The sequence below is a fragment of the Talpa occidentalis genome, unplaced genomic scaffold, assembly GCF_014898055.3.
Source record: "Talpa occidentalis isolate TD23 unplaced genomic scaffold, MPIMG_talOcc4v2.1 talOcc4.5, whole genome shotgun sequence".
Lineage (NCBI taxonomy): Eukaryota > Metazoa > Chordata > Mammalia > Eulipotyphla > Talpidae > Talpa > Talpa occidentalis.
The window spans coordinates 24,096,573-24,642,639 of NW_023604861.1; the positions used below are offsets into that span (position 1 = coordinate 24,096,573).

The following is a 546,067-nucleotide window of genomic DNA, read 5'->3' on the forward strand; positions in this document are numbered from 1 at the left end:
ATGTACAGGCACATTCAGAGCCCTGTGCTATCTTGCAACCAGAAGAATGTAACTAACGCAGATAGAGGATTAGAGTAGACTTACAGGCAACAGACTTCTAGAGGAAATGTAAATAGTAGAGTTTTGAGTGAATGAGGACAACCACTCCCAAATAATATGTTGGGATCTACAATCTACATGAAAAGATTCCTGAAATAACTATCTCCATCCAGATCTCTACCCAGAGCAACTTTCTGTGACTTCTAGGCTTATTGAGATCATCTTTGACACAACCAGCAGCAATGAAGAGCCAGATGAATGGCCACTGTGAGAAAAAGGCTTACAAATGATGTGGATTGTTAGAACACACTCTGTAATCCTTGTGTCCTCCTCAATTGCTACAAACTAGGTTTCTTCTTGGGCTGTAAGAACTTGCTTCTCTGACCACTGGAAAATAACAAAATAAGAAAAATCCTCTTGGGAATGAAAAGTGCTTTCCTGGCTAGTATTTGCAGAAAATGAAAGGAGACAACTATTTAAAAACAGATCATATGAGTATATCTACTTTCAATAAAGTAGCAGCACCCAAGTAGGCACTTTATTTCTAGTGCTATAGAACAAAGTCTTGATCTCATTTATCTATGTTGTGGCCTCTAGAACTATGTGTGAACCAGATTATCAGGCAGTCCAATAAAGATCATCTTGGTCAGGAAGACTAATTGCAAGACATCTTCTAGGGGTTGGAATAAAGAAAACTGAGAGAATGGGCTATTTCATTGAGAGGAAGAATAACTACAAAAAGAAGAAATTCTTGATGAGGTTGAATGCATGTCACAGACAGAAGATGAGCTACTCTTGATGATTTCACTATCATGTATATGTGAAAAGAGCCACTTTTTCTGATGGATATCTGAACCTGATTTGGGCCATCAGAAGTCTGGGCTAATCATTTCTCAAGTTTTATGCTCACTGGTCTTATATTCTTTTATCTTTGGAGTTTAGCCACTCTTCTCTACCTACTGTGTAACTTCTGGAATAAAATTTCTGACACAAAATCAAATCAGGTTATTCTGCCTTCAGAACCATCTGTGACATTCATTGTAACCCTGCAGAATGCATTCCCACTCTTAGTGCACTCACAGATACACAGAACCATCTCAAGTCCCTCAAGCACATCAACTCTATGGTAAATGTAGATACAGCTTTTTCTTCCCTGGCCTGTCTGATTCTATGAACTATCCTTGCCACACATTGAACTATGTAAACTCAGCCCAAAAGATCACTGCCTTCTTAGGGAGCTCTTCACTAAGTAAGTCTAGAGGATGTTTCCTTCCTTTGTGGGTCTGTAGCTCCTTGCTCTTTAGCTTATGGTACTGGCTATACTGTTTGTGTCTCTACTTGTCATTCTGTTTCCCCCATTTAAGAACTCATGTCCATGTAGATGGGCAGATCAGGTATCTTCTAAGGACCACACTTTGAGTAACACATCTCATGTTGGACCAAGCATTTTTTGAGGCTGTTTATAATAGTGCCCAGGGAAGGGAAAAACAAATCCCACTATGGTGGGCTTATACAGTTTCTTTCATATGTTTCTAACCACATCCAGACTCCACGCCCAACTGTACTTGCTGTCATCACGCCTCAGGATTTTTGCTTTGGGGGTAAAGCCACACCCTTCCTTCCCTGCCTCCATCTCTGATCTCTCTCAGTGTCTGCCTCTCTGCTCAGTGTCCTTTCCATTTTCTCTACTTGCTTTCCCCCTACTTATAGTTAATAGACAAACTCCACATCTTTGCTTTTGATATGTGAATAGGAGGATTTTTTTTTTCTTTTGTATTTTCTTCTTTCTCTCTTTTGACCCCTGGCCCCCACCCCACCCCCAACACACACACAAACTTTCCTTTTGACATTTTAGAAAACTCTCTTTGCTCTCCACGAAACTCAGCACTTGCTGGAATTTTTTTAAGTTGGCTTTGGAACTCAAAATGGATCAATGCCCTCTTTGTTCCAGAAAGTACCCACCCTCCTTCCGGAGGGCAGACTGCCATTGACAAAATGGGTGGGGAGCCTCAGAGACAAAAAAAAAAAAAACAAAAACCCCAGGATTATAAAAATATTGTATAAAATACCTATTACACTCACATCTTGGCAAGTAATAAGAGTAATGATGAAAGATTTTAAAACTCCTTATTGCTACTATATGCATTTGCTTAGTAATTGTATGAAATGATTCCTTAGATGGAAACATTTATATATTCCTTTATTAGACAATCACAATGAGACAGGGAGTGTTTCCATGCATTATATATTTATATATATGGACAAAATATTTTTACTGGTATAAATGAAGTTAAAATTTAAAGTTTTTCAGTGTGTGTATATAAACAACTAAATGATTCTTATATATGCTTGGAATTTTAATTCCCCATCCCATCTGACCTCTGCTTTACTTATGAATATTGAGCCATGCAGAGAAAATTGAATGATTCCTTCGCAATATTCTTATATTTCAGAAATTACTATTTTGTAAAGATGGCTGCAAAAATATTGTATAGAATTCAAAATAGCCATCAGAAGCAACTAGAATATCTAGACAGTGTTTGTACATTTTGTCTTCCAGTTATCAATTATTTATTAAGACCACATGAATAATTCTAGTCATTATTTCTATTTCAATGGCTATTATGGGCTTGAAAGTTGCTGCAAAAAGTAAGTTTTAGTCTCTTGAGACTTTATCTCTTTAAGACTTAGGGCTGAATGCAGGTGAGATTCATTGTACAATTTGAATTTTTTTACTCAGGGCCTGCAATGGTGAAGAATCCAAATAAATGTCATCAAAATAATTATTAGAAGAGAAAGTTCACCTTTCCCAAACTTCTGTTGGCCACACTGTCCCTCTGTCTGTATGCATTTTAAATAAAACCATCTTAATTTTAAAAATGAAGAGAACACTTTTTAAGTTCTAAATAAATATAGTTTATTTATATAAACATACGTGTATGTGTGTGTGTGTACCATGCATTGTCAGGGTACAGGTCAGAGTCCAGGTAGGAAAAAGATGGCACCAATTGCATTTTGGGGGAGAATTAAAATATTGCTTTCAGGGTATTTTCTGAATGCAGGAAACTACAAAAGATCATGCAATCCTATGGAACTGATTGTGGAGGAAGGGGGACATGGTTCCCTTCCTCAAGCTATAAAAAAGTCAATGGAGCAGAACCCCAAGATGGAGATAGCTTAATAACTCACCGTCTTCTGAAGACTCTATCAAAACAAACAAAAAAAGAAACCAAGCTGCAGCACACAACATGTATTTCGGTTACAAATACAAGTTTCATTTTAAATGACATAGTATTTGTTCTTACCTACTACTTACTGTCACCTCTCAATGGCCATATTATAAACATTATGTGATTGTTCAATAGATGGAACCAACCCAAAATGATCCCTGCACCCTTCAAGAAAACAACCTTAGGAATAAATAACCTATCTTTCTTCTGCTTCCTCCTTCTGGTATCTTGCTGGTATTCCCATTGGCAAGATTCGGGCAGAAATCTCACCGTTGATGAGAGCCCTAGTCTCCTGAGTTGAGTGGAGAAGAGTAGAAAGTGAAGCTTAGAGGACACAGGAGGTACCTAACACATCCCACGTGTTGTCTTGCAAGGCAGGCTCTATGAGGACACATGGTCGCGTGTGTGCTCTTTATAATATTTTGTATTTATACCTGCTTAAAAAGTATAAAAGAGCTAATGAATAGGTATATACATATATACCAAGAGTGATATGGTTTGTTTTCTTTTCCTATCTTGTGGGTTTGTTTTATTTTGTTTTGGCATTTTCATTATTTGCCAGGTGCCTTACATTCTCAGATTGTGATAGGTGTGTCATGCTTTGTGGACGCCAACCTCAACAATTCTCAAGCATGGGCCTCCCTGGTGGTGCAAGGGGTTAAGACGCAACCTATGAAGCTGTGTGCAGCCACTGCAGCACGAGTTTGATCCCCAACCAGGGAGCTACCCACATGGTGCAGCAGACCTCTCCTGACTCGCCCACTGCTCCCCTCAGCAATGTATTTCAGTCAGTCTCCCTGTTCTGCTCCCCACTCTGTCTCTGGTGAATCCTCTAGCCCCCCACACTTCTGGCCTGTACCCCAGTTCTTGTATGCATAAATAAATAAATCATTAAACAACAACAATTCTCAAGTTTATGAAGTTTCCCTCTTCGTGAGTATACAATCCATATAGAAACCAGGGCTGAATTTCCCAAATTTGGGCATGTAAACTATGGAGGGCTCATTGACTCATCCAAATGAGACTGAGTTTAGCGAATAGGTGGGCAGGAATGAGATTTTACAAGGATTCCCTTTGCCTGACAAACACAATGATATGGGGCACCAAGGCCAGAATGACAGGGTTCACAGCAGAAAGTGTCCCTTACTCAGCCCTGTGGTAGCCAGACCCAGCATTTTTTTTTAAAGATTTATTTCTGGGCCTCCCCGGTGGCGCAGCAGTTGAGCGCTGGGTTGCGAAGCTGCCCGCAGTCTCTGTAGCGCCGGTTCGATCCCCAGCTGCTCCCCGGCCACCAGAGGAGGGTCCCACATGGCACGCAGACCTCTCCTGCCGCCCGCTGCTCCCCTCAGCAGTGTACTTCGGTCCTTCTGCCTGCTCTGCTCCCCGCTCTGGCTCAGGTGAATTCTCTCACCCTCCCGCGCTTCTGACTGTACCCAGTGCTTGTATAAATAAATAAATAAATAAATCTTAAAAAAAAAAAAAGATTGATTTATTTATGCATTCAAGAGCTGGGGTGTAGGCCAGAGGTGCGGGGGTGGGGGGAGTGACAAGATTCACCAGAGACAGAGTGGGAAACCTGTATTCTTAAATTATATACTGAAAACCAACATTACCTCCATAATTTTTTAAAAACACCTCCTTTGCCTGCTTCTACCATCCCCTCCCCATTAAAATAATTTCATTAGCAGAATCAGAGTTCTGCTGTAACACCATACATCTTTCTCAAAAGATGTCTTTTTTTTTTCTTTGTCTTTTCTTATCCTCCCTTCCTGGATTGCCCCTATTTCTCCAAATTAAGTTCCCTGCAGGAAAAAGAAATGAAGTAATTCCCTTCCAGCACATATTCATACCCACTAAAATAAAAAAAAAAAGAAGGAAAGAAGAACAGCCATCACTCCATGAAACCCACTGTCCTCAGAAAGCTACAATAAGAGTCAAAGAAAACAAGCTAGTCAACACAGCATACACATGTTTCGTTAACAATGCATTAGCAATGGCAGAATTTTTGTCCTGACAGAGAGAGCAGAGGAAGGGGGAGAAATGGAAACTCAAGGTTTAAGACGGAGCAAGGCTTTGACTTGGGATTCTGGTTTCTCCACATCTTCACTAGATCATTAACAAGAAACGTTCCTTAACAGAAAAGAGTTTTCAATGTGATTCTAACCTAGAAATCTATCCCTGTTGTGTTATCTGTGGTAACAAACAGTTTGAGGTGACAGCAAGTAATGGGTAAGAAGAATAAAAGTTATGACAACATAATTTGTTTTCTTTGAAAACCTATGTATTTTAAGGATTATATGGAAGAGTTCATAGATTTCACTACCTGGCCAAAGTGTCCATGGTATGAAAATAATCTTAACTTTGCCTCCTTTTAATGTAAGGTGTCCAAATGCAGATAATGACTTTGCCATTGAATTGCCAACTTAGGCCCATTTTATATGTGTGTCAAACTACAGAAATATAAAGTAATGAAACTGATTTCTCATGCCACATAAAAAAACCCATTTCATTACCTTGTAATCACATCTCACACTACATGAAGCCAAAGCATAATAAAGATTCATAAATCATATTACAGAGCTTCAATACCTTAGAAATTCCAAATACCTTTTTAAAAGATCCAATGGGTGTTTTTAGATTTCTGGAAGGTGATTTTTTTTTTTAACTAAATTGGTTGGTTGTAGTAATTTTGGAAAGAGAAGATCAGGTATCCTAGACTCATTTAAACTGCTTAACATACTGTGATTTTTAAAAAACATGATGTACTTTGCAAATGAAATTGAACTAGAACAAGCAGTTACAGGCAGTGTTTGGGGGAAGAGCAAAGGATTCTAACTAGATACTAATAAATTGATTAGTCTACTTTCATTGTAAGTCCAGCATTGGTAATTTAGTATTATTTTCCTTTTTTAAGAAAGAAAATATTAAAAATGCAATCAATATTCAAGGTACTCATCTTGATTTTTCCTTCTGCTCTTTGATGAAGGAAAAATTCCTCAAGTGCTCATCAGTTTGCTGCCTTTTATTTATAAGGCTTAATAATCATGAGCTTGAATGTGTCTATTGAGGCTTTAATAAATCTAAAAGCCACGATGTCCCATCAACCTAGGTGATTTGAATTGAAAGGGGAAAATCCCCCATCCTTAACCATTTCGTTAAAAAGCTGTAATCATAAAATTTTGCAAAAGGGATTTTTTCCTATTCTTTTTATTTATAGTAGTCTATTTTTAAAGGTAATATTGGTTTACAACATTGTAAATGATTCAGAAATACAGCACCTCTTTGGGTGTATGTTACCTCACCATACCCATGATCAAGGCAGCCAAAGTCCTCCACCATCATCCATTGGGCTTCCTCACCCCTTTTTTCTCCACCTCTTCCTCCCTCTGTGGTTGTCTCATTATTGCAGGCCGCTTTCCAGAGTTTGTTTTGGCTTGGTGTTTACTGACTCTTTGTTTCATTTCTCCAAATACCACATATCAACAAAACCATCCAGTATTTGTCTTTCTTCTGACATACTTTACTTAGCATAATGTCATCCAGTTTCATCTATGTTGTCACAGTGACAAATAATTATCTTTTTTTATAGCTGAGTAGTATTCCATTGTGATATATACCATGTTTTTCTTATTCATTCCTCTGTTCTTGAGCACATAGGTTGTTTCCATACCTTGCCTATTACAAATATGGCTGTAATGAACATGGGGGCACATATATCCATTTGAATCAGTGTTTTTGCATTCCTCAGGTAGCTATTTAGGTCCTATGGTAGATCTTATGACAGATCCAATTTTAGTCTTTTGAGAAACCACCACATTTAATTCCATAGAGGATGGGCGAGTCTACCTTCCCACTAACAGTGTATGAAGGTTTGCTTTTCTCTACATCCCTAGCAACATTTGTCATTTCTGGACTTTTTGATAAAAAGGATGAATTTAAGTTATTCCTGTTTTTAAGGTATAACTGGTGAAGGAAAACATAGTTATTGAGTGGAGAGAAAAGGGGGTCAAATTTTAGGATTTATATATAATAAATATCTCCTCCTGAATTGGCCCGTCTGTCATCCTAGGAAGTTTTGTCTCAAGGGTTTTAAGGAAGAAACCACTTGTGTAAGTCAGGAACTCTATACATCAATCTGTCGTCTAAATATGCCTATATCCTAGAACTGTGTAGCTCCAGTGGAAATTTCTTCAGGGTAATACCAGGAAAAAATCAAGACCTCTTATTTCCTTGTAGCCAAGAGACCTTCTGAATCGCTGGTGCTGAAGCATGTGACTCTCTTGGACCTTGGAACTCTGCTGTTCATGAAGCAGGCCTCAGGCCTTGAGACACACAAGGGGCCCTGAGCTCCTCTGCCCAGCATTGCCCTGGAAAGCTTTGTGCTAGTTTCTTAAACTTACATGGAAAGAAAAAGAGTTTAACTCAATAAAAAAGATTTTTCAAAGCTTTGGGCATTTATAGTCTGTGGCACTAAGTGTGGTCAAGAAGAAGGAAAATCCTATCTTGTGATAAAGCAGCAATAAAGGAACTTCAGTTGTGGTTTAGCTAGATAGGAAATGATAAATCAGCCACCTGTATGCCACAAATGCCAAGCTCTCTGAGTCTCCTTGCTAATTCAAAAACAGAATATACTACTTGTCACATGCTTCACATAAAATCCTTTGAAAAGGGAATTCATTAGAGAGAGAGAGAATTCACAATATAATGAAGTGGACATTTATTGCTAAAATGATTGCTGACCTGGCTTTTTAGTTATTTTTGGTTCACATTAAGATACTCCTAACTTCTGGCTTCAAAAGCATTGTGAGTGTAAAGTAATGTGTGTAGTGCCCTATGCTTCTAAAGGTCACATGTCAAGTAACCCCAGATCCCAAGAACACATCTGGGAATCCAAAATGTAAGTGGTCAAAAAAAGACTTTGAGCAGTGAGGAAACAAGTTTCATACATTTTCTTCTACATGGAAGAAAGTGTCGATATGCCCAATGGAACACAGAATCCCGTCTCCCATTTATAAACTGTCACAGCATGTATTATTTTATCAGTAAAATGCAAACAATACTATCTACCACATAAGACCTGTATGAAGACTTAATGAGATAATGCATATCAACACCTACCTGAAACATAAAAGACACTTAATAAATGATAGCTGTAATGATTATTTCGAAGACTAAGAACCTCTTTCCTTTCCTCCTTCAACCGATAAAATATTAATTAAGGAAAAAGATTCACAGCCAAAGAATATTGATGGACATAATAAGTAACAGCTGAAAGAAATTAAGTAGCCAGAAAAACAATGGAGGTACAGTGTTCAGAAACCAGTGTCCCTCCTGGCAAAAAGCCTCATGTCAACACTACCCCTTAGAGGAATTGTTGCTTTAGAGCTCAGAATTGATGTCCACAGTGGAGATGGCTAAACATAAATAAAAATAATGAAATTTTTAAAAAGTCTAACTTAAGTATAAACTATACAAGAAGGCAAGGAAAATATACACAATACATTCTTGTATGGTTTCTATAGAAGTTTTATTCAACTAAATAAAACTACCTCATTTACAAGGGATGAACTCCAAACTTACATTAGACCAAGATATCTATTAGATTGCAAAGGTCAAAAAATGTGGCACATTGTTGCCATAAGTGTTGGTGAAAGAAACAATTTTATCTATTGTTGATATGAGTGTATATTGGTACAACTCTCGTAGAAAGTAGTTTGACAGAATCTATGAAATGACTAATGTACATACATTTGACTCAAATTATACATCAGAAACATATACTACAGATATGCTTTCACACATTTGAATTGATGCATGTGACAAGGTTACCCCTTGCAACAATCTTTACAAAATATTGGGAGCACTAACATTAATCAATAATGTACTAAAGAATTTACTGCACATCTATTCAATGGGATACTTTGCTAGTGTTAAGCAGAAGAATGTGCAAACTCATTAAAGTCTGGTAGCAAATAATTTCTGATACAACTGGTTAAGTGGAAAAAGATGTGGAAAGCATGTAAATATACATGAGAGCATGGAAAATACACATTTATCTGTTGCTTGTATATAAATAAAATATCACTGGAAGGATACACAAGAAATTAGCAACACTGGCTGTACAGGGTGAGAAACCACCCTGTATAAGAGAGATTTTTTCACTCTTTTGTACCTCTTGAATTTCAAACCATATAAATATGTATTATGTAGTTCAGAAGAAAACATTTATTCTCATAGTTTTGTAGTGCAAATAAGACCTAGGAAAGGGGCCCTCCCTGGTGGCGCAAGGGGTTAAGACACAGCACTATGAGGTTACCCGCAGCCACTGCAGCAAGAGTTCGATCCCCAGCCAGGGAAGTGACCCACATGGTGCAGCAGACCTTTCCTGCCTCGCCTGCTGCTCCCCTCAGCAGTGTATTTCAGTAGTTCTGCCTGTTCTGCTTCCCACTGTGTTTCTGGTGGATCCTCTCACCCACCACATCTCTGACCAGCACCCCAGCTCTTGTATGAGTAAATAAATAAATCTTTTTAAAAAATGACCATGGGGCCTATGGGGACATTAAGTATGAGATGTGGAGTGGGGCAGACTGCAGAAGTAGGCTCAGATCCATGAAGTAAAGGAGGTGCAGAGATTGATACTGTTTCACTACTGGAAGACTCTGTGCCAGGTATAGAAGCTGCTTGGGAAGGAAAGCTATTGGTCTAGGTGCACTTCTGTTGTCCTGTTGGCACTTCTACTGTCCTATTGTTCATCTCAAAAAACAAGATGAAAAATTGACTCTTCAATTTCTCTTATGAGCTTACTATTGTCCATAATTCCATTATGCCCCAAAATAAATAATTGAGGAGGCTTAGCAAATACTTATTTTTCCAAAATGCATCAGTGAAACAATTGTCCAAGAGAAAGATCCACCAGAAAGAGGGTTCCATAATCAAATATGCCTGGCAAACTGTGAGGTTTCTTCATGCGTGGACATTCATGAGGTCCAAATTTTTTTAAGCAAGGAAGTCATGCTTTGTTTTAAGCTGAACATTTATTAGCAGTGGAAATAATAGTCAAAATGCTGGGTTAGGAAAACTAGCTCTTGTTAATTTCCCACATTTCACCGTCATGTTTTTCTGAGTATAACAGAGTCACAATTTCACAGATATATTCTTAAAAAGAAACAATAATATGTTTCAGTTCGATTTATGACTCAGTAAAGATTATGGGAATTAGAGACATGAAACATTTAGTTATTGAATTTATCAACTTCAAGTTATTTTCATAAGATTGTTGCTCCATTGAAGTAATATATTTCTAATGTAAATATTCTGTTATAGGGTCTAGTTGATAGATACAAATTTGATCTCTTGTCCATGGGTATATCCTCAATTCCTGTAACAGTGCTGGGCATACAGTATATAGTTAATAAGCATTTTTTTAGATAAATAAATGACAGCATGAATGGAATATACTAATTAATATGGTTAATAATATACTAATTATCTAAGAATTAAGAACATAAAACAGCAAAACTATACTAAGTCACTTTTCCCTTCTTATTTTTGTTTTTCCAAAGATACTCACAGACATTATGCTACCTCAGAGGAGCACTTAGTTGTATATTTGTTATATAAACATGTTTAAAAGGGATGAATTGTCTTTGAGTAAGGTCTGATCATTAAACAGCACACATGTTGCATTTAGTGATCAATATTTAATAATTCAATTTTTTTCTTAGTACACCCCAATCTGCAGCAATGCTCAGCATCTTGGGATGGACCCAGCTTGGGTTTATCAGTGTCTAGAATCATGAAATGTGTCCACATTGGGATCCTGTTAAGGTTTCAAACAGTGCCCAAGCAGCTTAGCCTATCCCTGACAAATGACAGAAAGAGGGTTTGCTGAGTCATCCTGGCATCCTTCAGAGAGCAGGAAAATATTATACCATCTCTCTGCCCCCAGTTATCCCCTGGGGCAAATCAAAAGTGGGCAAATTAATTAAATCATATGTCCATTCAGTCTTTCATTAAATTTTTACTTACTGTCTACTATGTTCCCAATGGAATACTATGTATTAAATCACTCCATATAGACTCTGTAACAGCAACAACAAAATTTCACGGCTGGTTACTATGTACTGAAAATTGTGTAGGAACTTAACAATATATTTCATTCAGCCCTCAAAGCAGCCCTCTGAGAAAGCTACATTTTATCACCTGGCACACTAAGGCACACAGTAGTTAGGTAGCTTGCCCATGGCCACAAAGCTAGTCAGAATGGCAGGATTTTGAACCCAGGTTGACTAACACTGAGCTAAAATGGACTCTGTCTTCTTTAGAAGTAAGCACGTGCATCATCATGCTTTCATAGCTGTAGTGAAAGTTTGTTGAACATCTCCTGGGCACACATCCTATAATTTAAAATTTGTGTGCTTGGTCACTGAATAACTCACTGTGAATCAGTAGAGCATGAATAAGAGCACAAGGACAGTTAACTAAACTTCTAGGTTCAGATCCCACTCTGCCATGTACGACCTATATCCTTGAGCAATTTATTTCTCCTCTGTGCCTAAGTTTCCTCATTTGTAAAAGGGAACAGCACTTACCTTATCATCAGTATTATTAAATGACTGAATATATACACAGCACTTAGACCATGGCTGACACATAGTAAGCATTATATATCTTAATTTTTTAATTAGGTAAAATGTAGTTTAAGTAAATGAACTCATTAAAATATCATGTAGTGTAAAGGCAGGACAGGCCGCTGAGCAGGTTTTCTATGATCCAGCAGACCGGGTAAAGGAGGAAAGAGTCCTGGAGACCTCGGTGGCTTTTGCAGGTCTTTTATTTAGATTTACCAGGTATATGGCAGGCAGGGGTGCTGAGGGGCCTGGAGGCTGGCAGGCCTCCCAGTGCCCAGCAAATCCTCACTCTATCTGGGCTCTCTAGCATTCTCTCTGCTTCTCGTTCTGCTTCTGCTGGGGTCCCCATGACACCGCCCTTATAAATGCAGTCTCAGCGCAGGTGTACCCACTTCAGGTACCCCTCCCCCTGCCCCCCCCATCAGGCATGCATTCAGGACCACAGGGTTCCCTCATCTATCCTAATGGCGGGAGGGCAGAAAAGCCTGATACTTTTTTACCTTACCCTACAGGCAGGAAAATGGAAGGATAAAGGAAAGCAAAAGAGGTAACTCCTCTGCCCTATACCCTTCCAGGGGATATTATGTGTAGGGTAAGGAAAAAGGTCAGGCTTTTCTGCCCTCCCGCCATCAGGATAGATGATGGAATCTTGCGGTCCTGAATGCATGCCTGATGGCGGGCACCTGGAGTAGGGTGTGGGCATAGGTAGATGGGATTCACCTGGGCTCAGACTGGGCTTTTTAAGGACGGCGTCACGGAGACGCCAGCAGAAGCTGAGAAGCAGGAGAAGCCGAAAGAGAAGAAGCCCAAAGCAGAAGCAGAGAGGGCTGGAGAGCCTAGATAGAGTGAAGACTTGCTGGGGGCTGGGAGGCTGGCAGGCCTCCCAGCCCCCCAGCACCCCTGCCTGCCATGTACCCGCTGAACCCCAATAAAAGACCTGCAAAAACCACTGAGGACTCTGACTCCTCCTTTACCCGGTCTGCATGGGATCAGAGAACCTGCATCGTGTCCAGTTCTGCCCTTACATTATGTAACCAAAATCCTCAGCTCCAGACATTGCCAGGTGGCCTCAGAACACTATGGGTTCCATCAAACACACCCTCCACCATCACCCTTCTGAGAATTTCTAAGCTGTCTCAGGATCCAGGGCTACTGCTGGTTTGCTGGTCCAGAACCCAGTTATTCACCTATCATATCTGACAAAAGAATGTGATATAAAAGACCTTTGATCAGGTCTTCTTGGTATCATAGAAACATCTGAGAAAGGAAAGGTAGCTAAGTAATAAGGACTGAGCCCGCTAAGTTTAAGTGAAACCTGTTGCCATTACCACAGATTTAAATGAGTATAAATCAACCAAGCAAGCTCTTGCCAATCTCAAAGCATTCTAGTTTCCTGTAGATATCCTAAGGAAAAACACCTTTTAAAAGAGAGTCATTAGGATGGTGTTTCTGAGTTATTTGTTATGATCATTTTCTAGAAGAGTTGTGATTGATATATGACCGCACATTTAAAAGATACAATATCCTCTAGTGTGTTTAAAAACCTCAGGACTTTGAAGTACTTCATTAATCATTAGTCACAGCAGCAATCTTAGCTCATCAGTGTTCTGATTACAGAACTCCAGATGACCTACAGCGAAGTTGAGAGGTCTCACAAGTCAAAGTCGTTAGTCTGGCCAGTGTTAGCACCATTCCAAGCTACGCGTTCCAAGGCTATTACTTGACCTTTGTTGCCTCTTTCCACTGTTCTGTGCAACAGTCCTAACTTTTTTGGCCTTAAACTAAGCTTGTCAACTCACAATGCATAATAATCTTCCAATGAAGTTGAAACTACACTCCAACATGTTGTTGATCAAGTTGGAAATAAATGTTGACTGGTTGATTTGTATGCTACTGAACTAGTTACTGTAGATACCTCTGTCTTTGGTCTCATTTGTTATTTTTGAGGCCTCTGTGATTTCTAAAATGTATTGCTATGAAATCTGAGACAATTTAAGAGCATTTAGGAAAGAGAGAGAAGAACAATTTCTTAGTAAATTGTTGACTAAATGTCAACAATTGCATATATTTTTTGTTAAAGTTTGTTTCTCTGCATAAGTTCAAGAAAATATTGGTATAGTTTCTACTGGGAAACTTGACTTCATCTTATTTGATCAACAGATGAGAATAGTAAAGATAAACATTACAGAAGAGATACATTCTTAGAAGTATAGTCATATTTATCTACATCACTATTACTTGATTAAAGAGGCCCTGATACATACTTTTTATCCTGGGAGAATTTTTGCATCAAATCACTATATACAATGAGTGCCAACTTCATACTTCAATAGTAAAATATCCAATCTGTAATACATTTAGTAAAGTAATAAATTATTCCATACTTTCTGATAAATATACAGTTTTTCTGCAAAGCTAAATATTGCTTAAAAACACTCCCAAAAAGTATTTTCACTTCTGGTTATGCTTGCTGGTCAGTAGAATTCTGTTGGTTATTGCACTGCTGAGAACTGTGTCTCTCAGCTCCAGAGAACTGTTGCAGGCTTCTGTGAATGCAACCACAGTCTACTGTGGATTACACTAAGCTTGCATGCATAATTACAAAGTCTCCAGTAATTATGGTTTATCTCTGCATACTTTTGAACATTTTATAATGGAGAAAATATTTGCTGGAGGAAATTCTCATCAAAACATTGTTTGCAAGAATGTTGCTTACACAGTTCTTTCTCAATGCATATTACGGTGTTCCATAAATAACAGTGTTAAATATTGCAGCATCCTTGGGAGGTAGTCAAGTGGAAATATTATATTCTTTTTTTTTATAGCTTGGGAAAACTAAAGTTTCCTTTGGTGTACCATATTGAATTAGCCACACCCATTTTGGGCTTTCATAGAAGTTTGTCATCCTATAGCTTCGGAATGATTGAGACTACATTTTAATTCTCCTTTGAAATAATATTTATTCAAGATTTTCTCAGTAGAAAGCTTAAAAAGTATAACATAAAGAATGAAAATATGCCAACATTACCACTAAAAATATTTCAATGTATAAAAGCCATTTTATACACACATTTATTGCTTTTCAAACATTATTGTAGATGAGCCAATTGGGGATCATGTTGAATGTAGATTCCAATCCAAAACAACTAAGGCAGACCTGAGAGTCTGTATTTCTGTCAAGTTCAAAGCTGATGCTGAGGCCGATTGTCCATGATCACATCTTGAGTAGCCTGGCCTCTATTTTTATCTGCTGCTGTGTTAGAATGCTGCATAAATGCTCTCAAAATTTTTGACAGTGTTTCCAAAAATATCATTGGTGGAACTTTTTGCTTTATTAAAAAAAAATTAAGTTGTCGAATGGTGACTCACTTGGCAGTCATGATGGTGTTCTCATAACCAGAAAAAAAGTTTTGTGATTCAGGAAAGAACATGGGAGTCTCTTCTGAGCAATAGTCAAAGAAAATTGATAAAAGTAACATGACTGGTGAAGATGGCAGAATATAGAAAAGAGAAATATTGTAGACAATCTACAACATGTCAGAGATGCGCGGGCAACATTAAACAGGTAGAGTCATTATTATCACCTTGACAGACTACCATAGTACAAAAATATATCAAATCAGCGTTTTGTACACCTGAAATGTACACAATGTTATATGTCTAATGTATTTGATTAAAGTTAATTTTCAAAAACAAAAAGGCAAAGGGGCCTGGAGAGTAGGATTTAGGTGGAAATCCATAGCCAGCCAAGAAGTCTCAAGAATAAGAAAAAGATACCAGGCTTTCTAGAGCCTGGCCTTTGTGCTACTGTGCCTCCTTAATGAAATGGTATATCCTAGAGCAAATTTGATATACCAGTTATCACACTAAGTGCATTCAATATTTATCTAAGGGACAGGGGGCTTTAAAAGGATTTTGTAATACCTGTTTCTCTTCTGTGTTATGTACAGATTCTTTGATTTAATACAGTTCATTTTATCACAGTGAAGTAAGTGATGTTAGTAAGGGTTGTCACCAAGGCAAAGAAATAATTACTATCAAGCACTAAAGTTTGACATAGAAACTCGATAAAAATAGTCTTGAACTAATATGCTTTGTCTTTGAATGAAAGAAACATATTGCTTAAGCTCATTTTTTAACCTACCCAGCTATATATGTCAGTGATACTTTAATAAACGGAAGAGTTATTATGTCAGTTGGAATTATATGGATATTTTACGTACAAGTATTAAGAACTAGAAATGAACTACTTCAAGGGGCAAGAGTGATTTCTTTCCTTTCCTCATTTTCTCTGCCTTTCCCCAAAAATGTCAATAATGATTACATACTGCTTTTGTATTTTTTTAAAAAAGCATTATTTTGAAGAAATGGTTATAATTTAACCAAAAAAAAACAGAATTCAGTCTCTTTTATATTTAATAAGAGCTGTTCAAGTATCTAATATGTACTTGATAAGGTGTTAGAAAAACAAAGATGAAAAAATACGGTCTCTGTCTCTTTAATCTAGCAGAAGAGAAGATTGAGAATAAACAAAAGCTATTTCATCAATAAATTAAAAGTATCCTAACTATGATGATACTGTGGGAGCACAAAATAGAGAGTAATCACTTTTACTTTGTAGGACTCAAGGGAGATGCCAAGGTGGCTTGACAGCTAAGAAGTGAAATGTGAATTAGTAAGATTTTGCCATATGTTAAGCATTATGCTAAGAACTGCAGGAAATGGGGTATAGTGTAAAAGTTTAGTATTAATTCAACAAATGTTTATAGAGTACTTTACTCCATGTAACATAATATATTATGACCTCTATTTTTAAAGAGTTTATAGTAATTTAGGAGATAAGGCATCTATGAGTGTGTGAGTGTGTGTGTGTATAGTTGTGTGTGTGTGTGTGTTTGAGTTAGAGAGGGGAGAAAGAGAGAGAGAGAAAAAAAGAAAATTTAAGTGCTAAATAAACATAGTACAAACAAAGTGTAATAGAGAGCAGCATGACAGCTGATCAGGAGGGACATGGGCTGATGGTGGACCCTGCAGGACCCAAGTCAGTGGAAATGTGACTATTTCAGTTGGGGAGAATGACAAAGCAAAGGCCTGGGCACAGAATTATATCACTTAGGATATTTCAAATGCAAGAAACAGAAAACCTAAGACAAATTGCCTGAAGCAATAAAGGACATGCATAACTCAGAAAACTGAAAAATAAAGAGGGAAGACAGGTTTTAATGCACTTGATCAAAGGGGCATTTGGCTCATTTCTTTCTGAGTTAGTAGTCAAAACAGCGTAAGAATTACTACATTCAGTGTCCCCTCCACATTCTCCTAAGGTGTGTCATAGGTATTAAGGTATTATACTTTATGGGAAAGAAAAATGCTTGACATATTTAACCAAGCAATTCTCAAACCTACCTGATACAGTCCCACACTTCTCGAGAGAATGACATAATATCCATTAGTGTTTCTATAGAAGCAGTATCTGGGTTTCTATAAGGAAATTTACTACCTGTTAAATGCCTAGAACATTTCTCTCCCTATGGCTTCCTACTAGCAAAAATGAGATTACTCTTCTTTCTCACACACACCATCCAGAGCAGTGGAAGGGGCTTTTTGGGCACCTTGCATAGCTGGTAATGACAGAGAGGGCACCAGATCTCCCACCTACCTTCCTACCTTCTCCCCACCAAGAAGTGCAGAAAGGCATTCCTCTCTCAAATCAGAGGTTAATAGAAAATGAGGTAAATCCCACCTCTCCCTGGGACTCTTGCAGCCCAGGACCATCCCCTATGTGGTGTGCAACAGACTGCTTGAACTGATTTAAACTTGGTGGAACAACACTGCAATCGGTTTTCTCTCTAAATCTCTTCTAACTATGGACAGAGAAAATAAAATCACCCCTAGATGTAAGTAACTCTAGCTTTGTGTCTGGCACTCTAACATAGATTCCTTGTTAAGACTGTCTGAAGTAATAACTAATACAAGAAAGGCATGATTCCAATTTGTGTAGTTCCTCCTTTCTAAAGAAATGCATGGAGATTATGATTTTTACTGTAGAAACTTTTCAAGTGTAAATAGAAGTGGGAAAGAGAGGGTAGAGGGGGTCAATCTGACAATGGAATGGCACTAGAATGTGGTGGTAGGTGAAGTAAGGCTTGTACACACATACAGAGGTGTGCAGCTGTGCTCCTGAAATTTATATAGCTTTTAAAATAATAACTGATCAATAAAAATTTAGTTAAAAATAAAAATAGGAAGAATAGCATTTAAAAAATCTTTATCAAACCTAACATTATCTCAAAGATACATTTACACAGTGTGTGTAATGAAGTCAAATAAAGTTCCAAACAAAACCCTACCATTTGCTGATTCTCTCTTATATCGCTATGTCAGTTTTGGTTCTCCTTTCTTCTTCTTCTTCTTCTTCTTTTTTTTTTTCATTTTCTTTTTTTCATTTCTGCTAGATGCATTTTTTCAAGACTTATTTATTTATGCAAGTACTGGGGTACAGGCCAGAGGCGTGGGAGGGTGAGAGAATTCACCAGAGACAGAGCAGGGAGCAGTACAGGCAGATGGACTGAAGACATTGCTGAGGGGAGCAGCGGGCAAGGCAGAAGAGGTCTGCCATTCCATGTGGGTATCTCCCTGGTCTGGGAATCCAACCGGCACTGGAGAGGCTGCAGACAGCTTCATGGCACTGTGCTCAACCCACTGCGCCACCAAGGAGGCCTCTCTGCTAGATGCATTTTTAGGATAATTCTTCAGGACTTTTTGTTCTTTAATCCAAGGACATGAAAAAATTCAAATTGGTAGATCATTTGTTAAAATTTAAGCAGAGTACATACAGATTATATGGGCCTTATATTTTATCTTTTATGTTGGGAATGCCACTTACTTATCTTCAGTTATTTCTTTGTAAAACAGAACACAAGCAATAAGCTCAGGAAGCATAGCTTCTGAGTAATAATTCTATTTTACAATTTTATCATTTATCATCCGAAGGGGCTAAATAGGATTAAAACCCACATTTACTGATTTCTGTGTATAACAATGCATATACAACTATGGAATGAGTCAAAATCTTGTGTTCTTCTGAAAAGATTTCTTAATTTATTATAAATTGTTAGGATTGCATTAATCCATGTATGTTTCATCTTGCGTATGCCATGATTGGGAAGAAGTTTACAAAACAAAATCTGATGATGGTTTTCCAAAGCAGGATCCAGACTTAAGAGTTTTAACTTAAAACTTTTGTCAGTTAGCTGTCCCTGTTTCAGGAAAGCTGAATGCTAAATGGGTCACTTCATCGGCAAAGGCAGTAATTTCTGAGCCTTTATTTAGCAGAGATGAGGAAAGAAAGATAAATTGTGAAGAGAATTAGTAACACAATCTTTCAATTGCAGGTATTTGAATTGATTGTCAGACCAAGCATTTCCCTAAATTCAGCAAACCAACTCAATCTGTCTTTTGACATATTCTTTGCAATTTGTTAAGGCTTTTGTCCAATCAAGGACACCAACTACTATTAGTTTAGGTTTGATTTGTAGGCTGGGATTATTTTCCATAGAGAAATCTAGTCTTTGCATAACACCATAACCCAGCTAATCAAAAGTCTTGTAACAGCCAAGGAACATGACAGAAATTCTTAAATAGGCATGCATATGAATTGTAAAGATATCATTTTCTTCCAAATCTATGAGACAACTACGAGACTCTTAAATAAAGTAGTTCCCTATAAGCCATTCTTTCTAATGTGCTTCTCCTTTTAAGTACAAGTTAATTAAGTGATCATTCAACATTACCAGATGCTGACTTGGGAGAGTGTTTGGAAAGGAGAGGTTATATACTGACTGCAGCTTCATTTCTTAGGACATATCAAAGCAATGATGAGTTAAAAACTCCACGCACTCACTGAAACAAACAAGAGGGGTAAAGCTGTCAGTTTTCTAGCCACCTGGAGTATGTTATTCTCCAGTGTTGATTTTGATAAAGTATCGTCAGTTTCATAAACCACTGAAAAACTAGATTTTTACTGCTGGCAGAAGAACCACGGCATCAATATGTCTTTAAATGGAGGTCAGGGAGAAGTTAAATTACTGATTGAATGAATGAAAATCTTTCCCCTGACATACAGCCTAATTTTTCAGCACATCTCCAGGCAAAATGGTGTGGCTACATTCATTTAAATCATTTTCCTTCTGCATTTTGCTTCATACCAAAAGGAAGATGGCTGAAATGTGATATTGGTGCTCAAAAGGGCAGTTCTGTAGAAAAGCCCTTCCTGACACAGGAGGAGCGCCCATTTCGCCTGTAGGACAGAGGCAACCAATCATGCTGAATGTGTACATGATCATCCCTGCTAATAGGTGCCTCTCTCAACCTCTGCAGTTGTAATGGATTCTGTTCAAATGGGCTCTCACTATACACATGAGGCTTTCTTTCTCTCTGTTTTTCATAACTTAAGGCTGCGGGTCAAGGAATGAAAAGACTTTGGCATGAGGAAACTGAGTGCTGTAGGTCTGACGATACAGGCTGAGAGCTTAGGTTTGGACTGCACGCAAAGGTAGGAAGGATCAAAGGATTAGAGATGGTCACAGCACATGAGCCCAGGAAATATACAATGGATTCCTAAGGGCTACCAATTGATTGTATGTAACATCTGCAACCTCATTTTTTTTAAAGATTTATGTATTTATTTATTTACTTATTTTATTTATTTATACAAGCACTGGGTACAGTCAGAAGTGCGGGAGGGTGAGAGAATTCACCAGAGCCAGAGCGGGGAGCAGAGCAGGCAGAAGGACCGAAGTACACTGCTGAGGGGAGCAGCAGGCTGCAGGAGAGGTCTGCGCGCCATGCTGGACCCTCCTCCCATGGCCGGGGAGCAGCCGGGGATCAAACTGGTGCTGCAGAGGCTGCGGGCAGCTTCGCAACCCAGCGCTCAATCGCTGCGCCACTGGGGAGGCCCTGCAACCTCATTTTTTAAGGATAAGGCAGAACTTTTTTTTTTTAAGGTAAAAAGAAACGGGATGGAAAAAACAGTACCTGATAACATTTAGTAAAATTATATTGGGGCAAAATGAGATACCAGCACATCCACTGGGTAACTAGTTGGAACTAGAGAGGAACAGTCAAGTGGTAGAACTCCCCTGACAAAGAGTTCAATTTCAGCCTATAGATTGAAGTATTATAGAAATAGGAAAATGGCATCTTCAAGGACTAAAGAGATGTACCAGCCTCTATTTGTCAATGAAACACTTTAAAAGAAAGGTTATATTTCTTCTGTGACATCCTCACTCAATTTCCCCAAATTTATATTGACTTGAACCCTGTGTTCTTGTGAATACCACAAAGAAGCACAAGGAAAGTCTCTGGTGTTACTAAGAGAGAGGTGGTTGAAATAATCAGAGTATAATATCACCTCCTTTTCTATATGGTGTGGCAGACACTGCAAACAGTTGCCTGATCATACTGATTTTGCCCTTTTTCCTTTAAAGATAACCCCTGTTTTGTTTTGTTTTTCTGCTGAAGAAAAACCTATTTTTCCCAAGTACCTGTATATCAGGGAACAATTGATGGGGTCTACTGGGTTGGGCTTTTGGGAACAGCACTTGGGGGTGGGTAGCATCAGTCAGACACATCCTTTGCCCTTTGTTCCTCTGCTTTGTCCTTCAAGGAATATGCTCCTCAAATTGGTTAATGACTAAGAAGTGAAAACCATACATTTTTAGTCCATACAGGCTGCTCTAACAAAATACCATCAACTGGGTGACTTATAAACAGCAACAATGTATTGCTCACACTTATTGTGGCTGGAAGTCAAGGTCAGGGTGCCAGCATAATCACATTCTGCTAAGGGCAGATACTGTCAGTCATTTTCTTCTTGTATCCACACATGGTAGAAGGTAGAGAGAGCTCTTTGAAGACTCTTCTGTAAGGGCACTAACCCCATTCAGGAAGGCTTCATCCTCATGACCTCATCACCTCCCCCAAACCCCACATACCATCACATTGGGAATTAGGTTTCAATGTGTAATCTTTGGAGAGACAGAAACATTCAGCTTATAACATGTACAATAAAAAAGATGGCAGAATACAAGGAACTGCTTCCACGATATTGCAAGCACTGTAGAATGGTATACCATTACTGGAGCAACTGACTCTCACTTTTTTATGTGAAAAAATAAAACCCCTAATGCATTCATTTAAACCTAAGTTTCAGATGCTTCCATTGCTTATATTCAAACATAATCCCAAGTGTATTTCATTCATTAATATAATGTATTGCATACATTTGTTCATTAACATTTGATGATGTAAAATCCTCTGGGGAAAGAATTGTTATTACAAGACCAAAGTGAATTACTTAATATAAAATCTTCTAGTTATCTTGATATTTTCTCTATCTATCTCTCTCAAAATACAAATCCAGTTTCTCCCAAGGTAAACTTCCCTTACCTGAATTGTCACCAAGGCCCCCTGATTTTTCTCTCTACTTTTAGTCTCATTCACTCATTTAGGCACATAGCAGCTCTTTATTTAATGTCAAGCACAATAGAACATGCTGAGAAAAAAATAGTGAAGTAGATAGGTGTGGTTTGTGTCATTGAACATTTTGAAATCTTTCTACTTACTGTCAGCAATGATCCTCCAAAAATGTATATGTGATCATGTCATCCCCTATTTAAAATCCTAAAATGACTTACTACAACATGTAGGTAAAACTAAAAAACTTTCAATTTCAGGTCAGGTCTTTCAGAACCCTGCAGTATGCTCATTTCCAACCTCATTGTACCCCCATCTGTCACCTTTCCCTCCCAGGTTCCCTATTTTCAAGTTCACTGAACTGGTTGCTAGGTAATGTGTTTAAAGGGCCTTACGCAAAAATAGGAACTTAGAAAATGTGGCCTGTTCACTTCAGTCCCTCTTAACCACACCATACACTTGCACATCTTCTCAGTTTGCATATAATTTTGCCTGAAATTTCTTCTCCACTTTCCCTCCCAGAAGACCTTCTATTCAGAGTTTAATATTCAGTTTCAATACTGTGAGCTCCAGATGTCCCTGATGATGTGGAGAATCAAGTTTTATGCTTTGTACCTCCTTCTACATCCTTGAACAAAAAAAGTTATTTAAAAATGTTGGAAAGAATTACTCACAAGTACAGTTATTCACTTTGGATAAATTAGATTTCTGGTCACTGACCATCAGTATTAATGCGCTGTTAGAGATCAAGGAAGATTCTTTAGAACTGGCTCTAAAGAGCTGTTTGTAACAGTTTCAGTAATCCCAAGGCAGCTAAATGTTCAGCTCTTCGATGAACAGAGACAATAGAACACCCAATGGAGCAAATGCAACTGATTTAACTATTTCAATATTTATTTATGCCGAATGTGTAGACCTAGGTGAAGTTGTTAAGTAGACAAATTAGAATAAAGCAGTTTTCCTGGGGAGTTTGGAGGGAGGAAAATGTGCAAGTATAGTGAGCCAAGAGACTGAAGAGTAGAGATAAGAGAATAAGCTCCTGAGTTTAGAGTCAATATGGAAGGAAATGAAAATCCAGAGACTGACAAAATTGGGAGAAAAATTAAGAGATTAAGCAATTGAGTGTCTCAGCACAGTTAAAGAATCGGTGTAGTGAATGTAATCTGTGAAAATGCTAGAAGGGGAGACCATAACTGGGAAATCTGAGTTGCAAATTTCATCTCCTGGCAGTCTCTGCGGAGAAGAACAAGACTGGAGCCTTCACGGGTGTGGTGCAAGTGACAGTTGCCAATCACAAGGTGAGGAGAACAAGGCATGAAGCTAGAATGTGGCCCTCTCCACACGGACTGACAAGTCCTCTAGAACAATGGCCAACTGGCAGTGAAGATGGAGAATGCAAGGCAAATGAATGACTTACACATTATAGAAGGTCATGTATGGGGAGTATGCAGAGTCATCAAACTGAATCGTTTGAGCCGGGTACCACAAGCGACTATTTACAAAATGATGGGGAAACAATGGTTTGGAGCAGTTCTAGGGATTGCCTCCCCTACCATATCACTCTCATTTACTCCCCAAAACTGAATGCTGAAAAGGAGGGATAATTAGCTTGAATGGACTAAGGGATATTGTATTATTGGAATAAAATCAGGTTTAAGTCAAACAACAAAGTGTAATGAGTCTTCTGTGAAGATGATTAAGATGACGGAATTGTTCTTCATGTGAAATGGATTTTTTTTGAAGATGTTAAATATTATGTGTGAGTTGAGTAGTAGTAGGCTTAGCAGAGGAAAGGAAAGTGAAAGTTATCAGTACAAAATATATCATGAGACTAGGCACCCCGAAGAGGTTTTTTGCAAGTATGATAAGTTAGGAGGCTCAGTGAATGAGCTGGCCTCAAGGTTTCAAGGAAACACTGTAGATAAATGCTTTAAGGCTTTCTCACACTGAGCTTTGGGTATGTGCTAGAACAGGTAATTGTTAGCCTCCTATGGGCTTTGTTCTGAGTTCTTAAATGAGCATGGTTAAGAAGTTACTGTGGTATTGTTAGGGGGGAAGAATGTCCTGAGCTAATCCCATGCAGGCTTTGTGGACGCCACCCCCCACTCCAGACCAAAGCCATCAGGACATTGGGAAAGACAAATCCCATCACCACCAAAGGGAAGGTGGCTGAGACCTGAGGGTGGAGTTAAGCAGCCAGGTTGGGTATAAAAACCAAACACGTGGGCCTTGGGCGGCTCGCTCTCTTGCTCGCCTCCTGGCTTCACGGCTCCTGGCTCGCGGCCAGCTCTCAGAGTGCCATTTGGGATTCCTGATCAGCGGATCGGGTAGGACACATTTAAAACTTTGTCTCCCACTTTTCTCCCTGAGCTGTACAATTCCTCATTTCCCCTTCCCTTGTAAATAAACCTTTTATTAACCTTTCGCGTGTGCCTGCAGTAGAGTATTGACAACTCCTTTTAAGCGCGCGGGTGAGGACCCACAGTCAGGCACCCCGTTTTGTATCGGGGCTGCCCTATAACAGTATCTCTGAAAATTTCTTACTCAAGAGGATTGAGACTAAAATTATTCTCCTGATATTGACCTCCTATGGAAAGTTTCCAACAAGAAAGTTTTTGGAGGAATGTGCTGTGGCCTGACTGGATCTTATCTTAGGGATGCCAGCATCAGTCAGAGGTGAGATTCAGGAAAACACTCACACTCAAGAATAGAAGAAGGTCAGAAAATCAATTAATCATTGTATCTGACACAAAGATAGTACCCAAAAAAGTATTTGTTGAATGAATTAATATAAAGTAAGTTTTGATAGCACATTTTCAAGTTGCTTTATTGGACGAGAGGGAACACTTGCCACTCTTTCTCACTACTGTATGTCTGAGCCACTTCTGTACTTGAGCAAGTTCCCATTTTAGGAGTTAAGAGTTAGAGACGATGGCTAGCTCCTCATTTTTCCAGTCTCCTGCAGGTCAAGATCATGCATGAGATCTTGGTGAAGCCAATGAGATGCAAATCCTCAGTCTTTGTCTTGGGATCTGGAATGTGGAAAGGCAATGAAATATTTCTTGCAGTGTGGCAGGGACTATTTCATTTCTCAGTGCAGTAATGGTAGCCCTGGCCACAGCGGCATCCAGCATGGCATCAGGCTATATAATCTGCTGGGTGTTGTACTGAGTGGTAGTAGAAGCTGTGTTCTTACCCGTACAGTTTTGTATGAACTTTGTGCCTCTGTTCCTAACTACACATCCTCTGGTCCTGTTTTTTTATTCCCACAAGATTCCTAGTCAATAGCCTTTTAGTAAATTAAATTTCCCCTTAAATCAAGTATATTTGTTTTTTTTTATCTAGCAGCTAAAATGCCTACTGACACAACTTTAATCCAGAAATGGGATGCTAAAAGTCACAGAAACTAAAATGAGGAATTAAGTCAATGGAGGAGACTGACTGGGAAGTTAGTGACTCTTTTTATGAGGATGTGAAGCGATAGGTTGAACTATCTATTGCTCAGATATTGGGAACAGGGAGGTTTTGGTATTAGGAGAAATGGTATCAGGCAGAAATGGTGCCTTCTGTGAAGTCCCATGGAATAGAAACAAGTTAAAACTAAGGATGGGGCAACTTAAAGAGGGAAGCAGGAGATTTAGCAGCTGCAAATAAATCTGCGCCAAAAGACAAGCTTAATCTTCCAGGCCCGTCTTAAACAATTTTTATAAAGTTGTTTCTGCCTGACAAAGAGAAAAACCCAGATGGCCAAGATTGGATTATGAGTATTGCCTTCCCACCCAAGGTTATTGTTTTAAATTGCCTCAGGGCAGAGGTCATTAATCTGAGGTCTAGGAGGACTAGTGTCATGTAGAAGTCTGTGGCATGGAGTCAGGAATTCTCAGACTCAGTATATTTCAAGAAAAAAAAAGCTCGTTGGCTGTGTTATTAGCCTGTGATTTGACTGGAAGCACCTGTAGCCTACTGAGTTCTTACAGGAAGAACTCAGGAACTTACAGGAAGAACTAAGGAAAGTCTAAGGTTAATTAACAATGGCCTGTGACTATTCTGTCACTAAAGCAACTCCCAAAGCTCCTAAATTCCCATCAAAAGAATATAGAACAGTAAAGCTGTACATCCCTCAGAAAAAGCAGTTCCCCAATTCTCATCTCCAATGTTGCCATGAGAGAGAATTTTGTTGGTGAATGCCAGTTCCTATTCTCTTCTTGGCTTTATTTAGGCAACAATGAAATGATCATCTCATTCCATTTGTCTGAAGTATGGGCTAAGTGGTGTGATACAATTCTGGCAATTGAAATTATAGGGGAAATCTGTGTGGATGACTTCAGGAAAAGATTGTATTACTAATAAAAAATAAAGACTCATAGGGAAAAGAGAATCTATTTTTCCATGTAATCTTTTTGTGCATGCATATAATAATATCTAGAACTGTATCAAGATTGTGCAACCATGCAGGGAGCTAAGTCAACAGGAACATAACAGACCCAAAAGATAGAAAGATCCTCAGTAACAATCATAATATAGTTAAGCCTCAAAGCTAACTGGCCTGTGAGCTGCCCAGCAAGAGCCTTCATATATCTTATTATGCAAGACAACACATTTTTATTATCTTTTAAGACATAGTGAGTCAGATTCCCTTTTATTTTTAGTGGAAAGCCTCCTAACTGACAAAGATGCTTTTTTGCTATACAGTCTAAGCTTTTCCTATTATGCTTGGGGAACCTAAGGATTTGTACCCTGTCATAGAAAATACATTTTTAATATCTGATTTGTATACACTACCCTTTGAAATGAAGATAGCACTGGGAATACATGTCAGTAAAGTGTGTGTGTGTGAGAGAGAGAGAGCGAGAAAGAGAAAGAGAGAGAGAGAGAGAGAGAAGAGAGAGAGAGGCAGAGAGAGAGACAGAGACAGGGAGGCATCTACATTTTCTCAACCAGCTCTCCTCATAACTGAGAACATATATTTGATATGCATTTACTAGCCAGTTGACTAGGGTCAGTGGTAGAATGCTTCATTATGAAACAGATTGAAATGATGTCAGAGTAGAACACTATGTCTTGGCCTCATTTGGAGGTGGGCTAGGCTTCAGAAGCTCAGTTCACTCTGAGAGGCAATAGCTTCATTATGGGCCCTGTATGATGGAGGGAATTGAGAATTCTCCTTCAGATTCGGCATTACAAAAACTTTATTGCTTTGGACAAATAAATAGCATAAATAAAGCTTTGCAGATGTGGGTGGTTTAGATAGTATTTTAGATCCAGTGTTTTTTTTTTTTTCAAGCAGCTGAACATATCTTATAAATGCTTCCCAAGTTACTGCAAACCATTTTCCTCCCATTTTGTTTTATTGTTCTCTACTTCCACCTTTCAATTATTGTGAATATGTATTGATGAAAATAACTACTATAAATAATATATTGACTTTTTATATCTTCTTTCCAACAAAAGAGAAAAATTCATGCTGAACTGCAGGGAGAAGGCAGTGGCAGCTGCTGCATTATCTCAATAGACAAAGATGTATGGACTGTTGGGAGAGGAGCAGTTTTTCCTCCTATTTGGGATGAGATCGGAGGAAATATCTGTAGGAGCACGTCAGTGGTCCACAATCCCACCCCCACCATTTTTAACATGTACAATCTCCAACAAATGTGTGGAACATCTGAAGATGCCAAGAGCAGTCCTTCTTTGCTTTACCTTCTTTCCTAAGAGTTTCAGGGCCCCAAGAAGACAATGGAGACAACAAAATGGATTTGTACAACCTTGAACAAAAATGTAATTTCATGAATTGAGTAAAACCTTAACTCACTTTGCTCTGAAGGGATGGATTATTCTAGAAACAGCATGGGATTTGGAATCAGGATCTGGGATGAAGCCATGCTCTGCCACTTAACACTTTGTTTATGTAACTTAAACTGGCTCTAAAATTAAGACTAAGATAGCCAAATTATTCATTCATTCATTTCTTTATTTCCTCACATGTACCCTCTTTCAAAACATTTGGAGCAGATTATGAAAAATGACATATGTAATAGGGCCTCCCTTGGTGGCACAGCAGTTGAGTGCTGGGTTGTGAAGCTGCCCACAGCCTCTGCTGCGCCGGTTCGATCCCCGGCCAGCGGTGAGGGTCCCACATGGCGCGACAGACCTCTCCTGCTGTGCCCACTGCTCCCCTCAGCAGTGTATTTCATCGGTCTGCCTGTTCTGTTCCCCGCTCTGGCTCTGGTGAATTCTCTCACCCTCCCGCGCTTCTGACTGTACCCAGAGCTTGTATGAATAAATAAATAAATCTCTTTAAAAAATTAAAAAATAAACATTTCTTTAAAAAAATGACATATGTAATAATCATCTGAGGCTGATGAAACGGAAATGGAAAATCAGAACAAAGAAAAGGGGACAAGCATGCTAACTATAAAGGTTGATATAATGGCCATAAATATTCATCACATTAGTGTCTGAGGTTCCTAGAAGCCAGGGCATGAAGGGAAAAATGAAGTTATGTATATTTGGTTTTCATTAAGGGGAGTGAATGAATATCAGTTCCTCTGAGGATATAGCACATTTTCTTGGCACTGCATTCTCCGGGAAATTGAAATTTTACAAGGATAACAATGCCCAACTCCCAAAATTATTAAGTGCCTTAAGTATATATAAAAGCCATTATAAATTGAAAATTATTATTTAACACTAATTAATATATAGATATTAATTACATGTATTTCCAGAGACTGAGAATGAAAACAAAGAGTGGAATGTTAACATCTTAACATTTGGTGGAAAACATTTCTATAATATGCTCCATATTTTCCTATCTCCTTGGTAAGATCACACCAGTCATAATATCACATTTACAAAGGGGTTGAGAGCAATAATTATAAATATCTGTGACTGTGGTTTTGCAGCATTTATAGCTAGTTTATAAATATAGATGTCAAAAAATCATTGGCATAATGGAAAGAACTATGTCAATGGGCCTGACACCTGTTTTTTAGGGGGACAACTCACCAATACTTGTTTGCTTCTAAACAATTTGACTCTCATAAAGATGGAGCAGATTATGAAAAATGTGCAGCCATTGACCCCTTTAGCAGTGTAACACAGCTGCTTTTCTGCAGAACTCACCAGTGGACCTAAGTTGAAGCAATCTCCCTCTCCCAAGTGATTTTCTCATCCCCCTGATCCCCAGATCATCTTTACAGTGTCTCTTCCTTGTCAATGTCATTCAAAGCATTATTTCTTGTTTCTGCATCACAACTCAATTTTCTGGGGCTGTCTACTTAGCAGTTAATAGTTATTCTTTATTTCATTTGCCTCATTTGAGGATATGTTGTATAGAGGGAGCATAGCTCAATACTTTAAGAAATTGTCCAAGGGCATAAGGTGGTAGCTTATTCCAAAACCTGTCAACAATATTTACAATGCCTAACAATTGCATGTCATTCTACAAGCTTCAAGAATGCTTCCTTATAGTTTAATCCTCACAATAATAAGCAATAATATTGCTTATTATTATTCTCCAGATAAGACATATCTGGATTTGAAAACTGCCTTGCTTCTTACTAGCTAGGGGAGCTCAGGCAAGCCACTTAATATTTTTATCATTCAATGTCCTCACCTATAAAACAGTAAAATACCTATGTTATTGATTTTTAATAAACACTGAATGAGATCATGTCTGTGAAGCACATTCATAGTGTCGGACTTGAAGTAAGTACATAATAATGGTGATGGTGATGATGATGACTGTATTATCTGACCAGAACTCTTGTAGCTACATGAAAAATTGTAAGTTACATATTAAAATACTATAATATCATTAAAAGTTAAAATCATTTTCTATTAAAATCTTCTTTTGGGTAATATTATTTTCTTAATAATACTTTGATCTATAATTTGAATTAGTGGATAGCATGACTTTTTAAGAAGTCCCTCCAAACAAACCTACTTTTCCAAAATAAATCACAAAATCTTCTAAGACTCTTTCTATGGAGCTACCGAAGGGTGATTAAATCAGTGGAAAGCATTTCTGTCTCCCTCCGTGGTTGGCTTGTGCTCTGTACCTAGTCAGTAAATGCCAGGCAACAATCATAAACCAGGATATGAACATCAGTTACTGATATTTTCACATTATAGGTGCCTCAATCAGCAGTGCACAAAACCTTCTCTTATTGGATTCATCCCAGAGGCATATGATTGTTGATTGTCCACTTGACTGTCTCTTCTGGGTCAGAATTGCCCAAATAGCCCAGCTTTTTCAGGCTGGCAAATCGTGAACAGGTGATTTGTCTGAAAACAAGCCACCAACAGTTCTCAACATCCTCCAAATGTGCTATGCCTTTGTCCCTAGTTATTCTAATAGCAAGCTTCACTTTAAGCGGTCAGTCCCAGCCTTGAGAAAGAACACAAACCGTAGTCACTGTTTGCTGATATAACCCAGGCCTTTCAGCCAGCACAGGGTCAGACTTAGGGAGCCTTTTGATCTTTCCACTGAGAGGCACGTGGTCTCTGTGTCAAATATCAGCAGTGGCACTGTTTCACCAGTTGTTGCACCCAGATTGGCAGGATCACTGAGCAGAAGTTAGAACTCTGTCAAGGATAGGTGTACACAAGTAAACACTGACAGCCAAACTCGCCTGAGCCAAAAGAAAGTTGTAATACAGGGAGGAAGCAAGATAAGATATGGAGCGAGAGTCCAGTCAGGGGTCAGAGGACAAGCTTGAGCTGTGAGCCTATCAACTACACCAGCCGCCCTTCTTACTAAAACTGCTCCATGTTGGATCACCTTCAAGAGTGTGTCTGAAATACAGGGACATGCAGTGTCTCAGGATGCAAGGAATTTGAGCAGCTACCATTTCAAAGCCTTGCTATGTTATCAGGTAAATACCTCCAAATTATTGACTTTAGGTCACTTCCTCTAATGATGAGTTCATCTAACTATTTATGAGAGGAAACATGGAGTTAGTTTTTGGTATAAACCATTCCAACCAATTTTGGAAAATTTATCTAATATTTTGAGATGTGAATTCTTTGAAAACAAATAGGCTTTGAAAATTTTAACCATGTTCAGCCAATGTCTGAGCTTTCTTTCACTTTAATTCATGTTTTAAAACATGATCATAACTTTTTAGATGAGTCATTAAATATATCTTTGTGAATGTCTTGCCATTTTAACAAATACTTTTGCAAACTATGCAGATTAAGAAATTAACAAATACCCTGGGTTTGTTACCTTTTAATGAGGCATTGCTGTTTTGATGATAATAAAGAAAAGATCTCTTATGATTTTATTATGTACATGCCAGAAACAATGAAGTGCAATGGAGGATTAAATTCAATGGAGGATTAAATTGAACATGAGATTAAGCATAACATCACAGTACCTGGCATATGTTAGCTACCTGGCTAATACTAATTTCTTTCAGAGAAACAAGAAATTTATGTCCATTACCAAATTGACTTGGTTGATATTTCATATACCTTAGATTCACCAGATTTTTGTTCAATTTTATGTTGACTCCTACCAATCTCATTTTTACCATGTGGTGAAAAAGAGGAACAAATTATATATATATATAAAAACATATATATATGTTTTTATATATAAAACATATAATATATATATATCTTCTTTATATTTTGTGAGGTTCCAGTTTATCTTATTTATTTCCCTAACTGCAATAAGAAACAGTTTCTGGGGCCTCCCCGGTGGCGCAGCGGTTGAGCGCTGGGTTGCGAAGCTGCCCGCAGTCTCTGCAGCGCTGGTTCATCCCCGGCTGCTCCCCGGCCACCGGAGGAGGGCCCCACATGGCGCGCAGTCCTCTCCTGCCGCCCGCTGCTCCCCTCAGCAGTGTACTTGGGTCCTTCTGCCTGCTCTGCTCCCCACTCTGGCTCTGGTGAATTCTCTCACCCTCCCGCCCTTCTGACTGTACCCAGTGCTTGTATAAATAAATAAAAATAAATCTTTAAAAAAAAAAAAAGAAACAGTTTCTGGGAAAACTAGCTATTTCTACTTGACCCTATACTGGTTACAATGTGCTTACTAATAAACCTCTGGCTTCCTGTCCTCTCCCTTCTGGTCTCTGGAAATAAAGAAATGAGCTACATAACAGAATTTGCCTTTCACCCCCCCTCTCCCCCCCAACATGTTGCGGGCAAGGGAGCGCATTCAGTTATGCTCCAGTGCATTCTTTGCTTGGGCACCTCTGTGTGATAGCTGGCCAAATGAAGAGGCAAAGAATAAAGAGAAAATAAACAGGATCAAAATGTGTGAATGTGCAGAAAGAGAATGAAATTTACCAGAATGAAAGAGTTCAAGGTGAGCATAGGAAGTATCAATACATAGTTCTAGTTTGATGGAAGAAAAAAATATGATTTGGTTTGGCTACACTTGCTTCTGCATAATTGCTAAGATGCAATAGCGGCTGCAAATATCTCTGGAGAGAGGGTCCAAAGAACCAAAATGTGTGTTGGGCAGGAAGCTTGGGTGATATAAATCAGTGGGATAACCTGGCTTTAGTTGGAGAAGAGCCAACTGCTTGAGCATATATCTGAAAGAGGTTAAAGAAGATGTGGAAAAATACTAGTGAGTGGTATTTTACTATTAGAATAAGGTAGGTGGGATCAGAGTTTAAACAAACAAACAAACAAACAAAAAAAAAACCTGGAAGTTAATTAGTAGACAGACACAAGGGGAAAATCATTGCAGAAATAGAATTAAAGATAAAGTAGATAACCACAATAAACATGGAAAGGGGAAAATACATAAAAGGCGATGCAAGGAGCATTTAACTGTTGGTTTTCTAACAGGTGTGAACTAGTTAAGTAGGTATGATCATCCCACCCTTCAGTATGTCTTTCTAACAAGTATTTGTTAGTTGCCTTCTTATACATGATTGGGGGGGGGGGCGCTTCAGTCTCCTAATTATTCTCAGATGAAGTATTCAGTTTGTTATCTTTTAGGATGCCCTTCAGTTGTTTTAAAGAAAGTGTGTATGCACTGGGACCTCCCTGGTGGTGCAGGCGGTTGAGTGCAGCGCTGTGAAACTGTCTGCAGCCTCTGCTGTGCAGGTTCAATCCTGGCCAGCCGCAGAGATACCCACATGGCATGGCAGACCTCTCCGGTCTTGCCCGCTGCTCCCCTCAGCAGTATATTTTGTCAGTCTGCCTTTCTGTTCCCTGTTCTGTCTCTGGTGAATACTCTTACCCTCCCGTGCATCTGGCCTATACCCCAGTTCTTGTTTCAATAAATACATCTTTAAAAAAAAAATGCTTATGCATTAGTTCAACAATGCATAAATTGAACTAACTAAAAACGACCACCAAACACCCCTAGATTTTGCCCACATAAATCTTTTATATGAAACCCGTCTTTCTGTTAGTTGTCCACCCAATGGGAATTATCTCTTTCCCTCTCTGCTGAGACAAATACAATTTTGCAGTAGGCAGAGATCTTCTCATTTCAGACAATGTAGGACCTTGACTTAGCCCCAAGGAATGAGTTGTGATTGGTCTAAGATATTCATAATAATTGCATTCTCTTTCATTAGTAGTTGGTTCAGAAATTATTTGTAAACCAGTTCTGGTCATTGAGATATAAAGGGAAAACTGGCATTTCCCTTCTAACCTCTGAGGGAGAATACAAAAGTTTATCCCTCCCTGCTTGCAATGCTGTTCTAAAGACATAATGTCTGGAGGTGGTTGCCATCTTGCAACCCTTAGGAAAGTGACTTACATGTGAAGAGGTGTGAGCCTTTACTTCTGAATCACATATAGTGCTGTAAACCAATGTTACCACAATAAATTTAAAATAATTTTTTAAAGGAGAGCAAAGTGAAAGATGAGAAATGTAAGACATCAGGATGTTTCATTTTACAGCTGAGGCTATTTCAGCAACTACCAACTACCAGATGTGTGACACATGTAAACCACTCTAGCTGGATTTTGTTATTTGAACCCAAAAAGTCTTTAGTCTCTCAACTGTTTCTGGACTGGCCAATCAACCTTTAACTTTTACTATGTCTTTTAGACCTTAAAAGAACACATCCATTCAGTAGTTCAGGAAACTATTTAAATGAATCATCTCAAACTAACATTTTAAAAGATAAATGTGCACATTCTATTATTTCCATGTAAGCATCACAAGTTGTTTTGCCTAGTTTCATGTATTTTCACATTCTTCTGGGCACACAAAAAGGGATCTACAAGAAAATTAAAATAAGAGAATATTGTAGTAAAAACCTTAGAATATAAGAAGGACATATATTTAAGACTCACTTTTCCATTTTAGCTCCTGATTACACATTTTGTAAGAATATATAGAGTTAAAATATCCTTTATTTAAGCCAGAGCTTTCTATTCTATCACACTGACTTCCAAAAGACATAAAGCTGTCACATTTTTTTCTCTTTTTTAAAATTTTATTTTATATATTTTTTACATCATTTTACATTATTGCACAATGTCTGCATTTTCATCTTGGTTATAGTCACCATACAATTATTTTGATCCTTCTCCCTTCTCCCCTCCCCCTCCCCATAGTGTGTTTCTGGTTTATAGTTGCTTGTTGATTTTGATTTTTGCTTCATTATAATTAGTCTTTTTCCTGGTCTCTTATTTAGGTTCTCTAAATTTCTGCTAAGAGTGAGACCGTCCAGTACTTTTCTTTTTCTTTCTGGCTTATTTCGCTCAGCATGATCCCTTCCAGCACCATCCATGTTGCTGCAAATTGCATGTGTTTATCTTTTTTGATTGCTGCGTAATATTCCATGGTGTATATGTACCACATCTTCTTGATCCAGTCATCTATTTTTGGTCATTTGGGTTGTTTCCAAAGCTTGCTATTGTAAATTGTGCTGCTATAAACATAGGGGTGCAGGTGCCCTTTTGAATTAATGTTTCTGTGTCTAAAGCTGTCATGTTTATTGTTCTCTGTTCCCTAAGAAGCAATGGCCAGATGTGGCCTTTCAGAAATAAACTTCATGATCTTCAGCTCTTCCCTGGTTAGTTCTTACTTTTCTTTTGCACTGTACTATTATTTTCTTTTTCATTTTCTATTTCATTTGCTTCCTGTATGTACATTGTCTACACTTCCCCTCCCTCTCCTGATTGTCAGCCATTCTTATTTCACTTACTTCCTTTCATTCTCATCCTCATTCTTCTATCAAATGCTAATTGTAGGTCACTGCTCTACTTACCCATTTTTTAATGTTATTGAAATAACATTGGTTTATAACATTACATATATATTTCAAGGTGCACAGCATTATATTTCAGCATCTGTGTATACTACATTATGATAGTCACCGAAAGACTAGTTTCCATTCTCCATCACACAGCTACTCCTATTATTTACCTACCTCCCTTTCTTTTTTCCTTCTGGTAACCACCATTTTGTTCTTATAATCTAAGAATTCATTTTTGCTTTTGTTATGTTTGTTCATTTGTTTTATTTATTTATGTGCCACATGTGAATGACATCATACAGTATTTGTCTTATTCTGGCTGATTTATTTCACATAGCATAATACCCTCAAGGTCCATCCATGTTGTTACAAACATCTCATCTTTTCTTAAGGCTGAGTAGTACTCTGAGCTATAGATATTTATGCACACACATCTTTATCCACATATTCTTTATACACCCGTTTGTCAATGAGCATTTAGTTTGTTTCTAAAACCTGGTTATTGAATATAATCGCTTGGCTATTGAAACATGCTACATTGAACATAGGAGTGTATATACCTTTTCAAACCAGTGTTTTCTTATGCTTAGGGTAAATACTCAGAAGTAGAATATCTGGTTCCTATGGCATTTCTATTCTTAATTTTTTGAGTATGCTCCATACTGTTTTCCAGCACAGTTAACCCAGGTACAGTCCCACCAATTGTGTAAGAGGTTCCCTTTCTCTACATCCTCTTCAATGCTTGTTTTTCTTATCTTTTTGATAGTAACTATTCTCACAGGTATGTGTAGTTTTGATTTGCATTTCCTTAATAATAAGTGATGATGATCACTTGTAATCAGGGAAATGCAAATCAAAACTACCATGAGATACCATCTCACACCAGTGAGAATGGCACATATTAAAAAAACTAGCAACAACAAATGTTGGCGAGGATGTGGAGAAAAAGGAACTCTTGTGCACTGTTGGTGGGAGTGCAAACTGGTCCAACCACTATGGAGAGCTGTGTGGAGATTTCTGGACCTACTAAACATAGAGCTTCCATATGATCCAGCAATTCCACTCCTAGGTATTTATCCAAAGGACACAGAAACATCAATTCCAAAGAGCACCTGCACTCCTATGTTTATAGCAGCACTGTTTACAATAGCTAAGCTTTGGAAACAACCCAAATGCCCAAAAATAGATGACTGGATCAAGAAGATGTGGTACATATATACCATGGAATATTACTCAGCATTCAAAAAAGATAAACACATGCAATTTGCAGCAACATGGATGGCACTGGAAGGGATCATGCTCAGCGAAATAAGCCAAAAAGAAAAAGAAAAATACCGGATGGTCTCACTCATAGCAGGAATCTAGAAAACTTAAATAAGGGACCAGGAAAATGAATATAAGAAAGTGAAAATCAAAATCAACAAAAAACTATGAACCAGAGACACTTTTGGGGGGTGGGGGGCGTTAGGGGAAGGATTGGGGTCAGAATGGGGCGTTTGCAATTGTATGGGGGAATATAAAAATAAAATTTAATATTTAAAAAAAAAAAAAAAAAAAAAAAAAAGATCTTAAAAAAAAAAAAAAAATAATAAGTGATGATGAGCATCTTTTCATGTGTCTATTTGCTATCTGTATGTCTTCTTTGGCGAGGTTTCTATTCATGACACATGCTTTTTAAATGCAAATTCTTTGTATTTATTGTTTTATTCAGCATATTCTGCCATTTTCCAACATTAGTGAAGCAGCAATAGTCATAGGGAACTGGATCTGCCTGGCACTCTTGCTAGTGCCACCTCTGCATCCCACAGTTGGCCTCCCTACAGACCTCTGCCGTGGTGGACTATCGAAACTACGCACATGCAGAGGAGTAGGGGTGAGGGGGAGGGCGAAGATAAGCATGATGTATCCAAAGAGGTAAAACAGCAATGAAGGAGAGAAATAAAAGAGAAAAGAGGGACCTCCTGGTGGCGCAAGGGGTTAAGTCACAGCACTATGAAGCTGTAGGCAGCCACTGCGGCTGAGTTAGATCCCCAGCCAGGAAGATACCCACATGGCGCAGCAGACCTCTCCTGACTCGCCCGCTGCTCCCCTCAGCAGTGTATTTCGGCCAGTCTGCTGGTCTGTTCCCTGCTCTGTCTCTGGTGAATCCTCTCACCCCCGCCCCACACCTCTGGCCTGTACCCCAGTTCTTGTATGTGTAAATAAATAAATCTTTTATTAAAAAAAGGAGAGAAAAGAAACAGCCTTTTCTCCTGCTGTTTCTAAACCATATTATTTCAACACACAGTCAGAAGTGAAAAAGCAAGCTTCCAGGTTGTTAGGATTGACTAATGGAAAAACGCACAGGAAACCCCAAAATTAAATATTAGACTTGATTAAAGAACTGAATCTGAAAAGGTCAGTGCTATGGCTGAAAGAACTCAAGTTAAAGGTTAAAGATGAAAGCCACGCTGGTCAAGGTCTCTTCAGTGTTGGTCAACTTGTGTTGCCAAACGAGAGGGTTCTTTTGTAGTGTCATTCATCCACTGTGTTTGAGGAGGAGGAGGACATTGGACAAACAATGGGGAGAGAATATTATTTTTGTGGAATTTACAGCAGACTTGAATATATAATTTATATCCTTTGCAAAAAAAGGTGCAATGGTCCTAACTTTGTTGCAGCTACACCTCTTGTTGTTTTGTGATTCTGTGAAAGAAATCAATCTCTCTGCAAAGTGGGAGTAATGTGTTTTGCTGCTACTTTTCTGGTGTTACTGTGGAATTTTATACGTTTTTAAAATGTACTTTTCCTCATGGTCCAAATATTTTCTTATAAAAAGAAGTTGCTAAAATGATCAAAATAAAAACAGGTTAGTTTAAACTAGAATAACTTAAATATCCCATGTCTCGATTAATCAGGGAATAAAGAAAGCTAGTTTGACTATTTCTTATGACTCCTACTGACCTTTGAGTCTTTTATCTGTGAGTACTTCTTAGTGTGTGGTTTGCTTATATAGTGTGCTTGGGAGGGAGGAGATCAGAAGGAATGAAAATTAATCACTATTCAATAGTTTAATAAATATGCAGTTCTTATCTCCATAGGTAACTATAAGCTATATCTAAAATTAATAAATATAGGTTTTATATTGGTTTCCTAGGGCTTTTATGACAAATTATCACAAATTTGGTGACCTAGAACAACCACAGTCTGAAATCAGACTGTTTTACCAGCTTCTAGGGATTCCTGGCAACCTTTGACATTCCAACTTGTGTCTGCAACACACCAATCTCTGTCTTCAGCTTCACTGAGCCTTCCTTCCCTGGTCTGTGTGTGTGTAAATCTTCCTCTTATAAAGACAACAGTTATTACAGTTAGAGTCCACCCTAAATCCAGCATGACTTCATCTTAGGACTTTAATTAATTACATCTTTAAGGACCCTTTTTCTAAATATGATCACATTCTGAGGTTCTGGGTGTATGTGATTTTAGGGAAACATGGTACTACTGATTACAGATTGTAACACCAGTGTTGTTTTGTTTCTTTAATATGGTTTATCAGTTCACAAAAACTCAAATTCAACTGCATTTCCCAAATCTTGCTAGTCTAGTCCGTGCCAGATGCACCCAAAATACTTCTGAATGTCCCAGAAAGATACCCAGCTTCATCCTAATATGGTGCCAATCATTCCCAAAAGATGCAATCCTGAATCCCAAGAGATCAAAATCCCTAAATTCTAAAATATCAAAAATCACTATCCCAAAATACCAAATGCACAAATATTGAAATTTTGAAAGTCAAAAGGCAATGAAAAGGCAGGCAAGAAGATACAAGGTACCTCCCCCAACAAATTATTCTATCATGTACAACTTCTGCCCCTTCATACACAGTGCCATACTTGCTGTCAAAAAATGCCCTTCATCAGGGAATATAAAGAATTTGACAAGCTCAATTACCTTCTGAACCAAAGACACTTGCTGATGTAGAGTTTCCTCCCGTGTTGCAAAACACATTAAATGTTGAGCTATTCTTGTTTAGGGATTTGACTGTCAAAGAAGATAGTCTTGTATTCACCACTACAGCTAACATAGGAAACTAGTACATGCTTCCCTTGTGATCATGGATGGCACTTATAAAACTGTTGTTTTTTTTTTTTTCAATCAACTATACACAATGCCTCTGTTAGATACAAAAATTCTAGTATTTATCCACTCATTTATGTATTAATGACTGGAAGGCAAAGCACTTTACAAAACACCTATGTGAAGATTTGGTGGGCTTTGCAGAAGAAATGGATATCAATTGAATCCCAACCATAATGACAGATTTGGAGCTAGGAGAGACCCAAACTTCTAAAAGAGAATTTCAGGGTGTTACCAATATAGTTTTGTTGTTTTCATTTAGCCTTATACCTTTGATGGAAAATTCAGTTGAGCAGATTGGCCACACAATATGCTGATGATGTGAAATTTAGCTTAAAATGCTTCATTTGTCTACATTAATATTCCTTCCAATTGATGGAATTCTAGGAGCTTTTAATGAATTAAAGTCACATTTGCCTAAAAAAGCCAATGAAGTTCCTGACTGGTTCAAAATAATTATGTACATGATAAGATACAAAGATATGTAAACAATGGTGCTACTGTTCACTCACCAGCATTGCCTCACTAAATTTGTGATGTGTTGATGAGTGCATGCAGAATGGATTTCTGTGTACCCAAAACAACATAGGAGCATGACATGGAAGGTGAGATCTTTTAATAGGAAATTCTCATGTCAGCATACATCAAATCATAGAATTTTTTTTAAAAAAGAGCAGTGCCATGTAGAAAATGAAAGTTAATGCATTCTCTAAAGGAAAGCCATCCCCTAAAAGGAAAAATAAAAGCAGTTATTCTTCAAAATGTAAGACTTCAAAATATAGTTTACGATCATGAAAGTCAGCCAGCTCTTCTGGATACCTCCACCTGGTTCCCCTTAAGCTATCCCTGCAACATACATTTTCTATGTTGAACTTTCTTTTTAGTTTTTTTTTCCATTTGTTTCTCACTATTTTAAATTGTCAATAGTATTATTTAACTATTCCTCATGCTGTGTATTTCATCTTGACATCATTTCCAATATTGGAGGTATAAATTGTAAAGAAACCTTAGAGAGTTCTAATTTGTTTCATGATTTTTTTTTTTGCAAATTTGACTCTATGAAAGTTAGAATCACATTGACTTTTTGTGCATCATTCTTTTTTTTTTTAATATTTTTATTTATTTATTTATTTATTTATTTATTTATTTATTTATTTATTTATTTATTTATGCAAGCACTGGGTAAAGTCAGAAGCGCAGGAGGGTGAGAGAATTCACCAGAGCCAGAGCAGGGAGCAGAACAGGCAGAAGGACCGAAGTACACTGCTGAGGGGAGCAGCGGGTGGCAGGAGAGGTCTGTGCACCATGTGGGACCCTCCTCCCATGGCCGGGGAGCAGCCGGGTATTGAACCGGCGCTGCAGAGGCTGCGGGCAGCTTCGCAACCCAGCACTCAACCGCTGCGCCATCGGGGAGGCCCTTTGTGCATCATTCTTAGCATACATAAAATGTTGAAATTTCCTCAGTAAATGAAGAAATGTCCATTTTGTACATCTGTGTTTGTGAAAGATAAAACTTCTCCTAATGTACATTTTATTGTATCAAATCACCTATGAAGTGTTCTCTTGTGTTTTTATGTTTCTCAAACCCCTTTAAAAAAGTAAATAAATGACTTTTAAAGAATTAAAAAAAATTTCTGGGATTAATATTTTAGGGACTTGGATGATTCTGATTTTGATCTTCAGGATTTTAGATTTTAGGAATTTTGTTCTTTTGAGGATTACAATATTTAGGATTATGACATTTGGGATTGTGTCTTTTGGAATGTGGACCTAAACCCTTCCTACAGACATTTCCCTCAGGAGAGGAATGGCCTCCTTCTGAGAATATCATCCATGTTTTCACTTAAGTCTGCTGCCCTGCTCTGCCCTGCTGGGTGCCAGGGTGAAGTGAGTAAGAGGGAGGTGTTTCTATCAAAACTTTTTACATTTCCACAAAACAGCAACCTTGCGTACTTGCACTTTCAGTTCATTAGAGCAGACCACAAGCTGACTCAAATTCAAGTATTTTGGGTCAAAAGAATTCTCTTGAGTTAACTACTCAAAATTACTCCTCCCCACTAACCTTGTACATTGTGTCTACACTCTCTGTCTCCCCCCAACCTCCATAAGTGCATATGCTTCTGAAACTCTAGGGAGCAAGCCCTGTATCCTGATTTGTGAAGGTGGGACTGCAGAGAGCAGTTAAAACCCTAAGTGTTCCCTCATCCTTGTTTATCTTCCCCCAAGCTCATTTGGCTCTCACATAAAGGCATTTTATTTTGTTCTGTGCTCTCTGCCATCTGGAAATGCCTATATACATACACAGATTAGGCTGAGACCTTCCATAAAATCAAAGAGGCTTCACTCAAGTTTGCTACTTGTCTTTTGCACAGTAAGAAATATATGAGAATATATTCCACTTGTGTATATTTGGTAAGCATGTATAATAGTTACAAAAATAAACAATATGGGTCAATATGTAAATAAAATGGGTATGAGAGAACTACTAGATGGCTATTTTAGATTCAATTTCATTTGGCATTAGTGTATCAGTAAACTCTTCCATAGGTCCAGAATTACACCTTCAATCTCTCTGGAGAACTGATTCATACTCATTGGATTGGAAAAGTACTGATAATCCAAAATGCCTGTTTATAATTTACACTAAAAAAAATAACTGCCAGGTGGTCCATGATGTTCACTTTGACTAGTCAGAATAATACCTTGTCAACTGAAATGTCTCCTTAATTATAGAATGGGAGTAAAAGTAATTAAATGACCTCAAGGCAAACAGCAATTCCTCTATGATGGGGTTACATGTGCCAAGCAGATCAAAATATTTCTTAGTTACTGCAGAGTGAGAAAATGGACTATGTGCATTATCCAGTTCTTAATTTTCTTCCCCCCCCTTTTTTTAAAAAAAAGATTTATTTATTTATACAAAAACTGGGGTACAGGCCAGATGTGGGGGAGGGTGAGAGGCTCACCAGAGACAGAGCGGGGAACAGAACTGGCAGATGGACCGAAGACACTGCTGAGGGGAGCAGTGGGCAAAGCAGGAGAGGTCTGATGCGCCATGGGGGTATCTCCCAGGCCAGCCAGGAATTGACCTGGCACTGCAGAGGCTGAGGACAGTTTCACAGCGCTGCACTCAACCCAATGCGCCACCAGGGAGGCCCTCCAGTTCTTAATTTTCAATGTTTTTTATTGTTATACAAAAGTTTCTGCACCAGAAATTGCATTTAGTGTCAGAATTTTCTGCTTTTTTTCCTATCTTCTTTCTTGATTTTCAGCACATTCTCAGATCTGGGTTTCCCTGGTGGGAATTTAAGAAGGTATTCTCATCTGCGACTATGCTCATGTGATGTGACATCTTTGGGAAAATTAAACTTTCCAAAAGGCTATGCCCATTCCTTTGTTGTGAAGTATCATCATCTCAATCATTGTAAAGGGTGTGCTTTTTTTGGGATCTACGAACCTGTATAGTCGCCACATAAGATTTCAAGAGGACATGTGGTCATAGTGGTCTCCAGTGTACTTAATCCCTAAAGGAACATGGCCGAGGGGGATATGAAAAGGACAAAGACTCAGCATATCTGGGTTCTTGTCTTTGAGATATTTCACAATAGCTAAGGTAGAGAGAGAACTGGGAGAGTTCATTTCCAATCTCTCTCACTAACACGCCGTAAGTACTCACATTTGTAGAATCAACAAATCATCACTAATAACTCTTTTAACTCTAAACCAATTTTTACAAAATCTTGGTAAATTAAAATCCAGATCAGTGGATGTTTGTCCTCTCAGAGTAGATTTCCATTTGTTCATTCTGTGCACGTTCATTACAAACTACTTATGTGTCAGGCAAGTGCTTGCTGAGCTTGTGAAATTAATGATGTCAAGAGTTTTCCTCCTATTCTGTATCCTTCAATCCCCACCCCACCCACCCTCTATACTCCCTTATGACTTTTTTATTCTAATAATCTGTAATAATCTCTATGATCAGCTCCTTCTCTACTATTTCCCTTTCCCATGATTGCCCCAAGATTTATTTCTTCCTGGGGCTCACTTGTTTTGAATTATTTTTTACTCAAGCCTGCCTCCTGCTTTGGAATCCAGTTCAGAAGTTCAGGGCAGGGAGGTTCCAGCAGGAAAACAAGTGTCTGAGTGAGGGTCCCACTGGTCTTGTGCTTGCCCGGTGCTGGAGCGTGAATTGCTCTTATTTGCAACACTGCAAGGTCACCGTGTCTCCGCTGTTGTAGTGTTCGGTTGCTGGAGGAACTCAGAGCAACTCCCAGCTCTCCTCCATCTTACGCCTTCTGCAAATCCCCTCCAGGGTGGCTGGGAAGAAATCCAGCCGAACATCCTGCAGCCACACATGTGTCTTCACTCAGACTCCAGCCCCCGCAGCCTTTACAGGTCGCTGCCCTCACACAGACCTACCCAGACCACCCACAGGGCCCTCCCCTGAACACGCCTCCTTTGCGCTCTCATCTTGCCGAAACGTGTTCGATCTACGCTTCGCTTATTTCCACTAATGTCATTGTGAAGGAGATTTTAAAGAGAAACATGATTTTAAATGTCACAATGCCTTAAATTTGAATAAGAACAAACTAGCAAAATGCAGCAGAAGCAGCAGCAACTCACAGGGCACTGAGTAGCAAAAGGCAAAGGGGAGAGACGCAGGAATCCTGGAGGGGGAGGGAGCCATGGCCTGGGGGTGTTGTTGGGGGTATACCAGACTGGTGCTGTGGGGGCCAGCAGAATGTCTACAGACTCACCGAGAGCCTTCTCTGCTCACAGTGAGTCAAGACCCAAGAAAACCCAAATCCCAGAACACCGAGTTCTTGTGCTTAACACTTTTCTCTCTTCCTAGGTTAGGCCTATCCCGGCATGTTGACATACTCGGTCTGCTAGTTTAGGAACAGAATGAGGATTATGGCAGGTCTGGTGTATGGTTCAAGATTTTGTACTGGATTTACAGGAAGTCTAAGGAAACAGCCAGAAAATGGCCATGCATTTATTCTCTCCAGGGAGCTCCATTTTGAGCTACTCTTCTTTTGCTCTGTGTTAGCGTTTGTGGCTACCCCGTATTAGGCGCTCTTGCCTACCTCAGTCTGGGTAAGCTTCCTCAAGTTCTATCTCCTCCCTAATAAAAATTAAATTATAGCCATAGGAAAACATGTTTAAAAATATAATAATTGCTTCTCTGTATAATCAGCTTCTGATCAGTAAAATAATTTAATTTTATAGCTGCTTTCAGCTCTGCTATGGATGTCTTAGCTGCAGCATCAAGTAAACCAGTGTTTGATTATATATATATATATGAGTTCTGCATGTTCCATGTATGGAAAATTCCAGTTTGTCATAAAGAAGAAACTGGAAAAAATACAGATATGTGTACAAGATTATTAATTATAGTTTTATATATTTGCAATAGTTGGTGAATAAACCAATATATTGATCAATACATGTTATATATGCAATTTGCATATATGTGGTAATACACATTGCTCATGAATGTAATATATATGATGACATGAGGCATTAAAAGTGCATATCTTTATTCATTGATAAAGAAAGTCTTTTGTGAGTCATCGTTAAAGCAAAAAGAAAAAAACTATGACCCATTTATGATAAATTTTGACTACACACACATACAAAAAAGATGTCAACCAACATCTTCAACAATTCTTGTCAAATTCTCAAAGTAGAATTTCAGGTGATTTCTGATTTTATTTTTATGTGTCTGTATTCTTTGAGTTTTTCATTTTCCTTCTTGCCAAATGGTGCACTAAGCTAAATTTAGGTTATGCCTGGGGCGTTGGGTTTCTTTTAGAGCAACTGGGTAAAACATCCATTCTGCTTAGTAGCAATGATCCTACTGTCAAACCTCAAACATCCCCTCAAACCTCCATCAAGCTCCCATTTCTAACTATACAAGAGGAAATAATACAAAATACAAGAAGTAACTTAACTAATTCTACACCCAAAGGTCAATCTTCCCTCTAAAATTCCCTCATACTCTCTCCCCAAATTCCATGTACACAGTTAACGCTCTCCTAGACACGTAGTTCATACAGTTTCAAATTTCTCAAAAAGTTTTTAAGCAATCTCCAGCACACACTCCTGCAAAGTACTTAAAGTCGATTCCAAGATCCTCACTCCACACCCTGCCCCACAAGGACAGAGTTTCAATGACCCAGTTCACTTACCATGAAGTGGAGCAAATATGAGGCTAGACACCAGATCACGATCCCCAGATATTTCATGTATTTATTTTTCTCCTACCACCACTCTGTGTCTCTTCTCCCTTTCTTTCCCTTCTCCCTCATAACCTCAGAAGCCTCAGGATATTTTCTGATGTACAGTTGTTTTTGTACAATGCATGACACCAACAGTAGAGATATTTTTGGTGACTCCACCCCTGTGGCAAGGGAATTAAAAAATAAATGAACAATTGGGATTACCTCAAGTTAAAAGACTTTTATACAGCAAAAGAAAATACAGGACAATTAAATTGACACCAAATTGAATGGGAAAACATATTTACACAATATATAACTGATAAAAAATTAATATCCAAGGTATATAAAAAGTAATACAATTCATAGAAATTTCTACCAGTAAAACTATTTTTAATTAGATGAACAAAGTATAATTCCCTATCTTTTTTTTACTGTTTTATTTATGTATTTTTATTAATTTTTTATTTTTACATCATTGTTCATTTTTAAACAATATTTGCTCCCCTCACCCCCAGCTGTAGTCCCCATAGAATTTCCTTCCCCAATGCACCTGTGCACCATCACCTCAGTCCCCTGTGCTCCTCCTTCCCTCCCTCTGATCCCTCTCCCTCCTCCTCCCCTGCAGTGTGTCTCTGATAATTGTCTGTTTTTGCTTTGTTGTGTTTTGTACTGTTATTAATTTTTTACACTGATGTCTTATTTGGTTCCCCTGTATTTCTGCTATAAGTGAAACCATCCGATATTTTTCTTTTTCCTTCTGGTGAAATAGTTCCCTATCTTTTAAGGATACCAAACAAAAAGTGTGTGGGCTCTAAAATAGAACATGTGTAGGTTTAAATGCTGACTTCTACTTACTACTTATGAGACTTTGTGTTAAGTCTTTTAACTATCCTGAGCCTCAGGTACTTAACCTGTGTAATTTCTGTCTTTCTACCTCAAAGGCTGCTTGAAGGCAATTTGAGATAGCCATGGTGAAAGTTTTGCAATATTATCCAATGTATCTTTCTCTTTTTTAACTTCTTTATTATGTTAGAGCCCTTCCATCATTAAAACAAGCTGAGAAAGATTTAAATGTATAGCCTCATGAAAGAGGGGACATAAAAAAAATGGTGACAAAAACATAAGTGAAATCAGCAGTTTTGTATTTGAATTCTAAAATAAATTACTGAATTTTTTAGAAGAGACAACAAACTTAAAAACCACAGTGCCATTTAAAATTTCCTTTCATGCTTTTTAAAAATGTTTTCATATTGTAAGTATTACTCTTGAAATAAAATACTTTAAAGAGTGGGTAACTGAACCACAAACTTCCAAACAAATCTTCAAATAAACCAAGTTCAGTGCCTTCTCTAAGGGTTTGATATTTCAGGCATTCAAATATAACAAATGTCTGTCTATCTATCCACCCATCCATCCAACATCATTTTATTTATATCTATATCGATATCAATATTGATATAGAGATACCATCACTTCTATATGTCCACTTCTGTGTAGCTTGCAATCTATTGAAAGAAGAAAAACTAAACATAACATGTTTTCAGTTTTATAGGTGTTTAAGTCTTCAACTACTGTTTGTATTCTTTGTGTTTATGTACACGTGGTCGTTCTATTGGTTAGAAATCTTACACTGTTCTACTAGTGGAAACTTTATAATTATAAATAATGTACTTATGGGCCTCCCCGGTGGTGCAGCGGTTGAGCGCTGGGTTGCGAAGCTGCCCGCTGCCTCTGTAGCACCCGTTCGATTCCCCGCTGCTCTCCGGCCATGGGAGGAGGGTCCCACATGGCGCGCGCAGACCTCTCCTGCTGCCCGCTGCTCCCCTCAGCAGTGTACTTTGGTCCTTCTGCCTGCTCTGCTCCCCGCTCTGGCTCTGGTGAATTCTCTCACCCTCTCACGCTTCTGAGTGTACCCAGTGCTTGCATAAATAAACAAACAAACAAATAAATAAAATACATGCCTCTTTAAAAAATAAATAAATAAATAATGCACTTATTTTTCCATTTCTTTAGACAGTATCTATTAAGTTTCTATTATGAGCAATGAGAAAGTCAGCACATTTCCTGTTTGCTCTCCCCCTCCCTCTGTCTCTGTTATCTTTTTTAATGTTTAGTAATATGATTGTGTATGCTAACACTCTTTCCATTACCTTATCTTTCAAATATCTCCCGACTCTGAAAGATTACAGATGAAGCAATCATCAAACTTACTCTAATTCCCATTTTTCCCTCTTCCTCTCCAAATTTTCATTTTTATGTCTTCTCACTGGTTAGCATATAAGAAGCATGTATCTGTTCTGTCAGACATTATTTAACCTTTGCTGATAGTTAAACACTTAATGCTCTCTCTCAGTGCATCAACCAAAGTTTCCAAAGTCATCTCTAGGAATTTCATCGAAAAGTGTTCATTGCGACAATATTTCCTGTGTTCCTGCATGTTCAGTCAACCTGAGCAGACATTGTGCCTTTATAATAGGAGAGTCTGGCTGGGTACTTAATCTCTGGCTACCATTTCTTTCTAGACCTATTGTACAAGTGTTCAAAATATTTATAATTTGCATATGAAAAATATTGACAGTTCATTTGTTCTTTTTATCTGCTAATAAAATTTGCTGTTCTTTTCCACATTTTTCTTTCTTAGAGTATCTTCATGAGGCTGTAGCAACGGGCTTTTTGGATGGAGGTCATGAAGCCTGAAAGGCTAACCTGAGGGGTCCCCCCAGCAGTAGCATTCCACTTCCTTTGCACAGAGATAGATTATTTCTGTGGCTATGGTTCATCTGTGACTCTTCGTTTATCCCCTCCGCTCATGCTTGTCTGAATCGATCAGATCTAGGAGCCTCTGGTACAGCCACTCATTCTTGACCTCTTCTTTTCTTGCAAAGAAGTGAAGGTTGTTAGCATTTTCTGCAGAGCCACTTTTCCATCTGAGACATGGGTTCTCTGGGCTCCTCCTTTCAACCGCCTCCTACGATTATTGGCCATTCTTAGGTGATTTGAAGCCATTATCTTACAGTAGAATATGTATAAAACTTCATGAAAGGAAGTTTGTAAGGTACATTTTTTTCTCCCCAGGCTTTTATCTTTTTCCTAGAAGAAGGGACTGAAAGCTGACTTATGCAATGCTTTTCATGTCAAACATTTCAAAACACTTTTGTTTTGCAAGAACTAGACATAATAAGAAAGAAAAAGAGTTATGAATTCCAAAGATCCAAATCTTGGCTCACTCAGAACATAGATTTATATATCATAAGCTGTGCTGTAGAAATCCCTGTATGATGATACCGAACTATTTTCCTCATCCCCAGGGAGATAAGAGAGGGCTCAGATGACTGGAATGAATTGACTTGTAGGAAACATTACTAGGTCATACTGAGGCCTCTGAGAATAAACCCAAAACTCTGAGCAATTTGGAATCTAAACTAAGTAGGGATAGTAGCATAAACCATGTATTCTCAGAGCAGAAAGGATTAAGACACAGCTTCTTGAGATATAACTTGGGAAGAGGTGTTTTGGAGCAAATTTTCAACCTAAGACTTGAAGAATGGGAAATGAAGGCTGAGAAAGTTGTCTGTGCAAATGTTCCCATGTGCATAAAAGCATCACATGCAAACTAGAGCAAGAATGTGTAAACGCTGAGACTTCTGGCCCTGGGGGAACCACACACATCAGTCACAGATGCCAGGACAATAGAACAGGTATCCCTCAGGCAAGTGATCCTCATTGAAGTCCAGCAAGTTCAGAAGCCATCACTTGAGTCAAACACCCCTCTTCATGCCAGGATGACAGAGAGGCAATACAATAGCATTTCTCCCAACACACATTATGCCAGAAGAGAAAGAAAAAGAGTAAGGGAACATTCAATCAACTCAATATTTTGCTTGATCACATGTGAGTTGTGATGGCTGAGTCATCTTGAATTGCTAAGTTTCTCTTTCTGCCATCTTCAAAATGGGAATTATAGAACAAAGTTAACTTCACTTTTAAAGCTGTAAACAGTATTAGAATTTTGCATATATAGTTTATCGACTATAAAGTTTTAAATCTCCTGCAGGTGAAGGTTTACCTGAAATATCAAGGAATGTTCATGCAAGGTATAATTGCCCCATAAACTAATTCAAATCATCAGTGAGAACTGGAGCAAATCAAAGCCATGATGTGGTGAGAGGATGGTACACAGAAATGTACTTGGAAGTGCATACTGTGATATCTCTTCCACTGATATTGATAGTCAGCCAAGGAAAGAAAGTGACAGACATAGAGCATTATGTTTAAGGTCATCAGCTCTGATTCTGAAATGGGAAGGAAATAAACCTCTTCTTCATGGAGGAAATGTTGATTCTAGGAGTAACAGCTTAAGCCATAAATGCAGTAATGATAGTGCATTTGCAGCATTTCGCTTTAGAAAAAGGAACTAGATCTCATGTTCAAGCTGTGAGGATAATTCACACCTAGTGACTTAGAGGCTAAATAAACTAGAAGGGCTTTGAGGCCTGGGAGAAGGGAGACTCTGGGTCGATCAGTAGCACCTCACCTTTAGGCACTCCACCAGGGCACAGGGTCACGAGAGTCATTTTCCTGGGAACCAGCGGTCAACCTAACATATTTAGACTGGGGTCCTATATATCATTTCCTACAACCCTAAACAAGACACCCACCTACTCTTAGATATCCCAGCTTCAGAGAAGCCCCTTCTATAGTACAGACTGCCTACGAGGAGAAAAGTCGCTAAAGGAAATTCTTGGGAAAGCAGTGATGACCCCACTGTGGAATTAAGTGACAATTTCACCCATGATTCATGTGTAACTTCATAATCTCAAGGACCCTGGAAGGTTAGTTATAGATAAGCAAAATTTGAACGAGGATCAAGCTATGGTACTCTTGACAAATATTTTCCACCAGGTATGCAAATATTAGGAGGATAAAAGGAAAAAGATAGTATTTTTGAAAATTTAACCAGTGTGTGGACCCCCCTGGTGGCCTAGGGTTTAAGTCTCAGCGCTATCACCACTATGACCTGACTTCTATCCCCAGCCAGGGAGCTACCCACATGGCACTGCAGACCTCTCCTGTCTCACCTGCTGCTCCCCTCAGCAGTGTATTTCAGTAAATCCACCTGTTCTGCTGCCCACTCCATCTCTGGTGAATCCTCTCATCCTACTCACCTTTGGCTTACACCCCTGTTATTCTGTGAAAAAAATAAGTTAAAAATAAAAGAAAATGTAACCAGTGCAACTTATGTTTTTAATCATTCTTAAGTTGTTAATGGTCTCAATACTCTGTTTGCTGAATAACTAACTTTCATTATTTCAGGAGGAGAACAGATCCAATTTAGACCAAAATAGTCTTTGTTTCATTTTATGTTTAAAAGTAGAAGTTTAAAAATCCAGAGCAAGCAAGCAAGCAAAAAAGATAAAGTTGCAGGCCTCCCTGGTGTTGCAAGGGGTTAAGACGCACCCTATGAAGCTATCCACAGCCCGCCAGGAACTGCCCACATGGTGCAGCAGACCTGTCCTATCTCACTCGCTGCTCCCCTCAGCAGTGTATTTCAGTCAGTCTTCCTGTTCTGTTCCCCACTCTGTCTCTGCTGAATCCTCTTACCCCTCACACCTGGGGGTAAGAATCTTCTTACCCCCCACACTCTGGCCTACACCCAGTTCTTGTATGCATAAATAAATAAATCTTAAAAAAAAAAAAGAAGATAAAGTTACAAAGGTTGTATCTAGAAACCCAGGATGGTGGGTAGTAGCTTTAGGGGGATCCTAGAACAGAAGGCCAATAGCTTGGCTTCCACAAATAAAGCCCACAGCTCTACAGGTGTTCTAGAGTAGGTTTAAACTCAACATCCAACCCAATGCTGCGAACTAGTAGTGGCTGAGTAAGGCCTCTAGGTTGTTGGACATTTGGAGGTCCCTGACCTGAGTATGATGTGGAGAAAGGACTGGGACTTGCCCTGAGAAAATGGTATGGCAGAGGAGACCTAATGTTTGGAACAAGTTGAAAAATGTATGATCTGACAACTTGGGGCAATCAGAGAAGTGTAAATTCAACAGCGTATGTGCCAGATGTTCAAGTTCAGGCAGACTAGCTACAACTTGTTGGAACAAATGAGCAAAAGGATAACTCTTGGGTCAGATGATTCAACCTTGGGCCAGGACAGTATTTTCAGCAGTCTCTCCCTCAGCCCCTTTCTGATCGAAGTTGAATCCATGGATTCAAAGAGAAAATAAGGGAGAATCTTGAAATGACCTATTCAAAATCTTCATTTGACTACACTGAATTTCAGAGAGATAGGGAATTCTTAAGTCTGAATACTTTTAGTTATAGTGGTGGGGAGGGAGCATTTTCAAATTAAAGCACAGATTTTGTGACTTTGTGCATGTTAGACACTATATATGTTAAAAGTGGCAGATATATACCAAACTTTTACTAATCGATACCTACCAATTATTGTTATTACATATTTCCACTTTTATCTGAAGTTTATACTTTGGCTTTATCAATATTTTAGTCTTAAGAATCCTTTATAAAGCAAATATCTTATATATATTTGTTTATCAGGTAGCACAAAATGGCAAGTAAAATCTTTAGTTCTTAGGGAACTCATGCAGTTGGGAGGGCGGGCTGATGCACAAAAGACTTAATGTAAAAACTAATATCTGAGAAGAGAGCACACTAGAAAAATTTATCTTCATAATATTGCCTGGAAAAGAATGCAAGCTCATCTGGCCCCCAAGTCACACATGAATTATTTGTACCAAGATGACATTTAAATAATTAATAATGAGAAACTTAGCTTAATATTCCTGCCAACCAGCCTGCACTGAAAAAACATTTTTTTAAATGACTTGGCAAATCTGGCATCAGAGTAAATGTATTGGGTGCTCTTGCAGGCTATTTGTAGCAGCCCATTGTAGGATCCCAGTTGACTGCTTTTCTCCATTAAAGGAATATGCTAGAACATCTATTTATATTTAAAGTCAGGCCGTGCTCTTTCTTGGAAAATGCTGCCAAAATGAACATTCCTCTATTATCGATCGCCTCTTGTTATTCTCTACTAGTGCCACCACTCTTCAGTTTGTACTTGTTCATCTCATCCTTTCTCTTTCAGTGTGCATTTTTAACATAGTATGAATCAATTTCAGATCATTTTTTTATTCCTAATACTTTTGGTTGGTTACTTTTATCAGCATAAAAAACTATTTTATTATTCATGTCAACACAATGGCTGCAAATCACATTGTAGATAATTTACTTCTCTCAAGTCTACTTCCTGATTCTTATATTTATAAGCTTCAGTTATTTCCTAGCCAAAATTTCTTACTGTGTTATTTTCTTTCTCCTTGATTTGGGGATTCTTCTTAATTTGGTGCTTGTGCAGTTTTGCCCATGACTGCAAATGCCTAATCACACTTCATTTTATTCAGTTAGGATTACAATTTTAAGTATAAATGGTGATATGGAAATGCCCCCAAAATGAAATTTTTATGCTATCTTGAGACCTGTTCTTCAGAACTGTTCGTCTTTAGTCTTCTCTCAGACCCTAAAACCAATTCTTTTTTTTTCTTTTTTTTATTCCCCATACAATTGCAGCCCCCCCATTCTGACCCCAATCCCTCCCCTCCCACCCCCACCCCCTAAAAGTGTCTCTGGTTCGTAGTTTTTTGTTGATTTTGATTTTCACTTTCTTATAGTTATTCGTTTTCCTGGTCCCTTATTTAAGTTTTCTAGATTCCTGCTATGAGTGAGACCATCCGGTATTTTTCTTTTTCTTTTTGGCTTATTTCGCTGAGCATGATCCCTTCCAGCGCCATCCATGTTGCTGCAAATTGCATGTGTTTATCTTTTTTGAATGCTAAGTAATATTCCATGGTATATATGTACCACATCTTCTTGATCCAGTCATCTATTTTTGGGCATTTGGGTTGTTTCCAAAGCTTAGCTATTGTAAATAGAGCTGCTATAAACATAGGGGTGCAGGTGTTCTTTGGAATTGATGTTTCTGTGTCCTTTGGGTAAATACCTAGGAGTGGAATTGCTGGATCATATGGAAGCTCTATGTTTAGTAGGTCCAGAAATCTCCACACAGCTCTCCACAGTGGTTGGACCAGTTTGCACTCCCACCAACAGTGCAGAAGAGTTCCTTTTTCTCCACACCCTCGCCAACATTTGTTGTTGCTAGTTTTTTTAATATGTGCCATTCTCACTGGTGTAAGATGGTATCTCATGGTAGTTTTGATTTGCATTTCCCTGATGACAAGTGATGTTGAACATTTTTTCATATGCCTGTTGGCCATTTGCATTGCCTCTTCAGAGAAGTTTCTTTTTAGCTCTTCTGCCCATTTTTGGACTGGATTATTTTCTTTGTTGTTGTTGAATCTCATCAGCTCTTTGCAGATTTTTGTGATCAGTCCTTTATCATTAGTGTTGGGTGCAAAAATGTTCTCCCAGTTGGTGGGGTTTCTCTTTGTTTTTGTTATTGTCTCTTTTGCTGTGCAGAAGCTCTTTAATTTGATGTAGTCCCAGCTGTTGATCTTTGCCTTCACTATCACTGCTTTGGGTGATGTGTCTGTAAAGATGTCTTTGATGTGCAAATCACGTAGTGTTTCGCCTATATTTCCTTCTATATATTTTATGGTTTCAGGTCTTATGTCTAGTTCTTTAATCCATTTTGAGTTGATTTTTGTGTATGGTGTGAGGTAGTGGTCAAGCTTCATTCTTTTGCATGTAGCGACCCAGTTTTCCCAGCACCATTTATTGAACAAACTTTCTTTGCTCCAATGCATAGTCTTTGCTCCTTTGTCAAAGATTAGTTGACCATAAATCTGTGGGTTTATTTCTGGATTTTCTATTCGATTCCATTGGTCTATATGTCTGTTCTTGTTCCAATACCATGCAGTTTTGATGATTATGGCTTTATAGTAGAGTTTGAAGTCTGGGAGTGTGATGCCTCCATTCCCTTCTTTTTTTTTTCAGGAGAGCTTTGGCTATTCGGGGTTTTTTGTGATTCCATATGAATTTCATCAATAATTGTTCTATTTCTTTGAAGAATGACATTGAAATTTTTATTGGAATAGCATTGAATCTGTATATTGCTTTTGGAAGGATGGCCATTTTAATAATGTTTATTCTTCCAATCCATGAGCAGGGGATGTCTTTCCATTTCTTTGTGTCTTCTTCTATTTCTTTTAACAGTGTCTAAAACCAATTCTTTATTCACATTTATAACTATCTAAGTGAGTTTACATTACTATAACTCATTGTAAAAAAACTTACCACCTATTCTAAATCCTAAAATTAGTAGTCAGGGATAGAGCACAACAATATTATTATATTACAACTAATTATAATGATAACAAGATTTTTGTTATTTAATTCATGAACCAAAACTCTCTTATTTAAAATACTAATGCTTCATGTGGAAGCATTAATCTTTCACTCTATGATTACATTTGGATGGGAAGCAGTCCTTCAACATAGATCACAAAAGTTTTTAATAATTCACTTGATAATGAATTCATGACATACTTGTTGAGTTCTAACTGTATTCTAGGCATTCTTCTAGGCAATGTGAATATATTAGTTAACAAAATGTACAAAATATTTGTCCTTACTGAAATTGCAAATTGAAAGGGGGAGATACAAAATAAAAAGTAAACAAATTATGTTTATTGTTGACATCTGGAGAAAAATAAAGCCGGGAAAGGAGATGGTATAAGGTGTGAAAGAAGTCACTGTTCAAAAGTTTGTCTGGGAAGCCCTCACTAACTGGGTGACCAGACACCAGATGGTGAGGAAATGCTGGAGGCCTGCATCTAAGGGCAGGGCACAGCAGGCAGAGGGCACAGCAGGGCACAGCCCCAGGATATGTGGGCCTGGTATATTCAGGAATATCAAGAAGGTCAGAGTTGGCAAATATTGTGAAGTAAAAATGAGACTTAGATTTTGGAGAGGTAGCAGGTTGCCCTATGTGACTGCTTTGGAGGCCTTTGTAAGAACGTTGATCAAGAGAAGAAGGGATTTCTTTGAGAGGGGGCTAAGCAGAGGAATGATAAGATCTGATATATACTTGAAACGTTACTCTCTGGGTGGTTTCCTGAGAAGTATCTGAAGGAAGAGGGGATGGAAGCAAAGAGTGTATTTAAAATGCGCCTGCAGAATTCCAAGTGAGACATGAAGGGTAGTAATAGTGCAGGCAGTTGAAGAATATCAGATTATGGATATACAATGGGTATATGAATGAAAGTACAATAAATAAGACTTGATAACTGACCTTTTATTACTATTTGCAGATGACGTGGTAATATACATAGAAAATTACAAACCCCCAGTGAAAAGCTATTATAAATAATAATCAGATAGAGTAAAGTGACAGGTTACAAATTAATATACGAAAATATTTTGCATTTCTAAACATGATCTAGCAGAAAGAGACATCAGGAAAACAACCCCACTTACAATCACCTCAAAAAGAATTACATAATTTGAGGGCCTCCCTGGTGGCATAAGGGGTTCAGCACTAAGAAGCTATCTGAAGCCACTGCAGCATGAGTTCGATCCCCGGCCAAGGAGCTAACCCACATGGTGCAGCAGACCTCTCCTGACTCACCTGCTGCTCCCCTCAGCAGTGTATTTCAGTAGATCCGCCTGTTCTGCTCCCCACTCTGTCTCTGGTGAATCCTTTCACCCCACAGCACCTCTGACCTACACACCAGCTCTTGTATGTGTAAATAAATAAAATAAAAATCTTTTTTAAAAATAAGACATTTCGTACCTTTTGTTTCTGGGTATTCAGTTGAAGGGGGCTGGCACACTTACAGTGAATAACTCAGGCCAGAGGGAGGATGGCTTCCGGCAACTGGGGGATACTGAGCCACTGTAGCCAGGGTCAGTGGGCCAATACAGCATATGCGACAAAAGGGTGATTTAGTGCTGCTTTTATTCTTTTGGGATTGGGAGGCCTCTGGTCACTGGTCAGGACCCCTGGCGCAGAGCAGGTGTTCTCTGCAATCTTCCTGGCCCCTCCGCTGTACCCTGTCAGCCCAATCCACCCATAATAACCCTGCTTCTGTCCAGGCCCTCGAGAGCCCTGGAAGTGACTGCCCCCTGCCAACTGCTCCAGGCTATGTGCTTTCTGGGAGGGCTGTCCTGCCACTGTCATTGCTCAGGCATGGCCAAGCCTCTTGTGCCCACCCCACAGTGTCACGGGTTTTTTTTGTTCTTTGAATCCTTGTGTGAATAAAAGGCTGGAACCTGAAAAAAAAATGTTATAACACTAATCGGAAGATATCTATGCACCCCCTTGTGTTTATTGCAGAACTATTTGCAATAACTAGGAACCTAAGTGCCCATGGACTGTCGAGCACAGTGAAAAGGGGTATATACACACAATGGAAAACGACTCAGCTATAAAAGCAGGTGAAATCCTACCACTTGCAACAATATGAATGAACCTATAAGATAATATGCCAAGTGAAATATGTCAGATGGAGAAAGACAAAACTATATGATTTCACTCATATGTTGCATATAGAGAAAACAAACAAACAGATGAACTAAATAAGACAAAAGTAAACTTTTGGATTCTAAGACTAATTAGTGGTTATCGGATGGAAAGGAGGCAAAGGTGGTGGATAAACCTGGAAAAAGAGAACAATGGTATAGTGAAGAATAAAATTGGACCTTAAACTTGATTTTCTTTAAAGATTTATCTATCTATCTATTTATTTATTTATTTATTTTTAAGATTTATTTATTTATTTATACAAACACTGGGTACAATCAGAAGCGCGGGAGGGTGAGAGAATTCACCAGAGCTAGAGCGGGGAGCCGAACAGGCAGAGTGACAAAATACACTGCTGAGGGGAGCAGCGGGCAAGACAGGAGAGGTCTGTCGTGCCATGTGAGACCCTCACGGTGGCCAGGGATCAAACTGGCGCTGTAGAGCCTGCGGGCAGCTTCGCAGCCCAATGCTCAACCGCTGCGCCACTAGGGGGAGGCCCAAATATTTATTTATGCATACAAGAACTGGGGTACAGGCCAGAGGTGTGGGGGTGAGAGGATTCACCAGAGACAGAGTGGGGAACAGAACAGGCAGACTGACTGAAATACACTGCTGAAGGGAGCAGCAGGTGAGACAGGAGAGGTCTGCTGCGCCATGTAGGGTCAGCTACCTGGCAGCCCGGGAATTGAACTCATGCTGCAGAGGCTGCAGATAGCTTCATAGTGCAGTGCTTGCACCACCAGGGCGGCCCCCCCACCATGTTGATTTTTAATGATGCATACCTGAAACTTATGATATAATGCAATGTTACTTCAATTAAAAAAATAAATGAAAAATAAAAACAACAAAAATACTCATATGGAGTCCATTAACCCAGGAATAAATCTTAACTCCATCTGCTACTAACTATGCTGCCTTGGAACAAGGTGGATCTCAGTTTTCTTGTTTTAAAATGGAGAAGTTATCACTTACCTCACTGGCTATCATGTAGATTAAATGAGAAGAAAACATGTCAAACAGCACATTGATTTTTATACATATATTGTAACAAGAGAATGCAATAACTGAAGGGAGCACTTTTCTAAATTAAAAGTCCTATACAATTGTAAAGCGGCATTAGCTCTTTATTAACAGTGTGTTGAAGGAAATTAAATTAAGAATGTTTTTAAAAGGAAACATAACACAGGTAGATTGTTCTTAAAAATATGAGGCAATCCCATGCCCTTCACCAATATTCTTAACTTGTTTCTTCCCCGGTAGTTGGTAAGAGTTCACATCAGAGGCTTATCAAACTTATAGTGCATTATTGCAGAAAGAAAGGGCTTTTCTGTTGGGGACAATGGAAATAAAATAACATTATTTTAGATCTGTGATCTAGCATTTCCTTCACAAGCAGGTATTACTCCTGGTGGGAAAATAAAGGTTAGAGAAGGGTTAACTGACATAGTGAAGGTCAACAACATGGGACAGTCATTCTGCTCAAAGACTGTATTTCTGCTCAAAGTCTGTATTTGTGGCATATTTATAATGCTATGGTTAAGATGTTCATTTAATGTTCTTTTTAATTCAAAGGTCCCTGACCACTTAAACCTTCCCCCCTTTAACTTAGGAGTACTTTGCTAGCTATTAATGTGTGTTAAGTGCCTGCTTGGTGCTTACTTTAAGTTCTTACTTTAAGAACACCAATTTTCAGTGTTCTCCTTTGAAAAAAATCCCAGGATAATTATAGCAATTTTTTTTTAAATATTCGAGTTAAACATTAAAAACTTCCTGCAGATTTGAAATTTCAAAGAATTTAGTTTGCTTGCTTGTTGCAGAAGGATAATTCTCAGATTTTGTGATGCTAAGAATAAGAAATGCATTACCTTCTGCATGTCAGTTTAAAATGTGTTTGAGTATGTCTGTTATTAACCTTGGAACTGGCCCCAAGAACAGGCTCAGAAGGATGAGCTAACAACCTGAAGTCTAGGTTTTATTACCAAATCTATAGAGAATTGCAAATTTCCCTTCTAACTTTGAAGCTTCTAGATGAAATAGCAACATATTTTTTTGCTGCTTGATTACATGTTGCTAAATAAAAATTATATTTATAGTTATTGTTGGGGTTAAATTATACAAATATTTTTATTAGCACTTGATTGTAAGAAATACAGATCCCAAATGTGGATGCACATGAATGGACTCAAGTCAATACACATGCACAACCAGAGATAGAATTACTCATGGTGTGTGTCTAGATTTTCACAGCAGACCCAGCCATATGTTTCTTGTCTAAGCTGATGCTCGGGAACTCATGCATGTGGATAACAGTTCGAAGAAGCCAGAAATCATATAAACAACCAGCATAACTCATAAAGAAACAAAGAGGCATATTAAAGCAAATTATATCATCATACAACACTACTCATCCAAACTTTTTTAATGAATCATTTTGATAAATGAATAATTGATTTATTAATATAATTATCTCACTGAAAAGAAATGATCACATGTTTGATGGTGCAGGACTCATTACATTTTGCAATGTGGGATGTGAGAGTCACATTCATTCCCTGAATTTTGTCTGTAGTTATCTTCATTGTAACTCCCTGGAGTCAGCCAGGGCAGTACCCAGCACAATGCCAGATAAATAGTGGTTAATTTCTGTGACTCCTTTTGTTTATTTTGTCACGGCAATTGGAAAGAATTGCTTCCAATGTCAAACACATAAAGAATGGGATTTAAGTTCTTTTTCCTTTTATGTAATAAGCTGAATGTATACTTTCTGCCTAGTGCAGGGAAGGGTGGGTGGTATAATTAAACTATGGAATTTCATTCTTATAGGAAAATATTTATCTGTTAAAAGTAAGCCTTATGCTTCACCTGATGTTTTCTCCTGAGAAAATATAGTCGCCCTGGTTAATTCAATGGGGAAGATATTTAATAATTGATAAGGATTTGTGGAGTTGAAAATTGTAAACAAGACACTATTTCAATACAACAGCTCTAAAATAACAAAACAGACTTCCTCTGTTGTATTTATTTACCCTTTCTCTAGCACCTATCATCTTAATACTTAGGCATAAAAGTACCAGGCATAATATGAGAATGAAAATATTATGATGCTATCTAATTTTTCTCTTTCAGTGAGCTAAAATACAGTGTTCAGTCGTATATTTATTCCCCACTGTTACTCTGTTCTGTTCTCCAAACTAAGGAAAGCCTATGTACTATAAATATGTAGTAATAACTGAAAAAAAAAAAAAAACCTATGAAGATGTGATATTATGTTTTTAAAATTTTTTAAAATATTTATTTATTTTGTAGAAGAAATGGGGTGTAGGCCAGAGGTGTGGAAGGTGAGAGGATTCACCAGAGACAGAGTGGGGAGCAGAACAGGCAGATCTATTGAAATACACTGCGGAGGAGAGCAGCAGGTGAGACAGAAGACTGCTGAATTATGTGGGTTAGCTCCTGGGCAGGGGATCGAACTTAGGCCGCAGCAGTGATAGTGCAGAGACTTAGCCCCTAGGCCACTAGAGATGCCCCTCATATTATGTTTTAATTAGAAAATGAGTCAGTAGTTTATTTAAATACAAATAATATACAAATATGCAGCTATAGTAATGGTAGTGAATAACCATATATTTAGTTTTTATTTTCCTGGCTTCTTTCTCATTTCCAAAGAAACTCTTGGTCGTGCCATATTTCATCTAAGTCTGCCTGTTCCCCACTCTGTCTCTGGTGAATCCTCACACACCCCAGCCCCTGCACCTCTGGCCTGTACTTACGCATACAAGAACTGGGATACAGGCCAGAGGTGCGGGGTGTGGGTTGAGAGGATTCACCAGAGACAGAGCAGGCAGACTGACTGAAATACACTGCTGAGGGGTGCAGCGGGGGAGACAGGAGAGGTCTGCCGCACCATGTGGGACCCTCACCGGCCAGCGGCAGGGATCAAACCGGTGCTGCAGAGGCTGCAGACAGCTTCCCAGCGAGGCGCTCAACCGCCTGCGCCACCAGGGGAAGCCCTACTTTCTATTTTCAATAAAAAAGTTTCGAGTACTTGTGTACTGGGAACTGAATTAGACACTGGTGGGATAATTGATAATTGGTCAGACATAGTTCTTGCCAATTCTCCTATATATTTTACAGTATTATAAAGAAAGATATAGAAGACCTCATTAGTCCTTCAAATATCTGTAAAAAAAAAAAAGCTGCAGTTGTACAAGGAGGAAAACCAAAAGCAAGAAAAGTCAAGCAAACTGGCCAAGGTCACTCTAGCAAGTGATGAAAGTTGGACTCAGTGTAGGGCTTTTGGTTCACAGGCGCAAGGTCTAACAGTGCTACTTCATTAGTGTTTGAATATGAGACACAGATGCAGTTTGTATTTATTTTTCTCATTGTGTCTTGCTTCTTAAAGATGTGTAAATTGACGGAGTGGAAAGATAAGCTACAACTTCACTCTGTAACTGGGTGAAGCTAAACTAGAATTCTCATTTGGCCTTAGGATTCATCTGAGTCATCTGAGTGTTTTATGGTTTGTATATATTAATGAGGTTTTTTTTGTCTTACCACATTGTGTGGAAAAGTTATGTTAAGAAACATCACAGATTTTTTTTCTTGTAGTTTATTAATTGATGGCCTTACAATGATGGTGTCATAATTTGTAAGCCCACAGAATGCTTTTCTTGGGTTGACTGTTTCCCAGCAAGAATTCAAGAAAGCCTCAGTAATATAATAGTTAGCAATTGAAAACTAAAACATTATGCAATTTTAAATAGCAAAAGCATATACTGTCAGCTGGTTGTGCCAAATTTCATCTAAGATGACCTTGTCCATGCCTACTGTCCTGTGATTGGTTGCCAGGAAGCCATGTGACCCATTCTGAGCCATGAAATGTAAGTGGATGATATGGCTGCTGTTTCTGGAACGCTTTCAGAAGGAACCAATTTGGCCTTTACATCTTCCTCTCTTCATACACTTTAAGAAGTGTTGCAGGAAAAGAAAATGAGCTTGAGGCTTTGGGGCACCAGAGAGCCGCTTTTTTGCCTCAACTATGACTGTCTACCTTTGCACTTACTGTTGCATTATGGGAGTTGGGGGAGAGGGGACAAGAATTAGTGTCTGTGCAGCCATTAGTCAGGTTTTTTATTGTTTTCAGATGGAAGCAAAGCAATAGTAATTGATATAGGATCTTCCACCCTTCCTTTCTTTTCCCCTTATTTTCATTTCATGTTGTTTTTAAATTTCTGATTAGGTTTCTAATTTTTTTTTTGGTCCGCTATCTAATTTGTTATTTGAGCTTCCAATGTGGTAGAACTAATTAGCTAGATGACTTCCAAATGTATCAAAAGTAAAAACAAGTTAGTCTCCCTGAAGTTCATACTTTAAGATCATTCTTTTCTCTTATTACCAAGACTTGAAACATGAGACAGAGGGATTGTGCTATTTTTCTTTCCTTTGTACCCTTTCTCCAAATGTTAGAGACTGATTTTATAATGTCTTTCACAGCAGCGCCAGTGGCTCCTTTTCTATTATAGCAAAACCCTCATCCTCTGGACCAGGCTGTGGGAATAGCTGTTTGACTCAGGCCAAGGATCCTAGTCAGTAATGTCGCATTTATATTCTGAAATTAGAGTTCAAACTCTATTGATTATAGGATTAAAATGCAAGCCCTTCTCACTAATAAATTTAAGGTTTATAATGTCAAAGTAGTGTCCAATGGAACACTCAGTAAAAACGGCACTCTAACATGATGATGTCCTGGTAAACTGGTAAACTGTTTCTGAAAAATAAGTATGTTTCTGGAACAGTAAAAACATTCATTTTGTTTGTTTCATTAACACATACATGATATATCAATATTTACAAGGAGTGACATAATTCATACTATTAAAAAATAAAAATAACATACATATTTTAAAGAATATTTTAAGTACAAATATTTTCCACAAAGTCCTTAATGCTTCCAAACAGATATGGCTTTAGGCCGAGTGTTTTCATTGTACCTCATATTATAGTAATTCATTAATTTTATCTAAGCTCTTCATATACTGAGAGTCTAGTGCCTTGTGTATAGTGTGAAATTAAAGTGGTATTCTGCAATATACTTTAGCTGAATTAAATTATTTTTATGAGGGTACAGTTTTCATTTTCATACAAATTTATAAAGGCAAGGATAGTGATTTTTCAAATCTGATATACTTTAACTTGTTATATTTAAAAATGCAGACAATCTTATTACATTATAGTGCCAATGTGTAAAACTTAAAAAAATTGTGAAGTGCTATTTTTAAAACAAATTTGCTGTGAATTTTCCCTCTGGAATTGAAATTTGAATTTTTATTTAATATAGTGTAATTCTATCTAATTCTAATAAAAAGGGTGAAAAGCAGCATGATTGATTGAGTAATTTTTTAATGACTGAATATGATAGGAACAATGAAATTATGTTAAAAACCCCAGAGCTGATACGTTCCTTTATGTAAAATTTTCTAACTTAAAATAAGTTACTTAAGGAATTTTTCTAGAATTAATGCTCAAAGATGTTTATTGAGACATTCCAGTTTTGCTTGTTATTTTTAATATATTCACCCAAATGAAAACTTAGGTTTTCCCCTATATTGTTTCAGAGCATGCCATTCTAATTTTATACATTATAAGTGCTCGATTTATTCAACTAGTAATCAGTTATCACCTCTGTGCAAAATAATGTGAGGGGTAAGAGGAAATTTAAATAAAAGATTAAGGTGCAGTTTTCAAATAGTTACTTGTGATAGGGAAGCCAGTGATATTTAATGAAATCAGAGAGGTGTAAGTCCCTCAGGAATAAGTGAGGAAATTGACATTTCCTGAATGCCTACTTTGGTCAAAATAATTCATATTGGTCAAGTAAGCATCCAATAAATGATAACTTTTCAAAGTGAGGGAAATATTATTTAAATGATGGGAAAACATGACAATCAGAAAAAGGATGAGAAAAACTTGGTCTTTGTGTGAGGCACTGTATCCATTATACACAATGAAACTCCAAGAAGGGAAAGATGATTTTTTGCGAAGGGGATGGCACGAGTATCCATGTGTGTGGGATGTCAATTATTTTGGGGAGAGCTGACAGGAGAAAACAAAGAAGGACTACCAAGTGAAATGGAGGATATATAGCGTTTGGTTTTCCATATAAGCTGAAAAAGTACCAGATACAAAACCTGAGTCCATAGATGTCAGATATCATACTGAAACTGATTTGTGCTACTTCAGTGTTAAATAATTAAGGATATGCTGGGAGCGAAGCCTGAGGCTCAGAGGTGGGGTGTGGGCATGTGGTAGTGGGGGCCTGGCAGGAGAAGACTTGAATTAAAGTGACTATGTAGAGACTTGGAAAAGAGATACATCTGAGGATGTGATGAAGATAATGCTGCTAGGACCCAAAACTGTATTGACTGCAACAAAACAAAGTTATGAAATGTCATTTTCTCTTAATTTCCAGACATCTCATTCCAATCAAAACATGTTGTTTGCTATGTAATCACATAATATCACCAGCTGTTTGCATTTGTAGTAAGGCTTTACATGCCTTTCTCATACTTAACTAGGAAAATTCCCCTTTGCTGAACATTATTGCCAAAATAAGACACACACAAAAAAAAGGCATTGAAAACCTAGTATTACATGTTCACTTTTGATCCCATGAAAATAAATCAAGAGAATATTTAAAAATATTAAAAATTCTAGGAATCACTTTTATTTTTACTTTCAGTAAGTTCTAATCTTTCAACACAGTGTTTACTTCTGAAAATATATTCCCTTGGTCTACTCCTGCCTGGAATATGTCAGCCAATTTTTGGCATCAATAATCCAAAGGCCTAAGAAACTTGAATGTCCATGGATATTATAGAGTCTTTACCTTAGAGAAATGAGGCTATGGTTCAAGTAATCATAATACCATAAAGTATTTTTCAATCCTTACACTAAATTTTCAAAAAGAATTATCACCTCTGGTTAAGATCTAACAAAAAAAAAAGTTTGTGGGTAGGCGGTAAATGTCTAAGTACTTTAAGTTGTCACTTTATGTAATAACTTCAAATTGTTAGTTGTAAGCAGTTTTGCATTGCCATTTACATTGAATTAGGTTTATTATTTTGTATTGAGGGTGCTTGTGTATGTTTTTCTCTTTCCTGGACAAGATATTAGGTAAAAGAAATCCAATGCATGTACCATGAATAGGAAACTCATTATCCACCATTATCATTTTGCTAATTCTTTTTATTTTAGTTTTTGGTATTTACAGCAATAAAGAATAAGTAAATAAATTTGAGGACATGGTTCATCAACTTTGACCCAAGACATGAAGAGATTTCCATCTTTTTTTTGACAGGATATGTGAACTTTTTTTCCCTTACCATCTTTCCTTCTGTTCACACCTGAGTTTACGTCTAAGTTCTACACAGATAGAACTATATGACTGAATATGTCTGTACACACACACACACACACACACAGAGTCACATGTGATTTCCTCCAGTATCCTAACTCCCAACAACAGTCATGCTTCTGGTTGTTGGTTTTTTGGGGTTTTTTTGGCACTTCCTGTGCCCAGTTCACAGAGTGACCTGTATTTTTCCTCTTTTTTCCCCCCCTTTTATATCTGGAGAGTTGCCCTGAACATTTAAATTCCTTCCTATCTGTCAGTTAAAAAGAAAAACCTCTGTAATATCTTTTCTAATACTTGATGTACTTCTTTCTTTTACCCACACTATTCAAATTCCAGACCTTAACCCTGACTTAGTTCTAATTTCCTTATACCTCTAGAAAGGCTTCGTCTACTTTATTTTCTCTTTCCTAGTTCTATGACCATACCCGTGCCATTGCCCTAAGAAGGGAGTGCAATTTGGACTGCCTTTCCACGGACCGGCAGAAGCTCTTCCTCCAGGATATCTTTATGGTCAGATGGCCACTCAAGCTCTGTCGCTGAGATAGAGCTGTTAGTGCAAGAACTGCCACGGAGACATCATTGCTCCTAGCATCCTTCCACTCTGAGAGTTAGACTCACTTCCTCAGTCCCTGCCTCGCCCTGCCCCGCCTATAGGAAAACTGACAGTGTTTCTAGTACAGGCAAGTTTTCCCTTTAAATACTGTACTTTGGTTGATATTCTACCGTTTTTCAAACTTGTCTTTTCATGTTGTTTCATCCAGATGCAGTGGAGTGTCCAGGCTAAGACTAGGGGGTGGGCACAGGAGCTGCTTTCCCCCAGAACAGCGAGCCCTCACCCCAAAAGACAGCTCAGCTTCCAAGTTCCCTTTTCCTTGGGTGGGGGGTTCCTGATTCCCCTGTCACACCTACTTCTGCTCCCACCGCTTTCCAACTATGAGGGATACTTTCCTTAAAGAGTGGTCCCCACTTTTCACATACTTTATGCTTATTTCATTTGTTTTTCTTGGCAATCCTAACACCAGGACAGACCCTCCGCTCAATCCTGTTTTATTTCTAAGAAGCAGGCCAACTGATACATCCTTTTATGTAGGATTAGAAGCGGGCTCTGGAGTCCTCCAGGCTGGACCACTTTCCCATCTTCCTTGAAGGCCGAATATGGCCACAGACAGAAAACGCCCCAGGCACTACACCGCCTTTGTTTTCCTTAATAACGGACGCTGGGCCCTTGGAAGTGTTGGGAAAATGTCACACAGAATGTAGAAGTCGGCTTTCCCGGGCTAGGATTCCTTCCTTCGCTTTCATTTCCTGTTTCTCGGCCTCTTCCTCGCTTCTCTTCCCACGCCACTTGATGCCACATCACTGCAGCTCTTGCTCCCCGAACACAAACTTCCCCTTCTGCTCTTGCTGCCCACAGAGCGATTTCCCACGCGGGGCAGGCGCGGGGGCAAAGCGCGAGGGTCCGGCGGGCCTGGGCGCCCCCGCGCGCTCACCTAGGTCTGCAAAAAAGTGGCGCTGGCACCCTCCATCCCGAACCCGCGCGCCCGGCCGGCCCACGCCCCAGACCCCCGCCCGCTTCCGCGGGGTGTCCCCCGCCCGCGCTGCTCCTCCCGTGGGCGCCGACCCAGCGCCCCCGAGCCCCCGCGGGAACCGCGGGGCAGCGCCGGCCGCTCCCCTCCCGGCCCAGAATCCCGCGGATCCGCTCCCCGGGCCACGGAGGCGGGGCGGGAGGCGCCGCCTGGGAAGGCGTCAAGGACTGGGCTCCAGGCCACCCACTTCTGGGGGCTCCCTTTGGGGTGCAGGGCCGGGGACGAGGCTGCCCCCCACCCCATAGTAGAGCGGCGCGCGGCTCCCACTTCCACTCCCTCCCGCAAGTTCGCCGGCTTTCCCGAGTCACTAGCGCGGGCGGGCGGGCGCCCTGCTCCCGGGGCTCCGAGCCGCGGCACGCGTCTCCGCGCGCCCCCATTCACCCCGCCAAGGTGAAGCCCTGCGAGAGAGGACGCCCCCCGGCTCGCCCGCAACGTGCGTCGCTCCCGCACCCAAACAAAGATCCCCCTTCTTCCCGCGCCCAGCCCCCGCGCGCCCACCCCCGCGCCGCGCCGAGGGCCCCGCTGCCCCGCCGGCCCCGGCCGGGACCTCATTGTGGCCCCGCGCGGGCGATGCCCGGTGCCCGGGGGCGGTCCCCGCAGCCCCGGCCGGACGCTGGAGCCGGCTCCGCCCACACCTTTCCAAGTTAGCCGGCGGGGGAGCCGCGGGGACGGCTGGGGCGCCCGGCCCCCTCTTCGCACGCCCCCACTCGGGCGGGAGCCGGGAGGAGGCGGGGGGCCGAGTGGCCTCCGCGCTTTATTTGTCTCCGAATTCTCTTCCCAGCGCTGCCTCGAGCGCTTTGACACAAAAGAGGGCACTTTCGCGGGGCTCAGCGCGAGTCCTCGCCCGGCGAGTTGAAATCTGGGGGTGGCTCCCGCCGCGAGGCCCCGCGGGCCCCGAACCCCCCGAGCCCCGCGACCCAGTGGCTCCCCAAGCTCCGCGGGCCATGTGTGGGTTATTTTGGGCGCCGCAGCAAGGTGGTGCAGGTGAAAGGAAGAGCGGCCGAGGCCGGAGGCCGGGGGGCGGGGGCAGGGGTGGGGCGGGGTGGGGCGGGGTGGAGGCTCCGCGGACCCACCCCCAGCCCGCGGCCGGGGCGGCGAGGCGAGGGCCGGGCAGTGGGTGTTGCCTTCTACCTCTGCGAGCGGGGAGGGGTTAGTTTCCCACAGGGGATTTCAACCATCACACTCAGAGCCCGCCTCCTAATCCTCGGGCGGAGCGGCTCGGGGGCCCCATTTTATGGCAATAAAGCGACTTAGCGCCTGCTGAGCGAGCCCCTCCCCGCGGCCGCCCCCGCCCTCGGCCCCACCCCGGGGCTCGCCCGCAGCGGCGGGGCTTTGTTTCTGGGGAGGAGGACCCGGAGCTCTTTTGTTTGGGGGTTCGGTGTTTTCACCCCACCTCCACGCCTCACCCCACCCGCCCCACCCCACCCCCGCGCCTCTCCGGTTTCCTGAGCTGCGGGCTGCGAGGGAGGAGAAGCGGCGTCTTGCAACCCCCTCGGCTGGGCCCCGGGGTAATTCGATGCGGGCCTGGCGAGGCTCCCCACGCTAGACCGGGGCTCGCGTCTCGGCAGCCTCCACCCACCGGCCCACCCTACATTTAGCGCATCATGTGATCCGGGTAAGTCATTTGCAAGTACAACAGTTCCCTGGGTTGCCCCCCATTCATTTCCTGAGAACTGCAGAGAGCAGCTGAGAGGCTCTGCCCGTGCGTGTGCGAGTGTGCGTGTGAGTGTGCGCGGGTGACGCCGTGTGTGTGCGAGAGTGAGTGTGTGCGCGCGCGCGCGTGTCTGTGAGGGAGAGAGAGAAAGGGAGAGAGAGGGGGACTCTATGAGGGCAAGAAAACAATTTCTCCTGCTCTGCAGCTTCTGCTCAGGTCTGTGCCGATTCCGTTTCTTATCAAAATAAACAACCCCTCCTCTCTCTTTTTTTTTTTTCCTGCCATCCCAAATCAGACCGTATTCTCTTAACATGTTTTATTTTCCTTCTGTCATCTGCTCAAGTTAAATCATTTTGGTTGGTCTGTGTTCTTAAAGGGGGAAAGTGTTGGGAAGAGGGAGGGGGGCCGAGGGAGGGCGATGCTATTGCAAAGCAAGTAGCGTCGGTCGGATTCGTGGAGAAGAAAGAGGTTCCCCCCCCCGTCCCCAATTTTTTTTTTTTTTTAAAGAACTTACCAAGTAACGTGAATTAAGCAAATATTTTTTCTACCCCTAGTGGAATTGTTGGTTGCAGTGTTTGCCTGACAGTTCGCCAAGGATGAGAAATAAAACACCAGGACTGAATTGGGGAGAAGGGAGGCGGGTTGTGGAAGTAGTTTGCCCCCAGGAATAGACGAGTTCGGGCGAATAACTGCTGCACCGGGGCTCTGTGGACTCTGGGTGTGCGCTGGAGAGTGGAGGGGAAGGGGTTAAGGCGGAGATGACACTGCTGGCATGCATAGTGGTCCTGGTGCTACATTCATTATTGTCTGTGGTCGTAATGATGTGTAACTGTCACTTGCTACAGTGCCTGGTCCATGGAAGTAGCCAGAGGCTGGCCCGTGACTGTTATTTTCAATTACGGGGGACCTGGCCGGAGTTGACAAGGGGCAACTTTGCACGTCCACCCGAGCCGGGCAGCCCCGCCGAGCCGGCCTGGGAGCCACTTCTTGCCTTAGAAGCTCGCTCGGAGACTCGGACTTGACCTCCGAGACATTAGTTGCTGTAAACGTTAGCTGCTCCCCTCCGGGGAAAATCAATCCTGCTTTTGTTGGGTGGAGAACTGCTTATTAGAACTTTGAAAACTTTTATCTTTGGAGAAAAGGGTGGGGTGCACTCAACAGTTACATTGCGAAGTGCATTTGAGGCAAATGCTTGGCAAAAAGTACCAATTCCTTTGTTATGTACCCTGCAGCTTCCCAGCCCCCTTCACCCTGCGCTTTTTGCATACTTTAATAGTAATAGCCTTAATTCAGCTGATAAAGGCTGACTGTGTTGAGTTAAAGAGTATTAGTACAGCGGAATGTGTAATCTGGATAAACAGTTTGGTTAATATTTGTCAGCTCTCTAATTTAACTATACAGATGGTTTAAGTATCCTTGTATATGGATTGTTTTAAGCAATTCCACTGGCTAATAGAATTCTGGGCCAAGCATTCGGATATTTTATTTTAAATCGACTTTGATATTCTCTCAGTTTCCCTGTAACACCAGGGAGAAGAGCAGCTCTATTTACATTTAGTGCATGTGCATCTAGTGGCTTCGGTAGACATCTGCCAATCAAATGCACGTCATTCAGCAAATCCACCTAGACGCCTCCATGCCCTTTTCTTACTGGAGGATAGAGTTGTTTAGTAAAGTAAATGCTTTGAAATAAATTTGGTGGCTCTTAACAGCCAATAGTTTGTGATGGGAATAGGAGTGGTCACTTTGAGCAGTGGCTGTATACCATCTTCTAATAAATGCTCCCTGAAATTGGCATTTAATTAAAATAGTGATTCCCCCGTCCCTTCCTCTCCCCACTCTGCTCCCCCCCCCCACCACACACTGGCTGTGCTTTTATTTGCAGATCTCATTCACATGTTCTTTACATTTTATGAAACCGCATAGAAATCGTTTGCAATAAAGGGATATACTTGCACACTAGGAAATATTTAACTGTAGAGGCTTAGTAAAAATAGGATGTTGAAGGACATACATTTCAGTTGCATGAATTATGTCTTTATTGCTGCAGCCTGGTCAATCTTGAGACTAGCTTGAGTATATTAAGCTCCTTTGAGTTAGGCACAGAACAATTTGAGCATCCAAGAATTGGCAGATAACTTATATTTGGGAAAGAACTTTATTTTTTTGCCTTCTAATTTATAACTATTATGAAATATGCCTAAACTGGTAAAATTTGGAAAGTTCTCACGTAAAATTTTCATAATTTATGACCTAAAACTGTGTAACTAATATAACTGAGTAAGGTAAACAAAACATTCTTGAGGATTTTCTGTTTATTTTGAAGTGCTTCAGTTATTTATCTGTTACTTAGTAATACATATTTACAAGAAACTTCCCTCAGCTCAACTTTATTTTGGAATGCTTTGTATCACTTTTTATTGAATGAAAATGATTGTGTTAATGAAACCTTTAATATATTTTTTTTTTCCTCCAGAAAGTTCCTTTTCAATAACTGAATGTCCTTTGGGGAAAACTAGTCCTGGATAGCACTTGAGACCTTGACCTTAGCAACTCTTGCCTGTTGGTTGTTTACTACTGCTGCTGCCTATGTGTGTACAGACAGGGAAGGGACTGCAAACACTGGTCGGCTTGCTCTCCCTGGCCCATGGAAAAACAAATCAGGATGCTTGCCTGTACCAGGCATATAATAATGAGAGTGTTCTGATCCTTTAGAAATACATATGTTCCTTGGGGATTACTCGCCCCTCCCCCCCCAGAAAAAAAGGGCGAATATGCACTTTAACAATCTCAGAGTGAATTTTAGATGTTACAGCATAAAGCAGGCTGTTACCAACTTATTGAAGTCATTTGGTTGTAAATATAGGTATATTTTTATCTCTGTAAAGATGATATAAGTTGCCTAGACCTTCAAGCCTATACCGAAGGCATTTTGAATTCAAGCCACTGTTGGATAATGTAGAGTATTGAGTAACCTTACCAGTGAGGTGATGTTGTTAATGAGTTGAACATATAACAGTCTGGGATATTTTCTGCATTGCCTAAAATGGAATTTTAATATTTATGCGAATTAAATAACCTTAGAATAATCAAATTAAAAGTCAGGTGTGTCACTGTGGTTTTTTTTTTTTTTTCAGTTTTGTAGTCTATGCAACTAGAAATGGCACAAGCTCATTTGAAAGGTTATTTATTTATTTATTTTTCGATAAATAAGTTTCCCAACTTGTGCTTCCATGTTGATTTATGAACAAGAACTAAAAAAATCCCCAAATAGTTATATCAGAATCAATACCATGTCCTCTTTTTGTCTTAAAAAAAAAACTTTCATTTTTGTTAGTAATTCCTAAAATTGGTTGCATTTGCTTACATCTGTCATTTATAGTTTGAAAACACCCTATGATAGAAAAGTGGAAATACCTATATTTTTGTCCCATCATCATTTTATTTCCCTTTTTTAAAATTCATATTTATTTTTCAGTCTGCCAAGTTATGCACAGCTTAAGTATGTACAAAATGTAAGGATAAAAATATTAAAATTAAATAAATGGCTACGCCCTATAACCACAGCCTTAACTCATCCACCACAAGTCCCTCTCCCAAAAATCAAAATGCAAGAAAACAGATGGGCCTTGCCCTGTGCCCAGAAGGTCAGCTGCCTTAGGCTCTGAAAGACCTGCCTAGTTTCTGAATCCCAGGCCATTCCAGAGAAATGTCTGACTTCAATTCATGTAAGGGGCCTAGAGCAGCCACACCCATCTGATGTCAGCTTTTGAGTTCCTGTGGTAGAGAACACATGCTGTGGATTAAATGGTTACTTTCTCTATATATTCTCAGTAATTATGTTACAAAAGGATTTTTCGGTTTGGGGTGTTTATTGTCATAAAAGTGGCTACTTGAGTAGTCCTGTTGCTCCATAAAAATTTGTTTTGGTCTGGCAGTAGCTTATAAGAAACTCACCCAAAGAATTCTACTCTGGAAGGGGCTTTCTTCCTGTCTTTTTTTTTTTTTTTTTTAAAGTTAAAGTCATACTTTTATTTTCTGGCAGATTTCATGGCAAATAACATTTGAATACTAGTTAATTGGACTTGTCCAAAGAGCATTACTATTTAGGTACAGATGGAGTAGCAGAAAACCCTTGCTGCTGGCTGGATGGCTGCGTGGAAGGTGAGAGAGAAACAAAATTGGAGAGCTTTGGATAGTTTTCCCACCTCTGTCAGGGGTTGTAGGAGATGCCACTATGACTTGGTGGCTTACACATCTGCTGGCTGGATGGCTGCGTGGAAGGTGAGAGAGAAACAAAATTGGAGAGCTTTGGGTAGTTTTCCCACCTCTGTCAGGGGCTGTAGGAGATGCCACTATGACTTGGTGGCTTACACAGTCAGGAATTGTGTACTAAGTGCGGTACTTACCATGCTTATCAGTATGTGTGCTTTTTCACAGTAATTTCTGGTGTGATGTGTATACATAATATACACATACCATAATAGATATAGACACATATCTACTACTTTGTGTATGTGTGTGTGTATATATGTAAAAATATTTACAAAGTTTTAAAATTCTTTATATTGGTCTGGAACCCCCTACCCCATTCCATATAGGTTATGAGAAAGAATTATGGTAAAAGACTCTTTCCTTGACCCTAAATACACTTGTATGAAAAGGGGGAAAAACTTGAAAAGTCTGTTTTTTCAAAATCTGTGTTTTGCAATACTATTTTCACTTTATTTTGAGATGAACAAGCAACCATAGCACAACATGAAAATAACTATGCCCCAAAGAAAATAAACCAACAAACGTAAATGGCAGCCAAGATAAATTATTGTGAAAAACAAAATAGATAACATTAAAGAAAACATTTCACAATCAGGTGTCTGCTAGGATTATACATCCTGGAATCTGAACTGATGTATGTAGCAGAGATTTCACACCTTACTATCTGTGGACGGCCTTGGTTAAACTTCTTAACCTTTTCAAGTCTGTAAAATGAAAAAAAATAATTAGTTTATAGGACTGTGGTGAGTGTAAAATGAGATAATGTATATAAAAATCACTGTGAAACTACAAAGTACTTGTATGATATGGCAACTGATTTGACAGGAAAACCACTACTCCCCCCTGCTCCCTAAAAAGGGATGAACTTTCCAGCCTTTTAAAGTGAGCATATAAATTGCACTTATGGAGAAGGAATTTCTGAGTGTGGGTAGAAACTTCTGGCAGTCAAAGGTCATGAATTCCATTCCTGTCTCACCAGAGATTTGCTCTATGACCTTGAGAAAGTCACTCTTAAAAAAGTTTCTAAGTAGCTGGTATAAAAGTTACTATTAACATTTATATAACACAGGTGGAGTGTCTGATTTTTCCGAAAGGAAAGATACATAAAAGTAAAAGTTCCTCTCCCCCCAAAATAGTATAGTTCCATGAGCATTTATGAAAAATAAAAAATGAAGATCAACAATAATTATTTAGAAATTATAAACCTCCAGATTTCTTTTTTAATGAATTAACTGAAACTTCTGGTTATTAGAAATGACCTTAACTTTTTTTTTATAGAATCATTAAATTTGTGCTGTTATGCTATAGTTTTAGGATGGTCTATTGAATTGCATTTCCCTTGTCAAGCCAAGGTTTTGTTGATTAAGCTATGTCTGATTTATGGTTTAAAGTCTCTTGGTTAGAGTTCAAACATTGTTGCACTACAACACACATATACAAGCAAAAAAGGTAGACTCTTACTATGGGAGAGGGATCTGAATATGCCAAAAGTTCAGAACAAGAAAAAAAACTAGCTGCTGAATTGTTCTGGGCTAGACAGTGAAAAAAACTGAAAAATTTATTTGCAATTTTCAAAAAATGTGGAGCAATTAGAGAAGGCTCAGGAATTTTTTCTTACTGATGGGAATAGTGAAATGAGAAATGAAATGGCCATATTGCTAAAGACAATTTGAATGGATTCTCAATAGCAAGAATTTGCAATTGTTCAGAAGTCTTTTAAATCCGTTATTCTGATAACTTTTAAGAAAGAACTTGAACCTGTGGTGTTTGTGACAAGTATACCATTAGTTAAACTATAACAGGTTATAGTAGTTTAGCAGGCCTAGTTGAAATCAATACGTCTGTTTATCATACCTTATTTGTGAAGGGCAAGATCCACTAAATTTAGGGTCAAACACAACATTGTATTAATAAAGGTGGTTTCAGATAAGTAATTGAACTTTTATTTCAAATATATTAAGAAAACCAGGTAGGTGATGGAGATCTTTAATGGGAATTTGAAAATGTATCAAATGCATTTATAGGCACACATTTTCCTGCCATGTAAATTCTTGACACACAAATTTGAGGAAATAAAGACATTAATTTGCATAATCTTCAGTTATCTAGTTAAGAAACAAACAAAAAGTTTCACATTCTGACTAAACACTTTTTGCAAGAGCAAAGGAACTGACTTAACTAGCTCATCAATGTAACTCATTTTAGACTCTTCCTGTGTCATATGAACACCTTGTCTAACTTTTGTTCATGTGCAGCTATCACTGTAAATATCACTTTTCTGGGATTTATTTATACTCCCTTGCTTTAAAATTTTGCTGGCCTTCAGTCTGGGGTTTATTTTTATTTATTTATTTTTTTGGTGCCCCTCTAGCATGTGATAGTCCTTTTGATATAATTGCTTGTTGATTAGATTCATCCCCTCTTGATAATAAGCCCCTGGAGAGCAGGAAAAGAATAATCATTTTGCTGGCTTGTAACACAGTGCCTAACATGGTGATTGATCATATAGTGCTAAAGTGCTTGACTGAAAGAAAAAAACAGTTCCTGTGACTATCTTTTCAGTAGCTAAATATCAATATCATGGTCATTTCCTACCTACATCTTTTCATCTCTAGCTAAATATATTCAACATTATTAAGCCTTCTGCAATTATGTATTTTCCTGAATTTTTCCTTCTTCCAAAATGAAGCCTGTGGAGAGTGGCAGACAATGCTGGATTTGAAACCACAAACCACCTAGTTTCTAAAAATGTGCAAGTTAATTGTACTTGTCTCATTTACTCATTGATAAATAAAAACAGTTCTAAAAAATACCCATTCAGAATAAATAGGAGCAACAAAATAAAATAGCTACTCTTTCTTTTGTGGCTAATGAGTAAAGCAGAAGTTAGGCACTGTGTGCTTTTCTTGTATTAACTTATTTAACATATACTCCTTAGTAAACAGGAATGTAGAGTTGACTTTCAGATCGCTGACATTTTGAACACTTTGTATGGAAACCCCTGAAGTCCATTTCATATACTGGATTTTGCACTGTGAACATCAGTGAATGAATGCATTTTGTTAGCTGTCATGGGATGGAGTTAATGACAAGTAACAGGTTTCCTGCATCTCCACTTGTGACTTTGCCACTTTTTTTTTTTTAAGAGGCATGCATTTTTTTTTTATTTGTTTGTTTGTTTGTTTATTTATTTATACATGCACTGGGTACAGTCAGAAGCGCGGGGGCGGGGGAGGGGGGGTTGAGAGAATTCACCAGAGCCAGAGCAGGGAGCAGAGCAGGCAGAAGGACCGAAGCACACTGCTGAGGGGAGCAGCGGGCGGCAGGAGAGGTCTGCGCGCCATGTGGGACCCTCCTCCGTTGGCTGCAGCTGGGGATCGAACCAGCGCGGCAGAGGCTGTGGGCAGCTTCGCAACCCAGCACTCAACAGTCGGGGAGGCCCGACTTTGCCATTTTGACGATAATTGAAAAAATTATCAAAAACTTTTATTGCTTTTTGTCTTTAATGAATGAATAGAAAGAAGGGGGAAAATGAAATTGCTGCTTCTACTTATGAGAAACAGGGAATATTAAAGAAATCATTAGGAATGCCGAACAGTGAGTGGTGAATCTTTATTGAAAGTGCTTAATGGAGATAAGCTGATAAATTGTGAAAAATAATATTACAGATCATATGAAATGCTATACATCTATTTTTAATGACAGTATTTAATAGACTATGTTATTATAGACATTGTAATTTTTCTTTTGTCGCTGGGAATGGGTCTCGTTTAAAAATTCAGTCTGGTCAATTGATGAATACATTTTTGAGTTTTACATAAGTTTTAATGAGTATATTATATATAAAAACATGAGAGTCTTTCCTTCTTTAATTAAATATTCATTGAGTACGTATGTATGATATTATGGTTTCTATTTTAGAGACATGGAAACTAATTTTCCCTTGAGTTAAGTAATGCAATCATGATCACTGGCTGCTTGGCTTTGAAGCAGAGATTTGCACAATGGAAAACCTTTGAACTTTCCCTTGTTAATTACTCTTACCTACATCAGCATTAAATGTGATATCCCAGTGTTAGTCTTATTGTGAAGCAAAAAAAAAAAGGGAACATTATGCAACTAAATATTATATTTGAAGACCTTACTATTTTATTCGCTGTAGAGTATGTTGCTATATTACATTTACTAGAATATTTCAATACACAGACCAAGTCTGTGTTTGCTGATATATGCACAAATTATGAGACCGAATCCAAAAAATTGTCTTACATTGTAACTGCTACAGGATGTTCCATACTGGTAATATATTCGTATGCATTCTGGTGTTTGATTAAAGTCAGAAGCATGAAAAAATGATAAAAATATGCTATATATAAACATGCTTCACCCATTTGAGATATTACCATGTATCAGAAATCATGTATGCAAATTGGTAAGGTATTATTAATGAGCTGAAAATCAAGTACAGGAAGTAAGACATGTAGAAAATTATAATACAAAGTAATTTGTGATAAATGGATCAAGTGGTATACACTACTTAAACAGAATGTTTGGGGCAAAACTTGTATCTGTCTGGGAAATCAAAGGTTTTAGATTGCTAATAGATCTGTGGTAAAGATTCTTAATGGAAAAAATTTATATTTTATAGAAAAGAAAAATGCAATCCTATACGCAACAAAAGCACACGAAAAACATTTATTTTGGCAACTGTCATGATTTCACATTTTCTTTTCTGTTATCTTTTAAAGCTGATGACTTTATGATGTTTTGATAAATTTATGTCACTTGCAATATCATCAGAAATTTTCTTTTCCAAAAATATATATCCTGAAATACACTTGACCAGTAGGGAATGCAGTGTTATGAATTTAGAAGGTTTATTTTGACAAAACAAAAATAATAATGATTGATTAATAAAGTGAAAGACATTTTTTGTGATGCTATCTAATGAAGTTTTTTCATATTGCCCAAGAGATTTGATATATAATATTTTATTTATAGGTGATGGGAATTTTCTTTATTTTTTACTAAATATATTAATTTTAAATATATATTTTTTACATCATTGTTCATTTTTGCGTAATGTTTGATTTTTCCTCCCCCTCTGCTGCTGCATGTGTCAGATTTATAGTTTGCCTGATAGTTTGTCTTTTTTCCCCCTTTTCCCTAACTCTAGTTTGGTTTCCCTATATACCTCCTATAAGTGAAACCATCTGATACTTTTCTTTTTCCTTCTTATTTCATCATCCTCCAGCCCCAAATGATGGGAATTTTAGCTTTCAGGAAAAAGAACTTTAAATACTGGAACAGAAACTGTTTTAGATAAAAACAGTGGAAGGAAAAACTTGAATACCAATCTGTTTAAATCTATCAGTTTTGTTTGAAGGGATATTTAGTAAGAAACTTTATATTAAAGAGTTTGGGTATTTGAAGAGTGACTTCTGGAATCCCATTAACTTTTCTGCTTGAGGTATCAGTATAGGACACTTGAGCAAACACAGAAAATATTTTACTTAGAGAAAATATATTAACAAGGAAGAAATTAACTTTTAATGAGTCTCTAGAAAGCATTGATGGAATTCTTATTGTATACTGAGTTCTCTTGTTGAGTATATTGTGACAATACTAAGGCTCTACACTGAAGTGCTTGTTTTATTTATAAAAAGCTTAGAAATTAAGACAACTTCAATACTTGAGAAGTATAGGTTAGTAAAAAAATGCTTGCTGCCTGGTGCTTTACAGAGTGGTTTTAGTGTCATCCTGACAATCCCATTAGGTAGATTCAAAATGAGAACCTTGATTTCTAACACCAATAATTTTTCCACTTCATTCCACTGACATCTTCCTAATTCTCAGTTAGTCTTAGTAAGCCAAAAATTTGAATATCCACATGGTACTAAGAGGGCTCACCTTTTCTAGTTCCTGTGAGATGTTCAGTGACTAGTATAGGATGAATTCTTACCTCTTTCCAAATTGCATTTTAAAAGGACATTAAAAAAACAGACTTATATGTAACAGCCCAGAGAGATCAAGCTAATCAATCTCTGAAGAGATGGTACAGATAGAGGCATTCATACTCTTTGAAGAAAACTGATATATGAATTACAGGTACCATCTACTAGTGCTTGTGCTAGGTGCTGAGAATATAGAGGTAAATAAAACACAGATGCTGTCTATTTTTTTTTTTTTTGTGGGACCCTGGCAGGCAACCTCTCAGCCCGGTGCTCAACTGCTGCGCCACCAGGGGAGGCCCCACAGATGCTGTCTTAATGGATAAGCAGATCCCTGGAATAAGCAGCTCCACCAAGCCCAGAGGAAGGGTCATGCTGTGTATTATGTTTAGTTAATTTTCTTCACTGGGATCATTAATATGCCTAAATAGCAGTACCTTAGATATTTTTTAGATTTATGTCTTAGTCTCTTTTTAAATACTTTTATTCTGATGAGAAAATCTTATTTAAGAATGATTGTCTAAGTTCCTTTTAAAAAAGCATATTGTGTGTACATAGAATGTGTATAGTACATTTTAAAGATCTTGTCTCCTTTAATGTTTACATCTAACTCAAAGCTAGGTAATTATGGTATTTAAATATGAATTTATTAATTGTATAACTTTTTTTAAAAGATTTATTTATTTATTTATACCAGCACTGGGTACAGTCAGAGGCGCGGGAGGGTGAGAGAATTCACCAGAGCCAGAGCGGAGCGTAGAACAGGCAGAGTGACAAGTGCACTGCTGAGGGGAGCAGTAGACTGCAGGGGAGGTCTGTGCGCCATGTGGGACCCTTGCTGGCCGGCAGGGATCGAACCGGCACTGCAGAGGCAGCGGGCAGCTTCGCCCAGCGCTCAACTGCTGCGCCACCAGGGGAGGCCCTAATTTTATCACTTTTCAACGAACACTTAAGATCTGTAGGAAATGAGCTTTGCTTTGTAGAAACTCACTTCTTGGACAGTTTACAAATGCATCTTTCTGATAAAAAAAAAAGTAGTTTCATGTCTGGAAACTTGAAACATTTTTTAGTGAATTTTTTTTCCTTTTTCTTTATCTTCTCTTCTTCCGCTAGCTGACTTTCCAGAATTAAGTGTAATTTCTTATTTTTCTCAATAACTATATGTGCTCTTCATGTATATGTACACTAGGTTTTTCAATCACTGCTTCCAAAACTGGGGTTATTTTGTGGAAATTCTTTTACAACTTAATTTTTTCATCTAATATTACCTAAGGGAAAGACTGTCATTCACCTGCTACAGCTGTAATTCATTAAAACACGCACACGCAACACACACCTAAACTGTTGCGTAGTATTCCAAGGTATGTTTATTAGTTTACTGGTGGACAGTACTTTATTTCAAGTTTTTGGTATTATATTGTAATGAATATCTTTATGTCAACACGTTGATGGAACTATGCAATAAATTCCCAGGGTATGTTACTGATTCAAAATGTTGATGTAACAGTTTACATTTTTACCAGCAGTGTAGGTAAATACCGTTCCCTGAAACTGCCTTAGTAATGGTTGACTCTTTTCTAGTCTAATAGTTGCACAGTGATAACTCAGTGTTAATTAGTATTAACTGACTTCCATTGACCTTGCTGTTCCTGTGTTTGTGGCTAATTGGAATTGTTCTTCTAATCCTTTTCACGTTCTTTGCTCATTTTTCTATTGTCTTTTTTTTTTTTTTTTTGGTGAGAGTTCTTTCTATATTAAAGCTACTAACCAGGCTTCCCAGGTGGTGCAGTGGGTTGAGCGCCGCTCTGTGAAGCTGTCCGCAGCCTTTGCAGCTTGGGTTTGATTCCCGGCCGGCCAGGGAGAAACCCACATGGCGCGGCAGACCTCTCCTGCCTCGCCCACTGCTCCCCTCAGCAGTGTCTTTGGACTGTCTGCCTATTCTGCTCCCCGCTCTGTCTCTGGTGAATTCTCTCACCCTCCCGCGCCACTGACTATACCCAGTTCTTGTACAAATTAATAAATCTTTAAAAAAAAAAGCTACTAACCATTTGTCTGAATCTGCTTTGCAGATAATTTTTTTTTCAGAAATTGATCTTATTTCTTGCCTTTTGTCTTGTGAAAAGAGGTATCATTTGACATTTTATTTTTAGTTTTATCACTCTTTGGTTTCTTACTTATTTTTTTTTACATTGATAAAATAAGACATATACTCTCCTACACTTAGATTTTTTTATTCTTATTACTTTGATGTTCAATTCATTTGGAATATTTTGTTGTATTTGATGAGAGGTGATTCACTTCTGCTTACTTTCTTTTTTTTTTTTTATAGAGGCATGTTATTTATTTATTTATTTGTTTGTTTGTTTTGTTTATACATGCACTGGGTACAGTCAGAAGCGTGGGAGGGTGAGAGAATTCACCAGAGCCAGAGCAGGGAGCAGAGCAGGCAGAAGGACCGAAGTACACTGCTGAGGGGAGCAGCGGGCGGCAGGAGAGGTCTGCGCGCCATGTGGGACCCTCTTCGGGAGGCCAGGGAGCAACCGGGGATTGAACCGGCGCTGCAGAGGCCGCGGGCAGCTTCGCAACCCAGCGCTCAACCGCTGCGCCACCGGGGAGGCCCACTCTGCTTACTTTCAGTTACATAGCCAGTCAGTCTGTTTTATCCCTGCCATTTTTAAGGTATATATCCTGTTCTCAGTAAATATCAATTCCAATGCTCATATATTCTATGATAATATTAGATTTTTCTCTTTTTATTTTAATAATTTGGTTTCCTTTCATAGTTGTTTTTTTTTTTTTAAGATTTGTTCATTTATACAAGCACGGGAGTACAGGCCAGAGGCGTGGGAGGGTGAGAGAATTCACCAGAGACAGAGCAGGGAGCAGAATAGGCTGAAGGACCGAAATACACCACTGAGAGGAGCAGCAGGTGAGACAGGAGAGGCCTACCGTGCCATGTGGGAATCTCCCTGGCTGGCTGGGAATCCAGCCCACTGTGGACAGTTTCATAGTGCTGCACTCAACTCCCTGTACCACCGGGGAGGCCCATATTTTTTCTTTTTAAAATAACTTTCTTAGCATAATCTCAGACATCTAACCAGTATTCATGTTTAGAAAGTATTTTCTCCATTGTCCCACTTACTCAGGACAAAACATTGTCTGGACAAAACAAAAATCCCATTGTCATTTCAATGGAAATTGCATTAAATTACAAACAATGTCACATTTTAATGTTATTTTGAGTTTGTTATAGTATCCTGATTCAAGAATGTGAATGGTTTATAATTGTTTTGTATCTTGTTTTGTATTTTGAAAATATTTTGATGTTTGGTTGTTTCAGTTGTAATAGTTGTTTTCTCAATAATTAAACTCACAGATTTTTGGCTACTTTATGTCTATTGAGGTAATACATTTTTCTTTTTGATTGAGTTGATATAGTGAATCAGTTGCATATATTGATTTTAGAAACTGCCATTCCTTGTGTAGGACTTATATTTGATGAATTTTCTTATTATACATAGTTGAATTTAATTTTCTAGTACTTTTTTAGGAATTAGAAATGTACATTCAAGCAGGAGAGTAGTTAGTAGCTTTTTTTTTTCTTTTTTTTTTAAAGATTTATTTATTTATTTATACAAGCACTGGGTACAGTCAGAAGCGCGGGAGGGTGAGAGAATTCACCAGAGCCAGAGCTGGGAAGAGAACAGCCAGACGGAGGACACTGCTGAGGGGAGCAGCGGGCACACCAAGAGAGGTCTGTTGCGCCATGTGGGCCCCTCGCCCGGCAGCCGGGGTGCAGGGGAAGCTGCCCGCAGCCCAGCGCTCAACCGCTGTGCCACCGGGGAGGCCCAGCTTTTTTTTCTTGTAATGTTTTTATTTCATTTTGTTTTCTTGATTTTATTCCTAGTCTCCTATAATAATATGAAATGTTTCACCCTCATTTGTTTTTTTGGAATACTTTCTGTGGAGTTGGTAATATTTTTCATCAGCAGTGAGGAGGATTCATCTGGGATTGGAGGCATTTGTTTTCTTTGTAGGGAGTTTGGAAAGTATAAATACAGTTTGTTTTCTACATATAGGACTGTTCGGATTGTGTAGTACTTTTTGAATGAACCTTTTTCGGCTTATGGTTATAAATGAGTTCATAAGATTATAAATTTCAGATGTTAGTGTTATAAAGTTGTTTATTTTTTAATGTTTATAGGATTATAAATATTATTGATGTTTTCAAAGAACCAGCTTTTGTTTGTTTTTTTTTTTTCCTCTGATGTTTTTCTTCTATCTTATTCATTGATTCCTGTTATTATTTTCTGACCTGCTACACAGGTTCTTCTTTCTATAGCAGTTTAATATTTCTTTGTCTAGTTTCTTAGTATGGAAGCTTAGGATATTGCTTTGGGACCTTATTTACTTATGTAAGTATATAATGCTATAAATTTTACTTTGTGCACTGTTATTTTTAATTTCCATTCAGTTCTAAATATTTTCTAATTTGCATTGTGATTTCTTCTTTGACCATAGGTTATTTAAAACCATGTTGTTTAATATTGAAGTACTTGGGAGATTTGAAGACTTCTTTCTGATAATGGTGTTCAGTTTAATTCCGTGGTTTTAAGATTATGTGTAATATTGATCCTTAAATTGTTGATATGTTTAATGGCTCGATATATGGTCTTTATTGGTGAATGTTACATATGCAGTCAACAGCAATGTGTTCTGCTATCAGCAGGTAGAGCATTTATGAATTTCAGTTAGGTCTATGTCTGGAAGTGTCAACTATCTAAGTTGACTAGTAATGTTCTTCAAGCATTTTTGTATTGTAACTGATATTTTTAGTCTTGTTTTGTCAGTTATTGAGAGGAAAATGTTTAAGTATTTAAATACAACTGTGAATTTATCAAATTCTCTTTAGTTCTATCAGTTTTTGCTTTATGTATTTTAAAGTTCTGTTATTAAGTGCATACAGATTTATGGTTATGATTTCATGGTGAATTGACTTATTAATCATTATATAGTACCACTGTTTTCCCTTATAGAAAATAATTTGGTGTTACTTTTCAAAATCCAGTCTTATCATCTTAAACTTTTATTTGGAGTGATTGACTCATTTACATTAAAAATTGTTATTTTTATGAATTTGGGCTTCTACCTGCTGACTTGGTATTTATTTTCTATTTATTTCTCGACTGTTCTTTGTTTCTATTTTCTCCTGATTCTTGGCTTCTTTATGCTTATTTTTTAGTATTCTATTTTATCTTCAATACTGACTTACTAGTTACATCTCTGTTTTATAATTTCAGTGATTACCTTAGGGTTTAGAATATATATTAAGTTCTCACAGTCTGTTTTCAAATGTTATAAAACTTCCTGTATGATGTCAGGGTCTTAAAATAGTATACTACCACTATTATCTCCTTTGGTTTGTGCTGTTATCCAGTCTTTTGTCTAAGCATCTGGAGTAAGCTCTGCAAAAGAGAAGTTGGGTGGCTGTGGAATGTCCTTGCAACTGTGACTTCCTAGGATACCAAATGACTTTGCCAGTCTACATTAAGCTTGTAAGCATTTGTTAAAATTTTAGTGGTTTTTTCCCTCTCTGCTTAAAAATTTTTTTTGAAATTAGATTTCAATTAATAAAAACATAACAGTATAGTTAGATCTGTATAACAGATCTAAAAGTTTTTCGTTTTGTGAAACAAACTTCCCATTAAACAAAAGCTTTCCATTTCTCCCTCTCCTAGAGTCATGGAAACCAGGACTTTCTGCTGTTTCTTACCTTCTTTTTTGATTTTCTTCCCTTTTCTATTATCATGTCCAAAGGGAATGAACCATTTCTCTGTGAAGAGGCTTGTTAGCTGCTGAAACTTTAAATGTGCTTAGATTTTGTTTTGAATACCCATAACATTTTATCATAGGTATTTTTTTAATCACCTACTGATGAATCATCTTTATTTCTCCTGTGGTTGGCTGTTATAAAGCATTGTATTTGAGGATTTGTTAGTATTGAACTATCCTTGCATTAGGGAACAGACCCTGCTTTTCCATAATTTATTATTTTTCTATACCTTTGCTTGGTTCTATTTGGTTGTTTGAAATGATATTTAGATTATATACATCTGTATTCACAAGTGGAATTGGTTTGTAAAATTTTCTTGTTGCTGAGTCAGATTTTTTATGGTGGTTATGTGGATGAACTGGGAAATATTTATGTCTTTCCATGAGTTGTAATTGGAATATTTGCTCACTTAGATATTAGTACTCTGGTATGAACCATTGGATCATGATTTAATTACTTTTTTCCAGCAGTAGATATTCATTTTTATGGTCCAGTTTTGTTTGTGTATTTTCCCATAAAAGCTTTCATTTTCTTTTTGGATCAAGTTTTAGTTAAGAGATTACTCATTTCCTTTATAGATTTTTAAATTTGTTGCCCTAGGACAGCATACATGCATAATTACATTTCTGCTGTAATACAGATGTAACTTCCTTTTTCCCAAATATTGTCTGTTTTTTCCTTCAGTGTTCCAAAAGTTGCTTTGCTGTTATTCTTTTATAAAAAAGTTTAAAAACTTTTGGATTTTTCATATTTTCTACTTTTTTTTTCAGTTTCATGACTTCTACCTTAAATTTTTAAGTTTTCTGTCTTCTGTTTACTTTTTTTACTTAATTCTTTTTAAAAATTATCAGTCTTGAAGACATTGAAGTTAAATATATTGTTCTGAATATACTTATATCCTATGTTTTATGAAAGATTCATTCTCCTATTCCTTGTCTCTAGATGACTGATAATTTTGTTAATTGATTTCTTTGAGTCAGGGATTTCTAGAAATATGTTTTAAAATGTTTGCATATTAACTATTTTTAGATATTTAACTTTGTATTTTCTTTTAAATTTTAGTTTATATTAAGAGATTGTCATTTGTAAAGCAAGCCATTTTTGTTGTGATTTCTTTATATCTGAATGTCTTTTTTTTTTTTTTTTTCTTTTATAGAGGCATGTTTTTTTATTTATTTATTTGTTTGTTCGTTTGTTTCGTTTATACATGCACTGGGTACAGTCAGAAGCGCGGGAGGGCGAGAGAATTCACCAGAGCCAGAGCAGGGAGCAGAGCAGGCAGAAGGACCGAAGTACACTGCTGAGGGGAGCAGCGGGTGGCAGGAGAGGTCTGCGCACCATGTGGGACCCTCCTCTGGTGGCCGGGGAGCAGCCGGGAATCGAACAGGCGCTGCAGAGGCTGCGGGCAGCTTCGCAACCCAGCGCTCAACCGCTGCGCCACCGGGGAGGCCCTGAATGTCTTATTTTGATAAGTGTTCTTTAGATTTGAATGAGTATTTTCTCCTTGAGAAATGTGTTATTTCAGTGTTTATTAAATGCAATGCATTGATTTGTTTTAAGTTAAATTATTTTATGTTTTAACATTAGTTCTGTTAGAGTTGACTAATTCAGAAAGTGGTGTATTGAATTTGTTATCCATATTTTAAATTCTTCATTAAATTAGAAAAATTGTTTTTCATTATTATGAATTGTTATAAAATATAAACAACATATAATCTACTATGTTAATCATTTTTAAGTTTACAATTCAGTAGTGTTAAGTATATTCACATTGTTGTGGTATATTCAGAATGTTTTTACCTTACAAAACTGAAACTGTGTACCTGTTTAACTACTCCCCATTTCTCTCTTCCCCAAGCCCACTGTCAACTACCATTTACTCTCTCTTTCTATGAATTTCACTATATTAGATACTTGAAGTCCCAGATCAGCATCCAGCAGAGTTGGTTTCTGGTGATGACCCAGACTTGAAGGGAGTAACTAACTGCTGGTTTGAAGGGTTTGGAGGAGTCACTGAAGAATCTTACCTGGGCTTGAATGTAAGTGTACCTAGAGGAAAGGATATGGCGAGGATAGAGAAAGGGATAAATGTGTATGAAATACCAAGACCTGCTCCTTTCATCCCCTCCCTCCTGTGAGATCAGCAACCCAACTAAGACCTCATTATTTTCAAGTGTTATGAATGAACAGTTTCCTTAAGTCCATGTCAATTTGGAGCTGTCATACATCCAACTCAAGTAGTCTGTCTTTCTATAGTAAAAGTAAAGTATATTTTAAGAAATCACCTACTGTTCATTCATGCCTTACCACTTAATTTTTCTGGCTCAGCCCCTTTCACAGCTTGGTGTCTAGTGTGATGTGTATGATGTCAATGGCCTACACTTTAGGCCACAATTATAAAGAATCCTTTATACCCTGTGATGGGGGTGGGGGTTGGTGAACTTTGCAGAAAGGGCCAGATAGTAAGTATTTCAGAGTTTACTGACCACATGTGGTCTCTAGAGGTGTGTGTGTATGTGAAAATATAGGTACATGTATATATATTTTGAAATCTCTATTTATCTATAGCTGTCTATTACAACCCTTTAAAAATATATCTTATGCCCCTTAAAAAATGATGAATACTATTCTTGGAGAGCAGGCCTTATAAAAATAGGCTCTGTGCTCTGTTTGGCCTATAATCCACTGACTCCTGCTCTATGGGAAGGAGGTGTCTTTTTCACCTGAAAGCAAAGTCAAGTATTTCTGATATATAGGATATGTGTTATATATGAACAACTTAAAATTTGAACCAAAGTCTGATTGATATTTATAACTTTCTAACTTTAAACAGATATTTAACAAGTTTATAAATGGCCAGAAAAATGCTTAAGTTTCTTTAATATTGTTGCCCCCCCCCTTTTTTTTTAATGATTAGGACTCTAAAAAGCTTGTATTTCAAAGATTCAAAAAGGAGAAGCATGCCATCTTGGTGATTTTCTCTCTAATACCACTTTAGAAGACTTCATTTCCACTTTAGTAACTAATAACACTTTTAAAAGACCATTTCCATTTCACTGGCACAGATGTTTCCCTGTTCAAGATCTTGTATTGTATTTTTAAAGACACTTCAACAAAATTGGGTTCTTTAGGGTGAATGATGCATCGGACATTTCACATCATTTTGTAAAAGTGCTTTGTTATTTGATTGTCTTCTCTTTTCACACTAGCAGTGCTTAAAACATGCTAAACAAAGTGCTTATAGCTTTAGAAATTGTCAACAAATTATTTTGGGATTATTTTCAGTTCTTGTAAGTTTAAGTAGTATAGATATCACAAATATGACTTATTTTTAGTTGTAAGAAAACAGTTACAAATTAGGTATTATGAAGACTTAATATGAAGCTTAAAATGAAGTGAATATTAAGGATATTTCAAAAGATGTCTACAATTTAAACTTTCTTTTAGATTATTGTACTGTTTCTGTCTGTTCTTTTTTTCCTCCATGGAGTCCAGAGTTTAAGTGAATCAACAAAATTTGCTAAGGAAAAGGTAATTTTGTATGCAAGTTATGTTATAGAATTCAATTTCAAGTACATACTTAGACTGCTTCTTCATTCTTTTGTGCGTCATGTAGTACTCACATTCTATTTCTAGATTACAAAACCCTGAATCCTTAAACGCCGATTCGTTCTTCTTATTTTAGCTATTGCTCTCACCCCACTGACCTCCTTTTAGAGCAAAATCCCAAGTCAATTCAATTAAATTCAGACCAACTGTAATATGATTGGAGTCTGGGAAAAAATTTAGAATCTTGTTTCTTTTAGGCTGTTTAGTTATTTAATCCCACTTATATTATCTGTGAAATGGGAATAATATCTACTTTGCATTTTTTGAGAGTATTATAGAAACTGTACAAAGTATCCTCACAGTGCTTGGCACAGATTAGGGCCTATAGACAGCAGAAGTTATTATTAAACACTTTCCTACTCTCCAATCTACAGGAAGAGACAGAACTCATTGGATAACTAATAATGGTAACTAAACTATGCTAAGAATTATAGTCTGTGGTAGAAGAGTAATGGTAGTTCTTGCTAGAGTTTTTGAGAATGCTATTTAGAGGGGTGGTCCCTGAGCCACACCCTGATGGGTGGTTGCTTTTTGAATGGGTGGGGGGAGAGGAAAGGCCTGTCCAGACACAGGAAGCAGCTTGAGCTTAGGGTGAGGCAGGAAGTGCTGGGTGTGTCTAGGGCTGAGGTCCATTGTGGCCAATTTAACCCACAGAAATGCTTTCTTTGGAAATATACAATGCTTTCAAATGTCAAAGTTAGTGGAGAAACATGAGAGATTGCACTTAAAAAAAATCTAGATTTCTACTTTCTCTTGAAAATTTTAAGATTTTACCACCATTAGTTGAAACTTACCACCACTTCTTAGTCTTATATTGTTTTAATGTATTTTAGCTTTTTTTATATAGTTTAGTTCAAATCTTTCATTCCTCCCATGAACCCCCTCCAAAAAAATTGTGACTAATATTGTCACTTTTTTCAGTATGTAAGAAATCTCCTTTGGCTTCAATAGATATTTTCAACTTGTTAAGGAAATACCCTTTTTCTCAAATTAAGAATTATCAAGAGTAAACATTTTTAAAGTATTCAGTAGATTTATAATTAGACAGTATGTTTTGGATCTTAGGATGTTGCTTCTCAATAATAAGTTAGTAAGTTTCCCATATTTTCCTGTACTATAGATAGTTAATATAGCATCAAAATGCTTTGTTTTTAAAAAAATATTATAAAACATATCCTTGAAATGTTGGGACAGCTGATGATATCTTTTTTTAATAATAATTTTTTACCTTTGCACCCCACCAAGTCTATTCCATAATGATGGATTCAGTCATATATTCTCCTTGTAAATATATGTTGATTGATACTCCTCACGGTTACCTCCAAAGTTGTGGCCATGTTCAAATTTAGTAGTGTAAATTTAAACATATATTTAAAAATTTTCCATTTGGTAATTTAAAGCAATTCTTAATTTCATAAAATTTGTATTTTATATCTTTAAAAATAGACTGTTTTAAGAATGACTTTAAAAATGTTCATGTTTATTACAATGTCTTCTGATGTATTTTTTAGTTGGTTATTTCAGAGTATTTGCTTTTATTTATATTTAGCTAGAAAATCTGATATATAATTTCTGTATTTTGGAATATATTGGAAATGCTGTGGTACAAACCATGCTATTAATTTAGATAAAATTTCCACATTTATTTGAAAATCTGTATTGACTCTGGATGTAAATATGGTGTTTTGTCTTTATAGAGTTCTACTTAGCTTCTTGAAGAAAGATAATATATAAATGAACATTATTATGAGTTCCTTAAAAAGTTGTACTCAGTAGGAATTTACCGTGACTCTGATTTCCTAATAGTATTGGAAAAAATTCAAATCCAAAAAGATTTAAAGATAATCAGAATCACGTAGACATGGGTAAGTTGTTATTATTGCCACTGCAGAAAGCATATGCATATATTAAAGGGGATGAGGGATGTACTTTAGAAAGAGCCATTTTCTCATCTCTGTGGAGTATTAAAATTGATAATACTTTTTTTGATGAATAATGCCATAAGTGAAGAAGTAAAGTATTAAAGAAAAGTAACCTGATTGAAGATTTAGCTAGCATTTTTATGGAATATAAATTAGAGGACTTCATGTACAGTGTATAAGCCTAAATTATGTTACCAAGACAAATTTGTTAATAGTAGTTGCTTATATTTATAGTTTCTGAAACCACTTGTATGTGATTCCTTTAAGTTGCTTTCTATTCTTTAAATATATGTATATATAAATAATTACCTACCTACCTTCTTATTTACCTACCTCACACTTGAATAAATAGGTCATCAAATGATCTAACAAGTGACGAGCTATTGTTCCTTTTTCCTTTTCTTTTTTTTTTTTAATTGTAACATTTCATTTATATGAAAGACCCAGGATGTTTTAGACATTTGGGATTTTATAAAAATGAATTATATTGATGTTTGTACAAATCAGCAAATTAAAAATAAAAAGGTAGAATTGTACATTTAATGAATGATTTTTATGTTATATAAATCATACCTCTACAAAAGTGTTTATGATATAAATAAAGCAGCTTTCATGTACTATTTTCATCACAATGATACTCAGTAGTTTTACTTTCAATTTCCTTGTATCTTTGCTCTTTTTTTGATTTAGAAAAGAAGCTTTATTGCAGGTAATAGTACACCTCAAAAGTGAGTGCAGGAAGATTTGGAGGATAATTGCTGCATTTCTTTTTTATTTATCTTTTATTGAGGTAGCGTTGGTTTGCATTATTTTGGAAGTCAGGATCCCCCTCCTTTTGGTGTTGTTACTATAGTGTTCCAACTACCAAAGCACCCACAGTCCACCCCTCCTAATGTCTCAGTTTTATAGTCAGCTTTCAAGGGCTAGTTTTTGTGTTTGGCTTAATGTGACCCTTCATCTGGTTTCTCTATATTTTCACATATAATTTATATCATAAGTACTTTTGTAGAGGTATAATTTATATAATATAAAATTCACTCATTAAGTGAACAGTTCATTTTTTTTTTTCATTTGCTGATTTGTACAACCATCATTGGTAGGTATTTTATTTGTCTTCTTCTAAGTTATTTCACTTAGTACAAGCCCTCCCAACTCCATCCATGTTGTCATGTGCCACAAATGACATGTCATGAGTTTATCTTTTTTGATTGCTAAATATTATTCCATTGTGTATAAACCACATCTTCTTGATCCATTAGTCTGTTTGGGGGCATATAAGTTGTGTCCATAGTTTTGTTATTGTCAGTAGTGCTGCAATGAACATGAGAGACATTTTACTATTATTTCTATAGTGTTGTTATCTTGAAATTCAACTTAGATTTCTCTGTTTTACCTTAATTATATTGTGATTCTAAACTTTGATTGTAAAGTTTGGAGAAACATTGATGGCACAGGGACTCTAACCAGGGTATTTCCTCTTAAAAATTGAATGGGGAATAGAAGTATTTCTTATAGAGGCATCTTTATCCATTTTTCCCTTGGACTATTTTGAATTGGAACTAAATCCCTTGCCAAGACCTCACTATCACAATACAGAAGACTGTGGACATCATTACTGAGTTGTCTAGTGTGTCTGTATTATATTGTCAGTAGAGATAGATTTGAGTTGCTAAACATTTTCCTGCCTTTACAGATAGAGAAAAATACCTAATAGTACTCTGTTGGTGCTAGCAGATGCCTAATAATCATCTGTTTAACATAAGGCAATCTTCTGTTTTCTAAGCTGTTGAATATATATTTTGTTGAATATAATTTAATTTATGATGTTGACAACCCAATTTAAAAGGCAGAATTCCTATGATAAGTATGCATTGATTTTTTTTCCTTCAGAAATTATCATTGCAACCCATGAATAAGAGGAACATTTTGGAAAATTTTGAATATCTGAAAATTTAAAAAAATGTAGTGTTGAGTAAAAGAAAGTATAATTCAATTATAAAGTACCCTAAATTAGCCTCAATTTTATTGTGCTAGGAGCCATTAATTTCCTCTTACAATGAAGTATATTTATTATTTCACCAATATTTGAAATTACAAATTATATCTTTAGAAAATTAAATGCAAATTCAATGTTAAATATTTGAATTGTAAGTTCAGTATTTAAGATGTTCAGTTAAAAAAAATTGGTACAGGCAGCTGATGAAATACCTTATTATCAAACCAGCCTCAAATATCAGTTTAGACAGATACCTGTTTAAGGCTCTGCAAGCATTTCCTACCTGCAGGTAAAGCATAGATGCAGCCTTTACTGCCTAGTAAGTAATGTGATTATGGAGCATAATTGACTGTGAGTGCCTTGAGGACAGGGACAGTGCTTTATAAATAGCCTTGAATGCCCTGTTACTGTGGTGTACAAGCTACATAGAGTACAGCTCAATCAAGTGTGTGAAATTCAATTACATCATTTTTTAAGCTGACTTAAAATTGCTATCTCATAACTACCTTAATTTTATTACGACAAGAGGTGATCCTAAGAGCGTCAGCATCTGGACTTGAGTCTGTCTTTTTCCCCTCTGGATACTCTTTCCATGGCATGAAAGGCATTTTCTTTCCTCTCTTTTTACAAACCTTCTTACTCTGCTCCTTTTGAGGTAATTAGGCACAGCATGTATTTGTGTCTTTTTTTTGTTGTTGTTGTTCAGTGCTCGTATATTGAATAACTTGAATAAACACTTCATGGTTTCATGGATAAGGTCTTCCTTCAGAAGCTCTGTTTCTGAACATGTTCATGTCGGAAACCAAATGATACCATCTCTCCACTGGTGTGCTGGTGAGAGAAACCCAGAATTTCCCTGTCGTACTCTTGCTTTGCTTCTCAACAAATTTTTTTTTTTTTTTTTGCTTTGTGAACTTTTTGGTAAATCTACAATAGTGTCAAATTATTCTACTGTGTATTGTATGATGCTTCCAATTAGACTAATTTCAAATATGAGAATGATGAGGTTTTATTCTTCTTAGCTCTGCTTCCCATTTTTCCCTTAATCAGATGAATATTAAAAAAATTAAAAAAATAGTCTGTGATTCTGTGATAAAGTTAGAGATAATTAGGGATAATACTCAGTTCTATTTTGGAAACATAAAATGCCTGTATTTGTATTTCTAGAAAATACTTGTACTTTAAGAATTCCGAAATTGCTACATTACTATTGCCTTTATTTTATATCTTCTAACCTTACTTGTAGATCTTCAGAATTGTATATTTGTGCCCCCATTTTTCTTCAGAGATGTATTAAATACAGTCATCCAAAAAAAACCCCCCTTGTTTTTATGCAGTAAAAGGACAGCTCTCTCTCACCAGCACTGAAACAGTCGTTGACTTAAATGTATTTGACCCTAGTGAAGTGCTGAGTATAATAGTGATCCAGGCCATTGTGGACTATGTAGTTTACAGTCTAACAGAAAAAAAAACAAAAACAAACAGATATGCAACAAATAATTTCTGAAATTAATTACATTAGTAAAAATCGGTAAACAGATGTAGAGGAAACATCGGTAAGCATCGCTACTGTAGAATCTGTGCAGGCAATAATGGAGGACCCAACCGACTAGTAATGTTAAGTATTAAGTTTAAAATATTAACACCTATCCGCTGCCTATTTTATCCCACAGTTGCCAGTGTCTGTTGGTTTCCTATGACTATTCTGTTTTATATTGCTGGTCTAGTGTTTCTTAGATCTAACTTAGAAGTTGACAGTTAATTAGGAACATTGTTTATTGATGAACTTATATACTAAATTAGGAAAATGTTTTCTTGATAGCACATTATTCACTCTTGACTGTATTAGAGATTTAGATATATTTTCAGTCTGTGAGACTGGTAAAATAGGGGTGTCATGAACAGGTAGAGAAGGAAGATGAGAGAAATAGGACCTGGTGTTGAATTCAGTAATAATCACATGTGCCTTGACCAAGAAGGTGGGATCCTTGTCATTCAAAACTTCAGATACACAGATTCATGGAAATCATATGATATTGAAAAACATTTAATATTTAATGATTCTGAGGACACACAGTTGCGAAATTCTGTATCTTGTTCTTCTTTATGAATCTCAATTTATGTGAATGTGCAGAAATGTCAGGCTGTAAAGTTATGGTTGAATAAATGTTGGATAACACAGAACATGAGTTTAATCATTCACTGAATATTACTACCTGTCCACAGAGGAGTAATGATGCAGTACTCAAAAATGTCTAGAAACAAAATGTATAAATCATCGAAATAATGTGCTAAAAATATGTTCAACTTTGATGACACATAGCCCCATACCACCCCACCTGGGAAATATTTTATCTGTATATGCTTTTCTATCTCATTTTCTTGTTTTTGTGTGGTGTGTATTTATATGTGTATTTTAATAACAGAATAATGTAAATGTTATTACTCAGTTTTGGAAAGGTAATTATTCCACTTGGGAAAAATAGTTCTCACGTTTCTACTATTGAATCCACTTGTTAGAATCTATTACATTGTCGTTGCCAACTCTCTACTTCTAACAAAACTTGTATCAGTTATCTCTAAATCACGATATAAACTGTGATACTGTGATAAAAAATAGGTCTCCTGTTGATGAGTTATGATGAGTTATTTGTGTAATGGTACTGTATTTGATACCATCACTGTAGATCCAGTCTTTTGAAATGAGACGTAATTGAATTATGGCTCATCAATACATATTCATAGTATTTTTAAAGTTACCTTTTTCATTTTGGGTCATTTAAGGAAGGTAGAACATTTCTTTATTTTGTTTATTTATATTTTCCCCTCAAAAAGGTGAGTAATGTCAAAGACAAATAGTACATTATAGCATAGCTTAGTATCTGTAATTGAAGACATGGTCTTTATTCTTCAAAATTCTCCTTGCACTGTACTTAGGAAATTGCTTGTTAGTGACTGCCAGTGGCCGCTGTAGCCCTGCTTCCATGTTACTCTGCAATTGTAGATTGTTACCCTTGCATAAGAGGGCAGCAGGGTTAGTGGTAAGCCATAATGCATTGATTTGGCAATCACAGTGAACTGCAGTTCAGCCCACATAGGTTCAAGTTAGAAACCCAAAACATGTCCCAATGAGGAGCCTTCATTGGGAGTTTCTAATAGAGGGAGAAGGAGTCAGGTGGAGATACCACAAGGTAAAAGCAAGTAAAAGTTCTTCTTGATTAGTCCTTTTGAATGAGGTATTCTCATCTTTGTTGGCTTCTGGGGTCCAAGGATCACATCCAGTTTAAAAAGAACAGTAAATGACTTTTTCAGCGGTGGTTTTCTCTGGTCCTATTTTTTAGTAGGCTCCAGTGATGTCTGTTTTCATAAGCTCTGGAGTACCTCTGAATGGGCATTTTTCATGCTGCACTGCTGGTGATCTTCCTTGCCATCTAGACTTACATCTTTGAACACAACAAATTTTTCAGATCAAGTCATTGCTCTAACTTGATTCCATGAAGGAAGCCTCCAATGATCAGCTGTAAGGAGACTCCTGTCCAGTATTCTTTGTTTGTTTGTTTTTTGTTTTAAAAAAATTTTTTTTTAAGATTTATTTATTTATTTATTTATACAAGCACTGGGTACAGTCAGAGGCGCGGGAGGGTGAGAGAATTCACCAGAGCCGGAGCGGGGAGCAGAGCAGGCAGAAGGACCAAAGCACACTGCTGAGGGGAGCAGCGGGCAGCAGGAGAGGTCTGCATGCCATGTGGGACCCTCCTCCCGTGGCCGGGGAGCAGCCGGGGATCGAACCGGCGCTGCAGAGGCTGCGGGCAGCTTCGCAACCCAGCGCTCAACCGCTGTGCCACCGGGGAGGCCCCTGTCCAGTATTCTTAATACAATTTTAAATTGTTTTTCAATAAAATTTTTAGAAATACTATATTAAAAATCACTTAAAGACAATTATAAACTAGTAAGCTGCTTGAGCAGTACGATGGTCAGCATTTCACTGCTTGCGCTATTATACACCGCTCTCTTCCACTTTGTTTTTGGTCTTCTAATGAAACAGTTGAGGGAAAGCTTTAGGCAGGATGCCCCATCATCCCTAAATATTTCAGTGTTTGTTTGCTCCTAGAAGAACCACAGTACAATGACTTCCAAGTCAGGAAGTCCATGTTGACTAATACAGTCTTCCAGTCCACAGACCTCAGTAAGATTTCACACACTGTCCTATTGCTGTGTTCTTTTCTCTTCTGGTCAGAAACCCATCCAAGGGCATGTCTTTGCACTGCTGTAATGGAAACATTTCTCAGTCATTCCCTGTCTCTTGTGCTCTTGATTATTTTATGGAGTACACACCTTACGTTGTATAGGATGGTCTTGCGTCAGTGATGATGGTAGTTGTAATCATCTTGTCCTGATAGTGTTTGCCAGATTTCCCTTCCATTAAAGACACTATCTCCTCCTTTGCTCGGTATGCTATGGAAGTGGAGGGGATAGACACAGTCTCTACTCATTATGGAACAGTGACTAGTTGGTGAAAGGACTGAATTACATACGATGAATTTGACAAAAAGGAAAGAGTGATGATATAAATGTGCATTGTAAGTGCTTCCCTAGTACCCTGTATTTTGTATCTTTTTCATCTTCCATGATTTGCTCCATGAATGATTTGATATTTGTGGTACGTATATGCACATGTGGCCAGGCCAGGTTCAAGGAATGGCTCTCAGAGTTGCAGAATCTGAGTATAAGACCAACACTTTGATTGATTATCTAAATAGTCTTCCTCATTTGATCTGAGGCGACTTGCTGTTTACAACTCTTAAGAGTTGTAAAGGCCTTCTATGCTCAGGAGGTTGTTGTAGGGCAAAAGGGTTGTTCTAAAATGATTTACAGAATGATAATTAGGAATATAAGCTGAATAGCAAAAAGTAAGTCCTAAAAATAGCCTTTTCTAACCTTCAGAAAGTAAACACATATAAATGAAACTTCGCTTGTTTGTGCTATAAAACAGCCAGTAGAGTAAGACATATTATCACTTTAAATATTTGAAAAAGTAAGTGTTCTATGAGAACTTGTTTACTTGTTTGCTTAAATATATATGTTTTCATTTTGAGCATAGTTGCTTAATAGTAGTGCAATGCTATGTAAACTGCCTAGCAAAATATTTTTCAAAAAAGATTAAGCCTATGTGAGGATTACTTGCATAAAAATTAGAAAACAGGGCTTCCCCTGGTGGGGCAGCGGTTGAGCGCTGGGCCGGGAGGCTGCCCACAGCCTCTGCAGCACCGGTTTGTTCCCCAACCACCGGCGAGGGTCCCACCAAAAAAAAAAAAAAAAAAGAAAACAAATGTTACCAAGGTCTGGTTTATTTAATGGCACTTTCCTTTGGTATTGACTAAGTATCTGGAAAGTATGCATTCCTGCCTTGTGGCAAAACCCATGTATGAGATTTGATAGAGCCATTCATTATTCAGGATACAGCTCTCTAGGGCATTAGACCTTAAAGAACCAGGGAAGCTTGAAGGAGTGTTAGAAATCAAATGTTTTGTCTTGTGTAGTTAGAGCTAAAGTGACTTGCACCAGGTTGTAGAGCTTGGATGCAAGAGGACCCAGCACCTAGACAGGAATTTAGCTCTCAGGGCTGTAATTCTAAAACTAACCTAAGGTCTTTGTGCTTCCAGATTTGGTGGTGGTAAAGGTAACACCAACAATAGCATAAACATTAGTAATAACAATTTGATTATCCTAGCAGTTTATACTATCAAATTTTTGCCAGAAAGTAAGCGATACTGGTGGTTACTATTGCTTGTACCACTTTTAGCACCTAATTAAAACAGCACAGTATCTTCTTGTCAGTGTGCAATCTTGAAATTGTTTTAGTATTAGGGCCAAAATAGCTACATACCTAGGATCAGGATTTCTGGAGTTCTATGAGGAGATGAATAGTACAGAGGAAAGTTCAGAACTGCAGGATCTAATTATCATGGTATTGTTACAGGGCAGGGAGAGGGCCAGCCCAAACTCCGCAAACCTGCCTATTCTAAATGGGAAACCTGGAACCTCCCCCTTTCCTGGGGACCACCCTGTTACAGTATTAGAGTATCACATGGTATTAGAGTATCACTATGTGCTTAAATGTTTGGGGAAATATTTAAAACAAATAATGTTTTTAAAGTGTTAGTTTTAGTAGCATATGTAGTATTGGATCTTAGAGTTACTGTTGTGACATCTAACTAGTTACTGTGATTTAATAGTGATTTTTAGAAATTTGAAACTATTTAAACTAACTCTGTAGTCATGTGTTCACTTCACCTGTGTCATTATTTGTACCTCATCTTCTCTCCTGTATTTGGTTGCAAATTAAAAAAAAAAAATCAGAGAAAGATTAGAGACTGTGGATCCAGCAGAGATGAATACATACCAATCTTTTTTTTTTTTCTTACTAATCACATGGTGTCAGTTGCAAGTTCATTTGCAAATGTTTGTAGAAGTGATACTCCATGGCACTTTGTGAAAATGCCTTGTCTCCATGCGAACCCTCAAAGATGAGAGCTAAAGAAACAAAACACCTTATTGACACTGGTCAGAAAGTCCTTGAGAAGCTACCGGTTTTGCTCTCTTTGCACGTAGCTCTTGGAGACTCATTAGAGATGAAATTGGTTCTGAACTTGGTGTTTACATTTACCTTGTAGTTGAATTCTAATAACCACAATGTGAGTTTAGGAAATTCACCTTTGTTAAGAGTCAGAAACTTTGGTTCAGAGAAGTGACATAACTTCCCCAAGGAAAGAGATTTGGAATTTGAACCCAGAAATGTCTGACCTGGTGTTTTGAATAAATCTAGATTTTTAACTCTTTTCACATAGTGAATTAAAAAAATGCCACAAACTGTGTTGTGGGTCTTGAATTGTACTGGGTCTTGAATTGCTTTCCAGCTTTCTGGAAATCTCTGGGAAGGTTTTTATTCTGTTTGTTCTTCCATCAAACCCCAGGACTGAGAAAGTAGCATTCCAGCTCATTTCTTATTTCCTTGTGATTTTCAATGATATGGGAGGTAATTTTTTTCCTTCTAATAAGCAGCAACTACATGTGTGAACCAGGGATAAAAGGAATGTGACACTAGTAGAGTTTTCTTGCCAAAGGTATAGCCTACTTAGTTACCTAGGAAACAGAAGCATGATTTACAAATATTGATTTGAAAAAGCTTGAAGGAAATCCTGGCTATTGTTTCTGCCTTTAAAATAGTTTTCTCTGCAGAGATCAAGGTAAATCATTGAATCTGGAATGATCACGTCTTTTTGTATAATACATAAATGGTATATTTAGAATATATCTTGCTTATTTGACAAGTTGCCTGTTTGTTTTTTTTTGTGAAATTTGCATTGAGGTTCAGTATGATCATAATTTTTCGTGCATATCTTATTTCATATGCAGGAGAAATGGGGAGCCTTTTATTCCTGTAGCTAGGTGTGGTCTGCTTGGTTCATTTTCTGAGCACTGCTGAATGCCAATGAAAGGAACAGTGGGGACAAAGGAAGGTAAATATAGTTGAGGATGCAGCTGAAAGTTTAGTAGAATGATGAACTCTTAGAATCCACTTTATGGAAAACTTCTAGAGTTATTGGAACTTGGTACCTTGCAGTATCACCCACTTAGATGGAAGCTTCCTGTGCTGTAACTCAAGGGGATGGAGAGATTCCTCATAAACAGCTTCTGAGCAATTGCAAACTATATGACGGTTGAATCTCTTCATACCATATATACTTTAGCTGATGAGCTGAGGGTAGGAATCTGGGTGGGGAAACCACTATCCACCTTCCCAGAGAGTTTCAGAAAGCTGGAAAGCTGTTCATGAGCTAGTCTAGTAAGTGCCCCTCCATCCAAGGATCTGTGGAGGTGTAAGTGATACACGTAATGTGTTTTTATGTGTGGAACGGTATGTCCTCGGTGGTATCACAGTATCATGTTGAAGACAACCCAACACAGCCAGGGCAGTTCTTGAGTCAGACATGGGATTTGGCAGAGGTGCTTCTCACTAGAATCAGTGTTCAGCATGGTTACCCCAAGTCAATAGGAATAGTTTTTGTTGCTTTCAGTACATTCTTTGTAAGGAATTGGAAATACGTAATATAATTTATAAACATTTCTTTTTAAAATTGCAATAAAATATTTCACTGAAAGTGTTCACTGTAATAAAAATTCAGCCATCTTGGAAGCTTATTCCTTGAGGATTCTAGATAATTGAGGTTTAACTGAATACAGCTTTATTGTCATAAACCCTTGACATTTCTAATATGAAATCCCATGTGGGGTTTTCAATCACATTTTGAGAAAGATATGGATCTGAAAAAAAGGGAAATGAACTGGTCTTTGTTCTACCTGGAGATCTGAAAAAATGTGAACTTTCCAGGCTGGGAGGGTAGATGATCAGAATCTATAAAATGCAGACTGTATTGATCTAATCTTAGAAATCTGCTGTAGAACTGGATTTCCCATGAAATATAAGAAATATTAAGTGTAGATCAAGTGAAAGGAAATAATGCTGCTTTCTGTGAATGGAATAATTGTGAAATATATTACTTACATGAGGTATCATGCTGAAAATATGTAGCTTTAAAAATGTAGTCGAATCAATAGAATAATAGAACCAAAAGCTTTTCTGTTGGGGAAAAAAATCTTGTACTGTGCCCCTCCTGTGTGCCAGGCATTGTACTCTGTTCTGGAGATTCCAGGATATTCTCTCTCTCAGAATCCACAATTTTGAGGGCAGACAACCGATGTGATAGGTCAGGCAAGTACAGAGAGCTGTGGAAGCCCATCTTGTTATGGACTGTGTCTTACTCGCCACAAAGGCATGTGCATATGCTTTTAAAAAATGATAATGTACATGATAAAGATTTGACATTTGTGTCCAGTGTGAAGTGATCACCATAGTAAGTCAGTTTCCCGCTATCTTGTACATAGCACTTTAAAGCTAGGAGTCAGTTTTCTAACTATAGATGCCTGAAGAATGTATATGTTATAGTTAAAAATAACACCATTGTCTGGGATTAAAGTATACATAATTTGAGTGAACAAAATTTTCTATTTTTTCAGCTATATATGAATGTATTTATGTGTATGACATATTTAAGAGGATACTATAAAATGACAGAGGTAGTTAAAAATGTAAAAAAATTACATCAGAATCTATAAAATACACTGATTTAAATTTGTGAGTATATATTTATGTGATATACATATGGAACATCTAGCAATTCATTTTTATTGTTTTTCAACATAGTAAGCTCTGAAATATTTTGGAAGAATAGTTTTTTTCAAGGAAGGAATGACTTTCAAGAAATGTTTCTGCTGAGTAGCATGTGGAAATCAGAATGGTTTAAATAGTGGATTACTATATAAAAGCTCATTTTATGTTAGTTTGTATTTTCCTTACCTAGAGAAATTGACATGAGGTGTAATGTATCACTTGTAGACCTTTCACTGTATATAATTTTTAGAGTCAATTCTTGCCTGTCTTTTTTATGTATGATCTTATATTTTGGAAAAACCTTAGAATTAGGACTTTAGAGATGAATTATTCTTTAAAAATACACTTAGTCCATTCCACTCACAAATGATAGGCAAATGATGATGACAGGATTATGGCTATAGTTTACAAAAGTCTTTTTCATTAAATAGAGCTCCAATTTTCTCCAGATATATAACTTCCATATTTCAATTTTTTAATCTTTGTGTTGTCATGTTATTTTGGACACCTAATGTCAGCAAAAGCAACTAAAAATGGAACACTGGAATCTTCATGGGACCTGGGGTACTTTGTTATATTTTTATAAGCATCCATGTCCGATATATTGATTAGTTAATGGGAAGTCATTGTAAGAACTAAGAGACATGTCAGTACTTCATTTCTTTATATGGATGAATAATATTCCATTATATGGACACATACCACACGTTGTTCATCCATCCATCGATTGACATTTGGATTGTTTCTGCCTTTCAGTTATTATAAATAATGTTGCTATGAATATGCATGTACAAATCTTTGAACACCTCCTTTCAATTCTTTTGCGTATATACCTAGGATTGGAATTGCTGGGTAATATGTTAATTTTACATGTAACCTTTTGAAGAACCCCAAAATTCTTCTACAGCAACTGTACCATTATATGTTCCCACTAGTAAATTATGAGGGTTTCAATTTCTGTAATTGCTTGCCAATGCTTGCTTTTTTTTGTTTCTTTGATTATAATTTTCCTAATGGGTACCAAGTGGTATCTTATTGTAATTTTGATTTACTTTTCTTTGATTAAGAATGGAGTTGAACATCTTTTCATGTTCTTGTTGGCCATTTGTGTATCTTCTTTGAAAAAATGTTTTATGTTATTTGCCCATTTTTTACTGGATTTTTATGATTGTGTTTTAGGTGTTTATGTAATTTGGACACAATCAGATATAAGATTTACAAACATTCCTTCCTATTCTGTGGATTATCTTTTTACACTCTTAATAGTGTCTTTTGCTCAAAAGTTTTGATGAAATCCAATTTCTTTTTTCTTTTGTTTGTTGTGATTGTGGTATTGTAACTAGAAACCTTTGCCAAATCTGAAAATTTACTCGGTATTCTCTTTTGGGTTGAGCGCCACACTGTGAAGCTGTCCGCAGCCTTTGCAGCTTGGGTTCGATTTCCGGCCCACTGGTGAGAAACCCACATGGCGCAGCAGACCTCTCCTGCCTCACCTGCTGCTCCCCTCAGCAGTGTCTTTGGTCTGTCTGCCTGTTCTGCTCCCCGCTCTGTCTTTGGTGAATTGTCTCACCCTCCCGTGCCTCTGACCTGTACCCCAGTTCTTGTATAAATAAATAAATCTTAAAAGACTTTTAAACATTTAGTTCTTACTTTTTGGGCTTAGATCCACTTTGCATTAATTTTTATAAATTGTGTGGGCTGAGGTTTCACCATCAGTCTTTTGTATGTGGATGGCCAGTTGTGCCAGCCCTATCTGTTGAAAAGACTACTTTTTACTGCAGTAATTTTAGTTTACATGGCACATAAATACCACATATACATGCTTTTTGTGTATATTCATGTACATATATATTTCATATACATCATATATACATTAAAAGTACAGGGTCTTCATACTCAGGTGTAAACCACTCCACACCCACCACCAAGACACCACCACAGTAGTCCATTGTGCTCCCCACCTTGCTCTTGCCTATCTACCTCCCCTTCCCCTCTGGTAGCCTCACTTCTCTAGTTCGCAGTTGGCTTTATTTGACCTCTTGTTCGGTCTCTATGTATTCTACATATAAGTGACACCATTGAAAAGATTGTTCTTTCTGCATTGAACTACTTTGACACCCTTGTCAAAAAACAAATGATCGTAGACAAATGTTTCTTTCTAAACTCTCATTTGTATCCCATTGACCTGTATGTCTCTTCATGTGGTAGTACCAGACTGCCTTCCTTATCATTGTTTTTAGTAAGTTTTGAAATCAGGAAGTATGAATTCTCCTGCTTTGTTGTTCAACATTGTTTTGGCTGTTCGCTGTTCTTTGAAATTCTGAATCGTTTTAACAACCATTTTGTTCAAGTCTAGGAAGAAGTTAGCTGGGATTCTGATAGAGATTGCTTTGAATCTGTAAATCAGTTTGGGGAATATCATTAAGTCTTCATACCTATGGAATATTTTTTCATTCTTTTAGATCTTTAGTTTCTTTCAATAATGTTTTTTAGTTTTTAAAGTATAGGTTTTGTACTTCATTTCTTAAATTGATTCTTAACTTTTAATTTTTGATGCTATGTAAATAGAATTATTTCCTTATTTATTGGGTTATTCAGGCAAATGTGCGGAACATGGTTGATTTTTTTTTATTTGATCTTGTACTGTGCAACCTTGTTCAACTCACTTTTAGTTCTAATTCTGAAAGTGAATTCTATTGGAATTTCTATGTACAGGATTATGTCATCTGAGAATAGTTAAACTTGTTCCTTTCCAATCTGAACATCTTAGACTGGTTTTCTTGTCTAGTTGCCCTAGTTAAAACTTTTACTACAATGTTCATAGACATGGTGAGAGTAGGCATTCTTGCCTTTTTCCTGATCGTAGGGAGAATACTTCTAGATGTTCACCATTGAGCATAATGTAATCTGTATTTTCTTTAGGGTTTTTTTTTTTTTTTATAGAAGCCTCTTTATCATGTTGAAGAAGTTACCTTCTATTCCTGGTTTGTTGACTATTTTTATCATGACGGGGGTTAGATTTTTTTTTTTTTTTTGGTGGGACCCTCGCTGGTGGCCGGGGATCGAACCGGCGCTGCAGAGGCTGCAGGCAGCCTTGCAACCCAGCGCTCAACCGCTGCGCCACCAGGGGATGCCCAAGGGGTTAGATTTTGTCAAATGATTTTATGCTACCCAATGATTTGATTCTGTGCTTTTCTTTTTAAGTCACTTATTATGGTATATTGCTTATATTTAGATAATAAACCAAATTTAGAATACGTAAGGTAAATTTGATGTAATCCTTTCTATACATTGATGGATTTGGCTCACCAGTATTTTATTGAGGATTTTTGTGTTCATATTCATAAGAGCTAATGGTGTGTATTTTCTTGTGATGTGTCTGTTGCACATAAGTCAGTGTTAAATACCTAAATCTTTAAATTGTGAAATTTCCAATAAGTAATTTTTGACTAATGTAAAATTTCTTTAGGGCTTTCTCAAAGGACATACTTGTTAAAATGGCTTACAAGTTAAAAGTCTCTACCATCATCTTTAACTTATACATTTGATTTTTTTTTCAATTGGAGAATGAACACAGTAATACCTGTTTTCCGTTTTTACAGTGGAATGACAGGATCAGTTCTATTATGAGCCCTGTGTGTTTTCTGCTCTTCTCGCCTCCTTCCTTTTTTTTTTTTTTTTTTGACTGCTTCCTATTTCTTTGCATGTGTATTATAGGCCTCATCCCACCATTTACTTGGAGAAGTAGTAAATGTATTATAATACGAAGAAAGCAAAATCAATTTTATGGAAATTCGAGCTTAGATTTGTATTTAGGGTTTTTTACTGGTTTTGATGATCAGAGCATGAGAATGAGGATTTTACAAATGATAATTGCACAATTCCACTAGAGGCAGTAGAATAATTTATTGACTAGGTTTCTTATTTCTCAAGAGCTTGGAACACAATACGTTCGTTTACAATACAACCTCCCCCCCCAAAAAAAAAAAATTAAAACCTATTGTCTTGAGGCCCCACGTCTCCATACTCATACAGTTAAAATTTGTATCTTTAATTACGATTCCTTTTGGTTAATTCAACACTTCAGTGTGCTTTCACTTTTGTTTTCCTATCCAGTCATTATCAAAGCCTTGTTTAAAAAAACACTGTTGAATTACTATTATAGTGTTAGTTTGTCAACCAAACTATTTCAGTTGTTGAAGGACTTTAAGTTAACAGCTATATATCGGCATTGAAAAGACAGTACCCTTGATATTCAGAACCTAGCCTTATGCTTTTCCCTGTAATGCTTTTACCATCTAATGGTTATATTCTGATTTCTGAATGGCCCAACTCTTTTTCCTTTTGTCATCTGGAATATGCTTGAGTTTAAAAGTATACAGCATCGTCACAGGGGGAGGTGGGGACTCCAGTGTAAAAGTTTCTATAGTTGATTAAATTCCTCTGAAGGATGATGTTTATCTTGAGTGGAATTTCCAAGCAGAAGGTTTGCTAAGTATTATTAAGAATTTCTTGGTCTTTGAGCCTGTGTTCATCATCTTTCATGGAGTTTTTAGTGGACCCACACTCCCTTAGGTCCCGTGATGCTGAGAGAGAGCAGGGTCATAGTTTTGTCCTTATTCTTTAGGATGCCACTCCCTCCTCAGTGGCTTATCCCTGTGAAGTTTTCAAAGAATAAGAATAGATTGATGAAACTTCCCTGGGTTATATACCCTCATTAGTTCTCACCTCCTTAAGAAGGCACCTGGGTGCATTCACTGGCAGTTCCTTCTTTTCTGCTCATTAACTGTTTGTGCATTCAGTGAAACTGTTTATAACCCAGTTCTGGTTTCCTGTCCACAATGCACTGAAAAACATGAATTAATTTTATATTAGTACCATACATCCTCATTTCATGTTAGCAACTGAAGAACTTACTATTTCTGATTTACCAAAAAATCCCCCACAGAACAAAACTTTAAGGCTTGGGAATTTTTATGACATTCTAGAAATTAAGAATGACATGGCTGGCACAAACTGGAACTGGAATCTTGACCTTGTTTTTATGGGTTAAAATTATATTGAAGTAACATTGGTTTATAACATGGATTTTGGGTGTACATCATAGTGAATCAACATGTGTGTAAATTACAACTGCAGATGGATTTTTATTCTAATTGTGGTAACACTGATTTGAACACTCTGTATAATTTAGTGAACTAAGTTCTCACCTCCCCAGTGTAATTCACCTCATCACACAACAATACTTCTGCCACCAAAACACCCATAGTCCCTTTACTGTTGACCATTGGGTCCCCTCCTACTTTGTTCCCACCCCTATACTCCTTTCCCCTCTAGTAACCCTGATTCTTCAGTCCTATTTGTAGGGTTTGATTTAGTTTAATATTGACAGCTTGTTTTGTTTCTCTCTATTCCCACGTATGAGTGAAATTGCCTGGTATTTGTCTCCTTCCAGCCTTTTTCACTTAGTGTAATCCCCTTGAGTTCCATGTATATTGTCATGAATGAAGAGGGTTCATTTTTGTTTATAGCTGCGTAGTATTCCACCACGTGTAGAATGCTTAATCCACTCATCTGTGCTTGGCCACTTAGGTTATTTATTACTTTGGCTGTTGTAAACAGTGCTGCACTGAACATAAGGGTATGTATATCTCCTCAAATTAGTGTTTTTTGCATTCCTCAGGTAGATTCCTAGGGGTGGAATTGCTGGGTCATATGGTCGATCTCATTTTTAATATTTTGCAGAATCTCCATGTAGTTAGAAACCCGATTTCTATCAGATTATAAGCGCATTGAGAATAGGAAGTACATTTTAATCACAGCCGTTAGTCCCATCATTTAAGCTCTTATCTTGACCCATGTGTTGTGTAAATGTTGAACCTGTGTCTCATACTGTGTGGCTGCCCCCAACTCTGCTGTTGTGAGGTTGCTTGTGCAGAAGATTCTGGACTCTTAACAGGGAACACAAGCTTGCTCTTAGGAACCAGGGATAACAGCTACTTTCAGAGGTGAGAAAATCATGCCAAGATTTTTTTTAAGCCATTCTGCTGTCTTGTCTCTGACCTACATAACTTCTGACAGAAGACCTGTGTCAACATTCTTATCACGTGCACTTGCTGGTGGCTGAGCTTCTGGTCCCATGTGCTTCTTCTGAAGGCAGAATTCATGTCGCTGCTTCTTTATATCTGAACTTGCTTTTGGGGATCCATTTTCTAATCCCCTTTTGACAAATTGTGTTATCAGAATTAACTCCAAATTGAAGTAATTGAAAATGTCATAATTTATCTCCCACATTTGCAGTGGCACATGAGTAAAATATTCTCATTAGATTTTGGGATATAAAAGGAAAGAGATATAACATCTATGTTTAAAAGAAAAATGCTAGCAGGTGTTCATCAGCCCTTGCTCATGCTTCAGTTATAGTGATGTCTTTTCTAATATTTTTAAAACAAAAATAAGCTTCAGAAATGTAAGCTCTTTTTGTTTTATACTTATATAAGGATGAAAAACTCAGTATATCTTTTATAATTTTAATGAATAAAAATTACAAGGCATGCTGTAAGTGAAATTTGTCTTAATATTTACCACAACTTTTCCTCATTGAGGATAATCATTAGCTTAAATTAATAGGCACTAACAACCCTTTTTCTAGTATACATGCTTGTCTTTTTGCTTGAAAGCTGAATATTATAATATTTCTCATGTTTGTTCCACTGAGAGTTTGCTCCAAATTTACCAAGAATATGTGTTAAAATGCAGAATCCTGGGCCTAACTCCAGATGGGACTACATCAGGATCTGTATACTTGTAAAAATTGCATTTTAACAAGCTCCTCAGTGATAATGATGAACTATAGTTACAAGTCCACTGGCTAGTAGATGGCAGTTACAGAGGAGAGTCACAAATATCCTGCATTTAGCCCCTGCACTTTTTTAGGCTACTGTTGATATATGTATCTGGACATAGGGATCATGGTAACAGCAGCTGCCACAGATGTGAGGTGTGCAATGCATTATGTGCAATCTAGTTAGTGCAACATCTCATGTATAATATAGCAAATGCTCAAGAAATGCTGTTGGTGTCACTGTGGGTCACAGTGATGCTTGTTGTTACTGAAATGGCATAGTAGCTGCTTGGATTCATACTCCCCTCAAAACAAGGATGAGCGTGTTATTGGAAGAATAAGTTTTGAGAGTTATGAAGTCAGTGCCAGACATTGGCAAACTACAGTCCACAACTGTTTTTAGAAATCAAGTTTTATTGGCACACTGCCATCCCCATTTGTTTCAGCATTGTCTGTGGCTGTATGAACTCTGGTCCACAAAACTGAAAATATTTACTTTCTGGCCCTTGACAGAAAAAGTCTGCAGATTCCTGCTCCATACTAATGTGGTTCTTTGGTGAAAGCTTCATCCATGTTAATCGGTCCTCCAGAGGCATCTGTACTGGTAGAGAGTGCTGGGAACCGGGGCCAGTTATCCTGCTCCTGTCTCCAGTGCTCCTGCTGTGCCTGCTGCTTAGGTGCTTTAAGAAGCACCAGCCCTTATTTATGCCTTCGTACCACTGTTTCCTCAGGCCACGTGAAAGTCAGTGCAGAATCCTGCACTGTTTTAGCATCTGGGCAGGTGGCTTGCAAAGTACTTGGAGACTCAGAATCAGGAACTATAGTCCCCACAAATAACAAAATAAGAAAGGGAATAGCATGTAGAGAACATGTACGCAAGACATAGTTTATGCCTGTGGACTTCCTTACTGCCAAATTTGAAGTCACATTGAATTCTAAAGACATGTTTATCTTCTCCCACTTCCAGATTAAAAACTAAAACCAAACTTAAAATCAAACCAAAGAAAAATAAAACTACCATAAAACTGTAGAAGGATCTTGTAATATAAACAATCATGATCTAATTCTCTAAACCTAAAATTCTAAGTGGAGGTGTGATTATTGAAGTTTGTGGTTGCATTTCACAAATTAAATTACCTCCTAGAGCTTCTATCAACAAGCTGTGTATCATGTTCAAACCCCAGCATATATATACACATTGATTAGTTTTTAATGGGAATGTTCAAAATTCAGATCTACCTAGTATAACTGAAAATAGTTACATCTTCTTGCATGACTCTCTAGTGTCATGGGTTTTAGTTGGGAAGAACCTCTGACTTTCAGGTTTCATATTCAGTCCTTAACAAAATTTTCTCTTGCCCTTGAGGCTAGTGATCAGGTACCCCCAGTTTGGCATATGTTCATGAAAATACAACAGTCTTCCATAAAATCAGTGAAATTGTTTTTAGAGTTTAAGCATTTAAAATGCTTTTCTGTTTACATGTGAGTTTAATTTAATTGTAGGTGCTTTTCTCGCTGTATTTCTTTCCTCGGTGTTTTATGTCATCTTTTGCCTCTGTGTGTCATTCTTCCTTCCTTCCCTGGGTCCACCAGTTTCATAATTTCCCTTGCCTTGCTTTTTTAACTTGTCATGATATGTAGCGTATCCCTTGGGACCAATGTCTGTGCAGTATAAATAATGTAGCATTTGACATTTCTCCTTTTTTTTTTTTTAAAGATTTATTTTATTTTTATACAAGAGCTTGGGTCCAGGCCAGAGGTGCGGGAGGGTGAGAGGATTCACCAGAGACAGCAGGGAGCAGAACAGGCAGACAACAGAAATACACTGCTGAGGGGAGCAGCGGGCGCAACAGGAGAGGTCTTCTGCACCATGTGGGATTCTCGCCAGCTGGCCGGGATCGAACCCGCACTGCCAAGGCTGTGTACAGCTTCACAACACGGTGCTCAACCCACTGCGCCACCAGGGAGGTCCTCCTTTTTTTCTTTTTTTTTTTTTTTAAATAAGCTTCCTTTCAAAGAGTGATTAAAAGTCTTTTTATGTCCCCTTTGACTAATATTTTTATTAGCTTGCTGACTTTCTAATAAGGAGACACAAAGTTCCCGTCCCCCTTTCTCTTGGCCTCTGTGTTGCTGGCACAGTGTTTTATTGTTCCATTGAGTAGATAAAATTCCCCTGATGTTTCCTACTCACACTAAATTTGGAATACACCTACAGTATTCTTTCAGGCTTTATTGTTTCCTAAACCATCTCTTTAAATATAGACCTAAAGCTTAAATGGATCACTGTTATTGTGGCTAAGAATAATATGTGTAATGGAGCAGTAGATTTGACTTCATTACCATCTTCATAACCCTGCTAAAAGCCAGCGTTCCCACAAAGCACTCCGTTGGTTCTAGGGATTATTAAGTTTTGCCAGTGGTAAATGGAGAATGGTCCTTGTACTGATAATGTAAGTGGAGTGTTGGGAAGAACTTGACCTTCAAATCAATGGGGGTCCTTCAAAAACCCTGACATTTGGGTCAGAGGCAGAGGAATCTGTAAGAACAATAATCCAGGCAAGATCAAGATCTCTGAACAGAGCAGTATCACCCAATGCATGGTTTCTCTGCAGTGGTGGCAGTGAAGATCTCGTAGTGTTATTTTGTATTTGAGACTTTTGTTCCTTTTATTGTTTATCAGAAAGCCTTTATATTTTGTTTCATCCTGGAGTATTGGGTTATGAGAAGAACCTCAAATTTACCAAGTGAAATGAATTTAAATTATTATTAATGAATTTCACATACTTGCTCTGTGATATTAAAATGGATGATTTTGCCATCTGAATTATTCTATTATACTTTCTGATCCTATGTGTATGTACTTGCTTTTCCTAGTTTAAAATTCCCATCTGCTACTTCCTCCTCACTATCTTCCCTTTTCTCACTATTCCAACTTTAAAACCGTGATTCCTAGTTCATATGCCATCTGCTCCAAGAAGCTGTCCTGCTTTCCAAAGTCAAAATGATTTCTTTTTTTTATTTTAATTCTTATATTTTTAGAAGTATTTGGCTTAGTCTTCTATTTTGTAGTTAGTTCATTAGCTTTGCATGATAGATATTACATACCAGCTTGAAACGTGCATTTGTCATCCTGTAACTGTTTTTGAACTACAGAACATGTCAAATCCATATAGTTGAACCCAATACTTGCAACATTAACTGTACAAACTTTTGGAAAATAAACGGTGGTCTGAGTTACTTAAAACATATTTTGGTTTTGGATTTATGTGTCTTGATTTAAGGCATGTACAGATTTAATACATTTGTTTTATGTAACAAATGTATTCAAGAAATGCGTTTGTTGAAATGAAATCAAGTTAGACTGTAAATTACCACTGCTCTTTATAACTGACTTTCTAGAAATGATACTTCTTCTATGAGCCACACCCTTTGAAATTCAGGATATTTGAGTCCACTGTGTATTTCATTCTACTTTACCCAACGTATTCCAGTATTGTCAGATTATCAAAGTTAAATTTTCTCGTCTCAAAGTCACTATTTCCTTGTTTTAATTCTATACTATTACCTTTGTTTGAAACATTTTTCTTTACTTTGCTTATTCTTGCCTTACTTTGCTTTACTAAATGTAAAGGTGATACATTCTCCACTCCCCACCCCCTTGATTTTCCTCTCTCAAAATTTTTTTTACCAACCTCCGCTGCCTGAATGTTTGTCAGTGCCCCCTTCCCCACCTCAACCTCCCAAGAAAATGTTCCCTGGCTTTCTGTGTTTAATCATGGGGGAAAAATCCTTTCCTTCTTTTGAAGTTATATTCTGTCCTTACTAAAGGCTCAGTTAAATCATAGAAGATAAAAGTTATACTGACAACCTTGGACATTCTGAGTTCTTTGCCAGAAATAGCAAACTAGATATTCATCTTGTGCAGAAATATGTGCATGTTCATCCTCATTAAAAACATCTTGTATTTGGTCACTCTTAGAAGAGTGGAAGTCTGCGTCAGCCCCAACCATGTAATCTGGGGGTGTGGCGAACATGGGAGGTGAGGGAACAAAGTATGGCGCTAAATGAATGGAGAAAAGTGTGCTTTTTCTTTATTTTTTTTTAGTTTAATGCCATACCGTATAATCATTATTTACATTATAGGATAATTTCCTTAAAACATCTTTTTAAGTTCACTTTTACTCTTTCCCTAAGAAAAGGAGATTTTGGAATTGAAGTGAAAGCTCAATCTGAGACTATTGTAAAATACAGCATATATAATTTTTTTTGGTTTTGGTTTGGTCTGAATTTCTTTTCAACTTAAATCACTAAATTTTCAATATAATACTTTTAATTAAGTAAAAGTTCTGGGGCCTCCCCTGGTGGTGCAGCAGCTGAGCGCTGGGCTGTGAAGCTGCCCGCAGCCTCTGCAGCACTGGTTTGATCCCCGGCCACTGGCAAGGGTCCCACATGGCGTGGCGGGCCTCTCCTCCCACGCTCGCTGCTCCCCTCAGCAGTGTATTTCCTCAGTCTGTTTGTTCTGTTCCCCACTCTGGCTCTGGTGAATTCTCTCACTCTCCTGTGCTTCTGACTGTACCCAGTGCTTGTATAAATAAATAAATAAATAAATAAATAAATAAATAAATAAATAAATAAATAAATAGATAAATAGATAAGTAAGTAAGTAAGTAAATCTTTAAGTAAAAGTTCTGATTAACTCTTATAAACTATTAGGCATGTACGGATCCTTTATATATTTTTAGGCACTCCCCATTGGTTGAAATTGATGGCTTTAATACTAATTAAATAAGGTGATTTTTGTCTGACATTTTCAGTAGGAATGTAGTTGGAGAACAAGTTATTTTAACTATAAATGGATGCTTTTCACAACTGTATGTAATGGTAGCTGTGTGATTCTAAAGTTCCAATGAATAATTCAATAAAACATACTATGACTTGGTGAGCATAGGTTGAAAACTCAGGAATACAGGTCAGTGTATGACCCATGCCTAGCATCCTGCCTTGCTTATGACTGGTCCATAATTATTTATCTGTTGAGTAAACAATTGAGATAAGTAAAATACCTCCTACTTCCTTAATACCATGTGATGCGCTCTGAAGAACATAGAAAAACCTTAACATTAAAGCATGGTCCTTGAGGTTGTAAATTAGAAGTAAGACAAAAATTAATGCATGTTAATTATTAGAACTGAAATCTATTATACTAAAGTAATTTTTGTGTAAAAAAGCTTTGAGATGAAAAGTGACAATAGTGACATCATTTTCTCATTGGATACCTACTTTTGCACCATTTATTGTGCTGCTTTACATCTATTATCTAAAGTGAATCTTTTTGACAAATCTCTGATTATTGTTATTCCTCCATGAGATAATTGAATTTACTATTTTCCTCAAAATCATCTAGCAATTAAGTGACTTGTGCTTTCAGTCTTTTTTACTGTTACAGTGTTTAATTGCTTTTCTAGTTTTCTAGAGCCTTTTAGACAAGGATTAGTCCAGGATGGTAATTGGGTACCGGGGATTCTCTGGACACTTGCTCTCCCAATAAAAGGTTTGGAACACCTCCTAAACCAGAAGTTTAACACAGATAACTGCTAGCACTGGATGTTGGCGCCACCCATTGGTATCAGCTCAGTGATGGGAAGAGAGATTATTTAGAGAGATGTAAAGGAAGCTTCCTTTGTCTGCCCTTATCAGATTCAGTGTGAAAACTCATTAATTTTTTTAGTGATATTTTCAAGCGGATCAATTTCCATTGTAGGGAATATTTTATATTTATGTATAAACAGTTGTTAAAGTGAGTTGTTAAACATGGCTGCCATTTTGTTTGTGTTACTGCTGATTTAGCAACCCATGTAATGATAGCTCTCTGTTGGTTCTAGATTCATCACTTGTAAAGCATTTTAAGTTCTAAGTCTGTAGTTTTATGCTGTGGCTTAGAAAATCTTCTATTTGTTTGTTTATTTATACCTAGTTTTTTTCTTTATCTGCCCCATCATTTTTAAGCATGGTTCAGTTAGATTTTTCACATCTTTGAATCATAAGAACTTCTTCATCCTGCAAAACTGAAACTCCATATCACTAAGCAGTTCTACATTTCCCCTTCTTCTCTGCCTCTGTAGCCATTCTGTTTTCTGCTTCTATGAATTTGTCTATTTTGATACTTCATATATGTGAAATTATACAGTGTTTGTCCTTTTGCCATTGATCTCTTTCAACTAGCCTAATATCTTCAAGATTCATCCATGTCAGAGCATGTGACAGGATTTCCTTCCTTTGTAAGGCCAAATAATATTTCATTGCATTAATATGCCACATTCTGTTTATGTTTCAGTGGACACTGGGATTTTTTTCACCTCTTGGCTGCTGTGAATAGTGCTGCTATGACTATGGATGTGCAAATAACTCTTTGAAAGCCTGCTTTCAATTTTTTTTAGATATTTACCTAGAAATGAGATTGCTGGATTATATTGTAGTTCTGTTTTTTTTTTTTTTAATATTTTAGGGAGCTATCATACTGTTTTCCATGGTGGTTGCACCAATTTATAATCCTGCTAACATGGCACAAGGGTTCTAGTTTTCAACATCCTTGCCAACACTTGTTATTTAATTTTATTTTTGGATAGTAGCCATCCTAGTGGATGTGAGGTGTCAGGAAATATTTTAAATGCCCATTGATTCTGATGGAAGTCTAGGTATGTCAGAGTAAATCTTTGTGTTTCAGAATTTGCAATAGTGACAACTTCAAGAATCAGTCTAAGTGAATATAGAACTTCCTTTCCAGTCCATTGAAAAGACCATTCAGGATTTCTGCTAACCTAGAGGTTTCCAAGGAAATGTTAAAGTATCAAGCTAGCTAATTGGCTAGGTTGAATTATGTGCTTTCTTAAGATATGTATAGTTTTGATTCTATTTTGTGTAGGTTTTTTTTTCTGTAGACTTATTTGTAATTGTGATGAAATACATATAACACAAAATGTACCAACTTAACCATCTAAGTGCCTAGTTCAGCAGCAATAAGTACATTCAGGTTTTGTGCAACCAGTGCCAAATCCATCTTGTCAAACTGAAACTGTGCCCATTAAACAATAACTCTCTATTTCCTCCTCTTCCCAACCCCTGGCACTGTCACTCTATTTTCTGTCTATGAATGTGATTACTCCAGGTATCTCTCATATAAGTGAAATTATATAGTGTCTGTATATCATACCAGTGAAATCAGACACTTTTTGGTGTGTGATTAATACAACTGACTTAATTTAAAATATTTTAAAAAATATTTTATGTAATATTTAAAAACTGTTTATTCAATGAACATTTACAGAGTGCACTAAGAATAGAGTATCATAGATCATTGGATCCAGGGTTCACTTTCCTTTCCCCCACTTACATACTTAACATTTCTGAAGGCTACTTAGCAGTGTAATCATTGAATTTACAGTTTTTGTTTCTCACACATAAAATTATGGTACCTTTTACAGTCAACTTAGTGGCTGTATGGCAGGTGATATCTGTATGGGAAAATGATTACCTAGAAAACATTCATTTAGGGGGAGCCTTCCAATTCCCAGACTGTAAATGTTTTAATTTAACTAAAGAACAGAAAAGCTATTTGGTATCATTAATCAGTACATTCGAATCATTACTTTGAATGATTATGCTTCATTTATTTTGTGTCAGAGTGTTTTCCACACAATAATAGAGAATAAAAGTGCATCATTAATTACAGTTGAGCAGCTCACACATGTGCAGGCTTATATATTTCCATATCATCACACAGTGGGGGAAATTTAATATAAGAAATAATTAATTCGCACGAGAGTTGAGAATTTAATTAAATAATACTGTTAAATTCAGAATCATTTATAATTATGCCTTATAACAGTTTTAAGTAATGCTTCAAAAAGTTTGGAGAAACATTTCCATATGCCCGTGTCTTCTAACTCTAAAAGGAAAACATTTTTTAATAATAAGGCTTTTATCTTTTGGGGGTAATAGTTAATGTGCTTTGGAGAAATATGTAACTTTTTCTTTTTGTAACTTTTTCTTTTTTCTTCTGTTCCTTTGTAACAGAATCGATTAATTTGCAGAACTTTGCTGTGAAGCTAAAAGTTACACTTTTGGACTTAATTATTCTCCCGTAAATATGGACCCTTAATTATGCTCCTGCAAATATGGACCACTGTGTCAGTCTGCCCTTCTGTTTATCAGAACATCCATGTACACCTCACTGTACTTTCTCTTTCCCCTGACTGGCTGAGACTCTTGCCAGAAAACCACAAAACTACAAGCTGACAGACAAAACACACTTGCAGAATCTAGTTGCAATATTATAAAAACACACTGTATATTCTCTATCCAAACAGCAGAGGATGAAGGAAATCAGTACCAGTCCATCAGCTGCAGACTGAAACTCTAAAGTATAGGACTTAATTTATAGTTGAATAACTTTTTATAAAACAAATGTTTCTTTGATAGATGAGAAAATAAGTAGACAAGAAAAATCTAAGCTGTTTCAGTGATGCTAAAGGGAAAGCTGGGTGGGAAACAAAATGTTAGAGATTCTTGGAGAAAGTCCTGTTCTGTGAAGTCTGTCCTCTTTTTGTAACAGAGCCAAAATAATTACAACACTATTTTTAAAAGCACCAAACAGTCTTCAAATGGTTTCTTAAACATTGCTTCAGCTTATTCTTCAAATGAATTTCTGAAAATTTTTTTATTGCAATTTTGAGTCATTTGTCCAAGAATACTAACCTCACAAAAGATGGGGTCAGATCTAGGGTTTGGGACTTTTCACTGTGTTTTTAATGTTTTCCCGTACTGTTTTAAGTACATATGCCCCATCAATAATCTCTAGAAAAATCACTAGTATTGAAGCAACTCTTGAAGAGTTTAGACTCACACACCAGAGGAAGATATTTTTGACTTTTGACTTTTAGGCCCATTTCATTTCCACCCATCACACTTTATCATTTACTAATAACTTAATCACATTTCATCCTCTGTTCCCCAATTACTATATCATTAATTTTCAACATTTCTGTGTTAACATTTATTGTTCCAGGCTGTGAGTTTTTAAAAAAACTTTTAAAGCCCTGATTATTTTCAGTATGGAATGTGCCCTTGATTTTAGGAGCATATGAAAAAGAAAATAAAATTTAACATTTTAAAATAATTATTTTTTGAATACTCACAGTTGGTGTGCAATTATGAAAATATTTTCATAAATTCAGGAAAAAGCTACTTCAAAAAATTCTCAGCCGTAAATAGCAGCTTTATTGAGAAATAATTCACAAACCATACAATTAACTTATTTAAGATATACAGTTCAGTGTTTCTTTTTTTTTTTTTTTTTTTAAAGAAGGCCAGTTTTTTTTTTTAAGACAGGCTTTTTTTTTTTTTTTTAGAGTCAAGTCTTTTTTTTTTTTTTTTTTAAGATTTATTTTTATTTATTTATACAAGCACTGGGTACAGTCAGAAGCGCGGGAGGGTGAGAGAATTCACCAGAGCCAGAGCGGGGAGCAGAGCAGGCAGAAGGACCGAAGTACACTGCTGAGGGGAGCAGCGGGCGGCAGGAGAGGTCTGCGGGCCATGCGGGACCCTCCTCCGGTGGCCGGGGAGCAGCCGGGGATCGAACCGGCGCTGCAGAGGCCGCGGGCAGCTTCGCAATCCAGCGCTCAACCGCTGCGCCACCGGGAGGCCCACAGTTCAGTGTTTCTTAATGTATTCACAGAGTTGCCAACAATCATAACCAATTTTAAGATCCTAAGAAAACCTACTTTTAAAAGCAGGATATTAGGAAAGTTCAAGTTTTCAGTTTTTATGAATTTAGTAGCTTCAGAAAAGCATGGTTTTTTTTAAAGCAACTAATCTTCAAATTAATATCAGAATCATGTTTGAAATCCTTCAATTAGATTGTATCTATTATTCAGACACATAGAGACTAGGATGCTAATGTACTGAACTGGAAAACTTTACTGTATGTAGTCTTTTTTGTTTGTTTTTTGTTGGTCTTACTGTGTTTCTCTCCCTGTTACAAAGTTTTTGATCAGGACGGTGGTTGATCTTTGCTTAAATAAATGAGTTTTCATGTATTGTGTGAACTATAAACATAAACACAGTTATTAAGTATGGGTTAGACTTTTGTTTCAGCTTATCAAGTTCTCAGTGACTTTTGGGCAGTAAACTTTATGTTGCATTATTTATTGAGCAGTGTTTCTCATTATTTGATGCATTAGAATCTCATGGGTATTGAAAAACACTAGTACCATTACTCCCCAGAGATTATAATTTTATCGGCATTTGAATCTGGCATGAATGGGGCACAATTGATAGTGAAGTGGTACATTGAAGTGTTCTCCATGATTTACATGTATGGCCAGGGTGAAAAATCTGTTTGTTCTTACTGTCAACATTTTAGTAACAAATCTGCAGCTCAGTTTTTTAAATCTAGTTTACCTTTTGTGTCTCTGTTGGACCGCTCAAGAAAAAGCACTGATTAAATCAAAGCTAGGTCAGAAAATGGGAGGGAACCCTAATTAAATCGCTAGTTAGCACCTTTGATGCTCATTTGCCAGCTATTCCTTTCTTGCAGCAAATGCCTAGTCTGTCAAAGAACCTTTCCTTTCTTCTTTTCCTTTCCTTTCCTATATCCTTCCTTTCCCCCTGACATCTATTAAGTGCCTACTGTTGGTTCCAGCTCTGTTTTGTACCCCGAGGATATAAATACAATTTGGAGTCCTTACATTTGAGTTGGCAAAAGATGCATAATAAATATTTGTTGAACTGAATAGAATCACAGCTGAGCCCTCTTGGCTTACTGCTGTGCTGTGCCTCAAATCCTTTGCAGAAATTGTGCCTTTTTGATATCCAGGAACATTCTAAGCATTGTCTGTCACTTCCTCGTTTGTCTGTCTCCTTCCTCTTTATATTCAGGAGCGCCCCACATCTAGCTAGGCTTAAACCAGGAGGATAAAGTTGGTTAGGAATAAAAACTTAAGGTCTTTGTTCTCCATGTAACACACACCTGGTCCCACCAACATCTGAGTGGTGGGTGAGGCATGAGTGGAGTTAGGTAATGTTGACAGGAAGCTCTGGGGAGGAGTAAGAGAGAAAACTGCCCCAGGGGTACTGACTCAGCCTGACCCACAGGTCTTTCAACCCCCTGATACATTTTTGTTGGGAACAGGATTGGTAGGAAAGATTTTGATCCTGGGGAATGTTATAAATTCTCAATGAGTTGGTCAGCTTTCCTGTGCTTCCTTATAGTAGTTTGTATATATATATATATATATATATATATATATATATATATATATATATATAAATAAATCTTAAAAAATATATATATATTTAAGATTTATTTATTTATACAAGAACTGGGGTACAGTCAGAGGGGCAGGAGGGTGAGAGAATTCACCGGAGACAGAGCGGGGAGCAGAACAGGCAGAAGGACCAAAATACACTGCTGAGGAGACAGCGGGCGAGGCGGGCGAGGCAGGAGAGGTCTGCTGTGCCATGTGGGTTTCTCCCTTGCTGGCCAGGAATCAAACCCACGCTGCAGAGGCTGCGGACAGGTTCACAGCATGGCGCTCAGCCTACTGCACCACCGGGGAGGCCCCTGTATATTTTAGAATCAATTTTACTTACAGAAGGAAAGAGTGCTTAGCAGTAGTAAGGCATCCCAACATGTGCGTGTGAACCGAAGAGTGAGAAACCATTAAAAGGGGCAAGATTTTTGTTTGTTTTTTATCAGTAATTATTTTTCACTTGGCTGTTTATAGCGTTCCCAGCTTCTCAGCATATAGAAAATACCTTCTAAATAAAGTCTGGAAGGAAGATTGCAAAGATTAACCACCCATTCCTTCTGGTTGATTCTTTGATGCCACTGCTGGTTTTGTTCAGTTTATTTAGGTTATATATAAAATGTGTATAAATATATTAAAACTTTAATATTAACTAGAGTCATAACTTGTCCCATGTTTTGAAGAAAATATTTTAAGATATACATTGTGCTTTTACTTTGGAAATGAAGTAATGAAATTTCTTAAAAGTTCTTCCCTCATCTGCATCTGCCCATTAATTCTTACACTTTTTACTTGGACACTGATTTGTTTGTTTCATTTTGCCAATGGTTTGTTTTCTGGACATGTATGGGGTTGGTGTGTGCCTTTTAAAGGGTTTTGTTTAGGGACTAGAAGTCTACCCAAGGAGCTTCTGTGTGGCCACCATTAAGAAAAAGCTTTCTAACTTCGGTCTTAAGAAAGTAAGTAGCTGGTGTAACTGAGTTCTAAGGAACAAACATAGTTACTGACTATTTTCTTTAATGACAACCTGAACAAAGCATTTCCTTAACAGAGTTGAGCAGCAGCTGAAACTTCCTAGGGCTCAAAAAAGTCTTCGAAAGGTGTGTAGGAGTGAGAAGTATGATCCCTCTATTGCCAATCCATGGTTACACAATTTAAAAATAATTGTCTTTTAAAATTATATAATTAGAATCCCTAAGAAAACAAACTCCAAGAAATGGCAGTTAAGGGCATGTGCATATCAGCTATTCCTAGATGATTGATAGTTGTTGGGATTGCAATGACACAAATACTGGCTAATTTAAGAACAAGAAAGTTTAAAAAAACTGTGGTCTGCATCATAGTAATTGCATGCTATTTTTACATATTAGTCATTTTGTTTCTTGCAAATAGTTAAGGGGAGTAACCTTTTGTATACATTTATATTCTATGAATACCTTGGAAGTGGTAAGGATAAGGAGTTGTAAAGAAATAATTCATGCATTTTTTCATAAGTCATGTTTTTATTCCTTTTTATCATGCCTTTATTAATTTTTCTTTTTAGTGGTGTCTACTAGACAGTCTGTTACATGTTAATAGGAACAAAAGAAATGCATGATAATATGCAAAACAGTTAAGTATTTATAAAGGAATGTAATTTGGGGAGAAGATAAATGAGATAGATCTGTGATTATCTTTTATTTTCAAGTAAATTTGTATTTCCAGGTAAAATATCTTTTGTAGAGAGAACTTGGAAGTTCATAAGGATATTTAAAACTACCTCTGCATTCTTTATTTTTTGTTATCTAAATCTCTATGGTTAAAATGGTAGATTCTCTAATTGTTCCAAAGGGAGAGAAAATTTAAGAGATGTTCTTTCTTAGATTACATGTGGTTTTCACTCTTCTCATGACATATGATGAATAATTGCTCATCCTTTTCCTTTGGCATTGTTTTCAAATAATAAACATTACCTTACAGGGTCAGACTCACTGCCAGTTAAGGAGTCTTGTCTCTGATAGTGCTGTGATGTAGTTGCTGTTTTAACATGACCCGCTCGCATCTTAATATATTTACACTACTACTTGTTTCTGTTGAATCCATTTTAGATTGTCATTCATTGTTTTTAAATTTTTTATGGTACTTAAAAATAAATTAGTTTCACAAGTTAATGTATTATATGTAGGTTTACTAATTGCCATATAAAATAGTTTTTTTTTTTCCTTTTCTAAATCTCACTGCTGTTTCTCTCAGGTTTTCATGAGATAATACCATAGTGCACTGCAGTCAGCATTAGATGGACATGTGGTATACAGTTCATGGCAGCTGTAATTCCATAGGTTATCTGGCTTAATTTTCTACACCAAAAAACCATAGTACTTTTTATAGTCCTTTCCCATTATCACGATCATTAAATTATAAGTAGATATTCTCTTTAACATGCATTATTGAGGAAGATCTTCAGTACTCTGAAGAGCATTACAACCCTGTATGTAAATGTAACATTATTTTATTTTCAGTTACATTTGGTTAATGTTTAGACGTTGATATTTTCTTCTGGGAGTTATTTATAGTGACTTGTGGGCCTGCGTTTATTAATAACTTGTCACCCATGTCCCTTTAAACATATAAACTGGTATTTCCATCCTCATGAAATGAACTGTGTTTACTTTTCCATGAGGGAAATGTTACAGACCCACTGCCAGGGGCTCTGGCCTTCCTTTGCATTGCCTTCAGGGAACCTTGAAAACGTCATTGCCTTTCTTACCCCTTCTACCCGAAAATGCCATTCTCTCACAGATCAATATTTGTGTCCCACAGACAATAGGTCTCTGGAAGTTAAGAACTTTCTTACCTTCTTTCTCAGTGGGCCAGTTTGTGAGCAGTCACCGCCTGGTTCTTTCCTGAGTGCTTCCCTCTTGCTCTGAGGTAGGAGGGCTGTGGACTAAGGCTGTTGAGACATTGAGCCTCTCAGGATCTAGTTCTGTCCTCGCTTTCCTGATGTCCATGTGTCTCATGCGTGTGTTCATCTTTGCCAAATCCTCTTCAGTTTGTGAAAATCTCTAAAGTGATACTATTAAAAATGAAATTCTCCTTTTGTTCCATTCTCGGGGAGACACCCCTTGTCATCCTCTCCCTTCAGTTGAAGCTCCTTACCAGAGCTTTTTTTTTTTTTTTCTTCACTTTATCTTGCAGTTCACATTCCAACTCAAGGCACGAGCATATGCACCTGCTGCCAAACTCTTTTGCTAATAATTTCCTAACTTCCAAATACTGTGTTTTCATAGTTATCCTATTTGACCTTGCTTTTTCATTTGAAATAGTTGGTTATTGTGTTAATTTCCTTCTCTTGGCTCCCATGTCAGCCCCATGCTCTTGCTTCTTCCTTTCTGCTCTTCCTTACTCTCCTATGGGCTGTCTCTTTTCTATATTTCTCCTAGAGTTATTTGAAAGTTTCATTTTTCTCCCTCCTTTGGAATTGGTTCTTCCTTAATGTGCCCATTTAGTTCTGTATCTCCCAATTCTACCTATAAAAGAGTCCTAAATCCTTTTCCTGATTGGCAGATCTAACTAAGCAACCTGCTATTAAGTTTCTCCATCTGGATATATAACATTTCATGTCCATAACTGTTTTTTTTGAAAAACGCCTTCATTTATTAATGAATCTTTGAACATCAGGTGCTACATTTCTTTTTTTTTTTTTTTTTTTACACTGTATGGTCCAGACTTTATTTTTTTTTTTTTTAAATATTAAATTTTATTTTTATATTCCCCCATACAATTGCAAATGCCCCATTCTGACCCCAATCCTTCCCCTCCCGCACCCCACCCCCCAAAAAGTGTCTCTGGTTCATAGTTTTTTGTTGATAGGTGCTACATTTCTAAACCTGGGAATCATCCTTGGCTTGTTATCCCTCACCCCTTAAATGTCTCACAGCTCACCAAGTCAGGCAAATTTTTTTATCCACAGCATTATTCTATGATTTTATTTTCATAGTAGATTTTTTTTCTTAGTGTCATAGTTGTTCTTTTTACTGCCTGGGTTGCCTCCATTCTTTAAGCTGGGAAGATACCATAGTAAAAAGCAAGCATGATCAAGTCATTCTTTTGTTAAAAAGATGGCGATTAAAAAATTATTATATTACTAGGAACAAAACCTTCAATATTTTGAAGCATTCAAGTTATTTTTGTAGAAACAAACGTGCTTTTATATACTCATGTCACTTCTTTAAGTAATATATCATTTAATAAAATCATGTTATAATAAAGTATAATAACTATGCACAGATTTGGCAGCAGAGCGTCTCGAACTATAACTGTGGTTTGGCTGATGATGGCAGAGCCATCAGTCCACTTAGGAAGGAGCCGCTTGTTGGAAGCAGTTCAGATGCATCAGTCAGTGTGATTTACAAAGGGAATGGACATCATTGGTTAACCTAGACAGCCGGTTAAGTGGATACTGGTTAAAAGCATTCTACCATGTTTTTTAGATTGATGCTAAAAGGATGGTTATCTCTGTTACTTGGCATTTTGTAACTAGAAGAGCTTAATACAAACTTTCCTGCCTTCCTCTGCACTTTCTCCTCCAAATCATTTATAAAAATGTTAAATAAGACCACTTTTAGCACCTGTCTCCTGACGTCCCTGTGCTTTCATGTCTGTTTCTCTGTCATTTGTCTAGTGCTTTAACCATGGCAAAATGTAATTTTTAAAACTGGGCTTTGAGTTGTGCTAGTCTGTTGATTGCTGTCAAGTGGAGCAAATGCTAAACCATGTTATAACATTAATTCCTGATTGTTTTTGTCCCTCAATATGTTGTTTTCTTCAATATTTGAAAGGCCCTCATTTTGAAATTCTGTATTTGTGCATCCAGTTAGTAACTGCATCTTTTTGTATAGTGGCTGGTTATAATTAGAATTTTACATTTAAACCAACAATTTGCAAATTCCACCTGAGTCTTTAACTCTCTGATAATATTAATCAGGTTTATGTTTTTGCCACATCTGGTTTAGTAATTGGGTTTTGGCTCTCCCTTAAATTAATCACTGTTTGATTTAGTTCCTGCAAACTGTTTGAAAAGATAAGTGGATATTTGCAATATTTTTAATACTTTTCTTAATAAAGACCAAGGAAGCAGTCTGTCTCTCATATGTTGGGTACATGTTTTTGCAGAAGATTTTTATTTCCAGAGGTTTTATATTTTTAAGTAATGTTTTCTATTGGCTTTGGGACACTCTGCAAGGTTATTCTCAAATTCTTTCTTGGCATAGGCCCAATTATTCCTTTGTACTTGACCGGGTAATCTTTGAGCATTTCCCTATATTTCTTGATAAGGCTCTCCAGTTTTTGAAACAGTTATTTATGTCCCCTCTACCCCGTCCTTGTCCCCTAAGCCCAGTCCCTGATCATTTTGAACCTTGGCAGATGTTTATCTTGTGCTATGGAAAAGGTCTTTAAAATGGTCTTCAAAGAACCTATGGTTTATTTTCTTAAAGCTGTGTGTTTCCTTTTTAGGAATAATGCCCCATTTTAAAGAGTTGACTTGTGACCTGTTTTCTCCATCTTCCAAGGTTGGAGTGATGTGGCTGTTTGGTTTGGCAGGGCCCTCCCTGCACGGTGGGCAGCTGTCTTTGATTTTCCAATGTTAGGTGAAACTCTCCTGCCTGATACGGGGCAGTGTATACTCACGTTACGTTAGCACCATGCTTGGTGTTTTCTTTTCACTATCTTAATTAAAATTCTCAGACTAATTTGAAAGGATCATAAAAACAGTAGCCTCCTATTTGGACTGTACAAGCTCTTTCAATGTAATATATACATGAGTTGGTAATAGCTGTATTTCACAATCAAGGGAAATTAATGGATAAAGAAAAGCATGCTAGACTATTAGAGCATATAGCTTAACAAAGCGTTCAAAATATTTGCTGTCTGCTTCAAGAGATTTGTGAGACTACTGTAGTATCATTGGCAGCCCCCACTTCCCCCAGATCCATTTCCTCTTCATAGTCTTACCTCTTGGTTCACAGCCTTATTAGACTGTGGATATGGATGAAGTACATCATCCACTACCACTCATATTTTCTTTTTATTTATTATTCTGCTGCTGTAGGATCTCTAGTCTCCCTTAAAGTTTGCCTTAATCCTTCTCAGTCTCTGTTCCCCATGGACATCATATATGTATTTCGGGATCATTCTGTCAGCTAGTTACCGTGAAGAGCTGACTTAATTTCATTTTCTTGCTTGCTCATAACCCTTTCATAAAACCTCTGAGAGGGCCTCGTCATTAATTCTTTGTCAGCCTTGGACTAGAAGGGAGAATGTCCTTTCTCAGGGCACACTGTATTGCTGGTGTCTTAAGCTATATTGCTCATGTGCTCTCTTGACATCACCCCTGCACTGCTTTGTAGGTGTGGAAACTGGGATTCTGTCTGAAACAAGGACATGTAGCAATGGTTGCTGTGCACATCCCATCCCTTACCCCATATTTTGGAAAATAGTATAAAGCAAACAATACTAATAGCTTCATCCTTGTGCCAGGCAACAGGTCCTCATGTTAATGAATACCTTGGTCTTGCCAATTTCCACATCCTCATATACACCTAGATATGTCCATTTGCTTTCCCATCCTTAGAAAATTCTTGGAGCTAAAGAGGAAACACAAATGGCCAACAGGCATATGAAAAAATGTTCAATATCCCTTGCAATCAGGTAAATGCAAATCAAAACCACAATGAGATACCAGCTCACACCAGTGAGAATGGCACATATTAAAAAAACTAGCAACAACAAATGTTGGCGAGTATGTGGAAAAGAAGGAACTCTCCTGCACTGCTGGTGGGAGTGCAAACTGGTCCAACCACTACGGAAAGCTGTGTGGAGATTCCTCAACCTACTAACGATAGAGCTTCCATATGATCCAGCAATTCTACTCCTAGGTATTTACTCAAAGGACACAGAAACATTAATTCCAAAGAGCACCTGCACCCCTATGTTTATAGCAGCACAATTTACAATAGCTAAGCTTTGGAAATAACCCAAATGCCCACAAATAGATGACTGGATCAAGAAGATGTGGTACATATACACCATGGAATATTACTCAGCATTCAAAAAAGATAAACACATGCAATTTGCAGCAACATGGATAGAGCTGGAGGGGATCATGCTCAGCGAAATAAGCCAGAAAGAAAAAGAAAAATACCGGATGGTCTCACTCATAGCAGGAATCTAGAAAACCTAAATAAGGGACCAGGAAAAAGAATAACTATAAGAAAGAAAAAATCAAATTCAACAAACACCTATGAACCAAAGACACACTTTGGGGAGGGGGGACAGGGAAAGGAGGAATGGGGGTCAAAATAAGGGGGTTGCAATTGTATGGGGAATATAAAAATAAAATTAAAAAAAAATAAGAATTGGTAAAGAAAAAAAAAGAAAATTCTCTGGAGCTAAATGAGGGTCCAGATAATTATTCCATAATATAATTATTATAATCTTGAAGTAGTTATATGAATGTCTTTTACATTTGAATTTCTCATGTTGAATAATGCGTATTTTGAGTGTGAACATGATTTACTACTATGAATTTCAGTGTCTCTGTCTATATGACAGTATGTAAATACATACATATGAATCAGATACGAAATGGTATAAATTGCTGTCCATCAATATGTGTAGATGATGCACAGTGGCATAATACATATATGAGTAGTTGTGTGTATCAAACAGTAGTATGATACAGGCTTATATGTGTATTTCACATACAAATCAAACACAGAGTAGTATGTATGTGTGAATTAGAGTATTATAATGTATATATGTGCATGTGTATGAATCCAACACAATGTGTTTGTGTATATGCATGTGATTAAAACAGATTGTGTGTGTACATGAATCAGAGGCAGGCAAGTATCATGTACATATGTGCATATGTATGTTTGTATGTCATTCAGACATAGGCTAGTGTAATATGTGCATAATATGTGTGTGTGAGAGAGAGAGAATCAGGTGTAGAATATTGGAAAAATGCAGCATAATTACAACTTATGTTGATTTCCCAAATGTTAACACCTATCTGGTTTAGAACGCATTGCATGACCTTTCTAGGCACTGTTAGTAACATGTGAGATTTTTACGAGACCTAATGAAGGTCCTTTTTGGTTTTGAAATTCCATGATTAGTGCAGTCACTATCACATACTTAGTCAATTGCATCACTATGTGAATTATTATATCTGTGATGGCATTTATAACTGACCTTTCAGCATTCAGAGTCTCTGTTGTGTTTTTGTTTCTTAGCTTCTGCAGTGGAGAGACATAATAATTCTAATTTCATGGTTATTTTTCTGAACTATGTCCAGTGTGGCCCTGATTTTTATAATTAAGGGAACCTAACACTTCTTTGGGTGTCCTGTCAAAACCAAATTTTATAAGTTATTAGATGAGGATAAAAGAAAAATTGCTACAATCTATGTCTCATCTCATTAAGGCTGCGTGGCTACATAATACTTAGCTAAAGAAGACTGAATGAGCAAAATCTTTGGAGTCAGTATTTGTCTTTGCAGGCAGCACCTAGGTAATACTTGTCCCATGCTACCCACAGCAAATATTTATGGAATGGACCAGCCATTGTACAATAGTTTGCATTTTTTTAAAAAAATATTTATTTATTTATAAAAGCACTGGGTACAGTCAGAAGTGCAGGAGGGGGTGAGAGAATTCACCAGCGCCTGAGCGGGGAACAGAACAGGCAGACTGATGAAATACACTGCTGAGGGGAGCAGCGGGCAGCAGGAGAGGTCTGCGCGCCACGTGGGACCCTCCCCAGCCGCCGGGGATGGAAACCCGTGCTGCAGAGGCTGCGGGCAGCTTCGCAGCCCAGCACTCAACTGCTGTGCCACCAGGAGAGGCCCTAGTTTGCATTTTAAACATTTATAGTCATACATGTCCTCTAAAGATTCCCTTGTGTTGTTTTGCTTGAGACTGGAGGACAGGAGGAGTGTCCCACCGTGGTGGTAAGATGGCAGTGCTGTTTAGATGCTGTTTGTAACTATGACAAATAGAGGAACTGATGGGGGTAGAACGTTAGTGCTTTTCTCTCTTTTGGGAACAGTGATCACACCCCTTTTAGAGGAACCATCTTAAGCCATTGAACCAAATTATTTCATTAGCTCTGTGTTCATAGAATCATATGGGAGCTTTTTCTCTGGGCATAAATCTTGTGTCCATAGGGCACTGAAGCAGTTAATCTAAATGCTCTCTTTTAGAATCAAAGTGCAGTGTGGACACAACACTGAGTTATGGTACTGAACATCAGAAGGTCCTCCTTTTCTCATAGAATATTCCCTTAGTAGAGTGTGATATTCCCTTACTAGAGTAAAAGAAAGTGAATAATTGTAAGGGGAAATTACAAACATTAAACCAAACTGTGGTAGCCTAGTGCAGAAGAACACCTTTTTCATTGTATAAATGCCTTACATTATTATTATTTTTTTAAGTTCAACATCCATTTGAGCATTAATCACTAAAGCTTGCTTTGATGGCAAAAAAAAAAATGTCTTTGAGGACTCTGTCTAGGTTTAGTGTAGTGGTAATTAATCTTAGGTAGAGTAGTAATTCTTACATTTTTGATAGTTCAGCCTGCTTTTTTGTGAAAAAGAAGTAAACATGAGAAATAGATTTTTAAAAATTTCACTGATTATCAGTCGTCATCATTTCTTTTCACAAAGATATTTGACCCTAAAATGCATGAAATAAGAACATGTTATATAAGGTTGGCTTACTGAGCACTTTTGATGTCCTTGAAATTTAGCATAAAAATACTAATTACAGACTCTGGATGTTTGCTTAGTATTGGCTCTAGGTTACCTCTTTAGTTCTGAAATTTTTGCATGAGGTTGGTGCTGAATCTAGCCTCAGAAAGGAGACTTCTTCCAGAGTCAAAATGAAACTAAATATTCATTTTAGGGGGTGATGGGAAAAGAAAAAAAAAATGTCTTCCCCTGCAGAGCAGACTGCATGAAAGTTCTGCCAACTGGCCTGTTTGTGAGAACTAGTGAAGTCATCAGACCTCAGCTATTTTAATACACTGACACGGTGCTCCAAGGCAGCTGGAGGTGCCATGCAGAGGACGCTGTGAGAGAGAGATTTTCAGAAGCAGAAAATTTCCCTGCTGACTGACAGCATCCCATTTCATACCGCCTGGGACTCTGAAGACTCCAGGAAGCACGAGGCCTTGTGTAATGGCCCAGGCAGAAGGCGGGTGAGGAGAAAAATTCCCAGCCTTTCCAGCTTGTCTAACAAGGTCTCAATATCAAGACAGTGAATTATCCAGCAGAGTAGGTTGCTGGGGTAAGGAAGGTGGTGGTGGAGGAAAGCTGGAGATGAAATCATTTGTTTATAGAACAAGACAGATGATTATTATTATTTTTTATACTCCAAAAGGTCAGAAATGCAAAGGCTGCCCTTTTGCTGACACAATTCTGTAGGAGATTATTAGCCAAGTAAAAGAAGTGGGACATACATCATATATAATTTATCAGCATATTGAAAACAAGTTAAATGCCACGCTGGACAGCAAATTACCTCAGGACAACCCCAGAGTGGGAGAAAACACCGCTAAGTTGTGTGTTTTGAACCTTAAGAAAAAAAAAAATCCCTGAATATTTTTCCTTGTAACCTGAAGTACGTTTTAATTTTCTGATTACAAACTCTGCCTTGTGGACTCTGTCACTAAAGATCCTTCAGAGAAGCATAAATGAATATTTGATTAGGAAATCATCTACCGGATGCTGTTTTAACCACTTCTGAAATGATCTAAAAGTGTGCACAGAGCTTCAGCCCTCAGAGACTTAGAAAAAGTCCAGATACATCAACCAAATGGAGATAAATTTAGAGATAATAAGATACTAAGTTTTGAGTATGAGAAATTAACTCTGAAAAGTTTCACTGATGCAAGCATTTTAAATTCAAAAAGCAAGAGAAGTATTCTCTGATAAAAGGTTTCCTCCTATGAGGAGCGAATCAGTGCAGACACTCCTTAGCCTGAGTGCACGCAGGGGTCACAGCCAGGAAAGCTGCCAGGGTTCAACCCTGGTTGAGCAAGGGGAGGACAGAGACAGGAAGCTGCCTTGTTTATTAGAAGTAGGGTAACCACAGTCTCAGACAACTGGGGAAGATGCTGCTGGCACTTTCATTCTGAGTAGCAAGTCACTAGTACAAAAAAAAGTCAAGTGCTTGAGTTGTGTTTATGTATTACTAAAACTTACAGTGCTCATGTTTACTGCTTAAAATTTTTAGTTAAAAAGGCACTAACTACCTTTATAGTTCTTGTCTAGTAACTTGAAAGTTTCCAAAACTCTCAAAGTCAAGGTCTGCAGAAGTGGCCTTGGTTTCCTCAGAGCTCCATAAGCTTGAGTAGAATCTTTTTCTGTGTGGACGTGTCATTCTGAGTACTCCAAAAGCTATTTATTTAGAGATTTCCACCTTGGTTCAGCAGGAAAACCATCAAAATAGTCTTGGGAATACTGGGACAGTGGGGGAGGGGTTGCAAAGTAACTTTCTGTTATTTGATAACATGTGGGGCATGATAAAGGATCTTTCCAAAATTGTCTTTGTATTGGAAATCTCTCAATCTAGGAAGAATCATGAAAATTAGATGAATGACTCTAATTGAGATTTACTATATATGCTTAATAGTTTGCCATTTTTGGAAGAAATGGAGAAAAACTGACAGAGGCTTATATTAAAGATTCTCTGGACATAATTTATTCTTTCTCTGACACTGAGAAGGTACTGAAGGATCATAATGTTGATGTAGTTTTTGAAGTCTGACTTGAAATCTAACTACCCACTTATTGAAGTTGACCTTGGGGAAGCTTCCTAACGCATTTGGACCTCAATGTCCTTATTTGTAAGATACATTTAACCACAGACCCCACCTAAAAAGGATTGCGATATATTGAAAGAATAGACTGAAATGCCTAGTGTGGCACCCGGTCTGTAGAAAGAGCAAAATGAATGTGGATTGTTAGGATGACTAATAATGTTATTGTTTGTACAATACCTCAAGGCCTCATTGAAAGATCCATTTTCATTTGTGATGAAGAATTGGATCACACACAGTAAGCCAGGACCAAGGTCAAGATTTAGTTTACTGCCCTCAGTCCTGTGTACCAGAAAATAATTTCCCTTTTGCTTGAGAAGTTAAAAACCTGTGAATAGAGGTCAGTGAGCATTTCAAAGAGAATAGACAATAGGAATAACAATTCAAGTTCACAGTAGCAGTTTTCATTCCTGGTCATTTTCTGTATTAAGATTGTTTCCTTCTACTTATTCTATGCTGTGAATGGTTAATGCATTTTTATATGTTTTACTTTTGCATATATCATTCCAGAGATAAAATTAGGAGATATATTTTTATGTACCTATTTTACCTATGAGGAAATTGAGACTCCGAGAAGCTTACCAAAATTTACTGTTTTTGTTTTTCTCTCGCTGTGTCTCTGTCTGTTGTCTCCCCCACTCTACATTCTTGACTCCCTTCTTTCCTTTTCACCCCTCATCTTTATCTTCTCCCTTTGCAGATTCCACTCTCATGATATGTTGTTTACTTCCCTTATATACAACAAAAAGAGCTCTAAGAAGTTGCTGTCTCTAATAATTTTATACCAATTTTACGAGCAGACCATTTATTTTCTTTTGAAGTGTTGGATTAAATTGCAGTTTGTGAACCACAAGTGATTCAGCTCCTTCCCCTGTGAGTCCATGAGTATGGAGAGGAAAACTTGTTACTCTGAAAGGTGAGGGATTCCTTCATAAACAGCATGAAAATCATCTTTTTCATTTTGTCGACATGGTAACTCACATCGGAAGCTGCAGTTTTGTCAGGCATGGTGGCCACCATTTCCATTGCTTTAAAACTGTCTTTTCAGAACAGAAATGTTGGTATAAACTATTCTCTGGGAGTCCAGTGAAATTAGTTAATTTTCAAAAAGTAAGTTTTCTCCTGGCCCCGGGGATGAGCTGACCCGTAACCCTTGCTGCTTCTGTTTCTCTGTCTCATGTTGGCTGTCTCTGTTCCACTTGTTACCCACTTTCCCTTGCTTTTTTTTTTTTAATGGGCCTTATAGATTTAGCTTTTTGAAGATAAGAGAAAAAACTGCAAGCTCAGAAACAAAAAAGCTTGAAATTAAATACTAGACCCTGTTTTTAAAATCCCAACTTCAGAATCCAACAACTTGCAGCCCTTCATGGTGTCTGAGCCTCTTTATCTCATCAATGGCGCCCAGTGACTTCAAAAGGTAGTACTGAGCTCTGAAGTGATGGAGGGCCCTGCACCTTTCTGTAGCCCTCACCTGGATTCCTTTTGTGCATCCAAAATCTCATGAATGTTCTCTAACTTAAGGCCTTCTCCTTCCCACTTCTTTCATAGGCCCCAAAACTGAGGGGGATGTATACAAATAAACTTTTCCATTCAGAATTTCTCCCTCCTCTCTTCCCAAAGATGACAGAAGTGGCTTTGAAATATTTTTTCCACCCCTCTTTTACATGTCAGTGTAAAGCCCAAACAATCTATGGTATGCTTGGCTTTTTGACTTGAGTAGGTTTTAGATGAGTCGGCATTTACTGTAACTTTAAGATGACATTTTTCAGTTTGACAATATAGTTGGATAGGGTAATTTTCATTTTCACAGATTACTTTTCTGAGCCTGTTTGTAGACCAGCACATGGCAAATACTTGAATAAGTTTCACTTCTCTCCCTCGTGAAGGGAACCCTTCGTGTTGAAAAGAATTCTTACACACTCAGAGGGATATACTGCATAATTTTACACCTAGTGCCATATAAGTTGGATTTCTTATACATCACACACCATATGCAGTGTTATTAATCTTTTCTGTAAGAAGAATGACAAGTGAGCAATAAAAGCAGGCCTTAAAAAAACTACCAACAAACATACAGGAAAAAAACCCCCTAACAGATGCTTCAGAAAGAAGTGACAGTCAGTGAAATTTGGGTTACATGGATGTTGCGTAACTGGTGCACTGCTGTGTACGCTCAATATGGTCCTTGGTTTTTCACTTCAGATCACAGTGGGGGCTCCATTTTCTTCTCCTCTTCCTCCAGTTCTGCCCCCTTGCCTTCTCCCTCACACCTAACCACTATTAGAAACATCTTCTCTGGTTGGGAGCGGTTTCAGTCTTTCCTCTGAAGGCAGTTGCAGTGTGTGCATCTGTGGTCCAAGCACATCCCTCTTCCGGCACCAGGTGGAGAACAGCCTTTGAAGGTGGTTGACACCACTCATGCTTTATGCTGCTTGTCTCTGCTTCCTCTGTTGCTGTCTCCCCACCTGTACAGTCTACTGTTGCTCTCAGGAATGTCTGGGCACCTCAGGCCCAATCCTGTGCCTTGCAGTGCATCTGTTTATCCTGACCCAGAACTTGGAACTTTGTAGTCCTTGTTTACTGGCCGCCTGCTGCCTGCAACAACCATGTTTAGGGCAAATTAAATGCTGTTGTTTTTCTTGTAGATGTCATCATTGCTTATTCGTGCCCTCCTGCATTAAATGAAAAATCTTGTGTGGACATCTTGGCAGTTTTTTTGGGCTTAGCAAGAATGAGCTCTGCCTGCAGATTATTGAGACCCAAGTCAGTGACAACAGTAATAATCACCATGGGAAGCAGGGCTTAGGGAGATGCTTGTGACTACGATTTGTTTCCATACACTGGATATGAGTGTTCTGTGCGCATAGTGATCTCGATACCATACCTACTGGGACAAGCCTTCTTGCTTTCTGTTGCATCTTGTAAAGAACCAAGAAAATACAATTTACAAGTACCCTCAGATGCTTTGATGGCAAAGTAAATGGCTTGCATTGATTTGTTATTGTGGCCCATTAGCAACAAGCATCATTTTCTTTTCTCTTAATAAATTGCTCAGCAACCAGGGTTTTGCTTTTTAAAGACATTTAAGTGAATGGAATCGATTTGAGAAATGTAAGTTGAGATTGCTAACTTATTTGATGCTAAGACTACAAGGCCATTTTGGTGAGAGAGAAAAGGGTGGAATTTCATTTACTGAAATTTCAAGTTAACTTTTTTATGACTTTTTTTCTTAACATGATTTTGGGGGATGCTTTAATGTTGTCAGTGGTTGGCATCCTGGGACTTCCATTCACTGTCGCACATCCTGCTGGATGCTCTTCAGCAATTAATTTCTTAGTGTCTCAATGTTCCTGCCCTAAAATGTTAATTATTACAATTTTTACCTACTTTGTTCAGACGGATGTCGTGATGTTCTGTCATGATGATTTGAAATAAATGTCGTGTGTAAGTTTAATATAATAATGGAACTTTTGTTATTTTCTTCAATGTTAAATCTTTGCTCACTCATTTAAAATTGGGACAGATAACCATGGAAGATGGTTAAGCTGGTGAGTCATTTTTCTTAATGAAATCACAGACATATTCCTTTTGTTTTTATTTTGGAAAATGAGGAAAAAGCGTGTCCATCAAGAAAAGAAAATATGGGGCAGGGGGAAGAACAGAAAATACACTGTCCACTGAATGAAAATTCCTGATGTTAATGGGGTTAGGAGAGGAGTCAGTGAGGTGTACGGGCAGTACTGTCTTGGGAAGAACGCCAAGGCTTACATGAGGAGAGAGGCAGCAGCCATGAAGATGGCTCTGGCTGGGATACCTGGGCTCTCATCTTGAGGCTGCTTCTCATTAGCTCTGCACTCCTGGGTAAGTCATGAGCTGTTTTCTCATTTGTAAAATGAGTTATTTGAACTTGTTAACCTCACAGTTCTCTTGTGTTCTGTCCTCTTTAAACCAACTCTCCACCTCCTGTCCCTTCCTTTCCAGTCTCTCCCATTGGCGTCAGGCTTGAGTTGCTGCAGGAGCATTGATGCAGGCCTGTGAGCTGACTCTGTGGGAGGAAAGGCACTGATAAAAACGATGACTCCTGACCTCATGGTGTTTACTGGTGTTTTAAAATTATGTATCCTGAATAAACTATGTTTGACCAAGGAGTCCAGGTGTTTAAATGATCCTCTGAGTCAGTTGCTTTGATTTCTCTTTATGAGTTGTCCTAGCTCTTTCGACTAACTGGGTGCTTGTCATTCTTTGGAGTTAGGGCTGCTCTCTATATATTTTGATTTTTACCTCGTTGGTCAGGGATTATTGATATTGGGACTATCTGAAATGCCTGTTGAAGATATTCTTGAACAGTTCTAAATTTAACCTCTGTTCATAATTTATATGATGGAATAAATGGAAAAGTTTACTGGGATTGGGATTTTATTGAAATGTTATAACTTGAGTTACTTAGCTTATAAATAATAACTAAGGCTTTCAATGTTCATAGCATTGTTCTGTACTCACTAGTCCAACACAATACATATATCTCTAGTTTTTCGATGAATATGAGTTTCCTAATACCCATCAGTGTGACCAAAGTACAGACATGCCTAAAGTTTTCTTTCTTCCACCCACTTCTGCTGCCCCCTTCTTCCTCCTCCTACTACTCCACAGTGTACATACATTGTGCAAAAATGAAAAATGATGTAAAACATGTATAAAATAAATAAACTTATTTAAAAAAAGAATTTTAAGCAATATTTTCAAGCCCAAAGAGATTTGTGCAATAATTTCAATATTTTTAACTTAAAATCATTCATTCTACACTCATTGATCATCTGCACTGTGTGAAATCTAATACCCAAGTATATCAGCTCCATCTTTTATAAAACATTGCATAGGCTGTTAGGGAAGCTGATGGGGACAGTGTGTGGAATGAGTAACAGCTCCAGCCTCTTGCTGCTTGGGTTTGCATCCTGCCCCACTGCCTGTGTAACATGTCACTTTGGGTAGTCTTTGAACTTCTCTGTACTTTAGTTTCCTCATCTATGGAATGGGGATGTTAGCCCTACTTTATATGGTTGCTGAGAGCCTTACATGAATAAATACATGGAAAGAACTTAGTATAATGCCTGATGTGTGAGAATCCTTATTGTTCATCATCATTATTATTAATAGCAGTAGTATTGTAGTAGAAGTATTGATAGTGGTAGATGGTTTTTTGGCCATCATGATTAATGAAAAATTGAAAGATCTTTTTATCACAAGGAACGTTAACTGTAAATAAATAAATAGGTTTAAAATACAGCTTTTCACCATAAATGGCAAGTGAAAATATTCTATAAAGAAAATATGATAGCTTACAAAATATAGCAAGTATGCTTCGATACATTATTCATCCTTAATAATTTTAGGTTCACCAGTTAATAATAGCAAGTATCTGAAGATGTTTGTTTCAGTCATATGGCAAAAAATAGGCATAGATAAGGGTTCACTGATTGATGCTATGGTGTTCAGTGTTTGGTTGCTAATGTACCTGTGCTTTCTTAATGATTGCTGGCATGGCTGTGTCATGTATAAGGACTCAGGAAGACTCCAGAGGTTTTAGAGGGAAAGCAAAACAATGAAGAAAGGCCCAGCAGCCAGAGTCTAGAGTGTTTGGGGGGCTTACAAGGCAGAGATGAGTGGAATATATGTAGGGGATGCACAGTTGCCCTGTGACTATTTTTTAAAGATTTATTTATGCATACAAGAACTGGGGTACAGGCCAGAGATGCAGGGGGTGAGAGGATTCACTAGAGACAGAGTGGGGAGCAGAACAGGCAGATTGACTGAAATGCACTGCTGCGGGGAGCTGCGGGCGAGACAGGAGAAGTCTGCTGCACCATGTGGGTAGGGGATCGAACTGGCTGGGAATCGAACTCGTGCTGCAGAGGCTGTGGACAGCTTCATAGTGTAGACACTGAACCCGTTGCACCACCAGGGAGGCTCAGCCCTGTGACTTGTCATCTCGGTGTGTTAATGGCAGACAAGGACAGACCCAGTAGGGGTGTCTTTGTTTAGAGGTGATTACATTTGATTCTGCCTAATTCTTTCTTAGATCTGTGGTTTCCAAGTGGCATTGTCTTTAAAACTTAGGGAACTAGAGTAGAAACTTGCTTCAGGGGAAGAATTCTCCCTTTGAATTGTGCCTGATGTGATCTGGCCAAGATCATGGAGTGTGATGTTGGGCAGGGTAGATAATCTGCTTCCTCAGCTATTAACTTGATCCTTAGCTTTGTTAAATGGGCTCATTGTTAGCGCCTTTCCATGGCATCTCAGAAAAGTTCTTTTCAATAGAAATAGTCTTTTCAAGAATGGGACTGTTCCCATTCTTTAAACCTTTAAAAACAAACAAAAGGCTTATAGTAACATTTAAAAATGTGGTTCTCAGAATTGCCTAATGGGCAAATCATGAGCATGCTGCCCAATGGCCCCCAGAATCCTGGAGAGACCCCCATTGTCCCATGTTCTGATGCCAAATAAGCCACTTCAGTTTAGCCTGTTCTGCAATTTCTGAGCTCAGGAATGACCTGCCATTTATGGAATGTTTTATAGTTTAATCCTTGCAGTCACTTTGGGAAGATACTGTATCTTCCTTATATACATACACACACGTATATGTCTAGAATACTTAAAAACTGAGCATAGAGTGGTAAAATAATTTGCTTTAGAGTCTATGAGTAGATTTTGAAACAAGACATAGAATCCATGTCTTCCGATTCCAAATCCTCTTTTCTTTATACTCACTCTACCACTCCCTACCACTTCTATTTATTTCCACTCTACCCCAATTCATTCTCATTCACTCTCACTGAAAAACTTGGTATTATTCTCCTTTCTAATGTTCATCTGATAGGTATAAATAATATTTTATTTTGATTGTCTAGTTCCTTCCTTGATTTCTGGTGAGTTATAATCTCTCATTCTAATATCCTTGCTTTTATGGAATTCAGATCCTTATTAACTTTTAACTTCAGTTGTTGAAATGTTATGAATGGGAGCCTCTGCTTCTCACTTCACAGCCCTCCTTCCGCAGACTGCCAGATTTATCTTCCTAAATTGTCTTTGGTCCTCCGCTTAAAAACTTGAATGACTTCACATTGTCCTATAAACTTTGCTTATGTGTGTTGCTCACTCCCCCACCCCCATCTCAGTGTGGTTGTGGTCTCACTATGTGCTTTTAATGTTGACCCTCACAGCTCTACCTGCTCTCTGACACATACTAAGTCTCACTGTGTGTTACTCCATGAAGATTCTCTCCCACTTCTGTCATAAATTTTCATTTTGATTTTTAAATTTGATCTCAAACTTTTATACCTAAATACACAGTCAAATCAGCCAATAGAGCTTGTTAACAAAGAGTAGTAATTCTTCGTTTTCATCCCCATTTTTTTCCCATCCTCTGAGGAACCATTCTCTGCTGTTTTACATTTCTTTTGATTTTTAAACCTTTATCTCTAAGTAACTTGTATGTGTTGCTTTTTCTTAGAGATAGAAGGTTCCATTCCACTCCTCAGAAAGGAACTAATTTCCCTTGTGTTAGCTTTCATCTGTGGACTTCCCACCTCACACACACCTTTCCTGTCTCTGCAGTGCAGTTCTGTCAACTTTGGTTAAGTCAATATTGTAGTTGCATAATTATACCGATGGAAATGCCACTCACAGTTGTGTAGTCTACAATAATTCCTTTCCTGTAAATGTTTTGGTCTGATCATTTTTGTTACAATTTTTTTCTTTTTTTCCTAAATTTTCACCATTCTTTTTACTGCCTCCGTCTGTGAGTTGTCTTTGCATCTGGATTCAGAATGGTTCTGTCAGGTCTGTCTTCTTGGGCCCCCTTGCCTTGCTCTGTCTCATGCAGCGCTCATCCTGGGAACCCCATAACTGCCCATTCATTGCTCTCTCTTTCCTCTGTCTCCTTGTGATTCCTTCTTTTTTGTTTACTGCCTTCTCTGCCATGTCTGTCCTTCTCACAGAGGAGGGAGGTTGTAGGAGAGGTCAATTTTTGACATCTAGCATGTTTAGAGTGTCTTAACATTTGCACTTGGTTCATGGTGTAATTGGGTCTGGACTTCAGGGTTGGATATCATTGTCCTTAGTGGTTTTGAAGGCATTCCTCCATGTTCGCTTGCATTGGGATGGCATCTTGATTCCCAGTACTTTCATTAATAACCTTTCTTCCTACCCTCTTGCGTCTTCTGTCTCTCTGAAGTCTTGTACAAGTGTCTTGTTCTGAGTGTACCGACTCTCAATGATGTGTCTTTGTGTGGTGTGTTTCATTAAGGGTATTCAATTGGCCATAATATTCTGCAGATGTAAATCAGGATTTTTTTCTTTAAACACAAAAATGTCTTCTGATCTAAATCAGTTCAGTTACTGAGATCTGATAGCAAGCAACCAGCTAGGTTCTGTTTTCTCCAAATAGTACTACCTCACAATTTACTTGCATCATCTATTCTTTTTTGAGTTCAGGGAATGAATTTGGGGGAGCAAGAGAGTTGTTTGGTGGATGTTGTTTTTATCTTCACTGTCTGTTTCCCTTTAATTCCCACATACTGATACTGGATGTCTACCACTGAAATGCGAATATTCTTACAATTTTGTTCCTATTTTCTGTCTTTTTTCCTGCTTTCTGAAAGTTCATGTTATCATATGGTCCATCCTTTTATTTATTACTTCATTATTTTACTGTTATATTTTAATTTCTAAAAACTTGATGTTCTGACAGTTGATTTTTTAAAAGATTTTATTTATTTGTTTGTTTGTTTGTTTATACAAGAACCGGGGTATAGGCCAGATGAGCGGGAGAGTGAGAGGATTTACCAGAGACAGAGTGGGGAACAAAACAGGCAGATTGATGAAATACATTGCTGAGGGGAACAGCGAGCGAGATAGGAGAGGTCTGCCGTGCCATGTGGGTCTTAACCCGGCCAGCCTGGAATCGAACCTGTGCTGAAGAGGCTGCGGACAGCTTCACAGTGCGGCGCTCAACTGCCTGCGCTACCAGGGAGGCCCTGACAATTGATTTTTAATGCCATCCTCTTGGATTTTCTCTGCAGCAACAGTTTAAAACCTCTGGTTGAAGTACTAAACAGCTTCTTGAAAGCTTTGAGCTGGACTGTGGGATGCTCACCAGAGTCACCTGGCTGGACTTACTATTGGTTGAGCCCCAATGGCAGGAAACATCATTAGACTTGATTCTAGAGCTAAGTAGGTTGTTCATGGAAAGATCATCTGGACTCCTGACTACAAATGTAGCCAGCAGAAGTTTGTAACCCAAGTGGAAAAAAGCTGGACCTCTCACCACCATTTTCTCCCTCCTCCTGTTCTCATTATTATTGATCCACCCGCACAACCTCATATTTTATTCTATCTGGAGAATAAACCACTGGTCTTGCAGGGTTGGGGAGGGTAGTCATCTGTGTTCCTCAAAGTAGGATGTCTGGAGATCAGATTAGAAATATTGTCAGTCCATCCCCTTGTTTAGCTAAAATTTACCCATATTTCTAGAATTTCATGGGACTGATAGCTTCCCAAATCCTGAGAGGTTTTGTTAGATATGTCATGTTGCTTTTCTCTTTTCCCCACAGTTGGCTTAGTCTTATTCTGCTTTCTAGCATCTGTTAAAATCATTTGCCTTTCTTGTATCTGCTTTATGACTTGTCCAAAAAAAATTTGCTGTTAATGACTCATCTCACATTGTATACCTAAAGAAAAAAAAAATCTATCACCTCTCTTTTATTTAAATTGGGGAGACAGTGAAAGTCATTGTGTATGATCAGTCTATACCCAAAAGTAATAATATTATTGACCATTTGAACTTCCCATTTGCTCAATTATTTATTGATGTGTTTTACCAGGTTTTTCTGTTCATTTTCCTGTCTTTTTCTTTGTGAATGTCCTTTGATAGTCTAGATTTTAATTCCTTATTGAATTTATATCCTTATATTAACATCATTGGGCCATGCTCAAAGTTTTACTGTTCTAAAATGTGAAATTATATGTTAATATTGCTCTACTCTAAGTGTGTGATATACCCACACATAAGTACTGTAATGATTTAATGCCTTCAAGTTCTCTCTCTCAAAAAATTACAGTCATTGGAAGAACACCTATTATATGGCATATGATTTATGTGAATTTCTGGGCTGGAAATTATATAAACCCAGCTGTGGCAGAGGCTGGTTGTCCTGCAATATATGTGCTTTCCTTCTTCCATAATACTAGAATTTTTATTTGTAAATGTGGGTGCCCAGAATTAAGATGGCTTTTTTTTTTTTTTTTTAATAAGTGGCCAAGTAAGTTCTAGCCAGTAGATGCATAAGTATAGTGTGGCTCTAGCGCTTCTACAAACCTACCTGCACAGTCGCCTAATGTATTCTCTTTGCCACACATCTTCATCTTCTCTTTGTTTCTATTGTGTGGAATGTAGATGCCATGATGTAAGGTCTTACACTGATCACTGATAGATATGCAGTCAAACCCTTGGGATGGTGGAGGTATGAGCTGGCGTGTCCATGAGTGCTGAAGACGGGGAGCAGGACCTCTGTACTAACCCTTGCCTGCCTGACTTTGCACTCTGCATGGTAGAGAGAGAAACTGCATATATGTCACTTTTAAGTCTGCTGACACTTGTAAACCCAATTCTAATTGATACACCAACTTAGACTTGGTAAATCCAAATCAGGTTTATGGGTTATTGGTTTATGGAACAGGAACATACAAAAAGGTAAAACTACTTTCAAGTATGGCCCCATGCAGCAGTTCAAATTGTGTCACTGTTACTGTTTCTTCATTTTGTGTCTTTGTTGTCTCTCAGGCTGACTATCAAATATGTGGCAGCAGTGTAACTGCTGAGTGCCTCAAATTTCTGTCATAAAGGCATTTAATAATTTCAGAGACAACAAGCACTTTTTCTAATCACCCAGCCTTGGTCTTCTTGTCCCTAAATCAGGGTCACCCAGTCAGGGTGGCCAGGGAGAATAGTGAGATTGGTTAGAGCTGGGGGTGTGTATCCGGGCCTGGACTGGAGGGGAAAGGACTCTTTAATCAACAGGTGAACAAAGCAGGATTTCTCTGGGATGAAAAAGGGCTGGTTTCAAGAAGATGATAATAAGACAGATGTTTAGTTGCTTTATACATGAGATTTCATGTTGCTATGAATTTATTGTGTGTATGTATGTATGTAGATAGGTATTTATTTATCTGTCTCTGAAGTAACAGTGGTTTCTAATATGTAAGTTTCAGGCTTACAGCATTATAATTTAGCATCAGTATATGCTACAGAGTAACAAGCACTAAAAGTCTACTTTCCACTTGCCATTTTATTTAACCATTTCTTTTTTTTAAAGATTTATTTATTCATGCATACAAGAACTGCAGTACAGGCCAGAGTTATAGGGAGTGAGAGGATTCACAGAGACAGAGTGGGGAACAGAACAGGCAGAAATCTACTGAAAAACACTGCTGAGGAAGCAGCGGGCGGAACAGGAGAGGTCTGCTGCACCATGTGGGTTGCTCCCTGGCTGGCCGGGCATCGAACTTGTGCTGCAGTGGCTGCAGACAGCTTCATAGTTTGCATCTTAACATCTTGTGTCACCAGGGAGGCTCTGTTTAACCATTTCATTCACTGCCCCCAATCCTCTTCTCCTCTGGTAACCACTAATTTGTTTGCTGTGTTTTATTTTTTTATATCCCACATGTGAATAAAATAATACAGTAATTGTCTTTCCTTGTCTTATTTCATTTAGTAAAAAAAATTAGACTTACTGAGGTGAGGCAGGCATTTTTTAAAATAAACTTTATTTTTAGTAAGTTTTAGATTTACAGAGAAGTTGTGAAATTACAGCACTGTTTCCATATATCCCTTACATACTTCCTTCCATTACAAACATTTACATTATTATGGTGTATTTAGTGCAATTAGTGAGCCCATAGTGATACATTGTAATTAAATGAAGTCCTTACTTTATTCAGATCTCGAGTTTTTACCCATTATCTTTTATCTGCTCCAGGATCCTTTCCATTGTCCCAAACTATGTTTATGGTCATGTCTCTGATTTCACTTGGCTGTGACATTTGTCCACAATCCTTGTATTTGATGATAAAGACAGTTTGAGGACTAGTGGTCAAATATTTTGTAGACTGTTCTTTAATTAGTGTTTGTCTGGTATTCTTCTCATAATTCCTCCAGGGTTAAAGGTTTTTGATAGTAGGATCACAGAGGTAAAGTGTCACTGTCATTAAATCAAATTAAATATCAAAATGACCTTCACTGCAAATGCTGATCTTAATTATCTGCCTCAGATAGGAGTTGTCAGATTTATCCACTATGCTAAGGAAAGAAAGATCGGGAATAACTATATGGAAGGAAGTCACTGTGCATTACCCATGCTTGTGAGGTGGGGAATTATGCTCTAGCTTCTTGTGGATGAAATACGGAAAAATTATTTGGAATTCATTAGCTAGTGAGATTTGTCTCTTTCTCCCATTTATCTATCTTGTCTGTCTGTATCTACCTGTATGTCTGTCCGCCCATCCATCCATCCATGTATCCATCCATCCAAACTTTATATTAGTATAGACACTTGAATACTTATTTCACTCTGGGTTGTAATCTAATGGCACTTTATGTCACTGCTGAACTTGTTATGTCTTTGGCCATAGGGAACTCCTTTATTTGGCCTTTTAATCCTTTTGATAAACTCCCATCAATGTTGTGGCCTTTTTTTTTTTTTTCTCATGAGCACTTATCTGCTTTCTGGACTACAAAATGCTATGTAGCTCTTGTGTATCTTCTGCCTGAGTCCTAGAATTAGTCATTTCTCTTGTTACTGGAGAATTGTACTAGAAACAAAGATCTGCATACCAGGTATGATTGTTGCTGCTGGAGGGTTATTGTTTTTTAAAATTATCCTATTTCATCGGTGCAGAATTGGTGATCCCAAGTAACAGTGCTAGTAAAGGAAGAGGAAGGGGATAATTGTGGTAGAGCGTGGAATGAGACCTTGATTTTGGATTGTTTCCCTTCATTTGCAATTTGGGCATGATAGGTTTTTAATCTCACTGGTATTTTTGTGAGCTGTTTTATTTTCATGGGCACTCTGATGAGTTATTCTCTAAGGGCAAGCATAAAAGGGTTTTTTAAAAAAATATGTTTTAACTGGGAAAGTTACTCATTGATTGAGTACATAATTCCTTTTTCTTTGCACTTTTCTAAAAGGCATAGAAATAAAACATTATCTGCTAAGACTATTGTATATTGTTGATAACAGTAAGAGTAGATGCAAAATTTCTCAAGAAATTGTTGGTGAATTAAGAGCCCTTCAGGAGGGTTTAATGAATGTTACACTTCCCATGCTCTTCTTCATCCTAAATAGCTATTGCTCTGAGGACCTGTCTAGCATTATAACTAGAGCCATTGCCCAATTTTTATAATTTTAGTCTTTAATCAAATACCTGTATTACTTTCAATAGAGAAATGTAAACCTTCCTCAGGGAACTCTTCCTAAGAGAAAAATTTAAGCCCAGTAGTTATTTGTAGAGTATAGATTACGTTTGTCCCTTTGCATTAATTAATTTATAAATCAATCAATCAATCCATCTGGGCTCTTTAGAAATGACAGGTTGGTAGTTTTTATTGGTTGCTATGGTTGGGGACAAGGAGACATCTGTAATATAAATTTTCTTTGTTTTAGTAAAATACCAGGTAACAGCAAAACCATTGTGAAAGCAGAGCAGCACACACACGCATACACACATGCACACGCACACACAGAGGTTAATTTACATTTTCCTACTGGTACGTGCTATGTGTAGGGAAGTTGAAATAAAATTCATAGTGTCTGTTTCATTACTCCTGTGTTAAGAATTATCTCCTTGTCCTCCTTCCCTGCACTCATACTTTGTCATCACTAAACACATTCTGTTTTGAAGCATTTGAGTGCATTAATTTTTGATGTTTGAAATGGTTTAGTCTGTCAAAGGACGAGGGTCTTAATTTTATTTTCCTTCTGGCCATTAGTGGGATAATTAGAAAACCTTGAGCAGCGCTAGACCCTTATTTCATCCCATCTTTCAAGTTTATACACTTAATGAAAAAATAATATTTCATGAAGGGAATCTCAGATTAACCTTGTGGAGAGGTTTTTCAGTCATTTAGTCAAACATTACTTATCATGCAAGGAATCGTATACTTTTCTTTTATGTTGTGTTTGGATAATATTTGCTACTTTCTTAAATATCTACTTCCTCTTTTTACTTCTTTTCTTCCTCTTTTGTGATGTCTCCTGGGATATCTAGGTGCTGGGAAGCAACCTTCCGAGAGAGAGCATTCTGTTGTCGGAGTTTCACCTTGTGCCTCCGTTCATGGTTTTTTGATACTCACTTAAACGCTTTATTATGTCCTGTTCTCTGAACCATAGATCTTATCTGTTTGATTGAATGAAACATTGCAAATATTTAATGTTACATATTTATGAGAGCCTTTTGAATTATTTTATTACCCTTTTGGACTTACTTAGCAAGTCTTACTTAATTGATGTTAAGGCCCAGCAATCCATTAAATCTTTCAGTCAGTTCAGATTCAGATTGTAACTAGGGTTCTTGTAACCCTGACTCCAGCAATGTTCAACAAAGCTAATTCAAAACAGAGGTCCCATTCGGGATTTGCTTTTTTAGTCATCTTTCTGTACAGAATACTTAACCTGGCAGGAGGAGATGTTACCAGATTTGATTCATTTTTCAGGATGGGTCCCCTGTTGCTAAATGCACTTGAGACTTTATCTGTTAAGAATTAACTAGTAGATAATGAAATTATAAAAGTTAGTTCTGAATAAACCTTATGTTACAGAGAATAATGATAGCAAACACTTATAGAGCACTTATTCAGCATATACCTGTTGTATATGAGGAAGTACAATGTCATCTTCATTTTGCAGAGGCTGAAATTATGGTGCAGAGAATTGGTCTACCTTGCATCCATCCCCAAAATAAAAAGCAGTGAGGCAAGATTGGATCAAGGCATTCTGACTCAAGAGCATGGAGTTAAAAACTTTACTATGCTGCCTTGAGGTTTCCCCTGCCCCTATTTTGGGGTATATGTATAACTCAGTAATCTGGGGAATTTCACTGTCAATTTTTTTATTTTGATTTCCCTTTTTATGAAATTGACTTGTGGATATTAGCGATTTTGGTAATGAGTTTTAAGAAGAAATAGTTACTGCAATCCATTGACCTATTTAAGCTCTTATCCTACTCAGCAAAATTTTAACCCCATTTACACTGTGCTGCATTTAAGAAGTCAGACTCTTAATATGAATGGTCAAAGTCAGTTCCACTTGATAAATAAGTACTAATCATCTGCTGTGTATAGTATCTCATCTATAAGGTACATCTGTGAACTAGGTGGGACAAGGTAAATAATCCTTTATAAATGCTTCTGTAATAAATAGTTATATGAGTTACTATACTGCGAGGCATAGGAATTGTAGAAATTGTGTGTGGGGGTGAGGGGAGACATGTAGAGTTAAGAATTTCTTTAAGGAAGTTGTCTTGACACAGCGTGTGATGATGGTTTTTCTGTCACATTTGAGGCAGAAGGAGTGATGTGAACAAAGTTTCTGAGGAGGAAAGATGTGTACAAACAATTAAATGTGGTTGTCGGGTAAGATATGTATATGGTGGGGGATCATTTTCTTGATGTGGTTTGGGGTTATATTGTGGATTTTATTTAATGCCACTCTGGACAGTAATTGTGGCAGCACAAATGGAAAAGAAAGGATTAATTTAAGAATCGTTCTCAGAACTCATAGGACTTGGCAACTAATAGAATGGAAAGGTCTAGGTGGAGAAGGAGGGGACAGAGATGATGTCAAGCTTTTAAGTCACAGAGACTGGTGAGAAGGTAGATGTAAATTCTAAAGCTGGTTTCCATTCTATTCTGCTTTGCTGAGGCAAGAATTATTGCAATACTCAACATAAATATATCTTACTTCTTCAGCTATTGAAAACCTGGGTTATATGACTTAACGTTTTATGTGGGGTGTGCATTTAAGGAGCGGGAACAGCTCCCTAACAGAGTTGTGGAGAAAATGCTTATTAATAACAACATCCTTGCTATGTAGTACAGTTAGTGTGCAGTATTCTGAGAGCCTCTTAACCTTGAGTGGTCTGAAAATAAGGGAGAGGTGTTGTAGGCATACTGATGTTGGCACTGAGTTTATAGTACTGGAAGTCCATTTTATTCCTGAAACTCTTCTTGGCTTGATGGAGGCTCATGAGGTCCCTGGAATCCACTGACTTGGTCCAGGACTGCAGGTGTTCACTGTATCCACTGGAAACATCAGTGTTTTTCATGAGTGGTGGGTGGTCTACATTGCTCAGTTCTGTGTTTCACATACAGGTGGGATGGAGCATTCTCTCTCTCTCATAAGATACTTTCTATGATGGAAGAATCCTCTCTGCTTTGAATGGCTGTTGAATTTCTAGCACTTGGCACTTTGCCTGGTATGTGGTTTACTTAAAAAAAAAAAAAGTATATATATAAGTGAAGTGATCATGATTTGTTCCCAGAGCCTGTGACAGATTGAGTTTTCGGGGACATGATATTCTTTTTTTTTTTTTTTTTTAAGATTTATTTATTTATTATTTATTTATTTATTTATTTATACAAGCATTGGGTACAGTCAGAAGCCAGAGTGGGGAGCAGAGCAGGTAGAAGGACTGAAGTACACTGCTGAGGGGAGCAGCGGGCTGCAGGAGAGGTCTGCATGCCATGTGGGACCCTCCTCCGGGGGCCGGGGAGCAGCCGGGGATCGAACCGGCGCTGCAGAGGCTGTGGCAGCTTCGCAACCCAGCACTCAAGCGCTGCACCACTGGGGAGGCCCAGGGACATGATATTCTGATGGCCTTTTATTAGGGAATGTTTTAGTTAAGGAAGCTGTATGCTGTATGTGTGATTTACCACTTACATAGCTTGATATGTGAATACTTGCCATTGAATTCTTTCAACCACGTTGTCTGTTTAACACCACATTCAATTTTTGACTCTCATAAGATTGGTATTTGAACACAGCGTACTACATATTTATGCATTGACTACTGTAAGGTACTATTTCATATTGAACTTTTGGATGATAGGTCTTGTGCGAATGGTCTCTGGCTTGGTGGGTTGGTACTGTGTGTAAATCACAGTCTTCTGTGGCCGGCTTGCTTGTTTTGCCTCTGCCCTTTTGAATTCACTGATCATCCAAGCAGAGGCTCAATTACATGTAGAGATTTCATCTTTAACTTAATTGTATTTTGGTTTTGAAGCCAATTATTAGTCCTTTATTTTTATTATTTCTGCATTTCTGAAAGTAATATTTTTATAATTATTAATAAGGTCAAAACAATAATATCTTTGTTTATTTTTAAATGTTTTTCATAATTATGTTTTCCTATATAGCATTTTCCAGATACAGTATTAGAGGTAGGAGACTAGGGAAACTTGGTAGAGAGACAGATAAATTATTGAGACATTATTAATTGAAAAGAGTCAGAATCAAGGGGGAAGAGTTTTTTAGATAAAAGATCATATTTAAGATGAAATTGTTTACTTTTAAAACTTTGCCAAAGAAGTAAAAATATTGTGACGTGAGTCCATAGCTGTAGTTGAAAATAATAATGTCTATTTCAGGTTAGTGTTCTTTTAATAGTTGCAGATTTTTAAGTTCTATTAATATAAGCCAAATTTTTCTCCTGGGAAGTCACTGTCAGTTTTACATTTTTAAAATAAGTTGAAATTTTAGCTTAAACACTTTTAATAACATTTCCAAGGATATGTCTCAAAAAGTAATCTAAAAGAAAGATTGAGCTCAAATACAACGTCCTTTCTTGCCTACAGAGCCAGTTTATTTAAGCTGAATAGTTCTCAACCCTTCAGCTAGAAATACCTTCAGCAAAAACTTATTTCCAAAGTTGAGATTTCAAATGATGGTAACGTAATCTCAGGTTATTGTGACCTTTTTAAACAGATCATACATAATCATTTATCTTGTGAATGAAATGGTGATTGGACATGCATTTGATTTCACATAAAGCTTGACTATAACATGGATCATCTGTAGCCCATCAGGCGTCTCCTCCTGAACTGCCTCATGGAATAGGTCTATACCTTCACCCCTACCCACTCCATACTCTGCTATAGTGGTGGAGGGCTAGGCTGTGAATTTCTCAAAATGAAAGATAGTATCATTTTATGTCTGTCATGCCAGCATGTAGCAATGCTGGGCAACAGTATGTGCTCAATAAATGTTGATTGAATGCATATTAATTGTTGCACTACTTGCATTTAATCATTGCATTATCATTGATTAAAGGTTTATAATATGTATGCATGCAGAGCATATTGTGTTTGTAACCCATAGCTGTTCTTTTTGGAAACTTTAGTTAATAATAATTACAAGTTACCAGGAAATCTCCCCTTCCCTATCCCCAAACACAGGGATATCTTGTATCTCTCTTTTTTTTAAAGTATTTATTTATTTATTTATCTATCTATCTATCTATCTATCTATCTATCTATCTATCTATCTATTTATTTATTTATTTATACAAGCACTGGGTACAGTCAGAAGCATGGGAGGGTGAGAGAATTCACCAGAGCCAGACGAGGGAGCAGAATTGGCAGACTAACGAAGTTCACACTGCTGAGGGGAGCAGCGGGTGGCAGGAGTGGTCTTCTGGCCATGTGGGACCCTCGCCCAGCGGCCTAACCAGTGCTGCAGAGGCTGCGGACAGCTTCGCTAACCAGCGCTCAACCGCTGCGCCACTGGGGAGGCCCCATATATCTTGTATCTCTTCACAGGATTCATCTTGTATGACTGTAGTGCAATATGAAAACCAAGACATTGGTATACAATCTCTAGATTTTATCCAGATATTTCTAGGTATACATGCACTCATTTGTGTGTGTTTCTAACGTTCTATGTAATTTTATCACATGTGTAGCTTCATGTAACCCTTACCACAATGAAGGCACAGAATGCTTCCATCACAACATCCCTTGTGCCAGCCTTTCATTGCTCCTGCTCTCTAACCCCGGGTTTTTAAATAGAGCTGATGTAATGCTTTGCATTTGCTTATGCACTGACTATGGGATATGGAAGAATTCAGTTTCTGTTCAAGAAAAGCGAGTAGCAGTGATCTCATTCATGACTATTCCCCAGTCTATAGTTCGATCCTCACCCATTTTATACATTTTCTATGCTAAAGAAACATTATTTTAAAGTTGACTCCCCCCAAAGAATTGTCAAATTATCATATGGTAAAAAAACATTATCTTAAAGTTGACTTCCCCCAAAGAATTGTCAAATTATCATAATGCGAGGCCTCGCCTTTTAATCAGATTTTAGAGATCACAGGATATATTCATTATCCAGAAAATGCAAGAGGTTGCAAAATGTAAATAAAATGCTAGAAGTGGGGATTTGCTGCATTAATGAGTTAAATATTGACAAGAACATCTGAGAAAATTATTTTGTGTGCAGAAATTGATGCCATCTCATGTGCAATAATATATCCTTGTGTCCAGTGGGCTGTAATTGTTGTGACTATGGATGTCTTTTGCATAATTGAGGCTGCAAATATGGATATCTACAGTAGGCCTAGGGTATCGAAATGTATGACTGTCAAAGGGTGTTTGTTCCCCAGGGGTACATATATCAGGCTGGGTCATAGAAATAACCACCCGTATTTATGTGAGCGAGGAGGAAACTTTTGATATTGAAAGGGAAAAAATACAAGCAGATGCTTTTGCAAGTTTTTCCTTTAGGAAATAGTTTGGATTTTTTGAAAAGGAATATCTTGCACTCTTATGTCACAAAGATAAGAATAGCCAGCATGACAGAGCTGATACTGGGCTATAAATCTGTCACTGTGAGACCAGTCTTGTTGGCATGGGAGAAAAGGCCTCATCGCTCCTCTTCCGTCACCTACTTATTCTTTCACATTTCTTTATGCTGGGAGATAAAATAAAGGAAGTTTTCTTGGAAATTTCATTCTGGGGAGTGAAAGGACCTTTCCCTGCTGATTCTGCTGTTCACTTTTCTCCTTCCCTGTCTCTTCCTGCCCCACCCTGGAGCTGGGACTGTAACAAGCAGGAAAAACCTGTTTTGTAAAGAAAAGCTCCCAGGTGACACTCCCTAAGCTTTGAGATAGGAGAAGTACTGCTACTGTCTTAGGTTTGAAAACCTTCAGCCTGGTTTTGGAGCTTGGGGTCCCTGTTGGGCAGTTCCTGTGTGTCCCAGTGTACCCCGAGCTGAGCTGAGAGCCTTCAGGTGGACGTGGGACAAGGAGTCTCCAAGTCTCGGTTAGTGTCAGGCAAGACCTTAAAAAATAGTTGTTTTTTTCATTTTTTGGAGCATGACCTCCCTGTCCTGGTTTTGAACAATTTAACTCTTAACATTAGGCACGGTGGGAAGTTGGAAAAAGAAAAGCATTTATCTTTGAGGAACTAACAATCTCCAGAGGATTTATTTGCAAGTAGGAGGGAAACAGATTTGCCAATAATGCAAAATAATTGAGCATGGACTATGTAAGTACTAAGAGAAGACTTTGTTAAAATGATAGAGAAGGTCTGAATGAAATCTGTGAAGATTAAAGAATTGCCTCCCAGTTGGTTTGTAAGTAGTTAATGAATGCTGGGCATTGGAGAGGGAACCATGTGGGGAGTCCTGCAGTGGTGGGGATGCTCCTGTCTACTGGGCTGGCCAGTCTGTGTGCTGGGGTGGGGAGGAGGTGGTGGCTGATGATGTGGGTTCAAAGCTGGTTACTTACTACATTTAATTTGGTTTGAGTTCCTTCTGTGAATACTATTTGCAATGATGTTTATTTTTAAAAAAAATCTATAAACTGCATAACTGTATATAGATTTATTACTCAAATTTTTAACAGTCTTACTAATAAAGTGTTTATTTTTTAAAAATTTCCTTTGGTGCACAATTTAAAACCAAAATGCATTAGAAAAGATGCTGGTATTTGCCTGTTTTTAAGAGCATGGAATGATATTGAAGTTACACAATTCAGCAGATCATTTTGGGATGAAGTATATATTCCCCTTACAACCCACCGGAAATGAATTTTTAGAATAATGATGATCCTCTTCAGCTTTTCTAAGACTGGTGGAGGGACAAATTGATTACTTTCAAAGAAGCAGATTTCCATTTGGCTTCATTCTGACTTTATATTTTTTTCTTAGAAAAATAAACAAATGCAAATAAAAAGCCCTAGCAAGAATGTCCTATTTATGTGTCAGTCACTGTTTTGGGAATCAAAAATAGTCATAATCTTTGTCATGGTTCAGGTAAGCAAACAGAAGTAAATAAATATTTCATTTTCAACCAAGATCTGCTGTGGAATAAAGGTCAAGTTCTGAACACTTTGTAATAGGTGCCTGGGGAGAACATTTTTCCTGAGGAAGTAATATTTGAGTACAGATGTGAAGGAAGCTGTGGGATAAACCTGCCTGGAAGATAGAGCATAGGAATATGGATTGGGATACAAAGTAATTGCTAAAAATATTAAGCCAGTGTTTATGACATGTATTTTTATAGTATTTGATTCTGGAAGCTTAGATAAAGCTTCTTCTATATCATCCTTAATATACTGATTTGGGCTAGATATGCTTTGTGCAATCTGAGATATTTTCAGAAATAATACTCTATGATTTCACATACATGCCCCTAATACTGTGCCTCATAAAAAGTGAATTAGAGTAATATATAAAAGATTCTCAAATGAGATTTAGGTGAGCACTTCTATAAATCTGTATTGAGAAGAAATTCTAAAGAGTGACACCAAATCCAAAAACCATAAATATGAAATAGATAGATGTTTTTAACAAAACAAAAAAAATTAAGCACATCTTTGTAATATCATTTTGAAAATTTAAACGAGAAGTCATAAACTGGAAAAAATCATATAGGATGTGACAGTGAAAATGTAAAAGTTTTATGGAAGATGTCTTTTAACCAGAATAAAACAGCTGCCCTAAAATGAAGATGGGAAAAATTTTGAACATGGATTTCACACAACAGATGAGTGACAGTAAACTGGTGAATTGATGTTTACTCTCTCTAATAGCCCAAGAAATTTAAGCCATCCCGCCCCCCCCCCCCCCTATTCATTTGGGTTCAATTAAAAAAACAGCCTTAGCCTTACTGAATTTTGGGGAGACAGTGCTAAGTACATGTGTATGTGGACTGATGAAGTTTGTGTAAACGTATGCATTCATGGGAATATGTAAACATTTTAAATGTGATTACACTTTGTATCAGAAATTTTAATTTTACTTCTAGAAATTTATTCCAAAAATGTCATCAAAATATGTGCCAAGATTTGGCTATAGTGACTTTCACCAGAATAATGTCATTAGGAACTCTAAAGCAATGAAAACGTATAGTAGATAGTTAAATATGGTACATACACTATGAAAAACGAACTATTTTTGAATTTATTGATAGGGAAGTTTGTTGGCCAAGTATTGCCAGCTGAAGAAAAGCAAATTACAGAGTGTCATGTATGTTAAGGATATGTGGTAGCATCGAACATTTGCTATATGTTCGAAATTGTGTTTAGAATTTTATGTTGGCTCTCTCATTTAATACTCACAGCCTATTTCAAAATAACGATTACTAGTTCCATTTTACAGACTAGTAAGCGGCAGCATCAGGAGGTTAAATAGTTCTGGGTCATACCAACAGGAAGTGGAGCTACGATTTAATGAGCAGCTTCCAGAATTTGTTCTTTTGCATATGAGTATTGCTTATGTGAAAAGGCGTACACTGAATATTGTAACAAGACTCACTATTCGCTGCTAGTAATTTAAGTGTTTTTAATTTTTCGACTTGTGTTTTTAGGCAGTATCTGATGGTTTTAGAACACGCATATGGTACTTTTCTAATCAGAAAGAAAGCAAAGGTATTTTTAAGTGTTTTGTACAATAAATACTGATTTTTTAAAGGAGCAGACAGCACTAGTTTTGATTTGTATACATTAGGTGTCAAGTTTTACTTCAAGAGGAAGAGATAAGGAAAAATGTATGAGTCATCAACATATATACTTGGATTTTTAATAATACTGAGAAGTGTTGCATATTAGTAAATTAATAAACGGTGCTTTTTGAGCTACCCTTTAGGGTAGTTTTAAAGAATAAAAACAAACATTAAGCGCATGCCAGTTTAAAAATTAAATACTGTTGGCGCATAAATCCATCTAAAGATAATTTTATTTTTATCAATAAACTGCCAACTATTTACCAAACACTAAGGATTTCGAAGAATAAGAATTATAAGATGCAGGATTAACAATCTAGTCATAGAAACAAAACTTGAAGAACAATTATCCATATTTAAGACACTTATAATCAGGTAGTGGAAGATGGATGTATGACTCTGATGACAATACGGAAATACAACTGAAGAGAGGTGACAGTTGTATGGAATATGGAACAGTTGAGGCCACTCATGTGTATCAGGAAGGTGCATGGGGAAAGCAGGCTCTGAGTGGAGCCCTGGACAGTAGCAGGTAGCCTGAGCAAAATTGGCCAAGTGAGAATGAATACAATGGGAGCTGCGAGTTCAGTCCAGGCCAGTAGGTACTTAGCCAGGAGAAGTGGGGGGGAGTCAGATTAGAGCTTCCACTTGAAGCATTTACAGGTTAAAAAAAAAACAAAAAACACAAAACACCAAGTTTGTCATATTGAAAATTTGAAAGTTGAAAAAAAATTAAAGGCCTACTATTATGGCTTAATTATACTGGTGGTTCAAAAATTTCTTTTCAGTTGTATAGAAATATAAAGGAAAATGCTATCATCAAGAAAAGTTGTGTCTAACCGATTTGGAAGTTGTATGACAAATCAAAGGGCTTTACGGTCACTTTCCAACTTGTGTTTTTATAGTATATTAGCAGCATTGATGGATCCTTTGCGGGAAGTAATGAGCTTGATCAGTCTGACTGGGGCTCGAGCCCGTGTGTGAACAGAGCTCTTCACTAAGGAACTGGTTTCAATGAGAATTTGGACATCATTTAGTCTGACTTTCCCTCTCAGCTAAGAAATTTCTTCTGTAATAATCCCCCGAGGGAATTTTTCCTATTTGCCTAACATAATGAATAGAAAGGGAAAGATGAGGACTTGAGTTCATTACTTTGTCTAACATTTAAAAGCTGCCTGTTTTATCTGTTGAGACATATATTTGTAATTGTGTGAAAATTTAAAAGCACACTTTTTTTTAGATTTTTTGGGAAAGTATCACATGTAATACTAAATTATCAGTCAACAATTTTAATTTTTTGAAATCCTTTTTAAAACACTTGTTCATCTTCCTTTTTTTTAAAAAAAAAAAAGATTTATTTATTTATGCATACAAGTGAAAGGTTCGGGGCGCGGTAAAGAAAAGGAGAGCCAGGCTACATTTCTCAAAGGGAGGGAAAGTTTATTGCGCCCCGGGCGGACCTCACAGACCCAAGGTGGGGGTTAGGGGGAAGCAGGGTTTTATAGGGTGAGGAGAGGTTGGGTGGGTAGTTGGGCTCCTACAGCGGGAAAAGTTTGAAGGGCAGGTAGAGGTTCTTTGTCTGAGATGAGACTCGTAGGGGGAGGGGGGGAGGCTCATTGTCTGAGTCCTCCAGGCAGGTATCCGCATTCCTGCCCCCCAGGTGGGCTTCCTGGTTGGCTCCTGCATTCTGGCTTCCTGCATGGACCTTTCAACAAGAACTAGGGTATAAGCCAGAAGTGCAGCGGGGGGCGGGGTGTGGTGGTGGTGGTGGTGAGAGGATTCACCAGACACAGAGTGGGGAACAGAACAGGCAGATCCACTGAAACACTGCTGAGGGGAGCAGTGGGTGAGGCAGGAGAGGAGCGCCATTTGGGTTGCTCCCTGCCTGGCCAGGGATGGAACTGTGCTGCAATGACTGGCAATAGCTTGATAGCACTGTGTTTAACCCCTGCACTACCAGGGATACCTACTTGTTAATCTTTCATCGCAACTTGGGAAAATATCTTCATGTTTCTTAATCAGGCAAATTGAATATGGCTTTTATCAGTGATTTCATAAATATTTTATTTAACTTTGTTAAGTAACAGATAAAATAACACTATTTTGATGCAGCTGTAAGATAATATATCAGATATTAGATAATTATGTTTATTTTCTGATGTTAGCTATCTTAATCATTTATAATATACTCTTTTGATGAAGGGAAGTTGTATTTGTGGCTCAATAGAAAGTTTCTCATAAACCCAGAATTAAGATTAGTCCAGTTCTCTGCACCTGAAATTCTTCCTGTCAAACTGATTGTGTATTCTCTGATATTCGATTTACAGAGCTTTGTGGAGAACACTCACTCATTTAGAGCAAAGTAGAAGAAACTGTCTCTGCATTTATTGAAAGTAATTCTAATATATGAAACCATTCAAACAAAAGAAATAACGGGGGCCTCCCTGGTGGCACAAGGGGTTAAGACGCCACCTACAAAACTGTCTGCAGCCACTGCAGCAAGAGTTCAATACCCGGCCAGGAGCTACCCACATGGTGCAGCAGACCTCTCCTGACTCGCCCATTGCTCCAATTGTTAGGGGAAAAAGGATGTCCCAAAGCAAATTCCATATAGGCTTTGTGGACTCCACCCCCACCCCAGGTCAAAGCCAAAGATACTGGGAACTCCAAATCCCATCACCACCAAAGGGAAGGTGGCTGGGACCTGAGGGTGGGGTTAAGCAGCCAGGTGGATACAAAAGGCAGACACCTGGGCTTTGGGGCTCTCTCCATTTTTGGGCTCTGGGCCAGCTCACAGCGTCCGGCCAGCTCGGAAAGTGACTTTGGGTTTCCAGGTTGTCAGATCGGGTAGGACGCATTAAAGACTTTATTTCCCTATTTTCTCCCTGAGTTGTACATTTTCCTTATTTCCTTTTCTCTTGTAAATAAACCTTTTATTAACCCTTTTGCGTGTGTCTGTAGTAGAGTATTCATAAGTCCCTTTAAAGCGTGCGGGTGAGGACCCACAGCCAGGAACCCGTTTAATATCGGGGTTGCTCTGTAACACCCTCAGCAGTGTATTTCAGTCAGTCTGCCTGTTCTGTTCCCCATTCTGTCTCTGGTGAATCCTCTCATCCCCGACACCTCTGGCCTGTACCCCAGTTCTTGTATGCATAAATAAATAAATCTTTAAAAATATAGAAATAACAGGGATGAATTTTAAATCACATACAGTATTATATACAATAACATTGCTAGGCTGGTTGAATAAATGAAGAAAATTAGTCAAGAAGGTATTATGGAAAAGCGAGCAAGGATTTTGAAACAGAGTAAAGGTAGGTATTAGTGGATTAGGAAAGTTTCTATGTAGAAGGAATGGCAAATGTTTGGAGTCTGTGAACTCAAGTCTTGAACTATTTACCTAATTTTGGTAGTTCCAGGGTGTAGTTTTGTGTCTTGAACATATTAGTAATAAATTTGCCTTCTCCCTGGCCTCTTCCTAATGCCTTTCCCTCTCTCCGTTATTCTTCCTTCTTTTCATGAATATGGTGCATCTCAGACATGAAAAAGGGTAGGAAGTAGTATATACTTTTAGTAGTGTAGGAATTCAAAATTCAGTTTGGAAAGGAGGTAGAAGTTGAGTCCTCCCCTAATCACTCGCTTCCTTGTCTGTGATGTGAAGATCTTCGCTTTCATACTGCAGTGGCCTCATCTGTCAAGTGGTATAGTAAGAGTGCCTATTTCCAAACTTGTGATTTTAATGAGATAAATCTTGCAAGACTTGAGCACTGTGTTAGCTTAAATGGTATCCTTAAATAAAAGGGAAATGAGGACACAGCAGAATGCTACTTTAGTGGTTTGCATTAACATATAAATCTATGCTTTATGGTCTGCCCTAAGCTAAGATGTGATGCTAAGTGGCTTGAGTATTATCTGTGGCATGTAGTTATTTTCTCTTTAAATTGTGTTGATTGGATGCAGGCCAGAGTCTGGGAGGGTGTGGGAAGTGAGTAAATGATGTCAAGGTTTTATTCTGGAGCAGTGGAGCTACTCAGAATTTTTGTCTATTCCTCAACAAGTTGTGTTTTAATTTTGTTAAGGTCCTTATTACAGTCACATGTGATATCCCTGTTCTAATGAGAGGAGTTGGTATTTCAGTGGGGTAGAGATTGGCAAGAGTAATGATACCAGGTCTGTGCTGGGCAGGGGATGAGAGAGACATAAGGCGGAAGGAAATCACAGTGTCAGGCAGAATGCTGTTCATACCAGCCGAGCTCTTGTCCAGTAGTTTCTTTTCTAACGTTTTGTTTCTGGCACCACTTGATTCCTGTCCCAGATTGTCCAAGTCTCTAGGGCATCTCGATTTGTACCTTTATCAGCAGTTCACTGGCTTAGAACATTTTAAATAAACATTCTTTAATATAAAAAGTTCTCCTGTAGAGTTTATGGACAAAATTCACATCTATTCATGTGAAGTACAGTATTTCAAATAACTTACACCATCAATGGATGATTCAGCTTCTCCTGCAGACACTTTCCTCTAATTTCTTCTCCCACTACCTTTCACTGTCCCTGGTTCTGCACTTAACCATGGTCTGAAGGTAAGATTTGATAAGTAATGCTCTTAGGAGATTCAGAGACAGAACTTAACTCCTAGGGAATCAATGGTTCTAACTGGTTGCTAACTGCTCAGGACTTGATTAGAAGGTGCTGTTTATCTTAGAATGACAGAATCTTTCTAGTGGTTGAGATTCACTTGATGTGTAGAATAAAATGTGCTCAGAAAAATACATGAGAACAAACTGTGAGAGTGGCATTGTCCCCCTAGATGCCTGGACCTATTAAAAGGTCTTCCTGAATACTTACCTTAGAAATCATGAGTAACCAAAAAAAAAAAAAAAAAAAAAAAAAAAAATCATGAGTGATGTGAGTAATTTAGAAATTAAAGAAAAAAGAAAAATACGTGATTTATTATATTTGGGGAAATTATTCCTAGTGTAGCTAAGTCAGATGTAAAAACTAATATGATCAGGAAACATGCCTGTATTAATTTTATGATCTTAAAGATAAAATTTCAATTCAGTTGGCAACATTTAATGAGAAACAGATGTGGCAATGAAGTAGATGACCAATCATGCTGAATTTTCCTTGCCATGTAGTTTAGTAATTCTCCCATTTCAAGAAGAGCTGATTAAAAACAACCGAAGAAAAGCAAATCTTGTGGAATTATATAAAGAGAAATAAATGAAAGTGATGGTTTATATGATTTATATATTTTTTATTTTAAAATCTTTCTGGAGAGAGTATGCACAACACAGATCTTTCATTGGTTCAAGTACTAGTTCTGCCATTTGTTATTAATTGGATGTCTTTCTCTGTAACAGGGACACATAATTGCTATTTGAGTTTCAGTTCCCTCATCTATAAAATGCAGTTACTAAAAGTGTCTAGTTGGGGGTTTGCACTGTGAAATGAAGGTTATGCAAAACATCTGGCAAGATGTTAGTAGTCAATGAATATTAATTATTAATAATAGTAATAGTAATAAAAGCAAATTCCTTAATTATACATCATACATTATTGCTGGTTATTTCTGTGGAGTTTGCAATTGTACATGTAATGCAGGTCAATTTTAATAAACAATACTGCTCTCTTTCTTAACTTATAATGTAAGCTTATGTAATGATGTGATTCCCTTAAATTCTTTCTTGTACAGATTATTATTCTCTGAAACATCCAGCAAAATACTTTAAATCCTGTTAACATAAAGACTATTTGAATATTTTAAAGGTTGGATCATTTTCCATAGAAGAGCCATGTTTACTATATTAGTCATCGTATTTGGGGAGTGGCCTTATTAATCTTTATAGTCTTTTTTCAAATACTTTTTTAAAAAGATTTATTTATTTTTATACAAGATCTGGGGTACAGGCCCAGTAATGCAAATTAAGATAGGTAAAAACCTTATTCAAACCGCTGTACCACACTTATTCAGCAAGTGTTTTTGTGTGTTAATTTTTCATGTGCAGATTATTTTAGGTTAACATGTCTTTTTCCCATTTTCCTTCAATGTAGTTAATAATGGCAGCATAATAGTCCATTGCATTGTTTTAACATAATTAAATTGCCATTTCATAGCAATGAAGAGTTTCCAGTTTTTAGGCTACAAATGGCGTTTTAATCAGGTTTTTATACTTAGAGTTTTTCCCTTTTTCTGGTAGGAATAATTTAGGAATATTCTTAGTGGATGAAAGACTATCATTTTATTTATTTTTTTTATTTATTTATTTTTTTTTAATAGAGGCATGTTTTTATTTATTTATTTATTATATTTGTTTGTTTTTTGTTTATACATGCACTGGGTACAGTCAGAAGCGCGGGAGGGTGAGAGAATTCACCAGAGCCAGAGCGGGGAGCAGAGCAGGCAGAAGGGCCGAAGTACACTGCTGAGGGGAGCAGCGGGCGGCAGGAGAGGTCTGCGCGCCATGTGGGATCCTCCTCCGGTGGCCGGGGAGCAGCTGGGGATCGAACTGGCGCCGCAGAGGCCGCGGGCAGCTTCACAACCCAGCGCTCAACCGCTGCGCCACCGGGGAGGCCCTTTATTTATTTTTTTATTTAATTTAATTTTTATTTTATTTTTTTAAATCCGATCATGCTCAGCGAAATAAGCCAGAGAGAAAAAGAAAAATACCAGATGGTCTCACTCATAGCAGGAATTTAGAAAACCTAAATAAGGGACCAGGAAAAAAACCTAATTATAATAAAGTAAAAATCAAGATCAACAAGCAACTATAAACCAGAGACACACTGGGGGTGTGGTGGGGGGAGAGTAAGAAAGACTGTCATTTTAATTCTTGAAAGACAAGTGCCTTTCAAAAGAGCTCTGTAGTTGATGTTTCCAGAGACAATGTCTGAGTAACAATCCACCACTTTTTAGTAATGGATATGTTACCAGGCAGGTGAGGGGTGCCCCTGTGCCCCAAACTTGCCTACTCTAAATAGGTTCTGCCATCTGCTATATCAAGACAAAACATGCTATAGTGCATGCAGATATGAGGTATTCCTTTTAAATTGGCTAATTTAATTAATGCTAAGTGATATCATCCCTGTTTCTTTGCAAGGGACAGTAATGCCCTTGTTGACATATACTTTGTTTCTGATTGAAGCTAACAGTCATGTCTTGTAATAATCTGGACTTAGTTTTGTAGTTACAGTAAAGCATACACTGTTAGAATTTAAGAGAAACTCTTTAATGCAACTTGTCGACTTCTCTGTGTGATGAATTTGTATGCTCACAGTTAAAAATACTCAGGAAAATTTAAAGTCTTTAGGCCAAAAAAAAAAAAGTAACCTTTCAAAATGTATTTTGACAGTAGATCTGATTGCTGATTACTTAAAGTACCATTTGCTTTAAACACTTTCAATCTGAAGCTCCCATCACCAAATGTAGAATTGGAAACCACTGTTTTGGTTTTATTGGTATTTAAAAATAGCCTTGGGGATCTTTATCTTGAGCTTAATATTAAACTCAGCTACACATCTCTGTCCCTTTCTTGCTCTGACTTTTGCCTAATTTGTAGAACAGATCTTAGTGTTTATTCACTGCCCCTTCCCTTCCTCCTGTCCCCCCTCCCCCGCAGAATGCAGATGTTTTGGATAAATATGCATAAAAGGATAAGGGATTTCCTTGAGATATATAATTACATAAATAGTAAGGAGAGGAGAAAATGTGTGAGAACTACAGAGAATAACAAAGTGAGGAGGAGCAGAGGGAAGATGCATGGAAGTTGAAAGGAATAGATTTGAGTTTTCATGACCTTCAAATTTCTGTGCTGTAAAATAGGCTGTCTTTTGGGGTTACTGATATGACATGCAACAGGTGTATACTTTTGGTCAAACTAATTCTGTATCTTTTCCCATTGTCCTTTTCCACTCTGGTTCTTTTTGTTTTAAGAAAGTCACTGTGATGTGATGTTGGTTATTTCTGTCTTGCTACTGCTGCAGCCTCAGCCCTGCAGCCTCCCCTGTGTGTGAGTTTGCATTTCAGTGGCACCATTTCCTGTGAGAAACCAAAGGCAGCCCAGACATTTCTAAGTGCCGATTCACACAGGAAAAGACATGAAAAGTTTCATAGGGCACATGACTTCATTATGGTACAAATGGATTAAGTTGGTGCACAAATGAATCCCCAGAATTCTTTCTCTACCTTTTGACCTCCCATGGTTCTGAGATTGGAGTGGTTGGAGAACTTAAAAACTGACTTATCTTTATTCCAGAACACAAGCTGCAGGTTAGGTTTGATCTTCAGATTCATGTGGGTAGAAATCTAGATGAATTATATTGATGGTTCATTTTAAGTCAGGTGATTTTTTTGTTGAGTAAAATATGAACTGTATCATTTTAACCATTTGCTTTATTTTTATATTTTATTTATTTGATAAAGTTATGCCTTTTTAAAGTGTGCAAAACACTTTAATGGAAAATTCTTGTTCTCAAATGGAAAAAGTAGAGTTAAATCCCTGTACTTCCACATAATTGGATTTAACTTGGAAATGTCTGCGTGCATATGTAGGTTACACAAATGAAAACCATTTCTTCCCTATTTTAGGAGAAGAACCTCTAAGCATCACTTAGTCTTTATTTTAAAGTTGTGGTAAACTGTATGTGACATAAAACTCAGTTTAACCCTTTTAAGATAATTTTTATTCAATTAGTTAGCTTAAGTTTCAAGGGGAATCATAAAAGGTTTAATTAGAGAAGCATGAAACTGAAAAAGAAGTTGATTTGCAATCTTTCACCTTTTTTGGTATTAAAATAACATTTTCTTTCCTCTTCCCTCTTTCTTCATTTTTGCACATATATTTCGGTAGTTGAGCTATTGCCAAGTTCTCTTAAACCTGTTTTTCTTCTAATGCAGAGATTTTTTTTCTCCATGTCTTAAACAAAGGTACTTTTTCATAGATTGTATTTGCAATCCATATATGATCATTTATAATAAAAACATGACATTTTCAACTGTAGATATATTTAAGTAGGCATGAATTATGATTAATAATAAAGTCAGGTCTTCAGTAAGGGTACCCAAAATTCAGCTTTTTAACCGAGCAAATCTAAAGTATTTAAGGAAGTAGTGTTTGTATTTTTGCCAAATATTTTTTGTAGATTAAAGGGACTCTAGAGGAATGATTATATATGGCAATAATCAAATTAGATGTCTGACAGTTCTTCTTGGTCTTATCTTTCGCTCTATCAGATATCAGATCAGTTTAATGCATTCCATTTTGCTTTATTGATTGATATAATCTATATTATTTTATATTTATGATAATGACTTTGTTTATGAAAAGGCAGAGAATAAACTTGTGTTATCCTGAATCCCCTTGGGTATTTTTCATGCTCAATACATATTAGTAAATTATTATTATGACCTAAAGCAATTAAATACCAGAACCTTTGCATGTCTTTAGACATTGATTTTTTTAAGCCATATAAAAATAAAAAACCCTAAATGCTCAACATGTATATTTAATAATGTTCATAAACCAATTATTAGCACAATTAAGAACCTTCAAAATGACTTTGAAACTGCAGCATTAGATGATGGGTCATCAGGTGTATTTGGACTAGTCATCTGAGTGGATTAGCAACAGAGAGTTCTCCTCTTGGAAAATAGTGCTTGGGAAGGAGTCACATTTGCATAAAAGCACTTCCTTTTGCCTTTTGCCACCTCTAAATTTTTTTTTTTTGGAAGTATGGTTTAATCTTACTCCAGTTATTAAACTGCTTTAAGCTTCTTTCCAAGTATCACAGCCAAATTGAAGGATTTATTTCCTCTCCTGTACTTTAAAACACAGCTGTCAAACAAAGTAAGAAAAGGCAAATGATAGCAATACAGCCCCTTTGTGTTTTCAGTTTATTTACGTTTGTTCATGACTTCTCAGGTACTTTAAATTCTCAAAGGAGCTGACTTGCTTTAAACTCTATTATATATAAATTGTTACCTGAAAGGATCTGTAAGAGATCAAAGTAAATGTCAGCCTTATAAACAGAAGAGATTTTTTTCACTCTGAGCTATATTGTAGAGGGTGACTTATTTATTTTTTAAATTAACTTTTAAAAAATTTCTTTAACTTATTTTTTTTAATTTTATACATTTTACATCATTTTTCATTTTTGCACAATATATGCATTTTCATCTTGGTTATAGTCCTCATACAATTCCCACCCCTCTTTGTTTTGATCCTACTCTCTCTCCCCGCCTCCCCCGTAGTGTGTCTCTGGTTTATAGTTGCTTGTTGATTTTGATTTTTACTTTGTATTAATTAGTCTTTTTCCTGGTCCCTTATTTAGGTTTTCTAAATTCCTGCTATGAGTGAGACCATCATATTTTTCTTTTTCTTTCTGGCTTATTTCTCTGAGCATGATCCCATCCAGTTCCATCCATGTTGCTGCAATTGCATGAGTTTATTTTTTTTGATTGCTGAGTAATATTCCATTGTGTATATGTACCACATCTTTTTGAGCCAATCATCTATTTGGGGGCATTTGGGTTGTTTCCATAGCTTAGCTATTGTAAATAGTGCTGCTATAAACATAGGGATGCAAGTGCCCTTTTGAATTAATGTTTCTCTGTCCTTTGGGTAAATATCTAGGAGTGGACTTGCTGGATGATATGGAAGCTCCATCTTTAGCAGGTTGCGGAATATCCACACAGCTTTCCATAGCGGTTGGACCATTTTGCACTCCCAACAGCAGTGCAGGAGAGTTCCTTTTTCTGTACATCCTTGCCATCATTTGTAATTGCTAGTTTTCTTTAATATGTGCCATTCTCACTGGTGTAAGATAGTACTCATTGTAGTTTTGAATTGCATTTCCCTAATTACAAGTGATGTTGAACATTTTTTCATATGCCTGTTGGCCATTTGCATTTCCTCTTTGGAGAAGTTTCTCTTTAGCTCTTCTGCCCATTTTTTGACTGGATTATTTACTTTGTTTTTGTTGAGTCTCATCAGCTCTTTGTAGATTTTTGTGATCAGTCCTTTATCATTAGTGTTGTATGCAAAAATTTTCTCCCAATCAGTGGGGTGTCTCTTTGTTTTGATTACTGTCTCTTTTGCTGTACAGAAGCTCTTTAATTTGATGTAGTCCCAGCTATTTATCTTTGCCTTCACTATCACTGCTTTGGGTGATGTGTCTTTAAAGATGTTACTGAGGTGTTGTCATGTAATGTTTCGCCTATATTTACTTCTATATATTTTATGGCTTCAGGTCTTATGTCTAGTTCTTTAATCCATTTGGTTGTTTTTTGTGCATGGTGTGAGGTAGTAGTCAAGCTTCACTCTTTTACATGTAGCAACCCAGTTTTCCTAGCACCATTTATTGAACACTTTCTTTGCTCCATTGCATATTCTTTGCTCCTTTGTCAAAGATTAGTTGACTGTAAATCTGTGGGTTTATTTCTGGATCTTCTATTTGATTCCATTGGTCCGTGTGTGTTTTCTTGTTCCAATACCATGCAGTTTTTTTATTTATTTATTTATTTATTTATTTATTTATTTTTTTATAGAGGCATGTTTTATTTATTTATTTATTATATTTGTTTGTTTTTTGTTTATACATGCACTGGGTACAGTCAGAAGCGCGGGAGGGTGAGAGAATTCACCAGAGTCAGAGCGGGGAGCAGAGCAGGCAGAAGGACCGAAGTACACTGCTGAGGGGAGCAGCGGGCGGCAGGAGAGGTCTGCGTGCCATGTGGGATCCTCCTCCGGTGGCCGGAGAGCACCCGGGGATCTAACCGGTGCCGCAGAGGCCGCGGGCAGCTTCGCAACCCAGCGCTCAACCGCTGCGCCACCGGGGAGGCCCCAATACCATGCAGTTTTGATTATTATGGCTTTGTAGTATAGTTTGAAGTCTGGGAGTGTGATACCTCCATTCCCTTCTTTTTTTTCAGGAGAGCTTTGGATATTAGGAGGCTTTTTTGGCTCCATATGAATTTCATCAATATCTGTTCTTTTATTTATGTTTAAAACTTAGTGTATTTAGGAAAACAGTGAATTATTTAAAGTTTGAAAAGTGTCAGAAAAGAGTTTAGTGCTGTTTTCTATAGAGTCTTGCATATATGAAGTCTATTGAAGCTGACACAATTTGATAAAATCAATTTGATTACTTGGAGTCTTAATTTCCTAGGCAGTAGAGATTTTTAAAAAAACTTTAAAAATAAAATTTGGCTAAAAAAAAAGATTCTACCCATCTTTGTTAAAATAGTGTTTAAAATGAACATTATAACCTCTTATATTGTCAAGCAATTTTATAAAACTTAAGGCCAAAGGTGAAGACATATATAACAGAACCAAACTAATCTATATCAATACAATTATGATTTTGTTCAAAAACTTTTTGTATTACAGCTGTTCATTGTATGTTCTTACTTGGTCATTCTCTTGTTTTGCGGTAGTGCAACTGATTGCTGTTCTCCACATTGGGGTTCCATTTGTTTTTACCTTATTTGCATCATTTATATAATATACATATAATATATGTAATAAATATGCCAAGGAAGGTTTTGAGCATGACATGACAAAATGATGATATATTCTCATTTACTTCTTTGGTTATTGAAAATAACAAAACTGTTAATTATAGCTAGTGAGGGTGATTAATTTACAATCCATTAGATGACCAACCAAGGTGCAAAATCCCTTGCCCTGGCCAGGGATTGAACTTGTGCTGCAGTGGCTGTGGAAAGCTTCATAGTGCTGAGACTTAACCCCTTGCGCTACCAGGGAGGCCCCAGTTGGCTTTTAAAACCAAGAGATGTCAGACTGCTGACCCCAGATCTAGACAGTTAAGAGGGAGTTTCAGAAGCTCCTAGTAAATTCCAGTGTGCAGGGAATACTGAGAAATACTGGTCTAAAGGCCTTTATGTTCCATTGAATAGCAGGAATACTTATAATGCTAATCTTTTTTACTTTGTTTTTCGGGGACGGGGGAGGTGTATGCAATAGACTAAGTTTTGGTAAGACAAAAATAAGCTCATTATTTGATCCTTTCTTTTTCACAAAGCAAGGTTTTCCTGACATCTTTGGGAAACAAGGGATCTAGTGAGTTATGTATGTATTGGGTGTGTTGGGGAGATTGAATTGGTCATTTGTGGCTGCATTTGGGGTCCAGGATTGGGGTGTTTTATACTCCCTCCTTTTTTCTATGTTGTTGCCTTTTCTCTCTCAGAAAACTTGTCACACAGAGGAGATAAAAATGATGGTATAGAATTGAAAAAGTCTGGGAGGTGAGCAGATTCTACAGGAACAAAATAGGAAAAATGTAACCTGGCAAGAGTGGGGAGGCAGAATTATTATGCCCACTGCTGTCTATTTGAGTGTGAGAAATGTCCATTGAGTCTTGGAGAGGGTCTTATAGGTAAACAAATGTACCGATACTTAGGTAGGGAATGATCTTACTTTGTACATAGAAATGTGGGCATGTACAATAAATTATTGCTTCCTCCGCAATTCTATCTACAGTGACATTGTATTATGTGGCAGCTGAAAAGTGCCTTTCTCCCATCCTTGCTATCCACCCGTTACTATGTGGATTTGACAGTTGAGTTGTGCCTGTAGTATTGCTGACTGAGTGATAAGTTCTTTAATTATTCTGATGCTGCTTAATGGCTTAATTCTAGTCTTCTGTTCTTGCATTTCTTTTATACTGACAATATGTTTAATATATTTAGAACACATAAAAACATCAGATTTAATGCACCTCTGTTTTACATGGAATACCTGCCACTGTATTGACTTGTCATTTTGTGCTAGTTTCCTTATCAAGACCTCCTGGCTCTGCTAGCCTCCCAGAGACCACAGCTCTGTTCTTTTTTGTTTGTTTGTTTCTAAACTTTACCACTGATTTGGCTGCTGCTGTTCATTTGAAGCCTGTGGTCTAGATAGTGCTACCATGAAGGAGACCTCATTAGTGGTGCAATTCTTTGAAGTTGGTTTCTGGGTTGTGCAGGTGATAGCTAATCCTTGAAAGTAATAATAGTCATAGCTCTCTGTAATTCTTATATGTTGACTAAACAATCTTGGATTATTGCTTAATCCAAGAGATAGGTGGTACTTCTGTTTTATTAGTAGTGCTCTGTCACTTAGCATTGTAATGTGGATCTAACCAGTGGCATATTGGTAAACAGCTTTCTGAATAAAAGGCTTATTTCCTTGATTAAAAAAAACACACATTGGCTGTGATGGATTTTAAGCTAAAAAAAAAAGTCAGGTCACAGATCATGTAGACGTGCATGCAGTCATCGCTCATGTGGCTGTACTAACCAGCATCACCACCTTCTCTGGAACTTCCACCAGCACTTCCTTCTTTCTCCCTCACTTTCCTGCTCTCCCTTCTTTCCTCAGGCAGTCATCTTACTGCTTCTCCTACATCACTATATCAAGACATTATGTTCTATTTGTAGCCTTTTCTCTTAAGTTTCTTAGAGACATGGAATTATCATCAAAGCCAACTGCTGGGACCTTCACTGCTTTAAAGTGAAGTAGAATTGCTAGAATAGGATTTATTAAGTTGTCTTTTATTATTGATAAGAAAAGTGTGGGGATGCCATCAAGTCAAATGCTTGGTCATTCTAGATATGAGTAGCAATTTTATGAACTTATTAGTAACAAATCAGACTGATTTTGCTCATGACACTAACTGTTCTTTTTCAGTTTAATTCAAAATGCTTTGTTTTTTCTGCACCTTCTTTTTCTGTGCATAGCCATACCTGAAACCAGTTTTTCTCCAGATGGGGTTTGCTTTACACAGCTGTGTAGTAGCAGACTTGGAAGGAGGCTGGATCTTGATGGTAATGAAAATTCACGAGACGTGTCAGTCATCTCTCTTCACAATTGTGAAGGAAGTGGCAGGTGTTAAAATCCTTTCCCATTACATATTTTGATAGAGACGTCTAAATACTTGTCTAATATCCTTCTTTATTTCTACCTGATTATAAATCTCAGAAAGCATGTGTCTTGGAGTTTTCATTTATTCTATTTCTGGCTATAACACTGACTTCCTTAAAAATTGGAGGCATTCTAAATTGCTACATTTTGTCAAGTGTTCTTCCCATGCTAAGACTTTGAACATGATATATTCAGCATCCCTAAAGGCTGTTGCCATCTTTGTAGGATCTGCCCAGTAGTGATTAGGTACCATCTTCTGTTTTCAGTAGAATAGTGATAGACTGAATGGGAGTAGAAAGTGCTTGAATCCATCACTGTCATGGTGAACTGCTTGCTTTTCAGTGTTACTTTGACTCTATGGAAGATGTTTTAGTGCATAATGCTGTGCAATTAGAAAATATTACACAAAGTTTATGAAATTGTTTCTTGAACTATATATGTATATATATATGCATAAAAGATATTTAATGATTATAAATAGGAAGCTAGTAAAATATCTTTTACAACCAAAGTCTGTGTAAGAATGACCTCATTTTGGGCCTCCCTAGTGGCGCAGGAGTTAAAGTCTCAGCACTATCAAGCTTTCCCCAGCCACTGCTACATGAGTTTGATCCCAGGCCAGGAAACTAACTCACATAGTGCGGCAGACCTCTCCTGTCTCACCAGCTGCTCCCCTACCAGTGTATTTCAGTAGATCTGCCTATTCTGCTCCCCGCTCTGCCACTCTGTCTCTGGTGAATCCTCTTACCGCCCCCCCTCCCCCACATCTGGCCTACACTCCAGTTCTTGTATGCATAAATAAATAAAAATAAATCTTTTTTTAAAAAAATGACCTCATTTTGAAGGCAGGTTATATATTTGCCTCACACAGTATCAAACTTCTTTATGACACAGCCACAAGCCATGGGATTTCCCACTCAACGGAATGTCATTTTATGTTTGATCCCCAAAGCGTTTGGAATGGTTGAGATTTTATGACTGCCTGACTCTTACATTTAACGTGCAGGGCATGACACTGAATGGTGAGAGCAGATGGGTGCTGCGGCCAGAGACAGTTTATGTTACCATTACAGAAGAAGCAGAAAGAAAAGACCAGAGAGTTCCAGTGTGCTTTGCAGTCTGGAAATTTATTGTGCTTTTGCTGAGGAAATAGTTAAAGGAATAAATTTTTATCTTATTAAAGTGTTATCTTCTTAAAATTGGAAGCATTTTCCATAAGAAAAAAAATTTTCCCAGAAAAGAAGAAATTTTCTTACTCTAATTACAGCAAGAGAAGCAAGTTATATTGATGTTTCCTACTTTTATTTAACCATATAGATCTTTGATTGCAAGGGACTTGTAAGTTTAAAAAACCTATTATGAGTAAGCTTCTAGACAGAGAAATCTAATTTTCAACATGAACAACATAAATGGAAACTGCATTCTCTCTATGATAGTGCTATAATAATTGTACTGATTTATGATGAATATATTTATTATCCAAAGAGAGTTACAATCAAAAGGAATTAAATTCAGTTACTCTAGGGCCAGAAATATCCCTGCAGTTTCAGGTTTTCACATGGAGAAGTAATAGTATGGAAATAGAAATCTATACATTTATTATAATTTTTATTAGATGGATAAAGCATGCCTGGCATTGTTTATATCAGTAGTAAATAAATGCATGATAGGACTTTTCAAAGTAATAGGTTTTGCTGATTCATCTATGAAAAAAACAGGAAGCTGGCTAAATATTTGAATGTTAATGGTGTTAAACATAACTTCTAATGAAACAGAAATGAAACATCTAGTAAAAACTATATTTGGGAATGTTCTGAACAGCAATTTCAAAAGTGAATTTACTTGTTGAAATTCTGTGTATGGATTTATTTTACACACCTTTTTAATTGTAGTGAGTCTCCTTATTAGGGTGTTTCTGTATCTTAAGTCACTTTTACAGCAGAGAATTAACCATGTAATATTATACATAAGAAAAATGGGTAGTCAGGGAAAACCTGAAGAATTTCTAGTGAGCCAGGGTTTGAAAATGAAGAATTCATTGTGGAAACATAACAAATTTTAAATTGGTAAAATACCACTGTAGTTTCCTTTATTGAGGATGTTGATTTTATACTTTTTTAAGTAGAAAGTAACAGTTGTAAGAGTTGTAAGGATTTTCAAAGGTTTTCTCCTGGCCTCCGTTGTTCCAACCCTACTTTCTCACATTCTCCTGTGACAGTGTTCTGGAAGGTAGCATGGAGTTGGCAGGCACCATGGAATAATCCTGCTCACCCTCCCAGTCTGTAGCAGAGTCACCACTGACCCTTGGGGCAGCTCTGGAACTAGCTGCTCTGATGCTTTCTTACCTAGTTTTCCTTCCTCCCCTGAGGGCGCACAGTCCTTGATGTGGAAGAGCCTCTGCTTTTCTAGTCTTTCACTGCTGCTTGACCAGTTACTTCCAATGCAGACCATTTGTTTGAGATATTTGTTTAAATATAAAAATACATACATCTATGTGTGTATTATTTTTATCTCTTGACAGTTGGCAACTTATCTCAGGAAAACCTTTTTCCTCCTTTTCTTTTCATTTGTAATAAGATAATGACCCCATTTCTACCACCTTATCATTTTTATGGCAATTGTTAAATCTGTGTAAATATAGTCTATATTTTAAAATAGAATTCCTCAGTAAAGATAAAAGTTAGAAAAAAGATCAACATGAGATCTCAAATAGAATCAAGCAACTAGTCAGGTTCAGAGGGTTTTCTGACTCTGGAGTTGTGTGAATCATCTGTGATAATTTTTTTTTTAGGTCGAGGGCATTGATTTATTACTTTATTTTGATTTTACCTTTTCACCAAAGTGTGATTCACATGGTGAGTGATTCACATGGTGAAAAGTACACTCCTTGAGGATAAATACATGGGTGAGCTTTCACAAAAGGAGCAGGTGTACTCAGACCAAGTCACAAAACATGACCAGCAGCTACTCAGAAGGCTCAACAACTGTCTTACCTTGGTCACCGTGGATGACTATCTGTTCATGCCACTGCATGAATACAGGATGTGCTTTTTTGAGTCTGGTTTCTTTTGCTTTATGTTATGTTTTTGAGATTCACCCATTGTGTTCATTTTTGTTTTTTATTGCTGTGTAATATTCCAGTATAGAAGTAAACTTCCATAGACTTACATATCCATTATACTGCTGATGGGCATTTTGATTGTTTACAGTTTTCAACTATTAGAAATATGCAGCAAATCCTTGAGTAATGTGATTTTTGTTATGACATTGATGAGGAAAAAGAAATCTTGACCAACATTGAACAAAACATTATTCAAGGATCTGCTTTTGTTATATGTTGTTTCCTTAAAGTCTGAGTTTTCAAGAACCTATTGATGTTAAATCAGGACTTACTGGGCTGCTATGAATATGTCTTTCGGTGCACAAATTTCTGCACGGCATATTCATAGAAGTGGAATTTCTGAATCTTATGGAATGTAGTTTCATTTAGTAGCTAGTGCCATTTTCCTAAGTTATTGCACTGATACAGATGTTAATCCAACTCGGATATTAATTAATATTACATTATTCTTTTTTCTTTTCCATATTTTCTTTTTTTGGCAATACATATGGCTGTATATGGGTGTCTCATGATGGATATAATTTACATTTTCTTAATGATTAATGTTGTTGACTGTCTTTCAGATATTAATAGGCATTTGGCCACCTTTTGGGAGAAGCTTATCCCAGCAATTTTGTCCATTAATAGAAAACAAAACCCTAGCTTACCTGTCTTTTCCATTTTGCTCATTTTCAAAATTGAAATAAATCCTAAATCTAGTATGACATTTGATGGGGAAGACAACAATCATGGCAAAGTTATTCAGATAGGAATATATATTTGCTCTCACTTTAGCATAGGTTTATTGACTATCTCTTATGTTCTATACCTTTATAAAATGGTAAAAAGATCATGTCTGCTTTGAAGATTTTGCAATATGGTGAGGAATTAAGGCAAATAAAAAAACATAAAGAAGACATGGTATCTTGATAATTAGCAACACGAACCTAGCTCAATAAAAAAGCATCAATAGATGTGTAAAATGGGCTCTGAGTTTAAGAAGAAACTTCTAAGAAAAGGAAAGAAGCCAAAATTTTGACAAAGTATCAACAGTAACCAGATAAAATTAGGATGGGGAATAGTGTTTAAAGTAGAGGAAGCAAAATATGTTTGAGACATCATGAGGAAAGGTTATTTTTGCATGTAAGTGGGGATGCTATTTAAAAAAAAACCATGAAAGTATTCATTAACCTATTTAATTATTATCTACTGAGCTCTTCTTATATGCCAAACACAGTGTGAGCCACAGGAAACATACATGCATACAGTTTATTAATACTAATGATAATAACTACTATGTACTAAGTGCCATGCTGGCACAGTGCTAGGCACTTTACTTACATTATTTCTTTTAATTTCCATAGTCATCTATAACATTGGCACTGTGGTTATTTCTCTTCTATGTTTTAGAACACTGGGTCCTAGAAAGATTAACTTTAGTAAGCCTTAGAATGCCTCTGTGACACACTCTCCTAATATAATTCTGTAGGGACTTCAGAAATTGAACAAATGACATATAGATTGTAATTGCTTTGAGGGTTGCACTAACATTAAGTTAGATATGGGTCTGTAGATCATAATAGTAGGAGTTGTAAGATATGGTTTAGTAGATTCTAAGAAAATTGAATATTTTCTAGCATTATTTAAATATTATAGGTCTATACATAATAGTGCATATAATATATATACTATGCTAGTACTACTTACAGATTACATGTAAAACACTTGTGTCCAGTTATGACAACTTAAAGGCAATCCATTATAGTAAAGAGCACAGACTGGAATGAAAATTTGGGGGCTGCATTCCTGGCTCTATCGTTCATTATTTAATTAACCATGACAAATTCTTAAATCTCTCTGCTTCATTTGCAAAAACATTGTCTTAAATTCCCATTTTATTCATTAAAAAATTTGGTGGTCTTGCATGGAAAAATATTCAAATTTGCCTTTGATTTTTTTTCCTGAAAGTTTCAGTGTGCTGAACACTAACAAAAAAATCATTTGCCAGCTGAGTCCTTGTAAAAGTACATTACTTTAGGTCTGCAGAAAATTTTTGGATTGAATGGAAGGTACTGAAAATAGAAGGTTATAATTGAAATGTCAGCAAATATAACTTTAACAATTCCAGTCAGTGCTACTGGAATATTAAATATACCTGTTAAGTACATTTTTTTCTTTTTCAGTATATAAATTTTAATATGCATCCCATATCTCTCCAGCCATGTTTCCTATATCAATAGTCCCCTGTGGCAACTTTATCTTTTAATACAAACTATTCTTGTTCAATATTTGAGTAGTGATAATGGGTTTTATTCTATAAATAACAGCCTTAGTATCCTAAACTACAGCCAGCATAACTTTACCATTTGCAAAAACTACAGTGCTTTATATTCCAAAGAGTGGGTTTAATGTTTTATTCATTAGCAGTAAATAAACGCAGAATGCACAAAGAGAAATGTTTACTAGTATAGAATGTGCAACTCTATTGCTGTATTAGCAGGGTGCCCTCTAGTCAATAGGTTGACGGACCTGAACTGCTAAAATGGAGTGATCCAGGAGCCTTCTAGAAGATTTGACAGGGCAAATTATGTTTGAATTAGCAACTTAAGTGGTCCAGAGCTGACAAAAATACCAAACTAGGAAGACTCCTTGGAAATCTTACTTCTTTCAGAGCCAGTTTAAGGGATGCTTGTCCCCTTGAGAGTCGCTGAGTTGCTTCTAATACTTCTCTTCAGAAAATGAAAATAATTCCAGGCGTTTGGATGAAGCTCGTTTGCTATAAATAGTCAATTTATTTTGACTATCTAGTTTTTCTTTAAATCATGTATTTTTTTAATCTCTATTCATAATATCCTCAATTTCTTCTTCAGTATACATTCTCAAAAAATCTATAAGTAGCATTGATACATCTCTAAAAATCATTGTGTTCTATTATGGGAATTTGCCTTCTTCCTGGCATGACTCTGCAGAAGGGCCCAGATGAATCTGGGGTCCCAAGAGATTATAATCTCCTTGTCCTTGCTATTTTGAACATGAAGGTCAGAGTAATACAACATATATCATGAACTGAGATATGCAATAAACCTATGCTAAAGTAAGAGCAAATACGTATTCCTAGCTGGGTGGTGGTTTTGTTTTGTTTATTGCCAGTACATGAGTAGAGCCAATATTTTAAAAATTAGGAGATTTTATAAACAAGTACAGATTCTTGATTTCATTTAAGTGTAACTGCAAGTCAGCCATTGACAGAAGTTGAACAGCCGTCCCCCTCTGCAGAGAGAACATTCATGCTTTCTGTACTTCCAATCTTACTGTGGCTGCCTGCACTCCTCTGTTTTAACCTCTAGGCTCCTGCTAGCATTTAGATTTGTGACTCCTTAGTAAATTAGCTTAGAACTTCCCATTGGGTTTGCTATGGGTTGAATGCGGTAAATTGAGAGACTAATTTCTGCAATATTGAGGATGATGGGGAAAAGGTTGGGAAGTACTTGATATGTGACCTGGCACCCTTGAGCATGTCTCATGGTTGTTGGCTCAGGGAATCCTTTCTCCTGTTGGCATCTGTTTATCTTTATAGCAAGCTGTGGAGACTTGTTAACCCTTAATAACAGCCATCTGCAATTGCTTTTTACCAGGTAGACTCTTCTTCTGAGGTCTCAGGTTTTAATTGGTCAGTGACCAATGTCTGTTGCATGTAGCCTGACTTAAGTTGCCTGAAGGGATGGTCTAGACTGGCAACTCATTCAATCATAAGATACTTCTGACTGGAGCCAGCAGGGGGGGTGCAGGGTGAGGATATTTGGCAGAAATCCTATGATTGAAAACATTGGCTTTACATGTAAATCCATGAAATAAAAACTGAGGGTTGATAAGAATTATACCGTTGTTTTGAGGTACTTCTGTTTGTATATAAAAAGCTGGAAAATTCTTTACATGTATAATGATTTCTCTTACCATTTTTATGTATTATGAGCATTATAAATGCTTTTTATCACATTTGTTTTCTCAGAAGAATGCCTAAGAAGAAACAAACAAGGAGCAATGGTAAAATACAAAAAGAATGAAAATGTAACTGTCAGTAGGTTTGACATTCGGAAATTTAGGAGGATTGCTTCGCTCGGGTTTCCAGATAGTGCTGAAACATAATGTACTTGGTCTTGTTCAGTTTAATGATGTATATATTGTTCAATGCATTTCCCATCATCAGTGGAGTGGATATGTGATGCAGAATAGATTCCTTTTTATTTTATCAATTTAAACACAGCTATGCTTCAGAATATAACAACAAATATATCTAGTCTTTTGGGCATCCTTAAGGTTTAATAGGCTCCAAGGATTATGGAAAGACCTTGACAGTTGAGTTCTGGCAAGGCTATGTGTGAATGACTGTGCTTTGGAAAATACACATAAGACTTTAGAGATCACTTTGCAGAGTTTTCAAGGAATTAAAGATTGATAATCTGGGGAGATAATAATCAGGTACCAACAAATATCAAATAACGTTCTGCACAATAATAGCTCTCCAAGGGACAGAAGATTGTGCTCAGTTAACAATACATGTTGTGATACATTTACTTCCATATACATTAAATGCTAGATTAAACAAGAAAACTTTTCTTTTGGGAACTTAGTGGACAAAATAGACATGTCATTAAGGTCTATATAAAATAGACCTAGAGACTAGGCAGATTCTCGGTGTGTTGCACAGAGCTTTGAAATGTTAATGTTAACCAGTGCTGTCCAATAGAAATACAATGCTAACTCCTTAAGTAATACTAGAGTTCCTAACTACCACATCAGAAAGCAAAAACAAAGAGTTGAAATGATTTTAATAATATTTTATTTAGAAGTCTCCCTAGTAGTATAAGGGATTAAGTTTCAGCACTATGAAGCTATCATCAGCCACTGCAGCATGAATTCGGTCCCTGAGAGGGAGCAAACACACATGGCAAAGCAGCCCTCTCCTGTTTCTCCCACTGCTCCCCTCAGCAGTGTATTTCAATCAGTCTACCTGTTGTTCCCCACTCTGTCTCTGGTGCACCCCCACCCCTGCTGCATCTTTGGCCTGTATCCCAGCTCTTGTATGCATAATTAAAATAAATCTTTAAAAAATAAAAATAATATTTTGTCTGACCTATGCTATTAAAAATATTACCATTTCAACATGTAGTCAATATAAAATGATTAATGAAATAGTTTATTGTTTTGATGAAAGGTCTTCAAAACCTGATGTTTGTTTCATATGTGCCTAGCAATTTGGATCTGTGGACACCTGACTGCTGGCTGCTGGAGTACCCCAGTGCTACTTGACCTTTAGTGCTTTGGTACTGTGAGCTTTTATACTGCTCCCATCATACTTAGATGGCAAAAAGCCTTTATTACACAGAAATCTGTACTTTCTGAAGTGGAGAGTCCTTATTTACTTTTAACTAGACTAGGGTTGTATAATAGGAAAGAAGAGAAAGCAGGATAAGTGCTTGTGGATTTAGTGAATTAATGATTAAATTTCATAGTAAAATAGATCAAGGGGTGAATTTTCTAATAATGGAAGGAATAAGACTGATGTTAAAGAGGCAATAAAAGGAGAAGTTATTGAAAATCATGGTCTCACTAATTCTAGAATAGATATAATATTAAATAATTAAGTTTTTAGAAATAGAAATAATGACCAACTAAAATTCTGGATGATGACTTTTCAGAATGATCATTAACTTCTGTAGGTTCTAGTTTATTTGGATCATATTAAGATGAAAAATTACTATCCTGCTTTCTGTTGTCTTTCTCTACAAAAGGAGAGTATGATATAGTTGTGGATATTTTCTGGAAATATGGTTGTTTTTAGTAGCTATTTGTCTTTTAAAAAATTAATGTAATGGGCCTCCCCGGTGGCGCAGCGGTTGAGCGCTGGGTTTCATGCAAAGCTGCCTGCAGCCTCTGTAGCGCCGGTTTGATCCCAGGCCACCTGGCGAGTGTCCCACATGGCGCTCAGACCTCTCCTGCTGCCTGCTGCTCCCCTCAGCAGTGTACCTTGTGACTCTGCCTGCTCTGCTCCCCGCTCTGGCTCTGGTGAATTCTTTCACCCTCCCGCGCTTCTGACTGTACCCAGTGCTTGTATGTATGTATAAATAAATAAATAAATAAATCTTAAAAAAAATTAATGTAACTTAAGATGCCAGGATACTCAGAGAGGTTCGTGTGATTTTTTTTTTTTTTTTTTTCCTGATCTCCTTTTGGGCTCCAGCACCATTCTAGGGACTAGTAGTATTGATTAATGTCCTGTTCTTTAAAAACAAAATAGTACTTGCCGAGAAAAAAAATGATAATTATTTATTTTTACCAAGTGTCTTCTACAAAATTGCGTTTCTTGGGTTTTCTGGACACAGCAAACACACTGCAAGGTAGCATTATTTTAGCCACTTTGTGGATGTTGAAAAATTGAATTTTAGAGTGATAGTAACTAGGTCACAGCCTTATTACTTGGAAATAGAAAAGTTGAGATTTGAATTCAGGGCCCTAGAATGCTAAGTCTCATTTAGCATCAAGAGGTGAATAAAGTAATTTAAGGAAGCAATTGCCTGTGATTCAACAGTCAATCTGAAATTATTGATTTTGGTCTTAAGAATGTGTTTACTTTACAGTAACTACCAAAGCTTCTGGGACATCTGGGGTTTGTGTGGTGTATGTGTTGCATACTGTCTCTGAAAAAACCTACATTAAGAACAGAATGCCCCTGGGCCTCCCCGGTGGCGCAGCTGGTTGAGCGCCATGCTGTGACGCTGTCTGCAGACTCTGTAGTGAGGTTTCGATCCTGGCTGATGGCAAGAATCCCACATGGTGCGGCAGACCTTCCACTGTTGTGCCTGCTACTCCCCTCAGCAGTGTATTTCTGTTGTCTGCCTGTTCTGCTCCCTGCTCTGTCTCTGGTGAATCCTCTCACCTTCCTGCACCTCTGGCTTGTACCCCAGGTCTTGTATAAAAATAAATAAATCTAAAAAAAAAAAAAAAAAGAACAGAATGCCCTGGCAAACAGGATGCAGTTGCACTTTGTTTAATTATACCCCCGTGGTCCCACAGACCTTACATGGAGAAATGCTGCCCGAATGGTAGCAAGACTCAGGCTGTCCATGGCTTCTCCTCAGAAATGAGAATGAGAACACCAGTCCATCCAGAGGCTCCTGGGATCACAGAGTAAGTGCTACTGTGACGATGTGTGCCACTTCAGTGCTGAAATCTTGTCCCACCTAGAACCATAAATTTGTTTTGACATACCACTTCCATCAGACTCACACTCAGAAGATTCCAGTGCTAGGTATGCTGACAGAAGGAAAAGAATGTGGACTTTGAGGTCATACAAAGGTGTGTTCAAATCCCAGCTGTGTCATTGGATAGCCATCAGACTATTTCCTTGCTTGTGAAGTGGAGGTTAATGTCGCTTCTTCACAGTGAGGATTACCTAAGATAATGTGTAAAGTAGCTGCCATACTGCCTGGCATATACCTGATTTATGGATTATGTTTTTTACTGCTGAGATATTATTGTAAATAGTATACTCTTAAATTATACCAGAAAAAGTGACAAATACTTTTCTGAGCATTGCTAGTGACTGTGGTAAAACTGTAGGGAAAGAAATTATTTACAGTCACAGATAGACTCTGTTACAATGCTTTTCTTTATTGAACTGTGCTTAGAAAAAGAAATCTTCCCAGCTTACCTTCAGAAGTCTCCAAGGCCACCTCCAGAGGGTCATTTGGCTACTAGTGTGATTACAGGTTCAGCTTTGGAAACAGTGAAAATGATAAAGGAATCCACTCCTCAATCTTCTTTTTTTCTACTAAGAATTTTTCCTCACAAAAGATATGTGATGGACTAAGTAACAATAGGTGTATTAGTTATCCATTATATTCCTGCCCAAAGCCCTTTGGAGCCATCAGGAAAGAGAAGTTTATTAAATTTCATGATTAATCAGAATTTGAATTCAAACTCTTTTAGCCAATATTAATTTATTCCAGTCTAGAATACCTTAAGTAGACTTGGGGAATTTTTAAAATATGAATTTACCTGGAGGAGTAAGTAATGCAGCTCCTAAAGGAAAGAGGACCTTTAGCTTCTGGAGGGCCATGATTGTGAACAGACTGTTTTGACTAGTCAAAATACAGGCTAATCTGAATGTCTTTCAGAGACTGATTGGAAAAAAATTATAAATTCTTACCACCAGGAGAAATATTTAAACCTTAGCCTTTAATGTTCATGATATGTATTAGAAAGAGACTAGAGATTGATAGTTTAACAGTAATTATTAAATGAGGGCCCAAGGACCTGAGGTGGTGGAGGAATATTACAGATATTAATCTAAAGAGGGTTGGAAGGCAAAGACAATAGGATTTTTGTTATATGTTTATTAGAAGAAGATCTTAAAATTAAATAAAAGTTAAACATTCCAGGGAGTGGATGCTGATGGTTTCACACAGACCTAAATGGATAAGAAAAGGATTTATTTGATAAAAGTGAAATAATGACTTTAAATGTAGATGCTGAGAACTAAGGCAGTCTCCCCACTGGACAGACAACCATTTGTGTGGGGCCACTGTTTAATTACCATTTCCAGTGTCTTATTACAATGACAGAAAATGTAGGAAGATAGTAAGTGTTTGTTAGATTATTCAGTGATATCTATGTGGAAAGAAGTAGAATGAGACTAAGGTGGGAAATTAGGCTTGCAGGTGTTCATTTTGGGAATAACCTGTGAAGACAATAACTGAGGCTCTGTTAGTTGTACCTCCTAAGAGATCATACAAAGAGAAAAAGCAGGGCCTCCCCAGTGATGCAGCAGTGGAGTGCCTCACTGTGAAGCTGTCTGCAGCCTCTTCAGCACCGGTTCGATTCCCCGCCAGCCAGGGAGAAACCCAATTGGCGCAGCAGACCTCTCCTGCCTCGCCCGCTGCTCCCCTCAGCAGTGTCTTCCGTCTATCTGCCTGTTCTGCTCCCCGCTCTGTCTCTCGTGAATTCTCTCACCCTCCAGTGCTTCTGACCTGTACCCCAGTTCTTGTATAAATAAAAATAAATAAAAAATAAAGCTTAAAAAAAAAAAGAGAGAAAGCACATCTTAAAATTAAGGAGAATTTTGAAAGATGCCCATTCTTTGGGAAGAAGAATCTTCAAAACTAGATCAGAGAAAAGAATCAGAGAAGGCATCGAGATGAGGGCAGAGAATTATCCAGATGCCTGTTGTCTAGAATGCTAAATACATATCTGTCATCAGAGACCATTTAAAAGAGGGTAATAAAAGTATAGTTAATGCATTGTGATCATGAAGAAGGGCAAAAATTGTTACGTAGTCTACATGTAGAAGTAGAGCTAGCAGGAAGTTAGCATTGAGGGAGATTATTCAATATTTTTTAAGGTAGGGAAGCATGGTCTGAGAACCCAGAAATGGTGAGAGAAGGGTAAAAAAAAAACAACTCTGAACCAGAACCAAAAACCAAATAACAAAAAATAAATAAATAAAAACACCTTTAAAAAGGAGCTAGATTAGACCTGCATTCTCTAAAGACTTTTATGAGTGCAGATTTTGAAGCATACTGAAGTATAATGCTTATGTGTGAAAATAAAAGAAATATCATTAGGCAGGTTAGCAGCCAACAGTCTTCAAGATGAAGAAATGAATATGTTGTAGACAAAGATTGACACCCAGAAAGATCTCCAAATTGTGTAGAGCTTGCTATTTTGTGACTCTGTGTTGCTGCTGGTTGAATGCCTTTTTTTCAAACTAAAGTTCAAGGACAGTTTCATGTATATTTCATAACTCTAGTTTGATTAGTAGCAAGTTGTCCTCTACTTGGTTCAAGTGAACTGAAATGCAGTTATTTTTATCCTCCACAACAGGGCTTTTTGAAGATATGAACTGTGTGTCAAACTACAAAGTTGATCTCTACTATTTCCAGATTTAGCATGTTAACTGAAAATAAAAATCTCACTGATGGACAAAAAGTGAGGGTTTGAACCTGGGGAGCAGTCCAACACATAATACTCTGAACTGTTCCAGCACACAGTTTGACTTTTGTTTATGTAGATAGGAACAGAGAATCATTGACATTAAAAATGTAATTCTTGGAGGAGGGAAATTCTAGTTTTAAGTTGCCCCCCATACAGATACGCTGATGCTATCTGCTCACAGAGCAAAGCAGTAAAGGTTCGAATCTCATAGTTTTTAAAGAGTGCTTTATAGACATGCAAAAACTGGGTACCCATTGTTAGATCTTCTTTATTAGGGCTCCTTTGTCAGTAGGGTGGGTTGAAAGACTGGGTTTTTCTTTCAGACAGCAGAATCCTGTTAGGCTACTCGTGGAGTCCATTCTGACTTAAGTCTACATGGATGGCTTCACTTCCTTCCATGCTAGACCTGGGGGTGGGGGTAGGGTGGGAACAGGAGGGTGATGCCTGGAAAATTTTATAATGTATTTACAACCAATCTTTTCTAGCATACACAGCAGTTTCTCAAATAGTAGCATACTGCCACCAGCCATTTTTAATCTAAAAACTATGTATGAGATCTTTTTCATATTTAACTTTCAGCAATAAGGAGGGTTGTTTATTATATAAATAATAGAAATGAGTACCTTGATTAGGGATTTTTTAGTTCCTTTAATTTATTACATATTTCTTTATATTTTAATGCCATTTTAAAAGTTAACTATTTGAAAGCAGATTATTTCTGCTTGATGCTATTATTTGCTTCATTTATTGAGATTGTTTATTATTATGTTCTTTGACCAGAGTACCTATAGTGTTATTAAGGAAAGTCACTTGATATAGGTTAGAGTGTGTGGACTTTTATGCAGTTATTTTCATTAAGAAATGTGGCCATTCATAGTTCAGTGGAATAACTATGCCTCCCAATAAATAATAGTACATTTTCATAAATTTATTAAGTAGTATATGTAAAAGCACCTAGTCAGTGTTAAACAGTAAATAGTAGTTATTGTGACTACAACTATATTGCTTATTTGTATTAGTCTCACTTTTGTTGTCTGAGCTTTTTAAAATCAGGTACTGAGGCATCTGATTTTTAATGTTCTTAGTTCCTGTCATATAGGTGATTCATGGATGAATTAATAACAATGTATGTACTGTGAAATAAATACCGTCCTTATAAATCAGTGGACTTCCATCACCTGCTCTCAATTGCTTGCATTATATTTGAGTTCACCTCTAATTTTAGTATTTTTCAGTTTGTAAAGAGATCTTTTTTCAGCCTTTTTAAAAATAGGAATCAACCTATTGTTGTTGTTCTCACCAGATACTTTGATTTTCAGGTATCATTTAGTTATGAGAGAGGCATATGGTTATGTGAGCCATTTGGCAGTTTAATAATTTGCTCATCATTGAGAAATACTAGAAATTGATTACGTATTTTATTTGTTATGATGCTGGTTCACTGTTGTGGGCCAAATTATGAACTACATAGGGCAAAAATTGTGATGTCTGAATGTACTAACAGTCAAAAATCTTCTTTAGTGAGGCACTGAGCAGCCCATGAGGTATTCATGAAATGTATTAAATAAAGCCTCATTTTGGTAACACATTGTCAAAAATGTTAGTAGCACAAATCTATTCAGTTCTTTGACTCATCTTTCAAATCATATTGTAAAATCTGCCTAGGCTAACTTTTTCTTGGATTCAGATGTATAAAGAGATTGAACAAAAAAGTATCCTAAAAATACTGTAAGTCTGATATTTTCTAATTATCGTAAAATAATTTGAGAATGCAAATTTCATTTAAATGTCAGCTGTAATTATGTGTGTGCCATTTGTTTTTCTGCTCAGGTTTTACAGTTTGATGGAATGTTTTCCCCACAATTTAATAAATATTTGTTTTATTTCACATGAATTAATTCAAAACTGGGTAAGAGCAACATATTTTAATCGACTATTCTTGTGATGGACTAGAAAATAAATTTACTCCTTAAGCAAACTGTTTACTATTCATTTGAATAGGATTTATCTTTCTTAACATTGGCAAGCTAGACCTTAGAAGGCAACAATTAATAGGAAAGCTTAACATGTGTACTGCATAATAATTAGGGCAACTTCTTTTTCTTTACCATGTCATAGATATTTAGTGTGGAAAATTTGTAATTATCCCATTATATAAAGATGTAATATATGCACATCTACATATAAATTACACATATTTAGTGGTGTTCATACAGTACCCACTGACATGAAGTAGTAGAGAAGTCTTAGACTATATAAATGAGGCATTTCTAATTGGCACCAAATATGTGTTTATTATGACTTTCAGTTTTTAAAAGTTTTCTTTTTTATGTATAAATCACATAGCCACATTATACTTAACATAAATTATTGAGAACTGATACCGGAGATTCATACATAGTCTGGCAATCTATTATTTCCTTTCTCCTACCAACCTCTTAAAAACTCTCAAAATTTTAACATCTTTAGCATGATGGTTTAAAACACATCTTGATATACAGAAGATGAAGAGAAGGATGTCATTAGAGAATTAGGGAATGTTCTTCAGATGGGAACATAAACTTGTGTGTGACCCAAGTTATTTTTGGCAGAATATGGTAATACATGTAGTAGTTTGATGTGCCAGTACAAATTGCATGTGCCCACACTAGTGTTACTATCTAAATCACATAAATTAGACAGATGAAGATAAAATTTAACCTTCTTGTCTATCCTAGGCAGTACTAATCAGATTTTTGACTGTGCCATCCTGATATCATGGCATTTGCACTTGAATATGAGCATAACATAAACTGCTCCTCAGGCCATTATATTGAGCACAATATATGTAAAAGAAATGCTTAATTCATTGCTGTGGTTACATTCCTTCAAAGGTTTATTTGTTCTGTCTGCATGGACATAAAATGATGGGGTGTAATGGAAGCTGGAAACAGATTAAAAGAGTAATTTCCATGTTAGTGTGCTTTTGATTTATTTACTTCCTCTGAAAATGGGCTGTTTATTTAGTAAACTCTGTTCTTGAATAATTGCTCAAACTTCAGGGCATACCTTACTCCACGTGGGATCTTAATTCTTAAAGTTTGTCTTTTCTATATTAATGTCTGTTTTAATAGTGAAGAGTTTCCTGCGTGGAAGCTTAATTTCAAGGAGACATAAAGCTGGAAATAGGAGGGAGCAACTTGATCAATGGAGAGTTTTCAGTTGGTATATATGTAGTAGAATTCCGAGGGGATTATTACTGAATGTGCCTTCTTAATGCTCTGAATTCCCTTTCTCCCTATTTCCATTAGATACTGAATTCCTGTAATGGATCAATTATACACACTATTCGGTGAGAACCTCGAGTAGAGATTGCATCCTCTGTTTATTCTCAAGGCCTGTAAGAAAAAGCAGGCAATTATGATTGAAAATGATATCAAGGAAGGAAGTGTAATTTAGGCTAAGGAGGTCATTCGTTATTCCTAGTTTTCAGTAAGGACTGAGTGGAAAGAAGAGGTTGGGAATTTGAGTATAAATGTAAGGAGTAGGGGTGGGCCTGACATTTGTTGAATACTTAGCATGTGCCAGACAGTTTGGTATGTGCATTGTATACATTCTCCTTTTCAAAATTCCTAACCCAAGGGTGGGGGAGAAGTTTTATCATACCAGTTTAATAAATGAGGAAAAGGGGGAATATAGAAGTTATAGGACTTGCCCCAAATCCTATTACCCCAAGGAAGTAAAGCTGCTGTGTCTTCTGTCTTATGTTAGACTGGTGCTTTTCCATGACAGCACACAGTCTTTCTCACATGGAGTGGAGTGTGTCATTCATTCATGTGAGATGCTGAAATTCTGGGTATAGAAGAAAAGTTCTTAACATTTCTATCTGTGACCTGAATTGCCTTGATGAGTCATAGGAAGGAGGTGGAACTTTATGTCTTGGTTTCTGTACCAAGAGAGAGAGGTCATGCTAGAAAGTAAAGTCTAATTCTAAATATGACCATAAATTGTCAGCAGTGAGGTTTTTCCTTTTCTTTAATTCATCAGATGTTTACTATGATGATCTTGTGTTAATAAATTTAATGGAAGTTGGATTACTTGTTTTGAAAATAGTTATTTCGCTCTGGACTCCACGCTAATTGAAGTGATATTTATAAGTTTGAAAATTCAGAAGTGGCTACATAGAAGGATGTTTACTTTTTTATTCTTTAATCATTAAAAATATATATACATATGTTTATATGTAGACTTTACTTAGAATATAGAACATGTAGACCCCAAGTGCAAAATAAAGAACTATCTTTTTGTATTTATTGTGAGGTACAGCTCTAAAATCATATAGTTACATAGATGTGACATGCTGACTACCTGTGGTCTCTATTAAGAAAATGTCTGAACTGTGGTTTGCTGCTTTATGGAGAATGATGTGTGTGCCTTGGAAAGCTTGTGTCTTTTCTCAGTACTGAGGCATCTCAGCTGTACAAGTTCAGAAGAGATGCGGTAGGTGTCACCTGTCACCTAGCAACAAGCTTACTGCTTTGTATCTTCAGTGTCTCTTTTCATTTTAAGTCAAAATAACTATGAAAACGTAGCACTTAGATTTGCATTTATCTCCAGAAATATTTAGATTAACCTTCAAATATTTTTAGTCCCAAGATAGCTCACTGTGACAGATACAACAGAAATAACTTTAAATGAAAAAAGGCAACTTATATGTCAGAAACCTTGATGTGAAATAAGGCCAACACGGCTCTGTTGTACAATATCTCAGACTTAAATGTACAAAGCCTGCCTGTGGAGTTCCCTAATTGCCTTTAAAAGTTATGGTAACTGAATTGAATATGTATATAAACCTTTATTACTTGACTCCACCCCCCCCCACCGGCCCCAGTATTTGAAAACACAAGCTCACAGCTAATGAAGCAATGATTTGTTAAACTGAATCTAAAAGACAGAATTCCAAATGGGAGTGCTGCATCAGCACCAGAATTCAATTTACTTGAAACAGAGCAACTAAATTACCTTTGGGCAGAGAGTGGAATACCCTGACTACTCACATGTCTGTAAACACCTCTAAAATGCGTTTCTCTGTCTCTATTTAAAGATACATAAAGGGATTCTCAGAGGAACTAGCAACAAGTGTACTTAAGGGTCCCGGAGTATTTAGAAGGTATTAAACACTAACCTTTAAAGATTGAGAACATAATAGATCATTTAAGATGTGATGAAGAGCCAGTAACCTGTACTGCAGAGTAATATAATGCCTGTGCTCTGAGGTAATTATTCCAAAGTAACTTCTTGTTCATTAAGGTGGCTTACAGACACTTTTCTTCTGGCCAAGGTCATTTCTATTGTCCAGGATACTGTCTTTGAATTCTAAAAGAAGCTGACTGACCATGTGTTAAGGAAGCAAGAGTTAGACAGTGAAGAATTTTGGAAATCATTCCGCTGGTGAGGCAAGTATAACTAGAATTTTCTCCAGACTCTCAACTAGAACATTCGTGTATACCCATGGCTTAAGGAAAAAATATTTTGGTTTAAAAATAAATCTAAGATATTTTATGCCTTTTTTTATTTCTCAAGTTTATTTTTACACTGAAATAAGTTAACCAGCCTTTTGTGTTTCTTCACCTGACAACTGAAAATCATTTTGAAAACTAGCAAAGTAAGGGTTAAAGTCCTGCATGCATTTTTTGTTTTGTTGCTTTGGGTTCCTTTCTTTTTTTTTTTTCATTTTTTCAATTTTTGAATGGCCTTTCATACATCTGTGTTCTGGGAAGCTTTACTGGATAAAATCACAGAATTATTTAGCAGAGCTTAGTGATGTTTTAATTAGGAAAATTTTCCGATATTACCTGTTATTGAAAGTGTGCCCTTTCTTTTTATTTTATATCATGGTTAGATTTTGATGGAGATTTAAGGAACAACCCAGGCATCTTCACATGATTAAAGGAATTAGAGCGATTCATCTATTCTGTCTTGTGATCTCAATTTAGGGAAATCTATTTGTCCTCCTGCTGAAATGGCCGTTGATTAAGAGGGGTTATTCCTAAGTGTATGACTGCAGACATTACTATATGGACATTACTTCACTTGGGTAGGTGAGATATTATCCCTGCGTCTGTAGAGAAGGACATTGGACCTCAAAAATTTGCTTGCATACCTAATAACAACGACAAGACTAGGGTAGTCTCAAATCTAAACTGTGTCTTTATCTGCTGTCATTTGTGCTACTTAAAATATAAAGCTGCAGCATTAAGAGTTAAGGAGCAAAAGACCATCTTGAGTGCCCTCTGAGGAGTTTAAATCGAATGAAAAACAATAGGTAGCATTGTGCCAGGTTTGCCCAGGTTTAAAAAATGTATATATTTAAATTGTAAGTGTGACAAAAGATAAACCACATGAGTTTTGCCTTAAGGTTTGGGACTAAAATCTGTAAGGACACTGCCATTGTCTAATTTGTTAAGGTAGGAGCTTGACCTCTGATCTTTATTGTCACATGGTCCTTAAAATAGTTCATGAGCTCAAGTCACAGAACTGCTTTTGAGAAAAATGATGTAATTAGGATACTTAAAATTGATATGTACTAAAATATTATAAAATATGTGATAGTGTGTTATATATCATTCACATAATTTAATGTTTGTTTTAGACTCAGATGGAAGAATCCTAAACATACAGATCATATAATTATGACCTAATTAAGTAAGAAATACGCTCATAATTGATATAAAGGAGAGTTATCTTTATTTGATATTTGTTCCCTTTTTCATTTGTAGGTTCCCTCATTCAACAAATATTTATCGTTATCCCTAAATTGGCTAAGTTCCTCTGGTTTGTATTGTGAAATAAAGATGGGACTGGCACTATATTAACAAGTCCTTTCTCTCCTGGTACAAATATAAATTGTTATAGTCTATTTAATAAATGTTTTGCTGGTATATTTTGAGAGCCTGGGAAAATTTTATTACTTTGATCAGTAATTTAACTTATCTAACTGTATTTAGAGAAAATAATTAAAGGTGCAGTCTAGAACATTGAAGCACACTGGTGTTGGATGAAGGTGCCTGGTTGAGGGGTGAGTGGTGGTGGAAATCTCCTGGGCTTGAATGCCCAGGCCCTGCCTCCTGATGGGTCTATATTCACCCTGAGAGTACAGCTGTTCTAGCTGTATGAGTCATCAATCCAAGCTAGCAGAGGCCCTGGTGTATACGCAATTTATATAGAAGGATGTATAAATGTTGTCTGTAATAGTAAAGAATCATAAATTGTTAGATTAAAAATTAGGGAGTAATAATACTGTATCCCTACAGTAGAGTAGTGTAGATTTTGTATTAAGAGTAAATGAGTTGAATGTCATGTGAAAATGCTCATGGTATACTGAATTGTGAGCTAAAATATAAAACTAGAATGTAAGTTTGAAACCAGGTTTTTAAACATTTTTATTGAAATATATTGCATTATAACATGTACGTTTCAGATGTGCATCATAAATCAACATCTTTATAAACTGCATTAAGTTCAACAGTAAAGGTCCAAGTCTGTCCTTCACCATAACAGTTGATCCCTTTTAACTGATTTACACACGGCATCCTACCTTCCCTTCTGGGAATCTTTAATTAGTTTTGTCACCTGAAAGGAGTTTTGAAGGACCCAGTACATTCTGCTGAGAGTTGGAACTGGTTGCTATATATATATATTTTGAAGACTAGAAAGGTCAAGAGGTGTTTGATGAGAACACAATGTTTTAGATGACTTTAATTTTTTTTTTATTTTTTACCTCACTGTTCATTTTTAAACATTTGCTCTCCCCGCCCCCCCCCAGGTGTAGTCCCCATAGAGTTTCCTTCCCCAATGCACCTGTGCACCATCACCATAGTCCCCTGTGCTCCTCCCTCCCTCCCTCTGATCCCTCTCCCTCCTCCTCCCCTGCAGGATGTCTCTGGTTTATAATTGTCTGTTTTTGTTTTTTGTGTTTTGTACTGTTACTATTTTTTTTTACACTGATGTCTTATTTGATTTCCCTATATTCCTGCTATAAGTGAATCCATCTGATATTTTTCTTTTTCCTTCTGACTTATTTCACTTGTGGGATATCATATTATAGTATTATAATTTAAAAAAGAATTATATTCTGATTTCAAGAGAATATTTCAGTTTACCACTATACTGTTAAAATGTTGCATTTATATTGTTTTTTAATTCGCATTTGTGGTAATACTAAACGCTTTAATGTACATAGGAGATGTGCTTTGAGGCATACGATTATGTATGTATATATATGTATGTATCAATCATCTATCTAAGAGAGGTAAAAGGGAGAGAGAGGTTGAAATGCAGTACCAGAATAAAATTAAAGTCAAAGGTCAGTTCCTCTTGTAGGCCAAGCCTGTGGAATATGTGAATTCTGCTACATGTTCTTTGAAGGCCTTGGCATGAGTTCATTCTTTTCTGTTCAAGTGTATGGAGACACATGCAAAGCAAATCTGGCCCAGTGCTGTGTTGTGTAGACGTTGGCACAGAATGGGGGCTGCTAACCAGCTCCAAGGCGTGTCCCCTCTTGAGCATGATTCCAAACCCTAAAAAGTAAACTGTGCCTAATAAGTTGACTTAACTGAATGCCAAAGAAAACTTGCCTCATGAAATGGAAATTCTGAAGCAAGTTACATAATTCTGAGCGAGAATGAACAGGAAGGCTTTCAAGATATATCCAAATGGGGTGAATGGTCTGTTTTAATCAGAATCTCCAGTTGAGCAATATTTAGTTTTATTGGTGAGATTCAAATAAATGGTCCAAGACACTTGGGAATGCTTAGAAACTATGTCAACTTTTAATTTAATTTTTAATAAATGGCATATATAATCATAATTTTTTAATGAATTTGAGTGTTTTTATTTATTTTTTAAAGATTTGTTTGTTTGTTTATTTGTTTATACAAGCACAAGAGTGAGAGAATTCACCAGAGCCAGAGTGGGAACAGAACAGGCAGATTGATGAAATACACTGCTGAGGGGAGCAGCGGGCAGCAGGAGAGGTCTGTGCACCATGTGGGACCCTCGCCGGCCAGCCTGGGATCGTACCGGCGCTGCAGAGGCTGCAGGCAGCTTTGCAGCCCAGTGCTCAACGGCTGCGCCACCAAGGGAGGCCCCATAATTTATTTTTAATTGAGCTAACATTGGTTTACAACACTGTATGTGAGTCAGGGTATGGATTCACACCTCTTTAGATGTGTGTGCCATGCACCAGAGTCCTCCACCATAGTCCACTGGTGGTATGTCTGCCCTTTGCACCAACCCCCAATAGACAACCTCTAAACATGCATATTTAAAAGTTACTTTTAATTGCCCAACATGGAACCATCAAGAAGTACTCATATCAATTATCCTATGCATTTGAATAAGTTATTTACAGAAAAAGTTTTCTTCTCTCCCGGAGAATAATTTACTTTAAAAATCTCTTACTTGGGGCCTCCCCTGGTGGCGCAGGCAGATGAGTGCAGTGCTGTGAAGCTGTCCGCAGCCTCTGCAGCTCCAGTTCTATTCCTAGCCAGCCCGGGAGATACCCACATGGCATGGCAGACCTCTCCTGCCTCTCCTGGTGCTCACCTCAGCAGTGTATTTCGTCAGTCTGTCTGTTCTGTTATCCACTCTGTCTCTGGTGAATCCTCTCACCCTCCCGCTCATCTGGCCTGTACACCAGTTTTTGTATGCATGAATAAATAAATCTCTAGGAAAAAAAATCTCTTAACTTGGTAAAAATAATAAAGCACTTCAGGTGGAGTATTTATGGCTTTTCTTTCATATATTAAATTTACTTTTATTTATTCCCCCCCAGTTTGAAATCTTTGATGAAATTTATTTAATATAATTTTTGTTACGGTACCATTGGTTTATAACACTGTATATTATTCAGAAATATAGACCACCATCTCATCAGATGTGTATTACCACATCACACCTGCTACTGAGGCACCCAAAATTCCATCATTGTCCATTAGCCCCCTCTTCACTTTTTTCACTACCCTCCTCCTCCTGCCCTGCAGCCTCAGTTTTGCAGTCAGATTTCTAAGATTTGTTTTTGGTTTGGTGTATTAAGTTTGCATTTCAATCCATTTCTGCCATTTTCACCCCAAGCTTTTCATTCTTTTGAATCTCTCATACCTTCCTTTCCTCCCTATCTTTGTTCATATCTTCATCATCTTGTGTCCATTATCTGTCCTAGTGGCATTTATTATTAAACAGTGTCCTGTTTCTGCATTTATCCACTTTGCTATTTACATGACTGCTAAAAAGCAAGCAATAAACAAGCAATTAAGGAAAAAACAGCCAGTTGCAATTTTTTCATGTCACACCACTGATCAATATCTCCAAGAATTGCAGAATTAAAATTGTTTTCCCCAATAAAAGTGTGTTATCAACATGTAGAACTTTTTCTCATTATTGGTTTTTATTGTGCTTTTCTTGCAGGATCAATGTGACTCTAGAAACAAATGGATGAATGAATATCCATATGAAGAGGAAAACAATAGAGGTTGGTTAGTCAATGCATATAATTGTGTTGAGAATATTACTATTTTGAACATTATTTGGGGAAGCTGTTTCATTTGAGTACTTCCTTGAGTGAAGAAGAGAGAAGATGAGACAGAGGTCAATTCTTAGACACCCACATCTCTCTGTAAAGCATAGCTTTTATTGTTAATCCAAATATGAAGACATTTATGGGAAGGGAGGCAATGTGTTGTTTTTTTTTTTAAATAGGTTTAGCTGTCATTAATTTCTAGAATCTAAGTTGCTGTTTTAAGATTCTGTTAATGCATGTTAAAAATGAAATAACCACTTGGTACAACTGGTTCCTGGGACACAGAGGGGAAAAGAAGCCAGATTCTGTTCAATATTTATCAATTCCTCAAATTACAGTCCTAGGTTCAGCACTGTGTATTGTGTGATTGCTGTGAGAGGCTGGCCTCTTTGCACTCACAATCTGAATTTCCTCCGAAGAGTAGGAGTGTTATGAACCATTTTTAACTTGGTTGTCTTTTCAGGCAATTAAAAAAAAATCCAGTATGGATTAGAGGGAAAAACAATTCTGTGAATTTTAGCAGTTATCAAATACTGGATATCACTTTATGTATGGTAGTTTTTTTGAACATCTTTTGTGCTACATCCTGGTTAGAATATAAAAATCAGAGATAATACTAAGAAAATTAGAATATGCTAAATCTCCATTTCATAAGGTTTTTACACTGAGTAGACCAAGCACACAGATGTATGCCTCTTAACTCTTTCTGTAGCTGTACAGCAATACAATTTCTTAATTTCCTCCCCCCATTAACCAGCTACTTTCAAATAAATATACCCAATGTTGTGTCTTCTTTTACCACCTCACTTTCACAGTTATTTACAATTAATTTCTCAGGTTATATCTTTCATTTAAATTTGTCTAAATCCATCCTTATTGCTAAATTTGTTCCTTTCTAGTATTTTTATCTGGGAAGATTTCATACCTTTAGAGAGAATTTTGAATCAGAAATAATCCCAAGGAGACTTCTGGGTATATCATTGTTTTCTTATGACTTTGACTGTATTAATATGAGTTGCATTTACTTTGTGAGAATTAATGTACTGTGTGTTTTTTTCTATGTGGATCAGTGGTGTGCTGGTAAACTGGGCTGGTGGGTTGGGTAGAAAGGCCTGATCTGTAATATTTGTCAACATCTATGGTATAAATACTCCCACCACGGCTGGTTTCAGTGGTTAACTTGAAAGAAACATGTCAGTTGCAGAGTTTAGTATGATCATGCTAAGTTTATTCTGACACAGAATACAAATATTATTTTTTTTAAAGTTTTTCTTTAATAGCTGCAGTATGAGTTATAATAGCAAATATAAAACTAAGCCAAGTTTAAGATAGGTCTCCACAATGCAAACTACAAATTTTAACATTTCTCTGACTTTAAATATTTTTGTTGCTATCTGTAGAGGTTATAAATCCTCTCCCTGAACATCATTGTAGAGTCTGTATTTCAAGCACATTCACATTTTCTAGTTGTCAAAAGGTATGAATTATATGATTGGATGGTAATTTCTCAGGAATCAATGCCTTCCATGTTCTCCACAGAGATACAAGCCTACTAAATAAGATGGGAAAGACCAGTAGAATTTAATGGCTATCAAAAAAATAAAATAGTGTTTCTGTTGAATAGATGGAAGAATTATGTTGTAGTAAGAGAATTTATACCCTCTGATAAATGAAAAAAGCCCTTATAGGCTATAGTATGTAGTTGTAAATAGTTTTGTGAATAGAAAATAAAACCATCATATTTAAAATTGTTACTGTAACTTTAAAATCACTAATGTTGAACAGATTCTCAGGATTTTATGAGTTTTTTTTCTCTACACTGTTGTGTGGTTTCAATACTCTGAACAAAATCAAACTCCTAAAAATAAGTTCACTTGCAGAATTCCTTAAAATTTCACAACTGATGCTAATGAGCTGGAGATGAGCTAGTTCTGATAATTTCATTTATAAAGTAATCATTTTACATACTGAAGACTACTCAGACAAAGCAGTAAATGTAAATTTTCTTGGTTTATCTATATATAAAAATGGAAATGCTCTTCACTCATCATGTAAAATGTGTTTATCCTTTTTCTTATGTTAAATGTTGGTATAGTACTTATGTTTTCCTTCAGTTGTTATTGAACTCTTATGTTTGAATGGATCATTGTTAGGTTTGTAAGTTTATACATTTTGACAAAGTCTTTGTTCTATAACTCATTTCATGACAACTGTAGAGAATTATTGTTTATTACATACCCTCAGGATAAACTCAGAAAATATTATCATGATTGACTATGTCTGATTCACTCTAAATGTTTGTTCCTCATAGCTTATGATTCATGAGTTCAAAAGTCTTTATAGAGGAAGAAATGATGTGTATTTCACTTTGTGTTTTTGTCACAGAGATTTTTTAACTGCTCTTTTTTGTATTTTTGGTCCATATTTTCATTTGTGGAGGACAGGGCAGAGAATCCATGGACATTTGTTTTTAAGTCTTTTTGATCAGGTGCTGTTAGTTTCAGCACAAGCAGATTCAGGGAGAAAATTGCAAAATTTGAAAATTTATCTTTTCTGTATTTCAAATACATTGACAAGGTCACTATTAAGATGAAGTTTTAAAAATATCAACATTGAAAATAACATCACTACTCTCTGTGTAATTGAAAAGGGCTCTTCAAACTATTTTATGGCTCTTCAAACTATTTTGTATATTTCTAAATTGCCAGAAGAGATAAAATCTTGCCAAGAGTCAAAAATTATCATGTTGTGCCTTTCCGCCTAGGTTATAATTTTTAAAAGCCTAAATAGCATTGGTGAAATTTTTGTTGTGTCTATGCAACAGTCTTAATTCGAGGACATTTGTCATCTGTCCTTTCCTTAAAAAATAAATTATTTGCATTAAGTTCTTTCTGCTCCATTGCACTCTGAATTTGCCCCTTTACTGTCTGCAATTAGAAAATACCAAATTCTCAAAGATCCCTGTCATCTATTATTTCATGCTTACAACTATTGGCATAAAATGTGGTCTACATACTCTTTAATGTATTCCAGCAGTTGCTGTCATTGCAAAGACAGTGGCTTGTTTATGGATCTGGCTCCACAAATCTGGCTTTGTTCCATTTGTTTTCCAGGCATTTCAGTATGTTTACCAAGTGCTTCTCAGCAGCTGGTTTAGAGCAGGTGTCCAAAACATATGCATACATATACACTGTCCAGCTTATCAGAGCTCACATTTAAACTTGTGCTATGTGACTACCTCCTATGAACAGCTGCTTAAACCATCTAGCATTAATAGCAGTGGGTGGAGTTAACTTCTTGCATTTGGAAACCAAGAAGACAGTGGTAGCCATCCTGAGAAAGCTTTAATTTCCTACAAAAAGAATCTGTTTCATAATGATGGACAAATACATGCATATATGGGTGTGTATATCTCTAGAGAGAGATAAAGATATTGCTGTAGATACATTGTGAGTACTTTAAATTTCCTTTCCACAAAGTTCCAATACTGGCTCTTCGCTCAGGATAGTAAAATATAATAGCAGCAATTTAACCTTTTTTTCATTTTGAACCAAGCAGGTAAGGTTGCTTAGGAAACTGCAGTTGATGTAAATGAAGCATATTGTCAGTGCTTCATATAGTTTATGTAGAGTAACTGCCCAGACAGTAAAGCATGGAATCCAAGAAAGAAAAGTCTTGGCTCCACAATTTATATGTCTGTATGCTCTCAGACCTATGTCTATATGCTCTTAGACCTTTTTGCATCTAAATTTTCTCAACTGCAGAGTGAAACTAATAACACCTACCTATTTTCAGGATTTGCTAGGGGGTGTTGGGGGTGGTGAAAGAAAATATGACATATTTGTGAAAACAATTTAAAACTGTAGCATTCTAAAGGTGCGGGTGGCAGTGATACTATTATTTTTATAACATAAGACAGAGGTTTGTGACTTTATTGTATAACTTCATATCACAGAGTCAGAGATTTTCAGAGTTGGAAGCATTCGCAAAAGCCTGTGCCTCTCTAACATGTGCTTGGTGAGGGGCTACTTTCTGTTAAGACTTGATTGGTTACTTTAGCATTATGTTGAATATCCCTTGGAATTTTCTATTGCATGTGGTGATTTATCTTTTTCCCAGGCATCTAATATTTATATTAAAAGTTCTTTTATTGAGCCAAATCAATAGATTTTATAATGATATGAGCTAATAGTTATTTATATGTTTATTAATCACTTCACCTTCAGTTGTCTAATTTTGCTTTTTTGGAAAATAAGAACAAAATGATGGGAAATGATAGACAGGAATTATGTAGTTATTAAAGTACAGTAATGGTTTTATTATTTGAAAAGATGATGCAGTGCTCATTTTAAGAACTTTAAAGCATGCAAAGCCACATCACCTCCTTGCTTCATACCTGTTAATATTTGGTAATTATTCATACCTGTTAATATTTGGTAATTATTCTTTCTGTCCACATATATGAGTACAGACAGTTTTACAAAAATAGGATCATATTTGTTTGTAATGAAGAGTTATATTTTCAATTTGCTTCCATTATAATGCAAGAAACAAAAACTGATTTGAACTGAAGGAATTTTTCATTTCAAGTTAATGTCTTTTCACCAGCATGGCTCTATTACTTAAGCATTATGGAAAAAGAAACAACTGAATTCTGATCATTGTGTTTTTCTCCGTGACTAAATTTAACGTTAAGCAGCATCTCTCATCTCTTGACGCTTTGCTATCAAAGATGAGAAAATTAATGACATTTCTTTCTAATTCCCCTTTCCTCCTCATTTTACTGCCCTTTAAAAAGTAAGGTTAACTAGAATTAACAAAGTTCCTTAGTCTTTGTTATTTTTTTCAGAAATATGGCAATATGCTTTGCTCTTTTCTGGCATGTGCTGTCACTGTGAAGACTGAAGCAAACTGATCTTTCCACTTGTTCTTATTTTGCTTCTTGTTCAGATGTCCATGGACTATTTTTAGTAAGCTGGAAGCTTAGTAACTTCATTGATTTTTATCTTGGTTTTCATCATTCTGTATCATTTTTTTCTTGGATCATGCCCTTAAACTCTGAGGGGAGTCTTTTTATAGCTCCAGATTTAAAAATTATATTTATAATTTATTTTGTCTGTTTTTTCTTTAGTAACCCTGAAAAGTTGTTGAATGATTTGCCTTAGTTTTTCAGTTCAGTGGTCTTCATCTTTAGATTTTTAATTTCACTTACTGTTCTTCCCCATTAGGCATGTTTTCTTAACTATGGTTCCGGTCAAATTCTTTATATGTTAGTTCCCAATGTGGCTTTTCATCTCTAATATTTCATAACTCTATTGGCTTATTTTCATGCATGTTAGTTATCTTGTATTTTATCCTTTGAACCTTTGTACTTCCTGAACTCTTGGTCCTCATCCTTGAACATTTTTTAAAAGAAAGACCCCTTTGTCTATATTTTTGAGTCTATGAAGTTTTACTTGTCTAAATTCTTCATCTGTTCCTTTGGCAATTCCTCCTATGATATTTTCTTCACTGACTCTTTACTTACATTTTTCTCTTGCTTTTGATATTTGCAGCTTTTATGCAGTTTGCCCTGTGGCTGCTCTCTGATTATTACCTGTTTTTAAATGTGGCCAGTATTTGCCAAGATTGCAGGTAGTATGGTGGGCATGGCACCCACAGTTTGCTTCTGAGCTAGATGAGTCCTAATCTTTGACATGAGTTTGCTATTTCAGCTATTAAGTAAAGATATCACGTCCAGTCTTTCCTCTGTTTCATTGTACAGCAAAGTCCCCTGAGACAAAGACTCTTTACTCTTTCAGCTACTTTCAGTAAAGCCCCTTTCTTTATAAGGGAGTTAGACTCTGAATGGCTGTGTCTGTACGTTTACTTTTCTACTATCATTTTCTTTACTTTCCTTTAACAGAACTTTCCAAACTGTGATTTTTGTTTGTAGGAAAATCTGCATCTTGCTCAAGGTCTGAGGGTGTATGTATCAGCTCTGGTGGCTTTCCAGATTGTAGTCTTTGACAGATAGGCTGTGACTGGTAATCTGCGTTTGTGAATGTTTTTACTTTCACAAACGATGGCTTCCCGCCCCCCCTCCCCGAATTTGCTTTAAAAGTTTTCAGTGGATTTTAAAGAAGAGGTATAAAAATACCTTTACACTACCACTTTTAGTAAGTAATGTTTAGATGCATTAAAGGGACACCTGGAGAGTATTGGATTTGCAAGTGTTAAAGACCTTGGCTCTGGGCTCAGACTGCCTGGCTTTCCTTCCTGGCTCTGCCTGGGTTTCTGCTGGCTTCTATCTTCCTGTCATATCTCTGATGTAGAGATGATGACAGTGAAAATCATGCCTACTCCATAAGGTTGTTGTGAAGATTAAAGGAGAAAAAAAACATGCTTGAGTTTTTGTATATTGTTAGCAGTTACTAAGTGCATTAAAATAGCCATTATTATTATATTATCATTATTTTGAGACCTATTAATTGTGTTTAGGATGGTGACAGTTTGACTTTTAGAAAATGTGCCATCAGAGGGTTGTGTGTGTGTGTGTGTGTGTGTGTATTCATTTGATTGAAGATATACTACAGGGTATACCCAGGGAATTCAGTCCTGGAATTCCATTTCAATTCTGAGAACCAGGGGAGCTGAGGTATAAACAGAACATGAATGTTCCAGCATAAACAGGCAAGAAGGATCCCATCCTTCCTCTGATTTTCCATTTAGGTCCTCAACAGATTGGATGATGCCCAACACATGCTGCGGAAGGCAGTCAGTAAACTGAGTCCACTGATTCCAATGTTGTTCTCATCCTGACACATCCTCATGGGCACATCCTACCTGGAAGTAATGTTTATTCTGGGCACTCTATAGCCCTATCAAGTTGACACATAAAATTAACCATCACACCCATCCTTAGTGTGATTACATTCAGCAGTCATATATTTAACTTTCATTATCTGTTAGACACTGAGCTACAAAGACAAATTATTTTTAGACCCTAACCCTCAAGGTTTTTTTCAGGAACAGGCAAATACCTTACTGGAGTTTGATGTGATTAGTGCTGTGTTGTTTATAATAAAACCTAAGGAGTTGAGTGTGGGCCAGGGGCCACTTCACATATGAAAGGACATTGACCCAGGCTTGAATAATGAATGGTAATACATTGATTGACTGGAAGAAATGGGAGCAACCAAGTAAAACTAATTTTTGTTTAATCAGTATTCTTTGCAAATGTAAAAGTGTATTTTCTATTCTTTGAGCACAGGAGTACCCTGAAAAATTTCTTCTTGGCATTAAGAATAAAAGTGATATCATTAAATTTTTTAGCTTGAATCTATTTAGATTTCTGTCCAGCTGTTATTCTCTTACCTCAGACTCTTCCTGCTCCACTTTCTGTCTCTATTTCTTTGTTTTCTCTCTCTTTTGCTCACATACTCCCTCATGTTTGTACTCTCTTCCCTGATCATATATTTTTTATTCTCTGACCACTTGTTTATGGTGGTTTTTAAGCTAAGATTTATGTTGTCCTACTTAGAGTATTATCAGAGTAGTTTTTATAGTATATTTTACGGGAAAATTTCAGGAGTCATCATAAAATAATATGAGCATCTTTTAAATAGAACCATTTAGTTAAATAATTTTGATTTAATGAGAACATTATAGTATTAAAGCAACATAGTAATTGATTATTAAAAGCAGTTATTGAAGTATAATATCTTGCTGGTTAATTTTATGTTATCAACATCTATAAATTTAAACAAATAGCTTCTTTCAACTCTCTCAAGCTGATATTAGCTAAGAATTAATTTGTTACTATTCTCTGTATACTTCTGTTAAATAAAATCATGGATTATTATCCAGTATTATTATATACATGGATTATTATTGATTTAAAAAATGAATGCAATTCTTTATCTCATACAAAATTTAGTCCTATAGTATACCTTACAATCTAGTGAAAGTAAAACTGAAAAATATTCCAATTTAGGAGTCAATGGATTATTAATATTCATCATGCTCTGCTTTTCTGGAACTAGTTCTTGCTCTGAATTCTCTATCACACAGGGTTTGATCAGAGCACCAGGTCCCTGGGACTGGTATAGATATGGAATTTTTTTATAAATCAGAGTTTGAACTTACAATCACAGAGCTAGTTTAAGCAAATTATGTATGAATTTTGCATATGTATTTTTGGTGTTAGATCTGAAGTTACAGGCCAGGCTGGGAGGGAAGGATGAGTAGGATGTGCAGGAGGGCAAGGACATTCTGGAAACTGAATATGAGCTGAAGTCCCCATAAGTTTCACCATCTAGGAGCTTGCTAAGTCAGGGATGCTGGAAACTACAGGGGGAGCTGGCATCCTGCACTAAGCCAAATGCATCAAGGCCTGAGAATCAGATAGTCTGGTAGAGAACCTGCAGGAGCTGTGGGTCAACCCTGTCCCTGCTCCTGCGACGGTGTGTGCTGCATCCACATCTAGAGCCTTGCATTGAGTCTCTGAATATGAAACACACGTGACTGTTTTGCACTCAGCCTTCCAAAACATGCCTAGATGTCTCTACAACCCAGGCACCCGATGAAAGGAAAAGCAGACCGAGCTAGCTGTGTCGAGACAGTTGAGGCCCATGTTGCCTGTTCACTTGTGTCTCCTGCACAAGTAGCCACCCTTCCCCCCCTCCTGAGGACCATAGATCATATACTTCTTTTCATCGCTGCCCTCTTTTCTTTTTTTTTAAAAAAGATTTATTTATTTATTTTTACAAGCGCTGTATACAGTCAGAAGCGCGGGAGGGCGAGAGAATTCACCAGAGCCAGAGCGGGGAGCAGAGTAGGCAGAAGGACCGAAGTACACTGCTGAGGGGAGCAGCGGGCAGCAGGAGAGGTCTGCGTGCCATGTGGGACCCTCCTCCGGTGGCCGGGGAGCAGCCGGGGATCAAACTGGCGCCGCAGAGGCTGCAGGCAGCTTCGCAACCCAGTGCTCAACCGCTGCACCACTGGGGAGGCCCTGCCCTCTTTTCTTGATTCTGCCAGTCCTGACCAAGGACCTGAGACACTGCTGGGGGGACCCAGTCTTGTAGTGGTGATGACGTCCCATACAGAGAAAGAAGGTTCATCTGCTTGGTTCACTATTTTGAGCTCTGTTCAATTTTTGAGTAAATACAGGCTCATTTGTGGTCATTTCCATTTTCACATGATTCTCATTGCGGACACTGGTGTAGGCAGTGGCTGAGACAACTCTGCTGCCTGGACCCACTCATAAGCTTTTGGACTCATCAGGCCCCGGCCAGGGCCTCATGACTGCAGAGGCTGCAATTGAGAGCATAGGAAAGACAGAACCTAGTTTGAGAAAAAGGATTCTGACTTTACGCATGGTGGAATACAGGAGTTGTCTTGGCATTAGCTACTTACCCATGTAGTAAAATTTAGAGCAAAATTCTGAGCAAGAATAATATCAAGTTTCTATGCAGAGTAGGAATTAATACTGTCAGGGCCAGTTAGAGGTTAGAGGCGAGCTTGACGGGCAGCACCTGGAGGACACAGTGCTGGAAATGGCTAATGAGGGCACAGATATTAAGTCCGACTGGGCTTCCTGAACTGGGAGGCTCTAATGATGGCGGGAGGAACAGGGTGGAATGTTAGGGAGCCAAGGACACCACCAGTGGTACTTGGGGAGTGGAAGGAAAACTGGTGCCTCCACAACAGGGAGGCCAGTGACTTATCTCACATGTTCAACTCTTGTATCTTGGTGCGGCTTCCTGGTGGTCTGTGTTGAGCCATGGTTCAGGGCCAGGATTTCCTGCACAACTGGACTTCCTGCAGCCAAGATAAAGGAAGCACTTGGTGAGATGAGTGAAGGTAGACAGGGGAGGGTACTAACTAGCCTCTTACTGGATTCAGGGAGGAATTTAAAAGAAAACCTTTCCTTTAACACACTGGCTTAAACTTCCAGAATCCATCCACAACCACAGGAAGGATTTGATACTAATTTGTCACTTAGAGTATATTCAGAAATAGCCTTTGAAACAGGGAATAAGAAAAATTAGGTAGCTTGAAAAAAAAAAAAAGACAGTTACTGGTAGAACATAGTTCAGATTTACACATTTATAGTTTATGAGTGGGAGAAAGGAGAAGAGTAATAGAAATTCTAATTTATAGGTAAATGCTTCCTAGATTTTTCTGAGTTTTCATTACATTTTTTATTTAATTGCTCAAATACTTTTAAATTGAATTATAAAAATAATTCACCTTAAGCACCAAGATCATATGAATTAAGACACTTTACCTGGTCATTCCCATTATAAACTCAGTTCTTTCAAGTGGTGTTGCTACTTCTGACGGAAACTAATGTTGCCAAACTGTAGATATGAAGGATCAAAAATGTTATCTGTAGAATTTATCATATTCATATTTGCAACTTCCTCTCTCTACAATATATTCATTGTAAAAAGGAGAAAATGGTGGAAATGAGTGGGAGTCTGGCTGCTGGCCAGACTCCTGTTTCTGTGTGCGACAACCTTTGTCAGTTGACTAATGTGACATGTACAGTTGTTAGTGGCAAAGCTGCATATATCTAGTCTGTTTCATAGTATTCATTTGCACAGCATTTCTAAAACATCCATTTATAACCAAAGTTCCCAGTAGAGAACATATTATGAAGATGGTACTTGTAAAGATATTTGTATGGAACCAGGAGAGAGTGAGTGATTACAGGGAGAGGATAGTAAGCAAACTTTATTTTTTTAAGCAAGGAAAAGATACATTTACTTTAATAATTTCTTCTGGCCCTTCGCTAGAACTTACACACCTCTTATATGCTTATTTTTCTTAGTAGGTAATTACTGCAGCCTCACCTTACCTTTCAACTCTCTCCAAGAGTTTGAAGAAAATTGAGATTCAGGTTTTCCCCGCTATCTATCTGAAAGCAGAATGGTCCTATTTGGTATGACTTGGTAGGTTACTTTTTTTGGAGGGGAGGGGTGCATCTAGGAATGCTATTACTAGTAATTTATATGTATTTTTCCTCCAACATTCTTGGCCTTCAAATAACCTTATAAATCATACCAAGTAGGAAAGTTCTACCTTTTTTTTTTTAAAGATTTATTTATCTATGCATACAAAAGCTGGGGTATAGTTCAGAGGTGCAGGGGGTGAGAGGATCCACCAGAGACAGAGTGGAGAACAGAACAGAACAGATTGACCGAAGTATGCTGCTGAGGGGAGCAGTGGGTTAGTCAGGAGAGGTCTGTTGCACCATGTGGGTTGTTCCCTGGCTGGCTGGGGATTGAACTCGTGCTGCAGAGGCTGCGGACAGCTTCATAGGTTGCGTCTTAACCCTTTGCGCCACCACAGAGGCCAGGAAAGTGGGGCAAACCTGTATCTGATTTTCAAAGATGCACCTGGCTTATCTTGGCAGTTCTGAGGTTGACTGGCCAGTTTGGTGCAGGTAATTAAGAGTAGTCAAAGAGAGAAAAGTCTATGAGCAACTGTGCTTAAGAATTGATTCTGGGGCCTCCCCTGGTGGCACAGTGGTTGAGCGCTGGGCTGCGAGGCTGCCTGCAGCCCTTGCGGCGCCGGTTCGTTCCCCTGCCGCCAGGGAGGGTCCCACAAAAAAAAAAAAGAATTGATTCTGTTTCCTTGGTTCTAATCAATTATATGAGAGCTGCTTTCCTTTTTTGGTTCTACCGGAAACAATATATGTTGTTGTTAATGTGAGAATTTAATTATAGTGAAAAAGTCTCTAATGTTTTTTGAATGAGAAATTGAATCTCAATCTTTCTTTGCCTCTGTGAAACTGAGATACTGGTAAAGCTCTAGCGGAAGCTGCTGGTAACAACAGTTGCTCTTTCCACATTGAAATATGTTGGCAGGGTGAGAGGGAAAACTAAGTGGGGCCAGTGGGTTAGCTCGTTGTCTTTCGATTTATGTCAGCTCGGTCTTATAAAGCAGTACAGGATACAGGGTCTCTGCTTCAAGGAGATGATGCCATTGTTGGCATCAAGAGCAGGTTCTTTATTTTCTTAAGTAGTGCAGAAAATTTCAAACATGTATCTTACAAATGTAAATAATTTGGAGTTGGACAATACTGTAAGAATTTTTTCATTCAACTGGATTAATGTAAATAGGAAGAAAAAGATCAATAAAAATGAAGCTATTTGTTCATGATTACACAGTCCATTATAGATTGGGAGGTTTAGGAAAAAGGGCTTCAACATGAGACTATGGTTTCTTTCAATTCACAGATTTTAAAAATCCAGTATGAGCAAGTAATTTAACTTTTGCTAAAAGCAAAAGGTACTTGATAGATATCTTTTTATGACCGGAAGGAGTAAAGGAATACACTATGAATGCAAACAAAAGAGAAAGAAAATGAGACGCTATCCCTCTTTCTTCTTCTTTGACAAAATGTTCAAGAGCATGATCGAGTTGTAATGGAAGAGAAAGATGAGATTCTGAAAAATTGATGAATGAGTCACATAAAGCCTGAAACATAGAAAACCTCTTTCATTAAAGTCTTTTGTAATAAGCAGTAGTGGAGGGAAAAAGTTTGGTTTATGGAAGCTAACTAGGTGGAAAATAACCAAAAAAAAAAGGATTTTCCTAAGATATATCTGACACAGCAGTGCTGATGTAATGATAAAATGCTCAGCATTTACTGTTTAGACTATAGTTAAATATAATAATAAATATGAAGCAAGTACTTTCCTATACTAAGTGTACTTAAAATTATTAGTATATGCATTTGTGACAACCAAATAATTTTATATTGTGGCATCTAGCAACATAGCTTATAAAAATGCATAATGTGGGCCTCCCCTGGTGGCGTAGCAGTTGAACGCTGGGCTGCGAAGCTGCCCGCAGCCTTTGCAGCGCCGGTTCAATCCCTGGCCACTGGCAAAGGTCCCACATGGTGCACAGACCTCTCCTGCTGTGCCCGCTGCTCCCCTCAGCAGTGTATTTCGTCAGTCTGCCTGTTCTGTTCCCTGCTCTGGCTCTGGTGAATCCTCTCACCCTCCCGCACATCTGACTGTACCCAGTGCTTGTATAAATAAATAAATAAATAAATAAATAAATAAATAGATAGATACATAGATACATAGATAAATAGATAGATAGATAGATAAATCTTAAAAAATGCATAATGTGCTATTTTTTAGATTGGTAAATTGAATGTTCAAATTCCCTATCTACTCTGTTATGTTTTTGTATTGCAAATTAAGTTTTGATTCTGGTGTTAAAATAATTGCTTGGTTGCATTATATGATAACTTTATAGTCTTCATAAAGCAAATTCTAGCCAACTAAAAGTCACTTTTTTCAAAATCAGTAATTTTGAATATACTTAATGAACTTGAAGAATAAATCGATCTAGCTGAAAAAGGAGTTAATGCTTTCTTGACATTGTTAAGTATTTGATAGATATGAAAGTTGTAATGAATATCTAAGTTATAAGACATAATATCAGAGAGAAGCTCAACTTAAGAAATAGAAAGTTTCCAACTTTTTAAAATTACCTTTTTATTGTGTAGTGGTTTACATTGCTGTTTATTTTTGGAAGCATAGGACCCCCTCTTCTGATGGTGTTAACATAGCATCCCCACCACCACAGCACCCCTAGTCCACCACCACAGTCCTTGTGTTGTCTCCCCACTAAGTTCTTTCCCCATCCACCTCCCCCTCTGAGTCTCAGCTCTATCTATAGTCAGCTTTCAAGGGCTGATTTCTGAGTTTGGTGCTATCCTACCCTTGGTCTGTTTTCTCTGTATTCCACATATGAGAAGGAGGAGTTGAATAATAGAGCCACACAACTAAAGATTTAGCATTTAGTGTAACATAGTAAGGAACTTTTAAAGATCATTAGGGAAGAAACTGATGAGATTTGCATTTTAATGAACTCTTGAATGTTTTTAATGAACTCTGTGAAAAGGATTGGGTTATGAAATTAGGGAGCAACACCAGATAAAGGGCTGATAGTGCTATCTTGAACTGGGTCTAGGCTTGGCTATGGACATAGAGAAAAATAGATGCATTTGGAGAATTTTCAGGAGATTAAACAATGAAGATTTGGTTATTTAGTATATGTGGGAGTTGAAGATATAAAGGAAATCAGAAGTGATACTGTGGTGTAGTTTGGGTCATTGGGTGGATGGTATTACTAAGAGAATGATGTTTGCAAAATATGATGAGATCTTTTAAATTTTGTAAGACTTTAATTTCTCTGGAGAAATCCAGGGGGCTTTTCCAGTAGGTATAGTTGGTCCTGTTGCTCAGGAGAGAGTTCCACACTTGAAACTAGCTAATGGAGTCAGTGAGGTATTGATGATACTTGAAGCTCTCAGAGTAAAGGAGCTCACACAAGTAATATTTATAGAAAGAGAAGAGAAATGTGGGTGGGTCAAGCATGGAGGAAGTGAATATAAAAAAAATACACCAAGTCTTTAATGCTTTGAGAATGAAGAGGGTGAAATGTACTGAGAGATACAACCTACCTTTGGGATTTAAAAAAAAGGAGTTAGTCTGAAACGCTTAAGAGAACAGGGAAGTCTCAAGTGAGATTATCATTGAAGAATGCATTGATGTTGAAAAATTGAGAAAAGAGGGTGATCCACACAGCAGGAATAATGCAAGCACTCATGCAGAGCAAGAAAAGAAAAGCATATCTTTAGAGACCAATGAATAATTTTATTTAGGACAGGACAGAAGGTGTGTTGGGGCCATTTTACAAAATATTTAATGCATTATAACATTAGAATACCATTCAAGTGTTTGAATTAATTCATTAGCATATGTGATAAAAATTTACCTCATATATATTTCATTAACCATAAGGCCACAGTTAACAATTTCTGATGTTTTACATTTTTAATGTATTTCTCCTTGTTATTAATTGAATACTCCTTTTTGATACTTAAAAAATGTTTTTAAAGACATTCAGGTTGTATTTAAGGACATTCATTAACACTGAATTCATTCATCTGATTTCACTTCTTATGTTAAGGAAAGTAAGAATGCATTAATTATTAAATGTTAGTATTTAGTGGGAAAAAGGTAGTTGAAGTGAAAGATAATTTCAAACATGTGTTTTTAGGTTTCAGATATTAACAAAAAATCGAGGATGGATAAATGGGACAAACTTGTATTTCCAAACTTTATGCAATTTTATTAAGATAAGGAAATTTCTAGAGATAATGTTGCCTTTTGTATAGCATATTAGATATATTGTTTATTGGAAATTTAGCTTCTTAGATTAAATTACTTGCTGCATTAGTGGAAGAATTAAGAGTATACAGTAATAATTTACAATGAAAGCTGAGTTACTAAATTTCAACATTTACTTTCACTGAATTATTGGTAAATTAATAAATGCTGTGGTTGTGTAGAACTTGGTCCTCTGGTAAAGTAAGAATTTTGCGGTGTGTTTAAAGTTTATCAACTATCAGGCAGCAAAAGATTTAAATTGGTTTAATACTCATCCTGGTTATTTTCTAGGAGTTTTTTCATTCTGAGTTATTTATATTAATTTTTCACTTAGTCAATTAGATTTCATTTTCAAGTCATTTTAAAAAGATATCATATGTTCAAACTTATTAATCAACTGCTCTTATGCTATAAAATCAGATTGACTTAATAAAATAATTGGATCACACATTTCAAAATTTTGTAGAAATTCAATGCTAATGAGCCCTTTTGTCATAGTTTCTATGTTAATGATTTGTTTGACTGAATTCCCTTGTTGAATAGTTTATTTTAATATCTGACACTTTATATGCAAGAGATATTTTGTCTCGTTGTAAAATTCTTGGGTTGCACTTAGAAATCTGTAGACATTTCTAATTTGTCTTCTGGCATTGAATATTCCTCAAGAACAAACAGTCCAGACTGATTTCCCCCCCTTCAAGTACGTGAATTGTTCTTTTCTGTCTGAACAGCTGCAGATTTTTTTTTTTTATCTACAAGTTCATGACTTAAAGATATAATTTCCTTCGGGTCATCTGTATCAATTTTTTCCTGGAACACTGTTATTTCAATTTGTTCTTCCTTCAACTTAGGAAAAATTCATACTATTATTATTTGAAATGTTTTTCTAGCTATTTTTGATTTCTTTTCTATAGAATCTGCAGTTTTCAGACTTTGTTCTTCATGCCTGTTATCTTTTCTCCATTAAAAAGTGTATTTGTCTTTCTCCTCTGTATTCACTAGAATTCAGTTAAGCCTATTTTATACATCAGTAGTTCATTGTAGCCATATGTCTTCATTTTAGACTTATCTCCTCATTTTCTTATTGTTTTTATTTTATTAAGACTGAATTGATAAATTTTTGGTCTTCACTGTGTTTGTTGACTCTGCAACATCTTTTTAAATTTCCTTCTATTGTTTTATCACTTCACCTTTGAGCCTCTATTCGCTACTAATCATTTCTTTGAAGTCTTCCTATTTCATGAAGCTTTGGGGATAAGTACTTGTTTCTCCCTTTGCATACTTGTTTCCTTCCTTTCCTCTCTGTCTCATTCCTTCCTTAATTCCTTTTTATCCTATGATATATTCAATATTTACAGTTTCCCATTTCATTTTTGTTACATCTTGTCCTGTAAACATATGTTCTGCTTCCTGGTGGAAAGTGCTGGCTAAGCATTCTTCCCTTCTTTCATACCATAGTTGAAACCTGTATATTTTTCCTTGGGTGCTACAATTTGAGGAGTACTTACTGTCTCTTCCATTTTGCTGCAATTCATGGTAGGGAGCGGCATGGAGACATAGAGAAAGGAAAGAACGTGGTGGGGTTACATACAGAACATTCTCTGCCTTCCTACCTGGGCCACACACATGGACAGTGAAGCATGGAGCATTCAGGTAGAAAACTTCTTTCAAAAGCACATCAACTATTTCTGCACGTTTCAGCCAAGTGTCTCCAAGCTACTCCTTGGGAGCTTACTGGTATTTTGTTTCCTATTGTCCTGTCAGAGAGGAAGAGAAATCCCCCTTACCCCTCTGGGCTCTTGGACTGATTGTTATCAAATTAACATCAGACAGATTAAAAGAGGGAAAAAACCAAATATGACTATATTTTTATACAGAATCTACATAGATAAGTAGATCCTAAAGCCAGTGAGGCAAAATGGGAGTGTGTGTGTGTATGTGTGTGTGTGTGTGTATCCTGAGCTAAGGTGTGGATAGGGGACAGGCACATCAAGGAGTGGGGGTGGGGGGGCTCCCCTGATGAGGGGAGGATGATTCACTCGATGAAACAGATACTCAGTACCTAGACGCTTGCCCTCCCTTACAGGTCAGTTTCTCCAATAGAAGGTAATTTCTGGTAACAACCCTAATTCTAGGTAGTACCACCAATTCCCATTCTTTCAGGCAGTTAAGGGAGGGGTATAAGTTTCTTGTTATGCTGAAAGGTCTCAATTGACCTCAGCTTAATGTCTGAACCTCTTGGGGCTATCTGTCCTTCAGTGGTTTCCTCTATAGATCTAAGCCCTGTTGCACTGATTCTAATTTATTGAAGAACTGAACATATCTCCACAGGGTAATTATTATAAGTATTCAAGGTTACATTGTGGCCAGTAGGGGCACATTTGGTGTTAAATAGCAGGTCTTTGACACATTCTTTTCAGAGCAAAACATAATCAGAAATACTAACTTGGCTTCTGCGTTTCTCCTTTTTGCATATTCCTAGACCATATCTTGTTGCCCAACACAGAAGCAACTTATTACAAAGAGCATATCATTTCAGGTTATTCTCTCTTTCGGCATCCTGATTTTCTGTCCTTGGTGTCTGAACTTAAAATGATGACATATTTATAGAACAGGTACATTAGCTTCATGAAATCATTACCTTATAGAAATAGATGCTTTTGCTTCAGTGTCTTTGTCTCATGGAAGGAGAACAGTTCTTTTTTGGTACTGATATAAATCTAGTTCTCACGTGGGCAAAATATACACAGTCTACAGGGTGCTCCTGGTGATTCATTAAGTCTTTCGAGTGCAAGAGGGCAGTTGGGGGGTCACACTGGGGCAAGATTTTAGCTGGGAGTCTGTCACCTCGTATCGATCTACCACTTTTTTCTTTCATTTATGTTTGAAGTTGCTCCACTGTAGCTGTGATTACTGTGAATTCTATCTGAGACATACAAGATGATAAAAATAAACTGAAATTGATAAAGTTTACCAAAATAAAAAACCAATATCAGCCTTCAAATCTACTTTGTTAATGTTTATGTTTAAATGCAGTTTATACTATAACTTATTTTGACTGAGATGGCCCATGAGGAGATTGTTACATGTCTTAAAAGATTGACTGTGACTACTGAACCACTGTATTGTTCTCAGTGGTTGTTATTAATCAGTTGTATTGATGATTTTACTGATTAGAATCAAACTTTGAAAACTGTTTTAAAAACCTTCTATGATTCTTTAATGGAACATTCACAATAAAATATGTACCTGAATAATGGGGGAGATTTTATTTATTGTTAGTGTCTCTTCTCTGAAGACACAGAACTCACAGTGTTACAAAGGTCTTAAAAGTTTCTTGTAATAATTATGTTTTCTTGAATAGGTTGCTTTGACTTTACTTACTCATGCACATTAACCTTTAAAAAATTTTTCTCAAGAAAATGTATTCCAGAATTTCAAGATTTTCTTTGCTATTTTACAACTCGGCATTTCTTTCCCTGAGAATCTTCATTCAGTTCGATTTAATAAGCATTTATTGATTGTATAACACTATAAATATGATTGACTCAGCCAGCATCGTTGTACAACCTGTTAATTTGTGAGTGGAAATGAACTTGGTAATGAACAAAAATTTTAAAACCACAGTTTTCTTTCCTTTGAGTTATTTGTTCAGTTCAGGTAAAACAACCTATTGGCTCGGTTTATTATTTATGATGGTTACTGCCACCATGAAGATGATCATTTTCATTATCATCAGTACTTATACACAAAATCTACTGGAAAAGTGGTGGTAATGAAACCTGTCTAGCCTCTATTAATCAAGTAGGAGTTTCCCTGTTTGAGCCTCAGGAGAAATACAGTGCTTTTCTAAATGTAGGGCCTTTGGAATCCGCTTCATAATTTAGGCATGTTTCCTGTATATTGGAGGAGGTTGGCAAGGAGCATGAAAGTAAACTGACAGTAGGTGATGTAACCCAGATAAATTATATATGCACTATATCCTTACCTAAGAACAAGGGTCTGTATTTCTTCTGGTCTCTCACAGTATATTATCACACCTTCCAGAGACTGGAAGCTTCTCAGAGACTCTGTCTGATAATTGGTCTCACAGTTTATTTTATATTGTTAAGGAAGATCATGTGTTTGGAATGCATTATGTCCCCTCCCCCCCCACCAATTACTAGTTAGTCTCAATATTGAAGTCCTTAAGTGTATTTGCTATCAATTGCTTATTAAAACTCTCTAGCATGTGAAAGGTTTAATTTATAATAGTGAACTCCCTGCTTGATTACGTCTTTTTGTTGTTGTTGGCATCTAATTTTATTAATATATTACATATTTTTAAAGATAGCCCAGGTTTTTATCCCTTGCCAAATTCTGATAAGTTTTTCATTTTGTGGTATTTATATTTATAGTTTTTTAACATTTGCAGTTGGTAAATTTAACCTTGGAAATCACTAACAACTCCGTTTTTCAAGGCTGCCCTCCCACAGTTGATATTAATTTTTCTTTTTTTTTGCAGCTTAGGCAGTTTTGTTTAAAAAACATTCTCTGCCCTTCTGCTACTTCTAGCCCTTGATTTAACCCACAAAAATTGGTACTTTTGACAGCATCTGCACTGGAAAATGCTTTCCAAATAACACATTGGTAAAAAACACACAAACAATTTATTTGGGTACATCTAAGAACCTAAATATTTGATTCAGCTGCCACTATGTGCTTTTCTGATTAATGCTTCTTTAGCACTTCCATGTTTTTATAGGGTAGCAGCGAAGTTGTCCGACAGACTGGTACCTCTCTGGGAATGAAAGCCGGTGTGTCATGGGGAATTGGTAGCACTGGAATACTCCTGTGTGTAGCCTATTGGCATACTTTACAATTGACAGAAGTTCACCACAATAACCTGAAAGTGTAGAGATGCTAATAGGTTCTTCACTCTCCATAGTGGCTTGAGGAAATCTACTCTGATCTCTTGTGACATTGATTCAAAAAAATCAGGACTGTTAGGGCAACTTATTCAATCATGTTGGACCTAAAGTAAGTCAAGAAATTTAGTACAACTGAGCTTTAATATATCCTTGTACAAAGATATAATATGATAAAAATGACTTGTGAAGTCATTTTATAGTTTATTAAATACATTGTTGTGCTTTTCTCACCTGGTCAGTCAAAAATAAAATACTTGTGACATGGATATTATCTCCATTTTACAGGTAAGAAATCAAGACACACAAGCTGGAAGTGTTGGGGTGTGCTTGAAATCTTCGTCATTAGGTCCCATGGTGTTGCCTCACTGTGCTATACAGGAAATAAGGCATTGCCTGACCTCATGTAATATACATTGCATCAGGAGATCAATCAGCAGCAAGTTTCACTGATCCTAACTAAGCACCGTGTGAGATGTAAAGTTTTGATTAGATGGGATCTGAAGGGTATAAGTTTGCATGCATCTGAAGATGCATGTTTGCACATATCTGCAGATATCCATAAATAGTATGTATTCCCTTTCTCTCTTGGTATATATATATATACTGCATTAAGCAGAAGAAGTTTTGATGGGAGCCCTATGAGGAATGTATTGAGAATCAGATACCGTTAGTTAGCTGAGATGAGTGGAAGGGCTGCTTTTCACGTGTAAGCTGAGTGCTTTCTGTAGATGTGCTTGCTGCCTAGTGATATGTCAGGGACTGGGGATAAAAGGACAATAATGGGTTCATTCCAGAGCATTTTTTAATCTAGTGGAGAACCTGAATACTGTAAAGGAAGAGAGTCCTACTGTTTAGTTGATGTTGTGAATTGAATTGTGTGTCTCCAAAATTTATATATTGAAGCTTTGATCCCCCAGCTGATAGAATTTGCAGGTGGGCCTTTAAGGTGATAAGTGGATCTGATGAGATTAGGACCCTTAGAAGTGATGTCAGAGCTCTCTTGTGAAGACTCAGCAAGTAGATGCCCATCTGTCTGCACAGAGACCAAAGCAGACCAGCTCATTGATTTTAATCTTCAGTCACCCAAATATAGGAATAAATTTCTGTTGTTTTAAGCCACTCAGTCTTTGATAGGTTGATACAGTGGCCCCAGCTGACTACAACAGTGGAGACAGAGGGATCTTCTCAGATTTGTATTTTAATGAGGACTTGAAGGATGTTTAGGAGTTCTGTCAACAAGTAAGGAAGAAATGGCATCCTCCCAGGCTAGACTAAGTATGAGTATGCCCTGGTGGGTAGCGGGGAATGTAACAGATTCTAGTGGTTGTGCATTGTGGGTGAGGACAGGAGAGCTCAAAAGCTCATCTATTTGCCAGCACTGCTCTGAAATGCAGGCTATGCTGAACAGAATTGCACATAATACCCAGTCCAGTGTCTTCTAATCTTTTTTTATCTCTTTCACTTTTCATGTGTTGAGTTCACTCTAGTTTCATTATTCTTCATTATTCACAGTACTTGTCTAGGATATGCTTTATATTCTCTGAGATGATAAGTTTTGGATTGTGACATTTCATCAATTGGGATCCATATTTCTTAGCTATTACTTTCCCTCCCTCTCAGCACCAGTAACATACAAATGTGCACACATAGACCATAGGATTCTGAACATAGCAACAGCCCTCTGTTCCCCTTGAATTAGTATCCACCAGCTCCAGTATGGTAAAAAGTATGCATCCATACACACACACACACACACACACACACACACAGAGTTGACCCCTGAGTAACACAGATGTTCCTCTGAACACTTGTATTTATATGTGGATTTTCTTGTGAACAGGTGATGTGAATTTACAACAATAGAGAGAAAATACAGTAAGTTTTATTAATATCTCTTCTGTAATTTATTATAAGAATACAGTATAAAATACATGACTTTTTTTTTCAAGATTTATTTATTTAAACAAGAACTTGGGTACAGTCAGAGGTACGGGAGGGTGAGAGAATTTACCAGAGACAGAACGGGGAGCAGAACAGGCAGACGGACCAAAGACACTGCTGAGGGGAGCAGCGGGCGAGACAGGAGGGGTCTGCTTCGCCATGTGGGATTCTCTCCGGTCGGCCGGGATCAAACCCACACTGCAGAAGCTGCGGACAGCTTCACAGTGAGGCGCTCAACCACCTGCACCACCAGGGAGGCCCCATATGACATGTGTTATATGTGCTAATTGACTGTTATTTGTAAGGCTCCTGTTAACAGCAGGCTATTTGTAGTTAAGTTTTTAGAAAATTAAAAGTTACACGTGGCTTTTATGTCGTGGGTGATAAGTGCCCCTAAAACCTGTGTGGTTCAAGCATCAAGTATATACATGTAACAGCTTAAGATCTATACATGTAACAGAAAACTCAACAGCCTGTATGTTTTATACATACATATTTCATTGATGGTGTGTAGAGCCTGGAAGGTAAATCGTTGGCAGCTGGAAACCAGTGAGAGGATATTTAGTAATCAATTATGAGATAACTTGAAGTGAGGCAATCAGCAGTGCCCAATAGTGACCAGTGACGGTGTGGAGAGAGATTTTGGAGGTGACATTAATATAAATTTATAGTTGATCATGAAGTGAAAAGAATCAAGGGAGACTCCTGAGTTTCCTGTTTGGTGTATGTTGATGTAATTAAATGAATAGCAAATAGTGGAGTAGAGAAGAAAGTAGGTTTTTGAAAGTATAGGGTGGGGACAGAAATAAGGAGAGAAGATTTTATGAACTTTTTGGAATACTTTTCTTTTTTTCTTTTTTCTTTCTTTCCTTCTTTCTTTCTTTCTTTATTTATACAAGAACCGGGGTACAGGCCAGATGCGCGGGAAGGTTAGTGGATTCACCAGAGGCAGAGCGGGGAACAGAACAGGCAGACTGACGAAATACACTGCTGAGGGGAACCAGCGGGCGAGACAGGAGAGGTCTGACGCGCCATATGGGACCCTCGCTGACCGGTGGGATTGAACCAGCACTGCAGATGCTGCAGACAGCTTCACAGCATTGCACTCAACCACCTGTGCCACCAGGGGAGGCCCATTAGAATACTTTTCAATGTACGGGAAATCCAAATAGAGGTTATTATAGGGAATAGGTATTTAGAACTCAGGAGACCAGTGGTGGCTGCAGATAGATTATTGGGAAGGAGATGGATTTGTGGCAAAAAGGATAACTTGGATATCTCAGGGAGAAAAGTGCAGAGGGAGGAAATGCAGACTGAAGTGTGGGTGTTTCAGGTTCCTGATAGCGATGCTGAATGCGTAATAGAGGGAAATCATGTGCTAAAGACTTCAGAAAAATATAAGATGAAAAAGTTCTCTTTCTTAGAGAAGTTTGCTGGCATATTCTTTACATTTGCACTGTGTTTATATTTTAGTAAATATTTTCCCAAACACCATTTTTAGAAGACTTCTTAAAAATTCTGTCATCCATACAAATATTTAATAGGCAAAGAAAGTCCCAAAATTAGAGTACTCATTTTGCAATCAGTTTACTGACAGGCATAGATGATGAGATATGCAGATTTTGCTCTTCAACAGCCCAAAATAGAGCAGCATCAAATTATCAATGCACTGAGAATAATAGGTAGAGGCTTATAAAACATTGTGACATACCACTGATAGTATCCGAATTATCTAGAAATCATGACTACCAACTACTAGAAATTATACAGGTAAACTTTCTGAGAAGACAATTAGATGTTGAGAGGTATATTCACATGAAATTCACACGAAAGCTTGTTGCAGCAATGTTTTACTTTCTGTGCAGGTTCATTGGACTTAATTAAAAAAAAAAAGCAACAGGTGAAAAGCAGAAGATTTGAGTTAAGAATTTTAGCAAAGAACTGAATGCTTAAGATTTATCTAGTTGAAAATTTTTAATTTGTTATGTAAACCCAGAGATGTTAAGTGACATATCCAAGGTCATTTATGTAGACTAATAACCATTTCGACCTGACTCTTAGCCCAGCGTTCTTTCTCTTTCACTGTAAGGTAGAACGAGCATAACAATATTGAGAAGAGCAGCCTGCCAGAGTGTAAAATGCAGATACAAGAATGCAAGCACACAGTTTCAGGTCATTAGTGCAGACACACTTCATTGGGCCCTGAAGTTATCTCTGTATGCAGCATTGCAGAGTCATTGAGGTTCATAATTATTGGTCTGAGTCATCAAGAAAACATTACCTTCTGTGTGGAATATCTAAGGAATATTTTGATCCCAAGTGGCTATTTTTTTAATTTGAATTTTGAATAAACCCTTATTCATCCAGAAAACTACAATCTTCATTCAGCACGCAACAGTCCAAGAGTGCTATGTGAGTGAAGCTTATCCATGAAGGGAACAGAACTTTTGTGTGATTTGCTCACTCGCATTAAAATGATGAGATTTAGATGTTTGGTGTAAAGGAAAACTACTTTAAAGATTACAATCTTATTCAGAAACTCGTAAGTGTTTAAAGGGGACAAGAGCGTTCTATGTCCAATGCCTTGCTTATAAAGCTGTTGGACATTTTGGTTGCTATCAAGGTTAGTGATTAAGAGTAACACTGTTCTTGGCAGAAGGCATGAGAGCCTCAGGAAAAGGTGTGTGTGGGTGGGTGGGTGGGTGGGTGAGTGGGTGTGTGTCTATGTCCATTGGTTTGACTTTGTCTTGGAAATGGTTCCCTTCCACTTCCATTCACACACTGTTCACCTCATTCTTCTGGTTTTGAGCATCACCATACCTGCTATCTCTTTTAAGACAGTATTTCATCTTTGGTGGATTCCTTTATCTTGGCACTTCTGTGGCCCTCTGCGCTGTTTCAAACTCATTTCCTCAATTGATGACCAATATTACACTGTTTTATTTTTTTAAGATTTATTTACTTATGCATACAAGAACTGGGGTACAGGCCAGAGGTGTGGGGGGTGAGAGGACTCACTAGAGATAGAGTGGGGAACAGAACAGACAGATTGATTGAAATACACTGCTGAGCGGAGCAGCGGGCAAGTCAGGAGAGGTCTGCTGCTCCATGTGGGTAGCTCCCTGCCTAAGGATCAAACTCGTGCTGCAGTGGCTGCAAACAGCTTCGTAGGTTGCATCTTAACCCCTTGTGCCACCAGGGAGGCCCTATTACACTGTTTTAATTGGTTGTTGTTAGTATAGCACTGTCAACCTCTCCACCCTTTATACCCTGCCATGAAACTGATTCTCATGCCAATGCATTCTTTTATAGACTTGAAAAATGTTATATTTGTATTTATGGGAAGTTAGCAGAAAACTAAATTAGTGGCCTTTTTAAAGCACAGAAACTTGTCAGAATTGAGTATTTTTGTTGATCTAATTGTATCCTGGCATTTATTTTAGTCACTGTTTATAAGATATTTATCTGTAAAATTTATAAGTAAATATGCATATGATTTTAAATAGTTGCCATTATTTTCCTTGTCTCCATTTGGGTTATTTAAGTGACTGAAATTACTTATAATTTTTTATGAACATGGAAGATTAGTTAGAAGTCAGAGTACATTGTGGAATATTAACTAATATCCCACTGTATTTCCTGAGTAAAGTGCTGACAAGTTGCTGGCAGATAAATTCAAGGTCATTTGGTTTCAGTGCTGGGTGTAAGACCTTCGGGGTTATGTTCTTGTGAATAGGGTAAAGGATTGTGGAGGATCAGGGACAATGTATGGAACTGACTACTTTGTGTCCCTGAAGGAAAATTGCATTTTGGCTGAATCCTTCTGCACAGGGAGCCGTAGGAGGCCACAGAGGTTAGGACTGCATTCCAGCTGTCCTCAGATGAGAGTCGGCCCCCCTTTTCTTAAAAATCCTCAAGGAAAAGAGATTCCATGACCTCGGCTGACTGCACATTTCAGAGTCTCACAATCACACTTGTAAGGGGTTCTTCCTAAAGCCTGTCCTCAGCCTTTCTCTTTCTGCTAGTTTCTTTTCTCTGGCATTTTTAAAAAAACGTTTACTCCCTCCCCGCTTTTAGCTTCTCTTTCTCAAAACAATACATACTTCTTAGGAACTCATTAGAGAAACATCAGAGACAAGAAAAGGTAAGCTATTACAATTTTAACTATACTCAGAGTAATGTAATACCTTTCCATACACTCTTTTTATTTTTATGCTTAGGAATGTAGTGTACAAACTAGTGTGTGTCAGTGGGCATATTTCTTCATCTTTTAAAATGACCCTTTGTAGTAGTTTATAGTATGGCTTTATGATAATTTAACCGCTATCCTGTTTTTTGACATTTAGGTTGCTTCCAAGATGTAGTAATTACAAGCAGCAGAGAAATAAATACTCATTTGCACATCCTTAATTATTACCCTAGGATAAATTCCAAGAGTTAGAATCGCTAGTGGGAAAGGCATGTGCATTTTATGACTTTTAATATTACCTGCCATACTACCGTGCAGCTTACAGCCCCACCCTCCAGAGTGTGAGAGTGGCCTGCTCTTAATTAATTTACCTTGCAATTCCATCACAAGTACTTGGAAAAGAGAGCTCAGTGGCAGGAGATGGTCATTTCCTAGCTTGAAGAACAGACTGTAATAGGGACTTCATCACCATCATCCTTTTCCTCTAGTGAACTGCCTGTCCCCTCATGCCTTTTGTTAGAGTGGGAAAGGTTAATATTTTATTCTGTTTTGAAAAGAAAAAGTTGACTAGTGGGAAAGACGACATGGGTACCAGCGCAATACACAGTTCTGTGTGTGTGCACAAATGTTTTCTGCATCACCCACGCTAGAGATACTGAATGAGCTTCCACAATATTCCTCGTTGACCATATGCAGTGGGATCATAAACAGCCATGTAGGTACAAGTGCAGGGTCTTTATTTTTTTTTTTTTTTTTTTTGTCTGTCTGTCTTTATTTTTTTTTTTTTTTTAAATATTAAATTTTATTTTTATATTCCCCCATACAATTGCAAACGCCCCATTCTGACCCCAATCCTTCCCCTCCCGCCCCCCACCCCCCAAAAAGTGTCTCTGGTTCATAGTTTTTTTGTTGATTTTGATTTTCACTTTCTTATATTCATTTTCCTGGTCCCTTATTTAAGTTTTCTAGATTCCTGCTATGAGTGAGACCATCCGGTATTTTTCTTTTTCTTTTTGGCTTATTTCGCTGAGCATGATCCCTTCCAGTGCCATCCATGTTGCTGCAAATTGCATGTGTTTATCTTTTTTGAATGCTGAGTAATATTCCATGGTATATATGTACCACATCTTCTTGATCCAGTCATCTATTTTTGGGCATTTGGGCTGTTTCCAAAGCTTAGCTATTGTAAACAGTGCTGCTATAAACATAGGGGTGCAGGTGCTCTTTGGAATTGATGTTTCTGTGTCCTTTGGGTAAATACCTAGGAGTGGAATTGCTGGATCATATGGAAGCTCTATGTTTAGTAGGTCCAGAAATCTCCACACAGCTCTCCATAGTGGTTGGACCAGTTTGCACTCCCACCAACAGTGCACAAGAGTTCCTTTTTCTCCACATCCTCGCCAACATTTGTTGTTGCTAGTTTTTTTAATATGTGCCATTCTCACTGGTGTGAGATGGTATCTCATGGTAGTTTTGATTTGCATTTCCCTGATTACAAGTGATGTTGAACATTTTTTCATATGTCTGTTGGCCATTTGCATTTCCTCTTCAGAGAAGTTTCTTTTTAGCTCTTCTGCCCATTTTTTGACTGGATTATTTTCTTTGTTGTTGCTGAGTCTCATCAGCTCTTTGCAGATTTTTGTGATCAGTCCTTTATCATTAGTGTTGGGTGCAAAAATGTTCTCCCAGTTGGTGGGGTTTCTCTTTGTTTTTGTTATTGTCTCTTTTGCTGTGCAGAAGCTCTTTAATTTGATGTAGTCCCAGCTGTTTATCTTTCTCTTCACTATCACTGCTTTGGGTGATGTGTCTGTAAAGATGTCTTTGATGTGCAAATCCCGTAGTGTTTCGCCTATATTTCCTTCTATGTATTTTATGGTTTCAGGTCTTATGTCTAGTTCTTTAATCCATTTTGAGTTGATTTTTGTGTATGGTGTGAGGTAGTAGTCAAGCTTCATTCTTTTGCATGTAGCGACCCAGTTTTCCCAGCACCATTTATTGAACAAACTTTCTTTGCTCCAATGCATAGTCTTTGCTCCTTTGTCAAAGATTAGTTGACCATAAATCTGTGGGTTTATTTCTGGATTTTCTAGGGTCTTTAAAGGGATGACAGCTAGGATTCCCACCCATCAGATCTCCCTGGTGTGCAAACCCCACCATCTCTCTGTGTGTGGGGCTGCGCACAAGTAATTAGAGGCAGGAAGCCCCCAGGCTACTGTTTGTAATTTTTATGGGAGAATTTAGAATTTAGGCAAAACAAATTTGCTTTTTAAATATAACATTTCTTATGGACATTTGATTGAAGTGTTTTTCCTTGAAGGGTCTTTCGTCTCAGGTAAATATGTGCGAAGTTTACTGTGTTGGGACAATGATGGCAGCTTTTTCTTCTAAGATGTGAAGATATAAATCGTACTTTGATTGATGGTGCTGCTTTTTGTTATTGTTTATTTTGATTTGTTTTGTTTGTAACCTAGCCATTTGGAGGGTATTGGATCCTAAGGTAAAACTTTCAAATGGTGTAGGGTACTCTGTCACACCAGTAGCCTGCAGGTGTGTTAGTGTCAGTATCCATCCCCTCAACCTCTGGGCCGGTCTGCCATGGCTGTCCTTGTCTGGTCACCCGTTGTGCTATAGAGCCCTTACTTGTTTAGCATGTTCCATAAAGTAGACACAGTTTGGGGGTCCTGCCTATACACCATATTGGCCTTGGAATATGCGACTGTAGGTTGAGGTTAACATTAACAAGTCTGAGCCCTCTTATTCTGCCTTTCTATAGTTTATTCTGATATCACTTTCAAAGAACTGGGAGATCCAAAACTTTTGGGGGGTATACACTAAAACCAGAATTAGCTGAAGTTCTTACAGTGATTGTGAAAATGAAAGATAATTCTGCTATCATTAGTGCCCTTTACCCTGGGGAAAAAAGACCTACCTAGCTTGGTTTGCACTCCTAGTTATATGAACTATACTGCAAACAATGGGAGATGCAAAGATGGTCAGTTGTGGGTAAAGGTCATTAAGTACAGGGTCTCCTAAACTTTTCCATTTCTGATAGAGGGGTTTACAGTCTCCAAACTGTACAAGTGGGTTCCTTTATTTCCCTTTGAAATTCTGTGTTTTGCCTTATTTTGCTGTTCTGTTGTTAGGTACATTCACATTAAGGATTATTATATCTTCTGGAATTATTGACCTTTTTATCATTTTGTAATGTCCCTCGTTATCCCTAATAAACTTCCGTACTTGAAAGTTTAATCTGCTTGAAATAAACTGTCCTGTCTTTTTTATTAATGTTAGTATGATCTTTCTCCATCATTCAGTTTTCTTTTCTTTCTTACTATCTGTTTTACTTCATTTTTCACATTTTTCAGTAGTTTCCATAGAATTTGCAATGCTTATAACTCATCCAGTTCCACTTTTAACTAACACTATCCTGTTTCATGAATAGTTTGATTACAGAACAGAATATCCCTAATTCCTCCCTCGTGTTTCTTTTGTTAGCCCATCAAATGTGTTTTGGTTGCTAACATTTATTTTTGAGTCATTTTTCAAATGATCGTTTGACATTAATGGACATTAATGGAAGGAAACATTTTATTTACAAATTCCCTGTAACTGACCAATCCAGGATGCCAGTTGCTGGTTGGGTTCTAGGCAGAATGTTAATGTGTTTTGAAAGGTTTGTAATGACTTGGTGCATCCAAGGTTACTGAGCAACCATGGCGGGTCAGCATCATGGAGGGGCTGTCAGCCTCTGCAGATCTCGGCTTTGGGCTGATCCTTGAGAAGTTTGGTGAGGGTGTGCTGGAGCTGCTGCCCAGTGGCCTGAGTACATGATTCCTTTTCCAGAGCCTGCAGTGGGAGACAGTGGTGTAAGCATCTTTCATCAGCCCAGTAGTTGGTGGTTCTCTTTATAGTTAGACTCATTCCATCTGTTAAAAGTCAATGTGATAGCAGCTTGCAATAACACTGGCTACATGATCTGAGGAGAAATGCCAACTCATTGACAGAGTTATGCTGCTAAAAAGGAGTATGCAAGTATCAGTTTAGCTTCAGAGAATGCCAGGCCAGAGGAGTCATTGAATACAACCACCCTTGCAGACACAGCAAGGTGATGAGGACCAACTTGATTTTGATGGAGGAGCACAATACCCTGGTTCAAGAACTGAAGGAAGAGGGATTTACTCCATCAAAACGAGAAGACTTGAGGGTTTAGATGCTCAAAGTGCTCAGGTTCCTGAAATTGCTCATGAGAACCACATATATCCCAAGGAGCTTTTTCAAACCTGCTACGGGGCCGAGAGCAAAACCTGAAGGTCACCTTCCTGGAATGAATCTGGGTATTAAAGCAACTCATCCCTCCTGATGAGCAGGTTGCTTTTACCACTTTGACCTCCGCCTGAGGGACATGAGGTCAGCGGACATGGGGCAGGGCACTCACTCCTTAGGCTTCATTCGATTCACTTCTCATGCTGGACACAGTGGTCAGCTCTTTCAACATAAAGTATATTGGCATTCTGAGGACACATCAAGAAATGGGTGACTTTGTTTATAGTACAATGTTTGGATCATCTCATTAGCTGTAAAAGAATTGTAAGGCCTCCCTGGTGGCACAAGGGGTTAAGTCTCAGCATTATGAAGCTATCTGAAGTTACTGTAGCATGAGTTCGATTCCCAGCCTGGGAGCTACCCATATGTTGCAGCAGACCTCTCCTATTTTGCCCGCTGCTCCCCTCAGCAATGCATTTCAGTCACTCCACCTGTTCTGCTCCCCACCCTGTCTCTGGTGAATCCTCTCACCCCCTGTACCTCTGACCTTTACCTTAGTTCTTTTTGTTTTTTTAAGATTTATTTATTTATATAAGCACTAGGTACAGTCAGAGGTGCGGGAGGGTGAGAGAATTCACCAGACACAGAGCGGAGAGCAGAACAGGCAGACTGGCGAAGCACCCTGCAGAGGGGAGCAGCGGGCGGCAGAAGAGGTCCGTGCGCCATGTGGGACCCTCGCCGGTGACCGGGGATTGAATTGGCGCTGCAGAGGCTGTGGGCAGCTTTGCAACCCAGTGTTCAACAGCTGCGCCACCAGGGGAGGCCCCTTTGACTTAGTTCTTGTATGAATAAATCTTTAAAAAAAAAAAAAAGAATTAAGGCCTCCCCTGGTGGCGCAGCGCTTGAGCGCTGGGTTGCGAGGCTGCCCGCAGCCTCTGCGGTGCCAGTTCGATCCCTGGCCACCGGCGAGGACCCCACAAAAAAGAAAAAAAAAAAAAGAATTGTAAGATGCCGTTCTTTTCTAGATAGACGTTGACCATGGCACTGATATTAACCCATGGGAAGAGAGTAGGGGTTGGGAATAAGGGAATAAGGGTAGAGAGGTGTCTATTGCATGGTGGTGAGTTTTTAAAATTTTGTTTAATAAATAAACAAAAAATTGAAATAATTTCCATTTCTACACTCCATCATCTATCAGACTTGTATTCTGTCTTGTTTTCTTAATAAAGCCCTTAACCTATTAAACATAGTTTTAAAAATTTCTGGTCTGATTATTGCAACATTCCCTCCATATCTGTCTCTGGCTTTTATGTTTTTTCTGTCTCTTCAAATTGTGGGGGTTTTTTGCCTTGTAATATTTGTTATAAGTTTTTATTTAAAGGTGAACGTGATATACTAGGTAAAAAAAACTGCACTAAATAGGCGTTTAATTATGCCAGGTGTAGTGGGGAGAGGTATTCTGTAGTCTTACGGTGATGTCTGTCTTCTGGAGCGCTCATGAAAGTGAGCCTGGGCTGCTGGCCTCTATTCCCAGTGCTTCCCTGGTCCTGAAACCCTCTGCAGGGGCTGCATGGCCAGAGGGGCCTGGAGCTGTATGTTCCTCTCCCCATAAGTGGGTTAGTTATGATAAGACCCCAGCAGGTTCACTCAAATGTAGTGTAGAGAGAGAAAGCAAACAGACAAACAGATGTACTAAGTAAATTAAAAAATCAAACTTTGGACTATAAAAAGAAGGGAAGGGGGTGGGTGTAGATGAATCAGGTAAAGGGGGTCAATTGTATGATGAAGGATGGATTTGGACGTTTAGTGATGGACTTAATGTTTACTACATTGTATGCTGAGTCTCAACGATGCGCATTTGAACCATAAAATGTTGTCATGCTGTTTTACTTCAATTAAAAAAGAGGCCAGGATTTGATAGAAAGAACAAAGTATTCTGGCATATTTCAAGAGTGTCCTTTTTCCCTTTCCCTGCTGGAATCATGAGGCGCTTTTCCTCTGACACTCAGCGTGAAGATCTGGTATAAGTCTTGGTGATAGAATTTGCAAAAGCAGGAGGGACTTTATAATTACTTACTCATGGGATTTTTGACACTCGAGCTTGTCCACCCTGAGACTTCAGTAATTCTTCAGTTACACTCCAGTTTTCTCTCTCTTCACTCTGGCTCTTATAAAGGTTTTTGTTTGGGATTTTTTGCTCTGGAACATTGTGGTTCTTTGCATCCTCAGTCTTTCTAGGAGCAGCATTTTGGCTTGTGACATGACCTCTTTGATGAACCTTTCATACAAGTTCTGATTTTGTTTATTTTTTTAACTTGTTAAGATACATCGTCAGGTTTAAAATTACTACAAGGTAGACTGGAAATTGAGAGTCCCTGGGAATATTTTTGTCTTTCCAAATGCAGTGTTGCGAACGCAGTTCTTTTCCTCATAACTCTCTAGGAATTTTCTCAAATAACAATTCCAATATTGTTATGTAATCAGAGAATGTAGCCTTAATGACTAAAGGCCTAGGCCAGTTGGATCTGTTCAAAAAGCAGAGTATAATTGCCTGTGGTTATTATAACATAGTATATTTTGTTTAATAATCTGATGAGTGTAAATCTTTTGCTCCTATACTCTATTGGACAAGAAAGAAGAAATTGATTTCCCATAAGATTAAAATCTTCTAAAATATGCCCACTGGATTCTCTTACATAGTGGAGAAAAAATAAAAATGGCTCATAGTTTCCTTTTTCAGGATGCTAAACCTTAGCATAAGATAATAGTATAATACATCCATTCTCTGCTTCCTTGGAATTGCTTACGACATTAAGAAGATTATAGTATTTGAAGATTCAGTAGCAATAAATCACAGATCTCTGCAGAATGAAAATATTTGCAAACATTACTTGATAGCCCACTTAAAGCAATATCAAACAAATCAGTGCATCATTACAAATATATTGTAGACAGTAAGTCCCTTTCAGGTTCGCCTGTGTAGTTTTTGGACTTGATAAGTTAAATTTTGCCTGTAACATAGACGATCTACTAGGTGTGTATTTGTATGCACTTTACTGATCCTGATTAGAGAATTGACTTCTGTCTCCCTTCATTTCTCTCATGTTCTTTTAATCCATTTGACTCTCTTCCTCTCTGATTTTGAGCTCCCAAGTATTTAATTACACAGATATTTTTTGAGTTTCATAAAGTGAGAAAATGTGTTAAAGCAAAAAAGAAAAATACTCCTTGTCCTATCAATTCTGATTTTGTCTTTCTCCCTTTCATAAACACTGTTTTCATAATTATGGGAACATAGTTTTTTGTCATCTCTTTTCTAATGAATGTTGATCATTCATCTACATCAAGACAAAAAAAAAAAAATTCATAAATGTACTGAATAGATATTACCTAGTGGTTTGTATGTCCCATAATATATTCAGCTCATTCCCTATTATTTGCTATTTATATTGATTTTTTATCTTTTTTTTATTTATTCATACAAGACCTGGGGTATAGGCACATAGAATAAGAGGATTCACCAGAGATGGATTGGGAAGCAGAACCGGTAGATTTACTGAAATACATTGCTGAGGGAAGCAGCAGCTGAGACAGGAGGGGTCTGCTGCGCTATGTGGGCTAGCTCCCTGGCTGGGGATTGAACTCAGGCTGTAGTGGTGATAGCACTGAGACTGAACTCCTATGCCACTTGGGAGACACTGTTTCCTTTCTGAAGCACTGTAAGCATCCTGGTATTACACACATATAAGTGTACTTCTTCAGTCGTTTCCTCAGAATGGCACTAGCTGTTAACGTGTTTATATTTACCAGGATGCTACTAGGCTTTGGTGTTTCTCATCAGTTTGTGTGTCTCCAGCTTTTTACAGACTTCAATAACTTGTAAAGTTAATTTTGAAAAAAAATGCAACACATTACTTGAGGTTTCTTTTCCTGTAGTTTTCCACATTGAAATTGTGGTGATGGGTCACAATGGTCTGACCTTTGGAGATAAACCATTTGCTTATGAACACGATATGCTCTTTTAAAATCTAGTAGCAATATCTATGTATTTATCTCTGTATTTATACTGTGTTGAAAATAATGCTCCTAAAATAAAATCTTTATATTTAATTAAAATAATCGTATATGCTAATTATAGGTATAACTTTATTAAATGATATGTTATACAGATATAGTATATAACCATATACATGTATTATTTTATAGCCATATTAATATTTAATCATATAGGCTTTGTTTTGTAAATCATTTTGACCCTTATGTACTAGTGGACTTAATTTATGGATTCTCCTCTTTCTGACTCTTTTTGCATAAGATGTCAAATTTTCTAAAGCTTCCTATAATCTTCAACTTAACCTGGCATCAGATCCAGGGATATTTTCCTTCTGATACTGGTTAAGATTACGTTAGTTAACTCTGGACCTAGTGAGGGGAAAAGTTCTCTGTCCTGAGTTGTTTCTGGCAGTGGGGTGGGAAGAGTAGAAGCAGGATTTTGACTTTGACATATGTGACAAAGGCTAATGGGAATAGCAAGGAAAGGCAGGTTTGACTGGCCAAGGATTCCCGTAACACATTTCATGTGGTTTGGCAAGGGAAAGTTCTCTAGCCTAAGAGACAGAGTTAATGATGATGTCATTTTTTGAAGCCGATTCAGGAAGCAGAGCAAGTTTTTCTTTATTTTTTCTTTCTCTTTTAAAGAGGGTATAGGGTTAGACTTACTGAATTTGGTTTGGATTTGTAAGTTGTGGCATGTCCATGGCCTGTCCAGTTGGTAATGTCAACCAGGCAGTTGGAATATAGCTCAGCATCTTAAGACAAAGAGGCCAGAAATAAAAACACCAACTTGGGTCCCATCATTAGGTTGTTCAGTGTCTGGTTGATGATATCAATTGCATGTTTTTTCAATGGAGATGCAACTGGGATATAGATAAGGCAGCTCCTCCTTTTGGGGGGCTGATGCCTGCTTTGAGATCTTTTAACATAACGGACCCCTCAGCCCTATAAACCAGTGGTACCCCTCCATTTAGTGTCATTTGAAGCTTTTAACTTCTCTCTAACCCCCCTCCCCACCACCACACATACTAACACACACACCATACCACACACAGCTCTCTACCTCCCCCTAGCCCAAATTTCCAGAGGACTGGATAGAAGCTGGAAGAGAGACTTTGGTGCCAGTACAGGTTGAAGTCTACTGACATGAAAGCATAGACTGGGTTTGTCAAATAGGCATAGAATGAAATCCACTTTTGTAATTTTAATATTTCTAGTGACACCTTAAAAATAAAAAATCAATAAAAGCAATTTCAATATATTTGATTTAACCCAACAGGGCTAAAGTATCATTTCAACATGTGATTAGTTAAAACTTATACAGTGTTCTACATTCTTTTTTGTATTAAAACCTGGTGTGTATTTTACATATCTGAAGCATGTCTATTCTTGGACTGGTCTTTTTCTGCTCTTTGATAGCTGCATGTAGCTATGGCTACTCAGATACCATGGGGTATAGACTGTGTGTACTAATTGAAGTGAATTGGTGGTTTTTCTTGCCAGAGGTTTCTGTCATCTTCTGAAGAGAATTCCTTCTTTTATTCCTATGAATTGACAGCAAGATCCTCTAGAGACCTACAATACCGCCTGTCCTTTAATTTTTTTAATAAGAAGGCATCTTTCCTTCTCTTCCTGTTTAGCAAGGACATTGTTGCACTTTAATTTCTGTAACCTGCAGTGTTTTCCATTTGTTCTTTTTTTTTTTTAAAGATTTATTTATGTATACAAGAGCTGGGGTACAGGTCAGAGGCATGGGAGGGTGAGAGGATTCATCAGAGACAGAACCGGGAGCAGAACAGGCAGATGGACCTAAAGCACTGCTGGGTGGAGCAGTGGGGTGAGGCAGGAGAGGTCGGCCGCACCATGTGGGTATCTCCCTGGCCGTCCGGGAATCGAACCCATACTGCAGAGGCTGCAGACAGCTTCACAGTGCTGCACTCAACCTGCTGTGCCACCAGGGAGGCCCATCCATTTGTTCTTTTGGTCTATTGCAACTAAATGGAACAACTACAGGAATGTATTGAGTCTTAATGTTTCTTGAAAGGTAGCAATATCTAACAAAATTAATGAAATGGAGACTGTTTATATTTCAGTTCATACTGTGCAGTAATTTGTTCAGGTTAGAGGTGTCACTACTGATTTTTTTTTATTATGTGCTAATATTTATTTATTTTTTTAAAGATTTATTTATTTATTTATACAAGTACTGGGTACAGTCAGAAGCGCGCGCGGGAGGGTGAGAGAATTCACCAGAGCCAGAGCGGGGAGCAGAGCAGGCAGAAGGCCCGAAGTACACTGCTGAGGGGAGCAGCGGGCGGCAGGAGAGGTCTGAGCGCCATGTGGGACCCTTCTCCAGTGGCCAGAGCACAACCGGGGATCGAACCAGCGCTGCAGAAGCTGCGGGCAGCTTTGCAAGCCAGCGCTCAACCACTGCGCCACTGGGGAGTCCCGTCACTACTGATTTATATGAAGAAAAGCAAAGTATAAAATGTCATCTAGCAAATCAGATGTAGAGTCAGGAATTAAAACGCACCTCTAGTTTCTTGTTGAAGTTAAGTCACCAAATCAATTTAGATAATCACAGTTTCTTACCTTTGGGATTTCCAGGTTTAATTTGGTATCGTCTCTCTGGCCATGTCTAAGAAAGGGGCCCAGAGACCTCACCAGTTGCCATTTTAATATTGAAATCTTCACAGGTTTCTTTCAGTTCCCATAGCTTGAACTAATGAGCAAATTCACAGCTCTTTTCTGGAATCTTTGTACTTTTTTAGTGGGAAAATTTGGGTGTATAAAAAGGGAATAAGAAATTCAGACAAAATAATAAAATTATCTTATAAAATGTTGCTAATGTCCCAGTAGGTGTATTCTTAACTTGCTGTGTGTATATATATAAGAATATATATAAATATGTAAAAGAAGACATATATATTCTTTACTATCAATTTCTCTGAATATTGAGAAATTAATTTTGAGGTATTAATACCTTAATAATTAATCAATAATTAATATTGAGATATTAATTTCTCTGAATATTGATTTATGCTATTGGGTAATAGTATACTATTGGGCAATATCATTCACCATAAAATTAAGATTTTTTTGTTCTTAATGAGTCCTTCATATCAGCATCTATATAAACAGTGCTGCTTAAATGGAGGACCTTTACCCCACCCTCTCCACAGCCTCACACAATTCCCCTTGGCATAGCAATTTCCAAGGGCATTTTTTGATTGTTAAAATTGTGAGGACAGAGAGTGCTACTGAGATCTAGTGGGCGAAGGCAGGGGTGCTGCTGAACATTTTACATTCACAAGGCAGCCACCAGAACAAAAATGGTCTGGTGTAAATGTCTGGTGTGCACATGTTGAAAAGACCCTGGTCTAAAAGAACATCTGAGTTATAACAATGGACTTCTTAAGGAGAGTATACTTTTTCTCTCTGTGAGTAACATCTATTGTAGCCATATTCTGGTATCAAGAAGCAGATAATAGTAACAGAAACTTCCTGAGTACAGTAAGTTACACAGATTCAAAATTATACTATCTATTTTTATGGGGCAAGTTTATTGAAAGAATGGTAGGAAATGAAAAGGCCCGAATAAATGCTTTGCACTTATATAATTCCTTAATAATAATAAAAATATAATCCATCTTTCTGTTGAATCAATTTTGTTTATTTTCTTACATGCTAGAATTTGAGAAGTTCTCATAAAAGGGAAAAATATACCTGGATTTAATTTATATGCATTTGTAGATACAACACACATACATACATACACATGAAATTCTAAGAAGGATAAGAATTGTTGATAAATGAAGAAGTGCAGAGTTAGAGAAGAAATTCAAGATAACAATATGAATAATGGCATGGAGTATTAGTATCATGGGCTTAATATTGCCCAAAATATAGTCAAATTTTAAACTTTTAGCAACTTGGATTTCTTTTTATCTTCAATGTAGTTCTTCTGTTTTCCCCAAATAATTCTCTAAGTTTTCTACATTTCAAATTACAGGCTACTCTGTAGATATCTTCTCCAGTTATGTGTTAAAGTTATTTCAGTAAATATTGCTGTTTGTCAAACCATGTTCTTCTGGACAATCATGTGAAGGGGGGGCCTGTAGTAAAACTTTTCAGTATTTTATAAATGACATTTACTTGCTTAGGAAGGACTGTCAGTCACTTCACAAGTGTTTCTAGTAGTCAGAGAATATTAAGTGTCCTCTTTGGGATACCCATTAAAAGTGAGTTCTCTCTCTGTGAGTTGGTGTGCATCCTTACAGTTTTAAACAAATAGAATAATGTATTATTGCCATTCATTATGCAAAATATATATTGCATTGATTAGTCTTCCATCAATCTTGTGTAGTTTTAACAAGTCTGACCCTTCCTATCTTCTTATGCCATAGTTCATTTAGAGAATCTAACATGAGAAACTGAGTAGGTTCTTCCAACAATGGGGAAAAAAAATCAGATTGGGACTTCCATTCTAAAGCAAATGTCAAAAGAATGGGTGTTAAGTATCACGGTTACTGATGCTAATTAAAATTATTCAATATAAACTATTAAAAAAAAAGCCCTGGTAATGTGCTCAGGGGCTCAGGTTACATTCTGTCATTGACTCTTTAAAAACATTTCTGTGGGGCCTCCCTGGTGGCGCAAGGGGTTAAGACACAGCACTATGAAGCTATCCGGAGCCACTGTTGCATGAGTTTCATGCCCGGCCAGGGAGGTACCCACACGGTGCAGCAGACTTCTCCTGTCTCACCCTCTGCTCTCCTCAGCAGTGTATTTCAGTCAATCTGCCTGTTCTGTTCCCTACTCTGTCTCTGGTGAATTCCTTCACCCCCCACACCTCTGGCCTGTACCCCAGTTCTTGTTTACATAGGTAGATAAATTAAAAAAAAATTCTGTAGCATAGAAAGTTATTTGCATTTAAACTGAAGTCACAAGGTATTTTTCATGGAAAGGTTGAGTCAAACCCAGGAAGTCTGATCATTGGGCAAGGTTTTGGACTATTCTCTTTCTGACTTGCTTTTCTGTACAATAATGAAAGTCTGCAGAAAAAGCAGGGATGCATAACATAGAAGATGCTTTTAATAAGATAAAATATAAGGTAATCAGAATTCTCAGAGATGGCTTGTAGTAAAATGAACATAGATGTTTAATAACATTGCCAATAAGATTGTGAAATTAGTACAGGGTTTGGATTTAGCGAATGCAATTCATGATATCATCCAGGAATCTGGAAAAAATCAACAGCTATTGTAGAGGTAGGCCATTTTTGGAATCTGACTTTTTTTTTTTTTTTTTAAACAGGTATTTGACTTTTTTTTTTAAGATTAATTTTATTTATTTACTTATACAAGCACTGGGTACAGTCAGAAGCACGGGAGGGTGAGAGAACTCACCAGAGCGGGGAGCAGAGCAGGCAGACCAACGAAGTACACCGCTGAGGGGAGCAGCGGGCGGCAGGAGAGGTCTGCGCGCCATGCGGGACCCTCCTCCGGTGGCCGGGGAGCAGCCGGGGATCGAACCGGCGCTGCAGAGGCTGCGGGCAGCTTCGCAACCCAGCGCTCAACTGCTGCGCCACCGGGGAGGCCCTGGAATCTGACTTTTTTGATTGAACTTGTTCATTTGGCCATTTGTAGCCAATAAATGATGTCTTTCTCCTCTATGTTCCCATGATCATGTGTGTTTGTGTGGGAGGGGGAGGAAGGCATGACCATCTTGTGATGTGATCCAGTGTAAAACACATCTCAGGTGTGGAGACTTCTCCGGACATAACTGTCCAGGCAGTGCAAACTGTTGTAGTATTTGTATTGTTGATAAAATCTTTTAATGGCAGTTACTTTGTTACACCCTTTGATACTATGACAGACACTACATAGTGCTTATTTTTGCTTTCACAATCCTTCTCAGATGAAATGAACTACAAAGGTGATTTTTTTTTTCCTACCTTTGCTCTTTTGGAAACACATTCAAAATCAGTGTCATGCCTAGAGTTTTCAAGGAATATAATGTCACATTTTATATAAAGTATACAATCTTAACTAAATACTTATGTAAAACCTAAAATGAGAAAGGGATGAATATAGCTTCTTGGAGAAGAAGATAAAAGCTAGTTCACTTATTTAGCAGCTTACATATTTTTCTGGCCACTACGAAGAACCTTAAGGTCTTTTTCTTTTTGGTTTTTGTTAGAAGAGTCATAATTTAAAATAAAAAAAATCTAACTTGGATTATTGTTTCTCTTCAAAATTTGTTTACTTATTTTCAAGTCTTCTGCACTATTTCTTCAGGCTGTGCAGGGTGCAAACACTCAACACGCATGTTTTAATAAGATAATCCATTTTGGATTTGATAAGAAGCCACTTGACATCATTGTAGACCAGGAGAGGTGAGAATATAGGTCAATAGTCATTTCCTTTGTTTCCTAGAGAAAATAAATGACTTAATATTTGATAGCAATCTTCATTTTCTCTAGGCACAGAGGACCAGTGATGTTATTTCATTACATATTCCATTCAGTGTTCTGGGTGTTTTTTCATTACTGTCCAAATGACTTTTCATAAAGTGAAATGGCCGATGAATATGTTAATGTACAGTACTCTTAAACTTGTGCTTTGGCAAATATCTGTTCTTTTAAAAAATTTTTTGATAACCAGGGAAGCCTGTAAAAGTGGTAAATCCCAACAAAAATGTTTATAAAAACAGAATTAATTCTTCTGTTGAATATGTAGTAAGTGTGGAGTGACTTGTTTATATAGAATTTTCTTCCCCCGTTATTTCAAACGAGCCTATGTTTCCAAATTTGGACAAATTTGACATTATAAGTATCTGTTAAAAGATTTGAGTAATACTCAGCAAAATCTTCTCCAGTGTAAAACAGATCTCAGGCGTGCAAAAATATGTTGAAACCAAACAATATGCCTAAATACCCACATATCTCTGAGTGTAGAAGGCCCTTTACAGGATAATGGAAATGGGCCTCCCTGGTGGCTCAGGGATTAAGTCTCAGCTCTATCAAGCTATTACCAGCCACTGCAACATGAGTTCAATCCCCAGCCAGGGAGCTAACCCATATGGTGCAGCAGACCTCTCCTGTCTTGCCCGCTGCTCCCCTCAGCGGTGTATTTCAGTAGATCTGCCTGTTTTGCTCCTTACTCTGTCTCTGGTAAATCCTCTCACCTCCTGAACCTCTGACCTACACCCCAGTTCTTATATGCATAAATAAAATAAATCTTTTAAAAAAAGGATAATGGACAAATACATAACATAGTATGCTTTTCTTACTGGGATTCTTGCCTCAATCTTTATGTATAATCTAGAAAATCAGTGCCATCCTTGACACTCCTCTAGTTCTGTCTTGCCATCATACTTCCTCCTTCTCGTCAGTCAGCCTCATCATTCTGCCTGTGAACTCCCAAGAACTTTTCCTCTTCTTTTCTCCCACGGCCTTAGTTCAGATCCTCACTCTTTCTCCCTGGGCTACTGCAGTCTGTGAGCTGGTTGTTTTCTCTTCTATATCAAATCCTATGTATTTATAAGCTATCTTCCAAATTTATTCTAGTACTTTCTTTCTAAAGACAAAGCTTTGAACACATGCTTTTGCTTAAGAAGGCTCCATGACTCCCTGCCACCTATTGTGTGATGCCTGAATACATTTCTCCTCCATCTACCTCAAGTGCTCTTTCAGGCAGGGAGCTTTTCTGTGTTGTTCACTTGGTCCCCAGCAGCTGGTAAATAGCAGACATTAAGGAGTATATTTGAAATGCATAAATGAATTACCACAACATTTAAGATCCTTCACTATCTGACCCTAAGTTACTTTTCTGATCTCATCTGCAGTTTCTCTTCCAATGGATACTATTCCATCATACCAGATCCTTTATTATGTTTCCCAAATATGAGAAATTCACAGCACATGATTTTTTTTAAAGATTTATTTTTATATAAGAACCGGGGTACAGGCCAGATGTGCGGGAGGGTGAGAGGATTCATCAGAGACAGAGTGGGGAACAGAACAGGCAGACTGACTGAAACACACTGCTGAGGGGAGCAGCGGGCAAGACAGGAGAGGTCCACTGTGCCATGTGGGATTCTTGCCGGCCGGCTAGGATCGAACCCTCGCTGCAGAGACTGCGGACAGCTTCACAGTGCGGTGCTCAAACGCCAGCGCCACCAAGGAGGTCCCATATGATTTTGCTTATGTTCTTCCTGGTTGTGAACAACCAGTTATTACCCCCTTTACCCAGGAGAATAAATTGATTTTATATCTTTATACGTTTGTTCTTTCATTGAACCAACAAGTGTTTTTTGAGCATATGCTATACATCAGAACCAGCTGTAAGTCTGGGGCTAGGGATATGGTTTTGTACAAAAAGATACAATCATGGCCCTCCTGAAACTTAGATTCTAGTGTAGTAGCAAATAAAGGATTTGTCAGGTAGCAAGCAGTATGAAGATGGAATAGGGTGTTCAGGGCCTGGTGGAGAAGGCATTTTTGACATAGGTGAGATGTAGACTGAGCAGAATGATAGAAAATGGGGCTTGAGAAACCAGTTACTCATCTACTGGCTAAATGATCAGAGGCTAAATATAAGGTTGAGTTAGGAGTTCAGAATGATCTCAACACTTATCTCCCTTTAGCATATCCAGGCTTTTGTTCTATCAAGAGCCTAAAGCACACCGACCAGAGTGGCTTGGACACTTCTGGGATTATCCAGCTCTGCAGTTTGTGTCCCCAGCAATTGAAATATCGATCCCTGGTAGCAATGGAAGATATTGACCCCAGAATTAGACTTCCTAGACTTGCTTTGTCTCCCTGTATATTAATTTTCTTGTTAAAATGAACATAGTTTTTAAAAGTTACTGGAGGACTTTTTAATGACTGGAATAAAACTTTATAAAACTTTCTCTTTTGGGCCTCCCCTGGTGGCGCAACGGTTGAGCGCTGGGCTGCGAGGCTGCCCACAGCCTCTGCAGCGCTGGTTGGATCCCCGGCCACCGGCAAGGGTCCCACCAAATAAAAAAAAAAAAAAAAAAAAACCAAAAAACTTTCTCTTTTGATCACTGGTATATCCCAAATACCTAAGCAGTACTTAGTGCTTAGTAGGGTTTTTGTTTTGTTTTGTTTTGTTTTTGAATGAAAGAACCATGTAGTAAATCTAAAGCAAATGAAACAATGCCTGGCATGTAAGTGCTCTATATATGTTCTTACAGTTTTTAATATTAATTTTTCAATTAGGAGACCCTGTGATCTTAATGTGGTTGTATTGCAAGTGTAATTGTCAGTGTATCGAACCCTCCTACTGTGTGCTTGGGCTCTTTTTTGTGTCCATCCAGGCGTCCAGGCCTGGAAGACTAAAAAACATGACAACGAGGATACATGGGTAGCTTTCTGATTTCTGTTTAAGAAACTCCTGTTTCTTAGCTCAGGCCTCTGCTGGGCAAGGCCCTCAGTATTATTTCTGCTAGCCTTGTTTCCTGGATAAGATCCTCCTTTTCCAGCACTAAACTCACTCCTCCCTGATATTTTTTTTTAATGAAGATACAGTTGACACATAACATAAAACTGCAAGTATATAATATAATAAAAGCTTAATGTGAATTTATTATGAAATGGTCATAATAAAAAGTAATCTAGTTAATGTCTATCACCACGTGAAATTACACATTTTTTCTTGTGATGAGAACTTTTAAGATTTACTGTAATAGCAGCTTTCAAATATATAGTACAGAGTTATTAACTGTTGTCACCATGCTGTATATTACATCCCCATGCCTGATTTATTTATAACTGGAAATTTGTATTTCTTGATCCATTTCCCCCATATGCTCCACCACACCCCCAACCTCTGGCAACCACCATTTTTTTCTTTATATCCATGAGTTTGTTTTTCTTTGCGTGAGTGTATGTGTTTCTGTGTGTGTGTTTTACACTCCACATAGAAGTGAGATCACATGGTATTTGTTTCTATTGACTTAACATAATCTGAAACATAATTTCAGATAACTCAAGGTAAGATCCATCCATGTTATAAATGGCAAAATTTCCTTCTGCTTTATGGCCGAATAATTCTCTTACCTTTATGTGTCATTGACACCAATTGTTGGCCCATCCTGACCCCTGGCTGCCTGCTTCCACATGTTAGATCCCTGAACTATTAATACCTGCCCAGGTGAACTAAAGTTTTGCACCCCCTCTATAGGGTTTGTTTGGTGATGGTCTGGCGTATCTTTCACTATGATATTTTCCTGGTTTCTGTTTCATAGTCCCCAATTTGCCCCCTTATCTGACATAAGGCCTCCAGGTGCAAGAACGTGGCATGGGTAGAATGAGATGACTCTGGCATAGCGCAACCCTCATTGCTTTTTTATGGGGTGATAAAAAATAATATTCTGTTTGTATTAATATTAGGTTAGAAGGTGTAATTTTGAATTTCCTATGTCATTTAACCATTCTCTGCACAACAAAGAAAGGAAAGAAGGGGCACCTCTGTTACAAGTTTCTGAAAATGTATCATGGCTCTTTGAAAAGGACAGGCGTAGATTTTGGCTTACATTTTACGTTGAGTTGGTTACACCTTTTTGTTTTTAATAAGCATCTTTTTTTTTATAATAAATTTTATTTTTATATTCCCCATACAATTTCAACCCCCCCATTTTGACCCCAATCCCACCCCCCCCCAAAGGTGTCTCTGGTTCATAGATTTTTGTTGATTTTGATTTTCACTTTCTTATAGTTATTCATTTTCCTGGTCCCTTATTTAAGTTTTCTAGATTCCTGCTATGAGTGAGACCATCCGGTATTTTTCTTTTTCTTTCTGGCTTATTTCGCTGAGCATGATCCCTTCCAGCGCCATCCATGTTGCTGCAAATTGCATGTGTTTATCTTTTTTGAATGCTGAGTAATATTCCATGGTATATATGTACCACATCTTCTTGATCCAGTCATCTATTTTGGGGCATTTGGGCTGATTCCAAAGCTTAGCTATTGTAAAAAGTGCTGCTATAAACATAGGGCTGCAGGTGTTCTTTGGAATTAATGTTTCTGTGTCCTTTGGGTAAATACCTAGGAGTGGAATTGCTGGATCATATGGAAGCTCTATGTTTAGTAGGTCCAGAAATCTCCACACAGCTCTCCATAGTGGTTGGACCAGTTTGCACTTCCACCAACAGTGCAGGAGAGTTCCTTTTTCTCCACACCCTCGCCAACATTTGTTGTTGCTAGTTTTTTTAATATGTGCCATTCTCACTGGTGTAAGATGGTATCTCATGGTAGTTTTGATTTGCATTTCCCTGATGACAAGTGATGTTGAACATTTTTTCATATGCCTGTAAGCATCTTTTACCAGATTGAACAAGAACTTCCATTTTTTATGGCCAATTTGGCAATTATCACTTAGAGGTAGCACTTTGAAAATATTAATATAAACTATACATTGTTGGGTTAATTTAACCCTTCACCAATATTAGAAATGAACATTCTTGCTATTTAGGAAAATGTAAGTTGCAGTATTACGTTTATGGTTTCGCCAGTTTTTATGAGAGACACATTTCCCTAAAATGTGGTCGTTAAAGTGACATCCACTTTGCCATGCTGCAAAGGAATGAAAGACGAAAAACAAAGTTAAAGGGCAAAGTCTGTGTTTGAACTGGTGTCTATTTTGTACCATTATAGGTGCATTGCTTATGCATATACTTCTACAAAAGTGAATTATTAGTGTTTAGATATATGCACATAGAAAGATATGCTTAGACACTCAGTGTTAATGATTATGAAATTAACTGATCCCCACATATGTCTCTCTTTAGTATAAAATCGAGAAGATGAAGTTACTGTATCTTCCAACTACATGAAACTATTGTGAAACTATTGAATGAGCCACCAAGGATAAGAATATTTTCAAAATGTGGGGTAGCAGATGAGATTACCATAGATTTTCCAGATGTGGAAATCAAGATGGGACTGACTTGCTAAATTAATTCTGAGGTATTCTGGGATAGGAATGTATACTCTCATCAAGCCAAGAAAATATGTTTAAAATCTGATTTAAAAAAAATGTGAAATAGCTTTGAAACCAGAGACTTGTTTGACCTCTTATTATCTTTTCCCCATAATGTTGATACTCCCCAGTGATGAAAGTTACATATTTCGGCTCAGTGAGTAAATACTAGCTCAGACATGGGCGAACTGTTACTGAGATTTCAGAGCTCCTTTCTTGGGGCCTTCAATAAGGTGCTCATATTTTTTCTCATTTTGATATAGAAAATGTTTACTGATACAGAGGTGTAGTGAGAGAAAGGGAAAGAGGGAGGGAGATAGTTCTAGTGGTTAGCTCCTGTTGAGGTCAGGTCATTCTGTTTCTGACAAAATTTTACGCCCTTGCGAATTTTGTGACCTTGAACAATTTAACCGCCCGTGTCTCAGGTGCTTGATCTTAAGATAATATAGCATCAACCTCTTCGGTTTCTCTGAGGATTAGACAGGTATCTATATGCACAGCTCTTAACCCAGGATCTCATCCTTAGTGAGTATGCCAAATTTAAGTGTTGTTATTATGTTTGTTACTAAGATAGAAATAAAAATGATTGTTGTTTTCTACTACTATGTGATTTATTGCATAACAATAGGTAATTGAAACCATTGCCTGAATATGATTCTAATCTCTTAGGTTTGTTGGTCTTTTCCTATACAGAACAGGAGGGATTCACCGATTCTCTTGCACCTGGGTACAAGTTCTAGGGTTGGGATAAAATAGTTATATTTTTCAAAGTAACCTAATAGTTGGTAAGACTGATGCATCTGTCTTAACGACTTGAAAAAAATTACTATTGTTGGTTTTTATTGTTGTTCATGTTGTGTTAGAGATGTGTCAAGGAAGAAAGGTTGACTTCTTAGAGAAGTCTTTTTTAGAAACAAAATTATTTTCTTGCGATCTAATTCTGTTGCCCAAAGTACTCAAAGGATGATGTTTTCAGTCAGTTGGCATGCATCATAACCCACTTGCTAATTTTGTGACTTTGAAAGATTAACCTGCCTATGTCTCAGGTGCCTAATCTTCAGACAATATAGCATCACCCTTTTGGGTTTCTGTGAGGATTTAGACAGATACCTATATGCTCAGCTCTTAGCCCAGAATCTGATCCTTAGGAAGTATGCAAGTATGATGCTTGCATCATAAACCTTTTGGAATCTCTCATGAAAGTGCCTTAATCAGCTTGTGAATCCTGACTCGTCACTCATGTCCCTTATGTTGCTGTTTAATATAACGTGGGCATGAGAGATGGTGCAATTTCTATTTCTTGTCACTTGTGGCCAAACAAGAAGATTTAAGATGGATACATACTTAAGTGACTATGTACTGTACCTCCAGAGATGACAAAATTACCAGTAAATATTTTGGCTTATGAAAGGAAACCTTATATAAAAATTAGGTCTATTGAATATTGACTGGCTGGTTTCATTACTCCAATTGTGCAAAGCACACTCAGGAGGAGAGAGAGGAAAAGATCTGCATTATGAGAATAGCAAGGAAGATTATAGTAGTTGGCCTGAAAATTCACCCCTGTTCTGTTTATATGAGTTGTGATTGTTGACATCAGCCTTTTCCTTCCTGCACATTTCATTCAAAACATTTTAAAATGATAGCATCAACGTTGCTTGTGCATATGATTTTGTCTGGGAGAGCTACTGTCAAGCAGGGTCTATCTGGAGTAGCATTCTCATTCATTGTACATGTGATTGGTCAATCTCCTGCCAATGAATTTGATGGTAGCATTTGCTTTAGTTCATAAAATTTACTCTGAGGAAAAAAGTACATAGGTGTACGCATATCACATGTATGTGTGTACATGTGCTTATGAACATACAGGTTTATGCACAAATTATAGTCATGAGAGTTGCAGGATATCAAAATGTTTGTTACAACATAAATACACAAAGCATGCCATGTCACTGAAATTGATGACAGCATAATTTTATTTACCTCTTGGGAATCAATTGAGCTATTGATTCTGCAACAAATGTGTTTTGATTAAGATCATGGCCAGATGGGTTTGACAGCAGTTTCAAACTATCAGAGTTTATTACATATTTCTAGTTTACAGTCAACTAAGATTATATGCACATGATTTTAGTTTAGAGAGATCAATCCGTCGATATTTTTTTCCAAGGACTATATCCTCAATGCCGTATACTTATCGGGTGCTCTTTGAAAACCACTCACCTTCCTGAAAGATTTGATGGTATGATTGATGTTCAGTGCTTATGTTTATTCTGAACAGGGTTAGAATCATTAATATGGAGATTAATAGCCTTCAATATATATTTACAATATAACTGTCAGGCATATGTACAGATTGAGCTTGCACTAGTATAAGAGTTTAATAGTTGATAGTTGATTCCTTACCCAAGAACATTGTCATTTAAGGTTTTTATAATGGTTGTGATCATGGATGCTCTTGGGAAATCATGGGAAGAAATATTCCCAGGGAAAACTAGTTTCTTAAAAAAATTTGAAAATATGTTAATTTTTTCACTTGAAACTGAAGAGACATACCTTGTCTTTCACACATGTAGAAATTTTTCAAGAACAATATAAAAACTACTCATCACAAAATATCTAATGGTATGTAAATATGCTAAATGGAATATGGACTCAGTCAGAGTTTCATGATTTATCAGTTTTTAACTTCAAAGACTCTGGTTAGCTTGCATTTTTTAAACTAATGAGTTTATCACAGCCGGTGAAGAAAATGGTTAAAGTATATCAGCTGTAAATTGGTACAAAGCACTAAAAGGGACATTAGCCTCTAATCAGATTCGAACAGTTCATTAAACCTGCCTTTCCAGAGTGGCTCTTTGTCTTTTCCCCTCCTTTGCGAGCCTTGTTCTTTCCTTTTTGTCTGGGCAAGACCTCCTCCAGGGTAGGAAGCAATATCAACTCATCCTTCATTGTCTACCAACCAAACAGCCTCGGGGATGCTTTGTTGCCTCAGATTCCTGGCACTGTGTGTGAAAGGCAGGGAATGGAGGGCTGGCCACTGCAGAGAAGGCTTCCCTGAGATTCCGTGGTAGCAAGCCAAGCTGGCTGCCTCCAGCCACAGAAGCAAATGACACATTGGGATTTGAGATCTATGTCTGATGTGTAAACAGCCCACCAGCCTCAGTGAAAAGATTTTCGCCTTGGAACAAATTAACTGAGGTCGAGATGCTACTATAGTTTCCTTCTGCTCTAAGTTATATATTAGGATGCAAATTGCTTTAAAAATATGGACACGTCAAAAGCAAAAAATGGATAAGTATATCCTGCCAGTTTTAATTATATTGTACATTTCTAAGAAAAGAACATGATAGTAATTTGTTTCCTTCTTTTTATTACCTAATAAACTAGGTAGCAAGGAACTTTTAAATGCTCACTAGTTAATTCTAGAGTAAATCTGCTTTTTCTTCTTGTTGATTTCTCCAAGCAAAAAGCTGTGATAAGAGACCCTATAAATTCTCTCTCTTAGATTATTTTTCTTAAACAAAAAAGAAGAGTCAAGAAATGGAGAAATAATTAGAGCTTCACTATACTGCACTCTGTTGGTATTATTTGGTAATAAAATACTTAATTTATGATTTGTTGAGATGGAGTTGCTTTTATTAAACTGTCTATTTTGGTAGAAAAGCAACTGTATGGAAAGGGAAAAGCTGAAGGTTTAGAAATATTAACCTTGATTGCCATGTAGGCAAAATATGTAGAAATGAATCTTTTTCTTTTAAAAAGACCACTTCAGTGTCATGCGGTGATAGGCTATAATTGAGCAAAAGTAATCATTCTACATCTCAAATTTAGTCATTTCAGTTTCTTAGTCTGTGTCTGAGGGTAAAATTGACATTCTAAACATGTTTTAATACATGAGCCTGATTTTGGCCTTCAGCAAGCATTAATATGTGGCTTTTGGATTCCCTTCATAGGTTATTGACTTCAGAAAATCTCCAAAGCAGTGAAAATTAGTAAAAAATGACCTTGATTTAATCTATTTATAAATGTTGTTTGAGATTCTATTGAATCCTTTGAGGAGTTGATAAATTTGAGCCAAACACATACCATAACAGAAAATGAATTATCATTTATTCTTGGCTATGACTTCAGTTTAAGAATTTTGGCTTTATCCACAATTCATGTCAGTTGATTTTAAGGTAGATGTCTGGTATTGATATGTCATCATTTGATTAGAATTGCCATGCTTCCAAAATTCAGTATACCTAGAATTTTATTACCTCATTTTTTAAATTATCTGAACTTTAATATTAACATGGGAGGATATGTTATTTGTATCTGTTTTCTTCTTTATGAATTTCTGTATTTAACGCAATCTTCAGAACTAAGGAATAAAGAAAGAAATGTGCCTGATATTTCATTCCACTGTGGCAAAAGTGCAATGAATTGTTCCAGCCCCATATAAATTAATGTAAAGCTTCCTTACTTCAGTTTATTACAGTCTGACCTCCCACCCAGAGGTCAGAGAATCAGACTGATTAATTCAACTTCTTGGTCATTATTTTAAATGAAAGTTCAGAATGGGGGGATAATTGGTTATGCTGATATTCTCATTTAATTATACTTCATTGTTAAAAAATTAGATTAGCAGTACTAAATGCACTACAATGAAAGAAGTCTACCAGATGTCCTCTCTTGAATGCTTTATAGCTGAATTTCATTCTCTCTTTTTTATTGTCAGAATATCAACACCTTTGAGAACAGAATGTTAATGCTTGATGGGATGCCGGCAGTCAGAGTCAAAACAGAGCTTCTGGAATCTGAACAAGGGGTAAGCTGAAGTTTCAGATGACTCCCTTTTTCTCTGTGACAGTAGCTATCATTCTCAGAGCATCCTGAGCTTTGCAGATACTTCTGATTCTTCCCTTGCCAGAACTTTTCTTTCTCGAGTAAAAGTTATCTGGGAGTATTGTTGATTGTAACCTACTCACAGCCTCAGATTTTACAAACTTAGAAAACAAACTACCTGAAATTAGGAAGGCATAGTGGCCTTATAAGAACCTTATGACTTAAAGTTGGTGAATACTTTGTATAGCTAATAAATATCCAAAGCAAAGAAGTAGTATTTAAAAATAAGGTGGGAATATAAACAGTGTAAAAATTGCTGAGTTGTTTGGAAATTAGGAAATTATAGAGCACAGGTATGGGGGTGTTACTGTTTGTTGGATATATTTCTCTTTTGATGTTTGTATTTATCCCTTTTTACTTCATGAAGAGTATAGGGGGCAGTTGATGAAGCTGAGGTCAGTGGGTTAGAGAAGTGCATAAAAGCAAAAGTTCATAACCAGATTGATGAATTAGTGTATGGCTACTGAAAATGTAAAGCCTTAAGGTATAGCTAGATTTTTAAAATAAGGTATAGGAGATTTAATAATTGTTACCATTTATAGCTTTACTAGTTGAACATGATAAGGAAAGTAGAACTACTTGCTGCATCAGCAGACCACATTTGTATTCAAGTGAGGAAGCACTGTTGTGTACCTGAGTGCACACTACCTGCTTAGAAAACTAAATACCTGCTTATCAAACCACCACCACTAAGGTAGTGCAGATGATTTATTAAAGGGCCCCAATTAAATATTTCATTTTAATCTTGTTACTACATCTCTTATTCAAAAAAGAACAATGAAACAATAGTATAAATGTTTTATAATGGAGCAATCAAAAGACATTTTAAGTGTGAATAAAATCTCATGATTTTAAAAATCAGCATGTGTGAAGTTCATCTGGGACCCATTCAGAAGATCAGGATACTGAAGAATCAAAAGAATTTCATCATAAGGGTATCCTAGGGAATGGATCCAGATGGTAGCATTTAGAAGCTCTCTTTGATAATTTCCCCATTCTGGAACAACCTGTGTCAGTAGTGTATGGCATTTCAATATAGATTCTTTTCTTCAATGTAAGTCTGTGTCTGAAACAGAACTGTATTGTGGTAGAGGATATCATTTCACCTCTGTGTCCAGTGTTGAAGTTCAGAAAAAACTTTGTAGAGTATGTCAACCAGTAATCCAATTCCACACTTCAACATACGACAACATGACTAAACCCAAGATTTAGACAGGAGAGTATCAGGAAAGAAAGACTGTGTGTCCATTACTAATTATTAAGTATAGCCATAGCTTCAGTGAATGTCTTCCTTAGTTTGCCTGGATTTTCTAGTCTGACTCAAGGAGTTAAACTCTCCTCTAAATATAGTAGTTTTTACCTTTATTGATTAACATAAATCACAGCAAGGATTTATCTCTTTGGTGTTCTGTGTTTTTATCATAGATGTATTAGTAATTGTTTATTAAAATAAATTTTAATATATTTAATTTAACAAATCCAGTTGATCATTCACATCTCATTCAGAGAGGATAGCCCATTTCCTGGTGATGGAAAATAGAAAAAGTAGTGTATTTCACAATATTTATTTCACATCATGTTTTTCAAGATCAAGCCATGCATGTTGGAAGAGAAGGCACAGAGTACAGAAGACCAGTTAGAAAATATTACCTGAGTCACTAGTCAGAGCCAGGACAATGTTTATTCTTATCACCAGTCTAGACAACTCTCTCCCTTTCACTATCATGTTTTCAGCTTAAAGGTAAGGTTTTCATGAAAGATTTAGATGTAGAAAAAACAATAGCCAGTATTCTCAGATATTTCACAGTGTGAACAAGAACCTCAGGTCACATTATTTATGGAACACTTTTTTTCTGTCATCCAGTAGGAAAAGGAAAAAATGTAGGTTCATAGATTTTGCTTAATGTCTGCTCAATATAATCAATTTCCTTTCTTGTGAATGGAGCTAATGTTGGTATTTTTAACCCTTATTTAGACTGTGTATTTTGGTGGGGGAAAGAAATTTGATTTTTTCCCTTGGTTCTATATGTACTTGTGGTGGATATAATTTTGTTCTCTCTTACTGTAAAACTTAAAGAGATGCAGCCTGTGGTGTTTAGTGATCTGTATCATAACTATTAAGAGAAAACAAAAAAAAAAATTTGCATTTAGTCATAGTCATAGGTAATACTTTGAATCAACTCTTCTTTCAAATTACAGATAAAATCTAGAATTTCAGTGAATTTTATTTTTGGTTGCTTCACTGATGTTTTTCATTGAAGTTAGTGGGATAGGTGACACACCATACAATTTCAGAACTGTTTTTTCATAAGGAGTATGAGAATTCTGAAAATTTATTGACCTCTTACAAGACTCTCTTCATTTACTAAGAGATGATGGCTGAACTTTGATTCTTAATAAGAAAATGTAAACACATTGGCAAAAATTGAAATAATCACATATGTGATCAGGGGCTTTGGAAGAAGTTGACACGTTAGTTACAGTAAACCAGACATTACAGAAATGTGTGTGTGCATCACAGCAGTATATGAGAAGGGCTGAAAAGTTGGCGTAGCAGTTAGATCCTATCATCATTTTGAAACACCTAGTTTTGAGACTCCTTTTAAGACACAAACATTAACCTGAAGTCTTGGAGAAAGAAAAGTTCCTCCTTTTAGACTGCAGGTAGCTTTTGTAAGGTCTGCCTGTTTTCATAGACCTGGTTCAATGCACCACGAATGCCTGTTTCTCTTTCTCACTATAAATAGTCCCTTTGATCTTCTGCTGTGGACTGGTCTCTGCATGTCCCTCCACCCCTCAGAAGAATCAGGATCCAATGAGCACGGTCAGAGTTTAAAGAAAGACTGTGGAAAGGCCTAAGGTCTGCTTTCTCAGTTAGGTGAAAACTTCTGCCCCTACCTTGCCTCCTCCTCTTAATAGTTTTATAGTGTCAGTACATGTCCATTGTCTCTTAATCTGATTCTAAGCTCTTATAAGAACTATAGGGAAAGAACTATTTCTTCCACTTCAATCTCTCTAGTTCCTGGCACATGATAAGTGCTCAAAATATATGTTTATTCAACTTGTCCAACATTATAACACTCATAGTGAAAAATACGAAGCCAGTCAACAACTAATTATCAGCTGACTCTACTGACCTTACAGGATTGTTGTGAATACAAAAATAAAAATGGAAAAACCCATTCTCAATGGTGGCAGAGACTTTATTTTGTAGCCCTCTGAACCGGATGGATAGGTTGGCATATTGACACCAACTCTGTGCACCTCCTTTTGTCTGGAATCCTCTGACACTTACAGCCTGTTTCATGACATCTAAGTAGATGATTATTGTCTCCTGAAATGTGACTTCAGACTCCTTCAGGCTCATCATTGCTATGGCACCCACTGCTGAGCGGTCCCTGGAAGGCACATGCTCCTGTGACACACTTCAGGGGCACAGCACACAATGTCAGGATCACTTTGTCACCATTTATGCTTGTGTCCTGCTGTTACAAGAGCTTCCCAAATGCCGTCAGCCTTTGGATGTACTAACATGTTACTAAACAAAGGACTAAAGCAGGAAGAAGAGTAATGAATGTTACACTAGAGATATGCAGTATGCAGTGAAAGGGTACCTATTCAAAGACAGGAAATGCTATTTTATTCCTGGCATTTTACAGGTGTGAGTGATGTTGGAAAGTTACTTTTCTCCAGGACTTTATTTTATTTGCTTATCTGTAAAGTGGGGGTATTGGAGATGAGGCTTTTCCAGGCTGAGCCTCACAGCCTGTGGTCCCTGTTAGGGACGAAGAGCGGGAGGCAGCATGTCTGGTAATGAGTTCAGTACTCCGAATGCGGTGAAGCTACCTGTGTGCAGCTGCACACATGCACGGTCTTGGAAGTGGCTTGAGCTGTGTGCAGATTCAGTCGTGCCAGCTGTGACGGTCAGTGTCCTCTCCTTTGTCCTCAACTGGGAAGTGAAGTGAACCACCGTATGGCCCAGAGCCTGCCTGCCTCCTTGTAGAGGAAACCAGGTATAAAAAGGGCCCCATTGCTTCAGTTTCTTTCTTTTTCCCTTCAGTTCTTCTTGCTGCAGTTCCATAGGTATTTAGTAGCGATTTTGAAAACTTTATTAATTTATGATTCTATGGGGCCTCCCTGGCGGCGCAGGGGTTGAAAACTCAGCACTATCAAGCTATCCCCAGCCACTGCAGCATGAGTTTGATCCCTGGCCAGGGAGCAACCCACATGGGGCAGCAGACCTCTCCTGTCTCGCCCGCTGCTCCTCTCAGCAGTGTATTTCAGTAGATCTGCCTATTCTGCTCCCCACTCTATCTCTGGTGAATCCTGTCAACCACCCCCCACACCTCTGACCTACACCCCAGTTCTTGTGGGCATAAATAAATAAAATAAATCTTTAAGAAAAATGAAAGAATTTATGATTCCAAAAGTAGACTACAGGTAAATTTCAAACTGGAACACTTACTGTTTTGTGTATATATTCATTTAAGCATATCTGGAGAAATGTTGCAAATTCTGAATTAGAATTTGTCTTGTAAAACACAGATTAATGAAGCCAGAAATTAATTTGTAAATGAATACAAAAATGATATAATATTTTGGTATAATAACGGTGTTTGGCCAACTTTTAAAAAGGAGTTCTGGGTTCACTTTAAGATACTTCTTGATATATTTATAGATGAATCGATTAAATGTCTGAGTTTTGTTGTGAAACACAATGGGAAGGAAGCCTTGATATGGGGGTCGTGACATACAAGTTAGGTTGTATTGTTTCTTTTTGAAGCTGGGTAATAAGTCCAAGGGGCCTTAACTACTGTAATTGTGTACAGAAGTTTGTTAAAGGATAATGTTTGAAAAAAGGAAATAACTCTCTGAATATAAATATTTTTAATTGCAGATGCAGGGGGCATCTGAGGGAGCTAGGAGAGAAATATTCCTTGCTCTGTCACCTTCGCTGTTCTCGAACTCATGAGGAGTCTGCTGCAGGGAAGCAGCTGACTTAAGCCCTGCATCACCCACAGCGGTGTTGCAGCCTTTGGTTCCCTTGCCCTTCTTGTACAGTTTAACCCACTGGCTGTAGGTAGAGAGTAGTGGCAATAGTGTGTGTGTGTGTGTGTGTGTGTGTGTAGCAGGAGAGAAAGAGTCACATGGGAGAGAGCCATGCAGTTGTGTGTGTGTGTGTGTGTGTGTGTGTGTGTGTGTGTGTGTGAGAGAGAGAGAGAGAGTCACATGGGAGAGAGCCATGCAGTTGGCCCAGCACAGGCAGGGCAACAGGTAGGGATAGGTGTAGCTGTGTTCTCCTTGCCTCACTGGCAGAAAACATCAGCCCTTGTCAGAGCAGAGATGCCTCAGAGCTCCCTAAATTTAGAGGCAGGACTACAGAGAACGATGATCTTTTCCTTAGAGGTTGCTTCCAGTAAATTTTGCAAACTGTTCTGCGGAGCATCACTAACAAGGGCTTGAGGACATTTCTATATGACCAAGAACTGACTAGCAACGACAAACCAACTCTTTTGTAACTTACTGGAGACCATAGTTATTGCTTTATATTTTCATTATTCCCCATCATCTCTACACAAGGAGCTTATGAATAGGCAGGGCTCAATAAATCATGATTAACTCAGATGCTAGTTATTATGAGAGTTGGTGTCACACTGTAGTATTGAGAGGATTTGGAGACAGGCGTGATTTTGAAAATAAAATCCCAGTCCTTAGCTTAATAAAGAAATATAGGCAGATACAAGTATTGTTGCTGAACCCAGACATGAACAGTGAAATGCTTGCATAAGATAGGCCATTACATTAAAATTCAGTAGCTTTAGTGGGGGCAGGAGCGGGGAGAGACCAAATAAGGAACCTAACTTTTTCCTTTTCCTCTATAAACCACTATGTTTAATTTAACATAAAAATGTTCATGTACATCTGTGTGTAAAGACAATGTTACTTTAATGATTTTATCAGAAGAGAAGCCTTTATGAAAATGCCACTTGCATTACCCTTTAACAGAGGCTCATTATTACCTCCCCTACTGTGGTACAGGAGCCAGCCTAGCTGCTAAATTGGTGGAATTATCTTAGAAATTTGAATTTGCTTATCATTTAATATTCTCTGATAACCCACTGCTTGAAATCTTTTGATCTATAGAGAAATCTTTGCCTGTCACTACCTGGCTTCAAAGAAAAACATGCAGAAGCTGTGTTATTGCTAATATGAGGAGAATATTTTTTGAAAAGCAGAAAAAAAACTCTGCACTTGCAAAATTCATATTTTAGGATCAAGAGATAACCTCTCCACTGAAGAAGCAGACTTGGACTGATTTTAATAATGTCAGAGTGGCCAATAAATGTATTAATAGAAAGAATTGAAAATCAATGAGCTGTGATAGTAATTACAGATAGTACCCAGGGGAAATATAGCAGGCAGACAAATCCTTTCCCTCAGGGCCTGCCCTGGGCAAAGCTGTGAAGTTGATAATTCTGCCCTCCTTCTTTCCTGTTAGCAATGGACTTTCTCCTTGGACTTCACTCTCCTCCAGCCATAATCCAGACACCTTGACCCTCTGTGCTCTGATGGTTCAATGTACCAATGATGACCAGTTCTAGCTGTGGTCTTATTAATTGAGGTGAATGTAAAATGCTATTCTCTCTAAAAGTTACTTGCATTTTTATAGGGTCAGTGCTTTGTTAAAAGGAACACTTCTTAAAGAAATTTCATGCCCTGAGTAAGTCAAGAATTCTGATTTGGGGAAATCAAAATTTCTAGAATATTTCAGTTTGTGCAAGATTTTGGTCTCCTTCCGGCACCAGTCTTTTGGTAGAAAAACAAGCAATCTGGGAGGTGCAGGGGTTAAAGTTTCAGTGCTATCAAGCTATCGCCAGCCGCTGTGGCATGAGTTCAATCCTTGTCTAAGGAGCTAACCCACATTGTGAAGCAGACCTCTCCTGTTTTACCCGCCACTCCCCTCAACAGTGTATTTAGGTAGATCTACCTGTTCTGCTCCCCACTCTGTCTCTGGTGAATCCTCTCACCCCTCACTGATCTGGCCTACACCCCAGCTCTTGTATGCATAAATAAATAAAAATCTCTTTTTTTAAAAAAAGAAAAAACAAGCAATCTGGACTGAGGCATGCCTTTCTGTCTAGTTTTCTTGTGCTAACATTTGCATATGGATATACAGTTTATAAAGTGCCTCATGAAGTTACTGCCTTCAACCATTGGAGGGCTTTTTTCTGACCATGAAAGATTAGCTGTGATGGAAATTAACCTCCCACAATAAACGATTAGAAAACCAACAAAATATATTAAATGATTTTGACAAATTGAATGACAAGCAGTTGGGGTTGTTGTTCTTAGGAATAGAGCAAAAAAGGTTAACTCTAGATTACCTCTGCTTCTTGCCTGGAGAACTCATATAGGGTCTAGCAGTCACACTGAGTTAAGCAGGCAGGATTGGAAGTTGGAGAGGTCAAAGCAACTAATTTTTTTAAAAGAAACTATATATATATATATATATATATATATATACACACACACATATATATACATACATACACACATATATAGTTATATATGGTATATAGTTATATATAGTTATACATAGAGAGAACTATATATATAAGCTATATATATATTTCATTGTGGTAAAATTTTATATGTTTCAGGATATAGGTTCATATCTATTCAAATGTATGTTACACCACCACCGGAGCACCCATAATCCTTCACGATAGTCCCCTCCCCCCTTTAGTTACCTTTCCCACTTCAACCTCCCTTTCTGATAGCCTCAGTTCCGCAGTCATATTTCTAGGAATTGTTTTGGTTTAATTTTATCTGTTCCTTTTTTTTGTTTAAAATTATACTCAAGTGAAATCATTCCCTATTTATCTTTCTTCTAACTTACTTTACATTATACCCTCTAGTTCTATCCATGTTATCATAAATGGCAAGATTTCATCTTTCCTTTTTATTGCTAAATAGTATTCCCACCCCCTGTATGCGCACACGTGTATGTGTGTGTGTGTGTGTGTGTCACATTATCTTAATCCGCTCATCTGTGGTTGAACCCATAGCTTGTTTACATAACTTGACTGTTGTAAATAGTGCTGCAGCAAACATGGGAGTGCTTGTATTGCTATGAATTAGTGGTTTTGCATTCTTTAAGTAGATATCTAGTAGTATAGTTGCTGGATCATAGGCTAGATCTACTTTTAATTATTTTTTAATTTTAATTTTAATTTTTTTAAACAATATTTGCTTCCCCCCACCCCCTCAGGTTGAGTCCCCGTAGAATTTTCTTCCCCAAGGCGCCCATGTACCATCAACACAGTCTCCTGTTCTCCTACCTCTCTCCCTCTGATCCCTCTCCCTCCTCCTCCCCTGCAGGATGTCTCTGATTTATAATTGTCTGTTTTTCTTTGCTGTGTTTTATACCGTTATTATTTTTTTTCACACTGATGTCTTACTTGGTTCCCCTATATTCCTGTTATAAGTGAAACATCTGATATTTTTCTTTTTCCTTTTGACTGATTTCACTGAGCATAATTCCTTCTAGCTCCATCCACATTGCTGCGAATGGCATGAGTTTATCTTTTTTATTGTATATATTCCACATATTCTTGATCCAGTCATCTATTTTTTGGCATTTGGGTTGTTTCCAGGTTTTACCTATTGTAAATAGTGCTGTAATAAAGAGAGGTGTACAGGTATCTTTTGAATCAATGTTTTTGTGTCCTTTGGGTAGATCCCTAGTAGTGGAATTGCCAAGTCATATGGTAGCTCCATTTTTATTTATTTATTTTTTAAATTTTTTTCTTTAGAGGCATGTTTTATTTATTTATTTGTTTGTTTATACATGCACTGGGTACAGTCAGAAGTGTGGAAGGGTGAGAGAATTCAACAGAGCCAGAGCGGGAAGCAGAGAAGGCAGGACTGAAGTACACTGCTGAGGGGAGCAGCGGGCGGCAGGAGAGGTCTGCGCGCCATGTGGGACCCTCCTCCGGTGGCCGGGGAGCAGCCGGGGATCGAACTGGCGCCGCAGAGGCCGCGGGCAGCTTTGCAACCGAGCGCTCAACCGCTGCGCCACCGGGGAGGCCTGGTAGCTCCATTTTTACCAGGTTGAGGAATCTCCAGACAGCTTTCCATAGTGGTTGGACCAGTTTGCACTCCCACCAGCAATGTAGGAGAGTTCCTTTTTCACCACATCCTCACCAACATTTATTGTTGCTTGTTTTTTTTGATATGTGCCATTCTTATTTGGTGTAAGGTGGTATCTTAGTGTGGTTTTGATTTGCATTTCCCTGATTATAAGGGATGTTGAACACCGCTTTTAATATTTTGAAAAACTGGTTTTTAAGAAGGACGATAACAGAGAGCAAGGAGTTGTTTGAAAGAGAGTTCAGGCGATTATAAGAGTGATCTTAAAGGTTTAGCTGAGTATTGATCTACCTGTATGTGGAGCAATACAAGGAAAGAATAAAAAAGACAGTGACAGATTTTAGAGTTCACATGAAGTTCACACATCCTAAAATGGAAAGAAAGAAGGGTCATGAGTTAGTTATAGGGTTGAATTAGTCCCCTAATAGTCAGATCTAAACCCTGTTATGACATACCTGAGAAGACTTGAAAGGGTCATACTTATTTGCAGATTATTCATAATTGTGCCAGAATAAAATCCAGCATACTGAAGGAAGACCAATAATGAAAAGTCCCAAGGTTTAGCATCAATTCAAATTACCAGGAGAGAAAAGAATCAGGAAAATATCCACCACCCAAACACCCAATGAAAAAGTCAGTTAACTAGAGGCATATTTAGAAGTGACAGTAATAGTGAATTAATAAACGTGGACCTTAAAACATCCTGTGAATATATTGAAATATATGAAGGAAAACATGAACATGATGAGAAGAGAAGGATAAAATTAAGCTTCACAGATAAAAAAATGTCTGAAATTTAAAAAACAGTGAGGATCTATAGATGATGCACATGCAAGGATCAGTGACTGTACATACATAACAATATAAAATATTCAAATAAAGACATAAAGATAAATAAAGACTGAAAATAATGGACAGAGCCTCAGTGAGCTGTGGAATAATTTCTAAGTTGTCTTAAAAAAATGTAAACTTGAGGGCCTCCTGGGTCGCACAGCAAGGTGAGTACAGCGCTGTGAAGCTGTCTGCAGCCTCTATAGCATAGGTTCAATTCCCGGCCAGCCAGGGAGATACCCACATGGTGCGACAGACCTCTCCTGTCTCACCTGCTGGTCCCCTCAGCAGTGTTTCCAGTCCGTCTGCCTGTTCTGCTCCCCGCTCTGTCTCTGGTGAATTCTCTCACCCTCCTGCGCCTGTACCCTAGTTCTTGTATGTATAAATAAATAAATAAATAAAAATCTTAAAAAATGTACACGTGAACTCTCAGGAATGGAGGGGGAGAGTCATAAGAAATATTTCAAGAAATAATGGCTGGACATTACCCACATGTCACACAAACCGTAAATCCACCCATCCAAGAAGTTCAATAAACCCTTAGCAGAAGAAACTGCACTGAAAGCATATAATAATCAAATTTCTGAAAAGAAGTAATGAAGACAGTTGGCTTAAAGCATCTCATAATAGGGAGGAATGAAAATCAGACTTCTTATCAGACACCATTCAGGACAGAAGAAAGAACTACTTTAGTAAGAAGGAAAATGAAACTTAGAAATTTGCATTGACACAAGGGAATCAAGAATACTCAAAATGGTAAATATATGGCAAATATAAAAGATCTACATTATGCAGTTTATAAACATATATTGAGCAAAAATGACTGGCAATAGTAGCACATAGAGAAGAAGGCTTGGTGGAAAGTATATACTGTTTTAAATGTGAAGTGATGTGAAGTGATACATTTTATTTGAAAGTAGACTGTTTAGTCAAAGGATATATATTATAAACTCTAAAGTAACCGTAACCATGGACAGACACCACACACACTGCACTCTTAAACAGTGAGACATAGTTAATAAATCAATGGTGGAGATGAACAAGAATCATTTAAAAAAATACTCAATTATATCTGAGGAAAGAGGGAAAAGAAGAAAAATGAAAAAAGAACAGATAAAGAAAAGAGGAAGAAGAAAATAGCAAGATGGTACATTGAAGCTGAGTCCATTGATTGTTAAGTCACATGGAGATAGTTTAAGCACTCCAATTATAAGACAGATTGTCAGATTTGAAATAAAAGGAAAGCCCAAATGTATGTTATCTTAAAAGGAAAGTCCAAATATATATGTTATCTTTAAGAAACATTTTTTTTTTTTTTGTGGGACCCTCGCCAGCAGCCGGGGAACAAACCTGCGCTGCAGAGGCTGTGGGCAGCCCGGCGGCCCAGTGCTCAACCGCTGCGCCACCAGGGGAGGCCCTTAAGAAACTTTTTTTAAATGTAAAGATACAGATAAAGTTTTACATATAGGTTGAAAGGATAGAATCCAAAGTAGTCAAAATGATAAAACAGATAAAAGAATGGGGAACTGTGGGCATCCCCGGTGGTGCAGGTGGTTGAGCGCTGCACTGTGAAGCTGTCCGCAGCCTCTGCAGCACCAGTTAGATCCCTGCAGGCCGGCGAGGGTCCCACATGGCACAGCAGACCTCTCCTGTCTTGCCCACTGCTCCCCTCAGCAGTGTATTTTGTCAGTCTGCCTGTTCTGCTCCCCGCTCTGTCTCTGGTGAATCCTCTCTCCCTCCCACACATCTGGCCTGTACCCCAGTTGTTGTATAAAATAAATAAATCTTAAAAAAAAAGGAATGGGGAATTGTTTGATGAGTAGATTTTCACTTTTGCTGGATGAAAAAGTGCTATAGATCTGTTACACAACCATGTGAATATAGTAAATATTACTGAACTGAACCCCTAAAGATGGTATAGTTTTGCTAAATAATAGCATAAACAAAGCTTTGGTGCCTTTGTTAATATTAGACAAAACAGACCTGAAAACAAGGATTATCACCAGAGACAGAATGGGACCTTTCACCATGGCAAGATTCCTAACTGCTTATGTACCTTAGTAAACACTTTGCATTGATATAGTAGTATAAATGCAATAAGTTAAATGCAGAGATACTTGAGAACAAGATCAAACGACCAGTAACAGATATGAAAATGGATAAATGTCTTATGAATCAGTATCTTTCCATTTCTGCAAGCTGTCTTTGTTGCTCAACTTTGAGTTTTTATAACTAAGTCATTACACTGGAAATGATCTGATGTCAAATAATTCCCACTACAATATTAATGTTTAAGAAGGATTTAAGCAGATCTTAGGGAAAGTTTTAGTTGAGTGTTCCTAGAAATGCAAATTTACCTACAGAGGTTGAGACACTAGTGCACATAGTACTCTGTAGTAAGAACTATCTGAATCTCTCCTTTATCTTAATCACACAAGGTAGGTTTGTTTTCATACAAAAATGTTTTCATTTAATTAACAAATAGTAAAATTGTCCAGAAATTCTCCCCTATTGCCACACAGGCAATTTCACCGTGTTTCTGTTAATTTCAGAAATCAACTAAGTGAGCAGAGTTGACACCACATACTAGATTAACCTTCTAGAAAACTTCTCTGCTTCTGTGTTAGAGCACTTTGTGAATTCAGACTTCCACAGATGTGTAACAACAGAAAGAGATCAACATTTCCCCCCAATGCCTCACAAATTAGATCTGAGTCATCACCAAGGAAAATGTATTCTTTACTAGCTTTGCTCATTCTACCTGGTGACAGTTTCCATCAATTTAATGTCTTGAAGAGTGGTTATGTATGTGGTATTTTTTTAAAAAAGGAATCTATCTCTGAGCCACTGGTCAGTCTTTTTTTCTTATCTTAAAGGAATATTGTCAGAAGGTTTTCTTAGTAAAGAAATATGTACTTCTTGTCAGTCATAAATGAACTATCATTTTCAGATGACTTATAGTCTCCATGATCAATTTCATTGCCAACTGTCAAGCTTCTATTGCATTGCTAGATTCATGTCATAACTCATTATATCTTTATCAATAAAGCCTTGAAAATAACCACTGAGATTATTCAGTGTTAAAGTCTCTCAGCTAAACAGGGCAGACTCTCCAAAATTAAAGTTACTTTTCTTAGATTCTTTAAAAAATACACCATAGTTATTTATTTTTCAAATTTTGGACTTGAAAGAAATCAGTACATTTATGGATTTAAACCCTCCAGCCTTTTTTGATAATATCAGCTGTAGCAAGACAGTAGAACAAGTCTCCTGGTTGTTTTCAGTTTTCTTTTTAATTCCTTGAAAAGATGTGTATCAGACTATTTAAAATTAGATCCTTAATACATTTTTGTATTTATTTAAAAATTGAAGAGGCAAAGTATTTGAGGTGTGAAGTGTTTTCCATGAATAACTCCCGTAGCTATTGGCACATTTTAGTAACCTGATAGTCTCTGTATTCTTTTCACATCCATCCATTGTCCTTTTTTTTTTTTTTTTTTTTTTTTTTTTAATTTTTTTTTTTTTTAATAGAGGCATGTTTTATTTATTGATTTATTTGTTTGTTTTTTGTTTTATACATGCACTGGGTACAGTCAGAAGCGCGGGAGGGTGAGAGAACTCACCAGAGCCAGAGCGGGGAGCAGAGCAGGCAGAAAGACCGAAGTACACTGCTGAGGGGAGCAGCGGGCGGCAGGAGAGGTCTGCGCGCCATGTGGGACCCTCCTCTGGTGGCCGGGGAGCAGCCGGGGATTGAACCGGCTCCGCAGAGGCCGTGGGCAGCTTTGCAACCCAGCGCTCAACAGCTGCACCACCAGGGAGGCCCATCCATTGTCCTTTAAGAGCATGTTTTTTGTGCTACCCAGGCAAAAGTTTTCTCAGTAATGACATATATCTTGCTGAGAATTTCCGTAATCTTTTACTATCAACTATTTTGCAAAGAAGTAAGATTTTCATGCGTATCATCATTAATGGGGTAAACAAGTATCAGTAATATCACTGTTGTTTTTCAAGTCATAAAATACAACAAGTTACCTCTATCTACCCACATTGTCTGATTGCTGTCATTTGCTGTCACCTGCTGCCCCACCACAGTTTTTTTTTAATACATTTTTATTCAAGTAGCATTGTTTTAAAACATTATATAGGTTTCAGGTATACAGCGTTATAATTTGACATCTGTGTATATACATCATAGTCGCCTCCAAAAGTGTAATTTCCTTCCACCCCCTTAGAGTTACCCCCTTTAGGCATTTCACCTTCTTGCAACCCCAGACCTCTCTGGTAACTACCAGTCTATTTCCTCTATCTAAGAAATTTGTTTGTTCATTTGCTTTGTTTCTTTATAGTACACATATGAGTGAAATCATATGGTGTTTAGCTTGTTCATCTGACTTATTTCACTTAGTGAAAAACCCTCAAGGACCATGCAGGTTGTCAGAAATGAAATGATTTCATTTCTTTTATAGCTTGAGTAGTATTCCATTGTGTTATTTATCCCACATCTTCTTTAGGCCTTCATTCCTCAGTGGGTACTTAGGTTATTTTCTTTTCTTGTAAATAATGCTGCATTGAACATAGGGGTACATCTGTCTTTTCATATTAGTGCTTTTGTATTCTTCAGGTAAATGTCTACAATGAGATAGTTGTATATTATGGTATTTCTAGTCTGAATTTTTTCATTCTAGTCTGTATTTTTATTTAAGTATTTTTTTCTTATATCATTGTTAATTTTGGGGCAGTATATGATTTCTCCCTTCAGGCGATGTCACTGCAGTTTTCCCATCCCCAAAGCACCCTCATAGTCCATCACCTTATTCCCTGTGCTCTTCCCCCAGCCCCTGAATTTTATTTTATTTATTTAATTGTATTTTGTTTTGTTTTGTTTTATTTTAAGATTTATTCATACAGAGCTGGGGTGTAGGCCAGAGGCATGGGAGGGTTAGAGGATTCACCAGAGACAGAGCAGGGAGCAGAACAGGCAGATAGACCAAAAGCACTACTGAGAGAAGCAGCGGGCGAGTCAGGAGAGGTCTGCTGCACCATGTGGGTATCTCCCTGACCGGCTGGGAATCGAACCCGCACTGCAGAGTTTGTGGACAGCTTCACAGCGCTGCGCTCAAACCACTGCATCACTGGGGAGGCCCATCCCTGAATTTTAGAGGAAACTCCACACTGTCTTCCATAGTGGCTACATGGAAAGTTTCCATTCCCAGCAGCAGTGCACCAGTGTTCCCTTGTCTCCACATCCTTGTCAGCACTTGCTCTTTCTCATCTTACTGATAATGGTCATTCCAGTGTGAGACAATATCTCATTGTGGTTTTGGTGTGCATTTCCCTAATAATAAGAGGTGAGGAGCACCTCTGCATGTGCCTGTCAGCTATCTCTCTGCATCTCTTATTTTGTGCAGTGTCAACTCAGATCATTTGTCCATTGTTTCATTGCGTGGTTTTTGTTGTTGTTGAGTTTTATATTTTGGATATTAACCCTTTGTCAGATGTACGATGTGCAAATATCTTCTGTTCAGTCAGATAACTTTTCATTTTGATGCAAGTTTCTTTCTCTGTACAGAAGCTTTTTAGCTTGATATAGTCCTATTTGTTTAATTTTTTGCTTTTGCTTTCCTTGTTGTTGAGTCCTATCCCTGAAGAGATATCTCAGGCTGGTGTCCATGAATGGACAGCTTATGTTTTTGCATGTATTTTGTGGTTTCAGGTTTTGTTTCCAAGTCTTTGATCCATTTTGAATTAATTTTTGTATATGGTTTAAGATAGTGGTCTATTTTCATTTTTCTGCATGTAGCTGTCCAGGTTTCCCAGCAGCATTTATGGAAGAGGTTGTCCTTTCTCCTGGTTCCTTTGCTATAAGGTAGATGTCCACATATATTTGTGGATTCATTTCTGGACTTTCAGTTCTGGTATTTATGAGATAGGTTGTTAAGGATCAATAGGAACTTCATGGTTATTTGCAGGATATACTAATAGTAATGTTCTAAATAAGAATAGCTAGGAAAGGTAACATTTATTGATACTTTGATGTGCCAAGTCATTTTTATCATTTCATCTGTCACTTTTGGTAATTATCTCCACTTTATCAATGAAGACAGCTGTAATTATCAATGGTTAAGTAACTTCTTTGAGATGATGCAGTTCAGTATGTGGTTCAGTGTCATAACCAGTAGTTTGAACTAAAGTAGATGCTTTTCTGTGATACTAGCTGTCATTTAACAAATGTTCAGAATATGCTAGGTGAAACAATCAAGGAGCATCGTTCAATCAAAGAACATCATTGATTTTTGCAAATCTTGAATAACCATTCTCAATATTTTATTATCATGTTTTATGAAAATTACTTATTGAAACACTGTTATCTATCGATTAGTTTACTAAATCCTATTTGATTAATCTCCATTTGCATTTCTTTGATATTAGAAATGTACTTCCTCTGGCTCTTCAGAGTTCATAATCTGAATAATGATCTCAACAAGTGTTATATTGCATCTGTATGCTTCCTTGAATAATACAGAGCACTTTCTTTTGCATTTGATGTTTGCATCAATTCAGTAGAGATATGCTACAGAGTATTGTCATCACCTCTTTTTCACATAAGAAATTGGAAACATGGGGCCTCCCCATGGCACAGCGGTTGAGCGCTGGGTTGCGAGGCTGCCCGCAGCCTCTGCAGCACCAGTTCGATCCCTGGCCACTGGGCGAGGGTCCCACGTGGCGCTCAGACCTCTCCTAGCCGTCCGCTGCTCCTGTGCTTCTGACTGTACCCAGTGCTTGTATAGATAAATAAATCTATAAAAAAAAAGAAAAGAAATTGGAAACATGATAATAAATTCACTTTTCTGAAGACCAGAGATAATCAATGACATTTGTAAGATTATAATGCAGGACTTCTAACATTTACCCTTTAGCTAATGGATTTAACTTCCTGCATATTTCAACTGCCAGTATGTATGCAGTTCAGGATTATCAATAGAGCTATGGACAGATAAGATCCCCTGAAATCATCATGGACTTGAATGATATAAGTTAGTGTTGGTACTAGGAAGTGCAGGCCTGATGATATAAATGAAAATGTCACTGAATTTTGATGTAAGAGTTTGGAGAAGAAATATGGCTGATAGGACATTGTTGGATAGGTGGAATTATTGTGGAAAAACTTCACTGGCAATGGTGCTGATCTTTCTGAGAGTAGTTTTTCCTGAGCAAAAGAGGGTATAATTCATCCTTTTGTTTGGACAATAGATCCCTGTTACTTCTAATATGAAAGAAGAATGTTGGCATAGCACTAAGTACTTTCTTTGGGTGATCCAGTGTTTCTGGGGCACTCCCCCCACTCTTAGCTGACATACTGGTTTCTTTTCTTCCCTTCCTCACTGTCTCATTTGTGTTATTCTCCACTTCTGGCTGGGGTACTGAATTGTCAGGACTGTTCAACTGTTTCAGAATTCATTTAGATAAAATTGAAATTATCGATATTTGTTCACATAAAAGCTGTGTTATAGTTAAGGGGTTAGACATTTGAGTTTCATGCTTCACACTCTTTCAAATTCTTTTTGCCATTTCATTTATCTAATATGATTTCATTATAATCCTGTGTAACATTTTGGGAATAATCTGTGGGATTACTTTGGGCCCATTATTTTTATGGCGCCACAGAGTTACTTGAGTGCTGGTTTGTCATGTTCTCAGTTAGAGACTTAAAATGATGTGTGATTCTGCAGACCCTTTATTTTACTGGAGCCCTACAGTACAGTGGTGCAGTGAATTTGGCCTGATTCTGCATAGCTACAATTATTTGGGTAATTAATTCAAGCAGAGAAACACATGTGCTTAAAACTGAACCGTTCTATATTTTTCAGAGTTGGAGTGATTTGGTCTGACAAGTTTTGTGAAATAAGGTATCTTTTTATAATACCTTTGGTTCTCATCCATTATTTCTTTATTTACATACTTGTTTAAATAACTGGGGGGGAGGGACTTTGAGCTGATATTCATGGAAGAACCCTGAAATCATGAAATTAGGTGTTATAATTCAAATTTTAAGGTATTATATACTTTGTTATCTACTTTATGTATTTTACGATATAAACAGTCAGCCATGCTATACTGGAGTATTGCTTTACATCTGTGAATGTTCTTTGCATTCTTCGGATACTATCTTAATCATTGTAACTTTATTTTTCTTTCAGTTCAATGAAAAGAGGAAATAGAACAAATATTGTGATCATCATTTTTCATGTTGGAAAAATGAGAAATTAAGCTTTCACTCAGACACAGTATCGGTTGATGATTATTTCAAAAGGTTGGCCAGAGAGTGAACATGTTCTTGCATCCATTGGAGGTCAGGCTGTAGGCCAAGTTGAATTAGTGTGCAGAAATGTCAGTCTTAGGGCCTGGAGACCTAGGGACAGGGACAGCAGCATTTTTCAAAGCATCACTGCAAAGTATTCTGGGCTCCTACCCTGGACCTACTGAATCAGAATATCTGGGGCCAGGAAAAAGCACCTGAGTGTTCACTCAATTCCCCAGATAATTCTTATGCTTATAGCATTTGGAGAACCATTGCGAGAGTAAAGGAATACGGGCCCTGGTAGCAGTACGCTTCTCGAGGGACCACCATCCATGTCACAGAGCTTTCCTTCTCCTAGACAGCAGTAGAAGGCTGCAGATGGCCCAGGGAAAGTTTATCCTTGTTGATACTCTGGGCTTGGGAGAGGAGTCAGCGGCTTAGTGGTTTATTTTATTTTTATTTTTTTAAAGATTTATTTATTTATTTTATACAAGAACTGGGGTACAGGTCAGAAGCACGGGAGGGTGAGAGAATCCACCAGAGCCAGAGCGGGGAGCAGAGCAGGCAGAAGGACCGAAGTACACTGCTGAGGGGAGCAGCGGGCGGCAGGAGAGGTCTTCGCGCCTTGTGGGTTTCTCCCTGGCCGGCGGGGAATCGAACCGGTGCTGCAAAGTCTGCGGACAGCTTTGCAGTGCGGTGCTCAACCGCTGTGCCACTGGGGAGGCCCGGCTTAGTGGTTTAAATGTCTTTGGAGTTTTCAGTACCCGAACTTGATCAGTAGGTGAATATAAATTCTGAATGGCACATATCATTGCTTTAAAACTCAGTGAGAAATATGAGAAAATCACATAAGAAGCACAGTGAATGTGATACTGATAGTGCTGGGTCCATTTTCTACAGTAATCTTTGCATTCCCGTGGAGCCCAGTGAATTCCCATTGTCAGGTGCAGCATTGTATTGTCAAGTTCTAAGCCAATTACCATCCAATCCTGAGAAATGTACTTAACTTGATCTTTGAAGAAGTAGTTCCCGATTTAGTCATTGACATTTTATTTTACCTCTTCTCTGCTCAGAGAGTGAATGACTCATTTAGAAGTTAAAAAATACTTGAACTGTTTAAAATATTGATGTTATAAGTGCCATAACTTAGGAGAGCATAAAAATTGGCATTTAAATGATGTCTCCAAAGATCTTTTATATAGAATGAGACTCGCAATGGGAGCGAGTGGGTTCTGAAGTCTGCTCTGAAAGCCTGGCAGCAGGGCCCTGGGTGTGGGAAGTGCCACATAAAGCCACCCTGCAGAGGACCTCAGGTTAATATTCAACCTGGGCTCTCCTGGCCAATCAGGGCGTGTAGTTCATGATTTTTCTAGGGTAATTTTTTCTGCATATCATCTGAAGAGGTATTTTTTGAAAGATTTATTCATTTATGCATCCAAGAACTGGGGTTCAGGCCAGAGGTGTTGTGGGGTTGAGTGGATTCACTAGAGACAGAGTGGGAGCAGAACAGGCGGACTGACTGAAATACACTGCTGAGGGGAGCAGCGCACGAGTCAGTAGAGGTGTGCTGCTCCATGTGGGTCAGCTCCCTGGCTGGGTGGCTGCAGTGACCATGGATTGCTTCGTAGTGCTGATGCTTAACCCCTTGTACCACCAGAGAGACCCCCCCCCTTTTTCTATTTTTTAAGAAAAATTTGAACATAGGGCTTTTAGGCTAGCTCAAGTCTTGCACCACACCCAAGGCAGTACACAGGACAGGTTCTCAACAAGTGTGTGCTTTGTTTTATTTATCGAGCTGGACTAAAAATCTGAGCTCTTGTGTTTTATGATCTTGCTCCACAAAATCCTACTTCTGTCACCTATGATGTCAGTGGACCTGGGAAAATGTAGATCCCAACAATCAAAGCAAAATAAATGAACAAAATTTACAAAATCTTACACACAAGATCCATGTCCCGTCTTCCACATCCCCTTTCATTTTCCAAAACCCAATCGCTGATTTCTCTTGGGCAGCATAGATTATCTGCCTTTGTTACTCCTTAGCCATCAGAGATGAGTATATGTGAAAGTGGACTGTTCACTAGCGTAAAAATTGACACAAATACTCCAGTAGAAAAAAATGTCTCATGAATATCTATGTGGGGGCACATGCATGTGTATTTGTGAGAGAGTAGGAGCCAGAGCAAGAGACAGAGACAGATAAAGGAAGGAGAAAGACACAGGAGATAGAAAGACACCTTAGATAAAGAAAAAGAAAATAATGACATTCATTTCAATCATCGTTTTAAAAAACTATATCCTTCTGCCTGATCTGCCATGAAAAAATGGTATTTTTTAACTGCTAAATAGTGTAAGTAATATGAATAATAATAGCTTAATTTTCTATTTTAACTTTTTTCTAGTACATGACAAGTCACTTTCTGTTTCGTCACCACAGAACAACCCTCACCTATAAATAGTCCTTGGACATATGGGATAACTGATGAACTGTTTGCCTTGTCTGCAAAACAGCATTTATAATTTCTATCACAGGTGTTCCTAAATCCTGGTGAAATCATCTACACAGTGCTGCTAGTATCTGGGGTTTTTTTTTTTTTTTAGGAAAAATTATTGAGGAGAAACCTGACATGAGCTCCAAATCTCTCCTATAGAGTAGGCCAACTTCCTGATTTTGCTGGCCTTTTCCATTACTACTGTGATAATAACTGCCTCTTCAGTTTTGTAGTGTACTTGAAATACGCAAATGACCCCTGGAGATCTAGTCCCATTTGTTAATTTGTACTTTTGTTTCCCTTGCACTGAAGGAGGAAAAAAAAAAAGCGACAACTTTGATCATAGATTTGTATATGAAATATTTAAGGCAAAGACAGATAAGAATCAAATAATTTTTGGTGTATATAAAGTAGGAAGGCTTTATTGTTGAAGACAATGCCCTATATAATTGGAAAGCAATTCAGTTGAAATTAGACAATAAATTCATTCATTTAAATGGAAACTAGGTGCAAAAGAACAAACTCCACACTATAGTGGAAAACCTTCAGATTCTTTGCACTGCTCAAAGCATATGACTTCCCTCTGGGGAAAAAAAAAAAGAGATTTTGTGCAATTTAAAATGTAATGCTGTTTGCTGCAGACATATAACAGGTAGTCCAAAGATTTGAAAACTCCCTTTTTCTTTATAAAGTCTAGGTATGACAACAGAGGTTTAATATTTCTTTTGCTCCTGAAGAGAAAGGATTATTTCTCCCTCCCTGGTAAGAGCAAGTAGTCGAGAATAACTGAAATAGCTTTGAAATTTGTTGTATCCAGAAAATGTATAACATGGATTTTCAATACTTGTGCTTTTTCAATCCTTAGAGAAGTAGTTATAAAGTTCTTGAGTTACTTTAAAACTTACCAGGCTACACATCCTGAATTTGTTAGGAGAAACTGTTACATTAACAGGGCAGTTGAGACCAATGTTTATTAACAGATATTTGAAGTCCTTTAACAAATATTTGATAAGCATTTGACTCTTACAACAATATTTTAGTAGAGGAAATTAAGTCTCAGAATTGTGGGGCCTCCCCGGTGGCACAGCGATTGAGCGCTGGGTTGCAAAGCTGCCCGCGGCCTCTGCGGCGCCGGTTCGATCTCCGGCTGCTCCCCGGCCATCGGAGGAGGGTCCCACATGGCGCGCAGACCTCTCCTGCCGCCCGCTGCTCCCCTCAGCAGTGTACTTCGGTCCTTCTGCCTGCTCTGCTCCCCGCTCTGGCTCTGGTGAATTCTCTCACCCTCCCACGCTTCTGACTGTACCCAGTGCATGTACAAACAAACAAACAAATAAATAAAGCATGCCTCTATTTAAAAAAAAAAAAAAGATTCATTAAAAAAAAAAAAAGTCTCAGAATTGTGTTAGTGTCCGTCTAATCGCAAAGCTTCTGAGTTCTTTCTGCTATGCAGACAATGAAAAAATGGTATCTTTAGCCCACTCTCAGATATATGAGAGAGGTAGAAAAATTAACGTGTAAGTGTTCATACATCGCTTTTCCTTATTGCCAGGTTTTCTTTTTTTGTGGGCTTTAAAAAAATAATGGTAGGATTTCTTTTCTTAACTTCTCTGTTCGAGATTGAAAATTTAGGGACAGTGCTCTTCTTTTCATCAAGATAAGCACAGTCAACAGAGAAAATCCAGGCTGTGTCTGTGCAATCCAGAGAGATCATACACATGAGTCATTTCTCTATAGTCAGTGTTAGAACTTACTATAGCAGTCAAACTCTTTCATGGCAGTTCTTGGGTGACTTTTTATTTATACATTTTTGATGATGTTTATTGAAGTAACATTGATTTACAACACTTTATGATTCAGGCGAATAAGTTGCCACCTTGTTAGATGGATGCTACTACACCACACCCATCACCAAAGTCTCTATAATTCTCCACCCTTGTCCACTGGTTCCTGACCCCTTCCGGTAGCCTCAGTTTTGTAGTCAGACTTTGTTTTGTTTTTATATTACTCTGTTCTTTATATTCCACATATGAGTGAAATGACTCAATGATTTGTTTTTCTCCTTTTGACTTATTTTTCTTAGAATAATCCCCTCTCATTCCAACATCCATTTTATTGCAAATGGCAGTACTTTAATTTTTTTTAATAACTGAGTAGCATTTCATTGTGTATTTGTTCTATTTCTTCATCTTCTCATCTATCCTTGGGTACTTAGGTTGTTTCCATATTTGGCTACTATAAGTAATGCTGCAGTGAACCTAGAAATGCATATATCCCTTCAAATTAGTGTTTTTGCATTCTATGAATAGATACCTGGGAGAGGGGTTGTTAGGTCATATGGTAGCTCCATAGTTTAAATTTGAGAAACCTCCATGGGAGTTGGACCAGTCTACATTCTCACCAGCAGTATATGAGGTTCCTTTCTCCATACCCTCTGTAGTGCTTGTTGCTGGTCTTTTTGATAGTGACCATTCTCACAGGTGTGAGGTGATGTATCTCATTCTGGTTTTAACATATTTTTCCCTGATGATAGTGATGATGAATGTTTTTTTCATGTGCTGTGTGCCTTCTTTCAAGAATTGCATGTTTACCTTTTCTGTCCATTTTTTTTGTTGTGTTATTTGTCTTCTTATTGTTGAGTTACATGAGTTCTTTTAGATCTTAGACATCAACCCCTTGTCAAATGTATGGTATATAACTATTTTCTCCCATTCAGCAGGGTCTTCTTGTTTAAATGATAGTTTCACTGAACAAAAGCTTTTTAGCTTGATCTGGTCCCATTTATTAATTTTCCTTTTCTTTCCCTTGCTATTGCAGTCAAATCTCCTAAGATATCATTGAGGCAATCATCATAGAGTGTTTTGTTTCTGTTTTCTATTATGTGCTTTATGGTTTCAGGTCCTCCATGCATGTGTTTGATCCATTTTGAGTTAAATTTTGTATGTGGTGTGAGATAGTGGCCTAGTTTCATTCTTCTATTGAAATATGTGATTGTTCAGTTTCCCAGTGACCACTTGTTGAAGAAATTTCCTTTGTCAGTGTATGTTCTTAACGCCTTTGTTGTCCATATGGTTGACTCTTCAGTAGAGTTTTTCATTGTAATTCTTGAAGGACATCAGAACTTCATTAGTCTCCTGTCAACTTTGAGGTTTTATCAGAATGATAGTTTGCCATCTTGGGATCCCTTTGCTCTGGGCTGCACATCTGAAGTAGTTAGAAGAAACCCCATTAATTCTCAGCTTAGGAGAAGGCAAACTCTGAGTTACTAGAACAGTTTGATTACAGGGCACCAGTGTAACTTCTGACATTTGACAGGTATTCTCCAGAATCTGATCGGTTTTCAGAATAGTCAAATTGACCTTCTATTCAGAGGTAATGGCATGTTTCAGATCTTCCGGACATTGGCAGCACAACTCAAAACAGAGGAATTAGGAGTAAATCAAGCATCATTAAAGAGTTTAATAGGAGTGGGGTTTTGAACACATCAGTGGAAAACCTCAATAGCAATTAGGGTTCCCTTTACAATTCTGAGGTTCTGGCAAGAGAAATCCTGTGGCTTGCCAAACAGTGGATCAGGTGGTAGGAAATAAGTCCTTGTTAGATGATTTTTTTTTACTGGCAGTTCTTTATTTTTCTGGTTTTTGTTCAAGTGGCTCTCTAAATGTTGTCTTTGTGTTAGATGAAGAACTTGTAGCTGAACAAGTCTGAATCATGTATAGTTCATATCAGAGTCTGTACAATTTTAGGGGATTTATTTTTGTTATCAAGTATTAAAATGTACCTAAAATAATTTTATGTAGGAACTTTTATATAGTACTGTGGGATGAGGTGAGAAATGTGTCTAAGTTGGTGCACATTTCCATAGTTCATCTATATCATAAAGTAGAACACTGACTTTTTCTAGGTGCTGCTTTAAAGACAGAACAGTAGCAATAGTTGTAGATTGAATGTGGACATTCCAGTGATGGAAACTCAAGGTGGAAACATATTGCTATGGAAACAAAGATTTGAGTAGGAGTAAAAGGAATGGCAGAGGGACATATATTTAGGAAAAAATGAAGGAAAAATAAGTTTGAAGTTTAACTCACTTATACCTGTGTTTGCCAAATCAGATTCATTTGTCTTCTGTTTTGTTGGTTCTTTTCACTCACAGTCTTGTGAATGAAGTGTTCTTTAACTAGGCTAACTAAGCACTTAAAGATTAACTGCCCTTTAAGTAGACTAAAACAGTAAAGAGTTGAGGGTTAGTAATGATGTCTTTTTTATTTCTCACACTCCCATTCACAATGGGAAGGCTCAGTAGATGTTTTTTGATTAATGTTTTTCATCCAATTTCACTTTTAAAATGCCTTCTGAGTACCTATTAGAAGGCATTGTGCCGTAGGAACATCAAGTGCATGATACATAATTTCTGATAGGAGAATTTATACTAGCAGGATGAGATTAAAGGAGGAATAAAAATAGCTAATGTGTATATTACTTATTTGCTAGATTTAGTACTTTACATATATATTTTATTTAACTATTCTGGCAAACCTAGAGGGTTAGATATTGTTTCCTTCTTTAAAGAAAGTCAGTTTCAAGTAAAGCCAATCACTAAATCACTGTGATAACTACAAATAAATAGCAAAATCCACCTTGGTACCTGATATAAACCAAAAGCCAGAATCTTAAATATACCTCTATGTTGCCATTGTATGTGTGTTTGTTGTACAGTATGGACAAGTATAAAAGCAGTGTGTAAAAATAATAGATTTCTGAGCATGGAACAATTATAGCTCATTTGGAAGATCTGGAAAACTTCTAAATTGACTACTGATTTAGATCTTGAAAGGATTAGTTATAGGCACAAGAGAAATCATTCTGAACTGAGAAAACAGCATTGGGAAAGCTGTCTGAAATTATTAATATGTGTCTATTTGTTAGTAATACTGCTATGTATTGACTATTTTAAAAGCACTTTGAAAAAATCATTTTTTGCAGCAAGTAAAGGGGATACTAAGAAAATAGAGTGTTTCCAAAGGAAAGGCCAATCAGACATCCAGTACACAACTCATTTTTGACCTTAGGTGGTATGTTTTTGGTTATTACTCAAATTTGGATAGTAGTAAATTTTAGAATTTCATTTAAAGATATGTTCATCATTTAATGCAATTGGGTGCTATAATGACCCAGAGGATAGCAGTGTATATTTTCTTATCTTCAAAATAAGTGAAAATGGTTTTCATACCTGTTAATTGGGGACAGATGAAGTTAACAATTAAAGGATAGCAATTTGATTATCACAAGATCTCAAAGCCAGTCCTTGCACTTGCAGCCTGGAATACTAAATAATAAGAAGCAGACATCCCAATTCCTCATCTCTCATTTCTTCGTTAAATATTAATATATTAATTTATATGACCACAGTCTGTCACTAAAGCTTCTGCTTCATCACCTCATGCATCAAAGTTAAAAGACAGTACTTAAGCTTTCATTTACAAAGTAACTTCCATATTCTGGCTAATTTATTATAACACTTCTTAGATGGTTCTTATTTAAATATTATGATTGCTGTTTTATAGGCAAAGAAGAGGAGGCAAAGACATTGACAGTGTTTATTTACATTGACTTAATAAGGCATTATACCTAAAGTGCTACATTCAATACTATAACATTGATTTCTTCTTGAGGTTTCACATTTTGGGGGCTCTGAGATGTTTTGGAAGGGCAGATTCTTCAGATGAGATAATCTATTGTGACTCCTATCCTGTAGTCAGACAGTAATACTTAGTAAATATTTGATAGTTCTGGACTGTGATCTATACAGTGGTGGAATTCAGCAAATTGTAGTTTTTAAGTTGCTATTTCTGTGAATAACTATACAAAACTAGCCATTATGTTAAATTATGAACTTTTCAGAGCCTTTTTTCTTGAGTAATAAATCATCTCCAAGTTGGAATACTGTTTATTTGCCTGTTTTACCCAGGATTTATCTCTTTATGCAACCAAATCACTCCAAACTACCATGAAATAATTTATACAGATCAGCAAGGATAGATAACACCATAGACTCTACTTTTTATGTTTTAGGCTTAATAGATTGACAGAGAACACTACAAATTTCAAGTTGTCTGTATGTAGGAAGGTATACACCTGTTGCCAGAAAAGGTATTTCTTAAGTTCCCTCCTGAGGACTTTGTGGAGAGCCAAGCATTTGGGAATATTATACTGAAAAGGTAAGATGTAACTCAGCTGAAAACATTCTCTCAAAGATAAAGTCAATCCTAAATTTGAAAATACTGAATAAAGGCCTGAGTAGGTCAACACATTGACTACAGAGAAGGTTTTTAAATGTCTGTGTGATACATACAGTCTTGGACAGGCAGCCCTTCTGGGGAGAAGAGAGAGTAGGGGAACGAATAATAGCCCCAAAATATATCCAAGTTTGAATTCTTGGAACAGGTGTATATTAACTTTGTATCTGCAGAAAGGGCTTTGCAGATGTAATTATGTTAAAGATCTTGAGATAGGAAAATTTTCCTGGATTATTTGTATATGTCTTAAATGGTATCATGAGGCCCTTTGTAAGAGATAAACTGATGAAGTGAAAGTACTCTAAAGAAGGTAAATGTAGACAAACAGATAGGAACAGAGATTGGAGTGAGGTGGTCACAAGCCAACCAATATCCACAGCCTCTAGAGCTAGAAGAGACTAAAATTAGATTTTCACCTGAAGCCTCCCCAGAAGGAACCAGTTCTGCTGACACCTTGATTTTAAGCCATATACAATTTAATTTGCCCTTCAGGCTTCCCGAACTACAAGAATAAAACACTCTTGTTTTAAGCCAGAAATATTTGGTAATTTGTGACAGCATCAAAATGAAACTCAGAGTATGAAATGGGAGTTGAACTTCAGTAATTTCTGGTTAAAACATAAGAGAAGCAAGAGATGACTCTTGAAAGACATAAAAAGATCAAAATATATTTGGGGAAACCAGTAACCCTGCCTATCACCCATTAAAAACTGTTCATTAAAGAAACCACATTTTTGCTACTCTCACAGAAGAGGACATTCTTAACCTAAAAACTGTATTCACATGTTTAAACTACCACCCTTGTTCACAAAATGCAGTTATAAGCCATCATCAGAACTATTCAAAGAAGAAAACAAAATGGTACCCAAAAATCTGTCAGCTGATGAAAATTCCGTCAAGTGTCAACCATAAAGCAGGAAAAAAGGTAACATAACACTACAAACTGAATTAAATTTTCCCAAACATTAATGGGACTGTAGTGGTGGGAAACCCTTAAGTTAAGCCTTTAGTTGCAAACAGATTTTGAATACAAGAAAACAATTTACATAGAAAAGTAGGTAAAACAATAGGTAATAAAGACCAAAGTACAAGTTGCCCAAGACAGAGTGGATGAGAAGGAACACCTAATAAAAAGTGTTGAAGAAATACAGGCAAATAATAAGATTGAAGGTAAGATAGAGGTCAAACTGTTCTCATAGAATGTTGGTGAAATAAAAAAGATCTAGCTTATGGATAATTGGAATCTCTGGAAAAGAAAACAGAATAGTGGAACAGAACTAATATATAAAACTATGGTCCAAGAAAACTTCTTGAATTAAAAGAAGACTGGGATGCACATAATTAAGGGAATTTAGAAAGATCTAAAAAAATTGACAAGGAATCGTCAACACCTATATACTGCTAGTAAAATAGGTGCAGAAGGGTAATTGTGAGAAATCCAGGTAAAAGGGCAAATGGGAGCTTTTTGGATCCATTTGTAAATTTATGCAAGTTCAAAATTATTTGTAAGTTAAAACTACTCCAAAGGTGACCCAGAGTTGCTCATGAGAGAATGTGCTGGAATAACCCTATAGGTCTCCTATATTGGCCCTTTTGAAAAATGAACATGAAGACAGATGAACTTCATACTGGTGCCTTTCAATTTCCAGATGTGTGATTACTGTCAAAGGCAGCCAGAGATTTTTTTGATACATGTAACTGTAGACACCCATTTCTTTTTTTTTCTTTTTTTTTTTAAGAGACTTTTCTTCCTTTTTTTATTTTTAAAGATTTATTTATTTATACAAGCACTGGGTACAGTCAGAAGCGCGGGAGGATGAGCGAATTCATCAGAGCCAGAGCGGAGAGCAGAGCAGGCAGAAGGACCTAAGCACACTGCTGAGGGGAGCAGCGGGCAGCAGGAGAGGTCTGCGCGCCATACGGGACCCTCCCCTTGGTGGCCGGGGAGCAGCCGGGAATCGAACAGGCGCTGCAGAGGCTGCGGGCAGCTTCTCAACCCTGCGCTCAACTGCTGCGCCACCGGGGAGGCCCGACACCCATTTCTTTTTGAAAATAAGCATTCATTCAGTTTGCATTTATTGAGAATCCACTCAGTGTGCTGAATGCAGTGGACACAGTTAGTGTACATGTCTCGTTGTAGTGGGCATCCTGAGGCTGAGCACAGCTCAGCTCTGTCAGTGAGCATGTGCTCCTGGTTGAAGTTTCTAGAGAAGTGGGTGGGTCTTCTTGTGTCTGCCTGAATGACTGGCACAGTGACCCCATAGCAAGAGTGTGGGTATGTTGGAGGTGGCAGGCCTGGGCCAGGGTTGAAGAGAAAGACCTCCTAGGGGAGATTCAAAGGATTCTGAATCTTAATCAGAGAAAAGTCAGAAATGGAGTTTCAAGTGGTTCAGGTTAAAGACTAGGAAATGAAGGTGCCCTGGGCCTTTTATTGATGTTGGCAGGAACAAGCTCGTCAGCTTAAAGACTCAGGGCTGAGCTCCTGGCCAGAGACCAGCAAACATTAAAAATAAATTCATTTAATTCATAGATATGCAGTGCAAATGGTCTCTTTTACAAAACACTTGCCTGTGTTCTTCCTTTTTTCACTTTTTTCTTTTAACAAGAAAAATGTTTATAAAGCTGTTTCATTGCAATTATAATAAGTTTATATTACCATGTTTAGAAAAGCAACATATGCTGCTTATATTATGCAGTTTAAAAGTGATGTAGTTAAAACAATAACAGATGAAAATATACTGAAGGTAATACTCATTTATACATAAAAGCACTTTCCAAATATAAATTAAAAATTAAAATTATTTTAATTCCAAGTTATGAAAAGCTTAATTTTTTTTTTTTTTTTGAGTTCAGATGTGCTGCTTTTGGTTGTTACCAACATCCATATTTTCTGACCCATCCAATCCAATTCTTTCTCTCTTTTTTTGTTTTTGCTGTGTGGGAGGAGCAACATCCACTGTGGGAGTCACTGTGAAGTGAGAATTCTCTCTGTCACTTACGTCAGTGGAAAGAAAGTGTTCACATCTGACTCACCGCTGACCACCAGGACAGTCAGTCAAGCTACGTGGATGGCAGCCCATCATTCAAGGGGCGCTGATTAAAAGTGTGGCAACCTTAAGGAGCAGCCCAGGGCCCGGGGACTGGGCTCTGCTCTCAAGTGCTGCATCAGCTGGTTTTTCCTAGACTTATATCTGAGGATTTTCTCTAAGGAAGGAAGCCCTAAAATTAATTGCTAATTTCTCAATATGATTAAATGATGCATAGGGAAGAAGAGAAGATATAGTATGAAGACAGGAAAGTATATGAAAATGCAGGATAGTAGTAATTGAACCACAGCAGCAAATACTGTGAACCTCGTATTTCCTTTCCTCCTGGGGGTACAATGATGAGAAACAGTCACACTGCACTTTAAGAATTGACAGTCTAATTTGCATGGAAGTCTTGCTGGAGGGCGGGAGAAACTTGTGCACATATGGTGGTATGAAAATGTGCCCCCCAAATAATATATGTATTATGTAAATGACTGACAAATTAATAAAATTTGAGGGAAAATTTTCTGCCCCCTCCGAAACAAAACAAAACAAACAGCTTACAGTCTAGTGGGGAAGACATGTGTCATAGAAATGTATGCTATGCTTGGGGGAAAATAAGCTCAGTATAAAACCCAGCTAGGGAGGAGATCAGGGAAGGGACATGGAGAAGGTACTAGTCTTGAAAGATAATGAAGTGAAGAAAGAGAATGTTGAAAGCAGAGGAGGAAGCGTAAGTGAGGGTGTATGCCTTGACATTGTAAAACACTGAAGAGATAAAAAGGTCCAGTTAAGAACAAAAGGGAGAGGATGAGGTGGTGAATATGTTAGTTACCTAAGGCTGCCATAGTGGAGTAACATTCTTTCTGTCTTGAAACAACAGGATCTTCTGCTTCCACAGCTTTGGAGAACATATGTCTAAAATTAAAGTGTTGGCAGAGCTATGCACCCTCTGAAACCCATAGGGGAGAAATCTTCCATACCAAGCCCTTTTGCTTCTGGTGTTTGACAGCAGGCCTTGGTGTTACTCCAGGTCCTATGTCATTCTTCTTCATGTTTCTGTCCCTCTTCTCTTACGGACAGCCATCCTACTGGCTCAGGGGCCCACCCCACTCCAGTGGGACTTCATCTTGACTTATTACCTCTGAACACCATATTCCAAAGAAGGTCACATTCTGAGGTACTTAGGAATTCAAAATATCATTTTGGGGGACTCCACACCACCCAAAACAATACTTACAAAGAAATGCTTTAAGTTTTTATTTTCTCCCTGGAGTTACCTAAAGGAAAGTCACTCAAATCCTTATAGGAACCTATGCTTGGGGGTGATTTTTCTCAATGATCTTTCTCAGACTTTAATACAACAAACGTGGAAAAGAGCACTCCACATTAATAGTTCTAGTAGCCTCATTAGGGGAACAATTGGTAGCATTTTTCATAGATGCTGTATAGGAACTATTTTATTTTTTTTTAAACATTTATTTGTTTTATGCATGTAAGAGCTGGGGTACAGGCCTGAGGTGTGGGGAGTGAGAGGATTCACCAGAGACAGAGTGGGGAACAGAACAGGCAAATTGACCAAAGTACAATCCTGAGGAGAGTAGCGGGCGAGTCAGTAGAGGTCTGCTGCACCGTGTGGGTAGCTCCCTGGCCAGCCGGGGATCGAACTCATATTGCAGTAGCTGCGAATAGCTTCATAGGTTGCGTCTTAACCCCTTGTGCCACCAGGAAGGCCCCTATAGGAGCTATAAGAAACTACTTTTCGGGCCTCCCTTGGTGGTGCAGTGGTTGAGCGTTGGGCTATGAAGCTGCCTGCAGCCTCTGCAGCACCCGTTCCATCCCCTGCCACTGGTGAGGGCCCCACATGGCGTGACAGACCTCTCCTGCCATGCCCGCTGCTCCCCTCAGCAGTGTATTTCATCAGTCTGCCTGCTCTAAAAAAAAGAAAAAGAAAAAGAAAAAGAAACTACTTTTCAGGAATTACTGTGGAGGAGCAGTAAGTAAGTATGCCTTGAGCGGGTATTTGCCTGGGATTAGGCCCCTATAATCCTTCATCTCATCACCTATTAGTTTTTTTTTTTCACTCATTTCATTCCAGTCACTCTGCCCCCTATTGTTCTTCAAACACACCAACTATACTCCAACCTCAGGGCCTTTGCACTTGCTATTCATTTCTGCCTAAAATACTCCTTTCCAGATGTCAACTCGCCTTACTCCTTTAATTCCTTTATGTTTTTATTCTAAGTCTCAGTCTCAATAAAATAAAATAAAACCTTCTTATGGATGAGACAAAACCCCAGTACCCTACCAACATTCCCAATCCCCAGTGCTTCATTTTTCTCCATAGCATTTATCTTTACTTTGCCTATACATTTTAGTTATTGTTTCTATCTCCCAAGAGAATATTACTTTCCATGGAGGCATAGGTTCCATATGTTTTGCTTTATTCTATACTCTCATTACCTAGAAATAAAAGAAGCACTCAATAACTATTTGTTAAATAAATACATCCACTGAGGATTATGGAATAATGTATGTGTTATACGTGGCAAATGTTAAGTGTTGAACAAATATTAACTTCTATCCTTACAGCCGCTCATACTGATTACAATGTCTGCCATGGTAGACATTTGGATGGTATATGTATATCAATATATACTAAAAACTTGTCCAGCTGTAGACAGTGACTGAAGGCAAGTCTGGTCACCTAGAAGATGGCTGTCCCTGTGTGTGGGCATGTTACCCCGCCCTCCTGAGTGCACATAGCTGTCATGTTTTAAGAGCTTATTCTTGGCCAGATGCCAATTCTCTCTTTTGATATCTTTAACTAACATAGGTATTATTTATAGTTACCATTGTCTAGATGCAGAAACCAAGGGCCAGAATGATGAAGTTCCTCAACCAATATCACACTGCTGAGCCCACTTCTTGATGCTATGCCCAGAGCTGTTTCCACTTCATTATATAGGCTCAGAGTGAGAGCCACAATGATCCAGCAGCTTTCTATGACATCTCTGCCCATAGTTCAGTTTATTTCCAATGTAAGCATCTTAGGGAAAAACTCTGAATGATGCCTCCCTATACTCACAGGACCAAGCACTGAGCATGGCACATGGTAAATGTTTGAGAATTATTTGTTGATTAACTGAATAAGCACAACCTGAATTATTTATCAGAAAACAAAACAAAAAAAAATGTAAACAAACAAAAAAACACCAAAAAAGCCAACCCATGATGGATACATCCTGCCCTAAATCATCATACCTTATATAAGAATAAAAGGAACAGGAACATTAGAGTAAACCTTAGGGCCTCTGCCCCACACAACGGAATTTTATTTGAAAGATTATATTTAATTTCAAAGGAGAGTCATAGAATGAAAGCAAAGACTTAATGTATATTTTTTAGTTTAAAGCATAGGAAATATAAGTTTTGCTATAGTGTTTATACTCATTCTTATTATCTAAGTATTTTTGTAATTCCTGGTGTACTATTTACTTTAATCTAGGTACATTTAAAAAAAATTTTTGAGTTAGACTAAGTGAACTAATATCCTCCTATTTATAGAAATACACTAAATATGCACTTTTTTAGGAACGTTTCTTTTCTGTGAACTTAAAAACCACTCTTCTGTAAGTGTTTCTCTATTGCTGACTGTAGGGATGTGTTTGACTGTTAATCTGTCTGCTGGGTGCATGGGCATTGCATTGAATTGCATCTTCAAAGATTATCTTGCAGTTCCACTAAATTTATATTATTAGAATGGGGTCATTACTTCCTCCTTAGCATCATATGATAACCTTATGAACAAAAACTGAATTAGCTTCTTAATGTAACATTTCATTTTAATAAGTCAGGATGGATATTAAAAAAATTCATTCATCTACCATCATATAGTTTATCTCTTCTTAACTATTATAAGTTCTTTTAAGAGACTAGAGTTTGAATTCATTGCTATATAGTTCAATATTTCCATTAGCTAAAGCTTTTGTGACTCAGAGTAAGATCCTAATACAAGGAGCAGAACAATTGGAGCTTTAGTTTATTAAATAATGTTGCATTCTTGTTTTGATTATAAAATGTTACCCAGCATATTCAGGTATTTATCTTTTCAGGTACATGAGTTACTAAAAGCAAGACTAAATTTGCTTTTCGATCTGTTCTACCATTTAATACTACATGTAGATAGTGAATGAATGGCTGGATATAAAAATTCTTATAATTTTTTATTTATTTTGTACTAGAAATAGATGACCTATAAGGATTTTTATATTTTTGAAATTCCTTGATAAGCAGCATTTTGTGTTAAGCTTTGAATTAAAAAGACTCTTCAAAGTGAGAGGAGAAGTAAGGAAAATTAAGAAAGTGGGACTGAGCTCGGCTTTAAAAATTGGCAGATTTTAGAGCAGTAGAGCAGAGAGGATAGGCATGTCCAAATTTAGAGCAAGCTGAAGGGAAAATATATCCTGAGCAGGAGGAAAGCGAAATACCGTGAAGAGACTGGTTTGATTAGGATGGAAGGAAATGCCAGAGGACTTAGTTGTAGTAGATGTGAGATATGAACCTATTATTGAACAACAGGTCGGAAAAAGTAATATTTTCCAATGAGTAATAAGTCATCAAATATTTCAAAGCAAGAACTAACAGGTTGATTTCACTATCTAAGGAAATAATATGGACTTTTGCTTCCAGTAATATTTGTGATTTCAGCCCAACATCCTTGATAAGTATAATTTTTGTTGGTTTCAACAGGATTATAGAGTGGAAAATCTCCAAAACATGTGTCTCCTCCAATCCCCTCACCTTTATAAAGAAACAAACCCAAATCAAAGCTGAGAACTGGAAAGTGTTTGCTCTGAGAGTAAATGTATATAAGCCCTGCTCTTTGCATATCAAGATTACGGCAAGCAGTAGAGAGACAGGTTCTCAACCTGAGATACATTCAATTGAGACGTGATTTGGACTAAAGTATCTCCAGGTCAATAGCACACTGATGCTCAGCAGAAGCAGACTGAAATCCTCTCTCAAGCATCCCTGATAGAGATTTGTAGGATTTTAACAGAGTAGGATCAAGCATGTCACAATCATTTATCACCAAGTCACTTTGAAGAAGGCAAGTTATTTTGAGTGAATTAGCTGAAACCATGAATCTGAACATTTAGACACATAAGGAGTTCAGTTTATCAGAGTCATCAAATATATCAAATTAATGACTGTGTATTCAAATTTAAAGAAATAAGACATGAAACTGAACAAGCAGTGAAGACTTTTGGGATGGCAGGGAAGATAGAAAAGACCAAGTAGAATCTCTAAAAATGGAAAACATTTGTAACTTAAAATACAAAATAGAAAATTTCTGCTGAGAAGCAGATAAATCACAGCTTAAGAGATAATTAGTGGATTGGAAAAAATGTATGTAAGAAGGCAATACAGAGAATACAGAACATGGATTATATAAAGTTGAGAAATTGAATGTACCTGTTGTCAGACTTCCTAAAGCAGACAGAATAGAGAGAATTCAGGTGAGCCAGTACATGAAAACGTGTTGACTGGAAATTTTAGAACTGATGAAACATGAATTTAGAGTTCAGGTTCTACATGGTAACCCAAGTCAAAATTAGGAATATGTCAGTATCTGTCAGCAGAAACTTTTTTGTTGTTTTGAGCATTTGGGGACAAAAATCCTGGAGTTTAGTTTCATACCTCAAGAGTTTGTTTAAAGAAGTTAAGTTACTGATACAGTGTATTGAGGAAAAGGAACTCAGTACACATTTCAAATCAAAACCACTGTGCTAAGCTAACTCATGATCTGATGTGAGGGTAAAAGAAAAGACCAATTCCAATGGTGACTTTCCATCTGTAATTCATGATTAGAATATAGGAATTAAGAAAATCTAGAAAGCTGAGAAGAAATAATTGTAGGGAAAGATGTTTGGCTTTAAATTAGTTAAGTTTGGGAGAATGGTGGCATATTATAATAAAATTTCAGAAGAAAACACCTTATGAACATTTAAAATTTTTCTTTTGTTTAATCAATTCCAAAGAACACCTGCACCCCTATGTTTATAGCAGCACTGTTTACAATAGCTAAGCTTTGGAAACAACCCAAATGCCCCAAAATAGATGACTGGATCAAGAAGATGTGGTACATATATACCATGGAATATTACTCAGCATTCAAAAAAGATAAACACATGCAATTTGCAGCAACATGGATGGCACTGGAAGGGATCATGCTCAGCGAAATAAGCCAAAAAGAAAAAGAAAAATACCGGATGGTCTCACTCATAGCAGGAATCTAGAAAACTTAAATAAGGGACCAGGAAAACGAATAACTATAAGAAAGTGAAAATCAAAATCAACAAAAAACTACGAACCAGAGACACTTTTAGGGGGCGGGGGTGGGAGGGGAGGGATTGGGGTCAGAATGGGGGGCTGCAATTGTATGGGGAATATAAAAATAAAATTTATTATTAAAAAAAAATAAAATAAAATTTTTCTTTTGTTTAATCTGAATAAAAATGGTTTATGCAGCACAAAAGTTTTATTTTATTATGGATCCATAGTGAAAAATGTAAGGATCACTTTTAGTGCAATACTATAGTATGCTTCCTGCTTTTATGTATGTATTGCAATAATATAAGGAACTTACAGTGTCAGTTCAGCTATTATTTTAGTTGGGCTTTAAGTCTCTGGAATTGACATTTTCATGTTAACATAAATCCACAATGACAAGAGTACAGGAACTTATGCTTGCGGAGATTTTTGGGCTTAGGCACTGGGATGTTGATTTTACTCTGGATTGTGTATTTCTAAAGCTGTTACCTGCCTGGGTTATTAATTTGCGGTGGAACAGTTAATCATAATGATAACATATTTCAGTAGACTCTCATGAGAATTAAAAAAGGTTGGGGCTGCCTTAGATTTCAGATAGGCAGTAAAGACCAAAAGCCTTTTACTTCCTAGGAAAACAATCATTTCAAAGTCAGAGGTCCCTGAATATCTGAAGAGTATATGAGTAATGAATGGATTCTTTCTAGAAGGGAAAATAATCTTTATTACCTGGCCAAAATTATGTGTATTTTTGTTTCTAATGTTGCATTAATTAAGTATATACTTAAAAGACTTAAAACCCTTGTGTAATATACAGGCAATACAGATTTGGGAATTAAATAGAATCAACATTTCAGAAAGCTGCAAGGTTTAAATTAGTATCATACCTTTGGTGAATAATTTTTTGTTGAGTGTAAATTGCTGTCAACCTGAATGACTACTCACTGCTAAAGCCTATATACATTATATACATCGTTGTTTTGTGTCTACCAATCTTAATCTACTGAGCTCTGTACATTCCTGCTACTCTTCTTCATTAGAGCTGCTGGACAAGGTGGAGATGGCTCCCAATGCTGCCATTTGGCCTACATTTAATCATGGACCTCACTGTTAAGTCTGCCTCCATTCCTGCCCACAGAGTTAGACCTGTATGTTATAGTTGGATGTGTTGTTAGTACAGTAGAAGATACAGGTGTAAGTTCAGACACTGACACACCATGATAGCCCTGTAATAAAATAATTCAGAATATAGTTATATTCATTTTTAAGTTCATCACTTAAATGAAATAGCATAATTTTGTTAGAAATAGCTAGGATTTGTGATTTATATCCTTTGACCTGTTTGGATTCAAATGTCATGGTGAACTAGGAAAATTAAAATTAAATAAACTGAATTAGTAATAAAAATATACTCATGAGTATATTTAGTTAGTGAAGTTGATAAATTTTTATAGCATGTTATTCTGTCTTTTCCAATGAAAATTGCATTTTCTATATATCCAAGGAAACAGAATTTGAGAGATTTGGGGGAAATGATTGTTACATAAATCAACCTGTACATTCCAGAAAACATCTTTATTGCATTTGTCCTAGGAGGAACTGTAAAGTTTTTGTTAGTGACTCTTACTAGCTATAATCAGGATGTAGAACCTTTATATAACTATATAAACCAGATATTTGTTCCCTGAAAACCATGACTGAAATTATTTTGATTAGTTATTTCTTTTTTTTATTTATTTAAATTTTATTTTTATATTCCCCATACAATTACAACCCCCTTATTTTGACCCCAATCCCTCCTCCCCCCCCTTCCCATAGAGTGTCTCTGGTTCATAGTTGTTTGTTGATTTTGATTTTTACTTTCTTATAGTTATCCTTTTTCCTGGTCTCTTATGTAAGTTTTCTAGATTCCTGCTATGAGTGAGACCATCCGGTATTTTTCTTTTTCTTTCTGGCTTATTTCGCTGAGCATGATCCCTTCTAGCTCCATCCATGTTGCTGCAAATTGCATGTGTTTATCTTTTTTGAATGCTGAGTAATATTCCATGGTGTATATATACCACATCTTCTTGATCCAGTCATCTATTTGTGGGCATTTGAGTTGTTTCCAAAGCTTAGCTATTGTAAACAGTGCTGCTATAAACATAGGGGTGCAGGTGTTCTTTGGAATTGATGTTTCTGTGTCCTTTGGGTAAATACCTAGGAGTGGAATTGCTGGATCATATGGAAGCTCTATGTTTAGTAGGTCCAGAAATCTCCATACAGCTTTCCACAGTGGTTGGACCAGTTTGCACTCCCACCAACAGTGCAGAAGAGTTCCTTTTTCTCCACACCCTCACCAACATTTGTTGTTGCTAGTTTTTTTAATATGTGCCATTCTCACTGGTGTAAGATGGTATCTCATGGTAGTTTTGATTTGCATTTCCCTGATGACAAGTGATGTTGAACATTTTTTCATATGCCTGTTGGCCATTTGCATTTCCTCTTCAGAGAAGTTTCTTTTAAGCTCTTCTGCCCATTTTTTGACTGGATTATTTTCTTTGTTTTTGTTGTGTCTCTTCAGCCCTCGTAGATTTTTGTGATCAGTCCTTTATCATTAGTGTTGTGTGCAAAAATGTTCTCCCAGTCGGTGGGGTTTCTCTTTGTTTTTGTTATTGTCTCTTTTGCTGTGCAGAAGCTCTTTAATTTGATGTAGTCCCAGCTGTTTATCTTTGCCTTCACTATCACTGCTTTGGGTGATATGTCTGTAAAGATGTCTTTGATGTGCATATCATGTAGTGTTTCGCCTATATTTCCTTCTATGTATTTTATGGTTTCAGGCCTTATGTCTAGTTCTTTAATCCATTTTGAGTTGGTTTTTGTGCATGGTGTGAGGTAGTAGTCAAGCTTCATTCTTTTGCATGTAGCGACCCAGTTTTGCCAGCACCATTTATTGAACAAACTTTCTTTGCTCCAATGTATATTCTTTGCTCCTTTGTCAAAGATTATTTGACCATAAATCTGTGGGTTTTTTTCTGGATTTTCTATTCAATTCCATTGGTCTGTGTGTCTGTTCTTGTTCCAATACCATGCAGTTTTGATGATTATGGCTTTGTACTATAGTTCGAAGTCTGGGAGTGTGATGGCCTCCATTCCTTTTTTTTTTTTTTTCAGGAGAGCTTTGGCTATTTGGGGTTTTTGGTGATTCCATATGAATTTCATCAATAATTGTTCTATTTCTTTGAAGAATGACATTGAAATTTTTATTGGAATAGCATTGAATCTGTATATTGCTTTTGGTAGGATGGCCATTTTAATAATGTTTATTCTTCCAATCCATGAGCAGGGGATATCTTTCCATTTCTTTGTGTCTTCTTCTATTTCTTTTCACAGTGTTTTATAGTTTTCTTTGTATAGGTCCTTTACCTCTTTTGTTAGATTTATTCCCAAGTATTTTATTTTTTTATTGTTTCGATAATAAAAGGGATGGTTTTTTGATTTCTTCTTCTTCAGATTTATTGTTTGTGTATAGGAAGGCTACTGACTTTTGCGTGTTGATTTTGTATCCTGCCACTTTACTGAACTGATTAGTTGAGATTAGTTATTTCTTATCTAACCTTGTCCTTACCTGACTCTGTTGTTGACATTTGAAGGTTTTGATCACCTGTGTTATAATTGTTATTAAAACATATCTGGGGTTATCCTCCTTGTTGTAGATCATAGCCTTACATTTGATAGTATATCTGTAGCTTGACTTCATTATAAATTTGTACGTGGGCCTCCCCTGATGGCTCAGGCAATTGAGCGCCACACTGTGATGTTGTCTGCAGCCTCTGCAGCACCGGTTCGATACCAGCCAGCCGGCGAGGGTCCCACATGGTGTGGCAGACCTCTCCTGTCTCGTCCACTGCTCCCCTCAGCAGTGTATTTCATCAGTCTGCCTGTTCTGTTCCCCAGTCTAGCTCTGGTGAATCCTCTCACCCTCCTGGGCATCGGGCCTATGCCCCAGTTCTTGTATAAATAAATAAATCCTTAAAAATAAATAAATAAATAAATTTAGGCCCAAGTGCAGGGAAACTATCCCACACATAACTTAAAATGAAGTTGATCTGATTATTACCAAAGTATGTAACTTTAGTGGCTCTGTAGATAATGTAACTTACAAAGGATCATGCAGTCCTATTCTTGAATTTGATGTCAGGTACAAGTCCTTTTTCCCTTCAGATTGACTTGACTGTGTTAGAAAAACAAATTTGTATTGTTTTAGTATATTTCTTATACTGTGTCTTATACTATTTTTATAATATTTTGTGTATTTCTTATTTTCCTTCTTATTGCTCTTCTTACAGGCTTATCATGTCTTTGTGGAATGGCATAATTAATAAGACTTTGGACTCTGTGGTTAATTTTAGTGTTTATTGCCCATCTCTTGATGTGAAGATCACTTCATCACTGTCTCAGCATGTTCTGGCACACACAAATGCCACACACAGGCAGTATCTCTTTAAAAAAAATGGTATCTCTTTAAAAATTGATGTGTCAATTAGACATCAGCAGAATGAGAAGATACCTTCTTTTAGATCATGTTACATAAAAACTCTTGTTAGCACAGATGAAAAAAGTGCAATGTTTTAATTTGTAGTTCAACGTTTTTGTTAAAAATGTATACAGATAATTTTTCAGCAGCATGTGTAGAGGAACTGATCTGAATACAGCAGCTGTATCTTATTAGGATAAACTCATGAAGACTGTACAGATGGATGCCTTAGTGATTCTCCATATGAAATGGCATAAAAAAATATAACTCAGGGCCCAATTGCTGGACAACAGTTATTTTAAGATTCTCCTTGTGTTGGACTTTTCATAAGTCCTAGTTATATCATCTCAACCTCCTGCTCATCTGGCCTGTACTCCAGCACTTGTATAAATAAAAAATAAATCTTTATAAAAATGTGGATCATCTCATTGAAAATAATATAAGGCTGTTAATGAATTGGAACTGCATTATTTATACAATTAGGAAGCATCTCTGAGTGTTACATTAACAATTAGACAGAAGAAAATTTTTCATATCCTTGGTTTAACAAGAATTATTAGTGTGCTAAGAAAATGTCCTTGTTTGTGTAAAGAACATTTTAGAATGTTATGTGTGACTGTTACGCTAACTAAAGTAAAACCTTAAGTAAGACCATAATGAAGTCCTGCAGAGAACACAGACTGTGGAGTTAGAATTATTGTCACTTCCTGTAGCCCTGTGAACATGCCTGTGAACTCGGGCAAATCGATTTTCTGAGCTTTGGAATATGTGCCTGTAAAAATGGAATGATTCTCTGCTTCCATCTCCTTCCATGGAAGTTTTTTAAGAAGTAATTAGGGAGAACATATGTCAAAGAGCCTATTATAATGTCTGGCAGTCTGAATTAGACAAATTAGGTTAGTAAGTGACTAAGAAACACAATGCAATGCCTACCTGGAGGTAGTTGAGTGTCACAGATATTCACACCTTCCACTAATGTTTCTGAATCTTAGTTTGTAAACACTCTTTCCCCTTTCTTTTTCTCCATAACTGCTCCCTGATATTCTATCACCATGTTGGGATAATAAAAGCCTAAATAATTATGTTTTTTCAAATGTTCCTTTTAAATGTGTCTTTATGTGTACTGGGGATTTATTTTAAATGATCTTTAAGTATGTTTAAATATAAGGACTATAGATGACAAAGGTCAATTTTTGCCTACAGTCTCAAATAATATCTTACAAATTTCAACTAGAAGTATTTATAGAGATGTAAAACACATTTGTAGTTTTTTGCCATTACTATGCCTCAGGGAAGTTCATTTGATTCTTTTAAAAACAACCTTTAAAGTAATTTAAAACAGTATTCCAGCCTCCCAACCACAATTAATTATCTTAAAATGTTTTTCATGTTTGGGTTGGCATGATACTTATTTCCCTGTTTCACAACTGCAGATGAGACCTTTTCCTTTAGGAAGGCTCTGACCCCAGAGCTTAGAATGAAGGAAAGGGATGTGGAGAATTCTTTGCTGATCTTTACTGCTCAGCTGCATTATGGAAGTTTTCAATCGTGCCAAGGGAACAGGAACCCATTAGTCAGGGGCTACTGTCACTGAGAAGATTTGTGTTCTCCATTTTGGGGAATGTTTTAGAACTAAGGATTACACATCATTTATAACCGTCAGGGTGAGCTATCCTGTAATTTGGGCTAATATATACACTGAACCCAACCCAACGTGCACTCAGACGTGTTCGTGTGTGTGCACTCATACACGCACAACCTTAATAGCAGGTTAATGTGAAGGTAATGTTTCATGCTGAGGACAAGGTGGCCTGAAGATATTTCTATGGCAACAGAAAGGCCCCTACAGATATTTGTCTTATAAAGTTGATGCTGTTTATTAGAGGCTGCCTGTTCTACAGACTGTAATTATCATTAGGTAGAGAAAGGTTGTTGACGTGGGTGGACTGCTTGGCTGAAGCTTTCTAACTGATTTGTTTAGCACAGCTTTGAAATAAATTTCAAAGGAATATTAAGATCCTGAGATTATGGTGCTCCTTGTCCCCATAGGTGAAGCCATATTAATTATAGGATGTTTGTTGAATGTGGTCAAAACCTTTGAGCAGACAACATAAACAGCAGCACAAAAACACAATTAAGAGTGATTGGACTCTGTTAAATGATTTTAGTGTATGTGCAGTTAAAATGTTTAGAGAAATTATTATTTCTTGTAGGGGAAAAGGCACATCAATCAAAATGGCTTTTGAATTAATCAAATTGTCATTGGATTGGTTTTCCAGGGCTAATATTCTGTGAGTCAGAATTTATCTTCTGTTTTTACAAGTAGAACATAGGACTTCCAAGATTTTTCTTGGTTCTTGGCATAAAATTTAAACAGATGGGCCAAAAAAATCTCACTGTGATGTGTAGTGTGTTTCGTATGCCTGCATTTATAGCTATGAGCTATGTATCCAGTAAGTCAATGCAGTATTCTTGCTAAGGAAAATCGTGTTAAAATTTGAATACTTTTGCAGCACACATGAATTTTCTTCCCTTTTTTAAAGAATGAAATTTCATTTGTGTGTCACAGAAGTCAATATTTTACTATGTATCATATGTAAAGCTATAAACTTTCAGTTACTGGTCTGCATTCTTAGATTTTGTCATGAGTAATAATGAAGTTGCATACAACCTTATTTGGAAACCATGTAATTATACCATTAAGATGTGAAATCCTGAATGAATGAATTTCACTGAAGTTCAAAATCATTCTGTAATGCATTGTGTTGAAAAGCTGCATTAAAAGGCGTAGGATATCTTATTTTTGTAAAAACTGTTTTGATAGTAATGATGAGCAATTAATAAAACTTATTGAAAAGTTAGGTGGATAGGAAGGATAATCAATTGAGCACATTACCCAAATGCATAGCTGAACAAGGTTTGTGATGTAAAATTCTCCTTTCTTATAAATAATGTCATATTTATGATAGATTTTGTTAGCTTTCATTCTGTTTACCTCTGGTTTGGGATGAGCACCTAATTCTTCTCTTCTCTTCTCTACCCTGACAGCCCAGGCAGAGGACACATGACTGCATGTTCCTCTCCTTTTACTCCCTCATTCTTTCCTTGAGACCTAAGAAGTGGACAGGCATATTGTATGGGTACCAGTCACAGAGCTTTTTAAACCACATTTTAGAAAGTCCTGAGGGCATTTGTCTGGCACTACATATGTATGGTTCTCTTCAAATAGAAGTGGTTTATCTCTCTTTGTCTTCAGCTTTAGGTTAGTAGACACATCTAGTACAATAAAAAACATCCAACAAGTATCCTGTAATAAGATTTTCTTTAAAAAGAGAGAGGAAGGGGGCCTCCTGAGTGGTGCAGGTGGTTGAGCACAGCAGTCTGAAGCTGTCTGCAGCCTCTGCAGTGTGGGTTCGATCCCTGCTGACTGCGGAGATACCCACATGGCGCGGCAGACCTCTCCTGACTCGCCCGCTGCTCCCCTTAGCAGTGTATTTCGTCAGTCTGCCTGTTCTGTTTCCCACTCTGTCTCTGGTGAATCCTCTCACCCTCCCGTGCCTCTAGCCTGTACCCCAGCCCTTGTATAAATAAGTAAATCTTTAAAAAAAAAAATTAAAAGAGAGAGGAAGGGAGGCAAGGAATCTATATTTCTGGTCTTGGATCTGAAAATTATTAACTTGATGATCATTTTTTAACACAAATTTAGTCTTTCAACATTTTTTTAGGATTTTGCGTGTTCTGGGCACAGATCCTACAAAAGGCGAGAACATTTTTAGTAAGAGAACGAGAAATACTTTTATAGGAGGTGTAAATTAGAAAGAACTGCTAAACCCAGATTTTGAATCAAGTCCTCTCTCCTGGAGGAAATGAACAATTTCGTAGATGACTAAAAGATTTAGAGTTAGGTCAATAATAGAAATAAAGGAGAAGAGTATTCCCTGGTGAGGATGACCATCTTCATAAGGACCAGGAATGAAGACAGAACATGGAAACTTGCAGGTCCAGAAATCTAGGGCTTATTGGGCTTATGTAGAATGCTTATAGGTCAAGTGGGGACCAATAGGAGTGGTTTTATATGAATGTAGAGAAAATAAATAGAAACTAGATCCTAAGAAGAGTTTGAAAATTATCTTTAAAAATTGGAAAACTATTGAATATTTTAAATAGGGGCCTGAGGGCTGTACTTTAAGAAGATGGCTGGTATGTTGGGAATAGATGGAAAGGCAGAAGGAATGCATCGGCAGGAGTTAAACAGCTAGTGCAGTCATTTTCAAGGGATGTGATGGTGGCCTAGATGTGATGGTAGGGCAGTTGGTGTGAGGATAAATAGACACATTTCAAAGTAATTTGGAATGCAAAGTGGTCAGCTTTGGAAGATGATAGCACTTGGGGGTGGAAAGAGAGAAAGTGTCTGAAATGAGACTCACTTTTCTTGCTGTGAGAAAAGTAGTTGGATAATCTACTTGGTACCTGGTAGTCGAATAATTGTCTATACTAGGATAGAAACACTGGAGAGAGGAAGACCTGATTAGGATGAGAAAGAGGATGAAGTTGGTTTTATGTGAGCAGGGTCTATAATGCCCAAGGACCATCAGAGTGGAGATGTCAAATAGGCATGTGAGATGTCAGGAGCTATCTGACGTTTAGAAGTAGATTGTGCTGGAAAAGCTGAATTCATAATGATAGCTGCTCATTCAAAATGAGAAAAAGGAAATGCTGTTCTTATTTTTTTAAAGATTTATTTATTTATTTGTATAAGAACTGGGGTACAAGCCAGATTCGCAGAAGGGTGAGAGGATTCATCAGAGACAGAGTGGGGAACAGAACAGGCAGACTGACGAAATACACTGCTGAAGGGAACAGCAGGAGAGATAGGAGAGGTCTGCCTTGCCTCCCCAAAAGTATTTATTAAATGTTCACAATATCCTATAAATTTGATATTCTCTCTTACCACCATTACTCAGGAAAATATTTGACATCATTTTTGCCATGGGAAACAAATTTAGAACGTGCGTATGAGTATGCATAAATGTGACTACCCAGGCAAAGACAGACAAACTGAACCTAAAAGTAACCATTCGTTTTGCAGGCCTGTTACTTCATGAGACTATATATGAAATATGACAAAAGCCTTTGCCTAGGAGAAGAACTTTTTTATTAGGAGTTTAGAATTTTTAATTTGATAAAACACAGCCATAATAAAGTACAAGTCATAATACAAATACACCAACCTAGCATTCTCTTGAGGGAGCCAACTGGTGACCATTGTATTGTAGCCCAAAAAATTGTGATTCATTTAAGGCCCATATCTGTGGGCATAGTGAATCTCCATGAACAAAAAGACTTTTTAGATTTTAGAGTAATAAACAAAATGTGAAGAGAGTTGCTAATTCTGAAGAAGAGAGCCTAGATTTTGGAGAAATTTTTATTAGACATTAAAATGATTGCAGGAAGAAGCAAATTAGATTGGGATGAAAGCTCAGAACAGATTTGTGTTTATGCTGCTGTAATGATTTTTATATTAACTACTGCTCCCTAGATTAAGCTGAATATGCCACACTTTACCTATCATCTTTTTATGTGTGGGTCCAAAATTGGAGGCCCCCAGACTTAGCCACAGAGCACAGCAGCCATGCTTGGCATACATTTGGCACCTACTGGATATTCAGAAAGTATAAATTCAGAAAGTATAAATTCCCTTCCTTTACATTTGTGTTGCTTTTAAAACACTGCAGTGTTTCATTGTGACATTGCATCAGACACCATTTTCACCCAAAGACTTAAAATCAGTTCTTTGCCAACTATTTGTTCAGTGTACCCTATCTGATTTATAATTACCACAAGGCTTTAGCTAGTCTTGTCTTCTAGCAAATGATTTTGATATTAACTTCTTCTTTGGGATGTGAAGTATACTTGGGACCTGATTTGTAAAAATTCATTTTCTGTTGCAGCCACTTCGTTTTTTTTCCCCCATTTATAGAATCCTGGACTGTTTTCCCATCAACCTGCTCATTATAATGAAATTTTTGATCTAAGGCTACAAAGCTTGGTAACCTAACATCAATACTACCTATTACTCTCTCCAGTCAAATTAGTTTTTTATTGTTCCCCATCATTTATTCCTCCCTGGAGTCTGCTCTTACTTCTCCCAGGGCCTCTATACTGTCATCTGCTCTATGACCTGTCACTCCTAACCCACTGTGTTATCTTCCTCTTCAGTGTCTACATTACTATTCTCACTATGAGCATATTCTGATGACTGGTGTAGATCAAGGCACCTAATTTCTAGTGATTTTTCTAATGGCCCAGCTCTTAAATATACCTTCATATAGGAAAATCTTCATTTCCTAAAACAAGTGGAGAAAAGAAACTTTACAGTGAATAATAATAACTGATTGACAGGCTGAGATCTTGGCCTAAGACTATAGTGACTTCTACACATCCTTGCAAAAAATTACTTGACTCTGGATTTTTGGTGATTTAGTTTTTGTTTTCTCTGTATAATGAGAGTAAAAGTGTTCTATGTCCTTTAGCAATTCCAGGATCTATAAAAATAAATGCCTTCATGACAAAAGTTAGGCTGTAAGTAACGGTAACCTCAGCCATCCAGAACAGCTCTGAAGCTGGTAATTGAATAAAAGCACGTATTTGGCAACAAAGCAGCAGCTAGCCTCTCATTATCTAGCAGCAACAAAACTAGTGAAGAACCACAGACATAGTTCAGACTGTGATTTTTATGGTTCATAAATAGGCAGAATAACTACAAAGGAAGAAAGATATACTTTTGTTGGCTAGCCTTATTATAATGGTAAAACATTTTAGATATAAGCCAAGAAATATAGGATGGTTAAGAAACGGAGATAGAAGGAGTATAAAGGAAATACATTGTTAAATAAGAATGATTATAATCCTCTCAATAAGTTCTGACATTTGATAGAATTCAGCAGCTATTCCTAATAAAAATACTGAAAAATGAACTTATTTAATATTGGAATATGCATTTTGTCTGTCAATAGTGTATTTACTGGAATAAAAGCAAGAGTTTTCATTAAAATTAGAAAATAAGCAACCTGCCAGCACAGTCATTATTGTTATTATTTTGTTTTAGAAAATCTCATTATGTACATGGAACACAGAAAGAGTAAGACTTGATAACCTTAGATTAAAATTTTATTATTTCCAGTGAATGTGTTTGTTTGCCTCAAATTAGAGAAAAAAAATGGTTAGAATTAAATGACTTGAGTTTAGTAAGGATGCTAAGGTAAATAATAGCATACCTATGCTTCATTAATAACTAAATTAAAAGTATATAGGCATTCACGATAGCAACTTATAAAATATATATATAGATACACTTAAGGAGAATAAAAAACAATATGTTTTGAGATTGAGAGGACGAGAGTCCTTAGATCTTTGTAGGCTCTAAAACTCATGGCTTCACACTTGTTATAGGACTTTCTTTTGTTGATATTGTGACTAGGTTTGTATCCAGTGAAGAAATAGGTAGCATGCTGGGTTTTTAAAAAGAGGAAACTTAATACAGGTGACATAGAGTTTGTATAAGCACAAGGTTTGTATAAGCACAAGTGTGAAGGTATGTGTGTGGGGAAGAGGTGGTTTGGACCGCTAGGAAGTGAAAATAGTCTAGATTATACATTAAATTTTTTATGATTTATTTATGCATAGAAGAACTGGGGTGCAGGCCCGAGGTGTGCATGGGTGAGAGGATTCATCAGAAACAGAGTGGGGAGCAGAACAGGTGAATTTACTGAAATACACTGCTGAGGGGAGCAGTGGGCCAGACAGGAAAGGTCTGCTGCGCCATGTGGGTCAGCTCCCTGGCTGGGAATTGAACTAGACCGTAGTGGTGATAGTGTGGTAGCACTGAGACTTAACCCCAGGCCACCAGGGAAGCCCTGAAATTTTATTTTCTCTTGGCATTATCATTTCCTTGCAAACTATATTTCCCAGTTCCATTTGCTCATTGACTTCTTACAAAGTTAACCAATAGGAGGCTCCCTCCCTCCCTCTCTGTTTTGTGACCCAGCTTCTGTGCAAGCCTTTGCTTTTAGCTCCCTTCACATGGAGCCAGCCCTGGATTCTTCCAGCATCATCCCCTTCCTTTGTCTTGCCACTTCCAGGAATGAGAGTGGCTTTAGGCTTTGGCTGTTTGTTGCTAATCTGGGTTACTTCATTATTCCTCTTTTGTCTTCTCAACTTTATGTCACCTGTATTAAGTTTCCTCTTTTTAAAAGCCAGCATGCTACCTATTTCTTCACTGGATCCAGCAGTACACTTTTGTGTTTGTTTCCTTATTTTAAAAAAATGTAGAAAATTATTTGGCACAGAGTAAACATCAATATTGTTCTTGAATATATTCTAGAATAGTGAGGAAAAATAAATTTATAAAATTATTTTAAGTATTCAGTCAACTAAAGCCACGTAATGAAATCAGATCACATGAATTGTATTTATTTAGTTATAACAGAATAGATTGGAAGACACACCTATCTCTGACCCAGTGCTAATTGGAAGAGTGATGCAAAGGGGTGGGTCATGGATTTTTTTGAAGATTGCGTTTTCAAGATAATACATTAGTAGTCAGCTTCAGGGCTGATAAGCATTCAGTGCAAAGGAAGCAACTAGTTTTTTTATTTTGATTTTACTTCCAAAGCTCTCTCTTCTGAACATTGTGTATCATCTAAACCATTTATATTCCAGCAAACTGGTTGGTTTCAGTGGTCCCTTTATTTTTTACTTTAGCAAAAGCAATATATTATGATAAGAAAATTGAAAGAAGGTTAGGGCTAAATAATAGTGGCCTTACCCTTCTCACCTCCATTCACACTTTTGTAACCAAGATAAATGGTCCATTGTATCTGCACAGAGGTCTGTGCGTTTATTAAAACAAGGCAAATTGTATCTCGCAATGGATTCTGATTTGCATGTTTTAGAATAACTGAAACATCTTTCTCAAGAGTTCATATTGTGCCATTCATCGTAATAGCTACATAGTACTCTATTGTATGACTAACTATAGCTAAGTTTATTTGTCAGATTACTTATCCAAAGGCATTGAGTTTTGGGCAGTGACTTCTTCTCTGGTAAATGGCAGCTTTAAACAAAATAAGAATTTATCTTGTTTTTTGATATAGTTTCATAATGTCCCCATTTTATTTGAACATTTAAACATTTTATCTGCTAAAATAGTTTAAAAAAAAGCAAGCAACCTTAGTAGTTGTGAAATTTCTATGGCTTTCAAATATACTGGAATACATACATACATATATATATATATATATATATATACACACACACACACACACACACACACTTTGATTTTGGTATATTTTGAAATTTTCACTAAAAGTTCTTTTCAAAATCAAATATGTTGCTAAGGCGCATGATACTAATTGGCTGTAAAGATTTTGAGTTCATCCTACAGTAAGATCAGTAATTCTTAATAGTTCCATTCTCTTTACATTCTAGTAAAATCCCATTCTTTTCATCAGTTATTCCAGAGTAATAAAACAGATATATGAAATAAAGTTCAGAAGAGATTTCTGATGATGACCAAGAATTTGTAGATTTTAAAATAATGAAGACCTTCCTAAAATATCCAGATCCTAAGTATTTCAATTCAAATGTTCATACCACTAAAATGAACAGGTTTATTAGACAAATTCTTCCATGGAGAGTTGCTCTTTGTATTAACACAAAAATAAAATAATTGTGAATAAATGCTATCAAAATTACCCAAACATGGTAGGTAATGAGGAAACCATGTTTCAGAAGGTTGAGAAGTATGAAGGAAATTACTGTGGTTTTTAGCCAATATTTCAACTTAGTAATTCAATATGTTGACTTTTTGTTGGAAGATCATGTTATATCAATTATGATTTTTTGTATGATTACTCTGCCTTACACAAAAAAATAGAAATGATAAAAAATATAGGCTACCAATCAGAAACTTACTTAGAAATAAAAGTTACAGGAAAGCTATAGTGTTGACCAGTTTCTGTCTTCCTCATCTGCATGTGCAACAGCACCTACATTTTCAGAGGAAAGCAAAAATTGATATGTAAGTGGTCCCTGCCCAGGAAAAGATAATAACTCCATTTTAGTTAGGAAGGCAAGAAAATGCTTATCTCAGGCGCTTTTTCTTACCAAACCAGCACTGATTATAATTATTTTGAAAATGTGCCTGTCCAGAACTCATCAGTCCCTATGGTTCTTAAAAACGATATTTCTAGACCTTCATTTCACTTTTAAGTTTCAATTTTAAGGTGAAAGTACTTCATGCCTGCATGCATTAATATAAAAAAGTTGTATGACCTTTATTTGTCCCAACTGTAATGTATTCAGCTGTTCAGAGGAAAGGAGATGATGTCTGGGTCATTCTACACAAGTGGGATTTTTATACTCAAATAGCAACAGTGTGAGAGGCACTCAACATTTTCTAAAAGAAATGGAAATATATTTTAAATCACATTTGATTTTTAATGTAAAAACGTAAATCTTTTCACCAAACTTTATCTTTGTGAACTTTCCTAACTTACTTTTTCCTCATGAAAATGTATTTGTATATGTTCTATCTCCTAACAAAGTTGAATGCCCTAACATGATAATTTCTGCTTTCTATTGGAAGTGATTCTGGTTTTGTCCTTTCAATTTTTCCCTTTTTTCATGTGAAAAGAAGGATTTGAATAGACTAGGAAAATACATTTTATTTGCGATGTTTCAGCTCAAAAGTTAGAATTCAGATTCTCGGAGATGTTTGCCAGGGTATTTGAGGCTTTCCAAAAAAGAAAAAAAATGTGTATGTTTTTGTTTGTTTCCAGTGTCAGCATTTACATTGTCTTTGAAAACATACAATTACTAGTATATTTTAGTATGGATTATTGGATTGTATAGGATTGAAATCTATTAAAATGTTTATTATTTAAACTTTCACAAGAAAGTGAACATCTGTTTCCCTTCAGTCATTACTGTGTGAAATTATACACAAACAACTCCACATACAAGCACACAAAGTAACTTTTTATAATAACACTTAATGGGATAAAAAGGCTTATTTTCCTTTATGGGGAAACCCTGATATCAAATTTCTCCCCGGCCCCTTTCCATTTTTATGGAAGGAATATTTGGGCTTTCCAATCAGAAAGTTTAAATAAACACAGAAATTTTATAAGGCTAGCTTTTCATTGCTTGGTAGAAAGAGGCATTTTTGGTGATAATTTTTTGAATACAGACCAAATTGAGGCTTGTAAAATTCATGGTCCTTGACACTTACATAAGGAAGAAGGTAAAGAATAGTTTTTTGGGATGAGCATGAGTCCAAGAAAATCTGATGATTTATCTGATAATGAACATACAGATAAGACTAAATACTATACTATGTTTAATCACCTTAGATGTTCTCTGCATCAAATATATTTAGCATCAATATGTAGTCGATAAAGCAGATAATCATATCTTGATATTCTTAATTTGATCAATAAAGTATACTTAAAAGAAATATTATAAAAGGTAGACTTAAAAATTTACTATATCTTTTTTTATTTGAAAAAAGTGCAGAATGTATTTTGTATTAGAATGACACCCTCAGTAATATTTAGTTCCCTTTCTCTTGCAATATTCTACATGAAAAATAGTACCACAGTGGTATTTTGCTTAAATATTTTTTTTTTATTTTTTTTTTTTTTTTTTTAATATATTTTATTGTTATATTCCCCATACAATTGCAGCCCCCCATTCTGACCCCAATCCCTCCCCTCCCACCCCGCCCCCTAAAAGTGTCTCTGGTTCATAGTTTTTTGTTGATTTTGATTTTCACTTTCTTGTAGTTATTCATTTTCCTGGTCCCTTATTTAAGTTTTCTAGATTCCTGCTATGAGTGAGACCATCCGGTATTTTTCTTTTTCTTTTTGGCTTATTTCGCTGAGCATGATCCCTTCCAGCGCCATCCATGTTGCTGCAAATTGCATGTGTTTATCTTTTTTAAATGCTGAGTAATATTCCATGGTATATATGTACCACATCTTCTTGATCCAGTCATCTAATTTGGGCATTTGGGTTGTTTCCAAAGCTTAGCTATTGTAAACAGTGCTGCTATAAACATAGGGGTGCAGGTGTTCTTTGGAATTGATGTTTCTGTGTCCTTTGGGTAAATACCTAGGAGTGGAATTGCTGGATCATATGGAAGCTCTATGTTTAGTAGGTCCAGAAATCTCCATACAGCTTTCCACAGTGGTTGGACCAGTTTGCACTCCCACCAACAATGCAGAAGAGTTCCTTTTTCTCCACACCCTCGCCAACATTTGTTGTTGCTAGTTTTTTTAATATGTGCCATTCTCACTGGTGTAAGATGGTATCTCATGGTAGTTTTGATTTGCATTTCCCTGATGACAAGTGATGTTGAACATTTTTTCATATGCCTGTTGGCCATTTGCATTTCCTCTTCAGAGAAGTTTCTTTTAAGCTCTTCTGCCCATTTTTTGACTGGATTATTTTCTTTGTTGTTGTTGAGTCTCATCAGCTCTTTGCAGATTTTTGTGATCAGTCCTTTATCATTAGTGTTGGGTGCAAAAATGTTCTCCCAGTTGGTGGGGTTTCTCTTTGTTTTTGTTATTGTCTCTTTTGCTGTGCAAAAGCTCTTTAATTTGATGTAGTCCCAGCTGTTTATCTTTGCCTTCACTATCACTGCTTTGGGTGATGTGTCTGTAAAGATGTCTTTGATGTGCAAATCACGTAGTGTTTCACCTATATTTCCTTCTATATATTTTATGGTTTCAGGTCTTATGTCTAGTTCTTTAATCCATTTTGAGTTGATTTTTGTGTATGGTGTGAGGTGGTGGTCAAGCTTCATTCTTTTGCATGTAGCGACCCAGTTTTGCCAGCACCATTTATTGAACAAACTTTCTTTGCTCCAATGCATATTCTTTGCTCCTTTGTCAAAGATTAGTTGACCATAAATCTGTGGGTTTATTTCTGGATTTTCTATTCGATTCCATTGGTCTGTATGTCTGTTCTTGTTCCAATACCATGCAGTTTTGATGATTATGGCTTTGTAGTATAGTTTGAAGTCTGGGAGTCTGATGCCTCCATTCCCTTCTTTTTTTTTCAGGAGAGCTTTGGCTATTCGGGGTTTTTGGTGATTCCATATGAATTTCATCAATAATTGTTCTATTTCTTTGAAGAATGACATTGAAATTTTGATTGGAATAGCATTGAATCTGTATATTGCTTTTGGTAGGATGGCCATTTTAATAATGTTTATTCTTCCAATCCATGAGCAGGGGATGTCTCTCCATTTCTTTGTGTCTTCTTCTATTTCTTTTAACAGTGTTTTATAGTTTTCTTTGTATAGGTCCTTTACCTCTTTTGTTAGATTTATTCCCAAATATTTGATTTTTTTTGTTTCAATAACAAAAGGGATGGTCTTTTTGATTTCTTCTTCTTCAGATTTATTGTTTGTGTATAGGAAGGCTACTGACTTTTGCGTGTTGATTTTGTATCCTGCCACTTTACTGAACTGATTGATGAGTTGAATTAGCTTTTCTGTGGAGTTTTGGGGTTCTCTATGTATAATATCATATCGTCTGCAAATAGTGATAGTTTGACTTCTTCTTTTCCTATTTGGATTCCTTGGATGTCTTTCTCTTGTCTTATTGCCCTGGCTAGGACTTCCAGTATTATATTGAAAAGCAATGGTGAGAGTGGACATCCTTGTCTTGTTCCAGATCTTAATGGAATTGCTTTCAGCTTTTCACCATTGAGAATGATACTGGCTGTTGGCTTGTCATAGATGGCCTTTATGATGTTGAGGTATGTTCCTTGTATCCCCAGAATTTCAAGGGCTTTTATCATGAATGGGTGTTGCACTTTGTCGAAAGCTTTCTCAGCATCTATTGATATTATCATATGGTTTTTATATTTCTTTTTGTTGATGTGTTGGATAACGTTGATTGATTTTCGGATGTTAAACCATCCTTGTGCCCCTGGAATGAATCCAACTTTGTCGTGGTGAATTATCTTATGGATACATTGTTGGATTCTGATAGCTAAAATTTTATTGAGGATTTTTGCATCAGTGTTCATTAGGGAGATTGGCCTGTAGTTTTCCTTTTTTGTGTTGTCCTTGTTCGGTTTTGGTATTAGTGTAATGTTGGCTTCATAAAACGTGTTTGGTATTGTCCCTTCCTTCTCAATTTTTTGGAAGAGTTTGTGAAGGATAGGCACGAATTCGTCTCTGAATGTTTGGTAGAATTCATTTGTAAATCCATCAGGTCCTGGGCTTTTGTTTTTGGGGAGGTTTTTGATTACCATTTCAATTTCGCTGCTTGTAATTGGTCTGTTTAGGTGTTCTATTTCTTCTTTATCTAGCTTTGGGTGATTGTAGAGTTGTAGGAATTTGTCCATCTCCTCTAGATTGTTAAACTTGTTTCCATATAACTGTTCATAGTAGTTACTGATTATTCTTTTGATTTCTGCTGTGTCCGTTGTGATTTCTCCTCTTTCATTGATGATCCTGTTTATTTGTGCTTTCTCCCTTTTTTCCTTTGTGAGCCTGGCTAGGGGTTTGTCTATTTTATTGATTTTTTCAAAAAACCAGCTCTTGGTTTCATTGATCTTTTGGATTGTTTTTTTAGTTTCAATTTCATTTATTTCTGCTTTGGTTTTTATTATTTCTTTTCTTCTACTGGTTTTGGGGTTTTTTTGTTGTTCTTTTTCTAGATCTTTGAGCTTCGAGATGAGGTTGTTTCTTTGCGTTCTTTCTTGTTTCTTGATGTGAGCTTCTATTGCTATATATTTTCCTCTTATTACTGCTTTTGCTGCATCCCATACATTTAGGATATTAGTGTCCTCCTTGTCGTTCAATTCAAAAATTTTTTAATTTCTTCTTTGATCTCCTCATTAGTCCAATGGTCTTCCAGTAGTGTGGTTTTTAATCTCCATGAGGTAGGAAAGTTCCTTGACTTCTTTTTATGGTTTATTTCTAGTTTGATGCCTTCATGGTCAGAAAAGATGGTTGGTATGATTTCAATCTTGGTGTATCTGTTGATGTTTGTCTTGTGCCCCAGTATGTGATCGATCCTGGAGAATGATCCGTGTGCGCTTGAGAAAAATGTGTACTCCGTTTTTTTGGGGTTTAGTGTTCTATAGATGTCTGTTAAGCCTAATTGCTCTAGGTCCTTATTTAGAGCTTTGGTTTCTTTACTTATTTTTTGTCTTGTTGATCTATCCATTGTTGATAGTGGTGTGTTGAAGTCTCCCACTACGTATGTGTTTTCTCTGATGTCTGTTTTCAGAGAGGACAACAGTTGTCTGATATATTTTGGTGCTCCTTCGTTTGGTGAGTATATGTTAATGAGTGTTATTTCTTCTTGAAGTAATGTCCCCTTGATCATAATGTAGTGACCATTGGGGTCTCTTTTTATCTTTTTGAGTTTGAAATCTGTTTTATCTGATATAAGTATAGCTGTTCCTGCTTTCTTTTTTGGTCCATTTGCTTGTAGGATTGTTTTCCATCCTTTAACTTTGAGCCTATTTTTATCTTTTGTAGCTAAATGTGTTTCCTGGAGACAGCAAAAGGTTGGGTTTTGTTTCTTAATCCAGGCTGCCACTCTGTGTCTTTTTATTGAAGAGTTTAGTCCATTTACATTTAGAGTTAATATTGATATGTTAACATCTGTATTTGCCATTGTGTTTGTCTTTCCTTTGATTTTATTTATTTATTCTTTTAATAACTTTTTTTTTTTTTTGGCCTTCTTTCATTGTTATTCGTCCCTCTGAGGTTCTGGCTTTAGGACTCCTTGTAGTATTTTTTGGAGTGTGGGTTTAGTTGCAATGAAATTCCGGAGTTTCTGTTTGTCTGGGAAGGTCCATATTCTTTCTTCAAAGAGGAAGGAGAGCTTTGCGGGATAGAGTATTCTTGGTTGGCATCTGTTTTCTTGGAGTCTGTTGACTATGTCCCTCCACTCTCTCCTTGCCCGTAGTGTTTCTTCGGAGAAGTCTGATGTCAGCCTGATTGGTTTTCCTTTGAATGTTATCTGTTCCTTCCCTCTTGCCAGCTTCATTATTTTTTCCTTGTCCTGGATTCTTGGGAGCTTTACTATTATGTGTCTTGCTGTATTTTTCCTTTCGTCGTGGAAGTTTGGTGTTCTTCTTGCTTCTTGTATATCAATTTTCAGCTCCTTCTTCACATTTGGGAAGTTCTCTTCAATTATCTCTTTGAATATTTTCTCTGTTCCTACATCTCTCTCCTCTCCTTCTGGTATAACTCTTATATTTCCTTTCCTCATGGAGTCAGATAGTTCCCGAAGTCTTTCTTCGTTCTTTTTCCTTCGTACTTCTCTTTCCTTTTCTGTTTTGGTTCTTTTTATTTCTGTGTCTTCAAGATTACTTATTCGTTCTTCCATTTCATCTATTCTGCTTTCATTGCTTTTCCCAGAATTCTTTAGTTCTTCCATTAATTCTTTGATCTCCTGCATTTCTTTTACTTCCCTCTTTAGGGACTCAATTTCTTTCTTCTGACCATTGTTTTCCCTCTCTAGGGACTCAATTGCATTCTTCTGATCGTTGATTATTTTTCCCTTATCATTGTTTTCCTTTATGACTTCTGTCAGTTTTTTAATCACGGCAATTTTAAATTCTCTTTCTGGAAGGCTCAGAAATTCTTCCAAGTTATTGTCTTTGCAATCTGGGGGCTGGCTTTCTTTTTGTGGTGTGCTTTTTCTCTGGAGAGTTGCTAGGTTGCGTGTGGTTCTTCTCCTCCCTACTGTCTGTTTTCTAATTTGCCGTATGCGTTGGGACACTGTGTTGTTGGGACTGGCCGGCATCTTGGGTGGGCTTCTCTGTTCCCCTCTGGTTCTTCCAGGAGTCATCTGTCAGTTTCAAGCAGCCTTTAATGGAGAAAGGTCCCTGTTCTAAAATGCCGATGTGGGGACACACTCCCCTGTGCGCCTGGTCTGCCCCGGCGGTGGGTTCCTGCTCCCCTCTGGGCTTGGACTGCAGGCCAGAGGGGGTCTGGCGTGGGCGAACTTCCCCCGCTCACCTCTGGCTCCTGAGGAAGCCTTCGGCAGGTAGTCTTTACTGAAGAAATGTCCCTGTTCTAAAATGGTGATGTGGGACACACTCCCTGCGCGTCTGGTCTCAGGCACACTCTTCTGCGCGCCTGGTCTGCCCCGGCTGTGGGTGCTCGCTCTCCCTGTGGGCTCAGACTACTTGTTCGGAAGGAGCCAGGTGTGGGCTAACTCCCCAGCTGGCCACTAGCTCCTTCAGTAGCCTGTGCTGGGGTCAAGTCGCTAGGTGGCGCCAGAGATCTCTCCTAGAGCCCTTGGGGAGCTGATTTTCCACCCCGTGGGACAGGGAGCAGAGCGGGGATGGTAGGGTACACCTCAACGGCTTTGGGGTGCTGTGTCTGCCTTGTGCCCCACCGTCGTGGGGAACCCACGCCCCTAATTTCGTGCCCCGGGTCTCAGTTCCAAAGCCCTCAGTTCCAGGACGCGGGCTGTAGCCCAGATCAGTGGCGCGGGAATGGCGCCTTTTGAATCCCGCTCCCCTGCCTGGGCGCCTTGTTCCTGCTCACTCAGGGAGGGCCTCCGCCGTCTCCCCGCAAGCCTAGGTCGCAGGCGCGGGGACCTGGGCAGCTGCGATCCGGTCTGGATCCGCGCCACTTTCCGCGCAAGCTTACCGGGCGGCCGGGGCTGTGTGCTGGTGCTGGTCTCCTCCTGGGGGGCGGGGCTCTCTAATGGCGCCTGGAGCTCACCTCCGTGGCGGATCCTGCAGGGTTCGCCTCAGCTCCCGTTCACGGGGTGTGGTGGCTGCAATAGTTCCTTTCCACGCACAGTCCCGCTTGCTGCGTCGTTTGTTCTTGTGGGCCGTTTTAGTTTGTTGTTTCCTCCTCTCTGCCGGTCGGAGAGTGCCGCCTCTGTGGGCGGGGGAGGGGAGCAGGGTTCTGCGCTTCCCTCCCTTCTCGTCCTCTTTTATGGCCACTTTCTTCTTCGGGCAGTTTGCTGGAGTCGTCCGTTTATCTTCCGTGTCCCAGTTCTCACTGGGACCTGCCGCTTTTCCTCCCTATTAACTTTTTTTAATGGGAGATCTTACTCGCAGCGTCTCCTCGCCGCCATGTTGCTCCGCCCACTCTCTTGCTTAAATATTTTTAAAAAATATTTTCTTTTTTTTTTTAAGATTTATTTATATTTTATTTTATTTATTTATTTATACAAGCACTGGGTACAGTCAGAAGCACGGGAGGGTGAGAGAACTCACCAGAGCCAGAGCGGGGAGCAGAGCAGGCAGAAGGACCGAAGTACACTGCTGAGGGGAGCAGCGGGCGGCAGGAGAGGTCTACGCGCCATGTGGGACCCTCCTCTGGTGGCCGGGGAGCAGCCAGGGATTGAACCGTCACTGCAGAGGCTGCAGGTAGCTTCGCAACCCAGCGTTCAACCGCTGCACCACCGGGGAGACCCTAAAAAATATTTTCTTAACCCAGCTTTTCTAGAATGTATTGTTGCATTTATCCTTTTTTTCATATTATTTGCCTGATACTTTCTATTTTTTTTAAAGATTTATTTATGCATAGACAAATGGGGGTGTAGGGCAGAGGTATTGGGGGGTGAGAAGATTCACCAGAGACAGAGTGGGGAGCAGAACAGGCAGATTTACTGAAATAAACTGCTGAGGTGAGCAGCGGGTGAGACAGGAGAGGTCTGCCGAGCCATATGAGGTTAGCTTCCTGGCCAGAAATTGAACTCAGGCCAAGGTGGTGTTAGCTCTGAGACTTAACCCCATGAGGGAGGCCTCCCTGATACTTTTTAAGTCTATAAAGTGTTTTAGAAACTTGATGCTCTTGGATGAAAGATCGTTTTCTAAAACTCAATTTTTAAATAGTAATTTTTTTTAACAAGGGAAAAACAAGCAAGTTAATTAGCATGTATACTTTATGTATACATGAGAGATACTTAGGAAAAATGAATTAATTTCATTTTTAAATTTAAATTGGTCATTATACTGATTGCTTAAGCAACTAGACTTGTTTTGCCATGTGTACAGTAAACATAGTATTTCCCACATCATAGATGTTAAGAGGTATTCTACTGCCTCTGTGCCTCCTTAGGTATTCAAAACAATACTATCAATGCTCCTTAGTGCACATTGAACTTGAGAATTCCAGTGTGCTAAATAATTGCAAAGGAGATGAGTGAATGGATGATAAAGTGGAGATTTGCTTAATTTTATGTATGTACATCTACAACAGGTCCTTGAATAACATCATATCATTCAGTGTCATGTTGTTTTGGTGCAACGTTGATTGAAAAAAAAAATCAGTTCCCAACTGAGTATCCCTGGCTGTGTGGAATTTGCATGTTCTCTCTCTGTCAACATTAGTATTCTACCTGTACTGAATTGGCATGTCTAGATTGCCTGGAGTGTGTGTGTGTGTGTGTGTGTGTGTGTGTGTGTGTGTGTGTGAGAGAGAGAGAGAGAGAGAGAGAGAGAGAGAGAGAGAGAGAGAGAGAGATGAGACCTGCAATGGAAGATTCCCTGGAGTGTGTGTGTGTGTGTGTGTGTGTGTGTGTGTGATATATGAGACCTGCAATGGAAGTTCAGCCTGCCCAGGCTTGGTCCTTGCCTTGGATCCTGAAGGGTCAGGACAAGCTCCCACCACCAGAGCCCCTCACCTGAAATAAGCAGGTTGGAGATGGTTGAATGGATGCAGATTATTATCTAGCATTAGTAGTGTTTCTGGTCTTTATTTAGATGTTTCTGTGGCCAGAAACATACCATAAGAGCTTAACTGTTGTTTATATCAATTAGTCGCTGGTAAAATTGTCTTTTTACTCTACATCACACTTTCCAAGACTGTACACATGTTAAGTGAGAACTTACTGCACACACGTACATATATACACACAGTTGTATGCATATGTGCTTATAAATACATTTTACATATAAAACTGAGTACTGCCTACCTTTTAGTTATCTGTGCCTTTACTCAATCCTCAACCCCTCTTTCTAAAAATAGGACAGAAGTATATGCTTTCATTTGGATTTGAATAGAAAGTTTAATGAACAAAGACTCATTAAATGAAAAGATACTGGCAAGTCTAAATAAATCAGTCTGTATCTAAAATAATCTGTAAAAGCCCATTATCTTATGTGATCTATGTGGTCACTATTCTGCAGATTTATAGGAACACGTGTCTAGAATTTTTAGTGTTATTTCACTTGTTGATCGTATTTTTAAGTGACTTTTCCAAATGCAGTGGTTAAACTTCTTGAAGATAAAGGTAGAGTATAAAGCATGACAAATAGTAGCAAAGAATCCAGTTTTGAATCCTCACAAGTCCTCTAAAATCTGATGAGATTTCTTTTTAGTGACATTTCATTCTTGTAAGGAAGGTTTGTAAAGCATAAAAGCATTTATTTTCTGTAGAGTGGTTGCCTCTTTTTTGACAATTCCGAAAGATGTGCATATCTCTTTTCTGTTTTCCCTTTTTTGGAGGGTAATTAATTACCATATTTTTCTAAAGAAATTGAAGCACAATAATTTGCTCTTTTTAACTAACAAAGATGAAAGACTAAGAAAGTCTATTCTACAGATAAAAGTTTTCATGAAACAATGAATGATAGAATTATACATCTTGGGAGTTGTCCTTACTGCTTTGAATAGCAGCAAGATCTAATCTCCCCATTGGCAGTCTTCATAATTAAAAGACAGTCTTAATGATTTAAAAAATATTATAGTAAAAATAATAAAATAGGTAACCTAAAGTCATTTTAGTCTAAATTATTTTTATCTAATAATCATAGAGATTTTCATCACTTCCTTAAGTGATCAATAATTAGTGTTTTATTATAAATTAAATGTTTACAAAAAGCCATCATATGTACTCAGCCACTACTTGTCATGTAATTCTTTATTTTGGTTTGCCTGAGAAAACTGTTTCAGATTTACTTTTTCTTTCATGGGAAGAAAACTTGGCCAATCTCAAATAAATGTTTATTTGGAATACAAAGATTTTAAAGGACATTTAGATGAATAGATGAGTCAGAATAATTTAATTTTTTAAGAAAAGAAAGTAAACATTTTTTAAAAAATGAAAATGCCTTTTGTTAGCTTCATTCTTTTTACACTATGTAGAATGTTAATGGGTGGCTTTAGACTGTCTGGATTTAAATTGGAAAGTTATACTTCCTCATTAGTACATGACACTAGCCTCTATTTTTGAAAATATTTGAGATTTCTGATCATGATGATTATGGTTAACTATGTGAATGTGTGTAATCCGGGCTAGTGATGAGTCCTTTTGATCTGAAGATATATACTAACAAAAATTGTACTTTGATTTTTTAAAAAACATTTTGGTATTTTAAATAGTCAGTGGATATGCTCCTCTGTCTTGTGACATGGCTATTGCCTTTATCCAAAAAAGAGCCCTTGCTGTGTGCCATATTGTTGCTAGTTAATTTTGTCATTTGGTTACTACTGTGCACAGATTTTCTAGCACTGAGAACACACATTTCATGCACAATTAAAGGATATCCTAGAAGGTAACTGGGAAGTATCATAAAGATTCTTTGTACTCGATGCTCATGCATAAAACTGTCTGCCTCTCTACTTGACTTTATAATAGGAATGGCAAACCTTCTCTATCCAAAATGTCAGTGGCATATTTTCAGTAAATGGCATCCTGAGACCTGAATTTCAAAGATTTCATTTTGTATCACTTCCATAGATGAATGCCAGTGATCTTTGTCTCTTTGGAACCAACCTTTGCCATGTCCCTGCAAAACTACCTCCTCTACCATCCATCTAGATGCTTGGTTCCTTAGCCTGCCCTCCTCACCTCAGTAAGTAGGTCACACCAACCTCACTGGGTTTCTTTAATCAAAGTCATAGGAGTTGTCCTTAATACCATTCATTCCTTCACCCTCCACAGCAAATTCATAACTTCTAAATATTTTTTATCTGAATTTTTCTCTACCTTCCTAGTTCTCTCCAGATTGCACTAATAACCTCCTAACAGGATTCTCTAAATTCCCTTCTTGCCTACTTCACCCTTTCACCCTGTGACAGATTTCTCTTCAAAACATAATACTTTTCAGTATATTTCTGTTTCCCTTAGAATAAAAGCTATTTTTTTTCAGCCCCTTGTTTGTCACCCTTCTTATACTTTGTTTTCCTGGGTTCGCCTTTTATTTCAAGTCTCGATTCCAATGACCTTTGCCATAAGCCGTTCTATTACCATCTACTTAAAAATAGAGCTGTTTCATTGTGTGAAGAGTTTCAGGGATGTGTAGTAGGCAGAGGAAGGGAGATACTTTTGGAGACTTCTTTAATAGTCAAGATTAGAGCTGGTGGTGATTTGGAGCAGGTTTATGCTTTTAGAAATAAAGGAAATCAATTTGAGATTATTTGGAGAGTTAATTAGAGCTCTTGCTGATGGTTTAGATTTTGAGACTGATGAAAGAAAGAAGCATCAAGGATAACCTCTTGTTTTATCTTAAGCTACTAGGTACATGCTGATGCTGTAAAGACATATGGAAAACTATAAGAGGAGATGACATTGCAGATTAGATAAATTAAGAGTGTGGTTAGGTTTGTTACATTTAGATACTGTATGAAGATTTCAAATTAGCCACTGGCTCTGGGATCTGCATTTGGAGATGGAAGTTTCATGGTGATTGACATCCTTACATTTGAGGTAATCTAAGAGAGTGTATATAGTAACGGGTACAGGGTAAAAGAGGCATTTCAACACAGAGAGTTTTGAGCACAATCAGTGGAGCTGACAAAAACAACCACGAAGACTGCCAGGGATATAAAGCAGAAAACCAAGGAAATGTGGTGCCCCAAAGGTCAAAAGCAGCAAGTACTTAAGTGATTACTCAACATGTTGAAGGAAATCTCAAAGAAGATACAAATAAATAAATAAATAAATAAATAATGAATTGGTAGCAAGGAGATCATTTGTGGTCTTGGTAAGATAATTCTCAATGGCCATTATTGTGACCACTAGTCCTATGTGGTTATTGCAGTTGAAATATACATTAATTCAAAAGACATAAATTAAAAAATTCTTATGCTAATCATATGTCACATGTTTAATAGACATGTAGGAATACTCACACCATATCAGCTGGTGGTGATTTGGAGTATCAGCCAGTACAGATATGGAACATTTCCATCATCACCAAAAGTTCTTTTAGACAGTGCTGCTCCAGAAGGTTGAGTGCTTATTCTAAGTAGACACACCTTCTCCTGGCCTGACAGATTCCTCTCCTTATGGAAAGAGGAACAACTCTTGTGCAGGGAGAGGTGTGGCCAGAAGAACATCACAGCAGCACCTCAGGCTGGATTCAGTAACCCTGATCTAAAGAAATCACTGCATAGTAGAACAGTGAAGATGAAAACACGAACCAAGTGGTCAGAATTTTTAAAGAAGTAGAAGTTGGACATGGACTGCTCTGTACTTTTCTCTCATTGATTCTAAATGACACCAATGAGAGGTCAGGGACACTGGAGGAAGCAGTTGTAGGAACTTGTGTTGACTGGGAAGTTTTATTCAGTAGGCGGTACTCATGCAAGTCTGAAGATAAATGAGATTCAGATTCACAAGGGATATTGCTATGCCCTTCAGCTAATGGAAGCAAAAAAAAAAAAAAAATCTAGGCACTGCTGTGTTTTAGACATATGAACACATTTAATACTTGTAACTGCAGGAGGTAGGTTTTGTTCTACTCTCATTTCTTGATGAGTTTCATCTTATTTTGAAAAATGAGAATGACTGATGAAGTGAATAGACCTTTGGAAACGAAGTAGGGTAGTTAGCGAGTATCTAAAAGACTTTGCTTTTTCCAACTATTTTACATTGGAGAAGGCACTCTGGAAAAGGTGATGCTTTCTACAGTAGCTTTTGCTTATAATTGACAACCCCTTTATTTTAGCAGAATTTGTCCTTTGCAGTAGAATGGTGTCCCTGTGAAACATGAAGGTGGTTTATCTCATATATGATATTGTACATTACTTAAATTTAGCTTTTCTAACAAAAATGAACATTATATTAAAATATGAGTTAATTATCAACTGTCTTTTAGGTAAATCACCTACCTTTTTTCTTATTGTGCCTTTTAATTACATTTACTGTGTGCATGTCTATTTTTCATACTGGGCTGTAAGCTCCTCAAATGAAAATAGTATTTATTGCCCTGGAGTGCCTGGCCCAAAGCTTTGCAAATAATTAAATATTGAATAGATACAGTTTGGATTGAATTGAACTACTGTATTATTGCTACAGAATCAGTTTTGAGCCAGCAATATCTCGTGCTTACCTTCCATTTGTGCTTGATCTTATGGTGGCCTCTCATCAGATTCCTTCACTTTGGAAAAAAAGAAAAGTCCCTAAATATATACTACCTGGTAGTCTTCACAAATGAATGTCATCCTCTATGTAGGGCAAATACCAATTTGGCAAGGTCAAGTTTGAATTAATGTCCTCTGGAATACTATACCACTCATTCCTCAGGCTTTTGTGATAAGAATAGGTGTTTTGGCATGAAAAAGGAGACAAATATAGACACACAAGAAGTGAGAACACCACCCAATTACCACAATGAAAACGACAGAAAGATGCATAATAGTAAAGCTTGCAAGAGTCCAAGACAAAGAAAAAATAATGAAACTGGCAAGGAATAGCTTTTAATCTCTTTATTGCTTTTGGTAGGATGGACATTTTAATAATGTTAATTCTTCCAATCCATGAGCAGGGGTCATGTCTTTCCATTTCTTTGTGTCTTCTTCTATTTCTTTTAACAGTGTTTTATAATTTTCTTTGTATAGGTCTTTTACCTCTTTTGTTAGGTTTATTCCCAAGTATTTGATATTTTGCTTCAATTATAAAATGTATGGTTTTCTTGATTTCTTCTTCTTCAGACTGTGTATAGAAAGGCTACTGAGTTTTGTGTGTTGATTTTGTTTTCTGCTACTTTAGTAGCAGGATACTACTGAACTGGTTGATTATTTTGAGTAGTTTTTATGTGGAATTTTTAGGGTTCTCTATGTACATTATCATATCATCCCATATAATCAGGGAAATGCAAATCAAAACCACACTAAGATACCACCTTACACCAATAAGAATGGCACATATCAAAAAAACAAGCAACAACAAATGTTGGCGAGGATGTGGTGAAAAAGGAACTCTCCTACATTGCTGGTGGGAGTGCAAAAACTGGTCTAACCACTATGGAAAGCTGTCTGGAGATTCCTCAACCTGGTAAAAATGGAGCTACCATACAACCTGGCAATTCCATTCCTAGGGATATACCCAAAGGACACAAAAACATGGATTCAAAAGAATACCTGTACATCTCTGTTTATTGCAGCACTATTTACAATAGGTAAAACCTGGAAACAACCCAAATGCCCAAAAATAGATGACTGGATCAAGAAGATGTGGTACATATACACAATGGAATATTATTCAGAAATCAAAAAAGATAAACTCATGCCATTAGCAGCAACATGGATGGAACGAGAAGGAATTATGCTCAGTGAAATAAGCCAGAAGGAAAAAGAAAAACATCGGATGATTTCACTTATAGCAGGAATATAGGGGAACCAAATAAGATGTCAATGTAAAAAAATAGTAACAGTACAAAACACAAAAAACAAAAACAGACAATTATAAACCAGAGATATCTTGCAGGAGAGGAGGAGGGAGAGGGATCAGAGGGAGGGAGGGAGGAGCACAAGGGACTGGGGTGATGGTGCACAGGTGCGTTGGTGAAAGAAACACTATGGGGACTACATCTGCGGGGGTGGGGGTAAGCAAATATTGTTTAAAAATGAACAATGATGCAAAAAATAAAAAAAAAATTTAAAAATACAGAGGGAAAAAAGAATCGGTGCTTTTTTTTTTCAGCAAAAAGAAACTTTGAAACTTTGATGGAGTTATACATTTTTTCTCATACAAATAAACTTTTAGTTATTAATGAATTAACTGCTATTCCTCTTAAAGTTGCTTATTAATAAAAAGGACATGTAATAAGGCATAATCTTTAATAGCTAAAGACAGACTTCAGAATGTATAAAATAGGGGTAAAATTGATGTTAGCCATGGGGAACCCATTGGGAGAAAATGCTCAGTGTTTATAATGCTTATGATGGAGGAGTAGTCAGCAGAAACCAGAAAGTCTGAGCTGGTGAAAATACAGGAGAGCCAAACTGCTGCTGATGTAATCATGCTCAGCACCCCCTCAATTTGTCTTTAAAATGTAGCAAAGGCGAAATAAATGAGCCAGTCCGGCATTCCACAGGCCCTACGTTTTCCAACTCTATTCACTTTCTTAGACAAAGCCACAAATCAAGTTGTTTATTTCACATCTTACTGATGAAAAAGACCTGATTACCTGACTTTATTTTATAATGAATTTTATTAATGTCATGTAGATGCATAATGCCATGTTCTCGGAGTTAAAATTTAATTCCACCTCTCTACTAGCTCTGTGAGTAAAAAGTAGAAGAAAATTCATGACTTGTGCCAGGACCAGGTCCAGTGAATTGGAATGGGAAAGCCAATGTAAATTGTTCACAATTTGTCAGTGTAAATTAAGTTTTATATGTAGAAGGTATTTTTTAACTCTCCATAAACAACATGGCCTGCTTTTAAAAAAAAAAATAAGGAAAAACACGATGGTATACAAAAAAATATTGCTTATAATATATTCAGAGGAAGGCTAAGTTTATATGAGAACCAAAGTGTTTTACAAAGGTACCAAATAGAAGAAATAATGTTTAAGAAACTTTATATGGGACAATGAAACTTTATATGGGACAATGAAATTCATTCAGGCTTGTCACATTTTAAGTATACCTATATTAATCCATTTTTATATTAACTAATTTATTTTCCTAGATTTATAACTTTGAAGAACTTTGGCTAGATTTTAATTGTTTGTTTTGTGTGAATAAGTGAGTTGAATTTTTTTTACCTCATATTAGTTATAAGAAAACAATACCTTCTTGCCAAATAGATGAAAGCAATTACTTTATGTTGTAAGCTCTTAGAAAATTTTCAAGAAAAATTATTTTAAATAGCATTTAATGACTGTGTGGAACCCAAACTGCAAACATAAAATCTATAGCTTTGTAAATAATGATTTATAAATGTGACTTATTAAAGTCTACTAGTTTTCCCTATTTGAAACTGTGTACCCTTAATTTTTGTTTAATTTTGACTTGGACATGACGCCTGAAATTTGGCTTTTGTTCTCTTGAGATTACATGTTCATGAGTTAGTGATTGTAAATTGTTTCATAAAAGAGTTCTAATCTATACTAGATATTAACCTTTTAGGTTATCAGACTTGCCTTAAGAATGGGTGCATATTTTTTCTTTTAATATAACATCTGTTTGCTAAAACATTGTCTGTTCTTTTAAATACAAAAGATCTTTTAAAATATATTTTTAAACAGCTCAAAAAATAAAATAAATAAACAGGTCAAAGTGCTGTTTTCCATTTTATAATAGTTCAGTTAGTCATACTAGGTGTCTGACTCTAGAAAAACTCCCATTTTAGAATATAGCCAAGAATATGAAATTTAGGAAAGTTATCTTTGGAAGCACAGCCCTGTTCATGCACCTGTGAAAGAAAAATCCTACAGATTCTTGAAAGTCTATTTATTCTAATTTTAGACATCGATTTTACCATGTTTGTTTGATTTCCCAGTTCCAAAAGTAGTTTTGAAGCAACAAATTAAGAAGGGAATGGGTGAGTCATAGCTGGAGGCATCTGGAAGCTGCTGTGGAAGTGACTGAGGAATGGCTATCGCAGATTGGACCAACCTCATATGGACTAAAGCCCCAGCATGTTACATTTTATATAAATAATCTTTTACAGTTATATTTTCTGAAACTTATGGCATGTGATCAATTTACCATGCTGACTAGCAGAATGAGACAGTGAGCTAAATTCGAAATTCCTTCTGACTCGTTTAACCCTCTCTCGGTCTGGCTCCAGTGCCAACTATACATGTTAAAAAGTTTAATGTTTGTTCATTTGATGAAGAAATGCAGCGTCCACAAAACATTTCTTGTTGATAGTGATCTGATGTTTAATTGGGGCAGCAGGGATGTACGTGATTAAAATTGAGAGGGTTGTGTGCGAAGTCCCAGGTATGCATGAGGTGGTGCAGGCTGAGAGACTTCTGCTCACCAGGAGTTTCAGAGCATGCTGTTAGAGGTGGCCTGTGCTGTATCTTAAGGGAGTAGTGGGCTTAGCCAGGCTGCACTCTGAGCAGACAGGATAGCACGGGCAGTCACTGAGAACCTCAGGGGTACAATTTATTTAATAACCTCAAGAATTTACGGAATTTCTGGGGAAGTTGAGTAGAGCAGGGTCAGCAACCTTTTTCTGTGAAGGACCAGTTAGTAAACAGTTTAGGCTCTGTGAACCCTGTGCTTGGTAGCAGTGAGTTAAAGCTGCTGTTGTCCTGCAGAAGTAGCCACAGGCAATATGTAAATGAGTAGGCAGGACTATCCCAGCACACAGTTTAAAAAATATTGTCACCAGGAGTTTCAGAAAGTTGTGATATATGTACACGATGGAATACTCTTAGCAATCAAAGACAAACTCATGCCATTCATGGCAACATGGGTGGAGCTGGAAAGGTTTATGCTCAGTGAAAAAAGTCAGGAGGAAGAAGATAAATACTAAATGGTTTCACTTACATATGGAATATAGAGAAACCAAATAAGAGGTCAATTGAAAGAGAAAACTAACAAGCTGACCACAGATCTGAGGTGTACAGCAGGTGAGGGGGGAGCTGGGGCGTCAAAACAGAGGAAATATGGTAATAGTTCACGGGTGCTGTGGTGGCAGGAGAACTTTGGGACTACACGTAAGGGGAGACATGAAATACTGTACAAAAGTGAACAATGATGTAATAAAATAAATTTTTAAAAAAATTGTCATGTTGGATTTGGCCAAAGGCTCCAGTTTGCCAGAACCCCAGTGTAGATGTTGGACTAGCATCATGGCCCTTTACTGCCTTGAATAATTTTCTCATTGCTTTTGTTAATATCTTCATGGGATTGATCTCCATAGCATAGGGCCATAGAATTATAGAAAACTTTTATATACTTATCTTAAACACATTTCTTTGTATATTCTAGACATTGTGGTTTTATTATGTTTTAACGCCTTATATTTTGCTATTAAGAAAAGTCACATTTATCTGCATAGACTTACATAGTGTTATTGTCTGCAATCGTTCATTATCTTCATGTCTTTTGTTCTGTTTGCTTTTTGTTTCCAAAGCTTGTGTCACATTTGAAGTGCTGGGTTAGAAGAGAAGAAGAAACAATGACTATTAGAGGCTCATACTGGCAGACTTAATGAGTAGTGAAATTTGCACTGGCCCTTGAAGAATAAGTAGGAGTTTACCAAGCAATGGAAAAGAAAGGATAATTTGGGCCTAAGAGTTAACACAAGCAGTAATGAAAAGACATAAAGGGCAGTGCAGTGTTCACTAACTGTCTAGTGTTCTAGGCATCAGAAAACCTGAAGAATGTAGGTTTCACCTCTGTGTTAACACGTCTTAATTGTCATTCTCAGTTGTTGGGGTTTTTCTTACAACCTGTGGGAAGATCTTGCTCCTTTTCAAAGTCTGTTTCCTCTTCACAGTCAAAATGATTTAAAAAAAAAAAAAAAAAAAACATGAATCAAATCCCATAACACCTCTAGTCAAAGACTTTCCTTTTGGGGCCTCCCTGGTGGCCTAGGGGTTAAGTCTTAGTGCAAGCACCACTGTGGCCTGAGTTTGATCCCCAGCCAAGGAGCTAACTTACGTATGTCATAGCGGACCTCTCCTGTCTCACCTGCTGCTCCGCTTAGCAGTGTATTTCAGTAGATCTGCCTTCTTTTACCACCTCTGTCTCTGGTGAATCCTCTCACCCCGTGCACCTCTGGCCTATACCCCAGCCCTTCTATGCAAAAACAAAACAAAACAAACTTTGCTTTTAAAAATATACAGAAAATAAAATTTTGCCATCTCCTAAAAGGTCCTGTTTGACTGACTTCTGTTTCCTCTCCTGAATAATTTCAATTTCACCTTTGTTTTCTGCTCTGTCTTCACTGGCCTCCCTGGAATTGTTCTGTATCCCCAGCACACTGCCTGCTCAAGGGACACACAGTTTCTCTGTCTGGAACCTTCTTCAGGAAGATACTGTCTTTATTTTATCCAGGTTTCAGGTCAAGTCTCACTTTACTTATAAGAATATAGGCCTTCTTTGAAAGCTCGATCTAAATAGAACCTTCTTACATGTCACTCTCCAGCTCCTTATATTGTCTGTCATTTTCTTGCTAGTAAATCTCCTTTAGAAAGCTAGAATTGATGTCACTCTTGAAGTTGAATTGCAAAATAGTTGAGGACAATGGTTCACATGAAGAAAATAAACTAAAAACCTCAGTTGCAGACTTGTGAGAAGCATATAGCAATAGAATAAATTCTGGGTTATTCATGGTTGAAGTAATTTAAAAATAATTTATAGAAGATTTGCACTTTCTTCTTCATTTCTCTTCTAATTTTGCCTATTTAAAACAGCTTTCATAGGATATCCAAATGAGAAAGTCTATTCTTATAGGAAACATCAAATTTCTAAGGTTAAATTTTATGTATATTTGCCTCTATTAAAAAATGAAAAAAGATTGTCTAATTTTATTAAACACTGTGTGATTTTATGTGATGATCCATATAGAATGTAATTTTAAGTTGTGAATTAAGTTTGGAGAGTACATAATTAAATTAAAATTGAGATCAGTTTTTCCAAAACTAGGTATAAAGTCAGTATAATTCTTATTATATAGATAATAAATAACAATATATTTCTTAGATCCAGGAGTCTAAGATTCATGAGAGTTACCAATGCATGCCTTTTCATATTTGGAGGTCAGAGGAAAATGCACATGGAGTTACCATTTTATCATGAAATTCTTTATGACAGCTAAAATACCAAGAAAAGTAGCAACTGGAGTACAGTTATTTGTTTTTAAAGATGTATTTATTTATACAAGAACTGGGATACAGGCCAGATGTGCAGGAGGGTGAGAGGATTCACTAGAGACAGAGTGGGGAGTAGAACAGGCAGACGGACAAATACACTGCTGAGGAGAGCAGCGGATAAGACAGGAGAGGGCTCTGCTGCGCCATGTGGGTTGCTCCCTGGCGGGCCGGGGATTGAACTTGTGCTACAGTAACTGTGTATTGCTTCACATTGTGGTGCTTAACCCCTTGCACCATCAGGGAGCCCCCTGGAGTACATTTAATAAAGATTTATTAACTAGATAAACATCTGTCAGAGAGGAAAATGGTCTGCATCTGGGATAGCATAGGCCAAAGAACTATTTTATATGAAGAAAGTGACTATATGTACATTCTGTGCTCCTTGATACATTTTAGGGCAAAGGATAAGGTGTTAGAGACCCTGCATGATACTCAGGAAGAAGTGAATAAAGCACACAAGTATTGTCATTCTTGGTTATGAGCTCAGCATGCTTTAAAAAGTGTTAAGTTCTATCCATAAATCAAACAATGATCTAAGATAGTGAACTCTGGGGAAAAATACTTTAGCAACACATTCTGAATATGAAATATTAGGGATTTTTTTTTTCAAAGTTTTTGACTGAATTTCATTATTATGCCTAAAGAGAACTACCTTGGTCATTTAATGTTGTATGTAAGGGTTGCATTTCTTATTTTTTTTTAAGATTTATTATTTATGCATACAAGAGCTGGCATACAGGCCAGAGGTGTGGGGAGTAAGAGGATTCACCAGGGTGGGGAACAGAACAGGAGGATTGACTGAAATACACTGCTGAGGGGAGCATTGGGAAAGTCAGGAGAGGTCTGCTGCACCATGTGGGTAGCTCCCTGGCTGGGGATCGAACTCATGGTGCAGTGGCTGCGGATAGCTTCATAGGTTGTGCCTTAACCCCTTGTGCCACCAGGGAGTCCTGGGTTGCATTTTTTAAATGCAGATTTATTAGGTAGGTGAGATTTCATTTGTTGGGTCAACAGGATTTTATAACTGCATTGTACTTTATTCAGAATATGGGGGAATAATTTAGCATTATGTGAAATTATATTTCTTGTGGTACAATAAAAAGTCTTTGAGCAATCAAGAAAACAGTGCAAAAAACCCCATAGTTAATGAGTGATTTAATTGTTCGTTAAGGTAATGCTACAAAAGGGACAGAAATATGGAGGATTAGTTACTCGGAAGTTATCCTGCTAGAAATAGTTAAAGAGAATAAATTAGGGAGATCTGCAGGTCCCTTTACCTTTCCCAGTTGCCCATACCACTCCCCCCACCACTCAGCAAGTCATACACACATACACACAGAAACATTAAAATATCATGAGACCATAAACTTGAATTACCCTGAGAACAAAATCATTGCTAGACCCAGGACAGGCCAAGATCAAGAACCAAATAGAACTTTTAAAAATGGAAAGTATAATTACTCAATAGATAACTTTACTATGAAAACTGAAAAAAGATAGGCAAATTCATACTGATCAGAAGAAAAGACATCACTTTGTAAAGCAAACTCCAACAGTCCTGACACCAGTGTCTCAATATCAGCAATGGTGAAGTAATATTTTCAAAATACTAAGAGAAAATGTTAACATAAAGTCATACAGTCACTCACTGTGGTTCTGTGAGTTTTCTTGCAAAATTTGGGCAAAAGTAAGGACTTTGTCTAATGAACAAAAAACCAAGAGAGAACCAAAGTAAAATAAATGGAAAAAGAGAATTGCCTATACCTTTTTGTTTGCTTGTTGCCTTCTACAGTTTCTCCGTTCTGTCAATATTAGTTGTGCAAATTATGTACAGGGCCTCTAGTCTTTTCATAGTTACTTTTGAATTTTGCCCAGTGTAGTAAACAATGTCATAGACAAATCCCAGAAGGACATTAGGAAATTAACTCCCGATTTCCTTTTCAAACTTAAATGTTATTGTAGTCCATTATTTTAGTTCTGTCATTTAATAAAAAACCTAAAAATCAAATAGCAATATTTGAAGAAACTTTCAAATGACTCTTGATACTAAATTTAGTCAACTGTCTCACTTTTCTTAGTTCCACTGACTTGAACTGGTAACGGTTAAGGGCTTCACTCAAGGTAAGCCATTAGCCAAGGTGGTGAGTGGTATAATGGCGTATGCCTGTTTACTTCCCAAACCTGTTTTAATACTTATTTTGCTTTGAGAATCAGTGCTTCCTGCTAAAGAAATTAAAAGTCCTTAAAGGTTGGGTTATAATTCAGCATAGACTGACATTTTTCTATGGTTACATTTTCCTAAATAACTGAATTTATCAGGACTGAACTTTATTGTAAAAAGGGCACCACATCATCTATTTTACATGACTATGCAGCTTCTAGTAAGATTGACTAATTGATTTATAATCTATTCTAATTTGCTGTAGTGCATAATTGCTTAAACTTATTGAACAGCCATGAAATGTTTCACAGGGGATGTCTCCTCCCTTTACTCATTTGATAACCCGAATGATTTACCTTTATAGAACTGTCTATTTTCCCCATAAAAAGCAATATATCTAGTGTCCATAAAATAGTCCCAAGGTCATATATACAGACAGTCCATAAATACCTTATCTGAAATCATCATAGTTGAGAAAGTCCAGTAATAAAAATTCAGAACTGCTACTTCTTTAATAAGTAGTCCAGAGCTCCAGAGACTGCACTCTGTCGCAGCAGAATCCTCCCCCTTGAACAGCCTTATCCTTGCCTTTTCCATTGCCCCAGTAGCCACAGTAGCAAGTGACTTGCTTCTTCTAAGTCACTTGTAGCCATTTGCATTTTTAATGAATTATTTGCTTCAATGCCTTTTTTGAGTGGTGCCATATGTTGACTATTCACCTTTTGAATTCTGAGTGCCTTTGTAATTAAAACACTATATAGTAGGGTTTTCAACTATATCATCAGTGGGACTTATTTTTAGTTATTGTGAAGTACATTATAAATACATGCTATGGTTGTTTCATAACTCTACATGTCTTCTTTCCTCTGAGAACAGTGTATTAAATCTTTTCATTTCATATATTTTTACTAGGAGCAGAAACACAACACAGTCAGGTTCATGTATTATTATCTTTTTTAATAAAGTAGTTCTCTAAAGATTTTTAGCTGAGCAGAAGTTTATATAGTTCAGAAAAATCCACAAGAATAAATATGGACATAGGAAAGAATAATAAAGTGGATATTAATAATTAATTTCTCAGTGCTTTGATTCCAAAATATAATATTGGTTAGATCTTTGTTACAAAAGCTGCTTTTAAGTCATGTGGCTGCATGTTGTTTCCAGACAGTAAAGACACAGCCACACCAAGACAAAAGCAAAAGAGAATTGAACTAACAGTACTTTGAAAATTGCCATGTTTTTCAAAGTGGACTAATGATAAAATGGTAGATTTCTCAAACAATATTCAGTAGAGCTTCAGGAAGCCTGTCTTCTTCAGTATTTGGCATATAATTCTCTTGGCTCATTTCTCCTTTTTGTTTATTTTTAGAGGCTGAATATACTGAAGTGATTTTTCTAACTATGTTTTGAAGTTCTCACTTAACAGGGAAGCAGAGCTGAGACAGAACAGGTCAAATTGATCATTGATTAGATTGTTTAAACAGGCTTTTATCATATAGCCAAGGCTAATAAAATCACTCATTGAGATCAGTTGCTGAAATCATTAAAATGTTCTATGGTTAAATTATGTGATTAGTTTTCACCTTTGATTTTAATGTGGATCAGTTTACATTTGTTATTACATATGCGTATGCACAATGCTCACATGGACATGCAAATTTGACATAATGCAAATTCTTGCTTTAGGCTTAAAACCTAAATGAATACAGTAGATTCAGTGATCAACTGAATGACCAGAGGAGAGATACAGAGAGAAAGAAGCAAAGATAAAGAGACACATATTACTGCACCAACCACATTTCGTTCATTTATTAAACAAAAATTTGGTTTGGGCAATGTATCAGAGAAGCAAATAAACATTTCCACTGCTAGCAAGTTTCATTCATTTCTTCTGCCTCCTACTGTCTAAGGTCTCACAGCTGTACTTCGGGACCCCTGTTCCTCAAAGCTTGACTCTGTTTTCAAGAGCATTCCAAATTTATCAGATATTACTTGAATTCCCTCCTTCCTCACTCCACTTACCCCTCTCATACCTGCTTATAAAGCTCTTTTAGCCATGTGAGACATTAAAACTTTTTAACAGCACAGAGAACAGTGATTGATCAGTCAGAAAGGATTTGGACCCTAAAGAACTGAACTGTATATTAACAAAGCTCATAATCCAGTAATGGCCCCTGGCTTCTCAATGCTCCCAGATTTACTGTCACTCATTCTAATCAGTGGAGGCTGATCTTTGTGCTCTGCTCTCTCCTGGACATACATTCAGGGCCTGATCTCATCATCCGCCCTCTCCCAGTTGGCAGGCACCATCGCTCACCAGTCCAAAGGAGAGGCAGCAGGGATTCTTGGTAATTCCCATAAACTAACTAACCATCTGCAAACTCTTGTTTCCATCTCAGTTTTGTAAGTATAGCAGTCATTCATACTAAAAGGGATATGAAAACCCAAATGAGAAACTTTTGGCACTAAATTTTTACACGGAGTGCAGACAGGTGACCTTAACATATAGATATATAAATTAAAATTTGAGATAAATGTATAGTGTGAATGGTCATAGATGAACATAAATGAAAATATAGAGTAAAATCCTCATCATTCATCAGGAACAGAATGTGTCAGAATCCTTTCTCTTTCTGTTGGGCACAGGGCACAAGCATGCCTAGAAAGACAGCTTACAAGTAAGCCAAAAGTTTCTCTTGGCAAACTGGGTTTGACCATATTCTATTTAATTGTGTTTTCTTTTAAAATATATATATGAATTATTATTTTTTTAAGATTTATTTATTTATTTATTTATTTATACAAGCACTGGGTACAGTCAGAAGCGCGGGAGGGTGAGAGAATTCCCCAGAGCCAGAGCGGGGAGCAGAGCAAGCAGACTGACAAAGTACACTGCTGAGGGGAGCAGCGGGCGGCAGGAGAGGTCCGCGCGCCATGTGGGACCCTTCTCCGGTGGCCTGGGAACAGCCGGGGATCAAACTGGGGCTGCAGAGGCTGCGGGCAGCTTCACAACCCAGCGCTCAACCGCTGCGCCACCGGGGAGGCCCATGAATTATATTTTAAAAAAGGAAAAATTGGCTTTGTTTCAAGCATTACTGTAATCAGTTCCTTAGATTTTCCTATCCCCTTCAAAAAATGAAACTTGCAAAAATGTAACCTTATGTGGAATCAAATAGGGAGTGAATTTTCCCCCTAACTGATAAAGTTTATCTCTTGAAACATGTGATATAATGATAAAATCAGAAACAGTTGCTCATGTATTCTTTTCACAAATACTTAGCAAATATAGCCCCACACTTGAAGGAGCTCATAGTCTTCTAAGAGAGACAGACATGGGAAGGTAAATTTAATGTCACATGGTAATCAGAAACAATGGGTGGACACCATGTGTTGTGGGGTCTTAATCAGCTTGGAAGAAGAGCATCTGAATTGCATCTTAAAGAAGCCTAGGAGTTAGGAAAAAAGAAAGTTTGGAGAAAAAGTGGTGGGGAGAGCTTCTGTGCCTCTGTTCACACATTCTGAGTATATGAACAGTTTCTCTTTTTGTTTCAAACTGCAGGTAGTTTCCTTATGTACTTCACACTTCTGTGCCATTCACACACTTGGCTAACTTTCCCTTTGCAATTCAAAATCAGAAGGTTCCAGTTTAGCCACAGAGTCTTTTGAGATAAATGGATCATTTCTGATTCATTTAAATGATAAAAATCACCCAATTAGATCACTCTTAGAGTCTCCTGGTTACTTTTGAACCAAAGTAACTTTTTTCCTTGCTTCTGACTTTGGATCAGAAGCAATACTTGCTTCATCAAAGAGCAGATGTCTAACTTTTTCAGAAAGGAGGGATGAATTTTTTTTTAATATTTATTTGTATTTATGCATACAAGGATTGGGGTGTAGGCCAGAGGTGCGAGTGTGTGTGGGAGAGAGGATTCACCAGAAAAAGTGGGAGCAGAACAAGCAGATCTACCAAAATACACTGCTGAGAGGAGCAGCAGACAAGACAGGAGAGATGGGTGGGCATCTAGCCATTCATAGTCGCCTCTGATAGCTTGGTAGCACTGAAACTTAACCCCTGCACCACCAGGAAGGCCCAGGAGGGATGAATTTTCTGTAGAAGAAATTGAAGTTTTCAGTAAACGAGACACTGGTGGGAGCCATCAGGTTTGTCACAGTCCATTCCTCCCACCTATGACTATTAATGAGTACCTGCAAGGGCAGGTGCCAAAAACTGTGTTAAGTGCTGCAGGCATCACACATGCATACCTTTTACATTCTAATTGTAGAATGATTATAGAAAGTCTCTGAGACACAAAGAAGTTGAACAGAAGATTAGACAGATTGGATCATTTTCAAATGTGTAGTGAAGCCATGTTACATTTGTTGGAATTTATAATATACTATTATAAATGCATTCTTCAGGTGTGTGTTTAGAAATAATATTTATAGGCATATAAACATAAATGGGTTTCCAAAGAAGAAATTTTTCATATTTTGACATTGGAAAAGTGCTGTCAGTGTAGTTTGACTTGATTTCAGCAACTATTTCTTTTTCTTGTAATTGTTTTTGATGGACAGAAGCAGAAAAATTATGTAGTTCTTGAAAAAATAATGTATCAAGATAGTAACATTATTCTTTAGACAGCTCACACATAGTGTTTTTTTAATGGATAGATGGTGACCTGCAGGCAGTCTTAACTAAGGGCCTGTTTTTTTTTTAAGTACACTTTTGTTTTTAAAATGTTGATGAAAATAAATAAATAAATAAAATGTTGATGTACAACACACACACAGAGAAAAGTGTACACATGATAAGTGTGCTATTTGCAGACTTTGCACAAAGTGAACACAGTCTTGTAACTGCCACCCAGAAAAAGAAACAGGAATTTATATGTCCTCTCACAATACTACCCAATTTCAGAAATGATGCCTACACGTTTCCCCTGGCTATCTGGAAGTAGAATGTTCCTATTTGGTATGATTTAGTAGGTTATTTTGTGGATCTGGAAATGCTCAAAAAAAATTTCCATATAAGGAAATGAAAATAAACTATACTTTTGCCTAATCTTGAATTTTGTCAGGTTTTGATAACAAAAGTAGCCAGCCTTATAAAAGCATTTAGAATGTGTTCTTTGGAAGATTTAGTATTTGGAAATAATTCATGAAGCATATTTGGACTTGCAGTGTTTTCGGTCAGAAGGTTAAATCGATTTCTGAAATAGCTATAGAAGCCTTCAGATTTTCCATTTTTTCTTGTGTCAGTTTTGGTAAATTGTACTTACTGAACATTTTCTCTATTTGTAAACTGATTAGCATAAATCTATTCATATATTCTCTTATTTTGTCTTTAATGTATGTAGTTTCTCAATCCTTATCTTAGTGATGGCCACCTTCTCTGTCAGTCTTGCTGTGCATTTTAAAATTCCATTTCTTTAAATAACAAGTGTTGCTAGGATTCTCTCATATATTTGTCTTCCATTTTCTATTATTTTAATTTTTATCTCTTTATTTGATAATTAATTTTCTTCTATCTTCATTAGATAAATATTTAGATCTTTAGTTGTTAACCTTTCTTATTTTTTTTAAAGATTTATTTATTTACACATACAAGAACTGGGGTACAGGTCAGAGTTGTTGTGGGGGCGGGGGTGAGAGGATTCACCATAGACAGAGTGGGGAACAGAACAGGCAGACTGACTGAAATATACTGCTGAGGGGAGCAGTGGGCAAGACAGGAGAGGTCTGCTGCACCATGTGGGTAGCTCCCTAGGTGGGGATCGAATTTGTGCTGCAGTGGCTGGGGAAAGCTTCATAGGTTGCTTCTTAACACCTTGCGCCACTAGGAAGGCCCAACCTTTCTTATATTTACATATATTTTAAGGACAGGAATTTTTCACCTTATCATATCTTTAGCTATGTCATGTATTTATATTTTCATTTCATTCAAAATATTTCTAAATTTGTTGTAATTAAGTTGGAACCCTTGGGTTGACCTCAAAATGTTACTGCATAATTTTGAAATATTTAGTCATTTTCTAGTCATCATTTTATAGTTGATATCTAATTACACTGGGATCAGCGAATATATGATAAATCCTTTTCACTAGTTAGATTTGTTGAGATTTATTTCTCTTCTCATTCAATGGTCAAATTCTGGTAAATTGAGTATTTGAGAAGCACTGGTTTTTGAATAAATATCAGGTACATTGTTCTAAACAGGTAACCCAAAGTAAAATCATTACTTATGGTTTTTTTTTTCCATTTTCTCTAACCTACTAATTTTTTTTTTCCTCCTTGGCTGTCACTCCGAAGATACAAGCTAAAATGTTATATTTAGGTGTTTGTCTATTTCTCATTTCAGTGTTTTTTTTCCTTTTGAAAGGCTACTTTTCAGATAGATACAAATTGAGGATTAGATTCATATTTCTGTTGGAGAGGTCATTTTATCATAATGAAATGTCAAGTTTGTAGTAATTATGTTAAAGTACAGTCTACTTTTCCTTATTCCTCAAGCAATATTTTCCTTCTTATGTTGTCATTCTTTTTTTTATTTTTTTTTTAAGATTTATTTATTTATACAAGAACCGGGATAGAGGCCAGATCCGTGGGAGGGTGAGAGGCTTACCATGTGGGACCCTATCCAGCTGGTCGGGATCGAACCCGCACTGCAGAGGCTGTGGACAGCTTCACGGCGCTGCGGTCATCCACCTGTGCCACCAGGGGAGGTCCTGTCATTCTTTTAATTTAAACTTTATATTCTTATATTCAAGACTTGCCACTTTCAAGGTATTAAAATAATCTAAACTGTAAAAAATTAAAAATCATTAAACCAGATTCTTACTTGCAGCCTTCTACATTTACATTTAAATACACCATCTTAGGGCCTCCCCTGGTGGCACAGTGGTTGAGCGCTGGGTTGGGAGGCTTCCTGCAGCCTCTGCAGCACCAGTTCGATCCTGGGCCATCAGCAAGGGTCCCACCAAAAAAAAAAAAAAAAATACACCATCTTAAACTCAATTTTTATTTCCTTTGTTCACTGCCATTTTTTTATTACCCTTCCACGCTGTCTCTATAAATCAAGAACTTTTCTTATTTTATTTCTTATTTTATTTGATAAACTTTTAACAATTTAGGATAAATGTTATTTTATTAGTGGTTTTTCCTAGATTTTGTGCTGCCTCTTTGACTTGCTAATGTCTACCATGGGTTAGTATTTTTGCTTGTTTCTGGACAATGCAGATTATAGGAGATTTTCACTGTCTATATCCCTCCGGTTATTTGTCCTACATTTTAAACCCAGCAAGATTTTATTGTTACTGATACATAGTCATGATTCAATTAGATTCACCCCCATATATTACCTTTTGCTTTTTTTCAGTGCTCCATATTCTTTATTTCATTATATTTATATATGAGATTATTTTGCTTGGTCCTGAAAATTTCTTTTCAGTACTTTTTTACAAAGTTCTTGTGGCTATGAATTCTATCTCTCTTTCTCTTTCTTTCTTCTTTTTTTTTATTCAAAAATAAGTTTTTTATCTTGAGTTTTGATAGAAAAGTTAGAGTTGTCTGTTTCATTCCCCAGCAGCTCCACCCCTGTCATGGAATGGTGCCCTTACGTAGTCTCTGGCTTTCATCATTTTTGTTAAAAAACAATTCTTCAGTCAAACAAGGACTCCTTTGAAAACCATTTTTTTTTTAAAGAGGCATGTATTTTTATTTATTTATTTGTTTGTTTGTTTGTTTATACAAGCACTCGGTACAGTCAAAACCGCGGGAGGGTGAGAGAATTCACCAGAGCCAGAGCAGGAAACAGAGCAGGCAGAAGGACCGAAGTACACTGCTGAGGGGAGCAGCGGGTGGCAGGAGAGGTCTGCACGCCATGTGGGAACCTCCTCCCGTGGCTGGGGAGCAGCCGGGGATCGAACCGGCGCCACAGAGGCCACTGGGAGCTTCGCAACCCAGCGCTCAACCGCTGTGCCACTGGGGAGGCCCTGAAAACCATTCTTTCACCAACTTCTTTGCAGTAGTTTCCTTTCAATTTATATTGCTTGACATCCATAGATTTTATTGAATTAACAACTTAATGTCTTTCATCAGGTTAGAAAATTATTGGTTATCATGCTTTTTAATGTTACCTTTGCCCTATTCCCTATTATCTTTCTGTCTTCATTCTTGGCCTCCAACACACATAAGAGCTATTTCCCAGATATTATGATTTTTAAATTTTCTTGCTATCCTCCTTGCTGCTCTATTCCAGATTTCATTCTTACAAATGACTATTCATCCATCCTTCATTTCATTAATTTTTTCTACTGCTGTGTTCATTCTGCTGTTAAGAACAGGTATTAAGTTTTTAATGTCAGGCCTATTATTTTCCTCTTCCAGCATTTGTATTTGACTTTTGGTTTTCATAGATTCCAATTTTGGAGTAAATTCTTTTATCTGTTTTTTTGCTAGAGTTATTTTAGAGGCCATGTTAGATAACTCTAAAAATTCAGTCACTAGTAAGTTTGCTTTTATTATGGTTTCTCTCCTTTTCACTTTAACTAATTTGAATAACCTCCTGGAATATTTTGTAATTTTTAAATGAATACCAAAAAGTGTAATTATACCTTGGGTGAGAAAGAAGTATAGGGTGAAAATACCTCTCATTGTGTTTCTTATTTTCTTGGATCTTGAGCCTTCAAATAGTCTTGTTTGCTTTAGTTACTGTCAAGTGTCTTGAATTTGTATGGTTTGAAGTTTAATTCATTTATATTTTCTTTTCCTGACAGGAAAGTTGGTCTCATACAAACTCCCTGCCTTACCTGAAATGAAATTTAGCCCCTTCTTTTTCTAATTATGTGGTATAAATTATCCTTAATATTTCAGGTTGTTTTCCATCCTGTATCCCTTACTGAGATAATTTGATATTTGAATATGTTTGCTCATATAGTACAGTTTTATCTCATTTGATAAGCATGGAGTAATGTTTAAAATTTACCCCTTTTTTACCTTAATACTTGCTTGATTTTAGATTTCTCCCATCGTTGCCTTCAATTTCTGTTTTGTAAAATTGTCATTACATAACTGTATTTATGTCTTTTATCATATACTTTCTATCAGGGTTTTCCTATAACTGTGCTTGACAATTGGAACTATTAAAGCTGTTAAATCTTAATTACTCCTTAATTTTACATTGAATCGAAAATTATTGCTCTCAGCCAACCTTATTCAGAGTTGCCAATATTGTGTTCTTCAAAACCCTTAATCTTATGGTCTTCAGTACATGCCACTTTCTTTAAACATATATCTCATCATTCCTTTGTGAACTTCTCATGTCACATATTCCAGAAAATTCAGCTTAGTTTAAATGATGAAGGCCATGTTGATTATTATTCCTGTTGAACAGAATGTTCAGCAAGTTCTGCCTTGGCAGTCAGACTAACTTCTGTACTCCTTAATTTAAAACACTTCTGGTGAATATATTGGATTGATAGTAATGTTTTCCACTATTCATAATTAGAATATTCATGTGTCAGTGAATGGTATGAACCCTGTCCTTCAGTCTTTTACAAATATATATCAAAATGTTATCTCTCAATGATGTGTGAAAACTTTATAATCTGGTATAATTTGTATGTATTTGTAGGAAGATAACAGTGTAAATCAGTGTTTTGTTCCTCCGAACCCAGCCTCTTCTTCCTGTCACATTGCATATGTTCTGGCTTATCTACTGAGCAGTCAGAAAATTTACTAGCTTATTAAAACTCAAATATAATAAATACAGTTCATCAATGAAGTACAACTATGAAAGAAATTAGTTCCTAATTGAAATAAAAGGAGAAAGAGACAATGCCAACTACCTGTCATCTCTACTCCCCACAAATCAGCACATCTGTCATATCCTTTTTAAATTTAAAAAGGAATTGTTCAAGTTTTGAGTAACTGTTTAAAGTTGCACTGATAAGAAGTTATGCAGGATCCTTTTATGCAAACCAAGAGGAGGATTTCTCTGTTCTTCAGCTGGTATTATTGGTGTCATTTTACTTAACCCATTTTCCCAGTCTCTTATCTTTAATTCTACAATCCTAAAGTCATAAAAAATAAACATTTATTAAAAACTCATTTACAGTTAAAACCTGGACCAAATTGGTGGGTAGATATTTATAGTCTTTATTTGTAGCAGTATTAATGCTCATTGGTTTTATTGCAGAAATACTGTTTGAATATGTAGTTTGACCTCTAACCCTCTTGAAGTTGTGCTACCACCTTCCACACCATAATTAAAGGTTTGAATTCTGAAACATTTAAGCCCCAAGGACTTAAAGTAAGAAATTGTGCTTCTCTAGGATTTTTCAGTTAGTTTTGATAATTGTATTAAAAATTGTCCCCCTCTGTTCTTCTGTAGAAGATTGCAAACAAATTTTAACATTTAACCCAATGGTATGCTCTATAATGTGTTGGTCAAGGGCTGTGTTACCTTATGGAAGTTAAAATAAAAATATTATCAGATGTGGCAATCTCTAGTTTTAGCACTAGAGTAAGAAAATGAAGAATAGCAATCACATAAAATATTTACCAGAATCAACTTTAATATTTTGTGTCACTTAGTGTATATTCAGTAATCTTCAGAAATCTCTTCAAATGTATGTACAAACATTAACCCATTTCATAAGTAAGGAACTAAAGTCTAGAGAAATGAGCAGTTTGCACATGGTCACAATACTAGGTCCAAGCCAGGGCACAAATCCAAGTCTGTTCGTGTCTATAGTCCATGGCTTTCACACCTCTGCTATAGTGCTGTAATGTATCCTATTAAATTCATCATTTAAGACATTTAATAAATCTGAAGTGCAATTTCATGATCACTTCATGATTATCTTTCTTTTGATTATCTACAGGAAAAGAATTGCTAATAGCACATTAACTTCCTGTTGTCAGCCAGCAAATATCTGGATCCCGCCCTTCTGCTGTCAAATAGCTTGTGCTCAAGACATACAAATGAATTTTAACATGTGCCTGCAAAAATGAATATAATTATGGTGGCAAATCTCCTGGAAGTATATAATGAATTTCAAACCCACTGGATTATTAAAATTGTATGCCTATTGTTATCAATTATATTTGACTCCTTTTTTTAGTTTAATTCCAAATTATATAGGTAGATAAATTTATGTGGAATAACCACGCCACCAGTCTAAACCAAATAGTAGTAACAGCCTTGGCAACTTGAGCTTTTAATAGAATTTGTTATTTTCTTCTGATAACAGCTTAATAATTTCCTTCTAATAACATTATTGTTCACTAGACCCCAGAAACACAAAACCCAGGTTAAAAAAATTTAAACAGCTCTTTTTAAAATTCTTTCCTTAATATATATATCTTCATAAACTACTCATTTTTCTTTCTGAAAATAGAACATCTTTTTACTTTTTTTTAAAAAATAGCACACATTCACTATAGAAAATATGAACATTTAGGCAAAAAATAGAAAAAAGGAAATATGGATGGATAATCCACAAAATGTACCAAATGGGAAAACATTAACATCTGGGAGTAGTTCTGTTTTTCTTATTACATATAAATTAAAATGTTGGGGTGGACAAAATTAAGCTCATATTTTATATGCTAACATTTTTAAACTTAACAATATTTAGATAGTATTCTCCCATGCTGCTAAATTTTGTTTCTCAGCCATGACTGTTCATTGGAATCACATGTGATGCTTTTTAAGCTCCTGGCGCCTGCTCCTTTATCCTGGACCCACTGCCTCTCTGGGCTGTGTAATTTTAAAATGTTCCAAAGATGATCCCTGTTCAGAGCGAGGGTTTAAATTATTTTCTATATACTTTATTGTGTTTTTATGCGCATTTTGTTATTTCTAATTTTTATTCCTATAAATAGAGCAAAGTTAAATATTAGTGTATACATCTTTGTAAAAATCTGAAATTGCCATATGTGTCTAAATGGAAGGCCCTGCATTACGTTATCCCCTATTTTTCCAGAAGGAAAATTTTACAACAAACCTGAGCATACAATCTTGGAGGTAATTTAGCTTTTAGTGTTATGGTATTTTAATATATTAAATTGCAAACCAAATTCACAATCACATTTTTTTTTAATCTTAAATTTTATTTTTATATTCCCCCATACAATTGCAAACGCCCCATTCTGACCCCAATCCTTCCCCTCCCGCCCCCCACCCCCCAAAAAGTGTCTCTGGTTCATAGTTTTTTGTTGATTTTGATTTTCACTTTCTTATATTCATTTTCCTGGTCCCTTATTTAAGTTTTCTAGATTCCTGCTATGAGTGAGACCATCCGGTATTTTTCTTTTTCTTTTTGGCTTATTTCGCTGAGCATGATCCCTTCCAGCGCCATCCATGTTGCTGCAAATTGCATGTGTTTATCTTTTTTGAATGCTGAGTAATATTCCATGGTATATATGTACCATATCTTCTTGATCCAGTCATCTACTTTTGGGCATTTGGGTTGTTTCCAAAGCTTAGCTATTGTAAACAGTGCTGCTATAAACATAGGGGTGCAGGTGCTCTTTGGAATTGATGTTTCTGTGTCCTTTGGGTAAATACCTAGGAGTGGAATTGCTGGATCATATGGAAGCTCTATGTTTAGTAGGTCCAGAAATCTCCACACAGCTCTCCATAGTGGTTGGACCAGTTTGCACTCCCACCAACAGTGCAGAAGAGTTCCTTTTTCTCCACACCCTCGCCAACATTTGTTGTTGCTAGTTTTTTTAATATGTGCCATTCTCACTGGTGTGAGATGGTATCTCATGGTACACAATCACATTTTATATAAAACACTGCACAAAGTTTAAAATATAATTTCCAGACCCTCATATTGTATTACTTTATTTAGCATCTTTACGTGCAACTTCAACATCTGAGTCTATGTCCTCACTAGAGCAGCTTTTAAAGCTACCCAGTGGAATTTTCTGAAACACAGTCTCATCTTGCCTTCTTTGCTCACGATAAGCCACTGTTTAAATCAGTGAAGAGGTTGCCTCTCCCCTAATTATGCATTTGTGTGACCTTGAGATTGTAAGTATCTTTGCCATATTCCTGACAGAATGACTTTTGAGTACTTCTTTACTGTGACAACCCTTGAAATTGTGACATCAGTCATTTGCAGGAATTATGACTAAATCTGCGTTAACTTTCCAAGTTAACTTTTCCTCACTGTTTAAAAAACATAGTATCTTTGGTGATTTCTGAAAATATAGCCAGTATTAATTGAGGATGTCATTTCCAATTTTTTTTTTCAAAATAGAATAGTTAGCTATAAATTTTAAAGGGACCCTGACTATAAGGTCACTTACTCTCTGCATACTGTATGGAAAGGGGCATGACAGTATCCAATCCGTTTTAAAATATTATTGGGGGTCTCCCTGGTGGTGCAGCGGGTTGAGCTCAGTGCTGTGAAGCTGTCCACAGCTTCTGCGCGCAGGTTCAATTCCCTGCCGGACGGGAAGATACCCACCCACATGGCACGGCAGACCTCTGCTGTCTCGCCCGCTGCTCCCCTCAGCAGTGTTTTCTATCTGTCTGCCTGTTCTGCTCCCTGCTCTGTCTCTGGTGAATCCTCTCACCCTACTATGCCTCTGGTCTGTACCCCAGTTCTTGTATAAATAAAATAATAAAAATCTTTTAAAAATGTTATTATTGGTTTTTAGATACTTTATGTCTCTTAAGCTTTCCTGAAAGTGTGTGTCCATATGCACTGCTATCCTGAGCAAAATAAAGTGTCAGTTCAACTACATTCTTGCTAGCATTATTATTATTATTTTTAAATCCTTATTTCTTATACATCTATGTCCTAGACAAGAGGAGTGCTGAGCTGAGATTTCAGTCCCTATCATGCTGTTTCACCTGAACTCTTATCAGACTGGCAAGTAAATCTCTTTCAGTCACATCAATGTCTTCCTTTCTGCCTTCCTGTTCTGTCCTTTGGCATCCCCCAACTTCCATCCTTTTCATCCCTGAGACTCCAGCCACCCCTACTCTCCTGTCTTGATGGGTAAGATCAATAAATTGATTTGTATATTTCATTCTCACATAAACATACTAACTAGGTAGACCTGTATGTGCCTCGTATCAGTGGCAGTTAAAAAAATGGTACCATTAAAAAATTAAACCTCAAGACAGTTTTTCCCTTTGGATCTGCAGGCCTGCATCTATCCCCATTTATCACCAAGTCCTAAGTCAAGTGCTGCCTTGCATGAGGCTCTTTTACTGACTTTTGTGTTGCGCTGAAATGGAATGAAATCCATCGCTTCTGAGAAATTTTCAGGGCACTTGAACATGTCTGCTTTTCCACTTGTGATCCTTCTCCACTGCAACTGCATCCAATTCCAGAGATATGTGGGGAAAGATTTCTCTCCTCTGTGCCATGTGATTCTTGTTTTGGCCTGCTTCTTGATCTCTCTTTGCTATGAAAAGAGAAGCATATAGAGACTTTTCTTGGCTACTTGCTTGCTTTTAATTATCCAAAAAGTAAAATCCACATTTTGTAAATATGCCTCCCTTTACATAAAAAAGATTACACTTTTGCCTTATGTGTTTACAGTGTGTTAGGGTTTCCAAATGTATCATTTGGCTGTTACACCCACTCTGGGGTCAAGTTTTCTTTTCTCTGAAATTTGATATAATGCACTACTATTCGATCTTGTTATAAAAATAACAGTTTATGGTGAGCATTTTGTGAAATCAAAAGCAGGGTCCATCTGGTAGCAGAGATGATTAATCTGCTTTAGAATGATAAACATTATTGCATATTTTTAAATATGTAACTTGCATATTTTTAAATATGTCCCTCAGTCCTGGCCAAGAGTGAAGACTCAAATAAACCTTTGTCCCTAAATGTCTACAGGATGTTTTCCTCATAAGTATAGTGAAACTTTAATTAATGTTTTAAGTGAATAACTGAATAATAACACTATATTTTTCAAACAAAAAAATTCTAATTAAGCAGTAGAAAATCTTATAACAATGGCCTTTTTGAAAAAATTTACAAATGTTCTTGTAATAGTTTTGAATTGGTTAATATTGCAAAGAATCATAGACAGAATAATAGGCCATGTAAGGTCTCACCAACAGCATTAATATTAAATTCAGTTTAACTTTCAAAGGTAATTAGTGAGCTTTATCTTCAAATTACAGATTTAGACCTGCAGAAGGATTTGACTGCACCTAAGAATTCCATTCATCCCCACCCAGCCCTGCCTAGTTTCCTCTTACATTAGTGGAGTCCATTCATTACACTTCATGATTTAATGAACCTGTATCAAGGCATTGTTAAGTATAGTCCATAGTTTACATTAAGTTTCACTTTTTGTTTTGTACAATTCTGTAGGGTTTTGACAAATGGAAAGTGATGTGTGGGTCTACAATTGCAGTAATATCCAGAAGAGTTTATAGCCCTAAAAAACCCCTGGGGTAACAATACTCATCTCTCCCCTTCTTTCATTCAGTGTAATCACCAATAATTTTTACTGTCTGTATCGTTTTGGCATTTCTAATGATCATACAGTTAGATAAGTTCTCTGAATGTTTTGTGAGATTTGCTTGGACAGCAATTGGAACAAAAAGCAACAAAACTTCAACATTTACCCCTTTGGATATCTGCATGCTGACACTATTTATGACATTTGATCAGAGAAGTAAGGTTTAAATATTTAATATCTTTATCACAATATTCCCGTCGAATGGATGTGATATTCACAAAGTAATGAGACAAAGTATATCTTTGCTAAATACTTGCATATTTACATAGAACATATAACACATTGTGGTCATGTCCAGACATGTGTGTTATTCTATTCATTTCCTAGGAATGTATAAACAGAATTCCCTCCATCCCCAGCACTCTGAAAGAAAATCCTCACCTTATATTACTCCAGCTTCCCATCACATACTTGCCTAACCAGAGGTTCAGGTTTGCTGTCAACTATTAGAATAGATTCTGATTGCTTTGGGTAAATATTATGATTCCTAACAGTCCGGAGAGATAAGTTGATCGGGGAAAAATACAGAGGAAATATGGAAAATTTAGGATAAATTTCAATGTATGTGTTCAGTTCAAATGTGACTGCATAAAAATATAAATGTAAAACACAAAGAATCCATTGTTATGCATATGTTCTGAATTTTCTTAAGGAATCATTTATTTCTCAAATACTTGAGATGTGATATAAAACAGTTGAATTTAATATTTATTCATTTTTCCCTTATATGCAGTAGATAACTCTTTCAAAACCTTTGAAACCAAGTTCCCGATTGTTACTGTAGGATATTTCTACTTTTTCCCTTTTGTTCTATCATCTGTACTTTCCGAAGGACTTTGTGTCCTCTTGCTATATTTTGCTTTAGTTTTAATTTTCTTCACTTTTATAAATTGACCAATTTATGGCTTTTGTATTTATTTCACAGTATGCCCTTGAGCATATAGAGTAAAGAGGAAAAATCCCTGAGCTGAAAGCAAGGTCAATGATGACCATCCAGACTCATGCAGAGAAATCTTAAAAAATAGTAGGTGTTGTAGCTTAGAAAAATACAATGATAGGGAGGAAAGTGAGATACATGTTCTGTTCACAGTGCACTTTTCAATGACTTTTAAACTTAGAGCACAAGATTGGTCAGAGTTAAAGTTAGATTGTTTTTAAACATGGTGGTCATATCATTAAAATTTCTTTTACTGATGAGGTAAACCAAGGTATGAAAACTAAGACATGTTCTAGTGAGAATTGCATGTGAAAAAGGAATTGAACTCCTTAATTAAAAGGCACTTGCATTTGAAGTAATGCAGTATTATTTTGAAGCTCATATGATTACAGGATATGGTATCATAGATTTAGTTTAATTCTTTTTTCACACAAAGTGCACAGTAAGTTTCTTTAAGCAGCTTCCATTAGAAGTACATGTTCAGTGACAGTGAAACTTATGTAAACTAATTTTCTACTGAGACACAAGACAAATAACATACATTTTTTTGTATATTATTGTCATAATTGGTATAAAGTGATCTATGTGTCAAAATAGATTATTTATATTGTTGAATTAAGAAATCAGACCCATCAATTAAAATATAGTCCATAACTGCTACAAGATTATATAGTAAGCCACTCAAGTTAAATTACAGAGAAAAGTTAGTGTCAACTATCTAAAATATTTTAAGATAAAATGTTTGCTTAAAATAATAAAGTCAAAATGTTTGCACAGTCTGAAGAGAACTATGGTAGAGGAATTCATGTTATTATTCCATAAATTTCAAATATTAATTTGGAATTAATAGTACTTTTTTTAGATGGATAAAATCAGACCTAGAGAATTTTTTTTTTTTATTTATTTTTTTATTTATTTTTTTTTTTAAAGGAGGCATGCTTTATTTATTTATTTGTTTGTTTGTTTGTCTGTTTGGTTACACATGCACTGGGTACAGTCAGAAGCGCGGGAGGGCGAGAGAATTCACCAGAGCCAGAGTGGGGAGCAGAGCAGGCAGAAGGACCGAAGCACACTGCTGAGGGGAGCAGCGGGCGGCAGGAGAGGTCTGCGCGCCATGTGGGACCCTCCTCTGGTGGCCGGGGAGCAGCCGGGGATCGAACCGGCGCTGCAGAGGCTGCAGGCAGCTTCTCAACCCAGCGCTCAACCGCTGCGCCACCGGGGAGGCCCCAGACCTAGAGAATTTTAATGATAATGTCAAGATTTTACAGTTAATCAGTGACAACGTAGTTCATGAATTCAAGCCTTTTGTATCCAAATCAAATTTTTCTTTCTCTGATAACCACAATAGGCTATAAAGTAAAGAACTTATTATGAGCTACCAGGGTATAATATTATGTCAAAACTGTAAACAGATGAATAATATAATGTGGATATTGCCCTCTTTATATGGTGAGATATTACTTGAACAAACTGCATTTCAGCTACTACATACAGAAAAAGAAACCAGCATTGCCTCTGTGATGTTTATGCTTGTAAATTCATGCAGAGTATGTCCAAGGATTCAAATAAGACATGTCTTTGGTCCAAAGGTTTGATTTATCCTTCCTTTTTTTTTTTGTGATCACTTATCACTTTCTGTATTTTGTTTTGAACTCATGCAAAAGCAATCAATATATATTTCTGAAGTGTCTGTAAGCTCTTAATATTTGGTCTTCATAGCTTTCTGATATATACAGCAGAATTATAAGAGAAGTAGGCATTTTCTATTGTAAAACTGTGCAAGGAGGTTTCTGTTCATAATCTAGAGAAATTAATTTGAAAATCTCAGTAAAACTTGATGCCTCAGAATCCATCTCCTTAAAAAATGGCTTCCATATTGACTAATTCCCATATTGTCATAATGTTCAATGAAATGTTTCTGCAGTGATAAAAAACTGTAAGAACCTTGTTCTAAGTGGATAGTAAGGAGGAGAAAAATATGTGGTAGAAATAATCACTATTTCCAAAATTAGATTGTTGACTATATCTAATTATGTAATACAGCAAAAAGAGAAAAACTAATCAACTGTATTTGATGTTAAGCAGTGTTTTATCATATATACTTAATGACTTATTCTGTCATTTTACTGACAAAGATATTGTTATATTTGAAAAGGAAAGTAGACTCAACAAAGAATTTTTAATATGGGTATAACATCCTATTAAGAATCATCTAATAAGGACCATCTAATATTGTTCTACAAAGAAATTAAATGAAAATGTTAGGAACAAATTGAAATAATGCTCTAGTTGGAGAAGATAATGCTAATAGCTTTTTATAAAAGTAGTTAAGATTATGGTGCTTGTTTTTTTTCTTTTGCTTCCTAATGTCTAAGAAGGTTAAAAAAAACTTCTCAATTTTAGCACAAAAATCTAACATGCAGTAGATATTTTGGATAATTCATATTTTATATTGTCAAATTCATGTCTTTTTGTGGATAAGTAACCATGTTAGCTTAGAACAAGACAACAGTAAAACATCAACCCATTTTCCTTTTTAGTTAATCTGGTACCATTGTTGACTTACTTCCTTCCTTTTCTCATTGTTGCTGAATAAAATGCTTTGCACTACTGCCTATTGTATGCTTTGAATGGAGCTATAATTTATATTCTATAAAGAAAGGTTTTAAGGCAACATATTTTGTTCCTTTAACTGTATGTTCAAGTTTAGAGTAATAGCAATCCAAAATCTTTTATTAAACAAAGAATGAAATGAGCCAATTTAATATAATTTTAGGCATTGTTGTTCTGATACCATAATAAAGCTGAAAAAAGTTGTTGGTCTTGATGAAACAGAACACTGTCTATGTTAACCTGGTCAAATTTCATATAACCAAAATCTGTTATAATCTAATTCTTTCTGGTAAGGCTAGACTGATACATGCTAATGGAATTCATGGGCCATTTAGGGCTTTGGAAGAAGGCATTCTATAAATATTTGTTGAATTTAAGAGTAACTAAGTATAAGAATGAATTATATTCATGTGCAGTAATAACACTTTAGTCTGAGTAGAATCTTAGAATCTTTCTAATAATAATAACTATCATTATACATTTTTTCATTAAAACATAAAAGGGGGCCTCCCCGGTGTCGTAGCAGTTTATCACTGGGCTGTGAAGCTGCCCACAGCCTCTGCAGCGCTGGTTCGATCCCCGGCCGCCAGCAAGGGTCCCATATGGCACGCAGACCTCTTCTACGGCGCCTGCTGCACCCCTCAGCACTATACTTCGTCAGTCTGCCTGTTCTGCTCCCCGCTCTGGCTCTGGTGAATTCTCTCACCCGCATGCACTTCTGACTGTACCCAGTGCTTGTATAAATAAATAAATAAACCTTTAAAAAAAAAAAAAAGAAATGAATTTAAAACATAAAAGGATGAAGGGGACCTTGGGTAAAATTTTTATTTTTATCTTAAACAAAACAGTCATAGATAATTTAAATTTCCCCAACAGGTTTTCCTAAAATAATAACTCAAATTATCTGATATGGTAATTCTATTCATGGGGATAAAATGTTATCACTAAGAGTTAAGTTATAGTGCAGTTGTTAGAAAGGATTTGTACTGAATAATTTAGTAACCAGGTGTGGGAGGTTGGAGAACTTTATGTTCTCTTTAATGCTCATAATGAGAATTGTGTGGTAGGTCTTGCAGCCACAGATAGGGAGCAGATAGGAAAGTTGAAATGTCACAGTGAGTTTCCCCAGTTATTTATTGTAAACCAGGTGATCTGATTATAATAGTGTTTAATAAAGATGACAATCATGAAATTCTCAAATTTTAGAGCTGGCAAAGTGTATTTTAAGTTATCCAAAAGTCCCATTGGCCTGTAACGAGACTCCTAAATGTGGTGATGAGTCAAACCAACAAAATAAATGTTTTTAATTAAATAGGTTGTTTTATATAGTTTTAAGTAAATAATACTTTGCAATCTGAATTTGTCTTTTAGAGGGTTTTGTAAAATAACCTATAAGCATTTTTAGATGTTTATGGACTTTTTTCTCCACCATACATAAAGCACGTATTTCATTGGTTTTTAGCAATATATGTCTGTCTTTCCTAGGAGGATGTAAATGTCTCTCTGGCAATGTTCTTGTCTTAATTTCTTTTATACTTTTGCACTGTTAATGTTAATCCTGATGACTGTAGCAGAGCCATCCTTCAAATATTTGGAAAATGTATTAAGGCCCCATAGCAATACGAGAAAAACAAGCATTCAACTAATAAATCAAGCATCTTTTAAAATATGTTATTAACACAGATCAATGTGTTCCATTTTTCTCCCTACAGTCTCCAAACGTCCACAACTACCCCGATATGGAAGCTGTTCCCCTGTTGTTAAATAATGTGAAAGGGGAGCCCCCAGAGGACTCGTTATCTGTAGATCACTTCCAAACACAAACTGAGCCAGTGGACTTGTCAATCAACAAAGCCAGGACATCTCCCACCGCCGTTTCATCTTCCCCAGTTTCCATGACAGCGTCTGCCTCCTCACCTTCTTCAACTTCAACATCTTCATCGTCTTCTAGTCGTCCAGCCTCATCCCCAACTGTTATAACATCGGTTTCTTCAGCATCATCTTCGTCAACAGTATTAACTCCAGGGCCCCTTGTTGCTTCTGCATCTGGTGTGGGAGGCCAGCAATTTTTGCACATTATCCACCCTGTACCGCCTTCAAGTCCCATGAATTTACAGTCTAACAAACTGAGTCATGTTCACCGCATCCCTGTGGTGGTACAGTCGGTGCCTGTTGTCTACACAGCTGTGCGGTCACCCGGAAATGTGAACAACACTATTGTAGTGCCGCTTCTGGAGGATGGGAGAAGCCATGGCAAAGGTAAGAGAGACAAGTGAAGCCTTGATTTATTGCAACCCTACAGGTAACTTCACTGGGTGTGCAGACCCTCAGCAGTATACAAACATACTCCATCCAAAGAGATCCTATGCAGAGCACAGAGACATTGGCTGATCAACCACTGAGTAGTTCACAGTTTAGTAAGAACTACCTTATATTTATATTGGTATATTCTTCAGTATTTTTTACTCTCTTGATATATTGTGATGTATTATGTCATTTAATGTCAGAATTCAGTTATCTAAATTTGCATAATTATGCTTACTTCCATAAGTTCAATGAGGACACTCTGTAGTTAGTGTAACTGCTTATGCAATATAAATGCATAAATCCCTCATAAAAATTAACCATTATGACATTTTTAAAAGTGAATCAGGATGTTTATTCTGTTGTTTGTTCAGACTGGAGCTTATTTGGATGGCAGTCATATAAAAATGCCATGAAGTTGCAGGACTTGGATTCTGATCACTCACTTTTGTCAGTTAAGTTGCCATTAACATAATTTTGAAGTTAGGCATTTGGCTGCAAAATATATGTAGTTCATCTTCATAGAAGACTAAGTACTATCATTTTAAGTAACAGTTATTCTTGTAAACCTTTACAAGAGGGGAAGATATTTTGTTACATGACTATATGTAATAATATCTAGTTACTTAACTACATATGATAGATAGTTATAAAGCTGATTTTGAAGTTATTTTTCAATTTCTATATTCTTATTTTTTCCCATTGTTTACTAGAAGGAATCTTATTAGCTTCATGCTGTTGATTTTGTTTTCTCCTTCTCATGCATCTAAAAATTTAACTACCCTTCCACACAAATGTGCAATGCCTAAATAATCAGCTCCTTCTTTTAATCTGAATACATATGTATGTCTTTTATCTTCAAAGTCTAGAAACAGTGATGAATTAAGATTTATGGTATATTGCTTCGATATAATCTTACTTTATCAAATAATTAAATGCCATCTATGAACACATAAAACACTGCCTTCTCACAAAATGCTAGTAAAACATGGTTGTTTTAGTCCCTATAAGAGATAGGGATTCAATACACAGAATCAACATTTGGTTGTGAACTTAGAGAAATAATTGCAAACAAATACTAAAAATTTGTGCATTCACCTTTGACAAGTTACTATTGTATCTGCAGTAAATTTTTTCATAACACATGAAATAAATTTCATCTTCCCAGTTTTACCAAGTGAAAAATGTCATGATTCACAGTGTACTGCAAATGGAGGAAGACTTGTGCTTACCAGATAACCAGACAAAGTCCGGGAACTAGCCCCACCATCTTCGTCATGAAAAATTAGAAGAAAAAGGAGAATCAGGAAGCCCTTAGTTGGATTTTACCTTAACTGAACCCTCTTTGATGTTAATAATACTTAGGAGGAAAAATGAGCTAATTCATTTGAATAATACTGAAGATCACATTAGGTATCTTCTTTTCTAATTTATAGTTGTGTTAATAAATTTTCTAAGAATTATGAATTAATAGCAAAAATATAACCTCATATTTTACATTATATGTATACACACATATATATGTGTACACTAGAATCCAATCTTTTTTTGTGATTACTACTTATAGGAAATGCTACTTTACTATAAAGTTGATTGGTTAAGATTTTAATGCTGTTCCTGATTTGTTTCTTTATAATTTGGAATTATTAATTTAGGAAACAAGAAATATCTCCTTTTTGCCATTATCATTTTATGGGTGAGCTTATTTTTAATTAAAGTATGTAGCTTAAACTTTACATTGTCAAAATTGAATTTTCTGGGAACTATGTCTTTGCAGGAGAAGTTTGTTAAAACTCAGGCAGTCATTTGTTCTCTGCATGAATATTTTTGTTAGTTTCATGTGATGTTTTTCACACAGTAGTTTTCTTGTATCAAGAATAGGAAGTTATGTAGTCATAAACCATTAAACTGTGAGATAGACATTGAAAGCATGAGATTTGGTATCAAAAATGTATGAACTAAAATCCTAGTTCTCTCACTTACTTCTTTGGACTTGGGGAAGTTATTTCATCACACTAATCTTCATTTTCTCAAAGAATAAAATGGGTATAATAACATCTGTACTTAAAGATTATTGGTAAGATTGCATAAGAGCTTATGGGTAAATATCTAGCAATCATCAACTCAGTATTTCTTACAATTATTTATTTTTATTATATCTTGCCAAAATACCTAATACGATAATGTTCCAGAAATTTTTTTTTTTGTCTTATAAAAGTTGAGTCTGGAAACAGAACCTATTTAATCTAAAAAATGAAAAACTGCCCAAGAATTTGATGTGGAAGTTCTTCTCCAAATTGTTACTACACATAACATCTGAAGAAGTGTGAACCTGTACTTCTGAATCATAGATAGTATTGTAAACCAATGTTACCTGAAAAAAAAATACATCTATAAATAAAGTTGTTATTGTAACAACTTATAAAGCATGAGAGGTTGGTATAAAAAATTGTCTGGAAACAGCCCGTATTTTCTATTTTTATTAGTTTGTATTAAGTTTTTACAATCACCATATTCTACAAATATTGCTATAGCATTTTATAAGTTACTTTATCATTTAATTGATTACTTAGATGATGGTAAAAGTGTCTAGTGGAGGAGGCCTGCCTACCTTATTGGATGAATAAAGGAAAGGGTATTTTAGTAATTCCTCAAGTCTTTATTTTTGCACGTATGTGGCTGGGCACTGAGCCAGCAGTAAAATGGCTGAGGGATAAAGGGTGTCTCTATTCCATTTCCACCTAGGACTTGTATGTCTGAGCAAGAAGAAATATGATAGAGAAGTTGAATTTTCAAAATGCTAATAATAAAAATACAAAACTAACTCATAAATGTAAATGATTGCACTAGCTAGTGACTTTTAAAGTTGGTATAACATCTGGTCTCTAGTAGAGGAATAGATTACCTCATATGTCACATTACACAAAAGATTGTGACTGTCCACATTCATGTCTAAGGTAGCTTATTATGTGAAGTGAGTCATTTGCCCATTCAAGTATTTGTTGAACATCTATCATATATCAGGCATTTTATGGTCACCAGGGATCCAATGTGAAACAAGACAGATGCTGTTTCTATCTCAGAATACTTATAACTACTGGGAGATAATGACATGAAATAAGAAGATCACACAATTAACTGATAATTGTGAACAGAGTTGGATTAAAACATAGACAAGCCATGGATTTGCCCAGGGGAGAGGCTTTAATTACAATAGCAGAGAATGAAGTAATTGACAAAAGTAATTTCATGGAGGGAGGGTGTTATACATGGTTGGAAGAGATGTTTTACTAAGATGTTCAGAAGGATGGTTAGGATTTGGGCATGTGGTTGGATGAAAGTTCCATGTGGGCATGCTTCACTGACACACAGTGATGGGAAAATGCTTTCTAATTTAATGAGGATAGAACTTCAGCCAAGTCTTTATAAACCATTGGTCTAAAGGAATGGCAAGTTGTTAGTTAGGACACTGAATTTCAGTCCAGCCTTGAATTAATATTTTTACCTAGAGTTGTGGAAGGGGGGCTTTCAAAGGTCTCTCAGAAAAAGACATTTTCCTATTACACCAAAAGGACACAGTGAGAGTTTGACCCCCAAAGTGGTGGTGCTGAGTGGGAGTGCTTTCTATGTCGCCGGAATAGCCAGTGGACTGGCCTGGCCTTTTTGATATTGTTGAACGTGAGACATATTATTTATGCATAGGACCTGAAAGAGATTATTTGCCCTCCTAAAAAAATTTCAGTCCAGCCTATGGAAGTTTTTGGTAGATTTTCAGGAGTTTGTCTTTTGCATTTTTTAACGGTTATTTAGTGGCACAAAAGCATAAAAGGTCATAACAGATGACAAGCAAAGTTGTTCCTGGTTCATTACCCCTTCAATGCAAGAATGGGGATGCTTAGGAGTCTCCTACCTTCCTTCTGCTGTGCTAGTGAGGTAAGAGAGTTAATGTTAAGGAGATCGCAAGGAGAGGGTGTTTTAAAAAGGTCATCATCAGTTGAATCAAATGCTGCCATGTAGTCAAATAAAAGGAAGACTGACTGTTGTGCATTTGATGAGAGTTTCTTGGTGACACTGCCAAGTCTTATGGCATTGGAGAGGTGTAGGGAAAGGACTGGGTGCAGTTTATATTCAAATGGAAGGTGAAGAAAGGTAGTCTACACAACTCCTTACAGTATTACTGCAAAGTAAAGTAGAGAAATGAAATGATAGCTTGAGATGCATTTAGGTTCTCAAAGGAGAGATTTTATTAACAGAGGGTGTTAGTATAGCTTATTTGTATGCTGTTAAGAGAAATTCAGTAGAGAATTGAAAATGGATAATTCTGGAAAGGGAAAAATTATAGAAGCAAAGTCCTTAATTGCATTGCTTGTTCTTTTACTGTGAAAGTAACCTACATCTTGCAGTAATTACTCTGAATTCTAAAGTCACTTTTTTAGATGGGTGTTTTTAGGAAAAAAGATAAAGTAGAAAATGAAAGGAAATGCACAAACAGAAGATAATCTTGGATTGACAAGGAAAAGCAGATAAGTAAAAGTTAAGTAAACCTTGGATAACTGAGAATTATAAAAGTGATACTTGGGTTAATACAAATGTAAGACCAGACATTTCTCATTCATCACCAAGTGGAATATATAGAATAATTCAAAATAATACATAAACTCAAAATAATTTGCACTTGTAATTTAAGACATATTTTAATCTCTGAGTATTGAGATTATATTTTAGAAAATTCAGAATACTTAAAACACAATCCCATAACCAGCCTGGGAAAATACAAATAAAAAACTAAATAAATAGGCTTATCTCCTCTCTCCCATACCTAAACTGGTCCTTTTCCATGTAGCTAGAGGAACAGATTTATCACCTTGATGCCCAGGAAGGAGGCTCAAACCTGGTGGCAATCAGGTTTTCTTCCTTAACCACTGCCCCACTTATTTTTAGCTTATGTACATGGTCTGTTATTTCTTTTCCATGCCCCATTATTGCCCTCTTCCTAGTCGCCCATAACCCAGCAAATAGCTCTGTGACTGTCATGTAACAATTGCCTAGATTTCAAATAGCCCAATTTCAAGTGGGCAATTTCAGTAGCCCACTCTACCAGAATTTTATAAAACATTTATTGCCTTATACTTTCTTGTAATGGTGTCATACTTGAAAAATAACTTATTCTAGGTCATATGGGTATTGTTCCTGACTTAGAGCAATTATGCAATTAAATCCTGCAGTACAAAGTACTTTGCCCCCAAAATGCCTGGTTAGAGCTGTTAAGGAACCAACCCCATTAGGGCATGTAATTTCTTTGGTCATCTCTTAAAGGAGTGTTGTTTCCTCATTATATTTAGATGAAGTGAAGAATCCTCCAAAAATATACCTTAATTTCATAGCACTCATTCAGGAGTTTCAAAGGATGTGGCCGTGGGCAAGTTTGAAATACTCACACCCCATTTTCTTCCTACAGGCTGTTGCTTTTCTCAGCAGCCTACAGGAAGAAGCCACAAGTGTATTTTTAGTCCTGTGGCATTTATTTTTGTGAAGGGAAATATGGCCTTTGCAGTGATTGCTGCAAAGCTGGTTTGGGGGTTGACCATAGAATGCAACTGTAGTTTTGCTTCCAAGAAACTCATTTCAAATCTCTTTGTTTCACCAGTATGCTTCTGTTGTCAGCTCTCCTTCTTGTTGCTATTAACAATGTCTTATTTCAGGTCATGCTTTATTTTATCACAGGCTTGCTCCATCTAGCTATCTTACACACGACTGACTGTCCTCTTACAACTCCGCATGCAGTGGAATCCTGGTATCATCTATCCATAGGACCAGAATAGTTTGGGGCAGCTGAACTATCCTTTGTGTGTATGGTAGCCTTTATTTCTTGAATTATTGAACTATCAGAGCTTTCTTTGCTGAATTTGTTCTACTGATGCTTGAGTATGAGAACTACTTGGTATAGATTCATATTTTAATTTGGTATTTGAATTTCTTGTGAAAGAATGTTATTAATGTTCTGTGTCTGTTAATGTTGCTTACTGGGAAGTGGGACCAGGAGTGTCTTGACTTTTTTTTTTTTATTCTTAAATATAGACTTTGATAGGACTTGATTATTATCATAAGAAAACAAAGTCAGGGACCTGTTAAATAGTGAGGCAAAGTTTATGAAAAACAGAATTTTAAATAGTTCAGAACATTCTATTTTATACAATTATATTGGCCATTTTTATTTGTTTTTATCTGATTTTCTACATGGCCTAGAACTTTATCTGCATTTTTTTCCACTTCTGGGCATATAGAAGTCATTGACTAGACTCCACCCAAAAATTGGTTATTATACTCTTGATTAATCTGAAATACCTACTGTCTGTCAATTCTTCTTCATTTGGCATTAGCTGGGCTATTCTAAATCGTGATGATAATAACTGCCTCTGAGAGGAGACAGATTATATCATTCTAAGAGAATTAGCAAAGAGAGAAATCTTGGTAAACTCCTTGTAAGTCAAAAATATCAAAGAATGAGTTTAATTGGCTCCCCCCCAACACACACACACTTAAAGCACATAAAAGTACAAAAGGTGAATAAAGAGAAAAGGGAGTAAGTATGAATGTAAGAGAGGATCTAATTAATTGAGAGATGATACTTCACTCAGATTTTATTAAAGTGAGGATCTATACAAGAGACACAGCCATTTATTAAATAGAATAACTAAGGCAAGAGTTTAGCAAAATGAACTTGGTACTCATTCTACTACAAAGTTATAGCTATCACACTATTTTAAGTTGTTAAGACAGTTTTTCCTATAATAAAAAGATATAATGTATGTTTAAATAAATACATGGTTAAATGTGATATTTTACCAATATAGTATTCTTACATAGTTTCTACATTCATTGTTATCACACTTGAAACAGTTTTCTCTGATATTTATTTATTTATTTGTTTATTTATTTTTAAAGATTTATTTATTTATTTATACAAGAACTGGGGTACAGGCCAGATGCGTGGGAGGGTGAGAGGATTCACCAGAGACAGAGTGAGGAACAGAACAGGCAGATGGACCAAAACACACTGCTGAGGGGAGCAGCAGGTGAGACAGGAGAGGTCTGCTTCACCATGTGGGACCCTCGCGGGCTGCCCGGGATCGAACAGGCGCTGCAGAGGCTGCGGACAACTTCGCAGCGCAGCGCTCAACTGCCTGTGCCACCAGGGGAGGCCCTTCTCTGATATTTAATACATTGAACATTACATATTTGAATTTTGAAATATCCTTCATTAACTTTATAGATTCATTTTTTTAAAAATGAGTTTTTCTATCCTGAAATAAATGTTCTATTTATATGTAAAGCTAATTTCAAACAGTACAGGTGCTGTTATGCTACAAGGAAATTAATATTTTACATATTAGATTGCAGGTATTTATGGAATTATTTTGATGTTTGAACATAAAGAGTTATAAGAAACCTTCAGGCATCAGCCTGGATATACATATACCCCAATGTATATATTTAGCATATGGGCATTTTACCCAGTGACTCTTAAGACTGAGTAGAAATGAATGAAAAAAAGGAAGTGTATAAGATCCAAGAGGGAAACTTGGTCTTAAAATCCTGGCTGGCACTATTTTAAATTGGCTTTTTAATTATTTACAACTCCCTGGCTGTGGTTTCTGTTCCTAGTTTTGTTTGTTTTTTAATTCCCTCAATAGTAATTCTTTCTCTATACCAAACTATGTCACTATTTTCTGAGCTCTTTCTCTTTCTTTTCTGTTGTTAATGGAGACTTTGATTAACTGGCATTCTCCTTTGTGTTCTTTAGGAAAGAATAAATTTATATTTGTCTATTAATAAATAAGAGTTACCAATTTACCAAGAAATAATCACATACCTGAGATTTTCTTCAGCCACTTTTATGTGCAGGAAATACTGCTTTGAACATCAGCCAGTTGTGTGTGTGTTTCATGACCAGGTGGCTTCACATCTTTCCTATTAATTAGTTCATTTATTCAACAAATGTTTTATAGACCAATTATATGACCAGGAATGTCTCCTACTCCCAACTGTGACAAATTTTTAAATAAGTCTTCTTAAAAGGCAGCTATAGTTTACCATTTTCTAAAGCAATATTATACAACATGTTATTTTCCTTTTAGTAAATCCTGAAATCAGTTTAGTAGCTCATAATTAGCAAGAAGCAAATTGAATAGAATGGAGTAGATTAAAAATATCTAAGAGTACCACTTAAGTAGGGATTATATCATAAAATGTTTGTTTGGCAACCTATTGACATGCATGCAGATATGGTACCGTGTATGTGTGTGTGTGTGTGTGTGTGTGTGTGTGTGTGAGATTGAGAGATAACTTACGTTGAAATATGTCTTTATTATTGTGATTATTGCCCCAAAATACTTAAGAGACTACAGTGGAGTTCTGTAACCTTTAATTCAAGCCCTTCTCTCTTCTCCTTTCTCAAAATACCTTCGTTGGCTCTGCCTTCTTTTCTCTGTCCCCTCACTGCCTTTTCCTTCCCCTAGTTATCCATTTCTCCCTCCTTCCACCCCTCACCAGTCTACTTTTTTCTGACTCTTGACTCTTCTTTCTCTTCCACATCTCACCAAATTACCTATCTCAGAGATGATGTATTATGGACCTAAGCAATCTTATTAAAAATGATGGTCTTTGTACTGCCATCTAGTGGTTGAATTTTAAAACCATGCAATAGTGGGAGAGGAACTATAAGCCAGTGTAGTGAATTGCCCCTTTTGAGTAAACTGTGAGCCTGAATTTGAAACCTAAGTTACCTACTTTGTATCTACTTTATTTCTAGAGCTCAAATATAGGAAAGTAAATAAAAACACCTAAATTGTCCTAGGATGAGGAAGTATAGAGTTACTTCTACCCATGTTTCCTTCTTCACATCTTGTCCATTTGTATTTGACTTCTCTTTAACTGACATACCACTAATTTTTGTGTACCTGTGCTGTGATTTTTTTTTTGTAATTATGGATTGTGTTTTTTAGGGAAATATGATGTTGAATAAGCACAATTATGCAACTTGTGCACTACTGATTAATATGTTTGTTGCGCATCATCATAGAGAAAAATATAAATGAAAAATGGAGAGTTATGTCATGGGAAGACAAAAGCTGAATTTGGTGAAGCTGGGTAATTGGGAGTAACCCTTGGAAAATTCATCAGAATAACTGACTTGTCAATAGATAGGGACTTACAAAAAATGGGCAGAAGAGCTAAAAAGAAACTTCTCTGAAGAAGAAATGCAAATGGCCAACAGGCATATGAAAAAATGTTCAACATCACTTGTTATCAGGGAAATGCAAATCAAAATTACAATGAGATACCATCTTACACCAGTGAGAATGGCACATATTAAAAAAACTAGCAACAACAAATGTTGGTGAGGTTGTGGAGAAAAAGGAACTCTCCTGCACTGCTGGTGGGAGTGCAAACTGGTCCACCCATTATGGAGAGCTATGTGGAGATTTCTTGAACTACTATACATAGAGCTTCCATATGATCCAGCAATTCCACTCCTAGGTTATTTACCCAAATGATACAGAAACAGTAATTCCAATGGGCACCTGCATCCCTATGTTTATAGCAGCACTATTTACAATAACTAAGATATGGAAACAACCCAAATGCCCAAAAATAGATGACTAGATCAAGAAGATGTGGTACATATACACCATGGAATATTCAAAAAAGATAAACACATGCAGTTTGCAGCAACATGGATGGAGCTAGAAGGGATCATGCTCAGCGAAATAAGTCAGGAAGAAAAAGAAAAATACCGGATGGTCTCACTCATAGCAGGAATTTAGAAAACCTAAATAAGAGACCAGGAAAAAGACTAATCAATGCAAAGTAATAATCAAAATCAACAAGCAACTATAAACCAGAGATACACTACGGGGGGGGGGGGATAGGGAGGGGCAGGGAGAGGAAGAACTAGAGTCAAAATAAGGGGGAGGTGCAATTGTATGGGGAATATAACCAAAATGAAATGCATACATTGTACAAAGATGAAAAATGATGTAAGAATTATATAAAATAAAATATTAAAAAAAATAGATAGGGACTTATAGAGTAGAATTAGAAAGATAATCCCATAACATAAATTGATTTCTCAGTTCTCTAGAAAGAAAGAGAAATATATTTAGCAGGACTGGGATGACTTATAATAAAATTAAGTTCCATGGTTGACAAAAATGGTAGTTGCTTATATTACATGGTATGTATTGTTATAAATCTTCATTCTTAGGATAAAATAGTTTGGGGTCTCCCAAAGTTCACCTAAGCCTCATTAGCTACTCTTTTCCAAAAACATTGCATTGTGTCTGACACTAGTAAATGCTCATTTAATATTTATTGAAAGAAGAGATGAATGAATTATTGTAGCTTGCTGCAGGTGCAATGTTTTGGATTAGATGCTTAGGAATTCTGTGTCAGTGTTGTTAGACCATTCTAAACCCTGGCCAGAAAAGGAACTTTCCTAAGATGAAGTAAACAAAGCAAGAACAAGTGATAACCAGCAGGGATCCTCAGAGTCTGATTCCTACCACCCTTTCACCACAATCTGTTGCCACTCCACCACATATGTATCCTGTCCTCCTTTGACACCATTTCCATGGCTTTTCATGATAACAACTCTTGTCTTTTCCATGTAGTTTCTTGTCCTGGAAGGCCTTTTTTCCCCTCTGCAAAAATAATCTGGTTTATTTACCATCTTTTCTAAAAAGGTGTATGATAAATTACAAAACACTATTTTCATCTGTATATGAACTTTCCAATATATATGTAATATCTTCTCTTGGTTTAATGTATTTCACTCAAATATATTAACATATACCATAGGATAATTTAACCTATAGCATATAATTGTATTGCACTATAGTGATATCTTTGCCTCCTTACTTAACCATTGTCACAGTAAATGATGTTTCCAGAATAAGTGAAAAATATTCCCAAAAGCTTTTACTATTTTATGTCATCAGGCCCTCAAATAATTCTTTAGTGTTCTTGAGTATGCTGTTTTGGTTTGTTTTATTTCGTAGTAATAATATTAAAAATAATATTTGGTGGCACATTATGGATGTTTGATATGATTTAAGTTTTAATAATTTATGGAATTGAACCCCTGTGGATGAAAAATATTGTTATGGATTCCAAACAGTCTTACTGAAAAGACACTGCTATATGAAAACTATAGTCAGTTCTTATTTATTCTTTTACTCATAGGTAAAATGTTTTGCCTGTGAAACTAGGATAAATGACTTTGATTGGGGCCAGGTAATTAATAGAGTCTACTGGGTTTCTCATATATAATAGTAATGCCAATTTCACTTCCCAGTCAGAGTAAAACAAATTACACCTCCTGCCCCACTGCAGTTAACTGTGTCAGCATCATAGTACCATAAAATCTCAATAAAATCTAAAAACTGTGGAGTATGGATAATCCCACTATAAATTGTAATAAAAATTACCCCTCCAGACTCTATATTCTCTCCATTAAGCTCATAGACACTGTCTCTTTGTACATAAAGTTTTATGAAATAAATCGACCAGTTCTCCTGTCCTTACCAGCTAGCAAGCTGTTTTGATTTAAAAGCTGATAACAGTACAATCAGTTTTTGGTATTTGCACTGCATCTTAAAAACATAAATTTCATCTAACAAACCCTAAATAGAAGGAAAATGCTTCTTTTATTTGCACTGTGCAGTGCATGTCTCTTTGTGAGAAAGAATAAATGACATCTTTACCACGGTGGGTCCATTTCTTGCAGCCATAAAACAAAGATTTGGTTTCCTCCTTCAAATCTCTAATCTTCAAGGTATATTAAGCAAACCCAAGCAGAAGTCAAAAACAGCTTTGTCTGAATTGTTTCAAATCTTTATGTGTTTACAAGGATTTGTAATTTATGTGATTGCATTTTTTTAATCTTGTTGTGTTAAATCCAAGGGCTCCCTAGACATCAATGTATGACCAAAGGAGTAGATGTTTTAAGTCAGTCTTCTGTAAACACAGAGCCCTTTAAAACAGAGGAAACCTTCTAAAGCACCAGGCTGCAAATCCCCAAAGAACATGAATTAAACCCTGGAGGAAGGTATATGTTAAAATGAAGATCAAATGGGTGGCATTTGAGGTGAAAGGTAAGAAGCATAAGGTGCTGCTACTTTGAGAAAGTAGAAATATTCCACCGGAAAAGAGCGGGTGGTGAGGGTGAAATATAGTTTTACTGAATTGCATATAAGCTATAAGGCACCAAACATCTGTCGCATAGGACAGAAAACATATATTGCATGTGTGACACATACTGTGAATTACTTAAAGGAGAGTATCTGAGATCCTTCTCTGAAAGAGAAAACCTGCTAACTCATAGTGTAGACATACTCCTTGGAATCTTTGTGAATATGATTTTCCAGTTGTGAATAGAGAGAAAAGAGTGAATGAAAAATGGAAAAGGTAAAATGGATGAGAATATTATTTTTCCATGTTTATGTTTATCATTTGGGATCCATAAAATGTTATCTCGACAGGTATTTTATGTATTCCCAATAGCCACAAAAAATTGTAGCATTTCAATATTGTAGTTTTACTTAGTAAAAGAAAATCTAGTGACTGCATTAGCAATCTACAGATGCTAGATACCCCCCTGAGATTCTTGAGTATTAACCCCCCACCCAAATTAGGAAACTGCCTTTTTCTGTAGGTACACTAAAGGGCAAAAGTGGCTGCCAACAAAGAAGGTGTCAAAATTATTATTAAAATAAGAACTTGGAAAAATCACAGTAAGGCCGTTTGGGATTGGAGTAAATAGGCTTACACAGCTCTTTAGTCCTTGGAGATAATACTTTATTACAGCATAATAATTGCTTTTGAAATAATGACCATTAGTAATGAAAGACAGGTTAAATTATAGTCAGTCTATTTGAATTAAGCAACAAAGTATGTAATAAATCTTATGAAGATATTTATTAAAAATCATTTAAATAATTAACCTGCATTGAATACCTGTATGTTCTTTGTATTTTGCATACATTATCTTTCAGTCTTAAAATAATCAGTGAATAAATATTATTGCCCGTCTCTCACAGATAAGAAAACTGAGACTTGTATGACATCTGTGCCTTATAAAACCACAGCCTAATAGTAGTGTAGCTTTAAATAAAATTAACACTTTTTAATACACAAGCCACTTACTATACTTCAGCTTGGTGCTTGAAAAGGCTATCCTTTAGTTTTCTAGAGAATGTGTCAATATTAAATAGCCTAATTACATATTTCCTCAAATTAGTATATTGCATTTTTATGTCATTTTACCTTTTGTCGCGTTTTGAAATTTATTGTATATGACACCTAGATGTACAGTAGATTTCTTATATAATATGTACATGTTGCATGAAGTAATTCTTTGTTTCTAAACATTGACTTCATGGTATATACTATGTATTTCCATTTCTTCAACATCGAGTAGCATTAAAAACAACATCCTCAGTAGCCTCAAGTTATAGGTTAACATTTCTAGGTCCAGGGAATTTTGTCAAAGTGTGGTTCACTGGGTTTCAGAGATAGACATCTGTGTCATTTTTAGACATATCTGGTCCCTGCCTCAAGCACTCTTGAGCAGAGAATTGGTTAGATGGACATGCACAAAACAGACATGCCTGTTGTATCTTGTTTTATTCTGGTAATGATTAGTTTCAGAAAAACACAAGGGAAAACCACAAAATGAAAATACAGCCAGCATTTATTATTACTGTTATAATTATATTTATTTTTCTTAGATTAATGAGTTCAATAAAATTCTGAGCACTAGCTAATAGCGAATAATCATTATAACATTACAGTTTTAGAATTATCCTAGCTTATATAGCAGATGTTCAGAAATGCCTTCTTCAAAATTGGAAAACAAATTCCATAAAATGTGTATTTGGTTACAGAAAATAACTTTGTACTAAGATCTGTCATTTTCCAGTTTTTGTTTGTTTTTCTTCAGCATCTCATATAGTATCCTTTCCACTTTTTGTAGTTCTCTTACTATTTTATTAAGTTAATCAGGGAGGAAAGTAGATTGTCTGCTGTCCAAAGTTGATGAGTATCATGACATGTGTAGGTGGTATTTTCGTGCATGTTCTCAATGTCATGGTTATAATGGACCACAATCCATTTATCATGTAACAAATGAGCACTAGCTGTTGATGTACTGCTTAGTGGCATTGTTGTGCCCATTGGTATAATCTACAGTAATCAAAATAGTATAACCTCCAATTATGTGTTTTATGATCTCATTATCCACCCTGCAAATAAGACAACTATTAACATCCATTTCTTTCCTTTCTTGACCAGTGGTGATCATTTTGTATGTTAATCATCATAATAAGTCCCTCATACTTAAAACTAAATCCCCTTTCAACTATAACTTGAATTAGTTTCAACCGTGTAATTTTATATAATCTGATTTAAGTGGGAGTTTGCAACTTTCACAGTTTATAAGCCACTGAAGGGCTTACAGCTGTGTTTCAGTACTGTGTTCTATACTTTTCAGCATGATAAACAGTGAGAATAACAAATAGTCCTTAAAGATAGCAAGCATGAGCCAACATAGACTAAATCTACTTGATAATATTAGTTATTACATACCCGATTCTGGCAAACATATAAGGAATATCAGCTCTGTTGTTATCATTCAGTCGGGAGGTAAGCTTATTTGGAGAGACCTTGCATGCTTGTCAAATTCATGATGCAGTGACATTCTGGTATCTGAATATGTTAGAATATGCTTAAGGACGAGCTTGTTTGTTTTTCTTCAGTGTCTCATATAGTATCCTTTCCACTATTTTGTAGTTCTTTTACTATTTTATTAAGTTAATCAGAGAGGAAAAGTAGGTTGTCTGCTGTCCAAAGTTGATTGGTATCATGGCATGTGTAGGTGGTATTTTCGTGCATTCATATAAATATAAATCCCTTCCCCATGCATATAAATATAAATACTTCTAAATATATATGTGAACACACCCATATATACACATATATGTAATTAGATATAGTCATATTAACAAGTGGTAACACTTAGATCTTGTTGTACTTTATAAACTAAATGAAATTAGTTAATTTGTTATAAACCTTAGCAAATTTTATTCCGTGTTGTGCCAATTAAATGGGGAAAAAAAGTCATATTTATTATTACTTGAATGAATGACATGATTATAGCACACGTTTATTTTCTTGCTTGCTTATTTTAATAAGATCGAATTAAATTTTGTGAGAAATCTCCATTCATATAACATTTTGGCTTACCTCGTAATGGTCCAGTACATTCCTTTCTATTTACTTACTCATTTGATTGACACACAGTTATGATTTAGCTATATGTGCATTGCACAGACAGTGCCCACAAGAAGCTCAGGGTCAAGTGCGTAAAGAAAAGCTATAATGAGTAGAGTTGTGTAATGCATGTCAGTGTAGACCCACAGAGAGAGATCCCAAAGGAAGGAGCACTTGGCTCAGGGGTTGGGAAGTGTGTGTTTGCCTTCAGGAGAAGAGTGTTTCTTAGAAGAATGTGTTACTTGCATTATCCATGTAGGTATGAAGAATGAAAGGCACTTTAAAAAAAAAAAAAGGATACTAAATCCTAGGAGGTTGAAAGAGCATGGTGTCTCCTGAAAGACAGGTAGATGATACAAGTAGATATGCTAGTATGGTTCAAATGAAGGGAGTGTATGAGAAGGCTGTGAGGCTTCATGGGTATTCGTGGATCTGGTTACCACAGGCCTTATGTGCCAAACTAAGAAGTCAGTGTTTCCTAGTGATATAGGGAGACACAGGAAAGCTTGTAAGTAGGTGGGTATTATGGTAGCTTTCAAACATCTGTATGCCGGGCTGATTGTAGTGAAAATAGAGGAAAGGTACAAAAATTAGGAGGCTATTTTTAAGAAATCCAGGTGAGAATTCCTAAAGGCCTGTGTATCGGTGGTATAACTAGAAATTAATGGGTTGAGCTTATTGTTCAAATGGATGTCAGTGATGAAGAGAAAAATAAATCTAGGATATTTCTTGTTTGGGCAACAGGCACATGTCAAGAAAGTTCAACAAGAGAATATGAGTTGAAAGATGATACCAGGAATTTTGCTCAGAAAACAATGCAAACAGGAAAAGTTGAAATACATGAAAGAAGTCAAAAGATGTGAATTGAAGTGTTTCCAAATTTATCTCAAAGGATTTCTATAAGATAATAGACAGAATATAATAGTCATAGAAGCTATGTTCAGAGAAATACCCAGGAATTTTGTAAATTAAGGGAAGTCATGAATCTTAGAATATGGACAGACAAGTCAGTAAAAATAAAACCACATCTAGACACAGCAGTGATATTGTCAAACATGAGTCATAAAGGAAATCTCAAAAGCTTAACTACAAAAGAATTAAAGAATGACAAAGATTGTTGACAACAAAAAATTCTAGAAAGCAATGCAGTAGTCTCTTCAAAAGACTGAGATGTCCTAGAATTCTGTTATCAGCTAAATTAAATTTAAAAGTAATATAAAAAAAGTTTCATACATAGTACTGAGTTTATCACCTAATTTTGAAAGAAGAAAAAAGAACCTGAAAATGAAGGTAATCTTAAGACTCATTTTTAAATATAAATATCTATATAAGATAAATTTTAATTAAATCTTGACAGCAAAACATGAACTAAAACTCAGGCATATAATGAAAAAGAACAGGGAGTAGGTGGGACTTTCATTGTTTAGTGGTAGCATGCTAAATCCTTCTTGTGAATAGGTACAGAAAATGATTTTAGAAAAAATTAAAAATCTAGTAGCAGTATGATATGTCTTATTTTAATAGTATGGGGAAATGGAATGTTCATACATCAGTGTGAGTGTTAGCTGACTATTTAGCCAATTTGGAGAACAGTTTGACAATACATACTAAAATTGATGATGTGCATACCCCTTAAATGTGTTCCTGGATAAATACAGTGAGGACACCTGCAGAAGCATTTGTAGCAATGAACGTTATGAACCACTTAATTTTCTATCACCATGAGAATAGATAATAGTGGTCCATTTAGATATTGGAATACTCTACAAAAGTAAAATAGTATAAATAAATCTCAAATGTAATACTTAATGAAAATAAGCAAATTGTTGAATAAGATGTCATTGTATATAATTTTTAATAAAAATAAACCTGTCTTGGTTGTTGTTCATTGATGTAAATATAGTTAGAGCAAAAGAAGTGGCATGGGATGGAGAGCCACCAGGATGCTATAGAAAAGGAAAAAATACAGAACCAATTCTATAATACTCCACTTTTTTAAGTGTTCTGAAGGAAATACCATAAATGGTGAGTTCTTTTAACCATGTAGGAGAAAAAGTAGGTAGACACAGTAGTGATATTGTCAAACATGAGTCGTAAAGGAAATCTCAAAAGCTTAACTACAAAAGAATTAAAGAATGACAAAGATTATTGACAACAAAAAATTGTAGGGTAGTTTGGAATTTCTTAAAATGACATGACACGAGGAAAAAGCTTTAAATAATATTTCAGTTTCATGAGCAAGTTTGTGAGATAGCAAACACCATATGTTAAAGAACTATATTTTCTTTTACATCAAGGATGGTTGCATGTAAAGGATAATGGAAAGAATCAATTTTCATAATTTGGGCTGATGAAAGAGAAACAGGAATAGAAATACTGAAGAGTTGATTTGGTCCCTAACAACCTATTTGGTAGTGTACACATATGTGGGGGAACATAGGAAAATCTCGTACATTAGCTATGAACCTCCATTCCTTGTAATGAGCCATCCAGACCTCTCAAATGTCTGCTTGGCCTCAAGGACAGCCAGTACCCAATGCTGAATTAACACTGGACCTTTGGTTAAGGAAATCGGATAGAAGATATTCAGAATGTGTACTATTAGAGTATGAGACATTGTAGAATTATCTAAACATAAATGTCACTGGGCTTTATTTTTTATATCACTATATCCAAAGAAAACAATAGCAAATTTTTGTGTTTGTTTACCACCTAAATCTGTTGACTAAGCACTACACAACCTGCAAGACATTTGCCTAGAAAATCCCAGGACCTCTTCACCCTCCATCATAGCCCTTCACTTCTTCAGAAACCGTGTCTTTTCACTAAACCAAGAAGTTAGTGTAAACCCAGTTAAAGTTAGGCTAGCAGAGAAGACTAGGGTGCCTTCCGTGACCTCTCCCAGTATAGGCTCCTATCTGGAGTTGGCATAAAATGAGGACATGAGCAACTGGTCCTTTAACCCTTGATGCACGAACAATTGTAGACACACTGGCTCTTTGGCTTGAAGATATTTATAGGTTATTTTTTGTCCTATCCCCAGGATAGGACAGTGTCAAGCAATGCACTGGAAAGACAAGAGTCAGCACCCCCGTTTTCCCTCAAAAAGATAAGTTTCATTCTATGATTTTTAACACAGTACGCCATAGCTTTCATGGACCTAACATCTATGGTTTCTGCTTTTCCCAGCATCCCAGAAGTCTGCTGTGCAGTGCATATGCTTTGCTAAGGAACCTGGTAGCACCCCATACACTGGGAGTCAGTTCAGGATCCATCTTACAGTGCTTTGTGCTCTCCGTGACCTCACGATAACACTTGTGAATTGTTGGGCAGAAAGGCTGTCTGTGGGTGTGTGTCTAACCAATAAAATGAGAGAGGAAACTGTAATACCATTTTTTAGAATGTGAGCTGAAGGTGCACACAAGAAATATATAAGTGGATAGAAATGTGTTAAGGGGAGGGAGGTGGAGACAAGGACTCATCCCCGAAGTCAAGGGAGAAGAGAATTTTAAGAGGACAAAAGCGTCAATGAAGATAGAGAACAGTCTTGAAAGTTGTAGAATCGTGTGTGTGTGTGTGTGTATGTGTGTACATACATATATATGGGATTTTCGATGATATTAGAATATAGCTTCAAGAATTCCAAGGGCCAATAGTATGTCTAAACCATGAATTAAATAACTCCTAAATACTAGGACTTATTTTCCTTTGTGGGTTTAAATATAATCTAAAATAAGACCCAGAGAGCCAACTATTTCAAGAGAGGTGAAGAACAACAGCCACATGATTCTAAGAGTGCCATAGTGGTTGTACCTGCCAAGTTGTTCCTTTTTAAAATGTTTTACATTAAAACTAGCAAGGAACCTTCCCCCTGGTAAGTCATTTTCATGCCTACTAACGGTATGTAGCATAGCTGATGCAGAAGCAAAGCTATGAAGTCCAAGGTAGATTTTCTGCCTATTCTTAAGTATTCTTGTATCTGAAACACCTACGAGTATCATGATTCAGTGGGTACTTAAAATTATTACAGCAGATCGCAATCTATTTCTTGAAAGATTTATTTCCACCCAGTCCATGAACCTGAAAATGCAAATAGAGCAAAAGACCAACTAAGTGAAATAAGAGAAGTGAATGAAAAGACCATGGATTAATGCCTGAAATCATCACCTGTGTGCATTACTGATGAAATGAGTTTGGTGATCTCATTATTCTCTGTATGTACTCACAAAATTACTTTATTATTAAGTATTTTAAATCATTTCTGACTAAAGTGGATTCGGATTTTAATAAATCAATTGGAGCTGATTGGCTTGGGTTTTGAGCAGTTATAATGAATTGACAAAATGGAAAGATACGGGAAATAGTGGTGTAGTGATATCTCAGAGGGCTGCTGGAGTTCAGGACTGTTGGCTGACTCTGGAGGGTTATATAAGGTTCCCAAGCATAGTATAAAAAGCCCACTTATTAATGGAAAATTTTATGAACTCTTTTAATCACAAAAGTCTTTTGTGCTCGAAGACATTCTTTAGTGAACACAAGACAATTATAAATTGTCTTGTAAATTCATTTTCATTTTGCAAGTAAGAGAGGTAGTTTAGTCATGACTCTAGATAAATAAAGCCCTAGTTGCTGTTTCAATAATCTCACAAATATTAATTTTTAAGTTGTATTTTAAATGATTGAATTCTCTCATTGCAGGTTCCAAACAGTAACTTAGGGCATAAAAAATGAAAAGTATGTTTTAAAATCATAAACATCATTTTAAATCATTTTTGAAAGAAAATTGTGTTAAACCTAATGGCTAAAAAGTGTATAAAAATTATAAACATTTTCATTTTCATATCATCCCATGGCCTATTTAAAAAAAATTATTATTTAAGACTTTACAGAGTAATAGAAATTTAATGATTATGACTCCCCCCAAAAAAGCTAATGTTAGAATATATGCAATAAAAATTTTAAAATAAAACATAAAATGCACTTTTATAATTATATTGCAGAACCTTTTGCCAACTGGGAATCATTTTAAATAGAGACATGCATTTATTACCATCATCTTCATCAGTAAATACTGTGTTTTATTGTGTATAAGGAAATATAATTGATATGATATCAAGAAGTAAACAAGAAACTTTTTAATCTGCTTAACTGCCACGGACATTTAGGGTGTTTCCATACCTTGACCACTGTCAGTAGTACTGCAGTGAACATAGGAGTGTACATATCCTTTCAAGTTAGTGATACACTGTTACACAGTATCACTGTTAGTGATACACTGATACACAGTGTATCTTCAAGAAGATACACTGTTTTCCATGGAAAAACACAGTTTCTAGTCCTACCAACACCGCATAAGGGTTAGTTTTTCACTACATCTTCACCAACACTTGTTTTTCTGGTTTGATATGGACCATTCTCACAGGTATGAGATGATATCTTGTGGTTTTGATTTGCACTTCCCTGATGAGAAGAGATGATGGGTATTTTTTTTTTTTTCAAGTGCCTGTTGAACATTTCTATGCCATCCTGGGAGAAGTGTTTATTTAGCTCATCTACCCACTTTTTAATTGAGCTCTTTGTTTTCTTACTACTGAGTTGTATGTGTTCTTTGTATATCTTGGACATTAGCCCCTTTTCAGATGAGTGATGAGCAAATATTTTCTCCCTTTCGGTAGAGTTGGTTTTCATTTTAATGATACTTTACTTAGTTGTGTGGAAGCTTTTTAGTTTGATCAAGTCTCATTTGTTTGTTTTGGCTTTTGTTTCTGTTGCCATTGAAGTTTAATCCCCAAAGATATCCCTGAAGCCAAGGTCATGAACTGTTCTGTTTGTGTTTTCTTCTATATATTTTATGGTTTCAAGTCTTATATACAGGTTTGATCCATTTTGCATATTATTGTATATAATGTTATAGAGTAATCTAGTTTCTTTCTTTTGCTTATGGCTATCCAGTTTGTACAGCCCCGTTTCTTGAAGAGACTTTCCTTTCCCCATTTTATATTGTTGGTTCTTTGTTGTAAATTAATTGTCCATATAAGTATGGATTTATTTCTGAGATTTCAGTTCTATCCCATTGATTTCTTTATCTACTTTTATCTCAATACTGTATTGTGACTATGGTAGCTTTGTAGTATAGTTTGAAGTCTAAGAGCTTGATACCTCCATTCTCTTTTCCAGGTTGTTTTGGCAGTTACAAGAGTTTTATGGCTACATATATATCTTAGTATTGCTTGCTCTATTTCTTTGAATAATGCCATTGAAACTCTGATAGGATTTAAATTGAATGAATATTTTACATTGGGTAAGATGGTCATTTTATCATGCTAATTCCTCCACTCCAAGAATAGAGAATATTTTTCTATTGCCTTGTGTCTTCTATTTCTTTAGACAGTATCTAGTATTTTAATTATACAGGTCTTTCACCTGCTATTTTATGTTTATTCCTGGGTATTTAACTCTTTTTGATGCAACAGTAAATGGGATTTTTTTCTTAACTTCTTCTAATTCATTGTTTTCCTGTAAGAACGTAATCAAATTTTGTACATTGATTTTGTAGTTTGCCACTTTATTGTACTGATTTATTGTTTCCAATAGTTTTTTAGTAAATTTTTAATGGTTTTCTATGTATATTATTATGTGGTCTGAAAATAATGATTGTTCTAGTTCTTCTTTTCCAGTTTGAATTTTTTTGATACCTTTCTCTTCCCTAATTGCCCTAAATAGGACTTGCAATATTATGTTGAATAGCAATGGTTTAAGCCAACATCATCTGTTTTGTATTTGATCTTAGAGTCAAATGCTTTCTGCATCTATTGATATGATCATACAATATTTTTCTTCTGTCAGTGTGGCTAATTACATTGATTTGTGGATGTTGACTCATACTTGCATCTCTGGACTAAATTCTAGTTGGTCATAATGTATGATCTTTTTAATTTATTGTTGAATTCAGTATGCTAAGGTTATGCTGAACTTTTTGGATCTATATTCATCAGATTCTGTAGTTTTATTTTTTGTGTGATCTCATTATTTTGTTGTCAGAAAAATGTTGTCACATAAAATTTAAGGTAAAAATAATGGCAATTGGCAGGTGATTTAATGAGGAAAATAAATAAAATGAATGAGAGTTTTAAACCTGAGTAACCAGAAAAATGGTTGATCAAATTGAAACATGAGGAAGTATAGGACTGAGTTTGAAATGACTTTTTGATATTCAGGTAGATTAGAATGCTGGAAATATGAGACTAAGATTTAGGGAAAAGTTTACAAGATGTGAACATGCATTTGGTATTCCTCTCCTCTGAGGTAGTAATTGAAATTGTAGAAATATTGGCTATATAGAATTACTAAGAAGCTCACTAATAGAAATGGTAGTAGAAACTTAAAGATAAAACCAGCGTTTAGATATATGCCAGAAGAGATGATGGAGAAGGCCCTATGAGGGAGAGAGAACCAGGAGACCTAACTAGCATACAAGTGAAATGTTAGCAAATGCTTTTTCTAAAGGTCCAGATGGTATTTCATGGCAAGACACATGATTTCTATAACTACTCCACTCCGCCATGGTAGCACTAAAGTAACCAAACACAAAATAATTGAGTATGGCTCAATAAAAATTTATTTACAAAAACAGGTGGCCAGACCCACAACCTTCAGTGGGCCCATCCATGAACCCAGGAGACAAGAGAGTTTTAAGAAGAGACTGGAAATAAATTTAGTGATAATCAAAAGTCTTGAAAGCCATAGAGAGATCCAAACACATTGTGGCTGAAAAGTGGCCCTTCCACTAGGGAATTACAAAGAACATAAATGAGGTTATTTTTTAATATGATGGGAGGAGAAGTCATTACACTGTCAAGTCTTCAAATAGAAATTGGGGAAAAGGGATAAGTTGCATATTTTTCTACATCGTACCAACATTACAGGATTTACATAATTGATAAAAATATTAAGTCTTCATTTGGGTTATATACTTTATCACAGTTGCTACTCTGGAGGCATACAGTCTTGTTGGAAGAAGCAAAAGTAGAGAAAGTGAGAAATAGCACAGTTGAAGCATGGTAAATAGAGTGGGACCCTAGAGAACCACTCTTCATCTTGGAGTTCACCAAACTTTGAGTCCATCTTATTTACTCATGAATTTTTCTCTCATCGTCTGTCTTGACATGCTAGAAAAATCATGCTGGATTTGAACAATGACTGTTCTGAAACTCAATGAGATCAGAATATCAGTTGTACAAATATATTTCAAAAAGCATGCTTCATAGCCCTTCAGCTAATAGACATGAGTTTTAATTGACTACTGTATGTGCAGCCAGCCTGAGGTGACCAACGCAAGAAAAGCTAATGCAGCTTTTAGAGAAAATTTATGTCATTGATGACTCATGCATGGATATCCAGCTGGATCCCCCTGTGTGCCAAGCTCATAAAGCCAGGGAAATCCTTAGCAAATGATAATTCAGATCATGCCATTCTGCTCAGTGTCCTCCAGTGGCTTCCCTGTCTACCAAGAACAAAACTTAACATTCTTACATTGGTTGCCCAGGCCTTCCATACTCTACATGGCCTTATCTGTCTGTCCCCATCTGCTTTGTTTTTCCTTTCTTATCTGTAGCTGCAGCCTCCCTGCATGTCCTCAAGCACATAAAATACACTCTATTCTTGCCTCAGAGCCTTTGCACTGTTACTCTGCCTGAAATGTAGAACTTCTCCACCCCTTAAAAAAACAAAAAACAAAAACAACCCTGCACACATCCCTCAACTCCTCAGGTCCTTTCTCAGGATCATCTCCATGATGCCTCTCATGAGCATCTTCTCTCAGTGTGTCCAGTAGTCTCAGGAGCCCCTACCTCTACCTCACCAGTTTTATTTTTCTCCAAGGCACTTAACATTACCTGACAGTCTATCTCTTTCTTTCTTTCTCCCTTCCCTTCCCTTCCCTTCCCTTCCCTTCCCTTCCCTTCCCTTCCCTTCCTTCCCTCCCCTCCCCTCCCCTCCCCTCCCCACCCCACCCCACCCCACCTCACCCCACAGTGTGAAACCAGGGATTTTTATTGCCTTGTGCACTGCCCTTTCCAGCACCTGGAAGAGGGTATGATCGTCCCCTCAGAGGTACCCAAAAAATATCTGTTGACTGAACACATAAATAAATGAATGTTTGAATCAAGGCAAGTACTAACTTTGCATAGTATCCAACCTCTGTGATGGTATTTTCAGTTTAGTTACGTTTATAAAGAAAGCTGCCTAATATGAATTCATCCAGGAGGTGGTGAGGGTTTTAGAAATATTATATAAGAGATGGTTGAAGAAGCACTAAATTTAATGTCACCGTAAAACAAAATGATTGACTGTCAGGCAAATTACTAAATGCTTTGTGTATATTATCTCACTTACTCCTTACAACAGCAACAGCAGAGGAAAAAACTGAAGATTGGAGGTTAGAAATCAATTGTCCTAAGTCAGGTGGCAGCAAGTGACAGGGTCACAAGTCACGCCCATGTTCTCTGAACCCAAAACTGTGTCTTTTCCTAAAGGAACCCTGCGACTGTCTTTTTGTTGAAGGAGCAATTCCTGCCTAAAACATACTAAAGGAGGACTCTGCTACACCATGATGCTATGAATCTCCCTCCTCATCCTCCTGAAGGCCTTCTTTCTAGTAGAAAGAAGCAGCTCTTCTAGAAGCCATAATTTCTTTAACTGGGACATGCTTCGCGGGGCTTGGCAGGGTGAACAATGAGGGTATCTGCAGGTGGCAGGCAGCCTGTCAGTGGCTGAAAGAGGGTTAAAGAAAGGCCTGCCCAGCTGACTGCCTCACACCCTCCATCTGTGTGTGCTTCTCTCCCGCCAACACTGATGGGTGGGGGTGAAGGACACTGAATAATCCTTTCTGTGATTCACTCTTCTTTGAAAATATTAGCCTGTAAGTTTCAGTGAATGTTCATAGGTTATTATATTGTCTACACCGAATATGGTGATTTATGGAAAAACTTCCTTTAAGAATAACTGAATGAAATAGTTTATTTCTAAGAAACTTACAAGAGCCTTTAATATTTTGATAGCACCTAGACTGGGGGAGGCGGTGGGGCTGGATCCTGATGCCACTGTATGTGACTGTGTTAAGCCATTATTTTGTGGAGGGAGAATAAAGTTTAAAGGTCTCATGTGAGTTGTAAAGGAGCAAACATAGGAAATACAGATTGAATAGCCACATACTTAGGAGGATCCATCCATATAAACTTCCTGTCAACTCAGCACTGAGCTTGAGAATAGGGGTAGAAAGGATTTGTTCTCAGGGGCAATATTGCCAACCAGATGGCTCCTTTTAATAGAATCCTGCCTGAGGCATGGTCAAGGATCAGAGAACATGCCTCTAATATCCAAATACCTGTTATTTTTTAATATTTTGGATTGAGAGGTGAATGATGTAAAATATAGAGCATAGCTTTTATTTTCTTTTTTTAAAATTAATATCCCACTTAAATTGATGCCACATAATGCCAGGTTATCTCTTGGGAGGAGAATGGAAAGGTATTTGATAGGCTGACTATAATTTTAGCCACAGATTGTCGACATCCTGATCAGGAAATCTCTAGAAGAAGCTAGGAAAGTAACATCTAACACTGACTTTGTATTACTGTATCACAAGTTATACCTTTATTTAGTAGATTAAAATAACATCAGTTGCTTCTTACAGTTCTGTGAGTCAAAAATTTGGTATGGGTTTAGCCAGACAGTTCTCAAGCTGGTCTCACCTGGAGACCCTCACATGACTGAAGTCATCCGTGGTGAGAATATGACCAGTGATCTATAATGGCTCATGGACATTAGCTGGGTTAACTGCCAGCTGAACAGCCTGTCTCTTTTCGGTTTTCCTGTGCTACTTCATGTGATGGCTAGGTTCCAGACCAGCAAGAGAGAGGAAACCCAATATGTAAGTGCTGTTCAAGCTACTACTTGAGTCACATTTACTAAGGTCACATAAAATCACATCAGGTCATAGAGACAAATCCAAAGTCATTGCAGGCTGTGGGCCTGATTCAGGGAGGCATGATTTGTTACGAAATCTTTACAATATCAGTTTCCCTTAGGTGGTGTTTGAAAGAGTAAATAAGTTCAATTTTAGGTACTAAGTTCTAGAGTTCTTCCCAGGGATTTTGTCACATGCTCTAAAGCTCACAGAGTTCTGTGATAACTCCAACTCAAGCCAATGACTCCACCATCAACAGGGAACTAGAATAGCCAAAACAGTAATTTGAGAGGAACAAAATTTCAAATGTAAATTATTTTCAGATACTTATATGTCATCTGCTGTTCTCTTACTTAGGAAGTAGATACAGGGTTTTTTTTGTTTTGTTTTTTGTTTGTTTTTTTCTACCCAAGTAATAATTGCATTTTCTTGGTATGGGCACCCCAGAAATTCAGTCCTTGCTAAATGGATTGAGAAACTCAAAGACTAATAGAGGTTAGCTAGGATAGATGTCTCCATCCCACACTTAATAAAAATAGAGTGGAATTATGCAAGTATGTAGATAAGCTAATCATCTGACCTAATCAGCAATGCAGATTTTAGAAAGCCTTTCTAATTACTTCCTCAACTTGGCTGAAGGTATGGGTAAAAAGAGTTCCAGCATGATGGTAGCAGATGTAGTTCATAATATTTATTGAAAATATTGGAAAGAAATTCTCAATTATAATGTTCCTGAAAAGCACATCAAAAAATATATCATATTTAACATATTTTAAACTTTTGGTAAGATATAAAAACATAATTCAGATGATCAACTCTCTTCCCAGTTATTTGGAATTGCTCATGCAACTACACTTTATCTTTCAGTGCCAAATTGCTTATTGGTTAACTGCCTGGATCATCCTTAAGTTGCATTACTTACCTATAAAGCTCTAGTTGTCTTGGACAGAATGCAGCCACTAGAAAATTCTCTTTTGTTTAGCTATTTGTTAACTTAGTATTTTGGCAAAAGAGTCTCAGTGCATGATGTTTCAACAACTTTAAATGTTAAATTGTTGACATTTACAGGCTATGTAGCACCACACAATATGTGATTTGGAAGCCTAGCTAGATCTGATACTCATTTTCTTGGCTGAATTTGAGTAGTTATGAATGACTGCTAAATGAATCATTCTATAACAAGATTACCCCAGAAAAGAAACTGTCTTTGAAATCCTGGTTGAAATACCTATTATCACCCCCTGGATCCTGTGCTACTTAAGTGCTGTTTGTTCATCCTTACCTTCCATTCAGTACTTCTCAATATCTTCCCGGTACATTCTCCTTAATATAATTAGCCTGAGCCAGTTTCTATTGCCTGCAGCCAAAGTCATCTTAAATAACATGGTAGCTTCAGTGGCTTGGACTGACTGAATGTTATAGTCGCTCTCTGTTAGCAGGTGGCTGTGGAACTGCTTACTTTCCTCTTCCAGGTAATCTTGAGATCAGATGGGAAGTACACTTTTTGTCGCACCACATGTGGTACTCCCTCCCTCAAAAAAAAAAAAAAAAATCTCTTCATGATTTCTAATGCATAATTCTTGGCACTCGAGAAAGTAAATGCTGTCTTTGTGGAAACTGTGAATGCGAATCATATGACAACTAATTGTTTTCTTTGAGGACAGAGCCAGAAAATAGAAAAAATCTAGTATATGACTATGTTTCTTTGTTTCATTTCTTTGTTAGTAACTTTGACATTAGAACATAGCTATACAATTGAAAGTCTTGTTACACATTTAGAGCTCCAAACTCTTAAATTTCTGTGTCAAGAGTTTCTCAACCCGGATACTATTGACTGGTTTGTTCTTTGTCTTGTGGGACTGATTATCCTATGTACTGGATGTCTGGCAGGATCTTTGGCTGTCCCACTGGATGTCAGCCTTGTTTCCCCTCCCCAAAAGTTGTAACAAATCAGAATGTCTCCAGACATAATTTGCTCTCAGTTGAGGTTACTGACTTGAAATTATTTGAATTGTTTCTCTTGAATTCAACATTTACCAAGCATTTCGCTTTAATTGTTCAAAGTACATTTAAATATGTTTATACATACAGGCAGGACGTGTGTCCAATACACTGGCGCCCTCTAAGTTTATTTTTTTATTTATTTTTTTTTTTTTTTATAGAGGCGTGCTTTATTTATTTGTTTGTTTGTTTGTTTTGTTTATACATGCACTGGGTACAGTCAGAAGCGCGGGAGGGTGAGAGAATTCACCAGAGCCAGAGCGGGAAGCAGAGCAGGCAGAAGGACCGAAGGACACTGCTGAGGGGAGCAGCGGGCGGCAGGAGAGGTCTGCGCGCCATGTGGGACCCTCCTTCGGTGGCCGGGGAGCAGCCGGGGATCGAACCGGCGCTGCGGAGGCCGCGCGCAGCTTCGCAACCCAGCGCTCAACCGCTGCGCCACCGGGGAGGCCCGCCCTCTAAGTTTAAAAGATCTAAGTTGCTTCCTGAGTTTAGTTAAAAATCTGTTAAAACTCCCTAAGTAGGGCCTCCCTGGTGGCTCAAGGGGTTAAGCACCACACTATGAAGCTATCCCCAGCCTCTGTAGCATGAGTTCGATCCCCGGCCTGCCAGGGAGCAACCCACATGGTGCAGCAGACCTCTCCTGACTCGACCAGTGCTCCCCTCTGCAGTGTATTTCATTCAGTCTGCCTGTTCTGTTCCCCACTCTGTCTCTGGTGAATCCTCTCACCCCCCCCCCATTTCTGGCCTGTACCCCAGCTCTTGTATGCATAAATAAATCTTTAAAAAAAATATATAAGTAGGATCATAAGAAATGGTCTCTTTGTAGATAAAATATGATGAAATATCAGCATTTCCCTACCTAATATAAGAGATACAGCGCTGACAAAAAAAAAAAAAGATGTAAGGAAAATGTAAATGTTGTAAATGTAGCCTAATGTTACTGTAACCTTGACTTTTAAGTGCATTCTGGACAATCTGGTTTCAGCTGACGAGGATTGGGGTCATGTATTAGAAATGCAATTGTGTAGCTAGTCCTTACATTTAATTTAAAAGATGTGCTTGTTTGTGCTTGAGGTGAGGGTTGATGGGTATCCTAGGCAGGGGTTGCTAAAGCTGTTCATAGAGAGATGGAGGTGGAAATAAAATCTAACTGTAAAAATTATGTGTTAATATATTCAGTGTTGATGGTAATCTTCTCATTTTAAAAGATCTGATAGTCCTGGTCAGCGGGGGTCAGGTCACTGGGCTGTTTCTTGCTTTGGCTACTTCACAGTGGGAAGAGAATCCTATGTGGAAATACCTTTTTGAGAAATGAATTCAGGATGAAGAATGAAGAGCACTTTCTTGCACAAATAAATACAGATTTAAAACACTGCAGTTGCTGTCACTTTTCTGCCTTCACATGTCCTCCCCCCATAGTAAGAAACTATGACACAATGACTCACTGAATGAAAAATACCTCAAACTTTGTCTTGTAAATCCTGTTCTTCTTTAAGCTTATTATAAGAGCTGTAAACAAATAAAATCTCCTCTCTCTCATGTTCTGTACCTTCCAGCCAAAGTGCTAATGAACAGGGAAACAGTCAGAACTCTGGCAATAGAAGTAAGCAGCAGCCAGAGGGTTGAACAGTAACTCAGGAGCTCCCTAATCAGCTTCTGACCACTCAGGAGTCAGTAATATTGTGCATTTCATAGTTTCTGTTCTGCAGTCGTACCCGGAAACTATTAGCGTGGATGGAGGTTTTGTAAATCAGATGAACAAGGGGAAAGAGTCTGGGGGAGTGCTCAGTACATCAGATACGCCACTTTCCCTAATTCCTGGGATTTCTAGAAAACTCCATGTGTGTAATATACACAGAAGAGATATTCTGTGCTTGATGTTGGTCCAGGACAAGGTTAACTTTCTGCACACTAATTTTAATTCATTATATATGCCTTTTTTTCCCAGCACAAATGGACCCCCGAGGCCTATCTCCCAGACAAAGTAAAAGTGACAGTGATGATGATGACCTGCCAAATGTGACCTTAGATAGCGTTAATGAAACTGGATCTACGGCCCTTTCCATAGCCAGAGCAGTCCAAGAGTAAGTATCATGTTCTCAGGATGAAATAAGAATTGCCAAGGTGTTCAGTGGATAATGGAAACAGCTGCTTCTCCTGTTCCCCAGACATATGGTTCTGCCTCTGAACTGGCTCATGGGTAGCATCTTTCCATTCAGCTTCCTGCTTTGGGAGGAGACTAGGGGGATGCCTAGGGTGTTTGCCATAGTAACAATGTGTATTTTGATAAAAAATAAGACTTATATGCATCATTTTAGTGCCCCTCCCCCTTCTCTTTTAACTCTGGAACAAAAAAAAAGTGTTCTTTTTGAATGTCACTATCTAGTTATCATTGTTGTTATTCATGTGCAGTAGTCTGGAGAAAAATATATGGCAAGTATTATTACTTTGTTTTGATAGGCTATTACACAAGAACTTTTTTGAAATTCTGAAGTTGAAAGACAATATGGTACTAGCACTTTGAAAAATCAGAAACATATAATTTTTAAAGAAATCTCCTCCAATTACAGCCCTTTCTTATTTAAAAAACAAACAAACAAACAAACAAAAACCAAACTGCTTTTCCATCATTCTCAGTTCTGTATCTAGAGTTGAACCTGTGGCTAACTCATGTGTATTTCTTCCCTGTCATAGTTTTTACCAATATAATCTGGAAGAGAAGTATTTAAATAGCCACTGTTACTACTGCAAGCTAATTAACAGTTTGCTTATAATTATCTTTGCTACTTCCCATAGGAGGTAATTCTTTTCCCCAAATATTGACTTAGTACCTATACTGTTTTCATGCATTAGGCCCTGAAGTTAAAACAAAAAACTACTATAGTACTTTAGAATTTAAATTGTGAGTGTATAAATGAATAATATATATTATATACATAATATGTTTTTAATTATATGTACATACAAATATTTATGTTAGAGGAAACAGGATATAGTGAATCTAAAATGAAATTTGAAGTTGGAAAGATTTAAATTCAAATTCATCTTCAAACTCTTTATAACTTTGTGGCTTACGACAAGTTTTTAACCACTTGAAGTCATTCTGTAGTAAGAAAATTAGAATACTTTATGGGATTATTGTGAACTTGCAATATAGCAACAAGGTATATAAAAAGCTAGTCACAAAGTTATGGCACATTGAAGGCTTCAATTAATGATGGACTTAGTACTATAATAGTGGTAGTGGTTATAATTACAGTGTTGTAATGTAAGTAATATAAGTATATAACAAGTTGGAAATACAAATGTTGCAAGTGTCATTATTCTAATTGTACAAAGATGCCAAGGCTCAGAAGTTACATGATGTCTCCAAAGTCATATCATAAATGGTAACAAGGCGAAGTTTAGGACTACTAACTCCAGAGTCATATTTCTGTTTAAGAGAGTTTGTAATGGCTGTTATCAATAATATTCTTCCACTGGAACCCTTACAAAAATATTTTTTCTCATTTATGCCAAGAACTGGTTGTAGTGACAGTTTCTTCAAAGCAAGTGTTGACTTGAACGAGCATAGACACTGAATCAAGGGGTTGCTGATTTTATTTAAATTGTTGGCAGGCTGAGTCACCTGACTGCTGATTTGGTGATTATATAGTGACCATTGATTTTATTTGCATCATTTTCTAGCATTACTGTAGTACATTGCGTGTGTGTGTGTGTGTGTGTGTATTTTAATTCGGACTATAAAGTTTGAAACTATATTACTGAAGTTTAAATTATGCCTCTTATACCATTTGGGGCTTATATAGTAAGTAATGTTTTTAACTTCTGAAACATAACCATATTTGTGCTTTTACTATCATGTGCTTATAATACAGTTGTATAGTTTAATGTGAAACTTTTAATAGCCTCAGAAACTGGAGCTTCATTTTCAACATGAGTGCGCTGATTTGCTTTGTGAGAGCATTGCCAGATCACAGTATTTTCTGGAAGTATGGATGTGCTTATTTTTATTACTATTGCAAAAGTTGCATGTGTATCTGGGGAGATACAATTTCATTATTCATGTAAGTGTTTTCATTAAATTATTAGTAAAAAATACTGTGCTGTCACCTGGGAATCCCTAGAATGCCAGGACCTATCAATAGTTAATTAACCATCATTTAAGATGGAGTATGTGTGCAAACACTAGGAAGTGCTAAAATATTGTTAGGTGAAGTAAAAGGAATGATTTGTAGAGAACTCTTAGGTGTATTTCAAAACTTACAATGATATTTTAAGGAAAAAATTTTTGGAACAAATATATTTCTTGTTAGAGAATTTCTTGTTAGAGAATTCAAAATATATTTCTTGTTAGAGAATTCAAAAAAATCTGTACATAGGCTCACCCAAAGTTAACTTTCATTGTGTACAATTATGAACATGTCTTTCTGTTCTTAGTTTCTCCTTGAGGCTTTATTATCTATCACAGTTTCACCATTATTTCTCTCATTTTTCTGTTTGTCTTTGGATCTTGATGCCTCATGTTTACTTAAAAACTCTCCTCAAAAAATCCATTATGGTGAAATTAGTAAATAGAACGTTAAATACTATAAAAGTAAATTCTCAACTTAGTTACTCATGTAAAAGATAGAGGGTTTCAAAAGAAATCTGTTGATCACCCTCTTTTCTGTACTTGTTTAACTTTCCTAAGAGAGAGGTTGGAATGGATGTCTGCAGGCAGAGGGACAATGAATTCAGAAAATTATGTATAATAGATGCAACATATTTAAAAAGCCCTGGGAACCAGTATCAGTACACATTTGTCTTTCCAACTAAAGATAGAAAGAACCATGGTCTCGGTTCAAATGCTCAACTCATTTCATTGGCCAGTGGATTTTCAGAAGGGGGGAGATGAGAAAGGGAGAGATGTTAAGGAAGATTGACATTACAGAGGGCTGAAATTGTCTTTTCCTAGGCCAGCTCTTAAAACAAGATGCTAACCCATGGGGTAAATATCTCCAACTGGAGCTCTTGTCTCCTTTCCCATTCAAATTTATAACCTTACCTCATGCAATAACCATTGTAGTTTGAATTTTTAATTTGCTTGCTTACTCATTGACATTAATATACTTACATAGCATAAATATGCTAACAAATATCCCCCACATATCTAGTATTATGCATTTCACTAGTTTTTAAAATAAAATTGTATCATAGATTTAAAAATGTTTCCACAACCCAAATGCCCAAAGATAGATGACTGGATCAAGAAGATGTGGTACATATGCACAATGGAATATTACTCAGCAATCAAAAAAGATAAACACATGCAATTTGCAGCAACATGGATGGCACTGGAAGGGATCATGCTCAGTGAAATAAGCCAGAAAGAAAAAGAAAAATACTGGATGGTCTCACTCATAGCAGGAATCTAGAAAACCTAAATAAGGGACCAGGAAAAAGAATAACTATAAGAAAGAAAAAATCAAAATCAACAAACAACTATAAACCAGAGACACTCTATGGGCGGGGAGGGCAGGGAAAGGAAGGATTGGGGTCAAAATAAGGGGGTTGCAATTGTATGGGGAATATAAAAATAAAAAATAAATAAATAAAAATGTTTCCATTGATTTAACTTGTAACTACTGTCAGCCAAAATTGCACCTTTCCCCACCCCAAATATTCCTCTTAAAATTTAAAAGAACCTTGATTGCTAGAACTGCAGCCTGAGGTCACCATGATTTGTTTTTCTCTTCCACTTTCTGTGATATCCCCCTAATGCTAGCTCTCTCCTCCACTCTTTTTTTTTTTTTTTTTTGACTTTTGAATAAATTTTTTTTTTTATTTATTTTTTTTTTTTAAATATTAAATTTTATTTTTATATTCCCCCATACAATTGCAAACGCCCCATTCTGACCCCAATCCTTCCCCTCCCGCCCCCCACCCCCCAAAAAGTGTCTCTGGTTCATAGTTTTTTTGTTGATTTTGATTTTCACTTTCTTATATTCATTTTCCTGGTCCCTTATTTAAGTTTTCTAGATTCCTGCTATGAGTGAGACCATCCGGTATTTTTCTTTTTCTTTTTGGCTTATTTCGCTGAGCATGATCCCTTCCAGTGCCATCCATGTTGCTGCAAATTGCATGTGTTTATCTTTTTTGAATGCTGAGTAATATTCCATGGTATATATGTACCACATCTTCTTGATCCAGTCATCTATTTACCTCAGAAACCTTACTTTGTTTATTAATGTCTACTAGTTCTTATAACTATTTTATTTTGTCATATTGTCTGCTGTGTAAATATCCAGTATTCGTCATTCTGACTGCTTTGCTACCCAGAATTCCCTAGAAACTACATTTTGCTGTAAATGTTAGCATTTTCTTTCCTCATGGCAGAACCGTATTCCATAGTGTGGATGGACCACATCTTCTTGATATAATCTTCTATCAGTGGGCATTTCGGTTGCTTCCACATCTTAACTGTTGTAAACAGGCAGCGGTAAAACATTGTAGAACATAATACTTTTTTGAATTGCTGGTTTCACATACTTTGGGTAGATGCCCACGGATGGGATGGCTGGGTCGTGTGGCATTTCGATTTTTAACTTTTGAAGATAAATCCAAATCACTTCCCATATGGCTGCACCAGTTTACATTCCCACCAACAGTGTAATAAGCTCTCTCTTTTTCAGCATCTTCTGTGCAACTTGTTAAAGATCTTTTTTAATAGGTGAGATGAGATTCTGTCACAGTTTTAAACAGCATCTTTCTTATTGAAAGCAATAACAAGCGTTTTTTCATGTATCTTTTGGGCTTCTGGATTTCCTCTTTAGTGAACTGTCTGCTCAGATCTACTGCTCATTTATTAAATGTTTTGTTACTTTTTCTACTGTTGTGTTGTATAGGTATTTATAGATATCTTCACTGTTAACCCCTTGTAATGTATAATAAATTTTCCTGCTGGTAGGATCTTTTTAATCTACTTATATTTTCTTTCACTGTGTAAAAGTTATTTTTTTAATTTGAGGTAATCACAATTGTTTGTTTTTGTTTTTTATTTTGCTTGCTGTGGGGATCCATTCCCCAAAAACCATCTTTACCATGGGTATCATGGAATACTTTGCCAGTGTTTTATTCTGTGTATTTTAGCATTGCAGTTCTTACATTCAAATCTTTCCTCCATTTGGTATTTATTTTTATGCATGGAGTTAGAGATTTATCCAACTTTATTCTTTTACTTATGGCTGTCCAGTTTTCCCAGCACCATTTATTAATAAGACTTGCCATTCTGCTTTGTATGGTTGTAGCTGCTTTATCGTAAATTGAATTTTGATATGTTTGCGGACGTATTTCCCGCCTTTCATTTCTATCCCATTGATACAGGTGTCTTTTTTTGGCAATACTATATTATTTTTAGTGCTATTGATTTGTGTGTAAAGTCAGGTAACATGATGCCTCTGTTTCTCTCCTTTTTCTTACTCTTACAATTTGAGGCCGTTAAAGTTTCTATAGGTTTATATAGTGAGGCTACTGAATTGTGCTTAAACCAATCATTTCGACCATTTTCCTTCATTCACTTGATTCTCATTTGTCAGCTCAGCATCAGTGAATTCCAAGTCTGAATTCACTGACCACAGAGAGGCCCATTGACAGGCTCTGCCCTTTTATTATTTTAACCTTAGAGGTTCTGTCTGAGTCAGAAGCCATGTGTTGAGTAATTCTGACAAAGCCAACTTCCAGCAATTCATAGAACATCTGTTTTGTTTTGGTCGATTTTTCCCCTCAATGATATAATAGGGTCATTACCCTAAACAACTTGACAAACATAATTATGAAATAAGTGTTTGGAAAAAACAAGTACAAGTGCATGATTAGAGCAAATTATTACAATTAACTCTACCCCTAGGCAAAACAATGATATTTTTTAAATAGGTAAAGTTAGGCTCTGTTACCCACAGCCTCTAATTTCTGTACCCCTTTTTCTTCTTTTTCTCTAATGCCAGACATTCATAATCCTCATTTGTTTATGGCAATAGAATAATCAACTTCCTCCAAATTAGAGTGTAAATGAATAATAATACCTGAAGGAGAGCCCTCCCTAGAGAAATTTTTACTTAACCTGGAATAAACTTTAAAAGAATGGGGACCCAGCTATAACACTTGCTGTGGGAAAGGATAGTGTAGGGGGACCAGGCAAAGATAGTACTTTGGACCTGAGTTTCTCAGCATTAGTCCTTGCAGAGCTGGGGAATGCATGTTACCGTTGAACTCAACCATAACTGAGCAGCCTGCTCTCTCACTTTGATTATAACTCTGAGAGGGAACAAATGCAAGATAAAATTAGTAACATTTTGATTTGACTCATCTCCCTGATTTTTGCACCTGAGAAAAGGGTATTTTTAATTTGTTCATTGTCATTTCCATTTAAACTAATTAAAAAACTTCACTTCTGTCTTTGTCTTTTTATTACATTGCTCAGATGAAGTGCCCCCCCCCAAAGAAATGTAATTTGTGAATTTCTAGAAGTGAAGAGCCTTATTTTAGTATGTTTTCACTTAAATGCTCTTGAAAAGAATAGATGTGTTAGCAAGTTAGAGAGCCTCTTGATTCCTTCAATTTCTTCTGTTGCTAGATCAAACTTCATAGTTCTTGATTTAGAAAACTGCATTTAAAGATCATTGAGATGGGCCTCCTTGGTGGTGCAAGGGTTAAGATGCAACCTATGAAGCTATCCACAGCCACTGCAGCATGAATTTGATACCCGGCCAGGGAGCTACCCATGTGGCGCAGCAGACCTCTCCTAACTTGCCTGCTGTTCCCCTCTGCAGTGTATTTCTGTCAATCTGCCTGTTCTGTTTCCCACTCTGTCTCTGATGAATCCTCTCACCCCCCACACCTCTGGCCTGTCTTCCAGTTCTTGTATGCATAAGTAAATAAATCTTCAAAAAAATAAAAGATCATTGAGGTCAGGAATCTTAGGCTTGGGTTTCTGAGTCTTTATTTTTCTTATTCTAAACTTCTTGAATACACTCCTGTTTCTCTTAATCGCATGTATGATTGCATTAGTGTCTTTAAAATTACCATAAAGAGCAGTACTACAGATCAGGAAAAAAGGAAAAGAACTATTACTAAGAGCTTATTTCTTATGGCAGTATATGGAAACACATATAGCTTTCACTTAATATGCCATATGATCATGTTTTTATCCTACAGAGAAAGAAATGAGGTCCTGAGGAATTTATTCTATACCTAGAGTTCCTATAGCGGGTAATTTGCAGAACTCATATTCCAGTCCATCTTTCTTCATGATAAAGTCACAGTTCTTTAGGAAAGCAGTTCCCACTTCTAAGTTGTGGCTTTAAAATCTCTAAACCATAACCATCAAGAATTGCAAGGTTTTTTTTGAGTCTTGAATTTTTATGAGACTATAACTCTAACTGTAATGAAGCATTTCATATTTTTTCATCTTTGAACTTACTGTTTCTTAAAATATAATCTGACATAGGAGAAAATCAATCAAATGCTTTCTCAGAAATTTTTTAAAAGGTATTCCACTTCTGTAAATCACAATGGATTAGTTTTCTGACATTTGAAATACAAGCTTTATTTTAAATTTAAGGAAACATTGAAAATAAACATGTCTGGCAAATTATATCAACCACTGAAAACAATTTGGGATGCTCTAACATTAATTCTTAGTTCAAAGTAATGATATTCATAGAACTCATTTTGGTGTGGACCAGTATGAAGTTACTCAAATCCAATACTTTATATAAGCTTCACTGTCAATCCTTCCTAAAATTCAGTGATTATGATTCAATCTTGTAATGTGACGCAGATCTTCTATATAATACTCATGTTAGTTTTTCAAATATAAAACATATATGCCAGTAAGGAAATCATACAAACTCTTAGGGGTTATCCTGAAGGGCTTGAATAAAAGGCTCTCTGCAGATAAAGGCATTCATTGTAGATAGCACACGTGCACACAAAAACACTCTATCATAGATAGACACCTATAGTTTTCTTATGTTACATAGCAAATTGTCACTATTATTTAAAAAAATTTTGATTTCTGAAAAAAACATGTGGTTTCAAGTGTGTTTCGGTAAAAATATACTTGCTGACTTCCCCAAGCACCAAAAGTGAGCATACCTTTTAGAATTGCTTTATCTCAATCTATAAAAGAAAAGGCTTGTCCAAAGTTTGAAATGATACCATGTCATCTTATTTTGCATCCCATGACTGAACGAATTGACAATATTTGCGTCATGCCTCTTCCTTCATCTCCTGATTGAAATCTACCCACCTGAATTGATTGTGCTTGGAAAATTCAGAGAATTTTCAGTATGTCAAATGATTTCAGTTTTTCCTATTAGATCTGTCCTGGGTTCTTATCTCATTAAAATAAGCTTTATTTTTATTTAATAAGGGGGATCATGTTTTGGACACCTTCAAATCCCCACTCCATATTTTACCAAAGAGACAGGTTTGATTCAGCCTTTTAGGTAGAAAACTAGTCCTCTTGGAAGCTGTGGGGACAGCTGATGGGTGATCTGAGAGACTTCAATCTCTTGCTGGGGAAGATCAACACTTTTAGGTTGCTCTGTTTTGAAGGAGATCAGAAAGAGCTACTGACCTACTGTGAATGAACCACAAATAAAGACTATAGTGTATGCTCAGACTTTATCAACCAAATAGTCTTCCAAGCCTAAGAGAAAGAAATTAAAATAGTGTTTACTAAATATCTAACTCAGCCCTCAAGTATTTAATAGCAAGATGGAGACTGTATACCCATACACAGTCCCTCTGTCTGCTTTGCTGGGACACCTTAGGTTTCTTTTTCAGTTAATAAAAGGGTAATGAGGGCCTCTCCTGGTGGCGCAGTGGTTGAGCGCTGGGTTGCGAGGCTGCCCGTAGCCTCTGCAGTGCCAGTTTGATCCCTGGTCACCGGCGAGGGTCCCACAAAAAAAAAGGGGAGGGGGTAATGAAATTTGCACAATGATTTGAAATTTGAATGATTTTGTGAATTATCAAACTGAGTCATTTAATCATTCAGTGAATAATTCATTCATTTATTCAGCTCTGTGTTACATGCTGGGAATACTGATAAATGATTCATGTTACCTGACCATGAGGAGCTCAGAGTCAAAATACATAAGCTGGATAAGAGCAGGAAAAACTGCAGTGAGAGAATAGATGGGGATGTGTGACCCAGGGTCAAGCAGATAAAACACTGGCATGTAGTCAGGGTCATCATTTCCTGATGTCTGGTGTATACGTGGATGTGAAGGAGAGGTGAGAGATGGAGCTACTTGGAGAAGTAGGCAGGGAACCTGATCGGGAACAATGAAATGACCTTGTGAACAATGGGGAAGCTCTGAGGGTTGTAAATGGGAGAGACATGATCAACTGTGTTTCACAGTATCAGTCTCAAGGAAGATGGGTATGGCTGCGCAGGTTAAGCACTGTACAAACACAAGGATGTGTACACACACTTAGCTGCTGTGTATATATGAGTGTGTGTGGGGTAGGAGAGAAAGAGAGAGGGAGAGAGAGAGAGAGACAGACAGACAGACAGACAGACAGACAGACACTCCCCTTATGTTGAACTACACATAACACGCCCCCGCTTTCCCTCTGTCTCTCCAGTGTTAGCCCAGTACCTGGCAGGCAATTTTTAGAACATTAGCTTTGAACAAAATAGACAAAGTCACTGATCTCATCCCGCTTATATTTAAGAGGAAGTGGTGGAGAAAGACAGTAAGCACATAGTATTTCTGAAGAAGGTAGTGCAGTAGATAGAAGAGAAGTAGGATATGGGTGCTAGACCGAGCGGAAGTGGTAAACAGAGTTTGCTATTTCATGTAAGGTATTCAGGGAAAATAATTCATAAGGTTGTCTTAAGGGAGACAGGAATTAGTACGAGGTCAAGTCCCAAGGATATCTAAAGGGATAACAATTCCATGCAGAGGGAATAACAAGTCCAGAAAACCTGAGACAAGATCGTGCTGGAATGAATACACGAACAAACTCACTGGCCAAGAAAAGAACACTGTTAGGATTCCTGGCTGTTACACAGAAATTCCAAGATGACTTCCATAGATGCTGACCCATCATGTCCCTAGAGAGACAGTCAGGGTTGACTCTCTGCTACTGTAAACAGTCTCTTTTTCTAAGGGAACCCACAGACAGGTCTTTAATTAAAACAAAAATCAAAAACCGACAAAAGCAAAAAAAAAAAAAAAAACACAAAGAAATTTTTTTTTTTCTTTCCAAATGTTGTTTGTTTTCTTCTTTATGGCATGGGTTCTTGAAATCTAGTAGTGGATCCCCTACTAGTCTTCCAGCAGCCACTGAGTACTTTCATCCATAAAAATGCAACTATAGTTCTAGGTAAGAACTTATTCTCAGAATATTTGATCATAAAAAATAAAAGATATATATGAAAGCTGCTGTACAGATGTTGCTGTCTTGAGAGTGATTAATCTCTCTCCTCTGTGTTGAGCATTTTATACCCTGTGCATAATGCAAAACAATCTATTTGACCTTTCCTGCTCCCCCCCCCAGCTGAATTAAATGTCTTCTGATATATTATTGATATATATGGACTATGTTTTCTGAGTTTCCTAACCACTTGGTATTATTGGGATAGCTGAGTGCTGACTTATTTTTAAAATGGCATGTGTCAGTTTGATGTGAATATTGCTTTTTGGTGACTAGTTTAAAAATAGATAGAAATCATACTATTTAAAACTAAATATTTTGATTTTAGTTTTTTAGTAAGGGATTCCAAAATTTTATCATGAATGAGCCTGAAAATGACATCATTTTAAATGTGAAGGTATTGCATGTGGCACTACAGAATACTCCAGACTGATGATAAATATTTGCTTTTGCTTTTAATTGCTTGGCATGCTTTTCCATGTGAAGACTTCACAGGGCTTTTTTTCTTGCTATATGTTTACCTGTACTCACATTGCAAATTTATGTACACCATTTATATATTTCATATATATTCTTAATGGATGTAACTACTGAGTATAGGTACTCATTTCTCATGCATTTTTGATGTGTGTTGACATAGATACTCAGTGATAATGTTGAAATATTAATAAGTTTCAACACAAGTTCCCAGAACTATTTATCACATTTCATTTATTAATATAGTCAAAGAGAGTATACATGATAGAAAACCACACTGTAACGTATTTGAAATTAACTCAATTCACCAGGATGTAATCTCTTCTGTTTTCGTTCAAGTGCTCTAGAAACTCTTCTTATTTATGAGTTATGACCATAATTTTCCTTTTCTTTATAGCACTTTCCCACGCACATGAACCTCATTGAATACATTCTTACATGCATCAAATGAAAGAAAAAAAGTTAAAGGATCCATTTTCATGAAGAACCTGCTGCTATATAGAAAAATCTGATCTAGATAGAAAGAGAGAGCTTATGAAAGAGTGAATCTTACCCACTTGTTGTTTTTCCATGCTTTTTTGCTATTTTCATAATCACATAGCAGAGGGTGGCCATCCACTTAAAATCAAATATATCAGGCATGACAGCTTATCCTAAGAATGAAATCCCACACCATGTGCAGTTAACATAGAAAAATATGCAGCAGGTTTTGAGGATACTTCTGATAAATCTTCTGTAAAAATTATTAGTATGAGGAAAATAATTACAAACTTTATAAAATAAAGTTAATTCTGTCAAGTGTAGTTCAAAATTACTTGCTACAGGGCCTCCCTGGTGGTGCAGGGGGTTAAGCACCGCACTATGAAGTAGTCCGCAGCCTCTGCAGCACGAGTTCAATCCCTGGCCTGCCAGGGAGCAACCCACATGGTGCAGCAGACCTCTCCTGTCTTGCCCACTGCTCCCCTCAGGAGTGTATTTCAGTCAGTCTGCCTGTTCTGTTCCCCACTCTGTCTCTGGTGAATCCTTTCACCCCTTGCATCTCTGGCTTATTCCCCAGCTCTTATATGCATAAATAAATAAATCTTAAATAAATAAAATGAAATTACTTGTTACATCATTAGCGATATTTTCTTAGCTAAAATGATAATTGTATCTACCTAATTTTTAATGTTTGGAAGAATCAAGTAGTATTTTTAGGTAGAATCTGCATCTTTGTAAGTAATTTGAATAATGTCTTGCTGTCTCTGTACCCACCTGTCTGTATGGCCTTCCAAATATGTGCTAGTTTATTTTTGGGTGCAATAACAGTAAACCTTACTAGACAACTCAAACATGGGGTGATTTTTCTGGCATAGTGAGGAGTATGCGACAAACAGTGCAAGCCAGAGGAGGTACCCAGAATTTTTTTTAGATTTCTTCTCTCTTCCCAATTTGTGTTCTTCACTTGTATCTTCCTTCTGAATGGTTGCACAAAGTGTACTGCATATCCAGGTATTCTGGTCTTATTCCATCCAGAATGGAAGCTAACAAATTCACAGAGAACATTCCAGGCAACCATGTTATGTTTACAAGTTTCCCCAAGAGCCTCACCCTGTGACTCCTGCTTCTAGCCCATTGACCAGAAATGCTTTACATGGTCACAATGATTGGACTGTGGCTTAGAGAAAGAAAAATATGCTTGTTGACTGGCTCAGTTAACCAGTAATATCTGCCACCAAACTTAAAGTTTAATAATGAAAAAAATGTAGTATCATCCCAAATTCACTATTAAGTTTTTGGTTTTCAGTTGTCACCTGTTGCCACTGTAATGCTGTATAGGCTACCACTCCCCACCTGAGTGCCATTCCACCGTAAGACACTTCTTCCATGTTGGGACTGGGCCCCACAGCCATGGGCAGCCCTGTTCATGTCTCTCTAAAACTGACAGACAAGCCAGGGCTGTATTTTTTAGCACAAGGTGGGACATATGAGTACAGTCCCAGTGCGAACACATAAAGCCTTTGCTCATGTACATGACTCATCTGCCTGCTATTGACCAAGGCAAGTCTATATCTAAGGTCCAGGGGGATCTTTAGGAAAGGGATGACTAATTTGCTGATATTTTGGGAAAAAGAGGCAGTTGTTTATAGAAGCAATTGAAATGAACTATTTTTAAAGTAATTAAGCCTATTTTTAAAAACCTAATTTTAGCTGATTTTAGTAATGTTCTCCTATAAAATCTCTAGATGGTTGGTACATGTCCACAATTCTTCTTAGATTAATGGTGCTTTAAAAAAAATAGCAAATATATTTGGTATGTCTTGATATCTGGACTTATCTCCAAGATTGGTTTTTCTCAAAAATATTTTATTTTGCCATGTAAAATAGAGTGATCTTAGTAAAATATAGAATTTAACAAGAGGCTAATTTTAGCTGAATAAGAAAAATAAGTGAAATGTACTTTGAAATTACTGTAGGGTTTCATAAATCTTGCCACATACATCTTTAGAAGTTCAAAGATTAAACTGGTGTTCTACCATTCTGCCTGTTTTAAAAAAAGATTGCATGGTAAGTTATTAGTCATTAGAATGAGTAACAGGTTGATTATGTGTCCAAAAAAATCAGGAAGAATATATCGGAAGCTATTGAAGTAGTTCAGACTTGAGCAAATCTGGACCTGAGCCAAGGTTCTAGTGGTGATTTTCAAACTTTCAGTAACAATAACCCTAATTGGTGTATATTTATCTGTTTTCATTTCTGTATCTCACAATGTTCCTTAATATAGCAATGACTGTATGAGTGATCTCTTTACAGACGAGGAGAGTAAGGCGCAGGAAAATTAAGAGACTTAGCTGGCATCCTGTGACTAATAAGGAGTGGTGCCTTATCAGATATAATTTCCCACCAAATGTTACAAGTGCTTTTTTCATATCTATATTGAAGGAAAGGATTTATAATTTATATTTTAAAGGTATAATTGATGGTTTCAGGGATAACTAGATTCTAAAAGATAAGATAGAAGAAGAAAGAATTTCCATATCTTTATATTGAATAATGGAATTGAGAAGAGTGGATAGAAGAGATTGAAACAGTGATGAAATGCCTAAATGTACTATTGGTATTTGAAGATTCAGAACTGGAACAGATTGGAGAAGACAGGAAATACAGAATAGGGCTTGTTGACATAAGATGATCATTGAGGTTTATTATTTTTTGAGGTATAATTTATAACAATAAGACACATTTATTTTAAGGGTACAGTTCTAAGGGTTGAACAATTGTTTGAATGTGTATAGCTGCCACTCAAATTAAGATGCACAATATTGCTATCACCCAGAAGCTTGCTTCATGACACCTTGTTAAAGTCACTGCCTCCTCCCGACTCCCAAACCATCACTTTCACTGAGTTCTAGATTTTCATTGATGAAATTGTAGGCTATGTATATTGTTTCACTCAGTGTTTTTGAGATTATTGCATGCTGTTGCATTGCTAAGTTGCATACATTTGTGTGAATATAACATAATTTAGCCATTCACTTCTTGGTGAATATTTGAGTTATTTCCTGTTCGAGTTATTTCCTACTATTATAAAGTAGCTCTTTAAACAGAAGTGTACAATTCTTCTGGGGACATGTTTTCATTTCTCTTAGGTAAATACCTGAGAGAAGAATTGCTGAGCCAGATGTGTATTTATTTTTATAAGAAACTCCCCAAACAGGTTTCCAAAGTAAGTGTATCCCTTCACATTTCCACCAGCAGTGTACAGGAGTTCCAGTTGCTCTGTGTCTTCAGCTACTTTTGGTAGTCATAGTCTTTTTGTTTTTAAGGCATACTGATGATGTTTGACTTCAAAATAGAATTTACTAAATTCTTCACGGTGAATAACAAGATGCCAAGGACGAAGGTTTGGAGAAAGACCTGCAGTAAGGAGAGCAAGGGAGAAAGGAGTAATCAAAGAGACAAGGGGCCAATAGATGTATCAAGAAATGGGAAATGAGTGATTTTCCACAAGAGCCTGTCTCTGAGATTCCAGGAGATTCAAAAAATGAGAAGTCTACTTAGTTAGCAAAAAAATGAACTAGAATCAGTACAGATTTAGTTGAGTTGTAAAAAGGATGTTAAACTTGTATGAGTGATCTCTTTACAGGTGAGGAGAGAAAGACTCAGGAAAATTAAGAGACTTAGCTGGCATCCTGTGACTAATAAGGAGTGATACAGAATAAGAGGAAGGAATCACGAGGATTGAGAACACCAGATCTTGAGAAAACGAACATTGAAACATGCATGTGAGGAAGGTGAGAAACGTTAGATGACAGCCAGAGTATGTCTAGGCTAGAGGGATACCCAGAGTATAGAGTTTGAGGCAGTTATAAAACAAAATTGCTTCTGGAACTAAAACCTTTAATTCCAGCATTTTTTGTCTCCCCATTCTGTATATATACATATATATTTATATTTAAACCTGCTTATTTGATAATTATCTGGATAAAAATGTGCAGATAGAAATTATGGTGTTTTTTATACATTCAAAATATACTTTGTAAAAGACCCAGTATATACAAGAGCCTTTTTTTTTTTTTTAAATCTCCTCTCCATTTCCATCCTAGGAAAATCATTTATATATTGTCTTATCCACACAAACTTTGACATTTTCCTTCTTTCATTTGATCTGTTACCTTCAAACATGAATTAAGTATTTGAAAACTTTAAACCAAGAACATAGGCTTGGGCTTGGTTCATTCCAGTGGGTAAGCAAGCAGGTTTTTTTTTTTAGGAATAACCTTGTCATGTATAACTCTAACCTTCCTATCTCTTATCATTTAGAGATACAAAGGTCTCTTAAGTACTTTCCAGATTTCTGTACTTGTAAAGTGCCCCAAAGCTACAGAGGTACTTCTTTGTTTTGCACAGAACTAAATTTGTAAAATCAAAATTTAAGGTAAACATTAGAGGTTCTTCCAGATACTCCTACTACATTGCTTTGAGTTTCTGCATCTTTCCACATCTTGACAGACATCAGGAGAAAATTACTTCATTTTTCTGCTTCATTCACTTCATGCTTGCTGGACATCTGCCATATATAACGCACCATACCAGGCTTCACAGAGAAGACAAGTTGACAATATCACCTGGTGATTTAATTTTCTCTCTGCTAGGATATTTGTATTCAAAGAAAATTTTCTTGAGTGCGTTAAACTAACTTCAGGTATTGCAGTAATTTTTGCTATCTCTTATGGAAGCTTACAATCGTTGACCATAGAATAGATTCCAAGAAATCACCAGTCATTGTGAAAGGCCTGCTTGGGTCAGGCAAACTGTTTTTATCACAGGGGGGAAAAAAAAAAGAGAGATTCAAGATAGTCTCAAATGTCTTCCCAATTTAGGAGGGGAAAATCATCAGTACTTCCTTTTTAGCAAGTCTGATACTTGTAAACCACTGCCTTTGTCAATTTTGAAACCAATTATAAACAAATAGAGCAAAGCAAAATAACCTGACCCTAGCTGGGAGGCAGGGAGTACAAAGATACACATTGTACAGTGCAGAGTACAGAGTGAGTAGGCAATGTAATAAGTTTGCTAATCTAAAGATTTCTAATTTTATAAGTTAGTTAAAAAGATTGTCAACCCTGCATAGGACAGGTTAGTCTAAACATTCCTTCGTGATCCTTGCACAACATGTGTCCTTCAGAGAAGAATATGGGGGGGTTGAAGTTGGTGCAAAGGTCAGAATTATACAGTGACAGCTTGGAAGAGTTAAAGTGTTTGAAATTGCTTCATCAGGAAAAGGGGAACCTAATAATGGTTTCAGAGTTAGGTTAAGTAAATTGAACATCATCAGACAACAGGACAGGCAGGGCTCATAGTCTGTCAAGTGAGAAATATATATGTATATGTATGTATGTGTGTACACATATGTACATGTATGTATGTATACACACATATGAGAGAAAATTCCAGATACAAATGTTTTTTTTTTGTTTTTTTTTTTAATAAATTTTATTGTTATATTCCCCATACAATTGCAGCCCCCCCATTCTGACCCCAATCCCTCCCCTCCCACCCCGCCCCCCTAAAAGTGTCTCTGGTTCATAGTTTTTTGTTGATTTTGATTTTTACTTTCTTATAGTTATTCATTTTCCTGGTCCCTTATTTAAGTTTTCTAGATTCCTGCTATGAGTGAGACCATCCGGTATTTTTCTTTTTCTTTTTGGCTTATTTCGCTGAGCATGATCCCTTCCAGCGCCATCCATGTTGCTGCAAATTGCATGTGTTTATCTTTTTTGAATGCTGAGTAATATTCCATGGTATATATGTACCACATCTTCTTGATCCAGTCATCTATTTTTGGGCATTTGGGTTGTTTCCAAAGCTTAGCTATTGTAAACAGTGCTGCTATAAACATAGGGGTGCAGGTGTTCTTTGGAATTGATGTTTCTGTGTCCTTTGGGTAAATACCTAGGAGTGGAATTGCTGGATCATATGGAACCTCTATGTTTAGTAGGTCCAGAAATCTCCATACAGCTTTCCACAGTGGTTGGACCAGTTTGCACTCCCACCAACAGTGCAGGAGAGTTCCTTTTTCTCCACACCCTCGCCAACATTTGTTGTTGCTAGTTTTTTTAATATGTGCCATTCTCACTGGTGTAAGATGGTATCTCATGGTAGTTTTGATTTGCATTTCCCTGATGACAAGTGATGTTGAACATTTTTTCATATGCCTGTTGGCCATTTGCATTTCCTCTTCAGAGAAGTTTCTTTTAAGCTCTTCTGCCCATTTTTTGACTGGATTATTTTCTTTGTTGTTGTTGAGTCTCATCAGCTCTTTGCATATTTTTGTGATCAGTCCTTTATCATTAGTGTTGGGTACAAAAATGTTCTCCCAGTTGGTGGGGTTTCTCTTTGTTTTTGTTATTGTCTCTTTTGCTGTGCAAAAGCTCTTTAATTTGATGTAGTCCCAGCTGTTTATCTTTGCCTTCACTATCACTGCTTTGGGTGATGTGTCTGTAAAGATGTCTTTGATGTGCAAATCACGTAGTGTTTCACCTATATTTCCTTCTATATATTTTATGGTTTCAGGTCTTATGTCTAGTTCTTTAATCCATTTTGAGTTGATTTTTGTGTATGGTGTGAGGTGGTGGTCAAGCTTCATTCTTTTGCATGTAGCGACCCAGTTTTCCCAGCACCATTTATTGAACAAACTTTCTTTGCTCCAATGTATATTCTTTGCTCCTTTGTCAAAGATTAGTTGACCATAAATCTGTGGGTTTATTTCTGGATTTTCTATTCGATTCCATTGGTCTGTATGTCTGTTCTTGTTCCAATACCATGCAGTTTTGATGATTATGGCTTTGTAGTATAGTTTGAAGTCTGGGAGTCTGATGCCTCCATTCCCTTCTTTTTTTTTCAGGAAAGCTTTGGCTATTCGGGGTTTTTGGTGATTCCATATGAATTTCATCAATAATTGTTCTATTTCTTTGAAGAATGACATTGAAATTTTGATTGGAATAGCATTGAATCTGTATATTGCTTTTGGTAGGATGGCCATTTTAATAATGTTTATTCTTCCAATCCATGAGCAGGGGATGTCTCTCCATTTCTTTGTGTCTTCTTCTATTTCTTTTAACAGTGTTTTATAGTTTTCTTAGATACAAATGTTTTTTATTTTCTTTACTAAAATGTCTTCTGAGGTGTGTATGGTTATGGATGTGTAATTTTTTTAGACTATTCCAATATACAAGAAAGATTTTTTTTAAGGCTTCTTGAGGAACTGGGTGTTCTCTATTAATTTTAGTGAATGTTCACTATTTTTAACATTCCAGTGATGACACAATTCCATGCAAGTGAGTTGCCCATAAATATTTTTACAAACTTGCAGCCTTCAAATATGTTCATTTATATTACTAGATTATCTTTTTCAGGGTCAGATAACAACAGTTCTCTTACCATCTCTGTTCATATGTGTGACATTCCTATAAATGCAGTTCTTGAGATGGAAAATGTGAGAACTTGGCACAATGCCTGTAATGTAGTAAAACCCCAATAAATGTTGGTTGATGCTGCTTCCTGTTGTCACTCTGTTCATTATATATCATTGGCCACAAAGGTTGCCACCTTGTACTAGTTCTTCCCCTGTTCATGTCTACAGATGTTCACTCACATAAAACTGTACCACTCTCTGTTACTCAAGCACACACATGCCAGACTGGATAAGACATCAGGCAAAGGTGGGTGCATGTGTCCAGCATATGTACCTACCAGGGCCTGGCAGCCACTTGTATAATCAGTATTTAGCATGAGTGACCAAGATAGTGTATTAGTAGTAATTTTGGCTCTTATTTTCTCACCTTTATAATACTGATAAACAATATTCATTTCCGTTAGACACTTTTATTAATTAACTTTGAAACAAAAATTTCTATTACATTTTTAGGCTTCTGGGTCATTGTTTTGTTATTAAGGCGTGGCATGTTTTATTATTAAGCATTTATAGTTCAACAGTCAATACATATCATGTGATTGTCATACAAATTACGATTAATAGAAGGCTTAGAATACCTCATGAGGTTCTTTGCACCCTTCCACCCAGGGATGATTTAAATTACTTTAGTACTGGGCCTCCCCTGGTGGCGCAGCAGTTGAGTGCTGGGCTGCAAAGCTGCCTGCAGTCTCTGCAGCGCCAGTTTGATCCCTGGCCACCGGCGAGGGTCCCACATGGCTCGCAGACCTCTCCTGCTATTCGCTGTTCCCCTCAGCAGTGTACTTTGGTCCCTCTGCCTGTTCTGCATCCCGCTCTGGCTCTGGTGAATTCTCTCATCCTTCCACGCTTCTGACTGTACCCAGTGCTTGTATAAATAAATAAATAAAATCTTAAAAAAAAAAAGCTGTAAAAAAATAAATAAAAGATCATTCATCAAGTCATAGAACATTTATTAAAAAAAAAAGAAGTAAATCACTTTGGTACCTCTCCACCCAGTGAAAATTAAATTATTCTAATGGAGAGGATTCTGAGATTGCAAGATGACCTGTTAATCACTGACCATTTTAAATAATTTCAATGGATCCAGATTCCTTTATTCTCTCGAAATGAAACAAAATGCAAGACAATTTTAAATGGTGCCATTGATTTTAGAAAAATTGTCAGATTTTTTTTTCCTTTTTCAGGTATTCTTTCTTTTTTTTAATATATATTATTTTTTTTTTAATTTTTTACATCATTGTTCATTTTTAAACAATATTTGCTTCCACTCACCCCCTCAGGTGTAGTCCCCATAGAGTTTCCTTCCCCAAGGCACCCGTGCACCATCACCTCAGTCCCCTGTGCTCCTCCCTCCCTCCCTCTGATCCCTCTCCCGCCTCCTCCCCTGCAGGATGTCTCTGATGTATAATTGTCCATTTTTGCTTTGTTGTGTTTTTTGCTTTATTATTTTTTTACACTGATGTCTTATTGGGTTTCTCTATATTCCTGCTATAAGTGAAACCATCAGATATTTTTCTTTTTCCTTCTGACTTATTTCACTGAACATAATGTCTTTTGGTTCCATCTACGTTGCTGTCAATGGTATGAGTTTATCTTTTTTGATTGCTGAGTAATATTCCATTGTGTATATGTACCACATCTTCTTGATCCAGTCATCTATTTTTGGGCATTTGGGTTGTTTCCAGGTTTTACCTATTGTAAATAGTGCTGCAATAAACAGAGGTGTACAGGTGTTCTTTTGAATCCATGTTTTTGTGTCCTTTGGATAGATCCCTAAGAGTGGAACTGAAAATCTTCTGCACAGCAAGAGACTTTAATCAAAACAGAGAGACACCACACTGATAGGGAAAAAAATCTTTGCACCCGAGTCAACTGATAAGGGACTGATCACAAAGATATACAGAGAACTTGCACAACTCAACAAAAACAAAATAAACAATCCAGTCAAGAAATGGGCAGAAGAACTTAAAAGACATTCCTCCAAAGAGGAAATGCAAATAGCCAACAGGCATATGAAAAAAACGTTCAACATCCCTTATCATCAGGGAAATGCAAATTGAAACCACATTGAGATACCACCTTACACCAGTGAGAAAGGCACATAATCAAAAAAACAAGGACAGCAAATGTGGGCGAGGATGTGATGAAAAAGGAACTCTCCTACATTGCTGATGGGAGTGCAAACTGGTCCAACCACTATGGAAAGCTGTCTGGAGGTTCCTCAGTCTACTAAAAATGGAGCTACCATACAACCCGGCAATTCCACTCTTAGGGATCTACCTAAAGAAAAACTGTCAGATTTTAGTACTTATCAAAACACATCATTGATCTTGTCATTCACTTCATAATAATCATCAAGGACTTTCATTCATAAAATAAATTTAGTATCACTAGATATTGCTTTTACCCTTGTACTTTGTACAGTTGTACTCTCTTGTAAAATGGACTGAATGATAAATTTCATCACTTTTTCCATTTTATCACTTATTCCCTTTCCCACTTAGAAAAAATTTTTTCCATTTTATCACTTATTCCCTTTCCCACTTAGAAAAAATTAGGGGATAATTATATACATGTATAATTGAAAAATAACAACCAGCCAAACAAATAAAGATAACAGGAAAAACAAAGCAAATCCAGTTAGATAAAGCTAGGGAACTGTTAATTCCTTGGCGTGTAGGCATCAGGTTCTGTCTAATAAAAAAAAGGAAAGATGCACCTGAAGGTCACTTCTACGAGGTTTTCTCTAGAAAAATAGTTACCCTAAAGCAGGCAATGATATTTTTGCCCTGACAGCTTATTTAAAATGATAAACACTGTTAATATAGCAGAAAAAATATGTCAATTCAATGAAGAATTGTTAAAAATTTCATTGGAATTCTGCACCATCACATATCTATATATAAAAATGCTCTAATTTCAACTATTTTTGTTAGGTAATAGTATAATAACTAAGTGTGGCTTTCATGACATATTGGTAGACATATGAATATATTCTTCATTAATTAAGCCTAATAAAATTTTGTATTCTGGGTTTATAAAAATTGCTAATTACACATACCTACTCACACTGTCATATTTTATTTGTATCTGTCCGTTTAACTTTCAGATAACTTCAAGTAAATAAAAGTAGTGAAATTGGAGCTATATTAGGGACCTAGAGAGAAATAAAAATGAGTTTTCTTAAAATTTATTTCTGAAGAATTTTAAATGCAGAAAATATTTTCCAATAGTCAATTCCCCTTGTTCATCAAAGACTTCAATATCAGAATTTTAAAAATTGCTATCCACATACTGATAGATATTATTATTTCCTCAAAGAATAGGAGGGACTTTGATGGAAGAGTGGAAGAAACTGTAAATTAGTAGGTCCCAGGGCTGAGTGTCCTTACTCCTGAATTTCAGTTCTTCTATCTGCTCTTTTGGTTCTGTTTGCCAGTCAGCCAGTCTTATCACTCACATCTGTAAGAGGGAGATAGGATTCCTGCTTCTTATTCTCTCATTACACTATGAGGAGGGAAGCTTCGGAGGTAGCTGAGAGTTCTTGCAGATTCTTTGTAAAATTAATCTTAAATGCACTGTGGCAATCCATGAAAATTCTCTAAGGATTCTTTTAGGCAATATTTGACCCTAGTACACTCCCTAACACTATGTGCTTTAGAGAGAATGCAATCTGCAATTCTGTGCATCTCAGTTAGTTGGTTTTGAGTACCACTCTAGAGAGCACTGGCTTTTATTACTGCAAAACAGTGTCAGCATGGGTCACTTCACAAAATACTTGATAATTGGAAGGATTAACTTGCATGCTCATCATATTAACAGTACAATTAAGAAATTAAAACATCAACTAAAGTTGTAACAAATGAATTGGCCAGAGCAAGACTGGTAGATTTTGTCTTGTATTTTAAAAACTTAACTTGCAATAATAGTATCTTTTTGAACTCTCATGTGCTAGTGGTAGGAATGTAGGAATACTGTGCAGAACAGTGTGGAGGTTTCTCAAAATAATAAAAACAGACCCACCATATGACCCAGCATTTCCACTTCTAGGTATCTACTATCTACCTGAAGAATGCAAAGACACTAATTCAAAGGGTTACATGCGCTCCTGTTGATTGCAACAGTAGTTACAATAATAGCCAAGCTCTGGAAACAACCTAAAGGCCCAACAACAGATGAATGAATTAGGAAGATATGGTATATACATACAATGGAATGTCACTTAGCTATTAAAATATATATACACACACATATATATTTGCAACAACTCTTCCCATTTGCAACAACATGGAAGAAACAAAGGAATAGAGGGGATTATGCAAAGTGAAATAAATCAGAAGAAGAAAGACACAGTTGATGGTTTCACTTATATATGGAATATAGAAAATCAAAACAAAGGGTCAGACAAAACCAAATCAATAATAAATCATAGAAATCTGACTGTAGAATTGAGGCTACCAGATGCTAAAGGAGAGGGCAGAGAACAAAATGTGGAGGGAGCCAAGGGAACTCTGGTGAGGACTATGGTGCCTTGGTGGTGGGTATGTGTGGTGACGTACATCTGAAGGGCTGTGACCCTACCTCGGCATCATGTACAATATAAACCAATATATCAATATAATAATAAACCAATGTTACCTCAAAAAAAAATAGTAACTTTTCTGCTTGTTCTAATATATTAATAAAATATATATGTATATATATAAAATTTTGATCAATTAAAAGAAATTTTTAAGACTACCTGTAAATGTCAAAAAGGAAGCATTTTAAACCTCCTTTTGTAAGTAATGATGGATTGTTGAAGTGCTTTAGTTAATGAACTGAAATTTGAAAGTGAGGTACTACTGTGAAATGAATCGCAGAGGGAAGGAAAAGTAGGTATTAATATTTCCATATCAATGATGAGGAACCTGAAGTAGAATAAGTTTGGACAACTTGCACAAGAGCACAGTTAGTGATTTGGAACTAGGGTCAACTGTAGCCTTTTTGGACTCTAAAACCTTTCTTTCCCTTATATTCTGGAAGAACCAGGATTTCCTAGTATGTGCCACAGTCTCACTCTTTGTCTGTGGAAAAGTCATGTAGTACTGTCATCAGATTGTGGATATGGTGGACATGAACATCCAGTTCATGTCCCCAAAATGCTTTGACTCCGAACTCTATCTAGGTAGTAGGGAAAAAGAACAACACGTTTAAAACCAGTGTTGGTTTCTACCTCATTAGCGCTGTTGTGACACCCACAAGCCCAGAACCCCTTAGGATGTTCATTTACAGGACACTAGTGTAGTAATACCTCTGCTCCTGTAGCATTATTCTGTGAGGATCAAATGAGACAATATGTGTGAAGGTTTGTGTTCCCTCAAAGCACTTCCCACATGTACAGTATCATGTGTTTTAACAGTCAGGGCCTGACTTAAAGATCTGTGATTGAAATATTTGCAGAAAAACAAAGTCGTGCCAACCTTCTGCAATTTATGAAACCACTGTGTGTGATCAAAATCATTCCTGCTCGTAATTCATCAGAAAATAAAGTCATTCTGAGTAGTGTTGAGGCTTATTAATGACTCGAACTGTTACAATCAGAAGAAAATGGAGTCTTAATAGCTTTCAGAAATAGCAGCAAACTATTTTGAAATGTACACAAAGTGTGAAATTTTCTTTAGAAGGAATTCAGCACTTTGCCGAGACTTTATGTATCTTGTCAACTGTCAAAGCATGAAAACTAGTCAGTTTTCACTAGACTATGACTTTTACTCATATCATAATTAGCAGAATGTGTAGGAGCAAGTTTCACACTTTATCACAAAACTAATTGCAGAGAATTTCCATTTGCCTAGATGGTTACTTAATTTGAAATTTAATATATAAAGTTGAAATGTTGTGAAACAGAAATGCAAAGAGATAAGAGCAATTTCATGGAAGGAGCAAGTCTTTTTTAAAAAGAACTAGAAAGCCGTTATGCAGACAAAGGAAACCTGGTGTCTCTTTGATGCAAGAACACAAAGGTGGGTTCTGCGTCCCAGTGCAGGCCCATCCCGTAGAGAGCCACTGAAGCAGCCTGTATCACTGCACCAAACGTTTGCTCCTAAGTTATGTCTGCCTACACATGCACTTGAATGTGGGTGTATTTGTTGTTTTTTTATGAGCATTCATCTTGTCTGTTCATTGATGAATAACAAAAGGAATATGGAGAAAGGAATCGAAAGACTCATAAAAGGGATGATAAATTTGGGCTGAACTAGAGCTGACATCCTTAGTTCCCTGCCGTAACTTGTAAATCAGTTCCTTTGAAACCCAAGATTTGAAATAAGTTTTGTGTGAGTTACAAAAAAAAATTATCCATGTTTGCCAAATTTAATGTAGTGATAATTGCACGTGGGAAAATGTATTATAAAAAAACCAATAGATAATTAATGAACTACAAATTTGCATACTAATAGTAAGTTAACTAAGGAAAGAATAACTCAAAGAAGATTATTTTATTCAGCAAGGAAATTTAACAAGAGAGAGAAATTAGTAATTTTCTTCATTAAATACATGTGGGCTGGTAGGGGAAGGACTGGTATGTCAGATGACACCCTCTCATCCCTTGAGATTATTTTCTCCCAAGTTCCTTCTCTTCTTCCTGTCCCTCTCTCTCTGACTTCCTTTAAAATTTTCAGCTGCTTGGCTATGTCTCCCTCCTGCAAATTTGTACTTTTAGATTGTCCCAGTAATCATGAAGGTTCTTATAATAGAGAAACTATGATAAAAACAGTAATGATGTTATTACTGTGCTTGAAAGTAAAACAAACGCTTTCCATGAACCATTTCATTGAATTGTCCCCCAGTCAAATCTTGGTATCTTTGAGAACAAAAGTGCTTGCTCCATTGCCCTGTGCCTACATTCTAGAATCAGATGTTTAGGGTCAGATTCCCAGAACTGCCACATATCAACTCTGTGATTTTGGTGGGATACTTAATTTTTACCTAAATTATGTGGCGCTGAATGAGTTAAATAAAACAATGCTCGGCAGAGAACGTGACAAATTTTAAGTGTTCCTTAGAAAAAATAATTTACTGATTACTCAGCCAGTAGGTGAATGAATTATCTTTGTGGAAGATACTGTATTTGACTCTGAAAAGAATACAGTGTGACATCTACCTTAGATTAAAGTACAAATTCTGCTTCTCTCACTAACTACATGACCCTAGAAAGCTATATAATTTTCAGAACTTGTTTCACATGGTTGTTTCAGGGTTGAGAAATGAAAAGTCCTACAAGTATTTTGCAGTTAGTAGGCACTCAATAAATTAGCAATATGGTGCTCATTACATATGATGCAATTAAGGCTTCTCAGAATTAAGATTAAAGAGATAAAGTCCATGAATAGATACAGGAAGAAATTATCAAGAACGTAAGACTAAGTAGAAAATACATACTGTGATAATATTCTGTTTTCTCTCTGTTTAGTGAAAATGAGAGAGAAAAATTACTCTTGCCTGAAGTGGTCAAAAGGTCATGCAAAGGTGGGATTGTTCTGTGCTTGGAAGGATAACTGGAATTTCTATGTCATAGAAATGCATTTCCAGTGAGTGAATTGGTATAAACCAAAAGCCTAAAGAAGAAAAATATAAGCCTGGGGGCAAGGTTTTTATAGAAAGTCCTGTGAAATAGTATAGTAGGTTAGAGTCTTTAATGTGAAGTTAAGGAGTTAGGGTTGTATTCATTAAGACACCAAGTACCCCCTTGACGGTTATTGAAGTGAAAATTGATATAATGCAAGAAGTCATTTATGAAAGTGCTTTAGCATTCTTAATTGCTCATAATATAATCCATTCTGAACAATTTATGATGAAAGGGAATTTTTAACTGTGCCAATAGAGCAACCAGAAGATACTTCTAGCAAAACACCTCTGTCATCCCCACCCACCAGTTGCATCTCTAAATTGGAACTGGATGCCAGAAGCTCCTCTCAACCTCCCCAGAAGGTGTCTTCCGCTGTCTGGTGGACAACCCAGCCTCTCTGCACAGAGCTGCCTCCTCACGTTGCTCATGTGTGCTTTGCTTAGGCTTCCTAGAAGCTTGCTCCTGCAGAGAGCCTTAATTACAAGAATCTCTGGAAAATGTAGTTTTATGCTTTTTTAGAATCTCTTCTTTAGGAATAATAATTGAAAAAAGGAACGTGATATGGATGACCAGCTGAGCCAGCTTCCACTGTCTGCCCAGATGGCTCATCTCTTAGCAGTGTGTCAGGTGGTTGGTAGGGGTAGAGACTGACATAGTGCATCCAGTGGCTACAAATGTTCTAAATGTAAGATAACTGCTTCACGTAGAGGGATCCCAAGGACAGTAAAAAATAAATGACTTGAGACATTTGAGAGAGTCAGTCTACAAATGTATCAATAGGAATAAGAGAAGAAATCAACAGTAGTTAGAGAAATGAAATTTGTGGTAACATAAAAAATTCTTTTTAAAAATAGAAACATTGGTGGAAAATTGGTAATGGAGGGGCCTGGTGGCCTGTGGGGTTAAAGTCTCAGCATCACCACCTCGTCAGTCCAAGCAGCCTGAGTTCCATCCCTGGCCAGGGAGGTGACTCACATGGCATAGCAGACCTCTCCTGTCTTGCCTGCTGCTTCCCTCAGCAGTGTATTTCAGTCAGTCTGCCTGTTCTGCTCCCCACTCTGTCTCTAATGAACCCTCTCACCCCCACATCTCTGACCTATACCCAGTTCTTCTACACAAAAATAAATAAACTTACACTAAAGGAATTATTCTTTTTAAAATAAATAAATAAGAAAATTGGAGGGCCTCCCCGGTGGCGCAGCAGTTGAGCGCTGGGCTGCGAAGCTGCCTGCAGCCTCCGCAGTGCCTGTTCGATCCCCAGCCACCGCCAAGGGTCCCACATGGCGCACAGACCTCTCCTGCCATGTCCGCTGCTCCCGTCAGCAATGTGCTTGGTCAGTCTGCCTGTTCTGTTCCTCTCTCTGGCTTTGGTGAATTCTCTCACCCTCCCGTGCTTCTGACGGTACCCAGTGCTTGTATAAATAAATAAATCTAAAAAAGAAAAAAAAAAGGAAGAAGAAGAAAATTGGTAATGGAGAAAAGATAGGCTTGGTTTCAGGTATGCTGATGTGTTAATCGTGGAAGATCAGGTGAACATGTCCAGTGAGGAGTGGAGCAGGAGATGCAGATTTAAAATGTGGGCAGGATTCGAGCTAGAGATGGACCTGTGGGAGCCAGCGGTATGAGGCACCTCAGACACTGAGGGGAGAGGCGGAGCCACAGCCCGTTGTGGTGAGATGCGGGGTAACGTGGAGACATGGACAACATGAGAAGTGTGGGCTTCTGCTGAGGTACGACGAAGTGAAAGGTCACCCAGGCTAATTACAGAAGCAATTTATACCAATGAAAACCAATACCAGAGTTTTGGAGGAGGCCGAAGCTAGGTCACAAAGGTTAAAAAAAGAGAGATGCCTGTGAATTAGTCAGGTGTTCACCACCTGTTACAGAGGTTAAGCTGTGAAGAAAGCAACAGAAATTGTGATTTTTCTTTTTATGTAGTAGAATGTCTATTCTCTATATTTAGTAGAATGTCTTTTTTTTTGCATGCTCTATTCCATGATTCCATTTACATAACATTCTGAGGGAAAAGATGTAAACAGAAATTACTTAAATCAGGCATTTCTTGTCAAAAATAAAATTCTTGGTGTCATTTATTTTAACGCTGTTGGAATTCTAAGTAAATTCAATGCTGTCTGTGACCTTGTTACATTGAAGGTGGCGTGTACTTAGCCTGCTTGTATACACAGGAAGTGGACATGTGAGAGCTACTATGAGGATGTGTCTGTGTGAGAGCTCTGCATGGTTTACGAAGCGAGCATGTTAAAGTTCATGAAAATATTAACATTGTATAAAACATAATAGGAAGAATGGGATGGCATCATTTGATCTTAATATTTTGCAAATTAATTTCCAGATGACATTCTCAGGGATTAATGCATGATGAAGGTAAAAAGAGATTTCTACAGACCTTCATGAGACTACTCCAGCATTCCTTATTACGTTGCAATAGGAAAATAGAAATATTCTATTTTTGAAGCCCTTGAACCCTTAGGTTGCTCATGCTGTTACCTACAAAAAGCCATTAATTTAATCTGTCCATGATGCTTCTTATGGTACAAATGATTCACACAGGGGAGCCAGGCATGTGCTCGGCAGACCAATGCATATGTGTGCAGGAGGGCGCCCCAGTCCGTGCTCTTTGGCACCGCTCAGCATACTCAGCACCTGAGTCCATCTGACTGTCCTGCTTTGTTCTGCACAGGGTGACGCTTCCCTGAGCACAGTCGCAGAGAAGGCTCCACAAATGAGAGCCTCACAACACCCCCAGCAGCACAGGAGCTTCTCCTGACTCATAGCAACCTCTCCTGTCATTCACTGAACACCAAATTTGAAATGCACAGACTCAAAACTAAAAGGAAACTGAAGTCCCCTCACCATCACTTGGTCTTGCTTCCTACTCAGCAGATAATTTATGTACTTGGTTTAATATTTAATTTCCAAAATACTGGCTTTTATTTCCCAATTTCCAGGATTCTTGCAGAATGCATTCTATTGCGACTATAGTGATTTGAGTTTGTCTTGCTATTTATTGGAATTTTGCAATGCTCTGGTTAACATTTTATTCAAAAATTAAGTTTTCACATATTTTCATGTGGAAAGATGTGAGTCCTGACATTGGGAGCTGACCTCTTTAAGGTAGTCTTTATTGTCGTCCCTTAGCATAGCATTTCAGCTGTATTCTAACACCCAAAGACACAGACTCCTCTGAATAGTTATTGAAAATGAGACAGAAACATGAGGTGACTGAATGGATGTCCCTGCTGAGACATGGTCACTTATGTCATCACTGTCACTAAGAGTCACCTAGACTATGCTGCAGGCCTTGTTCTGAACAAGAGGCTATAATTGTCCCCATTATATAGATGGGGAAACTGAGGCATAAAGATTACATACCTTACTTGCAGACCACACAACAACTAAGTGGTAGAACCTGGAAGTGGTTGAACTCAGGTAACCTGGATCAGAGTCTATAACCTTCTTTTAACCCTCCTTTTTTTGTCTCTCTTTTTTTTTTTTTTTCCATGCTCTAGAATTCCATTCATATAACATACTGGAACAAGATTTTAGAAATGGAGGATGGATTAGTTCCTAGCAGTTAAGGCAAGGGAAGGGGTGAAGAGAGGAAGATGTGCCTATGAAAGATATCATTAGGGGTGTTTGTGGTGACGAGAATGCATTAAGCTGCAGGTGATCAAATAGCACAGAAGCAAACACACATTTTTAAATAAGCACAAGTAAAACTGGGAGGTAAATGAAATGAGTAGGAGGTACCAACATGTCCTGGATGTGGTATCTGCTTTTTTTTGATAATTTTGCAAAATGATGGGGGGAAATATATTATTCCTTATAACTATGTGTGAATCAGCATGATCACAACATAAATTTCGATAGAAAAGAAGGTTTTTTGAGTCAGGCAGACCTGGTCCTGAACTGTTTGAACCTATTATATAGTTCTGGTACAATGTTGGACTGTTAAACTCTCTGAGTTCCAGTTTCCTCAACTGTAAAATGGGAATAGCAAAATGCCCTCCCACTGGTTTGTCTAGAGGCTTAAATGAGGCAATTCATGGAAATGCTTCAAGCTGTACATGGCCCATAAAGAGGGCACAGTTTGTGCTCTTATCCTTGCACTGTGTAGCCCTTTGATGCAATTTCTGTGAACGCTATCCTGGAGAGGCCTACAGGAGAAGGGGCTATTTTATGCATGTTTACATCACCAGTGGCTAGCACTGGACCTGGAAGATAATAATGGAGAGAGCCTCCCTGGTGGCGCTGGCAGTTGAGCGCAGCGCTGTGAAGCTGTCCACAGCCTCTGCAGCACGGGTTTGATCCCTGCCACCCTTGGAGCAACCCACATGGTGAGCAGACCTCTCCTGTCTCGCCTGCTGCTCCCCTCAGCAGTGTATTTCGTCAGTCTGCCTGTTCTGTTCCCTGCTCTGTCTCTGGTGAATCCTCTCAGCCTCCCGCACATCTGGCCTGTACCCCAGCTCTTGTATAAATAAAAAATAAATTTAAAAAAAGATAATAATGGCTAGTAAGAAACTATTTCCATTTGTGAATTATTACTTTCAAATATTAACTTATAATTTTTCTCCCTTGCAAACTAGCTGAATCTTATTGCATTCTTTCTCACATTTTCAGGGCAAGAATATAAGACTGAAGATATCAGTTGGGTTTATTTAAATGTTTATCATTACTTTTCAAAAACAATTCTAGCATTTCTTTTTTACTGTTTGGTAATGTGTAGCTGTTAGCCTATCATTTGTATGTTGTTGTTTAGTACATGTCTGGACTTTTTATTCCATTTTTTTCTAAAACTATCTAAGGGACTCTCACATTCTTTTTTCCAAAGCAAAAATAATGCTAAATAGGAAGGATGCATTTGTGGGCAATTTCTAGATCCAATCTATTTGCATAGCATCTGTGTTTAATCAAGGACTATAAATTTAAGCAAACTGCTCTAATCGTATTTTGTAAATTCAGTTTGTCTTGATTATTTAAAAGAGTATCAGGATTGGTAGAATTAAATATGGGTTAATTCTATTTTATGGCCACTCATCCTTCTACATTTTCAAATAGTGATGATTGAGGAAAAATAGTCCCAACAAAAATTTTGCACAATATTTTAAGGATGTTTTAATTTAGAGACCTCAAATATTGCAGTCTCACTTGTGACACTAATAGTATATACATTCTTCTCCTGTTTGCTGAGAGCACATAGGAAATAAGAGTATTATAAAAGCCCAGTATAAAATCATCTGAATAATATATTGCATGGTGGTTTTTCCAAACAACAGCCAATTCTTCGATCCTCCGACACCAATGGGGTATCTAACAGTTCAGTTCTCACATTGATTATTTAGAATCAGCATAGACCCTAAAAGTCAAGGGCTCAGTTTGACTTAATGTGGGGGTTGCAGGCTGTCCCACTTCTACCTGACCATCTACAAATTTGAGGGTTGCCACAATCCTCTCTCAAGTTTAATAATTTGCTAGAATGACTAGAAGAATTTATGAAAGTACTTACATATGATTATTACAAAAGCTACAACTCAAAAACAGCCAAGTGGAAAAGATGCATAGGGCAGAATAGGAGGAAGAGTGGTATGGACCTTCAGTGCCCGCTTCTGGCACACTGCCCTCCCAGCAAGAGGGTGTAGGCACCAACTCGCCAGGTCCCCATCCTGTTGTGTTTCTGGAGGTTTCATTACATGGTTCTCTGGATAAATCACTTGCCGCTGGTGATGGAACTAATCTCTAGCCCTTCCCCTCCACAGGATGGGGCTGAAAGTTCAAAGTCTCCAGTCACATACTTGGGTTTTCTGGTGACTAGCCCTTATGCTGAAGCTTGCAGGAGCCCCACCATGAGTCACCTCATTAACATGAGGCAGCACATAGTCAGGCAGCATATAGTCATGAGGCCTGAGGTGATTTCGTCATTGTGCATATGTCACAGAGTGTGTTGTTCTACAAAAGTACATTTCATGAGGTCATCTTTGAAAAGGAAATTGGTCATCCACGGGGTCCACATTCTTAGTGCTTTTGTGAAACACCATAGTGCATGCTACAGTTTTACTAGAAAATAAGAATTTGGGGACCACCTTATAGATGAGCTCCATGGGGACTGAAACCTGACCATGTGGTATATAATATTGGCAAAAGGAGCTCATGATGATTAGCAGAAACCATTGATATCATTTAGGAAATTGCAAGATTTTCAGGAGTTCTGTGTTAGCCACTTGGAGCAAAGACAAAAATCTGTATTATATATATATAGATAAACACATGTGTGTGTGCATATATGCAGACTGATGTATGCCCTATTTTGATATGCAAATTGGTCATTTAAAGAGCTCAAAGTACTTAGTGACTCTTTATAAATATAATTTTCAATTGCAAGCAACATTATTTAGTAAACATGAAATCATATATTTTGCTGTATATTCAACAATTTTAACTTTCCCCACTTAACTTTTTTAAAAAACAATTATTTGGTCATAAAATAAACAATGTTATATTGCTTAAGAGTGTGACCTGGAGACTGTCAGGTCTGAACTTGAGTTTCAGCTCTGGTGTGTGACCTTGAGATCGGTATCTGTTAGGACCTCTCTAAGCTGACTTTTCTCATTACAAGGTGGCGATGATACCTACCTCACAGGCCATTGTGTGGATAAGTGAGACTCTAGAGTAAAACGTTCAGCCCAGTACTGAATTCACGTAAGCTCTCCCTTATAATAAGGTTAGAGAGTATGTGTGTTTTTGTTTTTGTTTTTTGTGTATAAGAACTGGGGTAGAGACCAGAGGTATAGGGGTGAGAGGATTCACCAGAGGCAGAGTGGGGGAGCAGAACAGGCAGATCCACTGAAATATGCTGCTGAGGGGAGCAGCAGGTGAAATAGGAGAGGTCTGCTGCGCCATAGGTGGGTCAGCTCCCACACCAAATCTCACACTCAGGCCTTAGCAGTGGTCGCTATGAGACTTAACCCCGAGGCTACCAGGGAGTCTGTTTTTCTGCCTTCGGAATGTGGGAACCTCAGTTTTTCCCTCTCAGGCAATTCAGGCTCTTCATTGTAGTTGTGCCTTCCACTAATATACAGAATGATAGCTTCTGTTTTCTTAAGGAAAAAGAACAAAATGACTTTTCTCTCCCAACTGGCTAGCAGGCCTTTTTGTTCATGGCAAGCCTTCTGAAACAGATGTTATTTTCCACGTTCCCTCTTTCATTCCCACTTTGAAGCATTAACACTGGAGCACCAGTGTTTTCTCAAAACCTTTTCCGATGTTCACTAATTGGCCAGTGAATTGATTGTCCTTTCTCTGTTCTCACCATCATCCCTCTTAGGAAATTTGACAGAATGATAGTTTATTAATCATATAATCTTTCTACTATTAGTTTTTCTCACTTCTCACTGACTTGCTTCTAATTCCTAGATTGTTCTTTTTCCTCCTGCCCCCATCCATAAGGTACATCAGAGTCAGCACCTCCACACTCCTTTGTTTAGCTGTTTTTCTTTAGAAACCTCACCCACTTGTGTAGGTGCAGCTTCCCCATCTATGTTTATGAAAATCAGATCCTTTCCTGTAAGTTGGCCCTCTGTCCGGAATTGTAGTCATTTGTTTTCAAGCTGCCTAAAATTAAAAGCAGGTTTCCTTCCGTCCTTCTAGCCTTAAAATTTGGTCTTCCCTTTACCTTCCTCTCTCCAGCGACAGTTGGTTTTGCCAATTCTTCTGGCTATTTCATCTGTTCTCTTCTCTCCATTACCTTAGGACGCCTTTAATTTAGTTCTTGTGAACTATTGTAATATCATCAAATTATCTTGGTATTTGTCATCTTTACTTCCCTTTATTCAGCAGATGAATTCTTTTTTTTTTTTAATTTAAAGATTGATTTATTTATTTATACAAGCACTAGGAACAGTCAGAAGTACGGGAGGGTTGGAGAATTCACCAGAGCCAGAGCAGAGAACAGAACAGGCAGACTGATGAAGTACACTGCTGAGGGAAGCAGCGGGTGGCAGGAGAAGTCTGCGCACCATGTGGGACCCCTGCCTGGTGATCGGGGATTGAACCAGCGATGCAGAGGCTGCAGGCAGCTTCACAACACAGTACTCAACCGCTGCGCCACCGGGGAGGCCCTCAGCAGATGAATTCTTACATGATAACATTACTCTTGTGAAGTGACTTCTTCCAGTGGCTCTTCCCTTTCTAGAGAGAGAAAATGCTAAAATTCTGTCGCCACTAAGCAATGACATTCTCCCTTCTGGGCTGCTCTCCCTTGCGTGAACTTCAACATTCTGTGCTTACCCCACCTACCTCTTCCTGTTTGCTCATAACTTCTTTCTCACCTGCATACCTGGCTGCTTCTCCATGTCTGCTCAGAAACTGACACCCTCTCCAAATCTCATGCCATTAATTTGCAGTGACTTTTCTCTCCTCTGAATTCTTAAATGAATGAATGTTTCTGTCACTTCTTTTTTGTTTCGTTATTTACAGTCTTGGGACAAATCTTTGAAGGACAGATGTTCTTATATTCTTTTTTTTTTTAATAACTTGCCTGAGATAACATTGTATTATGGAATTACATTGATTTTAGGTGTGCATCATTATAAATCAACATCTGTATATACTATATTAAGTTCACCATTTAAAAAGTTCAGTTCTGGGGCCTCCCCTGGTGGCGCAGTGGTTGAGCGCTGGGTTGCGAGGCTGCCTGCAGCCTCTACAGCACCAGTTCATTCCCTGGCCGCCGGGCGGGGGTCCCACATGGCGCTCAGATCTCTCCTGCTGCCCGCTGCTCCCCCCAGCAGTGTATTTTGTCAGTCTGCCTGTTCTGTTCCCCGCTCTGGCTCTGGTGAATCCTCTCACCCTCCCGCACTTCTGACTGTACCCAGTGCTTGTATAAATGAATGAATGAATCTTTAAAAAAGAAAAAAAAAAGTTCAGTTCTGTTCTTCACCATACAATTGACTCCTTTTATCCAGTTTACTCAGACCCTTACTCCCTTCCGTACCAGTGACTACTAATTTGGTCTTAGAGTCTGATGTTCTTAGATTGTTGTGATTTACCCTTTCTGATGCTAGTGTATAATAAAGCCAGCAGTCTTTATTAAGGTTAGAGACCATATTTTAGATGACTTTAATATTATCTGAATTCATTGGCAGGAATATTGTAATACACTGTAATCAGTTCTTTCCTGTTTGTCTTTTTTTCAACCCCAATAATGGTAGGCTTTTTCGTGATCAATCAGAGCAGAAGTGCCCTGATCTGCATCAAATTCAGAAATAACCAAAATAATTCCACCAGCTGTGCTTTGAGTTGGCAGTTTTGTTAATATAATGATCAAAATACATACTTCTGCAGGATAAACTCTAGCCTCATGGGCCAATGCTCAGGAATCAGAATAAAGAGAATGCTGGTGGCTGACAATGAGGCCACGGAGGGCCTGGTGAATCTGAATGCAACTAGTATAAATGATATTGATCAACTATAGATGACCTGGTGCATTTTTGAGGTACTTATATAGTGGGTGCATTGCTATCTTTCCAGTCCTATGATAAACTGGTATGTGATGTGTCATGTTGGCCAGTTCCACAAACACCTTTAGCCCAGGGTACTAATTGATACTTGTCACTCTTGGCCTCAGATACCAAATTTTGAAATAAAGTATCTCTGCATAAGCTAATAAATCAGTTCTGGCTCCTTTGCCTTCAAGTCTTCCAAGCTTCTTGGCCGTCAGTTTTGGCAGAGATGGGACCACCTCTACAGCTGTCTACAGCTCAGGCTGCTGTGTGATTCAGGACTGAGTCCATCTTGTAGATACCATTCCTTTGCATTTATTTGGTGTCTAGTTAAATAATAACAAGTCAGAATTTATGTATCTTCAGGTACACACCAAATATGTAAACCTATTTCTTTTAAACATATTATTTTTTAAAATTAAGTGTATATATTATTTATGTTTTATTACTAGGTTGGGAATTTTCTAGTATATTTGAAATTTCATTGTAAGTGAAATGTGAGCTACATTTTCTCCTTAGAGATGACTTGTCATCTTTAGAGTCTGGTTTCTGCCATTTTCATTATGCCTGTGAACCAAATGATGTAAAATTTTGTCCTACTCAAAGGAAAAATGGCTCAGCCTAGCGAGCTATAACACCTTCATGAGAGAATGCTAAATTGTAATAGATCCAATTTGGGGTGACAAAATGCCCATATTACCTACTTTAACTTTGCCTCTTTTTTTAGCCTAAATGAGGCATTTCAAAATTAATGCAGCCAGAGGCAGTAAAAGCATTTGAAGTAATTCTTCATCTCTTTTAGTCTTTCTCGACAGAGCGCACCAAGTAGAGGTATTGCCAGTGTGACTAATAGAATAACTACCAATCAGAATGTCTGTCAATACATAAAATTCTTCCAACTCAGTCCACACTAATGACTAAATCAAAGTATTTCAGTTTATATATTAAAGGACAAGAACTTTCAGGCACTGCATACTGAACACTGATAAATAGTAGATTAGACTTAGAGGTGTGTAAAATCAAGTGGAAAATTGAAGCAATTATCAGGGCATCTCAGGTCAAAAGTGGAATTTGGGATTGTGTTGCTCTGTAGACACAGTCTTAATTTTTTTCTAAAACCTCACCATCCCATCATTTATTAACCTTTACAGTGTCTTTTTCTTTTCTTTTGCTCCTTTCTACCATTCTTCACTATACCTGTCATAAGTAATTCTGCAACCAGAATGCTTATTGTCCTCTAGGTTTCCTGAACTCAGGGATTGTAATACATGTTTTAATACATGTGTCTAGCACAGTGGATGTTCAATTAATATTTGAATTAAGCAGTAAATAATACATATGCTATAAATGAGCCTTAAAAAGGGATATATATATATGTGTGTGTGTGTGTGTGTGTGTGTGTGTGTGTGTGTGTGTGTGTGTGTATGTTCTGAGTGATAGAGAAAAGATTTCCATAACTGACTATCCCAATTACTAACTCATTAGTCAGGCATTTGTTGAATGATTTGTATTCTAACACTGCCTTGACATTCTAGCTCCTCTCCCCACTAATGTCTCTGAGAAACTTTCCCCTCCAGGTATACCTTTGTATTCATCTCATGCTTACAAAACTTTAATAGATGCCTAACTTAGCTCCTCTTCTTGGAATGTCTCACATCATCCACTTCTGTTTCTGAAAATGGTGTTTATCCTTCATATTTCAGCCTAGGGGTCTCCTCCTCCAAACCTTGTCTACCTCAATAAACTTGAAATCCCTTTTAGTTTTCCTACCCTGTTTTATGACAACTGCTACCTGTTTCTCTCAACTACAGTGAAAGCTGCTTAAAGGCAGGATTCTGTCTTACTCCACAATGCAAGATCTCATGCGTATTAGCTGTTGAGTCATTTGTTGGATTTAAAATCATCATTTTTGACATTTTCAGTTCTCTGGAGGTATACAGTAAGTAATTCTGCACATAATTCAAATTTCCAAATATCAAACTTTTAATATTTTTTATAAATCTTATTTCATAATAGATGTCCACTGAGTGCCTTCTACGGACTATGCACAGTGCTGAACTCTGAGGATGCAGTGGTGACTTGTACAGACATGGCCTTGCCACTCATCCTAAGGCTGATCATATAACATTATTACAAAGTGCCCACTTTGTGCAAGTAATAGAAATATGGTAGTGAACAAAAAAAAAATGTTTCCTTGTTCCCTTGGGACATATTGTCTAGTTGAAGAGAGAGACGAAATAAACTAAACGTACAACAAATGTGACCTTCAGTTTTAACATGTGTTAAGTGCTCCATGCTGTGAGAACTCCCAGTGAAGTGACCTGAGGCTGGGGATGGCTTGTTAGGAGTTAAGCATCCACTAACCAGTGACAAGTGGTCATTTTATATTTTCCCATTCTGTTGGTGTCTAGCAGAAATGGGGGATTGCAATTGTATGGGGAATATAAAAATAAAATTTATTAATTAAAAAAAAAGATGTGCATTGCCTTCAGAATGCTGTGTTTTAACACGATTTACATTGTTAGAGTAAATTGTGAAAAAAAATCACATTAATTCTATAGGATGATTAAATTCAACCCATACTCTTCTAAAAATAACATCAGTGCTTTTTCATGAGAGATAAACTTAAGTATAAAGTGGGAAGAGATCTTTTAAACAATATATGATGTTCCTGATGGTCACTGACTCACTGGCTTGAGAAAAGTTGAGAATGACTTAATTTCAGCATTTGGGGTCAGGCTCATATTTTTATTGGCTCAAGTATAATGTATATGTAGTAAAATAAAAACATTTAAATTAACCTGTATACCCAAGATAACTTGTATTCAGGGCAACTGTGTGGAAGAAGAAAGCTGTCCAAAGAATTTCTTTAAAAATTTTCTTGTTCATCTACATGGAAAAATTCAGATATTTAAGGATATTTGTGAAATTACTTGTATATTAATCTTTTCTTCCACAAATGTAGTAAGCTGTGTTGTCAAGTATATAGTATGTTGAATAGTTGAGGCAATTTATGAATGAAAATATAGGCTAATAACTTTAAATTGGCCTTAAACAATAGAAAATATTTGTATACATCAGTTTCTTCTGATCTTGATGTAAAATCTCTAATCTTACTATGAGTTATTTCCCACAATAAATATTTTATTGCTCTGTGAGATATGAGTTTATTCTAAATTTTCTCAGTATTCAGCAGTCTCTTGAATATGAAAAGTCTCAAGTTTGACTCCAGAGTTGTAGTTGGGTGAATGATGCTGCCATTTTTGAGACAAGAACTTTTCATAAATAGCTAAAGGGAGAATAAAAAGTTACTATATGACTGTATTTCTTATGACTATTTGCATGTCTGATAACATCCTTTCCAATCCCATCAGCACTAGTCCAGGGCCAATTGTAGTCTAGGAAAACCAGTACTTCACTTTGTACCTACTTGCTCCATAGAATGTTCAATTGAGCTTGAATAAATGCTAAACCTCTCATTAAAGCCCCTTGTGTTAACTCAATTTATTGCATCTTCTGGGATACTGTGAAGGGGAAAAATATGAGTTTATAAACTTTGGATGATAAGCTGGAATAGATGAGACATACCTGTAGATCAAGTTCTGACTTTGCTGTTCACAAACTATGTGACTCAAGCAAGTTATCTTCCATTCTAAACCTGTTGTCTCAAAGCTAAATGGGGATAATAATGATAGGAAGAGCAAATATGATAATATATCTAAGTACTGGGCATGATATCTGACATGTCGTAAGGGCTTAGTGAATATGAGTGGTTTTTTTCTTGTTGTGGGTCAGTTTGAATGGGACATATCTGAAATACTATGCAATTTAGTAGAGGAGTCATCTTCTAATAAGAGACCGAAAAGTGAAATGCCAGAGAATAAACCACACCTTATAAACCACAATATTTAGTTCCTATTACTCTATATGTGTTAATTCTGTTATTTCCTTGCTTTTAGTAAAGTCATAGCATAATAATTAAGACCTCAGCTTCTCTAGAGCGCATTTTTTATCTCAATCCTCTGGAATTAGCTGGATATGCCAGCTCTATATGCCAGCTCTTCTCATCCTTTCCAATCCCGTCAGCACTGTTAGTGATAATAGCTAATATGTTTCAGTGGCTTTGAGGGTATCAAGCACTGTTCTAAACACTTTGCAACTCCTATTTAAATCTTGCATTTGTAAGAAGTGGCCACCATACAGCCTCCATTTGTACAGATGAGAAAAAAGCACAGACAGGTGAAATCATTTGCCCTGGGATGACAATGCTGGTAAGTGGTAGAGCTGGAATTCAGCCCCAGGCAGTCTGGTTTATGGTTTGCACTTCTAACCACTTCATCCTACCTCCACTTGGCGATCTAAGGTTGGATTTAAATTGTCACAGCTTTTCTGTGGAGAGGATAGTTTAACAGACTCCCTTCCTCCGCGGTTCATTAGTGATTGTGTTGGGTGTTTGGGTTTCACAGCCCACCTGGCCACCAACCTTTCATGTAGGTTCATACTTACCTGAAAAACCAGGAAATCATATTCTCTTGATTAACCCTCAGTATTTGTTATTAAAGCATAAAGATTTGAGGGTCAGGTCCTTGGTGCCTGTGTCCAAAAATGGGAGAATCATTTTTCTATTAAAATATCTAAAAAGTTCTCACATGCTTAGCAAGAAAACTAAATTAGACCTGCACTGGGTAAAATTATAAACATGCTGTCTGCCTCAGATGAGTAAGAATATATAAATAGAACAGTTGGTATACACGGCCTCAATAGTATACCTTCCTTTTTTTCTATATAATGTATATCACTAAATGTGAGCATTTCCATCTGACTTAAGTTGTCAGTCTCAGAAGAGCACATTGTAAGGTTTAGTACTTGTTAACACAACAATCTAAGATTGCCCTTTTCTCTGGCTTGGTGATTTTTTTTTTTCTTTTCCATATCCAGTGGTTAGTACTAAGGCTTGAAACCCTTAGTTACAGAACAAAGTAGCTTAGCAGTAATGGAGCCTGTGTGAGGCTAAGAATAATGAACATTCCCTGCAAGCTTCCTGCCTAGATGCAGGTGCAGGAATCAGGAAGTCATGAATAATGTATGACATGCAGATAAGGTGCTGGTTTCTCTTACTGGGGTTTTTGACTTTGCTACCTGCCTGTGTGCTATATGTGGAAAGAAGGTAGGCGATGGCAAAAATTGTCACAATTTAAAGACCAAGCTAACAAAAATGCTGCATATTCCACTTGAAAAAAATACATTTTCATAGGCAACTGAAATGCAAATATTTTTGGTCTGATTTTCAGATGAAGTAAACTTCAGGTTATCAAGCCACTCATTTGAGAAGATTTGGGGACATAGCTTTCTTGTTCAGTTGTTTTAAGAGATGTTACAATTATTTGTTCATACACATACAATCAGGATTCTTTGAAGACTATTAAAACACTACAAAAATTATCTACTTAAAGTATTTGACCTATGAATCAATGTGATTTTGTGAAAAAGATACAAATGCCTAGAGAATTTAAGCAGGCTCATTGTTCTGCATTGATATATGTGCAGTGAGAAGTATCAATAGGGGCCCCCCTTGTGGCCTAGGGGTTAATAAGTCTCAGCAATATCACCACCAAGGCCTGAGTTCATCCCCAGTGAGGAGCTAACCCACATGGTGCAGCAGACCTCTCCTGACTTGCCTGCTGCTCCCCTCAGCAGTGTATTTCAGTCAGTCTGCCTGTTCTGCTCCCCACTCTGTCACTAGTGAATCCTCTCATCCTCCCACACCTCTGACCTGTACCACAGTTCTTGTATGCATAAAATAAATAAATCTTTAAAAAAAAGAATATGGAGTGTATTAAAGAACTGTGAGTATTTAAGGCTATTACTCCTTAAAACTATATTTAGACAATAGTGCTCTGACTCTCTAGTAGAGATATAGGGAAGGCTCAAGAGAATTACCTGCATTTTCCCTTAGGTCAACATCCTTTTCCCCCTAACAAAAGGGCTTTAACTGGGGGAGACTGTTTTTGTCTCTTAATTGTATTTTGATGATTATACTTTGAGCAGAGAGGGAAAAAAGAAGAGCACAATAAATCTTGCCACCTTTTGTATAATTATGCATTTTTATTGTATGTTCTTCCTCTCTCCAATTTGGGGTGCTGGAGTATGAGCTGGCTTTCATTTTTAGCTGAGTCTGTCATTTCCGCTGGGCCCCAGTTTGGCCAGATGCCAAGACCAACAGGTGATCCTTGTAGCTGCAAAACAGCAGGAAGTGGGCTGTGCTTGAATGAGACAGTTCACCAGAGGGGCTGTCTGGCCTCTCTCCATCTTTCTGCATAATTAACACCCCCTCCCCCATGCCGAGCAAAAAATCTGTGCTGAGCAACTCAGCTGCTGCAGCCATTGAGAAGCACTGTGAGGAAAAGAATGTTAATAAGGGCTGTTGGAAGAAATAAGCCTTCCTGGTGCAAAGTGCAGTCTGGCTCTGGATTTATAGAAATACTGCTGTTGGCCCTTCTCAGAGACTAGAACTGTGTTATCTGTTTTGAAATGATTTTCATTTTCTCAAAAAATCTGGAGAACTAGGACTATAATGGACCTTGAAGTTGTTGTTTCTAACCAGACTTTAAGAACCTGCTTAACAGGAATCTAGAAAACTTAAATAAGGGACCAGGAAAACGAATAACTATAAGAAAGTGAAAATCAAAATCAACAAAAAACTACGAACCAGAGACACTTTTAAGGGGGCGGGGGTGGGAGGGGAGAGATTGGGGTCAGAATGGGGGGGCTGCAATTGTATGGGGAATATAAAAATAAAATTTATTATTTAAAAAAAAAAAAGAACCTGCTTAAAATTCATGTTTTCTTTCTTTTTTATCTTGTGAGGAAGAGTAATTTCGGAGACATGAAGAATAAAGATGACACCAACTAAAGGAGGCCTAAATCTCAATCCTAGCAAAGAAAGAACAAAGCAGGAAATTAGCCAGAGGAAGCAGGAAATAAGGCAATTGTGTGGCCAGTTACACACCCATACAGAGAGGAAGGTTTGTTACAGGGCAGGGAGAGGGGCAGCCCAAACCCCGCAAACCTGCCTATTTTATATAGGGTTCTGCCATCCGCCGCATTAACACAAAACAGACTTTAATGGGAAGGAACTTTAATGCAATTAGGAAACAATACAGGAAAGGCAAAGAGTCTAGTTTCTAAATGAAGCACCCAAAGTTACCCGTCCCCTCGTGGGTAAAACTCCATCCAAATGGGATTGGCCCAGAGCAAGGCCACAAAGCCTGCCATAAGTCTAAAGCATCTTCCAGTGGGGACCCACAGAAAAGGGTCAGAAACAACCAGACAAGCCCGGAAGGAAAAGAGCAAAATCAACATCAAGATAAAAGCTGCCATTGTCACCTCCCCACGGGTCTCACCCACATCTGTGTCACCCAGTCCATGACCAAAAGACAAGCGCAGTTTCTTCATGTGTCTCTAGGCTCCATGTGCCTCCTCCAGGTCTCCTTCTGGCTCCATCCTGCTTCCTTCCTCAGTCTCCTCTGCAGCCTCTTCTCTCTCTCAGCTCCACCCTCCTTTTGGGTGGGGCAGGGAACCTGGAACCTCCCCCTGTCCTGGGGACCACCCTGTTACAGGTTTAGCATTTGGCTCCAGATTGGCAGGTGTCAGCTGTTCCTGGAAACTAAAACTATTTCCAGTATATGTCTGTAGCCCTGGAAGCTTCTAAAACAATAGATTTCACGTCTCCATTATTTGGTTAAGGATTTGAATTGACTTCTGCCTCACTCTAAGCCTAGCTCTAGACCAAAACCTCTGGGAAGACCATCACATATTTCTCTGGCAATACTTGTTTACCCCTTCTTCCTTCCTCATTTCCCACATATCCCATTCCTAGGCATTTAGATGAAATTATTCGGGGTGCGGGTAGAGCAAAGGAAGAACTTCTCTACCCCCTTAGGTTCAGTGTCTGGAGGTCCTGAAAATTAAACTGACAATGAACAGTTTTCACAAAAATTTAAAAAAGCATATGCATGCATACATACAGGAGTACTCGCTGATGAGTAATTCAAAGGTGGGTAGAATTTGGAGCTTATATGCCATTTTAACTCTGGAGAAGTGACTAGTCAAAGTAAAAGGGAGTGGGACTGATGTTGGTTTTGGAGTCAGTGGGTACCTGCTTGCATTTTATGCTTTGTGATGTAGGCATTGGTGCCTAAGGATCTTGGTTTCTGTAGCTAGGTCAATGGCTATGCTAATCCATCTACCCCCACCTCTTGGCATTGTGTGAGGCAGGTTTCTGGTCTTGTGGTGCCTCCTTTCCAGTTTTTCTATTTTTGTCCTCCATCAGGACTCTTAAGGGTGTTAATCCAAGTAGATGGCTAGGAAATATATGGTAAAACCAATAGCAAATAAGGGTGGTTCATGCATACTCACCTCAGTGCCACCTCCCGGGTTGTGTGTTGTACTTCTCTTCCTCATATGAAAGAGGCAGACACCTCTGCAAGCAGAAATTTCCTTTACAAAATGAAAATTTGTTTCCTGGTCTCATAGTATTCTTCCTGAGTCTGCTGTTGTTCAGTTGCCTTTAGCTCAAGTTAATACTTAAGCCAAAGGAGCATTTTTTTGGGGGGCGGCCAATTCTGATACCCTTTGTTATCTTGCTTTTTAGGGTTGGAAGTCTAGAACTTGACTGACAGAGTATGTACTTCAGCTGTTTCTCTGCACCTTCCTTGTAGAAACAGGCATCAAAAAAATAGTCGCCGAGTGCAGGCCCATCCTTACATGACCACTACTGGCTCCCAAACCTGGTGGGCGTTTAGATAGTCAGTGAATTTTTGAGGACTGAGAAATCGATCAACTAAAACTGCTGTTCCAGGGGCCTCCCTGTTGGCACAAGGGGTTAAGAAGCAGCACTATGAAGCTACCTGCAGCCACTGTAGCAGAAGTTTGAACCCCAGCCAGGGAGCTACCCACATGGAACAGCAGACCTCTCCTGACTCACCCGCTGCTCCCCTCATCAGTGTATTTCAGTCAGTCTGCCTGTTCTGCTCCCCACTCTGTCTCTGGTGAGTCCTCTCACCCCCGCACCTCTGGCCTGTACCCCAGTTCTTGTATGTATAAATAAATATATCTTTTTAAAAAAATAATGAAAACTGCTGTTCGTGATTTTAGGGGTCTTGACAATGAACATGGTGACAAACCCTTACTATGTTAAAAGTTGTAAAGAAATAGAGATTATAGGTTTGCAAGCACAGAAATTTGACTGCATTTGTTTACTAATTGGTGAGCAAGTTCTGGGTGATTTAAGCAAATCTAAAAGAGATCTTTATAAACCAGAACCCTGTTTTTGTTTGTTCATTTGTAATCAGGAGTATAATATTTTATTGATGGATCATTCTCATCTGTCTACAGGGTACACCCATCCCCAGTATCAAGGGTCCGGGGAAATCGAATGAATAACCAGAAGTTTGCTTGGTGAGTAAACAGTCTAATTCATGAGAATTTGTAGAGCTGTGGCTTATAACTTTAATAAGCCTGTGTTTATGTGAAAAAGAACTGTTCCTGCTTCTCTATAGAGAATTTATTTCTGCTAAGTAAACTACATAGTTTCCCTTCCTTTGGAAAATCTAAAGAAACAGTAGTCTCTTTCCAGTCAAAATTCTTCACCCATCCAAATCTGAGAACAACATTTTTTTCTTAACAAATATGGTATATTCCCCAGGTTTATTACATTTTAAAGAATATTTCCCTTCTATGGAAGTTACTGCAAGGTTTTTATCAGGTTTAGGTAGCAACTCAGTTTTCTCAGATACCAAATTCCACTTCTTATGAAAATTTTCTTAATTAATCTACTATATTAATTTTGATTTTTACTACTTAGATGATTTTTTTTGACCTTGGCATTAAATAGGTATTTTTTTTTAATTGAGGAACATGGAGATCTTTCCTCACTGATTTTTGAGCAAAGATATAGATGGAGCTAACCAGAAATGACTTGAAGAGTTATTTCAACCATCAAATATTGAGTCTTTAAAGAGACAATTTAAAGTGTTTCACAAATGTTTCATGTGAAACAAGAATAAATATAGGCTTGAAATTTGTATTTGTTTACTCCATTCCATTGCAAAATTAACCTTTCTATATATAATGTCTTTAAAAAAAATTGAATTGTGTTCTGTATTACTTCAAAGGTGATAAACATGCACAGAGCCATTTTTACATCACTAAATTGTACTTAACATAGGATTTTGATTAAAAAGTATGGCTTTTTATTTAAATATGGAAAGATGATTACCCAAGATTGAGGTTCTAAATTAATTTTATTCCTAAGTCAGGATTATTTTAGACACAAAATAAAGATTCTTTGAATTTGAATAGTGTCTAATCATCTCCCCTCCCTTCCCCCATTAAATCTAATTAACCCTCACAATAGCTTGGTGGTGTTGTTAAATATTATGCTTTTCTTTTTCACAGAGGGGAAAATGGAGCACAAAGAATACAGCCATTTGTCTAAAAGCTGGGGCATCCTTCTTGGTTTCTCACAATCACTAAGGCATGTTGTTCCCCATCAAAGCTGGAAAGCTGAGGGATAATAACTCTGATGGCCATTACTTAAAAGGAAAGGGAGAAACCAGGTCCCTTCTTGACTACACAGAATTGATATTCCTTCTCAATATGAGACATAATGTACTAAAGAAATTTTATTACATAAAGAGAATATAAGATGCTCAAGTGAGCAACATAAGCTCACAGAGAGCGTATAATATTATCAGTTATGAGATCCAGTTTCTGCAACTTATTCTCAGTGGCTAAATGTGGAACACTCAGTGCATAACACATTTTCTTTTCTTTACTTTTTCTTTCTGGAATATTGGAGTAATGATAACTTGTTCCTACATAATTCATAGCACATTATTTGGTTAGTAAGTTTAAGCTACTTTTATCTTCAGAGACATAATCCATGAAAAACAAAAGGACTTTTATGACTAGCCTTGAGGAAATTCAGCTTTCATTTATTCAGCAACATTTATTTACAGACCCTGGCACTGTGAGAAGCTCTAGATTAGAAAGATAAATAAAACATAGTTTCTGTTCTCAAGGAGTTCATTATCGTGTGTGTGTGTGTGTCTGTGTGTGAGTCTGTCACACATACATGTTATATGAAATACAAACAACATGAAATATGTAGTACAATGTGGATAATACTCTAAGATATATGTATAATTCTAAGGAAAATAGTATCAACTCTACTTAAGACCAATTTGAGAGTCAATTGTAGGGAAGCGGGAAAGTATGAAAGAAGAGGAATGTCAGAAAACCCATCCTAAAGAGGATTTTACATACACACACACACACATACACACCACACAGCAGATTAATTTTAGTGTACAGCATAATGTTTTTGAATTTGAATATATTGCAAAATGATCACCACAGTAAGTTTAGTTAATATCCATCACTATATATATATTTACAAAGAATTTTTTTCTTGTGAAAAGGACTTTTAAGATCTTTTCCTATAGTAAGTTTCAAATATGCAATACAGCATTGCTAGCTGTAGTAACCATGCTGTACATTACATCCCCGGAACTTATTTTATTTCCTGATGTTTGTGCCTTTTGACCTCCTTCAAAATGTCAAAGTTTGTGCCTTTCTTCTACCTGGCACCCATGTCCTCTCACAACCACCAGTCTGTTCTCCATATCGATGAGTCTGGTTTCTTTGCTTGTTTGCCTGCTTTTATAGACTCGGCATGTCAGTGAGACCACATGATATTTCTCTGTCTCGACCTGAAAGAATGGTTCTGAATAGAGATCTAGAATTAGTAGGGAAAGCAGAGGATTGAAACAGTGCTTCCTTTACAGAATGAGATACATACACAATGGGAGACATTTCTAAATTATTGTGGGAGCACACATGGTCTCTAACACAGGTGTGTTCCAACTATAGTTAATTTTATTACATATAGAAAATAGAAAAGAATATATGTATATGTGCATGTATATATGCATGCGCATGTATTTGCATATATGTGTGTACATATATATATATCTTTTAATATTCTTTAAGTAAAAATTGTGAGATTGGTATAAGGAAGTAAATTACCTATATCGGAAGAAGCCCAGTGAATTACCCAGCAACTACATCTAATTAAGTGATGAAAACTTGCTATTTCTTTGTGAAATATTGACTCTGAGAATCTGGAAAGTTTACATATTCATTCAAGAAATAAAGATGAAGGGAAAGTGATAGTTGTTCTCCCCAAAATACAAGTTTGGGGCAATTTATAGCATTAAATATGATGTTCAACACTAACTAGCTCTGGTTTGAGTTAGAGCTGAAAACATTTTATGTGAACAATGTTGGGTGATTTTATGAAGCTGGGTTAGCAGACCCTTCAATCAGGTAAAAAAAAATATTGTTCATCAAACAAGCAATTAAACTCTAGTAAAAAGTGAAAAGGCTTGAACTTAAAAGTTATGCATAAGAAATGCATGAGAATTGGTAGGTTGTAAAATGGCTATGGCTGTGGTTGAGCTTCCAACTCAGTATTTATTGTTGAGTAAAGATGGCTTAAAATTTTAAGTGATGTTTTTCTCTGCATAATGTTAACATGCAAGACAGCATCCACTGACCTCATTCCTGTAGCAGTATTTCCTCTGGAACTGAAAAAATGTGTGGAAAAGGATGTCTGTGCAAGACAGACAACCTGCTGGCATGGGAAGAAAGTGTGGTAATAAATGCACATATCCAGGGAGGAGATGAAAGCACAAGGCTCTGAAGGTCCAGTGAGCAGATGTTAGGATGGAGCCAGGTTTGCTGTAATAATGTGCTAACTGCCAGGGATTAAAGAATGGTAATAAGAACTTCTTGCAGGATATGTTAGCACCTCAAAAAGAACTGCAGATCATTCCACAATTAATTGAATATTCAACTAATCAAAGAAAGCAGTGCAGGCCAGATATAAATTCAGAGAATTGGAATGACTCTCCCCTCATCATTTCCTCCCCTCCACTAATATTTGATTTGAGGATCCACCAAGCCTTTGAGGTTCAGCCATGTGAGTTTCAGTCTTTATTTCGTACATCACATTTCTCCTCTTTTTACCATTGCCCTTAAGTGGAGGTGATAATACTTTCCTTTTTCCAATAGCTGTATAAACTTTAAAAAGAGTGTATACTACTCTGTCTTGTGCATATATAATGCCAAGAAAAAATATTTTGCCCCACTGGGGGCTAAAGAAATGATTGTGCAGATGGACTTTTTTTCTCTACAGATACTTCAGAAAGTTATTCTGTTGCAATTTCTGGTATTATAGTCTGATATTAAATGCACAGAAAGGGGGCCTCCCTCGTGGCGCAAGGGGTTAAGACGCAACCTATGAAGCTATCTGCAGCCACTGCAGCGCGAGTTCGATCCCCTGCCAGGGAGCATCCCACATTGTGCAGCAGATGTCTCCTGACTCGCCCGCTGCTCCCCTCAGCAGTGTATTTCAGTCAATCTGCCTGTTCTGTTCCCCACTCTGTCTCTGGTGAATCCTCTCAACCCGCCCCCCACCTCAACCTGTGGCTTGTATCCTAGTTCTTGTATGCATAAATAAATAAATCTTTAAAAAATATATAAAAAATAAATGCACAGAAAGGGCTATTGCCAAGTCTCTATTAGCTGTTTTTTCACAAAAATAGTCATAGAAATCTTGAACCTGTATTAGGTATATACGTGTATGTTGCAGCAGGACAGGGGAGGGCTTGATGGGGAATAGCTCTGAACTGAACACTGAAGTTGATTTAAGTCTCCAGAGATTCCTAGTCTCGATGTGAGTGAGTATTGAAAAGATATACACATCAGCATATGCTCATTTTCAGCTTCTCACCCTTCTCCCCACTTCTGCCTCTACCTCACTCCATTCCAAAAGGTGTAAGTGATTGGGGCACATGTAATCGCTTCTCGGCCTTTTGGCTAAGATCAAGTGTGATTGGGGCACATGTTGTTTGTTGATGAGATATTAGTGGTAGCACCAAAACACCCATCTAGGGCTACTTTGTAACAGTTGTAGAAGGTGTCACCTCACAGTGGCTTTGTGGTCATTTACATAATGATAACATTGAAAATAAAGTTTTATTAATAGGAATTGTTAACCGCAAAATAGGAGTAGTTTCCTCTAACCAATAAGACACTGCCACCACTGAGCCTTGGCTATGATTTATTTCTCTCCAAGATGCAAGAGATGCTATATAGCTATCTACACAAAGAAGCTCCAGTTTTAACAGAGTATCTATGCAAATTATGTCATAATCTGAGTCTTTGCCACATTTCACATTTGCATGTGAAAAATTCTGTGTCACAGTTTTTGTGGAGGGCAGGAAAAGCCTTTTTGCACTATGATGTTTTATTGTTGCATTTGTACTGCAGCAATGAACTTAAGTATTCATATGCATACAGTTGCAAGTGTTAAACATGACTTCATGGAACCTTTTGGAAGGATACAAGTGTTACTGATTTCTGTTATTTAAAAAATAATAAACAGCCACCTTCTTATCTAAACCTTTTGCCTTAATAGAGGAAGGCACTGAAGTTGTGAACACTGGAAGCCTCTCAGAAAGTTGAGTTAGTCCTTTCAAAAGGGACAAAAAATTTCCAGTTGTGGTAGTTATCGGTGGCAGAGCCAGAAGGGAAAGGTATCATCAAGTTCATTTTCACGCCCTATTTTGTAGAGATGCTGGTCCCATGTGTGATGTGTCATACGTGGGCTGAAGCTCAGGTCTCTCACACCTGTTCAGTCATTGTCCTGCTACATGGCAGCTACTGCTTTGTGAGTAGAGCGAGAGAAATGCTTCAGAATCTTATTTAGAGGCACGTTTAACTCATTATAAGCTAAGCAGAAGGCTTTTGTCTGGGTAATTCCCATGGGATTGATGTGCTGAAGGGAGAGAAAGGAGGAAGAGGCAAGGTCTAATGAAGGCATTGCTGCCCGCTCCAATTCGTGGTCAGTTTATTCCTGGCAAAATGTTTACTCTTGTTATCTTGCAGATGCTTGCATGCTCATTATTTATAAATAATATTGATTATGTTATTTTAATTACCAGAGCATTCAGCTATCTTGCTTCTCGGCTTACAGGGCAGAAATTATGATACAATCTAGGCACTTTAATATGTGAAAATTCCAGTTCCACAATGCTTGGCCTTCATGGTTTTTAAAATCCATATGTGTTGGCAAATAAGTAACAGCAGGTTGCCTTTAGATTTAGTTTGGAAGCATGCTCGCTCCAGTGTTGGATAACAGATTCAGAAAATGGGCTGTAGTTCATGTAATCAGTTTGCAGGTTCTCAGTATACATGCTGAATTACAATGAAAAGAAGAGCCTCCAGGGTGTTGCTGTATTTTGTCTTCCAAATTTTACATCTTTTTTTTTAACACTATCATCCTGTCTTGGCCATTTTTTTAATTGCTTCCACTGCCTCCTCAAATTTAGCTTGTTGACAATTATGTATAATTTAAACATGTGTACCATCTTTCAGACTGACCTTATTAAAGAACTTTGGCCTAATTTTATTTGTCTTATTAACCAGATTTTCAGCAGGCAACCTCCTAATAAAATGTCTTATACTCCTGTTCCTATCAGCTGATTTTTCTGTCTAGTAGTACTTATGTCACAAGAAAGATTATTTGGGGAAAAAATTAATGTAGATTATTTTCTGCAATTATCGCTTTAATTATGGAAAAATTGGAACTATAAGATCATGCTGAGCCATAAAGGTCACCACTTCTGAAACACTTTTTTATCAACAGTCCATGAGTACTTTGTTTTTACCACCCTGCTCAGACCTTGTAGGGCATATCATCATGCTCTCCGTTGATGCCTGGTATCTTCTTGGTACTTAGCTAGGTGCCATAGTCTAATAAAACAGCCTGTTGTATCACCTAATTTTAGAATGATGGGCAGATAATAGTTTATTAGTTTTTACTTATGTAAAAATTCCAAAAACAGGTGGAGATTGAAGGACACAATTCTAAACAACACAAAGGTCAAAGAAGAAATCTCAAGCGAAATTTTTAAAAAGTATATTGAGTGAAAGGTCAAACATTGTGGGGTGCATCAAAAGCAATTTTCTTTAAAAGATTTATTTATTTATTTATACAAGCACTGGGTACAGTCAGAGGCACGGGAGGGTGAGAGAATTCACCAGAGCTAGAGCGGGGAACAGAGCAGGCAGGACCGAAGTACACTGCTGAGGGGAGCAGCGGGCGGCAGGAGAGGTCTGCGCGCCATGTGGGACCCGGCGGCTGGGGATCGAACCAGCGCTGCAGAGACTGCGGGCAGCTTCGCAACCCAGCTCTCAACCGCTAACCGCTGCGCCACCGGGGAGGCCCATCATCAAAAGCAATTTTTAAGGAGAAAATGTGACGCATCAAAATCATATGTTAGAAAAGAAAAATTAAGTTCAAAGTAAGCAGAAGAAATCACCAAATCACTTAGCTGGAATTCTGGGATTTGTAACATATTTTCCTATAGTTTTTTTTTTTTTTTTTTTTTTTTTAGGTTGGTTTTGTACACTTAAGGATATTTAAAATTCATACATTTGGGAGTCATCATTTACTTTGGAAAAGCTATATAAAGTATAGCTCTTTATAGTTTTGTACATTTTTATAGTGTTGTGCATTTTTCTCCCTCACAGTCCTCTGCCTTTTAAACTTATTCAGATTTAGAACTTTAAAGTAATGATCATATTATGAAATAGGAAGAACAAGAGGATATAGGGAGGATTAATGAATAATGCAGAAAAAACTGTACCAATATGAAAAATGTATGTATCTGTGATTGTATCAGGACAAGTCATGTTATGATTAACATGTTAAATTAAAATGAAGTTTTAATTTTATATGTATCTTGAAAAGCCACATTCTTAACTTATCTTTCATAGTATTTTTCAGTGCATGTATTTGGGCTAAAAGGAAATCAGCTAACCATAGCTGTCTTCTAAGTATATATTTGAAAGAATAATGACTAATATTGGAACCTAATCAAAAATCTCATTGTGCTTGTGAATATGCTGGGAATATCAGGAAAGATAATAAATCATAAGCGGGCTCCCCTGTGAAAGTGCTTGATGTGCCAACAGTTTTGTTTTGATTTTCATCTCTCAGTAATATTTGCAGTGTCATCTTTCTGGCCATAGAGATTTGTATAGCCATGGACAGTGAATTAGCAGGTTTTTTAAAAAAAGATTTATGTATGCATACAAGAACTGGGTTACAGTCCAGAGGTGCAGAAGGGTGAGAGCATTCACCAGAGACAGACTGGGGAGCAAAACAGGCAGATCCACTGAAATACACCACTGATGGTTGCAGCGGGCGAGACAAGAGAGGTCTGCTGCGCCAAGTGGGTCACCTCCCTGGCCGGGAATCAAATTTGTGCTGCAGTGGCTGCAGATTGCTTCATAGTGCTGCGTCTGAACCCTTTGAGCCACCAGGGAGGCTCTGAAGTAGCAGTTTTAAAATTATATCTCACCTTATAATTTTTCTCAACTACTAGATTTTCATCAAGTTTCAGTAATTTGGGCCTCCCCAGTGGTGCAGCAGTTGAGCGCTGGGTTGCGAAGCTGCCCGCAGCTTCTGCAGCACCGGTTCGATCCCCGGCTGCTCCCCGGCCACCGGAGGAGGGTCCCACATGGCGCTCAGACCTCTCCTGCCGCCCGCTGCTCCCCTCAGCAGTGTACTTCGGTCCTTCTGCCTGCTCTGCTCCCCGCTCTGACTCTGGTGAATTCTCTCACCCTCCCATGCTTCTGACTATACCCAGTGCTTGTATGTATGTATGTATAAATCAATCAATCAATCAATAAATAAATAAATCTTAAAAAAACTTTATTAAAAAAAAGTTTCAGTAATTTCCTTAAAATTGTCCCTTTATTCCACTTCTTAGGTTAGCACCAGATTACCTACATTTAACTACCTTTATAATCAATGTATTTCCTTTATTCAATTTTAAGATAGCAATAGATAATATATATTTATCCTTAAATTAAATTTGATCCTCTATCACCCAGGTTTTAGTCACACCTACTCCACATATACCCATAGGTAACAAGTAGCTGAAGAATCTGCATGTCGTCATTACCTTGGTCTAAATTTTTATTCAGGTTAGTCATCTCTGTCAAGTGGCGTTTCTCTGTTGAAAGTAATGGAAACTGAGTCTGGGCAAATTAAGCAACAGGTAATTTTGTAAAAGGATGTGCAGTAAGATATGGAGCTTAAGGCAAGCAGAGGGTTGGACCTCAGGAAACAGGCAGCAGAGCAGCACCCAGCATCTGGGGAGCAGGCTTAAATAAAGAGGTATAACCCCAGAGCCAGGCACTCCAGCTCCTGAGGACACCTCCATGGAATTGCTATAGAAGGAGCAGAGTCCAGTGGACCCCAACTGGCTCAGGCAGCAGCCTTTGGCCAATGGCAGGAAGTGCCTTGCTTAACAGACCCACTAATACCACACTCAATTGAGAGGGGTAGTTTTCCAAAGGAAAAAGAGGTGCTGTTTTTTTATGAAAAAACGATGTTGAGAAATTTGTCGTAAATTGGCAACGTGGATTTACCCACTTTTCAGTGAATTAAAGTCATTGTTACATGTAGTACTGAACTTTAATGTTATCCCTTAGAAGCTTCATTTATGTTCTAAAAGATGAAGATACGCTACAATTAGTAACTAGACCAAGTGGCCTTTTTCAGGTTTTACTTTTCCTTATTGAGTGGCCTGAGCATTGCAAGAATGTTTAATCAAAATAGACGTCATTCTCCTTGAAACTTAATAGTTTTTAATCCTAATCCCCTTAAACCATCCATTTCCCAATAATCCTACTTCGAATCATGTATTTTAAGATGCAGAGTTTAAAATCAAACTTACATAGTTAATGTAAAATAGTCAGAAAACAGAAACCACCTCTGAAATACGTAATACTTGTGTCTGTAAGTTTAGATTCTGGTATAAGTTTGTCACCTATTAGTCTTTGTGTTTCTTGCACTTCAGTATTTCTATTTGATGAATAAATGAAAGGTGTCTGACCCAAACTATTCAAATTAGGTCTTGGAAAAAGGATAAAAGATAATACTATGCATGTTATCAATTAAAAAAAAAAAGTGCCCATAAGCCCCTAGCTACGATGAATAAATGAAATAAAGGAAATCTCTTTACTACTACCTGCGTGATTTTGTGACACATCCATCATTTATTATAATCTTAAATGAGTCTATAATTTACTTCAACTTTCTTTGGTGCTTCACAACAAACAACTTAGGATCCTGAGCAGGCAAGCATATGTAGGTAGGACTGTTTACATTAAGTAAATAGGTTCTCCCCAAGCAGAGCCGATAGCAATTTAGGATACAGATGAAACCAGTTAGCTTTACTATCTGTAAAGCTGGAGTAAATAGGAAGGTAACAAAATTGTTACCAATTTTGTGCTATCCTTAAATCTTCTCTTCCACCCTGCAATGTATTTGGAAAAACTTCATAATGGACATATGAGGTTACACCCTTTAGAAAGCAATAATTTAAATAACCCATGTGGTGTTGTGAAGCTTCAGTGTATCCCTCCATTTCATCTATTTTCCCATTCCTTTATTCATTGCCTTTTTTCCTCCAAGATTTGATTTGTGAAGAAAAAAGAAACATTGTTTTCCTTAGAGTTTGCAGTTGATAGGTATGGAGAAAAGAAAAGACTTTCTTATTAGTTTTCACTTTAAACCTAAATGATTTGGCACTCTTTTGGGAACCCTGTAGCTTAACTGCAAGAATGGACTGATTTCTTAGAGTGAAAGTGGCTTACAGCAATCTTCACCAAACTTTACAGACTGTGAAGTATTTATTTGGGAAAAGAGCAGGAAGAATGGAATTATATTGTAGGTAGCAAACAAAGGCCAGACAACCATGTTGAGAATGGAAGAAAGTTGCTGCCACCTAGAGGGAAAAGGTGATACACTTTGAGAGTGTAAGGCAAACACTCATGAAATGACCTGGAGAGTAGACACTGATGTCCTGTCATTATAAAACTAAAGTCTCTAAGTGGGATGACAAGACTCATCCTGGACCCTTCCCTGTTGGTAGAGTGCCAATATTGTCTCTTGAGATTTTGCTGATCCGAGTGGGTTTTTCTATTTTTGCAGCCACTGTCTTGTGATTGATCCTAAAAACTCATGTTTTCATGTTGGAAGCCTTCCTCCTGTACAGTGCAATCTCAATTATTTGAAAGAGTCATTGGCTAATAGAGAATGTCTTTTCCCGAATCCAGCCTGTATCCTATAAATATTACCTCTTGTGTCTTTAAATATTACTCCAGGAACTCCTCCAGGCTACATTCAAATTGCACTATGTGGCTCATATTCTGTCTCCCAGTAAAATGGCAGGTGAGATCTGACAGTCCCAGGAACACCATTAAGAAGAAGGGACCCCCGAGATGCCTCTAAATTGTGCTAAAACCTAAAACCAGTGTTTCACAGTTTCAAGAAGAAAATGCAGTGAGGCCCATTTTTATGTTGGTTATTTGGAGTTGACTTACATACTAACAGTTTAATTGTCATTTGGACATTTTTAAACAGAAAAGTCTCCTTGATTTATTAAAAAAAAAAAAAAACACAAAAAATACCCTAGCCAGAAATGCTGTGCTTCCACAGTGCCTTGCTATTTCCTGTCTTCAAGGCTGCCATATTGCACAACCCCAAGGGTGCTGTTCGCACTGTGGTCTATGTCACGATGTCTCATGGGCAATAAAGGAAAATGCGTTGTCATGGAAAGGTGAGAAAACAGGACAAGAATACGTGTGTGCCTTCACACATCTGCACCGCTTTCCTCTGCTGAATTAGAGACTTGATTGAATGTTGTTGATGATTGTAATGATGGTTTTCAGGAGGAAAGGGATTAAGAAAATACCAAAAGGTATCAGCAGTACCTTTCAGAAAATGAGGATAGCAATCAGAGTATTCCTTGTTTCTTTTAAACCCTACTGCTTCCATAAGATTACATTAGTGGAATCTCTTCTCTGCTTAGCTGATATGTGGGCCTTAACTTGCATGCTATTTTTCTGCTTTGCTTAGCCTATATTTAAGTTCAAGGCACAATTTACGTATTTACTTTGAGTCATTTATAAATCAGATCGCTTTTGAAATTGCCAGAAATTATTTTTTTTTTACTCAGTAGCATCATGTCTTTTCTAGAATATTCTATCCATTTGTTCTTTTTTTGATAAAACTGTCATGCCCACAGTACACTTGCATACCAGAAACACTATATTTTACTTATTTCTAACTTGTCTTGAAGTGACAGTGGTTTACAACATATAGGTTCCAGGCATGTGGTGCTATATTTTGACATCTGTACATACAACATGTGACCCCCCCACCACAAATCTGGTTTCCCTACTCCAACACACAGTTCACCCCTTTTCCCCAATTTACCCACCCATTTTTCCCTTTTCTTCTGATAACCACCATTTTGCTCTTACAATGTTGAATTTGTTTTTTTTCTTGACCTCCTTAATTTCTGTATCTTCCACATATGTTATTTGTGCTCCTCTGTCTGACTTAATGTGCATAGCATAATCCCCTCAAGGTCCTTCCATGTTGTCAAAATTGCACTTTTTTTTATGTTTTCCTATGGCCAAATAGTATTTCATTGTGTGTATAGACCGCATCTGTCTGCATTACCCACTCATCGGTGAGTGGCACCAAGGGTGTTCCCATATCTCGGCCCTTAGTGAATCATGCTGATTGTGAATCATGCTGCTGTGAACATAGGTGTGCGTAGGGGAAACGTTCTATTTAATACGGCAGACACAGGCTGTGCTTTCACCGAGCTTACCATGTAATAGAATAAGATACACAACTAGCAGATACCTGGGAGTGGCCGCTGCTCTGATGGAAAAATTGCAGGCGTAGGTTTGAGGTGATTGAAAAGCCATCCAACGAAGTTGGTCAGAAAAAAGTCTCTTGAAAGGAGGTGACACAGAAGCTGCTAGCTGAATGAGAAGAAGGAGCAGCTGTGTGAGGATCTAGGGATAATTATTCCAGGTGCTAGAAACCACTCACACAAAGGCCTTGAGACAGAGCAAATTGGGAACAGCCAAGGAACGTTAAAAAGTGAGTTTAGGGGAAGAGTGATACAAATAAGGTTGGAGAGGCAGACGAGGCAGAAATTCAAGGTCTGGGTATAACGGTAGCCATGGGAACAGAATTAAATGATCAGATTTATATTTTTTTAAAGCTCACACTGCTCTGTGAAGAAAGGATTAGTAGGTGGCAGGGTGGGCATGAGTGAGGAGGAGACTGTGGCAGTGGTTGAAAAGAAAGATTATGGTGGCTTGGACTGGAATGGTCTTGGGAGAGAGGGAGTAGATGAAATTAGGATATGTTTTGAAGGCAGTGTTGTAACAGGGTGGTCCCCAGGAAAGGGGGAGGTTGCCTGCCCCACCCAAGGGAGGGTAGAGCTGAGCAGGAAGAGGAGAAGCGGCAGAAGAGTCTGAGGAAGGAAGGAAGCAGGATGAAGCCAGAAGGAGACCTGGAGGAGGCGCATGGAGCCTAGAGACACGTGAAGAAACTGCGCTTGTCTTTTGGTCGTGGACTGGGTGACACAGATGTGGGTGAGACCCGTGGGGAGGTGACAATGGCAGCTTTTATCTTGATGTTGATTTTGCTCTTTTCCTTCCGGGCTTGTCTGGTTGTTTCTGACCCTTTTCTGTGGGTCCCCACTGGAAGATGCTTTAGACTTGTGGCAGGCTTTGGGGCCTTGCTCTGGGCCAATCCCATTTGGATGGAGTTTTACCCACGAGGGGACGGGTAACTTTGGGTGCTTGATTTAGAAACTAGACTCTTTGCCTTTCCTGTATTGTTTCCTAGTTTTATTAAAGTTCCTTCCCATTAAAGTGTCCTATGTTTTGTGTTGATGCGGCGGATGGCAGAACCCATTTAGAATAGGCAGGTTTGCGGGGTTTGGGCTGCCCCTCTCCCTGTCCTATAACAGTGTCAAGAGCAATTGCTTATGGAAGGAAATGATAAAAAGAGAAGAATCAAGATTGACACCTAGTTTTTTTTCTGAGCAACTTGTGCTTATGGTTGGAAGCTTAGGAAGAGGGGCAAATATTTATAGACAAATGTAGGCAAAATTGACATATAAATTTTACAGACTGTAGGTGTGTGTGTATCTGTAATCTGCTTTTAATTGATGACAGACAGAAAAGTTTTTCATTGGAAGAAAATAAATAAATCTTTTTTTCCAGATGCTCTAACAAAGCTCAGAGTTTGAGCCATTAATGCTCACAGGTAAATTAGACAGAAGCCGTAGTGGAGAACCTAACCAGCTACATGTGTCTGCAGAGTGCAAAGGACTGTAAATTTCAGTCCATTTATTTTTCCCATCTCCATATACTACAAACATCCCATCATAAAATAATGTCACCTGCCCTAGTATATGTTCAGCCCGAGGCTTGGTGAGACACCCAATCTCAAATAATTAAATAGGTTTTAATATATGAAGGCAGCTTTTCCCAACACCCCAGTACCCTGACTTTTTTCTAGCACAAAAAGACTTTAATGCTGAGGTAGCCACTGAATTTATTTATTCATACTCCACAAACCCAGCTTTTTTCCTATGCCTTATCCATACAGTCACCAAAACCAGAAATCTCACAGTAGCTCCAACTTTGTCAAAGTCTATTTGATCACCTAAGTCTAGAATATTTCTTTTTTTTAAAGATTTATTTATTTATGCATACAAGAACTAGGGTACAGGCTAGAGATGCAGGGGGGGTGAGAGGACTCACCAGAGACAGAGTGGGGAGCAGAACAGGCAGACTGAATGAAATACACTGCTGAGGGGAGCAGCAGGCGAAACAGGAGAGGTCTGTTGCACCATGTGGGTTGCTCCCTGGCAGGGCGGGGAATCAAACTTGTGCTGCAGAGGCTGCGGATTGCTTCATAGTGCGGTGCTTAACCCCTTGGGCCACCAGGGAGGCCCCCTCCTGAATATTTCTTGGCAATGATGTCCCTTCTTCATGCCACATGCCTCATCATCTTTTACCCTAAGCTCCTAATTGGTCTCTGGATTCAGATCCTTCCTTCTCCCTTCCTAAATCTATAGCAGTATTTGTAAAACAAAAATGGGGACAACTATTTTCGTTACAACTCTGCTGTGACTAGCCATCATTTGAAGATCCAAACCCTTTGGACAATTTGACAAGCACTTTGCAAAATGACTTTCAACTTCCCCACCTCACGTTCCCTGAATTTTCCTGTCCTCCATCGACTTAAGTTCCAACCACCATGAACTTGTTATGTTTTCCAAAACACCTTGATCATCAAGGAAACAAATCTGACTCAATCCAAGAATCCTCTTCTTTGAAGTCTTCCCCATAACTCCACATACAACCAGCCTCTTCTTCCTTTCTGATCTGATGCAATCGTATGACCCAAATTATCCCCGTCATCACAATTTTCATCATTGTTTATTTGCCTGTGGATCATTTTCTTCCCACATTCTTATCTCCAGAGGGAGATGCTCCAGTGTGAGGACAGGCATTTCCTGGGTCCCAGCACTGCACATAGTATAGTAGAATCAGAGCATGTTGATCAGTGAATGAGCAATCTCTTTCAACCTACCCATCTTGTTGGTAGGAAAACTGAGACTCAGAGAATTTAGAGAATTTTTTGTCCAAGTTTGCACAATAAATTAGAACTTCAATCCCCTGACTTTTGGGGCTTTCTCTCACTTTTCCCATGGTCATTACCCATTCCTTACTCAGTATTTTAAGAAAAATAGAAATATACATAGTCAGAGGGCAATGAGTTTTTTTTTTCACATTAGAGATATGAAATGTAGATATAACATTATATTAGAAACACAAATATTTCTAAATAAAGAAATATTTTTATTTAAAGAAGTACAGGTTCCATCATCTCTACCCTTTCTTACAGAGTCATACTCAACAAAACCTTTGAAAGATAATGATTGAATAGTGACCTGGACGTCAGAGATTTGAGGCCTATTTTGTCACTCTCCAATTATGTGATCTGGAGAGAAGTTGAATCGTTCAAGGCTGCTGTTGCCTCTGTATTTCACAAGGATGGAAAACAAATGGAGGTGATTATGTAGGAAAGTACTTTATGCTGTGGAAGGCAAGATGAGACAAAATGCCTCCATAATATTATTTGTCATTGTTTGCCGTTTTCTTCAATGCTAACTCCTTTTACTGATACTTAAAATACATAAATGATAGCTTTTCTTTTCTTGTTGCCACAAACCATATAGTATTATAAAGGATTAGGACTCCCAATTCTTACATTGGCCTGACTTTTCTATTTACTGCCTGCCCTCTGATCGACTTGATTCCGAATTTAATTATCAGGCTTACATTAACACCCTGTCTCTCTGCTCTCTTCTCGCCTCGTAGTTCTTCATGGCTGAGTGAAAAGAGCTTGATTAATAAAAGCTTGCCCTTTTATATTTCCTTGTAATTAGTCCAATAAGAAAGGGTCACCTCCTGGATGGGCTTTGTGTGGGTAATTTTTAAAAACTCTTTGTCCTTTGGGCGTGCTAATTCGGTGGGTTTTTTTTTTTTTTGTTTCTTGTGTATATTGAAGGTTTTGAAAACCAACTTAGTTTGTTGCCACGCCTTCAAAGACATAAGCACCCACAAACATTATAACCCTGGAAATAGGATTTGGAGCAAAATTTAAATGCTGGATCTGTGGTTTGATGGGATTAAAGCTCATGACATTTTTAGATGAACACAGAAGAAATATCTTTTCCTTTTTAATCTAGTATCTAGCTTAACAGGTACTGAATTTTAAGTGGTGTTGTGGAAAGTGCCCATCCATACTGACATGAAGAATTAAAGCATGTCTCTCCAAGAGCTAAGAAGATATACCTCCCCAAGATCATAGCAAGCTCAAGGCCTGTGGTTCAAGAACACACCAAAAAAAGGGCCTCCCCTAATCAAAAGGGAAGATAGTTTTCTCTGTGGGGAATGTCCATCAAAGCAAATAGTGGTGTAAGTGACCACAGAGGTAGATACGGTCTCTGGAGTACTGAATGTAGGTTTCTATTCTCCAGTTGTTTTTTAAGACCTTTAAAATTGACTTGTAGTGAATGTCTATATATCCCAGAAATCCAAGCAACTTTGAGAGGGTACAGACTTTGTGATCAGAAGATGCTAGTTCAGATCCTGTCTGCTCCATTATTACCTATTCAGCTTTAAGTGACCCATCAATCAACTTCCCACCATTTTCCTCTGAGATAAAATACAACAAAAATCTCTTTCCCAGAAGTCAGCAGAATGAAACTTAAATATGTTCATTCAGATTAAAGAGCTGGACAGAGCATGATTGTAGATGCTAGTTATCATATTCAATATTATTAAACGCTAGCCTCCAATGATCTGCAACCTCAGGACAGAAGAGACCAAAACAGAATTAGAAATGGACCAAAAATCCACCAGTTGCTTCCGGGCAAGCCTGGTGGCAGAGGTAGGTCAGACCAAGTGAAACTCGACACTCTTCATTGTCATAGGTAGGGTTCTCTTTGCCTCATGAATTTAACATATTTCAATATTACTTCATATTTTTGGTGCTGAAAAGTTAGCATTTCTCAAAATTAATGGCTAGAAAATTTTAACTTTTTTCATTTTATTTATAAAGTTTAAAGAACTGCATCTCTATCCACTGCCTTTGCTGCTTCGGTGCTTCTGGTGAGCTTTACCATGTGTGTAAACTGTAAAGTGAGCTAAAACAACCCCATCAGTACTTGCCGAGATGTACATATACCTGCTCCAAGTTGTGGTCATGCGGTATTTTCATTTGGTGCCTGCATCCATGGGTCTTCACCAGCTGAGTTACGCCACTGTGGACTATTTTTAGAAGGTTGATTTCTCTTTGAGTTCAGAGACCCATTTTTATGTGTCAGACATCAGTCACCACCATTTGCATTTGCCTCGTGTACCACCTACTGAGTAACACATTACTTAATAAAAATGATAGTGTTTATTGAATGCCCTCTAGTGTTTTTCCATCCTTACAGTTTCAGTTGTACAACGGCATGCCCTTGAACTGGTGGGTATCTTGAAAGTAGCGTTGTTTGAAGTCAGAATCTCGGTGCTGTGATTGCTTAGTGTTTTCTGAAACACTCTGTTGCTTTTGCACATTGTTGCTTGTCAATAAATATGGATTCTAGAAATTATAGATGTGCAGAACATTAATGCACATGGACACGGGAGCATTTTCTTGTAGCATTTTGTACTTTGACTCAGTGTGTTAAATATACTAATAACTGCATTGGATACTTCTACAAAATGTGAAACCTGTCGTCGTCATAATCTGGGTATAAAATGACCTTTGTTAGCTACACATTAGTGATAATAATCATTACATTTGATATTTATAAATATGCTTAATTATGATTATGTTGGTTTGAGAATGTCCTTCAGCGCTCACCCGAGTTAACCTAAGTGTCACTCGATTAGTGCACTGGAGGAGTGAAACCAGAATCTCCTCCCTCACTGTTGCCACAGCCTCTGTCATGCTAAGTGCCTAACAAGGGCATCATTTCAGTCATATCTGGATCAGAGTAGTGCCATCCTCTTCCTCCATGAAATGTACCCTTTAAAGGAATGTCTCTTTGCACTCTCCCAGGATCAAAGAGCACAGGTACAAGAAACGTAGCCCTACACTGCAGATGATGTGTGATAATGAGCCATATTTTTAAATGAATACAAATGCATTAACCATAAACTCTCATAAATAATGGATAAGTTGTTTATTATAATAAAGAATAATTTTGCTTATCATAAAAACTTTACTTTAGCAGGCCTTGGTCCCCTGGATGTAGCTGTCTGAAGCTGGCACGTCCTTATCCTAGATGCAAGCAGCACCTTAGGATTTAAAGCCAGAGCACATGATGTCAGCATTCTTTTCTGAAACTCTAGCTCTTATTGAAGCAAGACCAGCTAACTACATTGAGAAAATAATGAACCCTAATAAAGTAGAGAGACATAAGCCTTCACACAGCATGTATGTGTAAATGTGTACACATGTATATATGTGTGCACATATATATTACCTGATAGTTTTATGTTTAATATTCTCATGGAAATTTTGTGAGTGGTGAGCACCGTGTTGGCATGCTTATCCCTAGACAACAATGCTGTTCCTCTTCCCTTTCTTGCATTCCTCCTCACTACTGGATACCTGCTGGATCCCTGCTCCTGCAACCCTGGGGCTCCAGAGAAGTTCTTTAATTGATTAATCAATTAATTAAATTTAATTGATTAATCAATTAATTAAAATCTTTCATTTCAGTCATTTATACATCTGTGTACATTGGGTTTACACTTTCACACCTCCCTGTGTGCACACTTCACTCATCCTCCACCACACTTCCCACGCCAACTCCACAGCAGCTCCTTCTGTGCTTGTCTGTTTGACTTGGTTTGTCACACTTCGCCACACTAGAGACCAGCTCTCTTGTGAATGACCCAAGGTCCAGGATATCCATGCCCAGAATCCAGTTCTCTACTCCCATGACTGATTTGCCAATATAACTTTAAAATACCTACCTTTTATTTGATTTTAATTGAGATGCAATTAGCATATAATATAAAGACCTGTCTTGAAAAGACCCCTACTAGAAGGATCCTATATTTATCCTTTCTCAACCCTATTTCATTCATTCATTCTCTTATGGGACATTCACAGCCAACCTTTGGAACATTAACATTAGATATTACCAACCCTATTTGGTCAGTGTTGAAATTAAGGGGCCAACAAAGAGAATCAGTGATTGAGTCTATGTAAAAGTTACTGTGTATCAGCAGGCACATCTAGAACATCTCATTCCAAATTTATCACTGAATCTCCTAATCCTTTTTGCTCAGAGTCACACTTGACTTCTTATTTATGGAAGAAAAATTTAAAAGCAGGCATGTCAGCTCTATTTTACTTCAGAACAGAGAAGCTGTAGATCCTGATTGTTGTTTTGTTTGAAGTATGGGAAAGTATTTGTAGATGGAGCAAAGAAGAGCTTCCAGATAAACATGAGAGGTTGCTGGGGTTCTTGAAAGTGCTTTTCAAAACCTCTTTAAAGGTACAGATTGGTTTTCTCTCTGGAATACTTGAAATGCAATCCTGCCTCGAGGAACTAGTGAATTGTAAGAGCTCTCAATGTACTTTCGAGTCATAGGATTTTTCTTTTCTTGGAAGCTACCACTTTGTTAGAAACCATAACTTTGGGGTTTCTCACTAACACAGCAGGACTTTTTAGAAATAAGGTGATTATCCTGAAATTATAGATGGTTCTGAAGTAGGCTATCTCCAAAATAATTTTTTAAATGTACTTCTTGGACCAGCTTTTTCCAAATATATATAAATGTGCACAAGCTTATGTATATAATATAATATGCATGCCTTATCTGTTGGGTAGGTTTTTTAGAAGCCAGTTTCTATATAATTTTAATTGAATGGGAAAACAGTCCTTCCAGTACCTTTTGTCCCTCTTAATTTTTAAATGCATTGAATTTATTAAAAGTTTGCATAGTAATTTTTTTGGGCAAAAACTACATGTCAGATGTTAAAATCATAGTCTATTTTATAGGAGATAGTACTGATCAGACAAAAGAATGTAAGACTCTGCACATTAAAAGAGTCAATCCTGAGGGGAGTTACATTAAAACCTTCTGCCAATATTCTCTAGTAATAACCTCAAGCACATGCGATACTCACATAATTCCTAGAAGAACATGCATAACTCTTCACACTGGCTTCACTCATATTCTAAGCTCAGGTTTTGGAAATTGAGAGCAGACGAAAGCCAAAGAAAGAGAAATCAGCTATTGAATAAAACAGATGTCTTCAGTCCATGTGAAATGTAACATTTCCTATGTCCTTTTTAGCATTTTTCTTTGAAATGAAGAGATTAATGAAAAGATACAGGACTTTACAACATAAATGAACAAAAGAGCAGAGCAGGAGTGGATCTAAAGACTAATTTTTTCTTTGTGCTCAGGAGAATGTGGCTAAACTCTGGCTTTCCCCAATTTAGTAAGACGATGATGTGAAATAACTAAACTGAATCTCCTTGAGCAGTGGGAGATTCAGTCACATGAAGTACCTCACAAGGAGAGTTTGCTATGGTTTCTTCTGGCTGAAATGTTTTCTTAAAGAAAATAGCAGAGTTTTAATGCTGAGCTCTCATTTGAAAGTATATGCTCTCCCATTTTAATACCTGTCAGCAGTAAGAGCATTCATTCACATTGTTAGCATTTTAGTCTTTGACTTCTGTAAGATTATGATCTGCCTAACTTTCATTTTACTTATCTGAAAAATGGGGATAATAGAAGTTAAGAGTATTGGAAGACTTAAATAAGATGGCACATGTAAAAAATTTAAAAATTATCTAGCAAACATTAAATTGTGCAGTAAATGTTGGCAATTGTGATCTGATTACCAAAATGTCCAGTGAAAGGAAAATTACTCTTTTTGGTGTACTAAGTGGACACTGTAATCCATTTACATTCTGTCTTTCAAGCTCAGGTTTGACTGGAATAAAGCTAGCAAGTGACTTCAGACATCTGATTTGGTTCAAAAATTTTCTGCTTTTCCAAGTGGAAAATTGTACATGTTCCAAAGCATCCCTTAAATATTCAGGAATCTTCCCCCAAATCTAAGAGCAAGAATCTGAAATTATTACCACTACTTGTTGCTTTTATTGTTTTTTTGTATTACTTGGCATCTCTAAATACCCAACATTTTTAAAACATTGCTGTTACCCCTACACAACAACCAGAAAACCCTTAGCAGGTTGGACTTGAAACTCCCATGGCATTGGACTTTTCCAACCTCTTTTAAAAATCTAAAGTATAAGGTCACAGGAACATGACGTCTCGTGTTGCTTGGTGGTTTATGTTACCTGTGTCACAGTCATCTATGAAAGCAAGGATGTGATGGCCTCGCTCACTACCAGAATCCCCAGATCTTAGTGCTATCCTCACATATAGTAGGTGCTCAGTAACAGTTTGCAAAATTTTAACTGAGTGACCAATCTCACAATTACATATTCTTGAGATTTAATTTTTAAAAACTAAGAGTGGTGTTTTGTTAATACTATAAATTTCTTTTCTGTAAACTTAGATTTCTAATCTACTGTTTTAAAGTCAACCACTGAGAGCAATGGAGCTGTGGATACACATAAAAGTTATGATTGGAGGTCAAGGATGAGAAAGTGGTAGTCTTGTTGTATTAGCCTTCCATACTTGAAATTACAAAGTTGAAATGCTGGTAACTCTGAAGCTCTGAATGTTCCATGGTTCTTGATTTAAAATGACTGTGGTCAGTGAGTTAGAATGTATTGTGGCATGAGGATGATCATAATCCAGGGGATTGCACTAGAAGTCTTTACTACTCTTTGTACATCTGAAATCAAGGTTCTTATCCCTCAAGGAAATCAGATTTTAAGACTTCAGAACTACAACTACATCTGACCAACCCAAAGCGAGTGGCTCTCAGGAGCACCCACCATTGGGGTAACCCACTCCCAGGGTCACGGGCCCCGCTGTGCAGGGAGACATGTGAGTGGCATCATGGTTGCCCTGGCAGAGCACATGTGAGTGTTTCAGTCAGCCCCCCAACATGCTCATCACGCTTGTCATTTGTCTAATTGGACTTTGATTTTTCTTTTCCTGTAAGATACAGACAAGTATCCTTCCATGCCATGGGAAGATTGCTAGCATGAATTGTACCTTGAAAAATGAATAAAATGTCTTTAGAGGAAGTTGAGCTTGTCAAAGGAAAGATGCTTTAGGAATGGAAGGAGTTATTATAAACGCAGAGAAAAATGAAATCTGTAAAAGTGTGGTTAGCACTTGAAGTCTGTGTCCCATTTTATGCCTTATGTTTTGTTTTTGCTCCTGGAATTTTTAGGCCTGTCTTATCGATGTGTAAACCACATTATCACCAGGGAGGCTTTTCATACCCGCTATGTACTGTCTGTCATTGCAAACTGCTCTGCTGTTTCTCCTGCATTTTCCTAAAAGTCTCCCCACACACCGACATGCTGCAGAGCGCTCACACTTAGACATATGCTGGAGCAAAAAACACTTCCCCTCGAGGCTCATAGAAGGTATTTCGAGAATGCTTTCCCTGATTCCTACTTCTTAAGATAAAAAAAAAAAAAGGCAAATAAAGTCTAACTAGTTGCTTTGTAACAATAAAAAAAAAAAAAACTGCACTCGCTTAATAAAACTAAAGGATGTTTGACATGACTAGTTGTAAATCATCTCCTGTGATGGGACTTAAACCTATTTACCCTGTAACTCTTAACAGTGATTTGGTTCCTTTTCTTGTGACTGTTTCTGGGAAGCCTCCTTGTTGCACTTTGAGAGCAGCCAAACAGATGAGAGGGTCTTGGCCGCACAGTCCACAAAATTGACTAATTCTACAAATGCAGTGTCCTTGTGACCTACTGGATCAGCTTGGACAAATAGCTGAGTGTGTATTCCTGGGCATGGGATCAACTGTTAATTAACATATGTCAGAAGGTAATCTGTTTCTCCCAAAGGAGAAAATTTAACTTGGATTTGAAATTAGCTTATTAAAAAAATAAAATGATCCAATAATGTTATAGTTATACAAATGCCTTTATCATTGTCAAAGCTAGTTTAATGTGTTTTCTGATTATTTATAATCCTCTCTGTAAATATGACTCAGAAATAGTATTTACAAAATGGTCCATCAGTGTCTTCAGAGAACAGTCTTTTGACAGTAGTGAAAAACAGACATAAGTGGTTATGTTGGTTTCTCCAACCTTTGCCCCAGAGCTTTTTCAGCCTTCTTAGAGATTAAAAAATTCTTTAAATACTTTATTGACATTATGCCTTCACTTCTATGTCCTATATGAATGATATAACATAGATTTCTTAAGTTATTTTTAGTGAGATATACTGACATATTTTTAGATTTTTTTTTTTTTCAGGATATAATTGACATATGCCATGTGCTGGTTCGCTGTGTTTCTTTATTGCTGTGTGATTATCTCTGTAGCGTTAGCTGACATCGTTATCATGTCATGTAGTTATTTCTTTTTTATAGTGACAACAATTAAGATCTGCATCTTTTAGCAACTTTAACATTTATAATACAGTATGGTTTGACTATAGTGACATAAACCTTTTAACTGAGTTTTATGTGAGTACTTTTACAGTTTCCTTTGACATAAACAATGCTTAGATATTCCCAGCCCATAATTGGGGGATGCAGGGTGGTTTACCTTTACTGAGCCTTAACTCATCTGTAAAGTGCAAGGACTCTATAGAATCCTTTCAAAAATTAGTAATAAGGTATATATAAAGCACCTAGCAAAGTGCTAGGCACAAGTTAATGCTTACTGATATTTTTGTTGTTAGCTAGCATACATAGTGGCTATTTCTTTTTTTAAAAGATAGGGGGGGTGAGAAGATTCACCAGAGACAGAGTGGGGAGCAGAACAGACAGATCTACTGAAATATACTGCTGAGGGGAGCAGCAGGGAAGACAGGAGAGGTCTGCTGTGCCATGTGGGTAGCTCCCTGGCCGGATATTGAACTCGTGCTGCAGTGGCTGCAGATAGCTTCATAATGCTGAGGCTTAACCCCTTGGCACCACCAGGGAGGCCCCCATATCAGATATTTCTTAGCTAAAAAGAGAGAATAGGAATTCCCAAAATAAAGGGGTAAAATACATATGTCTTAGATTTCAATTTGTGAATGAATTATTTGCTTGTCTCTGATGAAATAACAAGTGGATTAAGAGTCTTTGCCTTAAGTTTTCCAAAATAATAAGCATCTATATGCATATAATCACACATTCCTTGAAATTATTCCATAACCTCCATAATTAGTCCTGTGATTACATAGTACTTTTCTAAGCACTTTGGATATAAAAGTGAGTAAGAAAAAGTTCTCACCTACATAAATTGTAACTTCTGCTGGAGATGGATACTCCATCTAGTGTTAGCAGTGGTAAGCAATGTAATGGGAAACAAAGCAGTTTCAGCAGTGAGAGAGTGTAGGTGTAGGGTAATGGGACAGACTGTGTATCCTCCCTGAAGAAGTAACATTTGATTAGAAACATGAAATAAATGAGACCAGAAGCCATATGGTAATGGTGAGAAATAGTTCGACCAAGACATAGCAAGAGTGAAAATGCGTTTGACATATTCCAGGAACAATTGGAAAGTTGTGACTGGTGTGGAGTAAGCTAGAGACATAATGATGAGCTCTGAGGGTCCCACTAGAGCTATGTAGGAGATAAGACTTTGGGCTTTGTTCTAAGTGAAATAAGGAGCACTGGTGTTTTGACAGATATTGTTTCTTTCATTAAGAAAACTGTGAGAGACCACCTCATAGCCATAAACATGGCTGTTGTGTTAAAAATAATGTGTGAGGTTGATGGGAAATTGGAACCCTGTGTGTAGCTGATGGGAATGTAAAAGGATGGATTTGCTGTGGAAATAGTTGGCTGCTCCTCAAAAGTTAAGCAAAGAATTACTCTCTAGTCCAGCAAATTCACTTCTGGATATATATATAAAAATGGAAAGTTGAGCTACTTGTGCACTAGTGTTCATAGCAGCATTATTCACAGTAGCCAGGAAGCGGAAACAACTCGTGTATATCAGTGGATGAATGGATAAACAAAATTTTATAGCTGCATTGGATTATTTGGTCTTAATAAGAAATGCAATTCTTATGCATACTACAATATGGATAAATCTTGAAAACATGTTAAATGAAATAAAACACACACACACGCAGTCATGTGTCACTTAACAACATTTGTATAAACAACAGTGACCTCAATAGACTATCTCATGTAGCCTGGGTGTGTGGTAGGCTCTTGCTCTGTGATGCCCCTTGTGACATCTGTACAACACCAAAATTACCGAAAGGCACATGTTCTCAGTGTGTACACTCATGATGCTTGGCTATAATTCCACTTATGTGAATTGAGTAGTCATGGGGGTAGAAAGTAGAGTAGAGGCCCCCAGGGACTGAGGGAGAAGGAGGGGATGAGGAATTATTATAGTGAGAACAGTTTCTCTTAAGGATCATGAAAAAGTTCTGGAAACGGATAGAGGTAATGGTTGTACGATGTGAACATATGTAGAGTGTAGTTCATATACCGTAAAATGGAGTTGATAAATGAGGATAGCACAAAGTGAAACCATAGTGACTTCAATCATTTCCTAAATATCTACCTGTTCATGCAGCTGTTTTATTTTTATAACCCTAATCCTTTTTATAACCCTGCAAGGTAAGTGATACTGTGTTTCAGAAAAAGAATCTGTAGTTTTAGGGACAATCATAGATTTTTCTAAGACACAGCTAAAAATTCATTGGCAAGATTCTTACCCAGGTAGTTCTGAATAAAATACATTCAGTCCATCCACTATTTCCAGCTATTCTCATATGTAGAACACTCATCAGGCCGCCTAAGGCGATATAAGTGCTTCAGAAAGTGTTTCTTTCATCCTTTCATCCTCCCCTCCACTTAAGTGGATCTCTTTGAGGTCCTAAAAAACAAACTCGTATAATTAAAACCAATCAGAAAAGCAATCACCTCGGTCATCAAGTATGTAAACTGCCAACTATAAACTTAGTAATATCCCTAAATGAATTTAATGAATGTTAATTGACTGAATAAACAAAAACTCTGCATTTTTAGTCTAATTTTCTCTACAAAGTACCTGGCCTTTAGATTTACAGATTGAACAACACTTAATGAAATTCCATTGTCATTAGATTAAATTTATTTTATGAGCTCTGTTTTATAAAGTCCATTCATGTTTTCCCAGAAAATACTTCTTTATTATCTAGTTTCTACTACCCTTTTAAAGTATTGCTTGTCTAACGAATGAAAAGAACGTGCTACTCTGTTCTCCTTTAAGCATAAATCCATTATTTATAGATAAATTAATTTCAGTCATTAGTTTCTCCTGTCTTGTCACTTTTCTCATGACCCCTGGGCTGCTTGGTGACATTGCTATTACCCTGGTGACCGAGGCTCAGCCACAGGGATCACCGTTCACTCCCTCTTTCTTATCCACATTATCCAATAAATCACCAGAACAGCCTGTTCTATTTTGAAATGCTCTGGTCCCCTCTGATTCATATTTAAAGGTACTACTTTGGTTCAGATAGAATCTGCTGCTTAGATGATGGTCATGAATGACTCTCTAATTGAAAAAGACCTGAACAAATACCACTTTCTTTACAGATGAATCTTACTTCCATAAGCCACAGTTTTCCTCTTAAAACAAAGGTGAATCAATTGAAACTCCTGTCACCTTAAGGGCCTACAAGATGCACTTCTCTGTAAGGAAACTGACAGTGTGAGGTACTGAGCCTTCATCATCCTGGCACTTAACTTCTGCCTCTTTTTACCATCCCTTATCTGCTTATCAGTATTCTTCAGAGCCCAGTTGGTGGTGTCCTACATTAAGCTTGCCCTTACTCCCATAGCACTTTATTATTCTACTCTTTATCACATATCATTTTTATGGCTTCTATAATTATGATTTGCATACATAATAAGTTGGAAAATTTTTTATTATCTTAACAGCTGGCACCAAGATCTTCTAGAGCAAAACTCTCTTGGTGTAAAAATGTGACTTTAGAAATGCTTGGAAGGATACAGTGAGCTGAACCCCACTTCTATTTCCTGGTCAAGGACTTGGATATAAACTTTCCCCAAGATTTTTGGTGGGGAAACCTGCGTTGCAGATGGCAGGGAAGGAATTTGTTGTTTTTCTCCTGTCTGAAGTTGAGATGGGGGAGAGGAAGCCTGAGAAGAGATGGAGAGAAGGACAGTGAGAGAAAGAGAGCTTGAGAATGGATGGCATCTCTGTGAGTAGTACACGGAGAGCCGAAAGCATTTTACAAATGGAGGTAGCGCTAACTAGAAAGAGCCAAAATCCCTGGCATCAACATCTATGGTCAAAAGTGCCTCTGAACACTCAGATGAGCTTATGTGGCTGTTCTTGAATATTGAAGAAGATTCCTGATTTTAGCATCAGATTGATGGTAGAGGCCAGGGTGGCCCTGAGAATACAAACCTCACTGAAACTCAAGTATATCTTTACAGTGAGGGGGTGGTTTAGATGCCTTCCTGTCATTGAATTGGCATGAAAAGATGTCCCATTTTCATGGATTGAAAAAACTTAATGTTACTATGATGACAGCTCTCCACAAAATTCTAAATAGATTTAATATAATCCCTACCTGTGGGTCTGCTACTCCTAGGCAGCCTATTTGGTCGCCATTTTGTCACCTAAACAAGGTCAAAGTGGCCCGGCCAGTTAGGAACAGGAGCCCAACCCTTAAGACCTTCAAATCAAACAAGAGCGCAAAGCTGGATCACACTGGGAAGGTTATGCATCACAAGGTATGTCCAGAATGCCCAGGGGGCTGAGGAACGATGCATAACACATACTTGCGACTTATACATCACTAGGTATGACTGGGAATGCCCTGGGGGGCCGAGGACCAATGTATGACAAGGGACCCCAGAAGCTGATCAGTGGAGCACCTAGTTGATAAGACTAGAACCATGGCTGGGGATTAGAGTATATCATAAAGTAGATTAGAAGTGCCTGGAGGGCAGACTCACAATCCCTAATCGTCTATACCCCTCCCCTTTCTTTAATCTCCTTAATCTCCTTACAACCAACTACCTGTGTCAATAAAAGGGCCAGGATCTTGTTCTTCAGCAGCATCCTGCATTGTGCAGCCTGCTCCATGACTCCCGTTTGTCAGTGTGGTGTTGTCCGACACAACATGTACCCAAATTCTATGTCCATTTTCTTTTGCAGAAACTGAAACACTGATCCAAAAATTCATTTGGAAACAATTTTTGCAGAAAAAAATACATTTAGAGGACTAATGCTTTCAAATACCACCACAGTTATAAAATCAATACAATATGGTATGGGATAAGTGTACACATATAGATTAATAGGCTAGAAGAGACTGTACAAAAATAAACCCTTAGTTTTATTGCCAAGTGAATTTTCACATGGATGCCATGGCAATTCAATGAAGAAACGATAATATATTCAACAAATGATGCTAGGATAATTGTATAGCCACATACAAAGTAGTGAAATGAGACTCCTTTCTTTCTTATACAAAACAAAAACTAACTCAAAATGGGTCATAGTTCTAAATGTAAGAGCTAAATCTGTAAGGTTCTCAGAAGAAAATATATGAATAAACCTTCAAGAAAAGACCTTGGGTTGGCTAAAACCTGCTTAGCTATAATACTGCACATACAACTTAGAACATAATAAATTGGACTTAAGGATTCAATCTAAGTGAAAAGATAGCCCACAGTTTAGGATGAAAATATTTGCAAATCATACATCTGATAAGGTACTTGTATCTCGAACATACAGAAATCTTACAAGTCAACAATAAAGAGACAATATAATTTTTAAAAAGGCAAAGTATTTGACATTTTTCCAAAGGTGATAAACAAATGATCTATGAGCACATGAAGAGCACTCAACCTCATTAGTCATTTTATTATTCAAATAAAAACCACAGTGAAAGATCACTTTACATGCATTAGGATGGCTAAGAGCAAAAAGACAAATAATGTGTTGGTAAGGATGTGGAGAAATTAAAACTTTTTTGGTAAAATTACAAAATGATGTAGCCACTTTGAAAGTTTGACAGTGATTCAGATTATTAAACCTTAGAATTAACATATAAACTAGTAATTCCACTTGTAGATACAAACCCAAGAGAATTTATTTTTTTTAAAGCTTTTATTTATTTATGCATACAAGAACTGGTGTAGAGGCCAGAGGTGTGGGGGATGAGAGGATTCACCAGAGACAGAATGGGGAACAGAACAGGCGGATTGACTGAAATGCAGTGCTGAGGGGAGCAGTGGGCAAGTCAGTAGAGGTCTGCTGCACTATGTGGGTAGCTCCCTGGCTGGCCAGGGATCGAACTCATGCTGCAGTGGCTGCAGCTAGCTTCATAACCCCTTGTGCCACCAGGGAGGCCCCACAAACCCAAGAGAATTTAAAACAAATTCTTACAAAAATACTCACAAAATCTTATGCACAGATGTCCATAGCAGTATTATAATAGGCCAAATGTTCACCTCCTGATCAATAAACAAAATATGATACATCTGTACAATGGAATATCCTTCAGCTTTAAGAAGAAATGAAGTAATGATATATGCTACAACATGAATGAAACTTGAAGACTTTATGCTAAATGAAAGAAGCCAGACACAAAAGAGCACATATTGTATGATTACACACCTATTAAATAAAGCCCAGAAAAGGAATTCCCTTTTGAGGAGACAGAAAGTAGATTAGTATTTGCCAGGGATGGGGGGATGGTAAAGTGACTGTTAATGAATGTGGTGATGTTCATGGTGATTAAAATGTTTTGGAACTAGATAGAGGTGATGGTTCAACAATTTTGTGGTAAATTGTGTATGTCATAGAGTGAATTTTGTCATGTTAATTATATATTAATATGTTGTTGTTAATCACAAAAAAAAAGAATCTCAAGGTTAAAAAATATTGGAGATATATTCTACTTAGAGTCAGTTTGAAATACTCTAGGCTAATCTTCAGGACCAGTCCACATTTGAAATATAACACTCTCAGAAATTCATTGGTCAAGATAATGTAACTAATAATTTATAATAAACTATTACTCATAACTAGATTTTCAGATTACAGTCTGTATTTTCTCTAGGAGCAGCAACTAAAAGTAGAATTCCTGAGTTCTTAAATCAATAATTATGAGCTTATTAATAAAATTTTAATTTAGAAGCCTGCATATTGAATCCTAGATTCAAATTTCACACGTTTTTCTCCATTTTTAAGAACAACATGTTCTGTTTTTGTTTTACTTTCCTTGCTTATCATTATTACTTCACCTAGTTGGGAAAGGATTTTATGGTAAGAGAAATGCCTATTTGTGTCTCTAGATTTCCCTCTTGGCCAACAAAAACTCAAGTGGAGCACTGCCTATGAGTTCTGCTTGGTCTTGTTATTTATATAGCCCCATACGATCAATAAAAACTGTTTCAATAATTTATGTAAACTTAAGTACTGGATAGTTAACTGATAGAATGTCAGTCCTCTTTAATAAAACAAATCTCCTGTGTAACATAGACCCAGCTAATGATTGTTGCATCGGACAACACCACATTGACAAACAGGAGTCATGGAGCAGGCTGCACAATGCAGGATGCTGCTGAAGAGCAAGATCCTGGCCCTTTTATTGACACACGTAATTGTTTGTAAGGAGATTAAAGAAAGGGGAAGGGTGTAGAAGATTGGGGATTGTGAGTCTGCCCTCCAGGCACTTCTAACCTACTTGATGCTACACCCTAATCCCCAGCCATGGTTCTAGTCTTATCAACAAGGTGCTCCACTGATCAGCTTCTGGGGTCCCTTGTCATACATCCATCCTCGGCCCCCCGGGGCATTCCCGGTCATACCTCGTGATGTATATGTCGGGAGTATGTGTTATGCATCGTTCCTCAGCCCCCTGGGCATTCCAGACATACCTCCTGATGCACATGTTATGCATTGGTCCTCAGCCCCCTGGGCATTCTGGACATACCTTGTGATGCATAACCTTCCCAGTGTGATCCAGCTTTGCGCTCTTGTTTGATTTGAAGGTCTTAAGGGTTGGGCTCCTGTTCCTAACTGGCCGGACCACTTTGACCTTGTTTAGGTGACAAAATGGCAGCCGAATAGGCTGCCTAGGAGTAGCAGACCCCCAAATGATAAGTGTAAAATAGATGGAGGTCTGTTTTGATGGTCACTTCAAAGGTTTATTTATGGCCGCATTATAATATCTTATTAGAAGTATATATTTGGAGCATTTTATATATGTTTTAATATTTAAAACAATCTCATGCTGTCATTGCCTAGGATAGGTTCATAGAAATTCCTTATTAGTGAATATGCCTTATAAATAAGACTTTTCTGATATGGAAAAATTAACCTTTGTATCAAATTCTGCCCTAGAGCAATGTTAGGGTGAGGACCCAGTGTATGTACTTGGTGGTCTTCATGGGGCCAAGTATGTTTCCCATTCCCTCCCTGTAGCTCCCCAAGCATCTATTACTATGTCAGCTTCTAGAAAGAAATGCATATGGTCATATCTTCACTCTTGAGAAGTTTCAGGTTTATCTTTATTGAAATAAGGAGAACTAGCAGGATTCTAGAAAGTCTGAAAAATCAGATGACTTCAAGGTCCAAACCCTAAAGGTAAATATCAAGTGCTACCCTTAAAAAAACAATAGAGTGGTAGGGTTCCTGACAAAGGTAGGGAGGAAAGGGCCTGCCTTAAAGGCAGCCGCATTAAATAATCAGTGGGCTATGGGAAAGGACTTGGGGTGCTTTGGTGGGTGTGATGTACTGACACACATCTGAGAAAGTGTGAATCTGTTCCCCTAAGTCATAGACAATGTTTTAAACCAATGGTACCTCAATTTAAAAAAATATGAAATAAAACCACTACCTACCAAAATTAATAATAATCCTTTTCTGACCTAGAAAGTTTTATAAGATTCAAGTGATCCATCATGCTACAACTCCTAAATAAAGTGTAATTTAAACCTCAGTGTTTACTAAAGAAATTCTATGGGAAAGTTCATCTGAATATTTCAGTAAGTTTTATGTCTTCATTTAATTGGTTATGTCCAGTGTAATTTAGAAACCCTTACTTGTTTCACAGGTATTGTTTCATCCTAATTGTGAATAGATATTGTATATCCGAAATGGATTTTTTTAAAAAATTGTGGCAATGTTAGTTGCAACACTATACAAGATGTATAAGTTTCAAAATGAATCTACAAAGGGCCTCCCCGGTGGCGCAGCAGTTGAGCGCAGGGTTGCAAAGCTGCCCGCAGCCTCTGCAGCGCCGGTTCAATCCCCGGCTGCTCCCCGGCCACCAGGGAGGGTCCCGCATGGCGCGCAGACCTCTCCTGCCGCCCGCTGCTCCCCTCAGCAGTGTACTTCGGTCCTTCTGCCTGCTCTGCTCCCCACTCTGGCTCTGGTGAATTCTCTCACCCTCCCGCGCTTCTGACTGTACCCAGTGCTTGTATAAATAAATAAATAAATGTTTAAAAAAAAAAAAATGGAACTTCTTAAAAAAAAAAAAAAGAATCTACAAAGACAGCAGTAATGCCAAAGAGCTTATTGTCTATGTTTGCTCTATGTATTTTATGGTTTGAGGTCTTAGATTCATGTCTTTAATCTATTTCAAATTAATTTTAGTCTGTGTTTTAAAATAATGTCCTAGTTTCACTCTTTAGCTTGTGACAGTACAATTTTTCTGACACCATTTATTAAAGACTTTGCTTTCTGCATTTTATGTCATTGCCTTCTTGGTCCTAAATCAGTTGTCTATACATTGTAATTTTATTCTTGGGATCTTGATTTTCTTCTGTTGGTTGTGTGCTGGCTTTTATTTCAGCATCATACTATTTTGATTACTGTTACTTTGTAGTATAGTTTGAAGTCAGGGAGCATGATACTTCCATTCTTGTTCTTTTTTTCCTCGTGATTATTTTGGCTATTTGAGATCTTTTGTAGTTCCATACAAATTTTAGAATTTTTGTTCTATTTCTATGAAGATGCCATTGGATATTAGGAGGGTTTATGTTGAATCTGTTTTAAGAAGGATGGCCATTTAGATAATATTAATTATTCCAATCCATGCACACAGAATGTCTTTGCATTTCTTTGTGTCTTCTTCAAATTTTTCTTCAATATCTTACAGTTTCCAGTGTACACGTCCTTCACTTCCTTGCTTAGATTTATTCCTAGGGTCTTTTTGTGATGTGATTATAAATGGTATTGTTTCCATTTCTTTCTGCTAATTCATTGTTTGCATATAGAAATGTGACAGATTTTTGCATATAGATTTTTAGCCTGTAACTTTACTGTATTATTTCTAACAGTTTTCTTGAGAAGTATTTGGCATTTTCTGTATATAATATCATGTCATGTGCATATTGTGACAATTTACTTCTTCCTTTCCAATCTGGGTAACTTATTTCTCTTTCATTCCTGATTGCTCTGGCCAGAACTTCCAATATATTAAATGGTAGTGATGAGAGTGGTAATCTTTGTCTTGTTTCTGATCTTAGAGGAATAGCCTTCAGTTTCTCCCCATTGAGTCTGATGTTAGCTGTGGGTTTGCCACATAAGGCCTTTATTATCTTTAGGTATGTTTTCTCTGTCTGCATTTTGTTGAGAATTTTTATCATAAATGATGCTCATCATTCATACTATTTTTGCATGTATTGAAATGATCATTTGCTTTTTATCTTTCATTTCGTTCATTTTATATATTTGCATATATTGAACCACCCTTACATCCCTGGAATAACACACTTGGTTGTAATATATGACCTTGTAACATATTGTTGAATTTAATTTGCTAATATTTTGTTGAGGATATTTACATCTATGTTTATCAGAGCTTTGGCCTCTAGTGTTCCTTTTGTGTGCTCTCCTTGTCTTGTTTTGGTGTCAGTGAAATGTTGGCTTCCTTAGAGGAGTTGGAAAGCATTCTCTCCTTTTCAATTTCTTGGAGGAGTTTGATAATAATGATCTTCTTTGAATCCTTGATAGAACTTACCAGTGAAGCCATCTGGTCCTGGACTTTTGATTTTTGGGGGATTTGATAACTATTTCTATTTCTTTAGTTATGGGGAGGTTTGTTCAGATTTTGTTTCTTCATGACTCAGTCTTAGGAGGTTGTATGATTCAAGAAATTTAGCCATGAAATGGATATTTTTGTTTGTAAATAATCCTCTTGCAATGTGCAATCTCAATTCATCATAAAAGTTTGATGAAATGAGTCACAGTTAACTCCATTAGTTATTCATTTTTTCCCTATTCTGTCTTTAAACCTTTTACTTAATACAGTTCATCATCTTATTTGATAAAATATAATGACTCAAAAGGAGAGCAGAAAAATGAGGCTGTGACAGTTTTGAGTATTTTAATAGTCTAGAAAGTGATTTTTTAAAATACTAGCAGCAGCTGTTATAGTTAAGTAAAATCCTGGTACACTGTACATTTATCCATAGACCCATTCATACTAGAAAAAGCTTACTTATAAACCTATTATTTTTCATTAGTTTAGTAGGAAATTTCACTTATTAAAATAAAGCCCTAATTAAAAGTACAGTTTGGGCATAGTATGTTAATAGAAAAAAAGTACCAAATTCAAATTGAATATATGCTAAGATTGAGCTTTTTGAAATATTTTAGAAAATGTATTTATACATTTAATTTATACATTTTGTGAAAATGGATTCACTTTTATTGAATCCAAATTTGAACTTGAAGTGGTATCATGCCTTAGTCACAGCTTCTGAAAAGTTGGCAGTTATTAATCTACCATTTCAATCTGTTCAAAAGCAGTTTTTCATAGAAAACTATAGAGAAGAATAAAGGAATAGCTTCATGCCAGTGAATCTGCTGCCTTGCAGCATAGTTTCAGGGCACCTAGGTAGTGATTATATCTCAGCAACACCTTTTCCCCCAATTAATACCATTAAAAAAACACTGATTTGGTTTACTGGAATTAAAGAACCTCTGAGCATGTAAGATATAAAGACTCCTGCTTTTGAGCACCACCTGCTGGCTAAGAGAAAACCTGCACATGGAATAAGGAAGGCCAATGTTGACCTTTTCCCATGAATAGAATATCTGTTACTGAGATTTATGTATCTCCTGGTTAACTATCTCAACTCTTTGGCTTATGGCCTTGATATTTCATTTCCAGTGTAATGTTTGATTTACTAACAAGGAAGTGGTTCTACTCCATGTAATCCATAGCAGAGCTAATTCAGAATTCCTGTAGGTAATATTTAATGGCTTATTCAGAGTAATTTTAAAATATACTTTGGAAAAAGTACAAAATATACTTATAAAAATGACTGTTCCCCTTAAGGCAATTCTCCTGGGCAACCAACTTGAAATTCTTTTTGGTATAATTATAAATTAACTGGACTGCAGGGAAGGAACTAGTTCTGTAACCTTGATGGTCAAGGAAGACATTGCCTCATAATTGCCAAACTCAGTGTCCTATAAACATTACTTTGGAAACAAATATGTTTTACAATGAATTCTGGGAAGTTTTATCAGCTATAGTAACAGTAAGCAATTACATTGAGTACCTCTAACTGATAGTATTTATAGAACAGTTTAACCTTAAAATTCTCCAAAGTAGATGCTTTATCATAGCAGTTTTTTTTTTAAAAAAAAGAATGCTTTTATATGTTTTTTGCTTCCTATAATTAGGTTAGAGGGATAATCTAAATGATACTGATTATTTTGTTGCTTTTGCACATTTTGTCATATTCTGGTATGTATTTGCCTTTGTCTGTCTGAGTTGTTCTAATGTGAAAACTGAGGCTGGGTTCTGAAATCAACCATTTTGGTTTCTATCCTGACATTTTGGACTTGTCCTTAACTTCTCCATGTTTCAGTCTCCTCATCTGTAAACTAGGGATTCTAGTAATACTAACTTCCAAGGTTTGCTCTAGAAGCTTAGTACATTTGGAGCCATGCCTGGCACGTGGTCAGCATTCCGTAAATGTCAACTGTCATTGTTACGCTCAGCTGGGGTCCTTGGAGATAGTATATGTGCATTTGATAAAGCACCTTCTATCCCAGTTTTTTCTGCTCTTATTTTTAAATATGGAATGTGTGTTTCCTCTTTCCAGCCTTGAAAGAATGTCCTGGCATTTTTTTCTAAAGTCCTATAGGAACTCCAATTTCAGTGAAGGGCATCTAATCCCACTGAGGTCACATGTGACAAATGGTATTTTATTACTTGCTGATTACAGTTAACCTTAATTTCTTCCATGGCAGCCATGCAGTACCTTGTATTTGAATAGAGCTGTTTCTGGATGTGATTTTTCCAGCCTCTCTGGGTTTAATTCTAATTTAACTTGCCATTCCAAGTGGGACTATTGTGCAACTGAAGTCATGATTCACTCATTTGTTCTCTCTAGATCTAATTATTATGCGTGGTGCCTATGAGGCCCCCTCAGGCATTCATTCACCACTCTAAATGGTCTAACCTTCCGAGGAAGGGAGTAAGCCTTTAGTTATTTTCTTTTGAATTGTACAAATGTGCTCAATACAGTATTTGGGAACTCACTAGCAACTGTTTTACCTCTACCATTTTAATCATACCAAACTTATTACTAAGGTTAATTGGAAGAATCATGCTGTCGTGTACTGTTACTTGCACATTTTCATTCATTCGAACAAGGCCAACTTTTGATGCACCAACATCTTCATTTGAGGATACCTTAAGTGCCTTCCAAAAAAAGCACGCGTTTCTCAGAAAGCATAGGAAGGGCAGACTATAAACACCCAAAGTGTAATTATAGCTGTTTTGTAACCAAACACCCAGGCATTTGCCCCAGAGTGAGCCGGCACAGGATATGTTAATGAGAGTAAGTCACCTCTTCTCCCTTCCCACTTACCTGGATGCTTACTGTGATGATAGGAAGATTTTTATTTCACTCACCACCATCCTACACATGTTCAGTGGCCTCCCACTGAAAATTTTAATTGTGAATAAAATGGTTCTCTTGAACTTAGAATTAAGAACCAAGACACTTGTTTCCATGTGGTTTTAATGATCACCCAGACTCCCTGATGTTCCGTAGTCACTTTGTGTCATATCTAAAATGAGAACCTTAGAGAAATAAGAATAAGAATGAATAATCAAATGACCGCTATCTGAAGACTTGCAGTCAAAGCACTTTAGTAAGGATTGATTAACCAGCGAGGGATTAATTAATTGATCATATTAAATTAAAAATTAGAATAATGACTCAGTACACTCCTATAGTCATTCATTCATTCATTCACTCATGCTGTTTAGCACACCTTTCTTGAATGCCCACAATGTTCTAACTTCTAAAGATACAGAATTAGGGCCTCCCCAGTGGTGCAGTGGGTTGAGCACCGCACTGTGAAGCTGTCTGCAGCCTCTGCACATGGGTTTGATTCCCAGCCGGCCAGGGAGAAACCCACATGGCAAGCAGACCTCTCCTGTCTTGCCCACTGCTCCCCTCAGCAGTGTCTTTGGTCCGTCTGCCTATTCTGCTCCTCCCCGCTCTGGTTCTGGTGAATTCTCTCACCCTCCCATTCCTCTGACTGTACCCCAGTTCTTGTATAAATAAAAAAAAAAAAATCTTTAAAAATAAATAAATAAATAAATAAATGAATGGATAAATAAATAAATAAAGATACAGAATTACTTGGACTGGTACCATGACAGACCCATTTCTGTTCATAAACTTGGCTTGTTATCATCCATCTGCTGTGCCAGCCCACTGTGGAATCATGCTGCAGGCCTAGCTATCCTCCATGGGATTGGATTGTCTTCTCATCTTCCTGTCTTTTGAACCCCATTTTACTTCATCCCCACTTATATTCCTACAAATTCATAAAGAGTTCAAGTAGTACAGGAAGGTGCAACCTAGCGAAGGGTTCTTTGTCATCTTCGAGGCATCTTCTGTCTCTGCCATTTGAAAAGCGAGAGCCCAGGAGAAATTTTACCCATGGGATGCCATTTCAAAGCAGTTTGCTGGGTATAGCTATCCATTGCATTTACCTTTTTTTTTTTTTTTAATCTTATTGTATAGATGTTTTTAGATAGTTGTTTTTCATAATTTCCTAAAGGTTTCACTAGAAAATGAAGAGTAAAGGGTATGATATTGTATAGCATGTAGTCATTCACTAAACATGTCTTTATTTTAATGTATACTCAGAATCCCATGCCATTCTGTAGCCTTTGTGGTTCTCTCTGTACCTGCCATATTCATTACTTCATTGGTTCCTTAAGGTAGTTCATTGATTTTGATTTCTCATTTATTTTCCATTTTTCTCTGTATACACGAATACATAATAAGATAAATAATGAAAATCAATGACAGAGACGCAGTATATGTGTGCATTGTGCACAGTTTCATTTAGACTTTTAACATATTAGTATATACAAAGTGTTGTGAAAAAACAAAATGTTTTTATTGTAGATGTTAAGCCATAATTGGAAGGGAGCAATACCACATCATCTTCTCCATTTAAAAGATGTCAAACATATTATAACACAACAGTTTCTATGTTTGAGGTTCCCAGTGCCAAGATCCATATTTATTTTCATGAGTAGAGTCAAGAAATGAATTACTGTTGCCCAATAATCACACATACAGTCTTATTCTCAAGAATCACACTCCATGCCAGAGCACACATTGTCAGCAGTGACTAAAGCTGTTCTTTGCCAGGCCATGCCAGTCACACTCTTTTGATTCTTTTCACAATAGATTTCAGTGCCTGCAATTGAGTCGACTATGTGGAAAACCACAAATTCACATTAGTTGATAAGAAGACTGGGGAATATGATTTGGCCGGCTCAGTTGTTCTTTCATTCTCCTAATAAAGATCTTATATGAAACTGTTGAAGATATAGGCAGATGAATATCATTTATATTTGATCTTACCTAATAATGTAAAGCTTTGCTTGCTCAATTTATTCTTTGCAAAGTGACAAGATAGGCTGAAAATTTTAAAGGTACATATGTAGAAGGAGGCATTCCAAAAAAAATCAGTGTGGCAGTGTTACAATGAAATAGTAGAACTAATCTCTATGTCCATCGCTTAGGAAATGGATTTTAAAACTCTGGAATGAATATTCATTGACTACTATCACATTTCATCTAAGTCAGGTATTAGCAAAAACAGCCCATGGGCCAAATACCGCCCACTATTTATTTTGTAAACAGTTTTATTGGAACATAGCCATACTCATTATACTCATTTGTTTTTATATAGTCAATAGCTACTTCCATCATACAATTGCAGAGTTGCTTTGTTGAAACATAAACTGCCTGACTCTCAAAGTCAAAATATTTACTATCTAGCCCTTTACAAAAAAATATCTACCGACCTCTGATCTAAGTTAATATACCATCTTTTATATACTTTATAAACCATTGTTTTATATACCAAGAGTGAAGGCAAAAAATTGTTAATTAAACAATGACAAGCCATCAAGTGTAGGAAGTATCCTAATTTTAGAGACATTAAGTTATAAAAAAAGTACATCTTAGAATTGCAAAATTGTGGTATATAGTACTTCAAAAAAAGGAACTGCAATGTTTGTATAGAACTCGAGTACTTAATGTTGGAGGAACAAAAGACAGGTGTAAGACACTTTTCATAATGATGTGAACAGCAGGCTATTACTTACATGTCTCTTAAAAAATAGAAAACAATATTCTGAGCTTGTATGCAGATATGTATAGGTAAGCATAATTAAAAAGAATTCAAAGGATTGAAAGTAAACTTAGGGCACAGATGTTCTCTGAAAGGAGAAGGGACCAGGATAATGATGGAGGAAAGGAGAGATGTAATGTTCATTTAAAAAGAAGTAGTGATTTATTAATGAAAAATAATTTTTAAAAGCATCAAAACATGGAAAAGCTGAAAGAAAATGTTTCAAAATATAACTTGAATTTTTATGATGGAAATATAGATGATTTTTTATTGTATTTCACTATAATTTTAAAGATTCTCATAAATAACCAAAAATGATGTGTCATATCTTTCATTTCTATCTCCATCGAAAGAGATTAAGGTTTGAAGAAGTACATGTTAATCAATTATCTGACATTACAAACTAATCCTGTTTTTCTACTGTGGCATTAAGATTAAACAACGTGCAAGTCAGGGCCAAATTTCATGGTTAAAACTTTTTTTCATACTGGTAGTACAGCTAATCTCTAAATACAATGTGCTTTATTCCTCACCATGAAAAACCACCAACTGGAAAAGTTAAATGTCAGGTGCATTTTACAGAACAGAAATAGCTTGTCATGAGTCATGTTATTGATGTACTGATGAGATTTCTTTCAGCCCAATCTCACTTGTTTTGAAATATACACTGTGATTTTACACGATTTTATATGTTGTCACACGCAATTCAGACTCTCACATTACTTATCAAATGTGTTCGTTTTGTCATTTGTCTATGGCAGGGCTTCCTGAAATAGTCCCTATAAGTACGTGAGACATTCAAAACTTTGAGATCCAATTTAGCTCCCCCAGATTGTTTCTCTGGATAATGGAAATCTGTTCACTGCTGTCATTGAGTTTTTGGTTTTGTCTTATTGTTTTAAACATGTCTTGCTCTCCCTTGCAGTGTTTCAGCAGAAATAGGCAAAGCTGACTCCCTTCAAGATTAAGAAATGAAATGTGTCTGAGATAGTGGCAGCAGGAAATGTGGACAAGGGGCCTGAGTCTATGTAAAGCCGTAGGCCATGAAAGGATGGTCCCATGACAGTACATTCTAAACAGCGTCCTGTGTTGCTTACATTTAACTCCAGTTTTTCTTTTTCCAGTTCAATTTCACCATTTAGTATTGAGAGCACAAGACGCCAGAGACGGTCTGAATCCCCAGACTCCAGAAAACGGCGAATCCACAGATGTGATTTTGAGGGTTGCAACAAAGTGTATACAAAAAGTTCTCACCTGAAGGCTCACCGAAGGACTCACACAGGTACAGCTCCATGCAGCTTCTCATGCACGGGCTAGTGGGAATCCAGAAAGGGCCATTCCTGTCTCTGGATCCCCAAGGGTGTGGAGTGGTGCTTTGTTCTCCTCGTACTTGCATCTTGAGTTTGGTTCCTTTCTAGGTGAAAAGCTTTTCTCTTCTCAGCAGGAAAAAAGGCTTAAATCTTAGTGAACCTGAGCAACCAATCAAGGAATTCTTCTGTGTCTAAAGGAATTTTGTAATGAGGTGGACATAGTGAGCTAGTCTTTGTTGCCATTTTATCGTTGTGTGATTTATCAGGATTTTAGCACATCAGCCAATAAGCCAAAGAAAATCAGTCAAAGTTAGCTTTTTTTTTTTTTTTTTTTTTTTGGTGGGACTCTCGCCGGCTTCCGGGGAACGAACCTGCGCTGCAGAGGCTGCGGGCAGCCTCGCAGCCCAGTGCTCAACCACTGTGCCACCAGGGGAGGCCCCAAAGTTAGCTTTTAAGCACCACTCACATCATGCTTTTCTCTCCTTGATCTCATCCCCACAAATAAACTGTTAACCAAAAACATAAAATTGACATATGCGTAGCACTGTGGGGAGTTTTAAAAAAACTATTTCTACATGATTCCATTTGGTAGTTTTTTGTATTTAGAGAGAATTTTTAGTGTTTGCTTTTTACAGAGAAGTAATTCAAAACACAAGTGATTCACTGACTTTGTCACTATCCACCCACCCATCCATACGTCATCCATCCACCCACCCATCCACCCATTTACCCACCTATCCACTCGTCCACCCATCCGTCTGCCTATCCACCGAACCCATTACCCACATACCCTCCCAACTAACCATCCACCCATACAGCCACCCAGGACAGAAGCTGCTGACTCCTCACCTAGCCCCTCTCCATCTCATCTGGACTTGCCTGTATGTGTTTAAGTCAGCATCCCCCAGCTTCCTTGGTGTCTGAATCCTGTTGCATGCACCAGGGGCCCTGAGAGAAGGCTGAGGGTAGAAAGGCCCCACAGCTCTATCACTTTTCATAGGCACCGTGGTGACGGAGATGTGCACGCTCAAAGAAGCAGATAAAGCAGGGACATCCGTTCACGCATGTTGCTGGGAGCAAAGGGCCAGAGATGGAGCCAGTCCAGTCCAGTTATTCCTCAACAGGAGTCAGACTCCAGCCCCAGTCTCAGAATGGAAATTTCAAGTGTCCAATACTCCCATCTCAACTGTATTAAAATAGCCATGCTACACAAATCATTTCCCTGCTGAAGTAGCAACATCTTTTCATTTCACAAGTTTGTCATTTATTTGGTTGTGTTATTTTACCAGTTTCCAGAGCCTGCTGTAGAGAGACTGGTTCATGATTCTGCATCCTGAGACTGGGCATTGTATTTTGCAGTGAAGTTACAGCCTAGGAGTCTTGCCTGAAGTCAGAAAGCATTATAGAATCTGGAGTTTACTTTTGTTCGTCTCACGCATTATACTTGTAATATTTCTAAAATAATTCAGCACATTCTGCAAACTGCCTCTTCCATATTTCTTCCTTGCTCTGAATCCTCTTCCCTTTTCTACTTAATTCAAAATTCTTCCCCTCCGTTGGTTTTGAGCTTCCCTAGGAGAGATTTTCATCTATTTCTTAGGCACTGTTTTTGAATCAATTTCTTTATCATTAAGGCAAAGAATGCATGTAGACTCGAATAAGCATGACCATCCTATCAGTAGGTAGTGAAACCTATATCATAGTAGTAAGTATGATCAGATCGTATTACTTCTTGGAGAGAGCATTTCTTTTTTGAAAAAAGAATATGACCATTTCAATGAATAATCATAGCTTTTAAGTTCTTTCAAGTTATTCCTGTTTCCCTTAAAATACATATTAGTTTCATTTTCACATGGATACCTCTACTCCATTTATCCAAGTGATGAACAGTGAAAGAGGAAAAGGTTTAATTAGGTACTATTAGAGGATTTAACTCATGACATTATAGGATTGCCTATTACAGGTCTTAACATATACTATGAAATCAGGGGAAACAATGTAAGCATTATAATTCCAAGCAATATAAACCGTGAATGCTGAAGCAGAATTAACAAGCTTGGCTTATTAATAAGATGAAATCATACACACGTTGTGTCCGAATGGGCCTGCTATGTCACAGAATCTAATTTGTTTCCTAATTAGGGGAATCCATTTGTGTTGTCTGTCACAAGGAACAAGTCACTACACTGTAGTGTCCTGCACATTTACAAATTATACACAAGATGTCGTAACTCCGTGTTCAAAGTGAAGTCAACATTAGTTCCATCAGGATCAGGTTGTCTTGTGTTGCGTTTAATAATTTCCTTTGCTTTCCCTTGCTCCTCACAAGGACTGGTGGTTGCAACGTCGTTCTCTCCTCTGTACAAGCCTGACTCCTGGACTGCTTTTCCCTTGCTCCTAAAACACTTCAAATGACAGAGAGCTCATTCTTCTGCCAGACAAACTGGGAGACTCTCTTGCGGTGTCATGCTGCCTCGCAGGGTGTTGTCTGGCTCTCAGTTTTCACTTCCTGGCCCTGGTCCGCATCCCAGCTCTGGCATCTTAATTTTACCAAACGAGACTTCTCAGTTCTCTCAGCCACTCGTTTCTGAATATATTCCAGTGTATCACTCTGTCTTTGAGAGTTTTCACACCACAAATGGAGAAAACAGGTCTTATTAATGGACTTCTCTTCATAGAGGCAACAACAAGGTTAAGTGTTCAGCAGTTTCTGTTAGGTTATTTAAATTAAAAACTGCTAACAACCAGCTCTCATCCATCCCTGCCCCTGAAACTGTTTTCTTTTAGACATATATGTGCTTCTTGTATTTGTAATCGGACCTGCCCCCATGTGCTGGCTCCCTGGAAAGCAGTGGAAATGGTTAGCCACAGACTGGATGATCTCTTATTCCAGATACAGTACAGAATCTCTGTTATAAGGGTTGCGCATACATTTTTAAGTGTACGAAATAATAATTCTCCATTCATTGTATTGATTGGTGCCATTCTAGTACATGGAAATGACTTTGAAACCTGCCCCTACCCACCTTGCCTTTAGTATTTCACCTTCAGTTTCTTCATTTTTGCCAGAAACTGAAAGTAGGACAACTTCCAGGAAAAGCCCTAAGCTGTAATCCTAGAGACTTCCATTGAAGTGGGTCTGAATTCATTAACCAGCAGCTTATAATACACTTAATTGTCCTACTCCAGTTCACATTTTGTGATCTAACAGCTCCATTAAAAAGTCCTTGTGACTTTTTTGGTTTGTGTTTCAAACCAAAATATGCCAAATCCATTCCTCCGCTTAGCAAAGAGATACTTAGCTCTGTGCGTGGCATCATCCCCTAAGCTAGCTGTCCAGCTACAGTACTTATAAAAAGAACAAATGAAATTTGGTTGATTTGCTGTGCTGCCACTGGTTCAAAGTGAGCCCATAGTAGTTTCTGTTTTATAATTATATGCAAATATTTCATAACTTAGTGTGTGGAATGAAATCAACATTAGTTCCGTAAGGATTCAGGTTGTCTTGTGTTGTTTTTAATAAATATCTTCTTAACCTTCCCTTTGCCTCAGGCATGTTGACTAAGTTTTTTGTGTGTCACCAATAATAATTAATGTGGAGCTTGGGATTATAACAGATGACTTATGAGAACTACACACGCTATGGGAGGGGAGCTGGTAGCAGTGAGAAACTTTCTTTTGAGAAGGTCATGTCATTTTACCTTTAGCACTTGATCTCTTGTGCTATATTAGTGCATGATCAGTCATCTGTTTACTTAGGAATTATACAGTAAATGATACATATTTGCTAAGAGTGTGAAACAGGAACATTTTCTAGATATTCCAAAAAAGGAAACACTGAAGAGTGCCTTCTCGCTTTAAAAATAATGGCCTGTACCCCGGTTCTTGTATAAAAATAAACAAATTTTTAAAAAAATAAAAATACAAATAAGTAAGTACATTTTCATGAATTTTCAGTTTAGATCATAATACAAAGATGTAGCCAGATAACTTTACTGTCTTAACTAACTCTTGCCTGTGGTAAATCATTTAAGGCATGTTAGAGGAGGAAAAATATAACATCTCAGCATCCCAAACTTGAAGTACATTGTTCTGATCCCTAGCCTAAGTTGTATGAAGTTGTGTGCAGTGCTTTTAATTCATTTATGTTAATGAATTAAATTTATTTCATTTAAATTTGTGCTATAGATAGCAACTATGTACTATAAATTTTTCTCCTTTCAAGAATTGTATTGCTTATTAAGTGATTTAAATTTGAATGTAATAAAATAATGCTGTGAATTTGACATTGCTGTATAGAATTATCGGTATTTTCTAAAAATATATGCCATAGTAATTTCTAAAATGAAGTACAAGAACACTCAGGTGTCAGTATTCATACAACCACTAGATGGTGCACTATAACTAGGTGTTGAGTCTAATCTAAGAGGGTCTGAAAGAGTCCACTAGAACAGAACCCCCTAGCGGTATGTCTGTTATGATGTGGTTGTCAGTGTTGTACAGAACTTTACAAATTGATAAAAACAAGAAAAGATAAAGATATATTTAAAACCAGATTTTTTAAAGTAATTTCAGCATATAAAAATATTCAATTTCAGATTAACCTGGAAAAATTTTATATTACAACTTGGTATCCTGCTTTCTCATAAATCCATAAGGCTCATTTAGTCAATTTTGTTTAATATGTATTTTAATTCATATAGAAACTGTATATCTAAATTTTAAAAATTATTAAGTGTAAAGCAGCTATGTATCTTCTCTCTCTGGCTGTATCAGAAATAATTCTTATCTGAATTTTGCATATCAAGGAAGATAGTTCATATGGATGCTTTAAAAAGATTAATCAATTTTTATTCCAAAGTCTCAAAAATATGTCCTTCCCTGCCTTTATGAGAGAAGAAACAATGTATTTAGCTCTTTTCTTGAATGTAACTCTTGTAGTTAACATCCTGTGTTAGAATGAAAATCATATAATGATTTTTTTTAATTTTATTGAAGGAGCATTGGTTTATAACATTATGTAGGTTTCAAGTATACAGCATTATAACTAAACATATCAACTGATTGTTCATTTAAAATATATACACACACAGAGAGATCCTAAATGTTTACAGATTCCATACTTTTTTACTTACCTCATCACTTTTCACTCCTATTTCTGTATTTCTTGTAAATTTGACATCTGATTTTGCTGGATGAGATTCTGAAATGCTTTGATGATATTCCAACAAAGAAAATTATGGATTTTGTGGCCTTTTGTTCACAAATTTTGCAGTTGCTAAGTCTTACTTCCAGGGAGTGGTGTGCTGCTTACAATTTCACACCTTCATTCATTCATTCATTCATTCCATATGCAGCTTCATTTCAGACCCTCTGTCTAGGTCTGTTGTTGGAAAAAGCACAGGACTTAGTGATGCCAAAGTAATTAATCACTGAAGAGCAAACTGACATTTTTCAGGGAAAATTCCTCTCCCCATCAGTAGTTTTCAAGCCCTGGATAAACAGCTCACAAATAGGAGCCATATTGGGAAACTGTGATAGAAATAGCACCAAATTCGAAGTCAGGAGACAAAGTTTGAATCTGCCTTTGGCTGTAACTAGTTGGTGAACTTAGACAAATTTCTTAACTATATGTATCTTTAGTTGTTTTTTTGTCTTTTTTTTTTTTTACTTTGAAATAGATATGGCTATTTGTTATATAGTTATTGAAGGGGGCATGATGTTTATATTCTCAGTAGCTACAGCAGCTAACACATTGTAGAGACTCAGTAACTCCTTGTAGAGCTAAAATTATATTTGTATGGATATTAATACAGTTATATGCTGTTACTGTTAGCAGTAGCTTCAAGGCAAAAAAGTTTGGATAATGTAATACATGCTTATCATAGTAGGCTGTAAGATATATAATCTCTTTACTGCAGACTCTACTAATTCAAAATTAATCTAATTCAGAAAGAGTTGAAGTAAAGCTAAATTATTCTTGTTAACAAGCCCTTTGTCATCATTTTAATAAAATGATAGTTAAATCAGATTTTTAAAAAGACATTTAAAATAGTAAAACAGTCTTCCATTTGAAGAGACCCATTTATAGACAAATTCAATAAAACAAATATTATTGAGCCTCCTCCATGTCTTGAGACACTATAGAGATTTTTTTCTTGAAAAAGAGGCACTGTCCCCATCTCCAGTGAACCTGTCCATACGTGTACTGCATAAGACTCATGTGAATAGTCACACAAAAGCCCTGTATAAAAATAAAAGCAAAATGACAAGCTATATAATGGGAGCCCTCTACGATGGCCAAGGAACAGGGGGATGCCTTTCTAAATTGGGCATACAGGTCCCTTCTCATCTGACTTCTATTCTGGTGTTAAACCTCACTGGCTGACCCTCTCCCAATTTCACTTTATTCCTCACCCTTACAAGTAGATGAATTCCAGTTGAACCTGCTTTGTGGACTCCTTTGCACATTCTTCCCCCTACCTGAAACAACCTTCCTGGGTGCCTCCTTACTTTAGTTGATAGACTCCTGTTTATTTTCCAAAACTACCTCAGTGCCCCGGTCTGTTAAGTGCACTGGCCACCTTCTCCCTTGGCAGGTGAAATACTGGACGTTTCCCTGTTGCAACAGGTAGATGGTTAGAAGGGAAGGTGTGAGGGAAATGTAAGGGAGAGGGACCCTTTGAATATGGAGGGTGTGTGCTCAGGAGCAGGAATGCCCTGAATAGTCTTGGGGACCACGGGTGGGCGAGGGTGACTTTTTCTGAGATGTGCCAGTTCCCAGGCTTAGTGCTCAGCTCTCCTCTGCTGTACAGGTTTCAGCTGCATGTAGAAATCCCTGGCGAGGGGTGAGGTCAGAGCACACATCCACGATGCTGATGCCCTGGGAAAACAGTGCAACAGAAGGCAAGCTCTGCTCCTTTAGCGCCTGTGTGATTGTCACACCTGGGCTCAGGCAAGTTTACTGGTAGCCTGGTAGCCCTCTCCATGGAGCTGCACTCCTGACGCTCCTGTGCGTGTCTCGCCAGCACTACCAACCTGTTTCGCGTTAGTCGTTGTGATACTTTGAAATTATAAGATAGCCAGAACCTTAAATGGTCTGTTTTTAAGACTTTAAATGGAACTGGTTTTTCTTCCCAGTCTACTAAAATTTGACTTTGTTAGAAAGCCATGAGAAGACAAGGACCAGAGCATTAATAATTAAATTAAATAGGCAGCTCTTGAGAGGCTGCTTGGAGCGCAGCTCTCTGAATAGTCTTGGGCTCAGCATAAAGATGAGGGCAGCCAGGAGTTTGAAATCTGGTGGGAAGACAGCCACGCCTGCAAATATCTACCATGTGAAGTGTGCCAGGCGAGCGGTGAGAGAGCATCATACAAGTTGCTGCAGCAGCACTGGGAGCTGGTCCTGACTGTTGGGATGTGGTGAACATCACTCTGTACGTGAACTTAAGTGCTACCTCTGAAAAGGAAAACTCTGCACCATTGCTGTGAAGGTGTCACACTTGTTTTCCTTTATGGAGAGGGAGTTACATTAACCTTTCATGGGGTTACTGTTTAGAAACACATGGAACCTAAGTTTTACCAGCATCTGATTGCAGATGCCAGTGCTGTACGTATCTGATTCAATTTGGTTTTTAATGTGCTACCTTATTTAATTAAAAGAAACTTTTTACTTATTTAGAAAAGCTAAGACTTTTAAAACAAGCTACCAATTATTACCTCCGTTAAGTAAATTACTTAACTGAGTTTTGTCTCTTAATTCTGTTTGTGTTAGCGAACAGATCATCAGTGGCAGTAGAATGTTCAAAATGCAATGTGATCTTATAACCATGCTCCTCATTTTCTTCCTTTGCCTTTGGCTTTATTCTATCCATGAAGCCGCCCAATGTGTAGTAAGGAAGAATGGGAATAGATTATCACAGCCTTGTGCTCCCTTATGCCCTGCCAAGTAACTCGATCGTGATGATTGGGTCGTCTTACCCCGGATGGAAGAATCAACTACAAGTGGTACCAAGTTTGTGGTTTCAATGAAATGATTAAAAATAAGAAATTACAATTTTATAGAAAATGCATTCACCATTGAAGAGTTATAAAATAACATTTATTTGTAATGCTTAAGAAATTTTAATAAAAATCTTCATGACTTAGAACAAAAAGAATTATAAAGTAGATACAGTATTTTAAAGATTAATTAAAGCTCATTTCAGCAGCAAAGTGGAAGGCCCAAGGCACATGTGTTACTAATTTGAAAAGTTTGAAACAAGATAATTGTTTGCAGAATGAGCCTTTAAATGGCACTAGTTTTAAATAAAACCTGCCAGATTTATTTTCTCTTTCAAAAATATATATTCTAATTCATTAAAACAGGGAAGATCATTGTAAGCAATAGACACGAAAGAAATCACTCTTGTCTTGACTCATATTTTTAAAAGACTGAAATATTGGAACCTAAGTCATTTCATTCACTGAATCAACAAGCATCTATTAGCTCTAGGGTTAGCCCCTGGGGATGTGGTGATGAGGGAAGCTTGGCGCCATCCTGGCATCACATTGCCCACCAGAGAGCCTGAACCACAGCGCAGAGAGTTTTAACACAGGGCTGCCAGGGTGCTGAGAGTGATGTGGTCAGAGTCTCTGAGAATGTTTTCCTTCAGTACAGTGCAGACAATAAGTTGGAGGGAGCAGGACATAAAACTGGGAACCCAAACTACTGGTTATTGGTGGCAAAACCTGTTGTGAACCTCAAAAAGGCAGACCATCACAATGGAAGTAAACGAGAGAGGATACTAGACAGGTATTTGGAAGGCAGAACTGGCAGATGTGATAATCAGGTTGGGGCAGGTAGAGAATAACAGATAGGAAAGTGTCCAAGAAATCTCTTCAACTGGAGAGATTTATGACTTGATACCTGGAGTAGCTGGGGTTGCCTTTTTTATAGATAAAAAAACAGGAAGAGGAACAGGTCTTGTCTGGGTGGTAGATGAGAATCAAGTTTTGGTCATGTTAAGGTTGCTTTTGGACTGACAATTGGAAATGTCCTATCTCCCTCCCATACCCCTTGCCGTGATTTGTGAATCTGAGGAGCAAGGCTGAGGTGTAATTAGGAATCTTTACCTTCAAAATTGTGGTGGTCGCTCGGAGAGCCAAAGAGAGCAATGTCAAAAGCTTGGTAAACATTTTTGTGACAGGTAAAGAAGGCAGTCTCTGCATAAGAAATTGAGAAAAAGTAACCAGAAACTAGAAAATGAAGATGTCACTGCATAAAACTATAGACTCGTAACAACCAAATAAAGTGTTATCCTTAGACCTTGAGCTGCTTGTTTTCAGTAAAAGACATTTTTATTATGGGATGTTTTAGTTCACTTGTATTTGATTTCTCCATGAGAAGGGCTAGTGTTACCACATTGTGTACCTGTAAGGATTCATTCATTGTCTCAGTCTGCTTGTCCAGTCGTGACCAGACATCCTGGTCTGTTAAAGCAGTAAAGTGTTGAGAGGCAAGAATTGTGGTTAAGGGATGAACTTTGGTGTCAGACTCCCAGGTTTCAGTTCCCACCTCCACCGCATACTATGTGGCTCTGGGTAAAGTGGGTTGGTTACTGCGTCTACTTCATTAGGAAGCTGTCAGATCCATAAAGCTCTTAGGGCAAAGAGCAGTGCATGGAAAGTGCTATGTGCTGTAGCAAGCGTTTTTATCGGAGATATCCATTATATAATTGCTTAAGAAATAAAAAACAGACAGACTTGAAAAAGATACTCCATTCATTCAGTGCAGACAGTTTAGTGGAATATTGATAACTTCTTTGAGTTGACCAGACCAAATGAATCCAACAAATGTAGACCACATTGGTCTGCCTGGCCCATGAAGTAGTTTTATGCTTGAAATATTAGGGAAGTTAGGATCAGGATTGGCATCTGGAGGCCTGAAAACTTAGTTTGTTTCTTCAAAATAGCAGTCTGTCTGTAACTTCGTATCACTCCTATTTCTTAGCAAAAACAAAAAACACTTGAATCACATCACTATCAAATTAGATATCTTCTCCTAAATCATCCACAGTGTTGTAAGCCAATGTTACCTTAATAAAGAAAAATATAAAGAAAAGTAGATATCTTTTTTTGACACCTCTCACATATCAGGCAGATGCCTATGTATTTCTCAGCTACACTGTTGTCCCTGTGTTACAGATGGAAAGAGTGTTTACCTGGAGATCTCATTGCAGATCAGTAACTGAGCCTGCATTTGACCACGTCTCATCTTGCTTGATTTCAAAGTCTGTGCTATTTATTCTATTTTAATATCACCAAAAAGGAGACAGTCTTTTCTATTTTTCTACCCCTGGACAGGTCAGGGGCCCTGTAATCTCAGCTCTAAGTTTCTGTTTCCTCATTTAAAAAATACCTAATTTCTGTCTAGATTGAAAAATCTGTGAACTTTTATGAACTTAATGTAACAGAAACCAGAAGACAAGATAGGAATCTTGATTCTGGATTTTTTTCCCCTCATATGCAAATACCATTCCTCAAGTGAAGCCTATTGTCACAGCAAATATGTTGAGCCGTGAGTGTAATGAAGCTCATTTGTCAGTGTCTGGGGCCCCGAAACTTTATAAAAGTTAAACAGGGACACATTTCAGAAATGCACTTCTGAACCAAAGAAAATGCCTATGTTTCCTGTTGCAAAAGGTGTTCTTTTCACTTGCTTGAGAAAATAATAGAGAGAAGCTGATGCGAACACACGGGTATTTTGTTTGACCCAAGCTCTTTCAGACTGCACATTCCTCTTATGTGTACTGCTCACCTGTCATTTTAATATGAAAGGGCACCTGTCTTTTGTCTCAGTACACATTTACCTTTCAGCATTTCAGATGGTGAAATGAGAGGTACCTGAAAAAGTTATTTTTTGTTTCGTGGGTTTTGGGAATCTATTCAATACCTGATGTTTTCTTTAGACTTTATTATGCCTTCTGCTGGGTAAATGTCATAGAAATGCATTTAGTGACTCTTAATCCTTTTCTTTAACTGAAGTTGAAAGACTGTGCTTCTCATAATAAATCAGCTTGTTGACTTTTCCAAGGGGGAAAAAAAAACCTTATGTGAGTTTTCACTTTTCCAGAACATTTAATTAGAATCCTATCTAGTTAATGTCATTCAGCACACACACACACACGCACACAAACACATGCATGCGTGTGCTCACACACACTCTCAAACACACATACACACTTACTTTGGATGTGAAAGTGTATTTAACTTGAACCCCAAATGCAGAGATCAAAAAAGTTTAGAATGAAAATTAACAGGCCCCCTTTGTGATATGTTCTTTTTTTTTTCTTTACACAACTATTTCACTTTAAAACTTAGAAGATCTTGTATTAGTTAACATTTTCCTTTTGCAGAAATTTTGATAGTTAAGGGGGTTTAAGGAACTAAAGAAAGACAAACTGTTGGAAAATGTCAGATTTTTTTCTTTTTAGTTACAAAAGGTAAAAATGGCTTATACATCTGTCATGGGACATAGACACCTTGAATTAAAGATCTAGAAGTTAATAAACAGCCTCCCAAGGTATGACGTGGTTGAAACTACCCTCCAACAAGCTAGTATCCTTTAATTTGTTTTTAATGCATGAACACTTAGTCTCAACTTAAAGAAAAGAATCAATGAGACTTGCTGATAAAAACACCAATGATACAAGTTTCTGTAATTGCATAATTTCATGGGCTTATATATAAGAAACAAAAATCAAAAGATGGGGCCTCCCTGGTGGCGCAAGGGGTTAAGACACAACCTATGAAGCTATCTGCCACTGCAGCACACTATCAGCCACTGCAGCACAAGTTCGATCCCCGGCCTGGGAGCAACCCACATGATGCAGCAGACCTCCCCTTACTCGCCTGCTGCTCCCCTCAGCAGTGTACTTCAGTGAGTCTGCCTGTTCTATTCCCCACTCTGTCTCTGGTGAATCCTCTCACCCTTCCACATCTCTGGCCTGTACCCCAGTTCTTGTATGCATAAATAAATAAATCTTTAAAAAAAATCAAAAGATGATCTGATGGTAAAGTCAGAACTTCTATTTTCAAAAATATTAAAAACATTTTCAAAGATGTTGCCAGTAGGAATTCTAAGTGTATTTGTGGGTTAGACAAAAGAAAGAAAGTGGCATGCTATTTTTATTTTTAGCTTATTTCCAGGGAAATCACTTTTGAATAATACATTTGCCGAATTCTAATTCAAATGAGTTTAAGGACAATTCACTGTTCCTGAAGAAATCACTGGAAATTGTGTTTACTATCACCACCATCCAGCCTGGTGTAGAGCAGCTGAACTGTGTGCAGTAGAAGCACACTCCTCTGGGAGTGAAGGGTGGGGGTTGGGGAGGTACCGACTCCTTTCATTGTCCAGGCCAACTCTTTCAATAAGAACATTTTCATGGAAAATTCACCTACCATGCTGCTCCTGTTTTTTCACATTAAATTTAGCTTTCTATTTTCTAGCAAGACTCTAAGGTGAAGAAAGAATGGAAACAGAATTCTGTCTTCTCTTCAGTAGATCCTTTCTAGGCTCACTTATGCATGCCACTCTAAGTCTTATAAACTGATTTATCCTTTTAATTAATTTTTACTCACATCATGAAGTTAATTTCTGTTATCTTTGTTTATGAGGTTGTACCCTTTGAATTGCTTCAGAGCACAAGCATAAAATAGAATGTACCATTTAACACAATGCAGGAGACACTGAAATTGTTCTTTAATCCCTTGAAACTTGACTAATACAAGGAGCACTTAGTGTTTTGTTTTATTTTCTCTTTACAAAGGGCAGATATAATTGAAATGTGGGTCTCTCTTGAGCAAGTAGCAAAAGCCAGCTCTCCCTGGCCTCTCCTCACCTTCCACCCCCTACCTCAGCCTCTGATTTTGAAGACAGATTTGAAGGTCTTGTTCTATTCTTTTAAGCATGGAAAGATTACCCATACTCCAACTTTATTAATGAGGCAATGGAGGAAAGGAATGCTGTGCATGAAGCTTTTTAAGTATTAAAAGAAAGTTTGTATTTTTGTAAGAAAATTTTCAATAAGAATTCATTTACTGGGGCCTCCCCGGTGGCGCAGCGGGTTGAGCGCAGCACTGTGAAGCTGTCCACAGCTTTTGAAGTGCAGGTTCAATTCCCAGCTGGCCAGGGAGATTCCCACATGGCACAGCAGACCTCTCCTGTCACACCCACTGCTCCCCTCAGCAGTGCTTTCAGTCTGTCTGCCTGTTCTGAAACCTGCTCTGTCTCTGGTGAATCCTCTGACCCTCCCACGCCACTGGCCTGTACCCCAGCTATTGTATAAATAAAAAATAAATCTTAAAAAAAAAATTCAGTTATTATCCAGATAATTATTTACTATTTTCTGATATACTTCCATCCTCCCCCAACCCCTCAATGGAGAAGGTTTATATTCTATATTATATGTCTTCATTAATCACTTATGCCCTGATTGCTAATAAGTTTTCATTGCTTTTGTTCATCAGTGCGGAAGTGTCCACCTCATGTATATCTTAGGTCTATTTCCTTTTCTTTTTGTAAAAATGATGTATAATTAACATATAACATTTGTTTAGCATGTGCGGTATAATGATTCTGCATTTGTATGTCATAAATGATCATTTTAACTAGGGTAGTTAACATCCGTCACCACACATAGTTTCGGATTTATTTTTCTTGTGATGAGAAAGATTCACTCTCTCAGAAACTTTCAAATAATGCAACAGAATATTAACTAGAGTCAGCATAAGGTACATTACTCCCCAGAACTTATTTCTCTTATAGCTGGAATTTATGCCTTTTGACCAAATTCACTCATTTATCCCTCCTACCTCGCTTATTTTTCATGACTGCTTAGCTTGGTTCCACCTCACACACTACTTATCTGATTTTGCACTGGTTCCTGCTCCACATTTGTGGATTCACAGAAATCCTTATAATCAGGTGGTGTTTCCTTTCTGGCCACACACCTTGGCCTTTAAAATAGTAAAATAGCCATCTTAGAGACAAATGAAGCATCTAAGCTCCTACTTTCTATGTTTTTTTTTCTATTGTTGTTGTATTGTTTTGTTTTGTGTGTATGTTTTTGAACTAACACTACATTATAACATTATATATGTTATAGGTGCAACTTTAAAATCAACCTGTGTATACTACATTGAGTTCACCATTAAATGTCCAGTTCTATCTTTTACCATTCAAGTGTCTCTTTGGTTTGAATTAACTCATCCTTTCTACCTTCTACACCAATTCATCTTATAGTTCAAAAGTTTTTTTTTTTTTTTAATTTGGTTCATAAGTTTATTCTCTCTGTATAACACGAGTTTACATATGGTTTTGTCTTTCTTCATTTGGCTCATTTCACTTAGTAAAATATCCTCAAGGTCTATCTTATGTTATTACAAATGTTTGAATTTCATCTTTTTATAGCTGAGTACAACTCCACTGTGTATATATAATATGTCTTCTTAACCCACTCATTTGTTGTTGGGCACTTAAGTTTCAATAACTTAGCTATTGTAAATAGTTCTACAATGAACATAGGAGTGTATGTATTCCAAATTCATAAATACTGAGGAGTGGAATACTAGGTAATATGGAAGATTTTTTATTAATATTTTGAGAAACTTACTGTTTTCTGTAGCAGTAGAACCCATCTCTATTCCTCTTTTTTCCCCACACATCATCAATACTTATTGTTCCTGGTATTTTTGTTATGGGCCTTTTCATTGTATCTCATTATGGTTTGATTTGTAAAATAAAATGGCAGATTCTTTTCAGAAAATCACTCATTTCCTTTTACCCAAAACACTCAAAGTAATTGCCAAGAAACAACTTATGTTTATAACTAAGAGGATTGTTGGAATTTTAACTGAGGAATCTAAGTTGAGAATAAGTGATTATTCCATAGTCAATACATCCCTTTATCTGCCTATCTTAAATAACAATGTATTTTATATACTCCAATTCTAATCAGGAAGCCTACAAAAAGTAGAGATGCCTGTCTCTTAAATCAAGGGTCAGCAAATTTTCTGTAAAGGGTCAGATAATAAATATTTTAGGCATTGCAGGCCTGTTCTATTGCAGCTCCCAATTCTGCCATCACTGGAAAGCAGCCATAAATAATACATAAATGAATATGGCTGTGTGCTAGTAAAAAACTAATTTATGGACACTAACATTTGAATTTCATGTAATTTTCACACACTATGAAATAGTCCTCTGTTGATTTTCCTTCCAGCCATTTAAAAATATAAAAACTATTCTTACCTCACATGTTGCACAAAAACCAAGACATAGACTGGATGTGCCCGAGGAGCCATAGTTCACCACCCAATTATAGATTTTCAGATGGGAAGGATACAAATACCATGATTAGACAGCCAACGTGAAAGCAAAAGTGTGACTGTTTTAATTTGGGAGAAGAAATCAGTGAAGGGGCATCCCTGGTAGTGCAAGGGGTTAAGCACCCCATTGTGAAGCTATCTGCAGCCTCTGCAGCACGAGTTTGATCCCCCACCAGCCAGGAAGCTACTCACATAGCGCAACAGACTTCTGTCTCGCCCGCTGCTCCCCTCAGCAGTGTATTTCAGTCAGTCTGCCTGTTCTGCTCCCCACTCTGTCTCTGGTGATTCCTCTCAACCCCCACATCTCAGGCCTGTACCCCAGTTCTTGTATGCATAAATAAATAAATATTTTTTTAAAAAAAAAGGAAATCAGAGAATATTAAGTGCTGACTTGACTGAGGAAATCCAGAGAGCATTTGAGGCAAGAAACTGTCTCAACAGTGGACCACACCAGCCAGTACCATCCTTCTTAGATGGCATTCATCTGGTGACATAGTTCCCCCCCTCTTTTTTTTTCACACTCTTCAGTATTATAAGTTTAACAGTCAAGTCTGCTGTAATATTCTGACCATTCGTCAGTACAGGACAAGTCAGGGTTTGCCTCTTTTTTTTCTCTAATACATGTCGTATTTCAGCCTAGACTTTCCTCTTGTTCCCAAAGACCATCATAGATAAGTATGTCTGTGGGGTCAACCCCTTGTTCATCATGAGTATAAATGGTTATCAGCCACCTACCCTGTGGTTGTGCCTGGTGAGCCATGCCAGTCTGTGACATCTCCCTCTCCTTGATCCTGCTCAATTTCATGCCCATCCTGGTTCTGGTGTTGCTGCTTCTACCTCTATCAGGAATAGCAAAGTGGATGCTATAGCAGTATTTCTAATCTCAGTCTTTCTCACCAAGACAGAGATACACATCCTCCTCCCACATAAAAGAGAAATGTTTTTCCTCATTTAAGACATTCAGGCCTAACACTCTCAGTAGTTGGTTCTATCATAACACAAAAGATAGTGAAGACATGCCTGCTAGTTGCATCAGAAAACTGAGCTCAGTGCCCTGAGGATGGGATGTATTTTTGAAGACATGACTTATATCTTGCTTGGCTTATTAGATCCCATGCTCAAGATGTAGATTTTAGAAACTTAAGGATGACATAAGGAAAAGCATGTCAACATTTGCCATTACTATGCTATCTGATCTCCTAAACTTCTTAAGCTAGGGATTTGCTGTTTGTTTTTAACAGTTTGGGTTGTCTCTGGCCAGTAGACACCTGCAAATGTAGACTTTTGTCTTCATAGGCTGAATGAGTCAGAAGTTGAGGTTTTGACTTAATTCAGTCATTAGGCGTCTGGTTGAATAGAGCCCTTTCAGAGTAACCTGGAATTTTCTGTGGGCCACAATTAGTGCATCAATATTTCTAGATTTAACTAATGTGTACTATTCACTCTACTTCTGAAAGGACCACTTGATCCTAAAAGAACTCATAGAAACAGTGTTTATGTAAAGTTGAATGTAAATGTTGGGTCCAGTTTGGACTAGTTTTCCCATGTAGGCATTACTTGTACTCTCACAGAGCTTATTAGTTTGGTCTTGTCTGTGTGTGTGTGTGAGAGAGAGAGAGAGAGAGAGAGAGAGCTTATTAATTTATTCAAGTGCTTGCTCCTAGGCTCTGAGGATACTGAAATAGTACAGATATGGTCCTTGACTTCCGTGTATTCAGAAACTGTTATCTGAATACAGAATCATAAAATCTCTATGACCTCTTGTCATAGGTGATTTAATAGAAATAGAAATTGAATAATTTGGTAGTAGCTAGAAAAGCAAAAGCAACTTTGAAGATGAGACAAAGGTTAATTGGGGAAAGAATTATCCATTCCACTGCAACATAATGAAAAGTGCTGAACTTGGAGCCAAACACGTCTTTTTCAAAATCCTTGGGCAAGCTACTCTATACATTATTGCGCCTCAGTTTTCTCATCTCTAAAGTGGGGTTAGCAATACTCACTTTGCAGCTGTAGACATAAGGATCAGCAAGTAGCTCCCATCCTTATTGTAGGCCTTTTCATCAGAGGCTATGCATGATGAAGAAGCATGCTGTTGAGCATTGGATGGAAGAAGCAGGGACGAGATCAGTATTGTGGGGTTGCATGGGGACAGGGCTTCCGCTCTGAATGAGAGCCAGGAAAAAGCACACCTGGGTCAACTATTGTCCCACTCCCCTTGGGAGCTCATTTGGACAATGGCTACTGTATCTTTTCCCAGCAAAGCTTTTGCATATTTTACTGTTCTTACAAGTTGACTGAGAAACCTGGTCAGATTACATACTTCTGATGGCTTTTTTTATCATGAATCTCAATATTCGGACCCACTCGATGATTCCTAAGGGTTTGCCCTAATTCTTGATCACTGACAAAGTTATTTAAACGTTACAGTATTAAGATATCTAGGATTCTTTCCCAATAGATAAGCAAAAAGTGGCTGTTTATAAACAGTATGCATGCAATACCTAACTTGGGGGTGGTATAATACTTTACCTTATAATGTATATTCTCAGTGACAAATGGATTTTGTATCCTAGAAAGGTCTGGGCCATCTGAGTGATATACATTTGTGCGGAGTATTGAAGCAAAACATAATGAATTAGCCTGTATAGTGCTTTCTGAGGAACCCGGTGAACCTAGGTAGACCTGTGAAGTGCCCCTTTAGTCTACCAATGATGATTAGCCCCAGTAGCAATCAGCCTGTGCCTTCTACTACTTTTGACTGGAAAGCAGCTTACCCATAATTGAGGATGCAAGTGTTAACTTGTTGGATGTCACAGCAGGAGAGACAAGATGGAAACCCCCACCTGTCTGACCCCAGACCTGCCAGCAGGACGGTAAGATGTCCTGAGAAAAGATTACCAAATGGTAAGGTGTCCTGAGAAAAGATTACCAAATGGAAAGTCCTTTGAGAACAACGATTTCCCAAACTGTAGTCCTGGCTTGGTTATTACGGGTAAGCGATGGAGCACCCAAGCGTGTCTTTGTCTCTTCCAGGAGAGAAACCCTACAAGTGTACCTGGGAAGGCTGCACCTGGAAGTTCGCCCGTTCGGATGAACTGACAAGGCATTACCGCAAACACACGGGAGTGAAGCCATTCAAGTGCGCGGACTGTGATCGCAGCTTTTCCCGGTCAGATCACTTGGCACTGCACCGCCGGAGGCATATGCTGGTGTGAGGAATGCTACCTGTCCAGCTGAGCGTAAGAGCTGGATCTCTTAGCGGCACCCAATTCAGCAGGGCTGAATCCCCTTCACAGTGTTAACGCAAAAGGGCATCACCATCCCACGATGTCTGAAACCAGAGCAGGAAAAAGAAGTAACACTTCTCCTTTTGGTCTGAAGGTAACCCCCATCACGACTACACGAGAAACGTCTTCACGCTGGCCTGGGAGATCGGTGACACAAATGCTGGAGAGACAGGCATTGTTTTCCATGCTGTGTACTCTGCCATTTAAAGGTGTTTGTAGCTTGTACATTTTCTGAGCTGTCAGACGTTTTGTTATTGATACTTTAAAGGTCGTCTACCACAAATTGATGGCTAGAACAAGACCTTTCAAATTTGGATTATTCTCCCATCATCCCACCCCTTCGCCCCTTTTTACAAAAAGTGGTAGTTACTATCAGAATAAGATAGAACACACATCCAATCTGTTACCAGCAAGCAGCATGAAAGTAGAGAAGAAGCAGCTGTTGGAGAGGTTCCATTACCTGAAAATAAAGGGGACTCGGGCAGCCCTTTGCGATAGTGATGGCGGCGACTAGCTATTACCCGCAACTTGTCATTTTGCCATGCCCCGAAGAAAACCAACATTGAATCTTTCATTTGTTTGTCGTTGATTGTTTTTGTTTTGTTTTGATTCTGTTTTGTTCATCTGTTCGCGCAGAGGGGCAGCGACATTTCAGTCGGAGTCTAGTCCTGGTGTCTGCCCTGGCATGGACTGGCACAGAGCTGTTCTGTAGTTGAATAGGAAGAGCCTGTCTAAAAAACTACTGCCCCATTTCAAATTGCAGTGTTCTGTCACCTAGGCATCATCTCTTCCTGCCCCTAGTATTTGATTACAAGGAATCAGGGGAAAAAAAACTTTCTTAGACACACTGGCACCAAGGTAAGAGGTGGGGCTGCCCGGGCAAAGTCAGTGAACATGAAAAATCAGACAAAGCAGAGATGGAAATAATGCGCCTCTTGAGGAGAAAAGCAATAATGAATAAAAGGACTTTCCTACAATAACTTCACTGAGGACTCACGTTACCAATTTTCATGCTTACTAAAGGGATTGTAAAAAACACCCCAGCATTCTAGATGTCTTGGTTACATTTACAGCACTGAGGTAATCTTTCAGCTGTTTGTTGTCCTGCTTGGTTGAGTACCACAATTAAAGATTATGCTCCCCTTTTCTTGTTTGAAAACAGTTATTTGGTGACTAGAAAGGCCAGGGAGGCATAGCAGGGAATTAACTCTTGGGTTAATGGGTCAGTTCTCCTTGGAACCGAGACAGTGGGAGGGGAATGCTCCCTGAGGAAAAGCTGACATGGTGCTAGTCTCCTCACTTGGAGAGCCCAGGATAAGTGACTCTCCAGCAGGTTCTTCTACCCAGATGTCCTTTACTGAACTGGACCAGGACCCCGGGGTTCCGCATTGGCCTCTGCAGGGGTGTCGAGCCCTCTCATCTTGTGCTGAGGGCGAGAGGAAATTATAGTCCCGTCAACACCCTAAAATTATGAGCCTTTTTTGCAACTAGCAAAGTCTACAGTAAACAAAGCAATACATCACCAACAAGCATTCTTTCAGAAAAATTACCATATTTTTCCCCCACTAAAAGCTGTTTTTTCAGCTTTACGTGGCTGAGGGGCTTAGCGAGGTTTTTTGTTATTATTGTTGTTGTTAAGATTTTTTATAGCTTAGATAGAAAAGGTTGCCAGCATAGACCTTTGCAATATATTTTAATTACAAACACTTGATTTGGGGAATTGCACAAATTAACCTCACGATATTACTAGCTCATTTTTAAATGTTTGAACATTCTGAAATAATTTCCGGCTACAGAATTATCCTTTTTTAGGATCGTCTTGTAATTCAGATAATCTTATTCTGATGAAGCAAGAAAGAGCTATAAACACTGAAACAAGGACGATTTGTGTTGGATGGTATTAAAAGACATTTTTTAAATGTTCAAGCAACAGCATAATGATTTTCAGGTCAAATTCTGTCTTCAAAAATATGTGCTCTATATTTTCTGCCAGGTCTGAAAAATTCATCAGGCAATTTCCCTCCAACAAGGGCTGCAGTTCTATTGATAAATAGCTTCTTTGACACAATCTACTTACTAAACACCAAGCACTCGGTTTTTTACCAACTGGAAAGTTTTTTATCTGTACTGTATGCAACTCCTACTTCTCATTGCCTATGACATTCAAAATAGAAAAAAGGCTTCTTGATGCATGCCAGCGTTGGTTACTAATCAGTGGCAAAGAACACAGAGCAGGGAACACAGCCCTGAAGCCCTCTGTTGCCCTAGAACCTAGCTGCCAGCCCAGTAGGTGAGTCACTCAGCTGAAGTGTAGACCTGATTCCATTCTGCTGCTCTCAGAAGAAGGGCCAGACCTTTTCTTTGCTAAGCGAGGTCTTGAGAGTGTTACAGGTAGAAGTGGTTTTTAGGTTTCATAGAACTGTCAGGCAGTGGGAGCTTCCTGAGTGACAGCTTGACTTAAATTTAGCACAGAATGAAAGCAGTTGCTGCTCTCTAATAACATAAGAAAGATTCGGGGAAGTGGGTTTTCTCCTCACCCCTTGAATGTGGAAACCAGACTGAGACAATAGATTAACTTATAAAACCTGTCAGCGTTACACCATTTCCCCTTTTTGACATATTGATATTTCTAAGGAGGAATCCAAGCACAAGACGTGAATGAGTGACTGATGTAGCCCCAGGGCTGAAACTTATTTGGGGCTGGTTTGAGTAGTAAATTCTCCTTGATGAATTTTCTACATGTGTTTCCCCATGAAAAGGAAAGTGGTTTGGGAGAGATGGAATTGGATTTTTAAGTAGGAATATCTTCAGGCATTTCATCTGATGTCCATTCTAGCCTCTTGAAAAAGCACAGTGGATGATGAACAGGACAGGACAGAATCCAAAGGACTTGTCTGTGGTCTGCTAACTAGAAACAGACTTTGGTTTGCTACTTGAAGCCTTTTGATTGGCGGCTGGGCACATCTATGTGCTGGGGAATTCTGCACTAGAAAGGCAAAGAAGCTGCAGTAGGCCTGATCCTCTTTACATGGTAGAGATTGAGCTCAAGGAAGGTGACATTATTTGAAAAGTTGCGCGGTTCAGGCTTTAAGGTTCTAATAGGTCTCCTCCTCATATTCTTTAGTCATTTGGGAAAAGATTCACACTTCCCCATCCTGTCAATCAAGTGTGGATTCTGAGAAGCCTGCATGATAACTTGTCTTAAGTTCTATTAAGGCATTTAGGCTGAAAATCCTAATGACTTTACCAGGAAGTCTATACTACTGCCTGACATTACTTTTACAAAACACTATAGGACATTTATTTTCAAAAGCAGTTGAATGACAGTAACATCAACCATCTTTAAAAAAAAAAAAAAAGCACTTTTCATTCACTTTAAAGTTTAAGTGGAAATAGGAAGAAGATTGTTGGGGTGGGGGAGAGCTTACAAAATGCTACAGTGTTTACAAATGCCAGTTCTAGATGATTAGAAAGGCCATTTTCATTATGGTTAAAATTTGAAATAGGTTATATGAAGATTACATCCATTTTTATACAGCTTTTTTAAACTTCAAATTGCCACTTGTGTTTTAAACGGAAATAGAATTTTGCACTTTGAAATCAGTTCATTAGATGATAACATGTATATGGATAAAGATGCAGTATTCCTTATTCTGTACTTCATTTATTATACTTACCAAAGCTGCAATTGAATAAATCTGGTGAGGTGAGGCCTTCAAGTGTATTACGCCTTTGTTATGTTATTAAGACTGCTTAGAAATGTAGCCTTGAAGTTATTATAAGGTGTCTTAATATTTATAGTAAGCATTGACAGAATTTAAGCAGTGTTAAGAATACCAGCATTCTTGATACATTGAGTTACGGTCCTTCATATGAGAGGTTGAACGTGAGATACCTTCTGAATCATCGTAGGCCCAGAAAGCCTTAATACTCATAGTCCATAATCCAATCTCACATTTTGCTCTTTACTAATGCCTGTAAATTTCAGAGGTAAATGTATTCTACAACTTCATTGACCAAATCTCTTCCTTCTGTCTTTCTGAGGTAGTTAGTATTTCTCATTAAATAATCTTTGGATTTGATCTGGTTTTGTTTAGAAAAGGGGTTTAGTAAGTCATGTCTTCCATTTACATTTCTACTTATCCCCATGCTGCCTTCCACTTACTTGTCTAGGCACCCCGAAACCATGCACACCTGTATACACACTTGTATATGCAGCAGCCAGTGGGCTAATAGATGTCAACAAAGAACTTTTTTAAAAGAGTGAATTTGTAATAATCCATGCTGTTTAGAAATGTAAGCTATTTACCTTATTAGGGAATCAGCTTATAATGCTATATTATGACTTTGCCTGCATTTTATAGTTGAGAAGTGTACATAAAAATTACAAATGCTATATTTTCACAGTTTCATTATAGAATAATGTCTGTTTAGCAACCCATGTCCATTGGTACTTTAAATATGCTAAATGCTGTGCACTTGCAATAGAAATTCAGATTTTCATAAGAAAATGAAATAGGATACTGCATCTTAAAAAAAAAGAGTGGAGATATTTTCCTGTATTCGTTACATATGTCATAGTGGAAAAAGTATTTTCAGACTCACAATTTTACAGAGGTTGTAAATAGTTTGATGAAGTATGTTGGGGAAAAGAGCTTCTAGTTTTCATCACAATAAAAATAAAAAAAAAACCTTGTTCAGATATGCCTTGTATATCTTACCATGAGTGATGTTGCCACAGGAACTCTGTTCCCAAGTCATGTGGTCTAACACAATGGAGTGGCCACTTGTCTCAGTTTAGCCAGGATGGTTTAAATCACAATGAAGTCTTTTAAGTTGGAGGCAACCGATTCCAGACTCAAAAGGTTTTTGCCTGTAAAGAGGAAGACAGTTGCGAAGGATTTTGCTTGTGCTGAAGAAAAGCATCTAGCAATTGTTATCTTCCTCCTCAATGAAGTTGGTTATAAAATTATACAGGTGTTGATTCTTTTTAATTCCAGAGGGAATACTTTTAGGTATAGCAACATGTTGACAAGATTAAGTGCTATGGATATGGCCACATGTTAAATGAATCTGTACTGGCAATAACAATAAGCTAATGCCCATTTTCAGAAATGAATTAAAAGCTGAAAGTGCCTGTCAATAAACATTATGACCAATGAGATATTCCTGTAATTTTACACAGCAATAATTCTTCATCAGACTGGGTTTTTCCTCTACATTTGGGAAATGTGCATACACACACAGACACACACACACAGTAAATATATGCATATAGTAAATTACATCCATTCACACACCCACTAAATTTTTTTTGTGTCTCTTAGGTATACCTAATGTTGTTTATTTTAGCATTTCTAATTTAGTCACCCTTACAAAAATGTAAGAATGTAAATCTGAACATTAAGGTGATCTTCAGTGTATACTGTGGAGTGTGGCAATTATCATTTTGAGATATAAACGTCACTGTGATTCGCCCCATACTTGTGAAGCACTGTGTGTGACTCAAAAAGTTTTGTTCAGCTGACAAAAGCCAATTTATTCAGAGCAAAACACTGAGGGATATTGTTTGTTTTGCTCTATTTTATCCACTAATATCTAATATACAAACCCATCTCTGCATTTCTTCTTCATTTCCTTTCCCCTAATATTTCCTGTTATCCTCTAAGAACCATTTGAAATGAATATTGACATGATTATTTCTCCCTAAAAAGTCTAATAAAGTACAACTGACACTTAGTAAGCCTAGCCTTTTAATAAAGGTTTGCAGATTTACATACAGAATTTCACAATTTTTTCCTATAATTATTTTATTGCTAAAAGTGGAGTCATGAATAAAAATTAAAAATGTAATTATAGAATAGACAAGCCCTGGAAGTACTCCAGCCCTACCGTCTCTCAGAACACAACTTCACCCAAACAAGCTGTGGAGAGCTATCAGCAAATCACACTCTTCCAGAGCCAAACATTTGGTAAGAGCAACTTTAAAAGCATAATTGTGATTACACACTCAGACTCTGGATGTGAAGACTACCACAGTGGACACTGGGCCACACCCCAGACCACAGGCTTAGGAGACCATCAACTGTTTCTCTTCAGAATGGAGGAAATTGGCCAGAATAGGGTGTAAAATGACCAATTAATTGTCAAAGGAGAGCTGCTGGGTTCCTTAATCTCACCAAAGTCTAGTCTTCTAACCAGACTGCTTTCTGGAAGTTGTCTGAGAATTCCAAAACAACTTGAAAGGTCAAAAATTCAGCAAACCATGAACATAGTAGCTGTTTCTTATTAAATACTATGTGCCAACAGCTACCCTAGATGATTTTTCAACACATGACCTCTAATATGTACAATGGTTTTACATTTTAGAGTGGGGGACTGAGGCATGGAGACTGTGACTGAGTTGTCCTTAAACCCAGAAATAGTGAATGGCAGATCTGGAATGTGAATTAGCTTCTCTCTGGCTCTGGGGGCTGCATTGTTCAAACTACACCACACAGGGCGTGTGTTCCCACCAGCCAGCTTTCTGTATTTCTAACACTTAAAATAGTTTTATTACGGATGCATAGTCAACTATTTTCCAAGTAAGATATAGGAACATGCTATAGCTCATGATCTGACATGGGTACAGAATATTTGAAATCAGTCACACGTGAAAGATCATTATAAACCAACAGCAACAGCCAGAAGTCTCCCGGAACTTGTCACTCCCCTCCAAATGTTTGGCCTGGAGATCCAAAATCATCAAAAACTTTTCCCTACTCCATAGCATTTTAGCCTGGGTGAGTTTTCTCAATTTCACGTATTTCCTTGTAGGTATAGTAAAAGCCTTTCCACTTATGTAGATCTGCTAAATTCTGCTTAAGGGGCATTTGAAATTTTTGCTTCCACATAACTGATTAATAACAGACCTCAGGGTCATTCATAGGGTGGCAATCCCAAGCATTCAGATGCTGAGCAGGAGAGAGAAGGGATCATTCCTTTTCAGATTTCTCATCTAACAGCACCACCTTGGAATGTTTTAAGTAGTTTTATAAATAATTTGCTTATAGTATTGTTGTTAGTTTCATTGAATTTTATGTAAGAAGCTGTCCAACACCAGAGAAATGAAATCGCCTCCTGTTCTGTGTAGAACAAGGTCTTTGACAGTCTTGATTCATGGATGTACTAATGCACTTAGAAAACATTAAGAGAACATCATTTCTCATGGTTTTTCTTTTTCGGAAAATGAATCTCCTGAATTATGATCTTTCTCCCTGTTACTTGACTAAGAGAAGAGATAAAACCTGTATAAACAGATTCCCTTCCATGCTGAAAGCAGTGTTTCTGTGTGCGCAACTCATGGCAGAAACGGGCACTTCTCGGTTAATTAGGTTTCACAAACAGTAATTTCTCAACAACAAAACCACAGCTTTAAGGGAGTTGAAAAGAGATGAATAGTAGAAATAGTCACATCAGTGCTTTATTCTTTCTGTAGTTCATCTCTAGAAATTTTAAACGTTTGCAACAACAGAGTCTGCCTTTTGTGCAAAGCAAGAACCGATGACTTTGTGTTAGTTATGTCTTGCTTTCTCCAAAGCAGGCATACCAAGACTTTCACAGAGATTCATTTTTGTCGAGAAATGAGGGTGACTAGGAGGGAAGAATTTGGGTCAAATTCTAGTGAAAGTGCCCAAGTAATCAAAAAGAAAGATATTTTAGGGACATACCAACAGCTTCCCTTTCTGCTAATTTCATGCTCCAAAGACACCGCTAAAACATAGAAAATTCTTTTTGTGTTTTTAGTTTTCCCATAGCAAAACTTTGTAATTACATCCAGACTACGTTATATATTTTGTTACTCAAACTTTATTACATTGGATGGGTATTGTTGAACTGGGGCACTGGTGCCTATATTCAAGGCTCTTTCCTATCAACTTGTCTGTCTACAATTTGTTGTGTTGAAAATTCATTTTAAAAATCACCCTCCCCTCCCCCGAATGGTAGATGTTTTATTTTGTTCATGTCTATGTGGGACACATCGCATCACATGGCAAACCAACTCTCCGTGGATGTGAGATAACTACTTAAAAACCAGCTTGAAAACATTGTCTTTTGTATTATGTCATCTTGCATCATAATGCAATTATGTGTATCATAACATGCTCATTTTAAATAAGAGAAACCAGCAAATTCATGTTTGTCCATAGAAGAATGTACTCAGAACTTTGTGTTGTGAAACGGTGAGAGCAGACCACCTTTAAGATACCCACCTGCCACTTAAAATGACTTAGTTATAATTAGTAGTAGTCTAGACATCGCTCTTGGTGTGTGGGGGTCAATTTGAATGTCATATTCCTTTGAATCAATCTCTCAGTTGTATTTGAAAAAATACATGGGAATAAGAAAAATATCATCTTTGGCCAAATCAAGCAGGCATCTTTTTCCTTTTTCTTGACACTTGGCTCATTATACATGGTGATTGGATCACAAGATCTCTCTGTGTAAAAATACAAAAACATCCTTCAGTTTACAAAACAGTTATTCTAGGCGTAAAGCCTCTGAACAGCAAATTGAATAGATGTGCTGCATCTGATTTGCTTTATGGATATAATTTTACAGAAGATTCTTGGGTTTCTGACGCCAGAGACCTGGAGTGCCCAGAGGAGGTCCTACACATTAAAGGATAACACCCCCCGCAATGATACTGGCAAACAAATGTGTTAATTTCTTAAGTCTTCATTTGGGTTTCTGTTCAGAGTTTTAATTGCGAATGAATTTATTTCTCCAGCTTATCTAAAGATCTAATTTCCCAATAGTTTCCTCTGCATTTATATACTCTGTAGTGTTTAGGCAACCCCTTGTTATAAGTTTATTAATATTATGTAAGTGTTGTTCTTGTATTTATGTATAGTGTATGTATTGTAAATATACTCAGAGCTTTTTTCCTTTTACTGTAAAATGGTGATTTTTTTTTTGCCCTATGATAATGTAAAGGGAGACCCTCCTAATGAGATTCTCTCAGAGGATGATTATTCCAGTCTATTCTCAGAGATTTAAATGAACAAGTGTTATCGTTTTTAATGGTGTCTCAGACATATTCTGTTGGTGCATTGCTTTTCTGTATTCAACTTTCCTATGAATTGAGCTGTGAACCGAAATAGAGTTTAAACCTTTAACTGTATGCATTTGTATAATTATCTGAATGAAGGCATGAAGGTTAAATAAAGCATTTTGTATGGAACAAAACTCCCTAATTATTACTAAGGCTGACTCAGACACTTTGGAAATCATAGTTATTAACCATTCTAATTAAACCTTTGTTATAAAAAGTTTTACCATTTGTGTATAGTAATTTAAAACTCAGAACGAGATAGACTCCATACTAAAAAATGGAGTGGGGTTTTCTTTCATAACAACCAGCACCTAAAGAGGGATCCCTAACTTAATATTTTAGTGAATGTAAAACAAAAATAGTGGTTTGGGAATTTGAAATGATAGAAAAATATATCAGAGACTAAAATGGAATCTCTGTAAATTCTAATTTTGTCAGACTTATGTATAGTGTGTGTAGACTAATCCATCTAGCTCATGCCAATGATAGCTTATTTCTATAGATTTTTTTAAAATATATATTTTTTAAAGATTTATTTATTTATTTATACAAGCACTGGGTACAGACAGAAGCACGGGAGGGTGAGCGAATTCACCAGAGCCAGAGCAGGGAGCAGAGCAGGCAGAAGGACCGAAGTACACTGCTGAGGGGAGCAGCGGGCGGCAGGAGAGGTCTGCACGCCATGTGGGACCCTCCTCCGGTGGCCGGGGAGCACTGGGGATCGAACTGGTGCTGCAGAGGCTGTGGGCAGCTTCGCAACCCAGCGCTCAACCGCTCTGCCGCCGGGGAGGCCCTTATTCTATAGATTTTTAAGAACACTGGATTATAGTCTTAAAAATGAGACTGTGAATAAGCACTTGAAAAACTGTTGAAGTGTTTTCCTATACAATGCTCTTTGATTGAAGATCTACTAGAAATAGCTATTCTACAATGAAAATGGTAATAAATACTACTGACAATTTTATAGAATGGTAATAGAGGGCAGATAATAATTAAAATAATATTTAAATAGTTCTTAGGTGCCAGGTCATGTTCAAAGCATTATGTTTGTCCCCTTTATTCATTACAAAAATCCTGAGTTAGATTCTGTTATCCTAAAATTATAATGAAAAAGTGAAGTGCTGAGTTCAGGCAACTTTCCCACTCAATGTGATTTCGATTAATGTGCTTGGCCACTGAAGGACAAGGAGTTACTGGCATAGAGAAAGGACAGAAAGTGGGGAGCAGGGGTTGAAGGGGGAGAATCAGTAGAAATAAGCATCACAGGGCCTCGCCAGTGGCGCAGCAGGTTGAGTGCTGTGCTGTGAAGCTCTCTGCAGCCTCTACAGCATTAGTTCGATCCCTGCCAGCCAGGGAGTACCCACATGGCGCGGCAGACCTCTCCTCCCTCACCAGCTGCTCCCCTCAGCAGTGTCTTTGGTCCATCTGCCTGTTCTGCTCCCCGCTCTGTCTGGTGAATCCTCTCACCCTCCCATGCCTCTAACCTGTACCCCAGTTCTTGCAGAAATAAATAAATCTTTAAAAAAAAAAAAAAGAAATCAGCATCACATCAACAAATACCTTTGATTATGTATATACGATTAAACCCAACAAGATACCATCTTAGATTCAGACTCTGCGAACCACAGTGTAGTTTAATAACTCATAAAAATTAGAAACTGAAATTGATTTTGGCTCTCTCTGTTACTGACTCCAGTCCATTCCCTAATGAACAGCACATTCTGCGACACGGTCCTGTTCCACTGCAGAGAGTGCCAGGTAGGCATGGAGAGCTCCCCCTCTCCCATTGGTGGTACACTGTTGTTTGACTTTTCCAAACTCGGATGCTCTGGGCACATGGCTACAGGCCTTAGGGAAGCCATTTCCTCCCCCAGGGAGGTTCTCTGGTGGTGATGGCAATGCCGACTTACAAAAGAAATCGCTTATTAAAGAATTACATGTTTCTTTGAAAACTGAAGCAATAGATCATAAGTACATTTTTACTAAATTGTGAGGATTTTAGTTGTTCCACTTTAGAAGTACTTCCTTAAGGCAGGGGCCAGTAAGAAAAGTCTATCTTGTACACTCTGGTGAAGCATGGTAACTTGGAAAGCTGACCTCAACATTCACTTTGGATATGACTGTGTAACAAAATGGTAAGTCGGACATTAGATTTATGTGTCTTTGGCTTGATTTTCTGAATGTTCTTTCTGGGCCACACAAGCAGCCAAACCAGCTCTCAGCTTTTTTTTTTTTTTTTTTTCCCAGTTCAACCCAAGAAGCTTTGTCATAAGGATAGACCAGTGAGAAATCTCAGGATAGGTCACAAGATACTGTTTTACACTCAAGGTAATTTATTGGTTGATATTTTCCCTACCATATGTTTCCCGGATATTTCCATAAGTGGAATTGGATGAGTGCTAGAAAATTCTCTGATATCCTCAATCCTCACCTTTGTGGCAGTTGATTCATCAGAGCTGTGATTTCTAATCTACATTTTTGGTTTCATTGTTTTTTACAAGCTCCTGTTTAATGACTATGAAATTGCAGTATGAAAGAGTTAAAAGTAGAGAGATGACAATGTGCTTAAGATTAGAATAAATTGGGGCTTTATCAAAAAAAGAAATATTTCAGAGCTAGAACAAAAGCATACTCCTTAAAAATTTATTTTAAATCCCAAATGGCCACTGATGGTTTTCATACCATATAATACATTGTCTTCCCACCAAAGTTGCATGGTTTCCTTCAACACAATGAATTCCTTGTGCTTTGTCCGAGTGCTGTCTGGATTTAATATATTTCTGTCCCAGCAGTGTAATAAGAGTAATTTACATCACTTCCTATTTAGTTTAAATTCACCAATGAACACCTACACAGCCCATACACTTGGGTGATTCTCTATTTCTGAACAAACAATTGCATTTTTTCTTGTAGTTTTATATGATTTTTTATAGTTTCACTATTTTAAACTGGTATGTGTATGTGAAAGAAAGGGAAAGAGAATTAGTTTCATGAGGCCATCATAATGCCAGCATCATCACACTTAACACAGGTATCAAAAAACAGTTTTACTCAGAAATGCCACAGAATTACTTAACTACATTTATTGCCATCAGGACACCCCATTTCTCTTATAGCTATGGTTTGCATGCACATATTGTAGTCCATTACCTTGGAAAGGATTGCAAGTCACTTTCAGTCTACTGTGGTGTCCAGATCTCTTAAAGCTTTCCGACTGTCCCAAACATCTAGGTCAGTTCCAGAAACTTCAGGATGCTGTCCCAGACTCCTCTGAACTCTTAAATTTGACTTTAGACCAGGTCATGGGGTAGAGTGGCTGAGGAGAGTTAAACATTGTTTGCCATCCTCGGGACCCTTAGCTTACATTAGTGAGGCCAGTTCTTTCCATTTATGAGCTAGGATCTATGGACCATCCTTTACCTTTCATTGCTGATTTGGAGTCATGTTTTGTTATACCTCAGTGTGAATCCATAGTCACTTGGGTATCTATTATCAATTCCTTTGTAATTATGTAGTAATATTACATATTTCCAGAGAGCATTTAAGTTGTATTTATTATATCTAAGGATACATTGACACATATATGACAGGGCACAGTGTAAAAAATAAATTTTGAAAATCTGGTTGACTGGCCTCTTTCTCCTTTTGCCCTGCTCAGCATCAACCAGGTATGTTCATTTCTCACACTGAACAATCTACCCATTGTGGCAGTGAATTTTCTGTGTCAACTTGGCTAAAGCCACCGTGGCAGATATTCGGTCAAACATTGTTCAGGATGATTCTGTGATAGTGTTTTTTAGAGGAGGTTAATATTTAAATAGATGGACTTTGAGTAAAGCAAATTACCCTCTATAATGTAAATAGGCCTCTTTTGATCAATTGAAGGCCTTAATTAAAGACTGATTGATTGTCACAGAGAAGAAAAGGATTTCCACCAGCAGCTAGCTTTGGATTTGAACTGCAACTCTTCCCTCAGTCTCTAGGTTGCTAGCCCACCCAATCAGATTTTGGACTCACCGAGTCTCTACAGTCAATTTAGCCTATTCCTTAAATAATTTTTTCTAGATCAATAGGTAGATACATAAATTGATTGATGATTGATTGATAGACAGACACAGATACCCTGTTGGTTTTGCTTCTTTGGAGAGACCTAACTAGTACAGCCATCTATTTGGTTGCTCAGACTGCTGTTCATCTCCCTAACCTCAGAGTCTTACCTTCTTTATATGACAGTTCAGAATGTTTTGCTAAACATATGTGCTTTCTTCTTCATGAAAACTGGTGCCTTAAACGCATATCAAATAATGTACTTATTATCCTGTAAGAAGTTGGTTATATATCGTCTTCATTGTCAAATTATGAGCTACTTGAAAACAGAAATTTTGCCTTATTCATCTTTGAATCCACAGAGGCTGGCATGTGGTAAATACTTGACAAATATTTGTTGGCTACATAAATGATCGGATGTATATACATAGAATGTTAATAAGGAGATAGAGGCAATACTTTTGAACTAGATTACAGAGAACTATAAAGACTAAATTCTGGAATTTGGCCTTTATTATTTAAGCAATAAGGGATGAATGATATTTTTATTCTTAAATGAACATTTTATTAATTTTTTGAAAAGTAGTTCATATGTTTAATGTACTCATTATACATACATATGTTCACACACACAAATACACACAAATATGTTATGTTTTCCTAATGAAAGCATGAAAAATAACTGACAATTTAAAAGAGGTCAAAATTAGTATTTGAAGGAGGCTTATCAAATTGTATTCCATAATCTTTTAGTGACCAAAAAAAATTATTTATGGTAAAGTGTGACGTTTCTGTATTCACTAAATTAGAAAGGGGGCTTTTATCAACACGTCAAATACGGGGAAAGAATATTATGAAAGTTCAAAACTTATTAGTTACAAGGTACTAATTTACCTAAAAGTTTCTGCACAGACTCTTCTGCCTGTGCCCACGCTTGTTAGCATCTGATTATCTTTTCATGTTTTCAATCCACAAAGTCTTATGAAAATTTTTAAAATGCCTTTATTTCTGTGATTTTAATACTTTGCACTTTTCCGAAAACAATCTTTACAATAATTCACATTTGGAAAACTGTAAATTGATACCATATCTTCTATGCACATCTCTATATGGAACTAGCTTTCCTGTGACCATTTGATTATCTCTAGGTTTCAAAAACACTATATGACAAAGAAGTTTGAAATGCAGAAAGACAGCTTGTAGACAAAGTTCATTGCATCTGCAATCAGAAAATAAATTTTGGGGGCCTCCCTGGTGGCAAAGGGGTTAAGACACAGCACTATAAAGATATCCACAGCTACTGCAGCACGAGTTCAATCCCCGGCCAGGGAGGTGACCCACATGGCGCAGCAGACCTCTCCTGACTCGCCCGCTGCTCCCCTCAGCATTGTACTATGGTCAATCTGCCTGTTCTGTTCCCCACTCTGTCTCTGGTGAATGCTCTTGCCCACCACATCTCTGGCCTGCAATCCAGCTCCTTTGTATGCATAAATAAATAAATCTTTAAAAACAAGAATGAACAGACAATTATAAACCTGAGACATCCTGCAGGGGAGGAGGAGGGAGATGGATCGGAGGGAAGGAGGGAGGAACACAGGGGACTGTGGTGATGGTGCATGGGTGCATTGGTGAAGTTAATACTGTGGGGACTACACCTGGTGGGGGGAGAGAAAGCAAACATTGTTTAAAAATGAACAATGATGTAAAAAATATATATAAATTTAAAAAAAAGAAATTTTCTTTGTTGAGTGTCGTACTTGCTGAGTAGGTAGAACTGTTGCTGAGAAACTTCACTTTCTATTCTGAAGAGCTTTTGCCTGTAGCATTCATGTGGCTTCATAACTTGCTGCTGTGACAGCAGGCACCTCAGGAGCAAGAAGTTAGGAGTTCATACAATACTTCCTCACAGCAAGGCCAAGCAGGAACAGGCCACCTCCTCACAGGGTTAATTGATATTTTCTTTCTTCTTCAATATTATTCTTACATTGTCATTTCCTGTCTTTTGTGAAGGATTCTGTAATATTAGAATCATTTATCCCAGATGGAGCCTAAAAATTTTAGCATTTGCTATTCCTTCTTCATATTCTATACTGACATGGCCATCTCTATTCACATAAAACCAAAAAAATAGTGTCTTTTGATGTGGAACGATGATGTATCTGTTCACCAACACACTGACTGTATTGTTGAAATATTTATTTTGATTTCGTGCATGGGCTGTGATGTGCTGGTCATGGGTTAGCTGTTTTCCACCAAAACTACCTACCACTTTCATACTTTTTTTACCTTAATCTGGGGATTATGCTTCGTGACAAGATTTGTCACCCATCCAGGAGGAGATAGATGGCATTTTCTATGACTCTGTAGCTGGTGCAAGGTGTGCCTCTATTAAAACCTTTAAGACACCAAGGATGACAAAGGAAACCTTTAGACTCCTTACCACTGTTTAATCTCTTGGCATTCTGTGTATATAAAGACTATCACTGGACAGAAAGCAGTAATAAAATCCAGAAGTAGATAAAAGCACAAATAGTGAAACTCAGGTATTTGTAAAGCTGTATAAATCTGTTAGCCAGAAGTTGCAGTTTAATCTTTACATACATCGAAGTCTCAAGGTTAAGTGCTCCATAAAGCTCCACAAAAGCACTGGTGTTTGGCGTCTCTTCACTTCCTTATCAACGAAAAGCCTCTCCCATCATATTTCTTATAGGCCTACTTCTTTTGAATGTGTCATTGATGAGAGATTCCTGTACTTTAGATTTTAAAAAGTGCCGCGAGTCTCTTGGCATCAATTCATAAATGTGACTTGTTGGATGTCAACGTAAAGATGGAGAGTGACTGAGGTCACTTCTTGATAAATGGTATGTTGATGGCATTTTTTATTTCATGATGAGAAAAAAAAGACTTTCCACCAAACTTGGAAATGGATTCTTCTCCATTTGTGCCAGAGGAGCCAAGTAGTAGTTTCTAAGTAGGTTTTGAGGATAGAGGTAAGAAAGAAACTTGGGTAACTCATTCTGGTAGAGCTGAAGCCCTCCTCTTTGTCACAGAAACGGATGCTACCTAAGTGCTTACAAGGCGGAAAGGACAGCATGGAAATACTGGTTATTCTGTCACCAGCAGAGTGATGCCTGCAAGCTTCCTGCCTCAGGAGACACAGCTTAATGTGGGGCAAAAAGACCGCCTACAGGGGTGTGTGAGGTTTCTTTTCAACCCAAAGTACACAGCACAGAGTCTGCCCCAAGGTCTGCATTCAGGAAGGGCTTTGTTCTCATTCCTGGCTCTTCAAGCTCATGATGGGAAGAGATTTCCACTCTATTCTATGGGATCAAATCCTACCACTCTCCACCCTTTCAAATTTCCTCCCCAAGAGAGCAGGAGAAGCTTGTCTGTTTTGTGAAATTGGAAATAAAATCCTGCCATTTGCAACAGTGTGGATGGACCTGGAGGATATTATACTTAGTGAAATCAGCCAGAAAGACAAACACCATATGATTTCACTTGAATGTGGTATATAGAGAAAACAACCAAGCAGATGAACTAAATAAAACAAAAATAAACTTGTGGACTGTAAGACCCATTAGTGGTTACCAAAGGGAGGTGGGTAAGCGGGACAAAGGAGACAATTATTTGCTGAAGGATAGAACTGAATTCTAGCAGCAAACTGAATGTGGTCTGTTCTCAAGTTGATTCTCAGTGAAGCACACCTGAAGCTTATAAAATGTTGTAATGTGGTGTTACTTCAATAGAAATGAGTGAGCAAGAGCACAGTGACTCAGTCCCTCTACCTCTCTGAGAACACCCAGGATACCCAGATTCTCAATCAAATCTAAAGCAAATAGCCTTTTATCATCATGATCGTCTTCCATGGTGTTTGGGGACATTTGCCTCCTATCTCCTGGAAGTAAAGGTGATATTTTTCTTTGCAAGTGGGCTTTAACTACTGAGACAAAAGACATCACTACTGCTTGTGTCTGAGACAGTACCTGCCTTAAGCATACACAGATTAGTGGCTACTTTATTTTGGGTTCAGGGAAAAATATTCTTTCTAGCCCACCTTCTCAGTAAATATATTCCCTATTTGTTCACTTGGCATTTCAAATCACACATTAGACTTCATTTATTTGTCTAAGGCTTCTTATCACCTACTCAATAAGCCTGGAAGGGCAAAAGTGGTAGCTTTATCAACAGTCACACCTTAGCATGAATGAGTTTATAAACGTATTTGGAAGAGCAGGCTTGATTTAAAAGGAAAAATGAAGATAGTGCAAACACAGCCTTCTGTAATTGTGCTGTTTTTGTGGTCATTGTGCTTGCTTGCAGTGCTTGGGAGTTATGGAAGTTGAGAGGGGTAAAGGAGGAAGTTTGCAAAGGTTCATAAAGGAGAGATAAGAGCCCTGGAAAATAATTTTCACCTAGCTTATAGTTTTCGGGAAAATTCTTCCCAAGAAGCAAAGGACAGGTTACTCAACTGCATTAAAAAAAAAAAAATCAGCTATCTCAAATGAATCTTCTCTGTATTACACTAATCCCCTGAGCCACATCTTAGGGCAAGTTCCCTCTATCTTCTGGTCAATTCTTTGAAGTCAATTGTGATGTCTTTTTCAATTTTGTATCCTCTTCGAACACCTTACTCAATGCCTGAGCACCAAATACACTTAGAAACAACCACCAACATTTATTGAGCATTCTTCATTTGCCAAGTGCTGTGCTAGGGCTTTGCACGGTGGTTATCTTTGTCTGCTCAACAATCTTGCTACTAATATCATTCCCTTTTACAGATAAGGCAACTGATATTCACAAAGGTTAAGCAATTGTCAAAGGTCACCTGACGAATAGATCTCGAACCCAAGTCCAAGACCATTATATGCTAATGAATTCATCTATTACAGGTATTAAATTATATAATAAATAAAGAACATAAAACCAACATTGCCAGGTTTGGTGACCGACCCCATGGTTTACTAGCTTTATAAATCTTTGGTAAATAAATCGGCCTTGCTGATCTTCAGGCACTTTATCTGGAAAATAGAGATTCTACATAGTAACAACTTCATAAATCATTTAAATAAAACAGATCTGGGCCTCCCTGGTGGCACAGAGGTTGCCCGCAGCCTCTGCAGTGCTGGTTCGAACCCCGGCTGCTCCCTGGCCACCCGAGGAGGGTCCCACATGGCGTGCACACCTCTCCTGCCGCCAGCTACTCTCCTCAGCAGTGTACTTCGGTCCTTCTGCCTGCTCTGCTCCCCGCTCTGGCTCTGGTGAATTCTCTCACCCTCCCACGCTTCTGACTGTACCCAGTGCTTGCATAAATAAATAAATAAATAAATAAATAAATAAATCTTTTCAAATAAATAAATAATAAAACAGATCTGAACTTTGGTTTTAAGCTTATTTTCCCCTTGATTCCTTTTTTCATGTTTTTAGTTGAAATTTCATCTCAATTTAAATTTTTGATTGCATTACCATTGGTTTACATCAAAGTGTAGGATCTCCCTTCAGGTGTCATTAATGTAGGCCACCCCCCAGCAAAGCACCCATAGTCCTCACCATTGTCCATTGTGCTCTCTCCCCATTTTGTTCTCACCCTTCACTTCCTGTTACCTTCTACATCCACACAAAAGTATTCTCCGAAGTTCTAATGAAGTAAAGGACTTCAGGGGTGTTGTTACTGCTTACCTAAATGAAATAGCTGATCTTTCACTTGCCATGTGAGAAGCCATTTCTTGTTTCAAGACAATGGATTTTTAAGAAAATATCAAAGTCAGTTGGTATATATTTGGCAGAACTTGCTCTCTCTCATTTTAGACCGGTTCCTGATTTTTACCAATGACCTTTATTCAACATAAGAGTTGAATAAGCCCTGTACTTTCCCAGATTAAAAATACACATAAACCTGGAAACAGCCACCACAAAATATCACTGTGTAAACATGATAAAATGCAGAAGTAGATCATTTACATTCAATGAGTAACAAGGTATTTGCAGGAATTAGCTGTCCTTGACCAGCCCAATTCTGTTCATGCAGCAACGTTTTCATTTTATCGATGCCTATAAATAAACATTTCTTGTCTTAATGTGCCCTTTTTCTGCATTCAGCACACAAAGGGCTACATTTTATAGCAGGGGCTACAACTCAATATGCAGGGATGTTGCTTGATTCCTTTCCTCTTGCCTTGCACAGTCCCTGAAGTGCACAGTTTGTATCCCTGGGACTTTTAATTAGAAGAAAAAATGTATTGCCTGTGGGCCAGTTACCCACAAATCAGTCACCTCGTCCTTCTGTTCCTCCTGGTCATCTTTTAGGGGTTTTCATCACTTTGTAATGTAGCTATTGTTCTGGAGAAAGAAGTGAAATTAATAACCATAAGAGCACAGGTTGTAGGATGGCAGGGAAGGAGTAGGTATGGAGCCAGTTTCTTTCTGGTTTTGCTTTTGGATAATTGAGAGTTGAATATAAAATGCAGAGTCAGAGGAGACCAAGCTTCTATTTAAAAATTCATTTGATCAGCAAAAATGGGGCCACACTGTATCCACAAATCTAAATGGAATTTTAAAATACCTTATTAGCTCTTAACTCCCATACATGGAGCAACTATTATGTACAGGTATTGTGCTGTCTGCCTGAAAAATATTGTCTCATTTAAGTCTTATATGTCCCTGTGAGACAAGCATGACTATACTCATCTTAGAGGTAAAGACCCTGAGAATTAATGAAGTCAACCTGCTGCAGAGACACAGAGTGAGGAAGTAGCAAAGCTGGAATTGTCTGCCCCTGACCTAGGCTCTTAATCATTTGATGCTCCTTGTTGTCATCACTGTAGCCCAGCCTTACTTAGAATCCTGGCCCCAGAGAAAAGGAACTCAGCTTGCACCATACAGATAAGAATTTATTACTATGGGGCCTCCCCTGGTGGCACAGTGATTGAACACTGGGCTGCGAAGCTGCCTGCAGCCTCTGTAGCGCCGGTTCGATCCCCGGCCGCCAGCTTGGGTCCCACATGGCACAACAGACATCTCCTGCCGCGCCCACTGCTTCCCGCAGCAGTGTATTTCATCAGTCTGCCTGTTCTGTTCCCCACTCTGGCTCTGGTGAGTTCTCTCACCCTCCTGCGCTTCTGACTGTACCCAGTGCTTATATGTATGTATGCATGTATGTTTGTATGTATAAATAAATAAATAAATAAATCTTAAAAAAAAAGAATGTATTACTATATATTATCTCCATTTTACAGATAATTGATGTTAACCAAATTTCCCTAGTTTTATTTCCCCCAATTTTCTGACATCTAGTTTTCTGACTTTCAATTAAAACAGTGTAAGATTCAATTATGAAAAATTCAAGAAATATTTTTTGAGGAACTATGACAATCACCAAAGAAACAGAGGAAATGAAACCTGCCATGCTGTGTTATTCAACAACAGCAGGAGGTGATGCTGGCACCAAGGTGGGAAAGGCAAATATAAGTCAGCCAGGTAAAGCAAGGAAAGGCAAAAAGGGGAAAACAAGTGATTTGGTCTAAGAAAAAAAAATAGAAATGTTTGTGGTTTTGGAGAAAGCAACTACTCTAGTATGGTTATGATGTAGATTGGAATCTTAAATTTGCTGAAAATTAGAATCACCTGGGGAAAATTAGCATCACCAATCCCAAGTTGTGCTCTATATCTATTAAGTCAGAATACTTTGGGGTGGCAGGCAGACATCAGTGATGTTTAAAGCTCGCTGAATGATTTCAATGTGCAATCATGTGTAGGAAATTCTTGTGAGGACTAGTATTTCCCAGAGTGATCTAGAGGGTGTTATCACCACCTGAAAAGACAAATCCTATGCATTGCGCTAGAGATGACAAGTCATTACACACAGATTTCTGGAACTCTCCCACAGAATTTCTGCTCCAATGGGCATAGGGACCTAAGTATTTGTTTTCCTAATAAGTTCCTAGGTGATGCTGATGCTGGTAGTCTGGGCACCCCACTTTGAGATGTACTGGCCCAGCACCCCATTTCTCAAACTCCAATGTGCTGGTCCTCAGATGACACTTTGAAAGCAAAAAGACAAATAAGGAGAGATGAAACTAGAAGGTAACCAGGAACCAGACCATGAAGAGTCTTACAATGTTTAGGGTGATTTCAAATCAGCTTTTAAAAAATAAGCGAAGGGCCTCCCCGGTGGTGCAAGGAGTTAAGCACAGCACTGTGAAGCTATCTGCAGCATCTGCAGCCTCTGCAGCATGAATTCGATCCCTGGCTGGCCAGAGAGCTACCCACAAGGCGTAGCAGACCTTTCCTGCCTCATCTGCTGCTCCCCTCAGCAGTGTATTTCAGTCAGTCTGCCTGTTCTGCTCCCCACTCTGTCTCTGGTGAATCCTCTCACCCCCTGCATCTCTGGCCTGTACCCCAGTCCTTGTATGCATAAATAAATAAATCTTTAAAAAATTAAAAATAAAAAATAAGCAAAGAATGGCATGTGGGTGGGTTTCTCCCATCATTCTGCTGTGCCTTCCATAGCCTCAACATCAGCCTATCAAGACTGCTAGCCAGTGGACCTCTCCGGTCTCTCCCGCCATCTCTCCTAGCAGTGTATTTCAATAAATCCATTTTTCTGTCCTCCACTCCACCCCTGGTGAATTCTTTCACCCCTGTGTGGCGTAGACCCCTATTCTTCTCCGCACCATTAAACCGTGCTTTAGAATAATTTAAAAAAAGACAGCGACCAAGAGTAATTAAGGCTTTGTTTTTTAATTTTACTTATCTAACATGGGAAGAGTTTTATTCATGAAATAAAGCTTCCTTATTGGTTGGTTCAACTTAGTCACCACACCCACAATTCCATTAGTAAATGTCACCAGGGAGCCCGCATCAATTGTCACAGTCCTGAACTTCAAATCAATCATTGACAAGGGGATGGAAAGCTTCATCACTGGCCGGACTAAGCAGGTCTTACCTTCGTAGCAAAGGCCAATCCCTAAAACCGCTTTACTGCTGCATGGTAGGAGAGAAGGTCTGGGAATGGATGATGAGAGGCTGATCACAATGAGAAATACAGATTATGAATGATTTTTTAAAGTGTTTTTTTTTCCTGAGGACTTCAGTGATTCTTGAGGGATTTTAAGTAGAAGGATGGCAATCTCAGTAATGCCCTTGGACCAGAACACTTGGGTTAGGGGTAAATAACTTGTAGTGGGCAAGGAAGTGAGGAAGGCATTGCATTCATCAATAATAGTGGCTTCATCTTAGGTCATGGAATTGCAAAGGGGAAAATGGGAGACTGGGTGATAATTTGATTTAAGTGGGGGAAAGAGAACTTGAAGTCCACATGCATGTTTCTGGCTTTGATAATGAAACATAAGGAAAAAGTTTTAAAGAGCCAAGACTTCAGATAAAGTTGCCCAATAACAATGTGAACTACTTGTATAGCTCATCACTCTTCATTTTTGCACAATGTAGGCTTTCTCCTCTCAGGTGCAGTCCCCATGCTCTATTTGAAAATGAAGGTATAGTGTGGGAAGAGAGGCCAAAATAGAATGATGGGAGATTCCTAAAAGTGACCAGATTCAAGGGGAGGACAGAAAAAAGGCACTTTTATAAAAGAAACTGAGAAAGACTAGGTTAAGAATCAGATCACCAATGAATGTGCTGTTGCAGACAGTAATGAAAGACACAAAAGTTCTCAGTACAGAAAGCTACAATTAGTACGAAAAGTATTCACTTTAGTCACTATCAGCTAATTAGATAATATATATTGGAGTGGGTGGACTTAGAGGTGAGGAGTGGATAATTAAAGGCAGTGGAGTTAGCAGGTGTAGACAATTCCATGATGACATGCTATGAGGGCTATAACTAAAGGTGAATGTGAACTTTTCTGGGTGTTTTTTTTGTTTTTTGTAAAGGAGATATTAAACGTATAACAATCATGCTACATACTGCAGTGGTGTTCAGGAACCAACTCACAGCAGCCCATGAGAGAGGACTGAGTCTACCTCTTCCCAACTCTATATTAACAAATATCACATGTGTAGCTTGAAGTTAGACATAGTGGGAGACTTTAGTCCGGTGTCTGGCAAATGCTACAAATCAATGTTTCTTTCTGTAGAGTGCCAGTTGTTAAACATTTACTCTCAATGCTACTGCCTACCAGTAACATTTCAGAAGCTACAATAGATACTTGACATGTTTTTTGGCTGCCGAGCATCTGAACTCCCCTTGCTGTTTGGGGAGCTCCTGATTTCAAGCATCCCAGCGAGGAATAGAATTTGTTTTTTCAAAAGATTTATTTATTTATTTATTTACTTTTATTTATTTATACAAGAACTGAGGTACAGGCCAGATGCGCAGGAGGGTGAGAGGATTCACCAGAGACAGAGCAGGGAATAGAACAGGCAGACTGACTGAAATACACTGCTGAGGGGAGCAGCCAGCGAGACAGGAGAGGTCTGCTGCACCATGTGGGACCCTCGCCGGTGGCCAGGGATCGAACTGGCACTGCAGAGGCTGCGGACAGCTTCATAGCATGGCGCTCAACCGCCTGTGCCATCAGGGGAGGCCTGAAATAGAGTTTATCTCTCACTTGCAAACCTGAAAATATCCATGCCCCTGGCAGCCATGATTAGGATACCTGACACTCCCTTCTGGACTTTAACTCTGAAGAAAGCAATATAAATAAAAAGGAACAGTGGGGGATTCCTTTCCGCAGAGCAGACAGCAACTAGGGGTTGCAAGGCAGTGAGTGTTGCAATGGGAGATGCTCATCACCATAGCCATGTCCTTTGTTTTAGCTTGGCTGTGATTCTGGCTTCCAAAATACTTTTTATTTGTTTCTGGTCTTTCGAGCCTATGTCTCTCACCTTCCCTATCATTTCTGAGCTTCTCTGCATCCATTCAATATATAATTATACATTAGTGAATAAAACAAATGAACACCTCCAACAAGCATAGAGCTTACATTCTTCCCAAATAACCCAGAGACATTTTCTGTAATTCTGATTGATAGTGAAGCAATTGATAGTGATGCCCCAATTATTGTGTCATAGTTGGTGTTTTGATGCAGTTTTGTTAGGGGGAAAGGATGTCCTGAGCAAACTCCATACAGGCTTTGTGGATGCCACCCCCACTCCATTAAGACACTGGAAACTACAAATCCCATGATCACCAAAGGGAAGGTTGTGAGAGTTTTTTAACTGGCCGTGTGGCCCGGGGTCACTCTTTTGGCCACAGGGCATGCTCAGTTTTTCGGCAGCTCGGCAGGTCATTGGGATTCCAGGTCAGCGGAAGGGGTAGGACGCATTTATGAACTGACCTCCCTCTTTTTCTCCCTGAGTTAGTCATTTTCCCATTTTCCCTTCCCTTGTAAATAAACCTTTTATCAACCTTTTGTGTGTGTCTGCAATTTAGCATTAATAAGTCCCCTTTTCGCACACAGGTGAGGCCCCACAGTCAGGTGTTACTCTGTAACAGTTTGATGTTACTAAGAGGTAGCCTTGGGAACAAGCCCACTGAGGGGAAGAGGAAGGAAGCAGCATCCAGCAAGGGAAATGTTACGCAATGAAGCTGGCCCATCAATAGCCTCAGGCAGCCCCAGAGGAGCTAGAGAGCTAGAATGCTGCTTTAGTATTGTCCTAAGCTTGTCAAGAAACTTCTTCATTGACTGTGGGCCTCCTGGGAAGAGGTGTGACTGTGGGCCAGGTGGCTTTGGCAGTGGAAGCAGTCACTGAAGGGTGCTTGTGGTGGAAGACGCCTGCTGACCGCAGACCCAGTAGCTGGGGTCCTTGGGTAACACATCACAGCGTCCTTACGTGCAGCTAACACCCGATGTTTTAGAGCTTTGGCTATTTGGGGTTTTTGGTGATTCCATATGAATTTCATCAATAATTGTTCTATTTCTTTGAAGAATGACATTGAAATTTTGATTGGAATAGCATTGAATCTGTATATTGCTTTTGGTAGGATGGCCATTTTAATAATGTTTATTCTTCCAATCCATGAGCAGGGGATGTCTTTCCATTTCTTTGTGTCTTCTTCTATTTCTTTTAACAGTGTTTTATAGTTTTCTTTGTATAGGTCCTTTACCTCTTTTGTTAGATTTATTCCCAAATATTTGATTTTTTTTGTTTCGATAATAAAAGGGATGGTTTTTTTGATTTCTTCTTCTTCAGATTTGTTGTTTGTGTATAGGAAGGCTACTGACTTTTGCGTGTTGATTTTGTATCCTGCCACTTTACTGAATTGATTGATGAGTTGAATTAGTTTTTCTGTAACACCCGATGTTTTAAACAAACAAAAATAGGAAAAAGAAATGAGATATAAAAATTAGGAAAGTAAGAAAAATAAGTAAATAAAAATTGTCACTTATGGTCAATAATGTTATACATATAAAAAATCCAAGATTTTTCTTAAAAGATTTACTTATTTATACAAACACTGGTTACAGTCAGAAGCGCGGGAGGGTGAGAGACTTCACCGGAGTCAGAGCAGAGAGCAGAGCAGGCAGACTGATGAAGTACACTGCTGAGAGGAGCAGCGGACAGCAAGAGAGGTCTGCGTGCCATGTGGGACCCTCGCCCAGCGGCCGGGGATCGAACCGGCGCTGCAGAGGCTGCGGGCAGCTTCTCAACCCAGGGCTCAAGCGCTGCGCCACAAGGAAGGCCCAAATCCAATATATTTTAGAGCTGATTAGACTTTAAAAGATACTTGACAACATCAACATATAAAATCAATAATACCCTTTGTCATCATTAGTAATAACTGATGTAAAAAAATCATAATAAAATGATCCATTTTGCAATAGCTATAAAAGAAGTAGATATCAAGAAATAAATTTTAAAATATTAAAATGATCATTATATGAAGGAACATTTATGAACTTTTAAAATGATTAAAATTATGAAAGAAGGCCCAAAAAAGGGAGATATAGGCCATTTTCAAGAAAGGAAAGCTAAGTATCTCAAAGATGTCAATTAATCTAAAACTTAAATTCAATTACAAACACCATCCTGTCATAGTATTTTTATTGGACTTCACAAATTTGTGCTGAAATTCATATGAAAGAGAAAAAAAATCTATGAATTGTCAATTTTAGTTCTAGGAAAGAAGAACAACTTACATAAATAGAGCTGAAAATTGAAACCAGATAATTTGGCCCAAGAACCCACAAATTAAATCTAGCCACAGACTGGGAGAAGATACTTTCTACATATAGAAAAAAACTTAATTCACAGACTATGTCTTGGTTCCCACCTATAAGTTAATAAGAAACAGACAAACCAACAGAAAAAGACAAGAGGTATAAATAGGCAATTTATAGAAGAAAAAGCCAGAATGAAAAAAAAAATACACAAGAAGATGCTCCATGTTAGGAGTAATGAAGATAAGTCAAAATTAATATGAATTTTTTCACACTTGGATTGGGAAAAATGATAAAAATCTGGAAATTCCACATGATAACAAATAGGAAAAAAGTGTCATGGTACTGATAAGATAGAAAATAAGTCCAACTACAATGGGGAAGTAATTGTGCAATGTGTCTTAATGTGTCAGGAGTCCCTACCCTCTTACCCAGATTTTCTACTTCTCCCTCTTGCGCAGTTGTTCTCAGCTGAAGCTGCTTATCAGAGTTATCTGCAAGGCTTTTAAAAATCAGACTTAGAGGGGCCTCCCTGGTGGCACAAGGGGTTGGGACGCAGTGCTGTGGGGCTGTCCTCAGCCTCTGCAGCGCGAGCTGGTCCCCCGCCGGGAGGTGACCCACATGGGGTAGTGGACCTCTCCTGTTGCGCCTGCTGCTCCCCTCAGCGGTGTGTTTCAGGACATTTTTTTAAATGGATTTATGGACTCAAAGTATTGAATACGAACTATTCTGTTGTGCTCCCCACTCTATCTCTGGTGGGTCCATTTGCCTCCACATCTCTGGCCTGCACCCCAGCTCTTGTATGCATGGATGGATAAATCTTAAAAAAAAAAAAAAGACTCGGAGATTTTATTTAAATAGGTCTGGTATAGGACCATGAGGACTATTAACCTAGAGAAACTGTCACATTTGTGTGCAAAGAGACAGGGGTGTGCTTACAAGGCAAAAATTTGGTAACTAGCCAAATGACTCTTGTAGGGTAAGGTAAAAGTATCAGGCTTCTCTGCCCTCCTGCCATCAAGATAGATGCGGGAACCCTGTGGTCCTGAATGCATGCCTGATGCCGGGCACCTGAAGTGGGCACACCTGGGCTGAGAGGCTGAGTTTATAAGGGCGGCGGTGTGGGGACACTAGAAGCCAAGAACGAGCAGAAGCCAAAAGAAGAAGAGAAGTAGAGAGAAGGCCGGAGAGCCCAGATAGAGTGAGGATTTGCTGAGGGCTGGGAGGCCTGCCAGCCTCCGGCCCCCCAGCACCCCTGCCTGCCATGTGCCTGGTAAATCTAAATAAAAAACTTGCAAAAGCCACTGAGGACTCTGACTCCTCCTTTACCCGGTCTGCTGGATCAGAAAACCTGCTCTGTGGCCCATTCCTGACCCTACAGCTCTTAACAAGGGAATGTCTAAATACACTGTGGTGTGTCTGAAATAATGTGTATGTGTGTGCACATACATGCGTGGGAGAATAGAGAGCTGAACGGTGTTTACTTGATGGAAAATGGAAAGAGCCAAAGAGGTGGAAAAGACCTGCGAGGACTGGCTGATGAAGGGAGGATCCAAGAACTACTTTGTAGTAAAGAGCAGAGCACAGGTGGGGCCCAGGTCTCCAGAAAGCTCAGTTAATTAAGAGGAGCGTATTTATTTCTTCTATGCAAAGTTGTGACAGGTCAGGTTCTGTATTCGGCCATCCATCCTCTTCCAACAGCCATTACAGGGCATTGCAGGTAAGTGGTGGTGAAGGTTTGGGAAATGAGGTTAAGGGATGCCTGCAGGCGGGGTATGTTTTATCAGTGAAATAGATTAATCATCTGCTGAAGGGTGGGGAATAAGGCAGTTAACAATAGTCCTTCTAGAAGTCAAAGATGTTTAAAATCAATTTTTATTGGTTTTCAATTTACTTTTTATCTAATCCAATAAAAGTATTTTCATTTTTAAAATTAACTTTCGATTTTTCATGTGTTTCAAACCCAGAGCCAGGGGTTTTGGTTTTTGTTTGTTTGTTTGTTTGTTTTTGGTTATTTTTTTGCTTTTTACTTGAGCAGCTGGCATTCCACAAACTCTGGGCAGGACTGTCATTTGCAAAGGAATCATTTCTGCATGCGGTTTGTACGTCAGGCACAGACGCATCTTTGAATAATGCTTCATAATTCCTAATACAAGGACTTCATAGATATTTATGGACAAAAATGGAGGCATTTTTGGAACACTGCTGAGATTTTCAGCTATACTGGCATTTAAAAATTGTACCAAAATGATGACACATTAGTCAAAAGCAGAGACAAGTTGAGAAACTGCAATTCCTGACTCAAAACTGAGGCCACACATCTTTTCCCAAGGGTGCCCACAAAGGTTTGAGTTCTCTGAAGAGGCCAGCAGCATATGGATAGAATGTATTAAACAAAAGACCCAATAATGTGACTGTTGCTTTTGAAGGCCTCAGAAAAGAGCCATTGAGCTAATTTTTGGCACCAACCATTTGACAAGAAAAGAAGCTATGAGAAAAGGGAAATCTAAAATTGTTCTTTCACTGGAGACTTATTATCAGTTGCACATAGTTACTAAAGTTGCTCTTACACTCTACACCTGCAGCATTGTGTGAGATAATTATTTTATTCTTTGCTCATTAGAACAAACAGACCTCCCAGAGAGTAATGTGCATTCTTATTTTTTTTAATGGCTTTATGGACTCAAAGTATTGAATACCAAGTTTTCTGTGGGTTACTGAAAAGGCACAGAGGGATTCTAGAACAGACTGGTTGTCAAAGTCCAGGCGCCTTTGTAGCCAAGGAAATGGACTTAATTTAATCCAGGTGACTGGCTATTCAACACAATCTTTTCTTAATTAGTTGTACCTTGACCTCTTCTTGTGAAGTCTCTTTCATGATCTAACTAACTAGTCTTATTTTCCCACACAACTTCCCACAGTTGAATCGTGATAGAAAAATCTATTTGTAAAACAAAGTTCCTTCATTTGAAGCATATCCAAGTGGCCAAGAAGAGGCAACTGCTCTCTCTACTAGTTTTCTGAAGATGATTTTTTCCCCAAATGAAAATTGTACAAGGCAATTCTTAGAACTTCAGGAATCTCAGCAGCAACACTAGAATTAGAAAATTTTAAGGGCCTCTCTGGTGGCGCAAGGGGTTAAGACGCCACACCTCTGGCCTGTCCCTCAGTTCTTATATGCATAAATGAATAATCTTTTAAAAAAGAAAATATTAGAAAATATTAAAACATTTCACATGTAAAAGGTAGGATTCTAGGAGAGTCCCCAAGATTCTCAAAGAAAGGAAGGAATTTTCTAGATGTAATTAAAAAAAAGTCCTGATTATCCTCAGTAGGCCAGACCTTATCAGGTAAGCCCTTTAAAGAAGTCACAGGGATTCTCTAGTTGGCCTTGAAGAAGTAAACTGCAATGGTGTGGAGAGGGCCACATGGCAGAGAAGGGGCTAGTGATGGGGCTCTCCTCTGAATGTGCCAGTCTGGGGCCACAAGACTGAATTCTGCCAATAACCTGTGGACTTGGAATAGCCTCAGATAAAATCACAGTCCTTGCAAACACCTTGCTTTCAGCCTGGGCAGACCCCAAGCAAGGATCTGGCTAAACTATACCCAGACTTTTTTTTTTAAGATTTATTTATGCATACAAGAACTGGAGGACAGGTCAGAGATGCTGAGGTGAGAGGATTCACCAGAGACAGAATGGGAAAGAGAACAGGCACATGGAGTGAAATACACTGCTAAGGGGAGCAGCAGGTGAGACAGGAGAGGTCTGCTGTACCATGTGGGTAGCTCCCTGACCAGGGATCTAACTGGTGTTGCAGTGGCTGCAGATAGCTTCATAGGTTGCATCTGAACCCCTTGCACCACAAGGGAGGCCCTGTACCCAGACTCTTGACACACCAACACGTGAGAAAAAAACATTGTGTTGTTTTAAACTAATTTTGTAGGATCTTGTCATGCAGCAATAAAATTAATATGGTGAAAGAATGTCGATGCAGCTTCTTGACTTGAAGATAGAAAGTTAACCTTTTACAAGGTCTTCTAGTTTCTAGATCACATATATCCAGCTTTAGCACAAAACATTCTTTTTAAGAGTGTAACTTCCAGTTGTCATCTGCACAGGCCTGTCAAATGCCTGAGAGAAATAATAGGATAATGGAAGACAGAATTCTCACCTTTATTCTACCCTCGTGGGCATGGTGAATGAAGCTCACCTTAATGACACTCTCCCACGACTGTATCCAGTTCAGTTCCCTCTAGCAGGTGGCAACTACACCCCTTTCCACACTTAACAAAGCAAAAGATTGAAAACGTTATAATGGGGGTAATGTTGAATCCACTCAATTTATTTTTAAAAAATGACTTGCTTCCAATGTTTGGAAATTTAGCTATTAATACACTGTGACAGCCCTCACAACTAGTGTTTCTTCATCAAAGCTGTAAGCTTTTCTTCTTTTCCTCTTTCTTCTGCTCATCTTCCTCCTCCTTGTCCTCAACCTCCTCAACCTAATCCTCCTCCACATTCAATAAAGACAGAATTCACTGTGTAAAGCACTGTAGTAAGTCACTTAAAATTGGTCTCTCCTAGGTTTCTTACCCCAAGCTGTTCTTTTTAATTGGATCCAGAAGATCTGTGGTTATTAAGTCTGTTTCCACCTATCAATCCCTTACCCTACCTTTCTTAACTTTATAGTCATTTCTTTGTTTATCATGACAGAAATTGGGGAAACTTAAGGTTACAAGCTCCTTGAGGTTCCTCTTATTTGTTGCTGGAACATACTTAGTTCAAAAATACGGTTTTGGGGGCCTCCCCAGTGGCACAGCGGTTGTGCGCTGGGTTGTGAAGCTGCCCGCAGCCTCTGCAGTGCCGGTTCGATCCCCGGCTGCTCCCCGGCCACCAGAGGAGGGTCCCACATGGCGTGCAGACCTCTCCTGCTGCCTGCTGCTCCCCTCAGCAGTGTACTTTGGTCCTTCTGCCTGCTCTGCTCCCCGCTCTGGCTCTGGTGAATTGTCTCACCCTCCCGCGCTTCAGACTGTACCCAGACTGTACACATCTGTTTAAAAAACAAACAAACAAAAAAAACCCCAAACAAACAAACAAACAAAAATACGGTTTTGAATAATGGCTGACTGGGCCTCCCTAGTGGCGCAAGGGGTTAAGACACAACCTATGAAGTTATCCCCAGCCACTGCAGCATGAGTTTGATCCCTGGGCATGGAGCTACCCACATGGCACAGCAGACCTCTCTATCTCACCTGCTGCTCCCTTCCGCAGTGTCAGTCTGCCTGTTCTGCTCCCCACTCTGTCTCTGGTGAATCCTCTCACCCCCCCGCACCCCTAGCCCGTTCCCCACCTCTTATATGCATAAATAAATAAATCTTTGAATAATGGCTGACTGATGGAAAATGATCTTTCCCCATGAGGGTGTTCAGGTATTTTTTGTCTTGTAGTTTGTAAGATTTAAATGAATACATACATATATGTACACCATACACTATCTTGTCTACATACATTCAAAATAACAAAGAAATAAAAAAGTATATGCAATAAAATGCAGTAGTAATTTTTGAAACCCAATGAAGGCATAAGGGTATTATGTTTTAAAATTGATTGCTCAAAAACTATCAGAGAATAAATTTTTAATGTCATTAAGAGCTTGAATTGCATACAAGTTATTAGGTGACTGAACTGAGTTAAATTAATATGTTTTGCCTTTTGGCGTGTTTTGTTATTTAATGATATTTTTCTAAAAAATGAAATGTTCCAGGAGAACAACATTAAACATAGTAATATTTCCATTCATCACATCCAAAGAAAGAGTTTTCTCATTCTGCTCATTTTTGTGGCCCATTTCTGTTTTGTGAAACCAAAGGGAATAAAGATGAGGAAAGGAATTTGGGGGCAAAAAAGCAAACTTATTTTACTACAGAATTTTGAGAAATTACCTTTCTCAAGGACAGTTATTCTGGATCCTTGGTGAGGTCCTTTAAAGAAAAAAAATCATTATTGGGCCTCCCTGGTGGCGCAGGGGTTAAAGACAGCACTATCAAGCTAGCCACAGCCACTGCAACATGAGTTCGATGCCCAGCCGGCCAGGGAGCAACCCACATGGAGCAGCAGACCTCTCCTGTCTCACCTGCTGCTCCCCTCAGCAGTGTATTTCAGTCAATCTGCCTGTTCTGTTCCCCACTCTCTCTGGTGAATCCTCTCACCCCCTGCAACTTTGGCCTGTACCCCAGTTCTTGTATGCATAAATTCATACATTCATGCATAAATTCATAAATCTTAAGAAACTTATTATTGAGGTATTATTGATATGCAAAATGCTGTATATATTTAATGTATACAGCTTGATGTCTTAGAAATACGTATATATATATGAAACCATCACAACAGTCAATGCCATAACATAACCATCACTATCAAAGGTTTCCTCCTACCTTATTTATTTATTTATATAATAAGTACACTTAATATAACATCTGCCCTCCGCAAATTTTTTTTATTGAAGTAATATTGAATTATAACATCATACAAGTTTCAGTGTTTATCATTGAGCATCAACATGTGTATATCTTACATTAAGTTCACCACCAACAGTCCAAATCTTTCTATCAATCACCATACCATTGTCTCCTCTGATATATTTTACTCACTCCTCTCCCCTATGTCCTTCTATTCTGGAAAAAAAAAAAGCCATTGAGATTTTGATAGGGACTGCACTAAACCTGTGATTGTTTTAGCACCAGTATAAAACTTAAATAAAAGTGGAAAATGGACTTGAGTGAACAGAGAATTGAGAGAGGAAATCATTTAAGATCATTTGGGGTCATGGCAATAGTCCTGACCAGCGATGAAGTTAACCTGAACTGAGGCAGAGGGGTGAGAGGGGACAGACCCAAGAGGATTTTGCAGGTTGAATTTACATTTGTCAAATATTTATAAAATGTCTACCCCATAGCAATAAGTGTCCTAGGCACCAAAGACACAAGGGAACAAAGTTGCCAAAGGTCTCACTGTCAGGAGTTATTAATAGACGGTGATGATTGCGTTGGAGAATAATACAGCTGGTTGCGTTGGAGAATAATACAGCTGGGAAACAGGAAAGGGAACATTAGAGAGAGGGGGATTCGGAGCTCTCTTTGAGGGTGCACTCAGAATGGCATCATTAATGTAGCTATACTATAAAAGGGGGCTGAAATCAAAGACTGTTACAGGTGGCGCCCCTAGAGGGGGGTGCTGGTGCGGATGGATAACCCCAGGCGGAATACGAACAAAGTATCGGTGGGGTGGAGACTGATAAGAAATATAAGGGAGCCTCCCCGGTGGCGCAGCGGTTGAGCGCTGGGTTGCGAAGCTGTCCGCAGCCTCTGCAGCGCCGGTTCGATCCCCGGCCGCTGGGCGAGGGTCCCACATGGCACGCAGACCTCTCTTGCCGCCCGCTGCTGCCCTCAGCAGTGTATATCATCAGTCTGCCTGTTCTGTTCCCCGCTCTGGCTCTGGTGAATTCTCTCACCCTCCTGCGCTTCTGTCTGTACCCCAGTGCTTGAATAAATAAATCTTTAAAAAAAAAAAAAAAAGAAAGAAAAGAAATATAAGGGACTGCTGAAGCAGCCCCCGGACTCAGCATTCAGGATTTTAAGCCATCTTCAGGATTCAGGGTCAGCCATTTCTGCCCCCATCATGCCGATCTTCCAGACGCTGTTGTGGGCCTCTGCAAGACAAGGAGAGGCATTCAGTAGCCAACCTCGGAGAAGAAAAATTTGGAGAGTTTGCATGTAGCCGAGCTACTGAAACTGTTACCAGCTTTGCTGCTGTTATAGCTTGGAAAGGAAAGGTGAAGACCCAGGCGCCTCACTGAGCTGCGTGAGTGTGAGCTATTTGTCAAGTGTTCTGCTGCTGTAGCTGCCATTTTGAGTATCACTTGTCTGGTGCTGTGCAGCTCCAGTCAGCATCTCCTGTTGTCACTTCTGCTGTCTTCATGAGTTGGATCCTGGCCTGTTGTGTGGTTGCCATGTTGTCCAGGCCCTCAGTGGTGGGAAGATGCTATCTTGGGCCAATTTGTGTTTAAAACTATAAAACACTGGCTCAGGGGAGGTAAATGGCCATTTGTGGCCTCTGTAACTCTTTGTTTTCTCTGGCTTGTTAAATAAATACCGTTATTGTTCTCTGAACATGAGTGGTCTTGCAACTAAGTTAGCAGGTGAAGAACTCAGATAGTGACTGGTAAACGATTTGGACACTGTCCTTGGCCAGTTTTAGTGCCCCTGTTGCACTGTATCAGTTGGCTCATTAAGACAGCAGAAAACACAACAAGAGATGCTCACTGGAGCTGCTGAGAGGCCCCAGCACTGCATCAGACAAGCAACACTCAAAATGGCAGCTGTAGCAGTCAAACAACCTGACAAACGGCCACGCTCACGCAGCTCAGTGAGGCGCTCGCTCCGGGTCTTCACCTTTTCCTTCCAGGCATTAACAGCAGCAAAGCTGGGAACAGTTTCAGTCACCCTGCTACCTGCAAAGCCTCCAAACTTTTCTTCTCTGAGCTTGGCTGCTGGAAGCCTCTCCATGTCCTTCAGAGGCCCACAACAGCGTCTGGAAGATCGGCATGGTGGGGGCAGAAATGGCTGCCCCAGAATCGCTGAAGATCTGAAAAGGCTGAAATCCTGAATGTTGAATCCTGGGGCAGCTTCTGAAGTCCCTTATACTTCATCAGAGTGCCCACCCCCACTGATAGTTTGTTCATAATTCTCTTGGGGCTATCCATCCTCACCAGCAGCCCCCTCCAGGGGGCACCACCTGTAATAGTCTTTGGTTTCAGCCCCCTCTTACAACACTAAGCCGGTCCATAAAGGAGCAGCCTTGGGAACCCACAGGGAGATAATTGCAGGAAGGGGAGGCAGCAGGTGACAAAGGGAACTTCAGTATGAATCCCTGGAACAGGGAGCAGGAGGTTAAAAGCAGGAGGAGATAAGACAGGAGCTTACCCAGGGGCCAGTTCTTGGAGGGCCTTGTTGATTAAAGGATTTTTTTTTTTTTTTCACTTTTACTCAGTGAGATGGAAGCTGTTTGCATGTCTCGTATTTACTCCTAACTAGCTTAGCCATATTTAGTCATGTAGCTTAAAACTTTCTGAGCCTCAATTTCCTCTTCTTTAAAATGGGTATGGCACTAAACCTTACATGGCTGGTGTGAGTTGAAAAGCACTTGAGTATTGAGTTGGGTTGAGGACTGAGAGGTTAGGTAGTGAGAGTTTCTGCAGTTCTGGCCTACACAACTAGATAATGGTGATATTTTCTAGGAGGAAACATAGGAAGAGAGTCAGATTGGTGAACAGAAGAGAGAAATAATGAGCTCACTTTGAATTCCAAGGCCCGCCATGTGATTTTCCAAATAGTCCCCATTATGGCTGGTTCTGTGGATGTTGACTCAGGAAAAAAGGGTTGCCTGGAGATATGGATTTTAGGGAAAGACAGCAGCGAAATAAAATGTCAGCTCATCTTAACACAGGGGGCCCTTAGGCAGTCAAAAATCTTTTCTCCACTGATACCACACTTTTCCTGATCTCCCTGATGTAAAAAAGACTCATTAATCTATAAAACACTGATAGACTTTGAAAATTTGCTATTCTTTTGATTTGTACTGGGATACAAAAGGGAAAAGCTGAGCTTTCTGTTTTTGTGGTGGCCCAGGTTGAATAGGGGAATAATCTGCAGAGGAAAATAAAGAAAAAGCAGGGGGGGAACTATAAAACAATTCTACATCCATTACTCAAATCTCCTTCTAACTGTTTCCCTCTGGCTCCAGGAATCATACCACAGGTGGTCAGAGGATCCCTGGTAGCCAACAGCTTGATGAACTTTGCTCTCTTTTCTATAGCAACTTCCAACTTGCCTCCCCCACCCCCCATCAAGTTCTCTTTCCATTTGTTTGTTTGTGTTTTCCCAGTTTCCGCTGTGTCTTCCTTTCTTTTAAGTGTCGGCTCTTCCTCCGTTTTTCTACTTGCATTGTTATCCCTCATTTTGATATACTTGCCTAGGTTAAATTGATTAATTATTCCTGATCATATGAGTCATTGCCATTCAAGTGTACATCCATTTGTAGTTAAACATTACTGAATCATGACATCACCTGCCAAAGGTTCAAGGGGATGATGTCTACCAGTCTCTCTCCTTACCCTCCTGAGGCAGTATCCTTACAATGACCCCCAAGAAGCTCTACGTACCCAGCAGGCACCTAGTGCACACCTGAGTTTCCTGTCCTGAGAGGGGAGGCAGACACTGCACCCAATGCATCTAGCATCCCCAAAATGGAGGCCAAGAGGTGAACATTTAGGAAGGAGGCATCGTGAGACTGGAAACAGGTGTCACAAGACCAGAAACAGAAGGTGGGGGTAGAAATAGTGAATACAATTATTAAACTAGGTATAAAATGAAAAATCCCTAGGCACCAACTGCTATAGTATTAGACTACAGAAAGTATCCCAAGGCTGCTATAGAAAGTATCCCAAGGAGTAGACCAGGTGGGGGTGCAGAGATGGAGGGCCATTGAAGAGAATCACAGGTCCTTACAAATCAAATTAGTCACACCCTAGAAGTAATTAATTTAAAATAGATATGAATTCTACAAAGGAATGAGCCCCTTCTAAAGAGAAGAACAGTATTTCAGTGCAATTTCTGCACAGGCAAGAGGCAGCTCTCCTCCCTAGACTGCCTGCCTGTGTCCATGCAGGCATCACTTTCTTATTTTTTTTAAGTTTTTTTAAAAGATTTATTTACTTATTTATGTATACAGGCCAGAGGTTGTGGGGGGTCAGAGGATTCAGCGGAGACAGAGTGGGGAACAGAACAGGCAGACTGACTGAAACTCATTGCTGAGGGGGGCAGCAGATAAGTCAGGAGAGGTCTGCTGTACCATGTGGGTTGTTCACTGGCTGGCTGGGGATTGAACTCGTGCTGCAGTGGCTGTGGAGAGCTTCATAGTTTGTGTTTTAACCCCTTGCGCCATCAGGGAGGCCCATTGCCATCTCTTTCTTAAACCTACCACCCCCAAAGGCAGCTCTCCTGCCTGCCTGTGACTATGCAGGTGATTCTTTTCACCAAACTTCTCCCTCTGCAAAGCAGCAGAGATAGCTCTCCTCCTAAGTCTGCCTGCCTGTGGCTATGCAAGCATTCTTTTCTTTCTTTTCCTTTTTTTACATAATAAACCAGCCCTTTTGGATATAACTAAACATCTCTGCCTCATGGAGGTAACTCGCTGTGTGCTGCTGAAAGTGGAGCTCTGGTGAAACTTCTCAGAAGAAACCAAAAGAAACCATTCTCTGAACCCAACACCACTCCAAATCAACAGCACCCCATCCCCCTGCGGCTTTAAATTTCCTCTGTGGAAAACCTGAATATCTAACAAAGGAATTCCTTAGCTTGAACCATAATAAATATTAATCCCGCCTTTCTTATTTTATTTAACCATATCCTGTGAAGTCGCATGATAAACCTCTATCCCTTGAAGTCCTATGTCAGATGGTTTTATAACAAATATCTGCTCTATTAGCTTCCTTCTGTCTTTTTATGACCCTCATACCTATGTTAAGAGTCCAGTCCTCTTTATCTTTCTGCCTTTGCCTTTTGAGTACTTTGAGGTGTGCTTCTGTTTTTACCTGGCATTTTAATCATCTGACCATGTTGAAACCAGTGCCACAAGCAATAGATCAAGTTGTCTCAAAATCATTAAGATTCTTCAAACCACATACTCTCATAAAATAGTCTGAGAGTCTCTGGGATTCACTTCCCTTCATTCCACCCAGCCTCCATTTTAGAACTAGCCACCATTTCAGATGAAAGTGATACAGGGTAGCAAGGGACACTAAAACTGGCCAAAGACACTGCCCAAATGGTTTACTGGTCACTGAGTTCTTCACCCATGCACACAATTGCAAAATTACTCAGGTTTAGAGAACAACAATAATGGGTTATTTAACAAGCCAAAGAAAACAAAGACTTACTGAGGCCACAATGGCTGTTTACCTCACCTGAATCAGTGTCCAATATTTTAAAGTCCTAAACAAAAAGACTCCCAAGATGGTGTCTTCCTGCCACGGAAGGCCTGGAGCATGTGGGAGCCAGACAACAGGCCAGGATGCAACACAGAAGCCACAACAGGAGATGCTCACCAGAGCTGCTGAGATGTGCCAGCACAGCAGCAGACAAGCAATATAGAAAACAGCAGCTGCAGCAGCTGAAAGACCTGACAAACGGCCACACTCATGCAGCTCAGTGGGGTGACCAGCTCCAGGTATTAGCCCTTTCCATCCAGGTTATAACAGCAGCAAAGCTGGTAAGTTTCAGTTGCTTGGCTATCTGCAAAGCCTCCAAACTTCTCCACATCTTTCAGAGGCCTGCAAGAGCCTTCTGGAAGATCAGCATGGTGGAGGCTGACTCAGGAATCTCTAAAGATCCAAAAATGCTGAAATCCTGAACGTTGAATCCTGGGGGCTGCTTCTGCAGTCCCTTATATTTCTTTTTTTTTTTTTTTAAGATTTATTTATTTTTATACAAGAATTGGGGTACAGGGAGGGGGGGCAGTGAGAGGATTCACAGAGCAGGGAACAGAACAAGCAGACAGACCGAAGTACACTGCTGAGGGGAGCAGCGGGCGAGACAGGAGAGTTCTGTCCCGCCATGTGGGTTTCTCCCTGGCGGGCCGGGAATCGAACTTGTGCTGCAGTGGCTGCGGATTGCTTCATAGGTAGCGTCTTAACCCCTGCGCCACCAGGGAGGCCCCCTTATATTTCTTATCTGAGTCTCCACCCCACCTATATTTTGTTCATATTTCTCCTGGGGTTATTCACCCTCAACACATCCCCCTGTAGGGGGTGCCACCTGTAACAGTCCTTGGCTCAGGCCCTGGTTACAAAAGCTTGTGACATCATCAAGTGTGTCAGGACAAAAAAATAAGAAGATGATGCCAGTGTCTGCATGGGTCTTTTCCACAAGTCTTCCTCTTTCCACTGGCCATGTGATCCCCATCTGGGCAGCTCCAGAAACAAACCAATTTCTGCCAGGCCAACCTAAGTGTCCACGATTTTTAAAATGGAAGCTATCACGCTACCTACCCCACAGGTATTTTGGTTGGTTCAACCAGATTAGTGAGTGTAAAGGGAGCAGCAAAATGCTTCTCACTGTAGACAGTCAATAGCAGTTCTCTACTCCTCACTGCCCTGGGCGGGAGTCCTGAAGAGACCACCCTAGATGGTGCTGAAAAGGCTAGTTTCTGGGGTACTCTCAGAGGATGCCTGCTCAGGCAGCTCCATTAGCACAACTTCCCTGCGGGGTTTCCACCTCCTGTTGCCTCTGGGCATAATTTATCTATTGTTTTCCTTCCTCTTGTTCTTCATTATCAGTCATGCTGGCCCTGTGTGCCATTTAGCTGCTGACTTTTCCACCCAGTGTAGAAGGCAAGGTCTCCCAATGCTCCACATTCCGTTTCAAGGCAGCCAAGCACACTCTGTTTCACTCTCTGTCATGATACTCTGATCAGACAGGTGCCAGCGACTCCTGATAGATCCCAGGGGACACTTTCCATACCGAGTGAAGGACTGATAATAAAGCATCAACACCTGACTTCTTCTCCTCTTATGTAGACTTTCTTTCCCCTTCCTGTTTCTATTACATCAATTTATCCTTCTTCCATTTTTCTAAGTTCTCCTTTTAGATTGATGAAGAGAATAAATCTCAAGAAACAATGGATAGCATTGTCTAAGTAATTCCAGAAATGAATGATGAGCATCATACTGCCAAAATGAAAATAATCAGTTTTTGGCACTGACTGAAGTTTATGTAGGCCACACCAAGCAAATTCACTGTGTATCAGAAAAGAGTCAAAGATATTTCTCAAGGTAAAAACCAGCCTCAATGACAAGCATTCTGTGGATCCATTGCCTGGCAAGTTGCGTCACTCTTTATCTGAGTGTGGAGTTGGTCATGTATGGACTTTCACACATGTACCCCTCATTATAAAGCTAGGAACCAAAACATCAGGAATCACTTGTAGCTAGGAGCTTGGCACTGAATCTGTGTCATGTAGTAGTAATAAGCCTAGCTCTGGCACACCAGGATACTAAGCTTAAAGCACTAGCTTATTTACCATAAGAAAATCTAATATAATCTTAGTATTTATTCATGAGAAAGATATATAAAAAAGAATAATTTCTGTTACCTCTTAAATTTGTGTGAGATTTATGTGCTACAACCATGGCCTAGAGCATAGTAAGTTCTCAAAAAACTTTATTGTTGTTGATGTAATTATTATTTTCTGAGATGATGCTAGAGAACCTACCTTTAGGCTGACTTTATTAAGCTTACTGAGAGAAATAAAAGACTATTTACATAATACATACAGAAAATATGTACAGAAGTTTAGACCACAGTTGTCAAACTTCAGTGTTTGTAGAATCATCAGGAAGGCCTGTTAAATGCAGGTTGCTGGCCCCATATACCCAGATTTTCTTTTAGTAGGTCTAGGGCAGGGAAAGAGAATTTGCATTTCTAACCAGTTCCCATGGATGCTAATGTGGCTGGTCTGTGGACCATATTCAAGCAGCACTAAATTATAGTCCTTCTCTTCTAGAAAAGGATTTTTGTTTTTATTAATTGTTGATAGAAAACATGGCCACATTCTTCCTTAATTTTTTTTTCTGAAAAAAGTCACATACTGCTCACCTATTTTCAGTTCCCTATGAGAACACATTAGCTTCCCACTCGTGTCAAAAGACACATGAATTGAGTGTCATGTGTTAGCACTGTGCTAGGGCCAAGAAATAGAGTATATGGCTCCTTGTCCATCTGGAACTAATGGCCCCCTGGGGTAATAGGCAATAAACAAGTAATTACATGAATGCAAAATTTCAGACACTCTGGAGTAAAAAATTAATTCTCATATCAACCTTTTGAGCTAGATAGTACAAATATTATTGTCTCTATTTTAGAGCTAAGAAGGTACAGAATCAAATTATTCTAAGGCTAGTAGACCTTTTAGAAATCACTTTCTTAAACTCTTAACGAAATGGAGCTAAAGGACTGCCTTAGAGTCACAAGGAATAATTGGCATCAACGCTGAAATTAGTCTTCTATTTGAAATTTCATTGAAAACATTGCCTTGGTGTTTATAGCACACAAACTATATATAACATACCAACTATGTTAAGAAGAACAAAACAATAACAAGGGAGGTAGCCAGCAACATAAATAGCCTTTCTGCCGTACTGATTTAGAACACTGGGTGGTATTGACAATATGGCTTCATTTCTACTTCTCTTGGTGGTCTAGATGCCAACCATTATTCTTTTATTATATGACTTGGTGGGTGTCTTTCTCCCTGAATTTTATAAAAAACTGTTTTGAAAAGGATATTTGACCATATCTGATGGAGTATTATTGTAAGTTGTTTCTTTTTAAAATTGGAAACTTTATTTAAAACAATCTGCATCTTCTGCAAACAGGCCACTCATTGATCTGGCCAATATTTTTCCCCAGTTCTAGTAGCAACAAATCTTTAAAGTTCATAGGAAACAAAATATCTCTACTAATTAGGACACTTTAAAAGAGAGTGACAAAAAGCCTATATATTTTAGGTCACAGATTTTAGGGAGCTAAACTTTTAAGTTACATCAGGCAGATACATGAATTTTTTTAGTTATGGAAATTAGATATTCGACTCAATTTATTATTAAAAAATTTCCTTTGAGGTAACACTGGTTTACAACATTTTATATGCTTCAGCGGCATATGATCACACTTCCTCAAATGCATGTCCCCAGACCACACTCACCATCAAGGTACCCATAATCCTCCACCATTCTGAACCGGTTACAAGGGATTCAATTTCTATATGCAGCAAACAGGTGGGAGTGGTGCAAATCATGGTGCCCCTCCCGTGAATACGGGATCAGAGTTTCAAAGGCAGTCGAAATAGAAGGAAAAATACTTCAAATCCTGTAAAAGTAGCATTTATAGAGTCAAAAGAGAATATAGAAAATGTTCTCTTCTCACTACACAGATGAAGAAACTGAGTCCTGGAAAGGAAGTGACCTCCACGATCACGTGAGCAAACTCCCCACTCTCTGTGTGGTTCTCCCCTCCTGCATCCCCCACCACCCAAACTATATCAAAGGCATATGTATGGGTATTATTTAATAAGGTTAAAAACTAAACCCTCACTCCTTGTCCAGCAGGAAGGTTTGGGAGGATTGAATAAAGGGAATTGATAAGGTTGCTATGGGAACCAGGCAGTAAGAATCATCGCTTAAAATATATTCTGTGTCAAAGGTCAACACCTAAGACCAGACATACCAGCAAATAACTGACCCAACCTGCCTCCCCTAGTCGTGAAAAGCCGACGAAAAAGGTTATAAAAGGGAGCCCCAAATCCTTCTTTGAGTGCAGACCTCTCCTGTCTTGCCCCCTGCTCCCTTGTAGGGTATTTCAACACATCCACCTTTTCTGTTCTCTGCTCTGTCTCTAGTGAATTCTTTCACCCCGGTGCTACTGCCAGCCTTTCCACTACAGCATAGTGTTCTGTTGTGTTTTACTATTATATATTATGGCTGTTCCTTAGCTCAGACAAGTTGGAAAAACCTTGTCTACAGTGTCAAGACAGAGACTAAATTGCAAAGTCAAAAACAATCTCTGTTCCTGGTTTTGGCATTTCATAAGCCAAGATCCTAGATTGAGACAGAAGGTTTGGAACAATGCCTAGTGATATAACAGCAAGACTTCTCGCTCCAGGTTAGACAGAGATTATTGGGATTGGGGAAGAAGTTCAAAAGGCGGAGAGCTTAGACTCTGTTAGTTCCTGGGAAGAGGGGCATATGATCTGCTTTTCCTTAGCCAATAGCCTAGGGGAAGAGGGTGCCATAGAAACCTGGGATACACTTGAAAGGTCTAAGAGCAAAATGGATTTGGATTGCTAGTTATTGGGGAAGGCAAGTGCTTCTAGCAGCTCTAGTTTCCAGGACCTGGAAGCAGAAAAAGTGCCGAGCAGTCAGGCCCCAAATGGTCTCATGGAATTCTCTATTCTCTCAGTCAGCACAGAAACAATGAAATAAATGATCTTCCAGTGTCCACAAGGGATGGACCTGACCCAGGTGTGGGAGAGACAGAAGTTCTCAGTTGTGAATGAGGAGGATGCAGCAATGACCCACACTGATTGATGATAACTGGGGCCAAGACTGCGACATTGGTGCCTCATGACTGCCAGGGTGGATGTCATCCCTCCGCTAGACCTAGACCCTCTCTCACCCCATAAGTGACCCTCAATTGAGACCTCATCCTGGGAGAAGCAGAGAATAGGTGAAGGTAAGGGTAACAGATCACACTGGATTCACTGAGATCAAATTTCTGATCGTTTAGACAAGCAGGGAATGAAAAAACACATTAAGTTCATTTATAATAAAATAGGGAAATTTATTATATGAAAGAGTTTATGGGTAATTTTTTTGTCCACTATAAATATTACTGCTTGTTTGGCATGAATATAGTTTCTCCAAATGACAAATAGTTACTTTCCTTAATTCAACTTAAAAAAATAATAATTTAATCAAATTAGTTGCTATGTAAAATGGCCTTAAATAACACTTGAGAAGACATGGCAACCCCTTTTTTAAATGAAAACCTGTTGTAAAAAACAATTTATTCTTAAAACATTTAAATGTGAAACTTGTGTTTATATTACATTGTAGATTTGAAGACCAAGTCAGCCCCCATACATTCCCCTCTCACATCCTGTGTTATGAAGCTTCCAGAAACTCTAGACAAGACCTCCCAGCTTCCTTTGGGATACAACCCAACTCTCTCTCAGCAGAGCACATTATAGTTTTTCTTATTTTAATTCAAATTGTTCCTTTTATTTTGCAATCTTATTGTTATTTATATATTTCAGATGTTCCTATATTTATTCTGAAAGTGCCTGTAATTAACTTTCCACTAACATTTACACATGCCCTTGAGGATTACTATTGGTATTTTCTTTCTTTTTTTTTTTTTTTAAAGAAAACACAGTGGGTCTAGCTCCCTCTTTATGTGTAGGAGGTATCAGGAAGCAACAGCTCCCAATGGTCAAAACCGAGGCATTAGAGAATCTCTAGGCTCTATCACCTACTGGCTGTGGGTCTTCAGGCAAGTCACTTAACCTCTCTGTGCCTTAGTTTCTTCACTTACAAAATAAAGATAATGGTTCCTACCATGTAGGACTTCAAGAATGAAATATAACTCATCTAAAATACTTAATTGGGGCTTCCCTGGTGGCACAAGGGGTTAAGCACCACACCATGAAGCAATCTGAAGCTTCTCCAGCATGATTTCGATCCCCAGCTGGCCAGGGAGCTACCCACATGGCTCAGCAGACCTCTCCTGTCTTGCCCGCTGCTCCCCTCAGCAGTGTATTTCAGTCAGTCTGCCCGTTCTGTTCATTCTCTGGTGAATCCTCTCACTCCACACCCCTCCAGCCTGTACCCCAGCTCTTGTATGCATAAATAAATAAATCTTTAAAGAAATAAATAAAATAAAATACTTAATTATTTCTGATAAATGCTTAGTGTTTATGAAATGTCAACTTTTACTATTATATGACCTAGAACAAGAGATTTGCCACATCTGCCCCTCCAACTTACTTCCCCTTTGTGCTATTTTATTCCTTAATAAATGCTTACTGAATGCACTCTTAATGAGTCATTTGCTTTCAGTTTTCAGTTGAATAAACTTTAATTAAACCCATACCACATGCCAGACACCATAGTAGACAGACAACCAAATGAATAAAATGTCACCTCTATTCGCTATCCCACAGTGTAGGAGAGACTAATTAATAACTTCACATATGGGCATGTTGATGGGGAAGGAGCCCAGAGAATCACTGGAGGTTTCCTGGAGGAGTAAGTGCTTGTGTCCTGAGCTCTGTGTGAGCATGCGCTAGGTGATGGTGGGCAGGGCCTTCCGGGCAGAGGGAAGAAACAACCTGAAGTCGTGGTACGTAGGGGGAAACACCCCTGACATCTGCAGGGATTAGGTTGAGGGTGCACATGGAGGCTGCATATCTTATGTGTAAATATTAAGAAGTTACAAATTAAACTAACAAAGGTTACATAAAATAAGTTTCATCCATGTTAAGTGAAATGTCACAAAATGGAAGACAATTACCAGATGATTTCTCTCATGTGAATTGTAAATCACCAAGGCAAACCAACTAACCAATCACAACAAAGTGACTCTCATTCTGTGGGAGAAAAAAAATGTGGTGCTTAACAGAGGGGAAGGAAAGGGAGGGAGGAGGAGACATCAATTTGATAGCAGCACTAGGTGAGGCATAAACACATATCAAGGGTGAAGCTGTATTCTTGAAATTTATATAGTATTACATATAAACCAATGGTAATCAATAAAACTTGATTAAAAGTTATGTTTTATCCTCCTACTTTGACAGATAAAATTTTATAGTATCCTAGACATCTCGGTTATACATTTGAATACAAGAACTTACTAGATTCCTGGCTAGAATGTGATGGTGAGAAGAGAGAGCCAAGACTCAGCTATGTCCCCCCTTTCGTTTTCTTCACCCCTGCTTCCATAGCCTAATTTTTCTTTGGCAACAATGTGAACATTTGCCCCTGAGCCACCCTACACCAAACCTGTCCAGTCATAGTCAATCTTTAGTGACACAAACATGGGAGCAAGATCCATGCAGATGCTGGAAGGTCTTTGGGCAATTTGTCCAGGGAATTTGGATGATCAGACAGAATCAGTCAGAATGAGAAGAATGGCCCTCAGGGAGGCAGCATATTCTGAGTGAGTTTTTTCCCTTAGTGACATATCACATTCAACAGATTTTACAGTTCAAAACAACACCCACTTATTATCTCACATCTTAGAGTCTTAAAAGTCTGGGTTCCACTTCAAGACGTCATCAAGGCATCAGGAAGAGATGTGGATGAATCTGCTTCCAGCTCCTTCAAGTTGTGGGTTAAGTTCAGTTCCCTCAGATTGTGGGACCGAGATCCCCCATTTGGATCCCCCATTTGGATCTGGTCTTCACTCCTTTAGGCTGTACAAACTCCTCCTTGTGTTTTCTACGTGGATACCTTCCAGCAGTAGTTGGAGGAGTTACTCATGCTTCAAATCTCTCACTTCCTGTTTGGTTGCATTTTTCTTCTGACTTCCTTTCCTGTAGCCAGAACAAAAAATTCTCTACTTTTAAGGGCCTGTGAGATTAGATTGGGCTCACCCAGGTAATCTAAAATAATCTCCTCATCTCAAGGCCCTTAACTTTAATCACATCTGCAAATTCCCTTTGCCATGTAACATAATACATTCAAAAGTTCCAGGAATTGAGTTGGGGGTGGGGGTGCTGAGGGGGCATTGAAAGAATAGGGAGGCAGCTTTGAGGGAAGGTTTTTTGTTTTTTTTTTGTTTTTTTTTTTTGGCCTTCTATAGGCTATCAGAAAGAAGCCTCTGAAATATTTCATCTAAACAACCTGTTTATTCCACAGATGACCCTTATCTAAGGTCAGTCAGCTGATTGATGGCAGAAATTGAATGAACATCCGACTTCCCGATTTCTGGTTGAGGCCATCCATCACCACTCTATCTTTTAGGCCCGGATTGCCTTTCTCATCCCCATCCACTTGTTCTCTATCAAATCACTTTGTTCCTTCATTGAATCCAAGAGACCCTAAAATAATATTATTAATTTACTTATTTATTAGCTGTCTTCCATTATAAATATTTAAGGTCCCAATTAAACTACAAGTCTAAAATAAGCATTTGTAATTTACTTATTTATTAGCTGTCTTCCATTATAAATATTTAAGGTCCCAATTAAACTACAAGTCTAAAATAAGCATTTGTGTAGTGGTCAACTTAATGTAGTATATACACATGTTGATTTTTAGTGATGTACAACTGAAACTTGTATGTAAGCCTGCAGTGTAACTTCCATAAAAATAAATAAACACAGATTTTGTCTGGCTTGTCTAAATCTCCAGTGCTGCAAAAAGCTACACAATAAGCTTCAATGTACTTGTTGAGTGAACATATGAATGAATGAGTGATGGTAAGATTTGCTCCAACTATGTAATTCTTTAGAAAAAGAAGCAACATTGCAGTCCAATTTTTTTCAACTTTCATGTTGTTTTAACTTAAATCTAAAGCATGTGCAGTTATCCTCTAATTCTTTTGGCAAACCCTCTTGATTTTAAATTTGCTCTCACAGCATACCCACTCAAATGATAATGTCAAATCTAAATCTGTTGAGATCGACAGGGGTTGGATTTTCCCTAGACTGTGTATTAGATTCTGCATGCAACCCAGGTCATTTTAACCTTCTGTAGTGATGTATCTTCTGTGTGTGGACTTATTAAAATAAATCAGCAATATTAAGGCATAATTTTGCTTTATATTTAACTAACTAATGAGTGTTACTAGGGCCAGCTGGACATTTGCATATGTTTATATTTCCTACAGTGTTTTGTTATAAATTTTACCTCTACTTAACCCTACTTGTCATATGGTGGTAAAAATAACTTAAAAGGTCATCTTGTCCACTCTCTTCTTTAAATCATCTGCGGGAGTTTTTTTTTTTTTTTTTTTTTTTCCTTCTATGGATAAAAAAGCCTCTGATATATTTCATCTGAACAACCTGTTTATTCCACGGACGACCCTTATCTAAGATCAGTCAGCTGGTTGATAGCAGAAGTTGGTGAATGTTCTGACTTCCCGATTTCTGGTGGTTTGTGTATGAAAACCATCCACAAAGTCAGCTGTTTAACTATTTCTTTAACAGTCTTCAAAAAATAAGGTTCCTTAACACAAGCTCCGAGTTTCACAATTATTAAAACAAATATATTCTTTCTACAGCTTAACCATTCTTCCTTGCATTGCTTTTTAAATTGCATTGATTTAATTATCCTCCTGTATTTATTTTAGTGAAAAGACTAACAGCAAAATAATTTATATCCTTCATTCTTCCTCAGCCTTCCATTATAGATGGTAGCTATAAAAGTCAGTTTTTATTCACTGGATTTTATTTTTAAGGATTGACTACGCTGTCTTCTCAGTTACATCTCATTTATGAGACCTCAAAGTCAACATACTATTTTAATGAATTCCTAATTAATGATGTGTGCAGTGAGTGGGTGCATCTCCTCCCCATATATTAGTCATCAAAAAAACCCACAAGCATTTATTTTCTGATTTCTTACTTTTCTTGTGGTCTACTGTGGTTCATAAACCAAGGGAGCCACCTGAAGTAAGTTCTATATGGATTTTGGCAGAAATTAATTTAAAATAAACTTCAGACACATTAAAACCATCAGCACATTTTAGTCATATTCTTTGCATATCTGATTCTGTGATCCATTTTCTCCTTGCTTCCAGGACAATTTTTAAGTGCAAATTTTCTTTTGAGTACAAGTTTAGCATTCGCATTGCTTATTCCCTTTTAGTGAGTGTGAGTTCAGATGTGAAAACAGTTTATTTGGGCATCCCTGGTGGCACAGGGGTTAAAGATAGTGCTATCAAGCTACTGCCAGCCACTGTAGCACGAGTTCAATCCCTGGCCAGGGAGGTGACCCACATGGCGCAGCAGACCTCTCCTGTCTTGCCCGCTGCTCCCCTCAGCAGTGTATTTCAGTCAATCCGCCTGTTCTGTTCCCCACTCTGTCTCTGGTGAATCCTCTCACCCCCTGCACCTCTGGCCTATACCCCAGATCTTGTACGCGTAAATAAATCTTAAAAAACAACAACAACAACAGTTTTTTACAGAAAAGCACAAAGCTTCACATGGGGCAAAATCTCACTTTCAAGGAACTGCTAGAGGAGAGGACAGTAAATGCTGGGCACCGATGCTGAGTTCGCTGGTGCTGTTTCTTGGAGCCTCCATGGTCTTCATGCACACATACAAGTACTAGTACTCCAAGGAGTGTTTCAAAACCAGAGTTTCAGAATCTAGTCTAATGATGATGCTGGCAGAGTGAAGATGCTGGGCTTGCCTCTTCCACATATTCACAACCAAATTACACCTAAACAATGATAATGACTCAGAAGAGATCAATGGATGACTGTTGCAGATTTCAAGAGCGACATCAAGAGCACCACAGAAAGGGTGCTGTTTGTAGCGATACAAGGGCAGCACAAGGCTTGAGAGGGAGAAACAGCTGCCATGCAGTCTCAGCTGTTGTTAACTCAAGGGCACATGCCCACATGCAGGGGCTATACTGGAGACGGGGTGATAGGTGAATGTGCAGGATAGAAGGTACAATAATAAAGATCTATTGGTGATGGAGGGTACAGAGTGGTGACTTGAGCTTATAACTCCCAAAATATTAGAACATTTGGAGCTTAAACTGGCAGGGAGAGTTAGAGTAGGTCACCTGTGTCTTTTCATAGGTGAGACGTATATACGCTGCCTGAGACTGTGACATGTGAAACACTTGCCTTACCCCAACCTGAGGCTAAAGCCAGATGGCTGAATGCTCTCATTAACCAGAGTTTAAAGCACCTGGATCTTAACAACAGCAGTAAATGGCCCAGGGTAAATCTCTGTAATGGAAAACTAAAGTGAACAATTCCCAGCTGTGGCCTTGTTTCACCTATAGTTGCCATCTATAGCTCTTGCTCAACCATAGCTTAGAAGCTGAGTTTGGCATGAGACTGTTCAAGATATTTCCACTAAGGTGGCCAGGGGACTGTCATACAACCTGGGTCACTGCAGCCCGGCAGGGAGCCTGAACCCTTGATGCTCATGGGGGGAACTTTTCCATGCCTACTGCCCGGTTCCTGCTATTTACCCCCTATTGGAACCAGGAGCCCAGCCATCTAAACAGGTGAAAAGGCATTGGTCTAGTGAAATAGTAATACCTAAATATCTGGTCAAAAGAATCTAGCATTATCATTAGCTTCTTGTAAACAGGGGATAAAGCAAATTATCAAGGCAAGGCAAGGAAACCCATAAAAAGTAAAAATGGGGCCTCCCTGGTGGCGCAAGGGGTTAAGACGCAAACTATGAAGTTGTCCAAAGCCTCTGCAGCAAGAGTTCGATTGCAGGCCGGCCACAGAGCTACCCACATGGTGCAGCAGACCTCTCCTGACTCGCCCACTGCTCCCCTCAGCACTGCATTTCAGTCTATCTGCCTGTTCTGTTCCCCACTCTGTCTCTGGTGAATACTCTCACACACCTGCCCCCACACACACCTCTGGCCTGTACCCCAGTTCTTGTATGCATAAATAAATAGATCTTTAAAAGAAAACAACTTCACAAAATGACTTAAAAATAAAGTGAAAATTAAGAGAGAGAATATATCATAATGTCGGAGAAAAACAAAACAAAAAAACCCTGACAGAAGTCTCAATCCAGAGTTGTGGAATACACCTGACGAGGAGTTTAAGGTAACAACTATAACCATGACTGCCTAATTGAAAAAGAAAAATGAATGATGATAGATAGGAACTCTAAAAAATGTGAAATTGTTATAAATATAGCTAATGGATCTAAAAAGACTATAACCAAATTTAAAGAAAATACAATAGAAGGCCTCCAAAGTGGAAAAATGCAAGACATGGAGAGAATTGGTAAGCTTGACTGGACAGTGGTGGTGAACACAAAAAGAGAACCAAGAGAAAAAAGAATTGACTTAGTCATGGCGTTGTTGGGATAACCTAAGTAGGAAAAATATGTAAATCATGGGGATTCTACTGGTTAGGAGAAGATATTCACACATTACACAACTAACAAGGGTTTAATATCTAAGCTACATAAAAAATATTCAATTTAACAGTAAAGAAATAATCCAATTAATGGGAAGGAAATCTAAACAATTTAGCAAAGAAGATATCCAGAAGGCCTATAGATATATGGGAAAAATGTTCATCCTTGCTTTTAATAAGGGAGATATAGGTCAAATTTACAGTGAGATAGCATCTCACACCTGTGAGAACCACACATATTAAAAAGTCTCCTGGTAAAAAGAGAATGCAGTGAAAGAGCAACACTATATTACATGGTTGATGGAATGTAAACTGGTGTAGACATTATGGAAAATGATCTGAATTTACCTTAAAAAATTTAAAATGGAAATACAGTATGGTCCAGAAATCCCACTCTTGGGCATCTATCTGAAGAAAACGAAACCATGACTCAAAAAATCCTGTGCTCTATAATGTTCATTGCAGCATTGTTTACAATAGCAGAAACAACCTAAGTGCTCATTGACAAAGAGCTGGATGAAGATGTGGTATGAGCACACAATGGAATACTATCGCGCAATAAGGAAAGAAGAAATGTTGCCATTTGCAGCAAACGGATAGAAGGAGTTTGAGGGAATTATGAGTAGTAAACAAATCCGAATGACAAAGATAAATAGGGACTTTCACAGAACAGACATTTCCACAAAGCAAAATACTTATAAAAACTAGTGCAGGCGTGCAGACCTCTCCTGCTGCCCGCGGCTCCCCTCAGCAGTGTACTTCGTCAGTCTGCCTGTTCTGTTCCCCACTCTGGCTCTGGTGAATTCTGTCACCCTCCCGCGCTTCTGACTGTACCCACTGCTTGTATGAATAAATAAATAAATCTTTTTTTTAAAAAAAAAGAAGTGTAGTAGGGGACAATAAAGAATTTGACCTAATTAAAAAAAAAAAAAAAACTAGTGCAGATTAATAAACTAAATGAGGCTCCTGAGGTTAAGAGGGAAGGAAGGGTCAAGGGTTATAAAGGATGGTCATGCAGGGGCGGGGGTGGGGGGGTGGGGGGGGAAATGAAGAGCTATCATTGAAATAGCAAAGCATATATTTGGGGCTATCATGAACAATAGAGGGAGAAAGAATGGTGGCTTTGCAAGATGGCAGGGAAAGATTATCTCAGTTTAGGGCCGACTGGGAAAACAAGTTCAAAAGGAAGTTAAATGACATTAACCAGCAGCAAGCACCCACCCTTTTCATGGTTCTTCAATCTGTAAGAAAAGTTCTTTTTCAGTATATAAAAATAAAAAATAAAAATAAAGCCAAAACAGAGTATAGATTTGAGGTGTTTTTTTTTTATCCCTTTTCTTTTTTTCTTTTTTTTTTTAAATAATAAATTTTATTTTTATATTCCCCCATACAATTGCAAATGCCCCATTCTGACCCCAATCCTTCCCTCCCGCCCCCCACGCCCCAAAAAGTGTCTCTGGTTCATAGTTTTTTGTTGATTTTGATTTTCACTTTCTTATATTCATTTTCCTGGTCCCTTATTTAAGTTTTCTAGATTCCTGCTATGAGTGAGACCATCCGGTATTTTTCTTTTTCTTTTTGGCTTATTTCGCTGAGCATGATCCCTTCCAGCGCCATCCATGTTGCTGCAAATTGCATGTGTTTATCTTTTTTGAATGCTGAGTAATATTCCATGGTGTATATGTACCACATCTTCTTGATCCAGTCATCTATTTTTGGGCATTTGGGTTGTTTCCAAAGCTTAGCTATTGTAAACAGTGCTGCTATAAACATAGGGGTGCAGGTGTTCTTTGGAATTGATGTTTCTGTGTCCTTTGGGTAAATACCTAGGAGTGGAATTGCTGGATCATATGGAAGCTCTATGTTTAGTAGGTCCAGAAATCTCCACACAGCTCTCCATAGTGGTTGGACCAGTTTGCACTCCCACCAACAGTGCAGGAGAGTTCCTTTTTCTCCACACCCTCGCCAACATTTGTTGTTGCTAGTTTTTTTAATATGTGCCATTCTCACTGGTGTGAGATGGTATCTCATGGTAGTTTTGATTTGCATTTCCCTGATGACAAGTGATGTTGAACATTTTTTCATATGTCTGTTGGCCATTTGCATTTCCTCTTCAGAGAAGTTTCTTTTTAGCTTTTAATAGCTATTTTAAAAACAATTTCAGGCTTGTGTGGGGTTACAATTCCTCAACACAGTTGTATTTTGCTTCCTCTAGGTCCAAATTTCTTCTTGTGGCTTCACATTCTTTAGAGGTTTTGCTGCTACGTGATATTAAAAACAGCATCAAATGGTAAACAATGCCAGCCTGTAACCTGGTTTAGTAATAAAGTATAGAGGGTTAGGGTGATGGTTATCACAGCATTCTTCTACAATCTAAGGTCCTAGGACTCTTTTTGCTATTACTGCTATCCTTCCGATGTTCCCTGAGTGTGGAGTGTGAGCACAATATAAACAGATGTAAATTTTGATTTACTTCTCACTTTCCATTAAATTAATTCAGAGTGTTAGATTTCACAACTGTTTACAATAAAAAATTAATACAACTTATTAATTATAATTCATACGGCATATCAATCAACATAATACTTGTGCTGATCTTTTGAGTGGCAAGATATACTGGATATCACTGTTTAATAAGCAGAGCACTGTTCAAACACAAAACACAAAGAAATCTTTGGTTCAAAAAATTTATTTTGCAAGAATGGATATCAATAAACACACTGAGGGGTCTGAGGTTAAGAGGAGGGGAGGGGGAAATGAAAAAGAGGTTACCAAGGATGGTGGTGGTAGGGGGTAGAATAGTTAAATTGAAAAAAAGAAAATAAGAAAAAAGGCTAAGTATACTAGGACTAAATAACACACTCATTTGCCAGGTAGATAAGATCTTTCTAGAAATACCTGGGATGATGGTACATGAAAGTGAAAGGTCATAAGAAGCACATGTAAATACTTGGCAAAGCCCTTTAAAAGAAGCAAAATATTAGTTCTTTTTTTTTTTGTCTTTACTGTCTAAGTATTCTGTATTACCCATGCTCTGCTTCAATAAAAGTTTCTGATTGAAAAGATATACAAAAGAATATATTCATTTTCCTAACACTATTTACATTTTTCCTTCTGGGAAGTTAGTGAAGCTTTTCCTACATTTTGTATATTATTGAACAGCTACTACTTGGAAATTTGTGTTTGTTCAATATTTACAGTTCATCATAACTTATGCCAAGACTGACTCTCTCTTTATGCATCTCCAGGGCAGTGTGCCCAGATAGGAAGTGGTGCTTGTTATAAAAAATACCCCTTAGGGAAATCTAATATATGCTTTCTTTGTAAATAATATCATCCCCTTCAAACCAGGTTCTTTTCTATTAGATAGATGAAATATACATGAGAAAATGCATGTGCATTCTTTTTTTGTAGCAACAATGGGCTAGGTTTTTTAATGTACAATATATCACAATCCTTAGCCTGCACAGAATGTTTATAAAGAGACAAGATGGATAAACCTATTATAGACACAGAAACGCATCATAAAAAAAAACCATGAAACACAATTTAGCATATTACCAGTTATATGTCACTATTTTTCATTGCTGCACTTTTTTTTTTTATACCTCATGGCTTTCTCAACCCTCATGCCTTATCAGTGTCTGGAGTAAATTAGATTAGATAGAGAAACTATTAATGTCTGGAGAATTGGGTAAATAGAGCAAAATATTTTTACCATCTGGATAAAAATAATCTTTCTGAATCAATTCATACTAGTGTTTTCAGATATTTTAAAACTTAAGAAGATTAATTATTAGGAAGTTCCCCCATAATTCCTATGCAGTTATAGGAATTAATTTCCAAGGAGCACAATATATGTTGATTTTCATTATACTCAAAAAAGAAATCCTTATTTTAAATAATTACGTTAAAACAAACTGAAAAAAGCAAAACCTGCCTCTGCACACCATGCAATTCTGAGAAGATACATTTGAAAATGAATTACTTCAAAAGTAGAAAGGGCTGCAGAGAGAAGAGTTGGGGCTATGTCTTAGGAAGGAGAAGTTTGCTGGACGATAGCATCTGGTAATAGCTGAAATGGGCAGGAGATGGTAGAAGGAGTGTGATGTGATACTAACACCTGTGTCCTTCCTCCAAATGTCAATGTACTTCTAGCTTTCCTGAAGCATTTAGCAGGTGTTCTGTCCCAAGATGCATGAATCAAAAACCTAATGAGTACAATCCATCTTGGCTACAAGTTAAGGATGAATAGAAAAGCACTTGGAGGTTGTGAAGTGACCACACACCCCATGACTGTCAGGGTTCCTCTCTTGTGTGAATGTTCAGGATATTGGGCTGAGACTGGACATGGATTTTCATCTGGGACAAATAAGGGACAAGCCTCTCCAATCAGAGTCAAGAGTGGATCTCACATAAAAGATAAAACGAGTCTTCTCCATCACCAGAAGGAGATGGGTCTTCAGATCAGACACCCTATCTGGAAAGCAAACATCAGTTAAATGAGAAAAGCCAGACTTTGGGGAATTTAGGAATCTGTGACTATGTCCCCAACACTAGGTAGGAAATCTTCTACCTTTAAAGATTATGGCTCCTTGGGTTCTAGAGTAAAAATAAATGGAGGGGCTTCTTGGTGGCACAAAGGGTTAAGCACAGCACTGTGAAGCTGTCCGCAGCCTCTGCAGCTCGAGTTCGATCCCCGGCCAGTCAGGGAGCAACACACATGGCACAGCAGACCTCTCCTGTCTCACCTGCTGCTCCCCTCAGCAGTGTATTTCAGTCAATCTGCCTGTTCTGTTCCCCACTCTGCCTCTGGTGAATCCTCTCACCCCCCTGTACCTCTGGCCTGTGCCCCAGTTCTTGTATGCATAAATAAATAAATTTAAAAAAAAAATTAAAAAAATAAATGAGGATCCTCCTAGGTTGTTGACTTAATTATGCCTTTGTGCATTGTACAAGCAGGTGATGAATATTCAAAAATAGTTCTCAGGGTTTCTCTCTTTTTCTCTCTCTCTCTCTCTCTCACACACACACACACACACACACACACAGATACACACACACAGACACACAGACACACAGGCCTGCATGTGTATGCAAGAAAATATTATCCATTTTTGCATTTTCCAATTTACTCTGTTCCTCACCCCATCACCACAATAGAACACATCTCATAATAAACAGCAAGTCCGTTATCAGCAGAGATAACAATGCTGCGACATTTACCACCAATTTGGCCTCAGAGGTCTTTCTTATCTTTTTTCTTGTGAACTGTCAGAATCTCATTACAGAGAACACTTGTCCTTGAACATTGAGAATATTTCCAGATAAATCTGCACCTGAATATCATTGTACTCTAAGTGTCTCCAGGATTAACCTCGTATCCCATGTCAGTCCATGAGATGAATTTCAAACTTACATTTATCTCACAAGCCAAATAGGCAAAATGTGAAGGCAAACACCCTAAGAAAAGAGGGAATGCAGCTTATCATGGTTAAAGATAAGCACAGGCACTGTGGAAACTAGTTGTTTTAGTGCCAGATCTGAAGGAAGGTAGAGAAACCAAGTCAGGTGTTCCTGCTTAAGCAGCCGACCAGCAGAGCACCTCCAATTACATGAAACACCCTCCCCCACCCTCAGCTGCTCCAGAGTGTGGAAGGGTGCAAGCCACCGTGCCAATGGAACCAGAATCGCACAGGAGATCCAAGCAAGATGTCCTTTTTCTTCCTGGGGTCTCAAGCATAAGGGAGAGGCAGAACAGCTCACAGCTTAGAGGCAGATCCAGTGGAACAAGTTCCAGCATCTATAGTCAGCCCCTCTGTGTTTCTTTTGTTTTCATTCCTTAGGCAATGGTTTGTTTTTAACCACGCCTGAAATCAGGATTAAATGCCAAGTAAACTGTATTCAGGGCCTTAGATGCCATTATAGGTGCCTACTTTATTTCATTTTCTGAAAAGTCTGAGGTTAAATACTGTTGTGGGTGGAATTCTGTCTCTTCTCCCCAAAAAGGGATATGGTATCCTACCTCCCAGTACCTCAGCGTGTGACCTTATGTAGAAACAGGGTTTTTACAGAGGCAATCAAGTAAAAATGAGATTATTAGGGTGGACCCTAATTCAATAGGACTGATGTATTTATAAAAAGGAGAAAGTTGGACACAGAAACAGGTACACAGACATGCAATGCTGTAGCGGTGGGATGGAACGGAGCAGGATCTCTATGACCGAGCAGATGGACGGGTAAAGGAGAGAATCCTGGAGCCCTAGGTGGCTTTTGCAGGCTATTATTGGGATTTCCAGGTACACAGCAGGCAGGGGTGCGGGGGGCGGGGGTGGGGAGGGGGGCCCGGGAGGCTGGTAGGCCTCCCAGCCCCCAGCAAATCTTCACTCTCTCTGGGCTCTCCGGCCTTCTCTCGTGGTCTGTTCTTCCCTGGTGAGGATCCTGTTCTCTTGTTCGTTCTGCTCTCCTAGAGTCCTCATGAGCCGCCCTTATAAGCCCAGCCTTAGCCCAGGTGTACCCACTTACAAATGTCTATACCCTATTCCAGGTGCCCGCCATCAGGCAAGCATTTAGGACTGCAGATCCATCATCAATCCTAATGGCGGGAGGGCAGAAAAGCCTGATACTATTTTTTTTTTAACCTATGAAGAGACATAGGGAGAGGGGAGAACTGTCTACAAACGAAGGAGAGAGAGCTCATGTCCTCTGGCCCCCAGAGAGAACTTGTCCTACAGACACCTTTATTTGGGGCTTTAAGCCCACATTTTTCTTGAATAGGCAGATTCTGAAGAGTCCTGGATTTATCTTGTGCTACTCCCCTTTTCTAGTTAAGTATATTCAGTATTGTAAGGGGCAAGAATAGACACGGTGCAGGTTTCCTGATCCCATGCAGACCAGTTAAAGGAGGAGTCAGAGTCCTCAGTGGCTTTTTGCAGGTCTTTTATTGGGGTTCACCAGGCATATGGCAGGCAGGGGTGCTGGGGGGCCGGGAGGCTGGCAGGCCTCCCAGCCCCCAGCAAATCCTCACTGTATCTGGGCTCTCTGGTGATCTCGGCTTTTCTCTTTGGCTTCTGCTGCTGCTTTCTTGGCTTTTGGTGTCCCTGTGACGCCGCCCTTAAAAAGCACAGTCTTAGCGCAGGTGTACCCACTTCAGGAGGCCGCCATCAGGCATGCATTCAGGATCACAGGGTTCCCTCATCTATCCTGATGGTGGGAGGGCAGAAAAGCCTGATACCTTTCACCTTACCCTACAAGTATACTATTTCATTCCTCAGCACATAAGTCTTCTGCCTAAAAGAGGGTTAAAAATCTTTCATCTGGGGATTCTTTAGTTTTAAATTAAACAGTGATTTCAGTATGCCCAGTATAGACTAGGAACTCAATAAATATTAATTCTGTTGTCATTCTGTTCCACTTTCCCCATAGACTAAATTTAATAAGTACTCAAAATATACACACCTCTCTGTGATTCAAACTCCTCATCTATAAATGAAAAGAATAGTACAACTTATTTCAGCTTTGTAGGGGGCTTGTATGGATGTGATGAGTAATTATATATAAAGCATGGATCACTGAGCCAGGCACATTGGAACACCCATTAACACTTTTTCTAGTATTGCTACAGAAAATTATTAGCTCCCAGTGGAAGAACAAGCACCATTTTACAACACAACCAATTATCTGAGGCTAAAAATGCCAACAGGCAAAAGCTAACTAAATAAATCAATGATTACTTCTCTCTAGATGGTTTTAACTTTTACCTATTCATTCAGCTAACCTTTATTTTCCTGTGTGGGGAACTAAACCCAGAGCATGAAGCCTATGCAAGATAAAAGAGATAGCCAATATCCCCCTCACGGTTCTCCCAAGTCCCCACTGTGCCATTTCACCTTACAAATAAGAAAAGTCCCTAGTGTAATGGATGTGGGAAACCAGGAGTTGGTCCTGATTTCTATGGAAGTAGATTGTGCTGATGGTCAAAACTTCTCCATTTGAAACTAAGTTGGCTCCAGAGATCAAGACTCAATGGAATTTAATACGTCCTATAAATCTAAGCACCAGCACCCAAAGCAAGAGCCTCAAAATTAGATCTCAAGTTAGATTTCAGGGAAGTCTCTTAGAAAGTAGATACATGTAAACATCATCTGTCAAGTGTCAAAAACTTGCAGGGAAAATACTTTTCTTCTTGATTCAATTCCACTAAATGGTGTGGTTCAGAAATGTCCACATGATTATACTGATTTCCAAAATAAAAACGAAATGGGAAAGATAAAAAATATGCAATCTTCAATACAGAAATCAGCTGAAAAAGCTTCAACAGCTTTCATCTCAGGTATAGCTACATATGCAGAGGTACATGGCTTTAAAGAAATATACTAAACAAAACAGAGATAAGCCTGTTTGTGTTTGTTTCAAATAATCTAAATGCTAACCAGGATTATTAGCTAATCAACTCAATTCTCCTTCTTTATATTTATATTTAGCTTCTATTTGGGCAAATATCAAGTAGGAAGTCTTTTCCTAAGTAAAGGATGTTGCCGTACAATCATGAATGAACATCATTGCCAAGGGATGAAAATCCCTCATGGGCCGTGATATTTAGGTTGTTCTATCACCATGGGGACGTCAGAACTGAGAACAGTGGGCATCTTGTAAGATTCTCACGTGAGGAAATGAGCTTTGCCAACGCCTCTGCAAAGGAAAACATTTAGCTACTTGCACAGGTCAGTCGTGGACACAACAGAGTTTTATTCTTTTTTTAAGTGTAAAGGCAGCTTCTGTGTTTGAGATCTTCCATACATCACACAGTAACCTCAACATAAACTCTGCTTCCTCATGGAAACTTCTCCTCAGGTTACAAAGTACACGAAAACAAGAGGGAGGGAGCCAGGGGGGAAATTCCACTCTATAGTTGGTTCACTTGTATAATTTCAACAACAGTGACATTGATCAGATTTACTTCTATGGGAAAGTTACAGGAGATGGAATTATTGCTCAGTGGCATAAGCTGACTTCCACATCTCTATTTCGGGAATAAATACTCTTTAAGAAATACTTGAGGTGAATGATTAACACACATGAGTTGCCAAACAAGACAGATTTGCAGACCTGGGCAGTGGAACTTCCCATCCCTTGGTTCAGGATAAAGGGGGCAGCAGTCACCTCCAAGTCCCAAAATGTATACTTCCCCCCACAGAGGTTAAGAGTGGGTTCTTCAGGTTGACCTGAGGTTTCTATTTGTAAGCTCAAGAGAACAAATGCTTTACCATTTGTCTGGGTTTGTCTCTGATTTTGATTTTTTAAAATATTTATTTATTTATACAAGAACTGGGGTACAGGCCAGAGGTGTGGGGGAGGGGGACGGTGAGAGGATTCACCAGAGACAGAGCGGGGAGTAGAACAGGGAGACTGATGAAATACACTGCTGATGGGCCTCCCCGGTGGCGCAGCGGTTGAGCGCTGGGTTGCGAAGCTGCCCGCGGCCTCTGCAGCGCCAGTTCGATCCCCGGCTGCTCCCCGGCCACCAGAGTAGGGTCCCACATGGCGCGCAGACCTCTCCTGCCGCCTGCTGCTCCCCTCAGCAGTGTACTTCGGTCCTTCTGCCTGCTCTGCTCCCCGCTCTGGCTCTGGTGAATTCTCTCACCCTCCCGTGCTTCTGACTGTACCCAGTGCATGTATAAACAAAACAAACAAATAAATAAATAAATAAAACATGCCTCTATAAAAAAAAAAAAAAAAGAAATACACTGCCGAGGGGAGCAGCGGGTGCTACGGGAGAGGTCTGCCATGTGGGACCCTCCCCGACCAGCCAGGATTGAACCGGTGCTGCAGAGGCTGTGAACAGCTTCACAGCACAGCGCTCAACCGCCTGTGCCACCAGGGGAGGCCCTCTGATTTTGATTTTTAAAAGAGCAATTTTATTCCAGCTGTGAGATCATTTGCTAGTACCAACGTGGGGGCAGGTTGAAAAGAAACATTGAAAGATTATAACCTTATATAGCTTTACTATATGGACTGGGTAGAAAATATTTTTTTTTGACTTTAACAAAATTTTGTTCTGCAAGAGAATGTAAGTTAAAAGCAACATGAGAACAACTAAGCTGAGACCAAAAAAATAAATGTAATTAGAAACGATGTCAATTTAAAAGCAATATTCCAAATGAAACTGAGTCAATCTATAGGATTCCCTTAGACTTAATGTGTAACCATAGAGAGCAAGGCTTCTTGTTGCAGGCTTTGAGGGCAGGCAGCTTGATTTGGAGACTTGGGTCTTTTCCTTTTGATGTGTGATCTTTTGTAGGAGTTCAACTATCAGGTCATCAGTTTCTTCATCTATAAATTGTAAACAACAAAAGCACCTCCCACCTGAGATTGAGAATACTAAATGAGTCGATAATGGTAAGGGTGTTAGGACAGTGCCTGGTATATAGTAGTTGCTAAATATATATTAGCTATCAAAAATAAAGGAAACAGGTCTATTGAGAATGTTGTTGAATGCCTAATAAAAATGTGAAACATCACAAACCCTGAGACAATATCTACACCTAAACAGTGATGTTGTGTGCATTTAGGATTTGGCATATCTGGGCTTGTTAGCTGGGTGAAAAGGGTAAACACTCTAGGTTTGAGTGAAAGACTGAAGGGAATTCTATGAATAGACTCATTCTAAGTGACAGAAAAATGACTGAAGGCTATGAGGCTGATGCAGAGAAGGAGAAGATATCAGGAGAACTATACCATGTCTGCCACTCAGATATTTGGCCTACCTCTAAAATAATTCTTTTTTTTTTTTTTTAAGATTTATTCATTTATGCATGCAAGTGCTGGGGTATAGGCCAGAGATGCGGGAGGTGAGAGGACTCACCAGAGACAGTGGGGAACAGAACAGGCAGATTGACTTGAAGTACACTGCTGAGTGGAGCAGCAGGGGAGTCAGGAGAGGTCTGCTGCGCCATGTGGGTAGCTCCCTAGCCAGGGATCAAACTCATGCTGCAGTGGCTGCGGACAGCTTCACAGGTTATGACTTAACCCCTTGCGCCACCAGGGAGGCCCACATTATTAAGTTTTTTTTTTTTTTTTATTTTAATAAAGAGGCAAGTATTTTATTTATTTATTTATTTGTTTATTTGTTTATACAAGCACTGGGTACAGTCAGAAGCGCAGGAGGGTGAGAGAATTCACCAGAGCCAGAGCGGGGAGCAGAGCAGGCAGAAGGACTGAAGTACACTGCTGAGGGGAGCAGCGGAATTCACCAGAGCCAGAGCGGGGAGCAGAGCAGGCAGAAGGACCAAAGTACACTGCTGAGGGGAGCAGCGGGCGGCAGGAGAGGTCTGCGCGCCATGTGGAATCCTCCTCTGGTGGCCAGGGAGCAGCCGGGGATCGAACTGGCGCTGCAGAGGCCGCAGGCAGCTTCGCAACCCAGAGCTCAACCGCTGCGCCACCAGGGAGGCCCATTATTAAGTTTTTTAGCCAATACAATTATAAAAATGAACAAAACTTTAATAACCAATGCTTTATAGCATAATAATATTGAGAGCATGACAAAAAAATAATTCAGTGGTCAAGAGAATCATAAATAAATGTTGGAGCTTATTTTAGCCAGACCCAAAATGGAGAAAAGGCTATTCAAATAGCTTAAAAGGAACATAAATTGCATATAATAAATGTTATTCAAAGACAATGAGAACTAGGAGACCATTCAAATAAGCACTGATGTTTTACAATTTTTTTTTAAAAAAATTTTACATAATTTATTTATTTGTATATATTTTACATCATTGTTCATTTTTGTATAATGTTTGCTTTCTCCTCTCAGGTGTAGAATTCCCACCACTAAGTCACCGTGAACCATCACCACGGTCCCTTGTGCTCTTCTCTCCCCTGTTATAATCCCTCTCTCTCCCCCTCCTCTGCAGAATGTCTCTGATTTATAGCTGCTTGTTAATTTTGTTTATTTTAAATTTATTGTTATTTTCCCCGTGATCCCTTATTTGCTTCCCCTATATTCCTCCTGTAAATGAAACAATCTTTAAAATTCTTTCACATTTAACCCTGAAGAAATTAGTGACAGGACCAAACTTGTTCTTTAACCAGTCAAGCAAGTAAAATATATGATCGATACCGTAAAAAGAAAATCTAACCCCAGCAATTTTGGCCTTGAGAATAATGGTGCATCTTTGATGACAGGCAGGCCATCTCTTTGATCACTGGCTTAACACTTCCCAAAGTCTAATTTAGCACTTTCTGAGATCCTGTCAACCTGAGTAATTAACCTATTTGTCTAGTCACCCCTTCTTTCCAGATTCAGAATGGACTGAAAGGAATGAGTGTCTCAAGAAAAACTCTTGGTGGGCGTTTCCAATGATAGAGCTTCCCCTTTGCCTCCTGGGAGTGTAATGTAGTTTGGACCCTCTCCTGGCTTTGTACTTTCAATTTACTGCCAAAACAATGCGGCACACATGTAAAATGGAATACCCTTACATTCACAGGAGCCTTGTTCAGTGAGATTTGGTAAGAGGTGCAGCTTTCCTACCTGCCCACCTCACTCACCAGAAGCCTGGAAATATTGATAGGATGCATCTTATCTGTTCAGGTTTTTACCTTTTTTTAAAAATTTTTTTATGCATACAAGAACTGGGGTACAGGCCAGAGGTGTGGGAGGTGAGAAGATTCACCAGAGAGAGAGTGGGGAGCAGAACAGACAGACTGACTGAAATACACTGCTGAGGGGAGCAGTGGGCAAAACAGGAGAGGTCTGCTGTGCCATGTGGGTAGCTCCCTGGCTGGGGATCGAACTTGTGCTGCAGTGGCTGCGGATGGCTTCATAGGTTGTGTCTTAACCCTTTTCCCCACCAGGGAGGCCCAGGTTCTTACTTTTATAATAGTGGATAATTGACTTTCGATCAGAACCTTAGAAATTGAGCAAGATTGGTAGTTTGACTGAATAAACATCTCCAACAGCATCAACTCGATGGTATACTAGTGGTTAACCTAAGTGTTATTGCATTTAAACCACATTACAAATTACATCTAGGGCCGTCCTTGTTTTATCCCTCTCTGCCTTTAAGAGGAATAGGTATCACATGTCCTGAAACAGAGCCAACTAAGGGAAAATACTTTGATCTACTCCTATTCCGACCCTTTTTGTTTTTAGCCACCCTGGTTTATGACATGTGTTAATCATCTTCTGGAGGCTATATTGTTTAATTTTCCATACTGACCCTTTATCAGGACTTCCCTACTAATGGCAGAGCAGTATCAGGCTCTTTGACAGCAAATAATCAAGGTTCAACCTTCAGATTCTCTACTCACTAGCCATGTGAAACCTAAAAAAAAAAATATCTCTGCACCTCAGTTTCCTTCTCTGTCAAATGGGGATAATAATATCAGCTGTATAGATTTATTGTGAGGAGCAAATGACTTAGTATTCGTAAGAGATTATAACAGAGCCTAGTAGAATGTGAGCAATTCATCAGTTTTAGCTATTTATTTACCAAGCTGTGAACCACAGAATAAAACTTATGGGTAAGCAGAGTTCTGGACAGTGCAGGCCCATTGTAGGTAAGGAAAAATGTCAGGCTTTTCTGCCCTCCCGCCATCAGGATAGATGATGGATCCTTGTGGTCCTGAATGCATGCCTGATGGCGGGCACCTGGAGTAGGGTGTGGGCATAGGTAGATGGGATTCACCTGGGCTAAGACTGGGCTTTTAAGGGCGGCGTCATGGGGATGGCAGGAGAAGCTGAAAGAGAAGCCTAGAGAGAAGCAAAGAAGCAGAAGCAGAGATCACCGGAGAGCCCAGATAGAGTGAGGACTTGCTGGGGGCTGGGAGGCCTGCCAGCATCCCAGCCCCCCAGCACCCTTGCCTGCTGTGTACCAGGTAAACCCCAATAAAAGACCTGCAAAAACCACTGAGGACTCTGACTCCTCCTTTACTCGGTCTGCATGGGATCCTAGAAAACCTGCACGGTATCCATTCCTGCCCTCTACACCCATGGAGGATACAATGTAAAGGAAAAAGGGGGAGTAGGGATAAAGGGGTGAAATAGAACCCAAAGTCTGTGCAACTTCTTGTCTGTGAAGAAATTCAGCTGTGGGTGGAAAGATGTTTCTGACCTGTTCTACTTCAACAGAGAAGAGCAACAGCAGGAGAGGATCTATTTAGGCCCTTAGTGCCTACAACAGAGTTGAATACAGAATAGATGCTCCGTAGATGTTTCCCAAACAGAAGTTGATGATATTATGGTTGGGACCTTGGTCACTGGAATGATTATCCTTTGCTCGGGCCTCCCTATAATTTCTTCCTACAAACCAGAGAATATCAGACTCAATAGATAAGCTCAAATAGAAAGTTTGGACATACTTTCTGACTGTCTTGAAGCAGCAGGAGCCTGTGGGTTATGCTTGGAGTCGTAATTGCAACAAGTTGACCAAACGTGAATGTCACAAGAAGCAATCAACACAGGACCCAGCTTGAGAGGCTGTTGACATTCTGTGTAATTACTGCAAGTGCACCCTGGGTAGTTCACGTTATTGTAAACTGCATTTCCAACACTGTGTGGCATTAAATTAAAAAAAAAAAAAAAAGCAATGAAGTTATAGCCATTAGCAAAGCTGAATTGGAACTCCTAGAAAATGTCAAGGAGATCTTAATTGTACTTTATATAATGGTCTCCTAGGCTAATAAGATATGATCTAAAACCATTAGGTATGAGAAGGTAAACATTTTAAGAGCACTTTTTTTGCCCAAAGGCTCTTCATCTCTATTTGACAACTCTCGCGCAGCCTTGAGGTAAAGTGTTGCAGTGTTCTGAAATAACAGATATTGTTTGTGACAGAGCTAGGAGGCCCTGTGCATGGGAGAGTATTCGAGCACGACGTGTAAGAGGCAAGGGTGCCTATAAATTTGATTTTTAAGTCGCACATCACCCTTTCCCACCTCCTGCCCTGGCAGGGAGGGTAGGCAGGTATGCTTTAAGAGTTACTCCCCAGTCACGTAGCATGCAATTCCAAAATGCTGGGAAACACCCATTATTCTGACAAGCTTCAGAACACATAAATCTCTTTAACCTTATAAATGACTGAGATCCATTCTCTCAAGGTCAGAATCTCACCCACGAAGAGTCATATATTCATGTCTTGTTTTTTCTAATGACTTTCTGCTAAGACAGCAGCAGATTTTTGAATCCCCATAGTTACGGGAGGCTTTACAGAGTCCCTGCTCACAATTATTGATGGAGTCACCAGCAATCCAATATGTAGATCATGCTAGTCTGTCCCAGGAACTTCAAAGTCTTGTCTTCTATTTCTGGCCAAAGGAGTACACTTTTTTTCTTATTTCTAATAGCATTAATAACAAGATAACATGAAAAAATACTATCTACTCCTCAATAAGTGAGAAATTCCCTTCTACCTTCTTCAGCACTCAACAAGACTCACACTGACTTCCCCCAAAGAGGTAACTATACGAAAAAAATTAAAAGTTAACAAACTTCAATTTTACAAGTGTGTTCGATTAACATTCACTAAGAGAAAATACATTTACCAAGGCAGAACTTTTACCTAAGAAACGGCAAGTGGCTACAATTTGCAATTTGGTTCTGTTTGTAAACACAGCTTCAAAATCATTGTTCAGACATGTGGACTTTGGTTCCAGTTTGTCTCAATCTTGTGTGTATTCTGGCAAGCAACCTAATGCTTTTTATACCTTTGTTTCTCTATTTATACAGGGGAGAACATTACCACTGAATGAAATTTGTATAGTGCTTTAGGACACCTGCACAAATTGTGCTGTTTCGAACAGATATTAAGACAGTATTTGTTTAATTCACTGAAAAATTGGAATAATACTTTCCTTAATGCTGGTTGGGTAGTGTTTACTAAAGTGTGTTTGTTTCATTAAACATTAGCTCCTCGGGATTAGATGTCACATGAAAGGGCTTACTTTTGTCAAATAAATTTATGAAATCCTAAGGTAAACAAAATTAAACAAAGCCCTTGCTATGGACTTCTCAGAGCCTTTACTATGCTAATGAGCATTGTGAATCTTCTAGTTGGGTATGGTATGTGGTGTTTCCCAAACTTATTTAATAATAGCATTTTGGGGAGAACATTTCTTTTGGGGTCAGAGGAAAGCTTTTGTGAAATGCTTGGCAGAAGAATAAACACTTAATAAGCATAGTCCAAAAATCTTAAAGGAAAATCACAGTGTTGACAAACATCTCTGTTCTTTTAATATCATAATAGAAGTTGCCTTAGCTGACCTAACTTAACTCACAGAGCAGCTTTTCATCACTCTGTACAACATACTTGTTGAGTCACACTGAACTCCTGGTTTTGTAGTTTAAAAAACAATGGAATGCCAGCATTTTTATTAATTTCTATCTCATATGAATGCCTCTGCTAGACTGAATCCTTGGCATGGGGGCTAAATTTTAGTATACACGTGGACTTCCACTCCTACCAGTTAATTAAATATTGAACAGGGTAAGTTGCAATTGTCCCAAGACATTTTATGACAGTTGTGCTTATTCTTGTGACTACATAATTTAATTAGATTTTATGTAAACCCATAGAATATAAATATGAATGTGAAAAGAAAGTTGTTGACTCTATGAGAGCTAGATTGATTATTCTATCAGTATACTTCATGGTGAAATTTAAAAATTGCTGTAAAATGAGGTATGGGTGAGATAGTCTAAGATTGTTGGAGGGGGCGGGGAGGTTCTTAAAATTCTACAATTCTGCATTTTAAATGATTTTAATTCTCACTCTACACCAAAGAAACTGGAACTGGAAATTCAGGATGATATGTCATGGGTGTGGTTTATGGGAAGAAAAAAATCAGAATTCCTATCAGGGGACCCTTTCAAAGAAATGACTTTGATCTTATGCAAAATTTGGAGACTATACAGGAATTATATCTACTCTTTTTTTTTTTTTAAAGATTTATCTTATTTTTATATAAGAGCTGGGGTACAGGCCAGAGGCGCGGGAGGGTGAGAGGATTCACCAGAGACAGAGCAGGGAGTAGAACAGGCAGACTGAAGAAATACACTGCTGAGGGGAATAGCGGGATGACAGGAGAGGTCTGCGCATCATGTGGGATTCTCGCTGGCCTGGCTGGGATTGAACCCGCACTGCCGAGGCCGCGGACAGCTTCACAGCACGGCACTCAACCTGCTGCGCCACCAGGGAGGCCCATATCTACATTTTAATACCTTGTATGATTTTGACACTGGCCAGTCAGAACAAATACCTGTCCCATTAGGAAGGATATTCAGACCTCAATTGTACAGCAGTACCAGTGCATGCAAGCTGAATGTCAGTTCTGCCTATAAAATTTTTAGGTTAAAATATAACATCTTGATATAACATCTTTTTTTTTTTTTTTTTTTTTTTTTTTTTTTTTTTTAAATATTAAATTTATTTTTATATTCCCCCATACAATTCGCCCAATACAATTTGCTAACCAATATCTGACCTTCCCCATATCCTTTCCCCCCGCCCCCCAAAAAAGTGTCTCTGGTTCATAGTTTTTTGTTGACTTTGATTTTTCACTTTCTTATATCATTTTCCTGGTCCCTTATTTAAGTTTTCTAGATTCCTGCTATGAGTGAGACCATCCGGTATTTTTCTTTTTCTTTTTGGCTTATTTCACTGAGCATGATCCCTTCCAGTGCCATCCATGTTGCTGCAAATTGCATGTGTTTATCTTTTTTGAATGCTGAGTAATATTCCATGGTATATATGTACCACATCTTCTTGATCCAGTCATCTATTTTTGGGCATTTGGGCTGTTTCCAAAGCTTAGCTATTGTAAACAGTGCTGCTATAAACATAGGAGTGCAGGTGCTCTTTGGAGTTGATGTTTCTGTGTCCTTTGGGTAAAATACCTAGGAGTGGGAATTGCTGGATCATATGGAAGCTCTATGTTTAGTAGGTCCAGAAATCTCCACACAGCTCTCCATAGTGGTTGGACCAGTTTGCACTCCCACCAAGTGCACAAGAGTTCCCTTTTTCTCCACATCCTCGCCAACATTTGTTGTTGCTAGTTTTTTTAATATGTGCCATTCTCACTGGTGTGAGATGGTATCTCATGGTAGTTTTGATTTGCATTTCCCTGATTACAAGTGATGTTGAACATTTTTTCATATGTCTGTTGGCCATTTGCATTTCCTCTTCAGAGAAGTTTCTTTTTAGCTCTTCTGCCCATTTTTTGACTGGATTATTTTCTTTGTTGTTGCTGAGTCTCATCAGCTCTTTGCAGATTTTTGTGATCAGTCCTTTAATCATTAGTGTTGGGTGCAAAAATGTTCTCCAGTTGGTGGGTTTCTCTTGTTTTTGTTATTGTCTCTTGCTGTGCAGAAGCTCTTTAATTTGATGTAGTCCCAGCTGTTTATCTTTCTCTTCACTATCACTGCTTTGGGTGATGTGTCTGTAAAGATGTCTTTGATGTGCAAATCCCGTAATGTTTCGCCTATATTTCCTTCTATGTATTTTATGGTTTCAGGTCTTATGTCTAGTTCTTTAATCCATTTTGAGTTGATTTTTGTGTATGGTGTGAGGTAGTGGTCAAGCTTCATTCTTTTGCATGTAGCGACCCAGTTTTCCCAGCACCATTTATTGAACAAACTTTCTTTGCTCCAATGCATAGTCTTCGCTCCTTTGTCAAAGATTAGTTGACCATAAATCTGTGGGTTTATTTCTGGATTTTCTATTCGATTCCATTGGTCTGTATGTCTGTTCTTGTTCCAATACCATGCAGTTTTGATGATTATGCTTTGTAGTATAGTTTGAAGTCTGGAGTGTGATGCCTCCATTTCCTTCTTTTTTTTTTCAGTAGAGCTTTGGCTATTCGGGTTTTTGGTGATTCCATATGAATTTCATCAATAATTGTTCTATTTCTTTGAAGAATGCCATTGAGATTTTGATTGGAATAGCATTGAATCTGTATATTGCTTTTGGTAGGATGGCCAT

At 37.6% G+C, this 546,067-nt stretch overlaps 1 protein-coding gene and 1 long non-coding RNA gene across 7 annotated transcripts in view; both read left to right on the forward strand.

Annotated features, from left to right (window-relative positions):
• The first annotated feature begins 68,732 nt into the window (after positions 1-68,732).
• On the forward strand, positions 68,733-485,305 carry KLF12 (KLF transcription factor 12). Of its 6 annotated transcripts, XM_054701633.1 has the most exons (9): positions 68,822-69,016; positions 87,025-87,153; positions 193,400-193,463; positions 244,781-244,870; positions 339,892-340,438; positions 370,729-370,864; positions 416,167-416,229; positions 457,235-457,392; positions 475,829-485,305. In XM_054701633.1, the coding sequence occupies exons 3-9, from the start codon at positions 193,431-193,433 to the stop codon at positions 476,008-476,010; spliced, it is 1,209 nt and encodes a 402-aa protein (XP_054557608.1). In that variant the 5' UTR covers positions 68,822-69,016; positions 87,025-87,153; positions 193,400-193,430; the 3' UTR covers positions 476,011-485,305. The 6 variants fall into 6 exon arrangements, with proteins under 6 accessions (XP_037384835.1, XP_054557608.1, XP_054557606.1 ...); XM_037528938.2 differs by lacking the exon at positions 87,025-87,153 and having other exon boundaries at positions 68,733-69,016; XM_054701631.1 differs by lacking the exons at positions 68,822-69,016; positions 87,025-87,153 and adding an exon at positions 69,023-69,271.
• Positions 485,306-535,739: 50,434 nt separating this feature from the next.
• LOC129146928 (uncharacterized) overlaps positions 535,740-546,067 on the forward strand; it is a 67,702-nt gene continuing 57,374 nt past the window's right edge. Inside the window, exon 1 of the long non-coding RNA XR_008554311.1 lies at positions 535,740-535,813. This is a non-coding gene — a long non-coding RNA (uncharacterized LOC129146928). The remainder of the gene's footprint in view (positions 535,814-546,067) is intronic.

What these genes read in the sequence shown, in the direction of transcription:
- KLF12 (XM_037528938.2), top strand. Translation starts at nt 193,431, where the DNA reads ATGAATATCCATATGAAGAGGAAAACAATAGAG. An exon ending in TTCTGGAATCTGAACAAGGG is followed by an intron (nt 244,871 to 339,891) that starts GTAAGCTGAAGT and finishes TTCTCCCTACAG; the next exon opens with TCTCCAAACGTCCACAACTA. An exon ending in TGGGAGAAGCCATGGCAAAG is followed by an intron (nt 340,439 to 370,728) that starts GTAAGAGAGACA and finishes TTTTTTTCCCAG; the next exon opens with CACAAATGGACCCCCGAGGC.